A 576,716-nucleotide genomic window follows, 5' to 3' on the forward strand; every position below is an offset into this window, starting at 1 on the left:
TTTGTCATAGTGTCATACGCCAGAAGAAATCAATGGACAAGGGGAGGAAAAGTGCCAGAAGAGTATTCTCTAGGTATTTAGAGGACATACTCATTCTATAATTTTATTAGAAACAGTAAAATAATACAGCCATTTCCGCTTGTTGGTTGCAGTGGGTGCTAAGGTAAAAATTATTTAAAATAGCTTCTTCATTGACCTGATTTGGCCTTAAAATGAGGTAAAAACCATACAATGTTACACACAAGGAACCATCTAATCCAAACCCCTTATTTTACAGATGAGGACACAGACTGACACAGAGAGGTTAGTGACTTACCCAAGGTTACTCAGAAAGTACATGTCAAGTTTGGAGTTTGATCTAAGGATTTCTGAAATATAGCCTTGTGTTCTTTAAATGGCCTTCCTATCCATAACTTAATTTGAAAATGGCGATAGAATAGAGAAAAACAACTACACAACTCTTAAAATACTATCTCGTCAAATTTCTAAGATTTCTAGTCCTAGGGTAAATGATCAATGCTGTTTTGTGTCATAAAGTACGTTTAATGGAAGACAGCTGGATGCTGTGGTTAGAGAGCAAAACAATTTTTCTCCTAAAATTCATAGCACTCCATATTTATTTGAACATGGTTATCAAGTTTGAGTTTAACAAAATAAAATGGACTGTGGTTCCACTGTGCCCCGTCTGATAATAACTTCATGTAAAGCCAGTTATTCCAAGTTAGTGTTGATCCATCCCATTGATATGTGCAGAGCAGGTGGAAGGAAAGGTGTATTCCAAAATGACTGTTCGTATATAAACATTTCTTCCACAAATGCAACTTGCTTTTCATTGGTATTATTCCTTGAGCTCTATATTCATAACAGGTGATATGGAGACAGAAATTAAAATAAATTAACTCAGCTGGTAAACTGACTAACTAGGCTATATTGATCCTCGTTCAGATGAGTTTAGTTTGGATAAATGATTTTCCTTAAAATATAATTCCCTGATTTCAAACTGGCTCATAAATGAGGAGGGTCTGAGAGGGAGCAGAGATATTAGTGACGTTAGTGGATCTCATTAGAATTCCATTCATATAGGCCTCTCGTGACTCCCTTTCAAATTTTTTTTCTCATTAAATCAGCTGCTGGCTTTGTGTTCTTACAGCATGGTGAACACTTCGGTTTGTATAATATTTTTAAATGGTGATTTAAATTGTGGACACAATGATAAATGTAAGAATATGATACTTTTATGTGCATTGCTTTGGAGCTCTCAGCTCTATTCTCTCAAAACCCTATCTCTTTGATCCTCCAAAGCAGGTAATAAAATATTAGAATTCTAAAACCTGGCACAGTGCAATATATCTGACTGTCATTACTGAGGCCAAAAATATAGATTTGACTCAGTAGCAAAAGAAGGCTCAGGGGTAACTTAATACCTTCAACTTTAAGAGAGAGAGAGAAAGAGAGAAGATTAACAGCATAATTTCAGGCATAGGTACTTTTCTTCAGGTTTTCACCATGCTTTTCTTACTGTCCAAACAGAGAAACAAAATGAACTATTTACCATTCCAGTCCAAAATAGGCCTGGAATGCTTGAGAACATATGTCAGAGTCCTATTCTTCATGTCAGCTGTGCCCCTGGCATGAACTCAGGCATGATATTTACGAGGACTTTGTACCAATAGCATAGTCATGATTAAACAGGTGATGTGAGTTCTCAGCCACTATGCTCATTTCTGGCCTTTCTACCCCTTCTTCTACTACACTGTTTTTCTCAGCAGAAAATTGAAATGGTGTGTAATTTGAGGCAGTCCTGTTGCGGCACTGTAGCTAGTTAAATTGTCAGGCCCTCTAGGAAGGCCAGTATTTTTTCTGCCAAGTACTGCTACTGCAACATATTAAATTATTGTAAAAACCATAGGACAAATGGTCAGTATAAAAACCAGACCATGATGGGCAATTGGCTCTTATCTGTGTGTTTGTCTCTTTTCCCTAATGAGGCTCATTAAGGGCTTATACATGAGAGAGAATATTCAGTGTTGAGCACTCCTTTCTAAATGTCCCTGTTCAGTTGCCTCTTTGTGCAAAGACAGAAAAAATATTAGAGGCCATCCTGCCTTGCTTATTTTTTGACATAGAAGACAAAGTTTTCCTTTTTTCCCCTTATAATATTGTTAAGCAAGAATGTGTAACAAGTTTAAAAGAGCAAAACAGAAAACTACTTATCACTTGTGTACTATTTCTATGAAGTAGTGGTTTACCTTACATTTACTGTACAAAACACTTTCATAAATTATCTCATTTGATCCTCAAGCAGCACTTTGAGGTACTATTGGCCCTATTTTTCAGATGAAGCAATTGAGGCTCAGAAATATTGTGACTTGCTCAAGGCAATTAAATAGTGCAGCAGGAATGAGACTGTTGGATTTTTAGGTAAAAGGAAAAACTGAGAAAGTTAGACTAGAGAAATAATTTTAGATCATATGAGGCTTGAGAAGATTCATTTGTCAGTGCCAGTGGCAAGCAGATATAAGGCCCCTAGCATTTTTTGCTCAGGCTAATGCAATAATTTTGAATGTAGTCTAAATCATCACAGTCAAATCTCCATTTACAACCCACCTAGGAAAAATAATAATGCAAAGAAGGATTTTAAATCTGTCCATTCAGAATCAGTGCACCGTGTCAATGCTTTTTGAAGCATCTTATTTGAAGAGACAAATCACAATTTTATATAGTCAAGAAACAGGTGAAGTCACATTCTTGGTGAGGAATCACTTGGTCTTTAGGATAGGCAAAAGTACTATTATTGGAATTCTAAAGGGGAGTCACTGTCCCCATGCACACAAATTTATGGTTTCTGAAGTTATTATGGATATCAAGGCATGTCTTTGATGAATAAGGAATATTGAGAATGCAGCCAGTTTTCCCATTTTGCGTAACTACTTTTGCTATGGCGAGTATACTATTTTCCCATCACATTGAGTCGCCAAGAAACTTGGGAAATTTCTTTACAAATAGATGGGGGATTATTTTTGCAGGATTTAGACTAGCAAAGCACAGTACAGAAGTCCCTCCTTCTCAGCAGTTTTGCTTTCCACAGTTTCAGTTACCGGCAGTCAACCAAAGTCTGAAAATATTAAATGGAAAATTCCAGAAATAAACAGTTCATAAGTTTTAAGTTGCACGTTGTTCTAATTAGTGTGATGAAATCTCATGCTGTCATGCTCCATCCCGCCTGGGAGGTGAATCATCCCTTTGTCCAGCGTATCCATGCTGTATATGCTACCCATATGTTAGTAACTTAGTCGTTGTCTGAGTTATCAGATGGACTGTTAGGGTACTGCAGTGCTTGTGTCCGAGTAACCCTTATTTTACTTAATAATGGCCTCAAAGTGCAAGAGTGGTGATGCTGGCAATACGAATATGCCAAAGAGAAGCCCTAAAGTGCTTCCTTCAAGAGAAAAGGCGAAAGTTCTCCACTTAATAAGGAAAGAAAAAAGTCATATGCTGAGGTTACTAAGATCTACAGTAACTTTTATTACTATATATTGTTATAATTGTTCTATTTTATTATTAATTATTGTTGTTAATCTCATACTACACCTAGTTTATAAATTAAACCTTATCACAGGTATGTATGTATAGGAAAAAACATAGTATACATAGGGCTCAGTGCTATGCATGGTTTCAGGCATCCACCAGGGGTCATGGAACATATCTCCTGCATATAAGGGGGGCTACTGTAAGTGTTCAGCAAAGTTATATGTATCACCTTTCAGATATTTTTGGGATTTGTTATTTTGACATTACCCTTCTATCTTTAGTTTTTGCATTTTTTTGGAGGAAAAAATCTATTTGCTTTGTTTGGTAGTAGGAGAGATTTACTTAGGAAAGAAGACAGAGCAATCACCAAGTTTCTTCTCTTGAAGGAATTGTGCTGAGATTTGAAAGAGCAAAAACTGATAGATGGCAAAGCTGAGGCATAGGCCAAACTGTGAATTAGGACAAGTATATCTTAAGCCCAACTTTCCGCCTTTCTGTCCATGTAGCGTCTGAAGTTCTGTATCTTTTTCTGATGTCTTTTGCCCTTATCCACTTATCATGCTAAAACTTTAATGTCTTCTGCCCCAATCTCTTGGCTAGGGAATTGATAAACCACCTGGAAGTTGTTAATGAGCACAAATGAGGTTTAATCTGTCATCCTCTGGACCTTCAGATTCAGGCATTATCCAAAGTAGGGAGTGAAAATGTTATCCACTGTGACAGGCTAATGGCTGCGAGGTACTTTGAGAGCCAATGTGTGTTTTCCATGTCCCTGGTATAACACTATGTTCAGAGATTCCCACTGCCTGCATGCGTACTTCAAGTTCTGGCAGAGGATTTAAAAACTATGGGTGTTAAGGTGGTAAAGAGGGGAGGAGAAGTGGGGGATATAGCTCAAATTAGTGCTATTGATCTCAAAATATGAAAAATTCTACACTTAGCCATATAGTAATGATTTCTACAATTAGTAGCATGTAGACCTTCTGCAGAATGGTTCTCAGTGGGATAATTTACACATTCCCTATGCTCACTAGCACACGTCTAGTAAGTGCCATACTGAGACTTCACTTCAGGTCGGTGTGCCTGACTCCAAAGCCATTCTTTCTAATATCAGAGTTTCCATACAAGGCATGATCCACTCTCCTTGTTCTCTCTCTTTCATGTGTTTAATCTCATTGAATTCAGTTCTACTTATTCCTATGCCCATCCTCCTGCCTCACCTTTTCACCTCTCTTGTAGCTCATCTGTTGTATGTTTTGACACTCTTATTCTCTTGTGACAAAACACTTCCATATCTGTCTATGTGCAAGGAATATGGAACTAAATGGTTTGGGTATGAATTCTGAATCCACCACTTATTAGCTTATTTATATGAACTTAAGCTAGATACTTAACCTCAGTTTCTTGATCTGTAAAATGGAGAGACCATTAGTTCCTATATTACAGAGTTGTTTGTTGGATTAGTTGAGCCAAAATATATAAATCACCTAGAACAGTACCTGGAATATTTTAAGTGTTCAATAAATGTTGGCTGATTATTATCTTTCTCCCACCATCTTGCTTTAATTAAAGCAAGGGCTTTACCTGAAATGATACTTAAAACTTTACCTTACCCCTGTGCTTCTCGTTTTCTATATTGATGGACTTGCTAGACTCTACAATCTCCACTCCACCTCGGTATTTCCCATATGTTCATCTTCCTTTCCCTCTGTTGTAAAAGAATGTGTGCCTATTTTTCTTGGTTAACCCTTAACCTCCCGTCTCCTTACCAACCTAACGTTTTTCTTGTATCTTTGATCTTTCCCTCTTCACTAGCTCCTTCCTCTCAGTCTGCAACTATCCTCAAGGATCATCTCTTCCTCTCAAATCGTTCCTCATCTCTATTGGTTACTCAAATTTCAGTCCTATAGCTAGTCTTTATATCACCATTAAACTTTTTAAAAAATTTTTTCCTTTTTCTCCTCAAAGCCCCCCATACATAGTTGTGTATTTTTAGTTGTAGGTCCTTCTAGCTGTGGCATGTGGGATGCCGCCTCTGCATGGCCCAATGAGCAGTGCCATGTCCGTGCCCAGGATCCGAACCAGTGAAACTCTGGGCTGCCAAAGCGGAATGCGTGAACTCAACAACTCTGCCATGGGGCCGGCCCCCACTGTTAACCTTTTTAAAGGTAGATGTGTGGCACGAACTTTGCAAGTAGAGAGCGATATCGCAAACCCTTCTCTAATATTTACAAGCTGGGTAATCTTGAACATGTTAACATCTCTGAGCCGGTTTTCTCATATAGAAAATGGAAATAAGAATAACTACCTCATTGAATTGTTGTAAGAATAAAATACTGTATTTTATTTTTTATTTTATTTTATTTTTATTGCAGTAACATTGGATTATAACATTATATAACTTTCAGATGTACATTGAAATATATTTCGAATTTTGTGTAGATTACATCAATTCACCACCCAAAGACTAATTACAAGCCATCACCACACATATGTGCCTAATCATCCCTTTCACACTCCCGTCTCAAAATACTGTATTTAAAAAAGTGCTTAGTGCAGGTAATGTTCTGTTTCTTGATCTTGGTGTGGTTAAATAGGAGTGTTTAGTTTGGGAAAATGCATTGAGCTGTATGCTATGGTATGTGCCCTTTTTTGTATATATGTTATACTTTTATTTAGAAAATTAAATAAATGATAACACAGTTCTTCGTATGGAGAAAGTACTCAATAATTGTGGCTATTATTACTTTTATTACTAGTATTGCAATTTGGATTCCACTTATATCACTCCAGGTTCATCAGTGACCCCTAATCAACATATCTAACGCCTTTTCCTGTTTGAAGAATGAACACCATCACTTTGAATCTTTTTCCTCCTTTGGCTTCCTCAATATGCCTGAACTATTCCACTCAAATACCAGTCAACTCAGCCAGGCTTTTGTTAGCAGACTTCTTTTTAATTATGAAAAATTCTGTGAATTCACATGCACATACATTCAGAACCTTCTGTAAATAAATACATACAAATATGCTTCCATAAATATATATAATTGTTAACAGAGTTTTCCTATCTTGGGGAGAAGAACTGCTGAGCTATTATCAAGAAGTTAGTCAGTGAGGTTAGTTTTGACAGGTTAATTGAGTTGATAACAACAGGTGTGGAGATGAATATGCACTTGAAGTAGGATGTGGGGATTATCTTCACTGAGCAATAGTTTAATTTCAAGAAGTAAAAGATATCATCAAGGAGGTGTATAAAAACATACTTGTCAGACTAAGAGGGGGAATAGGAGTAAGGGGACAGGGAAGGAAGTTTTAGAGAGGTAGGATTGGAGCCAGACAATAGTGGCTTCCATACGACAAGATTGCCTGGAAAGCCAAATCTTGTGCTTGTGATATACAATTAATTGTACATTAATCTCTGAAGGTAAAATTTAAATAATTGCAATAAAAGGTGAAAAAAATCATTAAAAGTAACTGATATTCCTATTTGAGTGGTGGTAGAGAGAACACTAAGACAGGAGCTAGACAATATGGGTTCAAGTGTCAGTCCTTTTACTCAGGTAGTAGTGCTGCACTGGGTAAATAACTTAAACCCCTGAGCTTCAGTTTTCTCATCTTCTGATGGATATAATAATCTCTCGTCTCAATCATTTTCAAAACTTTGCTGTGGAGCTCAAATAAGATAATATATGTACAGATGCTTTGCTGCTCACATGGCATCACACAGATGCAGGAGAGGATTTGCAAGGTACTTGTTACATATCCCCTCCCATGCACCTGCCATGTGATTGGGTGCCACTACAGTACAGCAAGTGATGTCAAGGAGAGCGATGACCAGTAGATGGATGAGGGCTGTAGCTTAGAGAAGTAGGTTGTATTTGGAGGCATTTCCCAGAGTACAGACCTGGTGGTGAGTTCTCTTGCTTTTAAGAGTTCAGTGTTGTTTGAATTCCATTCTGAATGTGACAACCTGCTGCTTATTCATAGGTGAGTCACTCTTTCTTATAAATTTGTAGTCAAGTCCCCGTAATCAACTGTGCGTGACTTGTATGGGGGATCAGTGAAGAAAATAGGAAAGAAAAAAAGTGAGGTGCTTTTGTTGCTACTGCTTTTATTAGCTAATATTGTAAAGATGAAGAATAAATATCTTAGGAGTTAAAGGATCAACTAACGCTGTGTTCTATTTAGATTCTCAGAAGGATATTCATGAGTTTGCAATCGGGAGAATTTCATTTTATTGGAAATGCTAAATTCAGGGTTAAATGTTTGGGAAATGGAACTTAATAACTGATATAATTTTTGGAATCTTTCCTGCCTTATAACAAATCAGAGGTCTATCTTGTCTGAGTTACTTGAGCCTTACAAAAAAGGAAATGGAAAATATGAATCAAGTGCAATTACACAGTTAAATTGGATTCATGATTTCATTTATATCAATGAAATAAGGAAATGTGCTAATAGCACTTTTGCCCCTGTCTTGCTATTTGGCAGGATTTTGCACATGAATTAGAAAAGACAGGGCAAAAAAGGGAAGATATTCTGTTTATTAGACGATACATTCAAAATGGCAAACCATAATGTCTCTGAAAATCTTGGGAAGCTGTAATTTCTAAACTAATATATGATATGGTTATTGTTATGGGAATTGTGCCAGAGGTTCTTTGTAAATACTCCCCAGTAATAATTGAAAACTCACCAAATACAATGTAGTTGTAATATTTATCAAAATGACTTATTGACTTTTATTAAGTTATTATCAAGTCATGAATTTGACTGGCTCTGTTAACAAAATGTAGCAATGGCTATGTACTCATAAGAATTTATTCTTGTTTTCTAGCAAATGGTACATCCTTGGTTGAAGGGAATGAGAAAATACATCTGAAAGCGTTTGAAATCTGTGACAGGATATTCATAAACCCTATTACTGTATTTTTATTCTTAGTTTTATTTATATATTTTTAAATGTATATACTTATAAATATATATAAATATCTTAATACATTATATACGTGTGTGTATTATATATATAGTCTTATGGGACAAACAGAAGGGGGATTGAAGAGTAATTAAACCTCGCCAGGTTTCCCTGATTACCATTCAGCACATAAAGGTACTACTAAGTTACAAACATCTTACAAGGGAGCTTCGCAACAATATTAACAAATTAGCACACATTAGTTTATCAGATAAACTTGCATGAAGGTGAAACCCTGGGGAATAATAGCAAATGAAGTGTTATGCCCCAGCTCCAAAGAGAAATTTCCCATTAGTTAAATAACAAAAAGTAAAATTTCCACAATTTAAACGCGGCAGCTCAAATCTAGCTGCTGTGAATACGTATGTAGGCTTTTGAATGACACACTCAACTACCAAAAAGATAGTTTTTGGCTGCAGGAATCCAAAAGTTATGTCAGTCATCATCATCAGTTAAGTTCATATAGCAGATATGTATAAGATGTATAAGATTCAGAGGTTGAGCAAACAGGAGAGACACTGCTTTGAGACAGCTGATTAAGGTGGCAAACACCTGTTTTTGTAAAAGTAGATGTGAGCCAAAATCTTTTACCTTGTTTGCTAACTGATTCTAATAATTTCCTTAGGTCAGAAGTAATTCACGTATGTTCACACTTGTAAAACTTTCACTGTTTTTTATATTGCTGCTACCTTTCCCACTCACTATCCCTTGCTTTCCTCTTTCAACATCAGTGCCTGGATGTTTTGGGGTTGTTGTTTCGTTTTGGGTTTTTTTTTTTTTTTTTTTTTGCCTCTTCTGTCTAGATTCTGGGAGACAGAAACCCTATGTGTGGCTTCTTCCCAAAACGTTCTCCATTTGCTTGAGATGCCATTTAATCCTGGTATGTATGGGGTTCGGTGGAAGGAGCACTACACCGAGGTTCAGATGCCTGGGCCCTTTTTCTAGTTCTACCACTAACTTGTGTGATTTGGAACAAATTTCTTCTATCTTGGTCTCAGTTTCCTCATCTGTAAATAAGGAAATTAGATAAAATTATTTTTCAGGTCTATTCTAGTTACATTTAGCATTCAATTATTCTATTTGGTGGACCAGATGGCCTCCTTTGGTGATATGGAATGCCTAGGGAAGTGTTTTCCAGTGAATAGAGCTGTTAATAGAAATTTTGATTTAGTTTATTACAGCTTTTAGACGTTTGCTTTGATAAAGAACTTTAAACATAAATGTGTTCACCTATTATGGTGCCGTATCTGGGCGCACAGTTTCAGGAACACTTGGTGCAGGAAAAGGAATACTCAGATATGATATTGAGCAGGGCTGCAACAGCATGAGAGAATATTTTCAGCTTTGTTTAAAACGGGGTTCACACATTCACCAGGTCAACGGATGCAGTGTTCCGGTGAGGTGATAATTTGTGTTCAAATGAAACAAAATATTCTTCGAAGTTTTATTTTGAGCACCGCATACCAGCGCGGGTCCACTTTACACCGGCATGATGTAACACCATAGTATATCAAAACGGAAGCTACTTGAACTAATCTTGAGAGTGTAAGGCTACTTGAGACCCTAGCTCTAGCCCTCCCCCACCTTTGCCCTCCTCAAGTCTGGGCCTCGCTTTTATGGTCAATAAAGTTAGATTAAGAAAGGAAAAAAAAGGTGGATTTCGCATAAACGCTAGAGAGGGGCACGTCTTCACTTTGGCTCAGCGTTCCAGAGACGGTCTCTTTTATTGAGAACTCTGTGACCACCTGTTGTTGCCAGGTTAGTTTTCTTCTTCCCTTGAAGTCATGCTCACTCTGATTGTGTGTGTGTATGTGAGTGTGTGAGTGTATGTGCATTTCATCTTAAGAATCCTTAAAGCACCCCCAAAGACGTGGACAGTATCTCAAGGAAAACAAACTTTTCCAACAGTGATTAAGTGCGAGTAAAGGGCGAAGACCGGTTCACACACCAACCCCCTCCCCCACCCCGCATAGGCAAGAGCTACGTCACCGGCAGCCGGCGGTTCCTAGGCACGCGCCGCCGGGCGCTGGGGGCGAGCGGTGACCGGCGTGTGGGGCCCGGGGCAGCCGGGACCGGTCCGTCCCGGACCGGACCGCCGGGTTGGTAGCTGAGGGAATCCTGCCCCCGCGGCGTCGGGCCTGAGAGGGTAGGGAAGGAGGCAAGTAGCAAGGTCGCTTACTGTAGCCCTCGGGTGCGGCTGTAGGGGAGGCGTTAACCGTTCTGAGGAGCATCCCTTTGAAAGCCCTAAACGGCGACACGGTCTGAGGGGAAAGCGGGTTCTTCTGGAGGGAAGGAGGCCTACAGGGCTGTCGCGGCAGATGGGCGGAGAGAGTGTGAGGGTGACCAGGCGGCCCTCCGTCGCCCGGTCTCAGGTAGTCAAGCTGCCTCTGCCTCGCATCTCGGCTCGGAGCCCCACAGTGAAGATTGAATTCCTGAGAGACTAGTGGGGAACCTTTGGGTGAGGACGGGGCTGGGAATCTGTCCTACGAGAAACCGAGGACAGAAAATGAGGGTGCGGGGACGGTTAGGTTGGCCAACTGACAACTTGGTGGGACGGTGCCGTAGATTGGGTTACTCTCTGAGCTAAAAGTCTTCAGAGACTTGTTCATGGGGACAGAGTTGAGGCAGAACTAGGACGAAAAATACGGGGATGGGGGCGCGAGTTCAGAGAAGGCTGATTTCAGCTCGACATAAGGAAAATTTCCCATAGAAATTTAGCTGTTGGCAGCCGCGCGCTGCTGCCTCATCAAGGTCTGTGCCATTTCTGTGGCGGCTGTTCCAACTGTCGAATTCCAACCTTTTGATTAGATATCCCCTGTATTTTTTTTAATCCCCTGAGTCTATGATTCTCCTTTTATGATAATATAATAATCCTTCTCAGAATTATTTATATTATTCTCTTCTGGAAAAAGAAATCCACCATGATATGATTTAGAATTTTCTGTTTGTTTTAAATCTTAACACCTATTGTCATGGATATGGATAATAGAACTTCTATGGTTGTGCCTTTAAAATACATTAAGCTTGATTAAAATGCTAACCGTTAGGGGCTGTTCAGCTTCTAGTTTATCCCGCTACGTAGGTTATAGACCCAAGCCTTTCAACATAAAGGAATGCAATTTTCGAAGCTAGTCAACATGAGAATAGACTCTGAGGTCTTGAGGAGGGAGATTTTCCACTATCTTAGATCACTGATTTTTTTTTTTTTTAGATTTATTGTTTGATTTGCCAGTTTTTCCTTTCCTTATCTTGGATTTTAAAGCTGAGATGAAAAACTTTAGTGAATATTTTGCATGAACAGCCATATGAATTTTCAAGGGGAGAGAACAGGCAATAGTTCTCCTCTTATCTGGCATTAAAGGAAGAAAGTGATGAATCCTGGAAAGACCAAAAACAAACAAACAAAAAAACTAAATAAAGAAAAAAGCCATTTAGGCAGATTCAAGACGTAATATAAATGTTAAAAAGCAAAAAAGAATAGGAAAACTACTGCACACCAAAAACCCCTTTCCTAGAAATTAGAGGATTTTAGATGATGTTATACAATCATAGAAAGCACAATCACATCTTTTAGTTAATGAAATTCCCAGTGCTTGGTACATAGTGAACACATATTACACATTTGTTAAATGAGCTTGAATGAAATGAAATTTTTTCCATCTTTATTTTAATAAACTCTCTGCTGAATGCCAGAACTTTGCTAAGTGTTTCTGGCTTGCTTACTTTCTTTTTGTTTTTTTTTTCAGAGTAACTGAAACCTATTGGAGAGGTTCAGTTCACCACTGGAGCCTACCCAAACCTCCTTTTCTTTACCCACCCACCCTCCTCTGTACAGCCTCTCCTACCATCAAACCTCAGGTGAAGGGGAAATCAGAGAAGGACTAGTGACTTGCTGGCGCTGGTAGGCTCATTGCCACTTTCATCATGCATTTTAAGACTACAGATAATCTGAGAGTAAGCGTCAGGATTCTTTCATATCTTCCTATTCCCCTAGCACCCCTCATTTTCAGTCTGAAATTGTCCCCCAAGTATGTAACCCTGATACCTTATTGGAGGTTCTAGAACTGTGGTGTGCAATCTGGTAACCACTAGCCACATGTGGCTTTTTAAATTTCAATCAATTAAAATTAAACACAATTAAAAATTGTGTTCCCAAGTCTCAGTAGCCACATTTTACTTGCTTATTAGTAACATGTGGCCAGTAGCTGCTGTATTGAATAGTGCGGATATAGAATATTTCAATATTGCAAAAAGTTCTCTTGGCCAGTGCGGCTCTAGAAAGCCTGTCAGACCCTTGTCATTTCTGCAGTTTGAAAGATATTCAGATTCAAACCCAGTTTTCTTGAGGGGCAAGATAAAGGTAAACACAAAATATGCTGTGGTAGTTCAAGAAGTGTCTGTGCAAAGTGGGGCCTGAATTAATTGGCTAGGAGGGTGAGAAAACATGGCAGCACCACTCATCTAATTTGGTCACATTTATTTAGGCTGGGAAAGTGAGACCTATATTCAAGTTTTCAGGAAGGGCTTTGGCTATGATTTTAGACCAATTATTTAATGTGAACTTCAGTGATTTACATTTGTAAAACATTTCTACATACAAGATCATAAAATTTAGTTAAAAGACAGTAAATGAAAGAGGAAAACAGTTGATTCTAAGAGCATGTGCATTATAACAATCCTACTTTTTAAATTGTCATTAACATGTTCTTTGTATCCTCCCTATTATGGGTTTCAAGAGTTGAGTAATATAGGTAGGAAGCCTGCAAGCTGCAACAATTCAGAGCTTCAAAACTACCAGGATTAATAATGATTCACATTTCCGTAAGGAATGTTTTGCGTTTTAGAAAGTCTTCTCATTTTTTCTCCCCATGGTTCTCTCAAGACACTCCTGATGTAAGTAGGGCAGATATTATTATTTTTTTCTCAAGGATCTTTATCTTTGGCTTGACTCAGATGCCACCTGCTGCATGAAGCTGTCTCTTTGCTTGCAGTTAAGCATAAACTTCTTAGCACTTTCTTTGTGTGGTATTTGTCTTAAGCTAATTAACAACGCTGTTCATGTGCTTTTGCTTCTTCTTAATAGTTCCACAATTCCTGTAGGACAGAAGTTGTGTCAGATTTATATGTTTTTGCCTTTATAATTTTATTTTATAGAGGGAAAATTCACACAACATAAAATTAACCATTTTAAAGTGTACAATTCAGAGGTATTTAGTATATTCACTGTATAGTGCAATGACCACTTCTATCTAGTTCCAAAACATTTTCATCACCTCAGAAGAGAACCCCATACCCACTAAACAGTCACTCCTCCATGCCTCCCCACAGCCCCTAGCAATCACTAATCTTTCTGTGTCTGTGGATTTACCTATTCTGGGTATTTCAACTAAATGGAATCATACAATATGCAACCTTGCGTGTCTGGTTTCTTTCACTTAGCATAATCTTTTCAAGGTTCATCCGCATTGTACCATATATTGATATTTTGTTCAGATTTATATTTGAATTTTTGTATTTTACTAAAGAGACACTCAATAAATATTAATTTAATTATTTAATTAATGGTGGATTATTTTACCCCAAACTCCCATGCCTGACAGCATATGCTACTATTATGCAGTCTGTATAAATAGATAAGGCCTGAGCCTGATTAAGTTGTGTTATTTCATTCTTAGCTACTCAGGTAATCTAAAACTTAGACATTAAATGCCAGAAGATTTTCTCTATTTGTCCATTCTGAGACGTGGCACAATCGTTTTGTCTTTTCCAGCGAGATCCTACTGTGACATCCTCTCCCACTGAAGTTCGTGTGTGGATAGAAGGTAAGATGTTTTGAAACATTTCTGCTCTGCACATCACATTTTGTCTTTTATGGGCTCAGCTGCCCAGATTACACAGAATATTAATACATAAAAACACATATTATTTTGCAGTCTTTTACAGAAGATGCTTCAATATTAAATATTCGAACCTGAAATCTGTAACTTTAAGATCATAACATTATGTTTTAATAAACATATTCTAAGAAAAATTTCTTTGTCATGGTTGAAGTCTTCCCTGAATGGGTATTGGAATTAGTGTATTAATTAAACTTTAATTAATGTATTAATGTATGATTTTGGACTTAATAGAATTAATACATGATTATTGGAAGGAATCGAACATTCTAAAATAATGACATGAGATGAACAGTAAAACACACTACCTAACAGATATGATTTACAATCTTCTATTAAAAGGAGCCAGTGATGACTGAAGAGAATGGACTATATAGAGGAATAGATGCAATGAAAGGAAGAGTTAAATGCAATTATTTTAATTTTTATTATTAATCATAATTTATTACACTTAATATATAGTTAACCTTCGAGAGCAAAGGCTATGCCTTCCTCCGTCACTTGCTGTACACGTTAATCCATAACTGAAAAAATGATGTTTACTGATTTAACAGGGAGGAAAGATCCAAAGTCAGTCTTTTATCAGGTGTTCTTATTAGCATCATTCCAAGGAGCACCTTAAGAAAGAATGGCAGTACTTAGCATTTTTTAATTATAGAAACTCTTCTAAAGATGATTAATTACTATGGAGCCTTGCTTTATTCCACTGTTTTCTTTACATGGTGATTAGTAAAGATCCTTTAGCATGTTCTGTTAAGAAAAATGGATTAGAAGTTGGCCCGGTGGTGCAGTGGTTAAATTCACATGTTCCGCTTCGGCGGCCCGGGGTTTGCTGGTTCAGATCCCAGGTGTGGACCTACGTACCACTTGTCAAGCCATGCTATGACAGGCATCCCACCTATAAAGTAGAGGAAGATGGGCACAGATGTTAGCTCAGGGCCAGTCTTCCTCAGCAAAAAGAGGAGGATTGGCGGCAGATGTTAGCTCAGGGCTAATCTTCCTCAAAAGAAAAGAGGAAAAATAGAAATGGATTAGGCACTACATAGATGAAAATAATATATTATCACTGCAGAATTATAGTATCTTTTTAAAGATTTTATTCCCGATCCATAAAATAGCTTCAGTGCAATAAGGTTACCCTGACATTAAGTTGAAATGCACAGTTATCTAGCACAATATATGTGAGAATTTATTATAAAAATAATTTAAATTGTCAATAAAATTATTTTTATGTCGAGACATTTCAAGTGAAGAATAAATTCCAAGTTTTCTTGGTTCACATTTTAATTCTAACTTTTATAATTTTTTTGTTGAAGTATAATTGGCATACAATATCCTATTAGTTTCAGTTGTACGTCAATATTTATATACGTTACAAAATGATCACCATGATAAGTCTAATTATGATCTGTCACCACACAAAGTTATTACAATATTATTGACTGTATTCCCTATGCTGTACATTGCATCCCCAGGAATTATTTATTGTATAACTGGAAGTTTGTACCTCTTACTCTCCTTCATCTATTTCGCCTGCTCCCCTAAACCTTCCCACCTCTGGTAACCACCAATTTATTTCCTGTATCTGAGTCTATTTCTGTTTTGTTTTGTTTGTTCTTTTCTTTTTTAGATTCCACATATAAGTGAAAAAAACATGGTATTTTAATTTCTCTGTCTGACGTATTTCACTTAGCATAATTCCCTCTAGGTCCATCCATGATGTTGCAAATAGCAAGATTTCATTCTTTTTAATGGCTGAGTACTGTTCCAGTGTGTGTGTGTATGTGTGTGTGTGTATACCACATCTTTGTTCATTCTTTTTAATGGCTGAGTACTGTTCCAGTGTGTGTGTATGTGTGTGTGTGTATACCACATCTTTGTTCATTCATCTGATTGATGGATGCTTAGGTTGCTTCTATATCTTGGCTATTGTAAACAATGCTGCAATGAACACAGGGGTGCATATATTGCTTTAAATTTATTTTTGTTTTCTTCAGATAAATATCCAGAAGTGGAATTGCTGGCTCCTATGGTAATTTTATTTTTAGTTTTTTGAGGAACCTCCAAACTGTCTTCCATAGTGGCTGCACCAGTTCACATTCCCACCAACAGTGTACGAGGGTTCCCTTTTCTTCACATCTTTGCCAACACTTATTGTATTTTGTCTTTTTGATAATAGCCATTTTAACAGGTGTGGTAGTATCTCACTGTGGTTTTCATTTGTATTTCTCTGATGCTTAGTGATGTTTAGTATCTTTTCATGTGCCTTTTGGCCATCTGTATGTCTTCTTTGGAAAAATGTCTATTTAAGTCCTCTGACCATTTTTTAACCAGTTTGTTTTTTTTGCTAAGTTGTGTAAGTTCTTAATACATTTTCAATATCAATCCAACATCGGATGTATGTTTTGCAAATATCTTCTCCCATTCAGTAGATGGTTTTTTGTTTTGTTTATAGTTTCCTTCACTGTGCAAAAGCTTTTTAGTTTGATGTAATCCCATGTGTTTATTTTTGCTTTTGTTGCCCTTGCCTGAGGAGACTGGTCCAAAAATAATATTGCTAAGACCGATATCAAAGAACTGACTGCCTACGTTTTCTTCTAGTAGTTTTATGGTTTTAGGTGTTACATTCAAGTCTTTAATCCATTTTGGATTTATTTTTCTATGTGGTATAAGATAGTGGTCCAGTTTCATTCTTTTGCATGTAGCTGTCCAGTTTTCCCAACACCATTTATTGAAGAGACTGTCTTTTCCACCATTGTATATTCTTGCCTCCTTCGTCATATATTAATTGGCCACGTAAGCATGGCTTTATTTCTGGGCTCTCTGTTCTGTTCCATTTATCTAAGTGTCTGTTTTCATGCCAGTACCATACTATTTTGATTACTATAGCTTTATAGTATAGTTCGAAATCAGGGAGCATGATACCTCCAGCTTTGTTCTCCTTTCTCAACATTGCTTTGGTGATTTGGGGTCTTCTGTGGTTCTATAGAAATTTTAGGATTCTTTGTTCTAGTTCTGTGAAAAATGCCATTAGGGAGCCAGCCTGGTGGCATAATGATTAAGGTTGCCCACTCCTCCTTGGCAGCCCACGGTTCGTGGGTTTGGATCCTGGGTGTGGACTTACACATTACTCATCAAGCTATGCTGTGGCGGCACCCCACGTACAAAATAAAAGAAGATTGGCACAATGTTGGCTCAGTGACAATTTTACTCAAGCAAAAAGGGGAGGATTGGCAAAAGATGTTAGTTCAGGGCCAATCTTCCTCATCCAAAAAAAAAATGCCACTGGTATTTTGATGGGGATTGCATTGAATCTGTAGATTGCTTTGGATAGTATGGACATTTTAACAATATTAATTTTTCCAATCCATGAACATGGTATATCTTTCTATTTATTTCTGTCATCTTCAATTTCTTTCATCAGTGTCTTATAGTTTTCAGAGTACAAGTCTTTCACCTCCTTTGTTAAATTTATTCCCAGATATTTTATTATTTTTGATGCAGCTGTAAATGAGATTTTCTTAATTTTTTTGCCAATAGCTCATTATTAGTGTGTGGAAATGCAACTGCTTTCTGTATATTAATTTTGTGTCCTGAAACTTTACTGAATTCATTTATTAATTCTAGTAGTAATTTTGTGGAGTCTTTAGGGTATTCTATATGTAGTATCATGTCATCTGCAAAGAGTGACAGTTTTACTTCTTCCTTTCCAATTTGGATGCATTTTCTTTATTTTTCTTTTCTGATTGCTGTAGCTAGGACTTCCAATACTACATTGAATAAAAGTGTTGAGAGTGGGCATCCCTATCTTGTTCCTGAGCTTAGAGGAAAAGCTGTCAGTTTTTCATTGTTGGGTATGATGTTAGCTGTGGGTTTGTCATATATTGCCTTTATCCTGTTGAAGTACATTCCTTCTGTACCCACTTTGTTGAAAGTTTTTATCGTAAACGGATGTTGAATTTTGTCAAGTGCTTTTTCTGCATCTACCAAGATGATCATATCATATTTATCCTTTGATTTGTTAATGTGATGTGTCACATTGATTGATGTCTGGATGTTGAACCAGGCTTCCCTTGCTGAGATAAATCTCAGTTGATTGTGTTGTATGATTCTTTTAATATAGTTTTTAATTGGCTTGTTAATATTTTCTTGAAGATTTTTGCATCTATGTTCATCAGGGATATTGGCCTATGATTTTCTTTTTTTGTGATGTCTTTGTCTAGCTTCGCTATCAGGGTAATGCTGGCTTTGTAAAATGAGTTTAGAAACATTCCTTCCTCTTCAATTTTTTGGAATAAATTGAGAAGGATTGGTATTAACTCTTCTTTAAATGTTTGGTAAAATTCAGCTGTGAAGTTATCTGGTCCTGGACTTTTGGTTTTTGGGAATTTTTAAATTACTGATTCAGTTTTATTTATTTGTAATCAGTCTATTCAGATTTTGTATTTCTTCATGTGTCAGTCTTGGAAGGTTGTGTCTTTCTAGGAATTTATCCATTTTTTCTAGGTTTTCCAATTTGTTGATGTATAATTGTTTGTAGTAATCTCTTATGATCCTCTCTATTTCTGTGATGTCAGTTGTAACTTTCCTCCTTCGTTTCTGATTTTCATTGTTTGGGCCTTCACTCTCTTTTTCTTTATGAGTCTGGCCAAAGATTTATTAATTTTATATTTTTAATGAACCAGCTTTTAGTTTCATTGATCTTCTGTATTGTTTTTTTTTTTTTTTTAGTCTCTATTTCATTTATTTCCACTCTGATCTTTATTATTTCCTTCCTTCTACTAACTTTGGGTTTTGTTTGTTCTTCTAGTTCCTTTAGGTCTTGAGATTGTGTATTTGAGGTAGGCCTGTATTGCTACAAACTTCCCTCTTAGAACTGCTTTTGCTGTGTCCCATTTTGGAAAGTTATGTTTACAATTTCATTTGTCTCAAGGTATTTTTTCATTTTCTTTGTTTTCTTCATTGACGCATTGGTTGTTTAGTAGCATGTTTTTTCGTCTCCGTGTGTTAGTATTTTTTTCAGTTTTCTTGTAATTGATTTCTAGTTTCATACTGTTGTGGTCAGAAATGATGCTTGATATGATGTCAGTCTTCTTAATTTTATTGAGACTTGTTCTGTGGCCTAACGTGATCTATCTTGCAGACTATTCCATGTGCACTTGAAAAGAATATGTACTCTGCAGTTTTTGGATGGAATGTTCTGTATATATTAAGTCCATCTGGTCTAATGTGTTGTTTAAGGCCAATCTTTCCTTACTGATTTTCTGTCTGGGTGATCAGTCCATTGATGTAAGTGGTATATTAAAGTCCCCTACTATTATTGTGTTCCTGTCAGTTTCTCCCTTTATGTCTGTTAATATTTGCTTTATATATTTAGGTGCTTCTATGTTAGGTACATATGTATTTATGAAATTATATTCTCTTTTTGGGATGACTCCTTTATCGTTATTCAGTGCCCTTCTTCGTCTTTTGTTACAGTCTTTAAAGTCTATTTTGTCTGATATGAGTATTACTACTACAATAATTAGTATAACTAATTATTGAAAGGTATATACTTATTGCCATTTTTTAGTTGTTTTCTGGTTGTTTTGTAGTACTTCTCTGTTCCTTCTTCACTTGGTCTCTTTACATTGTGGTTTGATGGTTTTCTTTAGTGTGATGTTTGGATTCCTTTCTTTTAATTTTTTGTGTATCTATTGTAGGTTTTTGGTTTGTTGTTCCCATGAAGTTCATATATCAACCTATATAGATAGATAGATAGATAGATAGATAGATAGACAGCAGTCTATTTTAAGGTGATAGCTTCTTAAGTTCAAGTGCATTCTAAAAGCACTACATTTTTACTCTCATCCCCACATTTTATGTTTTTCATGTCTTGTTTTACATCTTTTGTTTTTTGTATATGTTAACTACTTATTGTAGTTATAGTTCATTTTACTATTTTTTTCTTTTAACCTTCACACAAGCTTTTTAATGGTTGCTCCATTGCCTTTACTAAATATTTGCCTTCACCAATGAGAGTTTTTCTTTTATATATTTTCATATTTCTAGTTATGGCCTTTTCTTTTCCACTTAAAGAAGACCCTTTGGCATTTCTTCTTAGGCCAGTTTAGTGGTGATGAGCTTCTTTAATTTTTGCTTGTCTGAGAAACTCTGTCTCTTTCAATTCTGAATGATAACCTTTCCAGATAGGGTATTTTTGGTTGGAAGTTTTTTTCCTTTCAACACTTTAAATATATCATGTAACTGCCTTTTGGCCTGCAAATTTTCAGCTTAAAAATCAGCTGATAGTCTTATGGGGGTTCCCTTGTATGGGACTTGTTGTTTTTCTTTTGTTGTCTTTAAGATTTTCTCTTTATCATTAAATTTTGCCACTTTCCTTATGTTTTGGTATGGATCTCTCCTGTGTGGTACTCTCTGTAATTTCTGGACCTGGATGTCTGTTTCCTCTACCAGGTTGGAGAAGTTTTCAGCCCTTATTGCTTCAAATAAGTCTTCTTCCCCTTTCTCTGTCTCTTCTCTTTATATGACACCTATAATGCAAATGTTAGTATGCTTGATGTTGTCCCAGAGGTCCCTTAAACCATTCTTATTTTTTAAAATTCTTTTTCTTTTTGCTGCTTTGATTGATTTCCACTATTTTGTCTTCCAGATCACTCATTTGTTCTTCTGTATCATCTAATCTTCTGTTGATTCTCTCTAGTCTATTTTCATTTTAGTTATCATGGTCTCTAGCTCTTATTTGTTCGTTCTTATATTTTCTAACTTTTTGTTGAAGTTCTCACCATGTTTCTTCATTCTTCCCTTGAGTTTGACTTTGCATACCAGGCAACTTTGGCAGGCTGACTGGAGCTGGAGTGGATGTGGGACAGAGGAGCCTTGGGGTACACTGCAACCAAGCCATATTCATGCCACTACTGGAGCTAGAGCAGTCATGGGATGTGGGATCCTGGTGTGTGCTGTGGCTGCCTTGGCAGAATGGCTGGATCTTAAGTGAGTATGAGCTGAGGGGGTCCCAGAGGGTGCAGTGCTGAGGCCACCTTAGTGGGACAGGTGGGAGGGTCTTGGGGCATTCTTGGGTGGCCTTAGTAAACTGGCTAGAGCATCTGGACTGTGCTCCTGCCCAAGCTATCAACGTGGAAGGTGAGCACAAAAAATGGCTCTTGCCAGCACCTCCAACCTCAGAGAGAGTTCGTCAGTTTCCTGCCTGTTTGGCAGACACTCTAGGGTTAGTGAATGGAGTCCTTCCTGTATAATATAAGTACCCTTTAAACTGCTGTTTTTTTCACTGTGCCCCAGGGCATGCAAACTTGCACACAGGCCCCTTACTGATATTCCTCCTTCCTCTAGGTCACTGCATTGAGGGTAGGGTTTCTGTTGATGTTGTGTCTCTGTGTCTTTCCTACCCCTCTCTGTTTAGTCCCTCTATTGTTGATTGTGCCCAAACTGTTCGATCAGCCCTTGGTTCTTTCAGGGGAAGTGTTCTATATCCAGGTGTAGATTCCGTGTGTCTGTGGGAGGTGAATTCAGGGTCTTCCTATGCTACCATCCTGGACACTCTAACTTTTGTAATTTTTTTTATTGCAGTAACATTGGATTATAACATTATATAGCTTTCAGATGTACATCGTAATATATTTTGAATTCTGTATAGATTACATCATGTTCACCACCCAGAAACTAATTATAGTCCATCACCACACATGTGAACCTAATCACCCCTTTTGCCCTCCCTCCTCCCCCCTTCGCCTATGGTAACCACCAATCCAATCTCTGTTGCTATGTGTTTGTTTTTCATTGTTTTTATCTTCTACTTGTGAGTGAGATCATACAGTATTTGACTTTCTCCCTCTGCCTTATTTCACGTAGCATGATACCCTCAAGGTCCATCCATTTTGTCACAAATGACCGGATTTCATCATTTCTTATGGCTGAGTAGTATTCCATTATGTATATATACCACATCTTCTTAATCCATTCATCCCTTGATGGGCAGCTAGGTTGCTTCCAAGTCTTGGCTATTTTGAATAATGCTGCAATGAACATAGGGGTGCATGTATCTTTATGCATTTGTGTTTTCAGTTCTTTGGATAAATACCCAGCAGTGGAATAGCTGGATCATATGGTAGATGTATTCTTAATTTTTTGAGGATGCTGTATACTGTTTTCCATAGTGGCCGCACCAGTTTGCACTCCCACCAGCAGTGTATGAGGGTTCCCATCTCTCCACATCCTCTCCAATACTTGTTGTTTCCTGTCTTGTTAATTATAGCCATTCTGACCGGAGTGAGGTGATATCTCCATTGTAGTTTTGGTTTGCATTTCCCCGATAGCTAATAATGCTGAACATCTCTTCATGTGCCTGTTGGCCATCCGCATATCTTCTTTGGAGAAATCTCTGTTCGGATCTTTTGCCCATTCTTTAATTGAGTTGTTGGTTTTTTTGTTGTTGAGATGTATGAGTTCTTTGTATATTTTGGCTATTAACCCCTTATCTGATACATGGTTTGCAAATATCTTCTCTCAATTGTTAGGTTGTCTTTTCATTTGGTTGATGGTTTCCTTTGCTGTGCAGAAGCTTTTTAGTTTGATGTAGTCCCATTTGCTCATTTTTTTATTTTGTTTCCCTTGCCCAGTCAGCCATTCTACTTGAAAATATGCTGTTCATACTGATGTCAAAGAGCGTACTGCCTATGTTTTCTTCTAGAAGTTTCATGGTTTTGGGTCTTACATTCAAGTCTTTAATCAATTTTGAGTTCATTTTTGTGCATGGTGTAAGATAATGGTCTACTTTTGTTCTTTTCCATGTGGCTGTCCAGTTTTCCCAACACCATTTATTTAAGAGACTCTCCTTTCTCCATTGTATGCTCTTGGCTCCCTTGTTGAATATTAGCTGTCCATAAATGTGTGGGTTTATTTCTGGACTCTTGATTCTGTTCCATTGATCTGTGCGTCTGTTAACTTTTGCAATTTTTAACATTAAATACTTAAACATTCTAAAGTCACCCCCTCACTCAGTAGTTTCAGAAATAAAATCTTGGTTCCTGCTTTTGAAAAGAAATTTTAAGTTTTCTCAACTGCTATTGCTATTTTTTTCTTTTGGGTTATTCACTTAATCTTCAGACCTTGCATTTGCAAACTACTGAGAATAGTACTAATGCAAGAAAAAATGTCTTCCTCCCCCATGCTTCCATACATTTCCTATGTTTTTTGGAGTATTTTCTGCCTATTGCTGTATTTGTGTGTCTGAGTGTGTGTTTTATCTTTTCCCTATGAAATTGTAAATAGTTTGAAGGCAAGGGGTAATATTTTATTCATCTTTGTGTCTCTGACAACACTTATCACAATACCTTTCAAAGAGTAGGTGCTTAGCACGTTTTTTTGTTGTTGACAAAATCATGACTTTAATAGTCCCCTTCTCTATTTTTCCTGTAAAATTGTCCTTATGACCAGAAACTTTCAAGTACACACTTTTAGGTTAACTTTTAGTTAGTGATGTTGGCATCATCTTATAACAGTAACTGTAAAAGAAAGTAATTTCAAATAAGCAGGCCATGAGTTATAGGCATCTTACCTCAATGCTTTTAATTTTCTGATCAACTATAAGATTTAAAACATTTTCCTTGCTAGTATCCTAGCTTCGATTTGTTCTTTGATTCATGGTAAGGTGCAACATTATTAGAAAGGTAAAGGATTTCTGTTATCTGAACAGAAAACCAAAGATGATTTTACCAATTTGACTTACTGGAAACCTTTTATACAGTTAATTTAGAAAGAAAAAGGCTAGCACTATTGAAACTGAGAATGTCGGGAGTTTTTCAGGTAGTTGTTATTTTAGCATATTCAAGATATCATGCATAAACAGGTTACTCTGAGAGTATTCCTCATATAGCATGGTCTATTGAATTTTGGGTGCAGTTTGAGACTCAAAATGGACTTTAGTGGAATACTCTGGTATTAAGACTGCCAGTGTTTAGAGAAATTATTATTCTTTCATTTTGGTTTGTTTTTGTTTGTGTATTTTGTTTTGTTTTTTAGTCATATAGCTGGAGAGTTCTGTGGCCCTGGGTTGCATTTCTAGACCAGTCCAGATCCTAGGCCTTTCAAAAACTCTTAGGTTGTCCTCAGAGTCACTGAATGTTCCCACAAAAACTTCACTTGGTGTGGATTTAATCACAGGGTGTTTTTCTTAATTTTATTTTTTGGGAGGAAGATTGTCCCTGAGATAACATCTGTGCCAGTCTTCAACTGTTTTGTATGTGGGGTGCCACCACAGCATGGCTTCATGAGTGGTGTGTAGGTCTGCACCCGGGCTTCAAACCCATGAACCCTGGGCCACTGAAGTGGAGTGCATGAATTTAACCACTACACCACCAGACCAACCCTAATGTTTCATTTTTTTATTGAGCTGTAATTGACATATAATATTATATTAGTTTTGATTTATTTTTAAGAAAAAAGTTTTTTGGATTTTAGTACAAAATAGAAAATTTGATTTAAATTTAGCAGGTGGAGCATCTTGAATCTATTGACAGAATGTAGTCTGAGAGTTTGGAGACCTGACTTCTAGGCTTGATTGTACTGCTAAACCCCATTGTTACCTTAGACAAGTCAATTGACCTTTAGGATTTCTAAATATTTCTCTAATTGGTTTTCTTTATTTCTCAGCTTTCTTTATTTCTGTATTTCTCAAATTGGCAATACAGATATATATGCCTGAAAGATTTATTGTAAGGAAAAATACAAGTCAATAATAGCAGAAGTATTTTGGGAAGGGTAGAGTACAAAATAAATGTGAGATACATTTAATCACTCTTATACTCATTTTTATCCCACTATCAGTTAAACTATTATTATTATTCTAGTGGCTACACTGTCCCCAGCACCAACACATTGTTACTCTTTATGGACTTTCTTGTATCTTATAGGCTTAGAAGATTATCTTTATCTATATATGAATTTTTATGTGTGTGTGAGAAAGACTGGCCCTGAGCTAACAACTGTTGCTAATCTCCCTCTTTTTACTTGAAGAAGATTGTCACTGAACTAACATCTATGCCAATATTCCTCTATTTTATGTGGGATGCCACCAGAGTGTGGCTTGATGAATGGTGCTAGGTCCACCCCGGGATCTGAACCTGTGAACCATGGGCTGCTGAAACAGAGTGTGCAAACTTAACCACTACACCACTGGGCCGGCCTCTCTCTATATGGATTTTAATAACATAAAACCAGATATTCCTTAGCTTAAAAAGTGTTAACTGGGGGATAATTTTCATTCAGAAAATATTTTTTGGTCTGTAAATGATTAATTAATTTGGGGAGCTTGCAAAATTAGAAAATTAGGAAAGCTCATAATAATGGGCACTTAAGGACGTATTCTTTCATTGCTGACATGCATTCACATTGTCAAAATCATTGGCTTTGCGGGATGTATTTCATAGGGAAATCATTCTGCTGTAGTGACTATGACAATATTGAATTTATCATTCTGGAAGAGACCTGTGAATGAGCAGAAGTACTTCAAATTAAAAATAAGTTAAGAATGGTATGTATGAAAACATCAGGAAAGAGGCCAAGCAATCATTATAGTCTATTTTCTGAAATAATAAAAATACATACATAGGTTTTTTTTAAAGAGGTTACGTATAAATTGCCAGTTATGAAATTTGATGCATTGACAGGAGAGAAAAATTTTATTCGTGGATAAGACTCTTTCAAATGCTACTTAAATTACTTTTCAAAAATGACTGGCTGTGGTGTCTTTATCTCACATCTAAGGTTAGCTTAGAGTAGCAGAAAAGCTATAGACACTTCTAAAAGAGAAAAGGATGCCACCCTTCTTGGTCTCTATCCTTATTCAAGCTCTGGGGATGGAGATTTGGGATAGTCAATATCAGATTGGAATGACTACAGCTGCTGTTTACAGACAGCGTGTACCAGATTTACTAACGTAAATTACTTACTTTCAGATTGTAAATTGGGCACTTGGGGAACTGCCTTAGCTATTACTGGGTATACAGATGCAATTGTCTTATTTAACAGTCTGTATTATAGGTGTCAGTGACATAGAAGATGACTTCTTAAATATTTAAGGGTCATGAATCCTAAGCCCTTTGAAAATCTGATAAGAGCTATGGACTCTCTCCTGTAAAATATACATAGGCACTCTATTTTTCATATATTGACAATCAGCGGGTTTATACGCTAAGGATTCCAGACCAAGGAACTTGTTCACTGGTTAATGAGTCATTAATGTGTGATGAGTAGCTCATTCTCCCATTCTGTCCTCAACTTTCTCCCACACTTCTAAGTGTATTGCTCAGATTTAGAGGACCTAAGCAGTCTCTTCTAACTGAGAAGTTATAGTTGTATAATATTCAATAAAGCAGAAGGAGCATTGAAGTATAAAGACTAGGAGCAGATTCCAACCATGACGAACAGCTGTTTCCCCTGTTGGTTGTCAGTAAAGCACCACCTATATAGTTACATATCTGCAATATTTTGACAGTGGTAGTATATATCATAGTTTGAAATATTTATCCAAGTGTTCTTATTGTTTCCATCAATTTCATTTTACTTGTTTGTGGGCTTTTTGCTTTTGTCCTGAATGGTTGATGGACAAGTGATCATATTTACAGTAATTCCTCTGTATCTTTTTTTATGGCTTTCTTCTTAAGCAGATCTTCTTAGGCTCATCAAAGACTGCAGTTCTTCAACAGAAAGCTTGGTATTATGAGGCTTCTGTGCTTTCCCCAATCCCTGCCAATCCCGCAACAATCCTGATCTGAGCTTTTTGACAAAACTAAGGTGATCCTCATTTATTTCTGGTAATGGCCTGTGTACAAGAAGACTGAGAATATCTTAATATCAGATATATAAGTTGAATAGTAAACGTCTAATGAAAAGAATCATACTTACTGTAGAACCCAATTTTTCCCCTGACTCATTAAAGAAACCAGAAGTTTAAGGTTTTTTTTTAAACAAACTTTATATTTAAGGCAGTTTTAGGTTCACAGAAAAATAGAGGAGCAAGTACAGATTTCCCATGTATCCCTTTCCCCCACACTTGCTCAGTCTTCCTCACTATCAACATTACAAACCAGAGTGATGCTTTACTTGCAATTGATCGACCATCACACCCAAAGCCCATAGTTGATATTAGGGTTCACTCTTGGTGTTATGCATAATATGAGTTTTGACAAATGTATATGACATGTATCTGCCATTGTAGTATCATGTAAAATACTTTCACTCCCCTAAAAATGCTCTGGGCTCTGTTTTTTCATCTCTCCTTCTGCCCTAACTGTTGGCAACCCCTGATCTTTTTACTGTTTCCAAAGATTTGTCTTTTCCAAAACATTGTTTAGTTGGAATCATACAGTATGTAGCCTTTTCAGATTGGCTTCTCTCACTTAGCTATATGCTTTTAAGGTTGTTCCATGTCTTTTCATTGTTTGATAGCTCATTTCTTTTTACCACTGAATAATATTCCATTGCCTAGTTGCCCCACAGTTTATTTATCCATTTACCTACTGAAGGACATCTTGATTGCTTCCAAATTTTAGCAGTTGTGAATAGAGCTGCTATAAACATCTGTGCAGGTTTTTGTGTGTACATAAGTTTTCAACTCCTTTGCATAAATATCAGAGAGTGTGCTTGCTGGATCATATGGTAAAATATGTTTAATTTTGGAAGAAAATGCCAAACTGTCTTCCAAAGTGGCTGTACCATTTTGCATTCTCACTGGCAATGATGAGAGCTCTTGTTGCTCTACATCCTCACGGCATTTGTTGTCGTTAGTGGTTTGGATTTGGACCATTCTAACAGGCGTGTAGTGATATCTCATTGTTTTGTAAATTTACAATTCCCAAATGGTTTTGAAAAGACTATCCTTTCTCCATTGTATTGCTTTTGCTCTTTTTGACCGGTTAACTACATTTATGTGGTTCTATTTCTGGGCTGTCTATTCCATTCCATTGATCTGTTTTTTTGTTTTTTCACCAATGCCATTCTATCTTGATTCCTGTAATTCTGTAGTAAGTCTTGAAGTCAGGTAGCATCAGTCTTCCAACTTTGTTCTTTTCCTTTGATATTGTGTTGGCTATTCTGGGTCTTTTACCTCTCCATGTAAACTTTAGAATCAGTTTGTCAATATCCAGAAAATAACTTGCTGGGATTTTGGTTGAGATTGCATTGAATCTGTATATCAATTTGGGAAGAACTGACATCTTGACAATATTGAATCTTACTCTCCCTAAACATGGAATATCTCTCCATTTATTTAGTCCTTCTTTGATTTCATTCATCAGAGTTTTATAGTTTTCCTCATATAGACCTTGTACATGGTTTGTTGGAATTATACTTATTTTATTTTTTGAGGTGCTAATACAAATGGTATTGTGTTTTAATTTCAAATCCCACTTGTTTACTTTTGGTATATAGGAAGGTGATTGACTTTTGTATATTAACTTTGTATCAACATTTCTATAGTTGTTTATTAGTTCCAGGAGCTTTCTCATACAGATTTTGTTAGATTTATGCTTACTTCATTTTTTGAAGTCCTTAATATAAATGGTATTTTGTCTTTAATTTCAAATTCCACTTGTTCGTTTCTGATATATAGGGAAGTAATTGACTTTTGTATATTAACCTTGTATCCTACAAACTTGTTAAAATCAGTTTTTTTCAATTCTTTTGAGTTTTCTATATAGACAATCATGTCATCTGCGAGCAAAGACAAGTTTTATTTCTTCCTTCTCAAGCTATATACTTTTTATTTTATGTTTTCCCTCTTATTTTATTGTCTAGGACTTCCAGTATGTTGTTGAAAAAGACTGGTAAGAAGGGACATCCTTGCCATTTTCCTGATCTTAGGGGAAAAGCTTCGAGTTTCTCACCATTAAGTATGGTGTTAGCTGTACGTCTTTTTGTAGATGTTTTTTGTCAAGTTGAGGAAGTTCCTCTCTATTCATAGTTTGCTGAGAGTGTTATCATGAATCAGTATTGCATTGTGTCTAATGCTTTTTCTGCATCTCTTGATATGATCGTATGATTTTTTTTCTTTAGCTTGTTGATGTAATGGATAACATTCATTAATTTTCAGTTGTACCAGCCTTGCATTCCTAAGATGAATCCCATTGGTCATGGTGCATAATTATTTTTATATATTTTAAATCAATTTCTTAACATTTTATTAAAGATTTTTGCATCTATATTCATGAGAGATACTGGTCTGTAGTTTTCTTTTCTTGTGAGGTTTTCTTTGGCTTCGGTATTAGGTAATCCTGGCCTCATAGAACGAGTTAGGAAGTATTTCCTCTATTTTACAGTCTGGAAAAGATTGTAGAGAATTGGTATAATTTTTCCCTCAAATATTTGGCAGAATTCACCAGTTAATCCATCTGGGCCTGGTACTTTCTGTTTTGGAAGGTTGTTAATTATTGACTAATTTTCTTTAATATATATAAACCTCTTCAGATTGTTTATTTATTCCTGTGTGAGTTTTTGCAGATTGTGTTTCTCAAAGATTTGGTCCATTTCATCTATGTTATTAAATTTGTGGGCATAAAGTTTTTCATAGTATTGCTTTATTATTCTTTCATTGGTAGTGGGATCTATAGTGATGTCCCCTCTTTAATTTCTGATATTAGTAATGTGAGTCCTCTCCCTTTTTGTCTTAGTAAGCTTGTCTAGAGGCTTATAAAATTTATTGATCTTTTTGAAGGACCACGTTTTGGTTTTGTTGATTTTCTCCATTGACTTCTTGTTTTCAATTCCATGATTTCTGCTCTACTTTTATTCTTTTGCTTACTTTGGATTCAATTTTTACTTTTCTTTTTCTAGTCTTCTAAGGTGGAAACTTAGATCATTGATTTTAGATCTTTATTTTTTAATGTATGCATTCAATGCTCTAAATTTTCCTCTGAGCACTGCTTTTACTGCATCTCACAAATTTTGAGAAGTTGTATTTTAACATTCATTTAGTTTAAGACATTTTTAACATTTCTCTGGAGATTTCTTTTTTGGCCCATGTGTTATTTAGAAGTGTGCTGTTTAATCTTCGAATGTTTTTGAACTTTCCAGATATCTTTCTGTTATTGATTCTTAATTTAATTTCATTATTGCCTGAGAGCAGACATTATATGACTTTTATCCTTTTAAATTTGGTCAGGTGTGTTTGATGATCCCGAATGTGGTCTATATTGGTGTGTATTCCACTTGAGCTTCAGAAGAATGTGTATTCTGCTGTATTTGGATGAAGTAATCTATGGATGTCAATTATATCCAGTTGATTGATGGTGCTATTGAATTCATCTATGTCCTCATTGATTTTATGGATGCTTGAACTGTCCATTTCTGATAAAGGGATGTTGAAAGCTCCAAATATACTGTTGATTCATCTATTTATCTTTGCACTTATATCAATTTTTGCTTGATGTATTTTGGTGCTGTGGTGTTAGGCGCATACACATTAAAGATTTTTATGTCCTTTTGGAGAGCTGACCTCTTTATCATTATGTGATTCGTTGTTATGAATTCTGCTCTGTTTGAAATTAATGTAGCTACTCCCGCTTTCTTTTGATTAGTGTAAATATAGTATATCTTTCTCCATGCCTTTACTTTTAGTCTATATATGCCTGTATATTGAAAGTAAGCTTCTTATAGACAGCATAATGTTAGGTCTTGTTTTTTGATTCACTCTCACAAGCTCTTTTAATTGGTGTATTTAGGCCATGGATATTTTAAGTCGTTATTGGTATAGTTTTATTTATATCTACTGTTTTTGTTGCTGTTTTCTATTCATTACCCTTGTTCTTTGTTAAAATTTTTGTTGTCTGCTCTTTTTCTGCCTTGTGGTTTTAATTCAGCATTTTATATGATTTCATCTTTTTCCCTTTTCTTAGCATATCAATTATATTTTAAAACTTTTTTATAGTTGCCCTAGAGTTTGCAAGTAATCCAAGTCCACTTTCACATAACACTATACCACTTCACTGATAGTGCAAGTATCTTATAATATCAAAATATTCCTGATTCCTTCATCCTGTCCCTTGTATCCTTACTGTTATTCATTTTGCTTATACATAAGCTATAAATATTACATATATTTTTGCTTGAGCACACTGTTATCCATTAGATCAATTCCAAATAAAAAAAAAATAGAAGTTTACATTTTACCTTTACCTATTCCTTCTTTAATACTCTTCCTTTCTTTATATAGATCAAAGTTTCTGACCTAGATCATTTTCCTTCTCTCTGAAGAACTTCTTCTAACATTTCTTCCGAGGCAGATCTCCTTGCAACAAATTAGCTCAATTTTTGTTTGTTTGAAAGTCTTTATTTCTCCTTCACTTTTGGAGGATGATTTCACAAGATAAAGAATTCTAGGTTGGTTTTTTCACTCAAGACTTTAAATATTTCACTCTACTCTCTTCTTGCTTACATGTTTTCTGAGGAGAAGGATATAATTCTTATCTTTGCTTCTCTGTAGACAAACTCTTTTGGCATTTATCCTGATTGGTGTTCAGTTAGATTTCTGGATCTGTGGTTTGATGTGAGACATTAATATTTGGAAATTCTCAGTGATTTTTGCTTCAAATATTTCTTCTGTTCCTTTCTCTTTTTCTTCTTCTTCTGGTATTCCCATTACATGTATGTTACACCTTTGCAATTGTTCCACAGTTCTTGAATATTTTGTTGCATTTTTTTGTTTTTTTCTCTTTGCTTTTCAGTTTTGAAAATTTCTATTTGCATATGCTCAAGTTCAGATATGCTTTCCTTAGCTGTGTCCAGTCTGCTAATGAGCCTATCAGAGGGATTCTTCATTTCTGTTATAGTGTTTTTTTTTTATTTTAATTTTTTATTGCAGTAATATTGGATTATAAAATTATATAGCTTTCAGATGTACATTGTAATATATTACGATTTCTGTGTAGATTACATCATGTTCACCACCCAAAAACTAATTATAATCCATCACCACACATGTGTGCCTAATCCTCCCTTTTGCCCTCCCCCCTTCCCCTATGGTAACCACCAATCCAATCTCTGTTGCTATCTGTTTGTTTTGTTACAGTGCTTTTGATCTCTAACCTTTATGACTATTTGTTAGAATTGCCATATCTCTACTTACATTACCCATCTGTTTTTTCATGTTGACTACTTTTTCCATTAGAGCCCTTAGCATATTAAACATGGTTGTTTCAGATTCTCAGTATGATAATTCCAACATCCCTGCCATATCTGTGTCTGGTTCTGATGCTTGCTCTGTCTTTGTAAACATGTGTTTTTTACTTTTTAGTATGCATTTTAATTGTTTTTGAAAGCTGGACATGATATACTGGGTAAAAGGACATTCTGGCCTTTAATGATTTCGTTGTAAAATTTGGGGGATAGGGAAGTATTTTATGTTTCTATGATTAAGCCTTATTTTTTGGTGAGCCTGTGACTTTGGGCTGTGACCTTTGTGAGTGCCTCTCAGTTTTTTTCCCCCACCTTTGATGAGACAGAATGGCTAGTGGGGACCGGAATTTGGTATTTCCCTTCCCCCATATGGAAAGTAGAGCAGACCTAGAATAGGATATTTCCCTTCCCCCAGGTAGGTTAGACTCTGGTAAAACCCCAATAAGCAAGGTTCTGGTAAAGTAGTTTTTCTTGAGGTTAAGCCTCTTAAGAACTGAATGGTCTGGTGTATTTAAAAATGGTTCTTTTCATCTCCCTCTGCAGGAAGCATAAAGGGTTTTTTCTTCAGTATTCACTGTTAAAAACTTGGTAGCGCTCCTATTGGTAAAACTCACAAAAGTGTGAGGATCTCCATATGACTGGACCTCCCCCAGAGTTGTTAACTCTCAGACTTACTGAATCTCCATATATTCATCAATTATAGTTTAGATTTTTTTCTACCCCAATACTGGTTCCCGGGAAGGTTTCTGCTCATAACAAAGGTTACACTGTTGATAAGTTGTGATTCTCTTTATCTGCCTGTTGTTCTTTCCAATTTTGGGGACAGCAGCTTGCCCTGTGACCACACTTCTATGATGGATCTAATAAAAGTTGTTGATTTTTCAGTTTGTTCAGATTTTACTTGTTATTTGGATGGAGCAGTGACTCCCAAGCTCCGTGCATTCCAGACAGGAAATGGGAAGACCTCCTGGGTTTGGATTTTTACATTTTAATGAAGCAATAGGATGCAGAGCATGTCTGATGCAATTTTGAATATTTGAATATCTTCCATGTCAAATCTGAACAAAACAATATATAATTTGCTTTGAGATCCTGATAGCTTGTGGTCACATTCCCTCTATTCTTGTCCTCGAATGAAGTAATTGTCTACAATCTGAAATGCAGGTACCAGATAAGGATATGTTTGATGTCTGCAGTTGTTAGTATATTGCATTTGCTCTTATTCTATAGGGACAACATCTAGCACTAAATTGTAGGAATTTTAAAAATTATATTTTTAATTTATTATATGATTTTGTGAAGCTGAGACATTTTTATGACTGATTTGCCTCTGCTTTATTAGAGTGACCATACTCTTGGTTAATATCCACAACAGTGCAAACTGATAAAAATCCACATGTCAAAATTACAAATACCACCTCTGACAAGTTGGTTAATATCCACAACATTGCATACTGATAAAAATCCACATATGTCTAAATTACAAATGCCACCTCTGACAAGAGCACTAAATCACTATTTTCAGTGAGCCATTAAGGAACGTTTATGTCTGATATGAGTAGCATGCATAAATAACTAACACAAAAAGCTGTAAAGAGAAAAAACAATTTGAATACATGAAGGAACCTCTTTCAGCAGAGAGGACATATATTCCTCAGTAAGAGATAAAGGTATACCAAAAATTAAGAGGTAATTCGGTTTGCATTCATCCCTTTAGAATAATTATAGATTTAGCTTAAGGGTTTACTTAATATGTAATTCCCTGACTTTAGGCAGGTTGGAGGGAGGGTGGAAGGAGATCCAAGAAATGGAGAGGAAAAGCTGCTGGCATCACTTGAACTCTTCAGTATTCCCATCACGCCGCCCCTGGCAACTGTAATCTTTTGCTTTTCATTAAATTACTGCCTGCTTTAAGACTGCTTGACAGGAACTGCGAATCTCCCCAATTTCTCATACTGTTAGTACCAGTTCTTTGCCAGTGTTTGTTTGATCAGCTTCCATATGTGGGGAATATGGCATGTTAGACATTAATTACCTGTAAGAAGATATCTTAATTGCATAGAACTCTTCTATAGGAGATAGAAATATAAAACTCAACTTTTTTCTGGTAAAATATCATGTGAAAATTAGGTATTTCTTAAATATAAAGTAACCTTTGGGTATGTATAAGAATTCAGCTGTTTGTATTCCCAATCAGGGCCCCATTGTGTACTCTCCAGCTATGTTGCTGATAGTCGCGTAGCACAATAGAACACTAACTTGAAATCAGTGAAAATGACACTTGTTAAAATGTATTGCCTTTCAAGTTCTGTCCATTATTGAAAATGTTTTAGTTTAGAATTGATATAGACTATACCTTCCAACTGGAGTTTATCTGGAAATAGTGTTTTCTAAAGATAATGCTTCTTTCAGGATAATTGGGACTTAGTTTTGCTGGGATGCATATACCATTAATGAAAATTTCAATGTATTTAAAAGTAACATTTATTGTGTATTAAGAAAATATGGAGATGAAAAAAGTAAGAAACTAAGAATTATCCATAATCTCTATAATTTCAGTAACCAGAGGTAACTTTTTCTGTATGTGCTTCTAGAAAATTTTGTCTGCATAAACACATGCAAATATATTTTTCCTTTTCTTTTTTTAATTTTCAGGTGTATATCATTATATTTTGACATCTGTATACACTACATTATGTTCACCACCAAAAGTCTAGTTCATCATCATACAAACATCCCCCTTTACCTCTTTCACCCTCCCCCCACTCCTCTTCTCCTTGGGTAACCACCAATCTGTTCTCTGTGTCTATGTGTGCATTTGTTGTTGTTGTTGTTTCTATCTTCCATATATGAGTGAACTCATATGGTATTTGTTTTTCACCATCTGAGTTATTTTGCTTAGCATAATACCCTCAAGATCCATCCATACTTTTGCAAATGGCAAGATATCATATTTTTTATGGCTGAGTAGTATTCCATTGTGTATGTATACACCATGTCTTCTTTATCCATTCATCCATTGATGGGCACTTAGTTTGTTTCCATGTTTTGGCTGTTGTGAAGAATGCTACAGTGAACAGAAGGGTGCATATATCTTTTCAAATTAGTGTTTTTGTGTTCTTTGGATATATACCCAGAAGTAGAATAGCTGGATCTTATGGTAGTTCTATTTTTAATTTTTTGAGGACTTTCTATACCATTTTCCACAGTGACTGCACCAATTTACATTCCCACCAGCAGTGTACCAAGGTTGTCTTTTCTCCACATCCTCTCCAAAACTTGTTATTTATTGTATTTTAGTAATAATCATTCTGATGGGCGTGAGGTGATATCTCATTGTGGTTTTGATTTGGACTTCCCTAATAATTACTGATGTCAAAAATCTTTTCATGTGCCTGTTGGCCATCTGTATATCTTCTTTGAAAAAATGTTCAGATCCTCTGCCCATTTTTAACTCAGGTTGTTTGTTTCTTTGTTGTTGAGTTGTATGAGTTCTTTATATATTTTCAATATTAAGCCCTTATCAGGTATATGATTTTCAAATATTTTCTCCCAATTGGTAGATTGTCTTCTTATTTTGTTGGTGGTTTCCTTTGCTGTGCAGAAACTTTTTAGTTTGATTTAGTCCCATTTGTTTATTTTTGCTTTTGTTTCCCTTGCCAGAGTAGACATATGCAAAAAGATACTGCTAAGACTGATGTCAAAGGGCATACTGCCTATTTTGTTTTTTTCTAGGAATTTTATGGTGTCAGATCTTACATTGAAGTCTTTAATCCATTTTCAGTTAATTTTTGAGTATGGTGTAAGATAGTCTACTTTCATTCTTTTACATGTGTCTGTCCAGTTTTCCCAACACCATTTATCGAAGAGGCTTTCTTTTCTCCATCGTATTTTCTGGGCTCCTTCATCAAAGATTAACTGACCGTAGATGTGTGGGTTTATTTTTGTGCTGTCAATTCTGTTCCATTGATTTCTGTGTTTGATTTTCGGCCAATACTATGATGTTTTGATTACTATAGCTTTGTAGTATACTTTGAAATCAGGGAGTGTGATACCTTCAGCTTTGTTCTTTTTTCTCAGTATTGCTTTGACTATTTAGGTCTTTTGCTGTTCCATATAAATTTTAGGATTCTTTGCTCTATTTCCATGAAAAATGTCATTGGGATTTTGATAGGGATAGCATTGAATCTGTGGGTTGCTTTAGGTAATATGGACCTTTTAACTATGTTAGTTTTTCCAATTCGTGAGCATGGAATATCTTTACACATCTTTATATCTTCATCGAATTCTTTCAATGTCTTACAATTTTCAGTATGCTAGTCTTTCACTTTGGTTAAATTTCTTTCTAGGTATTTATGTTGTTGTTGTGATTGTAAATTGGATTGTATTCTTGATTTCCCTTTCTGCTAGTTCACTGTTAGTGTATAGAAACACAACTGATTTTTTTTTTTTTAAAGATTTTATTTTTTTCCTTTTTCTCCCCAAAGCCCCCCCGGTACATAGTTGTGTATTCTTCGTTGTGGGTTCTTCTAGCTGTGGCATGTGGGACGCTGCCTCAGCGTGGTCTGATGAGCAGTGCCATGTCCGCGCCCAGGATTCGAACTAACGAAACACTGGGCCGCCTGCAGCGGAGCGCGCGAACTTAACCACTCGGCCACGGGGCCAGCCCCTCAACTGATTTTTGTGTGTTGATTTTGTACCATGCAAATTTACTGTATTTGCTTTTTATTTCTAATAGTTTTTATTGGATTCTTAGGATTTTCTATATAAAATCATGTCATCTGCAAATAGTGAAAGTTTTACCTCTTCCCTTCCATTTTGGATACCTTTTATTTATTTTTCTTGCCGAATTACACTGACTAGGACTTAAATTGAATAACAGTGGCTAGAGTGGGCATCCTTGTCTCATTTTTGTTCTTAGAGGGATAGCTTTCAGTTTTTCACCAATGCATATAATGTTTGCTGTGGGTTTGTCATATATGGCCTTTATTATATTGGGGTACTTTTTTCTGTACCAATTTTACTGAGAGTTTTTATCATAAATGGATGCTGAATCTTGTCAAAAGCTTTCCCTGCACCTATTGAGAGGATCACACGATTTCTATTCTTCATTTTGTTAGTGTGGTGTATCATGTTGATTAATTTGTGGATGTTGAACCATCCTGGCATTATTGGAATAAATTTTACTTGATCATCATGTATGATCCTTTTAATGTATTGCTGTATTTGATTTGTCAATATTTTGTTTAGGATTTTTGAATCTGTGTTCATTAGCAATATTGGCCTGTAATTTTCTTTTCTTGTGTTGTCCTTGTCTGGTTTTGATATTAGGGTAATATTGGCCTTATAAAATGAGTTAGGAAGCTTCCCCTCCTCTTCAGTTTTTCAGAAGAGTTTTTAAAGGATAGGTAAAAAAGGACATCTTTTTGGAGTGTTTGGTAGAATTCACCAGAGAAGCCATCTGATCATGGGCTTTTGTTTTTGGGGAGATTTTTGCTTACTGTTTCAATCTCCTTACTGATGATTGGTCTATTCAGATTCTTTCTTTTAATAGTTTTGAAAGGGTGTATAATTCTAAGAAGTTATCTATTTCTTTTAGGTTATCCAAGTGTTGGCATATAGCTTTTTACAGTATTCATTTATAATCCTTTGTATTTCTGTCTTATCTGTCGTAATTTCTCCTCTTTTGTTCCTGATTTTATTTCTTTGAGGTTTCTCTTTTTTCTTCATGAGTCTAGCTAAATATTTGTCAATTTTATTTATCTTTTGAAAGAACCAGCTCTTAGTTTTATTGATCTTTTCTATTGTCTTTTTAGTCTCTATTTCATTTTTTTCTACTCCAATTTTTATTATTATCTCCTTCTAGTGACTTTGGGCTTCATTTGTTCTTATTTTTCTAGTTCCTTTAGGTGTAATGTTAGATTATTTTAGATTTTTCTTGTTTTTTGTGGTATGCATGTATTGCTATAAATTTCCTTCTTAGTACCACTTTTGCTGTGTCCCATAGATTTTGGTATGTCATGTCTTAATTTTTATTTACTTCCAGGTATTTTATTTACTTCCAGGTACTTCATTGATCCAATAGTTGTTCCAGTGTTTCTTCATTGATCCAATAGCATGTTGTTTAGTCTCCATATATTTGTGACTTTTCCAGCTTTCTTCTTGTAGTTGATTTCTAGTTTCATACTGTTGTGATTGGAATGATTTCAGTTTTCTTAAATTTACTGAGACTTGCTTTGCTTTCCAACATATGGCCTACCCTTGAGAACGTTCCATGTGCAATTGAGAAGAGTGTATGTTCTGTTACTTTTGGATGAGATATTCTATACATATCTGTTAAGTCCATCTGTCTAATGTTTCATTTTAAGGCCACTTTTTCCTTGTTGACTTTCTGTCTGGGTGATCTATCCATTGATGTAAGTGGGATACTAAATTCGCTACTATTATTGTTTTGCTTTCAATTTCTCCCTTTAGGTCTGCTAGTAATCCCTTTATGTATTTTGTTGTTCCTATGTTAGTTCCATATATATTAACAAACGTTATGTCTTCTTGATCTATTGTCCCCTTTATCATTGTATAATGCACATCTTTGTCTCTTGTTATCTTTTCTGGCTTGATATCTATTTTGTCTGCTATAGGTAAACCTGCTTCTTTTGGTTGCCATTTGCTTGGAGTATGATCTACCATCCCTTCACTTTTTTCTGTAGATCTTTTTTTTTCTGTAGATCACTTTTTTTCTGTAGATCTGTGATGGCTTTCTTGTTTTTTAATCCTTCCAGCCACATTGTGTCTTTTGATTGATGGATTCAATCCACCTACATTTAGGGTGATTATTCATATATGAGAATTTAATACTGCCATTTTATTTTTGTTTTCTGGTTGCTCCATATTTCCATTGTTTCTTTTTCCTTGTGTTTCTGTCTTCCATTCCCGTTGGTGGTTTTCTATGATGTTTTTCTTAGTTTCTTCTTTTTTACGTTTAGCGTCTGCTCTGAGTTTTTGTTTTGTGGTTACCATGAGATTTGTATAAAAGTTCTCATGGATGAGATAGTCCTTTTCCTGCTGATAGCATCCTATCTTCATTCGCCCGTTCAAGTTCCATTCTTTACCTCTTCCCCTTCTGTCTTTTTGTTGTCACAAAGAATTGATTGATAAAAAATTATCCTGTTTTATATTGTGTTTGTTACCAGATTGAAGGAGTTATAGTTATTTTTAATGCTTCCTTTCCCTTTAATCTTTATGTTATAATTCAGTGTTTACTAACATATTCTGATATAAAGTTGAAATTTTTTGATTCTCTCTATTTATCGCTTTGCTCAACATTTTGTATACCTTTGCCTTTTCATTTCAGGTAGGAGAGCTCCTGTCAACGTTTCTTGTAAGGCAACTTTAGTGGCAATGAACTCCCTCAGCTTTTGTTTGTCTGGGAATGCCTTCATTTCTCCTTCATATCTTAAGTGTAATTTTACTGCATAGAGTATTCTTGGCTTATAGTTTTTACTTTTTAATATTTTGAATATATCATTCCAGTCTTTCTTGGCCTGTATAATTTCTGATGAGAAATATGCTGATAGCCTAATTCAGGTTCCCTTGTAGGCTATTGTTTTTTTCCTTTGACTGCCTTTAATATTCTTTCTTTGTCATTTACTTTTGGCAGTTTTACTGTCATGAGTCTTGGAGGAGGTCTTTTTGTGTTGGGATAATTAGGTGTTCTATTAGCTTCATGGTTTGTATGTATATTCAGTTCCTTCCCCAGGTTTGAGAAGGTCTCAGTTGTTATTTCTTTAAATAAGCTCTCTGCTCCCTTCTCTTTCACTTCTCCTTCTGGTATATCCATTATCCTTAGGTTGCCCCTTTAATGGAGTCAGATAATTCTCATAGAATTTCTACATTTAAAAAAAATGTTAGTTCTCTCCCCTCTTCTACTTGTGCCATTTCTAGGTTTCTACTTTTGAGCTTTCTGATTCTGTCTTTCACATGGTTTGCTCTCTTTCCAGTGCTTTCTAATACATCTTTTATCTCATTTCTTGCATTCTTCAGCTCCAGAATTTCTGTTTGGATCTTTTGTAGAATTTCAGTCTTTTTGGTAAAGTGTTTCTTGTGTTCATTGATTTTATTCCTGAGTTCTTTGAATTGCCTTTCAGAGTTTTCTTGCAGCTCATTGAGTTTCTTCATGACACTTACTTTGAATTCTTTATCAATTAGATCACATTCTTCCATGACTTTATGTTTACTTTCTGGAAAATTGTTATTTTCTTTTTGTGATGTTGTGTTACCATGGCTTTTTGTGGTGCTTGCTCAGTTATTCCTCTGCTGATGCATTTATTGTAGCAAAAACTTTTCTTATTTAGGTCTAGCTGTGGTTTTTTTTATTCCAACTATTCCACTGATTGGAGATTAGAGCCTTTTCCTTTGTTTTACAGTTGGTGCCACTATAGCACTAGTTTTTGGTTCCTGAGCTGCCTCTGGTTATATTTGAGGATCTGCACATTTGTTCTTCCCTCTACAGCCTCTGTTAGGGGTGTTGCTGGTAGACTCGTTATTGCTGCCTTTGCCTCCAGGGATCACTGATCTCTTGCTCTTGCCAGTGTCACGGCAGTCACTGGCCTCATTACCAGGGGTACAGGGATGGCTGATACTTTTGCTGTGTCTGGGATTATCTGGTCAGAAGCTCTGCTTCTGTGGTGAGGGTAGGGGAAGGATGGGGAGGGAGCCGGTTCCTGAGCCTCCACCTCTATTGTTGCCCATTTTCTTGTGGCTTCAGGTGCTGCTGCATTTGCAGGGTCAGAGTCATGTGCATGCCTCTGCTACTGCTACCAGACTCTGAGCCATGACTGGGGCCCCGGGCTCTGCTTCTGCTGCTATTTTGCCTCCCATGGCCACAAGTGCCACCACCTCTGGGAGGCTGGAGTTTCACATACACCTCTGCTGCTGCCCACTGTGTTCTCTCAGGATGGGAGTGGTTGGCTCAGCTCCTGTGGTCAGGGAGCCAGGATCCTGGGCACTGCCTCCACTGTTCCCCTAGTCAACTCCAATGCACCCACCTTTGTATGGACCAATGTGTGGATCTCTGTGGCATCCTAGTGTGTTTGGCAATATAGCCTTTGTTGGGTTATGGATGTTTTACTTGTTGTAGATTGAAGGGGAGGGGAAAAGGGATCCTCACACGCTGACACTATGATGACATCTTTTTCCCTTTATAACAGTGGGTTATCCATGTAGTTTTCAGGTCACTGGCATTTATTGCAGTATAGCATGTGATTTGATCCTACCAGTGATTGAATAAAGAATTAAAGGATTTTTTTGAGGGTGTCTTAATTAACTTTCTCAGGCATTAGGTACCAAGTCCCTCATGGGGATATCATTTGCAAAATGGAGCAAGACTAATTAACAAATCTATTTTTACCATCTATTATTCATTTATTCACGATTGAATACACATTTTTCTACACTATATGCAAAACAGTGTTTGGCATTGAAGGGGATTCAAGAATGTATCAGACAACATCTTTCTTCTCTTTAGCTTTGTTTCAAAGCTGACAATACCAAAAGGGAAGAATGTTCTCAGAGAAGCACTATTGAAAATACACCAATGCCAATAAGCTCTTTTGATATTTTTGGCTAACAGTCATCTTTACACTCATGAACATTTTGTATCAAGTGGGTTGTTTAGGAAATGGAGAAGCTGAGGCACTAAAAGGTGAAAACAGTAATTCTGGGGTCAATCATGATGCTACTGAACTACTTTTGATGATGAATGAATCTCTAGGCACTAGTGCCAGCCCACTATGGCATATGGTGAGCCAAGGACCTTAGAGGAGAGGTTGAAAGAAGTAAGTCGGTTATTTTATAAAAATTTAAAAGACTGTCCCTGCCATTTGACAACCTTCCTAAATCATGAGTGGTCCAAAGACATAGTTGTTCTTCCTATTCACCTTTTATTTCTCATGTTCTCACCTGTAATACAATTTTTAATGGGAATTTCCTTTATGCCAGTTTCTTGCATTCTTATTTCTAAATCACAGTACAGTGTAGGAGAAGTTTGTGACCTTCACAGGTTGGTTGCAATAACATATGGAAGAGCAGGGGAGAAAGCACTTAGAGTAGTTTTGGAATCAGATTCAGGTGTATCTGTCTTTTAGATTGAATACTATAGGAAATAACCAGCATCCACAAAGACCTTCAGAGTCGGCCAAACTGAAACAATGGAGAAATCTTAAAAACAAGGGGATGGGGCTGGCCTCATGGCCAAGTGGTTAAGTTTGTGCACTCTTCTTCAATGGCCCAGGGTTTCACTGGTTCGGATCCTGGGTGCAGACTTAGCACAGCTCATCAAGCCATGCTGAGGCGGCATCCCACATAGCTCAACTAGAAGGACCTACAACTAGAATATACAACTATATACTGGGAGCTTTGGGGAGAAGGAAGAAAAAGAGGAAGATTGGCAACAGATATTACCTCAGGGCTAATCTTTCAAAAAAAAAATAGAAACAAGGGGAAAAGGCAGGCTGAAAAATAATTGGTACACGATTCTCATACAGTACCCTACATTCAATGAAATAAAAGTTCTGAGAGAGTGAACAAAAGCGAGACTAAAATTTGCAGAGACAGAGTGTTTTGTACAATTTTCTGTTAAGAAATAAGAAAAGATGTTTTAACTTCTCTACACAAAATACAAATCCATTTAACTTCTCACCTTGTTTCATGAATCTTTAACATTTAATGAGCATAAACTTTTTCTGAACATAGAACTTAAATTTCCTTTATGAGGATAGTGACATTTCTCAATGAGAAAAAAAATTGTGCCTCAAGGAATACCACAATTAAATATATTTCTGGTAACATTTCCGGGTTCTATTGATAGGCATAAGTGGTGCCTAAGCTTCTTTAGCATGTAGAAGAGATCTCTTTATTATGTAATTATAAAAGGGAAGGGGCGAGCCGGCCCAGTGGTGCAGGGGTTAAGTGCGCATATTCCGCTTTGGGGACCCTGGGGTTCGCTGGTTTGGATCCCTTGTGCGGGTGCGGACGCGGACATGGCACCCCTTGGCAAGCCATGCTGTGGTAGGCGTCCCACGTATAAAGTGGAGGAAGATGGGCATGGATGTTAGCTCAGGGCCAGTCTTCCTCAAAATACAAGCAAACAAACAAACAAACCAAAAACATAAATAAAAGGGAAAGGGCACGCTCTGAAACAGCTGCTTGTGGTTATAGAATTTAGGATGTAGGTCCGAATTAATGCACTTTTACCATGTAAGTATTTTTTTAATTAAAATTCAATGTTTTTCTATCTTTAGTAACTTTATTTCCTAGGATGAATTTCAAATGAAAAAAGTGATATTTTGAGTATAAGCTTCCAGCAGGTTCTATTTATTCTTCAAGTAAAAATATATAATCTTGAATGAGAATCCAAACAGGAAGGAAGATGTGTGTTAATCAAAATATTAGAGTTTTTTGACCAAAGAGCTATTCATTCTTGTTAAGTTAGGATTATGTGTGTTTTACTTCAAGGAGCACTAGCACCAGTTCTCTTCCCTTGAAAGCACATCAAATCATATTTTTATAGGGAAAATCAACAAAAGAAAATATTATTTAGTAAGTGCCAGTAATAATTACAAAAAACTCCCCTCTCTGTTTCCTGCCCTATTCATTAAGTCTTCTCCGGTCAGTGTTGTAGTGTAAAGAGAATGAAGTGAATAATATACCTTGCCAGGTGTCTGACACCATACAAGTCATTTAACTACTCTGAGCCTTGCTTTTTTCACTGTTAGGTGAGAATAATACATAACTTGCCTGCATAGCAGATTATTTGCAAGAATCAGAAAAGGTGATAATATGAATAGAAGCACATTGTATATTGTAAAGTACTACATGTAAAATAATAATTTTATTATTATTATTATTTTATTATTATTATACCAATATTTGCATTATTTTGGGATATATATCCTTGTTAACAACTATGGATGGCGTACTTCACATTTTTATTTTTCTAGTGCCCAATAATTTTCTGATAATGTCTTTATCTTGTTTTCATCCACTTCCTTTCCCTCTCCCTGTGAATGTCTTTCTCCCTGCCCTTTTGAAAATTTTTCTGAAGAAATCAGCAGTCATAGCAAAATTATAGATCAAGTTAGATAAAAAGGAGGAGGTTGTCTAGGTGTATTTGAGTTAGTCGATTTTAATATAGTTTTTTTTTATTGAGTTATTGATAGGTTACAATCTTGTGAAATTTCAATTGTACATTAATGTTTGTCAGTCATGTTGTAGGTGCACCACTTCACCCTTTGTGCCCACCCCCCACCCCACCTTTCCCCTGGTATCCACTAAACTGTTCTTGGTCCATAGTTTTAAATTCCTCATATGAGTGGAGTCATACACAGATTATCTTTCTCTTGCTGGCTTATTTCACTTAACATAATTCTCTCAAGGTCCATCCATGTTATTGCAAATGGAATGATTTTGTTCTGTTTTGCAGCTGAGTAGTATTCCATCGTATATATGTACCACATCTTCTTTATCCATTCGTCTGTTGATGGGCACTTAGGTTGCTTCCACGTCTTGGCTATTGTAAACAGTGCTGCAATAAACATTGGGGTGCACAGGACTTTTGGGATTGCTGACTTCAGGCTCTTTGGATAAATACCCAGTAGTGGGATGGCTGGATCGTATGGTAGTTCTATTTTTAGTTTTTTGAGGAATCTCCATACTGTTTTCCATAGTGGCTGCACCAGTTTGCATTCCCACCAGCAGTGTATGAGGGTTCCTTTTTCTCCGCAACCTCTCCAACATTTGTTGCTATTAGTTTTAGATATTTTTGTCATTCTAACGGGTGTAAGGTGATATCTTAGTGTAGTTTTGATTTGCATTTCCCTGATGATCAGCGATGATGAGCATCTTTTCATGTGCCTATTGGCCATCAGTGTGTCTTTGGAGAAATGTCTGTTCATGTCTCCAGCCCATTTTTTGATTGGGTTGTTTGATGTTTTGTTGTTGAGTTTGAGAGTTCTTTATATATTATGGATATTAAGCCTTTGTCAGATATATGACTTGCAAATATTTTTTCCCAGTTAGTGGGTTGTTTTTTTGTTTCAATCCTGTTTTCATTTGCCTTGAAGAAGCTCTTTAATCTGATGAAGTCCCATTTGTTTATTCTTTCTATTGTTTCCCTTCTCTGAGAAGGCATGGTGTCCGAAAAGATCCTTTTAATACTGATGTCAAAGAGTGTACTGCCTACGTTTTCTTCCAGAAGCCTTATGGTTTCAGGTCTCACCTTTAGGTCTTTAATCCATTTTGAGTTTATTTTGGTGAATGGTGAAAAAGAATGGTCAATTTTCATTCTTTTACATGTGGCTTTCCAGTTTTCCCAGCACCATTTGTTGAAAAGACTTTCTTTTCTCCATTGTATGCCCTCAGCTCCTTTGTCAAAGATAAGCTGTCCATAGATGTGTGGTTTTATCTCTGGGCTTTCAATTTTGTTCCATTGATCTGTGCACCTGTTCTTGTACCAGTACCATGCTGTTTTGATTACTGTAGCTTTGTAGTATGTTTTGAAGTCAGGGATTGTGATGCCTCCCGTTTTGTTCTTTTTTCTCAGGATTGCTTTAGCAATTCGGGGTCTTTTGTTGCCCCATATGAATTTTAGGATTCTTTGTTCTAATTCTGTAAAGAATGTCATTGGGATTCTGATTGGGATGGCGTTGAATCTGTAGATTGCTTTAGGTAGAATAGACATTTTAACTATGTTTATTCTTCCAATCCATGTACATGGAATGTCTTTCCATCTCCTTATGTCGTCATCCAATTCTCTCAGAAAGGCCTTGTAATTTTCATTACATAAGTCCTTCACTTCCTTAGTTAAATTTACCCCAAGGTATTTTATTCTTTTTGTTGCGATTGTGAATGGTATTTTATTCTTGAGTTCTTTTTCTGTTGGTTCATTACTGGAGTATAGAAATGCTACTGATTTATGCAAATTGATTTTATACCCTGCAACTTTGCTGTAGTTGTTGATTACTTGTAACAGTTTTCCAATGGATTCTTTGGGGTTTTCTATATATAAGATCATGTCGTCTGCAAACAGCAAGAGTTTCACTTCTTCCTTCCCTATTTGGATTCCTTTTATTCCTTTTTCTTGCCTGATTGCTCTGGCCAGGACCTCCAGTACTATGTTGAATAAGAGTGGTGATAGAGGGCATCCTTGTCTTGTTCCTGTTTTCAGGGGGATGGGGTTCAGTTTTTGCCCATTGAGTATGATGTTGGCTATGGGTTTGTCATATATGGACTTTATTATGTTGAGGTAGTTTCCTTCTATGCCCATTTTGTTCAGAGTTTTTATCATGAATGGCTGTTGGATCTTGTCAAATGCCTTCTCTGCATCTATTGAGATGATCATGTGGTTTTTATTCCTCAGTTTGTTGATGTGGTGTATCACATTGATTGATTTGCAGATGTTGAACCATCCCTGTGTCCCTGGTATGAATCCCACCTGATCCTGATGTATGATTCTTTTGATGAATTGCTGAATTCTGGTTGCCAAAATTTTGTTTAGAATTTTTGCATCTATGTTCATCAGTGATATTGGCCTGTAGTTCTCTTTTTTCGTGGTGTCCTTGTCAGGTTTTGGTATCAGCGTGATGTTGGCCTCATAGAATGTGTTAGGAAGTGTTCCATCTTCCCTAATTTTTTGGAATAGCTTGAAAAGGATAGGTATTAAATCCTCTCTGAAAGTTTGGTAGAATTCCCCAGGAAAGCCATCTGGTCCTGGGGTTTTATTCTTTGGGATGCTTTTGATTGCTGTTTCAATCTCTTTCCTTGTGATTGGTCTGTTCAAATTGTCTGCCTCTTCTTGAGTGAGCTTTGGGAGATTGTAGGAGTCCAGGAATTTATCCATTTCCTCTAGGTTATCCATTCTGTTGGCATATAGTTTTTTGTAGTATTCTCTTATAATCTGTTGTATTTCTGCAGAGTCTGTTGTTATTTCTCCTCGCTCATTTCTGATTTTGTTTATTTGAGCTTTCTCCCTTTTTTTCTTTGTAAGTCTGGCTAGTGGTTTGTCAATTTTATTTATCTTCTCAAAAAAGCAGCTCTTTGTCTCATTGATCCTTTCTACTGCCTTTTTCGTTTCAATAGTATTTATTTCTGCTCTGATTTTTATTATTTCTCTCCTTCTGCTGACTTTGGGCTTCATTTCTTCTTTTTTCTCTAGTTCAGTTAGTTGTGCTTTAAGGTTGCTTATTTGGGATTTTTCTTGTTTCTTAAGATGTGCCTGTATTGCGATGAATTTTCCTCTTAATACAGCTTTTGCTGTATCCCATATGAGTTGGTATGGCATGCTATCATTTTCATTTGTTTCCAGGTATTTTTTTATTTCTTCTTTAATTTCTTCAATGATCCATTGCTTGTTCAGTAGTGTGTTGTTTAGTCTCCACATCTTTGTGCCTTTCTCAGCTTTTTTCTTGTAATTAATTTCTAGCCTTATAGCACTATGATCTGAGAAGATGCTTGTTATTATTTCAATTTTTTTAAATTTGTAGAGGCTTGCCTTGTTTCCCAACATATGGTCTATCCTAGAGAATGTTCCATGTGCACTTGAGAAGAATGTGTATTCAGCTCCTTCAGGGTGGAGTGATCTATATATGTCTATTAAGTCCAATTGTTTTAGTTTTTCATTCAGCTCCACTATTTCCTTGTTGATTTTCTGTCTGGATGATCTGTCCATTGATGTGAGTGGGGTGTTGAGGTCCCCTACTATTATTGTGTTGTTTTTAACATCTTCCTTCAGGTCTGTTAATAGTTGCTTTATGAATCTTGGTGCTCCTGTGTTGGGTGCATAGATATTTATAAGCGTTATTTCTTCTTGATGAAGTGTCCATTTGATCATTATATATGGTCCCTCTGTGTCTCTCTTTACCTGTCTTATTTTGAAATCCACTTGGTCTGATATGAGAATTGCAACATCTGCCTTTTTTTCCTTGCTATTTGCTTGCAGTATTGTCCTCCACCCCTTCACCCTGAGTCTGTGTTTGTCCTTGGGGCTGAGGTGTGTTTCCTGGAGGCAACAAATTGTTGGATCTTGTTCTTTAATCCATTTTGCCCCTCTGTGTCTTTTTATTGGGGAGTTCAATCTGTTCACATTGAGAGTGATTATTGATGCATGTGGACTTAATGCTGTCAATCTGTTGCTCATTATCTTGTTTTCCTGTGTTTCTTTTCCTGTGTGCTTTAGACTACCCATTTAATACTGCAATTTCTTATGCCGGGTTTCTTAGATTTTTCCTTATCTATGATTTGTGACTCTGTTCTGTACTTTATTTTAGTGTCTACCTTGAAGTTTGTATTTAGAATCTCTTGTATAATATAGTCTATTTTCTGGTGGTCTCTTACTTACTCGACCAATACTGATTTAGACCCTTTGCTCTTCCCCTCCTAAATAATTATTTTCATTTTTTATTCCAACTTGTCTTATTAATTTGTAGTTAGAGTGCTAAGATCGTCCTTGTTTTGGTAGTTTCCTTATTTTTACCCTAATGCTATAGTTGAATATTTGCTATCCTGTTCTGGTTTTATCCATCGGTCTCCCTAGTCTGTGGCTTGTGTCCCCTTTCTCCCTTTTTTCTTTTTTCAAGTATGAGAGCCTTCTTGAGGGTTTCTTGTAATGGAGGGCTTTTAGTTACAAATTCCCTTAACTTTTGTTTGTCTGGAAAAGATTTAATTTCTCCCTCATATCTGAAGGAAATTCTTGCTGGATAGAGTATTCTTGGCTGAAGGTTTTTATCCTTTAAAGCTTTGAATATATCACTCCATTCTCTCCTAGCTTGTAGGGTTTCTGTAGAGAAATCCGCTGACAGTCTGATAGGGGCTCCTTTATAGGTTATTCTCTTTTTTTTCCTTACTTCCCTGAGTATTCTCTCCTTATCATTCCTATTTGCCAACTTTACTATTATGTGCCTTGCGGTAGGTCTTTTTACATTGACAAATCTAGGAGATCTAAAACCCTCCTCTACACACATTTCTCCGTTGATCCCTAGATTTGGGAAATTCTCTTCAATAATTTCATTAAGCACACTTTCTGCTCCATTTTCCTTTTCCATATTCTCAGGAATTCCTATGATCCTTATGTTCTTACTCCTCATTGAATCCATTATCTCTCGGAGATTTTCCTCATTTTTTTTAATTCTTAGTTCTCTTTCTTCCTCTGTCTGGCACCATTCAGCCTGTCTGTCCTCGATTATGCTGTTTTGCTCCTCTAGATTGTCTACATGGGCATTCAGGGAATCCGTATTCTGTTTTATCTGGTCCATTGTGTTTTTCCTCTCAAGTAATTCTGTTTGATTCTTCTTTATGATTTCAATCTCTTTTGTGAAGTAACTCCAGAACTCAGCTTGTTTCTCTATCTTTCTCTCTACCTCATTGAGTTTTTTGATTATAGCTGCTCTGAATTCATTATCACTTAGTTTACCTAATTCCAAGTCCTCAGGACTTAATTCTGTGTTTTTATTGTTTTCCTTCTGGTCTGGGGCTTTTATAAATTGCTGGATGGTAGAGGAGCGGTTTTTTCTCATGGTGGTAGAATTCAGTTGCAGTTACAGCCTGTCGCCACTAGATGGGGGTCGAGAGCGGCGTGTTAGCTCTCCGCCTTCGGGGCAAGATGGCTGCGCCCACTGGCTTTGTTAGGGGGGAGGGGCTGTTACACACGCCGGTCTGGGTTCAGATCAGTTCTGTTCTCTGGTCTCCGAAGGCCCTTGATTTATAGGGTCCCTGTGGACGGAAGCTTTCCCCCGTCAGCGGGTCTCCACTGAATCAGCGGCAGGAGTCCTGGATGATCCCCCGGTCGCGCGGCCCCTCCCCCGCTCCCTCCCGACCCGCGCCGCAGCGATCGCAGACTCTAGGGGAGGGAGCGATGTTCTCTCCTACCGTTCCAGCGCTTCCGAGGCCGTCTGCAAGGTTTATGATCTCCGCCTTCTTGGTATTGTAGGTCTCTAACGAGCTGGCATTATGTTTATTCTCTGAAATTCAGTTCTTCCAATCTTTTGTTGTATTTTGGAGGGGAGAGAATCCCGGGTCAGCTCACCCCACCATTTTGCTCCGCCTACATTCTTAATATAGTTTTGAACAGACATCAGTCACTTCAGGAGAGGGATTGTTATGTTTTCTCTTTTCTAATCAACTCATGTGTGTGTGTCTTTTTAAATTATTTATTGTTTTTGAGATGATGCACATAAAGTGGACTCAATTTAAATGTATAGCTCAATGAATTTTTATATTCATATTCTTGTATAATACCACAGATAAAATATAGAACATTTCCAACATCCCGAAAGGTTCCCTAGTGCCACTTCCAAATCTACTCTCCCAGAGATAGCCAGTATTCTTACTTCTATGACTATCAAATACTTTTCCTTGTACATGAACTTCATATAAATGTAATTGTGCAGTTTATCTTTTTTGTGTCTGGCAGTGTTTATTCAGCAGTATGTCCGTGAGATTAATCCATGTTATTGCTGTATTAGAATTTTGTTCTTTATTGCTGTGTAGATGCCAAAATTTATTTATTTGTGATATGAATAGAGATACTATAGTGATAAAATAAATAAATATACTGTAAACAGTATTACAGTTGTCTTCAGTGGGCATATACCATGATTTTTCTTGGGTATATACTAAGAAGTGGAACTACTAAGTTATATGATAGGCATATGCTTGATTTTAATAGATAGTACCAAACAGTGGTCTAAAGAGGGCAAACCGTTTTATACTCCCGTCAACAATGTATGAGAGTTTCAATTGCTTCACATATTCAACAACACATTAAATTGTCAGACTTTTACTTATGACTATAACAGCTATCACATTTATCTTCAGAGGGAAGATAAATTTACCATTTAGGAAAGTGTATGCTTGTGTCTTAAAATCTACATATCTGTGGTAAAATGGTTATACCAACTTTCTTATGGTCAGGTTATGACTGTTATATATTTTCCCATTCTTTTACATTCCATTTTTCCTTGTCCCTGTGCCTTAGCTGTGTCTCATAAATACCATATTACAGGGTTTTAAAATCCAATGTTACAGTCTCTGCCTTTGAAATGGTGAGTTTATTCCATTGTTTAATGAAATAATATATCAGATTTTTGCATACCTATTTCAGTGCTGTTTTTCCATGCTCCTGTTCTCCTTTTCTTGATTTTAGATTCTTTAAGTATATTTTTCATACATCTTTTTCTCTCTACTTGTTTTAAATATATACTGTTTTATTTTTTCTTGGTTATTCTGGAAATTTCACCCTAAACAGTTAATTTTACAAAGTCTAAAATTTAACAGTTAGACTCTTTTTCAAACAGTTTGGAACTTCAAACATTAGTTTCTGTCATCCTCTCCTTAATATACATGCTATTTTTGTCCAATATTTTACTTTGGTACTTTTGATAACTCCTAAAACTTGACATTATAATTTTATACAACAATATATTTACTTCATACCAAAAATATTTAGCTGAACCAATATTTCCTTCTTGTCTTCATCATTCCTTCTTTTTCTTCAGACCATCTTTCTGGTATCATTCTGTTTGTTTCCTGAAGTTCATCCTTTGGAAGTTCCTTTAGTGAAAGCCTGAAAAGTTCGAACTTGGAATTTCTCCATCTCCTATCCATGATTCTTCTCTTCAATCCAACGTGGAGATCACATGTAGTTCCATAACTAGTTCTCTAACATGACCTCCTTGTATAAGTCCATTTGATGGGGGCCCATAAATTGCTATTCCTTCTGGGTGAAGTTCACAGATAAACCTTCAAATGAGAGTGTAAGATGATCAATTTTTGTTGCCCATGCGAGATAATTAGCAAGTCTAAACTTTGTTCTACCCTGTGTCTCTATATGTCTCAGCTCTAAAGTTCTAGGATGAGGTCTTGCCTAGATCTTATACATTGAGAATGAATTCCTGGGCCCAGGGCCTCCTTTCTTATCCCACACAAGAAGGCTTATTTCTGGAGAATCAGTACCTGTGAACTTGGCAGTTTCCTGCATAATACTGCAGCTCTCCCTATAACAGCTATCACATTTATCTTCAGAGGGAAGGGGCAACCCTCATTGTTTTCTAGTTGTTCCACTCTATCAAGTTACAATAAATTCTTTCCGTTCAGCCATGAGTTCTATCGCCTCAATCTGACCTGACATGGAGTCACAGCTGAAGACGTCCAGAGATATTTGTATCACGTGAGGATAGCACACCTTTTAAAAATCAATAAATACGCCAAAACTGATCCCCATGGACCTTGAATATCTGACACCAGAGGACAAGGAATCACATGACACCCTCTAATCAACTCTTGGCTGTTCCTTTACCAGGTAATTTGTCTTGAGAACTCAGGGTGTCATTTACCTTTTCTCAACAAGCATATTGTAGATTGGTGAAGAAATCTCATGGTTATTCATGATAACCTTTGGTTTTCCCAGGCAGGTGAACACCTTCCAGGTTTAAATCATAGGAAAATATTTGGAATACGATAGTTGCTGCTGCCTGAAAGATCACCTGATGGGCAGAAGAATAACAAGCTATAAAACTCTTGGTAGACCAGAACATTTTTTAGCATTTAAAAAATGTAAAAACTGTTTTCTCTTCTGTAGGTTCAGTCACATTTTCAAGGAAATAAATTCATTATATCTCGGGAGGACGACAGAAGCTCTAGTCCATTTTTTGTTCCCTTTTCTTTCTTTTTTTCTTTTTCACCTGTAGTTCAAATAATAGACATTATAGGCAAAGACTAGAAAGTTCTGTCCTTGCTGATAAACACAAGAAAATAATGGGTGCATAATTACTGGGCTATTTAGACTCACTTAGACAGAAGGCTGTATGCTTGGTGAAACAGTTTTTATTCTTTTAAAGATTGACACCTGAGCTAACATCTGTTGCCAATCTTTTTTTTTTAATTCTTCTTCTTCTCCCCAAGCCCCCCCAGTACATAGTTGTATATTCTCCTTGTGAGTGCCTCTGGTTGTGCCATGTGGGACGCCACCTCAGCATGGCCTGATGATCTGTGCTATGTCCACGCCCAGGATCCGAACCGGCAAAACCCTGGGCCACTGAAGCAGAGCGGGTGAACTTAACCACTCTGCCACAGGGCTGGCCCTGAAACAGTTTTTCTTTTACTGTAATACTTATTTCTTATGGATAAGTAGCCTTTTGACAGCCAATACCAGAGGTATTAGTGGTCTCAGAGAATGCCAAGTCTCTTATAATGAAAATGAGCTATATTATATTCTTTTTATGTAATTGCAGATGCTTTCCCTAGTGTTGATTCTCTATCTTTTGTAGTTTTTCCCTTGTCTCCTACAAATTTTTGAAAATTATGGTAGAGAAATCGATGAAGGACATAACAGTGAGTGTAGCAGAGATTGATGTTTATTTCTATAAACAGAATTGTGTCCTCCCCATAATTCATGTGTTTAAACCCTACCCGCCATTGTGACTGTGTTTGGAGATAGGGTCTTTAGGAGGTAATTAAAGTTAAATGAGGTCATAAGGGTGGGGCCCTAATCCAATAGAATTATTGTACTTATAAGAAGAGGAAGAGAGACCCGAGTTCTTTCTCTCTCCCATGTGAGGACACAACAAGAAAGTGGTAGTCTGTAAGTCAGGAGAAAGAGAGCTCTCACAAGAACGTGACTATGCTGGCATGCTGATCTCAGTCTTCCAGCCTCTAAATCTGTTAGAAAATAAGTTTCTGTTGTTTTAGCTGCCAATCTATAGTATTTTTTTGATAGCCTGAGCTAATACATTTATTATCATAAAATCTTAGTTAACTACATTAGTTGTCATTAAACTACAGAATTTTTATCAGAAATAAAAATAGCATAAGAATATATATTGACTTAATTATTGAAAAAAGCAGCCTTTGGGTTTGTTCAAAGTTGGTACATAGGTAACTCAATCTCTTAGTCCATATACAGCTGCGGCCTTATATGGTATCTTGATTTTCAGAATAATGCCCTGAAAATCCTAGAATGTCTTTGTTATCAAACAGAGGTTCAATTATAGTAATGAAACTGTACTTACTAAGAGAGCAAAATAAATTCAGATGTTTTTAGAAAGAATTACCAAACAGAGCTCAATCTGTTTGATAGGTAATTTGGTAATAACTCTGCCAAATTCTGAACACATGGACTAAAAACTCTGATACCTGAATATAATATATTTTGCTATGAATTTTTTATGAAAGTAATTAATATTATATAAAAACGTATTTAATAAACTTAAAGTATTGATTTTAGATTCAATAATTGTATGTATTGCAAAATGATCTCCACAATAAGTCTAGTTAACATCCATCACCATACATGGTTAACAGAATTTTTTTTCTTGTGATGCGAACTTTTAAGATCTACTCTTAACTTTTAAATATGCAGTAAAATATTTTTGACTGTAGTCACTATGCTGTGTATTACATCCCCATTACTTATTTATTTTATAACTGGAGGTTTGTACCTTTTGATTCCCTTCACCCATTTTACCCACCCCCCCTCCCCATTTCTAGCAACCATCAGTCTATTCTCTAGCTATGAATTTGTTGTTGTTGTTTTTAGATTCCACATATAAATGAGATCATACGGTATTTGTCTTTCACTGTCTGACTTATTTTACTTAGCATAATGCCCTCAGGGGCCATCTGTGTTCTTGCAAATGGCAAGATTTCATTCCTTTTTATGGTTGAATAATGTTCCATTGTCTATGTATACCACATTTTCTTTATCCATCCATCCATTGATGAACATTTAGGTTGTTTCCATATCTTGGCTACTGTAAATAGTGCTGCAATAACATGGGGGTGCATATATCTTTTCAAATTGTTGTTTTTGTTCTCTTCAGATAAGTAGCCAGAAGGGGAATTGCTGGATTATATGGCAGTGCTATTTTTAATTTGTTGAGGAACCTCCATGCTGTTTTCCATAGTATCTGCACCAATTTACATTCCCACCAATAGTGCACAAACGTTCACTTTTATCCATTTCCTCACCAACACTTGTTATTTCTTGTATTTTTGATGATAGCCATTCTAACAGGTGTGAGGTGATATATCATTGTGGTTTTGATTTGTATTTCTCTGATGATTAGTGATGTTCTGTATTTTTCAGGTACCTCTTGGCCATCTGTATGTCCTCTTTGGAAAAATGTCTATTCACATCCTCTGTCTGCTTATTAATTGGATTGTTTGTGTTTTTTTCCTATTGATTTGTATGAGTTCTTTATTTTGGCTATTTACCCTTTATCAGATATATGATTTGCAATTATTTTCTTCCATTCAGTAGGTTGTCTTTTTATTTTGTTGACAGTTTCCTTTCCTGCAGAAGCTTTTTGGCTTGATGTAGTCCCACTTGTTTATTTCTGCTTTTGGTGTCAAATCCAAAAGCATCGTCAGCAAGACTGATGGCAAGGAGCTTACCACCTATGTTTTCTTTTAGAATTTGTATGGTTTCAGGTCCTATATTCAAGTCTTTAATCCATTTTGAGTTAATTTTCATGTATGGTGGTAAGACAGTGGTCCAGTTTCATTCTTTTGCATGTGGCTGTCCAGTTTTCTCAACGCTATTTATTTAAGAGACTGTCCTTTCCACACTGTATATTTTTTGGCTCTTTTGTCATAAATTAATTGACCATATATGCATGGGTTTATTTCTAGACTCTTTCTTCTGTTTCATTGATATATGTGTCTGTTTTGGTGCCAATACCATACTGCTTTGATTACTATAGCTTTGTAATACAGTTTGAAATCAAGGAGCATGATGTCTCCAAATTTGTTCTTTCTCAAGATTGCTTTGGCTATTCAGGGTCTTTTGTGGTTCCATAGAAATTTTAGGATTGTTAGTTCCATTTCTGTGAGGAATGCCATTGGAATTTCAATATGGATTACATTGAATCTGTAGATTGCTTTGGGTAGTATGGACATTTTAACAATATTGATTCCTCTAATCCATGAGCGCAAAATATCTTTCCATTTACTTGGGTCTTCTTCAATTTGTTTCATCAATGTTTTGTAGTTTTCTGTATAGATATCTTTTGTTTCCTTAGTTAAATTTATTCCTAAGTATTTTATTGTTTTTGATGCTATTGTAAATGGGATCAATTTCTTTTTCAGAAAATTCGTTACTAGTGTATAAAAATGCTACTGACTTTTGTATGTTAATTTTGCATCCTGTAACTACTAAATTCATTGATTAGATCTAACACTTTTTTGGTTGAGTCCTTAGGATTTTCTATATATAAATCATGACATCTACAAATTGAGACAACTTTACTTTGTATTTTCTAATTCTGATCCATTTATTTCTTTTTCTTGCCTGATTTCTCTAGCTTAGGGCTTCTACCACTATGTAGAATAAGAGTGATGAGACTGGGCACCCTTGCCTTGTTCCTAACCTTAGAGAAGCTTTCAACCTTTCACCGTTGAGTATGATGTTGGCTGTGGGCTTGTCATATATGGCTTTGTTATGTTGAAATATGTTCCTTCTATGCCTAATTTGTTAAATTTTTATCATGAATGGATGTTGAATATTGTCAAATCATTTTTCTGCATGTTTTGAGATAATTATATGATTCTTTCATTCTATTAATGTGATGTATCATATTGATTGATTTGCGTATGTTGAACAACCCCTGCATCCTACGTATAATTCTCACTTAATCATGGTAAATTATCCTTTTAATGTGCTGCTTAATTTGGTTTGTTAGTATTTTATTGAGGACCTTTGCATCTATATTCATCAGGGATATTGACTTGTAGTTTTCTTTTCTATTAGTGAGCTTTCCCGGTTTTAGTATCAGATAATTCTTGTCTCATAAAATGAGTTTGGGAGTGTTTCCTCCTCCAATTTTTCAGAAGAATTTGAGAAGAATTGGTGTTAATTCTTCTTTAAATGTTTGGTAAAGTTCATTAGTGAAGCCATCTGATCCTGGGCTTTTCTTTGTTGGGAAATTTTTGATTACTGATTCCATTTCTGTACTAGTAATTGGTCTATTCAGATTTTCTATTTCTTCCCAATTCAGTCTTGGTAAGTTGTATTTTTCTAAGAATTTTTTTCATTTCTTCTAGGTTGTCCAGTTTGTTGGCATATAGTTGATCATAGTAGCCTCTTATGATCCTTTGAATTTCCTGGGTATCAGTTATAATGTCTCTTTTTTATTTATAATTTTGTTGGTTTGGGTCCTTTCTCATTTTTCCCTGGTTAGTTTAGCTAAGGGTTGTCAATTTTATCTTTTCAAAGAACCAACTCTTAGTTTGGTTAATCTTTACTATTGTTTTTGTGTTTTCTATTTCTTTTGTTTCTGCTCTAATCTTTTTTTCTTCTGCTAACTTTGAGCATAGTTTCTTCTTTTTGTAGTTCATTAAGGCATAGATTTCGGTAGTTTATTTGGGATCTTTCTTGCTTCTTAATGTAGATGTTTATTTGCTATGAACATCCCTCTTAGAACTGCTTTTGCTGCATCCCAAAAGTTCTGGTATGTTGTGATTCCATTTTCATTTGTCTCAAGAAGCTTTTTTGTTTCCCCTTTATTTTATTCTTTGATCCATTGATTGTCCAGGAGGGTGTTTCTTAATTTCCATGTGTTCATGCATTTTCCAGTTTTCCTCTTGTTACTGATTTTTAATGTCATGCCATTGTGGTCAGAGAAGATACTTGGTATGATTTCAATCTGCTTGAATTTTGTAAGACTTGTTTTGTGGCATAACATATGGTCTATCCAAGAAAATGTTTCACATGTGCTTTAGAAGAATGTATATTTTGCTGTCGTTGGATAAAATGTTCAGTATACATCTGTTATTTCCGTTTGGTCTATAGTGTTTTTCAAATCTGGTGTTTCCTTTTTGACTCTTTGTCTGGATTGCCTATCCATCATTGACAGTGGGATATTAAAGTCCACAACTATTATTGTATTACTGTTTATTTCTCTTTTTAGCTCTGTTAGTTTTTGCTTTATATATTTATGTGCTCTGGTGTTGGGCACATAAATATTTTTAATTGTTACATCTTCTTGATGGATTGACCCCTTTATCATTATATAATGACTATCTTTGTCTCTTTTTACTATTTTTAAAGTCTATTTTGTTTGATATAAGTATAGCTACCCTTACTGTTTTTGGGTTATCATTCACTTAAAATGCTTTTTCCATCCCTTCACTCTGTTTATGTGTGTCCTTATGGGTAAATTGAATCTCTTGTAGGCAATATATTGTTGGATCTTGTTCTTTTATTCATTCAGCCATTCTATGTCTTTTAATTGGATAATTTAATTTGTTTATTTTAAAGTAATTTATTAGTATGTAAGGAATTACTATTGTCATTTTGTTAATTGTTTTCTGTTTGTTTTATAGATCTATTATTCCTTATTTCTCATCCTGCTATCTTTTTTGTTTTCTTGTCCCTTGGTATCATTATACTTTGACTTTTTTTATTGCGTTCTTTGTGTAATTACTACAGGATTTTCCCTTGTGCTTACCATGAGGCTTACATAAAATAATTTAAACCTATAATACCCTATTTTAAACTGATCACAACTTAACTTCAATAGAATGTATGAACTTTACACTTTTACTTCCCCTCCCTCTTACATTTTAGGTTATTGCTGTTACAATTTACATGTTTTTTTATATCATGTAGCTAATAACAGATTATTGTAGTTATGAGGATTTTACTATGTTTTTTTAGTTTTAACTTTTACATTAGAGTTGCAAGTTAATTATGCACCACTGTTATCATATTGCATAATCTAACTATGACTATATATTTACCATTACCAGTGAGATTTACTCTACCTTTTTATGTTTTTATGATGTTAATTAGTGTTCTTTTACTTTCACTCAAATAAATCCCTTTAGCATTTTTCATAAAACAGGTCTAGTAGTAAGGAACTCTCAGGATTTTTGTTTGGGAAAGTCTTTTTCTCTCCTTCATTTCTGAAGGACAGCTTCTCTGTTTATAAAATTCTTGGTTGAAAGTTATTTTCTTTCAATATTTTGAAGATGTCATCTCATTCTTGCCTGGCCTGAAAAGTTTCTGTTGAGAAATCCACCATAGTTTTATGGAGGTTCCCTTGTATGTAACTTTGCTCTTTTCTCTTACTGATCTTAAAAATTCTTTGTCTTTGACTTTTGACAATTTAATTATAATGATTTTTGTTGTAGCCCTATTTTGGTTCAACCTCTTTAGGGTGTTTGCACCTCATGGATCTGGAAGCCCATTTCTCTCCCCAGGTTCAGGAAGTTTTCATACATTATTGCTTTAAATATATTTTATTTCCCTTTCTATTTCTTAAATTCCTATCTTGTGAATATTGTTTTTTTCACTGTGTCCCATAATTCCTGTAGGCTTTCCTCACTCTTTTTCATCCTTTTCTCTTTTTGCTTCTCTAACTGGGTAATTTCCTGTGTCCTATCTCCAAGATCACTGGTTCTTTCTTCTGCATGGTTGAGTCTACTTTTGAAACTCTCTTTTGAATTTTTCAGTTCAGTTATTGTATTTGTCAACTCTGGGATTTTTGTTTGTTTTATTTGATAGTTACTATTTCCTTGTCAAACTTCTCATTTTGCTCATGCATTGTTTTCTCAATTTTGTTTAGTTGTCTGTCTGTGTTTTCTTGTAGTTCACCTAACTTCCTTAAGAGGATTATCCTGAATTCTTTGTCTGACAATTCATAGATCTACATTTCTTTAGGGTCAGTTATTGGAGCTTTATTAGTTTTCTTTGATGGTGTCATATTTACCTGATTTTTCATGATCCTTGATTTCTTATCTTGGTATCTGCATTTGAGTAAGCAGGTTCCCCTTCTAGACTTTACAGGTTTACTTTGGAGGAGACAGTTCTTCACCAGTCAGCTGAGTGCATCTGTTGGTAATGTCTTTGGGCAAGTGGGGCCTGCTATTATGGTTTATGTTGGGGCAAGGCAGCTGTTTGAGCTCTGAGGATGGGAATGGGGTTTGTGCCACTGGCTGAAAACAGTTGGATAGGACTGTTGTCTTAGTTCCCTTCCCAAGTGAGGCTGTAGGATCAGCTCTACAGTTGCCTGAATTCTCTGGTCAGGTTTACTAGATGGTTGGGACTGGGTACTCTACTCAGTAGTAGATGGGGCTATGAATTAGCTTCCCTGCCCTGGCAGGACAACAGGATGGGATCCAGGGTCTGTTTAGCTCATTGTGTGGGGACCCAGATCACGCCACGGTGTGCACTGAATTCCCAGTCAGGTGAGGCCACCAATTTTGCTCTACAGATGTGGAAAGCCAAGGCCTGTGTTCTCCATTCAGGTGCCACTATATGTAGGGCTGTTGAATGGAGTATGCAGTCTCCCATATGCTCTGGTTGGTTTCCATTGTTGGACAGGCTAAAGGCTGTATTCAGCAATGAGTGGGGCTACAAATTAAATTCCTTGCCTGGGTACAGTGGGAGAAGCAGCTCTAAGGCCAGTAAAGCTCTTTGTCTTAACTCAAGCTGATCTACACCATAGTTCTCTGACCAAACAGGGCTACTGGCTTTGCTCTGAAGACTATTGGCTCTGCCTGACTAACTGTCAGCTCAAGGGCCTCATAGGTGCCAGGAGTTGTCTCCAGCTCTTCTGGTCATATGGGGCCAGAAGACACTCCCCACAGTAGGTGGGGCTATGTCTCAGCTCTCTCGCCTGAGAAGGAGAGGGGCCACTCCAGGCTACTCTCAATTTCCCAAGCAGGCTGTTTGGTTGGGAGGAGCAGGGGGTTACCCTCAGCCTTGGTGATGAGTTAGTTCTGTTTGTTCATAACACAGGAATGCTCTACACCCATTACTGGCTTTGCTCTGAGGGCTATCAGCTCTGCCTGCCCTCCTCTTGGCTCCAACGCTGCTGGGCTTCATTACTTCCAGGAGTTGTCACCAGCCTTTCTGTTGAGAAGGGGCCTGAAGACACTCTTCATGATGGGTGGGGCTGTGATTCTACTCCTTACCTGGGCATGGGCAGTTTGGGCTCTAAGGCCAGCAAAACTTGTTTGAGGATCTGAATCAGGCAGATCTGTATTCTGCCGAGTTCACTGGTCAATGTGCACCCCCAATTTGATTCTGCAGATGGGCAAAGCCACTGGTTGGGATTACTACTTGGCTAGTATAGGTATGAACTTGGTCTGCCAAGATCTGTGTGCTGGTTTTTGCAAACTCCTTCCCCCTTTTCTGTCACAGTCAGATTTCCAGTGGTTGAGCCCCACAGGTTCCCCTGCAGTTCTCTTGGTGCAAGCTCAGAGTAGAGGTTCCTGCAAAGCAATCTACAATGCTGGGGTGGCTGGTTGTCCCCTCTGGGTTCTCTTTTTCCACTGGAGGAACCAGAGTCCCAGGAGAGATCTCTCAGCATGGTTCTTTGCTGGCCTGGGGAAAAGACAATGTGGTCAACATGTAGCTGCTTCTCTTATACTTCTAATGCAGTCTGTCTTGGTCTCTGTGGTGCAGGGGGTTGCTCCAACCTCAACCCCTTGTTCTAGGATTCTCTAAGTGGCATCTTGTTCTTGAATAGTTGTTAGGTGTTTTTCTTGTGAGGGGGAGAGAAGTCAGGAGCAACCTATATCACCGTCTTGGTGATGTCAGTTGTGCTAATATTTTGTTGAGGAGTTTTGCATCTATGTTCATCAGGGATATTGGCCTGTAAGTTTTTTCTTGTGGTGTTCTTTTCTGGTTTTGGTATCAGGGTAATGCTGGCCTCATAAAGTGAGTTTGGAAGTATTCACTCATCTTCAGTTTTTTGGAAAAGGTTGGGAAGGATTAATATTAATTCTTCTTTAAGTATTGGTAGAATCATCGGTGAAGCCATCTGGTCCTGGACTTTTGTTTGTTGGCAGGTTTTTGATTCCTGATTCAATCTCCATAATTGATCTGTTCAGTTTTTTTATTTCTTTATCATTCAGTCTTGGAAGGTTGTATGTTTCTAAGAATTTTTCCATTTCTTCTAGGTTGTCCAATTTGTTGGTGTATAATTGTTCATGGTATTCTCTTATGATCATTTGTATTTCTGTGGTATCAGTTGTAATGTCTTCTCTTTCATTTCTGATTTTGTTTATTTGAGTCCTCTGTTTTTTGGTGAGTCTAGCTAAAGATTTGTTAATTTTGTTTATCTTTTCAAAGAACCACCTCTTGGTTGCATTGATCTTTTATATTGTCTTTTTAGACTTTATTTTATTTATTTCTGCTATGATCTTTGTCATTTCCTTCCTTGTACTAACTTTGGGCTTCATTTCTTGTTCTTTTTATAATTCCTTGAGGTATAAAATTAAGTTGTTTATTTGAGATTTTTCTTGTTTCTTGAGGTAGGTATTTATTGCCACATCTCATAGGTTTTGGCATGTCATATTTCCATTTTCATTTGTTTCAAGGTGTTTTTTGATTTCTTCATTGACTCCACCACCTATTGGTTGTTCCCATCCTATATCTTTTGATTGGAGAATTTTTTCCATTTACATTTGAAGTAATTATTAATAGGTATATACTTATTGCATTTTGTTAATTGTTTTGTGGCTGTTGTGTAATTCTTTTGTTCCTTTCTTCCTCTCTTTCTCTCTTCCTTTGTGATTTTATGATTTCCTATAGTGAATTATTTATATATTTTTTGTCTTTATCTTTTGTGTATCTATAATAGCTTTTTGCTTTGTTGGTACCATGAGGCTTACATAAAACAACTTATATTTATAATAATCTATTTTAAACTGATGACGATTTAAGCTTGAATGCATACTAAAGCTCTATAATTTTACCCTCTCCCTATGTTTTGTGTTTTGGTGTTGTAATTTACATCTTTTTACCTTGTGTATCCACTGATAAGTTATTGTATTTGTAGTTATTTTTACTACTTTTGACTTTTAACCATATTAGCTTGACAAGTGATTCAGCCACCTCTATTAAAACATTAGACTATTCTGAATTCAGCTCTATATTTACATTTACCAGTGATATTTATAATTTCGTATGTTTCCCTGTTACTAATTTGTATCTTTTTTTTTGAAGAAGAAGATCAGCCTTGAGCTAACATCTGCTGCCAATCCTCCTCTTTTTGCTGAGGAAGACTGGCCCTGAGGTAAATTCCTTGCCCATCTTCCTCTACTTTATATGTGGGATGCCTGTCACAGCATGGCTTGCTGAGTGGTGCCATGTCTGCACCCAGGATCCAAATCGGCGAACCCTGGGCCGCCAAAGTGGAACATGCACACTTAACTGCTGTGCCACTGGGCCAGCCCCTAATTTGTATCTTTTTATCTCAGCTTGAAGAAGTCCCTTTAACATTCCTGTAAGGCTGGTCTAGTGGTGATGAACTCCTTCAGCTTTTGCTTGTAAGGAAAATTCTTTATCACTCCTTCAATTCTGAAGGACAACTTTTGGTGGGTAGAGTATTCTTGATTGGCAGTTCTTTTCTTTCAACACTTTGAATATGTCATGCCACTCACTTCTGGCCTTCTAAGTTTCTGCTGAAGAATCTGCTGATAGTCTTATGTGGGTTTTCTTGTATGTAACAAGTTGTTTTTCTCTTGCTGATTTTGAAACTCTTTCCCGGTCTTTAGCTTTTGACAGTTTAATTCTAATGTGTCTTGTGAGTCTCTTTCAATACATCTTATTTGGAATTTTCTAGGCTTCTTGCATCTGGATGTGTATATTTTCCCTGGGTTAGGGAAATTTTTAGCCATTATTTCTTTGAACAAGCTATCTACCCCTTTCTCTCTCTCATCTCCTTCTGGGACCCCTATAATGTGAATATTGGTCAGCTTTTCCCATATGTTCCTTAAGCTATCTTCATTTTTTTTCATACTTTTTTCTGTCTGTCCCTGTGATTAGATGATTTCCACTACCCTGCCTTTGAATTTGCTGATCCTTTTTCCACTTGATCTAGTTTAGTGTTGAACCCCTCTAATGAATTCATCAGGTCAACTATTACATTTTTCAGTTCCATGATTTCTTTTTGGTACTTTTTGAAGTTTTCTCTCTCTTTGTTGAAATTATAACTTTGATTATTCATTGTTCTCCTGACCTTGGTGATCATCTTTTGGATGTATTTTTTTTTATTCAATCAAGGAAATTATATATCTTTGTTTCATTAGGTTCAGTTTCTGGATTGTTATCTTTTTCCCTTGTTTGGAAAATATTATTTCCCCGTTTCTTCATCTGACTTGACTATCTATGTTGGTGTTTGCACTTCAGACAAAAAACCCACCTCTTGTAGTCTTCACATACTGGCTTTTTACTGGAGAAGCTCCTTACCAATCTGTCTGGCTAAAGATTCTTGGGAGCTCTCCAAATTTCATGCTAGTCCAACCTGCCTTCATTGTTCTTAGCAGCCCCTAGGTGTGTAGAGTATGTCACATCTTGTCAGCAATCTGAGACAAGCAAGATTTGAGGAAGAAGTCAGTTCTGCAGGGAGCATCTAGATAAACTGGGTTGTTGGATGTGTAGTGCACCTCTTTCCCTGCTAGGTAGAATTTGGGAGCTGAGGTTTTTCATCTGCTCATTCCATGCTGAGCCATAGGTATGGCTATGGAGACTGACAGCCTGAAATGTCATGTCAGTTTTCACTGGCCCTGGTTTAAAATGTAATGTGTCCTGTGTCCCATCAGTGCGCTAAGACAAGCTGGACAGGCGTTAGTCTTCTTGGTTGCCCCTGGAATAGCTGGGGCATTGGACACACGGTGCACCTGTTTCTTTTTGCAGAGAAAATGTGGGAGCTGGGGTTTTTCAACTGCTTGCTCTTTGCTGAGCTGGGAGGAGTTTTTCACTGGCCCTGGGTGGCTAGACTATGCCATCTTTCATGTTCTTTCAGTTCTCTGACATAGGCTAGACAGAAGCCAGTTCTCTGGGCAGCCCCTGAAAAGGCTGGGACATTGAATATATGGTGCCCCTTTTTCCCTCCTTAGGGAGAAACTGAGAGCTGGGCGGTTTTATTTTGATCATGTCATGCTGTTCTGGTGGTAGAGATTATGGCAATAGGTTATCTGGAATTTCCCTACTAGCTTCACTGTGGCTGGTTTTGCACTCGACCATGGTGCAGAGGCCTGTTTATGGGTTTTTCACAAAGGGAATCTGTCCATGAATTGTTGAATCAGTGTGTTCATAGGGGGAATAGGGGTCCAGGGCTTCTTATTTTGCCATCTGGCTAATGTCGCTCTGTATTTTTATTTTGTCATGACTTTTTAGTTCTCTATACTTTCCCTATAATAACTAGTTCTCATAATTATAGTTCTTAAATGTATATTACATCAATTTCCTAGGGCTATTGTAACAAATTACTACAAACTTGGTGGACTAAAACAACACAAGTTTATTATCATACAGTTCTGGATCAGTAGTCCAAATTAAATTTCACTGGGCTAAAGTCAAGGTGTCGTCAGGCCTGGCTCTTTCTGGAGGCTCTAGGGGAGAATCTGTTTTTCTGCATTTTCTAGCTTCTGGATGCCTCCTAAATTCCTTGGCCACATCACTCCATCCTTTTGCTTTCATTATCACATCTCTTACTTCTCTTTTGTATTCTCCTTTGTAGTCATATCTTCCTCTCCCTCCTTCTTATAAAGACACTTGTGATTATGTTTAAGGCCCACTCAGATAATCCAGAATCTTCCCACCTCAGGATACTTAATCATGTATGCAAAGCCCCTTTTGCCATTCATTCACAGGTTCCAGGTATTAGGATGTGAATATTTTTGGGGCCATTAGTCAGCCTACCCCATGTATGTACATGTAATATATGTTGTTTGGAATAAGGTCCCAGGTAGGAGTTTCTACTTTGGGGAATGAAAGATAGATATAAATATGTTATATGCATATATTTAAACAACTCTGTTCATGGTTTTTAGAGTCTACTTCTTTGAGAATAGAGAACACATAGAGGAGGATAGTGTAGTGGACAGGAGGTAGGCAGGCAATACTAAGCATTTGAAAATACTGTAAGATAAAGATTTTCATGGAGTTTGCCTTTCTTGGCTTCTACTTGCAAGGCTTTACATAGTGTTTAAGTATTAGGAAAGCCTCTAGCAAAGAAGGAAGATTGGAGGAAAAGTTTGGTGCTAGAAGAGAATAGCAAGAGTGAAAAAAAATACAGCATTTCAGGGGGAGAATAACTGATTTCTTTAAAGCTAGGTTTAAATTGATAGTGCTTTTTTCATAGGGAAGCAAAGATAGTGAAATGTAGCCAACTGAGGAATTATAGTACTGCCTCTCTGAGAGGTGCTTGAGGGTTTGAATGAATGTAAAGAATTGCCTGAGTTGATGATTCACATAAGAAAGCCGTATAGTATAATTGACAGCATAAATATTTACATACACTATCAGGGGACTATCTGGAAAGTCTAAGAAAACTGGTATAGAGGACAATTGATTCTAGACTTTCCTTTTGGTTTCCAAGGTGATAAACAGCTAATGAATTCTGAACAAGTTTGAACTCCGAAGAGAACTGACTCATTCCGTTTTTGTGTTTTCACTTTAAAGTAAAAATAGAGGAAGAAAGGAATGGAGTGTGTGGGAAGATGAGCGTGTGGGCGGAGTTTCAGATATAAGCTTCTTTAGCTTATTCCGTAAATGAATGAAGCCTGCAATTTTCAGTAAAACACAATTACCAAATTTTATGTAGATCTTTTTTGTGGTGGTAGGAGGAGTATCAGCTTGGCATAATTTATCACTTTTGGCAGCTTTCTAAGATTATTTATATTCACTCTAATAAGGTATGTGCTGCAACACATTGCAACAGTCATGTCACTTCGTAGAGGTTCAGTATTAACCTTTAAAATATAAGCAATGACAGACAACTGCTAATTTTATAATTACTTTGAGATTAAAGCTGTTTATAAAAAAATGTTCACAAGTGGCATATATTTGTATCTTTTGACTTATCGACTTCCCTTAAAACCCAAATCTATTGTTTTTATTCTTTAACTTGTAGAAATTTCAAATATATATAAAGTAGAGACAATTATATAATGAACCTTGAAACATCCATCATTTAGGTTCAATAATTATGTTATGATTAAAATTGTTTCACCAGTACTTCTATTCATTTCTTCCCTGTCTCCAGCATTCTTTTGAAGCAAATTCCAGTTGTCACATCATTTCATGTGTAAATATTTCAGTATGTATTTCTAAAAGACAGTACCTAAAAAATAACTACAATACCGTTCCATCTAAAATTATCAGTCATTCCTTAATATTTTAAGTTATCCACTCACTATTCACATTTTACCAATTGTCTTACAATTTTTCTCAGGTTGTTTGTTTAAATAGAAATCCAAATAAGGTTTTTAGGTTGCCATTGACTGACATGTGTCTTTTAATCTATGCTGCCTCTCCAGTTCTTTCTGTTTTTTTCATTGTAATTTGTTGTCGTTAAGAAACTGATTTGCATCCTTACAGAATCTTTTAGCAAATTCATTTATTCCCTATGTTTTCTGTAAGCTAGTTTTTATATGTAGAGGTTATAGCACAAATGTATTATTTTAAATAGCCCTATTTTTTTGTTCCTTATCTAAGATCCAAAGAGAGAAATATGTCCCAAACATCAATTTGTCACTTTTATAATTCTTGGAATAAAGAGCTTTAGTAAAAGAGTTGTAAATACACTAACTATTGCATTAGACAGATTAAAGGGAAGTGACAGGGATCACTTTAGTTTTCAGTTGTTTGTTTTTCTTGCCATGCTAACTGATTTAAATGTTATTTAAAGTATTTGAGGTAATTTGACCTAGTAAAAAGGGCTTCTAATCATGTCACCTAGGAATTGTGTCATCTTGGACTAGTCATTTATCCTCCTGAGTATCAATTTCACCACCTATAAAATCGGGGTAATACTAATCTCATAGAGTTTTGTGGAGATTAGATGAAACAATGCTTGTACAACACTGCATCTGTGTCTATATCTAAATCTGTTCCCGCACAAAGATAGGGTTCTCTTGCTTAATGCACATGAAAAGCCAATTATTGTGGCATCAGCATTTGAGAAACGAAAGAAGCTTAATTGTGAGATTGATCTGCAAGGGGACAGAAAGCAAAGCTCTCAAATATCTCCTTGATCGAAGGCGTGGGGCAAAATTTATGGGATAAAAGGGCAGGGTGGTCTGAAGTGTGGAGACAGATGATTGGAGGTAAGAAGTGAGGTAATTGATCTGTGCAGGTGTAGTCGACATTCAAGGCTCTTGATAGGATGCATATTCACAAAATGGTGGTGTTAGCATGATCTGAGGGTGGAGTTTTTGACTCCTTGATGTCAAAAAGGTCATCTATCAGGCACTTGCTCAGACCCAGTTGATGGGTTGGTGGTCTCAACTGGCCTAAGTTTGACAAGGGGTCAACTCTCAGTTCCTGAAAACCAACTCTTAATTACTTTGCTGATAAGATGAGGTCAGTTGAACTGGTCCTAGTGGGCCTGTGGTTACAAATCTGTATATCCCTATCAGCTATCTATATCTATCTGTCTATCTGTCATCTATCACCTATCTATCTGCCAAAGAAGGTTTAATTAAGAAAAGAGAGAAATATGCAGTCATGCACACTCATGAACTCTGCTTCTAATTTTCTTTCTTGACTAAGTAATTATAATAGCTAGACATTATATATACTATATATACCTTATGTACCACAAGTCAGTATAAAGCCTAAAGATTTTGAACTAACTTGTTTTTAGTGCACCTGTAGTAGTTTGAGTTTCTCTTGCCAAGCCTTTTTATTTGTTTACCCTAGTGATCAGCCTTTATTAGTAGAGATGAAACTGGCTCAGAGTATTAACTGAGTTGTCATGGGAATCCTACAGAGCTAGAGATCTGAACCCAGGTCTTCTGATTCCAAGTTTACTATTATTTCCATTTCACTATCTCAATGAGACTCTATAGGCAAAATCAAAATACCTTACTTTGTCAAACAAAATCTTATTTGTATGCTAGTATAATACATATTGGATGTGAGTGGAGATAAACAGGGTATCTTGGTGATTTTATGCAAATATGATAAAGCAAGAGAAAAAAGGAAATATGTGCCAGTTGTGTTAAAATGACAGCATGCAGCATTATTCCCTTTCTATTACTAAGAAATCAAAATACTGTAACACAGTCATTAAACAAACTTGTCAACAAGTGGAGTTTTGCTTGAAAACTGTAAAAAATATTACACACAGGAGTTGCCAAGTGCTAACTTGTATGTCAGCATTTCTTAGTTGTTACAGATCCTGAAAAACTTAAAAGTGGAAAAAAATGGCAAATCATGTCAATATGAGATAGGGAGAAGAGAAGTCTTATTTGGAAACCATAGATATAAATTCAATTCTGGGACCAAATGAAAGAACTATTAATTTGAAACTTCAAGTTTTATTTGTTTTTATAGTGATGTAATCTTAGTGCATAATTGTTCATCATGTTGACAGATAAACGTTGTTCATTCATTAATAATCTGAAATTGACAACCAAGAGGGCGTGGTACACAACAATGATATTGGAACAGAAGTCACATTCATTAGTCTGCAACAGTTCTATGCATTGGGGCTGAGGCAGTAAGGGAATGAAAAAACTTTCCTATATTTACAAATGATGGACATCTCTGCTTTCTTTAATTAACCTAGAATAACTACTTTATGTAGTAAAGTGTCATTTTGCTTTTATATCATACCATACTGAGATACCAATCTACTAGGCTTTGAAGATACAGATGAAATAATTATTAGCTTTTGAAACAAGGGTACTTTATTTTTGTTTAACAGCCTTGTGAGTGCCTATAATAAATATGTATAGCAATTATTTGATTTTCAATGAGTGTAGTTTCCTGTTCCAGACGAGCAAACTCTTTACTCCTAATCAGTTGCATCTGGAGTAGGAGGGTCATTTTTATTTTTAAGAATTCTACCACATAGATGTATGGATCACAAAGATTTTATCTCTGAGAAGCTGTAGTGTTCTTTTCTCCTTTAATGAAGAGGATGTAAATGATGGAACTGTGAGAACAGTAGATCCTATTTAGAGATCATATATCTTAGTGACTTTCATCATGGACTCCATTTAATTGAAGTAGATTAAAATTATAAAAATGAGAATTGGAAAACTTTTATCAGCCTCCATTTTTTATTGTCTCAAGATGGAGGAATAGCAAGTCAGATACATGAAGTGTCAGAGATAGGTGAAATCTTAGAGATATTTTAGTTCAACTTATTTTTATGTATACAAAAACTGAGGCTCAGAATGTTCGCACATTTTGTGAGTTGGTTAGTGGCAGAGCTGTGCTTACTGAATTTGGGTGTTTTTTAAACCACATGCATTGCTCTTTTTTGATACCTTTTGGCTACTGGTGTATGAAACTTAAATAACAGCCAATTCTTTTAAAATATTATCCTGAGATAAAACATAATTCCACACAATTTAAAGTTTAGTTAGTTTAAAATTTAGTTTTCCATGTTGGAGAGAGAGGTATCTATTAGAGATATGCAAACCATATTTGAAAAATTTGGATAATTTTAAATGCCAGTCCTAAGGTGCTATTTGAATATTAAGTGACCATGTCAGAATGGATTCCATTACTTATTTTCTTCTCAGAGTCATGAAATGCTTGTGAAGTCTGTGCTTTGAATCTTTTTAATCCCTTCACATGAACTGTCCTCCCTTCATTTAATATGACTCATTAATCAAGCTTAAAACCTATGTCTTCCGTGAAACCTTTTTTTCTGTTATAACATTCAGTTAATGTCTAATTTACTGTCCTTACCATATGGTGACTCATAAAAATACCTATTTTATCTCCCTTCTGCACTGATTTCAAATAGTACTTATAGTTTACTTAAGACATCACTATTTAGCATTCAAATGTCAGAGTTCTCAAGATTTCCTTAAAAGACATTGGGATTAAGTTGCCTTTTGAACAATTAAGTAAAATTGACCCAGCAGAGCTTATCAAGCAAGAACTAGGGTGGAAAGATGAGATTGTTCCCCCAGGGCACCAAATTTGAAGAACATAAAATATGTAAAGTAATACTAATGCAATTTTTAAAGCCAACTCTGGCTTTGGAATTAATAGATGTTGGCAGTAACATTAGTAATTTTTAAGGCGGGTAAAGCAATAGGAGGGTATCAAATGAGATGTCTTGATTATTCAGTTTAAGATTAATTCCTTCCTCCTTGTTCCAACCTGTTGTAACTGTCTTGACTACCCCACTCTCTCTGATCTCGATCCTATCACTAATCATTTTTTAGTATCAATGACTTCAGCATTTCTCATACAAGCATATTTACTGTTTTAGAATCACTTGCTCATCATTAATATCACCATGCATTAGAGAATTATCTAGTATTCTTTCCTTTGGCACACTTTTGACAGTAACATGCAGCAAGAATATTACAGGAGTGGTAGCGCAAACTTCCTGCTTAGAAATCTTGTGCTTTTTTGTGAAAGTGAGAAGGGAATCACAGGAAAAAATAGACAATCAATTTTCGTTTCTATACAGGCCCTTGGTTGTACAGGAATACTTTTTTGTGTGTGCTTTGCTTTATTGCGCTTCACAGATAGTGTGTTTTTTAAAAATTGAAGGTTTGTGGCAACCCTTTGTCTAGCAAGTCTATCGGCACCATTTTTCCAACAGCTTTTGTTCACTTCATATCTCTTTCACATTTTGGTAATTCTCACAATATTTCTAACTTTTTTGTTATTATTATATTTGTTATGGTGATCTGTGATTAGTGATCTTTGATGTTACTATTATAATTGTTTTCGGGTGCCACGAACCGTGCCCATATAACGCGGTGAACTTAATTGATAAATGTTGTGTGTATCTTCTGACTGCTCCACTGGCAGGCCATTCCCCATCTTTCTCTCTCTCCTTGGGCCTCTCAATTCCCTGAGTCTCAGCAATATTTAAATTAGGCCAATTAATAACTCTACAATGCCCTCTATGTGTTCAAGTGAAAGGAAGATTTGCATGTCTCTCATTTTAAATCAAAAGCCAGAAATGATTAAACTGAGGAAAGCATGTCAAAAGCTGAAATAGGCCAAAAACTAGACCTCTTGCACCAAACAGTTAGCCAAGTAGTGAATGCAAAGGAAAAGTTATTGAAAGAAATTAAAAGTGCTACTCCAGGAAACACAGGAATGATAAGAACATGAAACAGCCTTACTGCTGAAATGGAGAAGGTTTTGTGGTGTAGATAGAAGATCAGACCACCCACAACATTCTCTTAAGCCAAAGCCTAGTCCAGAGCAAGGCCCTAACTCTCTTCAATTCTCTGAAGGCTGAGAAAGGTGAGGAAGCTGCAGAAGAAAAATTTTAAGCTAGCAGAGATTGGTTCATGAGGTTTCAGGAAAGAAGCCATCTCTATAGCATAAAGTGCAAGGTGAAGTAGCAAGTGCTGATGTAGAAGCTGTAGCAAGGTATCCAGAAGGTCTTGCTAAGATAATTAGTGAAGGTGGCTACACTAAGAAACAGATTTTCAATGTAGACAAAACAGCCATATATTGAAAAAAGATGCCACCTAGGACTTTTATAGCTAGAGAAGAGAAGTCGATGTCTGGCTTCAAAGCTTCAAAGGATGGGCTGACTCTTTTGTTAGGGGCTAATGCAGCTGGTGACTTTAAGTTGAAGCCAGTGCTCATTTACCATTCCAAAAATCCTAGGGCCCTTAGAATTATGCTAAATCTACTCTGCCCGTGCTCTATAAATGGAACAACAAAGCCTGAATGATAATGTGTCTGTTTACAACATGGTTTACTGAATATTTTAAGTCCACTGTTGAGACTTCTTGCTCAGAAAAAAAGATTTCTTCCAAAATATTACTGCTCGTTGACAATGCACCTGGCCACCCAAGAGCTTTAATGGAGATGTACAATGAAATTTATGTTTTCATGCCCACAAACACAACATCCATCCTGCAACCTATGGATCAAGGAGTAATTTCAACTTTCAAGTCTCATTATTTAAGAAATAAATTTTGTAATAATTGTAATAATTTTGCAATAATTGTAATAAATTTTAAAGTAGTTCCAACCTAACTTTTCCATTTTAGGGTTTCATTTTAGCCAGGGCAAACGATTTAGAGTAAAGAAGGTGTAGAATTTTATCAGATCCAGTATACCACTAAAATTAGCATTTCTAAGATAAATAGGTATAAATCAGGTTTAATTCTGATTAAGTGCCTTCTTAGATCTTTAATGCTATCAACAGAAGACCCTTGAAAATTTTGAGATTTCTTCTAAACAGTAAGCAAGCAAGCTGTTTGATTTCATGGACTCATCTTTATCAAGCATTCCTTTACCTCATCTCTGCATTTAATTGGCTTCAACATTTTCCAGTATTTTCAAGGATTTATAGCATTGTCAATTACTTTAAATAGTAAATGAGAATTTATGGACCTAGGATGAGAAACCCATTGAAACATGAATACAATGAAGGTGTATTAGATGGTGGAATAATAGGAATCATTTACAGGGCCAACTCCTGGTTATATAGTGATGTTTTCCTTTGGTAGTATGTCCCTTTTGACCACTGAGATGCCCTGAACTCTCGTGCTCTTCCCTAGCTGTTCAGGATCCACACTGTGGTTTATTTGGAACTCAGGATTCAAATCTCCCTACTTAGATCATGTCACCATAGCAGTATTTTGTTTTGCAATTTGGGGTTCAGACAGTTCTCAAAAACCCTCTTTTGACCTGGCATTTCTCAAGACTTTTTAAAAAAGTTTTAGAGATAAAAAGAACATATTTCTACAAGCTTCTCATCAGATTCAAGTGAGAGACTTTGGAAATGGTAGAAGGGGTAGCTCTAGCTTGTTTGGAAGGAAGAAACCACCACATTTCGGTCTCTAGCACTGCTTTTCACTGAACCTGAGCACACTGTAACTATCTCACTTGCTAGAACAGCTTTTTCTTTTTCTTAAGTGAAGAAACAAAAGATTGTGTGTTACTCACTTCTAGAAAAAATGAGGTGCCAAACTGAGGAAACAATAAGAGAAATTTGAGATTTCTTTAGTTACAGCAGCAGAAATCTGCAGGAGCCATTATCAGGTGACCTGACTAAGAATCAGGGATATTTATTTCAAGATGTGAAGGGCTTTATACTTGTATTAATAAGTGCTAAATAGACATTTACCAGGTTATAGCCTGCAATCAGTAACTAAAAATATATTGAACAGATGCGTTAAGCCTCTATAGGCTTAATCCTGGGGAGCAAACATATACTATGCATTTAGGTGAGCTAAAGGCTTAGCATTCAAGTAACACAAACAGCTGCGTTTTAAAGTGACTATTGTGTTATACTCTGAGAGCTTTCAAAAGAAAATACTAGCCAAAACTCCCATAGACCTCTAAAGAAGAAAATCATTGTTCTAATTGAAGATAAATTATGAGTGGTTATTTTTTGTGAATCACTATAGTTCAAACAAGTGATGCAGATATTCTTAAGAGATTACACTTTATATAACTCAAAAACTGGATATTTTCCATGGTCACCCAATTTATAGAAGACTACGCCTGATATATGATCTGTTTATTTAATTCTGGGCATTTTTAATTATCTCCAGTTTTACTAATTTGTAATTGATTCTTATATTTTCAGCAAGGTTTTTTTTGTCATTATATAATTTTCCTGCCTTTTCTTCATCACTCTTTATCACTTTCCATTATAAAGCACTATTACATCATATATTTCCCCTCTTTAAGTTAAGCCAGAATAAGGAGAAAAAGGTTTAGTGTGATGCATTGTAGTAGCTGCATATCAGTTGGCTGTTCTTTACGATGGGGGGAACTTTAAATGGCGAATTCTGTGAGTATTTACCAGGCTATAGAGGAGAGGTTTCCCAAAACTTGTCAATCAAATATGTATTTACGGACCACTGACTTTATGTGTACAATATTTAATAGTGCCATAGAGAACACAAGAAATGTAAGTCATGGTCTTTCTTCTCAGAGAGCACACAATGCAGTTGTAGAGAGAAATATAACAGACCTCATTCAATTGGAAAGCACTATATCCAGAATTAGGAATAAAGATGATTTTTGCTATTTGTTTAATTTAGCTCTGAGTTGAGTAGTTGAACCAGATGAATTTTTTTTCAATATATAGCTTGTCATGAAGCATTTAGCAGAATTAAGTCATCACTCTCAGGGAACTAGACTGATCTAAACCTGCTACCTAGGATTTTTTTCTATGTTGTTAGGCTTTGAGCTCAATTTTGCTCTACATTGTCCAAAACACTTTGAGTTCGTAGATAAGAGAGATTATAAGGCCAAAATTGTTATAAAACCTACATACAATATTTCCTCTCTAGTTAGCCTGACAATGACTATATAATAGTGGTTTAGAAGAAAGAGTAGTAACATATTAGTTGATAGCATGAGCATTGTTTTCTTCTGATAATTAGTTAGAAATTATATAATTTACAAGGAGTTTTCACACATAGTATCTCATTTAATCCTTATAACACCTAATTAAGGTTGTTTATATAGCCCCATTTAATAGATTTAATTGGTAGTTTAGAAAGGTTGTGATTCACTCTTGATTACACCACTGTCAACTTCCAGAACAGATACCTGACCTTAGGTCTTCCAAATCTGATCCCCAGCATTGTTCCAAATACACCAACATGATCACTTCTAAAATGTAAATACTACAGTAAATGCCCGTACAGCATAGATAGTTTAGGTTTCCAAGTGAGAGTCACTTAAGCTCAAATAATAAAGAAGGGCTCAAGAGCCAGCCTTGATGGCCTAGTGGTTAAAGTTTGGCGCTCTCTGCTTCAACAACCTGGGTTTGCTTCCTGGTTGCAGAACAACACCACCCGTCTGTCAGTTGCCATGCTGTGGCAGTGGCTCACATAGAAGAACTAAAATGACTTACAACTAAGATATACGACCATGTACTGGGTACTGGGTCTTTGGGGAGAAAAAAAAAGAGGAAGATTGGCAGCAGATATTAGTTCATGGAAATTTTTTGTCATACCATGTAGAAGAAATGAGAGAAAAGTCGTATTTAATTTTTGTTTTATATTTTAGAAAATAAAACTGCACAAGAAAGAATTTCACCTTTTACAAAGGCTTTTTATTTAAGTATAATACCCATACAGGAAAGAGGTCAACTCATAAGTGTATAGCTGGTGAATTTTCATGAAGAATATACACCTGTGCAATCAGAACCCAGATCCTGAAACAGAACAATACCCCCAACCCAGAAACACCCCAGCACCATCTTCCTGTCACTACCCTCCCTCAAAGAGTAACCATTACCCTGATTTCTAATGCTTAAAGTGTTTCTGCCTGTTTGTTTGTTTTTTTTTTTTTTGAGGAAGATTAGCCCTGAGCTAACTACTGCCAAACCTCCTCTTTTGGCTGAGGAAGACTGGCCCTGAGCTAACATCCATGCCCATCTTCCTCTACTTTATACTTGGGACGCCTACCACAGCATGGCTTTTGCCAAGCAGTGCCATGTCCGCACCCGGGATCCGAACTGGCAAACCCTGGGCCGATGAGAAGCAGAACGTGCAAACTTAACTGCTGCACCACCGGACCAGCCCCTGGTTCTACCTGTTTTTAAACTTCATATAAATGGAATCATACAGCAAGGAATAAATTAGAGTTCTCAAATTAGAAAATATTGTAGGGTTTTATTCTTAAAATTGTGATCCTAATTATTGTTTGGTATTATAAACAGTGAAATTTGTAGGGTGAAACAACAAAATTAAAAAAAGTTATCTAATCTGTTATTAGTTTGCATCCATTCTCTGATATAGTCCTCAATAATACACTAGTTTTAGCCATAAATAACCATTGATTCAAAAATAATTTTGAATTTTGGTCATTAACTGAAGGCCACTGGTCAGTAAGGTCATTCCTCTCCTCCCCACTTTTTTCCCTGCTCTACTCCCAAATACTCATCAAAGCAAAAAGTAGCTCCAATTTTGGAGCTTCTATTTAGCCTGGACTTCAAGACTCTCAGAGGCCAATCGTCTTACATGGCAAAGAACATTTTAGGCCATTTTCCTCTTAAAAAGTTGGTTAAGTATTCATTCAGTAATTATTTGAGTGCCTCCCATGGTAACAGGCAAAGTCTTGGGTTTGATGAATAATGTGGTGCATAAGACTATCATAGTTCTTGCCTTCATGGCGATTACAGCCTAGTGGGGGGAGATAATTACACATAAAAGTATGAAACTATTAAGTATGAAATTATTAACTTTATATGTATATTTATTATGTATAGCATATTAAATATGTTATAAACTATAAAACACAAAAAGTACAGGATGCTATGAATCAGTATAATGTGGGACAGAATTTAGATTGGGATTGGATTACCCAAAGAAAATGACATTTATACAAGGACCTGAAAGTTGAATAGGAGTTAGCAAGGTGAAAGAGGTGAGAGAGTTAGAGTATTCCAGGAAGAGAAATACATATGTAAAGGCTTCTGAGAAGGAGATAGTCTCCTGATCAGCAGTGAAGGTCAACAGTAACAAATGGTGGTGTGTTTGGCATCTCTCCGCATTTGTGGTGCTTTTTGTTGAAATTGTAGTACTTCAGTGCTGAGAGATTCTAAAGCTTGAGTGTTCTTCAGTTAAGTGTTTCTAAAAGCAAAGTGAGGTGGAAGGATTTAAGCTTTCTTTCATGCTTGATTCACTGTGTTATGGTACATGGTAGGCTATAATTCTTTAATGCATATTTGGTAATTTTGATGTTTGACACTGTTTTCAGCTAAGTGCTAGAATAATTTGGGTATCACATAGTTATTTGACAGATAGGAAAGTACGTGTTCATGGGGTTTAGGGCCTGATGAAGCTGGGTTCAGTTTGCTTAGAACCCTGGTTCTCAAAGTTTTAGTCTCAGAATATCTCTTGACTCTTAAAAATTGTCAAGGACCCGATAGAACTATTTCATGTGGATTATATCTACGCATAATTAATTTTAAAAATGTAAATGATAGTTTAAAACATAATTTAAAAATAGACATTTTTTTTTCATTTGAAGTGATCATAATACACTTGTTAATGTGAATCCCTATGGAAAATAACTTTTCCAAAGTGAAAAATGAGAAGAATAGAATTGTTTTACATCTTTGCAATTCTCTTTAATGTCTGGCTTAAACATAGCTGGATTCTCATATTTGCATTCAGTCTGTTCCAAAATCTTGTTTTGATTTAAGGATATGAAGACATCTGCCCATACAGATATGTAGCTGGAAAACGGAGGCCCTCACAGAGGTCTTGAAAGGGTCTCAAGGGGCCCCCCTGGGCTTCTTGAACTATGTTTTGAGAACTCTTGACTTTCTGCTTTTTGATGTTTACTGCATTGTAATTTATACTAACAAAGAAAATAAGAACCACTGAAATATTCAGCAATAGTGTTGGTTCTCAACCTTGGGAACTTCCTAGGTGAAATCTGAATTGGCCCTGTACAGGAGGGCAGGGAGGGACTGAAGAAAGGCAGACCACTCCAGATTGGTAGGTGGCTTGTTCAATAAGCAAGGGAACCTACATACAAAACTTGTCTTGGGAGGCTGCAAGATGAGTAGGTCTCTGCGTCTGCCTAGCAGAATCTCAAAGTTTATATAGAGGCCTTAACTGAGTTCAGTCGTGTATTCAGTCCAAATGGTCTCAACAACAACTTACTGTCTCAAGGCTATGTCCTTGGCACAGCTACCACTGTGGGAATGGTGGGCAGAGTATACATTCCAATGACAAGGGAGGGGCTGAGGAGCCTCCGATGCCCAGATACTGCTTGCAGGTCAACTGGCAGTCTTATCCTCTCAATTACCTCCTTTAACAAATAGGTAATGATTAAATAAATTATATTATAACCTTAAGATAGAATATTGTGCAGCCAATAAAAAACATGCTTTTGAAGAACAAATACTTAATGACATGAGTTAACTCTTATGATAATATGTTTGGTAAAAGATTATGTATGTAATTTGTTTAAATGTTGTTGAGTATATGCATTTAAATGCATACTGGAATTAAGTAACCCAAAATGTCACTAGTTGTTACTTCTGATAATGAATTATAGGTAATTTTATTTTTTTCTATTTTTTTGTACTTTCAAATGTTTGCAATGAACAGGTATTAAGTTTCTTATCAGAAAAAGATTTATAAAAATGCCCATGTAATATTTGTTAGAGCATTAAACATGGAATGCTAATGCTAACACCTATGCCTTAATCCGCCTATGTTGATTATAACTCAGTAGCATGTTCAAGGTAATTTAGAGGCAGAACTAGCCAGGGCAGTAGTTAGAGTAGTGCTTCTCAAACTTTGTTGTTCTTTTTGAATTACCTGAGTTTCTCGTTAAGATGTAAATTCTGATTGAGTTAGTCTGGGATAGGGCCAGAGATGCTGCAATTCTAATAAGCTCTCAGGTAATACCGATGCTAGTACACAAATCTTTGAGTGGCAAAGTATTTCTATGTATAAAAGCTAGTTGTTTCTCTCTCTCTCTTTCCTACTTGAATGTAAGTACTTTAAGAGCAGGGAGTAATGTGGTCATTCATCTTTACAATCCCATAAGACCTAGTATAATTCTATGTGTACTGTAGATATTTACTATGAATTTCTGGAATTGAATTTAATCAAATATGAAGTTAAAATCTCATGAAGGAATTTATAAATCCTCAAAGAGGTAATTTAGTGGGAAGAGCACTGGCTTTTGCACCAGACCGATCTAGATTTGAGCACTTGCTTTGTCACTTGCTGAATGACCTTAGGCAAATCATTTTAGCTTCTGTTAATATCGACAAAGGCTGTGTCTAATTTGAAGTCTGTTAACCCCTTAGCTCTAATAATATGTAATGTGCCTTCTTCCTGATCAAATACAACAACATTCATTTTATATATTATGGAAAAACAATTTCCCATTTGTACCCCTCCCATAATGGTGAGCAGGAAACTTGTTCAATGATCCCAATCTCTTTTGCAATACTTGAAAAGACAAACTAAAAATAATTTCTGTGGAAAATTAAAAATTCTACAGTTTTTAGCTTATCATATTTATTCATCAATACATTTAAATTCGCTAACCATCTGAAAACTAAGCTACTACTTTTCCTGAAATGGAAGATGTGGTTACAATATGATGTAAATAGAATTCTCAAACAGGTTTTTGAAAATTAAAGCAAAAATAGGTTTCTTGAGAGAGTTCTGCTTATTCAGTGTAGTTCCTTTGCCATTCCCAAGGATAAATGACCTTGAAATTTTTATTTATCCATCTCTTAGATAAAAGGGAGTGGGGAAACATCGGCATATTTTTAAGATTTTAGAGTTGGCTTATGATTCAATTATGCCAAAGTTCAGCAAATATAATGATAAAATCAGAACTATTTTTCTTTAGAGAAAACATCAGAATAAATGTAGAAATTTTATGACATCAAATAGGAAGCAGTAATGAGATGTAGATGTAAAATATATTGCCTGACATATTCAGCTAATGTCACCAAGAAGGACAGCTCTTCTATAAATGTGATAAACTGCCACTAAATTTGAGGAATTAATTACATGCACCTGTGTGTTCTGGACATATTTAATGAATGTCAATGAAAATGTTGGAATCTGGGACTGAGAGAATGCTGTTTTACCACCAATATGTTGTACTTATTTGATAATGTAATCGGAAATACCTAGAAAAAATAATTTATAATGGTAGTATCAGCCATAAACGTGATTGCATATATGGCCACAGGAATACATTGGACAAAAGGGAAGGTCATCAGTTAAAATGTTGGGAGTCATTTTTCTAGGAGTGGGAAGAAAAGGTTTAGGACCAATTAGCACAAGTGAGCAGTAATGTTTCATATAATCTGGAGTTAGAAGGAAGACTTGTCACCAAATATGCATGTTAACAGAGAGGAACCATTAACTGGTTCTTCTGAAATGAATAACATGAAAGTCATTTCTATTTGCTTTATAATGCATATGCTTTTGGGAAGGGGGACAATTTGACCTTCCTGATGAGGTTTGATTTGCTGGAGTGCCTGTTTGCAATCTTAGTCCTCATACTAAATAATGGTAGTGAAGGTTAAAGGGTCCAAGAATAGTCACAAAATGGAAAAGCCAAATGTGGATAATCAAGATTTGCTTTTATTTTGTCTTTGCTCTTTTTGTTTTCCTACTGACATTAAGCATAATGTATACAGGGTGGTGTTTGTGGGGCATGAACATATGCATGTGTTCATTTGGGTGGTGGTGGAGCCTCAATGGAAAGTTAGTATAGAGAGTTAGAAGTTGCAAATTTATGCAGATTTTGCTTTAGTACGAATGTGATTAATTTAAGGTCATAATATTCTTGACAAATAATTTTCACAGAGGATTCTTGATGTGGCTCTTTAATATATTTGTAAGTGATGAATGACATTTGGTTTTATTGAGAATTTAAAATTATCGTTAAGAGCAACATTCTCCTTATCTGGAATGGATTCTGTCTTCATTTGGATTTAAATCTTGAAATTAATAACCTGTTGAGCCTGGAAGACCTCAGTTACAGAGGAATTAAAGTCCATAAAAACAAGTCTTTAAAGGTGATTTACCCCATTGGGTATTAGACTGCCAAACTACAGCTCTAAATAAGCACAGAGCTTGCAGAGCCTAGAGGCTATGATCTAAAACCAAGTAGTTGCCCATTCTTAGAAAAGGTGGGTGGATCTCTAGATTAGAAATGTGTTTTTGATTCTCAGAAAGGAATCTGAGAAGGGAAAAAAAGACTATCATATCAATAATGTGTCTTTCCTGATAGGTTAATCTTCGAGTCCTGAGTTAAATTGATTTGCTAATTGCATTGATTTCAGTTACACATGTATCTTTAATGAATGCATGTAGATCCTCTCTAAAAGTTCTATGTGCTGATTTTATGATTAGAAGCCTTTTTTTGTAGTGCCATTTAGGAACTAATTGATTGATAGCTACAAAGCTTAAAGTATGGGTGCAGAATTGAGTAGTGAATGCAAAGTGCTTTGTTTGGAGATTGGTTATAAGATTGACTTAGCTCCCCACAGTATTTCCCTCCAAAGATAATCATGGCCTTGAATATATTGAGAACAGCATGGTGAGAAATACCACTAAAGTGATTAGGGGCATTTTTCAGTTTTTCTAACACTCTGTGGGGTTTTTGTCACTGCCATGTATCAGTTCAGTATTTTGAGCTTTTCATTCCATGAATGCCACTAGCAGCACTGACACAAAACAACTTAATTTGAAAATTACATAGCAAACTATAGACAGTCATCTTGTGTTACAATACTTGTAACTGTGGCTTACAGTGTTTTGATGGGATGTGTTGTTTTTATAATATTACATACATCTTCATCAAAAAAATTTGCTTCTCTAAATTTTAATACATGCTCATCCCTTTTCTGCACTTGAATCACCCCATCCTATCAGCAGGGCAGAAGGAAAAGGGAGGAATAATAATAACTACCATTTACTCTGTCTAGATATTCCATTGTTTGTCTTAGTCCATTCAGGCTGCTATAACAAAATACCATAGACTGGATGGCTTATAATCAACATAAATTTATTTCCCACAGTTCTGAAGGCTGGGAAGTCCAAGATCAATGTACTGGCACATTTAGTGTCTGGTGAGGACCCCCGTCATGGTTCATAGAGAGCTATCTTTTCACTATAATTTCTCATGGCAGAAGTGGGAAGGGAGATCTCTGGGGCTTCGTTTATAAGGGAACTAATCCAATTTATGAGGCCTCCACCCTCATGACCTACATACCTCCCAAAGACCCTACTTCCAAATACCATTGACACTGAACCTGAAGTGGGTTCACTCACCCATTGTGCAGCAAGCCAATCTCTGACACCAGGTGTAGCGGAAGAAAGTAGGAATTATATTATTGCACAGTGCTGAGCAAGGAGAAAGGGGAGCTAAGACTGAAATCCCAAACTCCCTGAAAAGCTAAAAGTAAGGGTTTTTATTTGGGGTTTTGGTTAGAGGAGGGGGAACATATGGCTTTGCTGGTCGTAGCTTTCCCACCAGCCTAGGGAGACTGCTTGTAGTAAGCTAGTGTAAACTGAGATGTAGAGATGTGAAGTAGTTTGCTTATAGTGACAAAATTAAAGTATTTAATTAATTATTTAAACATTAAGTATTTAAAAATTAAGTATTTAAAAATTAATTATTTAAAAACTTTCTGAAACTGTTTTATCCTCTACTCATAATGACATTTTTAATTCCTAGGAATGGAAAGAAAACCAAACAAATAAATACTTCCTTAAGTAGTACAAAGGAAATCTGATGGAATATCAGGGTCTCTCTGCAGTGGTAAAGAGGTCTTTATTCCATGTCCAAGGGTAACACACGAGCTTTACCTGGTGTTTTAAAATGTAGCTTTTTATTATTATTCAGGTTTATTGAGGCCAACAGATCAGGATGTGATTGCCATTGAAAAGATAGTTTCTTACAGTTCCCAAATAGAGGGGGCATATCCCACTGTGAAGGGCCACAGGAGGAAGCAACTGGGCCAGTCAGGAGGGAGAGAGTGAGGGAAAAATGTGGGCAAGAACTTTAGTGGGGTTTCCACAAGAAGCAACAGGTGAAGCAAGGCAAGCAGGTTTAGGATTGGCTAGTTTGAATAATTTCGGTGGGCCCTAGGATGTGGGAGCTGTCTCTAGTTGTCTGATAACCTGTCCCTGGATTGATGAGGGCAAGGAAATAATGCTCCGGAGTGTAAAAGCCAAATAGAGGAAGGTAGTGAGGGATGCCAGAGCTCTGGATTGGTTAGTTTGCATGTGAAAAGCATGCTTACAGGAGAGTTGTTGTTTACTATCTTTAGGAATTGGCTAGTCCTGGGAGGATTAGTCTCTCCAGGGTCAGCAAAGTCCCAAATGTCAAAGCATTGGAAATACAAAAAATGAAAAGACATGGTTAATACTCTTGACTTCAGCTTATGATACATCTTTTGCAGAATAGATGCTCTACACATTTTAATTTTTTAAAAAGTTTCATTTTTAAAATGACATGCAATAAAATTGACCTCTTTAAGGTACAGTTCTATGAACTTTGACACATATATAGAGTCATGTAACCACCAGCACAATCAAGATATAGAATAGTTCAGTTATTCCAAAGAACTCCCTTGTGCTATACTTATGTAGTCACATGCTTCCTCCACCCCAACTCCTGGCAGCACTGTTCATTTCCATCACTATAGTTTTGCCTTTTTGAGAATGTCATATAAATGAAATCATACAGTATGTAACTTTTTGAGACTGGCTTCTTTTACTCAGCAAACACATTTGAGATTCATCCAAATTGTTATGTGTATCAACAGGTTGTTTCTTTATATTGCTGAGTAGTACTTCAGAAGTACAAAAAACATGCTTTGTTTATACATTCATCCATTGAAAGACATTTGGGTTGTTTCCAGTGCATGCAATTATGAATAGATCTACTATAAATATTCATGTACAGGTTTTTGTTGTTCCATGCATTTTTGTTTACCGAATGGTGAATATAAAGTCAGCTTCTTTATACTGCAGATTCTACCCCAAACACCATCCTTTGTGAATGCTCTCAGATTCAGTATTTTAATTCACTCACTGACCAAGGTGGTTCCAGTTCAAAAGAAATTCCACTTCTTTAGAGGAAGAAATTATTAAGAGCAACTTCTACTGTATTGGAATTTAAAGCAGACACAGACATACTTACTAATCCTTCAATATGTCTCTGACAACTTTTATCTCTTTGTAAATATTACCACAGGAGCTTGTAAGAAGATTTAAGGAATTCTTCAGACTCAATTGGTTTCCTTAAAGATGATTTGGCTCTTTTGGGAGCAGTTTAACCTTGCTGTGACATTTGTATAGAGTAAAATAAAAACTGAGTCCTTTTTAGCCCAAATCCTTTGTGGATGAGAAACATAATTACAGTAAATCAGCTCTGAAACATTTATTGATTGATATCTGAAACTGGGAAGGTAGGTGTATATTTTATTTAATTAATATAGAGCTGTTTCATTGATGTTCTGAGTAAGAAGTAATGTATAGAACATGTTCTTTTAATTTTTTATAAATACATCTTTTTATCCTGATGAAAGAGAGGAAAAGGAGAAGAAATAGCTAATTTTTATTGTAAATTTGAGCCCTGTAGGGACCAAAAACAACAACAATAACAACAAATAAAATTTTCCTATTGATGCAATGATCAGGGTTTTAAATCTGTAACTTTACATGAGATTTTAAGATATGCTTTAACAGAAGTAGTAAATGCTGCATCATAGCCGAATACAAGCAGGAACGAATACTAGTGGTGAATAAAAGTGAGGGTTTCCTGGGCTAATCCTCACTCTAATATAAATCTATGATGCCTTTCCACTATTTTAGAATTTGGGATACAGGTGGAGATATGTTTGGGATATGTAGAGCTGCAGAGAACTCCTTGGTAAAACCAGTTTTATATCTCTGGTGCAAATCCTCTTTTGACAACTCATGGCCATGTACTTTGTAGGCCACTTTATTGCTCAGTTCATGTAATTTCTCCTTGTTGGGATAATAAGCATGACTATGGGCTCGTACAAATGGGATTAGAATTTCTGGCATTTAAGTAGCAAAAGAACACTCCTCAAAATCCAAAAATCTGTGCAGTGATTTTTCATTTCTGTATCTTAGAATTGTAGGATATTGGATTAGAAATGAGCATGGGGATCATTTAGTGCACCCCTCTTGTTTTGAAAAAATTAAATGAAATCCTGAGAGATTAAATTTCTCAAATCCACATAGGTAGTGACAGAACATGACACAGTTCAGACCTCTTGACTTCTGCAGTCAGAGTATTTCATTCCATAGGTGAAAATGTTAAGTAACAAATCAAAGCTAGGAAGAAGCAAAGACAGTGTTTGTCAAAGTTTATTCAGTTAAATGTCTGAATTTCTTAGGATGTGGGGAGGTGAGGTGCTTTTTGAAAATTCAGAGTCAGTATTGGTGGTGAAGATGATGCAGTTTATACAGAAACTGAAATATAATAATGTACACCTGAAATTTACACGTTATAAGCCAGTATAACCTCAATTGAGCAATTTTTAAAAAATTCACTGTCCAAGATCACACTATAGATTTATTGAAGTAGACTCTTTGCAGATGGGGCCCCAGATTCTGCATTTTACCAGGCTTCTAAGGTCATTATAATGTATCCTAAACTTAAAACCCCACTGGGCTAGTAGGTCACACTGAAATAAAGATAAATTTCACCATGTATCTTCTGATTGCTAATGGTGAGAATTACAGACAATTACTTTTGGCTAGGCAATATCTTTTGGCACCCTACAAGTCATATCTTTTCCTATTAACTATCTTTTTCCCAGAGTAGCCTTGGTATCCAAGTTTTGAAGGGAAACATTATGGCACAAATATAACAGCAGGATTCAATATAAATTCAGCAATATTACATAAATAACATTTATTTGTTATTTATATAGCTATTATACAAGTTATTTATGTAATAGAGTTATAACAAATTATGTAATAAATTAGAATTGCATAACATTATTATATAAATTATTCATATAATATAAATAACAAATGAAACAGCCACTTTTCTCCTCTGTAGTCCAGGCTACAGGGGAGATTGGTAGAGACAAAAGTGGAAGGGAAAATTGTACTATATGCAAAAAATATAAGATATTAACACCATGTTTGGTTGTCCTCAACTTGTTGGTAGATTCCTGGCTAGTAATAAAATAAAAGGAAACTGTAGGGACAGGGATGGAGTTAGAGAAAAGATTTAAAAGAAACCCAGTTTCAAAGCCACTTTCATATTTTTAGGTATTTGTTATAGCAGCACCTTACTTCTTGTTACCAAAATGTGTGTTAGTCTGCTTGTGCTTTCGTAACAGAACACTACAAATGAAATGACTTAAACAGCAGGCATTTATTTTTCATAGTTCTTGAAGCTGGAAGTCCAAGATCAAGGCACCAGCAGGATTGGTTTCTGGTGAGACATTTCTTCCTGGCTCACAGATGGCTCCCTTCTCACTGTGTCTTCACATGGTCTGTCCTCTGTTCATGTGCACATTCCTGGTGTCTCTTCCTCTTCTTATAAGGACACTAGTCCTATTGGATTAGGGCCACACCCTTGTGACCTCATTTAACCTCAATTATCTTCTTAAAGTTCCTATTTCCTAAAACAGTCTCATTGGGGGTTAGGTTTCAATGTATAAATTTCAGGGAAACACGATTCAGCCTATAGCAGATACGTTCTGGGACACTTGTTTAAAGTGTAACTTTTGAACATAAAAGTCTATTTTAAATACATCAGATGGATTCATTATTTAAAGGCAGCTAATAATAGTTGCTTTGTAAAGAATCTTTTTTTTCATAGTAGTAGTAATAGTTATGATAGTGGTGGTAATGGTTGCAATAGAAGTAATAAATCATCTGAAGTTTGATGTGTATCAGGTAATAGAAATATAAACCATTTTCTCCATGACCAAAACTCAAGAGCTTGACTATTATGCTGTATGTTATTAAAGTCCATTTGAAAAACATAGCAATTATTAACACCATCATCCTTGTTATAGGAGGTAATCTGGCCAATCTGCAAATGAAAATGTCCCGAAATTTTCATCCTTTCTTCCTTCTTTCTTAAAGTCTAGTCTTTTTTCTATTAACATTTGTCACACATCATATACAAGGCATTATGCTGAGAATGGGGATATAGTGGTGAATCGACATTTTCATTGCACTTCTGCATGTTCTTCCAACTATATGGAATATGAGCATATCTATTTAAAAAATATCCATTCTGATACATAGGCTTTGTCATCAATACTACAGCTAGCTCCACATTTCTGTAAGATAATATATTAGATATCATTATAGATTAAGTTAATTAAATATGGATGGACTAATCTCAACCTATTGAGAAATATCACCTTATTTTTGCTTAACCATGTTAATGCTTTCCTATGACTCTTCAAATCCCTAAACCAGGATAACTTAAGTGACTTATAACACATTGTAAAATGCCTTATTCAAATGAGTGTCCAAAGAAAAATTCTCACAAAAATTTTGTCATGGGTGATAGAGAGGAGAAAGGTGACTTCTGAATTATTCATCACTTCATTTCAGCTTCTAGAGATAATATATTATTATATACTATTTGGCCTAAAATTTCTTATTGTTAATATTAATCCACTTATTCATAGAATTGTGCTTAGCAGCATATTGTTTGTTAAAGAATATATTAATTAGGGCTGTTGTTTTAAAAGAGCTGTTTTTCAAGTGGAAATGTCACCTTTAACTCCAAAACATATATAATTAATCAGCTGTCATTCAGTCTACGTTTTGCTGTTTTAAAAAGTGACATTTTTTAGCTTTCTTGTCATAAATGAAGGGGGCGGATTCCTCCCAGTCCAAGCCCACTGATATAACTTTTCCAAGAGCCTCCTTGCAAGCCTACTGCTTTAACAGTGGAACTGCAGTTTAGCCTTAAGGTTATGTTTCTAGGGGAAATAGCTCCAGTAAAGCATAGTACTTAAGAACATGGGCTGTTGACCCATATTGACCTGGTTGAAATTCACCTGTACTACAGACTGGCTATTAATTTCCACCTTCTTTAAGGGAATAGGCTCTTCCAGGCTAGCCCTCCAGGAATGCTTTCCTTACAAAAGCTACTAAACGGAATTCAGTATTGCTTGTTAAGCAAGAATTATGAACTAAACATTACTTTATTGTCATGTGGGGATATTTTTTCTTAAAAACTATTCTTTTAGAGAAATGTTAGGTTCACAGCAAAATTAAAAAGAAGCTACAAGTATTTCCCATGTACTCCCTATCCCTATACATGCATAGCCTCCCCCATCATTGACATTTTCCTCCATTGTAGTACATTTGTTACAATGGATAAACATACATTGACACATCATAATCACCTGGTCCATAGTTTACATTAGGGTTCTCTCTTGATGTTGTACATTCTGTAGATTTGGACAAATATATAATGATATGTGTCAATCATTATAGTATCAGACAGAGTATTTCCACAGCTCTAAAAGTCCTCTGTGCTCTGCCTGTTCATTCCTTCCTGCCAGCCCCAACCTCTGGCATCCACTGATCTTTTTACTGTCTTCATAATTTTGCTTTTTCTAGAATGTCATATAGTTGGAATCATACAATATGTAACCTTTTAAGGTTGACTTCTTTCACTTAGTAATATGCGTTTAAAGTTTCTCCGGGTCTTTTCATGTTTTGATAGCTCATTACATTTTACTGCTGAATAGTAATCCATTGTCTGGATGTAACACAGTTTGTTCACATATCGATGGATGTGTTGGCTGCTTACAAGTTTTGACAGTTATGAATAAAGCTGCTATGAACATTCATGTGTAAGTGTGTAGACATAAGTTTTCAATTCTTTTGGGTAAATAACAGTAAGAATGATTGCTGGATATTATAGTAAGAGTCCGTATAGTTTTGTAAGAAACTGCTGAAATGTCTTGCAATGTGGCTGTATTATTTTACATTCCCACTAGCAATGAATGAGAGTTCATTTTGCTCCACATCCTCACTAGCATTTGGTGTTGTCAGTGTTCAAAATTTGGGGCATTCTAATAGGTGTGCAGTGGTATCTCATTGGTGTTTTAGTTTGCATTTTCCTTGTGGCAAATGATGTGGAACATCTTTTTATATGCTTATTTTCCATCTATATATCTTCTTTAGTGAGGTATCTATAAAGATGTTTGCCCCATTTTTTTTAATCCAAAATGTTCATTTTCTTATTGTTGAGTTTTAACAGTTCTTTGTGTATTTTGGATAACAGTCCTTTATCTAATATGTGTTTTGCAAAGATTTTCTCCAAGTCTGTGTTTTTTTCATTTTCTTGATATATAGTCTTTTGCAGAGCAGCAATTTTTAATTTTAGTGAGGGCCGGTTAATCAATTCTTTCTTCCAAGAGTCATGCTTTTAGTGTGAATCTGAAAAGTCATTGCCAAACCCAGTGTTGTCTAGATATTATTCTGTTATCTTCTAGGGGTTTTATAGTTTTGTGTTTTACATTTAAGTCTATGATGCGTTTTGAGTCATTTTTTGCATGTGGATGTCCAGTTGTTTCAGCACCAGTTATTGAAAAGAATATGGTTGCTCCATTGTGTTACCTTTCCTCCTTTTTTGAAGATAAGTTGACTATATTTGTGTGGGTCTATTTCTCAGCTCTGTATTCTGTTCTATTGATCTATTTGTCTATTCTTTCACTAATATCAAATTGTCTTGATTATTGTAGCTTTATATTAAGTCTTAAATTTGAGTAGTGTCAGTCCTCCAACTTTGTTCTTCTATTTCAATATTGTGTTGGGTATTCTGGATATTTTACCTCTCCATATAAAATTTAGAATCAGTTTCTCAACATCCACAAAATAACTTGCTGGGAGGGATAATGTTTTTTTATTAAACTCTTTTTATTCATCCCTTTAAAGGCATCTTATCATTGTTTTATTTTTTTCTGAAGAGGAATCAATTAAAAAAAATAAAGCTTACATCAGGTAAAAAAATTAAAGTGATAACAAACCACATGCCTAATAGAATTTTCTTTAAAAAATGAGTTAATTACATGCTTCTTACAACAAAAGGAGAAAGAACTTTCTGTCCTTGACTAACTTGCATGATGTTTTTATCCTCTAACTTTGTTTGCAAAATTCATTAGAATTTGTCCAGGAACTGAAGTTAATTCAGTTATTTGACAGGATGTGCATAAATTAACCATCTATTCAATTGGCTTCTTTTTATTTCAGTGGAAAGCAAGGCAATTTTCTTCTTAAACATAAATCTTGATCTGAGCTCCATAAATACTTCCTATAAAACAGTACCATTAACAACAGTTGTCTCAGAGCCCTGATAAGTTAAATGGCTAGCACACACTAAAAGCTGTCTTTGGTTGCTGTATAGTCATTCTAATACTGATTTTAGTGTAAAGCATTTGTAGAGTTGGTGATAGAATTATACTTCATATATACTCATAACCTGAGTTTCAGGTTGAGGAGAAATATTACTGCTAGGTACTATTTAATGAACATTTACTTAATTCTTAACACTCTTCTAAGCACATTGCCTGTATTGTTTCATTTATTCCTTAAAACTGTCTAAGGAGACTGAGGCACAGAGATGTTAAATAATTTGACCAAAGTCACATAGCTAGTATGTACTAGACCTATGATTTAAACATAAGCAGTCTATTTGTAGAGTTGGAAATCTTAACCACTATTCTATGTTGTGTTCTAACATTTACTGAGCACTTACTATGTGCTAAGCACTATTCTAAATGTTTTAAATGGATTGGTGGGATATGAGGTTACCCTTTTTCTATCCTCTTAACTGCCCTCACTCACACATACAAAATAACCTCGTATATCAAGCCTTACCCTTTATGTTATGCTGGGCATCTTTGACTTGAAATAGAGATGATAAGGTTGAACAGGAAATTACTGGATATATCAAATAAGTGCCAGTGGTGGAAGTGCCTTTCAGATCCCTGAGCTATTTTATAATAAGAGCCCTCAAAGCTTTACCACTCCTCTTGATATCTCTTTTTCTATATAAGCAAATAAATATCACCTTGACATTAAAAAGATATTTCATCTTCATTAAGAGAGATTATTCTGAGAGACTTGAGATTGCTTTATAAATCACTGTTTTCTTCATCCGTTCTCAGCAGTGATTATAACGACAGTTTTTTCTTGTGAGTTCAAAATCTGTCTCCTTGCAACTGATTGCATTTGCCTTTTAACATCCTAAATGGATACTTAAGGTCTACAGTGAACTGGACAATTTTAGATCTTGGTATATTTATTAAACTATGGTTAGATTATTTGTTTTAGGATAGCTCCAGCTCTCCTGTTGGTATAAGACTTTAGCACATATCTTTTAAATCTTTCAAAGCCAAGTTATTCTAGCACTTGGAATATTCTAGTCTCTCTCTGGAAGCCAAAGAGTAACAACAAGCCCTCAGATTTATAGCAGAGTAGGTGCCTCCCTATAATTTGGACCACAGCCATTTTCCTTCTCCTGTCTGCTTCTAAACCTATTTTATGTATGATACTCTCTCAAAACTTTAGTCCAGATACATCACTCCCTTCTCTTAAGTCATAGCACTTACTGCCTACACCTATTATTTGGCAAGTAAAAACCAATCTCCTTGAAATGTCTTTTGTATTGTTGTCTTGTTTGTTGACTTTTTATTATCAAATAGACTTTAAACACCTCAATGACAGGGACCATGTTACTCTTTGTCTCTATAGACTGTAGAATATCATATGGGGGACTGTATGTCATGTGAGCTCAATAGATATTTTTGGTTGATTTATTCATTTTTAAGGAAATACTGGTATATTCTATTCTAAAAATTCCTCTGTATATAGTAGAACACAGCTCCTTTCTCAGAATGAGAGAGGGACTGATAGGTAGAGGTGAAGTAGTAGGGGTGGGGGTAGAGTTGCACATTCATGTGGAGTGGGAGAGAGGCTGCTTTTTGGTAAATATCAATTGCCAATTAAAAAAATTATATCAACAACAATATATTGTTCCATATTCCAGTGACAAATAATTGGAATTATAGGGAGCATTAGATTAAAGTAATAGATCTTAGAACAAAAAGTAACTATACACTGTCTTTTTTTTATACAAGTGTGTCTTTATTTTACAAATATTACAAGTGAGGTTTAAAGAGGTTAAGTAATTTAAACATACATGAGACGAAGGGAGAGTTAGAAGACAGGACCCTGGTAATTTATCGCATAGCTTGTCATTTGTATCTTTACTAAAGTTTCTGTGTTGGGTATGTGTCTCACTGAAGGAAAGAAGACTTTTAAGACTCATCTTTTGGTGTATATAAGTGGTAGCTGGGATAGAAATGGTTGCTTGAGGACAGCAATAGGCAGATCAGAAAAAGCAAACTCATGGTGGGAAGAAGTTAGAGACTAAGGAGGAGTGTTTTAGATGATTGAGGATTTCAAAACTCTGAGTAGTTAGAGAAGATTGTGGCAGTAACTTACCAAGACAGCAGAGAAGAAAGATAAATACAGAGTTGAGTTAGCTAAATTAAAGTTGAATTTGTTATAAAATCCATTAAAGTTTTCTAACAGCTTTTGCTGGGAGGAGTGGGTCATGGTGTGCAGGGCAATTCTGTGACTTTGGATAAAATACAACTTATAAAATTTGTGAGACACAGGAAAAACAGTGCTTAGAGGGAAATTTAGAGCCTTGAATGCACATATTCAAACAGAACAAAGATCTAAAATCAATAATTTTATTTTCCACCTTAGGAAACTAGAAAACGAAGAGCAAATTAAATCCAAAGTATGCAGAAGAAAAGAAATATTTTCGTGTTAGTGTAGTTCAAAATGGTTTTTTTTAATGTCTCTGGAGATTTCTTCTTTGGAATGTATTTTATAGAAGTTTGTTGCTTAATATCTAAGTATATTGAGATTTTCTAGTTATCGTTCTGTTATTGATTGCTAGTTTAGTTTCATAGTGATCTGAGAGCAGACATTGTATGATTTATATTCTTTTAAATTTGTTAAGGTGTGTTTTATAACACATAATGTGATGTGTCTTAGAGAATGTCCCATGTGAGCTTGAGCAGAATGTGTATACTGCTGTTTTTGGTGTAAGTAGTCTTTAGATGGCCTTTATATCCAGTTGATGGACGGTATTATTGAGTTCAACTATGTCCTTAGTGAATTCCTACCTGCTGGAGGTAAAGGGTATGTTAATTAGCTTGATTATTGTAGCCATTTCACAATGTATATGCATATTAAAACGTCATTATATATAATGGAATATTATTCAGCCTTTAAAAAGAGAGAAATCCTGCTATTTGCAACAACGTGGGTGAACCTGGAAGACATTGTGATAAGTAAAATAAGCCAGGCACAGAAAGACAAATACTGTATGATCTCACTTATATATGGAATCTAAAATAGTCAAACTCAGAGATGTAAAGAGTAGAATGGTGGTTGCCAAGGGGTGTGGGGATGTGGGAAATATAGATATGTTCATCAAAGGGTAAAAAGTTTCAGTTATCCAATATGAACAAGTTCTGGAGATCTAATGTACAGCATATGACTACAGTTAATAAAACTGTATTGTATACTTCAAATTTGCTAAGAGAGTAGATCTTAAGTGCTATCACCACACACACAAAAAATGGGGACTATGCGAGGCAATGGATAGGTTAACTAGCATCATTGTGGTGATCATTTCATAATGCATTTGTGTATCAATATATCCCATTTTATACTTTAAATATATACAATTTTATTTTCCAATCATACTTCAATAAAGCAAAAAAAAAAAAAGGAATAAGAAAAATAAAAATTTTATTTTACTTTCACTTATTACTTCTCCAGTGTTTTTCTTTCTTCATGTAGATCCAAATTTCTGGCCCCTATCATTTTTCTTCTCTCTAAAAAACTTATTGTAACATTTCTTGTAATGCAGGTCTATTGGCAACAAATTTCCTCATTTTTTGTTTGTCTCAGAAAATCCTTAATTCTCTTTCACTTTTGAAGGATAATTTCTCAGGGTATAGAATTCTAGGTTGGTGGGTTTTTTTCTCTCAACACTTTAAATATTTAACTCCTCTCTCTTTTTATTTGCATGCTTTATAAGAAGGTCAGATGTAATTCTTATCTTTGCTTCTCTACAGCTAACGTGCTTTTTCCCCTCTGACTTCTTTCAGGAATTTTTTCTTTATCTTTGATTTTCTGCAGCTTGAAAATAATATACTTATGTGTAGATTTTTTTGGCATTTATCCTGCTTGATTTTTATTTTTGCCTCCTGGATCTATGGTTTTGATGTTTGACATTAATTTGGTGAAAATTATCAGTCATTATCATTTCAGACATTTCTTATGTTCCTTTCTCTATTTCTTCTTCTTCTGGTATTCCCCTTATGCATATTTTACACCTTTTATAGTTGTCCCAGACTTCTTGGATCTTCTATTCTAGGATTTTCAGGTCTTTTTTTCTGTTTGCTTTTCAGTTTTGGAGATTTCTATTGAGATATCTTCATTCTCAGAAATTCTTTCCTCAGCCGTGTCCAGTCTACTAATAAGCCCATCAAAGGCATTCTTTATTTCTGTTATGGAGTTTTTAATCTCTAGCATTTCTTTTTGGTTCTTTCTTAGAGTTTTTATCTCTGTGCTTACATTACCCGTGTATACTTGCATGCTATCTACTTTATCCGTAAAACCCATAGGATATTAATCATAGTTGTTTTAAACTCCTGGTCTGGTAATTCTAGTTTCCCTGTCATATCTGAATCTGGTTCTGACACTTGCCATGTCTCTTTGCCTTTTAGTATATATTTTAATTTTTTCTTAGTAGCTGGATATGATGTACTGGATAGAAGGAACTATTGTAAATAGGCCTTTAATCTTGTGGTTGTAAGATATGGGGTGAGGGGAACCGTTCTATAGTCCTATGATTAAGTCTCAGTCTTTTAGTGAGCCTGCGCCTCTGGACTGTGAACTTCACACATGCTTCTTAGTTTTCTCCCACCTTTAAGTGAGACACATTGTCTAAAGTAGGCTGGAGTTGGGTACTTCCTTTCCCCCAGGTCAGTTAGGCTCTGGTAAAACCCCAGTAGATTAGACTTGTTAAATATTTTCTCCTGAGAGCAGAGATTCTTAAGAAGAACAGAATGCTCTATCATAATTTAAAAAATGGCTCATTTTCCCCTCCCCTTGCTAGTAGCAAAAGGAGATTTTTCTTCAGTATTCACTGTGAGAACCTGGTGGAGTTTCAAGAGGTAAAACTCACAAAAGTGAGGGACTTTTGATGACTGGATCTCCCTAGAGTTTTTAATCTCTCAAATTTGTCCGCATAGAGCCTCCAGAAATTTGTGAGTTGCAGTTCGTGTTTCCCTATCCTGGCCCTGGTTCTGGTGGAGGTTTTAAATTGTGAGTTTCTGCTTTGGTAATTTGTGATTCTCTGTATTCGCCTGTTATTCTCTCCAATTTAGGGGGCAGTGGTTTGCCTTGTGACCTTACTTTTCTTACTGATTTAAGAGGAGTTGACTTTTCAGTTGGTTCAGCTTTTTACTTGTTGTTAGGGTGGAGTGGTGACTTCCAAGTCTCTTACATGCCATACTAGAAACTAAAAGTTCTGATTAAGGTTTTAGAGCTGTTATAATAACATAGATATAGCAACATAACTAGTGCTTTCTCAACTTTTTAGAACGTAATCTATTTTAAGTGTATGTGCCCTAGGTTTTAAAAGTCAAGATGTTTTGAAAGGAAATATTAAGTAGGTGAGAACACTATCATAAAAATAGGCGAAATGAATTGCTGTTTGCCATGACAAATCTATGGCAAAGTTAGAGATTTAATAGAAGATATGCCAGTATCAATTCCTTTGATAGAACTATTAGTGTGTAGAAATCTCTGCCTGAAGGCTATTGTTTATTTTTAAATATATCATTTTGTTTTGCTTTTCATCTTAAGATGGCAGTAGACAGTATGATGAAATTCTATTGTAGTGAAATTTAGTGATACAACTCTAGAAAACTGGCCAGGTAGCTAAGGAGCTTAATAAAATATAGACTTGCATGTGGAATTGAGACTACCAGTGTGTATAGTTTTAAAGAGAACAGAGACTTGGGTTCATATTGCTTATATGACATACTTGTAAGAGAGACAGAGAAGTAAGAAAATTCTAATTTTTGGAAATAAGTGATACTCATTGATTCTTTAAAAATTGAAAAAGGGAGATTTTTTTTGTCTTTTCAGAGGAAACAGATTATTAACTTCTAGAGTACTTTTTCATAGAGTATAGCTATTGTAAGGAAACCGCATATTCAAGCAGGTTTTGATTTGTCTTTAAATGCAATAGATTTTGAGAAAGTAGACAGATAACTAGGGAGGGTATTAAGCAGTATTTTTATTGGACTTGTATGCTTCACTGGTATAGTTTTTTTTATTTGAATTTTCTTATTTCATTTCTATGGGCTAATTCTATTTCTTTGTGGCCCTGGATTTATTTCTACATTTATTTTGTATCCCTACCAATACTTCTAATTTCTTTATGTTACTGGGTTTGTTATCTTGTGGAGTTAGTGGAAAGATGGTTAATAGTACAAAAATGTTAGATCTGATTATTTATATAGATTTATATTTATCAAAATAAATTTATAAACCCTGAGTTATTGTGCCTTACAATTATTTTTATTGTCATCTAATTTCAGGTAACATAATATTAATTAGCACATATACTTGAATTTTGTTGTTTTCCCATCAACTAGCATTTTGTTGGTTGCCCATAAATGTGAAGATGAGAAATAAGGGAGTCATTTTCTTTTCTATATTTCTCAGATTTAGAACTTCAGTGTCTGGAAGTTTACAACTGGGCCATACTTTGTACAACTCTGATGATATTTTAAAAGGATCATGTTTTAAAGGAACAAGAGGGCATTTTCTGGAGAAATGACTGTGTATCAGTCATTATGCTAGGTAGTTTGTATATACTCATTTCACTTAACTATTAAAACAACTCTTTGGGGATAGTTAGGTTTTATCTCTATTTGGCAGATAAAACTGTGGCTTTAAAGAGGTTGAACTTATTTCCTACCTGAAAATCCCATGGAGAACCAGGTCTCAAGGCTCGCAAAATATATATTATTACTACCACATTTTTTCTCCCCAAATCCATAACACTGTAATGTATTGTTTTTTCCCATCTTGAAGGTCATTAGTTATTTGATATTGTGTTCTCATTTTCTCCATTTCTGTATTGTTTCTGACCTATTTAAATTTATTGTAGCCTGGTTATGGTTTGTTTTGTTCCACTTAAGTGCTGCTGTAAATGGGACACTCTGGGTTACACCAATTCCTGTACGCTGAGATGGTGCTTTTTATCACCAGCATTGCTATTTGTTTTCAGAATTCAGTGAAAAGATGATGGAAAGAGATAGCTTGCCTTCCATTATGATCACAAAACAAACTAATCTCATTTTAAGATCACTGTATTTGAAATGACACAAGTTCAGCAATTTATGGAGTTTGTATCTTTCTTAAGGTACTGAAGCTAGATTTTATTCCAGTTATAATGCTCATAGAAATAAATTCCCCTTATACGGAGGTTTTGTGTTTTAATATGGAAATTAACATTTAGAAAATGATAGCACACAGAGGTGAAATTTAGGATGTCTGGTAAAGTATTTTAAAATCTAATAATAAAACAAATTGGCAACTATGTGTACTCTAAGTGGTATTCTCAGAGAGATGTCAGACTATCCAGATGAATTATTATTAGATTCCTCTTCTGGCAATGGCTTAAAGGGCCAACCATTTTTCATTTGTTGGCAACAGGGTTGTACTTTGCTAACCAGTTTAATTTATTTGCTGAAGAATCAGTTCCACATTTGGGCAACTAGGTTTATAGAGAAGGTATCAAGTATGGTGAGCTTGAAGAAGAATTATGACCGTGAGTCTTATTGGAATAGACTGCCAAATTCATCAAAATTATTTCAAGCAATGGTTCACTAACCCCAGAATTGCTTTTCGTAAAGTTCTATTTGGATATATGTTTATTTATTTTACTTGAGTTATGCCTGTGTTATAGAGGTGAACAATGAGATATCATGAATATAGTACATGAATTGTGTAACTTAAGTAGCTGTTCTATCCAGGAAAATTCCTAATTAATATAAAAGGGGATAGGCAGCCAATTGATCTTTTTAAATAATAGTATTTTATTTCATTAGCCACAAAGTTATTTTTTCACTTAATTATTTACATCAATTTTATTGGGGTATAATTTGGATACATTAAAATGCACCCATTTTAAATGTACAGTTTGGTGAGTTTTGACACATGTATGTATCCATATACCATGACCACAATCAAGACAAAGAATCACCCCAAGAAGTTTTCTTGTGCCTTTTTGTGGTCCATGCCCCCATGTCTGGCCCCAGGTAACCACTGACCTGCTTTCTGTCACTTTAGATAAGTATTACATTTTCTAGAATGTCATATAAATGTATACTATTTTGTTTCTTGCCTCTTTTGCTCAGCATAATTGTTTTTGAGATTCATCAATGTTGTGTATGTATTAATAGTTTACTCTTTGTATTCTTCTAAAGTATCCCATTGAATGGATATACCACTATTTTATTTATCCATTCATCTGTTGATAGTTTTTTATTCTGGTTGTGGGTTATATGCCTCTCCTCATATTTAGGGAATTTTTATTGGAGGCAGTACATCGTAAATTTTTATGTTGTTTGGTGCTGGATTTTGTCTTATTCTTTGAAGGGTGGTGAGTTTTATTCTGTCAGACAGTTAAGTTAGTAGCAGATCAGCTTGATCCTTTCAAGGCTTGTATTTGAGTTTTTTAAGGTTGGATCTAGAGTAGCATTTACTCTTCTGCTAATTTACTTCACTACTAAGGCATGACACTTCTGTTGTCTCTACAGAATGCCTCACATGTTTAATGAAATCTCTCTGCTATGGCTCATAGGATCTCAAGCTATTCTCAGTCTTGTGTGGACTCTGGGAATTATTTGGCTTAGATCTCCCCAGTAATAGTTCTTGATCGTCAGTTGTTCTTTTTCTGGATTCATAGCATTTCATCCTACACTTGTACAGAGTGATATTCAGCCAAAAATTCAAGGTAGCCATGACACAGATTTATGGATATTTTTCTGTGTATGGTGTTCTCCTCTCCAGTACTCTGTCCACAAATTCTAGCCACCTCAGCTTCCCCAAAGTCCATTTCTGTATTCTGATTTCAGTGAGAGCATCAGGCTCTTTTTGGACTCTCCCTTCTTGTGCTGTGGTCTGGAGATTGCCTCCAGGCAGAAAACTGACTTGATTATACGGTTTACCACTTTTGTTTCTCTTCTCTGGAGTCACAGTCTTGTGTTACTTATCCAATATCTGAAAATTTTTGTTCAAATATTTGGCCTAGTCTTTTTAGCTGTACACAGCAAGACTTCAAATCCCATAGCCCTTACTCCTTCATAGATGGTAGTGGTAATCTAATTTTTAAAAATTATTTTATTGAGAAGGATAATCTAATTTTAAAAAGGTAGAAATAGGTACTGAAAATCTCTTATGTCCCCATAGCTCTGGCTATAAATTTCCCTTTTTACATTTTAGCAAACTGAAAATGAATGATGTCCAACACTTTACAGGAATTATACGTATATTTAAGTACCCCAAAACTTAAAGTTTAGAATTATTCCTATCCTAGTATTCAACCCTAATTTCATAGATGAGAAAATTGAGGTGCATAGATATTTAGTGACTAGATTCAGAAGAAATGGGACTATAGTCCAAATTTTCTGATTCTCAGGACAATATTCTTTCCTCTGTACTGGTCTTCTAGGAGCTCTGATTGTAGATGAGCGACTGGCTTGCTCAGAGTCAGGAAATTATAGACTTGTACTAGTATTGCTCTTTGCATAAATTATTATTTAGGAATTCTTATTAGAATTTTTAGTCACCTGTTCCCAAAGGCAGGAGTACATCAAATATTTAAAAGCAAAGTGTGTGGCTTTAAAACCAGAGCCCTTTTCTCTCCCCAACAACTTACAAATGTCATGATTGGCTTATTCCAGGTACTAATGTTTAATTTCCCACTCTTGACACTGATTAGGCTATGTATGCATCTGAATCCAGGAAGGATATAGCTATGGAATCTTTAACACTGTATTAAATTTGTATTAATACATTTAGAAAGTGGTACAATTCCTCAGTATAGTAAGTACTCCTCAGGGTTAGTGGATTTATTTCAGAAGGGTGAAGAAAGATGTAAGGCCCTCAGGATATAACTTATTTGTACCACAAATATAGTATAAGAGATTGCTCTATTTGTGGGATTTAAGCACTTTTGAAAATGATTGTAAAAGCCAAGCTTTTAATAATGTAAATTATTATGTATCGAATCATGTTATTATGTAGTGATATAAGTGATTTATTGCATGGTGATGGCTGATATATACACGACTGAAATAAGCCAAATGAATTAAATATTGACAAAAAATTATTTTTAAAAAATATCTGATAGTAACTGATGATTGGATAAAGAAGATATGGTGTGTATATATATATATATATGTACAATGGAATACTAAGCCATAAAAAAAGACAAAATTGTCCCATTCACACCAACATGGATGGACCTTGAAGGTATTATGTTAAGTGAAATAAGCCAGATAAAGACGAACTCTGTATGACTCCAGTCATAGGTGGAAGTTAAACATAGAGACAAAGAGAATTGATTGGTGGTTACCAGGGGAAAGGGAGTTGGGGGGAGGGCACAAAGGATGAAGTGGTGCACCTACAACATGACTAACAATAATGTACAACTGAAATATCACAAGATTGTAAACTATCATAATCTTAATAAAAAGTTAAAAAAATCACAAAAGAAAAAAAATCTCATAGTAAGGTAGCTATTTCACTGTCAGTTGATGAAGAATTTGAAAAGAGATCAAGAAACTTCCTTTTCTTTACTATATAAATATTTTTCCTTTCTTTTCTTTGCCCTTTTTAAACAAAATTGAGAATAATGAATTAATAAGTGAATAGAGGATTTGGTATGTTACCCAAAAAATATCAGCTTCATCATTTTCTTGGAAAGTGCAGTTATTTTATAACATCTCATTTAGTAATTTGTTGGCACGACTGGGGTTGAGGTAATTTCTAAAGAGTTCTATTTCAAGGTTATTACTCTACAGTACACATTCAAGAAAAGAAAAATAGTTTAGCCAACTGTTCTGCTACACTTTCATAGGAAACTGTCTTTTTTTATTTTGTTTGTTTGTTTTTCGTTAGCCCTATATGTTATATTCCCAGAACCATGCATATGGAATCAGTAGGCCCCATATGTAACCTGGCATAATTAGGTCCCTAGGTACAGTGGCCTTGTATTCTTTCCAGGTTTTTCTCATAGACCTAAACAACTGCAATGTTTGTTGACTGTTTAAAAGCATATTTGGGGGAGTTGGGGGAGCTTGTTTCTTGCACTAGGAATGGTCATACACCTTGCAGCAGTATTAAAAATGACATATTATTCCGTTTGCTATGTTCACTCCCCAATCCCTTGTAGATTCATTCATAAAAGGCTGGTAGAGAGCAAGAGGATATATATATATACACACACACACTCATATAAATAAGCAAACTGACTCAAGAGAAATCAATGATTTTTTTCAAAGTAACAAAAATAGTATATGGCAGAACCGAAAGAAAACAGTCTGATTTTCTGACTCCTGGTCTAGTACTTTTTCGATATCACATTCATTGTATAGTGCCAGAATGAATTGCTCATAAGGATAAGGATTTCAAGGTTTCAGTGCTCAAAAATCTGTTACTAAAAAGTGTTTAAATCTTAATATTTTTATGCAGGGACTTGGTTGTTTTTTCCTGATAAAGTGGACAAATTCTGGAAACTTCTAAATTTTAGATTGAAAAGCAATTTGCGAATGAAATAAAGAAAAGATTTCTACAGTTATTATGCTTTCATTTTCTGAGTATCAATTACTTTCTGATTTACTATAATAAATTACCATTCTCTTTTTCAATTTCCAGAATTTTCTATCACTTGTCCTTTTAGATTTGCTTGCAATTCTCTTCCCATTTTTGTGTTACATTTTACAGCAGCAATGCCGCATTTCAAGTAAGGTTGTATAGTATTGACTTTGGACTCTCTTTCTTGAGGCATTGATATGACAAATAATCTGATTGCCAGAAGGAGGTAACATGGTTTGCTGTATCTTCTTGGAGAAGAGACCATTTTGTAAAACCTTAGGAAGGAACACTCAGATCCTGGGAATATCCATTTTTGTAAGTTAGCCCTTTGTTTAGAACATGTACTAGAGCAATCGCTTAGGTAGCTTTCTGAATTTTGGAACCCATTTCATAATAGTAGTGATAGAAGACCAGGCTGACATATGATAAATCAGTATTTTATTAAAAGCATCAACCCTTCTTGCATAAGGCCATTTTAAACTGGCAGAAGTACAAGTGCTATAGACCGATGATTAAAATTGCATTTAGTTAGTCTGAGCCTAATTGAATTGGTTTGATTATATCAGGAGAAAATACAGAGAGATTAAGATTTATAATGAATAAAAATATTCTAACACACCACCAAATGACTAGAGGACATATATTTTAGGAACCTTCAGTACTTTGACTTAACCAGCTAGAATTCTATTTTTAAGCTCCATCCTATTCAACTTTGTGAAATTAAGCATTTTCTTTTTAATAGGAAATAAACATTTTTACTGCAAAGAGGGAGAACAATGCCCTTGGCTTCATTATTTTCAGAAGCAGACTCTCTTTTCTTCTGAATAGTTAACATCTAAAAAAGGAGAAAATTCATATAGTTGATTTTAGGCAAATACAAATCTGTGTACAGATAGGGAAAATAAAAAATATAGCCTCCACTTTTGTGTTATCTGACTAAATGCTATGATGGCCACTTCAGCTGGTTAACATCTGGAAAAGCTTCACAAAAAAAGTGATAAAGAGGGTCTGGTCCAGTGGCGTAGTGGTTAAGTTAATGAGCTCTGCTCGGGGTTTGCGGGTTCGGATCCCTGGCACAGACCTACACACCACTCATTAAATCATGCTGTGGCAGCATCTCACACACAAAATAGAGGGAGATTGGCACAGATGTTGGCTCAGTGACAATCTTCCTCAGGCAAAAAGAGGAAGATTGGCAATAGATGTTAGTTCATGGCCAATCTTCCTTACCAAAACTAAAAGAAAGAAAAAGGTATTTTGATTTGGCATCTGATTAGAGAATTGTGTGGTTTGACATAATGATGAAATAGAGTTTTTTGAGCCAATCATTAGTATAATGAGGATGCACCAAGGGAAGGGTAGACTTGTGCATTTGGTGAAGGCATAAATGGAAATAATCATGAAGAGAGACAAGAGAATGAATGCAGTCAGAGGAAGATCTGCTTGGTTTTATTGGCTTGCCTCAAAGGGCAGTCTTTTCAGTATTCCATGCTTTTCAGTCCTTTGTACCAGTTTTGCTTCAATGGGACATTTGGATCTTTTTCAGATGGGGTCCTGTTGTGGGCATTAAGTTACCCATGAACAACACTGAGAGTTTTGGCAATGAATGCAACACTTGTTCATGAAGTATCTTGAGGGGTTATTAGTTTTGTACGTTTTGTTTTTATAATTTGGTTTGGCTTTTTAAATTTATTTTAAAATTTTTGGTGAGGAAGTTTAGCCCTGAGCTAACATCCACTGCCAATCCTCCTATTTTTGCTGAGGAAGATTGGCCCTGAGCTAACATCTGCACCCATCTTCCTCTATTTTATGTGTGGACCGCCTACCACAGCATGGCTTGATAAGTGGTGCATAGTTTCAAGCCAGGGATCTGAATCTGCCAACCCTGGGCCGCTGAAGTGGAACATGTGAACTTAACCACTATGCCACTGAGCCAGCCCCTGGTTTGGCTTTTTATATTGTTGTTTAAAACAATTTGTAGTTGTTTGATAATTAAGAATTGACAATTTGTAGGTTGGTGTGAAGAAAATGAAGTTATTGTAAGTGGGAACATAAGAATATGAATAAAGTAATTGAACTTTGTACTCAGTGTGAAAAATTATAAAGAGAACACCTATCACATAGGGGAGGTCTGGTGATTCATATTGAAATATAAAAACTAGAGGCTAAAGATATGCTCAAGAAATTCCTGGTAAGAATCCATTAGCATTTTCTCTTTTACACCAAAGATAGGATCATTTATTTCTAATACTTGAGTCAGGAGTTCTGGCCCATAAAATGGCTGAATTAATAAAAAATTGTGAAATAGGGAAACTTTCTCTTTGATTTCCCTTTTACCTAGCTTTTCATCAACCTCTTACTCTTTCTCCCCATTCAGCCCTTACCATTTCTTATCTGTGTCCCATCAACATACATGATTGTTTACCTCCCATTCTATATACTGGAGTAGCCCTGGTTGTGGGCATAGGTACTTAAGGTTTACATGTGCATGCTTGTGTCTATTCTCTTGGTCTAGTATGTAAGCCATAAAGTGAAGGAAATAATTTTTGTCTCATTCATTTTCAATGGATGGCTATCCTCACTCTGATGGGTTAACTATCTCGGTCCACAGATGTAACAATTATGGGATATTTATGGAATCATTTGAAAACTTAATAATGAACAATTGAGTCATATTAAACACTGCTATTGATTAATCCATTTCTCCTAAGAGTGGCAGATTGAGTAGTTGGAATTAAGAGCCAGGAGTCAAATTTATGTATTGGAGGACTTTATTTTTTTGTCGTTATTAGATATTTCTGTTGATTCAGTTAAACCACGTTATAGATCACCAGTTGGGAAAGCATAAAGAGAAAAACATACTCTTAATGCATGACATTTTCCAAAATATCATGTGATCCTGATAGAAAATCTTGTGAAAATGGGTGTTCTGTAGATGAATTTCTCTGTGAATGTGGTGTGGTTTTATTTTGCAAAATACAAATGATTAAGATTTGAACCAAAAAGTTCCTGAGTATTTTAAAAAATGATGAAAGTTTGGATACCATTCTCTTCTATTTTAAATTAGAGGGCTTTCTTTTGGGGGAAGCTGGAGAAGCCCACGAAATAACAGAGTGCGTATATGCATAAATACTTTCATATAATGAGTTTATGACTTAGATTCCAGTACAGAGATCTAGCCAGCGTTTTTGGAAAGTTGGCCAGACACCTTCAATTACGTGTTAAAACGAATGCTTTTGAAATAGTAACTTCTTGTTAGTTACTTTTTGATTTAAATAAGCAAATTCTTTGGTTAAGTTGTATTTGGAAAGAACACCATCTTTTTGAAGATCAGAGAATACTTTTGCAAAGTGTGGAAGATGATGAGACTTCCTGGAGTAATAGACAAATATCTCTGGATCCTAGAGAAAGGAGATCAATAAATGTTTTTATACAAGTAATTCTACTTTTTGCTTTACCTCTTCCATAAATTCCAGGCACATTGTTTAGTCTATTCTTGCTTATGACCTCCCCTATCTCTACCTCTTATTTTTTCTTACATAGTCTATGATGGATGTTTATGTAGTTTCTTGTTTGGGGCTATTATCAATGATGCTGCTATAAACACACTGCACAAGTTTTTCTTTGGATGTGTGTTTTCAGTTCTCTTGTGTATATATCTAGTAGTGGTACTGCTTGGTCATATAGTAGCTCTTTGTTTAACTTGTTAAGGACCTGTCAAGCTTTTTTCCAAAGTAGCTGCACCATTTTAAATTCCGAACAGCAGTGTATGAGGGTTCCAATTACTTCACGTTCTTGTCAACATTTGTTGATTTAACTAAGTCAGATTTAATTGAATTTTGTTTATTTGTTTATATAATTTAATTATTATCTTTTTTATTATAGCTATCTTACTGGTGTAAAGTGATATCTCATTGTAGGTTTGATTTGCATTCCTAATGACCAATCGTTTTGATCACTTTTTCTTGTGCTTATTGGCCATTTGTGTATCTTCTTTGGAGAAATGTCTATTCATGTCTTTTGTCCATTTTTTAAAAAAACCTAGATTACTTATCTTTTTATTGTTGACTTATAAGAGTATATCTTCTAGATGCAAGCCTGTTATCAGGTACATGATTTGAAAATATTTTCTCCCACTCTGTGGCTTGTCTTTCAAAATTTTTTAATAGTCTCTTTTGAAGCACAAGCTTTTAATTTTGATAAAGTCCAATTTATCTATTTTGTTTCTTTTGTCACTGTCCTTTTGGTGCCATGTATGAGAAACCATGGCCTAATCTGAGGTCATGAAGATTTACTGCTGTATTCTTCCAAAAGTTTTATAGTTTTAGCTCTTATATTTTGGTCTCTGATCTCTTATGAGTTAATTTTTGTATATGATGTGGTGTAGAGGTCTATATTTATTATTTTGCATGTGGATATCCAATTGTTTCAGGAACATCTATTAAATATTCTCTTCCCATTGAATTGTCTTGGCACCCTTGTCAAAAATCAAGTGACCATAAATGTAAGGGTTTCTATGCTTATTTTTGTTGTTTAATGGAGTTCTTGAGACTTTGAAATTAGTAAAGCCCCACTACTATGGATACTCTGCCAAGATATAGAAGTTGCTTCCCTAAATGGAACCTTCTATCAAAATGGCATATATTAAAATGAAAGTTTACTGGTAGGAAAAACAAATGAAATTATCCAGGAAGTCAGTAGATCCAGTGGGAAGAGGTAGAAAACTAGGTCCACAAAAAATAAAATGTCAAACGTGAAAGTAGGAAGGCCTAAAATTCAGGAAATAATACATGGAAAAAGAATTTAGTATCACTGAGTTCACTTATCTGCCAATACCAGATAATCATTTTAAATATTCCTGCTTTTTTGTCCAAACTTAGCGTGTGTTCAAGGGAACAAAATACCTGTTAATATCAAATGATTCCATAATCCAATATAGTCAGTATGTAAAACTGCTAAATCTCTAATTCTCTCTTGAATATATCATGGTCCTCGTTCATTGATATATTTTTAGTCTTCATTGTCAAATATTTTTTTTCCACTTTGCTAACTGATTCTTTAAAAAGTGCGAGCTTTCTACCTAAGAAAATATGTTTCTAGAACTTGAGTTTCTGGACACATTTTTGTTGTTATACGTGCAAAGAAAGATGACATTTTTCCTTCTTTCCCTCTCCTCCACCTTATTTATTTTTGAGTTTTCAAATACATTTACTCCTGTCTGAATGACACCATGAATTAAAATGCCAGCCAAATTTGTACATGAAATAGATTATGGTTTCTATGGTAGATTTCAGAGTTAGAAAATATTGCTGGGGATTTAATTGGCATACTTTCTAAAATTTCCTGTATTTATATCGGGCTAAAAGACAAAATGCCTCTTGGGGAAAGAGGTAAAATGTGTCCAAGGGGCAAACTCTGGAGTAACCTTTGAGTAGTAATGCTGAAATAAAAATTTATATTACAAATTATTTACATAAGTGAATAGTTTTATTCATATCCTATTCACAAATACTCGTATTCATAAAAGTGAATATTCACTTATTCAAAGTTATGAAAATCATGGCTAAAATTATTTTCTGATACTGTGTAAAATATTATGGAGCTTCCATTTCTGGAAGGGCAGTGTGAGGAGCTCCACAGACCCATTCCCCAGGGAAACAGCCATAACTAGTGAAAATTGTAAAACAAAACAAAAACATTTAAATTATCTGGAAGTTGTCTTCAGGGTAAAGAGCAAATGAGGAAAATCTACTAAGTCTTGGGAAGAGCAGTGAAAGTCTGTGACACTTGTGCCATGACCCACTCTGCCTCCCCCCGTCCAGGTCAGGGTGATGGAAGATCCATGTGGGCTGGCGTGGCCATGAAGATTGAGTTCCTTCTCCCTTCAGCTCCAAGTCAAGGGATATGTCACCAGAAAGGGCAGCATTTCTCATCCCGTTCAGCTTTGAGTTTCAGAGGCAAAATTCAGAGTAGGTACAGCCATGAGGTTGGGAGCTCATTTTCTCCACCCAATCTCTACCCATAAGAAAGTGGCGCTACCTCAGGTTCAACAGGCAACAGTAGCTGGCCCCCTATTGTATCTATATCTATATATCTCTATCTATGTATCCTTAAGGGAAGGGATTTAGCATTACATTTTGCATTTACCTCAGTACTTGATAGCCATTTATTGACCAGTTGAAAAGTAAAGCATAGAGCAAGCAATTTCTTTTAGGAAAGGACAACAGAAATTGAACATTTTCTGATGTTGTGTGGCATATAGTGCATTCAGCCTCACTCAGTATGCATGAAGTACCCTAAGTACACATTAACTATTTATTTTCAAGTTCTATGTGGTGAGAGGTGGAGAGATATTTTTAGACTGGGGGATACATTTCAAGATGTAGTTGGAAGCATGGACAAGATGATCTTGAACATACTCAGGGTTTCTATAGGTTGACCTTCAGAAAGTGATTACCTACATTTTTTGTATAAAATTTTCTCTTTGAAAAGGAGAGCTTTTTAAAAAATGAACTTTTCATTTCCTTCAGTGCCTAAATTTCTCCAAATAAGCTCAGATTTTTAGTGTTGTTTAATCATGAATGGTTTATTATTTTTACAACCCTAAGTTCACCTTAATTTATAACTTTATCAAATTTTATTATGTATTGCTTAAGATTAAACTGAGGCTGGGAAAGAACAACTACACAGTAGTAACAGTAGTAGAAAGAAAGGCATAGACTTTATTTCTGTATAATTTTTAATTCTGTTATTGCTTATGTGTATCATTTCAATTATTTGTTTCATTGACTCATACTTTTATCAATAGGCATGGTTGTAGAATTATAAATAACCAATTTATTAGATATAGACATAATATTTGTGACTTTGGGAAAATTAGTCTAGGTTAAAATGAAATGTAAAATTAATCACTTGTAAATTTAAAAATGATTTTCAATCCGAAAATTAGGAAAGACCCTTAACTTCATAGGAAGGAAAATAGCTTGTCGTAGAAATGTTATAGGATTTATCAAGAGTGTAGTCTGTGAATTTAAAAGCCCATGAAAGGAGCAAGTCTTAGATTAGTGGAAAAGGCAACTATTTTAATGTTACATGACCTAAAGAATCTTGTGAGAAAGCCTAACCCCTAATTATTCTCTCACTCATAATTGATATTATCCTGGATTCAGTGGTGGAAACACTGAAAGGTATTAGGCATGGGAATAACCTAATCTGATTTGCCTTTTAGAAAGATCACTCTGGTTGTTTCCTGTTCATGGAAGAGAATGGGACTGGTCCATTTTAATGAGAAGATAAGGGAGATGAGAATAAAGTTTAGTACTATGTAGCCTGGTAGGTTGCCATTATAGGAAATCCAGGGCGTTACAGGACAATAAGAGAGAGAGGGCTCTGAAGACAGTGTCTACTCTAAACTTCAGTCTGTGTAAGAGCAGAAAGGCAATGATTTTATATAAGATAATTTCTTGAAAGCTTATAAATAAAATCACAGATTCACAAATCAATAGTGCTTGCATTGGCCTGATTTTCAACATATTTTCTTTTTTTGTTTAGTGGCGATCCTAATTTGACACCTATCAGACTGATATGTGCTCATAAATTTGTATGAAAAGCTTGCATTATTAATGTGAAAAAATATTTTAACCTTTCTTAGTCTGCTGCTTTTTTACTGCTGAAGGTTCTGCCCACGTGCTAAGGGTTAGACATCATGGGACTAATTCCCAGTCTGTTTGGTATTTATTTCCCTATTCTTTAGCTCTATATCTTGTGAGAGGGATTCTTATCAGATGTTCCTCTTTAATTTGTTAAATTTCTGAGAGCTTTTGAAAGCTTATGGAAGTTTTTGAGTTTAGTTTAATACCAACCAGTTATAATATAATATTACATAATGGAAAAATCCATGGCCAGAGTTAGGATACCCTAGCTCTAGTCCTAAAAATGACACTCAGTAGCTGTGTGACGAGGTTTGCTAGGATCCCGTCCAGTTCTAAAAATCTTTGATTGTTTAATTCCTCACAGAGTTGAACTTCTAATATAAAATCCATGCTTCAAGGAAAACTGCTATGTTTATTTTTTGGATTTCACCTAAAAATTTAGGCTAGAGGCTTTTGAGTCTTCTCACTTTATTCTCATATTTAAGGATAAATCAAAGTAATTTGCGTGAATACATTTGTGTAACACTTCCCTTTTTAGTCTCACATTTCTTTGACACTGTGCTCTTTTACTGTCTACCAAAAACTATAGTTGTTAAGAAAGAAGCGAGATTAAGAGTGTAGGGATGAGTAATCTTGGATTATTTGTCACAGTTAAATGACATGAACCCATATCAAGTTCAAAAGCTAGTTATTTACACATGATAAAAAAAGTTGTGGTGCATGTCTTGTTACCTATTGTGCTCTTCACTCCTCTCCTAGAGTATGTTTACTGCTGTGATTACTACAAAGATACCTTGTAAAAGCTTTTATTTGCAAGTCCCAACATTGTATATTCTCAGTTGTATAACCAGAACATTCTATTTTCTCCAATTTTGACTTTGATTCTTATGATGATCTTGCCAAAGACAAGGATAAGGACAAGGCCTAGTCAAAAGAGGGCTCAGAGGAACCTTACTAAAGTTTGATCAAGGAGGGAGTCCTGGTTAGTCTCTCCTCTTGTTCAAGGAAAGAAAAGACAGTATTAGAAGAGACACTATTATTTCCTCTTTTCAATATAAGTCCATTTATCATTCAGTCACCTGTTGTTCATGAAAGACAAGTTCATCATCTATTGAGACTTGGTGACAGTATAGGATACTTGCTGTATGGTGCAAGCAATCAGGCATTTAATGATGAGGGTTTTTTGAAAATAAAAAGAAAAAAAAGATTAATGTTTGGAGCAGACCCTAAACCCAGTTTATGGGTCCAGAGTGTAGCCAGTTGTGAAGATTTCTAGATACTGGGCTCAAACCATCTTTAGATGCTACAGTGAGGATGGCAGTGGCAACCTGATAGATTTCCCAGTTTTCAGTTTGAATGTTTTGGTGGTAACATAGACATCAAGGAAATTTTAGTAAGATTGTCCACAGTCACAGTTATTTCATGGAGCAGACCATGGAAGATGCAGGAGTTCTAGTGAACTTCCTGAGTGGCCTACATAGCAACAGCTATAGGCATGTAGGTTGCCCATGTATGGTCTTCTGTGGTGATGAGTCTTTTGAAATTTATATCAAGTTGTCTGATCTCAGTATTCAGGGCTTTCTTAGATCCTGGGGGGAAAGGCCAGCTATAAGACAACCTTGAGGCCCAGTAAGTATTTGAGCAGTCAGGTTTTAGTTCTCAGTGTCACCAAGTCATGAGGGTGAGAGAAAAATTGAAAATAATAGTTTGGAGAGTTATAGCCAAATATTGAAGAACATTAGAATTTGGTAAGAATTATAAAATTTGATAAGGATTGACTAAACATGTAAGATGGCAAGATTCAGGCCAATTTATTAGGTAAGTCAAAAAAAATCTAGTTTACAAATAGGTGCGATATAGATCAAAGACAGTGAATGGGACTAGCGTCTGATAACCTGCAAGATTGTGCTATAGTTTTCTATTGAAAGATAAAATTTCTCTTCATAGTCACCTCATCTACCCACTATGATCAAAGATAATAAAAGTAAGATTATTCTTGTTTACAGAATAATCCTGGTCTCATTAGATTTGGCCTGGTGATTTACATAAGTGCAGGAAGAATGGTGATTGACCACATGGGCCTTTTTAAGTTTACTTTACTTGAAGTTTTCATAAAGAATCTTAAATTGGACTTTTAAAAAAATTTTATCTATCTATTTATTTATTTAATTGAGGTAACATTGTTTATAACATATAAACTTCAGGTGTACATCATTATATTTCGCCTTCTGTATAGACTACATCAAGTGTCTTGAAGCTAGAAAATGAAGCCGAGAATTCACCACTAGACTTCATCTGCAGTACCTATAGATTTGAGTGAAATCCTTTCTTCTCTCAGTACTCAAAGTATCCTAAGGTTCCTAAGCCTGCCAGGGAATGACCTTCCTTACTCACCTATAAATCTGGGCACCCTGTTAGCCAGGTACCAAGCCAGTTTTCCCAAGAAAATTTTGTAATCATTGGTTCCATAAAGACAACCTTACATCCTTAAAACTGTCTGGTCATAACTGATTCTATGCCCATAATTCTTAAATATGACGTATCGGTCAAAGTCTTGGTTATATAAGTCTTTCCAATTATGTCCTGTTACAAGGAGGAAAAATTCTCATTGAACTTATGAAAATAATTATATTTCCATGAAAATGAGACTACTCAATAAGAGTTTCCGCATTCTTGAAGGGATCAGGCAGGAGAAAGAAGATGTTTCATTTCTGTTCACAAAAGTATAATGTAGTAAATTTTTGAATTATAGATAGTTTAAAGAAGAAGAAAAAGAGGTTCCTTAAATTGAGAAAATAGAACAGTAAAGAATCAATAATATCCCAAACAAAAGTTGTAATCAGCCCTTATCAGTTCATTCAGTCCTATGTAATTAATTCTTGTTGTGCTTGATCTTGGATTAGCAGTTTGATGAACTAATTAGATTTTCCACTAAAACTCTGGAAATCTTGACTCAGTCCAGTGGTATGATCTCAAAGTTATTTAAACAATGCCACCAGAAGCCTGTATTCCAGAGTTACCTGGCATAATCCTTTCCATGGGTCTCCAAGACCTTCTTCAACCATTTTTGTTGAAGATGAAGCACTCTACCTTGTAGCTGATTACAAGTGCTTTCAGAGAAGCCTCGGAATAAAACCAAAACTATCTGTGGATGACTGAAAGACTTTGAATGGCTGTGGTTAAAGATCTGATGAGAGTTCATTTTGCCAGGAAATGTGGTTGTTCTGGGGCATATGACATTTTAAAATAATAGCTGGAATTATGACTGATAACATTATACTTTTTAAATAATTTTTTCTTTTGATTTCTTCTTTGACTCATTTGTTGTTCCATCACCTATTATTTAATCTCCACATATTTGTGAATTTTCCAGTTTTCTCCTTTAGTTGATTTCTAGTTTCATACCACTGTGGTCAGAAAAGATGCTTGATATGATTTCAGTCTTCTAAACTTATTAAGGCTTATTTTGTGGCCTAACATATAATCTATCCTGGATAATGTCCCATTTGTGCTTGGGAAGAATGTGTCTTCTGTTGCTTTTGGATGGAATGTTCTGTCTGTCTCTGTTAAGCCCATCTGGGTCTAATGTGTTGTTTAAGGCCAATGTTTCCTTGTTGATTTACTGTCCATATGATCTATCCATTGATGACATCAGGGTATTAATGTCTCCTGCTGTTATTGTACTGCTGTTTATTTGTACCCTTATGTCTGTTAATATTTCCTTTATATATTTAGATGTTCCTATGTTGGGTGCATAAATATTTACAAATGTTATATCATCTTGTTGGTTTGACCCCTTTATCCTTATATAATGACCTTCTTTTTCTGTAATTACAGCCTTTGTCTTAAAGTGTATTTTGTCTGATATAGCTATAGCTACCCCAGCTTTCTTTTGGTTACCATTTACATAAAATATCACTGTCCAACCCTTCACTTTCAGTCTGTGTGTGTCCTTACATCTGAAGTGAGTCTCTTTGAGGCAGCATATAGATGAGTCTTGTGTTTTTATCTATTCAGCCACTCTATGTCTTTTGATTGGAGAATTTAGTCCATTTACATTTAAAGTAACAGCACAAAGATGGCGCCAGCTGGCCTCCATCCCTGGAGAGGAGAGTATTTTAGTAGGCTTCTAGATGTGTTTTAAATTAGATGCCTGCCTCTAAGTCTGATGCTTTAAAATAAGCAAATAAGCCTCTTTCACAGAGAGTCTGAGCACATGTCTGTCAGTTGGCTGCCTCTGTGCTGGGTCTTAGAGTGGGTGAGTCCGTGAAAGCCCTTTAAGAACTGTTTCTTAGTTTTCTATAACCTTGTGGATCTCCTGAATACAAACTCCGTTGGTTTTCAAAGCTAGATGTTTGGGATGCTTGTCTCTCGGGTGCAGGTCTTAAATGTTTGGGTGCTAGATGTTGGGTTCAAACCCTTTGCTCATTAGGGAGAAGCTTGAAGTTGTGAGTTTCCTCCAAATTGTTGGTCATTGCACCAGGGCTGGGGTTTATGGTAAGATTGTGTCCCAGCCTCTCCTGCCCACTTTAACGTGGGTTTTTTCCCTCATTTTTCCAGTGTGTAAGAGTTCTTCAGCTAGTTTTGGTGGTTTTTATTTCAGAGAAATTTTTCTATGTCTAGCTGTAGATTCAGCGTGTCCATGGGAGGAGGTGACTACAGGATCCTCCTATGTTGCCATCTTGAACCAGAAATCCATATTTTCTTTTTAAATGTAAACATTTCCCTTTAAGATTCCTGTGTGTTTTCTATTTTGCAATGTTCTTTGTTAAGATTTAGTGTTTAAATAGAGTTATCTACACACCAAGATAAGTGAATCACTGAGGGCACAATTCATTCCATTGAGAGACTTGAAATGCTTTTGCAGTACTTAATTCCGAATAGCCATCCCCCAAATAGATGGAGATTTGAAGCTCACTCAGTTGAGAAGAAACTCTAGCATCATCTCACATACAAGTAAAAACACATTTAAAAAGTCAAGAAACTAGAAGTAAACTTTTGCTAGAGTTGTAGTTATTCGAGGTGTGATAGTTGAACTTCCTCTTCCTATGCCCCTCTTCTGGTCTGTGGCATAAATTTAAATTTAGTGCTTTTAATCAATAAACAGATAGTTATTAAGTACTAGTGGTGTACAATGCTAGGTGCTGTGGGGGAATGCCATAAAGTATATAAATCACAACTCTAGTCACAGTGCATATGAACTGGGTAGATAAAACATGGAGAGATGAAACTAAAACTAACAGGTTACAGCTAAAGAATGTGTATGATGAGTGTTAATTGCAGTATCAACAGCTCAATATTAGAGGGAGGCTCCTCTCTGCAGAGCACTGGTAGCCTAGAGGGAATCTCTGTGTGAATTACAAGTTGCCCCCCTGGGCAGCAAATTAGGATAAAAAGGCTCTCCCTCTGAGCAGACATAAGCCCTTTGGGAGCACAGTTTAGAGCGCTGATTGTGCCTTTATGTGAAGAAAAAGGGACCATTTCCTCCAAAGGGAATATAGTCTCACATCAGGGCCCATAGCTTTAAAGGCAGAGTGCAGCTGAATTTTAATCCCTGTTTGCTGCCTAACCTGGTCATCTTTGTACAAATGCAAAACCATATGTTGTGACCTTGTGCTTCTGTTTGGCTTTTAGGATGGCAAAAATACTTCATAATAATCTGCAAGGTTGTTTACTTCATTTCCTATATTTATCATCTTCAGCTAAGGGCCAATGCAAAAAGTGAAAAGAATTGAAACAAAACAAAAAAAGTCAAAATTCTTACTTGGTTACTTAATTAGTGAAAGAATAAAAACTGTGGGCTAAAATGGGATTAGAGTGCTATCTGTGCCTATGTGTTAGAGTCAGGAGTAGGTTAAATGTGCTGATGTGTTAGACAGAAATTAAGGACATTTGCCATGGCATCTGCATTCAAGATATTTTTAAAAGAGTTGTTTTCCTATTTTCTCTTGAAAATATTTAGAGGCATAATTTTTTTCAGTATATAAAAATTTTAACATTAGAATGAATTTTAGTTGTGAGAAAACTATGAACTTATCTTCTTTATGGGAATATATAAACCCTACAGAACAGAAATTGAGAATAAGTTATTAACATTTGTGACATTGAAGCCAGGATAATGGATTTCCCTTTTAGGTATGGTACTTTGTGGGCCGGTTAGACTGTATTGAGAGCCTGTCAGACTGTATTGAGAACATCCTGATAGACATCTTAGTTCTTCCTACTGCACCTCAGGCAAATATAGTGGGCAATTTTCTTGTAGAATTCCTAGATTCCACAGTGACAGGTGGGATAGAAATTGTTGGTGTAAGTGGCTTATAACAGAGCTAATGTGTGTACTGGCAATTTCATATTGCCAACTTGAGACCAGTGAAACTAACCTGGTTTCAGACACAAAGTGCTATTTCAGTACTCTAAATAACATTCTGAAAGAACATTGTAATTCACCTTCATAAGATGGGCAATTACTACCTATATACTGTTAGAGTCTAATGTTTTTCAAAATGGTTTGAGATTTTTTCTGAAAACAAAAAAAAAAGCAAAATGTGTGTGAAAAAGTTCTCTCTCTTGACCTTCAATGGGTTACATGTCAAAAGATTCCCCCTAAGGTTATAGTATAGGTGTCTCAATAATATACAAGGTTAGAGAGATCTACTGTTTACAAATATTTTGTTTGATCTAGGACTTGATGTCTGCTGGTGCATTGTTATTATTGTTAGACTTTCAGTGGACAGGCTATCCTTCTTGAAACTTTTCTCTGTTCCTTGGGGACAGTCTTTTGTTTGTCCCTGCATGCCTCCTCAGTGGTTCATACAGTACTTAACACAACAAGGTAGGTGGTGAATCCATGTATGCTGATTTGTTCATCAATACAATAATGTCTACTGAAGGCAAATGTGTAGCATCTGTTCAGACAGGCTCATGGCTTCAGTTGATTTTAAGTTGGATAGTTCCTATTGCTACCAATAATGTCACATTTGTGTTAACCTTTGGTTCCTATGAAACGCTTGATTTTTAGGACAAAATTACCATCCAGCTGTCCAAGAACATAGCCAATGTTTCTCAAGAGGGATATTATTGATATTTGTGGGGAGATGTGGGTGCAGATGAAGGCATAATCTTGCTTGTGAAGGACTGCCCTCCCAAATGCAGGATTATTAGCTTGCCTGACTCCTCCCCACTAAATACCAGTAGGGCTCTCCAGTTGTTTTGATAACCAAAGATACCCCCTATCCATTTCCATACTACACAGGGGGAATTGGGGAATGTGTCTGGTTGAGACCCACTGAGTCAGTGATGCAGTATTAATTTGCATTTGACTTCCATTTGTGAGAGTTATCTACTGTGTTCTGGAACTTGTTCTAGGAGCCAAGAAGAATGCAAAGATGACTTAGGCATACTCCATAATTTCCATTGCCTTTCAGACTAATAGGGAAATAACATATATCAGCAAATAAGTACAACATAAGGAAGATGAAAATGAAGGGAGTGAGAAAAAACACAGAAGAAAATGATATTTAAAAGGAGATGTAGGATTTTAAGTGAGAAGTCATGGGGAAAATTGTAGGTGTGGGACATAGCATAATAAATGCACAGACAAGGGAAAATTCAGAATGTGTGCAGGAATGTAAATACTTTGGTTTATTTGAAAAGATGGTTTCTGAATTGGAATAATTTGAAATGGAGCCAGATTATGAAAGACCTTGAAATCCAATTTAGGTGTTACTTTGTAGAGTGGAGAGCCATTGAAGGCTTTTGACCAAGGGAGGGAAATGAATCAGAACACTGAGGCAATTCTTAATGAAGCATTACTATTATAGGCTAGATATGTAGATAATGATTGTAAATTTAGGCGGTACAATCATAAAGAGGGAATGAAAAGAAATGCTTTGCTGTTTAGGCAGCTGAGAAGCCTGCCGACGGCCAACTAGATTGGTGTGCTAAAATAAGGAAAAGAGCTTTTCTTTAAATCAAGTATAGCAGAGAGTTTTCAACGTGTTAGTATCTATTGATTGGTTAGTGGCTGCTGGCTGTCTAAAACAGTGTATCGAAAAAGAATCTATGGTTGAATCTTAGCTTAAGAAGAGTGTGGTGATCAATTAATTATATCTGACATGGGAATGGAGTTGAGAAGTAGAAGGACAAATGCCATGTATTTGCTATCCCTACTACAGAGCAAAGGTTTTAGACTGAATAAGAGTCTAGAAGGCAGCTATCAGAAAACAGTGAGAGGAACTTCAGACAACTGCTACAGTCACTAGACAGTGTTATACAGACTTCACTCCTGCTTTGTATGAAAAGATATATCAGTCCTACAGTTTTTTTCAGTAATATCTGCATACATGGATTGTAATTCATTATCAAGTGATATCTCCCAAAGTAAAAGAGTGTAGCTTATATAGAACATGTAAATTATCAGGAGTTTCAGAGCCTGATAAAAGGAAAGTATGAGTTTATAAGCACAAGTGGTTACATTGCTGATTTATTTAACTGCTTGGTAATGGTAAAACCTGGTTCAAGTTAATTTGCTCTATTTAAAGATTTAGTTCTGCCATTGATCTGAGACCTATTTTATTTACATTCCATCTGTTTTCTGGTTTGTTGAATGAATTTCTAATGGAAATGGATTCTAAAGTGTTGTTTAATCATAAGATCTAAAAGCTACAACCCATCATCCTCCCCAAAAAGAAAGTCAAAAATTCAAAGTTAAAATTTATGCAACCATTTCTAACCCCTGAACTTTCTTCTGTGATTTGGGGGAGGTAAAGGATTATATGGGTGGAGGATAAGGTAGACATTTTGTTTTGTTTTACTATTTTTCTGGAGTGGGACAGGAGCAGGAAACAGGGATTATGAAAACACTGATTTAGGTGGGGAATTATCTATGGATTCTTTGAATACGGTATTTTACTTACCTTCTCACTTCCCAACATTCTAGCATTCTTGTCATCAAACTTCTCAGACTTCCCTGAGGGGAGTTTGGGAAGAAGTAGGAATTAAGATGAGGATCAGTAAAGTGGATTTCATTCCAGTCCTATTTATTAAGGGGTCCTCTTGAGCTATTCATGGAGTCATTTAGGTCAGTTGTATCTCCTTGCCACCCAACCTATCATCAGGAATAATGATGCAACCAGTTCATTGCTTGTTTATTATATATTATGCACTGTGCTAAGACCACTTTACTTCCATTATCTTGTTCAGTACTAACAACAACTATGGGCGTGGTGCCATCTTTACTTTAATTTTAAACATTAGGAAGTTGGAGTTTAGAAAGATGAAGTGACTTTCCGGAAATCATGCAACTAGTAAATGTCAGGGCCTGGATTTGAACTGAGACAGCTTGGTTTTAGTCTTTTACTCATAACCATTGCATGTACCACTTGTATTGTGCATTATATGGATTACACATTATATGGAATAGATATAATTATGCATATATATGCAATATATGGATTATGTTATGATCTAGAACTTTTGTGTCCTTTCATAGGTTCAAATCTTATTTTAAATTTTTAAATAACTTGTACTTTATTTGGTATGCTTTAAAAATGAAATCCACACATATTCCATTCAATATTTCAGGCAGTAAACAACATGGGTCTGATTGCTATCCCAGTCTGTAGTAATTTCCCCCAGTGTGTTCAGGAAGCACATTTTTTTTTGCATCAGTTGTGGTATTGAGTTTTGAGAGAATGATATAAATATTTTAACCTAGGACACAATTTTAGTTTTTCCTTTGGGATTCTTTGCTTTGTTTTGTTTTTTGTTTATTTTTTTACAAGACCTAAAATGTTAAAACTGGTTTGTAGTTTTTAGTTTAATGTTCAGTTTAGGAAAGAACCCTATGAAGGACCTCTAACTAGGTACAATCAAAATAATCTGATTTCAGGTACCAAGCAAATTAAGGATCATGAAGAAACCTCGCTCTGAATACCTCCAAACAAGCAAGAGTGGGTTTCTCCCCTGATATTCATCAATTTTGTATAATTACTTCAGTTATTTTAAATATTGCATCTTCACACATGATTTTCACCAATATCTAAAAATATTTTATTATTTTTGACTCATTTAAAACTTTAACACCTGCATTTTTCAGAATGTGTGTATGTATTTTTCCCTGTTTTTAAACTTCCTTCTAAGTTTATTTTTTCTGGGCTAGTTTATACTTTTGTCTTTTTTTTTAAGTAGAAAACAAGTAAATGTTAGGTATGTGTTAGATTAAAACGTTTTCTCATTATAATACCCTGTGTTTCTATGAAAAGATAATAGAAAACACATCATATAATGTCTCAAAATGTGTTAAGCAGTGAAGTAATATGTGTTTGGCCAGGTGCGAGCTGAAGTATTGGGTGGCAGTGTATAATTGTACAGCTGACAGCAGTGGATGTTGAAAGAAAGTACCAAGGCCCCAAGACCAGCTTTTCTTATTTCACAGTTTTAGCTAGGATATGTTTTGTAAATGGCTCATGTTCAGGCAAAGGGGTCTCTTCTAGGCAGCAAAAATGTTGGATATCAAAAAGTTTTTGTTTTCAGTGGCATTTTCAATGTATAATATTTTGGTCCCTCATCCACTTTGTGACTTGTTTATATAAACATTTTAAATCAACTTCCCTACCCCCACATCATCATTTGACATTTGATAACTTATTATCTTTTAGCATTATTAGAAACATCTTTATTACAAGTGTTCTTCACACTTCACTCCATGCATTGCAGAATGTGTATAACTACCATTAACTGATAATGCACTCTTCTCTAAGTAGTATGCATGTAGTGTTCTTCCAACCATCTTTATTAGAAGTGTTCTTAAACACCATTCTATATGTGTTGCAGAATATGTATAACTTCCATTAACTGATATAACACTGATTGCTGTGTAGTAAGCAAGTAGCATTCTTAGAAACATCTTTATTACAAATTTTATTAAACACTCCACTACATGCATTGCGGAATATGTAGCTACCATTCACTGATATTACACTCTTAACAAAGTAGTATGCAAGTAGTAGACATTTGGTAATTTATTTATTTATTTTTTTCTTAAAGATTTTATTTTTTCCTTTTTCTCCCCAAAGCCCCCCAGTACATAGTTGTATATTCTTCGTTGTGGGTCCTTCTAGTTGTGGCATATGGGACGCTGCCTCAGCGTGGTTTGATGAGCAGTGCCATGTCCGCGCCCAGGATTCAAACCAACGAAACACTGGGCCGCCTGCAGCGGAGCGCGCGAACTTAACCACTCGGCCACGGGGCCAGCCCCGACATTTGGTAATTTAAATATCAACATAAGCCATTTAAAAATTGGGAAACATACCTGCTGAAATATGCACATGTATACATACACAGACAAATTAACATGCCCCCTTGAAATTTCAAATATATGTAAGATGTGTATTATGCATTTACTTTAAATTATCTATGTTCATAGTCTCATTAAAAAGATAATATTTAGATTTGACTTTGTGTGTAATTTTGAATAGCCATTTTGAATATAATTCTCAATATTTAGGTAGTTTTACTATAGCTTGCTCATTTAGTTTTGGAATTTCATACCATATGTTTTCCTTCAAGCCAGTTTATTTCTACCATTGTTTTACTATGTTTTAAAATAAGTTCTATTGAACTTATTTAACATCTTTCTTATGTACAACTGTTGTTCTGTAACAGCAAATCAAAATGACAGTTTTCTGTTGGTGCCAGGTTTGTTTTGTACATTTGAAATTCCTGGCTATCTCTGGATTCTAATTTTGTAGTTTGCTCATAGTAGTATGTCTAGGCTTCATCTCAGTTTTTACTTTTAGAGCCTTTACATTTACAGTTTTTATGCCTTGCTAATTTGAAGAAGCTCAGTTAAAATGCTAACAATCATCTGTTCCTTTAAATTCCATAAATGAAGAACTTCTGAAATACATTTGAGGTCTTTTTTGGTCTTTTTTTTTTTTTTCATATTTCAAGTATATACCAATTCCTTATGAAACATAGATAGGTAGAATTTTCTTAATGTTGAGTTTCAGAAAATTTGAAATGCTTTTGGCTGTAGGTCCTGCTCTTTAATTTTCAGGAGTGTTATTGGTTTAAATAATTTAATTAGCTAATTTCTAACTAATACAATTCAGGAATATGTAGATTTTTTTCCCTGAGTTCTTCTCAGTATTTTTTCTGTCCTCTTCCAGATAGAAGAGGACATGTAGGGGCCGGCTCTGTGGCCGAGTGGTAAAGTTTGCGCGCTCAGCTGCCGCGGCCCAGGGTTCGGATCCTGGGCGCGGACATGGCACCGCTCGTCAGGCCACGATGAGGCGGCGTCCCACATCCCACAACTAGAAGGACCTGCAACTAAGATATACAACTGTGTACAGGGGGCATTTGGGGAGATAAAGCAGAAAAAAAAAAAAAGATTGGCAACAGTTGTTAGCCCAGGTGTCAATCTTTAAAAAAAAAAAGAAGAATAGGACATGTATGCATGTCCTCTTTAAGATATTAAATAAGATGTATAAATAAGAATCCAAATAAGACTCAAACTAGTATTGTATTAAACCATTCACATTATGTATGGTAGATTGCAGAAAAACAAAGCATTGATTGGTGAAGCCGAATTACATGCTGCTCATAGTGGTAGGAAATACTGGGTTGCAATTTCATTGGGTAGGACATGTGTGTGAAAACATTGTCCAGTCACTCAAATTCATCTGATCTCTCACCTCTCTGATTAACTAATGCCTACAATATTTCTCATTCACTTAACTCTTGGGCATATTTCTTTTAGTGTGACATACATTTTATTTACTTTGTGTGTGTGTTTATTTTTAGTTGCCTAAAACCAAATTGCAAGCTCTTTAAATGCAGGGATTGTGTTGTGTTTCTTCCTATCCCTCACAATTTCTAACAATGTCTATGCACGTAGAAAGCATTTGTTAAATATGTTCTGAACAAATGAGTAAAATTAAGGAATAGTGAGTTGTACGGATGGATTATAATCTTTCAAAAAGTTCACAGATGTGGATAGCTGGCTGCATTTTGGTTACTCTGAGGTTGTGGTCAGTTTCAGTGTCTCATATCTTCAAGCATGCCATTCTAGAAGATATTTTGTGGGTGTCGTAGAAGCCATTTCCAATCTTAGGCCATCTCAATTATTATGAGAAGTAATATAGCACAGTAATGAAGAACATGAGATCTGAAGTTAGACTTCTTAAATTTAAATCCTGACTCAGCCACTTACTTGCTTGCATGTTGTTAAGTGACTTGCTTCTCCTTGAGTCAGTTTTATATCTGTAAAGTAGGGATAATATTAGTTCCTACATCATGTGATGGTTGTGAGAATTGAGTTAATACGTGAAAAGTGCTTAGAATAGTGGGAAATGTTAGTTATTATTATGACAGTGGTTCTTGTAGCTTCTTAAACTAAAAAAAGTAATCTCCAATCACTTTTTTAATAAACAAAACACAGACTAATCTTGATGACTTATTTCAATCCTAATAAATATACAGTGGGGTCATGACTATATAAATTACTCATACATCTGGGAAAATAAATTTAAAATTTATACAAGCACATGCATGCACATATTCATACATAAACAATATTTAAGAATAATACTGTGACCAAAACTTGCAGATCAATACTGTTAATAGCGAGCTCTGATGGGACAAAGTGACATGGGATAAAAATGGAAACTTTGTTACCCAAAGTGTGGGTGTGTATGGCATATAAATCAGCTTGAAAGCCACAAATGTTCAGATTGATAGCTTAGTACGCAATCATAAAATTCATCCCTGGCAGAAATTTGAACATCACCACTATGTCTGTGAGAAAGTATAGCAAAATACAGATGGTTTTAAAACGTGGAAGATTCTGTCAGATATTGAGAATGAGCTTTCTGCCTTTAATTGATAGTCTCGCTTTGAAGGGGCATGCTGATTGACTGTGAAATTTTAATCAGTTCTTAGGCTTGCTAAAGGTCTCCTTGGATATTTGCAATGAATTTTATGTGTCATGGCATTTAGCTTCTTCAGCTTTCATGCTTCCTTAAAGAAATGACCGTCTCTGATTAGCAAAGTTTTAGAGCTTATAGCTTGATTTAAGTTAATCAGACCAACTTATTAATTATATCATCAATGGCTTAAAAGATCATATGTATAAATGAAGGCCAAAATGATATGTATGGACTTCATCCAAAATCCAGTGATCTAAGGCTGCAGGCTATTGGTTGGTGAAGTGATGGAATCTGTTTTAGATCCATATCCATTTTCTGATTAATATCTTATCTAAGGAAGATCAAATGAAAGGGTTTGTAAAAGCAAAGGCATGGTAACCTAGCAGAGATAACTGACATTTCCTCTATCAGATACTCAGTCATCTATAGAGACTAAGTTGTTTTATTAAATTTGCATACAATGCAATTCTTTAAAATTTATTCCTACAATCTTCTTGATAGTATATTACATTCTACTGCAAGTATCCGCTGCAGTTCATAAAAGAGAATGTGGAAATTGGGGTTTATGCAATATTTAGGGCATTATAATTCAGTCTCCATACATATATAAAGAGTAAAGGAAAGCTAAAGTCACCTCTGACAAGTCATTCAACTTTCAAGTACAGTTTGAGTGAAGTTTCAAGTGCATATGAGCATCATCCGTAAGAATGTAAATCTCATTCTATTAAAAATAACTACATATAATTTTCCCTTGCTAGTATGAAAAATGACCCATAAAAGTTTTAGTTTATTTTTCTATCATATTTAATCACTGTAATGCAATAAGTACTGTAAAGTCTTCTATAAATTTATAGGAAGATTGCCCTGAGAAATTTAGCTTTTAAGTTTCTTTTGACAGAGTTACACAGCTTCTTCTTGACATTTCTGATTTACTTTCACCCATTCATATAATATGTAGTCTTCTAAATCAAATACTTAATTCATTCCCGTTAATGAAGGGAAATAATAAACTTGAAAAATTAGGTGAGAGAGAGAAAGACACCCAAGTTTAGGTAGGTACTTTGCAACTGTCTGAATAATATTGCTGGTTATTTTCTAGCATGCAGCAGAGACTTTTTCTCTATCATGAAGTTCCAAGAGGGTGGGAGTTGGAAATCTGAATAAATATCTACACGGATAGAAGTTGGATTATTCCAGGTGGCTTCACTTTTTAAAATTTGAAATGTAATAAGAAACCTTACTAATTCATGAGTAGGGTGAGGCCAGTCTGAATATGTAGCAATAGAGAATTATAAAAATTTAAAATAAAAGAAATATAGTTTTATGCCTTTAAATGACAGATTGTAATAAGAATGAAACTAACAAAGTAAATTAATAGAGGTCATTAATAGATCTTGCTTTAATAAATAGATAAGAATGCAAACATGATTTAATTAGCATATCAGTACAATGAAATATATACTTGTAAAGTACTTGACAAGTTTTGAAAAACAATTTAGGGGCCGGCCTGGTGGCGCAGCGGTTACATTTGCACATTCTGCTTCGGCGGCCTGGGGTTGGCCGGTTCGGATCACGGGTGGTGAGGACATGGCACCACTTGGCAAGCCATGCTGTGGTAGGCATCCCACATATAAAGTAGAGGAAGATGGGCGTGGATGTTAGCTCAGGGCCAGTCTTCCTCAGCAAAAAGAGGAAGATTGGCAGCGGATGTTACCTCAGGGCTAATCTTCCTAAAAAAAAAAAGTAATTTAAATATTCCTCATGAAATCTTATTTACATTATCTAATAAACAAATTATCTAGAGATATTGTAAAGGTAAATATTCCCCTGACTTAATTATTTTTTAAAAAGCAAAGTAATGAAATGTGTTTTAATCAGCTTATGTTATATTACTATTAGTTCCCAGAATATTAGCCACACTCACTTTCGTAGGGAAGTTCAACATCAAATTTCAAGCAAATTACAAGTTAATTTTTGAATATTTCCACTGTACTCTACTGTTACTATGGATAACCAAATATGAATGATAATTTCATCATTTATTCAGTCTTCTGATGCTTTCAGTTATTCAAAGCTCAGTAACCTTTCATGTCAGGTTATATTAATTTATTTTCTCCATCATAGAATACGTTGTATTATGCTATTTATAGATCTTCTAGTTACTTCTCTCTAAGTAGATCTAAAGATATGACAGAAGCAGTTCATTAGAACATATACCTGAGAAATTTTGGATTTTTTTCTGTTTTGATTATAATTATGAAAGTTTGCTCAAGAGATTGTACCCTCCCCAAATAATTCACATTTATTAGCAATATAGATTCTCAGCTGATAAAATTCCAAGTATTAAAGCAGTCACAAATCAAGAACCACATTTTATCTCAGTTCAACTAAGTTCATTTTAGGTATTATTATAACAGATTACTAATATGCTTTCAGTTATAATCTCTGATTGTTCTTGCATGTTTTACAGGGTCACTTTTGTTAATTAAATTTTGTACTTAAGCATTTCTGTAAGGACCTACGAAAATTTGTCTCTCCTAAGCCTTTCTATCTAAAGATGCTGAATCTAAGATGGAGCTGTTGGAACCAAAAGTGTAAATGAATCATTGAATGACAAAAGAGCCACATGCAATTCTATGTCAGTAGAATTGTATAGTTACCTTTTTCTTTTTTAGAAGATTGGCCCTGAGCTAACATCTGTTGCCAATCTTTATTTTTTCTTCTTCTTCTTCTCCCCAAAGACCCCCAGTGCATAGTTGTATGTTCTAGTTGTAGATCCTTCTAGTTCTGCTATGTGGGACTCTGCCTCAACATGGCTTGATGAGTGGCGCTAGGTCCGTGCCCAGGATCTGAACCAGTGAAACTCTGGGCCACCAAAGTGGAGCGGCAAACTTAACCACTCAGCCATGGGGCTGGCCCCAGAATTGTATGGTTATCTTTACAAGGAGGTATAGTCTCTATTTTCCTTGACGTCTCCTCTACCTCTTTTATGTCTTTTTCAGAGTTGGATTACAGTTTTCTGGTATATGGAGAAAACTTTGAAAGAGCAGAAATCAACGGAGAGAAGCTACTTAACATCACTCGGCAAAAACTTAGTGAACTCGGTGTAATCCGAACTGACCATCAGGATATCATATTAAAAGCAGTTGCTGATATTTACAAAAAAGTGAGTATAGCACTGTCCTATATTGCCTATCTTTCTAGTTGACAAATGTGAATTAAGGGCAAGAAGTGTGCTTCTGTCTGCTACATGGTTTACAGTAAATTGCAGTTTTTCGCCTTTCCAGTTCAAAGGTAGTTATGACTAATATGGTCTCTAATTACTCTGCTTAAGAATTCTGTGGGCCCTTCTCATTGTTATATTTGAATCGTGGCAGCAACTGTCTGAAGTTGTTGCTGTTTCTTGCTCTGCCTTGAGGATGATGTGTCTCATTAGTCTTGGGCAAACTCATGGATAGTCTACCTAAAGTTACTTTCTCTCAAAAATGAATGTTGGAGATGGAGGTTCTAAGGAATTAGCTCACAAATTCCTAGAAGATCAAAGAATTGAGAGGACTACTATATCTACTGAGGCTCAAAATGAATCAAAGAATGATGAGGGAGTTGTCAAGGCCAGACGTGACTTTCCAAACAGCTGTCTTTGCACCTAAAAATAGAGTTGTCACTTTCTGTAATAGCCAAGTCAACCCAAAATTCAATGATAAATACAAAGGGAAACCTAGAACAATTTAGCAAAGATAAAGAAAACTTAGAGTTTTTCATTATTTCAGGGCTGTGATCATGCTAAAATGTATCCATCCATTTAATAAGTATTTATTGAGGACCTTTAATTACATGGGTAATTTAAGCAATATCATATGCCTAATTGTGTCATGAATTTCATTTCCCACATTTTCACTTGATAGGCTTAGAAATACTTTCTTTCTAATAGATTTTAAAATATTCTAATCTACCATATCTCTTTTGGATGAATTTTATCCTTTCACTTTTTCTGTAAGGACATTGTATACTTCTTTTTAAAATAAAGTCTTCATGTATCTTTTCTTTCCTATTCTAGTTAGACTTTACAGGAGTATGACAATATCCTGTTTTATTTTTATCCCCTTAAGTTAGGTATTCAACTGAGACTATTAACTTGCAAATACCGTGAGAATCTTTGCACACTGCCTGAATGAGTTGAGTGTGTCAGTCATGAAAGGGCTCAATTTTAACAACAATCACCTAGACTAATTAAGCACCAGTTTATTTCTATGTGGAAGACTTATACTGGAAATTGTTGATTATATCAAGAGCTCAAGTAGTTCCCTATAGAGTAGAATAGCATTTTAAAATATTTGATGGAGGAAAATCTCTAACAGTATCAGTTTCTTTGAACTAACCATGCATTCTCTAGAATATCTTGGCTTTAAAATGCAGTTGTTCCTTGTTCTTTTCTTGTGTGAGAGGAAGATTTTCCTGAGTTAACATCTGTGCCAGTCTTCCTCTACATTGTATGTGGGATGCCTCCACAGCATGACTAACAAGTGGAGTAGGTCTGCACCTGGGATCTGAACCTGCAAACCCCAGGCCACTGAAGCGGAGCACATGGAACTTTAACCACTCAGCTGTGGTGCCGGCCCCTGTTCCTTATTCTTATATAACCTCATAAATTAATTTTTGTAACCATGCTGTCATGTTACCTATGTTCAGCAGAGTGTTTGAAAGGAATTTCTTTTGATGAAAAGGGTAAAAGGATTTGTAATGTATAAATTGGTACTTTTGTCAAGTTTATTGAGATATATTTAAGCCTGAGAACTTAAAAACCTATACTCTTTAAATATTGCATGACCATATTTATCTTGCTTGAGATCTGTCTGACTAAAGATACTTTGGCTGAATAGCCAAGCTATAAACCATATTTCATTAAATTTAAGATGCTACCATTGAGGTGTGCCGTTATTTCATTTACCACCGTGAAAGGAAAAAAATGCTATCAATTCAACTAAATGCTTTCTTCTCACATGGAAAAGCAATCACATCCTGATTTTAGAGAATTTAAAATACGAAAAAAAATACTCTTCCTCCTCCAATCAATGAAATATGTTATTATGTGAGGTGTGAGTTGTGATAATATTTTGGAAGAGGTACATGTATTCCTAGAGATCATAGAGAGATGAGTTTTTATATAGCTAGTCGAGCAATGACTTTTGGTAAGGCTATTTCTGACTCAAGTCCTGAAAGAGCCAAATATCATGTCATATCTTAGCTGGACATCTGGGGCTTCCAGGATGGAACAATCTTAACTACATTAGAAGAAAAATCTTCAAGAGAATGGAAGCTAGAAATAATCAAACAGGAAAAGTGGTCAGGGGACAGGTTCTGAATAACCAATGGTTTCGTAGGGTAAAGGAATATGTTAGTTTTATTTTGGGGTTTTTATGGAGGAATGAAAATTTAAAAGTGAGAGGAGACAACAGCAATCTTAGGATATAACTGTTCTCCTTGGCATATATTTAATAGAAATCCATTATAATTGTTTTAAATGTCAAATGGCAAGTGGATACATGGACCACATGTATACAGATTTTAAGTATGTCATAAAAGTTAAAATTAAGAAATATAGATAAGAAGAAATAATAGTACAAAGTAGTCAGCTTTTCAGCACACTCTGTATTACAATTTTGTAGAACCCAAATATGGTTTATATGTGGTTAGAAGGTGGGAAACTAGGTTTAGAGATAAAATTTTGAAGGCTAAAACCATACCAGCTGATAGTGGAAAGCTTGGGAATTGTTGATGGAGAAGATCCAAAAGCTCAAGTTGGAGATTTTGAGGTGATAATATTAATGATACTACTTGACTTTATGTGGCAAGAAATCATTTATAAAATACTATCTCATATTCTAGTTTGATTTTAACAACTTTGAGAGATAAGAAAAGAACATCAGGCATTCTAGAACACACACAAAAATAAAAACTTAAAAAAATAATATGGTAAATAAAAGAAAGGAAGGAACATTAGAGATAGATGCTATTATTCCCGTTTTATAGATTAAGAAACTGAGGTTCATAGAGTTTAATTATCTTGCTCCATGATTGCTTGATGAATAAATGATGGAGATAGGCCTAGAAACCAGGTCTCCTGGCTCACTATTCTTACCACCCAATCAAAACAGGAAGCAGAGAAAAGATGAAGAGGAGTGAAGGAGAGAATGAATGAGAGGGGTCTACAGGCTATCAGAGGAGCCAGGAAATCACTAGGAGTTAAAGAAGATATATCTGAGGAGGGCATTGTCAGCAGGGTCAAATGTTACCAGAAGGGTATAAGAAAGTTTTATCACAAATTTAGAGGAAGTAAAGTTTGAGGCAAGATAGTTTCTTACATTAAAAATTAGGTATGTTTGGCAGGGAGATGTAAGTTAACCAAACATAACAAACTTATCGGTGTTACCTCTGTTGAGCTCTTCTTAAATATATCATTTGCTTCATGGGCTATCACTATTATCATGTTTACATACTTAAAATAAGGTAAACAAAAAGAAAGAATTGTTGAATTTTCATACTTACCAATATTCATCTTTTCTTGATTAAGAAAGTAGTATCATGTATATTAAAAACCTCAGTAGGAACTTTATGTCCCTGGTGGAAGGTCCAAACTTTCTAGAAAGAGGAGCATTTACTGGCAGAGGCTGATGTATAATTACATTTTCTTTTTTTTACTGTATAGCTACATGCAGTCAGAAATATTCAATGGATTTGTCATCAAAGCTTGAAGTTGAAAATGTGGTTTTAGTGGATTTACCATTTTTGCTACTAGGCTTTCTCTTCTCTTTGAGTTAATTACAAGGGACAATATTAGGCAAGAAAAATATCAAAGGAAACAGGAGATTATTGGTGTTTTAGATGTTAATAGATGTGTTCATACACATTTGGCACTGTGGACACAGTAAATTAATTTGGACATGCATCAAAGGGTAGTCATTAAAATTTTATACCAGTTAATAAATGAAAGTTGTGTTTCATATAATTAAAATTTAGATTATGTGAAAATAATTACTGAAAAGTATGATAAGATAATATCATTATAAATAGAAATTCAGCTGTGTGACAACAAGGACTTATGTCCCCCAGAGGAGTAGGGAAGTTTCTTTTTCTGGAATGAAATAATAGGAATTAATTGAACTGCAACTCTCCAATATGTCTTTTTAGTATCGCAGATCACCATAATTAGTATCAGTGCCATTTAGAGACTTTGGGGAGCCGTTTCAAAGATTTACAATTGATCATCTATTCTAGTGAAAATAGCAATTTGGAAATAATCAGTAGGATACAATTTTTGCAAAAATAGAAAAATAGAAGGAATGATGACAATTATATTTCATAAAGTCCATATTGTAATCCAAATAAGTTTTTCCTTTTATTATATGAAAAATTAATTTATTTTTGTGTTCTTTTCTGATTTGGCCTCAAACCTAGCTCATGCTTAAATCTTGGGCAGAATCCATTACTCTATAATAAGAAACTTAAGTTGTGACTTCCTGTTTCCAGCTTTTCAGTACAGAAAATGCCATCAAATGTGGGCTAATAGTTTATTTTATGGATTATTTTCTTATGTCTGAGAAGTCCAAAAAAAGGTAGAAGAAAGACACTCTATTTCTTTCCTTATACCACTATTGCTCAATTCTGTGGAAAATCTCATGTACTTTGAAGTTTGGAGTAGAACACTAAACATTCTGAAAATTCATTTCCCTATATGATTCCTCTTGATATATTGAGTAAAGGGATGTGAAAAATGTCTACCTTTACTTCCATTGTGGGACTAATTCAAAATGTACACTAAAAAATTCCAGTGGAATCAGACTGCCAAGCAGTTTTTTCAGATACTCAGGCTATTCTTCCCTCTCTCAACCCTGTGAAATATAGAGATTACTGTACAGCTTCCTTTAAAAATATATCCAGTTGCCTCTTAGTCCCATGTTGCTGTAACAAATGGTCGTAAGTTGTAATCATGCTATAAGAATGGAATGTGATTTAAATGATGACAAAACAGATGGTTCACTATTTAGCAGTTGGAAGGAAAGATTAGTAACTTATTTCTTGGCTTCAAGACTTAACTCATTCGAATTAATTTTACCTGCAATGAACTTCTTTGAAAATTATCTAAGACAAAATTTTAAAATCTTTCCCTCTCATCTCAGAAACATAAACCTTTCTGGCGTGTGCTGATTTTTCATTAAAATGCCCTTTATTCCTTTTTCTTTCCCAGTACCATGAAGCTAGATTTCAATGACTCTAAACAGATTAAATAGGAAAAAAAATCCTGGGTTAAATTATTTACTAAATACCCCAGAACAATGTGTTAATGGATGGCAAAATTTGAGGAACTTGCATTAAAATGAAAGATCTTTAAGTGTACTGGGAAAGAGAAATACCTGGAAAGGAAAATAATTGGACTGCTTATGAATGTAAATGACATAGTCTTACTCTGCCTCTGTGCTACTCTACTTATGGCTAACTAATTTCAATATGCTAAAACATTTTCACTTTTTCTATCTTCTTTTCATTCTTTATGTATAAGTATATTGAAGTTGATCTAAACTCAGTGCTCAAATACTTAAGCCTTTTCACCCAGAGCTAAAGGGATCTCTCTCTGTTCTGTGAAGGGAGCCTATGCAACTTATTTTCATATCTGTTAACTTTTACAGCTCTTGTTATGCCTTACCATCAATATATGTTTGCAATTAAAGTTCATCTTCCTGTCTTTCTATTCTTTAGCATTCCAAGGGAAAAATCCTTAAATAATAGTGAAGCCATGCAATCCAAATAACCCTATTTTTGGTTTTTCTTCTACAATCTCATTTTTCTAGCCCTGTTAATAAATATTAAAGTTAAATATAATGACTAAAGACGTGTAATACAAAAACTAATACCTGACCAACTGCTTGACTAGATATCTGGTTCCACAGGGGCAGATTGCATGGTAAGCTGAAAATTAGGGGAATTATGTTATTATCCCACTAGAAGATTTATCACTTATATAGCCTATAGAGCAGGAAGTTCCTCAAGTTCATTCACAGTTATTTATATTCCAGAATTGGTAGCTGGTTGATTTTTGTATTGACTCTGAGGTAAGTTACAGTTGTGATGGGGGACTTGAACTATTTGAACAGCTGCTGGAAATGTCATTCTATTAATAGCAAGACATGTGTCTGACTATGCCTACCATTCTCTTCCTTCATTACTACTTACTAACTATAAGATGACATGGTCACTCTCTCCAAGGCTTCTATGACTTCTAAATAGTTCTTCTTTCTTAGTGAGAATTTGGACTAGAGAAACTTTTCTTATCATGGTTTTCTTTCCTAAGAAATAAAATTGCCAAGAGTGCAAGTCTTCAGACTCAGGTGAATTTTGTCTCAGTGTATGGGGGTGGGAACTAAATACCTATACGTATTCTTTCAGAAGAAGGTCCAGTAATCTTGAATGGGAGAAATGCCAGAAGCTTAAGAGATAGGAAATTTTTTATCTTAAACAGTTGTTTTACAAAGTTTCTCCAAACATAAATATTTTGTAAGATGTAGAAATGTTGGTTGGATACAAATACAGTCATGTTGATTTGTAGATGGTTAAATAACTGCACTAAAATAATAATATTTAGTGCATTTAAATTTAATTACCACTGAAATAGAATTGAAACTCGTGCAAAAATTACCCACGTAGTTCATCTTATCTTTGTTTTTTTAACAGCTAAACTTCTTTTTAAAATCTGATTTCTTCTTCCTTGGCTGTATTTTCTTCATAAATTATCTTAATTTTTTTTCCCTTAGGACAAATCTGAAGAGGCAGCTATGCAAGGAGAAGATCAGGTAAGAAAACAATAGTAACAACATCAGAAAAACCTATTGAGAATTAAGTAAAAAAAAATTTGTTATCTTAGTAAAGACCTAGGTATGATGAGACAGATGTACTCAGTTTTACAATTTCATGGTTCAAAGTATAGTTACTAAATTGTTTTTGAATTACTGCTATTGACAACTGCCTGAACCATGGGAAAAAAGTGAGTCAAATGGGATCTTTTCCCTGTAGTACACCAAATATCCAGCTGGAAACATCTGCATGACTAATTGGTTGACTTTGCAAGGGGCAACTTAATTATGTTTCTGTAAAAGTTCCAGCACCTGATCTCTTTGGCTCTGGGCTTTTAGGTGCCGTGGTAGTTGAATATTTTGTCACCTTTCTTCTCTTCTGTACTATTTAAGCTCTGTGTGTATGTGATATGGTGTATAATGTTGTCCAACTTATTGCTCAGACAATTATAAGTTATTTTTTGTTTTTTATGTAGTGGGAATTTTTTTTCCACTTTTTGATAGGGAGTATATTGTTTACCAGAGAATTTCTTATAATTAATTTACCATTGTACTAAGGGTGTGTTTTGTAAGTGAGAAGAATTTGCAAGTGAATACGCAGAGGGACTGTTAAAGCATGGATATATTTCATCAAAGAGAGACTGATTTATCCATTTTCAGTCACAGAACTTAACAGAAAAGAATCATTCAATATGGTTAGTGACGGCAGGTATGGAAAAGACACTTAGAGATTCATTTGTAAATTGCCTTGTAGGTAATCGACTTAGTATAGATTGTTCACAACATATGGATTTTTAAAGATATGTCATTATCATCCTTGATGGGATTAAATTGAAGATGTAAATGCTCAATTAGAAAATCTGATGATCCCTTATTAGCAGTGAATAAAATGGATCTCTTAAACCTAGGTTAGGTTGTGAAGAGTTTCTCTGTTTAGCTACTTTTGAGGATTGATATGAACTCCCTCTTGAGTTCTTGGGAATTCACATATTTTCTGGTTTTAATCACTTTCAACCTATTACAGTATATTTTTTAGTGCCTATAGTAGTCCTCAATAATAAAAGACAAATGTGTTTGCAATTTTAAACTAAGTGGTGTCAAATTTAGAGTTCTCAAGTGAAATTTTATCAAAATGCTGTTTGAGTTAATCTTATCTTGGGCCATCACATTCATTTATCCACAGATACTTCTAAATGTTGTAGATTGTTTCTTTTTTTATTTTCAATTGCTGGGTACTATTGTAAATGCATTCAGTTAGTTGGGTGTATGGCAACCTCAAAGAGATCACATCTCTAAATTTTTCAACAGAGTGGTTTAGAATTTAGGTTCTAGAAGCAGGCTGCCTGAGTTTACATTCCAGATAAAACTTACTAGCAGTGACCTTATACATATTACTCAATGGCTCAGAGCCTTTGTTGCTTTAGCTGCAAAATATTGACAGTGCCAAAAATTGTTGTAAATATTACCTGAGATAATTACTTCTAGTTTGTTTTTATATAGTGCTTTATAAATATTAGCTTCCTCCTCCTCATTATTATTACTATTATTATTATTATTTGAGAGCTCTATCCCATAGTCTCCTGGCTCTCTACCCCCAATCCACACTACATAGTTCAGCCAGAATAATCTTTCTTCAGCGTCCTCCTCAAACACTCCCTTGTGCAAAAACCTAACTGATTAAAATCAGACTGCTAAATCTGCCATTAAAGACCCCTCGTGAATTTACAGCCTGTCTTGATGTAGCTCTTCAATTAATTTTTCAGAATTTCTGGCTTTCCTGCTTTATTTCAGGCAATTAAACTCTTACTGTTGCTGGTCAAAAACAACAGGTGCTAAGGGAAAGGAGGCCAGACATCTTGAAAAATTATGATGGTAGCAATAAAAGCAGTAATATTAACAGCTTACATTAATAAGCTTTGCCATATGCAAAACACTAATATAAATAAATATAAATATAAACTATATTTATATAAAACTATCTATAACTCTATCTGTCTATCTATCTATCTATCTATCCATCTAAATTATATACTTTCAGGCTTACAAAATGCTTTATGGATCCTTTCCTAACTGATGTTTTTCCTCACTTAGATGAGGGACAAGGATTTCTCTGGAAGGGCCAACATACATAAATACTGTATGCATTTTTGAGTATTAGAACTGTCCATGAAGAGTCTTTTTGAAGAGAATACCATAAGCCTTCTTAAAACAGACAAATTAGTGGATTCAGAACTGATGGTCAAGTTCCTAGGGGAGTAATGGGGATAAGACTTTTCAACTAGGAGTTTGTGAAAAGGGGTCATCCCAAGTAAAAAGAAGAGTTTGAGCAAAGGAGCAGACATTGGAAAGTACAACGTGTATTTGGAAGATAATGAAAGACCATAGTCTTTCATATAGGGATGTAAAGGAAGAGTAGGCTGGAGAGTCAAGTTGCATGTTTGTAATGCTTTGGATTTCTATGAATAGAAGTTGTGGAGAAGTGAAATTCTAATATACAGTCCTAACCCTTGACTTCATAAGGTCCAAAGAGATTACTGTTTGTTTTGCGTACAGAGTCGTTTTATGGGTTCCTTTTCTCTCATGTTTTGCTTATCACCACACTTGATAGAGAAGAAAAAAATCATGGTTATCTTTGCCTTTGTCACATGTCAAAACACTTAGGATTCTTATTATCCTTGGATGTATTCCTTTTCCAGATGGCAGGAGCTTTATATTTAATCTTTTTTGTATCTATATACCAAAGCCTAACTTTTTTAGGCATAATGAATGAAAATTGATGAAAAAAGTGAAATGATAAGCAGTGGTGTGCTGGTAAATGTTTAACAACAGGCTGCTTGAAAAAAACAGGCATGATATATAAAAATATATGAATGTGTATGATATATATATATGTATTTTTTTTACTGATGTTAAAGACATGTAGCATATAATTTTCAACAATAATAAAATACACAGTATTCTTTATTATAAATCCCATATAGCCAATTGATTTTTAGGGAATACTTTCATTGATTTTTGATGAATTCTTGTATTGTAGCCAACTATGTTTGTAGTCAACAAGTGAACATAGTTTCACCATGAATGTTAAGTGATATTTTTGTTTATGTTAATGACTTAAACAAAAGTGAATCAATGAATATGTATATTGAAAGTTCACTCTTTCATCAATAACGTGAGTTATTTCTTTGTTGAATCAAATGATAGTTTTTGAAACTCAGAAAAATATTTACTCAAGTTTTTGTGCCATTCACAACAAAATAGTTACAAACATAACAGTCATCCTTCTAAGTTTAATCTGCATTATTAACATTTCTCCATCACTTTTGTAAATCTAAATGCAGAACAAAACAATAAATAGATGTTCCCTCTATGGCTGATTTCAATCTACCAACATGATGAAGTTGGGAAGAAATGTACAGTAGTATACCACTCTACAGATACAAAGGATGTAAATGACTCGAGAACAGTTACTAGTAAAATGTGGTAGAATGATAGAGATGGTGAGATTTGAGCATTTATTACTTTTGTTTTAAACATAATTTATTTAACAGTGAGTTTATTTAATTAATTTATTTTTAAAAATGGCTGTGTTGAACAACCAGCTTGCAAAATTCCTGACAATTTACCAATTGCTTCTAGCAAGCCAGTAAGGGCCAACTTTAGTACACCACTGAAAAATAGTGTCATTGATTCATTAAATATCTGTAAGTGATCCTGGGTGTTATCAAGCATATTTTTTTATTGAGATATAATTGACATATAACATTGTGTAAGATTAAGGTGTACACCTTGTTGATTTGATATATTTATATATTGCAATATGATTACCACTGTACTGTTAGCTAACACCTCTATCCCATCACACAATTATTTCATTTTTGTGGTGAGAACATTTAAGACCTAGTCTTTTAGCAACTTTGAAGTATATAATGCAATATTTCTGACTGTAATCACAATACTGTGCATCAGATCTCAAGAACTTATTAATCTTCTAACTCCAAATTTGTACCCTTTGACCAAAATCTCCCCAATTTCCCTACACCCTAGCCCCTGGTAACCACCATTCTACTCTCTGTTTCTATGAGTTCAGCTTTTTTTTTTAGGTGCAAATCAAAACCACAATGAGATATTACCTCACACCTGTTAGAATGGCTATCATCAAAAAGACAACAGATAACAAGTGTTGGTCAGGATGTAGAGAAAAGGGAACCCTTGTGCACTTCTGGTGGGAGTGTAAATTGGTACAACCACTATGGAAAACAGTATGGATGTTTCTCCAAAAATTAAAAATAGAACTATCATATAATCCAGAAATCCCACATCTAGGTATATATCCAAAATAAAAAAAACAGGATATTGAAAAGATATCTGCACTCCTATGTTTATTGTGGAATTATTCATAATAACTAAGATATGGAAACAACTTGTGTCCGTTAATGGATGAATGGATAAAGCAGGTGTGGCATATATATACAATGGAATATTATTCAGCCACAACAAAGAACACAATCCTGCCGTTTGTGACAACATGGATGGACCTTGAGGGCATTATCCTAAGTGAGATGAGTCAGAGAAAGACTAATACTGTAACGTATCACTTATATGTGGAATCTAAAATAGCTGAACTTGTATCAAGCATGTTGAGGCATTGAACATCATTAACCATACGAAGGAACTCACAACAGGAAAGTAGCAGTTGTTAAAATGATTGTTACCTATAAACCCTGCCTAAATGCAAAAGTCTGCATATTGGACAGTATCTTTAGTATTGATCCTTTGTAGTATTTCTATAGCATTTTCAGAGGGAAACTTTCAATAAACTTTTTTTTTTTTTGAGGAAGATTAGCCCTGAGCTAACTACTGCCAATCCTCCTCTTTTTTCTGAGGAAGACTGGCCCTGAGCTAACATCTGTGCCCATCTTCCTCTACTTTATATGTGCGACGCCTACCACAGCATGGCATTTGCCAAGGGGTGCCATGTCCGCACATGGTATCCGAACTGGCGAAACCGGGCCACCAAGAAGCAGAACGTTCGAACTTAAGCGCTGCACCACTGGGCGGCCCCTCAATAAGTTTTTAAACAATAAATATACCACCAAATATTATAGGAGTAGGAAACACCAAGATGGGAAAACAAACGAAAACTGGAGAATCTGAGGTGGAGGAACCTGAGACGTGGAGATGGTAGTGGACGGCATCCATCTCAATAGTAATCCTAAAATAGATATCTCCAGGTGTATTACTTTTCTATTACCGCCATAATAAATTACCACAAACTTAGAGCCCTACAACAACGCTAATTTATTATTTTACAGTTTTATGGGTCGGAAGTCCCGTATGGGTCTCAGTGGGCTAAAATCAAGGTGTCTGCAGAACTGCTTTTCTTTCTTGATGTACTAAGGAAGAATCCACTTTCTTGTTCGTTTAGGTTGTTGGCAGAATTTACTTCCTTATAGTTGTAGGACTGAGGTCTCTGTTTCCTTGCTGACTGTCACTGAGACAGCGAGAGTAATTTCCAGTTTCTAGAGGCTGCCCACATTCTTTGCCTCATAGTCACCTTCCTTCATCTTCAAAGCCAGCAAAAGCTGATTGAATCTCTCTCACGCTTTGAATCTCTCTTGCCTCTTCTTCCATTGTGAAATGTCTATGACCTTTTCTGCCTTCCTCTTCTGCTTTTAAGGGCCCATGTTATTGCACTGAGCCTGCTTGGATAATCCAAGATAATCTTTTTATTTTTAAGGTCAGCTGTTAAGCAAGCTTAATTCCCTTGCCACATAACATAATACATTCACAGGTTCCAGGGATTATGACATGGACGTCTTTTGGGGGGACCATTATTCTGTTTATCACAGAAGAGCTTTTCTGTAAGCAAGATTTGAAGTCACTGATTTTTACTTCTGCTTTTACCACTTTTGGTGCTAAGGAATGGTGCCCTACCCCTCTTTTCTTTCTGTCTATCCCCTAGGAATGTGTTCTTAGACATTTTATTCACCCTTAAGTGTAAATGGCTAAAAGCTCAGTGTTAGCAGGGGAGCTACATTGTGTTTAGATTAAATCTTTTACCTTAAGCAGCTGATTTTTAATTCTAACTCTTACTACTGTGTGACTTTGGGTAAGTTATTTAACTTCTCTGACCTTCAGTTTTTTCATCTACTGAATAGGGATCAGACAGGTCCTTTCCACCCCTATTGTGAGAGTTAGAAATAGTATAAGTAAATCCTGAGTCCAGTGCCTAGCATGTAGTAAGGGTTCAATCACAGTAAAAAATCTCACCAAGTATTGGTTCTGGCATTAATGGATCTAATTTACACAACTGACGTATCTAATTTACTGTAAGAATTTTAAGAATAAATTATCCTTGCAACTCTTAATAAAGACTTTTCATTGGTTATCAGTAACAGATAATAAGGTTTATTTTTTTTAACAAAGACATTATTTACATTATGTTATGTTTGGCTATTTCATCATGTAAAACTATAAGCCATCTTTGATTTTAAAAAATTCTACTACTTTTTGAAATAATGTACACCTGAAATTTATATAATGTTATAAATAATGTTACCTCAAAAAACTTTACTGCTTGAATGCTCTATATACAATTAGTTACCAAACCATGCTGATATTTTCTTTGTTTTTTCTTTGTATCCATTTCTTCTTTTCTATTCTTACTGATGAGGTGCAGGGTGTGGCTATGCTAGCCAATGAAGAACAGAAATGGGAGTCATGAAAATCAAGTAGGCTGAGGAGGTATAAGATCCTGTACGTCAGGCGATGAAGTCCAGGAAGTGAGATGTATATCTGAGGCATGATAGTGATCATCAATGGTGTTTTTAAAAGCATGGTATTTGTTGGATAGATTGTGTTTTCAGTGGCAAGGAACAGACATTTAAGTGTTTGAAATTTGTTTGGCAGGATCTAGGAAGTCTGTTCTTTCAGACTGATTCCAAGCCTTAGATCTTTAGGAAACTAGAATAATTATAAGAAAAGTAAATATATAGGATGAGAGACTGTATTCCTTTGTATCTCTGGTTAGCTCTTCTAAAGATTTATGAAAACTCCCTTTGCTTTATTAGAAGCAATCTAACTTTTTCTCTTTAATGATATTGATATTTGGAAGTCTACAGAGGATAATAACATTTCTAAGTAAAATATTTAGCCACTACCAGGCAGCGCATCTCCATATACCTGGATATTTTGAGTCATTCCGCCTCCTGTATGCTATCTTCTGGCAATCCTTTAATGGCACAACTACACTTCTGGAGCATAGCTGATCCTTTAGAACTAATATCTTTTTCTGAAGTACAGTGTAATGGTTAAGTGTACAGCCTCCAGAATCAGACTAGCTGGGGTTGAGTATTTCTAATAACTTATTTTTTGTGACCTTGGGAAATAGTAATAATTATTTAATCTAACATTTGTTAACTACTTTTTATGTGTGAGTCACTGTGCTAGGTAACTTACATGAATTATTTTAATTAATTCTCTTGGCTTTTTTGCCTCAGTTTCCTCATTTGTAAAATGGAGTTAATAATAGTTCGTATATCATTGAATTATAATGAAGATTAAATGTGATAATGTAATGCAGAGTGCCTGACTCAAATATAGCACAATGTTAGCCGTTATTATTATGATAATTATCATTAGTCCATTCCAGTCTCCTTCCTTTTTTCAAATTTGCTAGGAGCTAAAAAGTCTTTTTTGAATGTTCTGGTCCCTACAAAATTCAGCAGGCGCTGACAACATGTTGTTAACTGATCCTCACTAACACAGTAAAGCATGCTACTTTTTATAAATAAGGTTGCAACCTCTCTCTTGCCCCATGGCGTGTCTGAGTTTGTAGGAACTTAGTATTATATTACTCTATTTTCAGATTGTTCTAAAACCCTAGTAGCTACTCCAATAGCTTCAAATTTTTTTCAGATAAGGTAAAATGAGAAGGTGTGATCTATAGAAGTTGCTTTGTTTTAAAAATTAGATCACAATAGGTTCATTTGTTTTTTATTTTAGCATCTGTGTTCATGGACCCATAAAGTATTTGATTATCTTTATTACTATTAAAAATTGCAAGATTTTCCCTGCTGTGTAGTGACGAACGACATTTTGTGAATTATAGCTGATACAAGTCTTTCTTAAGTAGGCTTTTATTATATCTTAGAGTTTTTAAACCTCTATTAAGAATTTTTGAAACTTGCATTTTAATGTAGTGGTAGTTCTATTTTCACCATTTAAAGAAAATATCTAATTTTATATCAAAAGCTCTTTAGGGTGCCCTTTTATTTTTGGTGTTCTTGGACTTTTCCCTAAGTCCAAATCCATCCAAATATTGATGATTTTTATATCCTCCTTTCTTATTTCCCTCTCCATTTGTCTATACTGCAAACCACCCCCCTTCCCAATACTTCTAGCCTGGCTAGTGGATGGTGGCAGCTATTAAGAAGAGTACAGACTTTCAGCTGAGAAACCCTCATCCCTTTTCCATGAGTTTCCTCTCAGGAGAGCAGACATTAGAATAGATAGATGGATTCACAAGGCTTCTAACATCACTTATCCACCTACGGGACCCCAGGAGGGGGAGACATCAGGCGGTAATCAGTTCATGTCCCTTAGCACATGCTACGAAACCCAGCATTTAAGCACTTATCACTCAATGGTACAAATCATTCTTAATTATAATTTCCCTGAAATGAAAGGATCCATGCTATAATAAGTGTGTCATTGAGCTGTTACTGGAAGCCAACTTGTGATTATATGAAAACTTCTATCCCCAAATAACTTCCAAACCACTCCATCATGAATAGACTTGAAAAATAACAAAGCTCGACTTTTACTTTTAATATCTGAAGTTTGTTCTCTTACCTTAGTTCAGTCGGTTGTGGCTCAACTTCTTCAGTATGTTACCCCCATTACGTGCTGTTCTTTGTTTGCATGTTGTGACAAAGAGTGTTTAAATGTGTGAGGTCTTATCATCAGAGTTAATTGATTGATGTAATTTATTTTCTATGTGGGTAAAAAACTCTATTTTACTTTCTCCATGCTGATAATAAAATGAAAGGACTTTTTCATTATGCATTCTCAATGACATTCTCTATTACTGTTAAACAAAGAGGTAGTTTTCTTAGTCTCTATTTTATTTGGAAACAGAAATGCATCATTGCACCTAAAATCATCTAGCACTTGGAAGTTCAAGATCACCATGCTAAATTCAGTCTTATGACATTTTTGAAGGCTGTGTTGCTCATAGATCAGATACTTTGAGTGCCTTCTATTATCTATTTTTATTAGGTTTATAGTGTATCTTTGGAAGTACGATTAACATAGATATTTTATAATTAGTTTTATCACTTTCTGTAAACAATGTAGAATCTTAATATGACATATAGAAAATATATAGCATGGATGATAAATTGTTAAAAAGTACAATTTAAGAAAAATACAGTGGAGTGTGCTATTCTAAAGTCCTGTTACTTGTTTTGAAACATTTCATTTTAAATTAAATTGACTATTCATGCGTGTATTTCTATTTGTGCTACATTTGTGGGAATAGCATCCCCAGTCACTACTATAAAACTAAGGGACTAAATAGATAAATGCAATAATAAAATCAATCCTTCTTGTGAAAGGCTGAGCTGTGTTGAATATCACCTTATTATTTATAAATGTAGTGTTGTTCAGAAGGACCTAGCCATTTCTTACGGTTGGTCTTTGTGCCACACTGTTACTGTGGTTTTCAATAATCTTCCCTAAGTGAGTGATGTCACCAAAATGGTAGAGTAGGAGACCCTGGCCTCCATCCACCCACAAATACCAAAAATTAAACATATACATGAACAAAAACAGCTCTGGAAGAGCTCTGGAGTCCAATTAAGAAACTTCAGCAATATAGTAGAACAAAAAACTTGAGAATAACCATACAAAAAAGGAAGTAAAACAACTTTATTTTGCCTGTATCATCCAATCTTCAACCTGGCATTGCTCAGCACCAAGAGGGAACTCCCCAGCTAGAAAGACTTCCTCTTGTAGGGGGAGGAAGAGTGAGGTGAGCAAACTGTTTCTCCAGCCTTTCAGGAATACTCAATGGGAAAAAGATAGTCTCTTCAATAAATGGTTTTGGGAAAATTGTATATTCGCATGCAAAATAATGAATTTGGACTCCTATCTTATACCACGCACAAAAACTAACTCAAAGTGAATTAAAGACTTAAATGTAAGACCTGAAACCATAAAACCTCTAGAGGAAAACATCGGGGAAAAGCTCCTTGACATTGATCTGGACAATGAGTTTTTGGATATGACACCAAAAGCACAGGCAACTAAAGCAAAAATAAACAAGTAGGACGACATCAAACTAAAGCATTCCACAGCAAAAGAAGCAATCAACAAAATGAAAAGGCAACCTACAGAATGAGAAAAAGTATTTGCAAACCATGTATCAGATAAGGGGTTAATATCCAAAATATATAAGGAACTCAGACAACTCAATTGCAAGAAAACAGACAACCCAATTAAAAATTAGCAGAGGACCTGATAGACAGTTTTCCAAAGAGGACATATAAATGGCTAGCAGGTACATGAAAAGGTGCTTAACATCGCTAATCATCAGGGAAGTGCAAATTAAAACCACAATGAGATATCACTTCACACATGTTAGAATGTCTATTATCAAATGAAAAAGAGATAACAAGTGTTGGCAAGGATATGGAGAAAAGGGAACCTTTGTGAACTGTTGGTGGGAATGTAAATTCGTATAGCCACCATGGAAAACAGTATGGAGGTTCCTCAAAAAGTTAAAAATAGAGGGCCGGCGTGGTGGCGCAGTGGTTAAGTTCGCACGTTCCGCTTCTAGGGGGCCCAGGGTTTGCAGGTTCAGATCCCGGGTGCAGACATGGCACCGCTTAGCAAAAGCCATGCTGTGGTAGGCATCCCACATATAAAGTAGAGGAAGATGGGCACGGATGTTAGCTCAGGGCCAGTCTTCCTCAGCAAAAAGAGGAGGATTAGCAGCAGTTAGTTCAGCGCTAATATTCCACAAAAAAAAAAAATAGAGAAAAGACAAAAAAAGGTAAAAGTAGGGGGCCAGCCCGGTGGTACAGTGGTTGAGCTCACATGTTCCGCTTCAGCAGCCCAGGGTTTGCTGGTTTGGATCCTGGGTGCATACCTACACACCGCTTGTCAAGCGATGCTGTGGCAGGCATCTCACATATAAAGCTGAGGAAGATGGGCACAGATGTTAGCTCAGGGCCAGTCTTCCTCAGCAAAAAGAGGAGGATTGGTGGCAGATGTTAGCTCAGGGCTAATCTTCCTCAAAAAAAAAAAAAAAAACACAAGAATAGAACTACCATATGATCCAGCAATCTCACTTCTGGTTATATATCCAAAGAAAATGAAATCGCTGTCTTGAGGAGAGATCTGCACACCCATGTTCATTGTAGCATTATTCACTCTAGTCAAGACATGGAAACAACCTAAGTGTCCATTGAATATTACTCACCCATAAAAAAGGAGGAAATCCTGCCATTTGCAACAACATGGATGGACCTTGAGGGCATTATGCTGTGTGAAATAAGTCAGACATAGAAAGATAAATATTGTATGATCTTACTTATATGTGGAATCTAAAAAATGTTGAACTCATAGTGTAGAACAGTGGTTGCCAGGGGCTTGGAGGTGGAGGAAAAGAGTAGATGTTGGTCAAATGGCTCAACATTGAATAAGTTCTGGGGATCTAATACACAGCATGGTGACTATATTTAATAATACTATTATATACTTGAAAGTTGCTGAAAGAGTAGGTCTTAAATATTCACACCACACAAAAAAATTATAATTATGTGAGATGATGAATATATTAAGTAACCTTAGGGTAGTAATCACTTCACAATACATACATACATCAAATTGTCATGTTGTACATTTTAAACTTCAACACTGTTATATGTCAATTATATCTCAGTAAAGCTGAGGAAAAAAGAGAGGAGTGAGTGAATGATAAGAATGTCTGCTCAACATAAAGAAAATAGTCTTAGAGTGACATTCAAGACATGTGAATACACTGTATATGACAAATCTCTGCAGTTAGGCATAGAAATGCTTTTTTTTTTTAAAAGATTGGCACCTGAGCTAACAACTGTTGCCAATCTTCTTTTTTTTCTGCTTTTTCTCCCCAATTCCCCCAGTACATAGTTGCATATTTTAGTTGTGGGTCCTTCTAGTTGTGCCATGCAGGATGCTGCCTCAGCATGGCCTGATGAGCGGTGCCATGTCCACGCCCAGGATCCACACTGGCGAAACCCTGGGCCGCCGAAGCAGAGCATGCGAACTTAACTGCTTGGCCACGGGGCCGGCCCCAGAAATGCTTTCTTTTAAGAGTGAACTATTAGGATAATAACACTGTTGAATACGTGATATTAGTAAGTGGAAGCTCTGCATTTAAAATAAACATGAAAAAGAAAGAGGTAGACATTTAAGGAAAAGAGGCAAGTTTTCTGATCATAAGGAAGAATCAATGTCTCTGAGGGTCTAGCATTTCTATAGCTGATAGCCTTCCATTGTAAAAAGCTGACAGTGACTTCAGAGGCTAAAGTTATTATTAAGGAGTAACTTATTAGATACTCTGAAAAAATAGTTTTTTGTTGCGTATTAAAGGAAAGGAAAAAATTGTCAAAGTTGGATTCCAATGGTTAGATTTTGCATAGTTAAGACAGGAAACTAGAAGTCTTTTTGATAAAGCAATGTGAGAGGGAGATCATAATATGGAAATTTACTGTAATTTAGTTAGAATGAGTCTGAATGACTGAGGAAAATTGTTAATGATCATGCTAAGAGTTACTTTAAATGGCATTTAGTCATACCTACACTATTGACAGCATCTGTACTTTATGTACTGTAAAATTAATTATGAGCTTCAGAAAAAAGTTTACATTCCACAAACAATGCTGAAGTTTTAAAGTTCACTTTTGAAGTTCCATGCTACAGCATGTTTTAAAATATCTCAATGCTTGCTGATGCTTTATTAATGACTACTATTGGTAGCAGATGTGAATACTGAAGTGATAAACTTGGACAACTCCAGGAGTTTTGCAATTGATAGGATTGAAATAGTGGTATCTGTTGCCAGAAATATGAGAACTGAATAGCACTGGATAGAGAACAACAGGTTATAGACATACTTGGGGAAAAATAAGGATTTAACTTAGTCTTCAAAATAAATTGGGCAGATGGAGTTCGCTATCATTTGCTTCATGATGTCTATACAAGTAATGGTTTGATATCTTCATACAGATAATAGACTAAATTAACAATTTATGCACTCTTAACTTTTCTATAAATGTAGTTAGTGTAGATTAGTAGACTAAGTTCTATTCACAAAACTAAATATATATATAGTGTGTATGCATATATACACACATGTATATATGCATATGCAAACATGTATATATGTATATGCATACATACATATGCATACATATATACATATAGTACACACAAATAAATATGTGCTTTATGGGATATTTTATATCTTTTCACACACGTCCTATAGTGTGAATAAGAATTAAGATATAAAATTGACAATCTGTGAAAATATTTCAAAAATTATTGGACAAGATGGAACATTTTGAAATGTTACAATAATCCGTAGCTATACTGACATTATGCTAAACATTAGCATGCAAGTGGGGGAAAAGCTGTCACCCACCGTGATGTTCAATATCATGCACAAGTTTAGCTAATTTTTCTTATTTTTATCTGAAACTTTGAGTGTTATGTAAGTCTTAATTCCTCTATGACCCAGAAGTCAGTATATCTTAGAAATCAATCAATAATGGCTTCTGAAACCAAAGGCCTATTCTAAGTCAACAGTTTGACTTGAAGTAGTAAAAAACTAGTCAAACAAATGTTTACCTTATATCACTTGGAGATGATGAATTACCTTTGTATAATAGAGGGTAATATTCTGATCCTGAGTTGTTTTGCTAAAAAAAGGGTAAAATTAATTCTGGCCAGTAAAGATGGAGTAACATAACATGCTCCTAACAAATATATGACTTTAGTTCATTCGACAAATTGTTTTGAATGCCGACTATATGCCAGACATTGTTCAATGCTGCAATAAACTTGAAAGCATGTTCCCTGCACTCATATAGCTTATATTCTAAATAAAGAAGATGGCCAATAGAGAAGAAAACAAATGAATAATTTCATGATTGAAAAAAACCAGCAAAACCAAAATATGTTCACATAGATTTCATTTTTCATGTTCCCTAGAATGTTGATCACAAATAAAGCATAATTCTGCATTAAATTAATATTCAACATCTAACTTATTCAAAGAGATATTGCATCTCCTTATTTAATTAAAAACACCAATTTTGAATCTTTTTCACATCACCCTTGGCAGTAAAGCAGCCTCTGCCCATAGTCCAAAGTAACACTGTTTCCATTGAAGGAAGAGGAGTGAGGGCATGAAAACATTCTTATGGTGATATCTGACATTTTTCATAGAGATGAAGGAATCGCATTTTGCTGACAGCTACATTTTTACAAAAAATGCTTTAGTAATCTGACACATATTTTCGTGTGCATGTGTGAGAGAGAGAGAGAGAATAAGAAAGAGAGAGTACTAATAAGTGAATTCTTGAAGCTCTCCTCAGAAAGTGTGTTTATTTTATGTCTGTTTACTCTTCTACTTCAAAGGCCAATTGTTTAAGCAAGTGATTCTGCTTCAAGTAAAGCTTTTGAACATATTAAATTGTGTATGTTGAGACTGACTCTCTGGTGTGAAATGTGAAGCTTGCAAAAGAAAACACACCTGCTAAATAACAATACATTTTCATAAAATAATTGTAGCTAATAAAGAAATAAGCCTTTCACAGAATACAGTGAATCGTGGAGATCATATTTTTTACACCAAAGCCCACATCAAATACCAAAGTATTGGTTTTTGTTCACTTTCAATTCTTCAAATAGTTCAGGATCTTATAAAGAACACGTCTTTTTTTCCCTTTAAAGGAATATTAAACTTGTGAACGTTAAGGCAGATCATTTTTCCAGCTTTATTAAGATATGACTGAATAATAACTGTGTCAGTTTAAGGTGTACAATGTGAGGATTTGATACAAATATGTATTGGGAAATGTTTACCACAATGAGGTTAGTTAACACATCCTTTACCTCACATAATTACCATTTTGTTGTTATGGTGAGGATGTTAAAGATCTACTCTCATAGCAACTTTCAAAAATACAATGTAGTATTGTTAACTATAGTCACCAAACTGTCCGTTAGATCCCCAGAAAGTATTCATCTTATAACAGAGTTTCTACACTTTGACCAGCTCCTCCCCATTTCCCCCAGCCCTCAGCCCCTGGCAACCACCATTCTACTCTGTGTTGCTGTGAGTTCTATGTTTTTAGATACCACATGTAAGTGATATCATAAAGTATTTGTCATTCTGTAACATCTTTCACTTAGCATAATATCCTCAAGGTCCATCCACTATTCACAAATAGCAAGATTTCTTCCCTTTTTCTGCCTGAATAATATTCCATTATATATCTATATCTATATCTATCTATCATCGATCTGTCTGTCTGTCTATCTATCTATCTCATATTTTCTTTATCTGTTCATTCGTTGAGGGGAACTTAGATTGATTCCATGTCTTGGCTAGTGTGAATAATGCTGCAATAAACATGGGAGAGTGGATATCTCTTTGAGATAGTGTTTTCATTTTCTTTGGATATATACCACGAAATAGGATTCCTGGATTATATGGTAGTTCTATCTTAATTTTTCGAGGAGCCTCCGTACAGTTCTCCATAGTGGCTGTACAAATTTATATTCCCACTAACAGTGCACAAGTTTCCTTTTTCTCCACATCCTCACCAGCATTTATTATCTCTTGTCTTTTTTGATAATAGCCATGCTAACAGGTGTGATATGATATCTCATCGTGGTATGGATTTGCATTTCCTTTCTGATTAGTGATGTTGAGCATCTTTTCATGTACTTGTAAGTCATTTGTATGTTTTCTTTGGATAAATGTCTATTAAAGTCTTCTGCACATTTCCTAATTTAATTGTTTGGTTTTTGTTATTGAGTTATATTAGCACGTTATATATTTTAAATATTAACCCCATATCAGACATATGGTTGGCAAATATTTTCTCCCATCATGTGGGTTACCTTTTCATTTTGTTGATTGTTTCTTTTGTTCTGCAGGCCCACTTTTGATTTTTCTTTTTGTTGCTTCTGATTTTGGTGTAATATTCAAAACATCGTTGCCAAGACCAATGTCAAGGAGATTTTTCTCCGTGTTTTCTTCTAGGAGTTTTACAGTTTCAGGTCTTATGTTGAAGTCCTTAATCCATTTTGCATTCATTTTTGTAAGTGTTATAAAATAGAGGTCCAATTTCAATTTCTTTTGCACGCGAATATCCAGTTTTCCCAACACCATTTATTGAAGATACTATCTTTTTCTCATTTCAGTGTTCTTGGTTCCCTTGTCAAAGATTAGTTGGCAATATATTCATGGGTTTATTTGTGGGCTCACAAACCTGCTCCATTGGTCTGTGTGCCTGTTTTTATGCCAGTATCATACTGCTTTATTACTACAACTTTGTAACATAGTTTGAAATCAGAAAGTTTGATGCTTCCAGCTTTGTTCTTCTTTCTAAAGATTGCTTTCGTGATTAGGAGACTTTTTTGGTCCCATTCAAATTTTTTTCTATTTCTGTGAAAAATACCATTGGGATTTTGATAGGCATTGCATTGAATCTATAGATAGCTTTGGATGGTATGGATATTTCAACAATATTAACTCTTCCAATTCATGAATATGTGATATATTTTCATTTATTTTTGTCTTGTTCAATTTCTTTCATCAATGACTTATAGTTTTCAGTGTACGGATCTTTCACCTCCTTGATTAAATTTGCTCATAAGAAGTTTACTGTTTTTCATACTATTATAGATAGAGTTGTTTCCTTTATTTCTCTTTCAGATACTTCATTATTAGTGTATAGAAATGCACATGATTTTGTATGTTGATTTTGTATCCTGCAACTTTACTAAATTCATGTATTCTAACAGCTTTTTGGTGAAATCTTCAAGGTTTCCTATATAAAAGATCATGCTTTCTGCAAACAGACAATCTTACATTTTCCTTCCTATTTTGATGCTATTTATTTTTTTCTTGCCTAATTGCTCTGGCTAAGATTTCCAGTAAATGTTGAAATGGAGTGCTGAAAGTGGATATCCTTGTGTTCTTCCTGATTTTAGAGGGAAGATTTCAGCTTTTCAGTGTTGAGTATGATGTTAGCTCTGGGCTTGTCACATATGGCCTTTATTATGTTTAGGTATGTTCCTTCTATACCCAATTATTTTTGAGAGCTTTTGACAAGAAATGGTATTGAATTTTTTCAAGTGCATTTTCTGCATCTATTGAGAGGATCATATGATTTTATCCTTCATTCTATTAATGTGGTATATAACATCTATTGATTTGCATATGTTGAACCAACTTTTCATCCCAGAGGTAAACCCCACTTATTCGTGTTTTCTAAAACTTTTGAGGTGCTGTTGAATTCGATTTACCAAAATTTTGTTGAGAATTTTTGCATCAATATTCATCAGGGATTGGCCTGTAGTTTTTCTTTCTTGTAGTGTTCTTATCTGGCTTTGGTATCGGGGTGATGCTGGCCACATAAATTGAGTTTGGGAGTGTTCACTCCTCTTAAATTTTGTGGATGATTTTGTAAAGGATTGGAATTAATTCTGCTTAAAATGTTTGGTAGAATTCTCCCATAAAATTGTCTGATCCTAGGCTTTTCTCACTTGGGAAGTTTTTAATGACTGCTTTAATCTCCTTTGTCATTATTGGTCTGTTCAGATTTTCTGTTTTTTATGATTTAGTCTTGGTAGGTGTATGTTTTTAGGAATTATCTATTTCTTCTATGTCATCCAATTCTTTGGCATATAATTGCTAGTAGTAGCCTTTTATGAGCATTTGTATTTGTGTAGTTTCAATTCTGATGTCTCCTCTTTCATTTATAATTTTGCTTGAGTCTGCTCTTTTTCTTTGTCATTCTAGCTAAAGGTTTGTCAATTTCATTTATTTTTTAAAATCAACTTTGTTTTATTGATTTTTTTCTATTGTCTTTCTAGTATCTATTTTGTTTTTTTTCTCTAACCTTTATTATTTCCTATTTTCTGCAAACTTTGGGCTTAGTTTGTTCTTCCTTTTCTAATTCTTTGAGTTTTAAAGTTAGGGTGTTTATTTCAGATGTTTCTTTTTCCTAAAAGTAGGCACATATACTTCCCTTTCAGTACTGCTTTTGCTATATCTCACAGGTTTTGGTGTGTTGTGCTTTCATTTCCATTTGTCTCTAGATACTTCCTGATTTTCTTTTTGATTATTTATTTGACCCATTGTTTTTTTTAATTTTCACGGTTTTTAAAATTTTTTTTCAGTTTTTCTCCTGTTATTGATTTCTAGTTTCATACTGTTGCAGTTAGAAAAGATACTTAATATGATTTAAATCCTCTTAAATTTGTTGATGCTTACTCTATGGTCCAACATATGATCTATCCTGAAGAATGTTTCACGTGCACTTGAGAAGAATGTGTTTTCTGGTGCTGTTGGATAGAATGTTCTGTGTATGTCTCTTAGGTCCATTTGGTCTACAGTGTTATTCCTGTACCCCTTCTCTTTATTAATTTTCTGTCTGGATGATCTGTCCAATGTTGAAAGCAGGGTATTGAAGTTTCCTACTATTATTCTATTGCTGTCTATTTCTCCCGTCAGTTCTGTTAGTATTTGCTTCAAATATTTTGGTGCTCCCATACTGGGTGCATATATATTTACAATTTTGTATTCTTTTGATAAATTGACCCCTTTTCACTATGTAGTATCATTTTTTGTCTCTTGTGCCTGATTTTGGCTGAAACTATTTCGTCCTATATAAGTAATGCCACTTCTACTCTCTTTTGGTTGTCTTTTGCATTGGATATCTTTTTTCATCCCTGTATTTTCAGCCTATGTATGTCCTTAGAGTTCTAGTGAGTCTTTTGTAGGTATCAGATTGTTGGATCTTGTTTTTTTAATCCATTTAGCCACTCTGTGTCTTTTGATTGGAGAATTTAGTCCTTTATATTTAAAGTAATTATTAATATGTAAGGACTTGCTATTGCCATTTTATTTTCTGACTGTTTTTAAGTTCCTTTACTCCTTTCCTCCCCTCTTGCTGTCTTCCTTTTTTAGTGCTATGCTTGAATTCCTTTCTCTTTTGTGTATCTGTTGTAGGTTTTTTCTTTATGGTTATCATGAGGTTTACATAAAACATCTTATAGATATAACGGTGCATTTTAAGCTAATAACAACTTACCTTTAATCACATACAAAATCTGTACACTCTTACTTTTTCTCACCCCACATTTTATGTTACAGATGTCACACTTGAATCTTTTTATATTGTGCCTCCAAATTATTATAGCTATAGTTATTTTTTATATTATTGTTTTTTAACTTTTATACTAGAAACAAAAGTGATTTACACACCACCATTACAGTATTAACGTGTTCTGGCTGTGAATTAATCTCTCTGCCTGGCTGTAGCAGGTAGACTCTCCATGCTCAGTACAGGCTTTGCTCTGCAGGTGATCAACTCTGCCTGCCTGCGTCTCGGCTCAATCACTTGTGGGCTACACAGCTTCCAGGTGCTCTTGCCAGCCCCTCTGGCCAGATGGGGCTGGGAGACACTCTCCCCAACAGTTGGGGCTATGACTCAGCTCCTTGCCTGAGCGTGGGCCAAAAAGGCTCTAGGGCTGGTAAAACTCCTCATTTGAGGACCTGAATTGGGCAGATCTGCACTTTAATGAGTTCTGCAGTCAGAGTGTGCCACCAGCTTGGTTCTGCAGATAAGCAAAACCACTGATTAGGATTACTACTTGGGCACTGCAGGTAGGAACTTGGTCTTCCAGGATCTACATGCTGGTTGTTGCAAGCCTTTGCCACTTCTCTGTCACAGTCAGATTTCCAGTGTTTGAGCCCTGCAGATTTCCCTACAATTCCAGTGGGGCAAGACCAGAGTAGGGGCTCCCATGAAGTGACCGACAATGCTGAGGAGGCTGATTGTCCTCCCTGGGCTCTCTTTTCCCACTAGCAGAACCAGAAGCTCAGGAAACCTCTCCACATGGTGGTGTACTGGCCTGGGGGAAGGGCAGTGCTATCAGTGTGTAGCTCCTTCTCTTACTCTTCTGATGCAGTTTGTCTTGATCTCTGTGGTGTAGGGGGATGCTTCAGCCAGAACTCCATGTTCTAGGATTCTCTCAGTGGTGTTTGTTCATGAGTAGTTGTTAGTTGTTCTTCCTGTGAGGGGGAGCAAAGTCAGGAATGACTTATGTTGCCATCTTGGTGACATCACTCTTCAATTGATAGGATATTCTGAATTTTACTATATATTATGTTTACCACTGAGTTCTATGCTTTTATGTTTTCTCGTTGTTACTCAGCGTCCTTTCATTTTAGTTGAAGAACTCTTATTAGCATTTATTTTAAAGCGGGTCTAGTAGTGATGATCTCCCTTAGCTTTTGTTTGTCTGGGATGATATCATCTGTCTTTGCCTTACTGATTCTTTTTCTGCATGATCAAGGCTGTTATTGAAGGTCTCTATTGAAATTTTCAGTTTTGTCATATTTTTCAACTCTAGCATTTGTGTTTTTCTCTCCTTTACAGTTTCTATTTATTAAACTTCTCATTTTGTTCATGCATTGTTTTTCTGATTTCATTAGTTGTCTCCCTGTGTTCTCTTGCATTTCATTAAATTTCTTTAAGATGATTATTTTGAATTCTTTTTCAGGCACATCATAGATCTCCATTTCTTCAGGTTCAGTTACTGGAGTTTTGTTAGTTTCCCTTGGTGGTGTCGTATTTGCTTGACTCTTCATGTTCTATGTAGCCTGGCATTGGTGTCTTCACCTTTGAAGGATCAAACACCTCTTCCAGTCTCTACAGAATGGTCCACAGGGAAAAACCTTCACCTATCAGTTCCACATGCTAATGGGATCACCTTCAGATTTACAGTTGTGCTGGGTTTGAGCCAGTTATGAGGCTGTCTCTGGGTCTGCAGTGTGCCATGGTTGGTGAGCTTGTTACCAGGGGCTCAGGCAGACGTGATCTTGTCTTTTCCCTAGGTGGATAAGACTGACTCTAGTGCTTTGTTCAGTAGAGTGGTGCTGGGATAAGGGTCTGCTTCAGGGCCCACAGTTGCTTCAGGGCCCTCAGAGAGCCAGCTTATTACTAGGTGTGTCGATGAGTGTGGCTCCTGCCAGGTCCCTGGGAGGACTCCTGTCTGGTCACTGGATAGGTTCCTGGGTAGGCAAGACTGGCCCTTGATCATGGCCAGGAGGGTCTGGAACTGAGCCCTAGGGCTGTTTTGGGTTTCACAGCCAAGACTGCGGTCTGCAGACCTTGTTCTGGAGGCATGGATTTGTGTGTCTCTTGCCATGTACCTGGCTAGGTAGGACTGCTCCCTGATTGTAACTGCAGGGCCTGGAGCTGAGAGAGGTCCATTTCAGGTACTCCTGAGGTACAGACATGTGTGTAACCTCCCATGTCCCTCTGCTGGCAGGACTGCTTACAGACAGGCTGGGAGGAGCTGTTACTGAGTTTAAAGCCCTTTCGGGATCTCTGGAAGCACAGATAGAAGTGTCTCCCACTGGGTCCCTGGGACATTACTGCTTGAGGGCTGTGGCTGGGAGGGGCTAGAACTGAGTATAGTGCCCTTTCAGGATCTCTAGGGGAACGGACAGGAGTATCTCATGCTGAGTCCCTGGGCCAGTAGGTCTGCTGGTGGACTGCAGCTGGAGCCAGGTATAAGGCCTTTTCAGGATCTCCTGGATTTCAGATAGGACTGTCTTCCACTGGGTCTCTGGACCCACAGTATTGCTGGCAGATTGTGGCTGTGAGGAGGCTAGAGCCAAGTATAAGACCTTTCAGTATCTCCAGGGGCACAGACAGGAGTGTTTCTCCTGTCTTGTCTCTTGGCTGGTAGGTCTACTGGTGGGCTATGGCCGTGAAGGTGCTAGACCTGATTATAGGCCCCTTTCAAGATCTCCAGGGTTACAGATAGGAGTATTTCCCAGTGGGTCCCTGAATCCACACGTCTGCTGGCAGACTGCAGCTGTGAGGGGCCTGGAGCTAAGTATAGGGCCCTTTCAGGATCTCTAGGCACATAGACGGGAGTATCTCCTGATGGCCCCCTGTGCCACCAGGACTCTTTGTGGACTGCAGCTGGGATGGGCTAAAGCCAAGTTATAGGGCCCTTTCAGAATCTACAGTTGGATCAAGTTTAGCAGGCTTATATCCAGGTACTCCCAGACCATAGCTAGGAGGGGTTGAAGCTGGTTCACCAGCCACTTCAGGATCCACACCTGAGACCAAGGTCTGTATGCCTATTACCCAAAGTGTGGGTGGGCATGACTCCTTCTTTTCCGTTAGCATATGGTGCTGGTGACAGGACCAAAGCTAAATAGGGCTGTAGCAGAGTCCTCAGGGGGTACATAGCTATATCTGAGTCTGTAGCCAGGACTACATGTGGTGAGTCAGCCACCTGGGTGAGGGCTTGCCTTCTCAAAATGGCTCTCCTAGGTCTTGGACTGCACTGGGTTTCATAATTTCCTACTTGGTTCCCAAAGAGTCTATAAAAGGACTTTTTTTTTCATGGATGGATGCCAAATTATTGTGGGTGAGGGGGGATATGAGCAGGGGACATCTTATTCAGCCATCTTGCTGCTCCATCAGGATTATATTTTTAGTAACTCAAGCAAGCTCTGCCACCTCACCAGCCACTAGGGCATCCTCAGACTTGTCACTTCTCTCCTAATCCATATCTTCTCTGTATGTTACTTTATTTTTCTTCTAAATTACATTACTTCTCGTCGTTCTATCAATTTCTTCTATAGAATATATCTGGCCTTATATCATTTGCTCCTCAGAACTCCTCTCACCCACGCTTTGATGCCCGCTCTATGCTTAGCTGTACAAACACTTCCATTTCCTGAATGGGCATCATTTGGCTGATCTTCGCTGGGTTTAGTGCAACCCACACTAGTAAACTGAATGTTTTGTATAGGGATGATGGATGACTTTTCTCAACACTTGCATTGGTTCTTATTCCAGGATTTAGTGTAAAATAACACATTGTTTATGGGCTCCCACGTACTGAATCAGTTGGACTCGTGCCTTGCTGAGCCCAGAGCATTCTTGGAAATAAGTTACATATGGAACTCACTATGTTGCATATTTAGGCAATATTATCCTTTAGTTTATATGTCTTTTAAAGAATCTGAAAAGGATGCACAACTGGAATAAGTGTGTTGTTCCCAGAAAGTGGCTTCTTAGTCAACAAGGAGAAAATACAGAAAGGATTGTTCTCTGGACTCACTGTTTTTTGGTGTTTTAATTAGAGACTTGGATAAGGAATAATGAGAAGACTCATTAAGTGTTAGGAAAATGTCAAACTGTAATATGTTGGGGTGTAGTTCACTGGCTGTAATTGATCAGAATACACAATCAGAGTTCAAAATTACCCTTACTGAATATAAATTAAATATTCCAGTGACATGTCAGTATGGGCTTCTGCAGAGGGTGTAGGGAGGCATTTTGCAAAATCATTTTATCACTGTTAAGTAAATGTTTATTGCAAAGCAATTATCTTTCTTTTTACCTTTTGAATACTGCGCCAAAAATTGGCTATGAAGATGTATATACATTGTGATTATAAATTATGTATTTTAAAATGCTTTCCAAATATTGTTTCTTTCTTTTTACTCATTTTCATCAATTCAATAATTCTATGAAGTAGAGCAGGGTTTGTTATTTCTATTTTATGGGTTGAGAAATGGAGATAGAGTGGTTAAATAATTTGATCAAAGTTACAGAGTTATGTAGTGGAAGTGATAGAACTAAAGCATGGGTGTCCTGACCCTTTATATGTTGTTCGCCTTCATTCATTCCTTCAATAAATAAATACTTTTAACACCTTCTGCATGTCAGGCATTCTTCTGGAGACTTGGGATATGGTGAGACAATAACATTCATGGTTCCCGCCCTTATTGAATTTATACATACCAGCAATATGAAGATTAGTAGATAATGAAGTAAAGACTTCTAAAAGGCTGCACATAGTAGAAATATTGGGTAAAATATTAAAAAAATGTGTAGTTTGATATGAAATGTAAAATAAGAGCCTGGTTAAATGAAATGTGATATTTCTATATGTTGGAGGTATAACACACTATGGAGAAAGTCATAGAAAGAAGAATTTGATTTAAAAATGTATGTATGAAAAGGTATTTAGGGACTGGTTTTCTGTACACATAGGGATGAAGGATTTAGTAAGATAGATTGAAGAGAATGCATGCATTGTCATCTCTGAAAGGAAAAACTAATGAGATGGCATTGTTTACTACTGAGGGATGAAAGAAATTCTAAAACAATTAAAAGCATGAAATTGTGGGCAATAGTTTTGTCATGAAAATAGTGTATGGAAGAGAAAAAATGGATAAAGTGGGAAGTAATAAATGGTAAAGAATGAACATTTTTTAGAAGTAAACAAATATGTGTAAATGACTTTTTTAAATCTTGCAAGTAACCTGTGCTGGAAAAAGGAAGAAAATAAATACCTATTTAAGAATGTTTTCTTATAAATGTTTCTGTTTTGGCATTTTTTAATCATAAAACTTTTAGGTTATATTTTTGTGATATGTGATTATTTTCATAATTATTAATGATGATAGTCATAAAAAGAATAAATTATATCTATATATTTAAAGTTTAAAGAGTTATTTCACATCAATCTATTTTATACTCAACTATAACAGCATTTTTAACCTTCAACCTTCGACTATAATCTAGAGATTTCATTAAGGATATCATTTTACAAATAAGAGAATTAAATCTTGAGTGGATCAGTTATATGGTTAGTAAATTTTGGGGATCTCTAACTTCAAGCCTAGTGCTGGAAAAGAGCATCCAAGTGCTTGAGAACTCTTTTATACTGCTTATACTTTCATTAATGAAAGCCACTAATTTTATTTTTAAAAATATATTGCTTCTGGAAATTACAACTGTTATGGATGTGCTCTATTTTTAAGCATCAGAAGCTTCTGTCAGATAATCACTAAGAAATGTAGATATTTTTAATAAAAGTCTGCCATTTATCAGCACTATATACATTATGACTTTAAGCTCCTTGGAGAAAATTTTCCTATATAATGTCATTTGCATCATAATAGACTTTCATTATATTACATTGTCTTTCATTTATGTTACTGTCTATTCTGCTGGGTCCTGAAAACAAAATATTTCTCCATCTTTTGACTTTAATCTTTGTGTATTAATGGCTGGTTTTAGGCAAATGGCAAAGTAGGTGGATGCCTCCACTCAGTAGATAACTGAAAAATTAAATGGAAAGTATAACAAATATTTTGTCTTCTGTGTAGTTAAGTTGTGTAAGGCCAGGTCTGGGGACGTATAGATCTTTTTTATGATGCAAGATATAAACAAAGAAATATTAGAGCCCTAATTTAGCAATAAGCACCATCCCACACTGTGGAATTTAAAATGATTCCTCCACGTTTCTACAAGACTATGATGTCCAAATGAAGAAAATGATTTGGTGTAATATTTAGCCTATTTTCTTTTTTTAATTGAAGTGTAATTGACATACAAGTATAATTGAATACAATAGTGATTTGATATTTATATACGATTACAAAATGATCACCACAGTAAGTCTAGTCACGATCTTTCACCATACAAACTTAATACAATATTATTGACTGTATTTCCTATGCTGTACATTACATCCCCATAACTTATTTATTTTATATCTGGTGTTCACCTTAAACAAATAGACAGCCAGTCATTTCTCCAACAAAAATGGGTTTATTTGAGAGCGGCAAAGAATTGCAGTTGGTGGTCTGGAACCATGGTGAGCCCTGTGCAAGTCCCCTAGCAGCAATGGAGGAGAAACACTTTTATAGACGGGAAGAGGATGTTGGGAGAGCTATTGTAAACAAAGAGTTTGAGATATAGGGGCTTATCATCGGCTGAGTTGTAACAGTCTCTCATCAGATGAGCCTCTTGCTGGTCAAGAAGATAGTCTTCCTTCTTCCTGTTGGGCTCTGCTGTTGATGTAGGGTGTGAGAGTTCTCCCTTTTGGCTTCCCAACTCCAATTCAATTAGATTTTTATTTATTAATTTCTACATTTCCCCCTTTTTATTGAGGTCATTCTCTGAAGGTATCTCTGATCAAGAGTCAGGTTTTTCTGGTTTCAGCAGCCTTTTCTCCTTTGAAGCCAGGAAGGATATTTCCTGAGTGTCATGCTCCACATCAGAGGGAAAGTGAAGAGATTGGAAACTTGTTGAGGTCACATTTGAGTAACAAGGAGGGGTAGAAGGGAGAACTCTCAGGAATTTTTCTTTTCTAAAGTCCATTAGTTTTCAAGATCATAGGCATTGGAGATCTGAGGAATTACGTCATCATCAAAGGTTTGCCAGACAAAACGCCAACTGGCCTGGTCCAGATGTCTTATCTCATCAGATGTCATCTGCTTCAGTTCTGGGAAATATTTACCTTCAAGTCACCAGATGATGGGCAGGTCCAGGCAGAGTTTGGTGTTATCTTTAGGCGTGTCACGTGAATCCAAGAGTCTTTGAAGGCTTTGAATCCAGGAGTTTTGAAGCATGAGGGTTAGATAACAGTACCTAATAGGGACCTTTCCAGTGAAGTTGAAGACAATCCTTCTGGAGGTGTCTTTTCCAATACATGAAATCTCCAGGTTGCAAGATGTGATGCGTAAGGTCTTCATTTCCTTGTGGTGCACTGTGAAAAAAAAGATTGTTTTACCAAAACGTGGTTATTTTTAATGAAAGCAATTAGGCCCTTTCAGCATTGGAGTATATCTTCTTATATCAGCTATGGGTCAAAAGAGGCAGGAGTCAAATACATTGGGCATCCTGTGACTGTCTCAAAGGGTGAGAGTTTATAACTTCCAAAGGGGGTGGATCTGAGATTTAGAAGGACCAATGGCAATGCTTTGGGCCAAGGTATTTGGAGGGTCTCTACAAATTTTGCCAAATGAGCCTTAATATTGCCATTGATGGGTTTTGCTGAACCAGAGGATTAAGGATGGTAAGCATAGTGAAAATGTAAAACCAGCGAAACAGCACAGGGTTACTGAAGTACCTGACCAGTAAAATGGGTTCCTTGGTCACTAGGAACTTGGTCAAGAGGAATTCCCCAGGTACAGATAATCCTTTCCAAAAGGACTTTAGCCACAGAAGAGGCAGTAGCCGTTCTGCAAGGGAAGGCTTCAGTCCACTGAGAAAACATACAAACCATGGCTAAAACATACTTATATTCAGGAGATGGGGAAGTTATATGAAATCCATCTGCCAAACCTCGAATGGTCCACTAGGCAGTTTAAAATGTCCAGGAGCACTATGAACACGCTTCTCTGGATTGTATTTTGGACAAGTGAGACAAGTGAGGTAGGTTGTTTTGTAGTCTTGTTAATATTTTCCCACCAATATTGATTCACAAATGTTATTATTTTCTCAGTAGACCAATGGTTTAATGCATGTACAGTGGTTAGAAGTGGAAATTTTAATGTTTGTTTATTTATTTATTGCAGCAACATTGGTTTGTAACGTTATATGAATTTCAGGTGTACATCATAATATATTTCGAATTCTGTGTAGATTACATCATGTTCACCACCCAAAGACTAATTACAATCCATCCCCACATACATGTACCTCGTCATCCCTTTCACCCTCCTCCCTCCCTCCCCCCTTTCCCTCTGGTAACCACCAATCCAATCTCTGTTGCTATGTGTTTGTTGTTGTTTTTATCTTCTACTTATGAGTGAGATCATATATATTGACTTTGTCCCTCTGACTTATTTCGCTTAGCATAATACCCTTAAGGTCCATCCATGTTGTCACAAATAGCCAGATTTCATAATTTCTGATGGCTGAATAGCATTCTATTTTGTATATATACCATATCTTCTTAATCCATTTGTACCTTGGTGGGTACCTAGGTCACTTCCAAGTCTTGGCTATTGTGAATAATGCTGCAATAAACATAGGGGTGCATATATGTTTATGCATTTTTGTTTTCAAGTTCTTTGGATAAATACCCAGCAGTGGAATGGCTGGATCATATGGTGATTCTATTCTTAATTTTCTGAGGAATCTGCATACTGTTTTCCATAGCGGCTGCACCAGTTTGCATTCCCATAAGCTGTGTATGACGGTTCCCATCTCTCCACATCCTCTCCAACACTTATTGTTTCCTGTCTTGTTAATTATAGCCATTCCGGCAGGAGTGAGGTGATATCTCATTGCAGTTTTGATTTGCATTTCCCTGATAGTTAATGATGTTGAACATCTTTTCAGGTGCCTATTGGCCATCTGTGTTTCTTCTTTGGAGAAATGTCTGTTGAGATCTTTTGCTCATTTTTTAAATTGGGTTGTTAGTTTTTTTGTTGTTGAGATGTATGAGTTCTTTGTATATTTTGGCTATTAACTCCTTATCTGATATATGGTTTGCAAATATCTTCTTTCAATTGTTAGGTTGTCTTTACATTTTGTTGATAGTTTCCTTTGCAGTGCAGAAACTTTTTAGCTTGATTTAGTCTCATTTGCTTATATTTTCTATTGTTTCCCTTGCCTGGTCAGACATGGTCTTTGAAAAAATTTTGCTAAAACCGATGTCAAAGAGCATACTGCCTGTGTTTTCTGCTGGCAGTTTAATGGTTTCAGATGTTACATTCAAGTCTTTAATCCATTTGAGTTGATTTTTGTGTATTGTGTAAGACAATGGTCTACATTCATTCTTTTGCATGTGGCTGTCCAGTTTTCCCAACACCATTTATTGAAGAGATTTTCCTTTCTCCATTGTATGTTCTTGGCTCCTCTGTCAAAAATTAGTTGTCCATACTAAAGAGCTTCTTCAAGGCAAGGGAAAACAAGATTGAAACAAAAAAACACAACCCACTAGTTTGGAAGAAAATATTTGCAAGTTATTTATCCGACAAAGGGTTAATCTCCATAATATATAAAGAACTCACACAGCTCAACAACAAAAAATCAAACAACCCAATCAAAAAATGGGCAGGGGACATGAACAGACACTTCTCCAAAGAAGATATATGGATGGCCAATAGACACATGAAAAGATGCTCATCATCACTAATCATCAGGGAAATGCAAATCAAAACTACACTAAGATATCACCTTACACCTGTTAGAATAGCAAAAATAACCAAAACAAAAAGTGACAAATGTTGGAGAGGTTGTGGAGAAAAAGGAACCCTCATACACTGTTGGTGCGAATGCAAACTGGTGCAGCCACTATGGAAAACAGTATGGAGATTTCTCAAAAAATTAAAAATAGAAATACCTTATGACCCAGCCATTCCACTACTAGATCTCTATCCAAAGAACTTGAAATCAGCAATTCCAAAAGTCCTATGTACCCCTGTCTTCATTGCAGCATTATTTACAATAGCCAAGACATGGAAGCAACCTAAGTGTCCATCAACTGATGACTGTATCAAGAAGATATGGTCTATATATACAATGGAATACTACTCAGCCATAAAAACTGATAAAATAGTCCCATGCACAACAACATGGATGGACCTTGAGGGTATTATGTTAAGTGAAATAAGCCAGATAGAGAAAGATGAACTCTGTATGACTCCACTCATAGGTGGAAGTTAAACATATAGACAAAGGGAACTGATTGTTGGTTACCAGGGGAAAGGGGGGGTGGGGCGAGGGTGCAAAGGGTGAGGTGGTGTATCTACAACACGAATAACAATAATGTACAGCTGAAATTTCACAAGGTTGTAAACTACCATAATCATAATAAAAAGTTTAAAAAACATTAGTTGTCTGTAGATGTGTGGCTTTATTTCTGGGCTCTCGATTCTGTTCCATTGATCTATTTGTCTGTTTTTGTGCCAGTACCGTGCTGTTTTGGTTACTCTAGCTTTGTAGTACATTTTGAAATCAGGGAATGTGCTACCTCTAGTTTTGTTGTTTTTTCTCAGGAATCCTTTGTCTATTGGGGGTCTTTTGTTGTTCCATATAAATTTTAGGATTCTTTGTTCTATTTTGTGAAAAATATTGTTGGAACTTTGATAGGGATTTCATTGAATTTGTAGATTGCTTTAGGAAGTATGGACATCTATGTATGTTAATTCTTCCAATCAAAGAGCATGAAATATCTTTCCATTTCTTTGTGCCTTCTTCAATTTCTTTCAACAATGTTTTATAGTTTTAGGTGCACAGGTCGTTCACCTCTTTGGTTCAGTTTACTCATGGATATTTTTGTCTTTTTGATGCAATCATAAATGAGACTGTATTCTTAATTTCTTTTACTGCTACTTCGTTGTCAGTGTATAGAAATGCAACTGATTTTTGTATGTTGATCTTGTATCCTGCAACTTCGCTGTATTCATTTATTTTTTCTAAATTTTTTTAGTGGATTCTTTAGAGTTTTCTATGTAAAAAGTCATGTCATCTGCAAATAGTGACAGTTTCACTTCTTCCTTTCCAATTTGGAGCCCGTTAATTTCTTTTTCTTGCCTGATTTCTCTGGATAAGACTTCCAATACTATGTTAAATAAGAGTGGTGAAAGTGGGCATTCTTGTCTGATTTCTGTTCTTAGAGGGATAGCTTTCAATGTTTCTCCATTGAGAATTACATTACCTGTGGGTTTAATATGTTGAGGTACTTTCCTTCTTTACCCATTTTGTTCAGTTTTTATCATAAACGCATTCTGTAACCTGTCAAATGCTTTCTCTGCATCTATTGAGATGATCATGTAATTTTTATTCTTCATTTTGTTAATGTGGTGTATCATGTTAATTGATTTTCAGATGTTGAACCATCCCTGCATCCCTGGAATAAATCCCACTTGATCATAGTGTATGATCTTTTTAATGTATTGTTGTATTCAATTTGCTAGTATTTTGTTGTGGAATTTTGCATTGATGTTCATTAGTGATGTTGGCATGTAATTTTGTGTGTATGTGTTGTCCTTGTTTGGTTTTGATGTCAGGGTAATGTTGGCTTCCTAGAATGAGTTAGGAAGCTTCCTCTCCTCTTCAATTTTTTGGAAGAGTTTGAGAAGGATAAGTATTAAGTCTTTGAACATTTGGTAAAATTCGCCAGGGAAGCCATCTGGTCCTGGACTTTTATTTTTTATGAGGTTTTTGATTACTGTTTTGATCCCCTACTGGTGATGGGTCTATCTCTATTTCTTCTTGATTTAGTTTTGGAAAGTTGTATGAGTCTAAGAATTTATCCATTTCTTCTATATTATCCAATTTGTTGGCGTATAGCCTTTCATAGTATTCTTTTATAATCTTTTGAATTTCTGAGGTGTCCATTGTAATTTCTCCTCTTTGATTTCTGATTTGATTTATTTAAGCCTTCTTTCTTTTTTTCTTAGTGAGTCTAGTTAAAGATTTGTCAATTTTGTTTTTGTTTTCCAAAAAACCAGCTCTTGGTTTCATTGATTTTTTTCTATTTTTTTTCAGGCTCTATTTCATTTTTTTCTGCTCTGATTTTTATTATTTCCTTCCTTCTAGATTGTTTATTTCTCTTTCATTTAGTTCTTTTTCTGAGGGGTTTTGTCCTATTCCCTTACTTGGAATGTATTCCTTTGCCTCCTCATTTTGCCTCTTTCTCTGTGCTTATATCTGTGTATCAGGTGAGTCATCCGTGGCTCCTAATCTTAGAGAAGTGGGCTTATTTTAAGAGACACTTTTTGAGGCCCAGGAGTATGCTTTCCTCTTGTCACCCATTCCAAATGTTTCAGGAGTGACCCCTGTGTGGGCTACATGTGACCATCTGCTGTAGCAGGGTTGCTCTTGCTGCAGGCACCCAGGGAATCTAGGCTTCCCCCCTTGCCAACTGTTTGTAAATAAGGTTTGGAGAGCCCCAGCACACTTGGATGCAAGGTCTAATAGCACACTCCTGTTGCAGTTTTTCTGTTAAGTGAGTATACCTCCAGTGTGGCTGGTTGCTAGGCTCAGGGGCTTACAATTGCTGTAGGCTTACAACCTGCAAGGCTCTTTTCAGCTCTCTCAGGATTGTAGCTGAGTGGGGCTGGCCCCAGGAATGAGAGAACCCAACTATTTCAGGCTTTGGAACTAGGCCAGTCCCCTATGAGGCTATTTGAGAAGCACAGGTCTTCTACCACTGATAAGCCCCCACCTACAGTTCCACACACACCATCAACAGTCCTGGCCCATGCACATGTTCTGACCCCCTGGACCATACCCAGTCACCCCACTGCAGAGGCCCCCACACTCTCTACCAATGCCCCCCACACTCCACCTGCTCCTCACGCAGGCCTTGCTCCACAGAGGCAGACACACTCACCTTCCTGCAAAGGATAGAGGCACCCAGTCTATGCAGGCCCACAAGTAGGCTGAGGGCTTGCTGTTGGGTGGGACCAGTCCCTAGGGCAGGCTGCCTGCCCTGGCTGAGCTGTATTAAATCTGCACTCTAGTGGGTGTGGCAGACCCCTGGGCTAAGAGGCCAGGGAAAGAACTCCAATGGTGTCTGCCAGTGTCTGTGTCAGCACACCTATACTAGGTCACAATAACGGCTGGGACCAATGCCTCAGTCCCCAGAGAGATCTCACCTCTCACCAAGATGCACCCAGGACCTACCAGATGAATCTCTTTTCACCAAAGGACTGTGCCTCTTTCTGGTGATTTTAGGTTGTTTTCTGAGATGGGTGAATTTGTGCTTGGGCCCTTTAAGAGCTGGGTTTTTTTTTTTTTTTGCTTATGTTTGATAGCTTTTCTGGGGGTATTCCCTGTTGCAGTTAATAACCAGTGAAGGCAGATATTATGAGACTCATCTCAGTTGTGCTGAGTCCGAAGTATGCTTATAGTGGTAACATGCCCCTGTTCAGGTCCCCACTCATCCACGTAAGCCTGCATACCTTAGGTTTGCTGCTGTCCAATCAGCTGTGAAGCTCTGCAGCTTGCAGAGGTGGCTTTTTTCTCTCCAGAAAGGAATTTCTGCCTCAGTCAGGACTGTCCCTTGTTGTGGGGGTTCTTTTTATTCAGTTTTCAGTTCTCTCTCAGGGGTAATTTTTCCAAGAATAGTTGTAACCTGGTTGTGTTCATGGGAGGAGGTAAGTTCAGAGTCCACCTACATGGCCATCTTGACAAGATCCAGAAGTAGAAATTTTAGAGTTTCCAGTAAGACTGAATTGTTATTTGTTCCGAACCAGTGCTTTCTCTTTTTATCAAATCAATAATTCTTGAATTTCCACTCTTGTTTTTCCTTTTCTGTGGCCATTTGTTGGGCTTCTCTAGTCAATTTTTCTAAGCTATCATTTGGGGAAATATCCCTTTGGACTATAACAGAGGTTTGACTGTTGTTGGCTCCTTTAAGGCCTGCATTCATTGTCGAAATATCAGCAAGATGATTTCCTTTAGCTTCCAGAGAGTCAAGTTTAGAATGCCATGGGATCTTAATAATAGCTAAAGTAGAAGGTAGATTTATAGCATCCAATAACCCCTATACATAGGGGACATTTTTAATTTTATTTCCACTAGAAGTACAGAAGCATGTTGCTTCCACAACATTCCCAAATCACAAGCTACTCTGAAAGCATGTCTACTATCTGTATAAATATTGGCAGTTTTGCCCTTGGCTAAAGTACAAGCCTATGGGATAAAGTAGCCATAGGTAAAGGTGCTGCCTCAGTGATATCAAGAGGAACTTGCAATAGTATACCCAGTATAATGTTTGTCATGGTCACCTTTTAAATAAAAAACCATCAGTAAATCATGAGAAGTCAGTTACTCAAAGGAATTTCCTGCAGGTCATCACGAGGAGTTAGGAGATGATCCGTCAGCATTAAGCAGTCATGAGGAACTTCGTTGGTAATGGTGGGGAGAAGAGTAGCAGGGTTAAGGTTATTACAACATAAAAGAATTATGTGAGGAGCAGTTAACAAAAGGAACTCATAGAAGGTCAGCCACCAGATGAAATATGTTGAATGTGATGAGAATTCAGGAGGGCTTCTACTGCATGAGGTACAAAAATGGTTTAAAAGCATCCCACCAATGATTTTCTCGGTGGCCTTAACCAAAACGGCAGTGTAAGTAATGGCTCTAAGGCAAGGGGGTTTATCCCTGTGCCACAGGGTCCAGTTCCTGGTTATAATATCCTGTGGGTTGTTGATGGTCCCTATGTTTTTGGGTGAGTACCCCGAGGGCTTTCCCTTCTTTTTCATGTGCGAAAAGGAAAAAAAGAATCTGATAATTGGGATGTTCAAGGGCAAGTGGGTTCATCAAACTCTTCTTTAAGGCCTTAAAGGCTATGTTGTCCTGTTTTTCCCATAAAATGGGTTGGACTTCTTGTTCTTTAATAAAACATACAGAGGTTTGGACATAAAAGAGTAATTTGGAATCCAGTTTTGGCAATAACCAACTAGCCTGAGGAAACCTCACAGTTGGTGCTTAGTTTGGGTTTTGGGAAACCTAGGACACTATGAAGCATATCTGAATATAGATGCAGCCATTTTTCTGATATCTGATGCCCTAAATATCGAACCGGGGTGTGTGCAAACTGCAATTTCTCTTTGTGACCTTATGTCCCTTTTAAGGCTAAAAGCTTTAGGGAGTGGATGTTGTCTTCCTTTGAGGAGGCTTGGGAAGGAGAACAAAGAAGCAAATCATCCACATATTGCAACAAGGTAGAACTCCTAAGGAACTTTATATCATCCAGAACAGCCTTCAAGATTTGTGAGAAATACGAAGGGCTCTCAGTAAAACCCTGAGGCATTACTGTCCAGGTGAATTGTTTTTCTTAACAAGAGAAGGCAAAAAGGTATTGACTATCTTCATCAACTGGAATGCTAAAAAATGCACGACATGAATCAATTACCATAAAGAATTTGCTTCCAGTGGGAATGGATAACAGTGTTATTTATTGCTTAGAGGCCCTGGACATATCTCCGCCCTCAACCCTTGGATTTTCTCACAGGTAAAATATGAGTATTACAGGGACTAGTACAAGGCTCTGAGCCTTGTAATCTTCTGTTATGGGCTTTATACTTTGAAGAACTTATTTACTTACAGGGTATTGATTAATTCTGGGGAGAAGTTTTGAGGGATCTGTTTGAATCTTGATGAAAGTTGCCCTGTGAATTTTACCAATACAAATTGGAGATTTAGCCCATAAAGAGGGTGGCAGCTAATTCAATAGGGACAAATGGTCAGTATTTCCAGAATCAGCTCTAGTACTATCAGAGATGGAGCAAATGAAAGATGTCAGAGAGTCCTGTAATTTACTTGGCTGGCTGTTTTGTGACTACTGTCAAATTCTAGAATTATTTTCCCCTTTTGGGAGAAAGAAATTCTGGCATGGTATTTTTTTAATAAGTCCTGGCCTAGTAAATGAGTAGGGGTGGAGGAACTAAGGAGAAAAAGGGTGTGTGTCTCTCAAAGGGCCCAAATAAAAGGCAATAGGTTCGGAGATAGAAACCTATTGAGACTTATTATAAATCCCTACCATTTGAACTGTTTTGGTCTTCCAAGGCAGGGGCTGCTTTATAGTAGTGGAGTTGAGCACGAAGAGTGTGGCTTCAGTGTCAGGACAGAAAGTGATTCATCTCCAATCTGGAGAAATGTCTCTCCAAGCTGAGTAAGAGGGAGGATTGGGAAGAGCCCCTGTAGTTCCTCATAGCCGTATCATTGGAAATTTGGAGAACATTGGAAAGGCTGGTTAGAGGGCTGAAGGCAGTTGAAGCGCTTAAACTTGTAACAGTCTCTCTTCCAATGTATTGGCTCTGCAATAACAGAAACCAGGTTTTTTGTTTTGTTTAGGGGCATCATTTACTGGAGTTGAAAATTAAGAATTTTAGCAGTCTGTCTTTTTGGTAACTCATCTAGAGCACGAGAATGTTTGTTTGCTAGATTAAGTAAATCTGGAATGGATGTAGTTTCCCATTCCATCCTGGTTCTTTTTACTATAAGGGAATGGTCCCAGGTCAGCCCTTTAATAAGCATAGAGTTAAAAGCTACCTGGGTAGAACCAATATCTTAAGGAAGACTAGAATTTTCTTTAAAAACAATCTGAAGTTGATTGTAATAGTCATGAGCAGATTCATCAGGTTTTTGTGCATAAGCCTAAATTCTGTTCCAGTCAACAATAGGCTTTAGGAAAGCCCCCAGGAATTGCCTGATGAAGTTGTCTAGCAATTGCTGGAGCCTGCTAAGCCAGCGTGTTGGTCTCCCGGTTGTAATTCTAGAGACCTTTCAGGATTTTCCCAATTAGCAGTTTTCATCCAATGCTGGGCCTGGCCTTCACTGACAAGCATATGAACCAGCTGATATAAGTCAGAGAAACCAAGTTGATTAGTTTGAATAACTATATTAAATTCCTCAGAAAATCTGTAAGCCTCTCTGGTTACTTTGGGAAAATTTTGGACTATGGCTCACAGTTCAGCTTTAGTCCAAAGAGATTAAGAGTTAAGCCTTTGGATTCTCAGAAGGCTTATTTTTAGAGGGACAAGTTCCTCTTCAGAGGAAGAGGGAGTGTGGAGAGGTTCAGGGGAAGGGGGAAATTTGGCAAGAGTGTTAGCATGGGGGAACTGAGAGTATAGAGGAGGTAAAGGTGGTATAGAAGGGAAGGAGGAAGATGGCTTCAGACGCAAAGCCTGAGCATGAGGAGCTGGGGAAGAGGAACATGATGACACTGGAGGACAGGAACATGAGACTTTGGAAGCCATTTTATCTTTCTTCAATCATTTATTTGCCTCAGTTAATCTTAACATTTTATTTTGCAAAGAGGAAATTTCAGACTCCTGATAACATTTCGAATCCTCAAAATACCAATTGAAAGAGGCATTCCGTTCAGTTTTCAGTTTTGAAAATTACAGAGCTATGGTTGTCCAATTCAGCTTTAGGAAAAGTAAGTTTAGGGAGTTCAGAAGTTCCCCATAATGGCCATTGATAGTCTAAATTACTACTGGTTATATCAAACCATTTACTTAAAAATGTGCATGAGGAATGACCATGGTTTTTAAATTTAAAATCTGCCAGGGTCCCTGTAGAGAGAGTGCTCTCAAAATATTTAGATAACTGGGATCTCATTTCTTAGAGGTTTTTCTCTAGAGTAAAAGAATAATTCTCATACAGCCTAAACAACTCAAACAGTTTAAGTAGCTTGCAACTCAAACAGCTTGAACATCTCAAACAGCCTGCAGCCTTAATACCAGCCAGTCCTAATAGAACAGTCCGCTTTCATCAAGGTAGATCAAGGTCAAGTCACTGCAGTTCCAAAGAACAGCCCAGTTCCCAAGAGAATCAGACCAAAGGTTGATCAACGCAGTTCTAAGGGACAGTCTGCTCCCAAGGGAGTCAGGCTGAAGGCTAGACAGCACAGTTCCAATGTACATTCCAAAAGTCAAACCAAAGGCTAATCAGATCCAAGTTTGGGAATAGTTCACTCTCAAAAGGAATCGGATCAAAATCTATCACAGTTCAAAGAAATAGCCTCATTCGAAGAGTCAGGCCCAAGTGCCACTCAAGTACTTGCAGAAAAATAAGGCCTTAGTTAGAAAAAGATGAAGCCTTGAAATAGACTTGAATAAAGCATTGGGAGCCTCAAACATAACCAGGGCAGAAGCTCTGAACCAAGAGGAAGACTAACCTTCAAACTCCAGGGTTGGCAAAATAAGCAGGAGCTCAGTGTGCTATTTTGTGGGTACTGCACTTGTTTACTCACCAGTCTCCAAGTTGTCGGGGATTTTCTCTGGATCCCCATACAGGCCACTAAACTGTTGACTTTAAACAAGTAGACAGCTGATTATTTCTCCAGCAAAAGTATTCATTCAGAATCAGCAGAGAATTACATTTTGGGGTCTGCAACGTGGTGGCCCGTGTACAAGTCCCCTAGTAGCAAAGGTGGAGAAACTTTTATAGAAGGGAAGAGGAAGTTGGGAGGTCTGTTGTAGACAAAGAGTTCAAGGTGTAGTGGCTTTTCATCTGAATTGTGATAGTCTCTCATTCGCTGAACCTCTTGCCTGCCAAGAAGAGGACGTCTTCTTCCTGTTGGGCTCTGCTTTTCTGTAAGGCGTGAGAATTCCCCCTTTTTGCCTCCTGACTCCAATTTAATGAGGTTTCCGTTTATTAATTTCCACACTAGAAGTTTGTACCTCTTAATCCCCTTCACCTATTTCACCCATCCCTTAACCCATCCCCACTCTGGTAACCACTAGTTTGTTTCCTGTGTCTGTGAGTCTGTTTCTGTTTTGTTCATTTGCTTTGTTTTTGAGATTTCACATACAGATGAAATCATACAGTATTTGTCTTTCTCTTACTTATTTCACTTAGCATAATACCTTCTAGGTCCGTGCATGTTGTCACAAATGACAAGGTTTCATTCTTTTTTATGGCCGAGAAATATTCCATTGCATATATATACCACATCTTCTTTGTCCATTCCTTTATTGATGGACACTTAGGTTTCTTCCATATCTTGGCTATTGTAAATAATGGTGCAATTAACATAGGGGTGCATATATCTTTTTGAATGTGTTTTCATTTTCTTTGGATAAATACCCACAAGTGGAATTGCTGGATCATATGCTAGTTCTATTTTTAATTTTTTGAGGAGTTTCCATACTGTTTTCCATAGTGGCTGCACCAACTTACATTTCTACAACAGTGTACAAGGTCTCCCTTTTCTCCACATCCTCAGAAACACTTATTTTTTGACTTTTTGATAATAGTCATTCTGACAGGTGTGAGGTGGTATCACATTATGGTTTTGGTTTGCATTTACCTGATATATTTAGCCTATTTTCAATCACACAAATTCACAATACCTTTTGCAGAAACCTCAGAAAGTTCGCATATTGTTAGGTAGAAAAAATCACTTAGGCTTATCAGTATGGGTCAATATTCTCTAAACGGATCCGTTCCATTCTCAAATTATGACTGTGCCTGCTACAATAATCTTATTCAGCTGTTATTCCTGCCCCACATACATTGGGCAGAATAATGTTAGAATATGCAGCACACATAATCAATCCAACAGCAATATCAAGAATATTTGGAGGAAGCTGGTACATAGAGAAGAGACTCCTCTTCCAGTTTAATGGATAAAATGTGTTTCTGAGAGCTAAAGGATGTACACATGACATTTCTTTCTACTGTTGTTATTGTCGTCAGTTCTTGAAAGCTCTATACTCTCTAAAACTAATGAAGATCATATACTAACAAGAAATAATTAACTGTCAACTGGAAAAAAGAATTGGTTTATTTCATTTCATGAGTCATAACGAAATCTGAAAAGTCTGTAATTCAAATTTTAATGGAAACATGAGAGGTCATCTTTCTTTGCTCTCAGCATGCTTATAGAATCACAAAGGGGTTGAAGTAAATAAATACCTCTTTTGGCACACTATGACCTTTATGGTTTCAGAGTCAGTTCGATATTGTAGAGCAGGCTAACACTTGAGAAACACTTTTATTAGACACCTTCATGATTTATTGATATGTGTAATTAATAATAATGAAAAATTCACAATAGTATGATAATATATATGGCTTTTAAATTTTTCAACATGACCCTCTCTTTTGCAGTTTAAATAATATTATTTGCTGTTAGCTGTCCATGCTAAAATAATCACCATTATGGCACTCCTGGGATTTCATTTCTCAATTATAAACATTCCCAAAGTATAAGTTACTTGATGTAGTTGTTTTTGATTTACTGATAAAAACTTTGCTCTCTGAAAAATAATTTTAAAACAAAAAAAGTGAAGGCATGTATCGGATCTTCACTCCTAAAGGAGGTCTGGTGAATTATTAACTAAAAAAAGGATAGTATTTATCAATTGTTTAACCTTAACAGAATTTTCAAAAACTACATTAGAAAAGTCAATCCAAATTTACTTAGAATATCAGAGGGACTAGTAGTTTAATTTCTTTTATGTTTCATTAGGTCTGTAAAGATTACCTGCCATTTAGAGTCTGGTCATTAAGAATTCCTAAAATATGGTGATTCTTTTTGGCATACATAATTATATATAAATAATAATAGGTCTTTGTTGTATAATATTTGATATCTTCAACAATCCTATGCATAGGTAAAGCTGGTGTTAGTGTCTCATTTTAGAGAGAGACAAACAATCAAACCAAGAGTCTGAGACATTTAAATGATTTGCACAAACTCTGACCTCACACCAGACCTAAATGTTTTTCTATTTCACCACACTGACGATAGTATTGCATACATCAAAACCTCCCATCTTTCCCTATCCCTCTAGGGCCAAATACGTTTAATAATGTAGTAGAAAGAGCACTGGCTATCAGCAGGCTTCTGTTTCCCAGATAAGATCTGCTAATAATTAACTGTGTGACCTTGGAAAACCATCTGTGTTAGTTGATGACTGAAAAATGTCTTAAGTCTACAAAGTCAGGAAATGTATTACCCATTAATCCCTTAAAATTATTGGAAGATGTATTTCAGCTGACAAAAGGATGAAAAAAAATTCAAGAACAGAGAAGTTATAGTATAAAAGAACTGGCAATGAGCGATGAAACTAGTAAAGCATAGCTTGTCAAAATAATCTTCGTTAATATGGTTATAAACTTACAAAATTTTGAAAAACTCTTGAAAGATAAAGTGTATACTTCAATAATATTAAATCCCACATTATATCAATAAAAGTTGAAGAATGGGAAGCAGAAGATGGAAGTAAAACCATGCTGATGATTATATCTTAAGTGTTGGCATTGAGAATTTCATTCTGATAAATAAATTCTATAAATAAGAAAAGTAGGGAGCCAGCCCCGTGGCTTAGTGGTTGGGTTCCCACATTCTGCTTTGGCAACCTGAGGTTTGGCAGTTCAGATCCCGGGCACAGACATGCGCACTTCTCATGGGACCATGCTGTGGCAGCATCCTACATACAAAACAGAGGACGATTGGCACAGATGTTAGCTCAGGGCCAATTTTCCTCACCAGAAACAGAGTAGATCCCATCATTTTCTATATTTCTTTTCCATATTCTAAAACATTTTGAAAGAAGGAAAAAAATGCCCAAATACACATTTTACTTTGACAGTCAACAAATGTAGAGCAAGCTTATTTGCAGGAGGTGGATGCTACCAAAACAAACCTATTCATCAGAAAACTGGAGGATAACCTATTTTTAGGTTGAGTTGTGATATTTAAAGTGAAACACTAAGAGTGAACATCTGAACATATCACATAACAGATTTTACATTAGGAAGAAGTAATTATTGAAGAGATGTGCATTTGGTTCTCTGATTTCATAGAAGTCCCATAAATATAATCTTTTCACAAAATATCTTATTGGAACCAGGCCAGAAATACTCATAAATTTATTTCTTACATAATTAAATAAAATGTCCCTGCACCTCAAAATTTCAAAGACTAAAAGAACACGTCCTTTTTAATAGATTCCCTCACTACTTAGTAAATCACAGATTCCTGGACCATTAAACCAGCAAGCTAGAGTAACTTCTTCCAAAGAGGAGGCTACATGGGCCTTATTGCAACTCTGTGGTTATTTCTGATAGCCATTTGACGAGGCCCTGGACAAAAAGGTAATGCATGGGAGTGTGGTACATATGTTCATGCAAAGAGAAAATATGTAAAAGAGATAGTGTCTACTTGAAGTACCACTTGAAGTGGTACATTTAAATACAGGTACCCAATTAATAATCTTACAACTTCTGTATGTTTAAATTACCAGCTCTCAGAAAGGATTATACATGGTCTCCAGGGCTCTGAGATAAATGAAGAGTAAGGATACCCTTTACTGTCTCTTAGATCTATACCCAATCCTGTCCAGCATACAAAGTAGTATGGGTTCTCCCCTCACTAGATTATGTTCTACAAAAGAAATGAAGCAGGTGTACTTATAAGACAGGACCAAAATTAACGTGTGTTAATGGTAGGCAAGTAGTTTTTGCCACATTCTAAAATTACATACCTAAGTAAAGAGTGAAAAGTGTTTGATGGTGATTTTGCATCCCTTTTATATTACTTTGGCTAAATGGTATTACTGTTGGACCTATTCCATATTTATAGTGTGTTAGATAAGTGCTGCCTTATTTCTTCCCTCCAAACTCCTACTTTAATTTCAGAATGACAAAAAGATGCCTACCAGATTCAGAAAACAAAGTGAACATCTTGAGCATGCTATTGATCATGTGCTTGTCCTGATATCGGAAAGAAGAAGGGCGCGTACTCTACATGGCACTAATGAACAACCACCTCGTAACATTCTTACAGCTGCTCTTGAACTGATTAATATGGTCAAGATGATACTAAACATTCTGGAAAGGTAATTCCTAATATCTGAACTGTAAAGCCTTAAGATAGTTGGATTTTTCTCTCTTTCTCCCTCTTCAGAAAACTTATTTATGGATTGGATTTTATTCCCACAGTATGTTTCAAAGACATTTACAGATTTTTATTGATGCTCTGAATATCTCCATAGGGTGAACAACATAATTGTATAATGCCCTTTAAGTGAACCAATATTTGATCATCTTACTTTTTACAGAAAAAATAATTTTACAGAAATAGTGTTTGTTTTACAAAGGATTCACTTTGGGATTCCTTTAAAGATCCAACTCTGCTGCTGCATTAGAAACAGCACTTGTTTTTCTACAGTCTTTCAGGAATGCACAAAAGTTACAGCAAAGTTCTAAATTACATCTGGATTCTTGAAGCAACAAAACAGGTTTTTTTCTTTATATATTAATTACATTAGAGATTTTTAATAAGCAAGAGTCAGTCTTGTTTTTTAAACTCTGCGTTGCTAAGAGAAGGCTATGGAAATCGAAGGCTATTGATCTCTAATCTTGTTTTGATAATAACATTTAGATACCATATTAATATTTAAATTTCCTAATTGTTGTTTTGATCAATGACTATAGTCAACTCTATATTCTACACACAAATCAAACATTATATGTATATTTCTTCCTAGGCCATTTGCTTCTGTCATCAGGAATGTGTTACATCCCAAAGATGACAGGTTAGATGGTGATAGAGGGAAGCATGCCCTTATAATTAAGGGGGGAAGCATAAGAGGGAGAAGTCATCATACATTTCTTCTCCCTCTTTGTTACTTGCTCTTACTGATTCTTTATCATCTCTTTTCATTGCAATTGATTGATAAACCCATTTTCTTCACATAAAGAAGGGATGAAGTGACTGACCCACTTGTTCAAAGAAATTTCAAAATGACTGTTAAAAGAAATTTAGGAAATTCATCAGTTCCCCACTGTCAACATAGTTCCTTTACTTACTCTCTTCTGAGTTCCTTGCAAACATCTATCTGGTACCAAGCTGAAAAAAAGAAAATAATTGGAATAATTAGAATGAACTCAACTTAGGGAGAACAGGAAAGCGATAATGGGCAGACGGCAAAGATAGCCACAGGACTGAGTAGTGGCAACAAAGAGGACCCCCAATATAAATATAATCAGCTTCACTGATAGTTGATAATTCACAGTATTAGATTTTCTCATTTTATTAAAGTAGACTCATTACAAAATTCAAATCATGGTGACAGTATTAAGAAGCACTCTTTGGCATAGTTTCACTACATCACCAATTTGAGATGAGCAAATCACTACTTTGCTGTCATCAGTGGAACCAGGTAAGACTAAAAGTGACTTATATTGCTCCTGCAATACTCTGTAGTAAGTAGTCCTTAAGACAATCAGTTACATTCCTCTTTCAGAAATGATATAATCTATACAGAGTGACCTCATATAATAGCTTTTGAATATGGCAAATTTATGGATCATATTAGCATCTTTTTATCTAATTGATTTAAGACTTTAAAGTTTAGTTTAAAACATTACAGATTCTCATAGTCCTTTCTTAGAAACTAGTGACTACTAAAGGTATTTATACTGAATAACCATTTTACTAAGCAGAAGACTTATTGAACATTCTAAATATAATCTTTGAACACATAAGAATGTTATGAATAAAATGCATCAAAAAACACAATAGTTTTTTGTGTAAACAGATGCTAGCTCAGGGAACTTCTTCCTCACCAAAAAAAAAGCTCTTAATTATGGTACTAAATGAAAATCTTAGAGTCTGTTGACAAGGATTTCTCTCATTATGTTATATTTCCATTAGTCATTAAAATTTTAAGTGGTTTACTGATTTGAGGTAGACAGAATTTATGACAAAATTCATATAGTAACTCAAGACCACTTATCCAAACATAACTACTCAAGATTCTACCTGTAAGAAAACATCAATTGAGCGTGTTTCTTGTTGAGAATCAAGGGATAGGGTGGCACGAGGTAATAGGCTCTATACTGACCCAGTGTTTTCTTGGACATTTGCACTTTTTTCTTTTTGATCTAGAAATAGATGAGAAAAGAAAAGCTGCCCAGGGAATTTTGCTGACATATTTCATGCCCTGGATGTAGTTAAAAGAGGTTGTCCTATGCATCTGGCAGATACTTTTGTCACACAAGTTTATAAACTTAATTATAACAAGTAATGTGTATATTATCCCTATTCTTATGTGCTTTAGAAGTAGATCTCCAGAAAACGGCACTTTCATATAAGCACCAGGGATTATAATCTCCTAGGAATTTGAGGGGTCTTATAAATTACTTTTTCTTGCTAATTCTTAAAAATAAAGTCATTTCCCTTGTGAGAGTAAATATGGTTTCAGCTTATTCATTTGTAATGCTTGTTCATTTGTTTTGCAAATGACATTCTGAAAATTGTTCTCCATTTTTGGAATATAATAGGATAGATGAGAAGTGGGTGATCATTTTCCAACAAAGCTATGTAGGTTTTATCACCTCATTAAAATTCCTGCTTGTAATTACAGGTCACCAAAACCACAGAAGCCTAAGAGCTATGCTAGATAAAAACAATAAAGACAAAACACTTTTCAATTGGCTATTGTGTCCTAAGTAAAATACATCCTTTTCATTTGTGACAAATAAAATGAATTACCAGATACAGCCAATCTTTATTTTTCAAGGAATAATCTATTTGTAGATAACATATTTAATTAATATTTGCTAATTTTCCTTCCTCCTTTGTTCTTTTCATGTAACCATTTGTACAGTAAGCTAGCCAAGGAAAAGGAAATAAAAAACTTAAAAATTACCTATTCTGCCTTCCACCTTTTTAAAGTAACTTGAAAACAGGAATAACTACTGTAAATTGTGCATCTACCATACTACCAATTTATTGAGGCCATAGATATATTACATTGATCAGCTTCCATCTAAGCTTTCTGTTTTGTTTTTTTAATATAACTCTGTGATGTCTAAAATTCAGCTGACCCTTGGTACTTTTTCAAAGTGATCTAAAGCTCTATATATTGTGGATTATAATTTTCAGTTTCCTAAGGCATAAAGCTATGGTATTCCATGAAACGGAGATTGATGGAATCTCTTGTCATCCTTCTCTGGCAGGCCTCCATTTGATTGCATGTCAGAATTTTCAAGTCTGAAAAGCCACCTCATTAAACATATCACATTACTGAAACATTTCTCTGAGCAGGTAAGGCATGGTTTTGTTGTGTTGTCTCCATACATCCTCATATGCATTTATTCATCAAATCCTGTAAATTTATCTTCAGTAACACTTATACAAACTGTCTGGGTTTTTTTTTTTTTTTTTTACAATTTCCAGTGCCAAAAACTGAAACTCAGGTCCATGTTTTGTTATATATAGGTAGAATATTTGTATAGCTACTTAATGTATTTGTCAACTCAAATCTCTTTTCAATTCAATTAGAATTTACCACTATTGCTGCATTATTCTAAAATAACTGTTAAGCTGATCAGAAGCCTTCAAATTCTTACCTTTATCCAGTAAACATAGTCTAAACTTGTTAAACTACCGTTGACAACTTTCCTTAGTCCATAATCATCTATTATCTTTTCCTTCTATTTTATATGACCCCTATACTACCATTAAGATATTTTATTCATTCATCCTTAAATGTTTCATGTACAATTCTATCTCTATCCTTTTTATCATTCTATTTTCTTCACCTAGAATTTACTACCATGACTTCTCCCCTTATCTAAGTAACATACTTCTTTTAAGGAGTAGTTAGTTCCTTCATTTATTTGTTCATACATCCATTCACCCATTCATCAGTCAAACAAGGTGATTCCTTTTTTTGTAGTTACTGCTTTCTAGAATTTAGCATATGATACTTTGTAAGCTTGTTTTAATTCCATAATGATTTGGAGATTGGCTATATGCAGATACATGTACTAGGCTTTATAAAAGAGAGATGAATGAATAAGATAGAATTCTTTCCCTCAAGGCGTAATAAAACAATGAGATATTTAAACAAGTTATGTTTAATTTTTAACATATATATCATGCCTTAACAACAACTCTGTGGTCAGGGATTATCCTACATTATTTCATATTAAAATTGTTCAACATAACCTTTCATACATAGTGAGCATCTAATAAATATTTCATAATGTTTAAACATTCCAAGAAGTCCTAAAACAGTATTCATTATCACAGGTATTGAGTCCACATGAATTGTGTTGGTTTTATCAGAAATTAGTCCAAAGACTGATTATACGTGGGAATATTCAATAATAGCTAATATCTGTATAGCAATTACTACTTGTCAGGTACTGTTCTAAGTGCTAGTTATGATAACTTTTTAAATTTTTAAATATTCATTTCAAGCCTGGTGACTGGCTGCAATTTCTTCAGGTCAGGGTGAATATAATGAGAAAACCAGGAAGAATATGGGTCCCTGAGATCCAAGTATATTTTGCATTAATCTACAGATGAGATTTTTGCTTCAAGGGGCCTCTTCTCAAATCAGTCCCTACCATTTCTTGTTTTACTATGGTAGAAAGAATCATGGGAAATATTATGTCTTATGAAAAGACTCAAAATTAGACTGCTGTTTTCAGCAAAGTCACTCTAGATTCTTATTACATCAACCATCTCACTGAGAAAAATTAGAAAATGCAGACAAGGTAAAATAAACTCTTTTGTTTGAGGGCATCACAAAGATTAAGGCAAAGTGGACACATAAATAAATACAAGGCTACAGAAATATTGAAAGCAAAGGGATGGAAAAAGATTTGCCATACAAACAGATTTAAAAAAACCCTCTGGCCTACTTATACTAGTATATATAGTAGATTTTAAGGCAAGAAGCATTGTAAACTACTACTGTATTGTATAATTAAAATTTGGTAAGAGAGTAAATCTGAAGCATTCTCACCAAAAAAAAAGGTAACTATATGAAGTAATGGTTGTGTTAATTAACTTGATTGTGGGAGTTCTTTCACAATGTCTGTGTATATCAAATCATCATGTGTATGCTTTAAATATATTACATTTTTTATTTGTCAGTTATACCTTAATAAAGCTGGGGAAAACAAGACAAGAAGAAATCACAATGAGAATTTGAAAATATTTTGAAATATATACTGAAAAATAATTAAAATATGACACAGCAAACTTATGACATGTAGTTTAACTTGTGCTTAGTGAAGATTCATAGATTCGATGTATTTGATAGAAAAGAAGGGCTGAAAATCAACGATCTAAGCATTCGTCTCACGAACGACAAAAAATCCAGCAAATAAAATCCAAAATACATATAGGAAGAAAAACATAATTAAAATAAACTCAGAAGTTAATGAAATAGAAAGCAAACAATAGATAAGATAAAACCCCTAAATTTTCTTATTTACAAGTAAAAATGCTAAACTCTGACCAAATTTTTTAACAACCCACAAATACAATATCAGAATTGAAAAGAGGGACACCACTCGAGATTCTACATATATAATGTAGTCCATAGTACTTTTTTTATACCTTTTATGCCAAAAATTAGAAAATGTACCTGAAATGAAAGTATTCCTAGAAAAACATCACAAGAAAATTGACACAAAAAGAAACAGAAAATCTGAATTGTCATATACGATAAAATCTTGCTAATTATCATCCCTGTGCCAACAGCGTTGATAGCACAGGGATCTTGTTAGGAAGGCAGTCTCAGGTCTCACACCAACCTACTGAATCAGTATCCGAATGTTTACAAGATCCTCTTGTAATTGATGGACACATTAGTGTTTGGGAAGCATTGTACTAAATAAATTGAATCCATAATATAAACTTTTCCACAAAGAATACTCTTGCCTAGATAATTTTATCTGTAAATTCTCCAAAACATTTAAGAGAGAAATAGCAGTAACCCTATACAAACTTTGCCAGATAACAAAAAAATAGAGATCACTTTTCAACTAATGTTATGAGGCCATTGTAACCTTTTTATACCAAGTTTTATAAAGACATAGCAAGAAAGGAAATTTACAAACCAGTCTCTCCCATAAACAAAGAAGCAACAATATCAAAATATAGCAAATTGAGTCCAGTGATAAAGATTATAATATATCACAGACACATTAGCATTATTCCAGGAATGAAAGGTCAGTTCAACATTTCAAAACCAATTAATGTAATTAACCAGAGTAAAAGAATAATGGTGAAATATTATATAGCCATCTGAGATGATGTAAAGAAAGCATTGAGTAAAATTCATCATCTATTCATGATAAAAACTCTTAGAAAACTAAGAATAGATGGCAATTTCCTTTATTTGATAAAAGCTGTCTACAAATAAAGTACAGCAAATATCATACTTAATGATGAAATATTGTAAGCCTTTTTCCATGAAATTAGTAATGAAGTGAGTAGGTCCACTATCATTACCTCTATTCCACTTTGTACTCAATGTCCAAGAATGTGCAATAGGACCAGAAAAAAAAGGAAATGTATAAATGGGAGAAAGGAAGAAATGAATCTGTCATTGTTCTCAGATGACAGAATTGTGTTCATAGAAAATTCAAATCATTCTACAGATTAAATATTATAATTGATAAGTTAATTCAGCAAGATTGCTGTACACAAGGTCAAAACACTAAAATCAATTTCCTTTCTCTATACTAACTTCCAATAGTTAGAGAACAGAATAAAGAACACAGTATGCCGTTTCCAGTAGCATACAAAACATCAAATGCCTAGGAAAAAATATACAAAATATGTGGAAAATGTCATCATAGAAAACTATAAAATATTTTGAGAGAAGTTAGAGAAGGTTTTAATGAATGGAGAAATATCTCACATTCCTGGACTGGCAGATTCAATGTTTTAAAGATGTTGGTTCTCCTCAAATTTATCTGTAGATTAAATGCAATTCAAATCAAAATGCCAATAGCATTTTTCTATGGAGATTGCCAAGCTGATTCTAAAATTTGTATAGAAACTCAAGAAGCGAAGAATAGCTAAATTAATGTTGAAGAAGAAGTAGTTGGAGAATTTACGCTACTGGATATCGAAACTTATTATAAATCTACATTAAGACAGTGCTGTATTGGCAAAAGACAGGCACACAGATCAATGAAGCTGAATAGAGGATATAGAAACACCTGACACTTATAATGGATACTTGATTTATCATTAAAGGGTGCTGAGGAGTAGTGGGGTGAGAATGGTCTTCGGATTTCTACCCCACACTATAGTAAAAAATCAGTACTAGGTGCATTGCAAATCTTAATGTCAAAAGTAAAATATTACATTACTTAAACATAGGTTAAACAATACACAAAATGCACTAACCATAAAAGAAAAAATTGATAAGTTGGACTTCTGTTGTTAAAAAGAACTTCTGTTCATAAAAGATATCATTGAGAGAGTAAAAACACTGGCTACAAAATGTGAGATGGTATTTGCAGTAGATACAACCAAGAAGAGAATTAGAGCTAGAATTTACAAAGAACTCTTACAAAGCAATAAGAAAAAGACAACTTAATGAGAAAATGGGAAAAGACCTGAACAGGCACTTCAGAAAAGAATATTTTGAAATAGCCAGAAAATGTTTGGAAAGGTCTTCAGCCTTACTCATCATCAGGGGAAATGCAAATGAAAACCATGTAGATGCCATCAGGCACTCACAAGAAAGGCTAAAATTATAAAGACTGACAATACTAAGTGTTATGGAGGATATGGAGCAAAGTTCTCATACACTGTTTGAAGCAGTATAATTTGTTATAACCACATAGGAAAACAGTTTCACAGTATCTATTAAAGGTGAACATACACGTATTATATGATATAGCATTATCTTCCTAGGAATGTACCCAACATAAACATTTACATTTGTGCACCAAAAATTATATTCGTAACAAGACCATTTATTATAGCCCCAAACTGAAAACAACCCAAATGAATCTCAACAGTAGCATGGATAAATAATTTGTGGTATATTCTTATAATAAAATACTAGATAGCAATGAAAGGGAACAAACTGTAAATCTCAAAAACAAATTATAGAGTGAAAGAAGCTAGACATGGGTGAACATATACTGTATTATTTCAGTTATAGAAAGTTCAAAACAACAAATCTAACCCATGGTGTTAGAAGTCAGACTAGCAGTTATCTTTGGGGAAGGGAGGGTGTGGAAAGGGCACGAGAAGAGTTTGTGCAGTGCAAATTATTTTCTGTTTCTTGATCTGGGTGGTGGTTATATGTGTGTTCTCACTTTGCTATAATTAATTTATCAGTACAGTTAGGATTTGTGTACCTTTCTACATGTAGCCCTATTTTAATAAAACTCTTAGTTTATATGTGTGTTCCTCAAAACACTCCGTGTCACCTTTTACATGTAACTGATCCTTATATTATCCCTGTGAAGGGCACCCCTATAGAGAGGTTCATTTCATGCTAGTTTGCCAGAGTACATGAAAGCCCAATATCAATGTTCATTTTCTAGGTTAAGGCATTATCTCCTGAGTTATCTCATGAGTGAGTCCATGTTATTGGGGACTCTGGTCTCTAATTTTGCCTGGATTTCATGGTATGAAAATTAGAAGATTTACTTAAACATTATTTTGTGGCCTTGATTTTGGATGGGAATTTTCCCTTATATATTCATGAAAATATTTGACTATGTTGTGTAAAGCTTTCTCATAATCTTTTTTTTTTTTAAAAATATAGTTTGTAGGAATTTTTCATCTAGTGGAAAAGTCAGAAGGCATGTCTTTTTCATAGATGAGTCTAATTTTCCCAAAGACCAGTCATGTCCATAAAAATAAAAATATTGCTTTTTTTCTCTAAAACTTCGGAATTTATTTTTAGATTTTCCTTTTGAATACTGAATAATGACACTGAATAATTAATTGAAGTGGTGGTAGTTTTCCAGATAGCTTTGTCTCTTCATTCTGTAAGAATGGCATAAGGAGTAATATTCTATATATTATAATTTCTGTCATAAAAATAGCTAAGTACACCTGGATTTTGTGACACTTGTGTTCCATGATGTATTGTGCTTTCAAGTCACCTTTCGTAGATGAAGGGATGGAGAGAAAGAAGAGAGTAAGTTAATTAAAATCTTTTTTGGGGCTCATCATTGTAATTTCAGTGTGGCAAATTTTTTATCATCCTTAGTGAATCACATTTTATCCAATGTTAACTCTTACATCTTATTCTTCAATTAAAATAAGCTGATTGAATTTTCTTTTCATTATGTTGAAAGGCAGGAAAGAACGTCAAAAATTTCTAAATTTTTTAAAGTCATTGTTATTATAGAATTGTTCAGAGTTGCCTAGTTGATGGAGAATCAGGTTCCCACACCCAAAAGACTTTAACTATTTTCTAATATTGTTTTAATATGACATTCTTTCTTTTTTAAAATATAGCTTTATTTATATACAATTTACATGCTGTACAACTTACTGATTTAAATAGAACAATTCAATGCCTTTTTTAGTATATTCAGAGTTCAGCAACCATCACAAGTGATTTTAGAACATTTTTATCACCCCTAAAAATACCCCATCCCCATTATCAGTCATTCCCTATCTCCCCAAGTGTCACCGCCACCATGCTCATCCCAGCCCTACGCAACCACTAAACTACTTTCTATCCCTATAGATTTTCCTATTGTGTACATTTCACATAAGTGAAATCATAGAATATGTGGCCTTTTGCAACTGGCTATTTTCACCTAGGAAAGTATTTTCAAAGTTCATCCATGTTTTATCATGCATCAATATTTCATTCCTTTTTTTGTGTGAGGAAGATTGGCCCTGAGCTAACATCTGTGCCAATCTTCCTCTACTTTATGCAGGATGCTGCCACAGCGTGGCTTGATGAGCAGTGCTAGGTCTGTGCCCAGGATCCAAACCTGTGAACCCCTAGCCACCAAAGTGGAGGACATGAACTTAATCACTATGCCACTAGGCCGGCCCCAATATTTCATTCCTTTTAACTGATAAGAATCCATTGTGTGGAAAACTATATTTTGTGTAACCATTCATCAATAGGGTTGTTTCAACATTTTGGGTATTATGAATAATGCTGCTGTGAACTTTCATGTATAAGTTTGTGTGGACATATTTTTTATTTCTCTTCGGTGTGTACCTAGGAGAGGAGTTGCTGGGTGAAATGGTAACTGTATGTTTAAATTTCAAGAAAATGTTAGTTGTTTTCTAATGTGTCTGCACCATTTTACAGTCCCACCAACAGTGTATCCAGGTTCCAATTTCTTCATATCCTGGCCAACGCTTATTATTATATGACATTTTGCTTATAGCCATCATTGTGAGAGTGAAGTGCTATGTCATTGTGGTTTTGATTTGCACTCCCTGTCAGCTAATGATAATGGCACTTTTAGCCATTTTTATATCTTTTTTGAAGAAATGTCTGATCACATCCTTTGCATATTTTATAATTGGCTTGTGTTTTTATTATTGAGTTTTAAGGATTCTTTATATATTCTGGATACAAGTCCCTTATCAGATATATGATTTGCCAAATTTCTCTGCCATGCTTTTTGGGTTTTCTTTTCATTCTTGGTGGTATTCTTCAAAGCACAGAGGTTTTAAATTTTGAAGAAGTCTAATTTCTTTACTTTTCCCTTTCTGTTTGTGTTTTTGGTTTTGTGTTTTTGATTTTTCATATCTTAGAAATTATTTACTAACCCAAGCTCATAAAGACTTATGCTTATATTTTCCACTAACAGTTTTATAATTGTAGTTCTTATATTTAAATTTTTGATAAATTTTGTATTTTTTTGTGTAGTGTGAGGTAGGAGTCCAACTTCATTTATTTGCATGTGGATACTCAGTTGTCCTAGCACCATTTTTTGAAAGGACTATTATTTCTCCATTGAATTGTCTTGGTACTCTTGTTGAAAATCAATTGACCATAAATGTAAGGATGTACTTCTGAACTCTCAATTCTGGTCTATTGATCCATATGTATACTCGTATGCCAGTACCATGCTATCTTGACTACTGGGAGCTTTGTAGTAAATTTTGAAATTGGTTAAGTGTGAGTCCACCAACTTTGTTCTTCTTTTGTAAAGATTATTTTGACTATCCTATATTCTTTGCATTTCCATATGAATTTTGTGATTAGCTCACCAACTCCTGTCAAAAAACGAGATAGCTAGGATTTTGAAAGATTGCTTAGATCAATATTGCCATCTTAACAATATTAAGACTTTCAATCCATGAACAGGAGATATTTTTCTATTTGTTTAGATCTTATCTAATTTCTTTCAACAAGTTTTATAATTTTTGGTGTACAAGTCTTGCACTTCTTTGTTAAATTTATTCCTAATTATTTTATTCTTTTTAGTGTTATATGAAATGGAATTGTTTGCTTACTTTCATTTTCAGATTATTCATTGCTAGTGTATAGAAATACAATTAATTTTTATATACTGATCTTGTATCCTGTGGCCTTGCTGAACTCATTTATTAGTTCTGATAACTTTTTAGTGGATTCCTTAGTATTTTCTATATACAAGATCATGTCCTCTGCAAATAGAGGTAGTTCTACTTCTTCCTTTCCAATATTGATCCTTTGTATTTCTTTTTCTTGCCTAATTGCCCTGGCTAGAACCTCCAGTACAATATTGAATAGAAATGTTGAGAGTAGATATCCTTGTCTTTTTCCTGATTTTAGGCAGGAAGCACTTATTCTTACAATGTTAGCTGTGAGTTTTTGGTAGATTCCATTTATCAGCTTGAGGAAGTTCTGTTCTATTCTTAGCCTTTTGAATGTTGTTTATCATGAAAGGGTGTTGGATTTTGTCAGATGTTTTCTCTGTACCTATTGTGATGATCTTATGGTTTTTTTCCTTTATTCTAGTAATATTTTATATTCATTGACTGATTTTCAGATGTGAAACTAATTTTGTATTCCTGGGACAAATCTCACTTATTCACGGTGTATAATTTGTTTAAATGTTGGGGAATTTGGTTTGCCAGTATTTCATTGAAGAACTTTATGTTTCTATTAATATGAGATACTGGTCTGTAGTTTTCTTGTTATATCTTTGTCTGGTTTTGCTATCAGAGTAATTCTAGCTTCATGGAGTGATTTGGGAAGTGCTCCCTCCTCTTACATTTTTAGGGCAGTTTGTGAAGGATTGGTATCGGTTCTTCTTTAAACATTTGGTACAATTTACTGCTGAATCATCTGGTCCAGGATTTTTCTTTTAGGGAAGTTTTAAAATTACTAACTCAGTCTCTTTACTTGTTATATGTGTGTTTATATTTTCAATTACCTCTTGAACCAGTTTCTGTAGTTTGTGTCTTTCTCAAATTTGCCTATTTTATTTTATTTACCTAATTTTTTGGCATACAGTTCTTAATATTTGCTTATAATGATATTTATTTCTGTAAGGTCAGTAGTGATACCCCCTTTTATTTCTGATATAATAGTTTGACTCTTCTTTCTGCTTTTTTGGTCAATCTAGCTAAAGGTTTGTAAATTTTGGTGATCTTTTTGAATATCAAACTTTTATTTTGTTGATTTTCTGTATGTATGATTTTCTCTTTTCTATTTCATTAGTTTCTGCTCTAATCTTTATTGATTATGGGACAGTCTTAATTGCTTAAGTTCAATTAATAAATGCGTGTGCTTCTTGAATGCACCATGCACCTATATGCTTGTTTTAGGTATTTGAATGCAGACTCATCACAATTCCTTATTTAAGGAATTCTGAAGCACAAAAGAATTCAGTGGAAATTACTGATATTATAAGCATTTGTGGGAAAAGAGGGGAAAGACAATTAAACATGAGATTTCTCTAGGACTACATGTTAGGTACTAATTATGCCAATCCTTCAGGATGTTTGTATTTATGTATTAATTTAGGTGTATAACCTGTTCTATGCTATATATTTGAGGATGTAAGTGGATAGACAGTAAAAGCCACATGACATAACCAGTCTGTAGGTGTGTCATTTTTCAAAACCATCCAAATGTTGAAAACATTTGGAATGAAAATCAGAATGCCTTCTTCTGAACATGAGGGATTTTATAAAGCTGTTGGTGCCAGTACATATAGAAAGAACAGAAATTTAAGCATGTGCTTTAACATTAATGAAATAATGTTTGTACAGTGCTCAGAGTATGATGGAAAAAATATGTTATATGTATCATATATCATCCACTATAGAGAATTGTGAAATTGGGAAAGGAGTAGGGGGATAGGGATAGATTGTGTTTTATTCTGGAATATACGAGTGGAAGAGGAAAAGAAAGGATTATACATGCAATACATTTGTTAGAGAGAATTCATGTGAAGGAAAATAGGGAGGGAGACTGAGGAGGCTGGGAGAGCTATCATACTATGATGCAGGTCTGACTCTTGTAAAGGGGAGAGTAAGGGAGGGAAGGATGGAAGGAAAGAGAAAAAGAAGGAAGGAAAGAAGGTAAGTTGGAGGGTCTTAGACTTTAATACAGTCCTCAAAAAATCTTGTTGAGGTCAATGGGGAGTCTGCAAGCCAGTCACCTGTCAGAGATGTCCTGCATCTTCTAGGATGGGACTGCATTATTATCCCTGTCATGCTCAGTTACTGACTGGGAGAAGCCCACAGGAAGAATGACCTCAACTTTAACAGGATGATGGATTTTTAAGTGTAGCAGCTAAGACTGTTTGTTGGTTATGCTCCCTGAAGTAGGAGCTCTGAGAGTCATGTTTTCATGGCTCCCATAGAGTGGCTACAGGTGAAGACAGTATTGTTCTCAGGGACTAGCAACTTCACTTAGCGTCTACAAAGTGAACAATCCAAGGTAAAACTATTTCATGTAAAGTCTGAATATTAACTATCTTTCTTGATAACAGATATGGCCTCTGAAATGGTCCATTAACCCTTCTCTAGAACCTTGATTCCTCAGAAATCCTTTGCCTCAGCAATTGCACTTAACTGATAGGACCATGAGCTAGAACTCAGTTTCACTACTCCTCCCACACATACACTAGCATTATACTGCTAAATCAGTCTTGGGTCTGAAAAGGGAAGAGGGAGCAGAATTGAAGCCCATGTTGAAATAAAGCACAGTATTCTCCAGGTTCATTATTGTTATTGGCTATCAAACAGAGAGGGACCCAGAATGAAAACAACCTAGGCTATAAGCTACCTCTTCCTGCCATATTTTTGTTCTTCTCTGTTCATAACTTGGAGGATTTGTGTTCAATTTAGGTAGGTTCTTTTCATCTTCCAAACCTGGGTTTACCTTGCCTTGGTTCTTTGAACAGTGTCCCAAGCTAAGCCAAGAAATTCTCTTGGTCGCTGCCCATAGGAGCATGAAGTACTTTATCTTTATTCTTAGACAAAAATTATTGGAAGGAGAGACCAAACTGGAGCCAGTTCTAGTTGAACCCATGGTACAATCTTTGTTTCACCTGTCTGTCTATTGATGATTTTTTCTAGATAAGGTATACCTGCACAAGTGTCAGAAATAAATATATACCTGATAAACCAGAAAAAATAGAATTTTAGAAATACCTGATAACTGCATAAATTGACAATTGTCCCTCATTTGGAGAGGAATGTCTGATATCTGCCAATAACATCTGAAAGGTTTGAATTGATCCCTACATCTTTTTTTGATCATTGTAAACCTAATGGACTGTGAAGACTTTGCTTTCATCATTATTTACAGCAGCAGCATCCCCTAGAACTGGTGGCAATTTAACCTTACTAACCCAATTTATTATGGTCTACAGCATTGTATGTCAAAAAGCTGAAAATGGTTAAGAGATTCAGTAATAATGGTAAATATGATTTAGCCTGATAACAATTTATGTCTGTACTGGATTTACTACTTGCTTTCCCCACAGAGCATGCTTAGATGATATGAAGAAGAAAGTCAGAAGAAGAAAGTCAAAGTCTAGAGCTCTTCCTGTTTCTAATTTTACTTACATAATCTATTCTGGATCACTTCTTAACTATTATACTTTCAAGTTCACTTATTTGGAAACTAAAATATTACTACCAACTGTGCATACTTGAGCAAAGATTATGAAGTAGAAGTGCATACTGTTGGCTAGAAGGGACCTAATAATTTAGTCATTTTTCAGATGAATAAATTGCATTTCTGTAAGGTGAAGTTATTTGTTTAAGGTTTGAAAGCTTTTAAGTTGCAGAACGAGTAGTAGAAATCAGGTCTTTTAACTACAACTCACAATACAGTGCTCTTTTTTACCACCAAGTAGGTGGTTTGTCATCAGTATCTTCCTTTTGAAATCCTCCACATGATTGCAAACCTTTTCACATCACTACTACCTACCCTCAGGTACTTGCCTGGCTACACAGACCTTCCCAAGGCAGCGTATCACCTAACCATGCTCTGTGAGGAAAGCAAGACCCATGTTTATTTTTCTATGACCTGCCCCTGTACATATCTCCTCCCATCTCAATTAAAAATTTTCTGTGCTCCAATAACTTGGGGCTCTACGTTTGAATTCCAAAATGATCAGGCTATTCTAAAATAATTTAATAGGCTTCTATAAAAGAATCTAACACAAAGGAATTACTCTAAAGAAAGAAGTTCTGAGGCAAACCTCTAGGACAGATTTTTTGGCATAGGTGGATTTTGTGAAATTCCGTTAATCACTGTATGTGACTTAATATATTCAATCCATATTTTCCTACCTATCTCCATGAAAATATTATATTTTTAAAAAACTTCTCATCCTTAATCCTTTTCTCTAAATGACTTTTTCTTGTGAAAATATATTAATTATTTATATAACAGTTCCGGGTGGCCTATTTAAGTGTTTAAATGACATTGGTGAGTTCTATATGATGAGACTTGGCCTATGTTTTTCAACAGTGAGTTGATACTATCATAGAAAGAGCCATTGTTATGTTTTATTATATTTACAAATGCAAATTTGCATATAGTGAGTTATTTTTGACAGGGTTCACCTGTCCTGTAAACAGTGTGGAAAACCATTTTCTATGCCTGATCAGTCTTTCTCATTGGCCTTTGTCCCTGAAATTTTCACCTGAAACAGTCCATTTGAGAACTTTGTAAAAGCCAGAAGCAGTTTTGTTGATGCCAAGAGAAGAACCATTTTTTCCAAACATTATCTCTACCACATAGCTTACTACAAGCCTAAATGTGACATATTTGTGTAGTGTTCTGAAGCATGGAATAAAAAGAACAGAAGCTGTTCCTATTTTCATTGGTATCTTAATTCTCTGAAGCTTATTAGTATATTTGTTATAAGATTATGATAAAATTCCCAGAGAGCAGCAACTTAAAAGTGCTTCCTCTATTAATCAAAGACTAACTTGAAATAAGATGCGGGTTAAAATCTTCTAGTGTAATCATTGAGGTTAATATCTGTGAACAGCAAAGTTACCAATTTGGGGTGGACATCTATCTGAGGAATGTTGCCATATAGCAGCATCACAATAATGAGCAATATATTTTGTTAAATAAGATTCAATCAAGCTGATGTTGACAGTGAAAAGACTATTTACATATAGTGCTGAGTAAATATCAGAATTATTCAGTATAAATAATAGTATCACAAATATCTAGTAAGTGTGCCCATCTTTGACAGCCTAATTAAGAACAGAGGTAGTTCTAAGAGACAGATACATACATACTCTTGTATCTGGATTTCTAAATTCTTGAAATTCATTAACTGAATTTTGGAGGAGTAAACTTATTAGTCTTCTTTATTTATTCTTTCAGTCAAGAAATACTGGGTAGCTTCTGTGAAAAAGCATTGTGGAGGATATAAATGTAAATTGGATTTGGATTCTTCAAGGAACTTATTGTGTAGTAGAGGCTATTTTAGATATCATTCACTTAAGCTTTTATAAATATTATTGTAATCCTTCTCTAAAATATTTTTCTATGTTTTGTTTCTCTAATTAACTTTTAGACCAACTGCTTCTCATGAAAAAATGAGTCTGAAAGTCCTTGAAAGTGTGCTTTTTACTCTAAATCAAATTTATTTTAATTTATAAAAGTGATAGTAGTGTTTACAATTAAGAAAATTCTCATTAAACATACTCCCAGGATTTACTGCATGTGTGACAGTCTTTCATATGGTTATACTACCAACACCTTTGAATCAGCATTTCCGAAATTAAGTGGAAATAACAGTTCCACCAAACTTTGATATTCGTTTTCATGATATGAACCTCCTCCTATTCACCTCTTAGACTGTAACACTTGAATGACTCTTTTCTCATACTATATATATTTAGTGAGATTTTAATTCATATGTATTTTTCCTCTGCATCATCTGTCATCTCTTCCATATCTCTTTTGTACTCTAGTTGACATGTAACTAGATTAGTTTGCAGTAATAAAACAAAAGCACCAAAATCTCAGTGGCTCAAAGTGAGAGTCAGGAAACTTTCTGTAAATAGTCAGATAATAAGTATTTGAGGATTTATGAGCCAAGAGGCAAAGTTGAAGATATTATATAGGTACTTATGTAAGAAGAGAGAAAACAAATTTTCACAATTTTTATTGATAAAATTCAATATCTAGTGATAATTGAGTACAATGTTTTGTTGTGCAAGTATACTAATGAAAAGAATGTAATTCTTTTTTAGGTGGATAACAGTTCACTTAATTGGGGTTCAAAGTTAGTGTTCTCTGCCATCAAAATTTATTGCAAATGTTCATCTGTTAATGCTGATGTGTAATGAAATTTTGCATATTTCATCTAGAAAATGTGTTTTCACACAGATAGGTATTACCAAATACTGATATTAATACAAAGGCATATGATTCTAATTGAGCATACTAATTACTGGAAAGGGCTTTATAGAATTCCATTAGATTTTTCTCTTGATGTTTGTTTTATCATAAAATTACATGGCAGCCTAATCACTTCCATTGAAAGGCTTAATGGGAGCTCATTACTTGCACAGTTAAATACATTTTGAAATGCTGAAATTTCCTTTGCACTTACACGAAGGTCCAAAAATGTTGCTGAGGCTGTAGTTTGGATGCAGAAAGTATATCTGCTGCAAATTTGCATGCAAATGGATATTTCACTTTTTGTTTTAAATTTTGACAACACTGGAAACGTGTAAAGTAGGTTGACATTACTTGTGATTCAAATATTAGTTGTTTGACTTTAATGTACTATATATTTCTCATATAAGTGCTCTTTTGCCTTGTAGTATTAGGTTGACTTTATTAAGAAATATTATGAAGTCTATAGTAGAAACTAATTTCCAAAGTTATTTAGTGTTTGATAATATTGGTTGAGTGCAGTTCTTCTCATTCAGAAATACTTTAATCTTGGCCCAGAGTTTAAAAAATAACAGTAAAACTTTACCGCTCCTAACCTATCAAACTCCTGTGTAGTAGGACAAGTACAGATATTCAGTTTGTAGTTCTAACAAAAATTCACAAAGCTGATGATATTTAGTCCATGAGAGTGAGTGAAATTCACTGTTGACACTCTTGGTTCAATAACACATGATATTTTCAAGTATTTTCTGTAAAATTTCTTCTAATGAATAATGTAATAAATAACCATAGGATTTGAACACCTTAAATTTCACAAGCTTTGTAAATTTGTCCAACTAGTCTTTTTCTATCCCAAACATATTTTTACCACCATCAGTTCTAACACATCATGCTAACTTCCACTTCAGGTTGTTTTGAATTAGTGATTTTTCTAACTTGTTTGAAAATATTCTTGCCTGTAGTTGTTCCATGAGACTATTCATAGAGCCTAATTCTTCATTTACTTCAAACTCAGCTTTGACTCCTTAAAAAAATGGCAATAACTGAGCAGTATCAGTAACATTTGTCAACTTATCAAGAGCCAAGAAAATTACTTTAAATCATTTCCCTTCTTACTTAATTGACTACAAATGTTGTTCTCATTTTCCTTTTTTGTGAAGAAATTCTGTTTTGATAAAATATTCTGCTTTAAATTTTCTGATTTTTTTGACCATTGCTTTCCTGTAGGGAATATTGTAATAAGTGCTAAGTCTGGTAATGTCAAACTACAATGTATTCTTTTAGCACAACTATAGTGTCATTGCCCAATAAAAACAATGCTTTGCAATATAATCTGATAACAGAATAACCCATATTCCACTGTGCCTCAAAGGCATGACTTTCAAAAACTACTTTTCTCTTCATTTGTTGTTTTAACATGATGGGTATGCACTAGTAATAAAAAATAAAATGAAATTAAATGCCATGGTGCAGTAATGCACGTTGCACTTGAAATTCTTTCAGTTCATAACTGTGTCACTGTGATTTGTAGTGTGCTAAGCAGAAGTGCAAAACCATGAGAATGCTACATTAGGTCTCTATTGCAACTATTTAACTGTGCAGTTATAGTGTGAAAAGAGCCATACGCAATACATGAACAAATGAGCATGACTCTGTTCTATTAAACTTTATTGATGGACATTGAAATTTGAATTTCATATAATTTTCACTTGACATGAAATATTATTTATTGTTTTCAAACATTTACAAATGTAAAAAACATTCTTGGGGCTGGCCCCGTCTCTGAGTTCTTGCTCACTCTGCTTCAGCAGCCCAGGGTTTCACTGGTTGGAATCCTGGACACAGACCTAGCACCGCTCATCAAGCCATGCTGAGGCAGCATCCCATGTGCCACAACTAGAAGGACCCACAACTAGAAGTGTGTAGTGTGGGGCTTTGGGGAGAAGAAGGAAAAATAAATAAATAAAATCTTTAAAAAAAAAAACCCCACATTCTTAGCTCATGGGCTGTACAAAACAGACATTGGGCCAAATTTGGCTCACAAGGTTTAGTTTGCTAACCCCTTGCTTAGAGCAACAAAGGCTTGTTGCCTGCTCTTGCTATACATGTGAAACACTAGTTGACAGAGGGGTTCTGCTCATTGTAGTTACTTAGAGATGCGTGCTTATGGAAGCTTCTTCTCAATATGTGCTTACACAGCCATCAATTAAAGAAAAGGGAACATATTGAATTGCACACTAAAGCTTCCAACTAGAAGGGATACTCATTGCTTCTGTTCGCATTTTAGTAACCATAGCGTGTTACATAGGCTCTCTTAACTTCAAATGGAGTAAGTGTGGAAATGCAGCTCTATCATTTGCCTGGATGGAGGAGAAACTATCACAATAGGTCATGTCTTTTTAGGCCACTGAAATAGCATCATATCTAACCTGCCATCCCTGCTTCCTATCTTACTCTACTACAATTTAACCAATTTTCTTAAAGCACAGCTTTAATTATATCACTGGCTTCCTATTGCCTTCAAATTAAAAGTTCTGATTATAGCATTTAGGGTCTTCCATAAATTGAGTCTAAGGAACATTTCAAACTATATTACCCATTTTCCCCCTAGACAAATCCTATTTAGGTGAAATTCCATTTTATCTAGAATGTAGGCCATTACACAAACCTACCCTCTTGGGGTTCATTATACTACACTTCTTACCTGAAATTTCTCACGGAAGTGGGTAACCTGACTAAAAGTGAGAAGCCCACTGTCTGTAATTCCATTGAAAATTAAGAAACCTTAAAAAAAAGTAAAATGAAGTATTACTCATATTCTGGCCTAAAGTGAGCAATGGAAAACTCAGTGAGAAATGAGCAGCTAAGATTTAAATAAACAACTGTTGCCAAACAAGCATCTCCCACCACTGCTCCACCTCCTTCCTCCAGCAATTATCAGAAATAGTACTTAAGACATTGCTTACAGTATGTACATGGTTCTCCTGTGTAGCCACGACCTCACATATCACTGCGCTTTGCTTATGGGAGGAACCTTAAAGACTCATAAACACCTACTATATGCTAGGCTTTGTGTTAATCACTAAGGATGCTAAGATGAAACAATCCTCATCGTAAAATAGAGCTAGGGATCCTCTGCAGCATGAGAACATCAGTTTTTGGAAGACAAGGTATAGAAGTAGGGACTTGGGAGTATTTGAAAACAAGCTTTGTATATTCAATCTTATAAAGTCAGACCTGAAAAGGCCACTAATGAATGTCTAGTCTATCTGCCTCACTTTATATGTAGGAAAACAGAGACCTGGAGAGGGGAAGTTACTTTCTAAGGTTACTACTCTGTGATAGTCATTGAAAAAATATAGGGCACCTAATTCTCAGACGAATCCTCATATATAGTTATATGATTCTCAGATGGCAATAACTTTCAGCTCCATTTCAAGGTGGTATACTCATCAGCATACTGGCATTTTTAATAAGATTACATAAACACTACCCGCAAGGTCAGCTTCTGAAATTGCGTCCTAGATCCTTGCTTCACCTAATCCCACTGCAAACATATTGACAATGTAGAGATGCAGATAAATCATGAGAGTTGCTTGGAGTCTCCTTTAAGTGTCTTCTACATACTGGCTAGTCAACCAGTGGTGGTCATGGCTTAGCTCTCTAATCAACTGGCTGCCACATAAACACTTTATGTAGCATTTACTACATGCCAAGCACTGTGTGTATGTTAAATTATTTAATCTCCCTGACAGCTTTATGAGATATGTATATTGTCCCTTTTGTGTACAAATTGGGAAAGTAAGACATGAGGAGTTAAGTAATATGCCTGAGGTCACACGGCTATTAAGCAGTGGGACCAATACTTTGAACCCAGGTGGTCTTGCTTTAGAACAGGGTTTCCCAGCCTCAGCATTATTGACATCTTGGGCCAGATAATTCTTTGTTGTTGGGGGTACTGGCTTGTGCATTGTAGGATGCCCAAAATGTCTCCAAAGATGGCCAGATTTCCCCTGTAGAACAAAATTGCATTTGACTGAAAACCATTGCACTAGAGTCTGAACTCTCAACCATTGTTGCCTTTACGTGGTGTTTCAAAATCCTTTACCTTAATGGCTTTTTACTCAATAAAATAATACTGCTAAATCAGTGAATATATATGTATACAAATGCAAATATTTGAGTAGATGTCATTTGGATTCATTGTTAACTGTTATTTTCCATCATCTTTTGAGTCCCTTCTAGAAATTGAATAACTGGTTTTGCATAGTCTTCTTTTTAATCTGTTCAGTTTGGTTTATTTGATATAAAGTAATCCCTATGAACATCTAGGTTTAATCTCTTCACCCTTTCCAGTTCATAAGATTACTTAGCTTTAACTCCAACTTTGTTTATCATGTATCAGAGTATTCTGATTTGGCTCTTTCATTCTACCTTACCTCCATTTCAGACAATAATGGAATACCGAGACTTAGGTGTTTTTTTCTCTTCTTTTTTTTCTCCCAAGACTAAAGTTTTTTAAAAGGTAAGAAAAGCATAAATTACAAAGGTTTTATCTCACTCAAGGCTAAATTACAAAGAAAAGAAAATCTACCCTTACCGTACTGTTTCCCTTACTTCTCTTTTTTTCTTTCCCTTCTGTCAGTCTTGTTCCCTCCTTCTCCTTTCTCTCATTTCTCCTAACATTCACCAATATTAAGACAATAGTTCTGAAAATATTTACGCAAGTTAACTTGATGCTTAGATCCCCATTCAGTCATCACAAACACAATTTCAGAGCAGCTCTAAGATCATAATAAAATCTGGTAAATTATTTGAAGATCACATAGCTTCATTTATCTTTGTGTAGAACTTTGTTAGTATGATGTCTTTGAATATCTCTAATTTAGGATTCAAAATAATGGAAATATGGAGAGTTTATAAGAGTAATAAATTACAAAATCTTATTATTTTTGTCTCATTTTCAACTTATATAAGTCTTAGAAAATAACTTGTTGAGATTTGCTCCTGACAAAGACTCTGCACTGTCTGGAAAGTGTTTGCACCTTACCCTCCCCTTCTACTCCTAATTTCCCCTTTCCATAACCATTCATTTTTTTCACTTCCACTCCAGTTTTAAAAATTTAATTCAGTCAGGAATATCACCAGAGACCAATTTCCTCTAGACAATCTCTCTGTTCTTGTAATACATGCAGAGGTTAGAATAAAATCCCAATTTACAAAACCTAGCACAGAGGGGAAACAACAATTAAGTGTTACACAATCCTGGAATCTGCCAGGTGGAAGAAAAAGAGTAGCTATAAATTTATTTATCAAAGCAAAAAGGAGAGTTGGGTCAATAAACCTCAAAAATACGGTTTGGTGATGACCACGTCAAAAATATCAGCAGAAACAAATTTTGGCTGTACAAATAAGCAAAATCCACATAGAGCCTTGAAGAGGACATCCTAAGTCTCTGGAACGAGAGTGTAGAAGTGAATAAAGCTGATGAAAACCACAGTTCTTGATCAATCAATCTGGACCTTGAAGGAGAACAACCAAGAGAGCTTGATTGAAAATATTCTCTCACGTGCTTTCCAGAAAGATGGATCTGCAACTAAAAGACCACGACAATCCTCAGCATTTCTGTTGAGCAAGAGAGATTAAAAGTAGGGTAATATTTGGATCAATTAGCTATCTGTGAAGGGCAAAGCCTTCTTTACAGAAAAAGTCAGTACCTTTTACAGCAGTTGTCCTCAAACTATAAAGTGTGAAAGTATTACCTAGGAGCTAATACAGCAAACTTCCTAGGTCTCACCCCAGATATTCTGATTTACTATCATTGCTTTTCAACCCTAACTGCATATTACAGTTGCCTGAGGAACTTTTAAAAAATACTGATGCCCAGCCCCAGATAGTTAAGATTTAATTGATGTGTAAGGGAACCTGGCTACTGTTATTTTTCAAAAGCCCTCCTAGTAATTATAATGTGCAGCCAGAAGTGGGAACCAGGCTTCTAGGTGAGGCCTATAGATCTAATTTTAAAATAACATCCTCTAAGTGAATTTGATGCATTGACTACACTTTGTGTATTGCTAGGCAAATTTGTGTACCCAACATATTAAAAACCTGCTAAGCAGCACATTTATGAGGTGCTCTATGGTTTGTGGCTTCAAAACAAGCTTTTACTATTCATCATAACACCTAGTCATCATAATGTTGAAAAGTGGCACAGATGATCCAAGACAGTCATCAATCCAGAAATATTTTAATTTTAGGAGTCATACTTCCCTTTCTAATTTACATTGTTATACAGATATAATTTATATGACACACTTTGAAATACAAATAACTATACAAACTAAAGGCTTATTTTAATATTAGCGGTGGAATTTGTATTGCAGAAGAGCACATTTGTGCCCTCTTAAAGCTGGGCAATGAAAAAGTGACTAGTGACTTAACACCTGCTTTGCAGGTCGAAGTAGTTTTCCATTCATGGATAAGGAAAACATACCTGCAAGTTTCAAGATGTGTTCTGAAGTGGTGTCTCTTAATTGCACATAGTTAATTTTGCAAACTACCATGGCAGCAGAAATGTTCCAGAAAGGAGAGTTTATCTCATAACAGAGATCATATAGTATAATTGTCTCCTTTGTACCAGATTCTTTCCTGCTTTTCTGAACATACATATTTTTGCTTCAGGGATTCTTTTCTACTTTTCATAGAGGGCTTGAATTTCCTCCAAAATTACAGCCTTACAAAGGAAACCTAATAAAAGTAGATACTTTAATTAGTTAGTCTTCATTAAATGCTGAAATTTGTCTTGACATAAAACAGAATCATGCCAGCCCTTTGGAGGGTTCCATTTGGTATAGGGGTAGAATTTGTTTCTCTTTCATTTTTGGCTGTATGTTCTTACATTTGGACCCATAATAAATACTCCAGAGTGATGCAGTTGGAATTTGTGACTTTGAGATCTCCGGTAGGAATGTTTTGTACTACTTACATTTTGGTTTTAGGACTGATATGTTTGCCTTTACTCTTTCACCTTTATAATTCGAAGGTTTTGGCGGTCAGCTTTCAACCTGGAAAACATCTTAGAATATCATATCAGGCTCAACATCTACTAGTTTAGTTTCTTGGCACACTTCCCCTTAGCCATAAAAGATGCATGACTGCAGATTCTGCTTATGCTAGTTTCCCTTTACAACCTATTCTATGCCTGGTGGAAATAATTTATATTTACATTTATAATTTATATTTACATTACATTTGTTGATGTCAGAAATAAATTCTCATCCTTAATTCTCATTTAGAAAGTAGTGTATTTCAGTGAGCCAGTGCTGATATCTAGAAGCCAGTTCCAGCTTTTAGTGAAGCAATTTAGTCATCATAATATTGCCATCACTACCTACTTCCCCCCTCTTCTATTCTCACATCCCATTCATTGCTTTATTTTTTTTAAACTTGAATTTCTATGTTGCCCTATATATTTCCTATTGTGATGCCAAGCATCCTCTAGTAGCATAAAAGAGTTAATACACAGAAACACTGCAGTGGGAATTCCAATTCAAATCTACATGCCAGTCAATTCTGCTTCAGAAGGAAATTACCATAGAAATTCATTTAATATATATAATTTGCATAATACCTAGAGAATTGTATAGCTCTAAGTTCCTGAAATGTGGAGTAACAAAATGTAAGGGTGAAAAATAGCTTTTCCCTGAAATATAGAAAGCTAACACATTTTTACAGTAATTAAAAGAGCATTAGTAAATGTCATTTAAAACATGGAAGGGCCTGCTTTCCCAGAAGAATGAAAATTGCTTGTTGGATTATGGCATACATGCAGCATGTAGCAGAAATACTGATCCTTCTTCTATGAATCAGTTTTTTACATTTCAAGCCATCACGAAAAAGCTACCAAAGTGAGGCCAGCCCAGTGGTGTAGTGGGTTAAGTTCGCACACTCCACTTCAGTGGCCTGGGGTTTGTGGGTTCAGATCCTGGGCATGGACCCACATCTAGCCATGCTGTGGTGGCGTCCCACATACAAAATAGAGGAAGATTGGCATAGATGCTAGCTCAGTGCCAGTCTTCCTCAGTGACAACAACAACAAAAACAAGCTACCAAAGGGAAAGTTAATGCTTGATGTGAGTGACTTAGAATGGAAGATTATTTAGAATAATGTTCTAGGGGAGAATCACATTTTTGAGCAACAACTTCAGTGAACTGGTTTATTAAATATCCAAGTAGTTAAGAGAGTAGCTCAAGCAAATGTATAAGTGCAATTAATTCAGTGAATCAAATTTTCTCATTAACAATGTGTGGAAACAGTGTTGAGAGCAGATATAATTTTACCATAAATGACATGCCTGTTTTCATGATTATGGTCTCAAATGTGAAATTTTAACAATGATTCCCTAAAGCAATAGTTCTCATGAACATCACCTGGAAACTTCTTGCAAATGCAAGTTGTTTGGACTTTCCAGAGACTAAATGAATCAAAACTCTGAGGATAGGGCCCAGAAATCTTCTGGATGATTCTGAAACAGACCAAAGTTTGAGAAACACTGCATTAAGGTATATTTTCCACCTAATTTAATGTTGGTTGTGAGAAAATCTTAAATAAATAGTATAGTTACTTTAAAATGGTAACAATTGGTCAAGATTCCTTCATTCACTATCTAAAACTAGTTTGACACAAGATTTATATTTAAGTTATTAATTCATTTGTTGATGAATGAACTACTCTATATTGAAAAATATATAAATATTTTTTCTCATTTAAAGAATATATAGTCAATAACAAAATTTGGATCTTGTGGTTTGTGCATTGGAAGATAGAGGTCATGAAATGACATATTACTTCATCCAACAGTATCAGAAAATTCGTTTAATAAAATAATAATGATGTACCATGCACTGTGATAATTACTTTCCATACTTAATTCTAATTTTCACAATAACCCTGCAAAGCAGGAATTATTATCCCACTTTAATAGATTATTAAATTAAATTTCAAGCAGCATAACATGCACAGTTACCAGATTGATCTGATCCCAATGCTTTTGCTTATATGAGGATTATTTTTCAGATTCCATCAGTTTACTGCTTTGAATGTCAACACATTTGAGATGATATAAACATACTGGCCATTGTATAGTTTATGGAAACTTGCCTTTAATCAGGCCGATTGAAAATACCTCACCTAAAGGAAGAGTCCTTGCTTTCTTTTTTATTTTTTAATTGAGATAAAATTCACATAACATAAAATTAATCATTTTTAAAGTGTATAACTCAGTGTCATTTAGTATATTCACAATGTTGTGCAAACATCACTTCTATATAATTCCAAAACATTTTCTTCACCCCAAAAGGAAACCCTTACCCATTAAGCAGTCACTTCCTCCCTTTCCCTTCTCATCAGTCCCTGGCAATCACTAATTTGCTTTCTGACTCTATGAATTTTCCTAATCTGGATATTTCATTTAAATAAATTCATACAATATGTGATCTCTTGTGTCTGGCTACTTTCACTTAGCATGATATTTTCAAGGCTTATTCATGTTGCAGCATGCATTCAGTTCTAATTGCCTTTTATGGCTGAATAATATTCCATTGTATGGATATGCCACGTTATGTTTATCCATTAATTTGTTGATGGACATTTGATTTGTTTCCATATTTTGGCTGTTGTGAATAGTGCTGCTATGAACATTTGTGTACAAAATTTTGTTTGAATATCTGTTTTCCATTCTTTGGTGTAGATACCTAGAAGTGGTCATATGGTAATACTATGTTTAGCTTTTTGAGTAACTGACAAACTATTTTCCACAATGGCTGTGCCATTTTTTTCTTTCTTTGTTTTATTACTAGACTTTATTTCTTAGAGCAGAGTTAGGTTTACAGAAAAATCTAAGAAAAAGTAAAGAGAGGTCCCATAAACTCCCTTTCCTCCAAAGTTTCCCTGATTATTAATAACTTGCATTGTTGTCCATTTTTTACAATTGATGAATCAATATAGAAAACATTATTAATAACTAAATCCATAGTTTATATTAAGGTTCACTCTTCGTGTTGTACATTTCAATGGGTTTTGCCAAATGCATAATGCCAATTATCCACCATTAAAGATTCATATAGAATAGTTTCACTCCCCTAAAAATGCTCTCTGTTTCACCCATTCATCATTCCCCCCATCCCCTGCCCCTCTAAGCCCCTGGCAGTGGGTAAACATTTTACTCTTTCTATTGTTTTGCCTTTTTCAGAATGTCATATAGTTGAAATTGTATTGTATGTACCTTTTCAGACTGGTTTCTTTTACTTAGCAATATACATTTATTGTTTCTCCATGTCTATTTGGGGCCTTGATAGATCAATTTTTTTTTACTATTGAATAACATTCCACTGTATGTATGTACCACAGTTTGTTTATTCATTCACCTATTGAAGGACATTTTTATAAAATTGTCCCTGTTTGCAGATGACATGATTTCGTGTATAAAAAACCTTAAGGACTGCATAGAAAAGTGCTTAGAATAAATGAATTCAGTAAAGTTTCAGGATAAGAAATAAACATATAAATATAAGCTGTGTTTCAATACACTCACCCTGAACTATCTGAAAAGGAAATTAGAAAATCAATCTCATTTACACTAGCACCAAAAATAATAAAAAAACTTAGGAATAAATTAAGGAGGTAAATAAACTGCAGAGGTGAAAGCCTGGTATGTGGAAAACTATAAAACACTGATGAAATAAATTAAACATGACACAAACAAATGGAAAGACATTCCACGTTCATGAGTTGGAAGAATTAATATTGTTAAAATGTCTATACTACGCAAAGAGATCTACAGATTCAAAGCAATCCCTGTCAAAATCTCAATGGCCTTTATATAGAAATAGAAAAAACAATTCTAGAATTCATATATTACTACAAAAGACTACATAGAGCCAGAATAACCTTGAGCAAGCAGAGCAAATCTGGAAGCATCACACTTCCTTATTTCAAAATATATTATTAGAGGGGCTGGCCCCGTGGCCGAGTGGTTAAGTTCGCGTGCTCCGCTGCAGGCAGCCCAGTGTTTCGTTGGTTCGAATCCTGGGCGTGGACATGGCACTGCTCTTGAAACCACGCTGAGGCAGCGTCCCACATGCCACAACTAGAAGGACCCACAACGAAGAATATACAACTATGTACCAGGGGACTTTGGGGAGAAAAAGGAAAAAAATAAAATCTTTAAAAATATATATATATATTATTAGAAAGCTACAGTTATCAAAACAGTATTATACTAGCCTAAAGACAGACATACGGACCAATGGAACAAAATAGAGAGCCCAGAAATAAATCCATGCATATACGGTAAACTGACTTTTGACAAGGGTACCAAGAACATAAAATAAGAAAAGGACACTGTCTTCAACAAATAATGTTGGGAAAACTGGATATCCACATGCAAAAGAATTAAATTGGGCCCTTATCTTGCACCATACACAAAAATCAACTCAAAATGGATTAAAGGTTTAAGCATAAGACCAGAAATCATAAAACTCATAGAAGAAAACATAGGGCAAAAGCTTTATGACATTGGTTTTGGTAATGATTTCATAGATATGACACTAAAAACAAGCAACAAAAAGAAAAATAAATAAGTGGCACTACACTGAACTAAAAATCTTCTGCACAATAAAGAAAAAAATCAACAGAGAGAAAAGGCAACCTATAGAATGGGAAGAAAATACTTGCAAACTCTATATCTGATAAGGGATTAATATCCAAAATATAAAAAGAACACTTGCAACTCAATGGTAAAGAAACTAATAACCCAATTTAAAATGGGCTAAGAGCTTTAATAGGCATTTCTCCAAAGAAGACATATGAATGTCCGACGGGTATATGAAAAAACATTCAACATCACTAGTTATCAGGGAAATACAAGTCAAAACCTTAACGAGATATCACTTCACACTGGTCAGTAAGGATATTATTTTAAAAAAAGAGAGAGAAAAAAGATCACACGTGCTGGCAAGGATGTGGAGAAGTTGGAAACTTTGTATATTGTTGGAGGAAATGCAAAATGATGCAGCTGCTACGGAAAACAGTATGGAGGTTCCTCATAAAATTAAAAACTAAACTACCATATGATCCAGCGATTCCACTTCTGGATATTTAACCAAAGAATTTAAATTAGGACTTCAGAGAGATATTAGTACTTCCATGTTCATTGCAGCACTATTCACAATAGGCAAGATGTGAAATAATCTAAATGTCCATTGATATATGAATTTTTAAGAAAATATGGTATATACATACAATGGAATACTATTCAGCCTAATGAAGGAAATTTTGAAATATGTGACAACATGGATTAACCTTGAGAACTTTATACTACATGGCATAATCCAGTACAGAAAGACAAACACCGTATAATTTCACTTATATGACGTAGCTAAAATAGTCAACTTCATAGAATCAAAGATTGAAATGATGGTTGCCAGAGACTTGGGGGAGAGGGAAATGAGGAGTTACTAATAAACAGGCATAAAGTTTCAATTAAGCTCTAGAGATCTGCTGTGCAACAATACCGAGTCGACAATAATTTGTTATACACTTAAAAATTTGTTAAGAGGTTAGATCTCATGTTAAGTGTTCTTACATATACTGTGTGTGTGTGTGTGTGTGTGTGTGTGTGTGTATGGTCCATTTGATCTCCAGTGTTATTTAAGTGCTCTGATTCCTTACTTCTCTGTCTGGATGTTCTATTCATTACTGAAAGTGGGATATTGAAGTCTCCTGCTATTATTGTATTGCTGTCTATTTCTCCCTTCAGTTCTGTCAGTGGTTGCTTTGTACATATATAGGTGCTCTGATGTTGAGTGCATGTATATATACTTTGTGTCCTCCTTTGTGTCTTGTGACAATTTTTGACTAAAAGGCTCTTTTGTCTGTTGTATATATTGCCACGCTTGCTGTCTTTTGGTTATTATTTGCATGAAATATCATTTTCCATCCCTTTAATGTCAGCCTATGTGTGTCCTTAAATCTAAAGTGAATTTCTTGTAGACAGCATATAGTTGGGTCTCTTTTTTTATTCACTCAGCCACTCTGTGTCTTTCGTTTGGGAAATTTAATCCATTGACTTTTAAAGTAATTATTGATGAGGTACGATTTGTTGGTTATTTTCTGTTGGTCTTGTAGTTCTTTTGTGGTGTCAGTTCTTCACTTACTATCTTTCTTTGTGTTTTGCTGATTTATTTGTATTTATAGCCTTGCATTCCTTTGTCTTTTTCTTTTATATAACTTCTATAGGTATTTTTTTGTGTGGTTACCTTGGGCCTTACATAAAGTATCTTATAACAGTATATTTTATGTTGAAAAGAGCTGAAGTTCAATCACATACAAAAACTCTTAACTTTTTCTTATGTTCAGCTCCTTATGTTATTGTCACAATTTACATCTATTTATAGTGTGCTCTGATTTTTATATTGTGTACATTTTAACATTTTTAGCTATAGTTTTTAAAAATATTTTTGTCCTTTAACTTTATACTAGAATTAAAAGTGATTTACTCACCACAATTGCAGAAATACAGTATTCAATATTTGTCTATGTATTTACCTAATCAGTGAGTTTTAGACTTAATTAAGCTATCGTCTTACTGTTTAGCATCCTTTCTTATCAAGTTGAAGAACTCCCTTTAGCATTTCTTGTAAGGCATGTCTAGTGGTAATGAACTCTCTCAGCTTTTGTTTGTCTGGCAAAGTCTTTATCATAATCTACTTCATTTAGAGTATTTAGAGTATTCTTGGCTGGCATTTTTCTTTTCTATCAGCACTTTGAACATATCATCCCAGTCCTGTCTGTCATGTAATGTTTCTGCTGAAAAATCCAATGATGGTGTTGTGTGGATTACTCTGTATATAAGTCATTTTTCCCTTGCTGCTTTCAAAATTCTGTATTTTACTTTTGAAAATTTGATCTTAATGTGTCTCAAAGTAGATTTCTTTGTGTTTATCATATTTCTTGACTTTTATGCATCTTGAATCAGAATGTCCATTTCTTCTTCAGATTTGGGTAGTTTTCAACCTTTATTTTTTTGAATCTGCTTTCTGGTCCTGTCATCTCTTTCTGGGACTCCCATGATGCATATATTGCTACAGTTCATGATGCTCCATAAGTTCCTGAAGTCTTCACTCTTTTTTTATTCTTTTTTCTTTTTTATTGACTAAATAATTTCTAATGACGTGTTAGAGTTTACTAATTCTTTACTTTGCTTATCTAGTGTACTGTTGGACTCCTGTAGTGAATTTTGCAGTTCTGTTATTATTTTCTTCATATCCATGATTTCTGTTTAGTACTTTTCTATGTCTGTCTCTTTGTTGAAATTCTCACTTTATTCATGGATTGTTCCCTTGACCTCAGTGAGCAATTTATGGCAGTTATTTTGAATTCTTTATCAGGTTAATCATATAATTCACTTTCCTTAGGGTCAATTTCTGGCTATTAATCTTTTTCCTTTGTTTGGAACATCATCGCCTGATTCTTCATTTTCCTTGGCTCTCTGTGTTGGGATATACACATTTGACAAAGTAGGCACCTCTCCCAGTCTTCATGGACTGTCCTCATACGGGGGAAGACCTCTGCCAATTGGTCCAGACAGATGTTTTAGGGACTCTATCAACTCTTTCCCTCCCCAGGGAGAAGCACAAAACTGATTTTTGTCTACTAACTCTGTGCTGAGCCATGGAGTGAGGGAAACCATGGCATCTAACAGTTCGGACTTCAGTCTTTGCTCTTTTCCAGGCAGCTAGACTGTGACACACCCATCAGAACTCCATCACTGGTATGAAAGATTCTTTGTTTAACATTATCAAAGAATAATTGACAAATATAATTGTATATATATAAAGTATACAGTGTCATGATTTGGTACACATATACATTGTGGGATGATTACCAAGATCAAAATAATTAATACATTCATCACCTCACATAGTTAACTATTTTGTGTGTGTGTGATGAGAACACTTACGATCTATTTCCACCAAGTTTCTGGTATATAAGACTATGTTGTCAACTGTAGTCACCATGCTGTACATTAGATCCTCAGAACTTATTCTTCATAGGACTGAAAATTTTATAACTACCTGACAGATTTACCTTTTTATCAATATACAATGTTCCTTTTTATTTCTAGTAATAGTTTTTATCTTAAACTCTGTCTGGTCCAACTTAATTCAGTCCCCTCTGCAGGGACAGTTTTTAAGGCCAGTCTTTGAAGTTTGTTCTGACCCCAGGAGGGGTTTTCTTTGCTGTCTTTTTCCTTGGTACTCTTTGGTAAACTCGTTGGTTTACCATTTAGCTTGTTGCTGTCATGGAGCTACAAGCCTCGTTTTAATTAGTTACCACTAAAATCTTGATTGTTTTTAAGTGTGCCCTTAGATTCAAACTTCCCCACAGTCTGTTCTAAGTAAATTCAATCCCTTTGGAGAAAGCTCTAGAGCTGTCTATTCTTATGTCCTATCTCTCTCCTTGAGCAAGAGACAAGGGTCTCTGGAGCTGGGGACAGTAACAGGGGCTTACTTTCTCATGTAGTGATGCCTCTGTTTTATGAGCAGGTCACTGGGTGAGTAGTATTGCCTCTTGTCTTCTTGGTTTGCATCTCCCAGTGTGGAACTTCTGCCTTACAAGTGAGCTGTGGTTAAGGATGACAGTCTCCTCTGTTTTCTGCCTTCCAAACATCAGGTAGAGCCTCCACTCTATGAATGGGGGCTGAATGAAGAAAGGAAACCCTGACTCTTTTTGCTGCACTCACTTGGAATTTAGCCTCTGCCACATGGAGCTGGGGAGGATGAGAATTGTTTGTGGCCAACCCCTCTAATGGATGATATTGTAGCCCTTGATTCAGAGCTGGTGGTGAGAGAGCCTCATCTTCATGACCACGCTCACCTGGAATAGAGCTTTCATCACAATGAGTTGGGAAGTGAGTGGAAGAGGGAACATGTTACAGCTCAAGTGTCACCAACTCTTGTCATTCTTACCCAGATTTGGTAAATTTTCTAAAATACGTATTTATTCATTTGTCATATGCTCCTAGGACAATTTCTGGAAATGTAAATGGTTTTTAAAAAAGTAATTTTCCATAAGTATTTGTGTTTCACTGGGGGACTGGTCCAAGGAGCTCCTCACACTGCCATTCCAGAAATGGATCTTTGTCCTGGGTTTTTTGACCATTACATTATGTGCCTCTTGGTCTTGTTGAAATTATGTGACATTTTGTGTTGGTATGCAGTTGTTCATGCTGTACTCAGATGACACATTTTGAACAGTTTTCTGTAGGTTGTGGCTCAAATATACATTCAGTTTTCAGAAGTTTTTCAGTATTACCTTATTTGCTTCATGTTTGCGCTACACAGTAAGCGGTCGGGGAAGTGATCGGTGAACTCTCCCACAGTCCAGTACTGAAAATTTGTGCATGCTGTTTAGGGTTATATCTATGAATATGCAGTTTGAGGATCAACTCCAGGGTTCATAAACAAGTGTAAGGAGTAATTTTCCTAGCCTCCTCCCTCTCCTTGACCTTCCTGGAACATTTTGGTTCCCTGAGGCTCCTCTTTCTGGCTCTCTGGCCAGAGACCTGAGACTTTATTTACCTTCCTCTGCTGCACATTTTCTGAAAGTGTGTCTTCATCAATGAAGGCGCCATGAGAAGATAGAAAAAAATAATAGGTGTTCATACCTCCTTCTAGGGACCACAAATCCTCTGATAAAGAGAAAATTGCCCTTAGTTTTAGGTTTCTGCTGGCCCTTGTCACTACTACCACTACCACTAGAGGATTCATTTGCATGCTACAGTGTGAGAGAATGACAAAAAGGAAAAAAGAGAGAAAAAATCCTTCTTATTTCCATATGCTCTCTGAGAGTTAGAGGGTCCCTTTCCACCTCTTCTAGCATTCCTAAAGCTTTCTCTGTCCACAAATCCCCCTGCTCAGAGTAAGTCTGCATTGAGTTCAGACCAGTAGTTACTAGAGGAAAAAACATGGTAAATTTGCCACTGGTTCTGTGGTACATCAAATTGTGGCCTTCTCTTCCAATCCTCCTGTTACTATTTATTTTTCATAGTCATTAAATAGCTGGTCCAATCATTCTGTCCCAGTTTGTTTCATTCAGTGGTATAGTCAGAAAGGAGTCCACTTACTCCATCTTATCTGGAACCAGAACTTCACAGATTTTTTAAAAGAGATTGTTGTGTTATAATCTGTTACTACATAATTACTTTAGATGTTCAAATTGTCCAAAATTTAGTCAATGGGGACCCATTGAAGCCAATTCTTTTGTCTTTTGACATGAGCATATTACTCTCTGATCACTTTCTTGATTTCTGGAACAAAAATATTTTCCAGGCTTATTTTTTCCCAGACTTGAAATAAACCATTTGTTCAAAGCTCTCTGGTTCACCTTAGTTGGGAATGGTATTAGTGGAAAAAAATTTGAATACTAGGTGTGCTCTTTGGTAATGGGATGCCATTGTTTCCAGGCCTTTTCAGTAGATCTGGTATGACGAGAGACAAAGGAAAAGAGAGAGAAGGAGAGAGGAGAAGGGAGGGAATGGAGGGAATATTAGACATATTTTTAATCATGTCTTCATACTGATTCTTCCAACTCAAACCCAACTCCATAGAGTTCTTTCTTACCTTGCTTCATTCTATATTGTATATCATTTTACTCATAGTGAGGAACCTGGCACCCAACAACATTAATATATTTGCTCATTTACTCTATTCTACAATTCGCTAAAATAATTTAGAATTACAGTACCAATGCCACTATCAACAACAAACCTAAGTCAAGATTTCTTTACAGTTTTTATGAACTTAGAATATATCCCACTAATTGTGTTTATTCAGCATACTTGGAATATATTCCACTAAGTGTGAATTAACTAGCAGGCAATCAACCTGGTTAGGTTCAAACTACAATTTATTTCTTGAGTTATCTGAGTAGTGGTTCAAACTTCACTTTGACCGTTTTGGGTCTGTCCTACATATGCATAGCTCAGGGGTAAGCATGAATTTTTGAGGATTCATACACAGACTAAGGAACCTTTCTTCAACTTTCTCTACTCTAGGAAATTTCCCTCAATCTCCAGCCCCTAGGCTTTTCTATTACTGTACCTCCGGAAAAAAAGGACTAGGTTACTAATAATTTTTGCCTGCAGAACTGCCTCAGTTACTTTGCTTCTCAGCAAGTGGATCTCTCCCTCAGGGCAAACCCAAAAATTAGGAAACTCATCCCTTGTTGTCAGTGCTGTTGAGTCTATTCCAGTTCCTAGCGACCCTGTGTACAGCTGAGTGGAACCCTGTCCAATCTTTTTTGCACCGTCTTCTCACCCTCCGGCGCTGTATCAGACAATGCTCCACTGGTGTTCATAGGGTTTTCATGACCAGTTTTTTTGGAAGTGGGTGGTCAGGTCTTTCTTCTTGGTCTGTCTTAATCTGGAATCTCCACTAATACCTGTCCACCATGGTGACCTTCCTGGTATTTGAAATACCGGCGGCATAACTTTCAGCATCACAGCAACACACAGCCACCACAGTATAACAACAACAGACAAGTGGTGTAGTACCTTGACTGGGAAACAAACCCTGGCAATGGTGGTAAGAGTTCCAAATCTTAACCACTAGACCACCAGGATTGGCTAACTTACCCCTATGCAGTCATATATCAAAGTATTGACTCCTTTACACAGTTTACTTGCTTTTGTTTACTATTCAGCATCCTCACATAGTTTGTCTTTTCAACTTTGTTTAGAGTTCTAAGTTTGCATAAGTGGAGGGTGGGACTGAGGTGGGCTTATAGTGGAACCTAACTTATGTAGTGGAATCTAAACATTCCTTGTTATTTTTAGATAGTTGCATGAGATTTGATTGGTTAGATCAATTAGTCTCCTGTGGATGGACATAACGGTGTTTCTAGTAACTTCTTATGACAAATAATATGCAATGAATGATCTAGTGCATGCTATGTTTTGTATTTTTGGAGCTGTATATTCAAGATAATTTCTAAGCATGGAATTACTACATAAAAGGGTTAGCATAATTTGTTGTGTATTTCAAAATTCCCCACCATAGGGGTTGTACCATTTTCTTTGAACCGTCCATGTCTTTTGCCTCTTTTTCCTTTAATTTTTCAGTCTTTTTTCTTGATTTTAAGAGCTCTTAGTATAAGAGGGAAATTATTCCTGTATCTATTGCATATATTTTATTCAAATTTTTCCTTTTTCTTTTAATTTTACTTATTGTTTTTTGTTTGCCACACAAGTGCTTTTAATTTATTAAAGTAATTTTGAGTCATTATTAGAAAAGCTTTCTCCAGAAACTACATTGTAATGGAATTTATCTGTGTTTTTTCTAGTACTTGTATGGTTTAATTGTTTATAGTCAGATCTCTGATGATTTGGAGCTTATTCTAGTGTATGTTGAGAGGTATGGATCCCATTTTATATTTTTTCAAAAAGCTTAACTAGTAGTCCCAACATAATTTAATAAAAATGCCCATCATTTCTCCAGGATTTGAAATGACTTTTATCATACGTTAAATTTTCACATATACTTGGGTCTACTTTTGGGCTTTTAATTCTGTTTCATTGCATTGTCTGTCAACTAGTGCTTTAATCATAGAGGCTTTTATAATATGTTTCAATATCTGGTAGGTCACTTCTCATCTGTCCTCTCTTTCAGGACTTTTCTAGCTATAATGATTGGAAAGTATTTCTGAAAGTAAGTTTGGATAGGAAAAAGCACACTTCAATCCTAAAGTTTAGTACACAGCAGGTAAAAGGAATGTACAGATAGGAAAAGCCAGGTACGTGAGGCTAATTTTTCACTCTTTAAAAACATTTCCCAGGGATGGAACTGAAAGTAGAGTTTTCTTCCACATCTTCTCTAAGGTAACAGTTGTATTTACCTGTGATGATTGAGGAGAGGTTTATAGAGCAGTGCTTTCAAATTAAAATAAATAAGGATTTAAAATGTTGTCTAGCTAAATTTTCCAGGTAGCTGAACATTTTATGCAAAAGATATTTAAATGGATACTTTTTTTTATCTTTCATAGTAGGAGCTTCAGGGGAAATATCTTTGCTTTGGAATCTCCAGTGAATATTAAGCATTAATAGTAATTGTAAACAAAGCACATGTTTATATTATATTTTGCATTGTTTAGTGAAAGCTGGAAAATTAACTTATTTGTTTATATGTATTGCATGACATCTCAGCTAAAATTTAGTAAAGTGAATTTATATTTTCAAATGCATTTCGTGAAATAGGAACTAAAGAGTTTTATCGTTTAACTTCCATATTACTAGTCCCATAATGAAGGATTCCCAATGAATCTTTATTATGTTAGCATATTAAATTGTATCTGTTTACCATATTCTAGCATACAAAATCTCTTTCACCACAGATCTTAAAGAGATCAAATTTTTAAGCAGTATTATTAGTCACCTCTCTCTCTCTCACACACACACACGCATGCACGCACACACACACACAATTATGAGATTTAAAAAATAACGCATAATTCTTCTCTGATGGGAAGGCCTAATTTATTCCTGACCTAACATTTAGTGATTATATATATTGGATTCATGTGGCCTTGTGGTCATTTGCCAAATGATGCCAAATACCCAAACATTTGGAACACCAGTGAAAAATGAACCTAGACTTGAATATACTGATGCTGATAAGAGGTTTTATAAATAGATCCAGGTATCCAGCAATTGCAGTCATAAGTGTATCTCACTGAGAAGTGAGAAGTAAAAAACACCTTTGCGTTAGTGAAGATCATGTTATAAACTAAATTCTTATCACAGATTTCCTTACACTGAATGATGAGGCTTTTGACCTAGAGCATATATGTAAAGATAAATAGGAAGAGGTGATTATTTTGCTTTTTAGAGCTCTTCAGTGCAATCAATTTTCCCCAAATGAAGATGCATATTTCATTGCACATTTTGTCTGCTGGTTTTAAAAAAATAATTTACTGTGCCTAAGGATATTTCAGTGCTTCTTTATTTTATCAAAGTTAAGATGAACACAATAATCCTTAACCATCTGGATTATGGATACCAATAGTTATTCTGTTAAGAGAAATAGACATAATCCTAGTGTTAAAGATAGAGTGGTTAAAATATGTCTTCAAGATTTCTTACGTTTCTCCAGAAATTGTCACTCTGATGAGTTTTCTCCAGTACGTTGTATTGGATTTCAAAAATGAGGTTGGATATTTGTCTCTCTTTAGTGGTAAGATAATTAAAATGTTTTCAACCTGTTGTCTTTATTTAAAAACTTTAAGCAAGTTTAACACATTAATATTTTTCTTATTGTGGTAAAATTATGTATAACATAAAAGTGTCATTTTCACCCTTTTTAAGTGTAAAATTCAGTGGCATTAGTTATATTCATGAAGTCATGCAACCATCACCACTACCTTTTTCCAAATTTTTCATCACCCCAAGCAGGAACTCTGTACCCATTATACAATGACTTCCCGTTACTCCCTTCTCTAAACTTCTGGTAACCTCTAATGTACTTTCTCTATGAATCTGCCTATTCTGCACATTTCATATAAGTGCAATCATACAATATCTCTCCTTCTGTGTCTAGCTTATTTCAATCTGAGTGATTTTTTAAAGATTCATCCATGTTATAGCATGTCTCAGAACTTCATTCCTTTTATGGCTGAATAATATTCCATTATAGATATATACCACATTTTGTTTATTCATTTACCTGTTGGTGGACATTTGGGTTGTTTCCACCTTTTTGCTACTCTTAATAATACTGCAATGAACATTTGCAAACAAGTATCTGAGTCCCTATTTTCAATTGCTTTGGGCATATACCTAGGAGTGGAATTTCCAGGTCATACAGTATTTGTATACTTAGCTTTTTGTGGAACTGCCAAACTCTTTTGCACAATATTTGCATAATTTTACATTCCCCTCAGCAGTGTTGAAGTATTCCAATTTTTCCTCATCCTTGCTAACTATTGTTATTTTCCATGTTCTTCATTACATGAACATTTCCATGTTCTTCATCCTATTATGTATGAAGTAGTATGTCATGATAGCTTTAATTTGCTTTAATTTAATTAGTTCCCTAATGACTAATGGTTTTGAGCATCTTTTCTTGTGCTTATTGACCATTTGTGTATATTCTTTGGAGAAATGTCTGTTCATAGTCTTTGCCCATTTTTTAATTGGATTGTTTATCTTTTTGTTGTTGGGTTGTATGGGTTCTTTAGGTATTCTGGATATTAAACACTTATCAGGTATATGATTTGGAAAGATTTTCTCCCATTTTGTAGGCTGCTAAAAATTTTCTTGTTAGTATCCTTTGATTTACAAGAAAGTTTTTATGAAGCCCAATTTATTAATTTCTTCTTTTGTTTCTCATGTGTTTGATGCATATCCAGGATTGGATTCATTTCCAAATTCAAGTCATGAAGATTTACCCCTCTGTTTTCTTCTGGGAGTTTTATGTTTTTAGCTCTTTTTTTAGGTCATTGGTTCCTTTTGATTTAATGTGTGTATATTGTGAGAGGTAGGGTTATAACTTTGTTCTTTTGCATGTGGAAATCCAGTCGTCCAAGCACCATTTGTTGAAGAGATTATTGTTTCCTGATGGACTTGGTACCCTTGTTGGAAAACAGTTGGACATAAATTTATGGGTTTATTTCTGGACTCTCAACTCTATTCCACTGGTTTGTATGTCTATCCATATACCAGTACCACACTGGTTTTATTACTGTAGGCTTGTAGTAAGTTTTGAAATCAAAAAGTGTGAGTCTTTCAAGTTTATTCTTCTTTTGTTCAAGATTAATTTAGTTATTCTTGGGCCCTTGCAATTTCAGATAGATCTGAGGATCAGTTTTTCCATTTCGGCAAAAAAGGCAATTAGGATTTTGGTAGACTTTACGTTTAATATATAGATTACTTTGGGTAGTATTGACGTCTTAATATTTTATCTTCCAATTCATGAACATGGATGCCTTTCCATTAATTTATGTCTTTAATTTCTTTCAGCCGTATTTTTTACTTATCAGTGTACAGGTTTTTAACCTCTTTGATTAAATTCATTTCTAGCTATTTTATTCTTTTAGATTCTATTGTAAATGAAATTTCTTGCTTAATTTACTTTCCAAATTGTTCATTGCTGGTGAAATACCACTGATTTTTGTGTGTTGATCGTATACCCTGTAACTTTCCTGAGTTTGTTTATCACCTGGTGTAGCTTTCTTGTGGATTATTTGGATTTTTCCCATAGGGTCATATCATCTGAGAAGAGAGATCATTTTTCCTCTCCTTTCCATTGTGGATGCCTTTATTTCTTATTTAAGTCAAATTTCTCTGGCTATAACTTCCAGCAAATGTTAAATAAAACATTCAACATAGGTGAAATAGGTAAAAGAAGCAGAATATGTGAATGCAGGCATCTTTGTTTTAGTCTTGATCTTAAGACAAAAGCCTTCATTCTTTCACCCTTGAGTATAATGTCAGCTATGAGTTTTTCATAAATGGCATTTATCGTGTTGAGAAACTTCTCTTCTAATTTTATTTTCCTGAGTGTTTTTTTTATCATGAAAAGGTGTAGGATTTAATCAGATGCTCTTTCCACATTAGTTGTGATGATCTGTGGTTTTCCCCTTCATTCTGTTACTGTGGTATGTTACATTGATTGGTTTTCTTGTGTTGAACCATCCTTGCATTGCTCGGATGAATCCCACTTGTTCATGTACATAGTCTTTTTAATATGCTATTGGATTCAGTTTGCTAGTATTTTGCTTAGGATTTTTGCATCTTTATTTGTAATGGATATTGGTCTTTAATTTTCTTTTCTTTATTGCCTTTATCTGGTTTTGATAAAGGGTAATACTGGCCTCATAGAATGAGTTAAGAAGTATTCCCTTCTCTTCATCTTTTTGGAGGAGTTTGAGAAGGATTGGTGTTACTTCTTTGAGTTTTGATCAAATTCACCAGAGGAGCTATCTGAACGTTGAAGTTATTTTGTTCAGAGGCTTTTGATTACTGGTCCAAACTCTTCACTAGTTATTGATCTTCTGATATTTCCGTTTCTTCTTAAGTCAGTTCAGATAATTTGTGTGTTTCTGGGAATTAGTACATTTTATCTAGATTATCTAATTTGTTGGTATGCAGTTGTTTATAATATTCTCTTATTATCCCTTTTTTTTTTATCAGGCTGTTGATAATGTCCTTACTTAAATTTTTGATTTTGGTCATTTGTATCTTCCTTCTTTTATTCTTTGCCAGTCTAGCTAAATGTTTCTCAGTTTTGTTGGTCCTTTCAAAGAATCAACTTTTGGTTTTATTAGTTCTCTCTTTTGTCTTTCTATTTTATTTATGTTCACTCTAATCTTAATTATTTTCTTCCTTATGCTAGTTTTGGGTTTAGTTTGCCCTTCTTTTCCTAGTTCTTAAAAATGCAAAGTTAGATTACTGATTTGAGATCTGTCTTTTTTTATGTAGGTATTTCCTAACATAAATATCAATCTGATCATTGCCCTTACTGCATCACATAAATTTTTACATATTGTATTTTCAGTTGTATTGAATTTGTCTCTAAGTATTTTATAGTTTCCCTTGTGAGATTTCCTTGGACCTATTTGTTATTTAAGAGTGTGTTGTTTAATTTTCATATATTTGTGAATTTTTTAGTTTTCTTTCTGTTATTGAGTTCCAATTTATTCCATTGTGCTTGGGAGATATTTTCTGTAATTTTAATCTTTTAAAATGTTTTGGGACTTGTTTTTGTGGTTTAACATATGATCTTCCTGGAGGATTTTCCATGTGCACCTGAGAAGAATGTATGTTTCATTGTTGTTTGCGAGAGTGTTCTATATATGTCTGTTAAGTCTAACTGGTTTATAGTGCTGCTGCAAGTGCTCTATTTCTTTATTGATATTATTTCTAGATGTCCCATCCATGATTAAAAGTAGAATATTGACGTTTCCAGTTATTATTGTTCAACTGTCTTTCTCTTCAATTCTGTCAATGTTTGTTTCATATATTTGGGGGCTCTGTTGTTTAGTATGTGTGTTTATCATTGTTAGATCTTCTTGATGAATTCAACATTTTATCAACATGGAATATCCTTTTTGTCTCTTGTAATAGCTTTTGACTTAAATTACATTTTCACTGATATTAGTATAGCCACCTCAGCTCTCTTTTGGTTACCATTTGCATGGAATGCATTTTTCCATTTCTTCACTTGAAGCCTATTTGTCTTTGGATCTAATGTGAATCTCTTTTAGGCAGTATATAGTTGAATTTTTTTTTCTCCATTCTGCCAATAGTCTGCCTTTTGATTGTAATGTTTAACCTATTTATATTTAAAGTAATTAATGAGAAATAAGGACTTACTTTTGCCATTTTGCTATATTCTCTGTATTTCTTAAAGATTTTTGTCCCTCATTTCCTCTATTACTAACTTCTTTTGTGTTTACTCCTTTATTGTAGTGATATGTTTTGGTTCTCCTCTCATTTCCTTTTGTGTATATTCTATAGATATTTTCTTTGCTGTTGTCATAGGTATTACATATACTATCTTAAAGTTAAAACAATCTACTTTGAATTGATACCAATTTAATTTCAATTGCATACAAGCATTTTGCTCCTATACAGCTCAATTTCCCTTTTGTGTTATTGATGTCACAAACTATATATTTATACATGTTGTGCGCAACAATATAGGATTAAACAGATTTTAAATATTTTTATGAATTTGTATTTTAAATATTTTAGAAAATATAAAATAGAGTTATTAACCAAAATTACAATAATACTGCATTTTCTGTTTGCCCATGTATTTACTTTTACTGGAGAGATTTATTCTTCATATGGATTCTACTTCTGTCTACCATCTTTTCATTTCAACCTGAAGGACTTTCCTTAGGGTTTCTTATAGGGCAAGTCTAGTGGTAATGAACTCTCTCAGCTCTTCTTTATCTGAGAATTTCTTGATTTCTACCTCATTTTTGAAAGACAGTTTTGCCAAATATAGAATTCTTGGTTAACAGGTTTTACTATTTCCTTTCAGCAGGTTAAATATATCATCCCACTGCCTTCAGGCCTCCATGGTTCTGATGAGATATAAACTGTTAATCTTACTGAGAATTCCTTTTACTCATGAGTTGCTTTCTGCTTTCACAATTCTCTGTTTGTCCTTGTCTTTCCACAGTTTGATTACAATATACCTCTTATGGATCTCTTTATGTTTACCTCACATGGAACTTATTGAGCATCTTGGATGTGTACATTTGTGTCTTTCATCAAATTTGAGAATGTTTTTGTCCATTATGTCTCATACGTTCTTTCTGTCACTCTCTTTACCTCTCTCTCTTCTCCTTCTTGGACTCCTGTTAAGCCATATAGGGTCTGCTTGGTGATATCCCATAGGACTCTTAGTTTTGTTCGTTTTTTTTCATTCTTTTTTCTTTCTGATATCAGACTAGAGAATTTTAATTGTGCTACCTTCAAGTTTACTGATTCTTTTTCCTACTTGCTCAAATCTCTTGTTGAACCTTTCTAGTGAATTTCTCTTTCAGTTGTTTTGCTTTTTAGCTCCAGAATTTCTGTTTGTTCCTGTTTTCATAATTTCTATCTCTTTATTGATATTCTTATTTTTTATACATAATTTTCCTGATTTCGTTTAGTTCTTTATCAATGTTTTATTTTAGCTCTTTAAGTGTTTTTAAGAAGATTGTTTTAAAATCTTTGTTTAGTAAGTCCAATGTCTTGCCTTCCTCAGGGATGATTTCTGTCAATTTATTTTGTTACTTTGAATGTGCCATACTTACCTGTTTCTTTATATGCTTTATGATTTGTTTTGCAGGAAAATGAACATTTGAGTGTCATAATGTTGATAATGCTGGAATCAGATTCTTCTCCTTTCACAGGGTTTCCTGTTTTTATTTTATTGCCTAAGTCTGTTAGTATAATGACTTTTTCAACCTATTTTACCAAGACTCTATTCCTCTTTCTGTGTTGCTAGTGAAGTCTCTATTCACTTAGCTTGTGTTCAGCTAATGTTTTGAGAAATTTAATGAATACCAGGAGCTAAATATAGAAAAAATCTCACTCTCCAAGCCTCCTCAGATTAGTTTTGTGCTGAGACTCTTCTTAACACATTGCCAGGTTTGTATTAAACTTAGAGATGAGCTCAAGGTAAAAATCTGAATATATTCTCATATTTTTTCTGAGAATTTGTCTTATGTTGGGCATACGTGTTGATTTCTAAATTCCCTTGTGAACATGAATGATTTCAATGCTCTCATTTCCAAAGAAACTTTCCCCAGATTTTCCTACCAGATTATAGGTGATCTTATTGCATGTCTCAACTGTCATATTTTGCTATAGGCATCTGCAGGTCATTTGTTCACCTTACAATATTTTTGAGCAATGCTTGCCACTTTTTCAGCCTGACAGAGTTCCAATTTTGGCAAAATGGATATAAGCACCTTCCATTGCTTCTTCACGTAGACTCCAGACACAATAGAGGAGATATACATGATAATTTGTGATTAAAATTTGCTTTGCTCCCTCTGAAACCCGGGATCAGGGTCTCATACTGGCAACATAGATTGCTGTCTTCAAGAATGCCACTAACAAAGGAAGGGATGGGGCAAAGACAGTTAAAATAGCCCCAAAGCTTTCCTGCCATTTTTAAGCTGCCTTTTTCGTGATTCAGCATTTGTTTGGTTGCTTTAAACACTTAAATGTTTTCTATAGTTCTGCAAAAGTTTTTTTCACAGTTTGTTGTTGTTGTTCAATGTTTCTGTAGAGGAACAGAATCTTGGACCTGCCTCTTCTGCCATTTTGTTTACCTAAACATTAATATATATTTAAATATTTCCATTAAAGATATTTTTCATTATTTTTTGATATTTTTTATTAAGAACATCCTTTTGGATCAGGTTTTCTGAATTGAAATGTCTAGAGTTTAATAAAGCACTTACCGTGACAAACAGTGTATGTCAGATCAATTCTTGATAATAAATATTATGTTCAGTTTAATATATACACAGACACTTCTGATTAATATGGTAGCCTGAGCTAGTCTGAAGATATTCCATTCTATCCACATACTCTAGAAATGTTAGATAAAATTTAACAATAAAATCTAATATATTTTTGAGCTCAAAATGAGGAAAGCAATCCACAGATGCCGTATAAAAATAGTGAATTCAAAATAAGAATAGTAGAAATTGTTTAAATGTGCAGTGATTCGTATGTATCAGATACAAATACAGATCTTAGGTGCTTAAATCATGGTTTTAATACATAAATATATAAGATATGAAGCTTTAATTGGAGAGCTGGAAGAGAAAACTCTACATAAGGTGACAAACCTCAGAGTGCTTTCATCTTCATATAATTAGCCTGAATAATATTCTTCCCATTAGCCCAGGAAAGCAGCAGAGAAGCTTTAGATCCCCTTTGGGATATTAGTGTAAAAGAAAGATACTCGAAAGAAGTTGTAAACCCAAACCTGCACCTTGTTCATATGTATGATCTGAACTATGCAATCAGTATGGTGTGAGAAGAGAAAGCTGAGAAATTAACACAAAACATATCCATATCCAGTAACCTGTTGGACACCTACAAAAACAAAAGTAAAACCACTCTGTAAAGATATCCTCAAACTGTAAGACATGTTAGTCAAATTTAAGGGGCTTAAAAAAATTCAGAAGAACCACTCCAAGGTGTTTTCCTTTGTGAAGAAGGTGCCAGGTGTGATATGAAAGACAAAGATTGTTCATATCTCTTTCTCTCTTGGATCTCCTGGTGTCTGAGGTATTTCCTCTCTGGCTGAAAGGCTGTTGCTCTCCTCCCACTGATATAGAATCGGTGTATCATATTCCAGTAGCTATAACGTCATTCTTTTCAACAATAAAGTGGAAGATCAGAACATTCATTGCCTGTTTGACTATGAAATTTGGTCAACAGGTCTGTGACCTATTCTCATGGACTTCCCTCAAATATCATTAATTGATTTTCAAGACCTTCATTCTTACTTCCCCAGAAAACCATGTCTCTATCAGTGATCCAACCTTGTCACCAAAGCTACGAAGAAACTGCCAGATTTTAATCTACTTGAAAACTAACAATTTAGCCTGCCACAGTTTATGGATCTCAGCAGAAGATATAAGACTCATCAGAGACAATGAACTTTATTAGTCACAGAAATAGCAGTAGCCAGAGTATCATTTTTTTCTTGGGCAAGTTCCCTGAGCCTCAATTCTCACAGGGTGATGTGAAGAGAGTCAGGTGACAGCTGCATACAAAGTGGGTTGTGTTACAGGAAAAAACCTGAGTTTAGGAAACCAGAATCTTTTATGATGGGAAGTAAGCATGCCTGCCCTTCATGCCGGAGTTATAGACTATCTATATCATGAAAAGTTATTTGAGGAAGTTGTTGAGAATATCGTCCGGAGAAAAGGCAGTCAGAGCCTCTGTTCACAAGAAATGTGGGCACATGAGAGACACATGTAGAATTGTCTGACAACGTTTGACATCCCCACAAATGAAAATAATAGAAGAACATGAAAGTCATTATAGCTTAAGTATGCTTGAAATGATTAAAGAGAACAAAGAATTTACTTAAAGAAACATAATATAGTAGGTAGAAAACAATATGAAAAAAAAGAACAGAAGCATCTGAAAAAGAACCAAATAGAATTTTGAGGAAAGAAATCTTTAGTAATTGAAATTTAAACATTTCACAGGATGATTTAAATGCATATTAAAAATATCTAAAGAAGAAATAATGCAGAATATATTATATAAGAAGAGCTTAAAAATAGGAAAAAGAAGCTAAGATGTGTACAGTTTAATAAAAAAGTTCAATATACATCTAATTTAGAGTTGCCAAAGGAGTAAATGGACATAATGGAAATGAAGCAATATTTGAAGATATACTGGTTAAAAATTACCCAGAGCTGATTAAAGGTATACTTAGATTCAGGAAATTCAGCATATCCCCACCAAAATAAAGAAAAACAAAATAAAGAACTACAAATACACTAACATACATAATAGTGGAATTGCATGCCATCAAAGAGAAAGAAAATACTTTTAATATCTATCTCAGAGAAGAGACAGATCAACCGTAATAAATGACAATTAGAATAATAGCAGTCTTATCATTACCAAAAATGTATACCAGAAGATAATCAAATATATTCAATTCTGAAGAAAATAACTTTTAAGCTAGAATTATTTAATTTAAGAGGGAAAGCAAAATAAAGATATTTTCAGAAAAAAATTGTGGAAGTTAACTATTCACATGCCCTCACTGAAAAAATAATTAAAGGAATCTTCAAGGAAGGAATGAGAAGCAAGAAGCTATGGTAAGGGAACAAGCTATGGTGAGTGAAAGCTAGAATCAGCATTACCCTTCTACCACAAAAAAACTATAAAATCTGAATAGAATGTATAAAATAACTGTTTGCAAGTGTTGAAAAACAAGCAAAGCTTCATAAAGAGAAGGAAAATATATGGTGAGCCCAAAATTCACCCTGGGTTTTCTCCTGAGGGTGTTTTCAAAACCACAGTGCAGAGAAATAGAACATAAGAGCAGAATAGCAGCCCCACTGGGAAGATAATATCAGGGCCACCATGGTAACTGGACCCTGGCAAAGGAGTGATTCTCAGAGAGAAGAAGGCCACAGAGAAAGAGCTGTGAAAATATGAATGAAATTTACCTTGATTATTTAACCTATTTCTAGGTGTTGCATTTTCAGTGTAAGACTCTGGTAGGTCTATCAGGAAACAACTACTAGGAATTTGTCCTGCTAGGTAGATATATTATAGCCTGCACAATTCTGGGCAGATACAAGTTCAAGTTTTGACAAAGCCAAGGCGAGGAGACCTTTTTGAATACCCAGAGCCTTCAGTTAAGACCCCAGGAAAGCCCCATCCTATTGTTAAGGACCACACTCCAAGAGAACCATCTTAATAAAGTCTAAAATCAAGTCTCAACAGGATCAAGGTGATCCAAGGTAATTTAACTGTCTACCACAATATTATTTCACATGCTTTCAAGGAAAATAACATAATCCAGAACCTCTGCAATGTATCATCTACAATATCTGAAATATAGTAAAAATTACTAGATATGCAAACATAGGAGAAAATGATTAGTAAGCAAGAGAAATAATAGTCAATAGCAGTATACCAGAAATTATCCAGATATGGGGGTTAGCAAAGAAGGGCTTCAAAATAATTGTAATTATTATATTAAAGTGCTATGGACTGAATGTTTATGTCCCCCAAAATCCATATGTTGAAGTCCTAATCCCCAATGTGGTAGTATTCGGAGACAAGACCTTTGGGAAGTAATTTGATTTAGACGAGATCATGAGGATGGAGGCCCATGATGAGATTTGAACCCTCATAGGGATTGAAGAGACCAGAACTCTCTCTCTCTCCCACATGAGCCTACCACAAGAAAATGGTCATCTTCAAACCAGAAAGAGGGCCCACACCAGGAATGCAGTTGACCTACACCTTGACTTTGGACTTCCCAGTCTCCAGAACTGTGAAAAATAAATGCTTATTTGTCAAGCCACCCAGTCTATGAAATTTGGTATAGTAGCCTGAAATGATAAAGATATAAAGAAAATAGAGAAAAAGATGGATAATTCCAAAATGTAATTAAAAATGTATAAAAATGATTAATTGTACATTCTAGAACCAAAAAATATATCTGAAATTAAGAGCTATTTGGATAGATGGGTTCAACAGCATATGGTATTAGTTAATTTGAATGTTGGGTAAATTGAAAATACCCAAATTAAAGCACTGATAGAAAAAAAGAATGGAAAAATAAGAACAGCATGTATGACCTACCCAAACATTCTAACACACATGTAACTGGTATTCCAAAAGGAGAGGATAAAGTGAATGGGACAGGAGCAGTATTTAAAGAAATAATGGCCAAGAATATTTTTTCAAATGTGATGGAATACACAAATCTACAGATTAAATAAGTTCAGCAAACCAAAAGCGGGATATAAACAAAACTTTACCTACACACATCACAATCATTTAAGTAATCACTTAAGTTATTGAAAAATCAAAGACAGAAAAAAGCCCTTAAAATTGGCCAGAGAAAGAAAACCTTCTTCAAAGAAGCCACAAGAAGATTGATGGCTGACTTTCCAGCAGAAACAATGGAAACCAAAAGTGGGATGCTGACCCATTCTAATTTATCCTAGACTGAGGGATTTTCCAGGAAGCAGGACTTTCAGTGCTAAGATTGAAACAGTTCCAGAGAAACCAGGATGGTTATCACCTTAGCCAAAAGACAATTTTGTGATATCTTTAAAGTAGTGAGAAAGAAAAATCCCTGCCAACTTGTATTGTATTCTTCATAATTGAAGGCAAACATGAATATGTGTAAATATCCTTCAAAAATGAAGGTAAAATTAAGATGTTTTAACAAAAATAAATGCTAAAAGGATTTGTTTCAGAAGACCTGCACTACGATAAAAGGAGTTCTTCTGACTGAAGGAAAATTATCTCAGATGGAAGTAAGAAATTGCAGAAAAGAATGAGAGGTCTCCAAAATGGTAAATACATGGGTGAAATATAAATAAATAGTGCCAATTTAAAACAAGAACGATATTAATGTCTTATAAAATATGTAACATTCATAAAAGTAAAACATATGACAGCAATAGTGCAGCCCTTTTGTAAAATCCTAGGCATTTGTTTAATAAGTGGTGAATTACTAATTTAATGTGAACTGAAATAAATCAGACACATATTGTTATCTGTTGTGCAGCAGTTATTAAAGTGTTTGGTCTTAGGAGCTATTTACATTGTTAAAAACTATTTTGAACTCCAAAGAGCCTTTGTTTGTGTGGGTTAAATCTGTCGATAGCTTCCATATTAAAAATTCAAACTGATAAATTGTTAAAATATTTACTAATTCATTTAAATGTAACAATAATGAACCTATTGTTAAAATAAATAGCATATTCTTGTGAAAAAAACTTTTCTAAAATAGAAAAATAAGGTTACATTTTTTATATTTTTAAAATTCCTTTATGTTTTAGTAGAAGATAGCTGGATATTCATATTGCTTCTGCATTTAATATATTGTGATATCACATGACTTATCCCTCTGGAACATTCCACTCCATACTAATGAAAAATGAGAGTAAAAAGGCAAATATTCTCAATATTATGAAGATAATTTTGACCTCATGAACCCCCTGAAAGAACTTCGGGACACACAGAGTGTCCCAAACCATATTTTAAAAATCTACTTTACACTAACCATGGAAAGAATATTAAAAGATAGCATAAGTCAAAATCTAACAGATGAGAAGAAGTGAAATAATACAAATATTTAAACCAAAAGAGCTCACAATAAATTGGAATAAAGAAACAAAGAACAGATAAAACAAAGAGCAAACAAATGCTGTAAAAATGATAGATATAAATGCAACTATATCAAAAATTACCTTAAATGTAAATAGTTTAACACTATATTTAAAAGACAAAGATTTGAAGACTGTATTATAATTAGATTTTTATGAGTTACAGTTTATGTACAAGGACACAGAATATTGAAACTAAAAGTATGGAAAAGATGTATCATGTTCAACAACCTGGATGACTGTTACAGATAGCACGATGACTGAAAAAAACCAGAGACCAAAGAATATGTACTGTATGTTTTCGTTCATATGAAGTTCAAAGTAGACAAGAAAAATAATTGATTATGAGATGGAACATTGGTTTACCACTTGGAGTATTAACTGGAAAGAAGCATGAGAGTACCTTATTGGGTGCTGGAAAGTTTCTATATTCTTACTTGTGTTGTGATTGTGCAGGTATATACATAGGTAAAAAATATCATCAAACTATATATTTATGATTAGTGCAATTGTATGTTATTTATTATAAAATAAAAAATTGAATTTCTTAGAAAGAAACTGTGGTAGGCAGGAAAATCATTAAACATGTTGTTTAAAAAAGCTTTGGCAGTTGAATAAGACTAATTTGTCAGTTGAAGAAAAGATGGAACTAAAATATTGGACAACGATAACACAAAAGGTGGAAGAGAGGTGATTGGAGTATAAGGGTTTTAAGGTCACGCATTGATCAGAGGAGGATATAGGTATTGATTAAACAGATTGTCTGCTATGCAGGTTAAAACTTTTAGATTAAAGGTACATAAATAGAACGTGTAATGTCTTGACTAATAGAGTGGAAAACAAAGAGAATGAAGAAAATGTGTCTTAACAGAATGCAGGGAAGATGAAGGAAAGGAGTGAAGGAAAAAAACATGGTACATAGAACACAAAATAAGATGGTAGAATAAGTCCAAATGTATCATAATCAGAATAAATATAACTGGATAAAAGCCACCTGTTAAAAGACAGAGACTCTCAGGTTGGTGCTGTTCCCCTGAATTCTGAAGGATGCCTTTTTGTAACTTGGAAATGAATAGATTATTTGAAACACACTAGTATTATTATTTAATGATTAGTCTGTGTCCTTAAATAAAGAAATAACAGATTTTCTATCAACAATTAAATACCAACTTCTTTATTCCTTTCTCTTGTAGTCTGATCTCAGCCATGAAATGGAATCTGATATGATAGATGTGGTAAGTGGCCTTCTAAGATTTTGTTTTATAAAATAAAATATTTCGCATATACTATATTCTTTTTGATACTAGAATACTAAATAATGATATTTCCTTTAATACTCTGTATAAAAGTATAGAAGCATACATATATAGTGAATGTTTAAAGCATGTTTTGGTTTATCTTTTGTGTCACCCAATAAAATTGGATGAAACAATGAAAAAATTAAATATTTTTTACAAAAGATAGTATTCTAATATGTGAGACAAAAATAAGCCATGAATTAATTGAAAAGGTATAATTATAATGGACAAATATAAGCAGTGTCTTTTCAGCATATTCTGAAACAAAAACAAAAAATAGTTGTTTTATTCACATTTCTGATTTGGAACACTCTTTCCCTGAGAAATACTTTGCTTGTGTGCAGCTTTTTTTTTTTTTTTTTTTTTTTTTGAGGAAGATTAGCCCTGAGCTAACTGCTGCCAATCCTCCTCTTTTTTCTGAAGAAGACTGGCCCTGAGCTAACATCCGTGCCCATCTTCCTCTACTCTGTATGTGGGATGCCTGCCACAGCATGGCTTGCCAAGCGATGCCATGTTCCCTGCCGGGATCCGAACCGGAGAACCCCAGGCCACCAAAGCGGAACATGCGCACTTAACTGCTGCGCCACTGGGCCAGCCCCTGGAGTTTTTAGTTACCCAAGAGAACAGACCTTAATATACTTAATAAGTCTGAGTTCTTTGAAATCATGTATTTCCTAAATCTTGGCATTGAGAAATTCATGTACATAAAATGCCACTGTTGAGGAAATATTTTTTCCTCAGTAAGTCTTAGCAAGAGAAACCTTGAGCCTACACCTATTGCCTTGGGTACCTATATTTATTCTTTGTTTAGAAAAAAGTATATAATAGTACTCTTTAAAATTATAGATTGCCTGAATATTTTAGATGGGACTGAAATTTTTTGAATTAATTATATTTCTTCCTTTCTAAATCAATCTAGTATTCATTTTAAGGGAGTTTAAGGAGCTCAAATACTCATATAATTGTAAATGGTTTAAGAGTAGTTTTTTAGCTTTTGCTTTTTTATTTTTTTGTGTCCATTACTTAGCAATTGTTTCATGCCTAAAGAAAGCATCTAATACTAGTTCCATTTTTAACATAATATCTAGAACAAAAGAAAAGACCTCTCTTCTTTAAAAACTGCCTCTTTTTACAGTTTGGTGATGTTTGAATGTAATTTCTTTGGTTTTAAGACTTGTTCCTTGTCAGAAAAACATATCCCTGTGAGATATGCAATGTTAAACAAGTTCATGTTTTCCTTTTAAGTGCAAGAAAGTTTTTGAGCCCTTTCTGAAAAACAGGTTTTGATAATGGTGAGTTGAAATAAAGCATGAAGACATTGAGTTCATAGAAGGTGAAACTGGAGAAGAAGAAAGAAAGAGGAGGAAAGCAGGCTACTTGACAGTTTTTCCTGGGGCCAGGAAACTTTGCTCTTGAAGCATTTGTTTTAGTTAAATATAAACTGAATTCAACTTTAACAACAAATTAGGAGCCACCAAAGGTATAGTTGCAGATGAAGTGGCTTCACATTCTGTCTGTGCCATAAATCAACATCACATCTTTCTCATTATCAACTCAGAAGAAGTGTCTATTATCCTATTTCAGAAATCATGAAAAAGACTTGATTTATTTCATAACATTCTTCATGCTTTTGTAGACTGGAAGGCTGTAGTGACATGTTATACAAATGGAACAAATTTTGAGATTTCTAATAGATATTGCTTCTTAAATATAGAGAAATAGATTTTTAAATGGTTTTTCTTAATGATATTTGGATAAGTATCTGTTATCTAATGTTTTATTTTTCACCCTATTTTCTCCAAGCATTCCTTGCCCTCCCCTTCCATTTTATTTTTCTATATCCTTCATATTTTCTCTTCCTAATCATTTCTATTTTTCTCTTGCTCTGTTTTTTCTCTTTCACTGCTCCATATGGGACCTGAAAGTAAAGTATGATGTGAAATACAGGAAATGCTCATAGACTTGGAGAATGTTTATGATGTTAAAACATGTCAGCCTTCAGAAACTAATTTAAAAAAACCACCTAAAGTCTAAAGAATGTTTGTGTTTCTGGCCACACTACTCAGGATTTACACTTATAGCTATGTCTAATCTCTAAGACATGCTTCTTCATCAGAAATTATATTGATGTTACAGTGATGGATGGACATTCAGGAGAAAGGAAAATTATCCTTGTCTTTCTCTATAGGATAATCTGCTTTAAGACTTCCTAAGTGCCTAATATCTGATCTGACTATTTGATCCTCCTTAGAAAAGCACAAATTGGTAATATATTGGCTCAGATGTCAGTTCTGGGATCCAATGTTTGGTATACCACAAATAAAATGAAAAATATCATAGAATCATATATTCTTAAACTTGGAAGCCACTTTAGTTCTGGTCCAACCATCCACTCTAGTATTTGAATCACTTCTCATATATTAAAGAGGGCCTACAATATGCCAAGAACTGTGTTTGTTGCTTAATATTCATTTAATTTCATTTTTTCCCACAATCCTTTTGATGTGAAGTACATTTTAGAGATAAGGAAACTGAGGCTGATAGTGTCTTAAGTCACTTGTTCAAGATCCCACAACTGATAAGGTGCACATAAGGGATTTGGATTCAGGTTATTGTGACACCAAAGCCCATGTTCTTTCCTTTATACCACATATCTATCAGCCTATGCTCATATACCTGCAGTTCGAGGAATCTATCTTCCTGGGAAGCACATCATAGACAACTCTCACTGTTGGAAAGTCCTCTCTTAGAATGACATAAAATTCTATAGTGTCCAGCCATTGTTCTTACTTCAGCTACAGAGGTTGATAGAACTAATTTAATTATTCTTCCACATAATTGCTTTTGATATATTTTAAACAAGCAATATTCTCTTCCTGAACATTGAAAACATTATGCTAAGTAAAAGAAGCCAGCCACCAAATGTCACATATTGGCATGTGTTATGTTGCCATATAAGGTGTTTCATTTTTGAGTAACAGAAATGTTTTGAAATTATATTTTTGTACAGCTCTGTGAATATACTAAAATCCACTGAAATGTACACTTTAAATGGATGAATTTTATATGTGATTTATATCTCAATAAAATTGTTAAAACATATAAATTTTAAAAGTAATGAAAGTTCATTTTTTCTCATTTGAAACTGGAAAAATATAAAAGAAAAAAGATGAAGGAAAATGAAGCTGTACATTGCCTCCTTTTAAACAACAACTTTTAAGTTGTTTTACAAAGATATTTAATTTCTCCATTTCATAAAAGCTATTATTTTCAGATAATGGATGCTTCTGGGCAGAATTATATTTCCTTCTACAGTAATCCTAATTTTTCAATCATATCACTCAAATGACATCTTAATTTCTAAGGCTATCGCCACTTACTACGTGCCAAAAACTTGTCACATTATTCACATCAAGACCTTCAGTGGTTTTAAAGGAATCTGATCATTAAGTCAATTCAGTGCACAGGGGAATCTATTTCATTCCAATCTTCCTGCAAACATCTGAAAAATCACTGAATAACATTACGTGCAAATTGCACCTGCTGAGAATTCAAAATACTGCACGGCCTTTTGATACTCTGAACGTAAATCTGTAGGTGCAATGTAAGTACACATATTTTTAAATCAAACATGAAAAGTTCACTTTAAATTAAAAAATTAGTTGACTTAAAAGAGGATTTATTCCAAAATTCCATGAGATAGCGCATTCTTCAACATTTTAAATAAAAATCCATTTTCCAGTGTTTTATTCTCATAAAGCTTCCTTAAACCCAATTACCATAATAATTTAGTATCTGCTGAAGTATAATCAAACATTTATAACACCCTAGAAAAGTATATACTTTGTTATCTGATTTTTTAAAAATCTCTACCCTCTGTAGCAATTTTTATTCTCTTTTCTTGTTGTTGTTTCACTCTAATTGTCCCTCCATCTTCATATAACTTCTCAAATCTAGGATTTTCTGATTTTGATAAAAGAATGTCACCTTAGTTTTGGTTATAAGGTAAACTAACAATCTCTAGTCTCATTTGTTTATTTTTCTTTTGTTTCTCATGCCTGAGGAGACATGATATTAAAAAAGATACTGCTAAAGTTGATGTCGAAGAGCACACTGCCTTTGTTTTCTTCTAAGAATTTTATGGTTATATGTCTTACATTCAAGACTTTAATCTATTATGAGTTAATTTTTGTGTATGGTGTAAGACAATGGTCTGCCATTCTTTTGCATGTGGTTGTCCAGTTTCCTCACCACCGTTTCTTGAAGAGACTTTCCTTTCTCCATTTTATGCTCTTGGCTCCTTTGTCAAAAATTAGCTGTTCATAAGTATGTAGGTTTATTTCTGGGCTCTCAGTTCTGTTCCACTCTGATCTGTGTGTCTGTTTTTCTGCCAGTACCATGCTGTTTTGGTCACTATAGTTTTGCAGTATATTTTGAAATCAGAAAGAGTGATACTCCAGTTTTGTTATTTTTTCTCAGGATTGCATTGGCTATTTTGAAGTCTTTTGTTGTTCCACGTAAATTTTAGGATTCTTTGTTCTATTTCTGTGAAAAATGTTGTGGAAATTCTGATAGGGATTGCATTGAATCTGTAGACTGCTTTAAGTAATATGGACATTTTAACTGTGTTCATTCTTCCAATACGAGAGCATGGAATATCTTTCCATTTTTTTGTGTCTACCTCAGTTTCTTGCCAACAATGTCTTAATAGGTTTCAGTGAACAGATCTTTCACGTCTTTGGTTAAATTTATTCCTAGGTATTTTATTCTTTTTTGTGATTGTAAATGGGATTAAATTCTTGATTCCTCTTTCTGCTAGTTTGTTGTTAGTGTATAGAAATGCAACTGATTTTTCTATGTTGATTTTGTACCCTGCTACTTTCTGTATTCATTAATTGTTTCTAATAGTATTTTTGATGTATTCTTCAGGGTTTTCTATATATAGGATCACGTCATCTGCAAGTAGTGCCTGGTTTTACTTCTTTTTTAACAATTTGGATGTTTTTTATTTCTTTTTCTTGCCTAATTGCTCTGACTGGGACCTCTATTATGTTGAATAAGAGTGGTGAGAGTAGGCCACCTTGTCTTGTTCCTGTTCTTAGAGGAATAGCATTTGGTTCTTCACCATTGAAGATTCTTCACCTCATGTTGGCTGTGGGTTTGTCATATATGGGCTTTATTATGTTGTGGTACTTTCCTTCTGCACCCACTTTATTGAGAGTTGCTATAATAAATGGATGTTGAATCTTGTCAAATGCTTTCTCCGCATCTTTGAGATGATCGTGTGATTTTTATTCTTCATTTTGATAACGTGGTGTATCACAGTGATTGATTTGCAGGTGTTGAACCATCCCTGCATCCTTGGAATGAATCCCACTTGATCATGGTGTATGACCCTTTTAATGAATTGTTGTATTTGATTTGCTGATATTTTGTTGAGGATTTTTGCATCTATATTCATTAGTGATATTGGCCTATAATTTTCCTTTTTTTCTGTTGTCCCTGTCCTGTTTTGGTATCAGGATAATGTTGGCCTCATAAAATAAGGTAAATTCTCTTCAATTTTTTAGAAAAGTTTGATAAGGATAAATGTTAGATCTTTGAATGTTTGGTAGAATTCACCAGAGAAGTCATCTGGTGCAGGACTTTCATTTTGGGGAGGTTTTTGATTACTATTTCAATCTCTTTACTTGTGATTGATCTATTCAACTATATATTTCTTCTTGATTCAGTTTTGAGAAGCTATATGAATTTTAGAATTTGTCCATTTCTTCTAGGTTATCCAATTTGTTGTCCTATAGCTTCTCATAGTATTCTCTTATAATCCTTTGTATTTATGTGGTGTCCATTGTAATTTCTCGTCTTTCATTTCTGATTTTATTTGAGTCTTCTCTCTTTCTGTTTTAGTTAGTCCAACTAAGGCTTTGTTAACTTATTTTTATCTTTTCAAAGAACCAGCTCTAGTTTCATAGATCCTTTCTGTTGTCTGTTTAGTCTCTATTTCATTTATTTCAGCTCTGATTTTTGTTATTTCTTTCCTACTACTGACTTTGAGTTTTGCTGTTCTTTTCCTAGTTTGTTTAGCTATAGTGTTAGATTGTTTATGTGAGATTTTTCTTGTTTTTTTGAGGTAGGCATTACTATACTATAAACTTCCTGCTTAGTACTGCTTTTGCTGCATCCCATAAGTCCTGGCATGTTGTGTTTTGTGTTTTCATTTTCATTTGTCTCCATGTATTATTTTTATTTATCCTTTGATTTCTTAATTGACCCAGTAGTTGTTCAGTAGCATGTTGTTTAGTCTCCACATATTTGTGACTTTTGCACCTTTATTCTTCTAGTTGATTTCTAGTTTCATACAACTGTGGTTGGAAAAAATACTTGATATAATTTTAATCTTCTTAAATTTATTAAGACTTGCTTTGTTTCCCAACATATGGTCTATCTTTGAGAATGTTCCATGTGCACTTGAGAAGAATGTGTATTCTGCTACTTTTGGATGGAATGTTCTATATATATCTATGAAGTCCATCTTGCCTGGTGTTTCATTTAAGACAAATGTTTCTTTGTTGACCCTCTGTCTGCATGATCTATCAATTGATGTTAGTGGGGTATTAGAGTCCCCTATTATTGTGTTGCTGTCATTTTCTCCCTTTAGGTCTGTTAATATTTGCTTTATGTACTTTGGTGCTCCTATGTCAGGTGCATATATATTAATAAATGTTATATCTTCTTGGTGTATTGTCCCCTTTATCATTATATAATGTCCATCTTTGTCTCTTGTTACCTTTTTTGGCTTGAAGTCTATTTTGTCTAAGTCTGGCTATTCCTGCTTCATTTTCATTGCCATTTGCTTAGAGTATCATCTTCCATCCCTTCATTTTGAGCCTATATTTGTTTTTAGAGCCGAGATGGGTCTCCTGGAGGCAGTTTATTTTTGGATCTTGTTTTTTAGTCCATCCAGCCACTCTGTGAGTTTTGATTGGTGAATTCAATCCATTTGTACTTAGGGTGATTATTGATGTATGAGGGCTTAATACTGCCATTTTATCTTCTGTTTTCTGGTTGTTCTGTATTTCCATTGTTTCTTTCTTTTTTTTTCCTGAGGAAGATTCACCCTGAGATAACATCTGTGCTAATATTCCTTATGTTTTAGTATGTGGGCCACCAGCAAAGCATGGCTTATACAGAGTGATGTAGGTCTGTGCCTGGGAACTTAGCCCGGGCCACTGAAGCAGAGTGTGCTGAACTTAACTGCTGGGCCACTGGGGCTGACCCTCCATTGTTTCTTTTTCCTCGTGTTTCTGTCTGCCATTTCAGTTTGATGATTTTCTGTGATGTGTTTCTCAGTTTCCTCTTTTATGATGTTTTGTGACTCTGCTCTGAATTCTTGTTTATGCCATTAGGTTTGTACAAAAGATCTGATAGGTGAGTCCTTTTTCTGCTGATACCATCTTATCTTCATGTGCTTATGCAGGTTTTATCCTTTTCCTCTTCCCCTTCTATGTTTTTACTTCACAAGTTATCTCTTTTAGTATTGTGAGTTCATTACCAAACTGAAGTGGTTATAGTTATGTTTAATTCTTTCCTTCTCTTTAACCTTTATGTTGTAATTAAGTATTTACTAACCTATTCTGATATAGAGTTGCAGTTTTCTAATTCGATTTATCACCTTGCTTAAAGCTTTGTATGCCTTTGCCTTTTTGTTTCAGGTAGGAGAGCTCTTTTCAAGATTTCTTGTAAGCCAAGCCTAGTGGCAATGAATTCTCTTACCTTTTTTTTTTGTCTGAAGAAGACTTTATTTCTCCTTCATACCTCAAGGATGACTTTGCTGGATAGAGTATTCTTGGTTGACAGTTTGTATGTTTTTAATATTTTGAATATATCATTCCACTCTCTCCTGGCCTATAGCGTTTCTGCTGAGAAATGTGCTGATAGCCTAATGTGGGTTCCTTTGTAAGTTGTTACTTACTGCTCTCTGGCTGCCTTTAATATTCTTTCTTTGTCATCTACTTTTAACAGTTTTAATATAATATAATATAAAGCCCTCCTGGTCTTTTTGCATGGAGATAATTAGGTGTTCTATTAGCTTCAGGTACTTGCATATCCAGTTTCTTCCCTATGTTTGGGAAGTTCTCAGCTATTATTTCTTTAGATACTCTCTGTTCCCTTCTCCCTCTCTTCTCTTTCTGGGGTACCCATTATCCTTATGTTGCTTTTTCTAATTGAGTTGAATATTTCTCATAGAATTTCTCCATTTTTTAATGCTATTTCTCTCTCCTCTTCCACCTGAATCATTTTAGATTCCCATCTTTGAAGTTGCTCATTCTCTCTTCCATACGGTCTACTCTATTTCCAATGCTTTCTATTTTATTCTTAGTTTCATTTATTGTGTTCTTCAACCCCAGAATTTTGTTTGGATTATTTTAGAGTTTCAGTCTCTTTGGTGAAGATCTTTTGGTGAAAAAGTTTCAGTCTTTTGGTGAAGTACTCCTTCTGTTCATTAATGTTATTCGTGAGCTCATTGAACTGAGTTTTCTTGTAACTTCTTGAGTGTCTTCATGACAGCTATTTTGAATTCTCTGTCAGATCACAATCTTCTGTGACTTCAAGTTTGGTTTGTGGAGATTTTTCATTTTCTTTTTGTGATACTGTGTTACTGTAATTTTTCGTGGTGCTTGATGAGTAGTTCCTCTGCCAGTGCGCTTGTGGTAGCAAACACCTTTTCTATTCGGGTAAGGCTTTGTTTACTTTACAAACTGCTTCTGATTGTGTTTGAGAGCCTACACTTTCCACCCTCCTCTGCCTTGGCCAGAGCAGTCGTCAGTGCCCTGGTTGTGCTGCTTGTGCCTCTGAGATTGCTGGTGCCTTGCTCCTTATGATGTTGCTGCAGTTGATTGTGTTGCCACAAGGGTCACTGGGATGGTGAGCACCTCTGCTCCTTCTGGGGTCACCTGGAATATGAGTCCCCCCACTGTGGTGGGGTGGAGGGGGAGAGTGAGACAGCAGCTGGGTTCACCGACACCTCTACCACATCCAGGGTTCTTGGGTCTGCAGGCACCACTGGTATGGGTGGGAGGCCAAAGTTGTTACCCTACTGTAGCTTGGCAGAACCAGGGCAGTGCACTCTGCTCTCACTGTTACCTGGCTCTCTGTGAGCTCTCCATGGCCTTGGGCACTGCTACCATGTGCAGCACGTACAATGCTGCTGCCCAGTTATTTGAGGGTGCTGGCAATGCTGCTGCTGGTGGGGCTGGATTTACAGGTGTCACTGCTGCTACCAGGTGGGCTGGGGTCTTCGGCAACACTACCACCACCATGAGAGGAGGAGTACTTGGGTCACAAGTGCTACTGTGGTTCCTGAAGCCTCTCTTCTCCAGTGCCTGTGTGGTTTCTACAACCTCAGATCACAGATACTTCTGCCACTGCTAGGGACCCAGGGTCTTGTATACAGTCCTTGACTGCTGGCAGGTCTGGTGATGGGGGCACTGCCACTGGGAACTGGCTTTCAGACACTGATGCAGTTCCTAATGCCTCAGGTCCTAGGTGCCACCTGCCACTCCTGGGGTAGTGGGAGAGGCTGAGTCATGAGTGCCACTGAGGTTTCTGCAGCCTCCTGGTCTCCAGTTCTGGTGCGATTCCTGGAGCCTCAGGTCATGGGCACCACTGCCACTGCCAGAGGCATTGGGGGTCTGAGATGCAGCCCCCTCTGCTGGGAGGGCTGGGATCAAAGGCACCCCAACTCAGTTCCTGGAGCTTCTGGTCACAGGCACAGCTGTAGTTCCTGGAACCTCTCTAGAGCTACCACTTTGCTCCCCTTGTTCCACCAACTCTAGGAGGTCCAGTCCACCCTCCCTTGAGATGTATAGATGTATGGATCTCTCAGGCATTCTGGTGAGCTCAACAAAGACCTTTGTTTGTCTATGGATGTCCTACTATTTGTAACTTAGAGGGGATGACAAAGGGAACAACTCACTCCAACATGATCTCATCACTCTGAAATGTGTTTCAAAATAGCTTCTCAAGAAAAAATTCAGAGATTTATAACAGATCATATTTTTCCTCAACAAATTTTTGCAAAAACTGCCTGTTAAAGCACAATCATACAAGTATATCTGAATTGGTATGACATTTTACCAAAAGAGAGCACCACATTTAATGATACTTAGTAATGGAGTACTGAAATATGCTAAGAATCCTGACTCAAGGGTACCTATTTGAACCATATGACATATTTGAAATAAAATAATATTTGAAAAGGAGAAGTGCAAGAGAAAGGTTAGGATAACACTGTATTTTGTAATGGATTTAGTATCTGAACTATCTTCTTTGCAGTTAAGAGGGCGTAACTTTTCTTTGCTGTATTTTGATTTTGGTTAGAGTTATACTGATCATTTGCAAAGCAGTTATCTTTTTCAAAGTACTTTTGTTACATATGTTTTTCTTGATTGTGTTTGTAAAATGAAGAGCTTTGGTTCTGCATCTTCACATATAAGATGTGCAGGAATAAATAATTCATAATACACTTGCGAAAATATATGAATTATTTTTGGGGGGAGAGTAGACTGGATTCTCCAGATCTGTTGTGAAGAAACTATTTTGAGTTATGCTTATGTGAATATTTTGATTCTTTCATTGTGTGTATAGAATATGAAATACAAAGTCATGGCTACACTGATGCATTACATTGAATAAAAGTAGATTTTTGTAGTCGTGCAGGAGAAGTTGTGGAATTTCGCCTTTGATTTTCTTCGGTCGTTTGGTACTTCCAGGACATGAATTACTTATGTGACAAACTAGCTTTAGAGTGCTTTTTTCCTTGTATTTCTATGACTTTATGTTTTGAGCTGTGGTATTTGTGTGTGAGAGGAGTGTGTACTGGCAAGAAAATGCTTTAACTTAATCATGGCTTTTAAAGGGGTTTCAAAATGTCAGTATTATTCAGTACCAAGAAGGAAGCTACTTATAACTATCTGTCTCACATCTTCATCTTTCATTTTAAAAGTTTTTGAAACTATTTTACTTTAGTTTGGTTAACAAAAGTAATACATGTCTGTTGTGAAAAATTCGAACAATAGAGAGTTGTAAAAGATGAAAGTTGCCCCATCTGCCTCTCCTCCCCAAAATCACACCCCACAGAAGTAACCATTTTAACTGTTAGATGTGTATCTTTCTTGCATTCTTTTTTCTATACTGATTAAAAATAACATAAACACACACATGAGATATCTTGTATGTGGTTTTTAAAAGCAAAAATGGGATCATCCTATACAGTTTGCTTTGCAAAATGCATCTGAAAGATTTTAACATATAGAATCTACTTTTCTTAATTTTTACTTTGTATTTAAAAAGTAGATTTATAAATAATAAAGCAATGAATCCTCGTGACGCCCCAACCCAAGAACTAGAATGATGTACTTCTCCCCTATTCCATGCCACATGCTTCTCCCTTACCTGAATATTTGTTTTAAATAATTTTATCATATAGGCATGTATGGCTAAACAATGTAATGTTCACTTTTGATTGTGATGTAGCAATAGAAAAATGGTGCTAAGATATGTGTAGCTTTCTGGTACAGAATATCTATCTATTTGTATTTTCTTCAATTTCTCTCATCAGTCTTAGGGTTTTCAGTGTACAGTTTTTTCAACTCCTTCATTAAATTTATTCCTAGTTATTTTTTGTTGCAATTGTAAATGGTATTGTTTTCTTTAATTCTCTTTCTAATTTTCTTTCTTTAATTCTCTTTTTAATAGTTCATTGTTAGTGTATAGAAACACAGCAGATTTTTGCATATTGATTTTGTATCCTGTAACTTCACTGAATACGTTGATTTATTCCCACACTTTTGGGGGTAGTTTTTAGGGGTTTTTGTGTATAAAATCCTGTCATCTGCAAATAGTAACGGTTTTACTTCTTTCTTTTCAATTTATGCCTTTTATTTTTTTCCTTGCCTAGTTTCTCTGGCATATTATATTGAATAAAGGTGGCGAGTGTGGGCATCCTTGTCTTGTTCCTCATCTTGGAGAAAAAGCTTTTAGCTTTTCACCACTGAGTATGATGTGAGCTGTAGGCTCGTCTTATATGGCCTTTATTATATTGAGGTACATTTGCCCTATGATCATTTTGTTGAGAGTTTTTATCATAAATGGATGTTGAATTTTTACAAATGCTTTTTCTGCATCTACTTCATGATCATATGATTTTTATCCTCCATTTTGTTAATGTTGTCTATCACATTGATTAATTTACATATGTGAACCCTGCTTGCATCCCTGGAATAAATCTCACCTGATCATGATGTATGGTCCTTTTAATGTATTGTTGAATTTGGTTTGTTAAAATTTTGTTGATTATTTTTGCATCTATGTTCATTAGGGATATTGGCCTATAATTTTCTTTTCTTGTGGTGTCCTTGTCTGGTTTTGATATATCAGGGTAATGCTGTCCTCAGAAAATGAATTAGAAACATTTCCTCCTCTTCAGTTTATTAGAAGTGTTTGAGAAGGATAGGTATTAATTCTTCTTTGAATGTTTGGTAGATTTCACCAGTGAAGCTGTCTGGTCCTGGACTTTTGTTTGTTGGGAGGTTTATGATTATAGATTCAATCTCCTTACTAGTAATCGGTTTAATCAGGTTTTATATTTCTGCGTGATTCAGTCTTGAAATGTATGTTTCTAGGAATTTCATCTAGGTTGTCCAATTGTTGGCAAATAATAGTTCATAGTAATCTCTTATGATCCTTTATATCTCCTGTACTGTATAAGTTGTAACATCTCCTATTTCATTTCTGGTTTTATTTATTTGAGCTCTCTTTTTCTTGATAAATATTAACTAAAGGTTTGCCAATTTTGTTTATGTTTTCAAAGAAACAGCTCTTAGTTTCTTTGATCTTTTCTGTTGTCTTTTTAGTCTATATTTCATTATTTCTGCTCTGATCTTTATTTCCTTCATTCTACTATCTTTGGCTTCACATTTCTTTTTGTCCCCTCATTCCTAGTGGTATAAAGTTAGAATGTTTATTTGAGATTTTTCTTGTTTCTTGAGGGAGGCATGTATAGCTCTGAACTTCCCTCTTAGAATCGCTTTTGGTGCCTCCCATAAATATTGCCATGTTGTATTTCTATTTTCAGTTGTCTCAAGGTAGTTACTGATTTCTGTTTTGATTTCTTTGTTGACCCATTGGTTGTTCAGTAGTCTCTTGTTAAATCTCCACATATTTGTGAATTTTCCAGTTTTCTTCTTGTAATTAATTTCTACTTTCATACCATGTGGTCAGAAAAGATGCTTGAAATGATTTCAATCTTCTTAAATTTATTAAGACTTATTTTGTAGCCTAATATATGATCTATCTTGGAATGTACCATGTGAACTTCAGAAGAATGCATATTCTACTGCTTTTGGATGGAATGTTCTGTATATATCTATTAAGTCCATGTGGTCTAATGTGTCATTCAAGGCCTTTGTTTCCATATTGATTTTCTGTCTGGATGATCTATCCATTGATGTGTTTGGGGTATTAAAGTCCCCTACTATCATGGTATTCCTGTCTATTTCTCATGTTAGTCCTGCTAATATTTGCTTTATATATTTAGGTTCTCCTATGTTGGGTGCATAAATATTTACAAATGTTATATCCTTTTGTTTGATTGACTCCTTTATGTTTTTGTAATGCCATTCTTTTTCTTTTATTACAGTCTTTGAAAGTCTACTTTGTCTGATATAAGGACAGCTACCCCAGCTTTCTTTTGGTTTCCATTTGCCTGGAATGTTTTCATCCTTTCCCTTTTACTGTGTCTGTATCCTTAAATCTGAAGTGAATCTCTTGTAGGCAGCCTATAGATGAGTCTTATTTTTTTATCCATTCAGTTACTCTGTGTCTTTTGATTGGCAAATTTAGTTCATTTACATTTAAAGTAATTATTCATAGGGATGTACTTATTGCCATTTTGTTAATTGTTTTCTGGCTGTTTTGTCGTTCTTCTCTGTTCCTTTCTTCTTCTCTTGTCCTCTTCCTTTGTGGTCTGATAACTTGCTTTAGTAGTATGCTTAGATCCTTTCTCACTATCTTTTATGTATCTATTCTAGGTTTTTGCTTTGTGGTTAACATGAGGCTTTCATACAATAAGTTATATTTATAGCAGTCTATTTTAAGTTGATAACTTAAGTTTGAACACATTCTAAAACTCTACATTTTTACCCTCCTCCCACCTTTTATGTTTTTGATGTTACATTTACATTTTTTATTTTGTGTATCCCTTAACTAATTATTATACTTATTGTCATTGTTAATACTTTTATCTTTTAACCTTCATACTAGCTTTGTAAGCAATTAATCCACTACCTTTACCATATATTTACCTTTAGCAGTGAGATCTATACTTTCATATGTTCTCTTGTTACTAATTAGTGCCCTTTCTTTTCAGCTTAAAGAAGTCTCTTTAACATTTCTTGCAAGGCTGATGAATTACTTTAGCTTTTACTTGTCTGGAAATTTCATTATCTCTCTTTCAATTCTAAATGATAACATTGCCAGGTAGAGTATTCTTGGTTGGAACCTTTTTTTTGTTTCATAACTTTGAATATTTTTTGCCACTCCCTTCTGGAATGCAAAGTTTCTACTGAAAAATCTGCTGATAGTTTTATGGGATTCCCATGTACATAACAAGTTGTTTTTCTCTTGCTGCTTTGAAGATTCTCTCTTTATCTTTTTTTTTAAGATTTTATTTTTTTCCTTTTTCTCCCCAAAGCCCCCTGGTACATAGTTGTATATTCTTAGTTGTGGGTCCTTCTAGTTGTGGCATGTGGGATGCTGCCTCAGCATGGCTTGATGAGCAGTACCATGTCCATACCCAGGATCCGAACTGGTGAAACCCCAGGCCACCACAGCAGAGCACGTGAACTTAACCACTCAGCCACGCAGCTGGCCCCCTCTCTCTTTATCTTTAACTTTTGACATTTTAATTATAATGTTTCTTGGTGTAGATCTCTTTGAGTTCATCATATTTGGAACTTTCTGGGCTTCCTAAATCTGGATGTCTGTTTCTTTCCCCAGGTTAGGGAAATTTTCATCCATTGTTTCTTCAAATATTATTTTTCTACCCCCTTTTCTGTCATTCTTCATTGACCCCTATGATATGAATGTTACACTGCTTCATATTTCCCACAAGTCCCTTAAGCTATCTTCACTTTAAATTCTTTTTCTTTCTTTTTATTGTTCTGATTGGATGAGTTCCACTGTCCTGTCTTTGAGATCACTGATCCCTTCTTCTTCTTCATCTAGTCTGCTGTAGAACCTCTCTGATGTATTTTTAAGTTCAATTATTTTATTCTTCAGTTCTGTGACTTCAGTTTGGTACTTTCTTATATTCTCTATGTCTTTGTTGAGGTGGTCACTGTGTTTATCCATTCTTCTCCCGAGTTCAGTGAGCATTTTTATGACCATTACTTTGAACTCTTTATCAGGTAAATTACTTATCTCCATTTTGTTAAAGTTTTTTCCTTGTTCTTTCATTTGGAACAATTTCTCTGTTTCCACATTTTGCTTGACTCTGTGTGTTTTTTTCTATGTATTATGTGACCCTCCTACCTCTCTCAGTCTTGAAGGAGTGGCCTTGTGTAGCAGATGAACCTTATCAATCAATCTTGCCCTAACTCTTGATATTCTCACAACACTTTGAAATTATCCAAGCAGTCTATTTTATTTTTAATAGTTCCTGGTTGCTGAGAGTGTGCCAGACTAGTCAGTATCCCAAAGGGAGGGTTCTCAGTCAGCACATAGTTTCAGGCTGAATGAAAGCCAGCCTTTCAGGCAACACCTTTTAAGGTATGCAAATATATACAGTCCTGTGAGACTGCAGTTGTAAACCTTGCTCATCTCTAGACCAAATGATCCCCTGGGTGACAGTTGCAAAAATTTGGACTCCAGATGAGTATATAAACTCCTTTCTGGGAGATACCAACAATTTGTAGGGAGGCAAAGATGGTGCGCTCTGACCTACCTTCCCTGAGAGCACCTCTGTAGACCTCTAGATGTGAGGCAATTCTGAAACCTGCCCTTCAGACTGAAGTTCCAGGACAAGTAGTCTTCTTTCACTGAAAGATTGGGGTATGTTTCAGTTTTCTCTCTATGTAGTGCCCTGGGAGTGATAGCCTTCCAAAGCTCTCTCTCCAGTTGTTATAGTCCTATTAGACCCAGAAACACAAGCCCTTGGCCACCAGATCCAGGCAACCAAGGGGCATCCCCTGTGCAGAGCTTCAAAAACCAGAGCACTAGACATGAAAACTGAGACAATAGACACTTGTAATAGTTCCCCTCCAAGAGATACTGGTGCTCTGAAGTACAATAGAGAGAGCATGAAGATAGCACTTGCCTTCTGAGGTCTCTGGAAAGGTTACAGTCAGCCCTTGGATGTGTGTTTAATTAGAAGCCTGCCCCTCAGGCTGCAGCTATGATGATGGGCTAATAGGCCTCTTTCACAGAAAGACTGGGATCCTGGCTCTGTTGCCTCTTGCTGTGCCCTGAAGGTGATAGCCATTTGAAAACTCTATCTTTGTTGGTTATAGTTCTGTGGGCCTGCAAGCATAATCCCCACTGGCCGCCAGGGCCAGGTGATGTAGAGATGTTCTCTGGCAGAAGCTGCAAAAATTAGGGTGCCAAACAAGGATATAAGCTCCTTTCTGGGAGATATCAGCAAGCTGGTGTAATTCAGAGGGAGAACACAAAGATTGTATTTACCAGCCTCTGTTTTCTGAGGGCACCTCTGTAGGCCTCTAAATGTGTGCCAGTCCAGAGGTCTGCCCCTCAGGCCAAAGTTCCTGCATACGTACATAGATCTCTTTCTCATAAAAACTGGTGGTGCATTTTAGTCTGCTATGTGTGCAGTACCATGGGGGTGGTAGTCTTCCAAGCACTGTCTCTCTGACTGTTACAGTCTCAAGGGACCCAGGAATGCAAGCAACTCTGGCCTCCAGAACCAGGCTTTCAAGGGGTGTCCCCTGGACTGCAGCCACAAAAACTGGTGCACCAGACATAACAAAAGTGACATCAGTTGTGGGTTAAAGCTCGCCTCTGGGAGATACTGGCCTTCTGAAGCATGGCAGAAGAAGAGTGTGAAGATGGCACCGACTGAGGATAAAAGAAATAAAGAAAAAAGGGGGAAAAAAGGATGGTTCCTGACAATTTTAACAAGGCAGAGGGAGAGTGCAAAGATGGTGCCCACTGGCTTTAGCAAGGCAGGGGGAGAGAGCAATGATGGCATCCGCCAGTTGGAGGGTAACAATGGCACCCCCTGAGACACAGGAAAGAAAACAGCACCTGCCACCCTCCAGCTTTAGCAAATTAGAGGAAGAGTGCAAGACCTATGCCTACCCACTCCTCTGTTCCTGGGAGATTATCCCAAAAGGCCCCTCCCCATCCGGCGGATGCTTTAAGATTAGCAAATAAATCTCTTTCACATATAGTCTGGGTGCTTTTCAAACTGCAGCTTCTGCCCTGGGCCCTAGGGTAAGTAAATCTGTGCATGAGCCTTTTAAGAACAGTTTCTTTGTTTGCTGCAGCCCTTTGGGTCTCGTGGACATGAGCCCCATTGGTTTTCAAAGCCAAATGTTTTAGGGGCTTGTTTCTCAGGTGTGGGTCTTAAGTGTTGGGTGCCTGATGTGGAGTGCAAACCCTTTGCTCCTCAGGGAGAAGCTCCCGATTTGTGAGTTCCCTCGCACTTGTGGGTTACCATGCCACGGATGGGGTTTATTGTAAGATTGCTTCTCAGCCTCTTCTACCCACCTTGATGTGGCCCTTTTCATGCTTGATGTAAAGGAGCTATCCAGCTAGTTTTCAGAACTTTTTCAGAGGTCATTGTTTCCTATGTAGCTGTAGATTTGGATGTGCATGGGAGGAGGTGAGTTCAGGATCTTCCTATGTCACCATCTTGGGCCACCTCTTGCATTTCCTTGATTGTTGAGTTCACCATTTTTGTGTGTTTTTTTGTTTTAATTTTTTTCAGCTCTTTTTGAAGTAAAATCGACAAACAAAAATTACGTGTTTAAGGTGTACATTGTGATGGTTTGATATATATATATATACACATTGTGAAATGATTGCCACATTCAAACTAATTAAAACATATATTATGTCACATAGTTATCTTTCTTTTTGGTGATCACCTTCATATCTACTCTCTTAACAAATTTCACGTAAACTACAGTCTTATTAATTATAGTAACAATGCTGTAGATTAGATCTTTAGAATTTATTCCTCTTATAACTGAAAGATTATACACTTGACCAAACTTGCCCTATTTTCCCCATCCCCCAGTTCTTGGTAACCACAGTTCTACATTCTGGTTCTATGAGTTTGACTTTTTTAGTTTCTACATATGAGTGAGATCATATAGTACTTCCCTTTCTCTGTCTGGCTAATTTCAATTAATATAATGTCCTCAAATTTCACCCATATTGTCATAAATGACTGCTATTCCTTCTTTTTATGGCTGAATAATATTCCGTTATATGTTTCTTTATCCATTCATTCATCAATGGGCACTTATTCTGTTTCCTTGTCTTGGCTATTGTGGATAATGCCGCAAAGAACATGGGTACATATATCTCTTTAGGATACTTATTTCATTTCCTTTGGATGTATACCAAGTAGTGAGATTACTGGATCATATGGTAGGGTTTGTTTTTTATTTTTGAGACATGTCCATAGCATTTTCCATAATGGATGTATCAATTTACATTTCCAATAACAGTGATAACAGTGTATAAGGATTCCCTTTTCTCCACACCAATAGGCAATACCATATGGCCTAGGTGTGTAGTAGGCTATATCATCAAGGTTTGTGTAAGTACACTTTATGATGTTCGCACAACAACAAAATCACCTAACAATGCATTTCTCAGAATGTATCCCCATCATTAAGCTACACATTACTGTAATAGAGTTTGAAATCAGGAAGTGTGATGCCTCCAGCTTTATTCTTCTCAAGATTACTTTGGTTATGTGGAATCTTTTCTGATTCTGTATGAATTTTAGCATTGTTTTTTCTTTTTCTGTGAAAAATACCATTGAAATTTTGATAGGGATTGCACTGAATCTGTAGATCACTTTGGGTATTATGGACATTTCCATAATATTAATTCTTCCAATTCAAGAACACAGGATGTCTTTCATTTTGTGTCTTCTTCAATACCTTTAATCAATGTCTTATAGTTTTCATTGTACAGATATTTCACCTCTTTGTTTAAATTTATTCCTAAATATTTAATTTTTTGATACTATTGTAAATGAGATTCTGTTCTTAGTTTCTTTTTCAGGTTGTTCGTTGTTAGTATGTAGAAATGTAGCTGATTTTTGTAAGCAAATTTTGTATCCTACAACTTTGCTGAATTTATCAGTTCTAACACTTTCTAGGTGAAATATTTCGGTTTTTTTTATATATAATATCATGTCATCAGCAAACAGAGACAATTTTACTTCTTCTTTCCCTATTTGAGTGCCTTTTATTTCTTTTTCTTGTCTGATTACTATGGTTAAGACTCCCAGGATTATGTTGAAAAGGAGTGGTGATAGTGGGCACCCTTTTATTGCTGGTAATCTTAGAGGAAAAGCTCTTAGCTTTTCACCATTGAGTATGATGTTAGGAATGGGCTTGTCATAAATGGATTTATTATATTAAGATACATTCTGTCTATACCTATTTTTTGGGAATTTTTATCATGAGAGGATAATGAATTTTCTCAAATATTTTATGCATATGTTAAGATCATATAATTTTATCCTTCATTCTGTTAATGTGATGTATTACATTTATTGATTTGCATATGTCAAACCATCCTTGCATCTCAAGATTATATCCCACTTGTTCATGATGTATGATCCTTTTAACATTTTGCCAGCATTTTGTTGAGGACTTTTGCATCTATATTCATTAGGGATATTGACCTGTAATGTTTTTTTCCTGTAGTGTTCTTATCTGGCTGGTATATGGATGATGCTGCTCTCATGAAGTAAAATTGAAAGTCTTTTCTCCTCTTCTATTTTTTGGAAGAGTTTGAGGAGAATTAGCATTAACGCTTCTTTAGATATTTGATGGAATTCACATGTGAAGCCATCTGGTCCTGTGGTTTTTTTGTTGGAGGTTTTTGATTAGTGTTTCAATCTCCTTACTTATTATTGATCTGCTCAGATTTTCAATTTCTTCATGATTTATTCTTAGTAGGTTGTATGTTTCTAGGAATTTCTCCATTTTTCTAGGTTGCCAAATTTGCTAGTGTAAATTGTTTATGATAGTCTCATGATTTTCTGTATTTCTGAGGTAGCAGTTGTAATATCTCCTCTTTCATTTATAATTTTATTTGTCTTCTCTCTTTCTTTGTTAGTCTAGCTAAAAGTTTGTCAATTTTGTTTTTCTTTTTAGAAAACACTCTTAGTTGCATTGATTTTTTTCTATTGTCTTTCTAGTCTCTATTTTATTTATTTCTGCTCTGATCTTTATTATTTCCTTCCTTCTGCCAACTTTTGGCTTTGTTTTTTCTTTTTTTTCCTAATTCTTTGAGGTGTAAATTTAGTTTAGTTGAGAACTTTCTGTTTTCCTAATGTGGGAATTTATTGCTGTAAACTTCCCTCTTAGAAATGCTTTTGCTGCATCCCATAAGTTTTGGTATGTTGTTTCCATTTTCCATAAAATATATATATATATGTTTCCGTAAACATATACATATATATTTCCATAAAATATGAACATATATTTTATATATACTTCTACTTTTCCTATTGATTTCTTCTTGACCCACAGGTTGCTCAAGAGTGTGTTGTTTAATATGTACATAGTTGTGAACTTTCCAATTTTCCTCCTGTTATCAATTTCTAGTTTCTTACCACTGTAGTCAGAAATCATGCTTGATATGATTTTAATCTTCTTAAATTTGTTAATGCTTGCTTTCTGGCCTAACATATGATGTATCTATAGAATGTTCCATTTATATGAGAAGAATGTGCATTCTGCTGCCATTGAATGGAATGTTCTTTATATGTCTGTTAGGTCCATTTCGTCTAAGGTATAGTTCAAGTCCAATGTTTATTGATTTTCTGTCTGGATGATCTATCTCTTGTTGAAAGTGGATTATTTAAGTCCTCTGTTATTATTATATTACTGTCTATTTCTCCCTTTAATTATGTAATATTTGCCTTAAATATTTGGGTGCTCCAATGTTGGGTGCATATATATTTACAATTGTTACATTCTCTTGATGAATTGACCACATTATCACTATATAGTGACCTTTCTTCTTGTGATCGATTTTGACTGAAATTCTGTTTTATCTGATTTAGTATAACCTCTTCTCCTCTTTTTTGGTTACCATTTGCATGGAATGTGTTTTCCCATCCCTTCACTTTTACCCTGTGTGTGTCCTAAAAGCTAAATTGTGTCTCTTGTAGGTGGCATATTGTTGGGTCTTGGTTTTTTATTAACTCAACCACTCTGTGTTTTTTATTGGAGAATTTAATCCATTCACATTTGAAGTAATTATTGATAGATTAAGAGTCACTATTGCCATTTTGTTAGTTGTTTTCTGACTGTTTTATAGTTCACGTGTTCCTTTCTTCCTCTCTAGCTGTCTTCCTTTGTGATTTATTTTTTGTAGTGGTATACTTGAATTTCTTTCTCTTTCTCTTTTGTTTATCTATTAGAAGTTTAAAGCTTGTTTATTTTGTTACCATGAGGCATACATAAAACATCTTATAAATATAAAAGTCTATTTTAAAGTGATAACTTACCTTGAATCACATACAAAATCTGTATGCTCTTTCATTTCCTCCACCCTCAATTTATGCTATTGATGTCACACATTGCATCTTTTTATATTGTGCATCCATTAAAACATTTTTATAGTTATAGTTATTTTTTTATATTTTTATTTTTTTTAAAGATTTTATTTTTTTCCTTTTTCTCCCCAAAGCCCCCCAGTACACAGTTGTATATTCTTCGTTGTGGGTCCTTCTAGTTGTGGCATGTGGGATGCTGCCTCAGCGTGGTTTGATGAGCAGTGCCATGTCCGCGCCAAGGATTCGAACCAACGAAACACTGGGCCACCTGCAGTGGAGCACACGAACTTAACCACTCGGCCACGGGACCAGCCCCAGTTATAGTTATTTTTAATACCATTACCTTTTAACTTTTACCCTAGAGATAAAAGTGATTCATGCACCACCTTTACAATATTAGGGTATTCTGAATTTGACTATATATTTACCTTTACCAATGAGTTTTGTACTTTTATATGTTTTCCTGTTGTTACTTGGTGCTCTTTCACTTCAACTTGAAGAACTCCTTTCATCTTATGGCTATGTGATGAGTCAGTTTCTCTTGCTTTTTTCAAAATTATCTCTGTCTTTGACATTCAACATTTTTTTTTTTTTTTTTTAAAGATTTTATTTTTTCCTTTTTCTCCTCAAAGCCCCCCCGGTACATAGTTGTGTATTCTTCGTTGTGGGTCCTTCTAGTTGTGGCATGTGGGACGCTGCCTCAGCGTGGTTTGATGAGCAGTGCCATATCCGCGCCCAGGATTCGAACCAACGAAACACTGGGCCGCCTGCAGCGGAGCGCGCGAACTTAACCACTCGGCCACGGGGCCAGCCCCGACATTCAACATTTTGATTATAATGTATCTCAGGGTTATCTCCTTTAGGTTGACATTGATTGGGATCCTTTGAGCTTCATGTTCCTGAATTTCCATATCTCTTCCAAGATTCAAGGAAGTTTGCAGCTATTATTTCTTTAAATAAACTTTTCATGCTTTTTTCTCTCTTCTCCTTCTGGTACTCCCATGGTGCAAATTTCCGTAAGTTCAATGGTGTCCCATAAGTCAAATAAGCTTTCTTCACTCTTTTACATTCATTTTTCTTTTGTTCCTCTAACTGGCTAATTTCAATGACCTACTTTCAAGTTCACTGATTCATTTTTCTGTATGATCAAGTATCATGTTGAAGCTCTCTATTAAATTTTTCAATTGTGTCATTGTGTTCTTCAGCTCCACAATTTCCATTTAGTTCTTTTTTGTTGTTTCTATTTCTTTATTAAACTTCTCATTTTATTAATGCATTGTTTTCCAGATTGTGTTTAATTATCCATCTGTGTTCTCTTGCATTTCACTGAGTTTCTTTTAGATGATTATTTTGAATTCTTTGTCAAGTAATTCATAGATCTCCATTCTGGGGGGATTGGTTACTGGAGCTTTGTTAGTTTCCTTTGATGGTGTCATTTTGCCTGATGTTTTTATGCTCCATGTAGCCTTGTGTTGTTGTCTGTGCATTTGAAGGAGCAAACACCTCTTCCAGTCTTTACAGACATGTTCCAGCAGGTAAAGATCTTCTCTTGTTGGTTTCCTGGGATTATCTCTGAAATCTTGGTTATGCTTGGTTGGAGCTAGGTAATGAGGCTGTTCCTGGATCTTCAGTGGGATCTACCTGTGGCAGGCTTGGATCCTGTCTGATCCCTGGATGGATAGGACTGCATCCAGGATCTTATTCAATAGTGTTGCACTCCAGAGGCATGAATAAGCATGTCTCCTTGTGGGTCTCCAGGTGGGAGAACTGGTCATAGACCACAGCTGGAAGCATTTGGAGCTAAATCACAGATTCATTTCAGGACCTGCTATCAGACCTAGTTTGGCTGACCTGACTCCTGGGGCACTGACAGGGGCATGTTTCCTGGGGGAACCTGGGCTACCAGGACTGCTTGAGGACTGTAGCTGGGAGGGACTGAAGCTGAGTACAAGACCCTTTTGAGATCTCCAATTACAGACAGGAGTGTCCCTCATTGGGTCTCTAGGCCAGTAGGACTTCTTGTAGACTGCAGCTGGGAGGGGCTAGAGCCCAGTATCAAGGCTGTTTCAGATTCTACAGTCAGACTATGTTTGGTGAACTTACCTCTAGGGCTCCCAGACCACACCTGAGAAGGTCTGGAGCTGGATAACAGGCATCTTCAGGTTCTACAGGTGGGACTAAGGTCTGTAGGCCTACTACCCAGGCCACAATTGGGCTTGACTCCTCCTGGATCCCTTGGTGCATGATGCAGTTAGCAAGACCAAGGCCAAACATGGATGCTGCTGAGTCCACAGGGGTATGGAGCTGTTTCTGGGTCTGTATCTAGGATCATGGTCAATGGGTTAGCCACCAGGGTGCATGCAAGCCTGCCTTCTCAAAATGGATCTCCTCAGTCTTAGACTCTACTGGAATTTCACTATCTTCTACCTGGACCCAAAAGATCCCACAAAGGCATTTGTATCTATGGATGACTGCAGAATTATTGTTGTAGAGGAAGGATACAAGTGAGGGACCTCCTGTTCAGCCACTTTGCTGATGTCCCTCGAGTTCACTATATTTTAATATTTATTGGCTATGTATGCTTCCTCTTTTGTGAGAGATTAGATATTTTGCCCATTTTTTCTATTGGGTTGTTGGTCTTTTTTCTTATTGGTTTGTACTTTATTCCTTGTATATTCTAGATGTTAGTCCTTTGAGGTTACACGTTTCAAATGTATTCTCCCAGTTTATAGTTTGTCTTTTCACTTTTCTCATACTTATCTTTATTTTGACATAGAATTTGACAGTCTTTTCCTTTCTGGCTAGTGCTTTTTGTCTTTTGTTTAATAGATCCCTCATTATCCCAAGGAAAGTAGTTCTTTGGTATTTTTTTCTAAAAACATTTAAACTTTGCATTTCACGTTTGTTATGAATCCATCTGAATGGGGTTTTATGCATAAGATAGAGCAGATATCTAATTTTATTCTTCTCCAAATGGATAGCCAATTCTTCCAGCACAATTTATTGAATAGTTGTTATTTTTCTACCATTTTGCAACACCCTTTCTATCATATATCAAAGTTCCATATATATATGTGTACCCCCTTTTGGATGCCCTATTTTGTTCCATCAATTAATTTGTCTATCCTTGTGCCACTACCACTCTGTCTTAATTACTAAAGCTTTCTAAAAAGTCTCTATGTCTTGTAGGACATCTCCACTTACATACTCTAATATAGTTTCTCACACTTGCTTGCTCAGAAGTGCTACTTGGAGCACTTGGTAAATATATGTATTTCTTGTGCCCTACCATAGACCTACCAAATAATAATAATAATAGTTATCTCATGCCTTTATACACAAAAAGATTTTTACATATATTACACATACATAATTTATACTTGGATTTGCACGTGTGTATGTATGTGAATGTGTATATATATTTTCATGTATGCACCAGGCTCTGTTTTATATATTTAGACTCCTTTAATCCACACAACAATCCTATGAGGTAAGTTTCTATTATATCCCCATTTTATACAAGAGGGAACTGAGGCAAACAAAAGTTATTTAATTTACCTACAGTTACACAGCTATTAAGTGGCAGAGTTAATCCAGGAATTCTGGTTCCAAAATTGATAACTTTGACCATTAGGCTATACTGTCTATTCAGAATCTTCAAGTGGCCTATAAATCTATATTTTTCACAAGTGTTCCTTATGATCTTCATAGTCAAGAGAGTTAGAGAGACACTGGTAGGAAGAAGATGTAAAGTTTCTGGTACTGGCTTATTTTATTACTATGAATGTTTCTTTTAAGCTATAATTCTGTTTTTTTTCCCCAAAAGTATCTTGCTTATTCACTACCAAATTGAACTTTCTGGTTTATCATCAGTGACCTAAATATGGTTCTTAGACAAGAATTAATTCAACATTTAAGAAAACAGGCACTTTGCAATGCCTGAGCCTAATAAACCACTTTAATGGTGGTTTATAAGAAATAAAATTAATTTTTTCAAATATTGTTAACTGCAGAGAAAATCATCCTTCAGTGTAGATACCTAATTCCTGTCCTGAGTGTTTCCACCTACTCATCACTTCTCATTAGCCATTCAGGTGCCACAAGTAAGGTATTTATTTTTATGATGATATTGCAGTGCATTCAAAGTTGCTTCACTTAATGCCTAGAAATAAGCCCCATTTGGGTGGTGATGGTGTGAAAAAAAGTTAACTTAGCAGAATTGAGATTGCTGTTTTTAGAAAAACTTGCTTGCAAGGTTGGGCCTTGGCTGGAGTTTGGGAACTTGGCTTTTTCTCTGCTTGCTAAAAGATAAGAGTAGCTCATTGTACCTATAGTGTTTGTACAAACAGCGTGATTTATGCTGAACACCTGATTTCCTTCTGGGAATCTGGAATTTTGATATGTGCCAGGCAGAGTGTACCTACATGACCAATCCCCAGTAATAAATCTTGTATACTGAGTCTCTAATGAGCTTCCCTGGGCAAAAACATCACACACATGTCACTACATTTTTGTTGCTAGGGATAAAGTATGCTCTGTGTGATCCCTCATAGGAGAGAGAGAGCATAAGGAAGTCTGCATGTGGATTCCTCCAGAATCTGCCTGTATCATTTTATGTTATGATCCAGCCATGTATTTTTACTACTTTAATAAGTTTCAGCCATGGATGCAACTATATGCTGAGCCCCACGAGTCATAGCAAATCTCCAAATGAGGGGTCTTGGGGACCCTCATCCACTGACACAGGTGGTATTACTGCTGCTCCTGCTGCTGCTTCTGCTGCTTCTTGGATCAGTATGATGTTTTGCTTCCTTTCCCAAGAGCCACATTATAGCAAATGGTGCCAGAGTTTCCCTAGTTATACTGAGTAAGCTAAGCAGAATGTTGATTTTTTTGTTTTCAAATAAAATGTTTTGGAAAATATAACTGAATTATTCTCTATTTTATATTTAATTTTGGAATACAAATGTCTACATAAAGTGGGAGGACAGATTTGATGATTACTCAATTCTTTACTGTTCAAAGCTTCTGAAATTCTACAATTATAGTGAGCCAATATTAATTCCTCCGAGGTTTGGTCCAGGTAATATTATAGTCCATATGCTATGTGACATAGATGAGGTCAGACAGTATATGGTGTTCTTTTTGCAAATGAGTTGTGGTTATGACACATGTGACAGAAGCTCACTACATATCAAATCACTATCTTTAGTGACATTTTCTAACTCATAAATATTTGAAGATACAAAGTAAATTGGGTCAAAGTTTCTTACTGGCTGTATATTATTTCCTATGGAATATCTGAAATTATCAATTGGTCTCCAACTTCTTTTCACTGCCCTGAATGAGAAAGTGGAAAGCTGTAAATTCCAATCTGGGGATCAGCGTAGTATTTAGCAAATGAACTCTGTCTGTTCCTGTGTCTCATGTCCCAACAAAATTAAGAAGAGATGAGAATGGCATATCAATGTCAAAAGTCAGCTTTAGTGCTTTTCTGATCCCATTATCCACATCACTATCAGAAGCACAGCAAAGGCCATGCTGTAAAACAAATGTTGGTGATTATTGAACTTACTTAGTGGTGTAAATTACAGTTTGACTGAAAAGCATGAAACAAAATACACGTCACATTCTGAGTAACATTTGTGTTATTATAATTGGTTTATCTGGAGCATGTCTCAATTTTTTAGCTTAAGTGTTTCAGAAAAAGAATGGATCATTTAGACATGACAAATGCCAGGAAAAATAATAAATATTTTTTCTTCTCTTTCTGGCCTTTTGTTTTGCTTCTTACTGTTATCCAAAAGGTGCTACCACTGAGAGAAAACCAATCTGACAGAGTTCTAACAGTGATTGCGCTAGGCAGACAGCTTTTTATACTTTCCCACTCTGACGTATCTTTAGAGGTCAAACCGGCCTTCTTCACCCTTGACTGCTGTCTATGGGACCTTTAAGAGATGATACTACTTACTGCTTCATTACTCTGTTACTTTTTATTACCCTTTATAGTAAGCCACTGATTTTCAATTAGAGACTTTTACTTCTTTGGTTACCAGGAAGAAAAATAGGACTCTAGGGGGAAAATCATTAAAATTAGTATGCCACAAATTTGAAAATACTTTGAAATCATTTTTACACAGAACAAGAAATAATTAGTAATTGTATACATTTGAGGCTTTATTAGCAATTAACCAGTGTTCATAATGCTGTCCTGCATTCTCACAGTAAACTAGGAATGGAAGCTAGTGTTTTCTGTATGATGGAAAGAGCAATGGAGATGGCTCATGCCTTGTTTATTTTTACTTATCTCTAGGCCATTGTCCTCCAGCAAGTTGCAACACTTACAGTAATCCTTATATTGGCAAAAAATAACGTGGACGGGGAAAAGAAGGGTGAAAGTGAGATCAAAGTACACCATTTCAAAATTCACCAGAAGATAGATGAGGAAATATGTTTTAACAATTATTCTAACAATGACAGCAACACCCATGACATATTTTTTTCAGCATGAGTTTACCCCATTCACCAAGTTCAGCAACCACACAATCATTTTTCTTACAAAAGAGGCCATGGATAAACATAGTCCCATGATAATCCCAGCTGTAATTTCTGTAATCAGAATGTTGTATAAGCAAGATTCATGAGATATCATCATTAAAGCATATTTATTTTTATTTCCCACCATTTAAACATTAATGGAAGATGAAAAATTGGGCAGTTCCAAGATTTTCTGCTCACTCTTAAGTGATAGAAATTCCTAAAGTTACTTAGAATATCTAATTCCATGTAGAAATCAGAGCTTCAACTTCAAAGTTGCACCTAATCCCCTCTCCTAGCTATGGCCTTCTGGAAGCAAGAACTTGAAGTTCGGTAAGGGAGATTCATTTCTTCTTTCTTTCCCCACTCCTCATCTCTCAGTTTTCTGGCTGATTTCTGATCTCTTCAAAGTCAAAGTGGAGGTAGGAGAGTGAGGGGATAGGGCTAGGAAATAAAAGGAGTCAACGCTATTGTCAGTTGACTTTCTGCTTTCCAGGCCTGCCTGAAGATTATTAGTATTATTTCATACACGCTGTGCTAAGGAAGTTCACAAATTGAAAAATATGTTCCATACTCTTAAAGAGTTGATAACCTAACTTGGAAAAGAAGGCTTGATAGCCCAATTGGGAAGATAAGGCATCAAAAGAAATGGAAACATCACATGTGGCTATATTGTGGTATCTGCCAACATTGCCTAACTACACGTTTGTATAATGGTGAAGCAACTTAACACTATCTTACTCCTGCTCCTTGCCCCATTTCTAATACAATCATGGAAGCTCTGTTTGTTCTTTCCCTCCCACCTACCCCCAATATTTTCTCCTCACCCATGTGGTTCAAGTTAAGGATTTAGCTGGTAGATTGCTCTGAAATAGAATATGAATAGGAAGATAGTCATAGTGTAGAGAGAAGGCTGAAATCACCTATAAGATTTCACAAATAAAATTGGAACTCAGTTGAGTTCTGAAAGCTGGAAGCAGTTTGGCTAGACAAAGGTGAATGTAGGGACATTTCAATCAAAAGAACAATCTGGAAACAGGAATGAGCATGGTGCATTGGTGTAACAATTAAGAAACTGGCTGGCTGGAGCATGAAGTTCCAGTTGGGAATGAATTTATTTCATTCAGTAAACATTTAGTGAACATTTACTATGTTCCAGTCACTGAGTTTAGGCAAAAGAAATACAAGGAGCATAAAGACATGTTCCTTGCCCCTTACACCTCAAATCTTATGTTGTAACAGCCTCAGTTTCCCTATCTCAAAATGAAGAGATTGGACAGATGTTAAGATAATATCCAACCTAAGTATTCTCTGATTCTGTTTTTAAAAAGTCAAGTTACGTATGTATGAGTAACCTGTGTCATATTTATAACTTTACACTTTAAATGTACATATTAAATTGAAATATTTACCAAGGATAAAAGGCACATTTGGTACCAGCATAGGTATGGAGTTTTGTCTGTAGGGTTTTTCAAGTCATTAAGATTGTAAGCTATTTTGCTCTTTAACCATTTAAATCACTGTGTTTTTCCCATGACCCCTTTACGCGAAGGCAATGTTAGACTTCATCATTTTATACATTCCTTGAGAAAGTTTGAGAATTGCTTTTATGCCCTCATAATCATCAACAATAAATATTTATGTAGCTCTACTATATACTTGGAATTGTGCTCAGTGATAGGGGTTCAAAGAGCTATATATAAACTACAGTTCCCATCCATGAGATTTACTGATAGGTAAGTAGGTGGTTTACTGGGCCATTATTTATAACTCTTTCTTTTTATTCAAAATTTTCATTTCCTTTCCTAACTCTTACATTTTAGAATCAAATGCTATGTGTTATATCAAAATATTAAAATTCACACAGTTCAGATTTCCTTTAGAGAGTCTTCCTTATTTAAAGAAAATGACAATATGGTCCCTGAAAGCATACGTACAGGGACATAAAAAAACACCCGTCAAAGTGCATTTCGAAATAAATCCCCAGTAAATATATATTTATGGAAGTCATGATAAGTAAATTTTTTTTTTAAGATTTTATTTTTTTCCTTTATCTCCCCAAAGCCCCCTGGTACATAGTTGTATATTCTTCGTTGTGGGTCCTTCTAGTTGTGGCATGTGGGACGCTGCCTCAGCGTGGTTTGATGAGCAGTGCCATGTCCATGCCCAGGATTCGAACCAACGAAACACTGGTCCGCCTGCAGCAGGGCGCTTGAACTCAACCACTCGGCCACGGGGCCAGCCCCCATGATAAGTAAATTTAATATTTACCCTGTTTCCCTGTGAGCGGAATTCTGGGTGATAGTTAATTTCTTCTTAGGCTCTTTTGCCTTTTCTATAATTTCCATGAAAAAAATATAAATAAGTGAACATTTGAAATCTCTTTTAACTTTTTCTCCCTCATCTGCATGTTGCCTACAACACAACTAAGAGGACCTAAAAAATTAAGCCCGGTTTTATACTTTGATACTACACACTTGACTCTGGAAACAAACAAATATATTTTCATCCTGTTACTGAGTCATGTAGTATCTTTCCCTGAATATAAATATGACTATATATATATTCATTTTTTTAAAAATTAAAATAATGGCAATTATGTATTAGGACTGAGTTAACGACATTGATGTGAGTTTCATGCATCCTTTTTCTTTATCTTCTTCTTTTCTAGTGCAAGGGTGTGACTAAAATCTGTCATTACATAATTGCTCTGCCACCTGATCTTGCAGGACCAGAAACACAAATTCAAGAACTTATTACCCCTGAAGAAAAGCCACCTGGGGTGCAAGTGGTAAGCAGTTTTTTAAAAAGATTTATCATTAATATAAAGCATTTAGAAAAGATTTGTAAATATCAATCAAATCATCTCTAATTTAACACAGCAATCATTTATGGGTTTTTCGGTTTCCTTCCAATGTTTCTCAATGTATACAGTATATAAGATGATGTAATCATATCTTGCTTTTCCATATAGTCGTTGCATTAATTTTAAGTGATTGCATTATATATCATTGAATTTATATACCATAATTTCTTTAATCATTCAATTATTGTTAGATTATTTAGATTGTCACTAGTTTTTAGGTATTAATGGTAAAGTTGATATAATTATCTTTGTGAGTCTAATGTATTTTTAACCATTCAAATAATTTGCTTGAGTATATTCCTGTGATTCTGATTATGGTGATAGAGTATACAATTGTGTTAAGACTATTTGTATTATCAAATTATCTACCAGAAGAACTCTACCAAATTAAACCCTGTATTTTCACCAATATTGAGTTTTATCTCTTTTCCTAATTCTTGCTAGAATTGTAAAATCGAACCTCATTTTGGTTTTAATACATATTTAATTGCTTGTACATTTTTCTTTTATGCTATATGGTTCTCCTATTTTCTCAGTTTATCTTTATTATTAAAATTAATTTTTCTAATTTAAAAGCAATTACTGCTTATTGTATAAATGTGGAAAATATAGAAAAGCATTTGAATTGTTTTAACCATTAATAATATTTGTGTATTTTCTTCCAGTGTTTCTTCTATTCATATTTTACTTATATAATTATGACATGCACACACATATATTTATATAATTTAATCATATGAACATAATTTACTTGATATTTTCTTCATTGTTGGTGTTCAAATTATTTCAAGTTCCTGCTATGTTGCTATTATATATACTGCTTTGATGTACATAACTGTGCATCTTCACGCACAAAGGTTTTTTTCAGGCTTAGATGCTTAGGCATGGAATTACTGGTCCAAGGGTTATGAACATTTTTAAGTTTCTTAATACATATATAAAAATTGCTTTTCTCAAGGGTTGTATCAGTTTGCACTTCTGTCCGCACCATACCTATATAACCATTTCATTATGCTTTTGCTATTTAAACAAATAGAATTATCTAGGTGAAAAATAGTCATAGTCATTATCTTAGTCATATTTTGGTTCCTCTTATAATTAATGAGGTTAAATGTTTTCCATTATATTTATTAGCCAGTTTTACTTCTTTTTAGCTGAATTGCCTATTCATAACCCTTGTCCATTTAACCACTGGAGTCTTAGTGGATTTTTGTGCATTTTATGTTACTTATATATATGTGTTCCAAATTTATTGTAAAGATTTTCATGCTGCATTGAGATAAGGAATTTTTAAGATCAGAAATAAGAAACCTGGAGATTAATTCCCAATGAAGTCAGCTTGCATATTCTAAGTACATTATTTTAGCTCAACTAGGATATTATTGCATCACTCTTAGTATATGAGTTTCCAGTACTTTTATAAAGTAATGTTATTATGACTTATATCTGCTTAAACAAAGAGCAAAATAACCTCCAGACTTACTTCAACTGAAAAAATGATTTAACATGAAATTTTTTAAGCTATAATTGGAAGTAATCCTTCAAATGTCTTGCTTGTATTTTCAGAATCATTTTCCCTTATTGCTAAGTCAGACTTTATTGTTATCTATGTACAGATAACAAAATTATTATTATAGTTGCATGGACACCTAATCTGAATGATTTAATGAAAGAGAGAAGGTAGAAATTTTTAATACAGAATTATTTGGATTGAAATAGTCAGTTAATGACCTGAAAAAATGGATAAACCTTTAAAATAGAAGCTGTTACCTTGTTGTTCAATTGGATCAAGGATGTCATTAAACTGTAAACTGGATGCGAAAAGGATAGGACATTAAATGCTGATGGTAATTTACACAAAGTAATGATTTAAAATATTGAGTAATAATTTGGCTGTCATTTGTAGAGTCAGATAGAATTTTAACCTTCTTATGCAAAAAATACAAATCCAAAACATGTTAGGAAATAAACTTTTCATAAATGTACATCAAATAAATTGAAACAATGGTAGAAATTAGTATGAGGATTAAATAGTTTTCTTAAAATCCCTACTTTACCACTAATTACCAAGATGGGAACTTGAACAAGTTATATTTCCCTTCCAAATCTCAATTTATTCTATGTAAAATGCAGGACTTGGGTGAATGACAACTGAGGTCACTTATAGTTCTACGAATCTAATATGGTTTTACAGGCCCACAATTTTTCTTCCCATAGTGGCCTCTCAAAGAAATCATTAACTAGTGCATACATTCTGCCATGTAATTAATTAATTCCTAACATGGAAATGGATTGAGTATTATTGATTATCATCAAAATGTTTGTTTTGTAGCTATAGATTCTGGTGTATTTTGGGTAACAGGAAAGTATTAGGAGTTTGAAAGATAAGTAAAATTCTCCCAGCTGACTATTGGTGAGGCACACTTAATAGGGGAGGATCTAGATTTTGAAGAGCTTGAACCTTACACAGTTTGACGGTCCCTCCTTAAAAAAAATACAAAATTATGTACAAATTGAAATTTGGAATGAAAAAAATAACAAGTTACAAAATTTTTAGAAATTGACAAATATTACAAACATAAAATATCCCCAGGGCCTTGGAAGGGGCCTGTACAAGTGAGGGGCCCTAAAACTTAAGCTACATTGACTTCACGGTAAATCTGTCTCTCGGATTAGGCATGTTTTTTTCTCTGCATACTTCTCTCTGGCTCCATTCCTTATCTTTTAACAGTTCTTCTAACTCCATAGACACAAGTAACGTGAAAGAAGAAAATAGCACTGGAGGTCAAACAGTAAATACTATATAGATATGACTTTTGTGTCAGCAAGTAATATTCCAAGCCAGTATACTTCCCTCCATGTCAGCTGCCTGAATTATTCTTGCTATATTACATTAAACACTGGCCACAAAGTTGCAACTTCTTTGGCATGGGTGAAGAGTTTATGAGATGCTTTCATTTAGATGGCTACAGAAACCCACCCACAAATGTGGGCCTATACCAACCACAATTAGAATAACTAGTATTTTTCCAACTGGGACCATTATTTCATGTCCAGGGAAGTGTACTGGCACAATGGCACCATGTCTGCCAACATCTTGTCACACTCATCTTTCATCTAAGATGCCTGGCTCCATGTGCTTTTCGTGCACTTGTGCGGGGATAATTATGACCATCAATTTGATCAAGGATTGTGAAGACTCATATGTTTTCATTGTCATAACCCATAAATTCTTGTACAATCTGAGATTTGCATTATACACCATGGTTTTTCACTCGCAGTTTCTTCTATTTGGGGCAACCATCTCAAATACAGTATTTGTAACATTGCAATCCTGTGAATAGCCGATGATATCATAGTTGATTTTGAGATCTATCATATTTCAGAAAATTGTGACGTCTATGCCAACTCTTGGGTTTCCGCATCAGCAATTGAAAAGAAAAATTAAAGGCACAAAATTTAATTGTACCTTTGGGATATAACGTACAGCATTCTAATTAATGGATGTAGGTATAAAACAATATGCCTTGTTGAGGAACCTAACAGTACAAGAAAGCTGCCTAGAGTGATTAGATGGCAGGAAAAAATCAACCTTAATGCCTTTACAAAGGGAGAAATCTAAGAAGTAACTGTATTTATCTAAGTCAATGGAAAGTTTTTAGCATTTTTTTAACACTTAAAAATCCAATAGGCTACTCTGTGGGCTTTTTATTTTAAAGTAAATCACTAGTGGAATCATTTCTAAGTGTAAGAAAAATTAAAGTTACAAAATACATGTCTGTATGTTGAAATATTGCATGGCCACAAGATATTTTCATTGTAAAGATGCATCATCTAGAAGGAGTGTTTTGTGTTCCCAGAATGTGTCATTACAGCACATTCTGAAAAATCTATCATTTAGCTCAAAAAAAGTGGCTGTCCCCTACTACCCTCTGAAACAAAGTTTCAGATTCTATTCCTATGTGAAAATGGCAAATTATTATCTATGTTTCAAAATTATCCAGCTTAAATGATTCATCTCTGCTCAGGAAGAGAAGCCTAGAATTACTTGGCTGACTGACATTTTGTTTCTATTCAAGTGGCGGGACCCGGGAGATAAAACCAGGAGCCCACAATTAGGCACTAGGCTTACTGTGTTCTCCATGGGTCTTTCTGCAGTAACTCTTTGACCAACGACCCTGGTAGGTTTCCAGCAATAGCTAGTCTGGGTGAGATATCTGTGCTAAATTATCTTCATCAGGAAGATGCTTTACAATAGCTCAGATTTAAAGAAGGAACTATAGATTTGAAACTCACAGAGTACCTGCCTGTCATTTTGCTTCCCTTCTTTCTGCCATTCCATCTCACTTCTTTACCTCCACCCTCTCTCTCACTTGCTCTAAGTGTGACAGGATCAGTTACTCGCCTAACTCACAGCCTTCCTCCATGAATATTTCCCCCAGTGCTATGGGAATGTGGCGATAAATGCCAGTTCTATGAATTAAAATTTAAGGGATGTCCATGATCCTAAAAATAAATCCTGGAAGACACAATTCCATACATTTTGTGCTTTTGAATAAGAAAAACGCGTTTCGAATTTAGTATGTCTTATTCAATTTTTTAAAATCTGCATATGTATAAATAGCTAATATTTATACCACATCATAGTTCACTTTCACATCCATCATTTCTTTTGAAACGCATACCATCATCCTATTGGGTCCTCAAAACGACTTGTGATAGGCCAGGAAATATTTTCATACTGATTTTTAAAATTAAGAAATTGAGACCCAGATACGTTATATCACTCTTTATCCCTGCTTGTCACTGCTATCTATCAAGTTCAGTGGGATTGTCAATATCACTTATTTATTTAATCACCTGTGGTCAGCTGTCTTTTTCTCAGAAGCTAATCCAAAATTTCACCACTTCCAAAAAAGGCCCCCTATCCACCTCCAGCCTACTTTCAATCTCACCTTATGGCCTCACCAACCCCTTCAGCACAAGTATTGGGCCAATCAGTTATGAACATCCTGGGAATACGTCCAATAATGGTGGACCTGGTATTTTGTGTCAACCTTCCAGCTGAAAAACACCAGAAAAGCTTGACAAATCTTTAAAATCTTTAAAGGTGTTAGAGAGCTAACAATCAGTGAAAAAAATGGGGCCAAGATCTGGGAGAAGAAGGAAATCTAGACTGTGAAGCCATGCATACCAGAAGAAAATGGAATGCTGTTTTCAAAAAGTGAACTGAAAGTGCTGGAAGAAAAAATAGCTGCCAACTTAGAATTCAATTTCCCATAAAAATATCCTTCAAAACTGAAAGTGAAATTAAGACTTTTTGGACAAACAGAGCTGAGAATTTGTTACCAGGACACCCAGCTTAAAGGTTGTTCTTCAGCAGAAGAAAAATAATCCCAGATGGAAGCTCGAGGATGCAGGAAGGAATGAAGAGCAACAAAAATGGTAAATATGTGTGTAAATATAAATGATTATTGACTGGGTAAAATGATAATAATAGCAGTAATAATAATATGGGGTTTAAAATATACAGAATATAAACTCACTACAACAGTATCAAATAAGGAGGGAGGAGGGTAAATAAATTTAAAGTATTCTAAGGTCTTTGCACTTTTCAAGAAGTGAAAAGGTACTTTGAAAAACCATGGATGCTTGTGGTGACCACTAAAAGAGTAATAAAAAAGGTATAACTGTTAAGCAATAGAGGGCAAAATGGGAAATAATAGTCCAAGAGAAAGCAAGAAAGGAGAAGCAAAGGGAAAAACAATAGGCATAAAAAGTGGAAATCAAGTAATAAGGTGGTAGATTTAAACCCAAATATATCAGTAATAACATTCAATGTAAACAATATAAATCCTCCAATTAAAAAAAAAAGAATGTTACACTAGGTAGAAAAATCCCAACTATAGGCTGCTTACAAAAGACATGCCTAAAATATAAAAATATGGAATGTTTGAAAGTAAAATGATAGAAAAAGATATACCGTGCATTTCAAAGAAATTTGAAATATTTAGGCTAAGCAGATTTTAAGGCAAAAAGCAGACATTATTAAAGATAAAGATGGATATTTCATAAGATAAAAAGTTAGTTTCATCAGAAAGGAAGGTAAAACAATTTTAAATTTTATGTATATTATACCATAGCCTCAAAATAAAAAAAGCAAAATGTATTTAGCTCTGCAGTTTCCTACACTCCCACCTTCCAAATTATTCTTATCCACAGGCAACCTTACTTCCTCTCTTCCAGGCACAGAGGAGGACATATTTCTCCTCTTTTGTAAGTATGATCCTCTTAATCTTCTCATGTCCTCCAGCCCCTTGTTTTTCATTTTCATTTACCTCTTAACTTTCCTCCTCACCTCCTCCTTCCACTCAATCTATAGTCACACAGCCAAGCTTCCTAAAAAGACAATCTATTTTATGAATCCCTCACCTCCCATCTACTACTCAACCCACAGAAACCAAGCTTCTGCCGTCATCACTCTACTCAGACTTCAGTCCTTACCTTACTCTATTTATCTGCAACATTTCACGCAATTGATTATTGCTTCTTTGAAACTCGTCTTACATTGCCTTTTGTGACATCATACTCTCTGAGTTCTTTCCAGATTATCTGGCCATTTTTCTCAGTGTCCTTGATTGGATTCAGTTCTTTTATTCCATAAATGTTGCTGTTTTCCAATGCTTTGCTCTGAGGTTTTTTTCTGTCCATTACCTTTGCCTCAGTGTTTCTTAAAGGTATGGTGTTTTGACTACATACATAGAATTACTTAGAGGCACTTGTTAAAAATGCAGGTTCCTGAACTGTACCCTCTCACCTTCTGAATGAAAATCTGTAGGGATGGGGCTCAGGAATGTGCAATTTTAAACAAACTCTTAGTAATTCTAATGCAGGCCAATGTTTGAGAAGCACTATCTTTCCTTTCACTTAAGGAAACTCCTGCGGTTTTTAATGATTATTCATATGCTAACAACTTCCAACCTATATCTCCACCTAGACTTCTGCCCCATATCAAAACTCAATTATGGTTAGACCTGTCTGTCTAGAGAAAGAAGGTAGAGGGGTGATTTGGCTAAAGTCTGTAAATTTCTAAAATGGATGAATAATGTGAAATATGATTATTCAAACTGCAAAGAGTACTTCACTAGGAGTCGTGAAACAGGTTGTAGTCTTGATTCTATCAATTACTAGCTGTGTGACCTTTGCAAATTAGCTGAACCCCACACAACTTCAAATCCTTATTTGTAAAAACAAAAAAATTATAATAGATAAACTTTAAGCATGTAACATTGGACAAGATATTTAACTACTCTTAGTTTCCTCAGATATATAATGGAGTTAATGATAACCAATAAGGTTATTGTGAGGATAAGTTGAAATATGTTCAACATATAGGAAGTGCTCAATAAGAATGAGAGAAAGCACTATTAGTTATTATAAAAAGAATCCTAGTAAACATTCTGATGCTTCATTTATTAACAGGCTATTGTTTCAGTGCATTCTAACAAATTATTTATCTTCTTAGTTTCCCATGAAAAAGTAGAAATATAAATGAAATTATGCAATGTCAATTTTCAAAATTGACTTTAAAATGTGCAAATATTCTACAGAAATATTTATTCTTTCTGCAGAAAAAATGTAGTTCAATGTGATTTGACTGTCTTTGAAATAGAAATTTACTGTAAATCTATAAGTATTTAGATTTGATAAAAAAGCATGATGAGCTTGCACAAAACATTGTGAGAAGGAATTAAAAAGAAAGAAATATTTTGCCTCAAATTAGTATACTTCAGAGAAAGAATAGAACAACTTTTTCACTCATTGACTAATTCATCGATTTATTCAGTAATCCTGCTTTGAGTATCTACTATGTGCTAGGCATTCTGCTTGGTAGTGGGAATGTGCCCCATCTCTCAAGGAGTTCACAGTCTAACAAAGGACCGTGAAGTAAAAGAGTTATTATCTTAACCTGGGAAAAAAGTTAGCCTTTAATACCTTGATCATGGTGTCATTCTAAACAAAGCCCTCATGGACAGTAAAAATTGTAACAGACAGTGAAGGTATTATTTTGAGGGTAGATGACCCAAATGAGTACCCAATAATTCATCTCAAAAAATGGGCAATTAGCCGGTGGCACAGCATTAAGTTCGCCTGTTCCACTTCAGTGGCCCGGGGTTCGCTGGTTTGGATCCTGGGTGTGGACATGGCACCGCTTGGCAAGCCGTGCTGTGGCAGACATCCCACATATAAAGTAGGGGAAGATGGGCACGGATGTTAGCTCAGGGCCAGTCTTCCTCAGCAAGAAGAGGAGGATTGGCAGCAGATGTTAGCTCAGGGCTAATCCTCCTCAAAAAAAAAAAGTGGGCAATTAGTAGTAATTTGTAAAAAACAGCATTCTATGTGGTTATGATAGTTTATCTGATTTATGATGTGATGCTGTGGTATCTCCACTATTTGTCCAGCATTAATAAATGTTTAATAACGACCACCAAGAAATTTCAGTAAATCTCAATAGTGAAATTATGTTTCTGTACCCTAAGATAACTTTTTCACAAATGCTTCTAGTTCTAAGTAAAAACACTTAGGTAGTTGATTCCAAAACAGTTAATTTTTGTCTGATAATTTTATTGTAAATAAAATCAACAGATAACTTAATATTCCTGAGCCATTTTAAACTGAGGGTTATAAGCAGGAACTGTTTTCCTGGTGTAAGACAGAAAGCTGGTTTTACATATTTTGGACAATAGTGAACTAGGAGAAATCATATTGTCTTAGAACTAACAGTCAGTACATTTATTGATTTTATTTGGGTGACTTACCAATCACCTCTAGATTTTAGGAAAACAAACGAAACACACATAGGTAAATGCAATTTTCTTTCTTTATTCATGAATCTAAAACAAAAGTTCGGAGGGTTTTTGTCATTTTTTCTTTTTCTGCATACATGGAAATCCAGTAGAATCATGTTTTAAAATATCATCCACTGCTGATTTTTTCCCTAAAACCTACTTTTCTCTAGGGTTTTGGGTCAGATGAAAATGGGGAAAAGTATGAGTAACCCATGCTATCAAGGAGTTTTTTTTACAAATTATGTAATGGCCAGTCACTTGAGATGGCATTTCAAAGTAAATGAACTTTTAATTTCAATTTTAATCATATATCAGATTTTTTAACCTTAATTATACATTCTCAGCACACTATCTTGTTCTAGAGCCCATCATGCCAACCAAAATTCATTTTCTTAAAAATATTTCTCTTTGATTTCACCAACATCAACATATTAAGTATTCCCAGAATTTTGAGGCAACCTGCGTATGTCATTTTTCAGCTGTCAAAGGCTTTGAACAAATAGAAGTGTTTCATGTAATACTGTGGAGGATGCTAATGGACTGAGCCAGGTTATTATAGGGAATTCTCAGAGACAATAGATCACAAGATTTATTGTTGGCAGCATAGTTTGTGTTTAAATTATTTTGGGCTTCACTTTTGCGTTGTATGCTTGAAATTTTCAGCACAAATCTTTGTCAGTGCAAGGGTGTTAACTCAAGTACTTGTCAGTGTTTACTAATGATATCAGTGATTCCAAAGATAATAAAAACACAAATGGTTCCTTGAAATATCACTTAAAATACAAAATCTGGAAATAAGATCTTTAGCTGACATTTTCCAGGAAAATAGTTACAGTTCAAAGATAAACACAACCAGACACTTGTTAAATGTGGTAAATTCAGATTTCATTCAGTAATAGGTATTGCAATAGGGGAGGGACCTCAATGTAACCTGAGCTTAACTCTGCCAAAACAAAAGGCGGGATATTTTTTGAAATGCTAACAGTGTGCTAAAGGAAAGACACTGAAGAGCGTTAAGGGGGATTTGGTCTATGTGACTAGGCCATCTGGGTTTGCTAATTGGTACTTATCCAGAGGAGAAGCAAACTTCTCAGATCTTTATGACAGGAGGTAGTGGTGCAAATTGGAGCAAGGCACCCATTGAAGTTAGGCCCTTTCCCTCCCACAGGGACTGGAAGTGAGAGCTATCTCCTTGAAGATTTTCACTGCAGGGAGATGGCTCCCCAGGTCTTTGAGAAGAGAGTTCTGAGTGGTAGGAGATTTACATCTCAAAGGACAGAGAAAAGAATTTATAATTGTGAGTTTTTTAAAGTAACTGCTCTAACAGGATTCAGGGATCTACCAGCCTATCAGTGGGTTTTGGCTGGAACAAACCATAAATTCTCCTGGCAGTGTTGAGCTTTTCCGGGCACGTATTTTAAGGGAGGTTGGGGTCACTCTAGGGACATGGTCTTAAGCTGTTAGAAGCCATGCTAGAATTTGTTCAAGTCTTTTAGTGCAGGCGTTGGATGGAGTTGTTTTGTGCCCAGAGTCTTTTTGCATTTCTCCATGGTAATTTTCCATTTGTCATTCAAGGTGCTACAATTTAGAGCTCTAATGACAGATTTTTCTATTTTTATTAAGTAACACTCGCTTATGGGCTATATATAAGAAATTTACTATTAATAAGTTAAAACTTCCTAGAATGTCTTGTTTGACAACTTAAAAATACACAGATCAGTCTTGTAGTAGAAATCCATAATCACTGGGGCTTACATACATATTGTCCGTTATTGATTAGTAGGGTTCGAAGGTGGGTAGTAGCAACAAAGATTTAAGCTGTGTTCTTGTAGCACAAAATAACTATTTTGGCTGAGTTTTGATCTAAATTGATAGGTTGTTTGGTATTTTTTTAGGATCAATAGCTCAATCATAATATTTCAAGAGATACCTCATGAAATTGAAATGTTTGTGTGGCCCTGACCTAGGAAAAATGTTATGTTATGGTAAAGGGAGAAAGTAGATCCAAAGTTTTTGATCTTCTAAGCAGAAAACTGCTTTTCAGGTCTTTATAAATCCTCTTTTTAAATCAAAAGTCATATTACCTGGGTCCTTTTCATGGATAATAAATAGATAATATAATAATGAATGCTAAATCTTTGGCTAAATATTTGTATTTTATAAGGGATTTTGGATAGGTTGTGTTATCCTAAAGAAGCAGCTGTATATGGTTTGGAATTTCATTCTCTGTACTAGTCAAAAAGAAAGAATTTTGGTGATATGTAAAAGGACCTTACATCACACCGTACAAGCAGTAGATTGCCTTGCTTATTATTTTCAGCGCTATGAAAAAAGAGTAACCATGTGAAAACAATGAAAGCTTTCAATCTTGTCTATATTGCCAATAGCAGATTAGATAGGGTTTAAAATATCTTAGCCAATCTCCTTGGTGAGTTCATGTGGTCTTCTGGACAACTTATCTGTAAATTTTTCTGACTCATTTTTAAACATTATTGCAATCATCAAGGTTGATCAGCATCCTAAATGGGAAAACTCGGCTCTCAATGCCAAATTAAAAAACCTGCATGTATATTGTTCAAAAACTCTAGAACTTTTCACAACTCTTACGAGAGAGAGTTATTGTGGGTGTTTGAATTTCATTCTTTACTACTATTTAACCTCAGAATTTAATTAAATTACTTAAATTGTCATTCATTCTGACAATGGTTTTTTTAAGAGAGACCAAATTTGTGTTTTTCTTTGGGATCAAATAAGAAGAAAGGCATACTAGAGTATTATTTAGGATTTTAAATATGAATGCCCATTGGAGATGGTCTTTAGATCACTTTGACCCTCTGGCTGTAGTAGTTGTGATTGTACTAATATCAGACAAATAAAAGAAGTAAATAAAACAGTATTTCTGTTTATATGGGTTAGCCATTTTGTCACACAAAGGCTGTTTCTGCTTGGTGCGAGGCACAGACCTGGTATTTATTCATTTAGTTTGAGTAAAAGGATTGGTCCTAACTCAAAGTGAATTTGGAGGTGATAGGAGGCTCTTAATTTATTAATATAGAAAATACAATTAGATAATCAACAGTCATAGGATGAGAGTAGAATGCAACAAAATGCCTGTAGTATTTCTACTGTTTTGAATATTAACTAATACCCTTATCATGTATAATGATAAAACCATGCTTCTTATATATAACAATCGTTTCCCTCTTAAAAGCTCTTTTTCTACCTCCACCATCAATTGGATTTAATTATTTTCCAGCATAACTCAGACTTTCTAAAATAAGTATTCTGATTTGTCTGTTACACGTAAAACATATGACTAATTTTCCTTGGTAAAAGACACAATAATGAAAATCCTTACCAAAAGAATATGTCTTTAATGTTTCATAGTTGATTGGAATATCTTGGAATCTGTATGACAACACCATAGTCAGTCAGTTAGCAATGTTGTTCTATCTTGTTAGTCTCTTGCACCTGTATCATATTAAGCCTCCATTAAATAAGCAGTTGTTATGTGTACTTAGTTTGGGTATTATCAAAACTGTAAAATTAGTTTTCAAATGTACCTATGTACCCTGTTTTCAGCTACAGAAACCATTCTGTTTCATATATAAGGTGAATACTTAATGTGATGTAATGTTTTTTACACTATATTCCAGTATGAATTCAAAGACTAAGTCCTACAAAATATTTCATTGAAGTGAATCTCGCTAGTAACTACAAGTAGCACTCTGAGTCAATGCATAATCTGTTGTGTTTAATTGCATCATAACCTCTGGAAGAGGTTATCGAAAAGGATTGCTAATCCATATGACTTCATACACTAATTTTAAACCACTTATATATTATAACCTACTACGTAGTTGACTTCTGTAATATTGGAAGTTTTAATTGACTTTCTGGAATTTAAATACTTAAATAACCCCACTCCAATAATTTAGTAGAATTTCCTAGCTGGAAGAATCATTTGAAGATACTTTTGCATATACTTTGATTCAATAAAAGCCAATAATTTTTTTGCTTTTAATAATAAAGCTGTTCCTTTAAAGTAGAATTTAGCATGTTCATAGAACTTTATTTTCATCAATTATTCAGATATCAGTTAATCAAATATTTTAACTAGATTGTAGATTTATTGAGAGTGAAAAACAAATGTGTTATTGAATCAAATTACCCAACTCATAGTAGATGCTCAATAAATCCTATAGCATCTAATATCTGGAAGAGTTCATATATACCACCTTAAAGAGTAATCCTCTTATAATATGATTGAGCATCTTATGCATCAGAAAAGTGAAAAAAAATTATGACATATAATTATTTCCTGACTGAGAGCAAATGTTTGCTCCTCATTAATAACAAGGGAAAATTTACAGGTGACAAAATTGCTTTCTGAAGGTTTTCTAGGAATGAGTACTAGTAGATAGTATCAGTGACTCAGAAGAATTCATCAGCATGAAGATAAAGTCATAGTAGAGACTTTATCCAATGTGTAAATACCTAACTAGCAGATTACTACCTCTCCAATATGTTTACTCCCTTTTACAAAAGTACATTTCCTGAACTGCTACTATTTTTTATCCTCAAATTGTAGCAATATTTATTTTGACAAAACATCACCTTTTGCTGTCTGCCACTTGTGTTTTCCCAGGCAATTCAGGTATAATTAACATCTTATTTGTGCCCCTGGAGTAAAATTTTCCTTAGGCTCCAGCAGAAGTACCAATGATCTAGTATGGATTAAGACGGCCTATGACCCATCTGTTTCAACCCTAATGAATCAGTATCCCAAATGCCCTCTCATTCTTTCCCTTCCAATTGCTCAACTCATGGGACATTACAAGCCTTTCTTTTCTCAAGCGGCCACTCAGAAAAGAGAAATGAAGGGCAGGGCGTAGGTGCGAAATAGGGATCCACCTCTATGTGAGCAGGAAATTTTTCTCTGTTGTGAAAAGGGATATTGGCTCCTATCAATGGACTGCTGTCCATAGATACAAAGATCAAAAGTTAGTCAACAGTTCCATATAATGCCGTACAAATGTGCTCCACAGACAGCTGTTTCCACCAGGGCACTGCTTCTCAGTTATGCAGATAGATTATATTTACTACACAGCTATTTGTGCTCAGGCAAGTGGAACCTTGCATAACAAAGCAACTATTTGTAATGCCGCTTCTAAAAGAACCATCAATAATATGCTTTCTCTGACTGACTCCTCTGGAAAATTAAGGTAAGCTTTAGAAATTTCAGACATTCACAAGGGGCACTTAGTTCGGTATTTGAGTCCCTTTCTTTTCCACATATGGTGTTTATTGCAAAAGCTCCACTGAAGATAAATGTGTGTGTGTGTGTGTGTGTGTGTGTGTGTAAAGAAAATCATAAATAAAGCAATAATTAAAGTAACATTAAAGTTCAGTTTTTTCCCATTGAAACTACTTTTTAAGAACCTTTTTGACTGATATATTTACTAGTAAATAGACTTGATCTCCCACCCTTGCCTCTGCCAGAAAAATGTCCATGTCCTGGATTTTCATAAAGAGCACTCTTCAGTTATTATTTTTGGTTTAACTGATGATGTCCTCTGGTGATTACAGTGTCTAAGGCCCAACATGACTATAGAGGGACTACACTATCCCTCTCTATTTATTTATTTATTCATCATTAACTGTGTACCTACAGTATATTAGGAACTGTTCTACATAAAGCAGTGAACAAACTAACACCCTTCCTAAAAAACTTAAGGGGTTCACATTCTAATAATTCATAATGTTTATTCATAGAAAAGATGCGTTTTTCCCTTCTCCCTATCTCCCTTGCTGTTACCCTCCATAAATTTTCTTACTTTAAGGAAAAGCCCAAAAGTGAATGACGAGTGTAACCCTGCTCAAAATAAGTAGTATCAATATTTCCTCTCAACTCAGGAAACTTATTCTCTAGGAGCTTATGAATAATATTATGATTTGGTGAAAGAATTTTCTTTTCAAAATCAGCAACATTCATAACAGTACTTAATGTTAAGTAGATTGAGTTTGCACATTTTCATATTCATGGATTTATAAGATACTAAGACATCATGTATATGTCAATAGAACAATAAATTACATAGATAATTATAATAGATAATTAAAATAGATATTAAGACATAGATATTAAAATAGTGAACTCTGCAATATACATCCCATATCTGGGGAGACTATGGGATCTGGAAAGCTTCATTTCAGCTTTTTGCATGCAGTTTTTAAAGTATGTTAATTCCAACAAGAAATTGAAATACTAGTAACAATCACAGTAATAATTCTAATACTCATGTAATCCATATACTGTTATGTCTCTGGTACCATTCTAAATGCAGTCTATATATTAACATCTTTTAATATAGACTAAGACCCTATGAGATGGAGACTATTATTATCCCAATTTTACTGATGAGGAAACTAAAGAGTGTTTAAATAACTTGACCAAAACAGCAATTTGACATCGAATTTAAAATCGCCTTTTAGGTTGAAAAACTGCTGTTACATTGTACTATTTACCATGATCCTTCCCTCCAAACTATGACATGATATTATTCCTCCAAACTTTCCTGTCCAAAGAAAAGACGTTTGCAATAAATTCTGATTGAGAGGGCTCAGAGGATCTATTGTTGTGTTCTTTATAGTTGAACGTAGCTAGTTAATGTTTAAATATGGGACATTAGGTTTTTGGAAAAGAGTACCCCTGATCCTAAGTGCAGCTTTCCTTATCACAATTTCAGTGCTTTGCAAAACCCTTACTTAATTGGGTATTTCTAATGAAAAACTGCATAAACGTTCTTCATTATCACTTTCATTCTTAGGAAATCTCCAGGATAGAGTTTGTGTTTTCATGTAGGCATTCATAGAGACTCATTATAAGAAATCTTGTGTTTTTTATGGGGCCGGCCCGGTGGCTCAGCGGTTAAGTGTGCACATTCTGCTTTGGCGGCCCAGGGTTCACCGGTTCAGATCCCGGGTGTGGATGTGGCACCGCTTGGCAAGCCATACTGTGGTAGGCATCCCACATAGAAAGAAGAGGAAGATGGGCACAGATGTTAGCTCAGGGCCAGTGTTCCTCAGCAAAAAGAGGAGGAATGGCAGCAGATGTTAGCTCAGGGCTAATCTTCCTCAAAAAAAAAGAAAAAAAAAGAAATCATTTTTTTTTACTGGCTCTGAATAAGTTTTACTTAATTCTATTTTGTACACTATAATCAATTGTGAATTCTTACAATCTGCTGAAATTCCAAACAGCTTAATCCTAAGTAAGTTTTCTTCTAAGGCCATTGTACAAACATGTTTTATTTATGTATACATTACGATATTAAAAGGAGCTTGCTTGTGAAGAATTAACCACCCATGTCTACTAATTAATTCTCCTGCTATTTCTTCAATGAATTGTTAAAGAAAAAATTATTCATGATACTCATTAAAGTAGTAAGGCAGACTTTATTTGGAATTTTTGCAACAGGTATATGGCCTACTGCAATGGGGTTTGGCAGGAGGGGAGAGACACTGGGCTCAAATTTATAACCAAGGAGAAGAGTGGGAGGGATTGGTGGATGGTAAATTAATAAGAGGGTAGGGTAGTTCTTGCTAAACTGACCTAACAAGATTTTTACTGAAGGCAGTCTAAAGCGATCAGACATCACCCAGGGGATGGTGGGGAGTGAGAAGGGTGATTAGATACCAAGGGTGATCAGATATCGAGGGTAGGGTTTTCTGGCTAAACTGACTTCGTTAGATTTTTTTGCTAAAACTGTACTCTTGAAGACGTGCCCAAGGATGAGACCTAAGCTAAAAATAGAAAAGAAGAGTGTGACTAGAGTTTGGTCAAGGAGAGAATATTTGTCAGGATATATCAAGTCAACATGTGACAGGCTGCATACAATCATTCAGAGTGTAGAAGTTGTTCTAGGGTATGTTTTCATATGCAATTGACTATTCTGCTACATTGCACATGTTACTTTTGGGAATTTAATGTAGGCACTCTGTTTTTTCCTCTTTTAACTTCTCTTAAATTAGCTCTATTATATTTGTTTAAGGTACCTAAGGGTAAGAGACAGACAAGAGAATGAATACACTTTTTTAAATGTTTATCCGCAATTGGTTTTCAAATAAATATTTCTCTATTTGAAATAGAGAAAATCATGTTTTCTAATTTGACTATAATTCCTGTTTTGTGTGTGTGTGTCTACATGTATGTCATAAAATTAATTTAGGTTAATCTTAAAATCAACTTCCCTTGAAGTTGAATCCAAAGAGTTGAATTGAATCCTAATCTTCTTTGGCACAGTTCTGAGATGGCAGTAGAAATATGTTCAGAGTTTGTAAATCAGGTGTCAGTATTGCCACTACTGCCATCATCAGCCTTCATATGTTTTAGTATTTTATATTCACAAAATTTTTTGACATTTATTAGTTTTTGTAATTAATTCTTACATCAACTTTATAAGAAAGGTAGAGAATTTATTTTTGTAGATGAAGAAGTTGAGGCTCAGGTCTGTTCCAGGTGACTCAGCCAGTAAAGAAGATTATATGGGGGCTGGTCCAGTGGCATAGCGGTTAAGTTTGCATGCTGCACTTTGGTGGCCTGGGGTTCATGGGCCCAGATCCTGGGCGTGAACCTATACACTGCTCATCAAGCCATGCTGTGGCAGCATCCCACATACAAAATAGAGGAAGATTGGCACAGACGTCAGCTCAGCAACAATCTTCCTCAAGCAAAAAGGGGAAGATTGGAAACAGATGTTATCTCACGGCCAATCTTCCTCACCAAGAAAATAAAAAGATTATATGAATAATATTTATAAAATTTATATATCTTATATATGAATATATATTTATATAAATGTATAAAATATAATATGTATGACATTTTATTTGTAATATATACTTAAAATATATTGTATTTTAATTATAATTATTTTATAAATAAAATAACTATGCTATGTAATATATGCTGTATAATTATAATAAGTAATTATATAATTAATATTATATAGTTATATAATATAAAATATTTTATATAGTTATATAATATATAGATAAAGTCTTCTTTACTGGCTGAGTCACCTTGGGTAAACTAGAGTCTCAATTTCTTTATATTTATATAAAATCATATTTTCTGATAAAATAAGCTATTAAATATATTTTAAAATACTAGGGAAGAGTTTCTCAAGCTCAGCATAGTTGACATTTGTGGCCAGATAATGCTTCATTTGGGGGCAAGGGTTGTTCTGTCTGTGGTTGTAGGATGTTTAGCAGCACTCCTGGTCTCTACCCACTAGATGCTAGTAGCACCTCCACAGTTGTGACAACAATAAATGTCTCCAAACATTACCAAATGTCCTCTGTGGTGAAGGGGTGAGGGTCAAAATCACAGCAGGTTGAAAACCACTGCTCTAGAGGTAGAGAGGATTTTTTAACAGAAAATGTTCTGAGAACCACAAAGAGGCTTGTAAGACTGGCTTATAAGACACCAGCATTAATGTATCAAAATTCAGTGTGTCTCTGTAAAATGAGTTCTACTTTTTAAAAAGCAAAGCATTTATTTTAGCTAGGAGATTTTTATATACTGAATATTTTGATGCACCTAACTACTGCACATTAAAGTCTAGTTTTTCATGAGATATAGTGCTGGTTGAGTGATCCCTTGGCTTTTAAGGAGGCTAATTCAGAATTAAGTGTATGATATTAATCTCTCTGTATCAAAGAGTAGACTTGGAAAGACAGCAGATTCAGGGACTTTAAATCACAGTATCTCTTTTACTTCATGATCATTTTTTAAAACGAGGTGAGTTGGGATTTATCCCTTGAAAAATTGGTAAAATTTGGACAGAATGGATGGAGGTTATTCACAACCAAGAGATTAGTATGAGGAAAGATCTTGGGCATTTGTGATGATATTATGTTTTGGTTTGTATATCAGCCTGTTTTGAGAAAAGAATTTCTGATTGAAAATATTTAGAAGTACAGCTAGAAATGTAGATTATAAGGAGGGTAAGGAATTTGCTAGTATAAATTTTATCTGTATCTTTAGGCAATTAGATCATTTGAGGTTTTCAAGCAGGCAAGCAACATAAAAGTGGTTGTTTAAGGAAAACGTAACCAGATGGATTGGAGGATATAAGGATAGGAAAACCAAATAGGACTCTTTTTCTCTTGAATCAAGGTATGAAGGAAGGAGAGAAGAACTAACATTTAGGATGTCCACTATATACCAGGCACGGTGCTGTTTTAATTTGTTATCTCATTGAATCCCTCTGCATTTTCATAGCAGTCGCCATTTCACAGATGAAAATGCGATTAGGCGAGATTAAGTAGCTTGCCAAAATTCATTCTGCTAGCCAGGTGCCTGATATAAGATTAAATTTCACGTCTGCCATATTTACAGAAAGCAATGGAAGAGGAAAGGGAGGAAAGAATGAACGGAAGAGACATTACAAAAGCTAAATCAATGAGACTTAGTGATAAATTTTAAGGCTAGGATTGGGATTTTGGAAGGTGAGGAATGAAAGTTAGATCGATCGTGCTTTTACGAGCAGCTGTCAAGTCACAATTGTATGTGGCAGTCTCAAATAAAGGTAGAGAAAATGACTTTCCTACTTGTAGAACTGCCTTATTTCTGAGCTATTCAAGAATACTAGATGTAAAATGGCATTATACTTTAAAGCTATTCTACAGCCAGCCAAACCACAAGTCATCTATCTACAGTCTGGAGGAGTCTAAGCAAATAACTTCATTTTGGGATGACATTGTCTTGGAGGCTGTTGGACAAACATGGTCAAAAATCCTGAGCCAGAGTTCCTTAGGCTACTGGAAGAAAATTTAATGGAGGCACAATGGCACTAACACCTTATATCCTTCTCAGTGTTTGGAAGCACTTTGATGATTTTATTCAGGCTTCTAGAAATTGAGCTAGTCTGGAAACACAAAGACCTATTGCATCTAGAAATATGCCTAATTACTAGCTTGTATGTGTCCATTATTTATAATTTTCAGATAGAGGAAGTGGTCCTAGAGTCTATACCTATATGTAGTTTTGACATAAGCATAGTCATTGTCAAAGGGTGGAAGGATCATTAATTTGTCCCGGAAATTACCTTTGATGATAAGAGCTCAATTTGAAAGCCCAGCTGCAGGTGTGAATGGCATATTGAAGTGCTAATGGCAGTAATCCTTTAGCTAGAGAGAATGGATTTTTGTTATTTGGGACTAATATGCCTTCTCTTTGTATTCCCCCTTTGCACCACAAAGAATAAGAAGAAAGTCTGGCTTTGAGACTATTTCATAAAAATTCCTGGAAGCCAAATTAAAATGAAATTTAAGCAGGCATTAGATGAGAGCTAAGCCTTTCAGCCTTTTCATCTACATTTAAAGAAAACCTTGGTACTAAATCACCAAACTTGAAACTTGTTGCTACAACTCATTAGTATAACATATTTACTAAATATCTGATTTGGCCTTTTGAAAATTAAGCATGAAACTTTCATGCTGGACGTTAGTTAGTTGAATTAGGAAAAACTTGTTTGCAAAACTCCAAAAGAATCTTATTATAGTTTAGACTTCATGTATGCACTTTACTCTGGCACTGTTTTTGATATTTTCCTGGACCCTGCACTTTGTGTGTTTTTTTCTCATTTTGTAGTGAACAGAAGATAAAAGACAAGAAAGTGAACAGAGTAAATCCTCAGTTGGCAGTAGAGACCTAGATAACTTTTTCAGTATTAATGTTCTGTCCAAAGAATCTTCTTAAGTTTGATCACATCGAATAGAAAACTTGTTCCATAGTAATGATTAGAAAACTTATTTGGTTTCTATTAAGAGACAGTAAAATAAATAGTTTCATAATAGAATAAGATTGAGAATTCAGGTTTCTTCTGAATATATTTTTCTTTACAAAATATTTATCGTTGACTTTGTAAATGAATTTCTGTAATTGCAAAGCCATATGCTGATCTACTTTAAACAATATAAAGCTCAAATTGAAAAGAGTTAGTAATCTGAATAGACAGTTTTGTAAAACTAAGATGTCTACTACATTTTTCATAGTGTTATGATAAACATTTATTATATAGAGAATTATAGAAGCAACTTTGGCAAAACAAATGCATTATAAGAAACATATGGATCTTTCCAAGTTTTGTACAATCAGTAATTTCTTAAAAGTAGTTAATCTATTGATGGGGTACTTGGTTAAATATTTTCAGTTATAGTATTTCTTGCGATGGGAATTGATATGCTCTTTGTTTAACAAAACCATTTCTCATTAAACATGTCTTTCATTTTTGTTATCTTAGCTAACTTTCAAAATAGTTATAATTTAAAGACTAAATTTACTAAATAATTAAATATAATAACTAAATACATCTTCGTACTTAGTGAGTTCAGACTGTAGGGGAGGAAGACTTTTCCTCTACCTAATGTGGGTTCGTCTGGCCGGAAAATGAATTAAATTCACATGAGACAGAATAGCAAGAGAAAATTAAACAAAGCTTTATGACATGTATACATGGGAGAAGTCAGGCAAGCTGAGCAACTCGCCAAAATGGCTGAAACCACCACTTAAATATCTAAAGACAAAGGAGGATGTTGGGGGTGGAGGGGGAGTCAGTGGATCATGGGAGATTACCACACAAGTACAGTAAACAAAATGCAGATTTAAGTCCTTGCCTTTGGCATTGATTAAGAGTTTCTAGAGAGAAGGTCATCTCCTTTCTTCTTCCTGGTACAGAGAGGGAGATATCTTTACAGATGGAGAGTTCCTTTACAATGTAAATGTCTCCTAACAAAGGGCAAGCAAGTTCTACTTTTCAGTTGCTTTCCTGTCTGCAAAGGAACCAGCCTCAAATAATCATCACACCAAAGAGACATATCTTGGGGTGGCCATTTCCAGGTCCCCACAAGATCTTTCACATTTGAAAGGGTATAGTTCATGGTTGATATGGTACAGGAGTGGCAAAAATAAGGAATAAATGGTGATTTTTAAATTTTGCACATTGCTCTGATTGTACATCATCTCAAATTTAGAATATGCAAATTTCAAATAGACTCAAAGACCCAAATTAATCTATCATTAAGACTTTAATCAAATTGACTTATTTATTTGGTATTTTATGTAAAAGGAATTTAGAAGAAATATTGAGCTTCAAGTCCACCCCTTCCTTCGACAGCTACTTTATTTCGTGGGTGTTTGAAACTTAGTTTGCTTAATTTATATTCCTTTCCTGAGATTAGAGTAAGGGGTAAATAAAGCTATTTGCTATCTGCATGCTCTTTGGTAAATAATGAGAAATTTTTTTCCAAATATTTTGTAACAAAGATTATAGTCCTTTTGGCTTTGGTGTAATTGACTTCTGATTTTCTTCTAGGCTTGACATCTAATTATATCTTCAGGGTAGCTATGGAGAATTATATAAAATTAGAAATCTCTTAGAATGCATTGCTACTCCAAATGCATTTTCCCATCTAGTCTCTCATTTGATCCTCACCGCAACAGGATGAAATAATCTGAGTCAGAAGTATTATTCCATTTACAAATGTACTAGCCAGCAATAATTAGAGCTAATGGTTGATGAACTCTATACATACTTCATATGCATTATGTCATTTGATTCCCACAATGACTGAGTGAAATGCAAGTACCATTACAGACAGAGAACTGAACATTGTAAAGGTTATATTCATTTCCTGAGGCTGCTATAACAAATTGTCACAAATTGAAAGGTTTAAAACAATAGAAATTTATTCTCTCACAGTTCTGGAGGCTAGTATTCCAAAATCAAGGTATTGGCAAGCTCATGCTCCTTCTGAAGGCTCCAAGGGAGGATCTTTCCTGCCTCTTCCATCTTCTGGTAGTTGCCACAAATCGTTAGTGTTCCTTGTCTGTAGTGGCATCACTCCAGTATCTGCCTCCCTTGTCACATAGCCTTTTCCCTGTATGTCTGTCTCCAAATGTTTCTCTTCTTATAAGGACACCAAGTCATTGAATTTAGGGCCTACCCTAATCCAGTATGACCTAATCTTAATTTGATTATATCCACAAAGACTCTGTTTCCAAATAAGGTCACATTTACAAGTACCAGGGGTTAGGGCCTTAATGTCTTTTTAGGGGAAACAATTCAACCTATAACAAATGTTAATGAACCTACCCAAGGTCACAGAGCTAGTAAATTGCAAAATCAAGAATTAAACTCAATCTGACTCCAGAGCCCATGTTTTTAAATACTATGCCCCACTGTCTCTAAACATCAAACTGATTAAAAAGCTTTTCCTAAATCCTACAATGAGTTACAAGTCAAGGCTAAGACCAAAAAGAAAGTTTTCCTGACTTCTAACCCAGATTATGAGATTCCATGGAGTGTCCTTTCCAGTGCATGATGATACCTTGAGTAACCCTTGAAAATTCTCTTAGCTAAGGTTTTATTATGATATTTTCAATAAACATTTTTTCATACTGGAAAATCAAACAGTGAATTTAGGATAGTGTTTTTGCTTCTTTGCAAAGACCTAGGGAACTTGTCATGACTCAGTGCTTCTCACATTTTCCCCCCAAAATGACCTTAGGCAGTTGGAAATAAATGTATTTCCTCCACCCCAAGTCTTGGGATATCATGAAAAGTTTCCAGGAATCAGATCAAAATTTCTTTATTATAGTGTTATTTTTAATTCATGCCAATTATATGTCCAAGTATAGTTTCATATAAAAATAATATTGTGACTTACATGGTATAAAATTGACTCTCCACAAGGAAGGAATATTTTGCCCTGTGGCTTCTAGTACCCCCAGGCACATCACCATCTACAACAGGTATCACAAAGAGTCCGGGAGTATTCTAGCTTAAAAAAATTCAGAGAATGGTAGTGAGTTTAAATTCTAGGGCCAGAGATCACTAAATTGCATAGCAGTTCTTAGGTGTATCTGATACTTTCCTCTATTTTTGGAAAATCTTTCCTCTGTTAGAGGAAAAATAGGGAGGAAACTATATAACCACAGAACTGGATGAGACTGCCAAGAGTCTAACCACTTTTACTGAGTCAGTCATTCTGATACTGTGAGAACTCTCTTTTTGAGACAGAAGGCCTGGTTTGAATTTTCAAGTGTTTGAACCAGTCTCTCAGAATAGATAGCATGATATTACCTGATGAATAGTGTTGCTTTGGTATTTTTCTGCTACTGAATTCTACTTTGAATACTATTTTGATGGATATACACCAATATCAACTTCTATCAGAAAATTCTGATGACTTACAAATTCTGAACAATGTATACAAATCTACCTGGAATATTATATTCATGGTCACCGTGAGTATTTAAAAATGACTGTGACACGTTAAAAATTAGCTCCAATAGAAAATGTGAACAAGTTGATGATCTCTCATAATGCATTATAAAAGGAATTGCTTTGTTTAACTTTCTTTTACTCTGGTGGAGAGGAAACCACACATCAATGTTATAGGAATTACTGAAATAGCTCTGATTTAATATAATACATATGTTTTAACTATGTGAAATGTAATGAAGAATCTCTTTCATGATCATATTATGTCCAGTTAAATATCAAACTGTTTAAAAGCAATATAAAATAGTAAGGAAGAGAGAGAGTGCTCACATTAAAGGCAGGATGAAGATACTGAATATTACCATGGGGAATTCAAAAGCTGGCCTAAATTCAGTCCATTTAAAAAGAGTTTACTCATGACTCTTTCACAGCTATAATCTCTCCTTTCATGTTATTCATGTGCTTTTTAGAATTTTCCTATATTTACCCAATGTTTAGTGCCAATTACATTATGTGAGAAATGCTTTGTTTTTCATTTCTTCTTTTTGGCTGAGATGTGTCATTTTTGTTGAGAGCAATTCTTAATGAGCTTGAATGCTGGGCGCCAACCCCATAGTTTCTCATGCAGTAGGTGTAGGTTGTGGTCCAAGAGTTTGCATTTCTAACAATTCCTCAGCTGATGCTGATGGTTGCAACCTGGGGACCATACTTTGAGAATCACTGGTATAGTCAATACCAAGAGCATGGCTTTAGAACTACTCAAACCTAGGTTTCAGTCTCATCTCTTCTTTTACTATCTTTGTCACCAAGGAGAAGTCATTTAACTCCTCTGAGATTATGTGCAACTTTGCTATGTTTTGAGGAATAGTCTCAAATACAGTGCCTGACAGTACATACTCTAAAATATAGTAGCTCTTATCAGTACTATGCTCTTCATATAGCCTTAGGTTGTTGAAATAAGATCACTTTTAATTTCATTATTCAATTTTACTTATTCATGTTATAATTAATGATGAAAAGGTCCCTTAATATCCTCCTGGACACAGGAAAACTGAATCTTCCTTTTATTTGCACCAGGATGGACCTTATATACGTTGTCTCTGCCCCCTACCCTCCTGATCAGATTCCAACCAAGAGCGTCTGTAACCTAGGGTAGGCAAAAAATAAAATTTCATGACAGACCCAAGGGCCTTCACTTTTCCCATCTGGATCTCCTATTATACAATATTGAACTTAGTAGTACACTTTCAGGAAATTACAAGACATCCTGATATGGAGACACATTTACCCTAGATATATTCTACAGATTAAACAAATGCATATTTTCTGTTTTCAACTACACTAAGAAACAACAGCAGCCATGAGGCATGGGGATAAAGGATACATTTAGCCTCACTTTGCAAAGTTTACAAAGGATAGAATGGAATCCTCAAAGAAGGCCTATGATCTAATTATAAAATACCTCCTATATAAAATTATAAAATATTACCAGTGAAAAGGATCATCTATTCCAACTCTCTCAGTTTATATAGAAAAGAATGAGGCTCACAAAAGTGAAATGATTTGCTTAGTTATGTTAGAGTGGAGTTTTAAAATATTTACTGTTTTCAATCCTGGTCATTTTGAATTGATTCCTTGAAGTGTCTACCAATATATTTGAATCACTTTGAAGTCAAAGTTTTGTTTCTTTTTTAAAGAGAGCTGAAGATAATGAATCCCCAAATTTACTTGATAACAAATTAGTATAGATGTTTCTATTAAATTTGTGAAACAATTTCTATTCCTTGCATTTTAATGGTGGCTGATATTACCCAGCTGGTCTTTTCCCAAAGATGTTTCTTAGATTTCCTTTTCAAATAAACTTGATATTTAGAATTTTAAATTGTTCACATTGAAGTCAGAGAGAGCTGACTTATTTTATGTAAGTGAAACCCTTGAATTTGATGATTTGGGGCCTGGATTATATTTAGATAGCAGAGTCCATTGGTGAAAAGAGATATTACAGATCCATGATATTAACCACCCTAAATATTCCTATACGCAACGGGAGAAAGAAACTAAATTTCTAGAAAACTTAGATTGTATGGCTAGCGATATCTCCAGTCAGGGAAGAAATCCTGAGGTAAATTGGAAAGAGGTCAAATTGAAGAGGATCTCCTGGATTAGGAAAGGATAATAAGGCACTCATAACAAGAAGAGCCCCTTTGATAATCTACAGAGCCTAACATGTGATGGAGCAGAAAGAACAGAGTCATAGGGAGCTGAAGGCAACAGAAATAGTGCACTTCTGTCAGGATCAATTTGAAAAAAAAAATCATAATTTTCTACTTCTCATTTTGCCATTATCTGTTCCAAGTGAAGTGTATTTCTGGGTAGCATAGAAAGTGAATGGTGGCCTCTGCAAATGGTTAATGAAATTGTTTTTAGATAGGAAGGAGTGAAATGATAGTTATGTCACTGAAATTTTCAGGCTCACTGTTTACTTGCAGTGGGTAAAGATGGATGACTTAAAATTTTCAGGGTTCTATTTGGAGGAGAGTATAGGTAGAATGGTAGTGATTACTCACCCCCTCTACGAAACATGTAATATTATAGAAAATCATTCAACTCAAGTATCATGTTGGTATTTCTGTTTTTATTTAAAGGTGTGAAAATATACTTTGACGTTCTGAATCAGTAAGCTATGTTTATGTTGTGTGTGTATTTGTTTCAATCAGCATGTTCTTGTCTCTTGCCTCTGTAGTTGATGAATTTTATTTGAACCCTAAGAAAAATTTGGTAAAGGACCGTCCCTCAGGGATCCTCTCTTCTTTTGAACACACAAGCATCAGAGGGGCTGCTTATGCAGATTGCAGATTCTTCTTTTAATTAAATATTTGCAAAACACTGCTATCATTTGAATTTCTACAGTTCTATGCAACGCATTAACAAGATAAATCTGTCCAATCTGCTAGTGACACACTCTAGAGAAACCTTAAAGATAATTTGCTCTTGATATCAGGGAAGTTTCTTTCTGCTTAATCATTAAGTTAGTGTGAATAATCACCTGTCATATATATTCATGGCATTTTGGAGCTCTCATGTTAGTGGCATATATGTTTATAATTATTCTGTCTTCTTGATGAATTTACTCTTTTATTGTTATCAAATGTCCATCTTTATGTCTAATAACAATCTTAAAGTCTCAAAGTCTATTTGGTCTGATATTAGTATAGTCATTCCATCTCTCTTTTTTTTTTTCTGCTTTATCTTCCCAAACCCGCTGTACATAGTTGTATATCGTAGTTGCAGGTCCTTCTGGTTGTGGGATGTGGGACGCCACCTCAACATGGCCTGACGAGCGGTGCTATGTCCGCGCCCAGGATCCGAACCCTGGGCCACTGCAGCGGAGCGTGCGAACTTAACCACTTGGCCGCGGAGCCAGCCCCCTCCATCTCTCTTTTGTTTGCTGTTTGCATGGTATATTTTTTTCCATTCTTTTACTTTCAACCTATTTGTAGCTTTGAATCTAAACTGTGTCTTTTGCAGAAGACATGTAGTCAGGTCATATTTTTTATTTTATCCATTCTGCCAATCTCTACCTTTTAATTGGAATGTTTAATTTATTTACATTGTGTTATTATTGATAAGGTAGAATTACACTTGCTATTTTGCTGTTTCTTTTCTATATGCCTTATGTTTTTAAAATTCTTCTTTTATATTCCATTGCAGACTTATTTTGAGTTAAATATATTTTTCCTAGAGTATCATTTTAATCCCCTTGTTTCTATTTCTCTCTATATTTTTAGTTATTTTCATGGCTGTTGGTTTGGGAGTTACATTTAACATTTTAATTTATGACAATCCAGTTGAGGTTAATAACCAACTTAATTTTGAATATACAAAAACTTGTCTCCTATATAACTCCATTCCCTCCTGCCTCTTCTGTGCTGTTATTGTCACAATTGTAGTATATACATGTACCTCTCAACTTAGATTTATAGTTAATGCTTTATGCAATTGTATTAAGTCAGACAGGAACAAAAGAGTTACAAACAAAAAATACATTAATACCATCTTTTATGTTTACCTATATAGTTACCATTAAAGATATTCTTTACTTCTCCATATGGGTTGAGTTACTGTCTAGTGCCTTTTCATTTCAGCCTGAAGGATTCCCATTAGTATTTATTGTAGGGTAGGTCTTATAGTGAAGAATTCTCTCACATTTTGTTTATCTTGGAAATCTTAATTTCTTCTTCATTTCAAAAGGGCAGTTTTGTTAAATATAGAATTCTTGACTACAGTCTTTTGTATTCAGCACTCTAAGTATGTCATCTCATTGTCTTCTGGCCTCCATGGTTTCTGATGAGAAATAGGATGTTAATCTTAATGAAAATTCCTTGTATGTGTGAGTCAGTTTTCTCTTGATGCTTTTCTAGATTCTTTCTTTCTCTTTGGTTTTGACTGTTTAGTTATGATGTATCTTGGTGGGATTCTTTTTGAGTTTATCCTCTTTGGAGTTTATTGAGCTTCTTGGATGTGTAGGTTAATATTTTTCATAAAAATTTGGAAGTTTTCACTATTATTTTTCAAATTACTTTCTGTCATTCTCTCTCCTCTCTAATTCTAGAATTCCTATTATGTGTATATTCGTACATTTAACATTGACCCACCAGTCTCCAAGGCTTTGTTCATTTTTTAAATTCTTTTTCAATTTTTTCTCAGAATTGATAATCTCAATTGGCTATCTTCAAGTTCACCACTCCTTCTGCCTATTCAAACTTGTTGAGCCACTCTAGTGAATTTTTCCTATCAGTTATATTTTGCAACTCCACAGTTTCTATTTGGTTCTTTTAGAATAATTTCAATATCTATATAGATATTCTCTATTTGGTGAAACATAATTTTCATTCTCCCCTGTAGTTCTTTAGAAATTGTTTTGTTTGCTTTATTGAACATATTAAAACAGCTGGTTTAAAATCTTTGTCAAGTAAGTCCAAGATCTGGGCTTCCCCAGGAAGAGTTTCTATTAACTAACTTTTTGACCATGTGTGTGCCATATTTTCTTGTTTCTTTCCATTTCTCATAATCTTTTTTGAAACCTGGACATTTTAGGTAATATAATGTAGCTACTCTGGAAATCAGATTCTCTTCCCTCCCTAATGTTTGTTATTTTTGCTGTTTGTTAATATTGTTTGTTTAGTGAATTTTCTGAACTAGTCTTTAAATATCCTTGTCATGTGTGATCTGTCAAGTCTCTGCTCAGTTTAGTGGTTAATGATTACAGAGAAACTTTCTTGAAGGCTTGGTATGAATTCATCTCCCAGTCTTTGCTGAGAACCTCTCTGTGTGTTGGGCATACCTTCAGCACACAGCTAGGCAGTTGAAACTCTGCCTTAGCCTTCATTTTGTGCTTTGCCAGAGACTCAATGTCAGCCAGAAGTAAGAACTTAGGGCCTTCTCAGGTCTTTCCCAAGCATGTTCACAGCCATGGGCATACACACAGCTCTATGCATACCCATGGCCTTTTAGATTCCTAATGAATATGTTGGAGGTTATCAAAGCTTCTATGAATATATCATTCCCCAGTTTTTCCTTTAAAGCTTTTTGGTTAATTTATGGTTTGCCCCAGCTGTTATCTACCACCTCAGACAGTCATGATGTCAAATATTGCCTCTAATTGTTTTTAACAAATACCACAGGGAAGAGGTTTCACATTGAATGAACTCCTAGCCAGGTCAAATAAAGAGCCTTGCAAGTGGAGTCTTTCATGAAACCATCAGATAGGTCAAATGATGACAGTTCTCTGGGAATGGAGCTTTGGAGGTGCTCCATCCCCATTTTGCCTCCTCTGGAGGCTGCTAGGATATTGGTTTCATCATGATTTCAGGCAGTTGGTTTACCACAGATGGGGGAATGAGAATAGGACAAGTGAAAATGCCACAGAGCTTGCTGTTCTGAGATTCCACGATTTTTTAAAATAAATTCTTCCTGCTTGCTGTAAACCTTTAGTTATTTTCCAGAATTCTGAAAAAATTGACTCTGATCATTTTTTCCAACTTTCTCATTGCTTTTATGGAGACAAGAAATTTTGTAGGTCTCTACTCTGGCAGTTTCATTGATATCATTCCCATTCACATTACTGAAAAAGAGCAGTGTTCCCAATTAAAGTTATTAACTAAGTGACTTATAAAAAGTTAAGACACCAAGCAACCTGTACAGCCAATTTTTAAACAATCTATAGCCTATTTTGAGATTTTGAAATAACGTTAAACTCATGGTATCTAATATTCTACCCATTTAAAGAAAAGTGTTCTGTATTGTAAGTATAGAGTTTTGGACAAAGTAGGGTGCTGATATTGGAGGAATTAAAAAGATATATTTACGTAAGATTCATTAGCAGAATATGAGTCAGCCAGCTGCCTTTTTTCAGTGTATATAAATGCTTTTAGTTGCAGTTGTAAAACTGTCAGAAGTGTTAGATTTTAAAATAAGATAAAAATTGTGGAGAAAATTAGTGAGATTTTATTTTTCAGTACTGTCGGAATCAGACTATCCAATTAACAGAGTGGATGTGGATACTTAAAGAACTGAGAAGGAGGCTGGTCCAGTGACACAGTGGTTAAGTTTGCATTCTCTGCTTTGGTGGCCTGGGGTTTGCTGGTTCTGATCCTGGCTGTGGACCTACGCACCGCTTATCAAGCCATGCTGTGGCAGGCATCCCACATATAAAGTGGAGGAAGAGGGGCGTGGATTTTAGCTCAGAGCCAATCTTCCTCAGCAAAAAAAACAATGGAGGATTAGTGGCAGATGTTAGCTCAGGGCTAATCTTCCTCAAAAAGAATAATGAATGAATAAATAAATAAATAAATAAAATAAAGAACTGAGAAGGAAAGAAGATAGACATATATGGCTCAATAATTTTCATGTTTCTTTGTTTCTTTACAAGATGGATTTATTAGCCTTTGACTTAATCTTTATGTAACGTAATAGCAACCAAGATAGACTTCCTCAATTGTATTCTTATCCTATATGGATCATTAGACAGAAAACGGATGTTTATTCATGCATACTATTTGTACAGAAACGAATACTGTTGACTAAGCAAAGATTGTTAGTATTTCTCATAAAGAATCTCCACGTTCTGAGAGTGAGTGGTCCAAATTTTTTGGATGGCTCAGAGAGATGAGTAAAGTTTTGGAATGGTTTTTGGGGGAATGGGAATTGGGAGTAAAAAAAGAAGAACTGAGGGGGCCAGTCCTGTGGTGTAGTGGTTAAGTTCAGCATACTCTGCTTCAGTGGCCTGGATTCATGGGTTTGGATCACAGGCCTGGACCTACACCACTCTTCAGCCATGCTGTGGTGGCGACCCACATATAAAGTGGAGGATGATTGGCAGAGATGTTAGCTCAGGGCTAATATTCATGCGCAAATAAAGAGTGGGGCTGGCCTGGTGGTGCGTCAGTTAAGTTCACACATTCCACTTTGGCAGCCTGGGGTTCGCTGGTTCGGATCCTGGGTGTGGACCTATGCACCACTTGTCAAGCCATGCTGTGACAGGCATCCCACATATAAAGTAGAGGAAGATGGGCATGGTTGTTAGCTCAGGGACAGTCTTCCTCAGCAAAAAGAGGAGGATTGGTGGCAGATGTTAGCTCAGGGCTAATCTTTCTCAAAAAAGAAGTTAAAGAAAAAGAGTAAGATTGGCAATAGATGTTAGCACAAGGCTAGTCTTCCTCAGCAAAAAATAAAAAAATAAGATGAACTGATAGCACTGAAGGTCCAATTGAAATTGCAAGAGGAAAAGTCAGCAAATAAAAGTTGGATAAGGAGATTGAAATCTGGGAGGTATGTATTGGAGTAGGAAAACATTGGTATTTGAATTCTTCTGTGACTAGAATCAGAGGGATAGAAATTTGTTGATTTACTTTTTACTCTGTTCATTCAAGTTTGTTTCATGCATTTAAATATTCTATATTTCTGTCTCTGGATCCCACTTGATTTGTGTATTTTAGATTTAGCTAAATTGGAAAAAGTTGAATGATTTTCAAATTTCCATAAAGATTTACAGCAAATAGCTAATTTTCATTTTGACAATCTTGAGGTAAAAGAAAGTCCTAATATGGCAAAAAATACTCTATCAGTGTTAACAGAGCAGTCGTTTTACCTGGGTCTAGAGTAGATCAATAAAATACCTTGAAAAATGAAGAAGTCAAATATTTTATCTTTCTTCAGAGACTAAAAGCAGCTTTATTATTTTCCACCATACAGTTCAGGGCTGACCCACATTTCCAATATCATATCCCATAATTTTGTTCACCCCCAGGGAAATAGAATAAACTTACCATCCTTTGTATACTACTCCCTTTTCCACCTATGCCACTGTTCGTGCTGTTTTCTTCTCCTGAAACCATTCTCAGCAATTTCTACTTCTTAAATTTCTTACCATCCTTTTAAACTCAGTTGATAATATCCTTCATGAAACCTTTATTAATCATCTCTTGTCAAAAATAATAATTACTAACCTTTATTGAATGACTGCATTTTTGCTATAATACCATATGTGTATTGATTTTAAAAAACTAAGAAAAGAACCTCATTGTACATAGTTGCTCACAAAAAATAATAGAAATATAGGAAAACAAGGCTGAAGCAGACCATTCAAAACCTGTGGAACTTTGTAACCTTAATCCCAAGAATAGCAATAATAATCCTAATAAAGAATATTAGTATGCTTAAATCTCCATTAGGATATATGATCTAAAATAGTCAGACCATCTTTAACAGCCTTATACCTTGGGACTCAAACTTCCTCTTTCAAGAAATTGGTCCTTGAAGAAATTTTCTTTTAATAGGTACTAGTTTTGTCTACATTAAAAATACGATTCAAGGGGAACCTGCTACAAAAAAGTCAGTTTTTTTGTTAACACTAGGAAGTGTCTTCCAGATCCCTAGATACCTTAACATAGAGGAAAATGTGTTGGTTTTTGAAGACCCCATTGGCAGTAAAGGAAGGTACTTCTGTGGGATTTTTAGCACTTAATGTCTTTATGTATTACTAAAGCTTTCTCTTTAATTGTGATAAAGCTTGATCCTGATAACTTCAAAAAATCAGCATGCTGGGGAAAATTGTGTAACACAACTTCAAATTTATTCTGACCCCGTGTCCCGTTTATCAATCGCACATGAGCTAATGTGCAGTAAAGAAACATACCTTGTAGCAGAACAGGCTATATTTATCATAGCCCAGAACTGTTCTAAACTGTGTGCATATATTGACTAATTTAATTCACATCGATATGTACTATTGTTATCCCTATGTTATAGATGAGAAACTTGATACACAGACATTGAATAACTTGCTCAAAGTTACACAGCAAAATGTAGCTGAGTGGGATTTGGACTTCAGTGGTATGGCTCTATGTTCCTTATTCTTAATTACTGCACTGTACCACTTCTCTGAAAAGAACTTGCTTTTGATTTGATTCCTGTAACATCATATTTTGATACTTATCACATCTTGTCCTTTGTGTAGTATTCATTTATCCTTTGTCAAATCATGTGTCATATTTGGTTCAGAAAATGTACTAACTAAAGTTTTGATCTGTGTACAATATCTTGCTGTGTCCACCTTGAGTGATTTGGTTGCTATCTCTGTGTCTTAATGTTCCTATCTGCAGAGAGAAAAATTTAAGTTGTCATCTCCAGTGCCTCTCAGTGCTTAAATTTTATTTGAATCTCATACTCATATTCACATATATTATTTGGCACTACTTTCTGTGGGCCCATATAGCGTTAGTGTCCCTGTTTCAAATTTCACTGCAAGATTATGTCTTTTTATGCTTCCATTATTGAAAGCTTTTACAGTAGTCCTGAATCTTATGATGCATTTCTTTTACATCAGTACATCTTTAGTTCTTTGGCTTTATTATTCAGTTTAGTTCAACAAACATTTATGGACCCCCTACTATGTGCTAAAAATAAGAGGCAAAAATAAATATGACATGATTTCTGCCCTTGAGATGCTGGCAATCCAGTGGTTAATTTGTGAAAACTTGGCTAGTGCCTAGTCTCAAGAAAAGGCTTGTTTATTAAAAGTTTTTTTTCTGTGTCTCTTCACTTATGATAAATGTCATCGAATACAAATTGATTTCCAAAGTATCTTTTTTAAGTATGTATTTGGTAGCTTATTATATTACACGTCTGTTGAGATTCAGAAACTAACCTTATAGCAAGCTATTAAGAAAAAAAATGCTGAATTCTGTTGACTGTTTTGTTAGCATAGTGTATTTATTAGTTAACATAGTAGATTTAAAGCAAAGAGAAAAAAAACAGCTTTCTTTGAAATGCTTACATATTTTTTAAAAGGAAAAAATTGTTGGCTAACCAAATGAAAACCATAAATCTTTTAAGCTCTAATCTGTAGTCTTGAAATTAAATAGTTTTGAAATCGTGTTGTATAAGGGGAAAAAACATATCTGCCTATTTTTGTGGTTATAATATACTGTCTATATTACATGATATGGTATACCTATATTATAGATTTATATCATAATATGCAACCATATTATAAAGTATATGATTAACGTATAATATACAGTATTATATGTCATATAATATATAATAGTATACATTTATACATAGTATACTAAACAGGATTTAAAGTGGTCTGTTTCTAGTCTGAATATGAATTCCTGATTTCTTTATCAAATAAAATTAGATTTCAGAGTTTATTTTCAAAATATTATTGATTTGGTTTACCATAACATTTTTTAAATTGTGTGAGGTAAAAAGTGAAAGTCCCACCTCCAGAGGTCGTCACTGTTAACCATTTAATACATATACTTCCTGACTTTTTCCAATTCATACACAGATCTTACATTTAATTTCAAACCATCTTATTTATTTCAACATGGAGTAAATTAGAAAAAGAATGAAAGAGTGGAAAGACCTTCTTGTACTGAGCTGAAATAAGATAAAATATAGCCCACTCTAACATTAAAAGGTATCATTCCTTTCTTGTACCCATCTGCATTTTAAAGGTCAGTCTCACCTGTATTGTTTTCAGTACTCAGCCTTGGAGTAGTAAAGACCATGAATTGCTGATTTCAACTCTCCCACCATATTGTAGTGAAGTATTTAATACATGGCTTCACTTTTATCAAAAGTGTTAAAAATAATGGTTGAAATCTCCCGTTTCTTTTCCTGAGATTTCTTCGTCAAAGCTATAACCCATCAATTTTAATTTCAGCAGATTAAACTATATTTTTACCTATCAAATCATCTCTAATCAATAAACAGTTGGGCTTTCTCATGAGAAACAAAGTTAAGAACGTGAAAGGTGACGTTAGATCACTGTAACTATTAAAGTCAACAAGAATGATTGAGTTTAACTGTCAATGTGCTAAATGAATGAGGATAGTTTTAACAACTGAGCTGAAAGATAACACAATACTAGCTAATGTCCATAGTAAGAAGAATCAACAAATTTGTGAATTATTTTTTACACATATGTTAAGGTGGGATTAGTCTTAATTGAAATACTCTAATTAATGTCATGGATACTCACCCATCAAGGAAAATGGACTTGAATTCCCAAAAGCATGTTTGAATTTTACCCCTCAGTTTTCATAGTAGGGACCTCACCAAAATTTTTTATGGCTTGACATGTCACAATGTTTAAGGCCTTTCCAAAATAATGAATAACCTTTACAATTAATATGTAAATTCATAAATTGGCGATATTTTTCATATTTCACGACAAATACTCATAAGTATTAGTTTGTGGGCATATGTGCAAAACACCTTATTCACATTATCTCATTCAATCTGTGTAACAGCCATGTGAGGAAGGTATTAATAGTATTCCTATTCTACAGATGAGGAAACCGAGCCTTAGAGAGTTTAATTTGCTCAATGGTACACAGCTTAATAAATGGGAGAGCCAGGATTCAAAAACCAGTGGCTCTTAAATACTGTGCCGTTAACCATTATATTAACTGCTGCTCAGAGAGTGAAATATTTGGTTATGTAATGTAATACAGAGCAACTATTGCTCTCTAAGATTGAACTTATTGTAAGTGAAGTAGGTTATCCAACCAGATTGTCTTCTCTACTATTAAAGATCTATTCATTTACTTAATCAGTACACTCTTCCTATGGTAAATCCTTCTCTTGAAATTTTCTTGGAATCCGTAGCAGTATGATAAATGTATCAGTTCATATTTTGTGACATGAAAGAAATCACAGCTATGGTAGAATTGACATCAAGGAACGCTAAGGGAAATAGGAAGTTAATATTGGAGAAAGTGAATAGAAAAAGTAATTGGAAAGCACCTGAGACAGACATTATCTACTTCATAATATTATCGTTGACTAGTTTTATTACTGTTAATTCTGCTATGAACTGATCTACTCAGACTGTTGAGGTCAGTGCTTTTCAAGTAATCTTAGATGCTAAGATCTTAATCTCACCTTTGAAGTGGTAATAGAAATAATCTAACTCTATACCCTCTACTTAAGTTTTTACACACACAAATGCCCCATTTTTGACAAGCATTCTTTTCATTTATATCCACTTTTTGAAGTCTACTAATCCTACATTTTTTCCAGAAATAGAAGGGAATTTAAGATGATCCAATGTATTTATACATAGTGTATTTCTCCAAATGTCCGTATTAAGTGAGGCAGTATTAATATGGCACTACCATAATAAATGAAGTAATATTTATAAAGCACTAAAAACAGAGCCTGGTATAGTAAGTGCTATATAAAGAATGTTAAATAAATCCATTTATATCTTTATAATGCCTATTTAGGCTTCTATATTTATTAGACTGGTTTAGTGGTTAAGTGTGGACTCCAGTGCCAGACTACTTGAAGTCGAATCCCGACTTCATTATTTACTAGCTGTGTGACTTTGGCCAAGTTAATTTAATTCTCCAGGTCTTGGTTTTCTCATCTGTCAAATGTGCATAGGAATAGTACCTAACTTATAAGGTTGTTGTGAGGATTAAAGGAGTTAACATAGAATAATGCCGGACATATAGGAAGCACTCAATAAATGTTAACTGTTTATGTAATTGCCCTTGTGCATGTGCACAGTTTATGATCTATTTTTTTTAAATATTAAAAAGTTGATTAAGATGTCTGAGCCTTTTATAAACAACGATGGTTTCCTTTTTATAGCACAGTATGCTTTATATTTAATGGACTTTTCACTTTTGCTTTTAGCCAATTGCCATTGAACCCGAAGCAATGAGTTTCTCAGGGGAACGTGGACCTGACTATGTGCCTCCAACGCATCATCTATCAATGGTGAGTGGGTTGAATTCTCCATTGTGAGCACTGAGAAGTTAACTATTGGGGGAAGAGATACATAAACTTCACCACTTAAATAATATTCCACATATAGCTTGAATTCAGAGACTTAGAATTTGTTTCGTTACAATATTATTTGCACTCCAAAAGAGTCATGCTACCATGGACTCTAGTTAAGATTACCTTTCAGTAATCTTGCAAGAACAATTGAAGATTCACTTATTCAGTTGATCATTTATGTAACAGCCTAAATGCTATTGATGACTGTCTTGGCTCTTCACTTCCTTCTCATGTGAACACTGGCTATTATTCAACATTTTACTCTGTTGACTCTTCCTTCCTTGAAACTTTATGTAACAATTATTTTTTCTGTAACCTTCCTATTTTTTCTAACTTCTCTGATTCTCAGTTGCTTTTACTAGTTCTTATTCCTTAACATGGAATACGCAGCCCTTAAAAATATGATCCCAACCAAATTTCTAACCTCATCTCCTGCAACTCCCTGTCCTGGAGTCTACTAGACATAATAGACTACTTCTACATCTGCAAATACTCCGTGTACTCTCACTGTTTGTGTCTTTTTTTTCCATATTTTTCTCAGTGCTTAGATTCCCTTCCCCTTCCTTCTCTGCCTGAGTAATTCTTACTCACTCTTAACATTCAGTTCAAATGTCACTTCTCTTCTGATAATCTTGCCTGACACTCTCGGGTAGAATTAATCAGTTTCTTCTTTGTGGTCATATGGCACTTTGTAAATAATACTATCAAACAACTCATCACACTGTATTCTAGTCAGTCTGTGCCATGTTTTCTTATTGATTTTTGCAGTCACAGCAAATAACATAGTACCTTGAACATAGTAGAAATTTAATGTATGTTGAATGAGTGAATGTATGATTGAATGTATGTAGGTATGGGTGGGTGGATGGATGGATGCCCAAGGAAAGGAGATCTCAGAATCCAGTCCTAATGAGATGGGATAATTTATTCTCCCAGGACACTAATGCACAGGGACTATATTTTGGAATGTTCCTGGCCCCTCCAACAAGATTATAAAGTAATTAGATTCTTCCAATCTCCTCTCTCATATTCACAAAGTGAGTTTCTTACATTGACCTACTTATTCGCTTACCAGGATCCTGTTATTTAATCATTTTGTGAACATGCTTATCAAACGGTATATAAGTACAAGAAAATTAAAATTGTTTAGCTACACTAATGGAAGCAACTTCACAGATGATATTGAGAAATTCCTCACTTACATTTCCACAAAACATGAGCTAAAAATATAACATATTAAGGAATAATAAATCATTCTGTCTAACCAGCTCAGGCTTCAATTAAGGGTCACATAAACACATATTGGCAATTTGCTCATTATATAATTTATAATATTGATTTATAAGATAACAAAAACACACAGTTGACTATAATTACTTAGTAACCACATATTATCAATGTTATAATAAAATATTTGAAAGATGGAAATAGATCCTAAGTTCTTCTTGCAAAATGGGAGCTATGCAGTGCCAAGAAGCCACCTTTAAGTGGAAAATGTTCATAAAGCAGCCCTAATTTGGTTTATTAATCTTTAAAAACTAAATGATGAATACCAAAAGTGTGCTAACTAACATCTGATTCAGAAAGTTTTACCATCAGTCATTTTCTGGTCATGCCAAGTCCTGGGTGTTCCACTCATTTTAAAACTGTTTTCTGCTTGGAAGGTGCTAACTGTGTGTGTCTAAATAAGCATGAAAGTAAAAGCCCATACACATGTGATAATGGTGCCTCTGTTGTCTGTCTCTTTACAGTCACTTCACAAGAGATGTAAACCTAAGGGTATATGAAGAGAAACAATTGATCTAATCACTAAGTCTATCACTAAAACATTGAAAGAAATTTTTACTTTTCAGAAACACTTTAAGTTCCAATTCCACATACTTTTTGAGTTTTTGAGTATAGTTTCATAGACTGTCATCTGTTACCAAAGAAACATTCACTGAAATGTAGGTCTAAGTAATAATAATAGCTATCATTTATGGAATGTTTACTATGCTGGACACTATGATAATCATTTTATAAGTGATGATATGTTTAATCTTTTTGTCAAGCTAATGAATTATATATTATTCTTTTCTTCATTTTACAAGAAGAAACTGAACCACATAGAGTCTAAATAACGTGCCCCAAATCATGTGGCTGTTAAATGACAAGCAATCTGACTCCAGAGCTCATGCTCTTATTCAATATGCTATACTATTTATAAATTGCCTAGCATTTGCCTACAGAATGGCTTCAATGAGCTCACCCTAAAACAAAGTTTTATTTGGTTTCTCCACTCTCTTGTCAGAAAGTCTTATAGATTGGCCTATCTGAAATTAAGGTAAGGCTATGGAATTTTAGGCAATGTTGGAGTTAGCCAGGATTCTGAAGGCCAAAGTACAATGGTAAAATGTTAAATACCTCCTTTAAGAGGATATTTGCATTGAGAAAGCTGGTATAGTCTCTTCACTGAAAAATAATGACTTTTAAAATTCTACTTTTACATTTTGTGCTTCTTCCTGTTGAAAACGGAATTTTCTTCATTTTTCTTTAGGTTATATTGTTATTGGTCCCTGTAGTGCTAATTGAAAAGGCTGTTATTACCTGGTTTTGCCTTTTAATATGCATAACTTTTCAATTAAATAGAAAAATGACAATCAGAAACACATTACTAGTGATGAGAAACAGCTTGTGAGATGTCAGAAGGCGTCTGTCGAATTCAATCAGTGCATTCTCAAGTGTTTTCTTCTTATTTAAAACATCAACCACACTTTGACAGATTTCTTCTGTTCATACATTGGTTGTATGCCTGTTATACTCTTACTATATGTGTCCTTTTTCCTCTCAAGACAGGCTTACATAATCTGTTATGGCTTATTTGAGTCTTCAAAATATACTGCCCCTTGAGTATAAATCATCCTTTGTTAGCAAAGCAAGTTTTGTTGTTGTTGTATTACAGAAAACATTGAACATCCACAACTAATTTTGTAGGTTATTGGGAAAATAGGTACACTGACAAGGATTATGAATTTGAAGCTCCACAGGTATTGTCCACATATTTTTATATTATTCTTATTATTAATATTGATCATTGATAATGTTCAAGTCCATCTAACTTTCAAATTGATGATCCATTCTATGCTCTGTAAAGAGATTATTCTATCTATAAACACTACTTGGTGATACAGTGTCATTCTCCTACTCAAAACCTTTCATGGCTCTCAATGGAAATCATTCCATTTATTTCCATTTTATTTATTTATTTTTTATCTCAATAGAATAATTCCTGTGAGTAATTCCAAATGCCTTTGCTTGTCAATCAAAACCATCTACTAAAATGGCAGCACTGTTCTCTCAGTACTCTATCAGTGATTTTTGTTTTGATTATTTGTTTTGTTTTCTGCTCCCGCCGTAATGGATTTTTTACTCTCCTTGGAATTCACCATGTGCATTCCTAGCTGTTTGTTTTTGCTCAAAACCTCTCTGAAAATGTGAAACTCTATTCTTTCTGGTTATCTGAATGTTTTTTTCTCCAAAATAGATCTCTCCCTTCTTCATGAAGTCTTTTTGGACCATTCACCTCCTGTAGAATGTCATAAAACTTTGTCTTCATATACTACTTTGTATTGTTATATCTCTTTTATGTGGAGATACTGCTTTGTTAACCAGATTTAACCTCCTTCAGAGAAAGGACTTGGTTTATTCTTCACCAATGTAAGAGGATGCCTAGAGCATATGAAGCATAAATATTTGCCAATTTATTCACTAATCTCATAGATTTTTATCAACCATGTCAGGCAGTACAGTGGAAAGAGTAGTCAATTAGAAGTTAAGAGATCAGGATCATGGTGCTGACTTGGTCACAAATTAACACACTGTTTTACATAAGACAGATCACTTAGCTAATTCATATTTTTCCCCTCTCAGGCCATCAGTGAGATGGTGATAATGATTACTATTTTTTACCATTTTGGGGTTAGAGTTGGATGTGGTTATTTATGTGAAAGCATTTTGTAAAAACATAAAGTGTTGGACAAATATAAGAGATAGTCATAGATAAGTATAAGATTTCTTTGCTGAAAATCATCATAGTTGACCAAAATATTTGAAGAAAAATTGTTTTTATTATAAGTATGTTCTGCTACATAACAAACCTAACTTTTATCAGAGTAGCAATACCAAAGTGGAACTACAAGGACTTTGGAAAGCCTCAATATAAGGCATTTTTCTTACTTACTAGTGACCAGAAAGCAAAATAGGCATGAGCATATACCAGAATTCCATGTTAAAGTCTACAACATATTATCTCCAATACAATTTAACCCATAACTTAGTTACTTTTACTGTAAATTGAGAATTAAATTATTGAGTGAGTTGAGACTACAAGAGTTAGTAATGTTGTAAGGATGGGGTTTGGCAGAATCTTTATTGAGAGAATTTCCCTGCAGTGCAAATAAATTATCAATATTTTGGTGTTCATTTCTTGCAGTTGAATTAAGGAACATTCTGGAAGTTTATAGTAAATAAAGGAATAGGTATCCAATGAAAGGACCAGAAAAGACTTAGTGAAATTATGTGTGGAAGGAACTCAGAGTAAAGCATATTCAACAAATAAATATTCTAAAAACTTGGTAATATTTCAACTGTCATAGGTGTTATTATCAGTGAATGTACCACTCCATAAATACTCACTTTAGCTATGTAGTAGTAGAATGGGAGATAATTATCTAATGACTTCTCCATATCACTTTGGATCCCAAACTATTCCTGAATTAGTCTGATATCAGTCTGGAACACGCCAGAATGTGAAGGGCAAACATTCTGTTTATAATTTAGTAAGTTAATTATTAAATTTAATAATCTGGCAACTGTACTTACTTGAGGTAAAATGATTAGGGGTCTTTGTTGATGAGAATCCATATATGAATAAAGCCATAATAGAAAATGTCAGACAGATCAAAGATGCTAACTCCAGCCTATTTTCAAATGAATTTGGAATATTTTGACCAGTCACGGTGAATTTGTGTTGAATGCCTACATCAAAATTTGTAGGTTGTCAATCTGCTGGTCACACTCATCCATATTTTTTTTTCATTTGAATCAGTTGTCACCAGTTTTAATGAGGAAAATTTTCATTAACATTCTGAATTTCTAACTCCCTCGAAAAATCAGAATACCTGGCCACACCAAGCTCTCATTTCTGCAGGATAACAAGCCATTGGAATACTGCCTGCCCCCTTAAGAACAGAGCATGCATTCTTTAGTTTACCACAGTCTCTACTTGTTCCCTATTACATTATACCATGTTTGTATTCCTTATATAGTTTATTTAACTTGGGCTCTGTAGCATTTGAGTTCGTAACCCATGGCCTACTTGGGGCAATACTGTGGTAGCCACTTTACATATCTTATCTCATTTAACCCTCATAATAATACTAAACAGTACCTATAATACCCTTGTTTATAGATAAGGAAACTGAAAGACAGATGGTAAGTGTCAAAGCCATCATGTCAAGACAGGTTTTTCTTGGGATCATTATTTGATGAATGAATGAATGATCCCAGAAGCTATACTCTTTTTACCACAACACTGTCCTTTATGATTTGGAAGATCAACAAATCACCCCCTCAGCCCTCTCTTCCACAGATAAATAACCATAGTTCTTTTTTTTTTTAAAGATTGGCACCTGAGCTAACGTCTGTTGCCAATCTTCTTTTTTTCTTCTTCTTCTTCTTCCTCTCCCCAAAGCCCCCCAATACATAGTTGTATATTCTATTTTTAGGTCCTTCTAGTTGTGCTATGCGGGATGCCACCTCAGCATGGCCTTATGAGCAATGCCATGTCTTTGCCCAGGATCCAAACCGGTGAAACCCTGGGCTGCCGAAACGGAACGCACAAACTTAACCACTTGGCCATGGGGCTGGCCCCTAACCATAGTCCTTTTAATTAACAAAGCTTGATTATAACTCCTTAGATCACTTTATGGTTTCCATTTTAATGTTTTAACCTCTGGTTGTACTTTCCAGGATTAGATTCAGAACTTTTGTAAAGCTCTGACCATTTCTGATCGTAGTGGAAATATTTCCTTACAAAAATTCTATATGTTTCACTCTAATGTGAGCAATTAAACATGCTTAATTTTCTATATCACCATCTTGTGTTCATTGTGACCCTTGGATCTTATTACTTATGTATACATAGACCATTTTTTCACCTTTTATTTGCATATTTGCTTAATCTGTTCCATCATCTCTATATGTATTCTAGAAGTTATCCTTCACTAAGTGTCATTCTGTTTTTGAATACATCTCTTATTACCATAATTATTTTTAAGCTTATTCTGTTTTCCAAGGTACCTCCTACTAACACATCTTGTGTCATATGCAAACCTTATAAGATTTGTTACTGCTCTTTTTGCTACAGCGTAGATAAAAATGTTAATAACATTGAATCCAGGAGTGGCTCTGACAGTGAGTACTTATTATGTCTTTCTAGACTAACAGTGATTCATTGGAAACCATTTTTCTCAGCCATTCTGCATCCTGCTGTGTACTCACCTCAAAATTTTATATACCCCACTTTGTTAATGAGTCTTTCACAAAGTATAGCATCAAGTAGTGATCCAGGCAAAAAAAGCTGCCTCTTCAGTCAGGAAGACATGCCACTCCTTCACTGAAACTTTTAGAAGTCTGATGAAACTAGGAACCTTGAAATACCACTCTGTGCTGTATACTAGGCAATGGAGAGGGCACAAAGAAGAAGAGATAGAAAGTTTACAACCTCGCTGGGAACATAAAATGAAGGCTAAGTGAAGGTAATTAAGTACACAATACTAAGCAGTCCATAGCATATGTGTTTCAAAATCTGTGGGTTATGCTAGTCAGGAAGCTTCACAGAGGAAGTAGGGTTTGAGGTGGAACATGAGGTACAGATGGAGGAAGGAAACAAGACATTAAGAACAGGCAGAGGCATAGATCTGAAACATAAAGGCATGCTTGTGGGCCTGTAAGTGGATCCATACTATAAGAAAGTATTTATAAGGCAATGGAGTAGTAGATAGGAAATTTTGTGTAAATTATAGTGTGGTATTTGGTCTAGTGATTATTTCTGCATTTTGTTTTTGATATGTAGAACTTAAGACAACAAATGTAAATTTATTCCCTCTAGAATACTGGGACTTCTCTATTTTTTCTTCATTTAGTATACACCTCCCCATCCTTCTGTGAAAAAACAGTTGGATAGATTCTGTGGAAGATAGTTGGATGATCACAACTTCTCAGCTCTATTCATTTAGATAAAGCTAGAGTACTTCAATAATTTTTATCAGCTTTATTGAAATATAAATCACATACCATAAAATTAACCAATTTAAAGTATACAATGAAATGGTTTTGGTATACTCACAGAGTTCTGCAACCATCACCACAATCAAGTTTGGAAAACTGTCATCACCCCAAAAATAAATCCCATATCCATTATCAGTTATTCCCCATTCTACCTCTTCTCTAGCTCCTGGCAAATAGTAATCTACTTTCTGTTTCTATAGATTTGTATAGTTTGGACGTTTCAAATAGTAGAATAATACAATATGTAGCCTTTTGTATCTTGCTTCTTTCACTTACCACAAGGTTTTCAAGATTCATTCGAGTTGTAGAATTTATCTCTACTTCATTCTTTTTTATTGTCAATTACTATTGCATTATGTGGATATATCCATTCATCAGTTGATAGGCATTTGGGTTGTTTCCACGTTTTGGCTATCATGAATAATGCTGGTATGAACATTCATGTGCAAATTTTGTGTGGACGTAGATTTTCATTTCTCTTGGGTATATACATAGGAATAAAAATGCTGAGTGATATGGTAATTCCATGTTTGGTCATTTGAGGAACTGCCAGACTGTTTTCCAAAGTGGCTGTTCAGCAAGTTTAATCACGACCAATAAGAAAAGAGAAAAATGAAGAACGGGCCTATTAGCTAAGATTCTGCTACATTCATAAATCACATATATTCCCCTATTTTTGCTGCCAGAGTTTGTGAGTTGGCATAAATCAATCTGATCCTGGTGATTACTAGCATTTCCATTAGCAAAGAAAAAAATTTACTTGTTGCAGCTCAGTAACTTTTTATGGAATCAATAGTCACCAAGGCTGCAGGGGAAAATGACACTGTAAGTTTTATAAAGTTGATATAAATTAGTTAATTGATCTATAGAAAATAGTTTTTTCTCTCATTCGGAGTTATTATATCTGTGGCTTGAGAATTTGACAGCAAATCGATAACTAGAAACAAAACATAATAGAGATACAATTCTTCTGTAATTTCCTGATCTTTATTTTAGTCTATTCATCCACTCATTCATCCAATAGCTGTATTATGGAGCCTCCTCTTTAGTTTTGGGTAGTATTTGAAGGTATTGATTTTAAGAAATTGAAAGTAAAAATTATGTGTCTTTTCTTGCTGGTAACTTACATTATAGATAGAAATCAAAATTCGAACTCAGGGGTTATAATCAGGTAGCTTCCGGGTCCAGGCAGGTATCTTAAATGATTGAAACAGGGCATATATATAAAAATAGGAAGTGGTTTGGAAAGGTGTGGACCAGGATGCATAGGATTGCCTAACTGGATTCAAATTCAAATATTTTTTAAAAAATTGTGTCAGCCAAACATAACAAGTTTACAATCAGATTAGACTCACAGGTTATTAATATAAGGCAAGAGATGATCAGGTCCAAAACATGAGTGCAGACAAGAAAGTGAAGTATTGTAGAAATTCAAAAGAGAAAAAACTGTTAATCTGAGAGTTCTTCATAGAGTAAGATTTAATCTGGATTTAAAAGAGTTAGATGGTGAGAATGGGGTAAGGCCTTACGGACAGGAGGAAGTCTATCCATCTTGTCCCTTCCCTTAATCTCTGACACTTTCTTTTAAACATATCTTCTGGGTAATTTGTGAAAAGAATATCCTCTGCAAGTTAAAAGCCAAAAATTTGTTGTTATCCATGATATTCAAAATAACTTCTACTCTTCCCCCTAAATTATATCCAATTGCTGACAAGAATTGTTTCCATTAAATAATTGAATTTATAGGCGGTTTAAACCTAGTTGGCTAAATTTAAAAGCTCATATGTAAACAATTTAAGGTAAGGCCAGTGAAAGCATCTATTTATGGCATATTTTTCTTGAATAAGTATCCATATGCATTAATGATATTATAAGGAAATATACTTCAGATTTCGCCATTAATATATTTTCATATGTGTTTATGAAGCTTTTGTCCCTCACCACCTCTATATCTAAGTTGAAGTTGAATTCACCATTTTATAAAAAAAAGATTGAACAAGATAATTTGATCTGAAATTGTCCCAAATGAAAACACTTTTAAATTTAAGCAAATAATATGGATAGATAATCTTTAAGATAAAGTTGCAATGACTTAATACTTTATGCTGATATCCTTGTATGAGGTAAACCTCTGGTTTAATCTATGAAATGTGCTATTGAAATAGGTCCTCAAATTATTGAGCATGATTTACACAAATGCAGATCATAATAAATGCCATAGTTAGAGTTTAAAAGAAAAATAGAAATTGCCTAATGTGATTCACCTTTTTTATTGATTAAAATTTATCTGGAAAACAAAAAAACTCTCCTTTAAAAGAAATTTGCATTTGGGGGGGCAGGACAAATGAAATCAGGAAACATACATATTGGTAATAAACTATTATTAGCATAGTTTGATTACTTCATTTGTTTGCCCTGAACAGTCTCAATATATAATCAGAGACAACCTAAACAAATGGGTAAAAGTAAAAAAACCTAACATTTATTGAATGCCTAATATGAGCTGGATACTATTCTCATTACCGTCCTGTGAGATGGAAGTATTATTAACCCTAGTTCACAGATAAAGAAATTGAGGCCCAAAGAGGTTTAGTTACTTGGCTAAGATTGTGTAGCTCATAAGTGGCTAAAATTGAATTCTAACTCAGATCTGGATGGTTCCACAGTTCACATTCTTGCCCCTACACAATATCTCTTAGAGTAGAAGTTGTTTATATGACATCGTTTGAGCTCCCTTCCCCAGTCTCCCTCAACAGATTGCCTTATTTGGAATTTTCAAATAATCTCATTTATTTTGAGCCTCTTAAGGAACTGGGTATTCTAACTATGTTAAAGTGGCTACATTAAATGAAGGGGGGCACATAAGTACAACCCTTCTCACAAATTTAAAAAAAAGAACTTCATATAAACAATACAGAAAATACTTATGTGTGGTTAAGAAGAATGCTATTCTCATGAGCCTGGTCATTGGACTCTAAGGACAATGGGGAAAGGATCATCAGAACAAGATTCCCTTAATGCCAGAGAAGCATTAGACAGAGAGGTTATGAAAAGAATACCAAAGGGAAACTGATAATCATGTTCAGGTTTAATTATTTTTAATTAATAACTGTCTCTCCCATTGAACTAGCTGTAAGCTGCTCAAGGGCAGGAACTATGTCTGTTTTTTGTACCATTATAATTCTGATGCTTATAATAGTGCAAAGTATGTAATCAATGATCAATAAACAGTTGCTCAATGAATTAGTGAATAACCAATGTTACTACAGCATATGTATGTATATCCCAACCCAATATGCAGCCATATACCTACTAGACAGATTTGAGCTTATCAATACTCAGTTGAGCACAGTATCCTCAGCACTCCAGTTTTAATATGAAAGGTTTCCCTCCTGCTCCAGACAGACCTTCATATTTACAACCCGCTTATCACTTACTGAAAACTCTGCCTTAGAATATGTTCAGCAGGAATCACCTAGACATATCCATAAAACAATTTTTATATTTTCTTAAAAACAATTGTGTTTCTTTACAGTTTTCTAATTGGTCTGTTTCTTTTGCCTGTAAAAGGTTGATAATTTATTTAACAAGCACTTATATTGTATTTACTGTGTGCCAGACACTGTTCTAAGCAATCTACAAATATTTCCTTGATAATCCTCATAATAGCTTTAAGATACAGATGCTACTAGTATCCCCATTTTACAGATGAGGAAGCAAAGGCACAGAGAGGTTAAATGAGTGGTCTAAGTTCACACATCTAGTTAGAGGTATTAAGGCAGTTTGATTCAACAGTATGTACTTTTAACCACCTACTACATTATGATGGAAAATATCAGGCTTTTACCTATTAGATAGTAAACATAAAATAAATGGTAGCTATTACTATGATTATTATTGCTACGGTTTTATTTTCCTGTTTCTATATTGCAGCTAATGTAGTTTTCAATTTGAAGGTCTTAAGTTAGTCTAGCCTTTTGCAATTCCTGGCTATAAAGAAAGACAATGAAGATGGAATGTGAAGCTTTTTTATTTACACTATAACAGAGGGGCTCAGAAAGTGTTTCCCAAGAAAGATGACAGCCAGAAATTGGTCTTGAAGGAAAAGAAGGAGTAAGCCAGGCAGCATGTGTAAAGGGAGAGCCGTGTGTGACTCGTCTAAGAAACTAAGTACTTCAGTATGACTGGAGCACAAAGTTCATTTGTTAATTTACCAAATATTTATTGAGCACCTACTAGTTCCAAGCACTAGGCTAGGTGCTTGGGATACTTCAGTGAACAAGATATAATCTATACCCTCATGGAACATTCATTGTCAATGGGGGTGACAGACAATAAACAATTGCAATATAGGTAAGTGTTCTGAAGGAAAAGTACAGGCTCATATTAGAGAGTGTAACCAGAAATTTGATCTAGTTGAAGGAGGTCAGAGGCAAAGACCTTGAAGAAGTCATGTTTAAGATGAGATCTGAAGGATAAGTATGAGTTAATACAGATGAAGATTGATTTGAGATGCAACTGGGTGGAGGGATGTGGGGATAAAGGAGTAGGCAGGAAGGAGCCAGATTATGACAAACCTCATATTTCATGTTTTAAGAAGTTTGGTCTTAATTTTAAAGGAAATAGGATGTCACTGAAGGATTTTAATTAGGGAAATGTCTGATTTTCAATTTATAAATGTCATTTGGGTTACATGTGGCAAACAGATAAGAGATAAGGCAACAATAGAGTCAGAGAAAGCAGATATGACTCCTAGATTCTTAATCCTCTTATGATATAGCCTCTTTTGTGTCAAATTATTAACTACCTAGGTTCAATTGAGATTCTCTTCAATCACTTATTGGCCGTTCAGTTTTTTAAATTAAGGTTGAATATATTGAGGCATTTTTCCCCCTTGAGAATTTGGTAAATTATTTACAGAGATTTCCTGTGAAAATCCATGAATATTTAAAAGTTGGCTATCAATATTTCAGTGCACTACCTAGAGACCTGAGGGAACTATTGAACATCTTTAAATATGCACGCATAACATAGGACCCTGGGAGTAGAGGAGGAAGTAAATATATGAAAAAATTCAATAAATATAATAAGAAGTATACTGAACTGTTTTTTTTCATATTTTAGACTTGATGTAAGTTTTGTATTACAAGATAACCAAGGCTAAAGGTTCATTTTCATATATAAGTTGTTTAAAATACCTCAAAATTCCACTTAACTTCATATTTCAAAACTCTTGATCCCGGAAAAATGTGGGGAAACAACTCATTAAATTTTATTGAATGACATAGGAATGATTAGTTCATATTTCAGATACAGTTTTCAAATGTCTCAGCAGTTTGGACCAAAACAATAAGATAACTTTATCTAAAATTCCTTTATAGCTAAATATGATTTTTAATTAATCATAAGTTTTTTTCTTTGAAAAGAGGAATTCTAGCACAATTTCTTCCTTGGGAGAGTTGAATTTTCCTTCTGGAAAGGATCAAGAAATCTTTTTTTCTGGATCCAAACAGTAAGGCACTTCTATCTGCCAATATTCTTTCATCTGGGGTTTAAATATGTATCCTACCTTTAGAAATATTTGTTGTGTTTTTCAGAATCAAAGAGTAATTTGTGCCTCATACCAGACTCAAAGAATATTTACATTTCTTTGTATGAAAAATTTCACTTTCTGTTTGTCAAACCCTTGAACTGATATATAATATCTGAGACTTGAAAGCAAGCAGAACAGAATTGCTCCATGGATCCTGTATCTCCATAACTAACCTAATTTTTTCTCATAGAGTCTCTAGGTCTTCCTGCTGATTTGAAATGTCTGAATTCATTATAATTAAGGTACAAGCAAGAGCTGAGATTTCCAAACCACATAGCAAGAGCACAAATAGTAAATGAGATTAGATTTCCAGAATGGAGTCAGAAATACAAACTCAGTAGATAGGTTGAAACTGTTGGAGCACTAAACGCTTTTCCACCAAGAGCTATGACCCTGAATTAAGGAGCAACTCTATCCCTCAAGACACCTGGAACAGATTATTACCACATTCATTTGACTTCTGTAAAGGCCTTAACTCTAGTGCCAAATTTGGTGGCAAAGTAGGAATTAGGTCCTTCCCAACAATCCAGTGTAAATTTTGGCTGAAAATTTCTTCATAATGGGAATGGAAAGGTTATCTCACAGTGTTAGGTAAGACAAAGTGTTCTTACCTCCAAGCCCTCTAAAAACACAATAATGCCACTTCATAGATATAATGCAAAATATAGCTGCTATGTTTCATTCACCTTTTCAGGCTGCATATACTTTTATGGCATTCCTTCCTAACCTAATCAGTGATATACATTGAAGTATGGTATATAAAGCTATAGTGAGCAGTAAGCTCCAAATTTAAAATCGAGAAATCAAAACTGCCAGTTTAGGATCTGAAAATTTGGGAATGCCTCAGAAAACACCCAGGTATAACTTTCTTTCCACACACACAGAGACACATACACTCACGTTACTCTTGATGGTTTTGTTTTAACAACACCTAATTAACATCTAAAAATAAGGTAAATGTCTTCTTTCTGGAAAGGAGAATGGAAGTAGATGTACCCTGAACTTTATAAAATCATATATGAGAAGACTCTGAAGGGTGGGGAAAAAAAGTAGACTGGCTAGGGACTTCGAGATCCAAGGAATGACAGGTTGGTGAGCTCTCTGGTTTCTTTTTGCCTTGCATATCCCATACTTGGAGCAGAAGATGCCGGAAAACCAGAAATGCCAGTGGGAGAAAACCAAAATAAGGCCCCAACAAAATTCTGCTCTCTCTGGCCACAGGACCAGTAAAAATGGCAACTTATCAAGACAGAAAACTTCTAGACTGTGATTGCTCTACTTTAACCAAACACCACAGAAAACGTTGTAACCCCACTCCCACCCATGACAGCAAAGGCCAAGTAGAAAGGATAGCATTTCACCTCAGCAGGCTGTAGTTAGGCATCCCAGCCACCTCACTTGGGTGGTGACAGAGAAGGCCAAGTAAAGATCTTGGAATTTTATCCTTGCCAGGTTGTAAAAAGACCTCCCCCTCCACCAAGTCAGCAAAGGCCACATGGGGAGCCTGGACTTCTAGCCTCATCCAGCATTAACCAGGCACCCCTTTCCTCCCCAGTGGGGTGATGTCAGTGAAGAGTTGGGACTTTCGCCACTGCCCAATAGTGATGAGGCCATCACTGCTGCTCCCCGGTGTCAGTGCAGGCTATGTATGAAGCAGTAATGAGGCACTCTTACCACTCACAGCCAAAGAGTTATTAGCAGAGGCCTAGTGGAGAGCCAGAACTCCTATCCCTGCCTAGGAGCAATGAAGAGTTCCTTCCAGCTCCTGTGCAAATACACGCTGAGAGGGAAACATGGATTTCTACCCACAAATGGTAGTAATGAGTCAGCATTGCCCCTTCCTCTGCTGGAATGGTATCAGTGAAAGCCAGCTAAAAGTTTTGAATAACTTGTGGAGTTTCATAATATAATATCCAAAATGTCAAGGCATAAATCAAAAATCATTCATACTAAGAAGAAGGAAAATCTCACTTGGGTGATAAAAAACAAACAAGACACCAACACCAAAATGACAGAGACATTAAAATTGTCTGACAGATTTTAAAAGAGCCATCATAAAAATGCTTCCACAAGTCGTTGCAAACATGCTGAAAGCAAATGAAGAGACAGAAAATTTCACCAAAGAAATAGAAGGTATGAAGAACCAAATGGAAATTTTAAAACTGAAAATACAATAACTGAAATAAGAAACCAAGTAGATGGGCTCAATAGTGGAATGAAAGGGATGGAAGAAAGGATCAGTGAACTTGAAGATAGAACAACAGAAATTACCGAATCTGAACAACAGAGAGAAAATGAACTGAAAAACATAATAAACAGAGTGCAGGGACCTGTGGAATTATAACAAAAGATCTAATATTCATATTATTGGAGTCTTGGAAGGAGAGAAGAAAGAAGGATGGGCTGAAAAATCTTCCAATTTGGCAAGAGGCACAAACCTACAGATTCAAGAAGCTGAATGGACTCCACACAAGATAAACCTGAAGAAATTTACGTCAAGATGCGTCATAATTAAGCTTTTGAAAACTAAAGACAAAGAAAATAATCTTGAAAGCAGCCAGAGAAAAATGACACCTCACCTATAGGGGAAAACAATTTGAATGACGACAGATTTCTCATCAGAAGCCATGGAGGAAAGAAGAAAGTGGCAAAACGTTTTTCAAGTAATGAAAGAAAAAACTGTCAACCCATAATTCTATATCCAGAGAAAATATCCTTCATTAATGAAGGAGAAATTCTCAGATGAAGGAAAATGAAAAGAATTTGTTGCCGGCAGACCTAACCTAAAAAAATGTTTAAGGACATTTTTTCTGAGGGGAAAGTAAATGGTATAAGAAGTGATGTTGAAACAGAAAGGAAGAACAGAAGGAATAAAAGTATGGATAAGTCAACTTTTCTTCTCCATTTGAGTTTACCAAATTATGCTTGATGAAGTAAAAATTATAATACTGTCTAATGTGGTTATTAATGTATGTAGAAGAAATGTTTTTAAAAATTATATTATAAACATGTAGAGGAAAGACAGGTAAAGGGAGGAAACGTTCTTACACTGGTAAAATGTAGTAAGTTATGTACATATAAAGTTAGGATATTTTTCTTTTTAAACTGCATTATGGGGTACATGGGGCTGTAAAACTCAATACAATGCAGTGTGTGAATTAGACTTTGTGCTATTGTATCAATAATCTTTTACACTAAGAGACTGCAAACTGTATATTTTCATTCCTTGTCACAAAGCTATGATTGGAATAGTATGTGATTACTCTGTTTTTATTATCCTATTTCTATATTGTAGCTAATGTGATTTTATATTTGAACGTCCTAACAAAAACCTTTTGTACTTACTGACTACACAGGAATCCATTGAAAAGGGAATGTAATGGTATTTATTTATGGACGTTTGTGTCATCTGTTTTCTTATGTTAGCCTTATAAATATGTCAAAAAGGCAGATACATATTAAGAAGTATGTTCCAGGGGCTGGCCCAGTGGTGCAGCCTTTAAGTTTGCACGTTCTGCTTCGGCGGCCCGGGTTTGCCGGTTCGGATCCCAGATGCAGACGTGGCACCGTTTGTCAAGCCATGCTGTGGTAGGCGTCCCACATATAAAGTAGAGGAAGATGGGCATGGATGTTAGCTCAGGGCCAGTCTTCCTCAGCAAAAAGAGGATTGGTGGCAGATGTTAGCTCAGGGCTAATCTTCCTCAAAAAAAGAAAAAAGTATGTTCCAATCTGAGATTTGAACCTCTTGTATTAGAAATCTGCTACTTTGGGCTAAATATTCTTTTTCCTTTGAATGTCTATTAAGATATATCTGCCCTTGGATGTCTGTATGACACAGGGAGTCTATGATACCTGAGTTTATTAATTTCTCTCCTCCCTGAAAAAACAGCCTGGGGCAAAATAAGAAGCCAGAGCAAAAAGTTGGAAGGGTAGAGGTGTCCGTGAGATACTGTCGATATTGAAATATGGAAAAAGGTGAAGGCAAGGGATATGGGGTACAAGAGAAAAATTACCTAATTAATATATTTCTTAATGGAGAAGGGTATAGTTATTTTTAAAAATTTTTATTGAGATATAATTGACATATCACATTGTATAAGTTTAAAGCACACAACATGTTAATTTGATACACTTATATATTGTAGTATGGTTACCACAGTAGCACTAGTTAACAGTTCCATCATGCCACATCATTTTCATTTCTTTTTTGTGGTGGGAACAATTAAGATCTAGGCTCATAGCAACTTTGAAGTTTATAGTACAACATCATTGTCTGTAATCACTATTTTGTGCATTGGATCCAGGACTTATTTATCAACTGGTTGCAAGTTTGTACCCTTAAACAACATATCTCTAATTTGTCCATTCCCAAGCCGCTGATAACCACCATTCTACTATCTGTTTTTACAAGTTTGTCTTTTTTAGATTACACATATAAGTGATATCATACAATATTTGTCTTTCTCTCTCTGACTTATCTCACTTAGCATAATGCTTTCAGGGTCCATCCATGTTGTCACAAATGGCAAGATTTTCTTTTATTTTCATAGCTGAATAATGTTCCATTGTATATATATATATATATATATATATACCACATCTTCTTTATCCATTCATCTATTGACAAACTCTTAGGTTGTTTCCATATCTTGACAATTGTAAATAATGCTGCAATAAATGTGGGAATGTATATATCTCTTCAATATCTTGTTTTTAATTTCTTTGGATATTTACCAAGGAACGGAATTGCTGGATCATATGGTAGTTCTATTTTTATTATTTTAGAAACCTCCATATGATTTTCTATTGTTGCCGGATCAATTTGCATTTCAACCAACAGTGTACAAGGGTTCCCTTTTCTCCATATCCTCATCAACACTTGTTATCGCTTGTCTTCTTGATACAGCCATTCTAACAGGTGTGAAGTGATATCTCGTTGTGGTTTGGATTTGCATTTCCCTGATGATAAGTGATGTTGAGCATCTTTTCATGTACCTGTTGGACATTTGTATGTCTTATTTTTTAAAACGTCTGCTCAGTTCCTCTACCCACTTTTTAATTGGATTGTTTAGTGTTTTGCTATTCAATTGTGTGAGTTCTTTATATATTTTGGATATTAACCTCTTATCTGATATATGGCTTGCAAATATTTTCTCCCATTCCATAGGTTTCCTTTTCATTTGTTGATGATTTCTTGTGCTGTGTAGATTGCTTTATAGATTGATGTAGTCCCACTTGTTGACTTTTGCTTTTGTTGCTTGTGCTTTTGGTGTTGTATCTAAAAAAATATTACCAAGACCAATGTCAAGGAGTTTATCCCTATGTTTTCTTCTAGAAGTTTTACAGTATCAGGTCTTACAGTTAAGTCTTTAATCAATTTCAAGTTAATCTTTGTGAGTGTTGTAAGATAGAGGTCCAATTTCGTTTTTCCCTGCACCACTTGCTGAAGAGACTATCCTTTCCTCATTGAGTGTTTTTTGCTCCCTTCTGAAATATTAGTTGACCATAAATTCTGGCGTTTATTTCTGGGATGTATATTGTGTTCCATTGGTCTGTGTACTTATTTTTATGCCAGTACCATACTGTTTTAATTGCTATAGTTTTGTAACATAGTTTGAAACCAGGAAGTGTGATGACGCTGGCTTTTTTCTTCTTTCTTATTATTACTTTGGCTATTTGGGGTCTTTTATGCTTCCATACAAATTTTAGGATTGTTTTTCTGTTTCTGTGAAAAATCCATTGGAATTTTTATAGAGATTATGTTGAATTGTAGTTATTTTTAATTATGTAAGAATTGATTAAATCCCTTTCCTTTATTTCCCAGTGATGTCTCTCAGTCAAACTTTCCTCAATTTTCTATGAAACAAATGGTCAGCAGCATTCTCATGCTCTGTAGATTCTATTTAAGAGGAGGCAAGTGGAACTGATGAGAGTCTAGAGAGAAAACTGACTGAATGACCTGTGTTGAGTCTTAAAACTCTTCTAGGCTCCCCACTTTGAGAAGTGATACTATCAATAACCAAAATGCCCAGTGAAAGCTTAGAATTAAGACAGGCTATTATTCATTTCATGAAGATTTTGATCACTAAAGAGAGGTGGCATAGTGTATTGGAGCATTTATAGACATTTAAGTGAGTTAGTCCTCCATTTGAATCCCGACTCTGGCATTTTTAAACTATGTAACTTTGAACAATTTAAATTAAAAAAGAATTGTGGCAATGTTTCATATAGTGTCTGGCACATAGTAGGCACTCAATAAGTATTTGTCTTCTTGTTTTTATTTGGGAGTCAAAAAGATTCTCATTAGATACACTTAGCTCTCCACATTCATTTAATATTTAGGAAATTCCTTTCCAAAGTATTATGGAATTCCTGTTTTCTTTCCTCTATAGCTACTGATTATTGTATGTGAAGTTTACATAAATAAACTAATTCATAGAATTGATAAATAAATGAAGTCATTTCAAAGAATACAACTGTCAAGTTAAGGCATTTTTCTTCATGTTTGACTACAGGTTAGGTAGTATCTCTTATTGGTCAGGTGGAGTAGTGCAGCCCAGCTCAATCTAATGCAGCAAACACAATGACAAGAATAATAAAAAAGGAGAGCTCAATCTGCTAGTTGTATGCATATGGAGAGTCAGAGCATCCCTACAAATAGGAAAAATAATTCTTATTCATAGTAGAAACACTGGTGATAAAGAGAGATTCTGAAGTGAAAAGAATCCTTCCAGGTGCTCCAGTGAAAAGTGAGCTGCTGGTGAGACCTGTAATGCTCAGTAGGCACTACTTACACTATCTTAATCCTATTTTTGCCAAAAAATTTTAATTCACTATTTTAGGAAACTGTCAATGAGATAATACCTCGTTCTATAGCATGAGAATCAGTGGGAAAGCAAGATCCATTTTACCAAAATATGTTATTCCATCTAACTTGGTTAGAATTTTTTGTTTCCTAAAGCAGAGGAAAATTATGTAAAAATATTTCTTAATGGCACCTAGTTCCACACCAAGAAATTAATGTTATATCTTACTTCTTCTATCCCTTCCCTATTAATATCATTCTTAACTCATTTCATATCAATAGATGTTTGAATAATAATTTCTACACTAATTATGAACTAAAAAATAGAAGTGAATACTGTGATGACTACCTTCATGAACTAAATAATATTTAAATATAACTCTTTAACTAAAAGTATAATGAATAACTCCTTACTCTTACCCCCAAATGCCATGTTGTTCATGTTGTTTCCCTAGTCTGTAACACCTTCCTCTTCTTCTGCGTTTCTCCAATCCTACCCATCTTTCAACACTATAACTCAATGATTTTGCTCCCTCTGCTCTTACCCATAAAGCACTCTTTCTCTGAGGTCCATTCCCTGTAATAAAATGTTAAAGCTAAATACAAAAATTTAAAGTATATTGTTGTTAAACTCAAGGTACTGTATATAGCTTTCCAATTTTTGCACACGTGTTGTCTTGTCCATGCACCTACAATGTTGGTCCCTCAAAGTCAGATACTACTTCTTAATCAATGTCTTAGTCCGTTTAGGCTGCTATAACAAAATATCAAAAGACTGGGTAGCTTATAAACAACAAGAATTTATTTCTCACGGTTCTGGAGCCTAGAAGTTCAAGATCAGGGTGTCAGCGTGGTTATGTTTAAGGGTGCTCTTCCAGATTGTAGACTGCTGACCTCTCGTTGTGTCTTCACATATTCAAGGGGGCAAGGGATCTCTCTGGAGCATCTTTTTTTTTTTTTTTTAAAGATTTTATTTTTTCCCCAAAGCCCCCCAGTACGTAGTTGTATATTCTTCGTTGTGAGTCCTTCTAGTTGTGGCATGTGGGACGCTGCCTCAGCGTGGTTTGATGAGCAGTGCCATGTCCGTGCCCAGGATTCGAACCAACAAAACACTGGGCCGCCTGCAGCGGAGCGCGCGAACTTAACCACTCAGCCACTGGGCCTTTTTTAAAGGCACTAATCCTATTCACAAGGGCTCTGCCCTCACGACCTAATGACCTCCCAAATGCCCCACTTTCTAATACTATCATATCAGGCATTAGGATTTCAACATATGAACTTTGAGGGGACACAAATCTTCAGACCATAACAATCAGTAACCTCTTGTCTCTAGAGCAGTGTTAAGAAGTGTTCCGCTTATGTAACTATTCCTGAGAATTTTAGTTTACGTTTTTCAGTACCTAACCTTTTTTTTCTCCTAATCATGTCTAATGGAAACCTTTCTAAAATACATTATGCACAGTTCACTCACTCTTGAACAGTTTATTGAACATAATCTAATCTTTTCCTGATGACTCACATTCACAATTTTGAAAATCAGTTATTGTACTTCCTTGCAATACAGTGATACCTAGAGATAACAAGCTTTTAAAATCACTAACCTTATTTTACATGCTATACAGTAGGATTTGGGTGAAAGACCTGAGGATGACTCAACGCCAACAGAATAAATCTTATGACAAGATTTGTTTCCTTTACATACTTAGAAGTAAAGAATTTTAGAGCTGGAAAGGTCCTGAGAAATTATTAAATCAAAAGATTTTACTTGACTAAACTGAACCACAGAGTTAGTTGCTTGCATAAGCAAAACAAGACAGAAATCTACTATACTATCATAACTTAAAAGTATGTGGATATTTTGTCAGTCTGACCTCTAGACTAAGAGAGAATCACTGTATTTCTGTTGTGTTCTCATAGAACTTAGCATATTTCTGAACATTTAGAAGGTTGTTGGTTGTAATGACAGATATAATAGATAAGAACTAGCAAATGTGGAATAAAATTATAATAGAAGCTCTTATATATGAAATTAAAATGTTATTCCTAAGTACATATTATGTGTAGACAGCTTTTTATGTTGCTAAATCTTCCACTCATATATTTCTCCCTTTCAGTATGCAGTGATTTCTGTATCTTTATGCATTGATTACTCTAGTAATTAATAAGCTATTCTGCTATTATAATCTATAAAAATCATATGGCAACCTTTTTTGTGGAATGAATTAAAAGACTTGTTCCTCATGGCCTGCCAGTGTGCCATTTCAACATACTTGCTTTACATGTAAGGAGAAGGAGGGTTACCTCTGAAGAAGAAGAAAAGTAGAACGTATCTGCGAAGAGTACACAGGATGCTTTATCTGTCCTAGAACATTTATTGAATGATGAGTACATTCTTTTTTTTTTTATTTATTTTTTATTTTTTTCCTTTTTCTCCCCAAAGCCCCCCAGTACATAGTTGTATATTCTTCGTTATGGGTCCTTCTAGCTGTAGCATGTGGGACGCTGTCTCAGCGTGGTTTGATGAGCAGTGCCATGTCCGTGCCCAGGATCCGAACCAACGAAGCACTGGGCCACCTGCAGCAGAGCGCACAGACTTAACCACTCGGCCACGGGGCCAGCCCCAGTACATTCATTTTTATGATATGAGATTTCATGCATGTTGGGTTATCCAAATTATTTTATCATATTTTTAAAATAAATGAGAAGACATTTTTCCATGCTATGTATCCTCTTGTTAAAGAGGATCAAATATAGTACACTTATTTTCTGGTGAGGAAGATTGGCCCTGAGCTAATCTCTGCTGCCAATCTTCCTCTTTTTGCTTGAGGAAGATTGTCACTGAGCCAGTCTTCACTGAGCATGTGGGACACTGCCAGAGTATGGTTTGATGAGTGGTGTGTAGGTCCGCACCCAGGATCTCAACCTGAGAACCCTGGACCACCAAAGCAGAGCATGCAAACTTAACCACTGCCCCACTGGTCGGCCCTAGTACACTTTTTTATAAGCTTCTATTAATTTATTTTCCTTATTAGGTCTAAAATAGATTTGGTTTTTTTCCCTTTTCCATTCATGTGGGATCCTGCTCCTTAGCTTCATAGGGTTCTCTCTTAACTTCCTTTTAATGTAATTCACTTCATCTGAAACATTAAAACTGTGCTTCAGTAATTGCTGATTGTGAGTCAACAATTACTGGTATTCCAGACATTTATCAAATCGTAGCAGGTTTAATTAAGCCATTGTTTGTTAGTCTCTCAAAGTCCACATAAATAATTTGACTGTGACTAGTACTAAAAATTTCAACCCCAATTTTTAAAATAGCATATGACTAACTTACACTAGTGATGACAGAATAATTAATACAGGAAAACAATCTTTTTTGGGTGGGGAGGCAATAACTTAGTGCAATATAGTGAGTGACTTTCTTCCAACTTAGGATTTCTCTTTGTATTTTTTTTAATTTAAACTCCCCCAAACCACTCCTTAATTCTTAGGGGAGAATTATCTTGGAGTCACATATTTAAACAAAAGTGAAAATAGGCAAAAGAATTATTATATTGTCACATAAAAATAATATCTGAAAGATATTGAAGCACCATGTTTACCCAACCTAGATGTTGAAGAACAGAGAGACTAAAAGAGATAGCCATTTTAATTTATTTCCTGGCTGAGAAAACTGTTTATCCATATGCAAAAGAATGAAGTTTGACCCCTGCCTCACAGCATACATAAAAATTAACTCAAATTTTATTAAAGACCTAATCGTAAAAAGTAAAACTGTAAAGCTTTTAGAGGAAAACATAAATGTAAATCTTCATGAACTTGGATTAGGCAATTTTTTTATATATCCCCTAAAACAGAAGCAATCAAAGAAAAATAGATAAATTAGACTTCAGTAAAATAAAAAACATTTTTGTTTCAAAAGATACTACCAACAAGGTGAAAAGGCAATCTACACAATGGGAGAAAATAGTTGCAAATCTTATATCTGATTAAGGTTTAATATCCAGAATATGTGAAGAACTCTTACAATTCAGCAATAAAAATGCAAATAACCCAATTTTTAAAAAGAGCAAAGGATTTGGGTAGACGTTTCTTCAAAGAAGATATGCAAATGTCTAAAAAAGTACATGAAAAGATGCTCAGTATCGTTAGTCATTAAGCAAATGCAAATCAACACCACAATGAGATGCCACTTTTTACCCACTAGAATGACTATTATTTTTTAAAAAGATTGTGTCAATGACTTAAAGAAATTGGAACCCTCATACATTGTGGGAGGGAATGTAAAATGGTGTAATCTTTGTAGAAAACTGTTTGGCGATTTCCCAATAAGTTAAGCATGGAATTATCATATGATCTAGCAATTTGACCCATAGCTATATACCCAAGAAGACTGAAAATGTATGCCTACATAAAAACTTGTACACCAGTGTTCGTAGCAGCATTATTCATAATAGCCAAAAAGTGGAATAACACTTGGGGCTGGCCCAGTGGTGCAGCGATTAAGTTCACACACTCTGCTTCAGTGGCCCAGTGTTCACTGGTTCGGATCCCGGGTGCAGACATATGCACCACTTATCAAGCCATGCTGTGGCAGGCGTCCAACATATAAAGCAGAGGAAGATCGGCACAGATGTTAGCTCAGGGCCAATCTTCCTCGGAAAAAAAAAGGGGGAGGGGGGTTGGCCCCGTGGCCGAGTGGTTAGGTTCGCGCGCTCCGCTGCAGGCGGGCCAGTGTTTCGTTGGTTCGAATCCTGGGCGCGGACATGGCACTGCTCGTCAGACCACGCTGGGGCAGCGTCCCACATGCCACAACTAGAAGAACCCACAACGAAGAATACACAACTATGTACCGGGGGGCTTTGGGGAGAAAAAGGAAAAAATAAAATCTTTAAAAAAAATAAAAAAAAAAAAAGGGGGAGGATTGGCAGCAGATATTAACTCAGGGCTAATCTTCCTCAAAAAAAAAAAAGTGGAATAACCCAAATATCTATCACCCGATAAATGAATATACAAATGGGGTACATTCATGCAATGGGATATTATTTGGCCATGAAAAGGAATGAAGTACTGATACGTGCTACAGCATTGATGAACCTTGAAAACATTGTGTTAGAGAAGCTAGTCACAAAATTCCAAATATTATGATTTAATTTATACAAAATGTCCAGAATAGCCATATCTACAAAATTAGAGAGCAAATTAGTGGTTTTCAGGGGCTAGGGGACAAATGGGAAGTGACTGCTAATGGGTATGGGGTTTCTTTATGGGGTGATGAAAATGTTCTGAAATTAGATAGTGTTGATGGTTGCACAACCTTATGACTATACTGAAAACCACTTAATTGTAAATTTTTTAATGGGTGAATTATGTGGTAAAAGAATTACAGTTTTGCACTGCATACCAACATTTCAGTAAGGATGACTGCGTATATGACGGTGGTCCCATAAGATTATAATGAAAAATTCCTATCCCCTAGTTACATTGTAGCCATCGTAATGTCACAGCACAACTCATTACTCATGGTGCTCATGCACAAACCTACTGGACTGCCAGTCATATAAAAGTATAGCACACACAATTATGTAAAGTACATAATACTTGATAATGACATTAAAAGACTCTGTTACCGGTTTGTGTATTTACTATACTAAACTTTTTATTGTTATTTTACAGTGTACTCATTCTACTTATTTAAAAATGTTTACTGTAAAACAGTTTGCCATGTTTCACTAGCAGCAGCCTCATGCATCTCGTATTTACTGCATATCTTGATTGCATCATTTTCTTTTATGATTGATTTTAATCTCATGTTATTTTGTTCATCATGGCCCCTAAGCATACAAAATCCACTGCTAGTGTTGCCAGTAGGAGGCTATGTTGAGTGATTGACCTGGAAACAAAATTAAAAATGATCAAGGACTACAAAGATGGAAAATCAGTGATGGTTATTGCTCACTAGTCAGGCATGTCCCATTCCACCATAACTATGATCTTGAAGAACAAAAACAATGTGACAGAAGCTGTTAGAAGATCTTCATTGAAGGCAATGAGACTAACAAAAATTCAAGAAGGGCCTATATCAGACATGGTGAAACTTTTAATGACCTGGATTGAAGACCAGACACAGAAGCATATCCCTCTCAGCACCATGATGATCACAGCCAAAGCAAAAAGTTTATTTGCAAAGTTGAAAGAAAAGCCTGGACCCAACTATGATGTTGAATTTATGGCTAATTCTGTGTGATTTAAATGGTTCAAGAATTGTTATTCATTACATAATGTGAAAGTGAGTGGTGAGTCAGAGTGGTGATGTGAAAGCAATTGAAGAATTTTTGGAAACTCTAGATAAGCTGATTGTGAAGAAAAATTACTTAGAGCAAATATTGAATATAAATGAAACCTCTCTATTCTGGAAGTGGATGCCTGAAAGGACTTTTATCCATAAGGAGGCCAAGTCAGTCCCAGATTTCAAGGCTTTTAAGGACAGGATTACAGTCTTGCTTGGGGACAGTACGATCTGGCACGGTGAGCACCCCAGGGTCTTCAAGCGTATCAATAAGTACACACTGCCAGTGTACTAGAGGAGCAATCAGAAGTCATGGATGACCCAGCTGTTCTTCCAAGATGCCCTCTTGAATTGCTATGCCAGTGTAATGGAGAAGTACTGTTTGCATAATAGCGTACCTTTCAAGATTTTGCTTATTGTTGATAATTCTTCTGGACATCCTCCTTTTATTGGTGATCTTCACCCCAATATCAAAGTGGTGTTTCTCCCTCCAATCACAACCTCTTTGATCCAACCAATGGATCAAGGAGTTATAACAATTGTTAAGGCCTAATACCTGAGGAGGACTTTTGCCCAGGCTACTGCTGCAACTGAGGAAGACACTAATGCAATTCTGGAAGGGTTACAACATTTATAACTGCATCAAGAAACTTGCATGGGCTTGGGGTGATGTCACCAAGGAGTGTCTGAATGACATCTGGAAGAAGACACTCAGGAGGTTCATCCATCATTTCAAAGGATTTGCCAAGGATGAGAAAGTTGCAAAAACCAACAATACTGTGGTTGAGATGGCAAACATCTTTTACCTGGGTTTGGATGAGGATGACATTGAGGAGTTCCTAGAGGTGTTTCCTAAGGAATTACTAATGAGGTATTGTTGGAACTGGAATAGGAATGTATAGCTGAAGAAGAGGCAAAAAAAAAAAAGGAAACTGCAGGAGAAGAAAAAGAAGAACCCCGAAGAAAATTCACAGTGAAGGGTTTAACAGAAGCTTTTGAAGACCTCAACAGGCTCCTTAGAAAGTTTGAAAACATGGACTCTAACACTGAAAGGTTTTCCTTAACAGAGAGGAATGTTCATGATGCATCATCTGCTTAAAAGCCAAACCTATGATAAAAAAATAAATAAACCAAGCAAACTGCCATGGACATATTTTTGAAAAGAGTGACACCTCCTCAAGAAGAGCCTCAGGCAGGTCCTTCAGGAGGTGTTCTAGAAGAAGGCGTTGTTATCACAGGAGATGACAGCTCCATGCATGTTATTGCCCCTGAAGACCTCCAGTGGGAGGAGATATGGAGGTGGAAGATAGTGATACTGATGATCCTGACCCTGTATAGCCCTAGGCTAATTGTGTTTGTGTCTTAGCTTTTGACAACAAAGTTTAAAAAGTAAAAAACTAAAAAAATTTTAAGGAGCCGGCCCCGTGACCAAGTGGTTAAGTTTGCGTGCTCCGCTTCGGTGGCCCAGGGTTTCACTGGTTCGGATCCTGGGCGCAGACATGGCATTGCTCATCAAACCATACTGAGGTGGCACCTCACATAGCACAACCAGAAGGACCTACAACTAAAATATACAACTGTGTACTGGGGGGCCTTGGGGAGAAGAAGAAGAAGAAAATAAAAGAAGATCGGCAACAGGTGTTAGCTCAGGTGCCAATCTTTAAAAAAAATTTTTTTAAATAGAAAAAAGCTTATAGAATAAGATATAAAGAAAGAAAATATTTTTGTACAGCTATACAATGTTTGTGTTTTAAGCTAAGTGTTATTACAAAAGAGTCAAAATTTAAAAAAATTAAAAAGTTTATAAAGTGAAAAAGTTACAGTAATTTATTATTGAAGAAAATATATTTTTATAACTTTAGTTTAGCCTAAGTGTACAGTATTTATAAAGTCTAGAGTACTGTACAGTAATGTTCTAGGCTTTCACATTCACTCACCACGCACTTACTGACTCACCCAGAGCAACTTCCAGTCCTGCAAGCTCCATTCATGGTAAGCGCCCTATAGAGGTGTACTGTTTTTTATCTTTTATATTTTATTTTTACTGTACATTTTCTATGTTTAGATACACACTTACCATTGTGTTACAATTGCCTTGAGTATTCACTACAGTAACATGCTGTACAAGTTTGTTATATAGGAACAACAGGCTATACCATACAGCCTAGGTATGTAGTAGACTATACCATCTAAGTTTGTGTAAGTATGCTCCATGATGTTCGCACAATGATGAAGTCGCCTAATGATGCATTTCTCAGAGGGTGTCCCCGTGGTTAAGAGATGCATGATTGTACATCTCAATAAAAATATTTCCTGTGTAGCACACAGTAGTTATTGGATTAACTTTGAAAGTAATTGTAATAACTGCCTTTGGTTTAGGTAGTGCTGTGACTACCAAAAGATGGTCTGAAAATACCCTGGAAGACCTGATGGTGTGTTGGAACTAGTTCAAACTTGTTCACAATAACTTGTTGTTTGCATCTCTTCCCAACCATGGCGGGAGTATTCACACCACTAAAACCAGCAACCAGTAGAAATCAGGGCTCCTTATTTATCCCAAAGAGCTAGTGGTTAAACATTTACAAGCACACCACTGATGGAAGCCCATACCATGTTTCCAGGGAGGCTTCAGGATAATGGAGGTCCAGGAAAGGAAAGGGCTTGAAGCGCATTTAGTGACTCTTCTGGAAGGAGGTGAACAAGTCTGCAGTTCTGTAATGAGCATATGGGAAGCAGAAAGGTATTAAAGGATGGAGATGGCACCTCCTCATGGTAATTTCAGATTAGCAAGCCGCTATTTCAATTGACAGATTCATTCACAGATGTGCCCACTCACACTACCCTCCCTTCAGAGTCTTGTCTACCCACGAAAACAAACAAAACTTGACATGACAATAATTTGTTGTAACATTAATGATTTCAATGATAACGTGGCTAAGAGCTGCTTTTATAAATGTGTGATCTTTCATTTAGATTGTTTGGAAATGAGTGCTTCTTGTCTCTTTCTGTTGCTGTTGTCATTGTTGTTGTTTTTCCTCTTGATATGCTTTTCTGTGTCAAGAAAGGAAAGCTTGCCTATTTAGTGGTCAGAGAACCAGATTTTAGCATTTTGCAAATTGTTTTTAACTTAGAACTGAACAAAAGGAAACATCTGATGTAGTGAAATTTCTCATATCCTTTCTTATTTGGACCAGATTTCTCTTTATATTATGACAATAGATTGTATATGATCCAAAATTTTTTTATTGAAATATACTTGACATATAACGTTGTGTAAATTTAAGGTGTAAACATGTTAATTTAATACATTTATATATTGTGATATGGTTGCCATTGTAGCAGTAATTAGCACCTTGTTACATAAGTACCCAAGTATTTTTAATCTGTTTCATAAAGTGGCAGTTAAGAATATAAATGGCTCAGGGTAAACCAATTCTCACTTTTGAAAAAAGTTCAAAGTTCATATTCTACTAATGCTGAATGAGAAACATTATTCTGTACGTGGAACTTAGCACTTTCTTTTCTGTCACTTGCATGCTGTGGAGGTTCTATTTTGCTTGAGGCTCATTCAAATAGGCAGACATAAGTTGCCCAGACTGATCTTTTCTGTTTCATTAGGGTCATTTTAATGTTACTCTCATTAAAGGGAGAAGTACCTTAGTCTATTTTTTGCAGTCTAATTACTGAATGTATAATTTGGAAAATTCAGATGGGGTGGGTGTCTTGAAAAGCATGATCTACAGTGTATAGAAGCTACATAGAATTGTTAAAAGTTTAATACACGTTATCATTGGCATTTTCAGATTGTGCTGATAACTTCTATTTCCTCAAAGATATTTTAGAGCAATAATTTATAATAAAATACCCTGCTCACTAAGGGCATTTTTAAATTTCATTCTTCCATAGTATTCAGCTTTGTAGTTCTGAATATTATAGTCTTCAATTGTAATAAGCTTCCATTAAAATATTTGCTTTAGAATGATTTATCAACGTTTAAATTATTTATCATTTCTTTTTAACATAATTACATAAAACCAGAGAAGTGCATGAATTCTAAAATTTTCTCTGAAAGAATAAAAACTTACCTGTTTCTTCTTGGCATACTTAAAATAGTGCAAACATGGCCTTTGACTATCAGATATTTTCAAAGAATGAAAATTGTCAACCTAATAGGTTTTTTCACTTAGACGTATATATATATATTGTAGTCAACAGCCAAATAATTGTTTTAAAATACTGGGGCTAAACTGAGTGTCTTGCATTCAATTTATAAATATTTAATCTCTAACACAGAAGTTGAAATGTGACAAGCCTCAGTTTAAAAAGATATAAACTTGTGAATAGAAGATCCGAAAAAACAAAGAATTGTTTCTAGCTTTTTGGCCTTGGGAAAATCTCCTAAGCAATTTGAGCTAGGAATTTCACACAGAGCTTATGGGTGATCATTAGTTATATCTACAGAGTAAAAGTAAAGGTTAGACTGGAAAATTTTTCTCATATTTTAAAAAAATGAGCATACATAGACAACTTCCTGCAGATCAAGTGGAGATTTTGTAAGTAACAGTAGTTTGTATGTTGTAAAGCATGCTACACATGTAAGGGATTGTTGTTATCTGTTTTGTTTTCCAAGTTGACTTTTGCACTATTTCATAAATAAAATAAATTTGGGAAGTAAGAGAATGGCGAGGCATAAATATCCACACCATCTGCAAGCACCACTGTTACCAACAAAACACCAATGCATCATGTACTGACACTGGCTACACTTTTATTACAGGGTATACTCAATGAATGTGGAGTTTACCAGCACTTTTGTGTGTGAAATGTGCTTTTGGGGATGTCTATCAAAAAGCTAGCTAATAATATTCCCAGATATTTGAGTGGACCTGAAATCTACTTCATAAGCAAGTTAAACTGTTAATCCAAAATCCATCATCTATTAAGACTTTTATGAGTATCACAATTACAAAAAATGCTTCTACTAAGCAACCTTACTATGATTCAAACTGAAATATCAACATTCTTTAAACAAGTAAAACTTTCTGTTTCCTATACCAATAGATGACTTACAGTATAAAATATTTTAACTATTAATGAAAGATTAGTAAAATGTTTCAGCATTCTTTCTCAAACATTTTCACTCTTGAATCTATTTCACAGGGAATTTAGTTGCTGAAATTTAAGCCAGACATTAGCTAATTTAAGAAATTCTGTGGTTCACTGAAATTCACAATTATTTTGTGGAAAATCTCTGCTTTTATAAAAACCAAAAAACTTAACTTCTATACAGTAGCTTTAAATTTATATCTTCTATGAAATCAGTCAACAAATTTTGCTTCAAGTTCTGTGACAGGTGATTAAGTATAGAGAAGTTTTTTTACTCTGTGTTAATTTGTAATGAAAAAATGTAAGAGAGAAGCAACAAGGATGTCTCGTAGAGAATGTCCAGAAGTCTACCATGGAAAAAGATGGGGAATGAGGTTTACTTTATAAGGACAAACAGTACAATGTACCACAATTTAGTTAAACATCTTGAATGCACTGGTAAAGGCAAAGGTGCATTGGTAATCATTTTTTATCTTTCAACCTTTTGCTGAGCTTTTGGTTGAGTATCATATTTTGTATGAGGAGGTAGCTACGTGACAAAGGAAAATAAAAAGTATCAACATTTAGTGGATTTCAACAATTTTAAATATGAAGAGAAAGTGAAAATTCAGAGAATGAGAAAATATGGACTGAAAAATAAATAAAGCTGGCATTTTCCCAGGAGAAATTGTTTCTAAGGCTGTAAGAAAAGTCAAATATATGATGAATGTTTGTTAAACATTCAATTAAATTGGTTCTTTTCTCATTTATGCAAAATTATTTAAAGCCAAGTGACTAAATTTAATCATCTTCTACTTATCAATATTGCCGCATATACTTCTTAATTGACAACATATCCCATCTCCCACACTAGACTGGTGATAGCTAATAGCTACTTATCAGGTTCCATCCTATGGGGACAAGTGGGTTCCTCTTATGCAGGCTGGGGACAGTCCAAGCTGCCCCTTTCACTCATGGGTTTACTTGATCTGACCAAGAAAAGCCTGAGACCAGCCAGAGGTCCCAACTCTTTCCATTCATTTCTTAGAATATCAGTAGTTATTTGTGTCTTCACTTGGAAATCCAAGTGAAGAATTAGGGTAACTAGTTTTCTTTTTCTGTCAAATGTCCTTTCTGAAATCGAGTATCCAAGAGACTTTCCTCCGTTTTTTTTTTTTACTTGTGTGCCCAGCAATCTTTTTGATAAATCAAATTAGAGCTTAAAAGAGAAGTCCATGGAACCCACAAGTTTCATTCAACTTTCCTTTAATAATTTTGTAAGATTACTCAGCATTGTATATACTAGAAGCAACAAGATGCTTCTTTGTCAGAGTTTTCTTTTGTTTTATACCATCCTGGTTGTGACTAACATCCTTTTTCTTTACCCTTTAAATGAAGAAAAGAATGATTATGCTCTACTTCCCTGACTCTTAAAAATCATCCTACCATGTGCCCCCAGAGGATTCTATATGAACCGTATTATAGGTTGTATTATTGACACCAAAGCACTTTAAACCTGAATAGAAATCAGCAATTGTTAATCATAATATATTTGTAGGCAATAGTTATTAAATGTGCTATCGTTATTAATGTATTTCTTATATAATTATTTTTTAGATCTCCTGTGTTAATTTCCCTCTATGGGTTATAAATTTACCTTTGCTATTTATGCCAATAAAATTGACTAAAAGACTATTTCCATTCACTATATGGCTGAAGATGGAATAAACCTGTCAAATTAGTTTAGTAAGTCTTTTTCTGCTTCTAACATCTGTTCTCTAGCGACACAATTGCTATAATTTGTCAAATGTGATCTCCTTCTTAATTCCACGGAAATGATCATGTCTGATATTTAAACTTTGAACTTATTATTTTCATTCCAAGACAAACTGATTATTTTCACAGAGTGGAATTCTATGTTTGATATTTACTATGTATAATGTCTCACCTGCATTACCTTGGGATACCTCATGAAAATTGTACATTTGGTATTCATTGGAAAAACATACACCAAAGACTCCTTATTAGAAGTGATTTTTACTTTTCTTTCATATAGATTAATATCTAAACAACATACATATGTGCCACTTTCCAAAATTTCTAGAGATGCTTTGGTTTTGTGCTTAATTAATTGCTTAAAAAGGGACAATATTTAAATTTTAAGTTACCTTTACTATAGAAACTTCAGGATGCTATTCAAATAGATAAACCAGACAAGCTCTTTTAGGGCTTAAAAGATAGCTTAGTGCTATCATCTTCTATGATTGCAGTTATGATTCATAGTAACTCATAAAATTATTTGCCTTTCCATGAGTTATTGGTAATGTATACAAGGATAGTTTATCTTTAATTAAGACTTTAAAGAAATTGCATTAGAGTCACTATATGAATATCCCAAGAATACATTAGCATTGTTAATTATAACACTGATATTATATTTTATAATGATTCCATGTCTCTTATTGGTAATCATTGCATAAAATGCTACATTAATTTAGAGGCAAGATTATTACAAGTGATAACTGAGCATGCAAAGAACAAGATGAATTACAATTTTATTTTTTAAAAAACCCTTTGACTTCTTAATCTGTTAAAATATTCTTTTGTCATTATCAACAATTGGCATGAATTCCAGCTGCTTTGAAACCTTTATCTGCTAAATATAAAATCAAGGTCCAGTCAGAGTCAATTCCTATTGACTGCATTTCTCTCCTGGGTACGGGTTGCCCATTTTTGTTTCTTTACATGTCCCTTAGGTTTTTGTGAAAAACAGATATTTTAGACACTATATTAAAGGCATTTGATTCTATTTTATTTTTCTGAGGGATGTTGCTTTTTTAAAGTAACTTACTAGTACTTAAACCATGGCAGTTTTTGCTTGTTCTCTTAGAGCTCACCACATGTCTTTACAGTTTAGTGATCACCCAAGGCTTTGGGGAAAGTTTGTACTTGAACTTCAGTGGTCCACTCCTTGATGGTCTCTCTGTGGGTTATTTGTGGAACATACTCAAAGTTGCAGCCAACTCTCAAGTCTCTATTGGATTTTAATTTTTGCTAGGCTTTCTCATGTCTCCCCCATGCATCTATTCAGTTTCCCAGTCAGCCAGATTTATGTGGGAACTTATCTTAGCCCTTTTATAGCTCTCTCATCTCCTGGATTTTCCTTTGAAATTTCTGGCTGACCGGACACTTGCCCCAACTGGATCTGTATTCTTGGTCTAGCAAAGCTTCCAGCATTTCCCAGTTGTTCCTGATTTTGTCCCTTTAGCTCTCAAAGCCACAGGTTTCCACCCCCTCTTTCAAATTCATTCCACCTCCTCTAACAGATCCTAGTTTTCACAACCAGCTCTATGCTGGTTAACAATTTTTGCCACTGGAGTAGGGTAAGGTGGGAAAAATCTCCAGGCAAGAAGAACATCAATTCCTGCTTTTTATTACCCAAATATTTGTCAGCTTTTCAAGAATAAACATGTCTCAATTTTTTGTCTGCTTTTGGGCAATTTTCAGTTCCCTGAAGTGTTTTTTAATATGATTTTGTCCATTTTTATACTTTTATTTTTCAAGGAGGGGTTGCCAAACTCCTCATACCACTATAAGAAGTCCGTCATACCACACAGAAGTCCCTTGCTAACATTTGCCTGGTTTTTCTCCCTCTTTCTATACCTCATCAATATATTTTATACTCTGGTGCTGAGTTAATCCCCTCAAATCAAAGTGTAATCATGTCATTGCTTCCCAACCTTCAAAGTTTCCCTAATTGTCAGCAGAAGTCAAGATTCTTTAGACTGACTTTTAAGGTCTTCCATAATCTGTCATCAACCTACCTTTCTAAAACTCTTTCCCATAACTGGCTTCCACTCACCCTTTGCTAGAGGCGGTTTGACACTATATGCTCTGTGCTCTGTCACTTCTATGCCTTTTCTCATGCTTTTTGCTTTGTATGCTTTTTCTCCTTCATTTAAACCTGTCCAGATTCTACCTATCTTTACATTTCATCTTGAATATCACCTCTTCCATTAAGCATGTACAAGATATACCTAGCAAATGTATCTTTCCTTGCTTCCCTTACTGCACTTATCTGTATCTTCTTTATAATATTTATTATTTCTAATAATATATTGTATTATTTCTTCCAATAACCCTGTGTGGTAGCCATTTGATGGCAGCCCCTTGCTTGATTTATCTTGGTGTTCCGTTGCAGCATCTAGCACAGTGCTTTTTGTGTTTGGATTTCAAATAATATATGCTAGAAGAAGGAAAGATTAGTGGCTCCCTAATGTCTATATTTTCTATATAATACCAAGCCTTAATTCCTTGGCTTTGCGTTCAGTGTCATCATCTTACCCTTGTAGCCTTTCTTGCTACTAGCGAACAATACAGAAGAGCCAACAGAAAGGGATGAAAGGAGAGAAGTAGCAAAACTGTATTCTGTTAGCAAGTTAGGCCTGATTTTATAAAAACTCAGGAAGCAAATTTAAGTTTTAAGTTTTATAAACTTATTTTAGAATAGGATTTACAAAGAACTATATCAGAAATATTACAGGACTAATAACACATGGAGGAAAATTTTAAAGTTCACCAATTATAGTGCTTAATTTTTCTTCTCCAGAAAAATCATTTATTTGCTTAAGTGGTTTTACCTTAATTTAGGTTAATAATGGCCAAATTGAATATATTATTAGTTAGATGTTCACAAATATTACATTTTAAGGAGTCCAATTTAATCAACAAATATGCTGACATGTAATAAAGTCATAATAAAATATTCAGGCTGACAAACTCATGATTTTGAACAACAGAATCATCAACACAACTGCAATACATAACTTTGCTAATTGTATTTGTGTTCTTTTGGATACAAGACACTTTTTGCCTTTAGCTACTCATATAGTCTATCATTATCATATAATGGCAAGCATGCCATAAGTTATCAGTTGAAGGGCTTACTCCTACATCAGTCTTAAGCTCTTGAGTACATCCGAGAAAGATGGGATCCTATAACTATGCCCCAGCAAGCATGAACATCTGTGGCAGGATACAATTAGACAACTTCCACAAACATATTGAACCAATGCTTATGACATCAGACCTCCAATATAGCATCTATGAATTCTAACTACTTCATCTTACTTCTCATTTGGAATTGTCTCATCTGGGTAGGAAAGAGATTTCTTTTATGAAAAAATTAAATGATCATCTGAGACTTAAAGAAATGACATTCTGGTATATCATACCTGCTATTTGCTATCCATTGACTATATCAAAATATAAAGCTACTCTTAGGAAGCAACTAGAATGTCATGTCTTTAATTTTGTAGATAAAAATTATTATAACAATCCATCAAAATAAATATAAATGAAATTAACTGGAAAGAGCAAAAGTTATGAGTAACATCAGACAAATCATGTCACATAGCTTATTATCTGCCTGAGCAGGCATATAGCATCAAAAACTGAATGCTTTCTATCGCTAAATGTTTTAAATGTTTTCTACCCAATAATATACTAATTATTTACCTCAATAAAGTACTCAGTCAATCAAATTACCATAGAGCAGAATTCTCCTAGCTACACTATTGTTTAAAGATAATTTTGGACTAAATTATTAATAATAATAATAGGTAAATATTAAGTGCTTTATTATTTACCAAACATTATATTAAACAATTATATCCATTATCTCATACAATTTTCACATCAAATTTTATCCCCATTTTATAGAAAAGGAAACAGAGGCATAAAGAGGATAAGTGACTTGTCCAAGTTTATATAGTAATAAGTAGCAGAGTCCAGACTTAAACCCAGGCCAGTCTAATTCCAAACCCCATGCTCTTAATCATAACACTGTGATTGAGTCCTGTAATATTATAAATGTACTAAGAAGGAGCCTGAAGGTAATACAAGACAACTGTGATGTGAAATTTTGTATCAATGCTTCCTACTTTCTAACAGATGTCTCACATTTTATAATTTCTACCAGAATGCTTCTCTTTAATTTTTATAGCAAATAAATATGTTTTATATTAAACATAGATATATTTCAATTTATAATCTTGTACTTTCACAATCACAAATACTAAAAAGTAGTCCAATGATTAAACAAAAATCTTGTTTACAGATTACTTGTCACCTATTATAAATTCATTTTTCTCTGGAATGTCCTTTCCAATATATTATGTAAGAGTGCAGCATGACTCACTAATTATGAAGGGTAGAAAAAATTGTATTACTGATAGAAAACTGAGAATTGATAGTTCAAAGGATAATATTTGCTTAATAAAACCATACTATATAGGCTTAGAATTCAAATATATTGCTATACATAACTAGATAACTTGAAAAAGTTGAGAAAATAATTGTGTATATATTAAGAAGAGGAAAAAGAATAAGAAAAAATCAGATCCAGAGAAAGCAATTATCTCATAATAATGCTTATTCTTCCTTGGAATGTAACTGGAAATACTTCCTTACAATATTAGATTTGTGATAATTTTAAGTAGCATTAATCTTTCTTATATTATTGAGTAGTTTGACAAAATCTGTGTGATTGAAAGAGTTTTTCATAGGGAATGATGACAATATTGTCAATTGAAGAAGTGATAAATTTATATTATGTCCAGTCTTCTCACTCACAGGGTAGAGGTTGCACTGTGAGGCTTGTAAACTTGAAATGGAAAGCTTTCATTTGGAAGGAAAGAGGACTGATTTTCATTATTCACTGTCTTTGTAGCCACCTCCCATTGGATGTGACATCCCCATTCCTACTCTTCTGGAAACAGAGAACCTATTAAGATCCCCCCTCCCTTATTCTCTTGGTATCTCTTAGAATCAGCTTTTAGGTGTAGGGCAAAAAGAACCCATCTTAGATGGCTCAACACTCTATAATTCCAAAAAGTCTTTTAATGTAAAAAGGCCTCTTGGAGCTGGCCAGGTTTCATAGTGTTTAAGTTCGTGTGCTCTGCTTTGATGGCCTGAAGTTCATGGGTTTGGATCCCTGGCCCAGACCTACACACCGCTCATCAAGCCATGCTGTGGCAGCGTCCCACATATGAAATATTAGAGGACTGGGCCAGATCTTAGCTCAGGGACAATCTTCATCGAGGAAAAAGAGGAAGATTGGCAACAGATGTTAGCTCAGAGCCAATATTCCTTACACAAAAAAATAAAATAAAAAGAAATAAAATTTTAACAAAGTGTTTCTCCATGTATAGTATTTATAAGTTAATTGGATCATTTCTTCTTCAGTCAAAATGGGAGAATCCATTTTTGGCAACTCACAAATTACCTTTTCAGATGTATAAATCACTACTTTTCTAGCGGCAAACTACCTTATGACTTTAACACCATTAAAAGTGCAAAGAGAAGCCTCTAAACTGTGAGAAATTTAAGCAGATTGATCATTTCTCTACATGGAAAAATAATCTCAGAGTAATAAGGGGGCTTTTTATCTTGCTTAAAAGCATAGACTTGCAGAGTCTCGAGTCAGAAAAGTCCTTGGAAATCATCTAGTTCAGAGGATGGCAAACTTTTTCCATAAAGGACTAGATCTTAAACATTTGGAGTTTTGCAAGCCAAGAGACAATGTCCTCAAATCTTGAAGCAACTGTTCTCACTGATGGGCTAATAGGCGGTTTTACATTTTTAAAATGTGAAAATCTTCCTTTGCTCTTGTCTCATACAAAAACAGACGGTGGGCTAGATTTGGCCCATAGGGCACAGTTGCCAGCCCCTTATCTGGCTCATTGTTTCTTAAACTGGGCTGTACTTACCTAGGGTGCTTTTTGAAAATACTTGGATATTCTGGCTTCTTTCTTTGACATTAAGTTGCAAATAAACATTCTTGATAGTGATGTTTTCCCAAAGTAAACCTCTAGGGAAATGTGTAATGGTGGGGATAGTTTACAAAAAGGAGGACCATTGAAGAGTTAAATTCCATGAGTAGTGGGTCTTACCTCCTTTAGAAGGTAAAGGGGCTCTTTGCCATGCTCTTCCCCTACTCCCCTTAAACTCCCTTAAGACTTTGTAAATCACATGCTATTATTTTCTTTTCATATAACTGCATTAAAGATTAACATTAATTATACAATGATGCTTTTTACTAAAAAAACAGATTATGGAGAAAAAACTTTGTATAAAGTGAGTCATTAATGGAATCTTTTTGTTATCTTCATATTCCCCATGAACTTGGGAGTTCTCTTGATGTCATCTGTCAGACTCTGAGGCCTAGATACCCCATGAGTCCGTTTTGTTTTTGGAACAATGACTAGTTTAGAATACAATTATATGTTTTAGGTGTGTGGCTGTGGCACCAGTGTCATCGGATCAGGAAATGATCTGTTTAATGAATTTCTTCATCTTACTGACTGAATTAATCTATTAAGATTATGGAATGAAATGACAACTTAGCTCTATATAAGATGCAGTAAAAATAGCAGATGTAAATAAAAGAGAGATGAGAATATAAACCTTTGGACAGAGCTTTACAAGCTTAACTGCAAATCAGTTTAGTGTACAGTGTAAAACTATAAGTCAATTCTTTAGCGGAAAGGAGTAACTCCAGAAAGAGGGGGCAACTTTTTAAAGATTCATTAGTTAGAGACATATTTATTTAACAATTTATTTTAATTTGGTTTTCACAGCAATTTTTTTCTCCCAATGAAAACTTCTCAGTACTATAAAGAATTACAGTTCTCAGGAAAGCATAGTCTTAGAGATAAAGAGAGATCAGCTTTTACAGAATTCTAATTAATGAATTTGTAAATATCCCTTTCCATCTTTTGATGTTAATTGAAGTTTAATAATTAGCAAAACTATGTTTATTTCAAAAGTGTCACCTCTGGAAAGTGGTGTCACTAGGAAGAACACTTATACCTTCTGGTACTCTATACCATCTTTAAAAGTATTCCTGCTAAGGAAGACATTTACTTTAGTGTTCCAAAAGGTGGACATAAAGCTTTGATATAGTCAAAGTCCCCAAAGCTTCAGGCAGTATGCCAATCCTAAATAACCAATGTGAATTCCATATTTACTGTATTTTCTGTTAGTTTTTTTTCTCAATATAGTGGAATATGTAGCTGCCTAAGTTCTTTGGGAAAGAGTAGAAACATTATCTGTATAGTTCCTCAGGAGGCCAGGTATCCTGATAAATCAAATACATGAAAAGCCATTACTTACCAGTTTATGAAGACAGATATTATTTGATTAAGTGTGAATTATGTCTAGTTGAATAAAATTTGCTTGTATCCCTCACCCTTTACTTTTTGTCTTGACTTTCAAATAATGAAAACTAGTGACAGAGCAATCATGATAAAAAAGTCATTATTATGATTTGAGAGTAGGAGTCAAAGAAGTTCTGAGGATTTGCACTCTTTAGATCAATGTTTAGAAGCACATGAAAATTATTTGCTATCTACCTCCCCTAGGATGTGGAATTTTCAATATTTATCATGTTTGCTGGCCGTATAAATCAACATTACCTTTCTCTTTATCTGTTAATCATTTACACTGTATAAGTCTTTACCAGTTTCCACAGTGAGTTTTTCTCTTAGACATTATTTCATTTGAGCCTCACAGTTATCTGCTGAGACAGGAGATTTCAAATATTTTATTATAATCAATTCTAGAGTATAGAACTGCCATAAACTCATGGAGTATTTTTTCTTATATTGTACCTAAATGACATGTTACGGTATAAGTCTATTAATTTTTCTCAGGTTTTATTGAAGATGGAACAATCTCTTCATAAATTATAAAATTATAACTTCGTATATGATTTGTTTTGTTTTACAGCCAATAACTACAACTAGTTCATCAAGTGAACCTATGTTTCCCCTTCAAGATGTGTCCCTTCAAAATGAAATAGTACCTTACATATTTGAAGATTTTTCTCCAAAAATGCCTAATACTCCAAGGTAAGCCTCACTGATAATCAGGTCTGCATACATACAATCTCAACTTGGAGTAGAATATAGAAATAATTTACTTTATTTTCCACTACATTTTTTTTGAGGAAGATTAGCTGCCAATCCTCCTCTTTTTGCTGAGGAAGACTGGCCCTGAGCTAACATCCATGCCCATCTTCCTCTACTTTCTATGTGGGACGTCTACCACAGCATGGCTTGCCAAGCGGTGCCATGTTCGCACCCAGGATCCGAACTGGCAAACCCCAGGCTGCCAAAGCGGAACGTGTGCACTTAACTGCTGTGCCACCTAGCCGGCCCCTCCACTACATTTTTAACATGATATTCAATTCCCAAAATAATGATGCATTGATTGGATATGGACAAGAAAATAGTACTATTTTCAAGTGTGTTGGAAAGCAGTTAATGTGAGGGTGAATGCAAGTGAATGTAAAATCTACCTACACTGATAGTCTTCCAATTTGTTCACAAGAAGGTTAATGGCGTCTCATGCATTCTATAGCCTGATAGATAGAAATATGTATTCTGTAATATTTTCCTATAGAGAAGTTTTCAGCAGAAAAATAATGTATTTGCTGACGTTCGATGAGTAATTTTAAAAGTACTGTTTGTCTTTTCTTTAAGTAATGAAGGAGCAATTATGATGCCACGTGATGAAGAAAACAAATTTGAAACAGAAGTTTCTGATACAAAAGGTTCTGAAACTTCAGCTGGTTCTTTGGACTATAAAAGTCTCCGAGACCTAACAATAATTGAAAGTGACACCCCTCTGCCGGACTGTGGCTCTGAGAAATGTGTGATTGATTCTGACTCTGATAGAGGCATTGGTTTGGACTCTGACTCAGAAGAACACTCAAAAGACTCTGACTCAATATTATGGGGAATGGACTCAGACTCAGAAAAACATTTCATGGACGCAGACTCTGTGAAACACCTACTAGAAGCAGAAAAATACCAGATGGCTTCAGACTCTGAGGAAGACCTTATGGAGTCAGAGCAACACCTAGTGGGAGTTGAACAATGCTGGGTGGACTTTGACGCTCTGAAATACTGGATGGACTCAGACTCAGAAAAATGCTTGGAAGACTCTGACTCTGAAAAATATGTGGTGGACTCTGACAATGAAAGACCTGCGATAGACTCAGATTCAGAAAAATACCCTATGGCTTGTGCATCTGTGAAACATGTGCTGAAGGCAGAAAAATGTCAAATGGCCTTAGATTCTGTAAAACGCCTGATGGAATCTGAAAAAAGATTGATGGAGACTGAACAACACCAGATGCTCTCTGTTTCAGATGTGGTGGACACCGACATGGAAAGGGATGGAGTGGGCTCAGCTTCTCTGCCTGGTGCACATTTGATGGGAGAAGAAAAACACCAGAAAAAGACTATATCTAAGAGATATATGATGGACTCTGACTCCGAAACATGTATGATGGACTCAGAAAGATATGGGTTAGCCTCAGCAGCTGTGAAATGTCTCATGGATGCTAAAACATCCCAATTGAGCACTGACACTGAGAGGCGCTGGATAGATTTTTTGTCTGAAAGACACACAACAGACTTAGATCCTGAAAGCCTGGGGATAGCCTCTGATTCTGTGAAACACATGATGAAGACTGAAAGGGTCTCTGACTTGGAAAAATTCTGGATAGGACTCAGGTGTGCATCTGAAAGATTCTGGACTGAGCCTGAAAGACAACAGTTGGACTTTGACTATGGAAAATGCTGTGATAGCTCTAGAATATATCAACATAGGTCTGTAAGACTTCAGGGTAGCTCTGGAAGATGTCAGGATGACCGTCAAAGACATTGGGATAACTTAGAAAGACATCAAATAGACTCTGATTCTGAAAAACATCAGGCAAATTCTGATAATGAAAGATATCAAAATGAGTTTGAAAGTGAAAGACACATGATGGAGATGAAGAGGAAACAGTGTCTGATCCAATCTGAAAATCAGAGACTTCAAATAGATGAAAAGAAGGAAAGATATCTCACAGAGTCTGACAGTGAAAAAGAGCACAGGATTGTGTCTGAAAATAAAAGACACCAACTGGACTCAGAAAGTGAAGCACAACGTCTTGGTGCTCGCAGAAAGGAAAATCGTCCTCAGGGTAAGCTTAAATGTGTCTGGCTTTTGAAATCAGCTTGTTTATAAATTTAATAACATGATGATACTTCCAAAATGACAGTAGCTTTTTCTTAAATCTACATTTTGAAATTTACTTGTGCAAAGCTGTTAGCAATAGTTGTTTAATTTCTATCAGAATGCCTCCCTTTTAACAAATGATATTAGCAATTTACCTTTTCACACTCTCATTTTTGTGGTTGTTTTTAATTGAGGTAACATTGGTTTATAATATTATATTAGCTTTCAGGTGGACAATATTATAATTCAACATATGTATATATCACAGCATGCTCATCACCAAAAGTGTAGTTTCCATCTGTCACCATATAACTGACCACCTTTACCCATTTTGCCTTCCTCCCACCCTCCTTCCCTTCTGGTAACCACCAATCTTTTGTCTGCTTCTACGAGTTTGTTTTTGTTTTTTTTTTTTGATTGTTTTATTTTATATCCCACATATAAGGAAAATCTTATGGTATTTGTCTTTCTCTGTCTGACTTATTTCACTTAGCATATTACCCTCAAGGTCCATCGATGTTGTTGCAAATAGCAAAATTTCATCTTTTTTATGGCTGAGTAGTATTCCATCCTATATATGTACTGCATCTTTATGCATTCATCCAACAATGCCACTTTGGTTTTTTCTATATCTTGGCTTTTGTAAATAATACTTCAGTGAACATAGGGATCCATATATCTGTTTGAATTAGTGTTTTCATATTCTTTGGATAAATACCCAAAAGTGGAATAGCTGGATCATATGATAGTTCTACTCTTATTTTTTTTTGAGAAATCTCTATACTGTTTTCCATAATGGCTGCACCAATTTACATTCTCACCAACAGTGTATGAGGTTTCCCTTTTCTTCATATCCTCTCCAACACTTAATATTTCTTGTCTTCTTCATAATAGCTGTGCTAGCGGGCATGAGATGATATCTCATTGTGGTTTTGCTTTGCATTTCCCTAATAATTAGTGATGTTGAACATCTTTTCATTTTCCTACTGCCATCTGTATGTCTTCTTTGGAAAAATATCTATCCAGAGTCTCTGCCCAATTTTTAATTGGGTTGTTTGGTTTTTTGTTTTTGAATTGTATGAGTTCTTTATATATTTTGAATATTTAACCCCTTATCAAATACATGATTTGAAATTATCTTCTCTCATTTGATAGGTTGTCTTATTCATTTCTTGATGGTTTCCTTTACTGTGCAGACACTTTTTAGTTTGACGTAGTCCCATTTGTTTATTTTTACTTTTGTTTCCTTTGCCTGAGAAGACATCCAAGAAGATATTTCTAAGACCGATGTCAAAGAGCATACTGCCTATATTTTCTTCTAGGAGTTTTATGGTTTCAGGTCTTACATTTCAGTGTTTAATCCATTTTGAGTTAATTTTTCTGTATGGTATAAGATAGTGGTCTACTTTCATTCTTTTGCATGTGGCTGTCCAGTTTTCCTAACACCATTTATTAAAGAGACTTTCCTTTCTCCATCGTATGTTCTTGGCTTCTTTGTCATAAATTAATTGTCCATATATGTGTGGGTTTATTTCTGGGCTCTCAATTCTGTTCCATTGATCTGTCTGCCTATTTTTCTGGCAATACCACACTGTTTTGATTACTACAGCTTTGTAGTATAATTTGATATCAGGGAGTGTGATGTTTCTGGCTTTGTTCATTTTTCTCAGGATTACTTTGACTATTCAGAGTCTTTAGTAGTTCCATACAAATTTTAGGATTTTATTTTGTTTTATTTCTGTGAAAAATGCCATTGGGATTTTGATAGCAATTGCATTGAATCTGTAGATTCTTTTAGGTAATATAGACATTTTAACAATGTTAATTCTTCTAATCCTTGAGCATAGAATATCTTTCTATTTCTGTCAGTTTTCTTCAATTTCTTTAAGTAATATCTTAAAGTTTTCAGTGTACAGGTCTTCCACCTCCTTGGTTAAATTTATTTCTAGGTATTTTATTCTTTTTGTTGCGATAATAAATGGGATTGTTTTCTTAATTTCTATTTCTGATAGTTCATTTTAATGTATAGAAACATAACAGATTTTTGTATATTTTTGTCCTCTGAAACTTTACTGTATTAATTTATTATTTCTAATAGTTTTTTGGTGATATCTTTAGGATTTTCTATATGTAAAATCATGTCCATAAATAGTGACACTTTTACCTCTTCCTTTCTAATTTGGACACCTTTTATTCCTTTTGCTTGCCTAAATTCTCTGGCTAGAGCTTCCAGTACTCTGTTGAATAAAAGTGGTGAGAGTGGGCATACTTGTCTTGTTATTGATCTTAGAGGAAAAGCTTTCAGTTCTCATGGTTGACTATGATGTTAGCTGTGGGTTTGTCATGTATGGCTTTTACTATGTTCACATACTTTCCTTCTGTACTTATTTTATTGAAAGTTTTAATAAAAACTGGATGTTGAATCTTCTCAAATGCTTTTTCTGCATCTATTGATATAACATTTATATCCTTTAGTTTGTTCATGTGGTGTATCATGTTGATTGATTTGTAGATGTTGAACCATCCTTGCATGCCTGGAACAAATACTGCTTATCATAATGTATGATCTTTTTAATGTATTTTTGTATTTGCTTTGCTAATATCTTGTTGAGAATTTTTACTTCTGTGTTCATCAGAGGTATTGGCCTATAATTTTATTTTTTTGTTGTTGTCCTTGTCTGATTTTGGTATCAGAGAAACGTTGGTTTTATAAAATGAGTTAGGGAGTCTTCCTTCCTCTTCAATGTTTTGGAAGGATTTGAGAATGATAGGTATTAAATCTTCTTTGAATGTTTGGTAGAATTTGCCAGTGAAGCCATCTGGTCCAGGACTTTCATTTTGTGAGAGGTTTTGATTACTATTTCAATCCTTAGTAGTGATCAGTCTATTCAAATTTTCTATTACTTCATAGTTCAGTCTTGGAAGGTTGTATGATTTTTAAGAATTTATCAGTTTCTTATAGATTTTCTAATTTGTTGGTGTATAGCCATTTGTAGTAGTCTTTTATGATCCCTTGTATTTCTATGGTATATTTTGTAACCCCTCTTTCATTTTTTATTTTACTTATTTGAGCCCTCTTTTTTTCTGAGTGAGTATAGCTAAAGCTTTGTCAATTTTCTTATGTTTTCAAAAAGCTGGCTCTTAGTTTCATGGATCTTTACTACCATCTTTTTAGTCTATATTTCATTTATTTCCACTCTGATTTTTATTATTTCCTTCCTTTTACTGACTTTAGGCTTCATTTGTTCTTGTTGTTTTAGTTCTTTAGATGTAAGTTTATATTGTTTGAGATTTTTTCTTGTTTCTTGAGGCTTATATTGCTATAAACTTCCCCTTAGTACTGCTTTTGCTGCATCCCATAGATTTTGGTATGTCGTATTGTCATTTTGATTTGTCTCCATGTATTTTTTAACTTTTTTCCATTGATTTCTTAATTGACCAAATAGTTGCTTAGTAGCATGTTGTGTAATCTTCACATATTTGTGATTTTACCAGTTTGTTGTTGTTGTTGATTTCTAATTTCAGACAGTTGTGGTTGGAAATGATGCTTGATATGATTTCAGTCTTCTTAAATTTATTGAGACTTGTTTTGTGTCCCAACATATGGTCTATTCTTGAGCGTGTTCCATGTGCATTTGAGAAGAATCTGTATTCTGATGCTTTTGGATGGAATGTTCTGTACATATCTAAGTCCATCTGAGCTAATGTTTTATTTAAAGCCAATGTTTCCTTGTTGACTTTCTGTCTGGATGATCTATCCATTAACATGTGGGATGTTAAAGTCCCCTACTATTATTGTATTGCGGCCAATTTTTCCCTTTAAGTCTGTTAATAGTTGCTTTATATACTTTGGTGCTCCTATGGTAGTTGCATATATATTAATAAATGTTATGTCTTTTTGATGGATTGCCTTTTTATCATTATATAAGGTCCATCTTTGTCTTTTGTTACCTTTTTGGCTTGAAGTCTATTTTATCTGATATAAATATGGGAACACTTGCTTTCTTTTTGCTACCATTTGCTTGAAGTGTCACCTTCTACCTCTTCGCTTGGAGGCTTTGTTTGTCTTTAGAGCTGAGATAAGTCTCCCCAAGGTAGCATATAATTGGATCTTGTTTTTCAATCCATCCAGCCACCTCTGTGCCTTTTGATTGGTGAGTTCAATCCATTTACATTTAGGGTGATGATTGATATATGAGGACTTAGTCATTTGTAATTAGTAATTTAGTAATTTATTAATTTGTGAATTATTATTAATATAAAACACACATTGATATGTGCTCAATCCACAGGTGGAATCTCTTCTAAACATAAAACCAAAATTTTGCTAGCTGTTTTCACCAATCTTCAGCTGTTACATGTTGGAAATGCAAACTGATAGGCTAAATGTGAATTTAAAAATCTTAGAAATAAAATTTAAGGCTATGGGCATAGAAAAAATTGCTCCTTTTGCTAGTCATCTCATGTTCATTCCCAAATGAGCAATACGCTCCTCTTAAAGTCAACTTACAGCATGTCAGTCCCTTCTCTATGCCATCTTATAATAGAGAGATGGAAGGAAAAGCAGTTTTACTGAATCTCCCAGGCTCAGAATTAAGTCTCTTTGTTCCTGTGACTATGGACCCTAAATGATAACAGCTTTTTTTAAACAAATGAATAGTTCATTGCAAAACACCTTAATTTCTATTTTATCTTTTTAAAAAATACCTTTCCTGAGAACAGTCCAGAGGTCATTGGTATTATTAACTCATACTCTCAACTTCTATGTCTGTAAGTCATGATTTTTAGAATTTATGTTGTGCTTTAAAATTTTACACCAAGTACTATCATTTTTGGGATCAGTGAATTGCAATCTCCATTCTGTCTGACACGAACACATATCCATATCCTCTCACCCCCATATGCCACCATGGCCTATTGTTAGCCTTTTTTTCATTTTAAATTGTAGTTAAATGTACAGAACATAAAATTTGCTATCCTAACCATTTTAAGTGTACAGTTCAGTAGTGTTAAGTACATTCACATTGTTGTGCAACCAATCTCCAGAACTCTTTTCATCTTGCAAAACTAAAGTGTATACCCATTAAACAATAATTTCCCATTCCCCCAGTCCATGGCAACTACCATTGTAATTTCTGTCTCCATGATTTTGACTACTCTAAGTACTCATGCAAGTATTTATCTCATGTACAGTATTTGTCTTTTTGTGCCTTATTTCTTTCAATTAGCATACTATCCTTGAGGTTCATCTATATTGTTTCATGTGTCAGAATTTCCTTTCTTTTTAAGGCTAAATAATATTTCATTGTATGGATATACCACAATTTGTTTATCCATTCATCTATCAATAGACATTTGGGTAACTTCCACCTTTTGGCTATCGTTAATAATGCCATTATGAACATGAGTGTAGAAATATCTCTTCAAGATCCTGCTTTCAATTCTTTTCAAAAAATAGAATTGTTGTATCATATGGTAATTCTATTTTTAATCTTTTGAGGAACTGCCATACTGTTTTCTATAATGGATGTACCATTTTAGATTCCTACTGACAGTGCAAAAGCGTTCCAATTTCTCCACATCCTCACCAACACTTGTTATTTTTTGCATTTTTGATAGTAGTCATCCTGATGGGTGCTTGTTTGACAATTTTATACCCAATATTTCATTTATTGGGATAAGAACTGGCTACAAAAATTTTTGGAGATGGTTAACTGATCATCTACTGAATTTTTATATGGGGCAATATATCAGCAGTATGTAGTGAAATATTTTTAACTTAGTTTTCAGTATTGCTTTAGTAAACTTCATGAAAATTGAGAAGAGCATCACCATTACTAATATATTTGAAGAAAAATAGTATTATCAGAAACATTTTTTGAGTACAGAATCATGCAATATAAATTTTTCCTTTATACAATATTATTTTATTAGGAATTGGAAAATAATGGAGTCTATTTAATATGTTTACAGGTTTTTGGAGGCCTGTTTTCCTGTCACCTGCACTTGGCCAAGGAAAGGAAACCGCAGAACAACACTCTGTGCAACAAATTGATAACAAAGGTGAATATATTCAAAACAAATTGCCTAAGAATTTTATATAGTCTTTGTCAGTTATTTAGAATAATTTAAGCCAGGGCTTGTATCAGAGATCCCCAAGACAATATCCAATTACAATGAGTCTCTAGGAGGATTCACTGGACTCAGCATACAGAGTACTCAAGGCTATGATTTACTATAGTGAGAGGATACAAAATAAAATTAGTAAAGGGAAAAGGCACTTGGAGTAATTCTAGCAGAAACTAGGTACAAGGTTTCAAGAGTCCTTTCCCAGTGGAATCACACAAGTCATTTAATTCATCCACTAACAAGTTATGACAACAAGTATGGCATGTTGTCTACCAGGGAAGCTCATAAGATTCTCAGTGCCCAGGGTGTTTTTGTAAAACAGCTTTATTGAGATATAATTCACCCATTAAACTATACAATTCAATGGTTTTAAGTATATTCACGGATATGTGCAGCCATCACAACAGTAACTTTTGGAACACTTTTATCACCGTAAAAGGTAGCCCTGTATTCTATAGTTATCATCTGCCTACCTCTTCCATTCTCCCTAGTCCTAAGAAACTACTAACCTACTTTCTGTATCCATAATTTCCCTATCCTGGATATTTCATATGAATGGAATCATAAAATACATGGCCTTTTGTAACTGCATTCATTCAATTAGTATAATGCTTTCAAGGTTAATCCATATTGTAGCATGTATCAGCACTTCATTCTTTTTATAATCGAATAATATTCCATTGTATGGATATATTGTGTTTTATTTGTATATTTGTCAGTTGATGAACATAAGAGTTGATTACAACTTTTGGCTGTTATAAATAGTAGTGCTATATTTGTGTACTTAGACAATTATTTTCATTTCTCGGGTATATACCTAGGAGTGGAATTGCTGGGTGACATGGTTACTCCATGTTTTATCACTTAAGGAACTTACAGCCTGTTTTCCAAAGTGACTACATAGTTTTACATTCTCATCAAAAGTGTATGAGGATTCCTATTTCTCCACCTTCTCATCAACACTTGTCATTAGCTGACTTTTTTATTTTAGCCATCCCAGTGGGTGTGAAATGGTATTTCCTTGATGGCTATGATTTATATTTACCCAATGACTAACAATGTTAAGTATCTTTTTATGTGCTCTTTGACCATTGTATATCTTCCTTGAATAAATGTCTATTCAGATCTTATTTTATATTTTTATTTTTTATTATTGAATTGTAAGAGTCCTTTATACATTCTGAATACATGTTTCTTATCAGATATATGATTTTCAAATATTTTATCCCATGCTGTGGGTTGTCTTTGCATTTTCTTGATGGTGTCTTTTGAAGCACAATGTTTTTTAATTTTGATGAAGTCCAAATTATCTATTTTTTTCCTTTTGTTGCTCATAATGTGAGTGTCATATCTAAAAATGATTTTCCAAATCCAAGATTGTGAATATTTGTGTGTATTTTTTTTCTAAGAATTTTGTAGTTTTAGTTTTAACATTTAGTTGTTTGATCCATTTTGAGTTGTTTTTTGTGTATGATGTGATGTGAGGGAACAATCCATTCTTTTCTATGTGGCTATCCAGTTGACCCAGTACCTCTTGTTGAAAAGACTATTCTTTCCCCATGGGATGGTTTGGGTAGCCTTGTCAAAGTAAGTTGACCAGAGACCTGTGGTTTTATTTCTGGATCTCAGTTCTATTCTGTTTATCTATTTGCCTGTCTTTGTGCAAGACCACATTGTCTTAATTACTATTGCTTTGCAGTAAGTTTTGAAATCTGAAAGTATAAGTACTCCTACTTTGTTCTTTTTCAAAACTGTTTTGGCTATTTCAGTTCCATTGCAATTCCATATGAATTTTAGGATTAGCTTGTCAATTCATACAAAGGAGTCAACTGAGATTCTGATAGAGAATGCACTGAATTTGTAGATCGATTTGTAATGTATTGCCATCTCAACAATATTAAGTCTTCTGATCCATGAATATGGAATGCTTTTCCATTAATTTAGACCTTTTTAAATTTCTTTCAACAATGTTTTGTTGTTCTCAGAGTATGATTTTTGAACTTCTTTTTTAAAATTTATTGCAAAGTATTTCATTTTGCTTTTGCTATTGCAAATGGGTTTTTTCATAATTTCATTTTTAGATTCTTTATTGCAAGTGTATAGAAATACAATTTATTTTTGAATATTGATCTTGTATCTTAAAGTTTAATGAACTCATTTATTAGTATTGATAGTTTTTAGTAGAGTATTTTTATCATGAAAGAGTGTAGGGTTTTGTCAAATGTGTTTTCTGCATGTATTTATATGATTATGTGATTTTTAAAATTCTGTTGATATATTACATTAATTGATTTTTTCATATTAAAATTGATTTTGCATCCCTAGGATACATCCCAGTTGGTCATGATGTGTAATCCTCTTATAACATGCTGCTGGATTCTGTTTTCTATTATTTTTTAAGGACTTTTACATCTATATTCATAAGAAATATTGGTCTGTAGCTTTCTTTTATTATGATGTATTTATCTGGCTTTCTTAGGGTAATTCTGGTCTCACAGGATGTTAGGAAGTGATCTTTTCTCTTCTATCTTGTGGAAGAGTTTGAGAAGGACTGGTGTTAATTCTTGTTTAAATGTTGGTTGAATTCACCAGTGAAATCATCTGGTCCAGTGCTTTTCTTTGTTGGGAGGTTTCTGATTACTCTCAATCCGTTCAATATGTTTATTCAAAATTCAGAATTTTTACTTTGCCTTCAGCCGGTTTTGGTACAGTATGTGTTTCAAGGAATTTTTCCTTTTCATCTAAGTTATCTAATTTGTTAGCATACAATTGTTCATAGTATTCTCCTATAATTCTTTTTATTTCTGTAATGTCTTCAGTGATGTTCCACTTTCATTTCCGTTGTTAGTAGTTTCAGTCTTCTCTTTTTTACTTAGTCTAGCTAAAGACTTGCCAATTTTGTGATCTTTTCAAAGAAGTAACTTTTGGTTTTATTGATTCTCTCTACTGATTTTCTATTCTCTATGTCATTTATCTCGACTCTAATCTGTATTACTTCCTTCTAGCTTTGGATTTAACTTGCTCTTCTTTTTCTAGTTCTTTAATGTGTAAAACTAGGTTATTGATTTGGAACCTTTCTTTCTAAATGATGTAAGTATTAACCGTTATAAATTTCCATCTGGTCACTGTTTTTACTGGATTCCATATCTTTGAGTATGTTGTGTTTTCATCTTCTTGCATCTCGAAGTATTTTCTAATTTCCTTTGGAGTTTGTCTTTAACTTCATTGTTTTTTTAAGAGTATGTTGTTAAATTTCTACAGATTTGTAAATTTTCCGGTTTTCCTTCTTTTATTGATTTCTAGTTTCATTCTGTTATAGTTTGAGAAAATAGTTTGTATTATTTTATTCTGTTAAATTTATTGAGTTTTTTTTATGGCATAGCGTATAATCTATCCTGGAGAATTTTCCAGGTGCACCTGAGTATAATGTACGTTCTTTCGTTGTTAGGTGGAATATTTTATCAATGTCTATTAGATATAATTGGTTTCTAATGTTGTTCAAGTTTTCTTTTTTTCTTGTTAATCTTCTGCCTAATTGTTCTACTCATTACTGAATACGGAGTACTGAAGTCTCCAAATATTATTGATATGTTTTCTACTTCTTCCTCGATTTCTGTCAGTTTTTCCTTCATGTATTTTGGTACTCTGTTATTAAGTACATATACATTTATAATTGTAATATCTCCCTCATGGGTTGACAGTTTATCACTATAAAATGTCACTCCTTATCTTTAGGAAAGATTTTGTCTTAAGTCCTTTTTTCTGATATTAGTATAGGCACTTCAGCTTTCTATGGTTGCTGTTTGCATGATACATATTTTCCATTCTTTAGCTTTCAAACTATTTGTATTTTAGAATCTTAAGTGACTCCTCCAGGCAGCATATATATATACCTTTGCCTTTTTATTGGGTTGTTTAATCCAATCACATTTAATATTACTATTATTATAGTAGAATTTATGTATGCCATTGTATTTTTCATTTTCCATGTGTCTTTTGTCTTTTTTGTTCTTCTATTCCTCCTTTACTGATTTCCTTTGCTTTAAGTAATATTTTCTAATGAAGCATTTAATTTTTTGTCAAGATTTTCTCACTGTTTTTTTTTGTTTATTTCTTTAGTGGTTGCCCTAAGGCTTACCATGTACATCTTATCAAGATCTCTTTTGGATTCATGCTAACTTACTTCCAGTGAGATATAGAAATGTTACTACTGTATTTCTCTATTCTCTTTTCCCTTTTTATATAGTTTTAATGTTATACATATGATATGTATTCATGTTAAAAACCTATCAATACATTGTTATGATTAATACTCTATACAATTTTATGTCTTTAAAGAATCTGAGAGAAGAAAGGAGATCAAGGATATATTTACAGCTATTACTATATTAATTTTCTTATTTATCATTTCTGATTCTCTTCGTTTGTTCTTCTGGATTTGAGTTATCATCAGGAGTAATTTCCTTAGCTGAATTCAACTTTGCTCTGACATACCTGTTTGTTTCTCCTGTTATTGGCAAATATATTACATTTCTATATGTTGTAGCTCTACAATACATTACATACATATTTTATAAAATTGATTTTTAAATCAGTTAACAGTAGAAAGAAAAATTATGCATTTATACTCCCTTTTATAATTGCATACCTACCTTTACTGGTGGTGTTTGTTTTTACGTGTGGATTGAAGTTACCTTCTGGAGTCACTTACTTTCTGCCTGAAAAACTCCCTTTACATTTCTTGAGGGGAATGGTCAATTCTCTCAGTTTTTGTTTATGTGGGAATGTCTTTGTTTCCCCTTAATTTTTTAAAGATAGCTTTGCTGGATATAGGATCCTTGGTTGCCATTATTTTCTTTGAGCACTTTAAATATGTTATCTCACTCACTTCCGGACTTCATTGTTTCTGCTGAGAAGTCAGCAATTAATCTAATTGGGTTCCCTGGTACAGAATAAGTTCTTTTCTCTTGCTGCTTTCAAGATTTTCTCCATGTCTTTGATATTTGTCATGTTTACTATGCTGTGTCCATTTATGAATTTCCTTGTGTTTATTCTGCTTACATGAGCTTTTTGCATGTGTAAGTTAGTGTTTTCCAATAAACTTGTTGGGTTTTTAACTATTATTTCTTCAAATATTTTTCTTCACCTTTCTCTTTCTTCTCTCTTTCTAGTACTCCCAAGTATTCATGTGCTTAATGGTGTCCCACAGTTCTCTGAGGCTTTGTTTATTTTTTTCATTATTTATCCTCTTTATTCTTCAGATTACATAATTCTTGTTGATCTATCTTCAAGTTTGCTAATTCTTTGTTCAGCTAGTTAAAACCTTCTGTTGAGACCTTCTAGTGAATTTTTTCACTTAGAGTACTTTTAAATTCCAGAATTTCCATTTTGTTCTTTTGTATAATTTCTTTCCCTTTAGTCATATTCTCTTTGTGATATGACATTGTCATCATACTTTCCTTTACTTCTTTAAATATGGTTTCTATCAATGAAAACAATCCATAATCAATCTATAAATGAAAATTTGGGAGAGTTTCTTCTGAGCTAAAATGTGAGGACCATGGCCTGGGGCCTTTCTTCCTGAAGGAAGAAAGGGCACCAAAGAAGTGAGGTGTACAGAGTGGTTATATACTCCCAAACAGGATGTTTCACATATGATTGAAATGTCCCTCCCACAATAGTCACAAGATTGCCCTGTCAGCACAGCGCTTGATGGACACAGCACATAGTGGGTCTGCTATCTCGGAGGGCATAGCAGGAGGCAAGTCTATTTTCTAGAGCTGGGTGGTCACAGGTGAGTGCAGCAATCAGTTCCTAGCCTAAGGAAAGATGCTTAATCCTTAAGGAAATGCCAACATTGGGAGGGAGAGGGAAGTTGCACCTTTATTTCAAGGGCCTTTGTTCTTGCCATAGAGAATATCTAAAGCAGATATACAATGCATGCTCAATGGCTATGGACAGGCCCTTTTGGAAAGACAAGGTCAGGCTGAATTAGGTTTACACCAAATGGCTTCCACATGTACTCCAATATATCCTATTGCTTGCCATTTTTATTTGTCATTTCCTTTGGTTTTTTAAATGGCTACTTTGAAGTCTTTTGCTGTTAAATCCAACATCTGGTTGATCTTAGAGACAGTTTCTGTTGCCCCTTTTTCTGTTTCTTGAATATGGGTCACACTTTTCTGTTTCTTTGTATACGTCACAAGTTTTTGTGGACAACTGGACATTTTAGTTAATATATTGTAGCAACTCTACACACTGTTCTCCCTACTCTGGAACTTATTGTTGTTACTTGCATGCTTATTTGTTTAGTAGTTGGCAGTATTATTTTTGCAAAGTCTGTTTTGCCCCCAACAGTTCCAAGCCTCCGATGTCACTGCAGGGGGGCACAGCTTTGGGTTGCCCACAGTCACTCTGATGATCGTAGTTTTTTTTCTTTTTTAAAGATTTTATTTTTTCCTTGGTCTCCCCTAAGCCCCCCAGTACATAGTTGTATATTCTTCTTTGTGGGTCCTTCTAGTTGTGGCATGTGGGACGCCACCTCAGCGTGGTTTGATGAGCAGTGCCATGTCCACGCCCAGGATTCGAACCAATGAAACACTGGGCCGCCTGCAGCGGAGCCTGTGAACTTAACCACTCAGCCACCGGGCCAGCCCGCTGATGAAGGTAGTTTTGACAGGGTTCTCTTTGTCTCTTTCTTAGCCACACCCAACTGTTAAGCTCCACTAATTGACTCTTGATTGCTCTATTGTTTTTAACAATGCCCTGGGGCATAAATTGCTCTATAGACTAATCCAATCAAATCTAGTCTTCTTTGGAGGACTACATCCTTAGTCAGTTAGGTCAGTGTTTGATATTTGCCTGAGCCTAAGAGTGCTCCTCCCAGCTGTCAGTTTCCCTAGTTCTCTCCTTAAACTAGCCCCATACAGTTTAACCTTTATCTTTATTGACTCTACCAGTCTCCTCTCAACTGCCATTCATCACAGCCTCTACTGTTTTTGAGTGTACTCTTAGTTTTGAACTTCTCCATGCTCTGTTGCAAATGAAGTCAGTTACTTTGGGAAGAGATTAAGAGCTATCTGTTTTATGGCATGCTTCTCTCCTCAGGTAAAATCTCTGAGACAAAGCTCTGGAGCTGGAGGTAAGGCCAGTGGTGCACATCTCTCTGAGTAGCACCCTTCTTTTAGGATTTAAGTGCTCAGTGGAGGTAGACAGTAGCCTCAGGTTTTCTTGGCATGCTTCTCCTGGCATGGAACCACTGCCTTATGAGCTGAGACAAAAACAAGTGGGGCCTCCAGTAATCTCAGCAACGCTACCCTCAAGATAGAACCTCTGTTCTATCTTGATAGAGCCTCTACCTCTTGACCACACTCTCCTGGACCTTAGCATGGTAACAGGTAGCTTGGAGCTGGATCAGAAATGCTGATCCTGCTCCTCTGGAGAAGAAAGCTCTCCTGCCAGGAGCTTGGAGGAAAAGTAGCCCTGTGTTCTTGGCTGCACTTGTCTGGAAAGGAGTTTCCATCTTGCTGTATTGGGAGAGGGGAGGGAGGGAGCACCCTTGTTTAAAATGCCACAAACTCTCTTTTCTTACTGAATTTTAGTGGATTTTCTTGAAGAGATGTTCCTTTACTTGTTGTATGCCCTTAAGGCTATTTCCAGAGATTTTAAATGTTTGATGTTTTAAAATAATTTTCACAAGTTTCACTAGAAAGTGGGTCCGTGAATCTCATCATGCTGTCACGCCAGAATTCAATATCCTCAGTGCCCAGGGATTATACAGGAAGATGGTCATGTGGGTACTCTCTGCCTAGCATGTACTAAAATTCCAGACCTTCAGGAAGAAAGCAGATGTTCACCATAAGCCACATTGTTTGTACAAACAGTTTAGGTACAGTGAACCACCCTTATACATTCTGAGAATATTGGGAATCCTACCCAAATTCAAATTCCTAGATGCCAGCCAAGGGCCAACTTTGCAAGCAGGGCTTTGTAAGTATAAGTATAACAGTCTCAGGACTTCTATGTTAACACTTTTATGCATAGTCTACCCCCTTAGCCCTTAGCCAGGGTGTCTTTATAGGAAAATTAGTAGTAGTAGGACCCCATACAGCAAGGTGGTATCAACCTGCAGTGTTAATACCACTTATGCCCTTTAAGGTTCCTTGATTTAGCCAGCTAAAACAAATTCCATTAATTGGAAAGATCTATCTTAGAAAGCCAGATTGCATCCTTCTTAAGTTTCTATATTAACATTTTTTATCAGTTCCAAGTTATTGCTGCCTAGTAAGTTGGAGCTGACTTGAAAACCTTGAAGAGCCAAGGAAGTGTCATAATAGGATACACATGCAAGAAGTACAATCCCCAAAGGCACACATTGAACCCTTGTTAAAACACCCTAAATAGGACATAAATTAGTCAAGCAATACAGGTTAACAGGAATTTTACTGTGACCTCCCTCCACGGGGCCTTCCACCCTAGGATTTTCAGTTCAGTCCAAATTGGTTCTGTCCTTGGTTTCAGAAGGATTACCTCAAGGCAATCAGTTCAGAGCAGTTTTGCTTGTCCATGTCCCTAATTTATCCTCCTCAGGAGTGTGGATGACATCTAATGTGTTTTATGTGGAAAGTGCAGAAGCTAGGACCACCCCGTACTGTCTCATAATCAGCACTGTTAGGTGTGATCTTAGGCTCAGCAATAAGTTTGAATTAAGAGAGCTGACAGCAGCTTAGAAAGTCAGCACACAAAGTTCTCTTTTGAGAAGAAGAGAAAGCTGCCAGAAACAATTTTGATAAATAAAGATCATTAATGCTCCCTCCACCCATGCACCCATGCCTCTCCAGGTGTCAGAGTTTGTTTTTTTCTCCATTATTACTAAATCGGTGAGTCCCGTGCAGTAATATTTACATTTCATTTTTAACCATCCCCTACTTTCACCCAGACTTTTGTCTGGATGGGTTGCATGTGAAAGGTACAAAAGCAATTTTATAGCAAAATCTTTTTATACAACTTAAACAGGAAAACACATCATGTTCAGAAATCGGTCAGGACAAAACCTTTAATTTTCAAAATCAATGTACATAACTTCCCACCCTTTTCACTCTGATCATTTATCTGATAAGCAGCCTAGAAAAGATCAGTTCCCTTCTGGGGACAGCTGCTTTTAGCAAGCAAATTTATATATTAAGATGTGAGTACTAGGAGAAAGGTGAAGAAAGTAGAGTCAGGCTAAGTCCATTGTTGCAAACTACAACTAATCTGGAAGTCAACAACAAGTCAACAACAGTGATACATCCCTCAGAGGGAGTCCAGAGTCAAATCCATGAGGAGTGGGCAGAGAGGTCACATACCTTGTGGTGTGTCCTCCCCCAACATACAGTTTGGACAGGAGTCACAAATTAGGAATGCAATTAGTCTCTGTATCAGAAAAATAGATGTTATTAGCATTTTGATTTTTGATAAACTCATCAGACAACAAGCTCTTTTCTATGGGTGTTTGTATGTGACCCAGACTGTCCAGCCATCATCCATGATGCTTTCATAGTTTGTGGTCACAGAGAGGGATGTCCTAAGTCTGAAACAGTCTTAGAATCTGAATTCTGTTTATTGATTGGAGAGATTTCACCAGATTTCAGTTTGGCACAGCTAGTGTTGAGGCTAAAACAGCTTCACAGCAGACAGTATCAGATTTCAGTTGAGTCAAGTCCAGGCAATAAGGATCTGTGAACTCAGGATTCAAAAAAAAGCAGTGACTTTCTTTCAGCAACAGCAAAACCAAGACACCGTGCAGGGCCAGATAGCTGTCTTTCAAGTCCAAGTGATAAGCAAAGTTTTCCTAAGCCATTTTTATCTTGCCAGTGTTAGAGTTCAACTTGACCTGCTCAAAAATATGCTCATTAGGTCACAAAATTATCAGGCACTAAGAGTCAGACATCTGATGTTACAAGCATTCATTAGCAGTTGAAAGCTGCTTTTTAAAACTTCAACTCTATCTCCGTCTAGAGATCGCCTCTCTTTTTATGTTGTCTCACTTTTATCAAAGGCTTTAATAGGCAAAAATAATAGTAAAAATTGTCAGTTATGGGCACTTGTTTTGTTTGCAATACTCAAAGCATTTAAATTTCAAACTGCTCACCAGTGACAAAAAGCAAGGGAGTTGTATCCCAGTAACAACATTTATTTGTGACACTTTCTCTGATCAAGATGATTTATCTAGCATTTATGATATTACAAGCATTTAATATTTTATATCACTTTTATCATACATCCAGATATACTAGCCACAAATTTTTAAAAAAATTAAAAGCCCTTTTTCTCCTCATTGAAAGTTTACTTAAACCCCTAGTAGCAGATTTAGAATTTACAGGGTTAACATTACAGCTGCAGGGAGATATGTGCTGGAATGTAAGGGGAGGAGAGCTACTGAAATAACAGCAGCTAGGCTGAAGAACAGCCTGGAGTGTTACCACCTCCTTTTTTTTTTTTTCTGGTTTATCTAAAGCTTTACTGGAGCCATGGGAACTGATTTAAGCTTCTATTCCTCCCACTTGAAGGAGCTAGCAACATAAACTTTTTAACATTTTTGACCCATCCAAAGCTCACATTTGGGAATTTTGGGGCCCGTTTCACCTCTCACATGGAGGAAAGAACAAAAACCAAAGACATCGCCTGGGAGCCACTTTTTTTCCCCACTCTAGCCAGCATGACCAAAAGCAGCCAGGTGATCCAGCAAGCCAACTCTCCCAGGAATTTTTACATTCCATAGGTAAGTTTTACCTCTCAAAATATCTCAGGTGCTATTTCATACTGTGGATGATTCTATAGCCACCCAAGCACCAAAGTTTTGTTATCCCTTGCCCTTTCATCTTTCCTTTTGCCAAAATTTTTTTTTCATATTTAAGTGACTCAGCATTATTTTGGTAAGTCCCACTCTGACATCAACTCTGTCAGAGATCCATAAGACAATCCCCAGGTTTTATGATTCTCTAGGAGAACTTATATGGCTCAGCTTACTCTTGCTCATGGCTATGATGCATTTGAGTGAAAAGGTACAAAGCAAAATTAGCAGAGGGCAAAAGTGCATAGGGCAAAGTCCAGAGGAAACCAGATGCAAGGTTCCAAGAGTTTTCTCCCAGTTGAATCACATAGGGTACATGTATTTCCTTCAACAACAAATTATGACCACATGTGTGAAATGTCTATCAGGGAAGCTTCTTAGAGATTCAGTGCCTAGGGTTTTTACTGGGAGCTAGTCATATAGGTCTCTGCCTAGCACATACCAAAATTCCAGACTCTCAGAAGGAAGGCAGGCGTTCAGCATAAACCATATTGTTTGTACAGACCGTTTAGGCATAGTGAGTCATTCCTATCAGTTCTGGGAATATTTGGAATCCTCCCCAAATCCAAGTTCCTAGATGCCACCCAAGGACCAACCTTGCAAGGAGGCTTTGTAAAGATAGCAGCCTCAGGCCTGCTATGTCATCTCTTTTCTGAGCACCTGTCTTGTATCTACAATTTTTATGCCCTTTGCTTTTAGGTATAAAAGTAAAGCTGAATAAAGAAAGAGACTAAATGGCTCACTTTCTTCTCCTCCCCCTCCAACTTAAACTGTTCTTCTTTCCTTCTAATATAAACTTTACCATCATATCTGAACTCACCCCATACCCTTTCTTTCCTCTCTCTGTCTCATACACGCACAATCATATAGTGTGCATACATGTTTCATTGATGTCAATGCAAAGGCACTAATGAAGAAGAGGGATGTAGAATGAATTGTGGAGCAAATTTCATGCATTAAGTGAAATAAAATTAGATCCTCCCTCCAAATAAATTCTGGACACCACTTTACCTCTTACATATGTCTTAATCACCCAACATCCTTACACCTAGACGTCTTATATGTGGCTGGAAAGAATTTCTAACTTGACATAAAGTTTATGGGAAATTAGATAGAACTGAATGAAAATAAAGTAAAATCTACACTTTGATTTCTTTACATTAGGAAACTGATGTATCACTAAACTTCAGGAGTTTAGGAAAATGCCAAAGTAAATATCTTTTTCTGAGAAAAGATTAACAGTATTATTAGAATTTTAGTTTCTTTGTTTCAGCATTCCTTTAGCTCTCCTTAGATTTATTTGATACACATTTAATATGCTTAATACTTATTTAAGGTGATCACAATTAAATCCAAACTGAATTGGTTAAATAAACTATAGTCTATCCATATAATGTACGAGTGTATATTCATAAAATTATAATGTAGAAATAGCGTTATTGAAATGAAGAGGCATTCACAATATACTGCTAAATGAGAAAAGTATGTACTAAACTATACACACTCAACAAATATTTCTTGAGCCCTTATTTGTGTCCATCACTGTTCTATGCTCTGAGGATACTGTAGTTACCAAAACAGAAAAAAACGATCCTTGTCTTAATATAGCTTAAATTCTGATGAAGAGAGACATTAAACATAATAAATATCAATAAATTACATAGTATAGTATAGTATCAGGTGATAAAGGCTATGAATAAAAAGAAAGCAGGGAAGAAAGACGGAGAGTGCCGGGGGAGGGTGGCAGTTTTGAATAGGGTGGTCAGGGAAAGCCTCAGTGAGAAGAAAACATTTGAGGAAATACTTAAAGAAGTGAAGAAGCTAACCATGCAGATATCTGGGAAAAGGGCACGCTAGGCCAAGGGAGCAGAAAATTCAAAGGCTAATGTGAGTAAATGAGGGGAGAATTTAAGAGATAAAATTAGTAAATTAATAGATTCAGATCATGTAGGAATTTGTGTGCTTTCACAAGGTGTTTGTCTTTTACTCTGAGATGTGAACAACTGGCAGGGGTATGACATAAGTTCACTTATGTTTTAATAGAACCATCCTGGATCATTTTTGAGAATAGACTATAAGGAGACAAGACGAGCCCAAGATAGACTATTTAGAAGGCCATTTCAATGATCCAGGTGAGAAACGATGAGGGCTTCTACCAAACTGATAGCAGTGGAGATGGTGAGAAATGGTTAGATTGGCCATATATTTTTTAAAGTTAGAGGCAGTAAGATTTCCTGAGATTTGGATGTAGGGTATAATAAAAGAGAAGACTCAGGATAATATCAAGAGTTTGGTCCAGTCAACAAAAGAATATTTGCCATTTATTGTGATAGGAAAAACTGTAAAAAACAAGTTTAATGTCAGGGGATAGGGGAAGAAACTAGAAGTTCAGATTTGGTTATGTTAATATTGAGATATAAATTAAACAGCCAAGAAGAAGTATCAATTAGGCAGTGGTACATACAACTCTGAAATACAGGAAAGCAGTCTTGGCTGTAAAAAATACATTTAAGAGATTAGATACATAGATAATTGATAAATTGACTGATATATAGATATCTTTGAATGATATCATCAAAGGGTTTATTGTAGAAGAGAAGAATTCCAAGGACTGATTTCTGGAGCAATCCAAGGATAAGATATTAGGGAGATGAAGAAGAACCAGCAATGGAGACTTAAAAGGAGTAGCCAATGAGATAGGAAGAAAAAAATCATGAGTGTGTGTGGTACCCTGGGAGCTGAGTGAGGAAAGCACTTCAAGGAAAATGAAGAGATCAACTGTATTAAATGTGAATTATATGTCAAGGAAAATAAGGGATAAGAATTTACCATTGCATTTAGTAATATGAAGGTCACTAATGACCTTAATAAAAATATTTTAAATAGAATTAGTGACCACAAAAGTTTGATTGGAGTGAGGTTTAGGAATCTGGTAGAAACATGGAGGAAAACTAATTCTAAATCTTTCCACTTTTCCTCCTGGAAACCATAAAGAGTAACAAGAATGAGGAAATTCCCATAACCTAGATATTAAATGAAACTAGAAAACAAAATCTGTAAAGATATGTAGCCAAAATTGCCCAGTACCAGAATAATTTTCATGACTAACTGTGCTGTGATAGTACGTTGATGCAACAGGGAAGAATGAGAAGAGTGAAAGATCCTATTAATGGAAAATCTAAACAAAGAAACTTGGAAGACTGTCCTGGTTTCTGACCTTTCCTTTTCCAGAATAATCTCCTGTTAATAGCTTGATCAGAAAAATTGAAGTCATTCAAATGTCAAAGAGAGTTCTGACAGTTAGGACGTAGAAGGTTACTAGATAATTCTCAAGTCAATTGTTATTCCTCATCTTCCTTGTCCTATTCCACCTTAACAATTAATATAACACCAGATAAGCTACAAAAGTATACAATTTTTAAAAATCAATGAGTTGATAATGCAAAGTAATCTATATGAACTAATATCCAAAAAACCAAACCCTTCCAAAGTAGGCAAGACCACCAAGCAATTTAACCTCTGAAGGCACATATGATGGACAAGTGTATTGGTTATGTATTGCTGTGAAACCAATTACTCCAAATTTAGTGGCTCAAAACAATAAATATCTATAATCTCACAATTTCTGTGTGTCAAAAATCCAGGAATGGCTTCTCAGGGTGGTTCTGCCTCAGGGTCTCTCATGAGGCTGCAGTCAAGCTGTCACCCAGAATTGAATAGGGAAGGGTCTGCTTCCATTTTCACTAATGTGGGCCTCTCCATAGTCTGCCTGAATGTCTTCACAACATGGCAGATGACTTCTCTCTCCCTAGAACTATTTTACAACATAGCAGCTGGATTCCACCAGAGTAACTAATTCAAGAGAGAGATAATGAGAGAGATACCCAAGAAAGAAGGTGCATTCTTTTTATAACCTAATATAGGAGTGATATACCATCAATTCTGCCACAATTTAGTTACTAGAAGCAAGCCACTAATTCCAAGACACTCTCAAAAGGAGGGAATAAAGTTACACGTTTTGAGGGGAGGAGTCTCAAGGAACTGGATATACCTTTGAAACCACTACAGGGAGTGAACTCCCTAAAATAGTAGATATTCTCAGAATAGAGATGAACAAACTGAAATTTTAATAGTACACCCAGGCTGGCAAGACAGATAGAAAACCAGAGGATCTTCAGATAGTCAAGAAGTCCTTGCCACTATACAATTCTTCTGCATGGGGCTTTGTCCAAGTGTATAGAGCTCTGAAAGGATGAGGTAGGGCAAGATGGCAGAGAGATATATCTGGTGGCACAGACAGCCAGGGTAGGGTCTAGAGAGCAGATATAGATCACTGTTGGCAGAGAAACTTGTTAGTTGGGTTGCAAAACACAGAGATCTCCAAAGCCTCATGGATAGTTAGATGCCAAGCCCTGCTGGAAACCAATCTTGAACTGAAACTAATTAAAGCTGTAATCCAAGCCAGGTACTGGGTAACTCCAGATGAAGAAAAATCAACCCTTCACCCTAGCAGTTTAACAGAGGAAGGAGGGGACTGTACTTTCCTGGGGGAAAATATTATTTAACATCTAATTTTCTTTTAGATACAATTTTATTCATAATTTCCAAGATGTAATAAAAAAATTATAAGTGGAGCACCAGAAAAATGAGACCAATTAGCAAGATTAAAAGAGTCAGGAAGAGAAGATACACCAAAGAGCCAGATTTTAGGGTTAAGAGAAAATAGTTTTAAAATTATAAACATGTTAAAGAAATTAGAGGAAAAGATTAACCTAATGAGCTAAAAAGGAATTGGCAAACATTTTTTCCGTGGATGGCCAGATAGAAAATATTTTAGACCTAGGCTTATGTTGCATAGTCTTTATTTTTTGCATCCCTTTAGCAATATAAAAGCAATTCTTAGTATATAGCCCATATAAAAATAGGCCATTGGTCATAGTTTGCAAACTCCTGGGTTAAAGAATGGAGAATTTCATCATAACAATGGAAATTATGAAAAAAATACCAAGTAGAAATTCTGGAACTAAAATATACATAATTTGAAATGAAGAGTTAGTTAAATGGGCTTTATAGCATTCTAAGCATAACAGATAAAAGAGAGTTAGTGAAATAAAAAAAGCAGGTCAATAGGAATTTTCTAAACTGAAGTATAAAAAGAAGAAAGAATGAAGACTAAAAGTTGAGAAAAGTATCAGAGACCTGTGTGATCAATATCAAATGTTATAACGTACATTCAATTGGAGTTCTGAAAGGATAGAAAAGACAGAATGGGACAGAAAAAGCTATCTGAAGAGGGGCTAGCCCTGTGGCCTAGTGGTTACGTTTGTCACACTGAGCTTTGGCAGGCTGGGTTCAGTTCCCTGGTGCAGAATTACACAACTCATCAGGAGCCATATTGTGGCAGCAACCCAAATACAAAACAGAGAAAGACTGGCAATATGTGTTAGCTCAGGGCTAATCTTCCTCAAGCAAAAAGAAGAAGATTGGCAACAGATGTTAGCTCAGGGTGAATCTTCCTGAAAAGCAACACCAAAAAACATTTGAAGAGATAGTGGCTGAGAATTTTCAAAAAATTACAGACAATATCATGTCAAAGATGAAAGAAACCTACCAAACCCCAAGTAAGACATAAAAAAAGAAAATCACACCTAGATACATGACAGTCAAACTTCTATATGCAAAATAAAGATAAAATATTTTAAAAGGAAAAAGCAAATATATCATATGCAGGAATAACAATGACACTTACATCTAACTCCTTATCAGAAATAAGTTGAAGCCAGAAGAGAATGGAATAGCACTTTTACCCTGCTGCAAGAGACAAAAAGATCAATCTAGAATTCTGTACTCTTGAAATTATCATTCAAAAATAAAGGTGGAGTAAGTAACATCATCAAAATGGTAGAATAGGAGTTTTCTACAATATTCCCCACAAGAGCACTGATTTTGACAACCATCAACAAATGAGAGTGTCTTTTAAGTATTGGAGTCCAATGGAAAACTTTCAGCACACTATTGAAACAAAAATATCCAAGATTGGATGCATTGAAGAGAGTAAGAGGTATAGTTTCACTTCACCTGTGTCACCCCTCCTCTAAAGCAGCACAACTCAGTGCCAAGAGAGACCTTCTCAGCCCACAGTTTCTCCCAAAGGGGAAGGTGAGAGCATGTGAGTAAGCATCAAGCTTCCACAGCTGTGTGGAATGCTACCAAAGAGACCTGAGGTTTTCTACACAACTGAGGACAGGGAGCAGCTGCGAGAAAAGCAGACAGGGTTCTCAGAAGACATGAAAGGGAGAGAGATCCTAATAACTTCTTTGAAGAATCCATCAGGAAGCCTACCCATGAGCTGCTAGGGACACCTCACTTGCAGATCACCCCAGCTGGCCCATGGGCATCCACAATGCTCATGCACTTCGCACCCCCCATGGCCCAGCTCCCTGAGAATGGCAAGAGTGGGGCTTTGCAGATGGCTAATGCACATGTGTAGATAGCTGACCCAACTCTGCAAGATTGGGAGAAAGCACACAAACTACAGCATTCAGCACTACCATAGAAAAAGCAAACAGGAGGCTATAAGTACCCACCCTGACTTTGTTGGTTCAAAAGAAAGCATACAATCTTAAGAATTTCCCCCAAGAGGGAAAAAGAATGGTGAAGCAGGCATATCCATTGAAAAATTCTGAGAAAGCCTCAGAATCCTTATCAGGGCTGACTGCTGAAAGTATTTCTCTCTGTAAGCCAGTCAGTAAAGACTGGAGATGGTGACTGCTCCTTCAAATGCAAAGACAGCTGCTCAAGACTTCAAGGAACATCAAAAATCAAGGAAACAGGACACCACCATAGGAACACAATAATTTTCCAGTAACTAAAGTCAAAGAAATGGAGATCTTTGATTTCCCAATAAGGAATTCAAAATAGTTGTTTTAAGGAAGTTCAGTGAGCCACAAGAAAACACAGAAAGACAATTCAAAGAAATCAGGAAAACAATGCACAAACAAAGCAAGAAGTTTAATGGAACGATAGAGATCATAAAAAAGAATCAAAGAAATTCTGGAGCTGAAGAATTCAATAAATGAAATGAAAAATGCAATAGAGAATATCAACAGTAGATCTGTGAAATTGAGGACAGATCATTTGAAATTGTCCACTTAGTGGAGAACAAATAAAAACAAATGAAAAATGGTGAAGAAAGCCTATGTGAACTAAGGGATACCATTAAGATAAACAATCTACACATTATCAGAGTCCCAGGAGAAGAGTGGAAGAAGGGACAGAAAGTTTATTTAAAGAAATAATGGCTGAGAACTTCCCATTTTGGAGAGAGATTTCAACATCCAAATCCATGAAGCTAATAGAGTCACCCCCAATTTTTAAACCTAAAAGATCTTCTCCAAGACACATCACAAGAAAACTTTCTAAAATCAAAGACAAAGAGAATTTTAAAAGATTAAAAGCAACAAGAGAAAAAAAAATCTTCACATACAATACAACCCATAGGCTATCAGCAGATTTCTCCGCAGAAACCACGCAGCCCAGGAGAGAGTGGGGTGATATATCCTAATTTCTGAAAGAAAAAAACCTGCAAACCAAGAATATTTTACCCAGCAAAGTTGTCCTTCAGAAATGAAGAAGAGATAAAGACTTTCTCAGACAAACAAGCTGAGGGAGTTCATCGCCACTAGACCTGCCTTACAAGAAATACTGAAAGGAGTTCTTCAAACTGAAATGAAAGGACACTAGTTAATTACATGAAAACATATAAAACTATACAGCACACCAGTAAAGGTCAGTATATAGTCAAATTCAGAATACTCTAATACTGTTATATGGTGGTGGGTTAATTACTTAACTCTATTATAAACGTTAAAGGACAGAGTATTAAAATAGCTATAGCTATAATAATTTGTTAAGGGATACAAAATAAAAACAATGTAAGCTGTAAGATAAAAAACATAAAATGTAGTGGGGAGAGTAAAAGGGAAGAGTTTGGGGATGCAATTGAGGTTAAGTTGTTATCAGCTTAAAATAAACATATCTATAAGATGTTCTGTGTAAGCCTCATGGTAACCAAGAAGCAAAAACCTAAAACTGATATACAAAAGAGAAATAGAAGGGAATCAAAGCATACCACCACAGAAAAGAAAGACAGCAAGAGAAGAAAGAAATAAAAGAACTACAAAATATTCAGGAAAAAATAAGATGGCATTAGTAAGTACTTACACCAATAAGTACGTTAAATGTAAATGGATTAAATTCTCTAATAATAAGGCATAACGTGGCTAAATTGATTGAAAAACAAAACCCAAATATATACTGCTGACGAGAGATTCACTTTAACTTAAAGGACACACATAGACTAAAGGTGAAGGGATGGAAGAACATATTGCATGCAAATGGAAACCAAAAGAGAGCAGGAGTAGTTATATCAGACAAAATAGACTTTAAGTTAAAAACTGGAAAAAGAGACGAAAAAAGGTCATTATATAATGCTAAAGGGGTTAGTTCATCATGAGGATATAACAATTGTAAATATATATGCACCCAACATTAGAGCACCTAAATATATTAATCAAAAACTAAGAGAACTGGAGAGAGAAACAGGAAACAATATTATAATGGTAGGGGATTTCAGTACTCCACTTTCAATAATGGATAGATTATTCAGGCAGAAATTCAATAAGGAAACTTGAACTATACTTTAGACTAAATGGACCCATCAAACATACGTAGAACACTCTATCCAACAGCTGCAGAATTTACATTCTTCTCAAGTGCACATGGAACATTCTACAGGATCGATCATATGTTAGGTCTTCAAACAAGTCTTAGAAAATTTAAGAAGAATGAAATCATCTTTTTTGAATATAATGATATAAAACTAGAAATCAATACGTGGGGAAAATTGGAAAATTCACTTCGTGGAAATTAAACAACACACTCTTGAACAACTAATGGATAAAAGAGGAATCTAAAATGAAATTAAAAAGAATTTTGAAACAAAAGAAAATGGAAACACTATACAAAAACCTATGGGATGCTTCAAAAGCAGTTCTGAGAGGGAAGTTTATAGCAATAAACACATATATTAATAGAAAGACCTCAAATAAACTACCTAACTTTATAGCTCAAGGAACGAGAAAAAGAAGAAACTTAGCAGAAAGCCCAAAGTTAACAGAAAGAAGCAAATTAAAAAATCAGAGGAGAAATAAGTGAAGACCAGAAAAATGATCAAAAAAATCGATAAAACAAAGAGCTGATATTTTTGGGAAAAAAAATTGACAAACCTTTAGCTAGACTCACAAAAAAAAGCAAACATTCAAATAAAATTATAAATGAAACAGAAGACATTACAATTGATACTACAGAAATACACAGGCTCATAAGAGATTATTATGAATAATTATACGCCAACAAATTTAATAACCTAAAAGAAATGTATAAATTCTTAGAAACACATAACCTACCAAGACTGAATCAGGAAGGAATAGAAAATATAAACAGACCAATAATGAGTGAGGCGATTAGTAATCGAAAACCTCCCAACACAGAAAACCCCAGGACCAGACGGCTTCACTGGTTAATTTTACCAAACGTTTAAAGAAGAATTAATGCCAGTCCTTTTCAAATGCTTCCAGAAATTTGAAGAGAAGGGAACACTTCCAAACTCATTTTACAAGGCCAGCATTACCCTGATACCAAAACAAGATAAGGACGCTACAGAAAAGAAAACTTTAGACCAATATTACTGATGACTATAGATAGAGAAATTCTCAATAAAATATTAGCAAACTGAATACAACACATTAAAAGGATTATACATCATAACCGTATTGGATTTAGCCCTTGGGTGGAAAGATGTTCAACATGGACAAATCAGTAAGTGTAATGCACCTTATTAATAGAATGATAAAAATTATATGATCATCTTAATAGATACAGAAAAAGCATCTGACATAATAGAACATGCTTTCGTCATTAAAACCCTCAAAAAAATTGGGTATAGAAGGAACATAACTCAGCTTACTAAAGGACTCATACAACAAACGCACAGCTAATGTTATACTCAATAGTGATAGGTTGAAAGCTGTTCCTCTAAGATCAGGAACAAGACAAGTGCGCTCACTCTCAAGACTTCTATTCGAAATAGGAAACTCTAGCTAGAGAAATTAGGCAAGAAAAAGAAATAATAGGCATCTTAATAAGAAAAGAAGTAAAATTGTATCTGTTAGCAGATGAAATGATCTTATATATAAAAAATCCTAGACTCCACCAAAAACCTGTTAGAACTAATAAATTAATTCAGAAAGTTGCAAGATATAAAATCAACAAAAATCAGTTGCATTTCTATATACTAACAACAAACTATCTGAAAAAATAAAGAAAACCATCCCATTTACAATAGCATCAAAACCAGTATAATACTTAGGAATAAATTTAACCAAAGTGAAAGTCGTGTACACTGAAAACTGTAAGACATTGATGAAAGAATTTGAAGAAAACACAAATAAATTGAAATATATTCTGTACCCATGGATAGAAGAATTAATATTGTTAAAATGTTCATACTACCCGAGCCATCTATAGATTCAGGGTAATCTTTATCAAGATTTCAATGCCATTTTTTACAAAAATAGGAAAAACAATTCTAAAATTTGTATGGAATAGAGGACTCTGAATAGCCAAAGCAATCTTAAGAAAGAACAAAGCTGGAGGCATCACACTTTCTGATTTCAACTATATTACAAAGCAGGAATAATCAAAACAGCATAGTACTGGCCTTACAACAGGTACATAGATCAGTGGAACAGAATCAAGATCGCAGAAATAAATGCATGCGTATATGGTCAACTAATTGACAAGGGATCCACAAATACTCAGTGAGCAAAGGAAAGTTTGTTCAATAAATAGTTAGGAAAAGTTGGTGTCTTCATGCAAAAGAATAAAATTGGACTCCTGTCTTACACTGCTAACAAAAATTAACTTGGAGCAGATTAAAGATTTAAAAATGAGACTTGAAAACATAGAACTTGTAGAAGAAAATGTAGAGAAAAAGCTTCTTGACATTGATCTTGGCAATGATATTTTTGGATATAACACTAAAAGCACAAATAACAAAAGCAAAATTAGACAAATGGGACTACATCAAAAGCCTTTGCACAGCAAAAGAAACAATCAATAATATGAAAAGGCAACCTAAGGAATGGGAGAAAATATTTGCAAACCATATCTGATAAGGGGTTAATAATTAAAATTTATGAGGAACTCACACAACTCAATAGCAAAAACACAACCGTATTAAAAACTGGGCCAAGACTGAATAGGCTTTTTCCAAAAAAGACATATAAATGGCCAACAGGCTCACGAAAAAGTGCTCAACATCACTAACCATCAGGGAAATGCAAATCAAGACCACAATGAGATATCACCTCATACCTGTGAGAATGACTATCATCAAAAAGACAAGAGATAAGTGTTACTGAGAATGTTCAGAAAAGGAAACCCTTATAAACTGTTAGGGGGAATGTAAATGGTACAGCCAGTATAAAAAACATTGTGGAGTTTCCTCAAAAATTCCCAATGTTGGGTATATATCTAAAGAAAGTATAATCACTATCTCAAAGAGATATCTGCATCCCCATGTTCATTGCAGCATTATTCACAACAGTCAAGACATGGAAACAAACTAAGTGTCCATCAATGGATGAATGGAGATATATACAATATGTATTATATTATTATATATTATATATATTATTATATATTATATGTATATTATATACTATTTTAATTTAATTATTATTATATATAATATATAGATTATATATTACATATTTTATTTATTATTCAGCCATAATAAAGAAAGAAATCTTGCCATTTGCAATTATATGCATGGACCTTGAAGGCATTGTAATAAGTGAAATAAGTCAGATAAAGACAAATACTGTATGATCTCACATATATGTGGAATCTAAAAAAGCCAGAGTCATAAAAACAGAATTGAATGGTGATTGCAGGGACTGGGTGGTGGGGGAAATGGGGAGATGTCGGTGAAAGCAAACAAACTACCAGTTATAAGATGAATAAGTTCTGGGGATCTAATGTACAGCATAGTGACTATAGTTAACAATACTGTATTGTATACTTGAAAGTTGCTAAGAGAGTAGATCTTACATGTTCTCACCACCAAAAAATGTAATTATGAGAGGTGATGGATGTGTTAACTAACCTTATTGTGGTAATCATTTAGCATTATATACATGTGTCAAATCATCACATTACACACCTTAAACTACACAATGTTATATATCAATTATATCTCAATAAAGCTGCGTAAAAATGAAGGTGAAAAAAAGACGTGATTCAGAAAAATATCTGAGAGAATGTATCACTAGCTTATAAATGCTGCCAAAAATAACAACTATTAAGCCATAAAAATGGAATCATGAAACATTCAATTAAATCAAAAACTGACAGAAAACTTGTAAAACGAGGACAAAGAACAGATGGGACAAATACAAAACAAATACCAGGATGACAGAACCAAATCTGTCCATATCCATAAACATATTAAACTTCGTGGTTTAAAGACGTGAGATAAAATACAGAGAATGACATAATGAATAACAAAGCAAAATTAAATTTTATGCTGTTAGAAGAAACACACTTGAAATATAAACACAAATTGGTTACAATTTAAAAAATATCTATATACCATGCAAAAACTAATAAATATAATGCTTTAATGGCTATATTAATGTCAGACAAAGTTGATTTCAGAGCAAAAAGTATTACTAGATGTAAAGAAGGTTGTTTCATAATGATAAAAAAGGACACTTTATCAAAAGGGTATATTTAACAACCTGAACATTTAGACACCTAATAACAGAGCTTCAAAACACATGAGGAATAAACTGATAGAACTTCAAGGAAAAATTGGCAAATTCACAACTATAGTTGGTGATATGAGTACCTCTCTTGATAGAATAAGTAAATAGAAAATCAGTAAGGACACAGAAGATTTGACCAATATTATCAATTAACTTGACCTAATTGCCAATTACAGAGAACTTCACTCAGGAACAGCACAATACACATTCTCTTTAGAGCATATGGAATGTTTTCCAAGACAGACCATGTTCTGGGCCGTAAAACTTGTCTCAATAAATTGAAAAGGGCTCAAGTCATACAAAGTATGTTCCATGACCAGAATGGAATTAAATTAGAAGTCAGTAACAATATAATTCCTGAGAAACACCCAGCTATTCACAAACTAAATAATATACTTCTTTGTAACCCATAGGTCAGTTTAAAATCACAAGAGAAATTAAAAAGCATTTTAAACTGAATTAAAGTGAAAATATAACCTATCAAAATTTGTGCAGTGCTACAAAAGCAGTACATAGGAGGACATTTCTACTAGAACTTGAGGTTAGTAAGTTTTCTGGGTACTAAGTTGGTCTACAAAAATCAATTATATCTCCATATATTACCAATAAACAGTTTGAAATGGAAATTTTCAAAAAGTAGCATTGACAATAACATGAAAAATGTGAAGTGTGAGGGATAAATCTGTCAAAACATGCTAGATGTGAACAATAAAAACTACAAAAAGACTTCTGAGATAAATTAGACCAAAGTAAATGGAGAGATATCCCATGTTAATGGGTCAGAAGTCTCAATGTTAAGATAGAAATCTTCCCTGTGTTGATCTATAGATTTAATGCAGTCTCAATCAGAATCCAAGAAAATAGTGACCAAAAAGTTGTTGGCAAGCTATTTCTGAAGTTTTTACGGAAATGCAAAGGCCCTAGAATAGCCAAAACAACTTTGAAAAGAACACTACTAATATTAGCAGTTTTAAGGATTTATTATAAAGCTACAATAATTGAGGCAGTGTTATTGGCTTAAGATAGATGAATAGATCAATGAAACAGAAGACAGACTCCAGAAATAGATCTACACATATACAGACAACTTATTTTTTAAAGAAAAGTCCTCATTTTTAATAGAAATTTTAGTTCAAAACAAAATTGAGCAGAAAATACAGATTTCTCATACGTTCCCTTCCCCCGTACATGTACAGCCTCCTCCGCTATCAACATCTTGCACCACAGTGGTACATTAGTTATAATCAGTGAGCCTGTATTGACATCATTGTCACTCAAAGTCCATAGTTTACATTGGGGTTGACTCTTAGTGTTATACATTTTATGGTTTTGACAAATGTATAGTAACATGAATCCACCATTTTAGTATCATACGGAATTGTTTCACTGACCTTTAGGTTCCTCTGTGCATCACCTATTTGTCACTTCCTACCTCCCTCCTCTGGCAGCCACTGATCTTTTTACTGCCCCAATAGTGTTACCTTTTCCAGAATGTCACATAGTTGGAATCGTACAGTATATGGACTTTTCAGGTTGATTTCTTTCACTTACTAATATGCATTCAATGTTCCTCCATCTTAACTAACTATTAAGCCATAAAAAGATAACTAGTTTCTCTTTAGCACTCAATAATATTCCGTTGTTTGAATGTACTAGTTTATCCATTCATCTGCTGAAAAACATCTTGATTGCTTCCAAATGTTGGCAATAATGAATAAAGTTGCTATAAATATCCATGTGCAGGTTTTTGTATGGCATAAGCTTCAATCAGAATTTGCAAATCATATATCTGGTAAAGCACTTGTATCTAGAATATACAAAGAACCCTCGAAACTCAATAGTAAGAAACAACTCAAGTAAAAGTGGACAAAAGATTTTGGCAGGAATATAACCCAATATATACATGGCAATTAAATTAGTAGATGGTAATTAAGTAAATTTAAAAATGCTCAACATCACTTGATTAGGGAAAGAAATTAAAATGACAGTGTGATATCACTACAAATATTTTTTAGATAGCTATGATTACAAAACTTGCCACACAAAGTTTTGGGAAGGTTATGAGTGATCTTAATCTCATACACTCACAGTGGGTGTGTAAAATGGTATAACCATTCTAGCAAATAGTTTGACAGTTTTTTAGAAAGTTAAACAAACATCTACTGTATCACCCAGCCATTATACTCCTAGATACCCAAGGTAAATGAAAGCATATGTCTGTTTAAAGATTTGTTTATGAATGTTCATGGCAGCTTTTTTTATATTAGCAAATACGGGAAACAACCCAAATATACATCAACAGTTGAATAGATAAGCAAATTGTGGTATATCCATGCAATTCTCAGCATGAACATCAAAATAATTATGCTGCGAGAAATAAGCCATAAATAAAACAGTACATCCTATGTGATTCCATTAATATAAAATTCACCAAAATATATACTGATCTATAGTGACAAAAAGCAGATCTTTGGTTGCCTCGGGATGGATGGTGGATAACGTAATGGATGAGGAGTAGAGACAGATTACAGAGACTTGACAAAATTCTAGGATGTGATGAATGTATTAACTATATTGATTTTGGTGATGGTTTCATGGGTTTATACATATGTTAAAGTTTATCAAAGTATACACTTTAAAATATGTAGTTTCCTATGTCCGTTATAAGTCAATAAAGCTGTTAAAGAAAAATATTTTCTCAGTCACACTAGCCGCATTTCAAGCGCTCAGGAGTCACATGTGCCTATTGGCTTCTATATTGATCAGTACATATATTGAACATTTCCACCCATGCAGAAAGTTATTTTCGAAAGCACTATTCTAGAGTAATTACTAGCATCATTACACAACAAGGTGTAGCCAAAATTCCAAAAGAGAATACAAAATGGAACAATAAGGAAATACATGATTAATAAAAAAAGAAAGGAGGAAAAAAGGACCAAGGATCAGATGGAATAAATATAAATCAAATAGTTAAATAGTAGACCCAAATATACCAATAATTACATGAAGTTTAATTGGACTAAATTTTAAGAGAACTTCAACTAAATTACAGAGATTGTAAGACTGAATTAAGAAACAAGACACAACTGTACACTGTTTGAAAGAGACACATTTATCTATAAGGACAGATATAGGTTGAAATTGTTTTAAATGAAAAAAGATATACCATGCTAATATTAAACTGAAGACAGCTTGTGTGGCTGATTAATATCAGATTAACTAGAGATCAAGACAAAGTGCATTACCAGAGAAAAATAAATATATTTAATAATTATAAAATTGTCTATTATGTATCAGACATTATTTTCCTGAAAGTGTATGCACTTAATAATATATCTTCAAAATATGTGAAGCAACAATTGAAAGTACCAAAAAGAATAAATAGACAAATCTACAATCATGATGGAGATTTTAACTCCTCTCTTTTATGTATATAACAACTTAAGACAAATTGACAATTTTTTTAAAATCACAGCGTCAGAGATGGACAGAAGAAGAAATATAAAAGCTTAATCGCCCTATATGAAATAAAGAAATTGGAATTTTAATTTAAAAAATCCTTCCCACAAAGAAAACTTTATTCCCAGATGGCTTCACTAATATATTTTAACAAGCACTTAAGGAAGAAACCACTCTAGGCTTATACAAATTCATCCAGAGAATAGAAAAAGGGAAGACTTCCCTACTTGGCTTATGTGGCCAGCATAACGCTAATACCAAAACTTGATAAAGATGTGACAAGAAAAGGGAAATATAGAACAATATCCCATACAAACAGAGAATCAAAAATCCCAAACAAAATATCCACAAATTAACTCTGCAAGCTATTAAAAGATGTTGCATCATAACTAACTGAGGTTTACTCTAGAAATGTAAGGTTGATTTAACATTCAAAAATAAATCACTAATTTACCACATACCACAATAAAAGAGAAAATTCTTCTGATAACCTACAAGAGTTACAGAAAAAGCACTTGAGAAACTGTAGCACACATTCATTATTTTAAAAATTCAGAGCAAATTATGACTAGACAAAACTTACTCAATTTTATAGAGGATATCTACAAAACAGCTACAGCTATTATCATGCTTAGTTATGAAATATAGAGCACTTTCCCCTTGGTTCAAGGATAAAATGCGGTATCTGCTCTCACTACTTCTACTCATTTATACTGTAAGTCCTAGTCAATGTAACAGACAAGTAAAGAAATAAATGATAGATTGGAAAAGAAGAAATAAAACGGACATTTACTAATTACATGATGGTGTATATGGAAAATTCAAATTAATTGACAAATTACTGAAACTAATGAGGTGAATACTAAAAGGTCAATTGTATTTATGTATAGCAGCAACAAAAACTTAGGACATAAAATTTAAAAAATAGTAACACAATAGCATCCCAAAGCATCATACTCGTAGGAAAACATTTAATAAAAGATGTTTAGATATCTATACTGAACACTCTGTAACTTTTCTGAGAGAAATTAAATAAGATCTAAATAAATGGAGAGAATATACTAGGTTCTTGGATAGGACAAGTCCATTTATTAAGATGCCAGTTTTCTCCAAATTAAATTCAAACTCAATGAAAATCCCATCATCTTTTTTTGTAGAAATTGATAAGCTGGTTATGAAATTTATATGAAAATGTGGAAATGCAAAATGATTACTCTAATTAAGACAATATGGAAGAATAAGGATAAAAATGGAGGACTTACAGTATCAAATTTCAAGATTTTATAAAATGCTCTGGTAATTAAGACAGCATTATGTTGGTGTAATCACGGGCTAATGAATCAATGAAATAGAAGAGAATCCAAAGTAAACCCTCTCGTACATGGTCTCTTGATTTTAGACAAAGGGGCCATGGTAATTCAATGGAGAATGTGATTTTTTTTCAATAAAGGGTGCTGGAGAAGCTGGGTATCCATATAAATACCTCATACTATACACAAAAGTAATTTAAGATGGATCATAGCCTTAAATGTGAAAGCTAAAATAAAACAATTGCAGAAGAGAACATTGTAGTATATATTCATGATCTTGGAGAAGGCACAGATTTCTTAAACAGTACACAAAAGGTAATAATCATAAGATTTAAAAAATGATGTATTGAACCTCATCAAAGTTAAAAACTGTTCAAGAAAAGACATCAAAGGGTGAAAAGGCAAGCCATAGACTGGATAGAAGATAGATTAGATAGATAGATAGATAATTTATATTCATATATTTTGTATATGTATATGTATGCATGATAGGCAGAACAATGACCTCTCAAAAATGTCCATGTCTCAATCACCAGAACCTGTGACTATGTTATATTACATGGCAAAGGGGAATTAAGGTTGCAAATAGAATTAAAGTTGCTAATCAGATAACCATAAAATAGAGAGATTATTCTGGATTATACAATTGGGTCCAGTGTAATCACAAGGGTCTTTAAAAGTAAAATAGGAAGACAGAAAAGGTTAGAGCAATGTGATATGAGAGGCACCCAACCTCCCATTGCTGGCTTTGAACATGGAAGAAGGACATGAGCCAAGGAATGTGGGCAGTTTCTAGAAGCTGGAAAAAGCCAAGGAAACTTATTTTCTCCTATCCTCCAGAAAGGAATCTAGCCCTGCTGACACCTGGTTTTTGTCCAGTGAGATCCATGTCAGACTTCTGACTTACAGAACTGTGAGATAATACACTTGTATTGTTTTAGGTCACTAAGTTTGTGGTAATTTGTTATAACAGCTATAGGAAATAGCCAGAAGAATAGTAGTACAGATTTAATAAAAACAGAAAATAACGAGTTTAAAATAGAAAAACAATATATATAATAATAAAAATAAAATATATAAAGCCAAGCTAACTTAATCAAGGGGAAAAAATGAGCCAACACAAAAACACAAAATTAGATATGAAAAATAGAAAATAACCAAATAAACAGTAGAAAATTTAAAATCATAGAAGACAACTTTGCAGAAACAATATGATACTGACTCATGAATAGATGAATAGACTAAAAAAATGAAAAATGTTCAGAAATAGATACAAAATATATATCAATAATTTACTGTATTAAATATATATATGTTTAGTATAGTGGGTAATAACACTTTTTTTCACATTTCCAAGGTATCTCAGACAAATATTATTGTAAAATACAGCAAAACTAAATTATTGTGAACTGAAATTTTAAAAACCAAAGATATACAAAACCCAAGCTTTATTTTTTATTAGATTCAGCAGACATACAATTATTCTTTCAAATTGCTATAAAAGCTTTTAAATGCTTCCTTTCAATTTCTATTTTTATTGTAGACTAGTAATAGTTTGCAGATCATCACCAGTATGCATACCATACTTTGAGTTGACATTCAGTTAATATTTAATAACGATAGCATCTCATATCAATGGAATTATGGAGAACATTTTAATCAATGGTTTTGCAACAAAAGGAGAGACATATGGAAAAATATAAGGCTGGATTTATACCTCACAACATATAACAGGATAAACTACAATTCTTTTGTGATCTTAGAATGGGAAAGTTCTAACTATGACTCATAAATTCAGAGGCCATAAATATAGATATTAACAAATTTGACTACATTAAATTTTTCTGTATGTCATCAAACCAATAGACAAAATCGACATAAAAATGGCCACCTGGGGAAAAAGTATTTGCAACTTGTATCACAGGCAGAGGACCAATATTCCTACTGTATGAAGAGCTCCAATAAATTCATAAAACACAACCCAATTGAAAATTTTGTGAACAGCATTGAGTTCACAGAAAAATAAATAAAAGTTTGTATATGAAAAGATTTTCAACTTCACTCATAGTAACAGAAATAACTACACTGAGAAACCGTATCTCACCTATCCAATTACCAAAAATCCAGAGGTTTGAAAACATACACTATTGGCAAGACTGTAGAGAAACAGATAATCTTATACATTACTGTAGGGGCTGAAAAATTGAGTAGCCTTCAAGTAGGGAATTTTCCATTGTCTATCAAAATTAACTATTGCACTTTGAACCAGTAACCCCATTTCTAGGAATTCAATCTACAGACACACCAGCTCACATAAGAAATGATCTATGTACAAGGTTATTCACTACAGCATTATTTGTAGTAGCAAAAGATTGGAAACAACCTAAGTGTCCGTAAAGTTAATGAACTAGCTAAATAAATTAGTAAACAAGTTAAAATATGAGGAATCTAGTCAAAGGAATATCATGCAGCTCTGAAAAGGAATAAGAAAATTCTTTATGCACTAATATTCAAAGATCCAAAGAATATATTTTTAAGTGAAAATAGCAAAGTATAGAAGATTATATACAAAATTCTATCTTTTGTTTCAGAAAGGATAGAAATAAAGTATATCTACTCATTTGCATTTGAATAAAGAAATACTAAGATACACAAGAAATTTATAAAGAAGGAGAGCAAAACAAGAGGAATGGAGTATCTAAGAATGAGAATTCTCAATGTGTAAATTTTTATATGATTTTGATTTTTGAATAATATGAATGGAAAGCCTATTAAGGTAAAATTAAACTTAAAAAAGAGAGACTGAAAGGAGAGATATTGGAGATAGCTGATTATATATACACTTCTTGAGTTTTTCTTTAAAGGTGAGCAGAGAAATGGGAATTTAAGCTCTACGAGGAAGGACTTGAGGACATTAGCAGGGGTTATAGTGAAAACACGGTAGGATCAATGTATTTTAGGACCCAGTGGTGAAGAAGGACTTTTGGAGTCAGGTAGCTATAGGGGTATTTGAAGGTCAAGATTTTTTTATCAATAGAGAGAAATAATAGCATGTTCGTATGATGATGGAAATACAAAGGATGATCCAGGAGAGAAGGAAACATTAAAAATGTAGGAGAAAGAGGGAAAATTAAAGTAGTGTCCTTGGAGAGGCAAGAGAGAGTGGGAACCTCTGCACAAGTGGATGAGTCGGTTTTAGTTGGAAGCATAAATATGTTCATTTTTAACAATGAGGGAAAACAAGGCACATAGATGCAGATACTAGTAGGTTTGTAGATGTGGTAGTGAGAGCTTGTGAAGTTCTTTTCTGATTTTTGCAGTTTTCTCAGTGAAATGAGAAGTAAGATCATCAGCTAAAAATGAGTGTTAGGATCAGGTATAGGAAACTTGAGGGCAGAGCAGAAGGTATAAAATAGTTTGCTAGGAGACTAGAAGAATGAATGGACTTAGAAAATGTAGTATGATTTTTGAACTGCATTTTGGGCCCAACTGAAATTTTTGGCCATAAAAATGAGGCTAGTCAACATGGCTATAGGTTTCTCCTCAGATACATTCAGCTGCATAAATGCAGGCATGGAATAGGCACGTATTTGAATTTAAATAGGGTTGGGGTTTTACCAAGGAAGTAATGAAAAGAGGAAGGGCAAAAGAATTAAGGATTTATGCAAGAAAGTGAGCATGGAATTTAAGCTGGATTGAGGAAGGATGTGAAGACATTAGGGGATTATAAAAAGTGAAAACATGATAGGGTCAAAGTATGTTAGGCCCCAGTGAGGATGAAGGATTGTTGGAGTCAGGTGCAATATTTTTGTACAGTATGATCCTTGAAAAGACATACATTGTGGAACACTATATAGCAAAATGTTATCAATATTTTTATATGAGCAATTAAATTATGGAGGATTTTATTTTCCTCTTTTTGTTACTTGCGTTTTTTTTTTTTTTCTTTTAAGAGGTATACTGCTGATCAGTTTGGGGAAAGCAGACATGGGGAGATAGAAAACTTAGAAAATCATGATCCCTGGTCTATTTCTTCTAAACATTTTCTGTTTTTCTACTCTAGGCGTACAACAATTCTTTTGTACTTTTCTATTGAGGAAAAATTCACATTACATAAAATTAACCATTTTAAAGTATACTATTCATTGATATTTAGTACATTCACGTGTTCTGCAACCATAACCTCTATCTAATTCCAAGATATTTGCATTATCCCCGAATGAAACCCTGTATCCATTACATAGGCATTCCCTATTTCCCCACTGCCACCTCCCCAGGCCTAGCAACCACTAATCTGCTTTCTGTATCTGTAGATTTGCCTATTCTGGATATTTCTAGATAGGAAATGAAATCATAGAGTATGTGACCTTGTGTGTCTGGCTTCTTTCATTTAGCATAATGTTTTTGAGATCCATCCACATTGTAGCATGTATCAGTATTTCATTCCTTTTTATGGCTGAATAATATTCCATTGTATGTACATTCCACATTTTGTTTATCCATTCACCTGTTGATAGACAATTGGATGGTTTCCATGTCTTGTCTATTTTGAAAATATATATATATATTATATTATATTATATATATAATATATATATTATATATATAATATATATATATTAGTGGCAATTCTACATATAATTTTTGAGGAACCTCAAAACAGTTTTCCACAGTGGCTGTACCATTTTACATTCCCACTACCAATGTGTAAGGGTTTCAATTTCTCACCAACACTAGCTATTTTTTTTTATTTTAGCCATCCTAGTGGATGTAAAGTGGTATCTCATTGTGGTTTTGATTTGCATTTCCCTAATGACCAGTGATGTTGAGCACCTATTCATGTGCTTGTTGGCCATTTGTGTATCTACTTTGAATAAATGTTTATTCAAGTCATTTGTCAACTGTTTATTGGGTTAATTTTTGTGGCTAGATTGTGTATTAGGTTCCTAGGTCTGCCACAACAAAGTGCCACAAACTGGATGGCTTAGAACAACAGACTTATCTTACAGGTCTGGAAGCTAAACACCCAAAATCCAGTTGTTGGCAGGGCCATGCTCCTCTTCACATGATGTTCTGTTTGTGCCTCTTCACATAGTCTTCCCTATATTTGTGTTTATCTCTGTGTGCCAATTTCACCTTTTAACAAAGACACTACTCATATTGGATTACAGCACACCCCAGTGACTTCATTTTAACTTAATTACCTCTGTAAAAACCCTATTTCCAACGAAGGTCACATTCAAGATACTGAGAGTCAGGACTTCAGCATACGTTTTTTAAGGAACACAATTCAACCCATAACAAGTTGTAAGAGTTTTTGTATATTCTGAAAACTAGACCCTCATCAGACACACAAGGTATCCTATAGGTTGTCTTTTCACTTTATTGACAGTGATCTTTCATACACAAAATTTTTAAATTTCAATGAAGTCAAATTTACCATTTTGTTGTTGTTGTTTGTCCTTTTGGTGCTATATATAGGAATCCATTACCAAATGCAAGGTCATAAAGATTTACCCCTTTCTTTTTGTCTAAGAGTTTTATAATTTTCACTATTACATGTAGGTCTTTGATCGATTTTAAGTTAATTTTTGTATGTGGTGTAAGATGGAGGGGACCAGCTTCATTGTTTTGCGTATGGATATCTAGTTGTCCCATCACCATTTATTGAAAAGACTATTCTTTCTCCGTTGATGGTCTTGGCGCTCTGGTCAAAATTCAATTAATTTGTTTATTAGCTTCATTTTTGGGTGATGAAAATATTTTTGACCTAAGTAGAGATGAGGTTGCGCAACATTGTGAATTGGATTCTTTAGGATTTTCTATTATAAGATCATGTCATCTGTGAACAAAGGTAATTTGACTTCTTCCATTCCAATTTGAATTTCTTCTTTTTTTCTTGTCTAGTTGGCCTGGCTAGAACTTCTAGTATAATGTTGACTAGAAGTGGTGAAAGAAGGCATTTTTCTCTTTTCCCTGATCTTAGAGGGAAGTTTTCAGTCTTTAAATATTGAGTATAATGTTATATGGATTTTTTATAAATGCTGTTTATCATGTTGAATAAGTTATTTTCCGTTCCCAATTAGTTGAGTAATTTTATCATAAAACTGTGTCAGATTTTGTCAAATGCTTTCTCCATATTAAATGAGATGAGCATTTTTTTCTTTTATTGTATTGATGTTTGTATATTAGGTTGATTGATTTTGGTGTGTTGAACTGCCCTTCCATTCCTTGAATAAATCCCCCTTGGTCATAATGTACGATTCTCTTAATATGCTATTGGGTTTGGTTTACTAGTATTTTGTTGAGAACTTTTGTGCCTAAATTCATAAAGGATATTGGTCTATAGTTTTCTTTTATTATGATGTCTTTATCTGGCTTTGTCATCAGGGTAATTCTGACCTATAAGACGAGTTAGAAGAGGAGCATTCCTCCTCTTCTAATTCTTGAAAGAGTTTTAGAAACATTGGCGTTAATTCTTTTTAATGTTTGGTAGATTACATAAGTGAAATCATCTGGTCCTGCACTTTTCTTTGTTGGGAGGTTTTTGAGTACTAACTGAATCTCTTAAATTGTTATGGATCTGTTCTAATTTTCTATTTTTTCTTGAGTCAGTTTTTGTAGTTAATGTGTTTCTAGACATTTCTCTATTTTTCTAGGTTATTTAAAAGTTTATGCACACTTGTTCATAGTATTCTCCTATAATTCTTTTCATTTCCATGAGGTCTATATTAATGTACCCACTTTCATTACTAATTTTAGTAATTTGAGTCTTCTTTTATTTTCTTAGTCGGTCTAGCTAAAGGTTTGTCAATTTTGTTGATCTTTTCGAAGACTAACTTTTAATTTCATTGAATCTCTCTATTTTGTTATTCTCTATGTTGTTTATCTCAACTCCAATCTTTATTATATCTTTGTATTGTCTAGCTTTGGATTTGACTTGCTCTTCTATTTCTAGTTCTTTAAGATGTAAAGTTAGATTACTTTTTGAGATGTTTTTTCACTTTGTTTTTTGAGGAAGATGAACCCTGAGCTAACATCTTCTGCCAATCCTCCTCTTTTTGCTGAGGAAGGCTGGCCCTGAGCTAACATCCGTGCCCATCTTCTTCTACTTTATATGTGGGATGCCTACCACAGCAGGACTTGCCAAGCACTGCCATGTCCTCACCCAGGATCTGAATTGGTGAACCCCAGGCCACCAAAGTGGAACATGCGAACCTGACTGCTGCTCCACTGGGCCAGCCATCAATGATTTTTCACTTTTATTGTAAATGTTTACAGCTATAAATTTCCCTCTGAGTATTATAATTATTGTTTTGTGCACTTATCTTTTAAATCATATAGGGAAAAAAGATTTACAAACAAAAAGTACAGTAGTCCTGTTATTTATATTTACATATACAGCTAACTTTACCATTATTCTTTGTTTCTTCATATGGCTTTGAGTTACTGTCTACTGTCCATTAATTTTATCCTGGAGGACTTACTCTGGCATTTCTTATAGGACAGGTATACTATTGATGAAATCCCTCAGTTGTATTTTATTTTTTTTAAATTTGAGAATGTTTTACTTTAACTTTCATTTTTTCAAGATAGCTTTGTTGGATATAGAATTCTTGGTTGATTTTTTTTCTTTCAGCACTTTAAAAATATCATGCCAAGCCTTCTGTCTTCCAGGGTTTCTGAGGGGAAATGCACTGCTACTCTTTTATTTTTTTCAGTATATATTCTTTTATTGCTGCATTTTTTCATTCAGTGCCAGCATTTTGAGATTCACTCATGTTGTAATACATATCAATAGTCCATTCTTTTTATTGCCATGTAGGGTTTCATTGTATGGATACACCACAGCCTTTTGGTCTATTCATCTGTTGATGGACATTTGGGCTGTTTCGAGGTTTTGGTTATTAAAGAAAGCTTTTGTGAACATTCTTGGATAAATATATGTATGGACATATACATTCTTTTTCTTTGGGCAAATACCTACTTGTATGCTAGGTATATGTTTAACTTTTTAAAAAAATTTTTAATGAGTTTATGAAGTTTACTCCCTTGTGAAATTTCACTTATACATTGTTGCTTGTCAGTCATGTTGTAGGTGCACCCCTTCACCCTTTGTGCCCACCCCCCACCCCCCTTTCCCCTGGTGGCCACTAATCAGTTCTCATTGTCTACATATTTAACTTCCACATGTGAGTGGAACCATACAGAGATTGTCTTTCTCTATCTGGCATATTTCACTTAAGATAATTCCCTCAAGGTCCATCCATGTTGTGAATGGGACGATTTTATTCTTTTATATGGCTGAGTAGTATTCCATTGTATATATGTATATATATATATATATATATATATATATATATATATATATACACCATATCTTCTTTATCCAATCATCAGTTGATTGGCACTTAGATTGCTTCCATGTCTTGGCTATTGTAAATAATGCTGCAAGGAACATAGGGGTGCATGGGATTTTTGGAATTTCTGACTTGAAGTTTTATGGATAGATACACAGTAGTGGGATGGCTGTGTCATATGGAATTTCTATTTTTAATTTTTTGGGAAATCTCCATACTGTTTTCCATAGTGGCTGCACCAGTTTGCATTCCCACCAGCAGTGTATGAGGGTTCCTTTTCCTCCACAACCTCTCCAACATTTGTTACTTTTTGTTTTGGTTATTTTTGCCATTATAATGGGTAGAAGGTGATATCTTAGTGTAATTTTGATTTGCATTTCCCTGATGATCAGTGATGATGAACATCTTTTCGTGTGCCTATTGGTCATCCATATATCTTCTTTGGAGAAATGTCTGTTCATGTCCCCTGCCCATTTTTTGATCAGGTTGTTTGATTTTTCGTTGTTGAGTTGTGTGAGTTGTTTACATATTATGGAGATTAACCCTTTGTCAGATATATGACTTCCAAATATTTTTCTCCCAATTGGTGGGTTGGTTTTTTGTTTCAATCCTGTTTTCCCTTGCCTTGAAGAAGCTCTTTAGTCTGATGAAGTCCCATTTGTTTGTTCTTTCTATTGTTTCCCTTGTCTGAGAAGACATGGTGTCCCAATAGATCCTTTTGATACTGAGGTCAAAGAGTGTACTGTCTATATTTTCTCCTAGAAGCCTTATGGTTTCAGGTCTTACCTTTAGGTCTTTGATTCATTTTGAGTTTATTTTTGTGAATGGTGAAACAGAATGGTCAATTTTCATTCTTTTACAAGTGGCTTTCCAGTTTTCCCAGCACCATTTGTTGAAGAGACTTTCTTTTCTCCATTGTATTCCCTCAGCTCCTTTGTCGAAAATTAGCTATCCATAGATGTGTGGTTTTATTTCTGGGCTTTCAATTCTGTTCCATTGATCTGTGCACCTGTTTTTGTACCAGTACCATGCTGTTTTGATTACTATAGCTTTGTAGTATGTTTTTAAGTCAGGGATTGTGATGCCTGCAGCTTTGTTCTTTTTTCTCAGGATTGTTTTGGCAATTCGGGATCTTTTGTGGCCCCATATGAATTTTAGGATTTTTTGTTCCATTTCTGTAAAGAATGTCATTGGGATTCTGATTGGGATTGTGTTGAATCTGTATATTGCTTTAGGTAGTATGGATATTTTAACTATGTTTATTCTTCCAACCCAGATGCATGGAATGTCTTTCCATCTCTTTATGTCATCATCAATTTCTTTCAGGAAAGTCTTGTATTTTTCATTGTATAGTTCTTTCACTTCCTTGGTTAAATTTACCCCAAGGTAAATTTTTGTTGCAATTGTGAATGGTATTGTGTTCTTGAGTTCTTGTTCTGTTAGTTCGTTATTAGAATACTGAAATGCAACTGATTTATGTAAGTTGAGTTTATACCCTGCAACTTTGCTGTAGTTGGTGATTATTTCTAAAAGTTTTCCAATGGATTCCTTGGGGTTTTCTATAAATAAGATCATGTCATCTGCAAACAGTGAGAGTTTCACTGCTTCCCTCCTTATTTGGATTCCTTTTATTCCTTTCTCTTATCTAATTGCTCTGGCCAAAACCTCCAGTACTATGTTGAATAAGAGTGGTGATAGAGGGCATCCTTGTCTCATTCCTGTTCTCAGGGGGATGGCGCTCAGCTTTTGCCCATTGAGTATGATGTTGGCTGTGGGTTTGTCATATATGGCCTTTATTATGTTGAGGCAATTTCCTTCCATTCCCATTTTGTTCAGAGTTTTTATCATTAATGGCTGTCGGATCTTGTCAAATGCTTTCTCTGCATCTATTGAGATGATCATGTGGTTTTTATTCCTCAATTTGTTGATGTGGTGTATCACGTTGATTGATTAGCAGATCTTGAACCATCCCTGTGTCCGTGGTATGAATCCCACTTGATCGTGATGTATGATCCTTTTGATGTATTGCTGAAATTGGGTTGCCAAAATTTTGATGAAAGTTTTTGCATCTATGTTCATCAGCAATATTGGCCTGTCATTCTCCTTTGTTTGTGCTGTCCTTGTCAGGCTTTGGTATCAGAATGATGTAGGCTTCGTAAAATGTGTTAGGAAGTGTTCCATCCTCCCTAATTTTTTGGAATAGCTTGAAAAGTATAGGTATTAAATCCTCTCTGAAAGTTTTGTAGAATCCCCCAGGAAAGCCGTCTAGTCCTGGGGTTTTATTCTTTGGGATGCTTTTGATTGCTGTTTCAATCTCTTTCCTTGTGATTATTCTGTTCAGATTGTCTGCTTCTTCTTGGCTTAGCTTTGGGAGATTGTCAGAGTCTAAGAATTTATCCATTTCGTCTAGGTTATCCATTTTGTTGGCATATAGTTTTTCTTAGTATTCTCTTATAATCTGTTGTATTTCGGTGGAGTCTGTTGTTATTTCTCCTCTTTCATTTCTGATTTTGTTTATTTGAGCTTTCTCTCTTTTTTTCTTTGTAAGTCTTTGTTAATTTTATTTGTCTTCTCAAAGAACCAGCTCTTTGTTTCATTGATCCTTTCTACTGCCTTTTTTGTTTCAATAGCATTTATTTCTGCTCTGATTTTTATTATTTCTCTCCTTCTGCTGACTTTGGGCTTTGTTTGTACTTCTTTTTCTAATTAAGTTAGGTGTACCTTGAGATTGCTTATTTGGTATTTTTCTTGTTTGTTAAGGTGTGCCTGTATCGCAATGAATTTCCCTCTTAATACAGCTTTTGCTGTATCCCATATGAGCTGGTATGACATGTTTTCATTTTCATTTGTCTCCTGACACTTTTTGATTTCTTCTTTAATTTCTTCAATGATCCATTTCTTGTTCAACAGCATATTGTTTAGTCTCCACGTCTTTGTCACTTTCCCAGCTTTTTTCTTGTAATCAGTTTCTAGCTTTATAGCATTATGATCAGAGAAGATGCTTGTTATTATTTCAATTTTTTTTTAAATTTATAGAGGCTTGCCTTGTTTCCCAACATATGGTCTATCCATGAGAATGTTCCATGCCCACTTGAGAAGAATGTGTATTCTGCTGTTTTTGGATGGAGCGTTCTATATATGTCTATTAAGTCCCAGTGTTTTAGCTTTTCATTTAATTCTACTGATTCCTTGTTGTTTTCTGTCTGGATGATCTGTCCAATGATGTGAGTGGGGTGTTGAGGTCCCCTACTATTATTCTGTTATTTTTGATATCTTCTTTTAGGTTTGTTAATAGTTGCTTTATGAACTTTGGTGCCCCTGCATTGGGTGCATAGATGTTTATAAGCGTTATTTCTTCTTGATGGAGTGTCCCTTTGATCATTATATATTGCCCCTCTTTGTCTCTCTTTACCTGTCTTATCTTGAAGTTTACTTTGTCTGCTATAGATATTGCAACACCTGCTTTCTTTTGTTTGCCATTAGCTTGGAGTATCGTCTTCCACCCATTCACTCGGAGCCTGTATTTGTCATTGGAGCTGAGGTGTGTTTCCTGGAGGCAACAAATTGTTGGATCTTGTTCTTTAATCCATCTTGCCACTCTGTGTCTTTTTAGTGGAGAGTTTAATCCATTTACATTGAGGGTCATTATTGATGTATGAGGCCTTAATGCTGTCATTTTGTCACTTGTTTTCTGGTTTTCCTGCATTCCCTTTTTTTCTCATCCTGTGTGTTTTGGTCTATCCATTGAATTCTGCATTTCTTTATGCTGTGTTTCTTAGATTTTTCCTTATTTATTTTTTGTGTCCCTGTTCTGCTTTTTAGTTTAGTGACTACCCTGAAGTTTGTATTCAGAATCTAGTGCGTAACATAGTCCATTTTCTGATGGCCTCTTATTTCCTTAGTCTAAACTGATTCAGTCCCTTTCCTCTTCCCTCCTAAGTTATTATTCTTATATCTTATTCCAACTTGTATTATGAGTTTGTGGTTAAAGTGACAAATTTCTCTTTGTTTTTGGTGTTTTCCTTCCCTTTATCCTATTGCTATAGTTGAATATTTGCTATCCTATTCTGATTCTATCTATTTGTCTCCTTACTCTGTGTTTTGTGACCCCTTTCTCCCTTTTTTCCTTTTTCAGGTATGAGAGCTTTCTTGAGGATTTCTTGTAGGGGGAGGCTCATGGCTATGATGTCCCTTAGTGTTTGTTTGTCTGGGAATGATTTAATTTCTCCCTCATATCTGAAGGATATTTTTGCTGGATAGAGTACCCTTGCTGAAGATTTTTGTCTTTTAAACTTTGGAATATGTCACTCCAATCTCTCCTAGCTTATAAAGTTTCTGCAGAGAAATCTGCTGAAAGTCTGATAGGGTTTTCTTTGTAGGTTATTATCTTCTGCCTTGCTGCACTGAGTATTCTTTCTTTGTCATTCACTTTTGCCAGTTTTATTACTAAATGCCTTGCTGTAGGTCTTTTTACTTTGACAAATCTAGGAGATCTGAAAGCTTCCTCCACACACATTTCTCTCTCATTCCCTAGATTTAGGAAGTTCTCTGTTATTATTTCTTTGAGCATGCTTTCTGCTCCATTCTCCTTCTCTTCACCTTCTGAGATGCCTATAATTCTTATGTTGCATTTCCTCACTGAGTCAGATATTTCTGGGAGATTTTCTTCATTTCTTTTTAGTCTTAGTTCTCTCTCCTTCACTCTATGGAGCCATTCAACACGTCTATCTTCAATTATGCTGATTTGCACCTCTATGGTGTCCACATGAGCATTCAGGGAATATGTATTTTGTTTTATTTCTTCCATTGTATTTTTCACCTCTAGTATTTCTGATTGATTCTTCTTTATATTTTCAATCTCTTTTGTGAAGTAACTCCTGAACTAGTTGAATTGTTTCTCTATATTTTCTTTTACCACATTGAGTTTTTTGACGATAGCTATTCTGAATTCATTGTCGTTTAGTTTACTTATTTCTGAGTCTTCAGGACATAATTATGTGTAATTATTGTTTTCCCTCTGGTCTGAAGCTTTTATGAACTGCCTGATGCTGGAAGTACAATTTTTCCACATTGTGATATTATTTGTCTGCAGTTACAGCCTATCACCACCAAATGGAGGTCAATAGCCACATATTCTGAGCCCTCCACCTACAACCGAGATGTCACGGCACAGCACGGGTTGGGGGGCACTTTCTCTTGCACACAGACCCGGGTTTCCCTATCGGCTCTCACTATCTGGTTTCCTGGGGTCTTGGCTTGATGAGGTCACCCCATGCAAAAGCTTTCACCCAGTTAGAGGGCTGCCCTCTAGGCTACAACAGTGCTGGGGAGTCCTGGGTGATCCTGTGGGTGCATGACCCCTCCCCCACTATTTCCTTTATGGAGCCTCCCATGGCAATGACTGCAGTCTTTAGGGGAGGGAGCAGAGTTCTCTCTTACCCCATTGCAGCTCCTCTGAAGGGGCCTCCAACCTCTCCACCTTCCATTGTTTGACTGCTGTGGGTCTCTGACCAATCCCTGTGCTATTAGGATATGTTTTGTTGGAATATGGTTGCTCCTATTTGTTATATGTTGGAGGGGAGAGTCCTGGGCATGCTCACTCTGCCATGACACTGATATCACCTCCTACACTGCTGCTCTTATTGAGTATCCCTTATATGTAAGGGATCACTTCTCTCTTTCAACTTTCAAGATTCTCTCTTTGTTTTTGGCTTTCAACAAGTTGATCATCATGTTCTCAGTGTGGAGTCCTTTGAGCTTATCCTGTTTGGACTTCAATGAACTTATTTTTTTGTTAGGAAGATTCGCCCTGAGATAACATCTGTTGCCAATCTTCCTCTTTTTGCTTGAGGAAGATTATTGCTATGCTAACACCTGCGCCAATCTTCCTCCATTCTGTATGTGGAACACTGCAACATCATGGCTTGATGAGTGGTGTGTAGGTCCATGCCCAGGATCCAAACCTGTGAACCCTGGGCTATGAAAGTGGAACATGCAAACTTAACCACCACACCACCAGATTGGACCCTCAGTGAGCTTTTTAAATGTGTAGATTTGTGTTTTCCATCAAGTTTGGAAAGTTTTTGATGATTATTTCTTCAAACATTCTCTCTCCACTTTTCTCTCTTTCCCCTCTCCCACTGGTGTTTCTGTTATGTGTATGTTGATATGCTTCATGGTGACCCATATTTCTTTTAGGCTCTTTTCAATTTTTTTATTATTACTTCACTTTCTCCCACTCAGAATGGATAATCTCAATTGGTCTACCTTCAAGTTTGCTGAAACTTTCTTCTCCCTAGTCAATTCTGCTATTGAGCCACTCTAGTAAATTTTTCTTTTTTGTTATTCTACTTGTCTGCTCCAGAATTTCTCTTTGGCTCCTTTTTCTATTTTATACCTCTTTAGTGATATCTTCTATTTGTTGAGACATCATTCTCTTGGTTTCCTTCAGTTCTCTGTCTATGATTTCCTTTAGCTCTTTGAGCATATTTAAGACAATTGATTCAAAATATTTTTCTTGTAAATCCAGTTCCTGGGCTTCCTCCTATATAGCTTCTACTAATTTATTTTTCTATTATGAATGGACCATACTTTTTTTCTTTTCATGTATTGTAATTTTTGTTAAGAATTCGATATTTTGAATAGTAGAATATGGCAACTCTGGAAATCAAATTCTCCACCTTCCCTGGATTTTATTGTTGCTAGTTGTTGTGAGGTTTTGTTGTTTGATTGGTTAGTGGCTTTTCTAAAGTATATTTGTAAGTTTTGTATTCATTTTCATGTGTGGCCACTGAATTTTGTGTTCCATTACTAAGAGGTCAGCTAGTGTTTTGCCAGTTTCCATAAGATCCTGTAACCAAGGGGGAAAAAAGAAAAAAAAAAAAACTCTTCCTGTCTTTACCACTTTGCTCTCCCTTGAGACCCTCCTTTAGCATTTAGTCAGATCATTTACAGCATTATCTTATCCTCCACTTCCTGCTTGTGCAGGTCCTGAAAATCAGTGAGGGGTAAAAGCTTAAGGTCTCCTCAAGCCCTATTTTGGTGAATAGCAGACAAGTAGAAGAAGAGAAAAGAATTAGAGGGGCTCAACAGCATATTTGTCTATAGAAAATAAAGAATCAGCAAACTTGAAGATACGCCAGTAGATATTATCTAATTTTCTCAAGTATATCTAGTCTGGACATGTGTGTAGTCTTTTTTTTAAATTGAAATACATTTGACATATAACATTGTGTAAGTTTAAGATGTACATGTTGATTTGATACATTTCTATGTTGCAGTATTCTTGCCAATGTATTGTTAGCTAGCACCACTATAACATCACATAATTATTTCTTTTTGTGGTGGGAATAATTAAGAAGCAGTCTCATAGCAAATTTGATGTTTATAATACACTATCATTGCCTATAATCATTGCATATAATCAAATACAGTATCATTGCCTATAATTGCCTATACTGGGCATTAGATTCCAAAGACTTATTTATCTACTAGTTGCAGGTTTGTACTCTTAAACAACATTGCTCCTATTGCCTCACCTCCCCCATCCCCTGGTAATCACCCTTTTACTCTCCATTTTTACAAGTTCAACTTTTTTTAGATTATACATATAAATGATACCATACAATATTTGTCTGTCTCTGTTTGACATATCTCACTTAGCATGATGCCCTCAAGGTCCATCCATGTTGTCACAAATGACAGAATTTTATCCTTTCTCATGGCTGAATAATAAGGCACTTAGGTTGTTTCCATATCTTGGCTGTTGTGAATAATGCTGCATTAAACATGGGAGTTATATATCTCTTTGATATGTTGTTTTCATTTCCTTTGGGGATATACAAAGAAATGGAATTGTGAGTCACATGGTAGTTCTATTTTTTGAGGAACCTCTATACTGTTTTCCTTAGTGGCTGCACCAATTTACATTCCCACTAACAGTGTACCAGGGTTCCCTTTTCTCCATATCCTCACCAACACTTGTTATCTCTCATCTTCTTGATGATAGCCATTCTAAGAGGTGTGAAGTGATATCTCATTGTGGTTTGGATTTGCATTTCCCTGATGATTAGTGATGTTGAGCATCTTTTCATGTACATGCTGGCCATTTGAATGTCTTCTTTGGAAAAATGTCTATTTAGCTCCTCTGCCCATGTTTTAATCAGATTGTTTGGGTTTTTATTGTCATTGAGTTGTATGAGTTCTTTATATATTTTGGATATTAACTTCTTATCCAATATATTATTTGAAAATATTCTCTCCCACTCTCTAGGTTTCCTTTTCATGTTGTTGATTGTTTCTTTTGCTGTACAGAATCTTTTAAGTTTGATGTAGTCCCACTTATCGGTTTTTGCTTTTGTTGCTTGTGCTTGTGGTGTCTTATCCAAAAATCATTGCCGAGACCAATGTCAAGGAGCTTTTTCCCTATGCTTTATTCTAGGAGTTTTATGGTATCAGATCTTATGTTTAATTCTTTGATCTATTTCAAGTTAATTTTTGTGAGTGGTGTAAGATAGAGGTCTAATTCATTTTTCTGCATGTGGCTATTCAATTAGCCTGCACCATTTTTTGAAGAGACTATCCTGTCCTCATTGGGTGTTTTTGGCTCCTTTGTTGAATATTAATTGACCATACTTGGTGGGTTTAATTCTGGGCTCTTTATTCTGTTCCATTGTTCTATGTGCCTATTTTTATGGCAGTAACATATTGTTTTAATTACTATAGGTTTGTAGTATAGCTTGAAATCGGGATGTGTGATGCCTACAGCTTTGTTCTTTTTTATGATCACTTTGGCAATCCAGGGTCTTTTTGGTTCCATTCAAATTTTAGGATTATTTTTTCTGTTTCTGTGGAAAATACCATTGGAATTTGGATAGGGATTGTGTTGAATCTATAGATGGATTTAGGTAGCAAGGACATTTTAACAATATTAATTCTTCTGATCCATGAATGTGGGATGTCTTCCCACTTGGTTGTGTCTTTTTCAATTGCTTTCAACAAAGTCTTGTCGTTTCTGTTGTACAGATACTTCACTTCCTTAAATTTATTACTAGGTATTTTATTTTTTTATGCTATTGTGAATAGGATAGTTTTATTTATTTCTTTTTCAGATGTCTCATGGCTACCACATAGAAATGCAACTGATTTCTCTGTCTTGATTTTATATCCTGCAACTTTACTGAATTTGTTGATCAGTTCCAAGAGTTTTTTGATTGAGTTTTTGGGATTTTCTATATATAAAATTATATCAATTGCAAGTAATGATCCTTTTACCTCTTCCTTTCCTATTTGGATGCCTTTTATTTCTTCATCTTGCCTAATTGCTCTAGGTAGGACTTCCAGTACCATATTGAATAAGACTGCTGAGAGTAGGCATTCTTGTCTTGTTCCTGGTCTTAGAGGAAAAGCTTTCAATTTTTCACTCTTGAGTACAATGTTAGCTGTGGGTTTGTTGTATATGGCCTTTATTATGTCAAGGTATGTTCCTTCTGTACCTAATTTGTTGAGGATTTTTATCATGAAAGGATGTTATATTTGGTCAAATGATTTTTCTACATCTATTGAGATGATCATGTGATTTTTTATCTTCCATTCTATTGATGTGGTTTATCACATTTATTGATTTGTGTACATTGAACCATCTTTGTATCCCATGGATAAATCCTACTTGGTCATGGTGTATAATCCTTGTATTGTCTTCTTCTATTCAGTTTACCAATATTTTGTTGAGAACTTTTGCATCTTCATTCATCAGGGATATTGGTCTATAATCTTCTTTTATTGTAATGTCCTTATCTGGCATTTGTATCAGGGTAATGCTAGCCTCATAAAATGATTTGGGGAGTATTCTCTCCTCTTCAAATTTTCGGAAGGGTTTGAGAAAGATTGGCAATAATTCTTTAAATGTTTAGTAAGATTTGCCAGTGAAGCCATCTGGTCCTGAGGTTTTCTGTATTGAGAGGTTTTTGATTACTGATTCAATCTCTTTACTCATTTTTGGTCTGTTTAGATATTCTATTTCTTCCTGATTCAGTCTTGATAGGTTGCATGTTTTTAAGAAATTATACATTTCTTCTAGGTTAACTAATTTGTTGGCATATAATTATTCCTAGTAGTCTCTTGTGATCCTATGTATTTTTATAGTATCAGTTGTAATGTCTCCTGTTTCATTTTGATTTTATTTATTTGAGTCTTCTCTCCTTTTTCTTCATTAGTCTAGCTAAGGTTTGTTCAATTTTGGATATCTTTTTGAAAAACCAGCTCTTAGTTTTGATCTTTTCTATTGTTTTTCTTGTCTCTATTTAATTTATTTCCATTCTGATGTTTATTATTTCCTTCCTTCTGCTAACTTTGGGCCTAATTTCTTCTTTATTTTTTCTAGTTTATTGAGGTATAAAGTTAAGTTGCTTATTTGAGATCTTCTAATTTCTTAATATATGCATTTATCACTATAAACTCCCCTGTCAGAACTGCTTTTGAAGCATCCCATCGGTTTTGTTATGTTTACATTTTCATTTGTTTTGAGGTTTTTAAAATTCCCTTTTGACTTCTTCTTTGACCCTGCATGTAGCCTTTTTGATTCTCAAGTATATGTGGGAGTTTTAAAAGTCCTTATTCCACCCATGTATCTCCCTGTGTAACCTCTTCCTTCTCAGGCTTTTTGGTCTGCCTATTGCTTGTCCAAACTGTTGTTTCTGGCCACAGGTTGCTGTGGACAATACTTGTGCATTTGAATGCTTTCAGAAAAAGCTGTCCAGGAAGCTGCCCAGCCATGGGAATGCTCCAAGTTGGGCAAAACAAAGAGAAGTTCTTGCAGCAGTCCATCAGGGAGCTACTAGACAGGTTCAAAGCCACAGCTACAATTCTTTGAGAATAAAGCATATATTGCTCCCTCTCATACTAGCAACATGCACCATGAAGGCAGGCTGCCATCATCATTGCCACCACTGATCTGGGGTTCTGGAAGTTGCTCGTTGAGCAGTTTAAAATGTCATAGCACTCTTTCATTACAAAGCAACACCTCTTTCTTCATCAAGCTTTCCTCTGGTTTTTGTAAGCTTTTGATTTCGTAGTTCTGAAAAGGTTGATCTAACAGCTTTTGCCACCTCTTTACTTGCTTTGTGGAGGGATAGAGTGCTGGAGTGCCTTTACTCCTCCACTTTCAGTGATATCAGTCCTCTTGTGTATGTTAAAAAATTTCATCAGCCACAACAACAACAAAAAATCAAAACTCAATCCTGCAAGTATTCTGATTTCTATATAATAAAATTATATACTTACTGATGTTTTGTTGAAACATTTAGTAAAACAATTTTGAGAATCATGCAGATTTAGGGAATGGAACAGCTTTCAGTAAAAGTAATTGCTGTCTTTTTACTAAGACTATCTTTAAGTTTAGCATCTAACTCTATGCTTACCTGTTGTTAAAGAAATCAGCAAACACCTTTTTTTTCAGTTTTTCTCTTTTCTGCTTTGCCTAGACTACTGACTTAGTATTCTCACCTACCCAAATAAAATGCAGTTATCCCCTTTCATGTGAATATCAAGTCTTTTTTCCAAAGCTAATGATGTGCATAACAATTACATATCATTCAAGCTATCTATTAGCAATTATTATTAATATAATTGTTTCTATGCAGAAATCTACAGTACTAGTAATCTTGCTGTGCCCATAGTTTGTTTTGATGACTTTTTCCTTAAATTATGTTTAAACAAATGCCGCTTCTAGTAACAACATATTTTATGATAAGATTTATTTTCACTCTGTGAAAGTGTGTAGGAAAAATAGCTATTGAACTTCTTGGAACAATAGTATTGTAAACATATATAAATAAAAAACACCTAACATTTTCTCCTTATAATTGAACAATCACATTTTTCCTAACTTTCAGAAAATTAAGAGAATTAACAGAATAGTGTAAAATTGAGTACTAGTCACTAGTATTATAAGATTCACAAGGAGAAAAAACTAACCCAGCAATCTCTTTACTGAGTTTAAGAATCCTATACACTGTCAATACAAATATACTTCCAATTACTTTCCAGGAAAATTATTTATAATTGTTTTAACACATCCAACTATTATCTTTAATGTGAAAGAGTCTAACAAATAGCCAAATTACATTACTTTTGTTTAGTTGTTTCTGTCAGGCTGTAAGGCTTTGTCACTAATTTGTAATAGCATTATATGAATAAAATATATAATACATGCTATTGAAGATCAGCGCCATTAAAGATAATAGTTACCACCTTCCTTTTATATTTGTTGATGCTTGGCTTGGGATAGAAAATTTACATCTGTGCTTCTAGTATTTAATATAAAGCATACCAAGATCTCATGTCTTTTATATTATGTGAGCACCATTGAAGGCTATAATGTTATCAGGGCAACATAATGACATCATGTATTTATAAGAATATGAACTTCTTTTCTTAGAAATAAATCTATGAAGCTATACAGTAAAAATGTTTTGTGTAGGCCAAGTCATATATACCATACCCTCTTGAATACTGTTCAGAATGGACCTACTTAAAGTTGTCTCTTTTGTAAATGCCTAAAGATTATGAGTGTGCAATTAAAAAGTTATTGTAAGGGAAACTGGGTGAGAAGAAAAATCTCCTCTATAAAAAGTCACTATCAATTTCTAAGTGAAAAATACTACCCAGCATTCTTAGACTCTTTTTCAAGTATAGTTTTGTGTTTGATGCCAAAACATGGAGAAAATGTTCTTAGGACCTTGAGGGAATGGTGGAAGGAGGTCTTCTATGTTTAAAATTAAGTCATGTTGATTTGTATTTTATTTCTGCCTATTTACCTGGAAAATAAGATTGTCTCATAATGACATTTACTGGACTTTTTAAGTTCAACTTTAAAGCTAAGATATTGGACGATGTCTAAATTTCCAGAATCATGTGCCAGTGAGCTCTTGATAGCTCCAGAAATCAGTTCTTTATAATAAATTTATTATCAGGAAATTTTGCAATTTTGACAGCTTAAGCCCAAGGAAATTTTTGTCTCCAAATATGGAGATTGTATAAAATACAGGGATTATATCTTAGGAAAGAATAAATTGCTAGTATCTCCAAAAGCAAAATGAAAAATAAATAATAGAGATCTGTAGTAACCAAGTTGTGTAAAATAAGTTTTATTTTGGCCACGTCATGCCAATGAATTGCTATTTAATGAATTATCTTCTAAAGAGTAAGTTCTCTGAATCTGAATAGTATAAAACTCTCAGATAAATAAATCTGTTTCATTTTTTATGTCTTAAAAAGCTCAAGATAACACCTACTTGAGCAGAAATTTAGGATCATGGCCTCCTTTTGAAATATCACATAGCAGTAACCATCGAAGGAAATGACATTTTTTCCTCTGCAAAGATTTCTGTTGTAATATGAGTGTCAAAGTCAAACTTCACTATCTTATTCGTTATCCTTTCTCATATTTTATTCTTCTCTCTCTGACAGTTTCCAGAAGTCAACTTGTGAGATACCTTACTGATGACAAGATTGTGAGATTCAAAGAGGTATCTCAAGCTCTCACTGACAAGCAAGACTCACAGCAAAAGTTAAAGGAAAAGCACAGCTACGACCTTTTTCCAGACCCAAACACATTCGTGGATAACAAGCATCACAGAAATGTCAGTCACAAAATTTCTTTCTCTAAGAGTCATTGCAAGGACTATAGATATCAGCAAAGTTTTCAGAGTTCTGTGTCTCACGTGAATCCTACTCATCACCTAAGTGCTGAGGAGTACACCTATGAAGTTTCAGCACCTGTCTACCACTCCAACTCCATGAGCCCTATGTCGGCTCTACGCCTTAAGACTCACAGAAGTAACACATATCCTTTGGACACTGGAGCTCCAATATGTTCCAAATGTTTCATGGAAATCGATAATTCTCCTTTTCATAAATGTCTCATCAATTCTGATGATGATTCAGACCCTGACTGTCCTTTACATTTCCAAATTCCTTTGGATTCTAAATATTCTCTGAGTCCCAAATCTATTAAACACTGCAAGACTTTGCAGAACAGCCCCTTATCTCAATCCCTGGATCCTGAGCATCTTGTGGACATCTGCCCTCTACACTGGGGGGACTCTAAATATTCATTAGGTTCAACTTCTTATATACATTGTAAAAGTTGCTTAGCTCTCCAAAATCAAATAGGCTCTACTGTTACCCATACATTTCCCATGAATCCTCAAAATACCATGGGCCACCATAATACCCCTGACCCAGACAATGTTATCAATACTAGCAATGTTGCTGGCCTTGAAAGTGAGGGCACGTTTAACCTTATTGCCAAATTTGAAAATGAGGGCAATACTGACAATGAGACTAAACTTATCAGTGCTGGAAATCTCAAAGATAAGGCCAATGCCAAAGACAAGCCTCTTCTCAAAGATGAGACAGACCGTGAAGATGAGACAGACTCTGAAGATGAGAAAAATCCTGAAGATGAAATAGACTCTGAAGATGAAAAGAGCACCAAAGATAAGAAAGATCCCAAAGATAAGTCTGACCCTGATGACACTGATCCCAAAGATGGCAATGCTGAAAATGATTCAGATGCAAATAATGGGTCTGATCCCAGTGGCGATGCTGACCCTTCAAGTGGAGCTGATTCCGGCAGCGATGGTGACTCTAACAGTGGAGCTGACTCTAACATTGATAATGCCACTAACAATAATGCTAACTCCAAATATAGCACTGATTCTGAGGAGGAAAAACACACCAACAATTCAGACAATGCCTCTGGCCTAGGCAATGGTGTTGATCAGAACTGTACTGCTGAATCCAACAGTGACGCTAATCCAAGCTACACCTCTGGGCTCCAAAATGGAACTGGCTTGGACTACACTTCTGGTTCCAACAATGATGCTGGGCCCAGCAATGCCACTGGGTCAGGCAATGACATTTTCGCCAACAATGGTACTGACCCTAACAATGGACCTGGCCCCAACAACAGTAGATTTGGCCCTAACATCAAAGGATCTGGCTTCCAAAACAATGGCCCTGGCTCCCAAAATATCAGACCAGGTCCCAACAGCTCTAGCCCCAATATCAATGACCTTGGCCCCAACAATAGCCCTGCCACCAACAACAGTAGCCCTGGCTCCAACAATAATAGCCCTGGCCTTAAAAAAGACTCTGACTCTAACCATAATGCCAAGCCTAGTAATGCTACTAGTGAAAACAGTGCCATTAGTCCTAACAAGGATGCTGACTCCTATGATACAAAGACCACCAGTGCTGCTGGTCACAACTATGCAGCTATCCCAAAGTATGACTCAGACTTTGACTATGTCCCAGGATTTATCCATGCACTAGGTTCTAGCTTTGTCATCAGTCCCACCTATATTGCCAGAAACAGCTATGCTGCCAGACCCACCTCTACAGCTAGCACTGTCAATATCACTGACACCAGCAACACCACTAGTTATAGAGGTGTTATTAGCCCTCGCTACAGTGCTGGCACCAACTGTGCCTCAGATACTAACCATGACCCTAGATTTACTCATGTCCTTCACTCCAACTATGTAATCAACCCCAATTATGATTCCATAACTACTCATAATGTTCATAATTCTACTAGTATCAACAATTTTAATAATCTCTCTGAGCCTGAATTGGAAATTGATGCGGATTTGTCTATTTCTAATATTTCTTACGATAACTCTCCCACTTTTTCTGCTGGCCTTAATTGTGCTTCCACTCTTGAAAATCTTACCTCCTCTAAGTTTTCTGATTCATCGCAGCTTGGTAGAAATTATACAATTTTTGATGCACACAAATTTGGTGCCTGGCTCAAAGTCTCTGCTGGCTCCATAGACTCCACTAACTTTCAGCATGCCACTGCCAAGGATATCCTTGATGCCAAGGATTCTGGCTTTTTAAAAGATTTCTCTATAGTCCAGAATCCCATTGGTATCAAGGGTGCTGCCAGTTTAAATTTCCACTCCAATTCAAATATTCTGCTCCCTAGTTTTGCTATTATAGTAGAAGCTGAACTACCAGATTTGGAGAAGTTTGCCATATCCTCAGGTGCTGTGAATCAGTTTTTTAAGGTAAGTTTATATAAGTATAGATTGTAAATTTCTTCTCCATTTCCTATAATTTAGAGTGTTAGGTCATTGAGCAGGATCATACAATTCCTTTTTTTAAATTTATTTGGATATGCAATCCATGGAAGAGAGGAGACAAGGTGTCCAGTATTACTTCTCCTTTGAGACCTGTAGCCAGCAACATGGTTTTCCATTTGAAAGATCCATCTGCTATACAGCTGACAAACAACAAAATGGCCCTGATTGCGCTGTGGCTGGCTTCTCTACTACTCTATCAGGGGTGCATAGCTCATAACTATAAATCTAATCACAGGCAACCTAGTAATGTTTTACCTACCTCCTCTCACCTATACATGGCCTGGTGTTGTTTCCTTCCCTCTATGTGCGGAGAGAATCAAGTTAAATGAAACTTAAATACCATGGATCAAGACATTTTAAAACAACCATCTCTCAAAAATGCCATTTTATGAAAAAGGCTGCCAGAAATAGCCATGATATTCTAATCTCTCATTTAAAGAAATAGAATTTGAATTACTTTGGTGACATGATATTAGGGAGCAAAGAACCCCAAACCTTTGCTACTTTTGACTTAAAATGTGTTTTATCTTATTTCTCTTGAAAATAAATGAAATTATATTTTTAAATGAGTATTAAATATTTCCTCTAGCACTCTGAATTTGCATGCAAAAACTAAGATTGCTATATGGTTGATAAACTATTTTTTATAGAAACAAATAATATTATTTTTGATGAAACTTTACCAACATGTTGTCATTGAGACATAAGTTCATATACATTGAATTTTAGCCTTGCCATACTTCATTAGACATGATAAACAAATACATTTAATTTGAATTGTAGTATCTAAGTGCGTAAATGTGTAACTTGAAATAATTACTTTGTTTTCTACTAGAATATGTAATTGAATGTAACTGTACTTTTAAAATAAGACATGTAGTCTTATAATCAAAATGAAAGTACAACATTGGTATCTCTTTAATGCTTTTACTTTAATAGAAAACAATTTTGTGATTTTCCCAAGAGACCGCACCTCCCTGGAAACGGTTGTAATTACCTAGTACGGTTTTATAGTTTCTCCTTATGTAAACTTAAGGGTAGTGTTGGCTAATTATAAGTAATAAAAATAATATTGCTAAGAGACAATCCTTAAATTAGAAAAAAGAAATGTTTTCCCCAGTTGTCTTTCACAAATGAACTTTTTCAGTAGTCTGAAAGCACTTAAAATGTTTTATTTTATAGCTTTTGTGTTTCTGGTTGAATGAAAATATGGTTATAATATGTTTTAGGTTACTAGTTAAGGAATGTAGCTAACGTTTTTCAGTTGAAATCGTAGGATCTAAGAACTATGTTTCCTAAGTCGTGGTATGTAAAGCATATTATGTTGATTTTAGATAAAAACTACCTGCAAAGTAGGATAATTTCCCCCCCAAAAAACCAAAATTTTCAAATGAAGGATATTTGATTCTCCAAAAATCTAATACTAAAAAGTAGCTCTTAATAAAATATCTAGTCCTATAAATACTATGCCCTGGGTACATACGGTTGAACCTTTTGACCATGACTAGATAATGGAAATATATGCAACTTCTTACTTTATTTTCATTGTAGACGGACAGACTTCACAATACATTCATTAATATCTTGGGAAACTGTATTTTGCATGCCTTCACTAGCAAAGCATTTTTCTGGAAGAATGGATGATTGTCTTCCCTTATAAGCTTTGATATTTCCACATTTTCCTAGTTTAGTACATCCTTGTCCATATTTCCATCACAACTACAGTGGGGATAACAGAGGTGCTTTTCCCATTCAAGCAATTTAAGAAGTGAGAGAAGCTCACTTTAAAGGAATTAAAACTTTTCTACCAACCATAAGTGAACCAAACAACAAAATCAACATCAGAACATATAGTCAAGCCAATTGTACCATCTTCATTCATTCCTTCAACAGGCACTTAATAATTAAAGAGTAGAGAAGGCTCAAAAAATGTACAAAATGAAAAACATAGTGCCTTTCAAAGTTCACGCAGCCTACTTAATAGGAAAACAAGTGACGGTTTAAGGGTAGAAGTTATATGAAGACAAATAAAATAGCATCTCACTGACTTTCCAGAATGGTTAGAAACATTTTGGATATTCAGATAACAACATGTCACCCACGTACTAAAGTAGTTGGAAACACATATGTGGATTATTATTCTGTGTTACACTTTTCAAAAATAACCAAACAAGGTCGTAATTCCTGAAATTATCTTTTTTTTGTGAAGGTTAACATTGACTTCCATGGATAGTGGTGTCAGAACTATGCTACTAAGAGCCTAGTGTCATTTAATAAGTTATCTATAAGTTATTTACAATTTTGTAGAAATAATTTGATTCCATAATAAAAGAGAGAAAATTAATAGTCAATCTACTTTCTGAAAGTTAAATTGTGAAAGTAGCCTTTATTTATATATAAAATTTACTCAAGGATTTAGTTATTTTAAGTCCTTGACAGATTCTAATGTACTTGAGAAGAATTGCATTAGGGTCATTCAAAGAAGTAGCCATTTCTGATTTATGGTAGATTTTTTAAAGAAGAAAGATGATTCAATAGTGACACTGAAGAAAAATGTTCATATAGTACTGTTTATTATAACCAGAATTTTGTAAGTAAGGAGTTATATAGGCGTTCCTAGCAACAGATGCCTGAACGTACCAATCAAATGTGTTGTGCTTTTTGCACCAAATTTCTCTTAAATTAGTACTTCTAGTAATTGCTTCAAAAATTAGCCAACAGAAATGCTTTTGGTTATAAGTATCTTGAATATTTGAGGAAGCCTACAGATAAGTCTTTGTTCAGGAGAGGCTAAGTTTGCAGTAGAATGTCTTCAAAAGGAAGATTGGCTGAAGTGACCAAAAGTTTTCATACTTTCATTTCAAAATAGTCCACCCAGTGCATCATTTCCTTCTTGCTCATATGACCATGGGGATACATGAAAAGGTCTAATTCTTCTGCTTAATATTCATTGAACTAGATCTTAGTTAAGCCCAACCTGTAGGCAGGTAAATTTAGTACCCACATACTCCACATAATCAAAGCAATGTCCTGCCTAATAGCTTCTTAATTAAATATATTTATATACAAACAATTTTTCCGTTTCTAGCTTTTTAGGAATATGCTGTGTTTTCTTACAGTGGAAGACATGTTTTCTGGGGATTTTTAATTTAAGATACAACAAAACCATCTTCTATCCAAAGATACTGGCAACTTGCTCAAGGTCTGTTAATTGTTAAAATTCTTTACTGAGGCCATCTGTGCACCAAATCTTTCTATAAAGTCACTCTTTTATATATCAATCTGATTATATTCCTTCATAATACTAAAGCTTTTACATGGTGTCCTATTGCTGGATTACTTGTTAGATAAGATAAGATCCTAAAAGTGTTCAATTGAGATAGAGTGAACTAAGTTGGAGTCTCCTTTTAAAATGAATTAGTAAAAGATCTCAAATTGAATGTAACTAAAATAATGTTGAGAAAAATCAAAAAGTTCTTCTGCTAAAAAAGTGACCTGCCCATTGTTCTCTGAATAATTTGGGAGAAAACAATTGTCAATCTGCTAAAAGATCAAGGTCTCAGATTGAATCCAGTCTTCTCCCTTTATCTACACCATGTGTAGTTTTCTGAACCAACCACAAACCTACAATGACCAGGTGAGCAATCCAAAGAAAAACTGGTTGCTCCAAGCTCAAGGTAAAGAGCACTTTGTTACTGCTCCTGTTTCAGAAAATCTGTGCCAATGACCATTTTCTAAGAATTTCAGAATCATATATTTTCCCTGGTGACTCAAAGTTCCTTGGCCCACACCCCTCAAATGTAGCAACAGGATCACTGATGCATCATATCCAGGCAGATAGAAAAAACTAGACCAAATCAACTTGAGTCCAAATATTGATAGAGACTAAATTAGGAGAACTTTAAGACTGTCACTCCACATCATAAGTCTTAAATAATTGACTAAAGAGGCATTTTATTCTCAAAAAGAAGGTTCCACTAGAATTTTAAATCCCAGAAATGTTTGCTAGCATGACACAAGTGTGGATACGATATATTCTGCCATGTTTTCCAGGTTTGAAAAAACTAAGGCAGCTGTGTCTGAATTCTCTCCATCTTCTACTTAGAGGGACAAGTAATAGGTTACATTTTCCAAAGTTTTTAAGTCTGAATTTGGGTGTCAAAGACGATAAATGTGAAATGATTAAAGAAGCAAAGTATGAAATTTCAGTTTTCCCTTTCATGAGTCATGTCAACCAACCCCTTCTAAAGATACTTGGATTCATTAAGTGGAATTTTTATGGAATAGAGACTGTTGACCCAGTGTAATAGAGTACCTCAATAAAATGAAGAGTGTGGATAAGCAGATGGCAGTAAGAAAGGAGTATATTGGAGGTGAAGGCAAAGGAAGTAGTATTATATGGAGAAAGACAGATATTGTGGAATAATAAATATGATTGCAATAATCTCTACATTTTTAATCATATCATTGAATCCTGGTATTTTCTAGCTAGTCTAAGTCCATTTGTAAAAGAAGTATTTTTCTTTTACATTATCTTTTTTACTTCCTGACTTGCCCCTATCTCATCTCACACACACACACACACACACACACAATGGCAAACTTTTCAAAGTTGCAAATACCAAAAAATACAAGCACCCTATGTTAACAAACTCTCATTTATTCACTACTAGCTTCTGTTTTTCCCGTTTTGAAGTCACTCTGTCTCCCAAATCTTCTTGCTCCATTCAGAAAGTAACCAAGCTGTCAAGCTATTCTAAGCCAACTGTACTACCTGGCTACTGACTCTGGAATCTTAGCCTCCTGATATATACATATATCCCTACCACCTCCTTTTTACTTTCTCACAGAGAGCCTATACAAACACACACACAAATGCATGTGTATACCCGACAGAAAACTTTCTCTGGTTTGGGTTACTTTGGGGACCACAGCCACCTGAGTTTTTACAGTGATTTTAATAAGAAAATAATTTTTATTACAAAAAACTGAATTATAAATGAATTTCTGGAATATATCTTTTTTATAAGTTGGAAACAATCTATGTTTGTCCACACTTGCTATCCTGATACTTCCTGAATATAAATCTGGCTAGTCAAGCAGTAAGTGAAGTGAAAACAACAGAAGAAACAAGCACCAACACTATTTTATTTCATCCCATAAATACTATACCACCAATGGACACTAGTCACAACCAAGAAGCACCGTTCATCCAGCCTGACTACATAGTGATAGATAACAAGGCAAGGAAAGTTTTGTTCTAGGCCCTGAAAAGTCCATTTCTAGGTAGTTGCAAAAGGTTCTGAATCAGAAAAAAGTGACCAAGATTGCTAATTATGAAAGTTTAAGCAATAGGTCAGAAAAATTCAGTTCTCAATATGATTATTTTCATGGCTTCATACTACTCAAATATAGTTTATAAATATAATATAATGTGACATTACAAAATATTGTGGAGATATTAATGTTGAAATTGAAAAATTCAAGGTAAATCCTCAGGCAGCCGTTTAATAACCAGCATTTAGTAGCACTTACTAGCTGACATGCATTCTTGAGTTTTACATGTATTACCTCATTTAATCCTCTCAACAGCCCTGTGAAGTTACATAATTATCCCTATTATCCCTTTTTTACATATGAAGAAACTGAGACATTATGTAGTCCAGTAACGTTTTTATGACCACACAGCTACCAACTGAAAAAGGATCAGAGCCTATAATTGAAAATTTGCAATTAATTTAACATATTGAAAATAACATGTAATTAAAGGTATCAAGTATAGTAAACATTGTATTAACCTAATATTAGCAGACACCTAGGTCCCAAAATAAGCATTACTGTGGTTCTGTCTTAGTATTTTAAGAGACAGTATCATACCTGTGATTGTAAGGTGATCATAGTAGTTTCTTGGTCATGGGTTTGAAGCTTTCAAGGGTCATAATGTCCAATATTTTCTATTAAATAGCTATGTAAGGTAGTCTAAGGATAAAAATACATTTTTCTTTTATTACCACTTTTAACTCCCAAGTTTCTTTTTATCCTATTGTTGCAGCTCAACCTCCAGACAGGTAGCAGACAATGCCTTGGCCCTTGATTAATGAAAAGAAAATCTTGAGATGGAAAAGACAAAGGCACAGCCAAGAAGGTTTTGAGGATATGAGCAAATAACTTCGAAAAATTGCAGAGATCCCTGAGCAATGTTTCTTATATGTTCGTTCTCACATCCCCTCCCCTTTACATGACCATGCCTTTATTGTCTATTAGGGCCAAAAATGTTGCTTCAAAACACCATGTGACAATTGTCCCATTCATCTTATTTGCTTCTGGCAGACTCTGGAATTAGGAAAAGGACACACTGTGGTCCTTTCTAGCAACCATATAAAAATAATTTGGAATTATTAATAACTCAAAAATACAGTCATATTTTTCAATCAGAAATTCTCTTCACCTTTTGTATAAGTCTCTGTCTCCAGAAAAAGATGGTCTTAACTTTTGAAAAATCTTATGACAGATGCTTTTAATATTGTGATGGCCACTCTAGATTTAATATCACCAATAATAAATTTCTGTTTTATTGGTAATGTTGTTTATTATTGTTATTGTTTTGTGACTGTGGTACACAAAATTAAAATAGTTTACTCATCAGTATCGTGCAGTGTTTGCTTACCTTGCTATTTATTCCATCAAACCTTGCCAACCTAGGAAAACTGATAACATATATCCTTTACAAGAAGTTTTAGAGATGAAAGAACTGAATGTAATGAGGCTATCTCTGGAGCTGCCAGAAAGCAACTCAACAAGTGGTATAAAATTTTAATAGTTTATGACAAGAGAGCTGAGAAGTATAGTGAAATAAATAGAAAGAAACTACATTTCTTTCCTTAGTAGTTAGAAACGGGCTAGGCTTCCAGAGGTATGTTAAAAAAAAAAAAAAAAAAACCAAACACCTCTTTGTGACTAATAATTACCACACACACTTTGAGGATTACAGGAAATATAGGCAATCAAGCCATGCTGACCCACCAGACCTTTTTAAAGACCTCCACAATTTGTCAACACTATCTCAGTATATGACTTATTTTTTATTACTTAAATCCAACCCTCTGCTCCAGCTAGGTGAGTCTCCCCTCTTTTTCCCTACATTTTCTTGCTTGTGTATACAGGCACCCTATTCTTTTTGGTACCTTCTCTATACTCAAGACCTACCTCACCCAAGAAGCCTCATGCTTCTATGAATAATATTGACCCTTCCATTCTCAAGTTCCTATTCTTAAGGTCAACTGAGAAAGATCATAGTGTGTTTGGGGAACCACCCATAGTTTGGCATGCATATAGTACATGGTGTGACTGGTGGCTCATGGGAAGTGAGACTGGAAGAATAAACAGGAACCTTGTCTGCCATATAGTAAATTTAGACTTCCTCCAAGAGGTGAGAGGTAACCTTTACAGAATTTTAAGCATACTGACGAAGTGATCTGATTACACGTTAGAGAAATAACTCTGGTGGTGGTGTGGAGGATGGATTTAAGGAGAGGGCAAAGGAGAATAGGATATCTGTTATGACACAGCTGAGATAGTCCAGACCCTAATTCAAAAGGGCTTGAAATAAGTAGTAAGAATAGGGAAGAGAGGACACTTTTGAGAGCAATTAAGACAAAAATGGCTGGAATTACTGGATTATTTGATGTAGGAGGAAAGAAAGAAGGAAAAATTTAGTATAACTCCCAGCTTTCTAACGTGGGGACATGGTGGTGCCATTAACCAAATTGTGAAATACAGAAGAAAGGGAAGGTACAGGGGTGATATCAGTTTGTGACAAATTAAGATGGAGATTCCTGGGTAAATTTAGGTGGAGAGGTCTAAAATTCATCTAAGGTAAGCCCTGACCTTTAATATACCCAAGAGGTAGAAGGAAAAAAGAAGCACGATGTTAAGAATTCCTTATATTTATATATAGGGTTAACAGTTGCAGGAAGCATTATCACAGTATTTGATGGTTATTAAGAATTACCCTTTAAAGTCATCGTCACATGTAATAGTAGTGTCTTTGACATATAAATAAGAAAATGAAGTCTCAAAAAGACAAAATATGTTGCTCAAAGCTACAGATTTAATCATTGGAAGAACTTGGAACTGGAACATTTATATGGCAATGATGAGTTCCAAAAAGTAACCCATGGCTTAGAGAAAATGCCCGTAACAGAAATTCTATTTCTTTGATTTCCAGGACCCTGATATTGTATTTTTTAATGTTAAGTTAAAGAAGAAAAGCCTCAAGAAGAAAGTAGCAAATTACATTTTTACATTAACAAAACTATTTTGGATATAAACAATGTTATAGATTTCTATGCTTTGTCTGCATGGTCATAAATTGCTTAAAAAATAAATGTGAGGGCCAACCCCATGGCCTAGTGGTTAAGTTCAGTGCACTCTGCTTTGGCATCCAGGCTTCAGTTCCCAGGCATGGATCCACAGCACTCAGCAGTGGCCATGCTGTGGTGGTGAACCACATACAAAATAGAGGAAGATTGTCTCAGATGTTAGCTCAGGGTGAATTTTCCTCAGCAAAAGATAAATAAATAAATAAAACAAAATTGCTTTTTCTCCCCAGTTGTTTTATTGTGGTAAAATATACATAACATAAAATTTACAACCTTAGCCATTTTTTTATTGAGCTAGCATCAGTTTATAACATTATGTAAGTTTCATGTGTAGAGCATTGTAATTTGACTTCTGCATATAGTACCGTGTGCTCAACATTAAAATCTAATTTCCATGTGTCATCATACAATTGACCACCTTTACCCATTATGCCCTCCCCCGCAGCCCCCTTCCCCTCTGGTAACCACCAACATATTCTCTGTATCTATGTGTTTGGTTTTATTTTGTTTGTTCATTTGTGTTTTTTATATTCCACATATAAGTGAAATCATGCAGTATTTGTCTTTCTCCATCTGGCATATTTCACTCAACATAGTACCCTCAAAGTCCACCTGTATTGTTGCAAATGGCAAAGATTCATCTTTTGTATGGCTGAGTAGTATTCCATTATACATATACCACATCTTCTTTATCCATTCATCCATCAATGGGCACTTAGGTTGATTCCTTGTCTTGGCTATCGTAAGTAATGCTGCAATGAACATAAGGCTACATATATCTTTTTCAATTAGTGATTTTGTATTCCTTGGATAAACACCCAGATGTGGAATAGCTGGATAATATGGTATTTCTACTCTTAATTTTTTGAGAAATCTCCATACTGTTTTCCAGAGTGGCTGCACCATTTTGCATTCCCACCAGCAGTGTATAAATGTTCTCTTTTCTCCACATCCTCTCTGACACTTATTTCTTGCCTTTTGATAATAGCCATTCTAACAGACATGAGGTGATATTTCATTGTGGTTGTGATTTACGTTTCCTTAATAATTAGTTATGAGCATTTTCTCATGTGCCCGTTGGCCATCTGTATGTCATCTTTGGAAAAAAAATTCTATTCAGATCCTCTGAGTATTTTTTTTTAGAAAGATTAACCCTGAGCTAACATCTGCTGCCAATCCTCTTTTTGTTGAAGAAGACTGGCCCTGAGCTAACATCTGTGCCCATCTTCCTCTACTTTATATGTGGGATGCCACAGCATGGCTTGACAAGCAGTGCATAGGTCCACACCTGGGATCCAAACCAGTGAACCCTGGGCTGCCAAAGCAGAACATGCAAACCCAACAGTTGCACCACCGGACAGGCCCCCGCTCTGAGCATTTTTCAATTGGGTTGTTTTCTTGTTGTTGAGTTGTATGAGTTCTTTATGTATTTTGGATATAAACCTCTTATTGGATACATGATTTGCAGATATCTTCTCCCATTCAGTAGGTTGTCTTTTCATTTTGTTAATGGTTTTCTTTGCTATGCAGGAGCTATTTAGTCTGATGTAGTCCCATTTGTTTATTTTCTCTTTTGTTTCCCTTGCCTGAGTAGACACGGTATCCAAAAAGATACTGCCAAGACCAATGTAAAAGAGCATACTGCCTATGTTTTCCTCTAGGAGTTTTATGGTTTCACATCTTACATTCAAGTCATTAATCCACTTTGGGTTAATTTTTATGTATGGTGTAAGGTAGTGGTATGGTTTCATTCTTTTTCATGTGACTATACAGTTTTCCCAGCACCATTTATTGAAGAGACTTTCCTTTCTCTATTGCATGTTCTTGGCTCCTTCATCATAAATTAGCCATCCACCTATGTGTGGGTTTATTTCTGGGATCTCAGTGCTGTTCCATTAATCTTTGTGTCTGTTTTTCTGCCAATACCATGCTGTTTGATTATGTTAGCTTTGTTGTGTAATTTGAAATCAGGGAGAGTGATTCTCCCAGCTTTGCTCTTTTTTTCTCAGGATTGCTTTGGCCATTTGGTGTCTTGTGCAGTTCCAGAAAAATTTTAGGATTTTTTGTTCTACTTCTGTGGGAAATGTCATCGGCATTTTGACAAGAATTACATTAAATCTCTAGATTACTTTAGGCAATATGGACATTTTGACGCTGTTTATTCTTCCAATCCATGAGCATGGACTATCTTTCCATTTCTTTGTATCTTCTTCAATTTCTTTCAACAAAGTTTTATAGTTTTTAGTGTACAGGTCTTTCACCTCCTTGGTTAAATTTATTCCTAGGTATTTTATTCTTTTTGTTGTGATTATAAATGGGATATTTTCTTAGTTTCTATTTCTACTAGTTCATTGTTAGTATATAGAAATGCGAAAGATTTTTGTATATTGATTGTATATCCTGCAACTTTACTACATTCATTTATTGTTTCTAATAACTTTTTTGAAGTCTGTTGGTTTTCTATATGAAATCATGTTGTCTACAAACAGTGACAGCTTTACCTCTTCCTTTCTAATTTGGATGCCTTTTATTTCTTTTTCTTGCCTAAATACTCTGGCTAGGGCTTCCAGTAATATGTTGAATAAAAATGGTGACAGTGGGCATCCTTGTCTTGTTCCCAAGCTTAGAGGAAAACCTTTCAGTTTTCACCATTGAGTATGACGTTAGCTGTGGGTTTGTCATATATGACGTTCATTATGTTGAAATGTTTTCCTTCTGTTTACATTTTATCAAGAGTGTTTATAATAAATGGATGTTGAATCCTGTCAAATGCTTTTTATGCTTCTATTGAGATGATCATGTTTGTCCTGTAATTTGTTAATGTGGTTTTATCACATTGATTGACTTGTGGATGTTGAACCATCCTTGCATCCCTAGAGTAAGTCCCACTTGATCATGGTGTATAATCTTTTTAACGTATTGTTGTGTTCAGTTTGCTAATATTTTGTTGATAATTTTTACATCTATGTTCATCAGATGTATTGGCCTATAATTTTCTTTTTTTGTGTCATCATTGTCTGGTTTTGGTATCAGGGTAATATTGGCCTTGTATAATGAGTTAGGAAACTCTTTCCTCTTCAATTTCTGGAAGAGTTTGAGGATACGCATTAAATCTTCTTTGAAAGTTTGGCAGAGTTGACCAGAAAAGCCATCTGGTCCTGGACTTTTGCTTTCTGGGAGGTTTTTGGTTACTGTTTCAATCTCCTTACTAGTGATCAGTCTATTCAGATTTTCTATTTCTTAATGATTCAGGCTGGGAAAGTTGTATGAGTCTAAGAATGTATGCATTTCTTCTAGGTTGTGCAATTTGTTAGCATATAGGTATTCATGGTGGTCTCTTACAATCCTTTGTATTTATGTGGTATCCATTGTAACTTCCCCTCTTTTGTTTCTGTTGTTTATTTGAGCCTTCTCTCTTTTTGTCTTAGTGAGTCTAGCTAAAGCTTTGTCGATTTTGTTTATCTTTTCAAAGAACCAGCTCTTAGTTTCATTGATTTTTTCTGTTGTGTTTTTAGTCTCTATTTTATTGATTTCCTCTCAGATTTTTACTATTTCCTTCCTTCTACTGTCTTTGGGCTTCATTTTTTCTTCTTCTTTTAGTTCCTTTAGGTGTAAGGTTAGATTTTTGTTTTACAGTTTTCTTGTTTTTTGAGGTACGCCTATATTACTATAAACTTCCCCTTAGTACTGCTTTTGCTACATCCCATCAATTTTAGTGTGTCATATTTTCATTTTTCTCCACATATTTTTTTATTTCTCCTTGGTTTCTTTATTGACACAATAGTTGTTCAGTAGCACGTTGTTTAGTCTCCATGTATTTGTGATTTTTACAACTTTTTCTTGTAGTTGATTTCTAGTTTCATACAATTGTGGTCAGAAAAGATGCTTGATGCGATTTCAATTTTCTTAAAATTATTAAGACTTGTTTTGTGTCCCAACATATAGTCTATCATTGAGAATATTCTGTGTGCACCTGAGAAGGTATAGTCTGCTGCTTTTGCATGGAATGTTCTGTATATATCTATTAAGTCCATCTGCTCTAATGTGTCATTTAAGGCCGATGTTTCCTTGTTGACTTTCTGTCTGGATGATCTATCTGTTGATGTAAGTGGAGCCTTAAAGTCCCCTTCTATTATTGTGTTGCTGTCAATTTCCCCCTTTTGGTCTGTTATTAATTGCTTTATATATTTGGGTGCTCCTATGTTAGGTACATATATATTAATAAATGTTATGTCTTCTTGATAGATTCTCCTGGTGTTTTTTTTTAAAGACTGGCACCTGAGCTAACATCTGTGCCAACCTTTTTTTTTTTTCCTTCTTCTCCCCAAAGTCCCTCAGTACATAGTTGTATATTGTAGTTGTGGTCCTTTTGGTTGTGCTGTGTGGGATGCCACCTCAGCATGGCCTGATGGAAGGTGCCATGTCTGTGCCCAGTATCTGAATCAGCAAAACCCTGGGCCACTGAAGTGGAGTATGTGAACTTAACCACTCAGCCATGGGGCCAGCCCCCAGATTCTCCTTTTAATAATACATAATGTCCATCTTTGTCACTTCTTATCTTTTTTGGCTTGAAGTCTATTTTGTCTGATATAAACATAGCTACACCTGCTTGGTCTTGGTTGCCATTTGCTTGGGGTATTATCTTCCATCCCTTCACTTTGAGCCTATGTTTGTCTTTAGAGTTGAGATGAGTCTCCTGGAGGCAGCATATAGTTAGGTCTTGTTTTTTAATCCATCCAGCCACTCTGTATCTTTTGATCAGTGGATTCAATCCATTTATGTTTAGGATGATTATTGATATATGAGGACTTAGTACTGCCATTTTCTTTTGTTTTCTGGTTGCTCTATATTTCTACTGTTTCTTTTCCCTTGTGTTTTCATTTGCCATTTCAGTTTGGTGGTTTTCTATGATGTTTATCACAGTTTCCTCTATTTTTATATTTCAGGTCTTTGCTCTACCTTTTGTTTTTTGGTGACCATGAGGTTTATATAAGATGTCTCATAGATAAACTACTCCATTTTCTGCTGATGGTGTCTTACCTTCTTTTGTCTATGCAGGCTCCATCCACTTCTTCTTTCTCCTTTATATTTTTGTCATAAATTATCCTTTTTTATGTTGTCAGTTTGTTACCAGAAAAAAAACCCTGGATATACAAGTCCACCACAAGCAGGGAGGTTGGAGTTATGGGCATCATCACAGCTGCAGGGACCATAGTCACAGGCCCCACCACCGCTGCTTCCTAATTCTCTGTGGCTGCAGGTGCCACAGCAGCCAGGAGGCCAGAGTCACGTGCATTTGCCTCTGCTGCTGCTACCAGGTTTCCTGGGGCTGTGGGCTCAGTTGCCATGGCAGAGGAGCTGGCATTATGGGCACCACCTCTGCTGTTCCCCCAGTTCCACCTGCTGTGTGTGTTCTAATCCACCAGTCTTCAGATGTACGCATATGTGGCTCTCCCTCTCATCCTAGTGTGTTGGGCAGGGGAACCTTTGTCGAGTTATGGATGTTCTGCTAGTTGTAGATTGAAGGGGAGAGACAAAGGAGCATCTCACACTGCCATGATGCTGATGTCATTCTTTCTCAACCATTTTTAAGAGTACACTTCAGTGGTATTGAATACATGCACAAAGTTGTCCAACCATCACCACCATCCTCCTCCATAAGTCTTTTATCTTGTAAAACTGAAACTCTATACCCATTAAACAGTAACTCTTCATTTCTCCCTTCCCCAGCCCCTGGCAACCACCATTCTACTTTCTGTATCTATAATTTTGACTAAGTAGCTCATGTAGTGGAATGATACAGTATTTGTCTTTTTGTGACTGGCTTCTTTCACTTAGCCTGATGTCCTCAAGTTTAATCCATGTTGCAGCATATGTCAGAATTTCCTTCCTTTCCATGGCTGAATAATATTCCATTATACATGTATACCACATTTTGATTATCCATTCACCCAACAATGAACACTTTGATTGCTTCCATGTTTTAGGTTTAGTGAATAATGCTGCTGTGAACACAAGTGTATAAATATCTCTTTGAGACTCTGCTTTCAATTATCTTGAATATGTACACAGAGGTAGAACTACTTCATCATATAGTAATTCCATTTTTCTTTTTTGAGGAATTGCTATATTGTTTTCCATAGTGGCTGTACCATTTTATAAGCCAACCAATAGTGCACAAGCGTTCCAATTTCTCTGCATCTTGGCCAACACTTTTATATTGTGGGGGTTTTTTTGATAGGTGCCATCCTAACAAGTGAGGTGGTATCTCATTATAGTTTTGAATTTCATTTTCCTAAGGATTAGTGATGTAGAGCATCTTTTCATGTACTTACTGGCCATTTTTATATCTTCTTTGGCGTAATGTCTGCTTAAGTCCTTTGCCCATTTTTGAATCAAGTTATTTGATTGGTTGTTGTTAAGTGTTGGGAGATCTCTATATATTCTGGATATTAATCCCCTATCAGATATACAATTTGAAAATATTTTCTTTCATTCTGTTGTTTGCTTTTTTACTCTGTTGATAGTGTCTTTTGATGCACAATTTACTTCTTAGTTTTCACAAAGTCCAATATTGTGTTTCTTCTTTTGTTGCCTGTCCTTTGGTGTCATATCCAGGAAATCACTGCCAAATCCAATGTGATGAAGATGTTGCTCTGTTCTCTTCTGTGAATTTTATAGTTTCACATCTTACATTTAGATTTTTTTGATCCATTTTGAATTAATTATTTCGTATGGTGTTAGGTAAGAGTTCAACTTCATTCTTTTACATGGGGATATCCATTTATTTCAGCACCATTTCTTCAAAAGACAATCCCTTTTCACCATTTAATGATCTTGGCACCCTTGTAAAAATTCATTTGGCCTTGTATGTGAGAATTTATTTCTGGAATCTCTGTTCTTTCCGTTGGTCTATGTGTCTATCTTTATGCCAGTGCTACACTGTTTTGATTACTGTCACTTTGTAGTTAGTTTTGAAATCAAGAATTAGGAGTCTTCCAACTTTGTCCTTTTTCAAAATAATTTTAGCTATTCGGGGTCCCTTGAGATTCTGTATGAGTTTTAGGATGGATTTTCTATTTCTGCAAAAACCATCATTGGAATTTTGATAGAGATTTCATTGAGTCTATAGATCACTTTGGGTAGTATGGACATCTTGACAATACTAAGTATTTCAATCCATGAACATGACATGTGCTCCTATTTATTTATGTCTTCTAATTTTTTTCAGCAATGTTTTCTAGTTTTCATTGTATGAGTCTCTAACCTCCTTGGTTAAATTAATTCCTAAGTATTTTATTCTTTTTCATGCTATTATAAATAGAATTCTTTTTTTAAGTTCGTTTTTAATTGTTTATTGTTAGTATATAGAAATGCAACTGATTTTTTCTGTTTATTTTATATCCTGTTACTTTGTTGAATTCATTTATTAATTCCAACATTTTCTTTTTGAGTGTGGAATCATTAGGGTTTTCTATGTATAGATTATATCTTCTGCAAATAGAGATAATTTTTTCTCTTCTTTTCGAATTTGGATGTCTTTTATTTCTTTTTCTTGTCTAATTGCTCAGGTTAGAATTTCAAGCACTGTGTTGAATACAAGTGATGAAAGAGGGCATCCTTGCTTTGTTTCTGACCTCAGAAAAAAAAGCTTTAAGTCATTCACCATTTAGTGTGATGTTTACTGTGGGTTTTTCATATACAGCTTTTATTATATTGAGGTAGTTTTATTTTATTCCTAGTGTGTTCAGTGTTTTTACCATGAATATGTCTTGAGTTTTGTAAAATGTTTTTCCTGCATCACTTGAGATAATCATATGATTTTTTTCCCCATCATTCTGTGAATGTGATATAGTATATTGGTCAATTTTCATATGCTGAAATGTCCTTAAATTCCATGAATAAATCCCACTTGGTCAAGGTATAATCCTTTAATATGCTGCTGGATTCAGTTTCCTAGTATTTTGTTGAGGATTTTTGCATCAGTCTTCATAAAGGGTATTGATCTGTGGTTTTCTTTTCTTGTACTGTTTTTTTTTTTTTTTTTTTTTGCTTTGGCATCAGAATAATGCTGGACTCATAGAATAAATTAGGAAATGTTCCCACCTCTTCAATTTTTTAGAAACATTTGAGGAGTATTGTCATTTTTTCCTCTTTTTTTCAATTATTTTATTGAGGTCACAATGGTTTATAACATTGTGTAATTTCAAGTGTACATTATTTTTTATCAGTTTCTGTATAGACTGCATCATGCTCACCATCAATACTTTAATTTTTATTCATCACCATGTATATATATACCTCTTTACCCCTTTTACCCACCCCCCCCAACCCATTTCCCCTCTGGTAATCTGTTCTCTTTATCCATGTGTTTATCTTTCACATGTGAGTGAAATCATGTGGGTTCATGTTTGTCTTTCTCTGTCTGGCTTATTTCACTTAACATAATATCCTCAAGGTCCATCCATGTTGTTTCAAATGGGATGATTTTTGTCTTTTTTGTGGCTGAGTAGTATTCCATACCACATCTTCTTTATCCATTCATCAGTTGATGGGCACTTGGGTGGTTTCCACGTCTTGGCTATTGTGCATAATGCTACAGTGAACATAGGTGTGCATAAATCTCTTTTAATTGTTGATTTCAAGTACTTTGGATGAATAGTCAGTAGTGGGATAGCTAGATAATATAGTATTTCTATTTTTAATTTTTTGAGAACTCTCGATACTATTTTCGTTAGTGGCTGCACCAGTTTGGATTCCCACCAGCAGAGTATGAGGATTCATTTTACTCCACATGCTCTCCAAAATGTGTTATTTTTAGTCTTGTTAATTATAGCCATTCTAACACGTGTAAGGTGATATGTCATTGTAGTTTTTATTTGCATTTCATAATAATTAGTGATGTTGAACATCTTTTCATGTATCTATTGGCCATCTGTATATCTTCTTTGGAAAAATGTATGTTCATATCCTCTGCCCATTTTTTGATTAGGTAGTTTTTTTTTTTTCTCTTGTTGAGTTGTATAAGATCTTTATATATTTTGGAAATTAACCCTTTCTCAGATATATGATTTATAAATATTTTCTCCCATTTGATGAGTTGTCTTTTCATTTTGTTCATGGCTTCCTTTGCTGTGCAGAAGTTTTTTAGTCTGGTGTCATCCCATTTGTTTATTTTTTCTTTTGTTTCTCATGCCTGAGTAGACATGATATTCAAAAAGATGCTAAGACCAAATGTTAAAGTGTGGATGGCCTATATTTTCTTCTAGGAGTTTCCATTTTTCAGGTCTTACATTTATGCCTTTAATCCATTCTGAGTTAATTTTTGTGTATGGTGTAAGATAATGGTCTACTTTCATTCTTTTGCTTGTGGCTGTCCAGTTTTCGCAACACCATTTGTTGAAGAGATGTTCCTTTCTCCATTGTATGTTCTTGGCACCTTTGTCAAAGATTGGGTGTCCATAAATGTGTAGTTTTATATCTGGGCTTTCAATTCTGTTCCATTGATCTGTGTGTCTGTTTTTGTACCAGTACCATGCTGATCTGATTACTGTAGCTTTATAGTATATTTTAAAGTCAGGGACTGTTATGCCTCCAGCTTTCTTCTTTTTTTTCTCAAGATTGCTTTAGCTTTTCAGGGTATTTTGTTGTTCCATATAAATTTTAGGATTCTTTGTTCTATTTCCATGAAGACTGTCATTGAGATTCTGATTGGGATTGCATTGAATCAGTAGATTTCTTTAGGGAATATGAATGTTTTAACTATGTTTATTCTTCCAATCCATTAGTGTGAAATATCTTTGCATTTGTTTATGTCATCTTTGATTTCTTTCAATAATGTCTTATAATTTTCACTGTATATATCTTTCACCTCTTTGGTTAAATTTATTCCTAGCTATTTTATTCTTTTTGTTCTGATTGTAATTGGGATTGTATTTTTGAGTTCTGTTTCTGCTAGTTCATTATTAATGTATGCAAATGCAACTGATTTCGTGAGTTGATTTTATACCCTGCAACTTTGCTGTAGTTGTTGATTATTTCTTATACTTTTCTGATGGATTCTTTAAGGTTTTCTATGTATAGTATCATGTTCACAAACAGCAAAAATTTCACTTCTTTCTTTCCAATTTGGATACCTTTTATTTCTTTTTCTTGCCTAATTGCTCTGGCTAAAACCTCCAGTACTATGTTGAGCAGGAGTGGCAAGAGTGGGCACCTTCGCCTTGTTCCTGTTCTCAGAGAGATGACTTTCAGTTTTTCACCATTAAGTGTGACGTTGGCTCTGGGTTTGTCATGTATGGCGTTTATTATGTTGAGGTGCTTTTCTTCTATACTCATTTTATTGAGAGTTTTTTCACAAGTGAGTGTTGGATCTTGTCAAACGCTTTCTCTGCATCTATTGAGATGATCATATGATTTTTATTCCTCATTTTCTTAATGTGGTGTATCACATTGATTGATTTTTGGATGTTGAACCATCCCTGTGTCCTTGGTATAGATCCCACTTGATCATGATGTATGATCCTTTTAATGTATTGGTGTTCAGTTTGCCAATGTTTTCTTGAGGATTTTTGCATCTATGTTCATCAGTGATATTGACCTGTAATTTTCCTTCTTTGTGCTGTTCTTGCAGAATTTGGTATCAGGATGATATTGGCCTCACAGAATGAGTTAGGAAACATTCTGTCTTCTTCAATATTTTGGAAAATTTTGAGAACGATAGCTATTAAATTTTCTTTGACTGTTTGGTACAATTCTACAGATAAGCTATCCGGTCCCGGACTTTGGTTTTTTGGGAGGCTTTGATTACTGTTTCCTTGTCTTTACTTGTAATTGGTCTCTTCACGTTCTCTATTTCTTCTTGATTCAGTTTTGGGAGGTTGTATAAGTCTAAGAATTTATACATTTCTTCTAGGTTATCCAATTTGTTGGCATATATTTTTCATAGCATTCTCTAATAATCCCTTGTATTTCTTTGGTATCCGTTGTAATTTTTCCTCTTTCATTTCTAGTTTTATTTATATCAGCCTTCTCTCTTTTCTCTTAGTGAGTCTGGCTAAGGGTTTTTCAATTTTGTTTATCTTCTCAAAGAAATAGCTCTTAGTATCATTGATACTTTCTATTGTTTCTTTGGTCTCTATTTCATTTATTTATGCTCTAATTTTTATTATTTTACTCCTGCTGCTGACTTTGGTCTTTTTCTGTTATTCTTTTTCTAGTTCTGTTAGGTATAGTTTAAGATTACTTATTTGAGATTTTTCTTGTTTTTGAGGTAGGCCTGTAGTACTATGAATTTCTCTCTTAGAACTGCTTTTGCTGCATCCCATAAGAGTTGGTATGAGGTATTTTCATTTGTCTTCAGGTATTTTTTTATTTCTCCTTTGATTTATTCATTTACCCAATGGTTGTTCAATGGCATGTTGTTGAGTCTCCACATATTTGTGACTTCTCCAGCTTTTTGCTTATAGTTGATTTCTAGTTTCAAAGCATTATGGTCGAAAAAGTTGCTTGGTATGATTTCCATCTTCTTAAATTTCTTGAGACTTGCCTTCTTTTCTGACATATGGTCTCTTTGAGAATGTTCCTTGTGCACTTGAGAAGAATGTGTATTTTGTTGTTTCTGGAGGGAATTTTCTACATATAGCTATGAAGTCTGTCTGCTCTAAGTTTACATTTAAGTCCACTATTTCCTTGTTGACTTTCTGTCTGGATGTTCTATCCATTCATGTAAGCAGGGTGTTGTGGTCCCCTACCATTATTGTATTGCTGTTAATTTCTCCCTTTAGGTCTGTTAATAGTTGCTTTATATACTTTGGTGCTCCTGTGTTAGGTGCATATATATTCATGTGTTATGTACTCTTGCTTGCATATCCTTTTTATCATTATATACTTCTCCTCTTTGTCTCTACTTGTCTTTTTTGTCCTGGAGTCTGTTTTGTCTGATATGAGTATGTTAACACCTGCTGTCTTTTGCTTACCATGTACTTGGAGTATCACCTTCCATCCCTTCAGTCTGAACCATTTTTGTCTTTAGACTTGAGATTTGTTTCTTACAGACAGCATATCACTGAGTCTTGTTTTTTAATCCATCCAGCCACTCTGTGTCTTTTGATTGGAGAATTCAATCCATTTACATTTAGAGTGATTATTGCTATATGAGGGCATAATACTGCCATTTTATCTTGTTTTCTGTTCTTCTAAATTTCCATTGTTTCTCTTCCCTTGTATTTCTCACTGCCATTTCAGTTTGGTGGTTTTCTGTGATGGTTTTCTCATTATTTATTTACGTCTCTGTTCTGATATTTTGTTTAGTAGTTACCATGAAGTTTGTATAAAGGATTTCATGGATGAGATAGTCCATTTTCTAATAGCCTATTATCTCCATTGGCCTAAGTAGGTTCCATCCGTTTCCTCTTCCTCTTCTAAGTTATTGTTGTCACAAATTGTTCTATTTTGTGTTGTGAGTTTGTGACTAAATTGAAGTGTTTATAGTTATTTTTGCTTCTTTCCTTCTCTTTATCTTTTATGTTATAATTAAGTGTTTTCTGACCTGTTTTGACAGAGGGCTGCAATTTTCTGATTTTGTCTGTTTATCTCCTTGTTCAAGGCTTTGTAAACCTTTGCCTTTTTGTTTCAGTTATGAGGCCATCCTTGATCATTTCTTGTAAAGGAGGTCTAGTGGCAATGAATTCCCTCAGCTTTTCTTTATCTGTGAAAGCACTTATTTCTCCATCATATCTGAAGGATAGTTTCATTGGAAAGAGTAATCATAGCTGAAAGTTTTTGTCTTTCAATATTTTGAATATATCATTCCAATCTCTCCTGGCCTGTAAAGTTTCTTCTGAGAAGTCTGCTGAAAACCTGATAGGAGTTCCTTTGTAGGTTATTCTCTTCTGCTTTGCTGTCCTTAATTTTTTTTTCATTGACTTTTGCCAGTTTTACTATTATACGCCTTGGAGAAGGTCTTTTTGCACTGATGTAATTAGGAGTTCTCTTGGCTTCAGGTATTTGTAATTCCAGATCTTTCTCCAGGTTTTGGAAATTCTCAGTTATTATTTCTTTGAACAAGCTCTCTGCTACTTTTTCCCTCTCTTCTCCCTCTTGAATACCTATACTCTTTTATGTTGAATGTTCTAATTGAGTTGGATATTTCCTGAAGAATTTCTTCATTTCTTTTTAAATTTAGTTTTCTCTCCTCTTCCACCTGAAGTGTCTCTATATTTCTGTCCTCTAAATCACTAATTCTGTCCACCATAACATCAGTTCTGTTTTTTAAGTTTTCTAGATTTTTATCTGACTGTGTTCTTCATCACCAGAATTTCTGTTTGTATTTTTTTTTTAGTTTCAATTTCTTTGTTGAAGTATTCCTTATGCTCGTTAATTTTATTCCTGAGTTCATTGAGCTATCTTTCTAAGTTTTCTTATAACATGTTCAGTTACTTTATGACAACAATTTTGAGTTCTCTGTCATTTATATTGTAAATTTCTGTGGCTTCAGGATTGGTTTCTGGAGACTTGTCATTTTCATTCTGCTCTGAAGTGATACTGTAGTTTCTCATGGTGTTTGATGAGCTGGTCCTTTTCTGAGGCATTTGCAATAGTATCAGGTCAAAGACTCTACCTGCCACCTCTGGGGGTGTTGGGGAGACAGGAGCTGTGTTGTCTGAACCCACCTCATCTGCTTGAAGTTGTACTGGTAGGGCTCATCTGCATTTGCCTGCTGGCTGCAACCACTTGGCAAGTCACACACTCACACACAAGCACTCTGGTATGGGACTGCTGCCTTGTCTGGGGACCAGCCACACTAGGTGGGAGGGGAGGGGTGCTTTCTTTCATGCATGCAGGCCCACTCTGAGGTCACTGGCAGTTTTCCTGTGCTGCTGCATTTGGGGAAGCACACGTACATTTGGCTGAGCCATGCCACTCACTATGGACTGTTCCTGTGGACCTGGCTGCAACTCTGAAAGTGAAAGCATTTGTGCATAGGCTTCCTTGCCACTCTACCCCTACCTCCTCTTACAGTAATGCACTGGCTGCTACGTGACCTCAATCACTGCTGCTGGGGAGGGGGAAGGTATCCACTTAACTGCTTCCACTGCTTCCTGGAGATCCAGTACCTCCACCTTCAGATGTATGGCTGCATGGATCTCTCAGATGTCCTATTGTGCTTTGTAGGGAATCCTCTGTTGGTTAATGAATACACATTTGGTTGTAACTTAGCAGGAAGAGACTAAGGGAACAACTCACTCTGCCATGATGCTTATGTCACTTCCCATCTTGACATTAGTTCCTCTTTAAAGGTTGGGTAAAATTCACAAGTGAAGCTATCAGGTCCATGGCTTTTCTTTATCAGGAGATATTTGCTTGCTATTTTATTCAATGTCCTTATGAATTATTGGTCTATTCAGATTTACTATGTCTTTATGATTTATTCTTGGTAGGTATTATGTTTCTAGGAATTTCTCTATTTCATCTAGATTATGCAATTTATTGGCATACAGTTGTTCATAATACTCTCTTATAATTCTCATATCTTTAGAATCAATAATAATGTCCCCACTTTCATTTCCTATTTTAGTAATTTCAGTCTTCTTGCTTTCTTCTTGGTCCATCTAGCTAAAGGTTTGTCAATTTTGTTGCTCTGTTCAAAGAGCTAACTTTGATTTTACTGATTTTCTATATTGTATTATAGTCTCTATTTCTTTTATCTCTGATCTAATCTTATCATTTCTTTTCTTCTGTTGCTTTTTGTTTAGTTTTTTCTTCTTTTCCTAGTACCTTAAGTTGTAAATTTAGGTTGTTGATTTGAGGTGCATTTTTGTTTTTAGTGTAAGCATTTATAGCTATAAATTCTTTCTTTGGCAGTAATTTTGCACATCCCATAAGTTTTTTTTGTTTGTTTTCTTTAGTCTCTAAGTATTTTTTAATTTTCATTGTGATATCTTCTTTGATTCATTGGTTGCTTAAATATGTATTATTTAATTTCCACAATATTTTGAGTTTTCCACTTTTACTTCTGTTATTGATTTCTAACTTTATCCCATTGTGGTCAGAGAAGATACTTTGCATGATATCTAACTTTTAAAATCTGTTGAGACTTAATCTGTGGCCTGACATATGATCTTTCCTGGAAAATGTCCCACGTGCACTTGAGAATGTGTATGATCTTGCTGTGTAGAGTGTTCTGCATATGTCTATTAGATCTAGTTGGCATTTTGTGTTAAGTCCTCTATTTCCTTACTTATCTTCTCTCTGGCTGTTCTAGCCGTTATTGAGAGTGGGTCATTGAAATCTCCAACTAGAATTGGAGAATTGTCTATTTCTCCCTTAGTTCCTGTCGGTTTTTACTTCACATATCTTGATGGTCTGCTGGTAAGTGTGTAAATGTTTATAATTGTTGTATCTTATTGCTGTACTGAACCTTTTATTAATATGCAGTGTCCTCCTTTGTCCCTTGTAAATTTTTAAATATAAACTCTATTTTGTCTGATATTAGTATAGCCACCCCTACTATTTTTTGGTTACTATTTGCATGGAATATCTTTTTTCCCTGTTTACAATTTCAATCATTTTGAATTTTTGGATCTAAAGAGAGTCTCTTGTAGACAATATACAGTTGGATCATGTTTTTTTTTTTATCCATTCTGCCAATCTCTGTCTTTTGATTGGAGAGTTTAATCCACTTACATTTAAAGTAATTACTGATGATGAGGGACTCACTTCTGTCATTTTGCTATTTGTTTTATGTATGCCTAACATATTTTTTGTCCCTTATTTCCTGCATTACTGTCTTATCTTGTGTTTTTTATTTTTTTAGTAAAACATTTAAATTCCTTTCTCATTTCCTTTTGTATATATTCTATTGCTATTTTTTATGCTTACCATAGTTAGTACATCTAACATTTTAAAATTATAACACTCTAATTTGAATTTATACCATCTTAACTTCAACAACATACAAAAATTCTGCTCCTTTAGCAACTCTATCCCCACCCGTTTTGGTTGTTGATGTCATAAAATTACATCTTCATTCATTGTGTGCCCCAAAACATAAACAAATAATTCTTTTAAGTGTATTTAGTCTCTTAAATTGTTTAGAAAACAAAATATGGAATTAGAAATCAAAGTTACAGGAGTATTAGCTTTTAATCTAAGTTTTTTTTTAAATATAGTAGTCTCAAGTTATATAGAAGACAAAAAATAGAGTTAGAAACTGTTGCTACAGGAATACTAACTTCTATAATTGCCCATGTATTTACCTTCATTGAGATCTTTATTTCTTCATACTACTTCACGTTAGTGTCTAGTGTCCTTTCATTTCACCCTCTAGGTCTCCCTTAAGCATTTCTTGCAGGGCAGGTCTAGTGATAACAAACTCCCTCAGCTTTTGTTTATCTGGGAATGTCTTTTAATTTTTCCCTCACTTTAGAAGGACAGTTTTGACAGATATAAGATTCTTGGTTGACAGATTTTTTTCTTTTAGCACTTTGAATATATAGACCCACCACTTTTTGGCTTCCAGAGTTTCTGATGAGAAATCTGCTGCTAATCTTATTGAAGATCTCTTGTTTGTGATGAGTCACTTCTCTCTTGCTGATTTCAAGATTATCTTTGTCTTTTGAAAGTTTTATTATAATATGTCTCAGTGTAGGTCTCTTTGAGTTCAACTTACATGGAGTTTATTGAGGTTCTTGAATGCTTATATTCATGTCTTTCATCAAATTTGTAAAGTTTTCAGCCATCATTTCCTCAAATATTCTTTCTGCCTCTTTTTTTCTTTTTTCTTCTTTTGCTGAGGCTCTGACAATGTGTATGTTGGTCTGTTTATGGTATCTCACAGGTCCATTAAACTCTCTTCACTTTTCTTCAATCATTTTTCTTTCTATTCCTCAGACTTGGTCATTTCCATTGTCGTATCTTCAAGTTAGCAAATTCTTTTTTCTTCCTGCTCAAATCTGCCTATCTATACCTCTAGTGAATTTTCCATTTCAATTATTGTACTTTTCAGCTCCAGAATTTCTATTTTGTTTCTTTGTAGGTTTTCTATCTCTTTACTGATATTTCTATTTTGTTCCTACATTGTTTGCTTAATATTCTCCACATCTTCCTTCAGTTTTTTGAGCATCTTTAAGATAGTTATTTTAAAGCCTTTCTCTAGTAGACCTGCTATCAGGTCTTTTTCAGGGACAGTTTTTGTTGATTTATTTTTTTCCTTTGAATGGGCCATACTTTCCTGTTTCTTTGTATGCTCTGTAATTTTTTCTTGTCGAAAACTGGACATATTAATACAATAATTTGGTAATTATGGAAATCAGATTCTTCCCCTTACCCAGGATTTTCTGCTTTTTTGTTACTGTTTTTTTGTTTTTGTGATTGTTGTGGACTGTCTCTGTGTCAAGGATTAGCCTGAGATGTAAACTTAAAGTTTTCTTATATCTTTTCTGAGCCTGTGCCTTTCCTTGGGCATGTGTAGTCACTTTCTAATTTTCTTCATATATGCAGTCCTAGTTTTGTAAAGTCTGGCTCTCATAAAGGGTAAAATAGAAGAATGAAGTGGGAAAAGTAATGGCACCAGCCCTTAAAATCCCATCAAAGTCACTTTAAGCAGAGAGGGAGGGGCTTGCAACAATGAGGGGAAGTCCAACAAAAATGGCCACCTACCTATTTGTTTGCACCTCTGTGCTCAGAAACTGCAATTAGAGATCAGAGCTCTTATACCTGATATCTTGGCAACAGAGTCCTTTTTGCCCGCTCTGGCTTTTTCAAACTGTCTGCAGGTTGCTCCAGGAAAGCACACCACAGCTTACCATGGGGCTGTGGTAGGGTGAGTAGTTGCTACTTGGTAAGAGATAACATTGACCAAAATTAACCACAATTTGCTGTCTTTCCCCTGGATATTGCAAGCCTTCAATAAACTCCAGAGTTCCAAAATAGTCACATCAGACAGATTCTGCCAGTGCAATTTTCTAGGTTGAGAGACATATTCCTGGTGCTTCCTAGTCTGCCATATTCCCAGAATCCTCTTCCAAAATAAATTTCCTTTTAATGTGTCTGTTTTAATAGAAAATTTCTGCAAAAGATATTCCCTCAAGTTTGTGGTAGCAAAGAACATGCAGAATATAGAAGCTTATTTTAAAATTCTCTCCATTGTCCAAAGTAAGTTTTAAAGTTCCTCGATTTAGTCTCCCTGAAAGTAGTTTTTATTTAAAATGAACCAGGAAAGTTCTCAATATTTAAGAAAAAAAACCTATCTTCTATGGCTCTAATAGTCTTTTTGGTATCTGTCACCTAATATTTGATGACTTTTATTCAAATACTTGAGTATGGTAGGTTGGCTTGATGAAATCCAACAAAAATTGATATAAATCTTTTACTCAACTTGGAAGAAATTAAATATATAATTTTTTGCTTCAGAGACATCCCCTCCAGTAGTCATCCACATTACCACTACCCAAATTTAAAGGAGCATTACTCCATGGTCTTCTGCATCCATGAGGAAACCTAATACTTAGACTCCATTTCAGGAGAGTGAAGAGGAGCATTTTAAAACTGTTGGGGAAATTACATCATACACTTTGGAACCAAAGATGTATATTTGGTCCCCAGTTCCATCACTTATTTGGGCAAATTTGTCTCTATGAGCCTTAGATTACTTCTCAGCAAAACTGGGATGAACATGCCTACCTCATGGGGTTACCATAAGTAGTGAGAAAATGTAAGTAGAGTGGCTACTCAAGTGCCTTGCATATCAGTGGAACTTAAAATCATGTTGGTTCTACACAAATGCTAAACTCTATGGTATTAATTATAAGTATAATAAGTGTTCATCAAAAAGATTAGTATAGGCTGGGTAAAGAGATGAGCTTTGGTGTGAATTTTAAGACAGTACAATGAGGTGCAGTGAAAGATCACTAGACTGGGCAGTAAGCCTATCTTTTTGTAAAGACTCCAGATTCTAAAACATATTAAATGCAGTCCTTTGGGAAAGTCAATTCACTTATCTGAGTCTCATTACCATGAGGCAGCCAGAATAAATAAACCTAAAGGAGCTTTACGGTGCCCACATTCAATGGTTCTACAAGCCTCCGGTTAAGATGTGACTACGCATGGGTTTTTCTTTGCACAGAATAATAAGCAGTCTTAGCAAGGGCACAGGAAAGATGTGGTGAGCACAATAGGCATGGAACAGTGAGGTGACAGATCTGACTACAACAGAAAATCACAGGAGAATACTATCTGATAAAATAATGTTAGGGCACAGCCAAATTGTCCTTGACTTTCAGGATGAGGAGATTGCACTTGATCTACTAGACAGCAAAAAGCCAGTGTAGCTTGTTGAGTTGAGTAATACCTGATGGAAACAATATTGAGGGACAATTATTCCAGGGGGATGAATTGAAGTGAAGAGAGATTATAGAGGGATAGAGACAGCTGAGAAGCTGTTGCAATTTCAAAATCAAGTCTTCTTTTGAAAAGATAATCTAGGGGCTGGCCCCATGGCCTAGTGGTTAAATTTGCACACTCTGCTGCGGCAGCCCAGGGTTTTGCTGGTTCAGATCCTGGGCGCCGACATGGCACTGCTCGTCAGACCATGTTGAGGCGGCGTCCCACATTCCACAAATAAGATATACAACTATGTACCAGGGGGGATTGGGGGAGATAAAGCAGGGAAAAAAAAAGGTAATCTAATAACCAAATCATCAATTGACATTTAACATGTTTTTTTAGTTGTGAGTGCAATAATTTATATAGTCTTGTGAAAGCTTTAATTAGTTCAGTTTTAAGGAATTTTGTTGCCAGTGCTTAGGAAAGCATAGAACTTTTCACATATCACACATTTTATTAATTGTGTTAACTTTAAATGTTTTAGGCCACTTTAAAATGTAAACACTACTGTTCTGTATGGCTTTCTCACCAAATATTAGGTAACGATGCAGATTAATGACTATTAAAGTCCATATTGAAAAGCTTTTATTATTTCTTCAGAAGTGACTCACAGAATATAAGAAAAAGCATGTGAATTATGTATGTTGGATTGTTTAGACATAAAATCTAAATATAGCTACTTCAAAGCTGACATGCTTCCGTAATATTTTACTTGATGCTGATTGAGGTTATATTTTCTGTCCTTATACAAGAAAGTAAAGTAGCTTCTTCACACACATAATTTGGGTTTCATATGTTTCAACTTAGGTGAAAATATTAAGTTGTTGTGCCTTTAAACTAACATATTGAATAATATTGTTGCTCATTCTGGAACCGTTTTGGAAATCTGAGGCTTAAGGAATTCCATTGCTGTTATTATAAAAGAAAAAAAGCGCAACTGCCAAAACTCATTTTCTGAGTAGTATCAGTAAGCCCACACTCTGTGTTCATATATATAAATAAATAATTTCTGAGCCTGAGTAACAAGTGATTTAATCTTTCTAGGCCCCACTTTCTTTAACTGTAAAATTAAGCTTTCCTAAATTCTTGTCCAAATATAATAGTCCATAGTTGTGTAACTCTATAACCCACCAAAATAGGAATCTCTCATGGGACCTTAATGTGTATGGACAAAGTAAGTGAGTATATATCTTCTTATTCAAATGGAAATCCTGAGACATTTTATTTTTATGAAAGAATTGTGTGGGAATTTGAGATGGAGTCAATGGAGTACAAAATCCTGCAGATGGATCTCTTATGGATAAAAGAGCTAAAAACTGCTGGGAACACAGTTAACAGTAGTTGAGAGAAATCCCTTCAACATGGAAGAAAAAAAGTTGCAGAGGTGGAGCAGGCTGGAAGAGGAAATTAAAATCAGCATAGTCCTAGTGCCAAAACTAGTACTAAACTAAATATAAACCTTTATTGAAGCTGAACTACCTTTTACTTGTGTTCGTTGCCTACCACTTTGTAAGAGGCCACCACTCAATCTGTGCCTAATGAAACCATTACAGTTTTCATAAAACCATTTTCTGAGAAGGGGGTATATACAAGAACAAAAGTCAAATATAAGAAAGAAGTGGTATAAAAGGAAGCAGATGGGGAAGATTATGCAGTGTTTACCAAAGATAACATGAAAGGAAAGACCAACAAGCAAGCCCTTTACTCCTTTTTAAGAATTCACCAGTCGAAATGGCCAGGGGTTAATTCCTGTGAAAATTCTAGTAATGCCTTTGGTATATTTATAAATTAAGCCTCTGACACCTTTTCCTTTATTTCAGCATGGGTCATGCTAAACTGTGTGTATGTGTGTGTGTGTGCATGCCTGTGTGTTTGTGTGAAAATATGGATTCTAGAAATTATTCACCAAAAAAATGAATTCCTTGTGTGGGGATTCTTACTGTGAATGTATAAATTAAAGACCTTCTATACCCTTATCAAAAGAAATATCATCATTCTACTTTTGACAGCAGAGAACTTGTCCCTTATTTTTATTATAGTTTTATCAGTCCAAGTTTCTTCAACATCTTCAAAATAATTTACCTACTGAAAAGGATATTTATTTTATCTCCTCCAAACTCTTTCAATATCATATTGATTTCTTTTCAGCACTTAGACATATTTTATCAGGAGTGAGCTAACTCTGAGAGATCAACCTTGCATTTTACCATAAAGAGCAATAGACCAATTTTAAGTATTCAAGATGAAAGGGATAAAAATTATTTTGTCTGAGTCTATAACCTTATAAACTTGCAAACAAGTAAACAGTAGCAGAATTATTGGTGAAAACATTTTAATAATTTAGGTTTCAGCGTTCATCAACAGCACTTAACTGAAGTGTTTTCTTTGTGTTTAGTTCTATGTCAAGGAGGCATTATTATTTAATGATTAAGAGCATGGGCTCTGAAAACAGAATGAGTTCAAAACCCAGTTCATACTATCTGTATGACCTTAGGCAAATCATTTTTCATCTATGCAACTCATTTTTCTTATCTGCAAAGTGGGAATAGTAGTAACGCCTATCTATTGTATTAAATAAATGTGGTAATATATGTCAGGCACTTAGACCAGTGTTTGGTGAGAATAAACACTCAATTAGTGCTAGTTATCTTTCTACCTAAGGTGAAAAAGATTAAGCCATGGTCCCTACCCAAAGGAATTTTGTCTACCTAGAGAGATGTGACATATGTGAATTAAACCATTAGAAGACTAGAGAAAATAAAGTACCAATATTTTGGTACAAACATTATTAGAGGCACCAGGAGTCAAGAATAAGGAAGATAAATGTGAACTAGACTTTTCTCTAGACCTCAGGGAGAAAATGCATAATAGTCTTTGAATATCTAGAGAGGAATGGGGGATTATGATCTTGATGGGAAAATAGCATGGAAGGCAGGGTGACAGGAATTAATATAGCTTGTATTAAGGAGACCAGATTGCCTTAAAAGAGGAGATAACTTAATGAAGTTACCAATAGCAAAGGCAGAGATAAAGGTAAGATCAAATTATGGAGAAATTTAAATTCTAGTCTAAGGAATTCATATTATTGTACCTTTCAACTTGAGGTATAGTTACAATCTGTGTTGTAGCTATTTGTGCATATGGTTTATTTCCCTTAATTGATTGTAGGCTTCTGGATAGCAGGAACCATACTAATTTAATTTCCATATCCCACTTTCTCCCTCTTACCCTGATCCACCACACAGACATTCGTGCCTAGCGCTATGTTGTGTAGTAGTTGTTGAATATGTATTTAATATATAAATGAATCAGTTACTTGATGCACAAAAGATTCAATGATCAATATGGAGTCACTGATTTATTTTTTTTATTAAGGCTATGGCTTGATGCGAGCACCATTTTTGAAATATTTATCTGCTGTTATTTTACAGACTTGATAAGAGAGAGTGAGTCTAAAGGCAGGCGAACTAACTAGTAACTACATATTTGCTATTTTAAAGTATACCAGAATTTCTATTGCACATACTTGCATGAACAAATGTGCAACTATGGAAAACAGCAATTTTGTTTGGCCTTTCATTGGTATGGAGAGAGTGATAGTGTACAGTATGGGATTTAGAATATCGATACTCCCCTTACTCATAGGTGATAAGCTAAGTTGGGATCAGTGCTCCCTGAGAAGCTTCTGAAAATGTTGTGCTAGGCATAAAGCATAAAGAAGTGGCTTTCATTTAAAATACTGCTCTTGACTAGAATGGTTACCAAAAATGTGTTTCTTTCTCATATGACAGCAGTGTAAAGCTGACTTCCCTTTTTCCACTAGGCTTGAAAAGATTCAAAGTTTTTTCTTTTTCTCACCCAAGAAACTACCAAGTTCAAGATTCTTCTAAAATTGGTTAAATATATTCTTTAGTCCTTCATCTCAATTCATGGATAAAGATACATAAAATAACTATGTGTTACCCCTTCCACCATTAAAGCTTTCAGAGTGTCCCTGGAGTGTCTTTACTACCAAGGGGGTAAGCAGGGAAAGAGAAAAACACAGAAAGAACATTCTAGCACTTACAGGGACAAACTTTGGTATTGGCCCTAAAAGCTTCTCAGATTTCACCACATGGATTATTTATTTATTGACACAACCCTATAATGAACCTCCAGCTGTGTAGTGTAACCAGCAGCTGGGCCAGAGGAGACATCTCTCAAAATATATCCACTGATTCTCAGAGTATTTTCTGTGTACAGGACACCAGGAATCCATAGAACGCTAAGACATGACCACATAGATCCATGAATACTCTAAAGAAAATATAGTATTAAAAGATTTGAAACCTAATAACAGGTAATGAGTGTTGCATGGACATGGGCTCTGTCTTTAGGGAAAACAGGGAAAATCGTAAGGAAAAAAGTACTGATCCAATTCATAATTAGATACAACAATACTGACACACACTCCTTATCACTTTTGGGATGAAAAATGACAATACAAGATCCATGTATAGATAGCATAAGTTTAGAGAGCATGGTAAGCTTGCATCTGATGATTTTTTAAAAATCTTCATAAAGGCTATAGATGTGAAATTGTCAAGGCTACTTAGACACCTATGTCACTAGTATCCTTTTCAGTGGTGAGGCTCAATAACATCTGCTTCATCAAATGATAGAAGCCAATTTGTATCACTGTATAGACATGATTGTCGATATGGGGAGCATATCACATGGAAGACTTATTTCAACTGCATACACTCTCTGCTAGATTATAATTTTTCTCCCCACCCCAGGAAGTGCATAACATTGCCTGCTTCCCTCACCCTCTAATAACTACCCTAATGAGCCACTGTTACTGTTAGGAATCAGTCATATTCATCTGATATATTGGGACAGGAGGAAAAAAAGTTGAGACCTACCACTTCATAGGCAAAGTTAATTAATAAAACCTTAATCCTAAATACATTTTGATTGAATTTTTAAGTGACCTGTCTCTACCAGCATATATCTGTTTATATTCAATTTCTTTTTTTAATAATTTTATTTTTTAATTAATTTATTGTCGGATGTACATCATAATATATTTCGAATTCTGTGTAGATTACATCATGTTCACCACCTGAAAACTAATTATAGTCCATCCCCTTACTTGTGAGCCTAATCACCCCTTGTGGCCTCCCCCCTCCCTATGGTAATCACCAATCCAATCTCCAATGTTATGTGTTTGTTTGTTGTTGTTTTTATCTTCTACTTATGAGTGAGATCATATGGTATTTGACTTTCTCCCTCTGACTTCTTTCACTCAGCAAAATACCCTCAAGGTCCATCCATGTTGTCACAATTTCTTTTATTTTTTATTTTTTTTTATTATTTTCAGATGTACATCATATTTTGAATTCTGTGTAGATTACATCATGTTCACCACCCGAAAACTAATTATAGCCCATCCCCTCACATGTGAGCCTAATCACCCCTTTTGCCCTCCTCCCCCCTTCCCCTATGGTAACCACCAATCCAATCTCCAATGCTACGTGTTTTTTCGTCATTGTTTTTATCTTCTACTTATGATTGAGATCATATAGTATCTGACTTTCTTCCTCTGACTTATTTCACTCAGCATAATACCCTCAAGCTCCATCCATGTTCTCACAAATGGCCGGATTTTGTCATTTCTTATGGCTGAGTAGTAGTCCATCGTGTATAAATACCACATCTTCTTTATCCATTCATCTCTTGATGGGCCCCTAGGTTGCCTCCATGTCTTGGCTATTGTGTATAATGCTGCAATGAACATAGGGGTGCATGTATCTTTATGCCTTTGTGTTTTCAAGTTCTTTGGATAAATACCCAGCAGTGGAATAGCTGGATCATATGGTAGATCTATCCTTAATTTTCTGAGGATACTCCATACTGCTTTCCATACTGGCTGCACCAGTTTTCACTCCCACCAGCAGTGAACAAGGGTTCCCTTCTCTCCACACCCTCTCCAACATTTGTTGTTTCCCGTCTTGTTAATTATAGCCATTCTGACCAGAATCTTGAACTGTGGAGAATGAGAATTTTTTGATGGCTGTTTATCTTTTACACCATCTCTTTGCTTTTAAGCACAAACTTCAGGTGCCTTGACAATATATTGCACATATTTGTTGTTTGTAGGAAAGCACCTTCTTGCCTCCAACCCCATCCAATATTCCCACTGTAAAAGGAAAATGTGAATTTCCATTTTTAGCCATTCATGATAACTATGTGTTAAGCACAAGCATACTAAACTCAAAAGATAAGGTAAGGCAATGCTGCTGAATTTATCATTAAAACAAGTGGAAAATACTGGAGATAAAAAATATATGAGTTTCAAAGTAAAGAGGATATCTTTTCAGATATGTTTTGGCCCCATGCAGCAGACTCTAGGCCTCAATAATGAAGACATTAGAAAAGTAGCCATATCTAAAGGAAAAAGCATATTGAAATGTTATGTTCCATATTAGACTACTAAAATAACAGATCTTTAGAGTATCAGTTCCAGGAAAGACACTTTATTTATCTTGGTGAGTAAGGGAAGTGGTACATAAATATAATCCCCTATATTCAATGTTGAAGTCTGCACTATGTTAAATAGACTACCGTGTGAATTTATCTCCTAATCTCCTTCTCAAAGTTTAAAATGTCAAGAAGGATTTCTTTAGCTCTTTTTGTTAAAAATTCTTTCTGTTTGGCAAATATGGAGGTCACTCAAAATTTAGTGCTTCTAACTAAATTGAAATTCACGTAGATGGCACGAAACAAAACCCTCTGAATGCAAAAGGTGGAATGAATCAACTAGAATGTCTAAAAGCACTTTGTGTTTCACAGATAATGGAAGAAGGGGTGAAATTTATTATGTTTCTATTTTATACTCACCTACATTGTGCTCATTTTTTAAAAGGAACATTTTAAGCAGAAAAGTATGGGTGTGTGTGTCTGTGTGTTTGTGTGGGTATCTATCACTGTGGGTATAAAAGTTGATCTCTAGTGATGCACATTAATGTACAAAATAAGGAAAGCAAGGAAACATTCAAAAATGTCTTAGACATAAAAATCCAAAAATGTCACTAGAATTTTGGTCAACTTTTGGAAATATTTGTAAAAGTAATCTAAATTCTCAGAATTACACAATCCCAAAGGTCCATATTCAGCAATAAAGGCAGAAAACATCAAAATATTCTAAGATTAGAGACTGTAATTTCTAATCTCTGTAATCTCTCTAATTTCACTAAACAGAGCTAGCTTCAAAATTCTACAGAAAGATGCTTTCTAGAGTTAACCTGTGTTCAGGGTTAGCCCTAGACAAGACTAGAAGGAATTTTTTTTTGCAGGGCCATCTTTCTTACCTTTTTAACACATTCCTCTGAATTCCTAGATGCTGTGTGGTTTTTCACATTGCCCTATAGCTACCCAGGTGCTACTCAAACCCTCCCTCCTCACAGTGGACTATGTCTTTTTCCCTTTCACTGAAGATGCCTGACCTATATCCCGTTCATTTAATTCCCTGTTCTCTACCAGGGATTTGATGCTCTAATACAGTGGTTGTCAAACTTTAGCATGTGCTGGAAAAACCTGGAGATCTTGTTAAAACAAATATTGCTGGGAACCACCCCTGATGGCCTAGTGGTTAAAGTTTGGCATACTCCGCTTTGGTGGCCCAGGTTCTATTCCCAGGTACAGAACCACACCAGTCATCTGTCAGCCATGCTGTGGTGGTGGCTCACATAGACTAGAAAGACTTAAAACTAGACTGAAATATACAAATACGTACTGGGGCTTTGGTAAGGAAAAAATAAAGGGAGGAAGACTGGCAACAGGTGTTAGCTCAGGGCAAATCTTTCCCACCAAAAAATATGTATATATTGCTGGGCCCTACTTCCAGAGCTTCTGATGCAGTCAGTTTGGGGTGAGGCCTTGATTTGCATTTCTACAAAATTGCCAGCTGATGTTGATGCTGTTCCTCTGGGAGCAAGAATTTGAGAATCACTGCTAATCCTTGCTAATAAATTTTTTGTTTGAAGTAAAGTACTTATATTATACTAAATGTATCTTTAATGGTAAAAATTAAAGCACATTGGCAAGTTAACAAAGAGAATTATGCTTACCAAGCAAGCCTTTCCATGCATCTCAAATCATCTCCTGTGATGTGTTGCCCTATTCTGTCTTAATATCAAGCTAACCAAAACTAAAATGTGTATCTTGAAAGATAAATAATAATGCCTGAAAACTATAGTCCATTTTGGGTGGCTATTGCTGAGAGAATAAGTCCAGAGAGATCTTGATATTTAGGTCATGTGTCTTAAATAAAATTAAAAGGAGACTCTAAAGAGCCTGTAATACTTGCTGTACGAAGAGCTCTGAAATTGTTTAAGATCTTCAGAGAGAGAAGTGAGGTAGGGAAAGGAATGAGCTAAACAGTGTTTATCAGGAAGACACTAACATTGGTGTGCAGGATGGACGGGAAAGATCTGAAGTGCCCATGTCAACGTGTAGGTTGCTGGACTACAGTATATAGGATGAATTGATAAGAACCTAGATTAAAATAGCCATGGATTAAGCTGTTTGGTGCATTTGTGATAACAAAAGTCTTCATTAAGATAGGTTAGCCTAGACCTGCATGTTGAAAGAATGGGTGTGTATGTTCAGTAAAACTCTGAATACCATTCGTCTTGTGATATTTATTGTTTTGCAATTGAATATGTATTATTACTCAAGGCTCACTTAGCTGTGAAATCAGAAGCAATGTGACAAGTGACACGTTACCTTATCAGCCAAGCAAAGGTTATTAAACATTCAACATCTTAGATATTGGCAATAGGAAAAATAACTAAGCACAGCATTATCTTCAAGGAATTCAGTGTCCAGTGAGGAAATTTGGATCTCAGTCAAATGGAAGAGAAAATTTTCTCTTCCTTCGGGGTATTTCCATGGTAGTCACATCTATCTTAATAGAGTAGGGAGTGACAGATGAAAACTCACCATTTGATGTTTCTCCAGAGCCACTTTTTTTCATCTCCCAATCGTACTATTAAGTTCACCTGATCCCAGTAGTTTCAGTACTAGAAAATACTTGTATTGTTGTTTATTAAATCTTTACTTTAATTAATTTCTTATTAAAAGTAATTTATGAACAAATATAAATGGAAAATTCCATACACATGCTATATAGTGACCCTAACTACTTGAGATTACCTATTACTGTATTAATTGGTCCTCTATTACTATGAATCTTCTATAAATGTGCAGTTTCATTTTTTGTTAATTTTAATCTAGTCAGGAAAACATCAAGCAGAATTCTAATACTTTCAACTGTCAACTTATTTTCTGTATTTGATTTACATAACTGTAATAATTTTGATTGTTATTTAAAAAATTCCTTAAAATATCAGAGATGGGAAAAGCAATGATAGACAGTTTTATCTATCATCCAATGGCACTAATTTGGTTATTCATTAACAAAGCCAGTTCTAACTTTGGATTACCATTCTCGTTTGGCCTCACTGTATCTTTCAGGCAAGATAGCTTAAACCACTACCGAAATGTTGGCGTGAGGGTGAAAAGTTTTGAGAAACCAGATTGTGAGGCACAAGATAGAAAATATGTTAACTATTATTTATCGCATCGATTTCCAGTCTTTAAAGTATTTGTTAGGAATAAATGAGGAATTTTACTAGCTATCAGTATATTAAATAATTTTAGTAGAAGATAAAGTTGACTTGTGGAATATAGTACTAAAAGTAAAAAAAAGGGGAAGGGGTTCCACATGCTAGAATTTGAATACTACTTAAAGAAATTCCATATGGTACATAAAAATTTCTGAAGATCTCCATATTCCCTTCATTTACACTCTGAGTCCTTGCAAATAAATTTATTTTCCCATCATAATGATTTCTATAAAGTAACAAATAGTTCTAACAGACGCCATCTTTCAAGTCAGGAATCATTCTCTTCCTCCTCCTCCTCCTTTTTGGATTAGCAATTACTGGTTTGGTATTAGAAGCATCTATTCTTTACCTATTCAAAAGCAGGGCTGGGGGCCTGCCTGGTGATGTAGTGGTTAAGTTCACGCACTCTGATTTGGCGACCTAGGCTCGCACTTCTGATCCTGGGCGCAGACCTGCACACACCGTGCATCAAGTCATGCTGTCGCAGGCGTCCCAAATATAAAATAGAGGAAGATGGGAACAGATGTTAGCACAGGGACAATCTTCTTCAGCAAAAGAGGAGGATTGGCTGCAGATGTTAGCTCAGAGCTAATCTTCCTCAAAAAAAAAAAAAAAAAAGAAAAGCAGGGCTGCATTCATAGAGCATGTTACACATGGCACTATGCATGTTGGCGCATTTCTCACATTAGAAAAGGTTAGACATATTAATAATTAAGCAGATATATTACTACTAATTTACAGGACTCTCAGGTATTAGGTGTCAATCAAGTACCACAACACCCAATGATAGATTTTTTTTCATAAGGAAATCAACATGTGTCTAATAAAGTGGATAGGGAGGTAAATTGTTTCAATTCTATTATGTTTGTTCATGTATTATGAGAAATTGGAAGTAAATATTCACAACTAAAATGTAGCCTTTGTAGCTTCTGATAATAATGATAATAACCAATTAATTAAAACTACACTTAGTTAACTTCCTAGTATCTGTCAGGTACTATATTTAGAACTTTGTATACATTCCATTTCAATTTTGCGTTATAATCAGAAATCTGTGCACTCATAAATGTTGCCTTTTTTAAAAAAAAATCCGAAGAGTTAACCACTGTAAGAAAATGAGAATGTTGCATTTTAATTTTTGATAGAATATTAGAAAACCTCTCAAGAAACTTAAACTCTTTTCTTATTTTTTTTTGAAATGTTTTCTTCCTAGTTCTTGCCACAGGCTAAATTCTAATAATAAAACTGGCCCTCAGATTAATACATAATGCAAGTCTTTAAAGCACATTTTTTCTAGATGTTTTTTCCCTTCCCTGAGCCTGGGTCTACATGCTGGCGAGCAAATACCATGTAAAGGAAAAGTAATGAGGGTATAAATAGGGAAGATGATATTGTCAAAAAAGCAGAATTAAATTTACATACACATACATATCCCTACCTGATCAAAATGCGAGTTTCAAATTAATGTAGTAAGGAAGCTTAAAATTACATTACAAACTGGCCATATGTTATAAGTAATTCTCTACATTTTAGACCACCTTAAAATTTATAAATTACTTCTATATATATATTCAATTTTAAAATCCGCATAACAAAAAATTGTTTTTATTATTATTCCCAATTTGTAGATTCTATAAGTGATGCTAAGAGAAGTTAAATGCTTTACCAGTTAGTAAGGCATGGACCCAGCTACAAACATATTTCTCTGTCTCTTACACTTTGTTGCTACCTCAATCAGTAAATAAATAAGTCTTATTTGTGCACTCACAGTGCCTCTAGTTGTCTGGTCTCAAAATGATGTTCCTTGTCTGTTTTATAATTGTCCTCCAACATACCAGCTGACATAATCACAAGTCTCTTCACAAAAAGTCACAGAGACCCACCAAATGGAAGTAACCTACCTTCTCTCTTGTCTTCTTTCTCATGCACCTAGTCATGTATCAACTTTTATTTCTTTTTTGGTTCATGGTCACAGCTAATTATAATTATCACAGAACCAGGTCTGAATGGAGAATGCTTCATCCATTATCCTGTGGAGTGCGAAACAGTTAACTTGACTGAATGTGCTTTTCAGTTTTTCATGACTGACCTTAATAAATTCAAAATAAATAGGTAGATGAGAATAAAATTCATCTAGCATTTTATTGTGAATAAATTATCAGACAAATGGCAGTTGAATAGATGGAATGATAGTGCAATTCAATTGTTAGCTTTAACAATTCACATTCAGGATTTCTGTACTCCTACACTAAACATTTTGACTCGTTCTCAAGAGACTTTATTTTCTAGCATGCTAAAGGTGTCTTATTTAAGGTGATTTTTTTCCCCTTTTCTACAAAGAACATAAAGAAAGACCTTCTAGTAAGGTTCCAGTATACCCAGAATTGTACTTATTATTTAGGTGTTTATTGGTTTGTTTTCATTAATAATATAATAAGGTGATTTAAAAATACTCTACAATTTATAAAGTGCCTTTGCAGCAAATATTTTATTTAATCTTCATAGTTATTCTGGAAATTGGCTAATTTTATTTCACTTCAATAGCTAAGGAAATTGAGGTTCAGAGAAATCCAATGACTTTCCCAAGTTCAGAGAGCTGATGAAGTAGCAGATGTAGATCTTTTGATTCCACCGAAAGAACACTCTAAGTGAGGACTGTTTTTCACTATACAGTACTATGCCGTCTGTGCACCCTACTGAGTTTCCACATCTTACATGGAACTCACAGGTCAAGAATCTGTTTCTAGTAATTTCTCTAAGCCAGTGGTTCTTAAACTCTAATGTGCATAAGAATCTCCATGGAGCTTTCTAAAATTGCATATTCTCAACCCCCACTCCCACTTCTCAATGATCATGACTCAGTGTTTGGGCCAAAGAATATGCATGTTAACAAGCACCAGGTGATGTTGATGCAGGTGACCTGTAGTCTACAGTTTGAGAAATACTGCTATGGAGAATATTATTGGTCAACCTCTTGGTCCAGTTTTAGTATTCTTCTCCCTGCTCTACTCTACCATCTCGTTAAAGACAGCACACCATGCCTTTGGAACAACTACAACAAAGCAGATACTCAATGTTTTTTCCAAAGACTATTTCATTTTTTGCTGCTCACTATCAAGGCTGGACAGGATGATTTGAAAACACGAAAGCCTCTACTACCTGGAAACTAGAAAGTAATCTTATTTATGAGATTTTTCCATTTTTGCCCAACCAAAAAGTTAACCGAGAGCATCCCATAAAGAGACATTAGGCACTGGATGTACTATCCAAATCTATCATCAGAAATATAAATTTGTTGATAATTTGGCATAGGAAGTAAATAAAACTTCTTAGCTAGTTATGCACTCTAAAATATCTGAGTCAATGGCATGTAGGAAATGCCTCTCACAATTTTGTCGTACACATAAAATGCTGACCTATGAATTAGTTCATCCTTTCAGTAGGCATTGAAGTTTGCCAGAGGACGTCAGTGCCAATTTGCCATGGACCTACAAAATCTATTTAGAGTGGATCTGTTTTCACTTTACATTTTTCCATAGTCATTCCTTACTCCATGTTAGAAACAGAGGATTCTTACAGTTTATGAAAGTCATTGCCATGCAGTAACTTTCAAGTCATTTTTGCACACCCATATTTCGGCAGTTACGGTATCATCATTAATGTTTTATTAGTAGATACAATCTCCCTCACCACTCATTACAGTTAGATTTGTGAAACTGTTTCACATCACAGTTGCCCACTCAAGCTTTTGATCAGGTTCATTTTCTTAAAAGGTCATTAATTCACAGAATCAGTTTGTGATCATACTCTGAGACAAATCTTCAAGGCAGTTTCTGTGTTATGTTATTTAAACACTTTGCCTTCCTGGCTGAGCACATGTAGGATTTAATCATTTGAATATGTTAGTTGCTGAGAGAATTTGAAAATATACCATTTACCTTCATAAAGATATTGCCTTAAAGTTTGTGTATAATGGCCTCCTGTTTTTCAAGCTGTCCCTTATGTTCATAGGAAAAAACAAAAACTCTGAAAGCAATGCTCATGAGTAGAATTAACAACAGTGTTCTATCACAAACCTGATCTCCAAGAACAGGGATGCAGCATGCTGTAGTGTAAAGAACAGTAGATTAAGAGGTGAGAAACCTGCATTTTAATCCTGTCTTGGTTTCTGATAAGCAGTGTGACTTTAGACAAGATTGCACTTCAACTCTCTGGGCATCAGTTTCTCCCAAAGCAGTATAAGCAGGATAATTTCTAAAGTTACTTCTAGGTTCCACAAATATTTATTCAAATACCAAATACTGGAGGAGAGACTGCTATTTTAGATAGGGTAGTCAAAGATGATCTCCTTGATATGGCGACCTATGAGCCTGAAGGAAGGTTTGGAGAAAACGATGGACATATCTGGGACAAGCACATTCTTGACAAAACTAAAATTATGTGAATTTATGATGAACTTCCAAAAGTTTAGCCCTTCTACTTAATAATAAATACTTGTTCTCAACATATACCTTCTGATTTGATATTTTATACCTCCCTAAACATTTTGATTTAAACACACTGTAAGATTATACTCACTCTCTACTTTGAAATGTCACCTTCACAAAAATCCGTACATAAAAGCAAATATCATTGCATGGTAATTACAAAACATGATTCACTGGCTAGAAAGTGTATGGCTATATTAATTGGTAATTTCTGAAAGGAAAAACAAAGTGTATGGCAATGTTATCAACAAAGCACATTTAGGCAATAGCCTAAATCAAAATATACAGGAGATGAAGTATGTATATCATTATCAGTCAATGGATGCCATAAGCCTAAACTTATTGTTTTTCACAATGTTATTTCAGAGAAAGGGATATATAATAATCTCATACTCATAGAACTAATATTCCCCAGTTTTCATTTTATTTCTAGATAAATGCCTATTATATTATACATATTAAAACAAAACTAGAGGGATAAGAAAAGTCAGTAGTCTGACTCTTTATTTCTAGTTATATGAATGTTCTTTTTAAAATCACTGAACATCCCTTTGACAGAGGATAATAACGTTTTCTCTCTAGTCCTTATAAAGCAAGGTAAATTATCATTCACATGCTACTGAATCAGTGTTTTCCACACAAAATTACTTTTAAAAATATGAACAATTCTCTTTGATAGCCACATCCTTTCTTAGGCTGAAGCCATAAATTTTACTAATAAAAACTCCTGAGACTTTGCTTTAAAACAGAAAAGGCCAGTTTAATCATACTTAAGGCAGCATTGGTAATTATTGTCTTGTTAGTAATGTTGCTATAATAGCAGAAAACATCTCTCACAGGCATTGTATTCACATTTTTTTTTTAGAGGGTGAAGAGTTAGTTGTTTCTCTTAACACTGAAAACTATTATTGACATGACAGCAGAAATAATTAAGAATGATTATTTCTGCATCCAGTGGAAAAACAAATCATTTTGTGTAATATTTTTATGTGGAAAATTTTCATATTATACCAAGATACATTGTCAACATGAAGATTAACTGATCAAGATGGTGCCAGACATTAAGAGATATTTTTACATATACTCATGTAGAAAAGCCATGAGTGAAAATGTCAAACTCTGGCAAATAAATATTCCCCATCAGAAAGTAATTTGCTTTACCTATATACATATTGTGTTGTTTTAGTTTTATAATGGTTTACATCATGTGTAGCTCTAAATGTTGCATGAATTTCAACTTAAAATAAATTGATCAAAAATACAGGACCACTAAGAATACATTTTTCATGACCAATCATGACTTAAAATGTCATAGATTTATGGCAATTTGGAATAATACAAGATTTTAAAAGATAAAATCCAGACTAGCAACCTTATAAAAATAGCACAGTTTTATCTACTTTTGCAACAAACTCAATTGAAATGAGTATCTCTATATAACCAAATCATATGCAAACCCTAACTGATGCCCTTTTTTTTTGGTCAACATTTGACATAATGAAATTCCAGTATGATTATTCCTCACTAATTCAGACTCAAATAATTAGTAATTTAGGATAATTCAGACATAGATTGAGCTGAATGTTATCTTGGCTTTATTCAGAAAGTGCAGTTCTTCTAAGTACATTCATAGTGAAAAAAATGCAAAAGAAATAACCTATTTGAAAGAAACCTTCCAAGTTTGAAACTGTCAATTACAAACAAACTGATTTTAAAATCCAATTAAAGTGAGTAAAGTAGTTCCTAAGTGTTCTCTACATGACGTTGTTTTAGGTACATGAAAGCAAGATATGGGGAGGTAGAGTGGAATGAGCACTGGACTGAGAGTTAACACACTTTAGTTTTAGTCCTGACATTGTCAGCAAGTAGCTGTGAGATCATGGACAAGTGAATTTAGCAGTGTTTATTTTTTCATCTGTAAAATGAGGAGTTTGTAAAATGTGATTTTTCAAGGCCCCTTCCAGCACCTACTTTCAATGATCCAACAAATCTAGTAAAGATATAGTTATTGACCAAATTAAAAATTAGTTTAGGCTTTTCACTAATTGATAATAATTTCCTGTAATTATTTTGAAGCGATTAGGATATAATGATAATGTCAACAAGATTTTGGAGTTCAACATAATATTATTTAATCCTTCACCACAAATATGAGCATGGACATCCTCCACCTTCCCCACTGTCAGTTGTTGCTGATGCTTCCTGGTCCTCATGTTCCACGTTTTCAGGGATGCCTTGTTCTTTAACATTATAGTTAATGCATAACTGTAGTAATGTGATCATCTCTAATAGTAACGAATAACTTGTAAGGTTTTACACGACTGTCTTCCATTATTCTGCAGGAAAATTGTTATTTTATTGCTTTTGCTTAACAAGATTAGCAGTTCAACTTATTGACTGAACTGACAAAATAGAGCACATTAAAATATGAAACACTATGAATATTAGTAAGTGAATAATGGTAACAGGACAGGTTTAAGATCACTGTAACCTAACTCTAGTATAGGAGACAATAGAAGGCAGTCAGTTCATGAAAAATTTGAGTATTATAATAATTTTGCCCTCTCTAATATTTAACAGCTCTCACTCCCCAGTTTCAACAGCCTAATTCAAACTCAGCATGAATTAATAGATTCCATTATGAAATGGGACTTCAGGGCTGGGAATTTCCATTAAAATCAGGTGTTTGGCCATTATGAGGAATTATGCAAACTTCCTGAATTGTTTCCCTTATTCATATTTTAATAGTGATTGATTACATTTCCACATTTGCTATAATTTTGACCTTACTCTCTGAAAATGGACGATTTTGTGCTTTTGGCTTAGTCATTTGCACCACACATTGTGAATCACTCCATTTTAAGAAATTATATATTGCATCATGTGATTAAAATTCCAGCAATAAGTCACAAAAGTAACATTACTGAGATCCACTGGTGAGTGCTTTTGGTAAAGCATATTAAAACTGCCATTCATTTACAACTGACATCCACTTCCGGTGCTGACTGCAACTTTGATATTCTGAGTGATTATATTCCAGGAGCATTTTAATCTTAATAGTTTCCTGTTTTGTGACTGGAGAAAAGAGTGTTAAATATTTAATTAATCTTGACAGGAATAATTGAAATATTTAAATATGCATAAAGATGTAGAAATACTTATGTAGCATTTATTTGCCAGTGATTTGTAAGAATAAAGAGAGGTCCAAAAAGGTCACAGCGATGTTGTTTGCAAAGAAGTATGTAGATAAAAATCACCTCCAAAAAAACCCCTGTCTTAAAATAATCTTATCCACAATGCATTCCTTTTTAATACAAGTTGGAATGGGATAAGCACCCCAACTTGGCGTGACTATTTTCACTTCTTGTTTTACTAAGCCAGTCTAGAGTAATAGTTAAGAACATGAACTCTGAATCAGACTGGTAAAATTTGAATCCTGGCCCAATCACTTAACAGCTTGTGACCTTTGGCAAGTTACTTCAGTATTCTGTCCTTATTTTCCTTATGTAACATGAAATGAAGATAATAATAGTATCTATTTCATAGGTGTACTGTGAGGATTATTAAATGAATTAACATATCTAAAGGATTTAGAATAGTAACAGGCCATAGCAACTGCTCAATACATATTGTATATTACCTAGTTTTTGTTCTCCATCTTCCTCTATCTTTACCCCAAGAAAGCTGAGAGGAAAATATATCTAACCTACTTATACTTAGGATATTATACAAGATCAATCAGTCAAAATTATTAATTCAATAATTATCTTTGAGGAATTTCTGTTTCCAACCATGATGGAGTGCCTGATATCACACTAGCCCTCCCACTGTAAACAATTATAAAACCGGACAACACATTTGAAGCAACTATTTTCAATCAGTGGGCAATAGGCAATGCACAACAGTGATCCCTGAGAGAAGGGAAACTCACTGGGCAAACCCATTTTGGCCCAGCTCCCTGTCTGGGGACAATTTTCTAACAAGAGCACAGAGAGCGGGAGGTTATGTAGTACACATTGGTCACAATGAGCTGAGATGACAGAGTTTGAGGCAGCTGAAGTGTCTGGACTCTATGGGGAGAAGCATTGAACAAGAAGGGAAGTGTGCAGAAAGAGAGTCCCAGGCTTCATATGGGGGGCCTCCCATGAGTTTATGGTTATGGGTTGGACCACACATTTGCAGAGTGAGATCACCTGAGGCTTGCCAGACTCAGCAAAGACTTTAATGTAGGTGTTATAAATAGGCTAAAAGAGTTAAAGGAAAAGTATGTGAATAGACAATGAATATCAGCAAAGAAATTAAAACTATTAAAAATGAGCCAAGCAGAAATTCTAGAACCAAAAAGTACAGCTAGCATGAAAGATTCACTGGAAGGGAGGTTAAAAAGCAGACTGGAGTTGGCAGAAGACTTGGTAAACATGAAAAGAGAAAAATTATTGAATATGAAGAACAGATGAAAAAAGGATTGAAGAAGTGAACAGAGTTTCAGGGACCTCTGACACAATATACAATGATACAAAGTATGTATAATTGGAGCTCCAATAGGAAAAGAGAGTGAATCATGGGGAAAAAGCAAACAAAAACTTCCCAAATTTGATGAAAAACACCAACTTAAAAAATCCAGGAAGCTAAACAAACCTCAAGCAATATAAACATAAAGAAAAAAACACCTAGGTACATCAAAGTCAAACTGATAAAGATCAAAGATAAAGAGAAAACTTTGAAAACCATCGGAGGGAAAAAATGCACTACATCCAGCAGAAGTTGGTAAATATTTTGGGCTTTGAGGGTCATATACGGTTCCTCTGTGGCATATTCCTTGCTTTTTTTAAAATAACACTTTAAAAATATAAAAACATTCTTAGCTCATGGATCATATAAAAAATGTAATGGATCACAGTTTGCTGACCTTTAACATAAAGGAGGATTGGAAGAAGAATGATCACTGACTTCTTTTCAGAAACAGTGGAAGCCACAAGATACTGGATTGACATCTTTAAAGTATTGAAAGAAAAAATATACTGTCAATCTATAATTCAATATTCAGTAAAATATCTTTCAGAAATTAGGGTGAAACAAACTTTACAGTTGGTGCTATCCCCCTTTTGATGTCTTCTGCTGTTTAAGCTCCACACTTATCTCTCTTGTTTAGTCACATCCACTCAAACTCCACACATTGCTACTCGATACTGTTTTGAAGTTCTCTAACTGGTCACATCCCTTGTGTGACACACCTCATCAGGGTTTATTCTCTCCATTAATGTGCCATTTTCCACATACACTCTTGAAATTACTCTATCTCATGCCCCATCCTCTCAGAATCTTGCTTTTGTCCTATTGAATCCATGCTAAGGTTTTAATGAGTTTTTGCTGGATACCATTGATTTAATACAGTCTAACATCTCAGGAAAATAAAGATTTTTATCTTTTTGTTACATTGCAACTCATGGAAGAATCCTCCTGTTTTTTTTCTAATGGCCATCTGGTGATGGTAAAATAAAAATCATAAGTCCGTGATTATTATTGCAATCTCAAGTATACGAAGTCATATAAAGAAACCTATTATTTCCACAGTTAAGCAGGTATTCTGTTAATTACTGTGTGACTAAGTAACAATGGTCAGCTTTTCAAATCAGGCAGTTACAAACAAAAGAATATTCACTTAAATACTCCATTGCTTAAGTGACTAATGTGACCTCTGCAGATAAACTGCATAAATGCCTACTTTTCAAGTAATATATTTCAAGGTTGTTTGCCAAGTGTAATGTCCATGCAATGGAAGTTTAAATTTATTTTTAAGAAATAGATCTCTTTAAAATACTATTAAAAGATATCAGGGTTTTTTCTTTGCCAACACTCTTAACTTGCTTTTTTCAGCTGTGGATGCTTGTCCCCAACTGTTACAAGGAAAAGAAAAAGAAGCAAAAGGACAAAAAGTCTCAAAATTACCTCTCCTTAGGCTAATTCTGTGCTTTACAGTTTTTTTCTTTTTCCTGTAGGCAATGGATATTGCCAGAACTCACAGAATCACTAGATTTACTGAATTCAATATAAATGTATGTAAATATTTAAAAATTAGATTCTGGAAATCAGTAAGATGCCATTTAATTTAGGTCCAGCTTCTAAATGGTTCAAATAGGTCTTAAACATTTTTTTATCTAACGAATAATTTTCTTGTGCAAAAATTCCTCATTCTTTGTTTAGATGCAATATGAAGGGAAACTGTAACTGTAATTTATGTTTGTTTCTTTTTGTTTTGTCTCATTCTCTTCTCTTTTCTTCCTCCTCCTCCTCCTCTTCTTTCTCTCTCTCCTCACTCTCCCTTCCTCCCTCTACACATTCCTTTTATTCTGAATCCTTTGCAAGTAAATTGCAGACACCCCTAAATCATTTAGCATATATTTTATTTTTTTTTAAGATTGGCCCTGAGCTAACATCTGTTTCCAATCTTTTCTTCTCCTCCTCCTCCTCCTCCTCCTTCTTTCTTCTCCCCAAAGCCCCCCAGCACATAGTTGTATATTCTAGTTGTAGATCCTTCTAGTTCTGTTATGTGGGACACCGCCTCAGCATGGCTCGATGAGCGGTGCTAGGTCTGTGCCCAGCATCCAAACCAGCAAAACCCTGAGCCACCAAAGCAGAGCACACAAACTTAACCACTCGGCCACAGAGCCAGCCCCATTTAGCATATATTTTCTAATGTCTAGGACAATTTTCTACATAGCTACAATACTAATATCACCCCTAAGTAAATTTAACATTGATGCAATTTTCAAAGGTATAATCTATTTCCAACTTCTCACTTTTTCTAAAAAATGTTCTCCATATCTGTTTTTGCTTAAGTCTAATATCCAATTATGGAAACTTTGGTTGTCATGTCTCTTTAGTCTTCTTTCACATGGAACAGTCTCTCTAACTTTGTCTTTCATGACTTTGACTTTTTCAAATAATCCAGGTCATTTGCTTTGTAAGATGTCCCACAGTCTGGAATTATCTATTTGTTTCCTCATGATTGGATTCAGGCTAAACATTTTTAGCAAGAAATCTATGTAGGTGGCTGTGTGTTATCCCCACTGTATCACATCAGGAGGCACATTATGTCAATTTGTTCTATTATTTGTTTGATCACTTTGGTTAAGAGATGTATACTAGAGCTGTCCATTTCAAAGGTACATTTTCTTTGTAATTAATAAGTAATCTGTGGGGTGATACTTCATGCCCATGTAATTATCCTATTGCACAACAACATTTCATCCTATTGTTTAAGCATCCAGTGATGATGTTTGCCTGAATCAATATTGCATTGGGAATTATAAAATGGTGATTTTCTAATTTGATTTTTTTTTAACTTTTATTAGCTAGCTAGCATTCTTCTGTAAGGAAGAGATTTCCCATGTCCCCCTCCTGTTTTTGAGTATGACTGAAGACTCATGGAATCTTATTTAATTAACTGTGTTAAAGTCCATTACCATCATTTTTTTTGATTGTCCAATTGTTACAAATTTGGCCAGTGGGTGTCCCTTCAAGCTAGTTCCTATATCCTTTTAATATTCTACAATAGTCTTTAAACACTTCCTTGCTTTTAATACAATAAGACGTTCCAGAATCACCTTGTTCTTTTTCTTTCCCAGACTTGGAATCAGCCATTTCCCCCAAAGAGCCTTGGCTCCTTCTAGTGGGAAATGGTTTTTAGAAACCAAAATATAGTCAGTGTGTGCTCATTGCTACTGCAGTGTTACTGCTTATAAGCTCCTTCCAGTAGACAAATCTAGAAAATGTGTGCGTGTGTGTGTGTGTGTATGTATATGTGTATTTAAATCATAGGTTCATAGTGGTAACTCTTTCAAATTTAATATAACACAGTCTTTTCTCATTTACCCCATTCTGTATTTGTTTCTTCATTTGCCAACTAAGAGACACTTGGTTCCCAAAACTATCAACATATTTACTCATACAAAACACACAAAATTGTATAGCTTAAAATACACACAAAATAGTTTTAAGATCACTATACCAATGCCACTACTAACAATAAAACAATTAGAAAAATTGAATGTGATAGTCCTTTTGTCCTTTGAATATACATGCAACTAAGGGGGCATAGTTAGAATGCAGTAATCAAAAGTTGCTTCAATTATTATTTCTATGTGGTTATGTTATTGATTTGATATACAGCTAAGTTGATTTTTTCTGTTTGTTTTCAGTTTTAGGGCTTTCTTTTTCAATCTCAATTTTATTTTTATGAAAGTATAAGCTGTGTGTTTGGTTAAAAGATCAAAATTATATAAAAACGATTTACTCAGAGAAGTCTTAATTTTATCACTATCACCTCCATTTCATTACCATTCATCCACTGGAGGTATCCATTCTCATTAAAATTCTGGTTTTGTTTTCCTCAGTTTCTTTTTTGCAAATATAAGCAAATGCACACATATTCTTATAAGACACAGCATTTTTAAAAAGTTATTGTAAATATTTGAAAAGTAGATTGTAACATAATAGATTTGAAATTATTTAACTTGTGCCAGAGCAGGTATCAAATGCCTACCAGCCATTTTTAGCTGAAAAATAAAAATGTATGGTTTCTTCACAGGGAGAACCAAGATATGCATGAAAAAAAGTCTCATTTTTCTTTATTCACCAACTTATTTGAAATATACACAGTTACAAAAATAACCTCCAAATGTATTTAAACAACTTAAAATGCAACCTTTGTCTTTACACAGAGACTCTCTTATTGATCTTAACATATGTCTACTACCTTTCACAATTTTAATACTCTGATAGCTAATTCTTTGTTATTTCTTCTTTGTTTTCTACAGCCACTTGACAACTACAGTGGTGCTTTGAGAGCTGAGGGAGGATCTTTGAGAGGAGCTATGCAGGGAACAGCTAGAAGATCTTCTGAGGGACCTGCCTGGGGATCAGCAGAGGGATATGCTCGGGAATCTCCTAGGGGAACTGCTTGGGGACCTGAAAGAGGACTTCCTGTGAGACCTGTAGGGGCACATGCTGTGAATCCTGCAAGAGGACATGCTGTGAGTCCTGTAAGGGGATATGCTGTGAGTCCTACAAGAGGATGTGCTGAGAGATGTGCAAAGGGACATACTGTGAGTTCTGTAAGGGATCTTTCTGTGAAACCTATAGGGGAACTTGCTGTGAGTCTTGCACGGGGATGTTCAGTGAGTCCTGCAAGAGGTCGTGCTGAGAAACACACAAGGGGACATACCATGAGTCCTACAAGGGCACTTATGAGTCCAGCAAGAGACCATGTTATGAGTCCTATAACGGGACTTATTGTGAGACCTGAAGTGGAACCTGCTGTGAGTCCTGCAAGGAGACATGCTTTGAGTCCTGCAGGAGGCCATGCTGTGAGTCCTGCAAGAGGACATGCTGAGAGAAATGCAAGAGGACATACCATGAGTCCTACTAGGAAACTTGTTGTGAGTCTTGCAAGAGGCCATGCTGTGAGTCCTGCAAAAGGACATGCTGAAAGATATGCCAGGGGACATTCTTTGAGTCCTACTAGAGGACTTGCTGTAAGTCCTGCAAGAGGCCATGCTGTGAATCCTGCAAGAGGGCATGCTGAAAGACATGCTAGGGGACATGCTATGAGTCCTACAAGGGGACTTGCTGTGAGTCCTGCAAGAGGCCATGCTGAGAGACATGCTAGGGGACATGTTGTGAGGCCTGCTAAGGAACTTGCTATGAGTCCCGTAAGAGGCCATGTTGTGAGTCTTGCAAGAAGACCTGCTGTGAATTCAGCAAGAGGACATGCTGAGAGACATGCTAGGGGACATTCTTTGAGCCCTACGAGAAAACGTGTTGTGAGTCCTGTAAGAGGCCATGCTGTGAGTCTTGCAAGAAGACCTACTGTGAATCCTGCAAGAGGACATGCTGAGACACATGCTAGGGGACATTCTGTGAGCCCTACAAGAAAACGTGCTGTGAGTCCTGCAAGAGGATGTGCTGAACGACAAGCAAGGAGACGTGTTGTGAGTCCTTCGAGGAGATATGCTGTGAGTCCTGCACATGGATTTGAACTGGGACCAGCAGGGAGGCCTACTGTGATTCCTGCAAGGACACCTAGTATGAGACCTGCAGGGGAACTTGTTCTAGGAGCTGCAATAGAACTTACTGTGAAACCAGCAGAAGGACATGCTGGGGAAACTTCTGGGAGATCTGCAGAGCAATCTAACAGGTAATTTTTTTTCATGTACTGTTTCATATAACAGGTCCAATATGTATTATTTCTTTGAGATAAGATTGCATTTTTCACATGCACACACTTGTCACTAGGTATGAGTCAAAAGACATCATTTAGGCATCATATTAAAGCATTTAAAGAAAGGAACTTACGCCTTGTGATTTTTACGGAATCTCCTCTTAGTAAAAAGGAATAGTTTAAAGAAAAAGTGTTCTGCATTTAGCCTGATCCTTCCTCAATTTGGGGGTAAAGTAAAAAGAAGAAAATACTGTGTCAGATAGTTCTATAAAGTGACCTAACTTTTGAATAATGATATAGCCATCTTCTAGAAAGATAGTTGTAATTTCAATATATCGCCCCAAACATCAAATATGGAAAACACTTTTATCATCATTTTTAATATTCAAGAGGCAACAAAGTTCATAGATAAAATCATAAAATCATAGGAGAAAGAGACTGTACAGACAATCTAAGTGACAATGTTGAGTTATCCTCTAGGCTATTTTCCACTTTGGCAATATAATAAAGTTTCGAGATTCACCAAAAATATCAGGTATCTTTAAAGTTTTCATCCATATAAAGATATTTCATATATAACATTTCACTAAAACATCAATATAGTGTTTACTTTACCACTTTTGAATCAATATTTAAATTCACAGTTTTTTGAAACAAAAAGAAAATACTTGGTGCCAAGTGCCTAAGGTAACATAGCACTACTTTTGTACCACATCCCAACATAGGTATCTAAAATGTAATCCAGCACTAAGAACTTTATTGAAAACATTTATTTTGTTTAGGCTCTTTGAGTATTGGCACTTTTATGTCTCTCATAACTGTAGAGAAAAATTACCAATTTAGAAAATGAAATTTGTCATGAAGCCCTCTCTAGAAAACCTATTCTTCCTCCTGGAGTGTTGGAAAATATATCAGAACTAAGACCACTTATTCCCTTCGTTAGTAAAATAGTAGGACTTTCTTTCCTGTCTATAGAAGTCCAGATGTCAGGATGATGCTAATGATTCCTTCTAAGGAATGTTTACAAACTCAAATCACAAGAGTTTATTGCCTTCTAGATCCCTTGCTATGATCAGAGTGTGCTGTGACCAATAAGTGACAGTGGTTTGATACTGACCACCTAGTCTGAAAAACCATGATTTCTGTAGTTATATTTAATGGAGAGGCAAATTTGCTTTTCCAGTCTCGTTTTTATCAATTAAAAAACACTGTTAAAATAGCTAAACAAACATTTTATCTTCTATCATCTGAAAGAGGAAGTTCTAAAATACCATGCGTACCTAGGTAAAGTTTCAGACTTTATTCTCTACTGTATAAACTATTACAAATCTCTATCTGTTATTTACTACCCTTTAGAATGGTATAACTATCACTATTCCTGAACCTATATATTAAAGATCAAGACTGTCCTATCCAAAGTAGCTCTTGCACTCCAATCTTTATTACAGTTAAGAATCATTTTATTTATTCTTTAAGTTTCTAGCTGCTTATGGCTTTCTTTACTAGCCAACCATTCCCTTCACATGTAGATAAATCTAAATAAAGATACCATTTATTGTTCCTTTGGGCTTCTCTGTTTCTAATTTCCATGATTTTCCATCCATAGTCAGAAGCAAAAAGAGAGAGATTCGTCATGTGGCATGATGCTGCTGGTCAGCTGAAATTGACAACTACCTTCCCCCAAGCTGGAGAACATGACTTAGAATTGTTAATTTGCCCTAAGTTTTTCCCTACTAAAAGAGATTGCCAGCTGCTGTATGTTTTGAGGTTCATTTGTAATTAAATACCATGGTTAAGTTTACTCCACTTTTCCTGAAACATCAACTCACAAACCTTGTTCAGATGAAATCTGATTTCTGAAACAGTTCCCATTCTAAAAATTGCTCAAGCTATTAAAATTTTGACTTAGATCAGGAAATATTCATTAAATCACATATTAAACTATTTTATGTATTCTAAATGAAGATACACTGTAAGTAAATTATAACTTTTTTAACAAAATCGCATTTTTACATTTCTGTACCTTTATAATCACTGAATAAAGGGCACAGGACTGAATACATATGTGCTCAATAAATATTGGCTGAACAAATGAATGAGATCTCAAAAGTTAAACTGAGAAACAGTAAGTTACAATGTTTAAGAATATGCTCTTGGAAGTCAGATAGTTACTTCTATTGCCTATATGATATCTCCATTTATTTGACATATTAATTTGCATGTCCAGTAGACATCTCAAGTTCAATATGTCCAAAAATGGACTCCCACTCTTCCTCCTCAAGCCTGCTCCTATTGCAGGAGAAATGAGGCCTCTGTACTTACCGATTATATACATCTCTCTTAAGGGATCTTACTGCTAAAGAGGAATAGATAAATAGAGAAGTATCTGGGAGTTGAATGGGGTCAAGAGAGTGTATTTTCTAAGATTGGAGAAATAGCATATTATTTGTATGCTGATGGAAATGATACGAAAGAGAACAAAATAGTAAAAGTAGGAGAAAAAGGAGTGAATTAGAGTGATGTTCCTGGGGAGGTAAGGGACTGTGGGAACTTCTGCACAATTGCATGGGCTGGCTTTAGTTGGGATCACAGATAGTTTCACCTGTAATAATGAGGTAAAGAAGAGTACGATGAATGAAGGTACCAGTAGGGGTGTAGAGGTTGTAGGGGGAGATTGTGAAGTCCCTTTTTGATTGTTGTAGTTTTCTCAGTGAAATGAGAAGTGAGGTAATCTAGTCTGTAGATTGCTTTGGGTATTATTGATGTCTTAACAGTATTAAGCCTGCCAGTTCATGAACGTGGAATGTTTTCCCATTTATTTATGCCTACAATTTCTTTCAGCAAAGTTTTGTAGTTTTCAGTATACAAGTCTCTCATCTCCTTGGTTAAGTTTATTCCCAAGTGCTTTAGTTTATTGATACTATTATAAATGGAATTGTTTTAAGTTCCTTTTTGGATTGTTCATTGTTAGTGTATCAAAACACAATTAATTTATGTATGTTGATTCTGTATCCTGCAACTTTGCTAAATTTGGCTATTAGTTCTAACAGTTCTGTGTGGAATTTGTAGAATTTTCTACATATAACATCATGTCATCTATGAACAGAGATAATTTATTTCTTCCTTTCGAATTTTGATTCCTTTTATTTCTTTTTCTTGCCTAATTGGCAACCAGACAATTACAACTTTCAATATTATATTGAATAAAGGTGATGAAAGTGGGCATCCTTGTCTTGCTCCTGATCTTGAATGGAAAGCTTTCACTCTTTCACTGAGAATGTATGTTTGTTGTGGGCTTTGCATATATGGCTATTATTACATTGAAGGAATTTCCTTCTATTCTTAGTTTGTCAGTATTTTTATCATAAAAGGGTGTTGGATTTTGTAAAATGCTTTTTCTGTATCAATTGAGATGGTCATGTGGTTTTTGTCCTTCATTCTGTTAATGTAGTGAGTTACATTGATTTTCCTATGTTAAACCATCATTGCATTCAAAAAGTAAATCTCACTTGGTCATGGTGTATAATCTTTTTAATGTGTTGTTGGATTTCATTTGCTAGTATTTTGTTGAGGAATTTTGCATCAATATTTATAATAGATATTGAGCTGTCATTTTCTTTTCTTGTAGTATCTTTTTCTGCCTTTGGTAACAGCAATTCTGGCTTCATAGAATGAGTTTGGAAGTGTTCCCTCATCTTCTATTTTTTGGAAGAGTTTTAGAAGGATTGATATTAAGTGTTCTTCAAATGTTTCAGAGAATTTACCTTTGATACCATCTAGTCCAGGGCTTTTCTTTGTTTGGGAAGTTCTGATTACTGTTTCAATATTCTTACTAGTTATAGGGCTTATTCAGATTTCCTATTTCTTCATAATTCAGTTTTGGTAGGTTGTGCATTTCTAGAAATTTTTCAATGTTGGTGTACAATTGCTCATACTTGCTTATATTTTTTTATTTCTATAATTGAATAGTAATATCCTCACTTTCATTTCTGATATTAGTTATTTGAGTCTTCTATTTTTCTTAGTAAGTCTCAACTAACAGTTTGTCAATTTTGTTGATCTTTTAAAAGAACCAACTCTTGGTGTTGACTTTTTATTCTCTATTTTATTTATCTCTACTCTAATCTTTATTCTTACTTTCTTTCTCTTGGTTTTGAGTTTAGCTTATTCTTCTCTTTCCAGTTCCTTAAGATGTAAAATTATGTTGTTTATTTAAGCTCTTTCTTGTCTCTTCATTTAAGTGTTTACAGCTATGAATTTTCCTCTTAACACTGCTTTTACTGGATCCTGTTAGTTTGGGTATATGTATTTTCATTTTCATTTGTCTCTAGATAATTTCTAATTTACCTTTTGAATTGTTCCTTGATCCATTGACTCTTTGAGTGTTTTTCATAGATTTACACATATTTGTGAATTTTCCAGTTTACCTTCTGCTATTTATTTCTAGTTTCATTCAATTATGATCAGAGAATATGATTTTTATGATTTCAGTCTTTAAAATTTATTAAGATGTGTTTGTGGCCTAATAAATGGTCTATCCTGGAGAAAATTGTGTGTGCAGTGAGAAAAATATGTATTGTGCTATTGTTGTGTGCAGTGTTCTCTATATTTCTGTTAGATTCAGTTGGTCAATAGTGTGGTTCAAGAATTCTATTTCCTTATTGATCTTCTGTCTGGTCATTCTACCATTATTGAAAGTGGAGGAAGCCAGCCCCATGGCTGAGTGGTTAAGTTCACATGCTCCACTTCGGCAGCCCAGGGTTTCACTGGTTTGGATCATGGGCATGGACATGGCACCACTCATTGGGCCATGCTGAGGCAGCATCCCACATGCCACAACTAGAAAGACCCACAACTTAAATATATACAACTGTGTACTGGAGAGCTTTGGGGAGAAGAAGAAGAAAAAGAAAGATTGGAAAGTAGGGAATTGAAGACATCTACTATTATTGTAAAGCTGTGTTTGTCAATTCTGTCAGTATTTTCAAGCTCTGATGTTTAGTGCATATATGTTTATAACTGTTATGTCTTCTTGGTGAATTGACCTTTTTATCAATATATAATGTCCTTATTTGTCTCTTGGAACAGTTTTTGAATTAAAGTCCATTTTGTCAATTCTGTCAGTATTTTCAAGCTCTGATGTTTAGTGCATATATGTTTATAACTGTTATGTCTTCTTGGTGAATTGACCTTTTTATCAATATATAATGTCCTTATTTGTCTCTTGGAACAGTTTTTGAATTAAAGTCCATTTTGTCTGTTATTAGTATAGCATCCCCTGCTTTCTTTTGATTGCTATTTGCATGGAATATCTTTTTCCTTACTTTCACTTTCAACATATATGTGTCCTTAGATTTAAAGTGAGTCTCTTATAGGCAGATAGTTGGATTGTGTTCTGCCAATTTATGTCTTTTGATTGAGGCATTTAATCCATTTATATGTTAAATATTTACTGATAGGGAAAGATTTATTTTTGTTATTTGGCTTTTTTTTTTTAGATATCTTATATCTTTTTTTGTCCATTTCATCCATTACTGCCTTCCTTTGTGTTTAGTTGATTTTTTGTAGTTATACATTTTGATACTTTTCTCATTTACTTTCATGTGTATCCTATTTATATTTTCTTTGTGGTTATTATGGAGATTACATATAACATCCTAAAGTTATAGCAAAATATTGTAAGTTGATACTAACTTAACTTCAATAGCATATAAAAACTCTACTCCTTTATAGCTCCACTCCCCAATTCATGTTTTTGATGTATACCTATTAATGTATATTTATTATTATTGCTTATGCATATGTCTTTTTAATCCTGTAAAAAATTTAAAAAATGGAGTTACTAACCAAAATTACAAAATACTAGCTTTAATATTTGTCTATACATTTACCTTTATGGGAGATGTTTATTTATTTCATTTGATTTTCTCTCTGTCTCTTTTCTAATTTGGTCTTGAAAATTGGCCATATGAGAGGAAGGCCCAGGTTTTGTTCTAACGTTTGGTTTTCTAAATTTATAGATAGAGATTTTCCCACTGTGATCATGGTCATTTTATGGAAAATAAAGGGTTGAGTGTTTTCCCTGTGAAATTTTGAGATATTCACTTTTAAACTTGCAACTATATTTTGAGTTTTTTGATATAGTAATTTCTGGATTACTTTTTACTAAATTTAAAAATCTGTCTTTATCTTTCCCCTAGGTCTGCTACTGATAGAAATCAAAATAGAAGGCGATTCCCGATTGTGACGGTAAAATCTACACAAATATTATCTGTACCATTCTGCAAGCCATTTTTTTTCACTATGTTATATTATGATGACTTTGATGTCATCCTTCCATGTCAATTCATATAGATTTACTTTATTCTATCTAGCTTCTGCATAGTATTTATAGAAAAATTATAAAAGAAATATAATTGTGTGAATGCATTGAAAGAAATTTGGAAGGATACTCACTAAATTATTGATATTATGGGAGAGGAAAAGGGAAATAATTACTATTTACTGCTTATACTTCTATATTGCTTGAATTTCTTGTTTAAATATTTAACTATGAGCTTGTGTTATTTTCATAATTTAAAATAAAGGAAATAAAAGAAACAAAGGTAGCCTATAAATACAAATGCATTGACTGACCTCAAACCTGAGTTGGCTACCTTGGCGTGTGTTTCATAAAGTCTAATAATGAGATAATTATATTTTTCTCTTATTTTTCTAAGAAGGAACTTAATGCTCTAAATAAATGCTATATTTGCAAAGCATGGCTGGATAAAGATTAATGGCTGGACTCACCTTGTTTACCTGAATCATCTTTTGAAGTCATTCTAGAATAGAAGAGTCTGGGGAATGCCTCTTACCTGCATGAAATCATGAATGATCAAATGTATTCAAACAAGGAAATATGGGACTAGAATAATTGCCTGGCATGTAATAGACAACCAATACATGCTTGTTAAATGAAAAAAAAAACAAAAGAAAAAATTATAATTACCAAGATATTTAGAAATGTTAGACTCTTCATCAGAGCTTGGGAAAAATACTTCATTTTCACCACATTTCTTACTACCATCATCTCATGAGAATTTCTCTTTTCTTTTTTCCTATGGAGAACTGCAATTTTTCTTTGGTTATATCTCTGCACAGGGCAGCATTTTTAATTTACCATCATTAAGTTAAACATATCCACCCACTCATTACTTGTTATCACTGAGCTAAAAACAATATTAAAGATAACAGATGGGGGCCTGCCCAATGGTGCAGCAGTTAAGTTCGTACATTGCGCTTTGGCGGCGCGGGGTTCACTGGTTCGGGTCCCAGGTGAGGACATGGCACTGCTTGGCAAGCCGTGCTGTGGCAGTCATCCCACATATAAAGTAGACGAAGATAGGCATGGATGTTAGCTCAGGGCCAGTCTTCCTCAGCAAAAAGAGGAGGATTGGCAGCAGATGTTACCTCACAGCTAATCTTCCTCAAAAACAAAAAAAAGATGAGCTGGTAGAAATTTGACTAAATGAGTTTTACAAGCATAGCTCCTTTCAGAAACATCCAATCCAATTCCTTCCTTCTCAAAACATTCATTTTGCTATTGACTAAAGATGCTCTTGGTGTTTAAAAAGAAAAAGGTTACGGGGCCAGCCTGGTGTCGCAGCGGTTAAGTTTGCACGTTCCGCTTCTCGGAGGCCCAGGGTTCTCCGGTTCGGATCCCAGGTGCGGACATGGCACCACTTGGCAAAAGCCATGCTGTGGTAGGCGTCCCACGTATAAAGTAGAGGAAGATGGGTACGGATGTTAGCTCAGGGCTAGTCTTCCTCAGCAAAAAGAGGAGGATTGGCAGTAGTTAGCTCAGGGCTAATCTTCCTCAAAAAAAAAAAGTTACATGCAAAAATGCAGGAAATCTTTTAAAGAATGGACACATTTTGCTTCTAATATGAACTTGAGTCATTGAATGGCACTAAGCATATAATTAATTAAAAGTTAGATTGCACTAATCTATGAAAACTTATAGAATTAATGTCATGTCCGGAGGCTCTAACTTTGAATGTGAATTAATTGTCCTAGAGAAAATAATCATTGTTCCCAATATTTCGCAATTGAACCTTGTCCAAAATTCAAATCAATGTCAACCTTCTCTAGCAGGCTCTGAGGGCTTGAGGGGACAGGTGTGTGTGAGGAAAGGAGTGGGATGTGTGTCTGGTGAAAAGAAAATGTAGGAAGCTACTTAGCTGACAACCTGATGACTTAGATCTAGAAAATGATACTGCCTATCCCATGAGCATATCTTCACTTTCTGTTTCACTGTTAAAATTAGTGGATCATGGAAGCCAGATGCAGAGAAAGGAAATAGTCTTCACTTCATTCTGGGTCTCCCACATAAGAGATTCTTCATTAGGAGACTACCCTTCCTGATCTCTGCACCTGATCTCTCTTCCCTTTATGTGATTAACCAGTGATTAGTTATGACTTACTTGCTATTAATAATATATATTTTGCTAAAAGTGAGAATACAAAGGTTTGGAAGAACAGACATAGTCCTTGTGTCATGGCATGTATATTGTAGTTAGATATTGATTTCTTAATTATATGTATAATCATGTAATTATGAATTGAGATGAGTTTTGTAAAGAAAAGTTACTCAGTTCTATAAAAACATATGACAATAAACCTGACCTAGAATTGTGTGTGTGTCTCAGAGGTGATGGAGCAGGGAAGCTGTCAGGGAAGATATCCTTGATAAAGGAATAGATCTGAAAGTTAAGAAAATGTAGAGGCAAACTAGGTAAAGAAGGTGGATGTGTGGATAGGTGGGGGGAGATGGAGCATTTAAGACGGAGGGAACAGCATGTGCATTTATCCTGTAGCAGGAGGTTGCATGGCGCATCAGAGATACTGCAAAACAGTTAGAGGCGTTGGAGTATAAGGAGAAATACCATGAATAACTCTACACACATAAATTTGACAACTTGAATTAAGTGGAGCAATTCTTCAAAAAGCACACAATATTCAGATCACTGAAAATAAAATAGATAATTTGAATAGTCTTATACCTATTAAGAAATTTAATTTGTACTTTAAAAACTCACAAAAAAAGAATACTTAGTCCCAAATTGTTTCACTGGAAAATTCTCCCAAACTTTTAAAGAGGAATTAATACCAGTACTACACAATCACTTCCAGAAAATAGAAGGGGAGGCCACACTTCTAGATTCATTCTATGAAGCTAGTATTACTCTGATACCAAGTTCACATAAGGAAAATACAAAAAAAAAATAGAGGTACAAATCAATATTCATATGAATATAGATGCAAAAATATTTGACAAAATATTAGCAAATAGAATTCAGTGAAATATTGAAAAATTATACACCATAACCAAGTGGGATTTATTCCAGATATGCAAGACTGGTTCAATACTCAAAAATCAATCAAATAATTCACTATATTAATAAGCTAAAAAAGAAAAGCTATATAATCATATAAAAAGCATCTATGAAAAAATCTACAGCAAACATTACACTTAATGATGAAGGACTGAATTCTTTCCTACTAAGATCAGGAATAAAGTAAGAATGTCATCTCTCTCATCATTCTTACTCAAAATATCACTGGGCTTTCTAGTCAGCACAATAAGACAAGAAAGGAGAATAAAGCTTACAAATTTTAAAAGAAGAAATAAACCTGTCCATCTTTGCAGATGGCATAAATCTACATAAAGTATCCCAATGTATCTACAAAAACCTAGAACAAATAAATGGTTTCAGCAATGCCATAGGAAAGAAGACACACTTAAAAAACTCAATTTTCTTTCTATAAACTAGAACTGAAAACACAGACACCAAAATTTAAGAACACAATAGCTTTTGCAATACTGAAAAAATGAAACGCCTAGGTGTAAATCTCCCATAACGTGCATAGTACTTGAATGGTGAAAACTACAAAACACCAATGAAAAAAAATCAAAGAAGATATAAGTGGCGAGACATACTGTGCTCACGGATTGGAAAACTCAACATATGTTGATATAAATTCTCCCTAATCAATGCACAGATTTAGTGCAATACTTATCAAAATGCCAGCGAGAACTTTTGTAGATATAGATAGGATTATAGTAGAATTTATATGGAATGGCAGATCAATAGTTAAAATGATTTTGGAAAAGAAGAATAAAGTGAGAAGAATCAGTCTACTCTGTTTCAAGAGTTATTATATATCTATAGTAATCAAGACTTCATGGTATTGGTGGAGGGATAGACACAGAGATCAATGGGACAGAACAGGAACCGAGAAATAGTTTCACACAAACCTACCCAACTGGTTTTCAAGAAAGATGCAAAATGATTCAATGGAGGAAGTAAATAAACCCTTTCAACAAATGGTACTGGCACAGGTGAACATCTATAAGCAAAAAAACACGAACAAAACCTCACTCCTTATATAAAACTTAACTCAAAATGGATCAAGGACATAAATGTAAAATGGAAAGGCTTTTAGAAAAAAAAGAGAAAGAGAAAACTATTGGGTCCTAGAGCCAGGAAAAGAGTTCTTAAACTTGACACAAAAAGTACAATCCATAAAAGAAATATTTGACAAATTCGACTTTGTTGAATTTAAAAATGTTTGCTCTGTAAAAGAGCCTGTGAAGAGGATGAATAGTCAAGCCACAGTCTAGAAGAAAATATTTGCAAACCACATATGTGACAAAAGATGAGGATCTAGAACATATAAAGAATCTTCAAACCTAAACAAGAAAATTGTTAAGAGGATGGATCCCATGTTAATGTTCTTTACCACAATGAAATAATATAAAGTAAAAAACTAAGCAGGAAAAATAACCCTGAATGGTCCAATTAGAAAATGAGCAAAAGACAGGAACAGACGTTTTACCAAAGAGGATATATAGATGGAAAATAAGCACATGAAAAGATCTGTATCCATCAGGAAATAATGAAAGCTATAATGAAATATCGCTACACTTCTATCATAATGGCTGAAACAAAAACTAGTAACAACATCAAATGCTAGCGAGGATGCAGATAAACTGGACCACTCATACATTGCTGATGTCAGTGTAAAATGGTATAGCCACTCTGGAAAACAGTTTGGCAGTCTTTTAAAAGCTGAACATCCAACTATCACATGACCCAGCCGTTACTCTCTTGGGCCTTTTTTCCAAAAAAAAGAAAATTCCGTTCACATAAAAAAAACCTGTACACAAATGGACACAGAAGCTTTGTTCATAATAGCCAAAACCTGGAAACAACCCAGATCTCCTTCTATAGGTGAATGGTTTAACAAAAAGTGGTACATACATACCATGGAATACTATTCAACAATAAAAAAAACCTTCTTCATATACACAACTTGTATGAATATCCAGAGAATTATGTTAAATGAAAGAAGCCAATCCCAAAAGCTTACAAAATGTATGGCTCCATTTATATAATATTCTTGAGCAGACAAAATTGCAGAAATGGAGAACAGATTGGACAGTGGTAAAGAAGAGAGAAAGCAGGAAGGAAGTGTGTATGGCTATAAAAGGACAACAAGAGGAATCCTTGTGGTGATAGATATGGTCTGTGTTTTGACAGTATCGATGTCAATATTTGGATTTTGATATTGTACTATAGATGTGCAAGATGATATCGGGAGAAACTGGGTAAAGTGTACATGAGATCTTTGTATTACTTCTTGCAACTGCATTGGAATCTACAGTTATGTTAAAAATGCTTAATTTAAAAATATCTCTTTGTCTCATGTGAAGAATGGAGTTTAGGGATGTCAGACTGGATGCAATAGGAGACTATTGAATAATCCATGTAAGAGCTAATATGAGCATGAGCAAGGATAGTAGCAGTAGAAATGGAGAGAAATGGATGGATTAAAGAGATATAAAATGGTAAAAATAGCTGGATTTGGTGATGGATTAGTTAAGAGGAGTGAGAGAAGAGGGCATGTCAAGGATGAGTTAATACTAGGTTTCTGACTTGTGTAGAAAACACTTGAAGAGAATACTACTTATTGGGAGTGGAGGAGGATATAAATAAGTGGTATAGCTGTATCAGTATGTACCAGCTAAATATCAAGCCCACAGAGAGGTTTGTGGGTCCAGGAAACCAGGGAAAATGTATAATAGACAATATTTAGTGTGTTTAAAATCAGGAATATCCAGTTAAGATAGAGGGAATACAAATGAGAATGTTTACTAATAGTTGAAAGATATTATCCTCATTTATTTAGACTCAGATTGGATAATGATCAGTCACCAGATAGCAAATATAAGATCCTAGATAGAAACTTACATCTATTTGGCTTTTGAACCATTAATCGCACTGATTTCCCGCAAATTATCTTCTAATAAGAACTATCATTCCTGATTCATTTCCTAATATTAGATTTTAGGAACAGCTCCTTCATTAACATAGAAGAAGAATTAGCAAATATTCTGATTCACTGAATTTAGACATCATTTCTTCCCTTACATTTAGGTGTATATACCAGTTGAGGAATGATTCTTTCAACCTAAAAAAGTATCTTTTACATTTTCAGAGAACTGATTCACCAGAATCAGATAGATTCACATTTCTTCATCTTTAATATTCTTTTTAACTCAGTGTGAACAAATTGGAGTTGTGTTCAAGTTAGGACTTGATGAGTTAACAACAAAATGAAGTGTAGAAACATTGCATTGAACTGAGTATCTTCTTTTAATAGAAGAATAAAGCCAATTTACATTTTTCATAACTAATGATATGTTTGGGCTTATTCATGCTATTTTATTTTGTTTTATTTTTTGTTTGTTTGCTGGTTTGCTTACAATGCTTTCATTTCATTTCTTTCTTTTTCTTGAATTCATCAAATTTATTTTTTTTCTTAGTGGTTTGGAAGGTATAAACATGATTTCTATTTTTCTAGTGATTACTTTAAAATTTTAAGCAAACATATTTAGTTCTGTATTTTTCTATAAACATATAGTTATATCAATATTCCCCTCCAATAAACATACTTTTTCTTTCCTCTTCTTCCCCACTACTTTTCATATTTTATTGAAATCACTGGAATTTTCTTTCCAATTTGTTACTAAAATTTTTTCATTATGTCATTACTTTAAAAATATTATTTAATAATTATATTAAGCTTCAAGTCTATATTATCAAAATTTAGTTAGTTTGAACTGTATGGTTTAGTGTTTGTTTTGTTTAGTGTTTGTTCGCTTAGTATGCTTCCTCATGTTCCACATCTACCTTTCTCTTTGTTTCTTCCTTTATTTTTCTGGAGTACATAAGTAATTTGTTCAGAGAAGATCTGTGGGTAATGAATGTTCTGCATTATATATGCCCAAATATGTTTATTTTACTCTCTCATGAATGACTCTTTGGCTGGGTATAAAATTTTAAGTTCAAAATTATTTTCTGGAGAACTTTGAAGATACTGATCATTTGTCTCCAAGCATCAAGTGTTGAAGGTGAAAAGTCGGAAGGTAATCTTATTCTCATTGCTCTAGAAGAAGCTTATTATTTCCTTTCCTACTTTCTCGAAATTTTCTGGAGTTGCTTTTTATACTTAGAACTGTAGATACACGTCTCTTAACATTTTTCCTTTAGTTTTGTTCTTTGGTAGTCCCTTGGCTTGAACTTTTTTCTCACTAATTGGATTTTTGGGTCTATACATTTTACTATTTATCTCATGTATTAAAATTTTTATTTCGATGATCATATTTTTAATTTCCAAGTACTATTATATAGTATTCTGGACTTTGGGGGCCAGGGGAAGGTAGAATTTAATAGAAGCAATATCCTTTCAAATCCCTCTGACAACATTAATTAAATTGATTTTGAATTCTATTCCCTTTTACCTTATAAGTTCTATTTCTTTTTGGAGTCACTTCTGGATTTTAGTGTTTGTTTTCCTCAAATATTTCATGATTTTTCAATGCCTGTCCCTACTTATGGGCGTGTTCATTTATAAGTGTTTAGATCAAAGTTAGCATGCTGATAGATCTGCTCGAAAGCCACCAGTATTATTTGGCCAGCACAATGTAGGGCACTTTGACTGGTGGGTTGCCCAGGTAATTTATCTTCTAGATGTGTGGGCTCCTTCCTCCTGATGGCCTTGAAAGATCTGAGCATTTCCTTACTTCTAGGATATATGGGCTTTATGTGCTTAGTAGGACATTTAGAACTTCTAGTGCAAATAGTAAAGTCAAAGTAAGTGAAGGCTTACCTAGAAAGGAATTATGCTCTTTTTAAAAAATTAAAATTTATCTGTATTTAATTTGAATTATAAACAGTAGAATATAATATAATTTATGTGACCTCATACTCAATTTTTTAGGCTATCATAACTGGTAGAGAATAATCAAATTCCTAATTTTCAATACCTAAATTAAACTTGCTCTTCAATGATATAGCTTCTTACCACTCCCTAAAGTATGCTTTGCTTTTTCAATGCTTTATCCTCTACCACTTAGCTAAGCTAGTTGAGAATATTTCTTCTTCAGTAAATTTCTTTTAAACAATGAATTGTGCTTGAATATACACATGGTACTGTGCTTAGCTCTACAACTAATTAAGTATTTAAGGATAAGCTATTAACATGTGTAATTACATTAGGAATATCACCTGCTTCTGAAGCAGTACCCATTTTACCACTCTGACTTCCGACTACTGTCAAATAACATTTCCTATTTCCAATCTACCCTGCATACCTCAAAAGAAGAAATACATTTGCTTTGGTAACCTTGCTTTTCGGAATTGCAAATTTGTACTAATTTACAAAAACAAGACAAAAGACAGGCGTTATTTATTTTAGTTCCTTCTTGGATATTAAATTGGACATGTGAAAGGTGATACTAAGTCTAAACTGAGTTTAGACAATTTAGCTAGCATTGCTTTTTACTAACAAAAAGGTCAAATGAGTTCTGTGTGTCCGTGTTTTCAGATCGGTTTATTGTTGCTAATTTAGTTAAAATCACTGTAGCATGAATAAAAGTTAATGTCTCAAATAATGTAGCATGGATTCATAAATGTTTTCCAGCAGCTAAAAAGAACATAAATACTACTTTTTTATACCTAGAAAAGAAACATATAGATGGTTTAAAGGAATATTCAGGCAAGTTTCTAAAGATTAATATATTGGCCTCACAATTAACCATTAATATTTCTTTTTAAAATCGACAGTTTGTCACACTGATCTTCCTAAGAGATCAATATGGGTAAATGCCTCTATTTATATCAAACTGACTGAATCTTTTCAACATGAACTGTAGCTCAGTATAGTAAGTCTAATTTTTGTTCAATGGGTAGCCAACAAAGATAATCTATTTGGCAAAATATTTAGAGTATTTTATCTTTGGTGGTCATTTGGCTTATAATATACAATCCAAATGGAATCTATCATGTCAAATTCCTAACTCAATAAAGAATTTGTTCTTGATTCCAATGAGAATAAAACAATGTACATTTTGACATCTTGAATATAAAATAGCAGAAATATGAAATATTTCAATAGCTTGAACATGGACTAAAAGTGATAAGGAATTTTAAGCACTAGGAATCTTGGTCTCCAAGTCTGGGCCATATATATATAAGCATTAAAGTATTACAAATGAAATCAACATTTTGTAAAATTGCTCTAACATGCAATTCCATTGTCCAGTCCCTGTAAAATCAGTTTCCAAGCTGTAAACTGAATATGAAGTGAAGAGAATCTTGAGTGAATTATTATTGTTATGTTTTAAAATAGGCACACAAGTGTTGATACTACTGCATAAGAGAGAGTAAGAGCCTCTGTTTGCAGGGTCAGAGGTATTCAGAGCAAGTCCTGAAGCCTCCCCAGACTCTCTGTACATCCCTAGAATATGCTGGGATTTGTTTACCATCTTTGCCTGCCCCCAAATAGTGTACTAAATTAGTCTTCAGAATACATTCACAAAGAATACTCTGTCCATTTGTTTTCAGGATTATGAGGAACTTGGTTAACCAGTGATGGTTTGAATTTTGATCTGCAATTGATATGATACTCTTAATATTGTATTTTTTCAAGAGATGAGAGGCTATGATTAGTTCATACATCAGAAAGCAAGAACGGAATGTGAGAAATTATATATATTTCAACTGAAACACAAAAGAAAACATATGGAAGGAACAATTCATCTTGTGAAGTGATTTTGTGATGTGCACTATAATAACACTTTGGCTCTTCTATAACTGCTGATTTCAGCTAAAGGTTTATGAACAATGCTAGAAAGGTGATCCATTTCAGAGAGTATTGAAAATATTAAAAACAAATGACTTGGAGTGGAGGGGTATTTGATTTTATCTGCTAAAACAGGTTTCAAACTATTCCTAATTTCTCTAAGAAAGAGATTGGAGTTCAGAGGTATTCAAACTAATATAGACATGTTCTTTTCCTTTTCTTTATTTTTTTGCATCAAAGTTAGACAAGATTCCCACAGAATAACTGTTTTCAAACTGTGCGTGAAAATCACCTGGGATGCTTGTTAAAAATACTCCTTGCCGGGCCCTCCCATATAAATGCTAATTCATTTGGACTTGAGTGGTGCTTGTCCATCTGTAATTCTTTAAGCTTCTTAGTTGGTTATCTTGCACATAACCAGTTAAAAACTTTGACTTTAAGCTATCTACATAACAGGATTGTAGAAAGAAATGAGCCCACCAAAACCACAAGCAAAGACTATTTATTCAAAACTTGCTATAGCAAGGAAGCCAACCACCATCACTTGCATTTGGCAGAGAATCAAAGGCAGGCAGGAGAGTGGGAAAGTTCTGCAGTGAAAAAATGGAGAGGCTTCAGGTATGCCCTAATTGTAGGTTGTGGGCATGCGGAAGCTGGAGGCAGGTTATCTAGAAATGGGACATCCTATGTGCTGGTTTGAAGAGGATATTTGGCTTTCTCTGGTCGGTCCTGAGTTGGAAGCAGGGGCAAAAATTAGGGAAGCTGGCGGTCGTTGACCAAGTCCTGAGCATTCTGGGCTTATTGCTGCAGACGTTGTAGTTTGGCTTTCTGAAATGGTTGCTGCAGAGGTTGCGGATCAGAGTTCTGCTTTATATATGGTCTTGCCATTGTCCATTAGTACATTTAGTCTTTAAAGATTCCAAACTAAAAAGGATTAGCTTTTTATAGCACCCGCCCCCCCGCCCCCGCCAACACTTTCCCTATTGGTTTTTCAATACCAACCTTCTGATTTCTAATTCAAAGTTCATTCCCTGGGTCTGAGATTGTGACTTTCAGGAAAATGCGAATATACCCACTAAATGGAATATTAAACTCCTGCCAGTTACACTTATGTGTGGCAAACCTATCAGATCTTTTACTGGAATCAGGTTTTAATCTGAATAAGACTATATCATGAGTACTCTAAGAATACATGAAGGAAGTGGAAAAATGATATTTCACCAAGCAGCAAAATGTTCCAATGCTAAAATTCTAAATATACTCTCGCCAACTTCCAATTTCACTGAGAAAGGACCTCTATCAGAAAAAGCTTTTTTTTTTAAATTTCCTTAGTAAAACTATAATTTTTACTTTGATTAGTGATTTCTTATTCTAACATTCTTTCTCCAATTTTTCAACCATTATCCAACAGATGGCTCAAATTCTGCTTCCATTTTAACCTCTTTCAGGAAAGAATTGTCACAAATAATTAATGCTTTTTGCATTCATTTAATACAAAAGTAAAAATGTTCAACCCCATGAGTTTAGTATTAGCACAAATCTTTAGGTAATCCACTTTTTAAATTAAAATCACACAGCATTAAAACAAATATAGTCACTCCGAAATCACTTGTTTTGGATGTATTTGGCTGTGCATAAACCTTTTCAAGTTAACTATTGACTTTTACATCTCAAAAGTGAAGAACCCTAGAAAGTTAGGCCAAAAACCCTAGGGAAGAATGAACTCGGCCAGCACTCAGAGACAGCATTTCAAAAGCCAGCAATGGAATTATAAACTTTTTAAAAAGTCAAAATAAATACTTGTTATTTTCTACTCAAGTACATAGAAATATATCTAGCCATCATGAAGAATCTTACTGATGTCTCTAGAAAAGTTAGCCTTATTATAACTAAAGTAAATGATCTACCTTTTCATTTTTCTTAAAACGTAATTGAATTTGTAGTTCCCTAATGCAACAAAATAAACTGCACTATATCAGACACTATTGTGAGTTAGGAAATGTTTGTTCTTTATATACTAAGTATTGCCATCATACCTAAGGAACTAAAAAACATATTAGGCAACAAGCAAATATTGATAAATAACAGAAGTTCCATGTAGAATATTTCTCCAGAATATACTTTCATAGGAGACTGACAACCTTTCTGGATCAAAGACTAAAGGCTTCATATAATGAGAACTGAAGAATTATTTTGAATAAATGTGTAGGGTAGAAACCAGAAATAATAAGTCAATTATGTCTCCATCCTTCATCTTACCAGACTGGCCTTGAATAAGTGGTTTTAAGGTAGGCTCAAAGGAGAGAATAAGAAGATAGAAAGAGACAGAGAGAGAGGTATAGGTGGAAGAGGAGAAAAAGCACCGGGCATCTTTAATCGTTTGGGGTTAAGACACTAAATACGTTAACTAAACTCTGGAAAGAGGAACACATCCATTTCCTGCTATTAACAGGTGTGAATTAGTTGATCATACTTTCTTTAGTGGGGAGTTGTGAGAGTAGAATTGAGGGCACTGCCTGGACATGGTACTTGGATTTAGAGTATTGGTTATGAATGAGGTGAAGGAATCCTGAATAGTTTAATGAGATGATTCTTTTCCGTTGGAAGTGTCCAATTTGAAGACTATTAGCACCAGATTGCCTAATTTAGGAAGAAGAGCAGCAGATAAAAAAGTCAGCACTTATCACTATCTGAAATCATATTTTTTCCTTGTATGTTGTCTCTCTCCACCCTTTAAAATTTAAATTTGAAGGCATGAGAGCAAAGGCTTTGCCTTGCTTGCCACTGTCTCTCCAGCACCTAGAACAGTGTCCAGCACATTTAGGCATTGACAAATATTTGTTGAATCAATTAGTTTATTAAGTCAAACTATGGCTCCAGTTCTCTTTGAACTCAGTGTAACTTTTGGCATGTGATTTGCAAACCTTTTTGTAGATCTCTCTTTCCTGGATGTTCTGTGTGCCCAGATTTCTACATCTCAGTTTTCGTTTTAGTGAAGTCATGGCCTCTTTCTTTAAGCATCTCTACCTGCAGGTGTAGTGCTTATTGTAGATTAGGTGGGGAGAGGAGACTATCAGATTTTTAAAACAATGATTCAGCTAGTAGAAAATAATTACTAACCTAAATTTACCAAATATTTAGGAAGCGTGTTTATAAAACAGGAACACAAAAGTGATTTTCCTAAATGTAAGCCCCAAAGAGGGTTAACTAAAGTCAGATTTAGTTACATGTGATTAATAAATCAGAAATATAAAATAGCAGGGACTTACATAGTTAATCCAATTTTTGCATGTGTAAAATAAAGTATTAAAATTAGAAAGTAATGATAGTTAAATAAGCAGTGATCCCAAATTTTTCTCCAAACTTCTCAGCAGCACAGATGTAATGAGATATATCTAAAGCAAATCCAAATAAACCATTTTGAGCCCAGATCACATTTAGGAGCTATAAGACTTCTTGTTCTGTTTAGTGACACTTACTCTGTCCATCCAGAAGCTGTACTGTATTTTGTTGTTGTGATATATAAAAGATAATAATTTGACACTTTAAAGGAGGCCCTGTTTTACTTCTCTGAAGAGTACTGATAAAAATTGGATTCGTATTCAATGAATTAAGTAATTGTTCTTCTGCTTTTAATGTTACTCTCGTGGATAAGCAGTTAACATGTGCCACTCCTAAAGCAGTCTTTCAAACAACTCACATGTATTTCATGTGATGGTCGTTTCATCTCATAAATGGCAAGTTCCAGTTATATGAAGCACAGACCTTTTTAATTGCTCTCTCTTTTGTCCAATCATCAAAGATACTCGAATTCCCAATATAATATCATTTTTTGAACAGAGATATAACTAGTCTAAGCCTCAAAATATCCGGGAAAAATGTGTCAGAGATATGTGTTTGCCTTTGTTATATCTAAGCCTTGTAACAGGCAGTAGTAGTATGGTGTAAGAGAAAGAACACTGGCCTGGATTCAGGAAACATGGGTTCTAGAGCTGGTTTTGTTGCTAGCAAGTTATATTGCCCTAGACAAAGCAATGAACTTCTCTGAACCTTAGTCTCTAATATGTGAAATGACGTGAATGAACTAAATTTTCTCAAACTTCCAAATAGACCTCAGATTTGATGAATCTCAGTATAGATATTGGTGAGATATTTTATAAGCATTATAAGGGCAGAGACTCTGCCTTATTGGTCTTTATAATCATTACATTGCTTGGCCAGACATTCAACAAATAGTGATTGGCATCAATTGAAGTGACCTCTTCTCTCAGATTGAGAAATTGATACTATCTACTTTTAAAACCCAAAAGGATGGGAATTCTGTACATACAATTCTTTTATGACTCTCTGAATCTCCTCTCGAGGAATAAATTCAATGCGGGAAACTTTGAGCACCGCTATATGCTAAGTATTGAGAAAATAATATGTTTACTACACTTTCCATGGTAGAGCCATTAATAGAGGACAGGAATGGAGATTGTAAAGAAATCACTGTAAAGGCATGCTAATCTACGTTTATATGTAAACCATTCCTATTAAAAGTTGATCCCGGTGAGGACCTACTCCGCTCATCAGCCATGCTGAGGAGGCATCCAAAATACAAATAGGGGAAGACTGGCACAGATGTTAACTCAGGGATAATCTTCCTCAAGCAAAAAAAAAAAGAGGAGGCTTGGCAATGGATGTTAGCTCAGGGTGAATCTTCCTCACAAAAAAATAAAAATAAAATAAAAATCAAAGTTTATTTGGGTAACAGAGCCATAGCCTACTACTACCATGCACTTACTGGCATAACAAAAAAGAAGGAACCTTCTTCAGGAGTCCTAACTTTAAAAAATCCAAACCTATAGTGAAAGTGGATGCCACATTGGTCAAAGGAAGCAATTGGATATAGGCCTGAGGCTGAAAAAGGCAAAAGAAAGAACACCTTAAACTGATAGCATTTGGGATGAGAGGCAGGGGCTGGAAGGCACTGTATTATAATCAGGGATCTCAGGAGGCAGAGAGGTAGAAATGATCATGCTCTAACAGTGTTGGTGGAAGAGATGACAATACGGAAACTGACGTGGCAAGAATACCACTTTTCCACTGTGATATGAAGGATTGGCTGGAGAAGGGCTACATTACAAAAGCCTAAAAATGACAGGCTGAGGAACATGGGCATGATACAAATATTGGGTTAGTATAGCATTTAACTTTTTCAAAACACTTTCAAATCGACTCAATTCCAATTGCCATGTCACATCTATGAAGTAAAAAAGGATAATCTTTAAAGCAGGCATCTGTTTATATAGTACTATTGTTGGGGTGCTAAGAAGTCGTCATGTCCTTCCTTAAAATGCTGCCACCAGCATTTGGGAGTGACTGAAATTCGACAATTGGAGTTTTCAAAAATGTCCCCAGCCCTACTCCCAAGTCAGGATTAAAGTTTAGAAAAGAGACGACTTCTAGGTCAGACTTAATTGAGTCATGTTAGCTCTTAAATAATGCCATAGGAAACTACTGCCCTATGAGAAAGAACATTTTGCAAAGGTACAGCGGCAGAGCAGAGATGGTGTGCTTTTGCGAAGGAGAAGGAAAAGTAAAGAAGTAGGACCATCAGCACTGCCAATAGAAGTGATTGGGAGTGGAAGAAAGGCAAAGAATGGGAAAACTACTTCACACTTTTATCTAGAACTAACCCAAGAGATAAATAAAGCTACTGTTTTTCTGTACTATCTTAGGAATTGTTTTACATTATTTCAACAAATGTCTACTTCGCCAGACATTATTCTAGGTTCTAGATACTTTGATAAATAGAACTCACTTCCTGCAGAGGAGCAACTTGAGTGCAGACCAAGAAAGTTATGAAATATACGGAAGCTCACACAGCAAGTTAGAAATAATATTCATACTAAAACCCAGGATCTCCTAATTCTTGATGAATCACTTTTCCTAAACTGCCGTTCTTACTATTATCACATTAGCAACATTCAAAATGATACCTCTAACTACTTTAAAGCCTGGACTCTTATAATATAGATGCTTGTTTAGAGCTTTATAATATAGAGCTTTTTTAGTCACAAAACTTGTAAGTCTTCCTTAAGTCATTTCTTTTTTGATCCTAATTGACATTGTTGTAGAAATGTTTTACATCTAATGAAAGATCAACATTAGAAGTGAAAATTTCAAAAAAACTCTTTGAATCTTTCAGTTTTAAAAATATATTACTTTAGATTGTCCCCACCTTGGTGTAATATATCTAGTCAGTTATATTATGATTTTGAAAATTAAAGAGAAATGGTAAATATGACTCCTAAAATAATTTAATTAAATCACATTTTAATTAAAACTTTTAAGACTTACTTTGTAAAATGTAAATGGTTTCCATTTTAATTTTTTAATTACAAGTTAAACTTCTCTGGCTGCCTTCCAGGAAAATTATTTTAAAATAAATTAAATGTTTTGATAAAATAAATGGCTTAAGACTCCAAATGAGATTTCTTCATATTTTCTTTAACATTTCAAAAGGAAATTCCTGTATTCTAAAAGCAGAAACTAAGGTCAGTATTTCACTTTTGCCTCTAAGGTCTTTTGTCATATTCTCAGCTTATTATCATCTCTGTAACATGTCAAAACAGTCAACCCAAATAATGAAAATTCAATCAACCAATTGCTTTGGTATCTCTTAGATAGCCTGTGCAATTTGGGGAGAGAAACATCCATGATATCTTTTTAATCTCTCATAGAAGTAATTACATATAGTCAACAACATTAAAAATAGATTACCAGACTTCTCCCAGAATAAGGAGCAGAAATAATAGATGTCTGTATTTTAAACTAACCATAGAATGGAAAAGAACTATTGTTAGGGGTTTGAGTGTGTTTGGGCAATTCTACCACTCTGTCCTCCCCTTTATAGTCCTCAACTAAAGCAAAATTTCTCAACCTCGGCACTATTGACATCTTAGGCCAGGTATTTATTTGTTGTGAGGGGCTGTCCTGTGCATTGCAAGGTGCTTTAGCAGTACCCTTGGCCTCCACCTAGATGCCACAAGGACATCTCTAAGTTGTGGTGGCTAAAGGTCTCCAGATGTTGCTAAATGTCCCCTGAAGGGAAAAATCAACCCCACACCCCCAACTGAGAACCACTGGACTAAAGAAGCTCTATGTACAAGAAAGAAAACCCAAGTGGGAAAAAAACATTACTTCATTAATAAATGGGTGAGTCCCTAGTACATCTCCAACTTCATACATTATTCCCACTTGCAAACTGTGCTGGAGTACTTGACTTAGGCCTGAAGGCCTAGATGAGGCTTTCTACTCCCTCCCTGTGAAATGCTTGCAGCCCTGGAACCAGAAGACTGAAGAGGGAAGTTGTAAACCTTCCAAAAGATCCAGAACCTCTTTCATAACCAATCTGATGGCAAAGAGAAGATAGAAGAAAGGGCACATAGTATGGTTGTATCACTTTAAGTCCAGATCATTAATAAAATATAGCCCAATAATTGTCCTGAACTCTGAGAGGTTTCTTTCAATTGTTCAGCAGTCGTGACTTCTACTTCCAAGAGGTATTTCTTGGTCCCTGGTTGTTTCTTTTTCACAGCAGACTTTTCTTGTTTTATAAGTGCAAATCTTCTTGAGTTTCTCTGAGAATAAATTTAAAAAGTCTTTTTTTTAAATGTTCTTCTATGCTCCCTGATTTCTCTCTCTTCTCTCTGGAGTCAGTTTTTCTGCTTACCTTGGTCTTTCTCTTCCATTCTATTTGTTTTGACAGGCATGAAAATAAAAATTTTTGAAAAGAATTAACATTTTCCACATAAGACAAGAAATAGGAATATTTCCTTGGACTGTTGTGTCAGTGGGTGGTTCTTGGTGGCAGGCTTTGTTTTAAGGCAAGAGTTCTTAAACTGGGGTCCACAGACCTTCAAAAACCCTATCATCGATAGAATTCAGGGGACTCCATGAACCTGGACAGTTTAAAAAGTATATCTAATATTCACTAAAATCTACCTGAAATTTAACATTCCCTCCAATTATGAGTGAATAATAATAATGAGTAATAAACCATAATAGTATTAGCAATACTTGTGACTGTGCAACCAATTAAAGCTGCATATATGTTCATATCTCATTGCAGTTATTACAAATACCTCAGAATAACTTATACTGATAACTCCTTCAAAGTAACAGTAATTATTACACCTGCGTCTATTTTGTTATTTAACTGTAAATTATTTTTTCAGTATTTTGAGAACTGTGTTTCAATATAACTGATTTCCCTTGTAATACTATGTGTTTTATTTTATGCATTTAAAAATATTATTCTGAAAATGAGTTCACTAATTTCCACAGACTGTGAAGAGTTCCATGGCACAAATACCCGAATTTAGGCATTTGGGGAAGGATGAGGAGCTGCAACTTAGTCTGAGAGCTCTCAAAATATCAGAATAATGATACAATGAAATCTATGTATGCATGTTGTTTAAAAACTTGGTAATCAATTAAAATATCCATTCTATCCTTGTTCTTTCTGTCTTGATACATTTCTGTCTTGACTTCAGTTTATTACATTGTTGACCTTTTGCTATAGTTTTGAAAGATTAATAATAATAATTATCATTTATTGAGCACCAACTCTGTGCCAGGCATGATACTAGGCGCATTACGAACATTGTTTCCTATAATGTGTTAACATGGAAAGATCACTGGGCTATGAATCAAGAAATATTGATCCAAGAGACACATCTCTGTCTGCTCTGCCCCTAACTGTGATCATGGACAAATCACTATATCATTCTGAAATTATTTTCTCATCTATAAAATGGGAATGATTACATCTGTTATACCTACTTTATAGGATTTTTGGATGATCAGATGAGACAATGAATATGAAAGTGTTTGTAATGTATGACACATTATGGAAACTTTAAAAATATTTTTAATAGCTGATAATTTAAAATTTTATATAATTAAATTTTATCTCCTTTTAAAATAAAAAAATTGGCATTGCTAACACGGACGTGTAGAAATATCAGGAAAAAATTGAAAGTAGATATCATAAGGCAGAAAATTGCCTCCATTTCCTTTTTTAAAAGATTACACTTTCTTGGGGCTGGCAGGGGCGCAGCAGTTAAGTTCGCATGTTCCGCTTTGGCGGCCCGGGTTTCGCCAGTTCAGATCCCAGGAGCGGACATGTCACCGCTTGGCAAAAGCCATGCTGTGGTGGGTGTCCCACGTATAAGATGGAGGAAGATGGGCACGGATGTTAGCTCAGGGCCAGTACTCCTTGGCAAAAAGAGGAGGATGGGTGGCAGATGTTAGCTCGGGGCTAGTAGTCCTCAAAAAAAAAAAGTTGCTCTTTCTTATAGCTCTTCAAAAATAATAAAATCTGAGGGACTGGCCCGGTGGCATAGTGGTTGAGTTCATGTGCTCTGCTTCGGTGACCTGGGGTTTTCAAGTTTAGATCCTGGGCATGAACCTACATACTACTCATCAAGCCACGCTGAGGCAGCATCCCACATACAAAATAGAAGAAGACTGGCACAAATTTTTGCTCAGCGACAATCTTCCTCAAGATTCCTCTTTTTAGAGGAAGATTGGCAACAGATGTTAGCTCAGGGCCGATCTGCATCACCAAATAATAATAATAATAAAACCTTGATCTCAGTTATGAATTTTTAGATTTAACCACCAAAAATTTGTTATATTAAGAGCTGTATAACTATTTTATTCAGTTTTTTTAATACATAAAAATCTAACTTTGTATACAGAAAATTTTTCACTTTATTCAGTAAACAATATGTGTAACGACATGTGGCTCTGGCTATGAGTTATTAAGCCATATATATATATATATATATATATATTTTGGTGAAATGTTGCAAGTTAAATCTACTTTCGCACTAATCTGGATAAATCTGTATAATTATTATTGTTATTATGAATTTTAAACTGTAATTTTATTTTTATTATTTTAACGTTAGTGGTGAATCATTTTCTATTATTTACTTAATATTGTAGTCATACTTAAGGTTATGCTAGTTCCAGAAAGTTTATATAGCATTAGAATGATCTATTATATATATATATAAATTTAAGTATACCCCGAACATAACAAAAGTTTACAAAACTTCAAAGTAGGAAGTAATAGATGACCGTCTAAAGGCAATGTATTTAGGAGGAAAAGCAACCTCTAACAAAAATTGGGGGAAGAAATGAAAGGAGAGAAAGTAATTTAAGTGTGCTATGTTCCTTCTCTTTTATAGCAACATGAAAAATCAATAGGTCTCATGTACAGCTAATATACCCAGGCTAGAAACAAAGCACATTAAAGTATGAAGATAGCTGCAAAAAGAACTAGAATTAGAAACTGTTGATAATGTTTACTTATTTGTAATGAGGTTACTAGTAATGGATATATGGCAGGAGAATTTTAGGTTTTATTACTGGTATGTCTATTATTCTTGTTATCATTAATAAAAATTACAAATATGATGAAATGGAAAGCTTCCATGAAAAATACAAAAGACCAAAATTGACTCAAGAAAAATCAGAAAATATTAACACACCAATGACCATGGAAGAAACGGAAAAAGTTATCAGAAATACCTTCTAAAAAGAAGGCTGGCACAGAAGTTTTTATGAACCATATTTTCTCACATTTTAATATAACATATCATTGTAATACTATATAAACTTTTTTGAACTAGCGTAACCTTACTACCAAAAACAAAACAAGAAATAAATTACCAGCTTGGTCACTTATGAATATAAATGCAAAATTTTGAAGTTTATAGTAGCAAATTGATTCCAGTAGTATACTAAAAGAAGAACACAACATACTAAAGTAGGGTTTGCTCCAGAAATTCAAGAATTTAATAGATCCAAGCCTGTTTATCTAATTCATCACATCAACCTTAAAGAAGAAAATCCATATATTAGCAACTATATAGATATAGAAAAGTTGATACACTTACTAGTACTTCCTGGTTTAAATAAAAACTCTTCTGTACTCTTTCTAGTTGTTTTATGTTATGTATCACTTCTAGATTTTTAAATGAAGTTAAAATGTTACCATTGCCTAATCTAACAGAAATAGCAATATAATCATTATAAACACACTCAATCTGATGGATTAATTAGTTAATTTGCATGTCCTTTTCTTTGTAGGCTTTTATAAATTTTTTCATGAAGGCAAAAGCCCAAAACTGGCTCAATTGTAAGTTTCTGTTTTTTGGCTTTGTTCCCTTCTGTTTCCTGTACATATGTTTTTCTCACTTGCTGCTTATATTGGGGAGCTAAAGCATAACATTGACATTTGATTCTTTATCTCAGAGATGTTATAGAATTGTTTAAAGTGGTCTCATGAGCAGATATTTATTTATACCTGTGCATACCACATCAAAATTTCCTGTTAGCAACAGTTAATCCAAAGGAGTGCACACACTTGGGGTTTAAGAAATGGACATGACTCAAACTCCAGCTGAGTGCATATATTTTCCTTTTGTCACTTATTTTTCAAACTGTCCCAGTTTCAAAATGTAATTCTACTGGAATTAAAGTTGAACACTTTAAAACTGTATCAGCTACAACTATCCATTTATCCAAATTTGCTATTATGTTTTCTGCCTGTGCTTAACTATCTATAGTGATAGCATCAGATAAATGGTTTGGCCTTACTGGTTCATGTGTGCCAGGTAATTAGATTATAAATTTGAGTAAATTATGTGGGCCAATAAATTAGGGTTAAAAAAATAAAGATGGGTAAAATAATATGACTGCTAATTAAGTTTAAAAAATCATCAAGTAAGGGAAAAATAAAAGATCTAACAGGGTTATATGCTAGATACCTAGTTATTTTTTTCATAACCCTTTACTTTTCATCTTCTGGAAAACAAGGAGCAATCATTGACACATAGAAAACTCACTTTGTTTTCTCTCATTCCATTAAAGAGAGACCTCTTTTTCAGATAACGATTTGTTTTGTTTTTAACTTGATGATGAGATCATTCTTATAAGAAGCCCACCTTCTGATGAATCCTAATATTTGGACAGATTTTCATCATCATGATAATTTTAAGCAATCTGCCCTCAGTGAACAAGACCTGCATTTCAAAGATGACATTTTAATAAACCATTAGAACAAGCGGCTTTAATTTGAAATCAGTACAGACCCTTAAAGTAAGAGAATCGTAAGCAATCTCACTGAGGATTAGTGGGCAAAGATAGGCAGCTGGTATAAGGGATCTGGATTCTCGGTCAAGCTCCATCACCAACCAGCAATAACATTGCACATGTCACTTAACTTCTGTTGGCTTTATTTCTAAGTAAAGCAAAGAATTGAACTAAATTATCTCTAAAGTCCCTTCTCGCTTAAAAATTCTGTAGTTCTAATGTACTGGAGAAAGGTTTAGGTGGAAAAACCTTCCTTCCACAATAGAAGGAGGTGGTAGTGGCTATAATTTGAGGGAGTAATTTTGCAAAATTATTACAACCTTAAAAGCCCCACCCTCCCCCATATATTTATATCCGTGTGAACTCACACAAGGAAACAGTGACCTACTGCACAAATACTACCATGGTTTTAGAACTCTAAGATAAACTATTCTCTTTACTAATATAATCTTAAGAGGTGGCTGACCATAGGAAAAATGTATAGCTTGGTTTGGCTTTGTGAAGAGACCTATACTTTGAGCATACTCTTCAAATAAAAATGGCTTAACTTGAGGGACTATTCAACTGAAACCTGCTGGAGAACTTGCTCAAATTAGTAGCACCCTGTGAGAGTACAGAATATAAACATGACCAGGGCACGGCAATAGTAATTTGGTAATTGGCGTAACTGTTAGAAGCTGGACTCTAGGGTAATGGGTTTTTTAAAATGCACGTATAAATTTATAATGTTACACAGCTGTAAGGCAATTAGAATTAATATAATTATATAAACTGGATTTTTTAAAGAAAATGTCTGATAATACAAATAAATTTTCCTTGGGCTTGTAAGGAAAAACAATATATGCATTGGGGAGGAACTCAGTACATATAAAGAGTCTGAGACAAAATTTTCATGTTTATTATATTGAGATGTTTTGAAGGGATGAAAAAGAGCCTAATTCTGCTCTCAATCATGTTCTTAATCTTGTTTACTTGGCACAGATAAGGGTTGACTTGTGTCCAATAACTATTATTTTCACTTAAACCATAACTTATTTAAATTTTAGGTAGAGCCTTATGTTTTAAGCTATTTACCTACACATAGAATAACAGACCCCAAAGTATTGAGATTCAAACAATTTATGGAATCCATTATGTAACAGTAATAAAATTATAGACAAGAATTAAAAATTTTTTTCCAAGATACCAACAACTATAAAATACATAAGAATAAACTTAATGTGAAATGCGTAAGACATACATCAGGGGAAATGCAAAATTTTTCAGAGAGGAACAAAGAAAGTATTGAGCAAATCTTATATGGCCATGTTCCTGCCTTAGGATACTCAATATTGTAAATATGACAAATATTCTCAAATTGATTTTAAATGTATTGCTATTTCAATCAAAATTTTAACAAGATTTTTTTAGAAGTAGACCCTAACTCTATAAGTTTATCTGGGGGAAAAAGCATCTGACAAATCCATGAAAAAAATTCTAAGGTCAATTATGAGGGAATATATCCTAATAAATCCCAAAATATACTCTAAATGTGCGATGATTATTAATATACTATGGTACTGGCAAAAATAAAATATATGAATATTTAAATGAAACAAATTAGAAAACTCAGAAACAGACTAACGTAAAATAATTTAGTATATAAGGGTAATATTTCAAATTAATGGGGAAAAGAGGGATTACTCAATAGATAGTTTGGGGCAACTGTCAAAACATTCGGAAGGCCAGCCCCAGTGGCCTAGTTGTTAAGTTCAGCATGCTCCTCTTCAGTGGTCCAGGTCCGGTTCCTAGGCGTGGACCTACACCATTTGTCTGTCAGTGGCCATGCTGTGGCAGCAGCTCACATACAAAAAAAAGAGAAAGATTTGCAGTGGATGATAGCTCAGGGCTGATCTCCCTCAGAAAAAAAGAAAAAAAAATTTGGAAAAGAGTAATACATCTGAGTCACTATGTTACTGCATCATATACAAAAAATAATTCCAGATATATTAATAATTTGAATAAAAAAAGAACTAAATATGTCTAAACATGATGCTAAAAGCAGAAAACATAAAATATTACTATCTGAGACTAAATAGTTAAAACTTGGGTACATACAAAATGCCATAAATAAAAGTAAAAGACAGGATATTTGGGGGAAAATAATTGCTATATATATATGACAGACAAAAGGTTAATATCTTTAATGTATCAATCAACAAGATAAAGATTAACAGACCAATAGGAAACAAATAGCTGGAAGATAGTTAACAAAATAAGAAATACAAATGGTCATAAGTAAATAAATGATATTGCCATTTGCACTGAGAAGAAAAATTTTGCCCAATATCGATGGGTTATTGGATTATTGTAAACTTGTGAAAATGTTTTGATAATTTAAAATCTACATTGTTATGGTATCCAAATTAACTTTTTATTCTTGTGTTTGTTTTTACAGTGTCTTGGTTTAGAAGGGTCTTGCCCTGGTATTTCTCTGAGGAAGACCGATATTTTTGGTCTAGAACTCAATCTTGTGCAATGGCCTGTACTGAATTGGGCCATGGGAATTGCGAGGGATGGCTTTGGAAAAAAAGACAGTCTAGAGGAATCTCCTTTTTTAATTGGAAAAGATACTGGTTTATTTTGAAACAGTCAACTCTCTACTGGTTCTCACACCTGAATGTAAGTGCACCAGGAAGGAAAGAAAATCTACTATTACTGAGTTAGAATAATCCTTAATCTTTGTATTAGTATTAGGAAAGTAAATTTCTGACAAATAAAGGGATGCTCATAACACCTAATGTTAGGAAATAGGCCACTGATGTTACTTCTTGCTAGAAAATACTTTACAGGAAAGACATCGTAATGAATAGTTTTGAAACCAAAAATACCTGGTTTGTAATCCAGACTCATTTACTTATTAGCTTAAAGAGATTGGGCAAGTTACTTAACTTATCTGAGACTCATTTTCTTCATTTTCTCAAGGCAAGTCATAATATTTGCCAAGCGTTCTCATCCCCTTCTTTCTTATATATTGATCCTCTCCCTCTCAATGGAATCTATCTCATAAACATTTAAACATGCTGAAGTTTTTCTATTTAAATAAACAGCAGATAAATGAGTTGCCTTTTAGTGATTTTGAAAGCACTCTAAGACCAGTTTTTTTGTGAAGGAGAAGGGACAAGATTATGAGTTTGGTGCTGGACACGTTGAGCATAAGATGTCACTAATTTATCCCAGTGGAGAAAGCCAATCTGGAGCACAAAAGAAATCTCTAGCTTTGACCCTAACTCTCTTTGCCTCTCACAGCCAGTGAGATAGTATCCTTTAGTGTTCTCTATACTTGCCGTCTTCATTATTTCACTCCTCGGTGCTCTTCAATCTCTCGTCTACCCCCATTACTCCATTGGAATAACTTAGATAAGGTTACCATAAGCCTCCATGTGGCTAAGTAGAACAGACATTTTCAAACCTTAGCTTAATTAATTGCCTTCTTCTGGTTTTCCTCCTACATCTCCTGCCACTCTTCCTCTGTCACTTTTGCAGGATTTTCCTACTCTCCCAGACCACTAAAAGTTGGAATTCTTCAGGGATCAGTTACAGGCTTTCTTCTCATTCTATATTGTTTTACCTGTGTCCATGGTTTCAATTACATATATATATGCACACACACACAGGTCACACATATTTGTATCTACACCCAAAAATTATCTTCTCAGTTTTAAGATTCATAAGTTCAATTGATCTCTCCACTGGGATATCTCAAAAGCACTTCCTATTTAATGTGTACAAAGCACAATTCATGATCTTGCCATCCTCAAAACTGTCTCCTTCCAGTGATTTCCCTCTAAGGAGCCATCCTCAGATCCTCCACTCTTTCACCTCCTGTAGTTGCTCATATCAAGTTGGGCCAATAATGTCTCCTAAATATCTCTCAAATTCATCAATTTCTCTCCATTGCCACTGCCTCCACTCAAGTCCAAGCTATCGCCATCTTTCACCTGAACAATTTCAGTAGCCTCCTAACCTGTTTCCCCACATCCACTTTGGTCTCCCTTTAATGTATTTTATTACTCTAATCAGAGTAATCTTTTTTAAAAATGAAAATTTGATCATATCACCACTATCCCACCTACCCCACTCTCCCGTCTATCCTCCTCATTAAAAGCCATCAATAACTTCCCATTACTCTTAGAATAAAATCCTTAATGTGGACTACCAGGCCTCACATGGATTGCTACCTCTCCAATCACATATTGTATGATGCACCCCTGTGGTTTTTACACTTCAGTCACACTGGCCTTCTTTCAGTTATGCTAATGTGCTGCGCTCCACCCATCTACAGGACCTTTGCATATGCCATTCCTTCTTCCTGACCCCTTCAAGCAGTTAACTCCTAGTCTTCCTTCAGATCTCACTTCAATACATCACTTCTTTAGGAAAGCATTTCCTGATCTCCTCCTCCTGACTTGATCAATTCTTATTAGCTCTCATAGCATCATGTACGTTTCCTTCATAGCATTTAATACACTTGTAATTTTATTTTTTTGTTTGTGATTCTAATGTCTGTCTCCCCATGGATCATAAGCTTTTGAAGTTCTCTCTTTCTGTCTCTCTCCCCCTCCAAACCCCATCCCCCATAGATCAACAATGTATCCAGAATGTGGCATAATGTATGTGCTCCATAGATACTAGTTGAATTAATGAACACTTGTGATGACAAAATGAATTAATGTATACATATAAATTACCTTTGAACAGTGCATGCCACATAATAGGTCCTCCATAAGTATTACTTCCCATCATATTCTTCTATTCCCTCTTCCCCAACCAATGTGAAAATGTTCAATTTCAAGTGTGAAAAATTTCAAGTGCAATTATGAAAATCAAACCATTTTGTATTGTTTTCATAGCCCCACGTGATGAACATAATTCATCTTATCACTGTCCAAATTAAACAGAAAAAAAACATAGTAAATTCTATCCGCTATACTTTTATTTCATTGACAGAATATTCTTACAGTTAATTAGCTCAATACAAGCTGAATCAAAGCTCCAGTGCCTTTTTTAATGGATCTACTTTTGTGAGTATTTTTTCCAGGTGACCTTTTGTCAGGTTGTTATTAAATGTATGAGACTTTGATTTTTTTTTATTCAGTGATTGCTAATTTTATATTTTCTTATAACATGAATACTTCTATAGAACTTTTCCCTTAGGAATTACAATGCATGTTACAAATATTAAAACATATCAATACTCTGTCCCCCTTTCTTATCCTTGAAGAAATTGTGACTCAGAAAGAATAAGTGACTTGGTAGGCATTGGTAGAATTACAATGACCAGACCTTACTAAGCTCTATAAATAAGTTAGAAGATGTTACCAAGCTTTGTGTCATTTCATGACAATTTCTTAGAAATTTAATGGGTTGCTTGTAATATTAGAGACAGAGAGAGAAAAAGATAAGAAACACACAAGGAGTAAATGGCCATATCCAAAATACTGGTCTCTGATGCCCATATACTAAATAATTTAAGCATAGCAACTTCATTAGTATATAATTTTGAAGAGCTTTGAAAATAATTAGTATATATATGATCGCCATTCTATATTAGAGAATTTAAGGTTTAGAAATGCGTTAAATGTTGCTCTAACTGCTTCCTTTGCTGGTCTTTGTTGACACATCATTTGTCTGCTTTGAATGCTCTAATGATGTTGAAAGTTATTTGCATATTTTGAAGTAACTCTGTATAATCATTAACAGAAGAGTTTGTTGTTACCATTGCTGGTTTAATAAATGCATGCTCCATTTGCTTTGCAGAAAACTATTTCAGGTGCATGCTAAGCAAACTGCATTCTTGATTAAGCAGTCTAGAGAAATGTGTTCATTACTAGCCTGGTGACCTGGCTCTCGGCTCTTCATTTCAAGGTCTAACTCTCACTGTTAAGTCTTTTCCTTACATTCTCTTATTCTTCCTTTATTCCATTTTTTGTAGGACACCAAGGCTGACGGATTTATATATCTACCTGAATTCCGAATTGACTTGGCTCCACATTGCAGAAAAAACAAGTAAGTAGTAGTACATTCTTAAGTCCAGGGTCCAGATCAGTGCTGTACAATAGAAATATAATAGTGGTCACATATATAATTTTAAATTTTCTAGTAGTCACATTCTTGGTCCTTCAGAATGCTGGTGTTCCAGCATTATGCTGTGGTTGGAATTTATAGTTAACAGATTCCGTAGCATTAATATGTTAGTTCTATTACTTTCAAATTAGCACAATACTCTAGTTCATTTTTTTACCTTCCTTCATTTTATTTGCAAAACATTGAAAATATGTCACCTTCCTTTGGAGGAAGAATGTAATACTTATATAGATTTCATAGAGTCCTTCCCTTTCTAATTTACTATATTACAATACTTACTATTTTACAATATTCTTCAAGTGGCATATTGTCTTTCCTGTAGCCTGATTCCTATAATTAAAGAATGTATGCATAAAATCATTAGCAAGCTTGGGATGAGGTGAGCCAAACAGCATCAAGTTATTCTCTTTCCTTTTGTCAATATTTTATGGCTTAATAAAGTAAATACATGAGGTTACTTCTATCAACCAAGGGCTTATTAGAAATCAGGCGAAAGATCAAAAGGAAATATGACTCCTGCTTCTGCTCTGGCTAATAGACAGACATTTGATAAATTAGGTCAATAGTTCTATCAAATTTTGTAGAAATTAAGTTTATTTAAGAACTTAAGGACAAAACCCACCACCATTAAAATAGAAGAAAAACCTCTGGAAGCCAAAGTTGTCCATTTAGGCTATTATATCAGTGCTATAAAATTAAGATGTTGGGGAGATGCCAGTATAGAACTAGGAGATACTGAAAGGATAAGCATGTATAAGTTCCTGAGTGTTATATTTCATCTATTGTGTTAGTCAGACTCATTATTGCGTATATTTTTGACCACACTTCAGAACAGATATAATGAAATTTGGGAAGATCGAGGGAAGATAAATAAATCCAATCAAATGGATTAAAATATAGGTTTCAGGAAGAAAGTTTAAAGAAATTGATGTGGTTTAATGGTAGAGAGAGTGATGTAATTATTATAATGAAGAATTTTAAAAAAATTGTGCAGAAAGAGAGTTGAACAAATGAAAAGAAAATTGCAAAGAAATGTGTTTAAATTGAAGCGAGGGAGCTTGACTTATCTATAGGTGAAACATATGATCAGAATTGGCTATTGAGGAAGGTGATATAATTTCCACGACTTAATATCTTAAACTTTCTCTTGGAGATTCTAAATATTCAAGCCTGAAGTAAGAAGTAGAAACAAATTGTTCTCTTAAGTAGCTTTCCAACTATAAGATTGCATAACTTTTTTAGTGTGGACTTGAGAGTGTGTCTAGACAGTACTTAACTGCATGTCAGGCACTGCCATAGAGAGCATAACTTTTCCACATCTGGCCTCTGATATAGAGGAACGATGTATCTAACCGCTACAGGTTTGAGGAAAGAAAACTAGTCTTACTTTCAAAGTGAAAGAGAATTAAGCTACTCAAGGGCCCAAGTCACTTACCGTTTAGAGTAATTCACTAAATGTTAAAAAGAATAAACAGTCATATGGAACACATCTCTCAAATTTCGTGTAAATTAATTAAAAGCTCCCAGGACTGGAAACTTTTACTTCCATTCCTAGGAATAAAAGTTGGCTTCTGCCATCTAGTGGATACCATCAGATTATTTTCTTTAAAGTATTTCTTACCTACTCTTTTGGTTTTGGAAAACAGAAATCAAATCATTATCAAAACTTGGTAAATCGCTTTCAGTACTATATTTCTTTATATTGATAAGAAATATGTCTTTCCTTTTAAATCAGGGTTTCTTCTTATTTTGATCACCCCACAGAGGCAGAATGATTCCCTGACTCCAACCTCCAAATTTGGTTCTGATGTCAACACTGACAACACCACACACACACACACACACACACACACACACACACACACCAGGAGAATATGTAAAGGTTTATTATTCGCATAGAGAGGTTTTCTGGGGAGATCAGAACAGAAACCCCAAGTTGATTGAGAAATAGCTTGAGAGAGAGGGGAAAGGAGACTGACTTGGCTTTTCTGGTGGTTAGGAGCTGAGGCTGGGGTGAAGATTTCAGCAGAAGGGGAAGAAGTAGAGTAGGGCTTGAAAGCTGTGAGCAGAGAAATATCATAAGGGGAGCCAGATTCTTTATTACCCTTCTCAAGGAATATCTTGTCCTATTTGACTGTATTTAAATATATAAAATTAAAATGGAGCTACATAATTTGCCAATACTAATAGACAATATCTCTGCAAATATTTCCTAAGTATATTGTTCATATGACCCACACAAACACAAATAGAGATGACCTCTTGCCCTATTTGTATCCTGAAACTTTGATTTGCTTTCCTTCCCTTTTATACCATCAATAGGGTTAAGTGAGAATATGTAGCTAAAGCCATAATAAACTCATTCCTCTCATGCTAGACATATGTCTATTCTAATACTAGAGATTGGAAACCATTTACTGTTGAAAAGATCTCCTTTGTCCCAGTTATTTAAGGAAACTCAAAACTCTAAATCAAGTTCAACTAGAGTGAGGGCTTATCTAATCAAAGATTTATAAATAGCTAAATAACCAATTAAGGAAGAAGATGTGGATTAGTAGCTAATCTTTGACTCATAACCAAAGTATCAACAGAATCATTCCTTGTTTTCTCCAACAAGGTGTGCTTGCCTGTAAAGTAAAAGTTTTGATGCTATTTGTGAATATTGATATCTACATCTTCTTAATTACCCAATAGAATAGAAAAGTGAAGAAGAAATGTTTTTAAGATAAAACATAAGACAGGGTATATCAGCAGTTTCTATATATTTACAATTGAGAGTGAAATGTGAATGTCAAAATCATCATATATTCACTATACTAAAAATAAAAGAGTTACAACACTGAATTTCCATTGCAGGAAAACCAGCAAATTTTGAATTCCAAAATGATTATGACAGTTTTTGCAGTATAATTTTATCTGCTTCTAATTCTGGTTAAGTGGTCTGAATTTCTCTTTAATATGTTATGTTAACTCTTTATTCAATTTCCTTAAAGTGGACTATTCTGCTGGACTCTATAAAGATATTAATGCTGATTCTGTGATACCAAAATTATGCAACTGCAGAGAAGAAAATATTTCTATTTAGGCTTACAAAGTCTCCCAATGTATGAATACTTAATATATTAAAATTGTAAATTTTTAAGATGGGTGAATTAAGGATTAGAATTTCACATTATAAAATATCACACTACAAAATAATCCTTACTTCATAAAAAATAACACCTTAGCATTTCTGGCAAAAATGGCAGGGTGAGCTGACCCGGGATTCTCTCCCCTCCAAAATACAACAAAAGATTGGAAGAACTGAATTTCAGAGAATAAACATAATGCCAGCTCGTTAGAGACCTACAATACCAAGGCGGAGATCATAAACCTAGCTTTACCCCTTTGGAGGCGCTGGAACGGTAGGAGAGAACATCGCTCCCTCCCCTAGAGTCTGCAATCGCTGCGGCGCGAGTCGGGAGGGAGCGGGGGAGGGGCCGTGCGACCGGGGGATCATCCAGGACTCCTGCCGCTGATTCAGTGGAGACCCGCTGACGGCGGGGGGGGGGGGGGGGCAGATTCCGTCCGAGGGGACCCTATAAATCAAGGGCCTTGGGAGACCAGAGAACAGAACTGATCTGAACCCAGACCGGCGCCTGTGAGTAACAGCCCCTCCCCCCCAGCAAAGCCAGTGGGCGCAGCCATCTTGCCCCAAGGCGGAGAGCTAACACGCTGCTCTTGACCCCCATCTAGTGGCGACAGGCTGTAACTGCAACTGAATTCTACCACCATGAGAAAAAACCGCTCCTCTACCATCCAGCAATTTATAAAAGCCCCAGACCAGAAGGAAAACAATAAAAACACAGAATTAAGTCCTGAGGACTTGGAATTAGGTAAACTAAGTGATAATGAATTCAGAGCAGCTATAATCAAAAAACTCAATGAGGTAGAGAGAAAGATAGAGAAACAAGCCGAGTTCTGGAGTTACTTCACAAAAGAGATTGAAATCATAAAGAAGAATCAAACAGAATTACTTGAGATGAAAAACACAATGGACCAGATAAAACAGAATACGGATTCCCTGAATGCCCATGTAGACAACCTAGAGGAGCAAATCAGCATAATCGAGGACAGACAGGCTGAATGGCGCCAGACAGAGGAAGAAAGAGAACTAAGAATTAAAAAAAATGAGGAAAATCTCCGAGAGATAATGGATTCAATGAGGAGTAAAAACATAAGGATCATAGGAATTCCTGAGAATATGGAAAAGGAAAATGGAGCAGAAAGTGTGCTTAATGAAATTATTGAAGAGAATTTCCCAAATCTAGGGATCAACGGAGAAATGTGTGTAGAGGAGGGTTTTAGATCTCCTAGATTTGTCAATGTAAAAAGACCCACCGCACAACACATAATAGTAAAGTTGGCAAATAGGAATGATAAGGAAAGAATACTCAGGGAAGTAAGAAAAAAAGAGAGAATAACCTATAAAGGAGCCCCTATCAGACTGTCAGCAGATTTCTCTACAGAAACCCTACAAGCTAGGAGAGAATGGAGTGATATATTCAAAGCTTTAAAGGATAAAAACCTTCAGCCAAGAATACTCTATCCAGCAAGAATTTCCTTCAGATATGAGGGAGAAATTAAATCTTTTCCAGACAAACAAAAGTTAAGGGAATTTGTAACTAAAAGCCCTCCATTACAAGAAATCCTCAAGAAGGCTCTCATACTTGAAAAAAGAGAAAAGGGAGAAAGGGGACACAAGCCACAGACTAGGGAGACCGATGGATAGAACCAGAACAGGATAGCAAATATTCAACTATGGCATTAGGGTAAAAATAAGGAAACTACCAAAACAAGGACGATCTTAGCACTCTAACTACAAATTAATAAGACTAGTTGGAATAAAAAATGAAAATAATTATTTAGGAGGGGAAGAGCAAAGGGTCTAAATCAGTATTGGTCGAGTAAGTAAGAGACCACCAGAGAATAGACTATATTATACACGAGATTCTAAATACAAACTTCAAGGTAGACACTAAAATAAAGTACAGAACAGAGTCACAAATCATAGATAAGGAAAAAATCTAAGAAACCCGGCATAAGAAATTGCAGTATTAAATGGGTAGTCTAAAGCCCACAGGAAAAGAAACACAGGAAAACAAGATAATGAGCGGCAGATTGACAGCATTAAGTCCACATTCCACATGCATCAATAATCACTCTCAATGTGAACGGATTGAACTCTCCAATAAAAAGACACAGAGTGGCAAAATGGATTAAAGAACAAGATCCAACAATTTGTTGCCTCCAGGAAACACACCTCAGCCCCAAGGACAAACACAGACTCAGGGTGAAGGGGTGGAGGACAATACTTCAAGCAAATAGCAAGGAAAAAAAGGCAGGTGTTGCAATTCTCATATCAGACCAAGTGGATTTCAAAATAAGACAGATAAAGAGAGACACAGAGGGACCATATATAATGGTCAAAGGGACACTTCATCAAGAAGAAATAACGCTTATAAATATCTATGCACCCAACACAGGAGCACCAAGATTCATAAAGCAACTATTAACAGACCTGAAGGAAGATGTTAAAAACAACACAATAATAGTAGGGGACCTCAACACCCCAATCACATCAGTGGACAGATCATCCAGACAGAAAATCAACAAGGAAATAGTGGAGCTGAATGAAAAACTAAAACAATTGGACTTAATAGACATATATAGATCACTCCACCCTGAAGGAGCTGAATACACATTCTTCTAAAGTGCACATGGAACATTCTCTAGGATAGACCATATGTTGGGAAACAAGGCAAGCCTCTACAAATTTAAAAAAATTGAAATAATAACAAGCATCTTCTCAGATCATAGTGCTATAAGGCTAGAAATTAATTACAAGAAAAAAGCTGAGAAAGGCACAAAGATGTGGAGACTAAACAACACACTACTGAACAAGCAATGGATCATTGAAGAAATTAAAGAAGAAATAAAAAAATACCTGGAAACAAATGAAAATGATAGCATGCCATACCAACTCATATGGGATACAGCAAAAGCTGTATTAAGAGGAAAATTCATCACAATACAGGCACATCTTAACAAACAAGAAAAATCCCAAATAAACAACCTTAAAGCACACCTAATTGAACTAGAGAAAAAAGAACAAATGAAGCCCAAAGTCAGCAGAAGGAGAGAAATAATAAAAATCAGAGCAGAAATAAATACTATTGAAATGAAAAAGGCAGTAGAAAGGATCAATGAGACAAAGAGCTGCTTTTTTGAGAAGATAAATAAAATTGACAAACCACTAGCCAGACTTACAAAGAAAAAAAGGGAGAAAGCTCAAATAAACAAAATCAGAAATGAGCGAGGAGAAATAACAACAGACTCTGCAGAAATACAACAGATTATAAGAGAATACTACAAAAAACTATATGCCAACAGAATGGATAACCTAGAGGAAATGGATAAATTCCTGGACTCCTACAATCTCCCAAAGCTCACTCAAGAAGAGGCAGACAATTTGAACAGACCAATCACAAGGAAAGAGATTGAAACAGCAATCAAAAGCATCCCAAAGAATAAAACCCCAGGACCAGATGGCTTTCCTGGGGAATTCTACCAAACTTTCAGAGAGGATTTAATACCTATCCTTTTCAAGCTATTCCAAAAAATTAGGGAAGATGGAACACTTCCTAACACATTCTATGAGGCCAACATCACGCTGATACCAAAACCTGACAAGGACAGCACAACAAAGGAGAACTACAGGCCAATATCACTGATGAAAATAGATACAAAAATTCTCAACAAAATTTTGGCAACCAGAATTCAGCAATTCATCAAAAGAATCATACATCAGGATCAGGTGGGATTCATACCAGGGACACAGGGATGGTTCAACATCCGCAAATCAATCAACGTGATACACCACAGCAACAAACTGAGGAATAAAAACCACATGATCATCTCAATAGATGCAGAGAAGGCATTTGACAAGATCCAACAGCCATTTATGATAAAAACTCTGAACAAAATGGGCATAGAAGGAAACTACCTCAACATAATAAAGGCCATATATGACAAACCCATAGCCAACATCATACTCAATGGGCAAAAACTGAACCCCATCCCCCTGAAAACAGGAACAAGACAAGGATGCCCTCTATCACCACTCTTATTTAACATAGTACTGGAGGTCCTGGCCAGAGCAATCAGGCAAGAAAAAGGAATAAAAGGAATCCAAATAGGGAAGGAAGAAGTGAAACTCTTGCTGTTTGCTGACGACATGATCTTATATATAGAAAACCCCAAAGAATCCATTGGAAAACTGTTACAAGTAATCAACAACTACAGCAAAGTTGCAGGGTATAAAATCAATTTGCATAAATCAGTAGCATTTCTATACTCCAGTAATGAACCAACAGAAAAAGAACTCAAGAATAAAATACCATTCACAATCGCAACAAAAAGAATAAAATACCTTGGGGTAAATTTAACTAAGGAAGTGAAGGACTTATGTAATGAAAATTACAAGACCTTTCTGAGAGAATTGGATGACGACATAAGGAGATGGAAAGACATTCCATGTACATGGATTGGAAGAATAAACATAGTTAAAATGTCTATTCTACCTAAAGCAATCTACAGATTCAACGCCATCCCAATCAGAATCCCAATGACATTCTTTACAGAATTAGAACAAAGAATCCTAAAATTCATATGGGGCAACAAAAGACCCCGAATTGCTAAAGCAATCCTGAGAAAAAAGAACAAAACGGGAGGCATCACAATCCCTGACTTCAAAACATACTACAAAGCTACAGTAATCAAAACAGCATGGTACTGGTACAAGAACAGGTGCACAGATCAATGGAACAAAATTGAAAGCCCAGAAATAAAACCACACATCTATGGACAGCTTATCTTTGACAAAGGAGCTGAGGGCATACAATGGAGAAAAGAAAGTCTTTTCAACAAATGGTGCTGGGAAAACTGGAAAGCCACATGTAAAAGAATGAAAATTGACCATTCTTTTTCACCATTCACCAAAATAAACTCAAAATGGATTAAAGACCTAAAGGTGAGACCTGAAACCATAAGGCTTCTGGAAGAAAACGTAGGCAGTACACTCTTTGACATCAGTATTAAAAGGATCTTTTCGGACACCATGCCTTCTCAGAGAAGGGAAACAATAGAAAGAATAAACAAATGGGACTTCATCAGATTAAAGAGCTTCTTCAAGGCAAATGAAAACAGGATTGAAACAAAAAAACAACCCACTAACTGGGAAAAAATATTTGCAAGTCATATATCTGACAAAGGCTTAATATCCATAATATATAAAGAACTCTCAAACTCAACAACAAAACATCAAACAACCCAATCAAAAAATGGGCTGGAGACATGAACAGACATTTCTCCAAAGACACACTGATGGCCAATAGGCACATGAAAAGATGCTCATCATCGCTGATCATCAGGGAAATGCAAATCAAAACTACACTAAGATATCACCTTACACCCGTTAGAATGACAAAAATATCTAAAACTAATAGCAACAAATGTTGGAGAGGTTGTGGAGAAAAAGGAACCCTCATACACTGCTGGTGGGAATGCAAACTGGTGCAGCCACTATGGAAAACAGTATGGAGATTCCTCAAAAAGCTAAAAATAGAACTACCATACGATCCAGCCATCCCACTACTGGGTATTTATCCAAAGAGCCTGAAGTCAGCAATCCCAAAAGTCCTGTGCACCCCAATGTTTATTGCAGCACTGTTTACAATAGCCAAGACATGGAAGCAACCTAAGTGCCCATCAACAGACGAATGGATAAAGAAGATGTGGTACATATATACAATGGAATACTACTCAGCTGCAAAACAGAACAAAATCATTCCATTTGCAATAACATGGATGGACCTTGAGAGAATTATGTTAAGTGAAATAAGCCAGCAAGAGAAAGATAATCTGTGTATGACTCCACTCATATGAGGAATTTAAAACTATGGACCAAGAACAGTTTAGTGGATACCAGGGGAAAGGTGGGGTGGGGGGTGGGCACAAAGGGTGAAGTGGTGCACGTACAACATGACTGACAAACATTAATGTACAATTGAAATTTCACAAGATTGTAACCTATCAATAACTCAATAAAAAAAAATTAAAAAAAAATAACACCTTAGCCTTTTTTAGGTACTGAGCTTTTTTGGAAAAAGTATTTCTAAAGTAATAATTTGTAAGTGAGAATATGTGACTTAGAAATTAGGAATGGCATGCATATTTTTTAATTTTTTTATTGGTTTATAACACTAGATACATTTCATGTGTGCATCCTCATATTTCGACTTCTATATAGACTGCACCATATTCACTACCAAAATCTAGCTGCTGCTCATCACTGTACACATATGCCCCTTTACTCATTTTGCCCTCTGCCTACCGCCTTGCCCTCTGGTAACCACCAATCTGTTCCCTGTATCTGTTTGTTAGTTTATCTTCCACATATGAGTGAAATCATATGGTATTTTCTTTCTCTGTCTGACTTATTTCGCTTAGCATAATACCCTCAAGTTCCATCCATGTTCTTGCAAATAGCAAGATTTCGTCTTCTTATGGCTGAATAGTATTCCATTATATATGTATACCTCATCTTCTTTATCTATTCTTCCATTGATGGGAACTTAGGTTGCTTCCAAGTCTTGGCTATTGTGAATATGCTGCAATGAACATAGGAGCGCATACATCTTTCCAAATTAGTGTTTTAGTGTTCTTTGGATAAATACTCGAAGTAGAATGGCTGGATCATACAGTAGTTCTATTTTTAATTTTTGGAGAGATCTCTATACTGTTTTCCATACTGGCTGCACCAATTTACATTCCCACCAGCAGTATACAAGGGTTCCCTTTTCTCCACATTCTCTCCAACACTTGTTATTTCTTGACTTCTTAATAATAGCCATTCTGATGGGCCTGAAGTGATATCTCATTGTAGTTTTGATTTGCATTTTCCTAATTATTGTGATGTTAAACATCTTTTCATGTGTCTATTGGCCATCTGTATATCTTTGGAAAAATGTCTCTTCAGATCCTCTGCCCAGTATTGATTGGGTTGTTTGTTTTTGTTGTTGAGTTGTATGAATTCTTTATGTATTTTGGATATTAACCCCTTATCACATATATGATTTGCAAATATCTTCTCCCAGTTAGTATGTTGTCTTTTTGTTTTGTTGAAGGTTTGCTTAGCCATACAGAAGCTTTTTAGTTTGATGTAGTTCCATTTGTTTATTTTTTTGTTTCCACTACCTGAGGAGACATATTCCAAAAGATACTGGTGAGACCGATGTCAAAGAGCATACTGCCTATGTTTTCTTCTAAGAGTTTTATAGTTTCAGGTCTTATGTTCAAGTCTTTAATCCATTTTGAGTAAATTTTGGGGGATGGTGTAAGATAATGTTGTTTACTTTCATTCTTTTTGATGTGGCTGTCCAGTTTTCCCAACATCATTTACTGAAGAGACTTTCCTTTCTCCATTGTATGTTCTTGGCTCCCTTCTCCAAGATTAATTGTCCACAGTTGTGTGGTTTTATTTCTGGGCTTTCAGTTCTGTTCCATTGATCTGTGTATCTGTTTTTGTGCCAGTACCATGCTTTCATTATGATAGTTTTGCAGTATATTTTGAAATAAGGCAGTGTGATATCTGCAGCTTTGTTCTTTTTTCTAAAAATTACTTGGCTGTTCAGGGTCTTTTGTTGTCCCACATAAACTTTAGGATTCTTTGTTCTATTTCCATGAAAATTGTCCTTCAGATTCTGATTGGGATTGCCTTGAATCTGTAGATTGCTTTAGGTAATGTAGACATTTTAACTGTGTTAATTCTTCCAGTCCATGAGCATGGAATATCTTCCCATTTCTTTACATCTTCTTTGATTTCTTTCAACAATGTGTTCTGGCTCTCAGTGTACAGGTCTTTTACTCCTTGGTTAAATTTGTTTCTAGGTATTTTATTCATTTTGTTGCGATCATAAATCAGATCGTATTCTTGATTTCTCTTTCTGCTACTTTATTGTTAGTATATAGAAATGCAATTGATTTTTGTATGTAGATTGTGTATCCTACAACTTTACTGTATTCGTTAATTATTTCTAATGTTTTTGGTGGATTCTTTAAGGTTTTCAATATATAAAGTCATGTCATTCACAAATAGTGACAGTTTTACTTCTTCCTTTCCTATTTGGATCCCTGTTATTTCTTTTCTTGCCTAATTGCTCTGATTAGGACTTCTAATATTATGTTGAATTAGAGCAGCAAGAGTGGGCATCCTTGTCTTGTTCTTAGAGGAATAGCTTTCAGTTTTTCACCCTGAGTATGATGTTAGCTGTGGGTTTGTTGTATATGGCCTTTATTATGTTGAGGTACTTTCATTCTGTTCCCAGTTTTGAGAGTTTTTATCACAAATCATCTTATATTTTGTCAAATATGCTTTGACAAGCATTGTCAAAGAAGCTTTCTCTGCATCTGTGAAAGGATCATGTGATTTTTATTCTTCATTTTGTTAATACACTGTATCAGATTGATTGACTTGTGGATGATGAACCATGCTTGCATCCCTAGAATAAATTACATTTATCATGATGTATGATCCTTTTAATGTATTGTTGTATTTGATTTGCTAATATTTTGTTGAAGGTTTCCGCATCTATGTTCATCAGCAATTTGGGCTGCAATTTTCCTTTTTCGCCTTGACTTTGGTTTTGGTATCAGGGTAATGTTGGCTTCATAAAATGAGTGAGGGAGTGTCCCATCCTCTTCAATATTTGGAAGAATTTTAGAAGAACAGATACTAAGTCTTCTTTGAATGTTTGATGGAATTCACCAGAGAAACCATCTGGTCCTGAACTTTTTTAGGGGGCAGCTTTTTGATTACTGTTTCAATCTCTTGGACTAGTAATTGGTTTATTCAGATTCTCTATTTCTTCTTCATTCAGTTTTGAAAGATTGTATAATTCTAACAATTTATCCATTTCTTCTAGGTTATCCAATTTGTTGGTGTATAGCTTTTCATAATATTCTCTTATAGTCCTTTGTATTTCTATGGTATCTGTTGCAATTTCTTCTCTTTCATTTCTGTTTTTATTTATTTGAACTTTCTCTCTATTTTTCTTAGTGAGTCTAGCTAAGGGTTTGTCAGTTTTGTTATTTTTTCAAAGAACCAGCTCTTAGTTTCATTGATCTTTTCTATAGACATTTTAGTCTCTATTTCATTTATTGCTGCTCTGATTTTTGTAACTTCATTCCTTCTACTGACTTTGGTCTTCATTTGTTCTTCTATTTCTACTTCTTTTAGGAGTAGTGCTAGATTGTTTATTGGAGATTTTTCTTCTTTGTTGAGGTAGGCCTGTATTGCTATAAACTTCCCTCTTAGTACCACTTTCACTGCATCACATAGATTTTGGTTTGCCATGTTTTCATTTTCACTTGTCTCCAGGTATTTTTGGATTTCCCCTTTTATTTCTTTGTTGATCCAATAGTTGTACAGTAGCATGTTGCTTAGTCTCTACATATTTGTGATTTCTCTGGCTTTCTTCTTGCAGTTAATTTCTAGTTTTATACCATTGTGGTAGGAAAAGATGCCTGATGTGATTTGAGTCTTCTTAAACTTTTTGAGACTTGTTTTGTTTCCTAGCATATGGTCTATCTTTGAGAATGTTCTATGTGCACTTGAAAAGAGTGTGTATTCTGCTGCTTTTAGATGGAATGGTCTATATAAAGTTCATCTGCTCCAGTATTTCATTTAATGCCAATGTTTCCACGTTGACTTTCTGTCTGGATGATCTATCCATTGATGTAAGTGAGGTATTAAAGTCCCCTACTATTATTATGTTGCTGTCAATTTCTCCCTTTAGGTCTGTCAATAACTACTTTATATACTTTACTGCTCCCATATTAGGTGTGTATATATTAATAAATGTTATGTCTTCTTGATGGATCATTCCCTTTATCATTATATAATGTCCATCTTTGTCTATTGTCATCTTTTTTGGCTTGAATCCTATTTTGCCTGATATAAGTATGGCCACATCTGCCTTCTTTTAGTTACCATTTACTTCGAGTATCATCTTCCATCCCTTCACTCTCAGCCTATGTTTTTCTTTAGAGTTGAGATGAGTCTCCTTAGTGGCAGCATATTGTTGAGTATTGTTTTAAAATTTATCCAGCCACTCTGTATCTTTTGATCAGTGAATTAAATTCATTTATATCTAGGGTGGTTATTGATATTTGACCGCTTAGTACTGCCATTTTATCTTTTTTTTCTGGTTTCTTTATATTTCCATTGTTTATTTTTCCTTGTGTTTCTGTCTGCCATTTCAGTTTGGTGGTTTTTCTATGAAGTTTTTCAGTTTCCTCTTTTTTTGTATTTCATGTCTTTGCTCTAGCTTTTCGTTTTGTAGTTACCATGAGATTTATATAACATGTCTTATACATAAAATAGTCCTTTTTCTGCTGATAGCACCTTATCTTCTTTTTCCTATACAAGATCCACCTTTTCCTCTTCCCCTTTTATGTTTTTGTTGTCACAAATTATCCCTTTCTATGTTGTCAGTTTGTTACCAAATTGGAGTAGCTGTAATTATTTTTAATGCTTTCCTCCCTTTAACCTTTATGCTATAATTGTTTAACAATCTATTTCTGAGGTAGAATTGCAAATTTCTGATTCTGTCTATCTGTTTATCACCCTCCTCAAAATTTTGTGTGCTTTTGCCTTTTTGATTCAGATAGAAGAGCTCCTTTCAACATTTCTTGTAAGGCAGATGTAGTGGTGATGACCTCCCTCAGCTTTTGTTTGTCTTGGAAAGCCTTTATTTCTCCTTAATATTTGAAAGATAGCTTTTCTGGATAGATTATTCTTGGCTGATAATTTTTGTCTTTCAATATTTTGAATGTGTCATTTCACTCTCTCCTGGCTTATAGAGTTTCTGCTGAGAAATCTACTGATAGCCTAATGGGGAGTTCTTTGTAGATTATTGTTTTTTATTTTCTCTTTGGCTGCCCTTAATATTCTTTCTTTTTCATTGACTTTTGACAGTTTTAATATAATGTGCCTTGGAGAAGGTCATTTTTCAGTGAGATAATTAGGTGTTCTATTACTTCATGTACTTGTGTATCCAGGTCCTTCACAGGTTTGGGAAGTTCTCAGCTATAATTTCCCTAAATAAGCTGTCTACTTCCTTCTCCCTCTGTTCTTCTGGGATACCCATTATCCTTGTCTCACTTTTCCTAATTGAGTCAGATATTTCTCATAGAATTTCTCCATTTTTATTAATCTTCTCTCTCCTCTTCCACCTGAATCATTTCTAGATTTCTATCTTCGAGCTCACTTATTCTCTCTTCCATATGCTCTGCTCTGTTTCCAATACTTTCCATTTTATTTTTCATCTCATTTATTGCACTCTTCAGCTCAAGAATTCCTGTTTGGTTCTTTTTTAGACTTTCAATCTCTTTGGTGAAGTACTCCTTCCATTCATTAATTTTATTCCTGAGAGTATTGATCTGTCTTTCCGAGTTTTCCTGTAGCTCATTGAGTTTCTTCATGACAGCTATTTTGAATTTTCTGTCAGATTGCAGTCTTCCATGACTTCAAGTTTGGTTTCTGAAGAATTGTCATTTTCTTTTTGTGATACTGTATTAAAGTAGTTTTACATGGTGCTTGATTAGTTGTTCTTCTGCCAGCTCATTTGTGGTAGCAAACACATTCCTTATTTATGTAAGGCTTTGTTTACTTTGATTCTGAGCTGCTTGTGGTTGTATCTGAGAGCCTGCACTTTCCACCCTCCACTGTCTTTGCCTGAAGTGTCATAAGTGCCCTCTTTGTGCTGCTTGTGACTCTGAGGTTGCTGGTGCCTTGCTGCTTATGATGTTGCTGCAGCTGTGGGTGTTGCCACTGAGGTCACCAAGCTAGCAAGTACCTCTGCTGCTTCTGGGGTTGTCTGTGTGGTGAGTTCCCCCACTGTGGTGTGGAGAGTGGGTGAGTGAGGCAGGAGCCAAGGTCACAGGCACCTCTGGCTCATCCAGGTTTGTTGGGTCTGCAGGCACTGCTGCCACGGGTGGGGGAGCTGAAGTTGCAGACACCACTGCAGCTGGCAGGGAATAGGATTTTGGGCTTTGCTTTCACTGTTATCAGGCTTTCTGTGGGCTCTCTGCAGCCTCAGCCACTGTGGCACCATGCAATGATTCTTCCAGGTTTTCTAGGGGTGCTAGCATTGCTGCTGCCACAGGTTCTGGGTTTGTGGGTGTCACCACCACTGCTGGGTGGGCCAGATTCCAGGCAACACCATCACTGTCACTGGAGAAGGTGTGCCTGTGTCACATGTGCTGCTGAGGCTCCTGGAACCTCTGGTCTTGGATGCTGGTGCGATTCGTGGAACCTTTGGTCACAGGCACTGCAGCAGTTTCTGATGCCTCCAGCAGTCTGGGCTGCCTGGGTTCCTGGTGTCTCTGTTTATGGGAGTTACCACGGTTCCTGGGACCTCAGTCACAGGTGCAGCCACAGACCCTGGAGCTTCCTAACTGCCACCAGTGCTATCCTGGTTTCATCATGGACCTGGTTTCATATCCAGGACCTCCAGGAGGTCCAGTCCACCCACTTTCAAATGTATAGATCTATGTATCTTTCAGGCATTCTGATGTGCTGTGCAGAGAGTCTTTTGTTAGTCTATGGATGTCCTACTGGTTGAACCTTATAGAGGAGAGACAAAGGGAACAACTCACTCTGCCACGATGCTGATGTCATCTCTATCTTGCATCTTTTAAGAACACAGTCATTGCAAGGAGCATGGTATATTTTTAATTGATGACTTGCATAAACAGCAAGGAATATCCTTATTTTTGTATTGTTATTGATGTTTTCTTCTACTCTAATTCTTTGTTTCTAGATAAGCCACACCTTCAACCTAAAATATATTGAATTATCTAACTTTTAACATCATAATTCCCTTTGCCTTTCAAAAATGTGAGTGCCTTAAATCCTAAGAGTTGCTTTGAATTTCCATTGCAGGATTGTCACCTAATTGCTAAATTTCTCAATTTTAATAGTATTCAGTGTTCAGATAAGTCCTTTGTCAATTGCAGCAGATTTATAGTTACTATTAAAAACAAAAGCATAGGAATATCTCACTTTAAAACACTTAAAATTAGAGAACACAGAAACAGTAAAGGCTTTATTTATGATAGATGTTGAAACACTGATATACAAAAAGAGAACACGATGAATTTGATTTAAATACAGAGTAAAAACAAAAGACTTGAAGTACGTTTTGTTCAACAGGACAACAGCATATGTCCTTATGCTGAATGTTTTAGTCTTAATAGCAGCAAAGTCAAACAGGTTCATTCCAAGAGTAGTGAATATATTGTGCATCAAATGTTTGGCCTAATGGCATAGAATGCATAAGGAGAAAATGCTAAGTAGTAAATATCAGCTGCTGTTGATGCAGCAAAAGTCTTTTGTTATTTAAATTTCCAGAATTAGGTAATTTATGAGAGAATGTGTTTATGTGGTGAGCCAATGCACTAGAAGAGGATTGTTGGGGGCAATATTGTTTAATTGTGCATTTGCACATAATATAGCTTTTAGATAAGTGCAAACTACAGAAGTATTTATATGATGATATTGTCTTGTTCTATATAAATTTTTTGTGCTTTAAACTGTTTTTAATGCTTTGAGGAACTGTTCCACAAAAAGCTAGTCTTCAAAGATATTGGCAAGATACATTAGTGAGTGATGCACATGAAAACTAACAGCAAGCCTGGCACCTGTATTCTTTGCCTAATCACAATAAGTCATCTCACTGAAAATGGTTAACCATCTTCCTTCTGATTTGACCTGTGCAAACCAAGAACAAGATAAAATCATTTTCTATTCCCATATGCCATCCTTAATCATGAAAAACTTTAAGAAAGAAGGTAATATGAAGAGATTTCCAGCCTAAACTGTGGTCATGGAATCTTAAATGACAATTTTTGAGCTCCTAAAAATTCTCAAGTGGAGGCACGTCTTCCTGACTGGCCTTGTTGGTTTGTGTGCCGGAGCTGCAGATAGCAAGATGTCTTCAGGAAATGCCAAAATTGGGCACCCTGCCCCCAACTTCAAAGCCACTGCTCTTATGCCAGATGGTCAGTTCAAAGATATCAACCTAGCTGACTACAAAGGAAAATATGTTGTGTTCTTCTTTTACCCTCTTGACTTCACCTTTGTGTGCCCCACGGAGATCATTGCTTTCAGTGATAGGGCAGAAGAATTCAAGAAACTCAACTGCCAAGTGATTGGAGCTTCTATTGATTCTCGCTTCTGTCACCTAGCTTGGATCAAAACACCCAAGAAACAAGGAGGACTCAGACCCATGAACATTCCCTTGGTATCCGACCCAAAGTGCACCATTGCTCAGGACTATGGGGTCTTAAAGGCTGATGAAGGCATCTCATTCAGGGGACTCTTTATCATTGATGATAAAGGTATCCTCCGGCAGATCAGCGTGAATGACCTTCCTGTTGGCCACTCTGTGGATGAGACTCTGAGACTCATTCAGGCCTCCCAGTTCACTGACAAACATGGGGAAGTGTGCCCAGCTGGCTGGAAGCCTGGCAGTGATACCATCAAGCCTGATGTCCAGAAGAGCAAAGAATATTTCTTGAAGCAGAAATGAGTGCTGGGCCATTTTAGGGCCAGGCTCTGGTGGGAAGCCATGAAGACAAAACTTCTTTTATTGTACTATTGTCATGCTTAAAATAACAAGGCCTTAGACTCAGCCCAGATGTGATATGGGACAGGACAGGCCTTTCCTGCAGGGGTTGGGGAGGCCAGCCGTCCTTCCTCTGGAGGGAATGGCCTGAGCTGTGCTGTGGGGCAGGCCAACTAATGTGTACAGTAGTGGGGCATCACTTTTGATCTTTTGTAGTTTCTATTAAACTTGAACTGAGACCATGCTGATTCTTCATTTTAGGGGGCCTTAGCCTTTGATTTTAAGAGGAATTTGCTCTTTGTTTTCCTTTGTTTTTTTTTTTTTTTTTGAGGAAGATAAGCCCTGAGCTAACATCTGCCAGTATTCCTCTTTTTGCTGAGGAGGACTGGCCCTTAGCTAACATCTGTGCCCATCTTCCTCTACTTTATATGTGGGATGCCTGCCACAGCATGGCTTGATGAGCAGTGTGTAGGTCTGCACCCAGGATCTGAACCGCCGTATCCTGGGCTGCCAAAGCGGAATGTGCAAATTTAACCCCTGTGCCACCTGGCTTGCCTCTGTTTTCCCTCTTTTAGGGGAAAATGAGGAGTGAGAGACGCCTCAGAATCAGGAAGTTATATTGAGGGGAAATGCAAGTAGACACAGGGAATGGAACTAAACCAAGGTGTTAACATTTTGTTTCACTATATATTTGAGGGAGCTCTAGTGTTGGCCAAGGCATTGCAATTTATGCTATAGGCTGGGTTGTAGGTTAAGGCTTCAATGAGATTACTTGGACATTTACCTTTATGCTATTGAGAGGACTGAATGAGAACCTGAAGCTTGGCCTCTTCTAATAAATGTCTGGTACTGGCTCTGTAATAGATCAAAAAAAAATTTACAAGTGGAATTATATTAGCAGAAGCTCTGCAGCGAACCATTTAAGCAAGCTCACAGAGAGAAGTTACTTGTAGGTCTTCTCATCTTTTAATAAAAGCAGGGAAGTCATGTAGTCCTGCAGATACACCATATGAACCACAAGCTGTAACTGAATCTAAAATTGAAGAAACAGCCACTCATCTAAATAAATGCGTCAGCCCGGAAGATTCATATCAGGAAAGTGGGTATGTGTATAAAATCCCTATCATTGGACTGATGAGAGAGCTGCAAAAATTAAAAAGGCAGTAGTAAAAGGAAATTTAAACTATGACCCATAAGCAATGTGAAGCCCAACATATTTAGGAAAATTACATATTTAGGAGGAAAAAAGTGATCAATATTTTCTCAATGCATTTTGTTTCTTTACTGGAAAGCTCATACCCTAATTTGGATGCATGTCAGTTATTCTTGAAATGAAAAATTCAAAGAATTATAAACTGATATGTATATACACACACTCAAAAATTATTAGAATTAAGGAATGACAGACTTGCATTGCTTAGATAAGAGAAAGTTACAAATTTCACTGCACATTTCTCTTCATTTAAAGCAGTATTGTAAAGACTTCATTATCCATCCTTTTGTGCTAGAATCAAAACTGCAAATGATGTTTTAAGTCAGAATAGTAATTCTTACAGTGATATGTGCTAAGATCGTTATGAAAATTGAAATCTTTTATAGAATGTTGTTGTCCTTAAAAAGCAGTTGAAGAATTTTGTCCCCTGAAATTCCCTAATTGTAGTCAATCTACCACCTTTTTAGCATATACTTTGTTCCAGGCACTATATATACCTATATATACCTACATAAGCACTTCCCATACACTATTTCATTTAATACAATGGCCCTGTGGGTCGTTATCCTAATTTTATAGATTAGAAGACTGAGAGATTAAATTAACTTGCCCACAGTCATTTAGCTAGTAACTCTCAAAGTCTAGATTTGAGCCCAAGTGTGATTGATCCCAAAGCTCGAGCTCTTTTTTTTTTTTTTTTTTTGAGAAAGATTAGCCCTGAGCTAACTACTGCCAATCCTCCTCTTTTTGCTGAGGAAGACTGGCCCTGAGCCAACATCCGTGCCCATCTTCCTCTACTTTATACGTGGGATGCCTACCACAGCATGGCTTTTGCCAAGCGGTGCCATGTCCGCACCCTGGATCCAAACCAGCGAACCCTGGGCCTCCGAGAAGTGGAACGTGCAAACTTAACCACTGCACCACCGGGCCAGCCCCAAATCTGTAACTGACTGTGATCGATTAATTGTAAACACCACTGCACTCGGACCAGCCTTAAGCTCTTAACTCTACATCATGCTACAGGGAACTTTAAAATATATATACACAGGCATACCTCAGAAATATTGTGTGTTTGGTTCTAGAGCACCACAATAAAGAGAATATTGCAATAAAACAAGTAACACAACTTTTTTGGTTTCCCAGTGCATATAAAAGTTATGTTTAGGGACTGGTGCCATGGCCAAGTGGCTAAAGTTCCATGTATTCTGCTTCAGTAGCCTGGGTTTGCAGGTTTGGATTCCAGGCCTGGACCTACTCTACTCATCACCCATGCTGCAGAAGTATCCCACATACAAAATAGAGGAAGATTGGCACAGATATTAGCTCAGGGCTAATCTTCTTCAAGCAAAAAAAGATGAAGATTCGCAATGGATGTTACCTCAGGGTGAATCTTCCTCATCAAAATAAGTTATGTTTCTACTATACCAAAGACTATTAAATATGCAGTAGCATTATGTCTACAAAACAAATGTACATACCTTACCAAAATGTGACATAAAGACATGAAGTGAGTAAATGCTGTTGGAAAAATAGCACTGATAGACTTGCTTGACACAAGGTTGCCACAAACCTTCAATTTGTAAAAAAATGCGGTATCTGTGAAGTGCAATAAAGTGAAGCACAATAAAACAAGATATGCCTGTATACTTCTGTTCACCTTAAATAAATATCCAGTTATTTCTCCAGCAAAAATTGGTTTATTCAGGATCATCAAAGAATTGCAATTTGGAGTCTGCAACCATGACGAGCCTTGTGCAAGTTCCTAGTAACAGAGGAGAAGAAATTTTTTTATAGAAGAGGAAGTTGGGAGGGCTGTTGTAAATGAAGAGTCCATTGGAAGAATTGAGAGTTCGAGATGTAGTGGTTTTTAATTGACTGAGCTCTTGCTGGGCAAGAAGAGGAAAACTTTCTTCTTCCTGTTGGGCTCTGCCATTGTTGTAGGGTTGTGAGAGCTCCCCTTTATGGCCTCATGACTCCATTTTAAGGAGGTTCTATTTATTAATTTTCACATTTCTCTGTTTTGACTGAGATCTTTCTCTGAAAGCATCACTGATCAAGAGTCAGGTTTTTCCAGTTTCATTGACCTTTTGTGCCTCAATGCCAAGAAAGACCTCTCCTGGGTGTTGTGCCCCGTGTTGAAGGGAAAGTGCACAGATTGGAAATCTACTGAGGTCACATTTGAGTAACAAGGATGGATGGGAGAGAGAATTCACAGGCATTTTTTTTTTTTTTTTGCTAAAGTCCGTATGTTATTAAGATCATAAGAATTGGAGAGCATCTGAAGCGTTACATTATCATAAAAAGTTTGGCAGACAAACTTTCAACAGGCCTGGTCCAGACATCTTGAGAAAGCTGTCTCATCAGATGTTGTCTGCTTCAATTCTGGGAAATCTTTGCTTTTAGTTCACCAGATGATGTGCAGGTCCAGTCAGGGTTTGGTGCTTTCTTTAGATGTGTCACATGAACCCAAGAGTCTATTCCCTGGAGTTTTGTAGCACAAGGGTTAGTCAGCAGTACTTAACAGGTGCCTTTTCAGAGAGACTGAAAGGACACCTTCTGGAGGAGACTTGTGGGGGAGGGCAAAGAAGCAAATCATCCACATGTTGAAATAAACTATAACTCCTAGGGGACTTTATATCATCCAGATCAGCCTTCAGGATTTGTGAGAAATAAGAAGGACTCTCAGTAAAACACTGAGGCATTACCACCCAGGTGAATTGTTTCCCTTCTCGAGTGAAGGCAAAAAGATATTGGCTAGCTTCCTCGACTGGAATACTAAAGAATGCACTGCATAAGTCAATTACCATAAAGAATTTATTTCCAGTGGGAATGGATGTGTTAGTAGCATATGAGGGTTAGGAACAATAGGATGTCAAAGGATAACAATGTTGTTTATTGTTCAGAGATTCTGGACAAACCTCTACCCTGGGCCCTTAGGTTGTCTCACAGTTAAAATAAGAGTATTACAGGGACTAGTACAAGGGATAATGAGGCCTTGAGCCTTGTAATCTTATATTATGGGCTTCATACCTTGAAGGGCTTACTGATAAGGTAGTTATTAATTCTAGGGAGAGATTTTGAGGGATCTGTTTGAATCTTGAAGGGAGGTGTGCTGTGAATTTTATCACTACCAGTTGGAGATGTTGCCCATAAGGAGGAAGGTAGCTGATTCAACAGGGACAAATGATCGGTGTTTCCAGAATAAGTTCTAGTACCATCATAGATAGAGCAAATAAAAAAATGTCAAAGTGTCATTTAATTCACTTGGTTGGCTGTTTCAATGACTATTGTCAAATTCTAGAATTATTTCCCCTTTTTGAAAGAAAAAAATTCCAGCATGATACTTTTCCAAGAAAGTTCAGCCTAATAAATGAATTGGGGTGGAGGAACCAAGGATAAAAGAGTGTGTGTTTCTCAAAGGGCCTAAACAAAAAGGCAATAGGTTCAGAGAGAGAAACCTGTTGAGATTTGTTAGAAATCCCCACTATTTGAGCTGTTTTAGTATTCCAAGGCAGGGGCTGCTTTATAATAGTGGGGCTGAGCACTGAAAGTGTGGCTTCAGTGTCAATTAGGACAGAAAAAAATTTCATCTCCAATCTGGAGAAATGTTTCTCCAAATCTATTAAGAGGGAAGATTGGAAGAGCTCCTGTAGTTCCTTGGAGTTCCATCGTGGGAATTTGGAGGGCATTGAAAAGACTGGTTAAAGAACTGAAGGTGCCTGAAGCACTTAAATTTGTAATGATTTCTTTTTCAATGTCATGCTTTTTGCAATAATAGCAGAAACTAAGAGAATTTTGTTTTCACTTAGGGGCCTTCATTTGTAGGAGTTGAAGATTAAGAATGTTGGCGGTCTTTCAGGTGACTCATCCAAAGTGCAAGGAAGATGGTATGCCAGATTAACTAAATCTGAAGTGGACGTAGTTTCCCATCCCATCCTGGTCCTTTTTACTAGAAGGGATAGGTTCCGGTTCAGCCCATTAATAAACATAGAGTTAAAAGCTACCAGGGTGGAACCAGCATCTGAAGGAAGACCAGGATTTTCTTTAAAAACAATTTGAAGCTGATCGTAATAGTCATGAACAGGTTCATCAGATTTTTGAGAGCAAGCCTGAATTTTGTTTCAATCAACAGGCTTTGGGAAAGCCCTAGGAATTGCTTGATGAAGTTGCCTAGCGATCACCTGATCCTGATCATATAACAGTTCAGTGGATTGGACCCCCAGTTGAAATCCCAGAGACTTTTCCAGATTTTCCAAATTAGTGGTTTTCATCCAATGCTGGGCCTGGCCTTCACTGTCAAGCATATGAACTAGCTGATATATTAGTCAGACAAACCAGGTTGGTAAGATTGAGTGATTATATTAAATTCCTCAGCAAATCTGTGCAGATCTTTGGTTACTTTGGGAAAATCTTTGACTATGGCTTACGGTTCAGCCACAGTTCAGAGAATATAAGAAATTAAGGGTTTAGCCTTTGGATCCTCAGAAGGCTTAATTTTAAAGGGACAGGTTCTGATAGGTTCAGAAGAAGAAGGAGTGGAGAGAGTTTCAGGGAAAAGAGGAAGTTCAAAGAGACAGTTAGTATGGGGGAACTGAGGGTATAGAGGAGGTGTAAATGGTATAGAGGGAAAGAGTAAGATGGCACCAGAGGCTGAGCCTGAGCACAAGGAGTTGGGGAAGAGGAACATGATGGTGGTGAAGGTGGAGCCTGAGACAAAGAAGCCAAGGAAGAGGAACATGAATCTTCAGGAGCCATTTTGTCTTTCTTTAACCATTTGTTTGTCTCAGTTAATCTTAAAATTTTATTTTGGAAAGAGGCCATTTTAGACTCCTGATAATGTTTGGGAGCCTAAAACTGCCAATTGAAATAGATGATCCATTCAGTTTTGAAAATTAAAGAGCTATGGTTGTCTAAATCAGTTTTAATAAAAGTAAATTTGTGGAGTTCAAAATTTCCCCATAATGGCCATTGGTGTTCTAAATTAACTTGGGTTAAGTTTGCCCATTTAGTCAGAAACGCACATGAGTAAGGATCACAGATTTTAAACATAAAATCAACCAGGGTCTCTGTAGGGGGCCACCCTCAAAATATTTGGGTAACTGGGATCCCATTTCTCAGAAGGTTTTCTCTCTCTCTAAATGTACATATCTTGGTGAATCCATATATTCATAAATAGATCATTAACATGAATATTTAAAATTTTGACATTAAACATGTAGTGAAATAATAGAAACTTGGCTATTTATGTCTATGCCTGAACACAAATTAATTGAAGAGAATTTATTTTTAAAGTTGAATTCAATTGTTAAACAACTAGGATCTTTTTGTCTACTTGCTAACAGATTTTTGACAAAAATTTTTAAAAATTATTAAATAGTTTTGGGCTATGCAGATGAAATCTAATGTATATCAGCATTCATATATGTTAAAATATTATATTTGACGAATACAAAATACCTCTGGTGGAGAAATATATGTAAATGATTTAGATACTTAGCTTGCTTTTAGTAATATGAAGGAAAGGAAAAAAAATTATGATTAATTATCATAAAGCATAGATAATTACCACAGTCTGAAAATTAAGAATTAATCCATTAAAGGGATAGTATATGAATTTTTAATCCCTATATTAAAAAAATACATTTTGGGGCCAGCCCAGTGTCATAGCAGTTAGGTTCGCACACTCTGCTTCAGCAGCCCAGGGTTCACCGGTTTGGATCCTGGGTGCAAAACTACACACCACTTATCAAACCATGCTGAGGCAGGCGTCCCACATATAAAGTGGAGGAAGATGGACATGAATGTTAGCTCAGGGCCAATCTCCCCCTCCAAAAAAACTACATTTTAATCTGTTGCAATATTCACATTTATAGAAATAAAATCTAGAACATTTCAAAATTTATCCAGGACCATTGAAAACATGATTATTCATCATCTAAAAACATTTATGAATTACCTTCTAGGTGTAAAACCATTGTGCTTAGCACTAACAAAGTTAAGGTGAATGAGATAGTTCTCAGTCCTCAAAGGACTCTGAATAGATCATCCAGACATATCAAAATATAACTAGGAGTTATGAGGTGAGAGATACAGGCAAAATGTCACTGTACCATAAGTAATAGAGTGCTAGAAAAATGTCAGAAAGCATCCAGCAAGAATTAAATAACAAGGGTTAATAAAAAGTGTTTGCCCCCTTTTCTCCTCCACTCTATACCCGTCTGGGAGAGTACTGATGAGTGTTGTTTGGAAAACCTCAGTAATGTTTACTGAAGAAGGGTGAATGCAGCAAACAAATGGGAAGAACTATCTACCAATAAATAATGGAGAAGTGACTATACTTTTAAATTTAAAATCTTCAGGTTTTCACAGTGCACCTAAAAGATGCATTATAATTTTTTCTAGGCTACTCCTGGCACTTACATTTGTTTACAATTTTTTTTTAATTTCACTACAATGTTATTAATTATTTCAGAACCATAATTTATTCAATAATATGAAGAAAGTTAGAAGGACCTAATTTACAAACAGAAAGTAGAAGGCCCATCTTATTGTATAAGACTGAGTACAACTTCCTGCATTCCTAATAGATCTGTAAGTTAAAAATAATTAACACAAGCTGTGTCTTGGAGAAACAACATTGGTATTTATTGAAGGTGTTCTCAGAAGTAAAAGAACTTTATGATTTTCCATGAGCATTAATATTCAGTGACTTAAAGGGAATGTATGTTATAAGAGTTTCAAATAAGCCATGATTTTACATATGAACCCAAAGGAAATGATGAGCAATACTTTGATTATTTTTATCTATAAAAGGATATAAATTAAATGTCCTGCTAACCAAAATCTAGAAGAAAATAGAAGTGACTCCTTCTCAAACCTGTATGAGATTTATCTAAGCTTGTTAGAAGAAATCATAAAGGCGAAAGTAAAAAAGATTTGACTACATGAAATTTACACCTTTTATGGGTCAAAAAGATGGTACAATAAGGAAAAATATATAGAAAATTTGCCAGAGAAACAAAAAAGATTAGTATCCTAATTATCTAAGGTGTTGAGACAAATGAATTTCAAGCACTAAGACTTCTTCAGAAAAATGAGCAAAATAGTTGGACCATTCACAAAACAGGAAAAATGATTTGTTAACAAATATATTATGCAAATGTATAATGCATACATGTTCTCATATCTTCTAATTAGAATATTGGGCAACAGAAGCCCAAATTCATAGGCATAGGTATTTCATTTGCTTTCGATAAGATATAAGCCAATAGAACGAAAAAGGCCATATTTAACTCACATGTTCACAAGCCAAGAGAAAAACATGGGCTTTTGAAAGAAGAGAAAACTAATAGTTCTGCAAAAAGGTAGAATCTGATTAATAATTCAGTTATTGTTAAAGCCTCATACTTCACCCCTTTCACGCTGACTGTGACATTTCATTTAAAAATGAGAGAGTTATTAATCTTCTAAGAGAAAACATTCAACATTCTCAGAGCACTGGACTAAAAATCGGTGTCCTGATTAAGTCTCTGTCACTACCATATTACCTTTAGCAAGTCATTTAACCTCTCTGGACTTTACTTATATACAAAATGAAGATTGTACTATACGGTTGCTGTGACCCTTTTATGGCTATAATATTAAATGTTTCAATTATTACTGGAAACAAAACTGAATTCTCTGCTTTCTGTCTTTTTTGCTCTAGTGCTTTCCAAGCCTCCCATGCAAGAATCAAGAGTTTCTACTTTGCTGCTGAATGTTCAGATGAGATGAATTAGTAAGTAATTTCTATCCATTCATTAATTCAATATATATTCATTGAGCCTCAATTATGTGTTAGGTACTATGTCCTGAGAAATACAATGGAATTTTTTTTTAAAAAAGTAAAATGAGGGACCAACCCGTTGGCATGGTGGCTGGGTTCAGTATGCTCTGCTTCAGCGGTCTGTGTTCGTGGATACAGATCCCATGTGCGGACATACAGCACTCCTCAGCCATGCTGTGATGGCAACCCACAAGCAAAGTAGAGGAAGATTGGCATAGATCTTAGTTCAGGGCTAATCTTCCTCAAGCAAATAAAAAAAAAAAGAGGAGCATTGGCAACAGATGTCAGCTCAGGGCAAATCTTCCTCAGCAGAAAAAAAAAAGGGTAAAATGATTTCTTTTCAGTCCTAATAGAGCTTAGTATAGTTGAGGAGAGCTATGCTAACTACAGAAGGCCAGTGTGCTGGAATATAGAGGAAGGACTATCACGATGCAAGTTGAGGCTACCAAGGCAGGCATCAGTCAGACCCAGAAGACTTTGTAAACCATCAAGTTAAGGATTTTAGTCTATCTCAAGAGCCAAAGTAAGCAACTGGAAGATTTTAAGAAAGAAGTAACCGGATCAGGTAGAGAAGAGGTTGGTAGAAGGAGCAAAGGGTATGTGAAGAGACAGATAAAAAGGCTTGCTTGGGCTAGAATGGTGGGCGTGAAAATAAAAACAAGTGGATGTATTCAAAATATCTTTAGGAGATAAAATCAACAAATTTGGCTCTAGAGATTGAGAGGGAGGGAAGTGTCAAGGATGGCTATTAGGTTTCTGACTTTATAACATGATGAATTTCATTGTATTTTTAATAAAATAAGGAATACTGAAAGAGGACCAGGTTTCAGGGACAAGATTGTGAATTCGGTCTTTGAACATGCAGAGTTTGGAGTACCTTTGAGACATCCTATGGAGTTTTGAATAGGCACTGCCTCTGAATCTAGAGTTCAGAGAATAACACTGGACTAGACATATAATTTGTGAGTCATCTGCATTGATATAGTATTTGAAGCCATAGGCACAGGTGAGAACAGCAAGGGCAAGTCAGAATGAGTTGTATGTCAGAATCAACTGGAGGGCTTGTTAAAACACAGATTTCTGGGGCCACCCCAGAGTTTCTGAATCAATAGGTCTAGTACGAGAGCTGAGAATTCATATATCTAACAACCTTCTTGGGTGATGCTGATTCTGGTGGTTCCAGGAATCTGAGAACCACTTGCATAGGGCAAGGGCATAACAGTGAGAAGAATGATAAGAGAAACCTAAAGAATTTCAACATTTAATGGTTGAGTAGAGCCTGAAAAAAGAAACAGAGAGTCCAGAATGGTAGGGAGAATTGCAATAATATTGTAGCACAATTATTTGATATGCTTCTAGGATTCTGTAGCAGAGATGTATAAACACGGCCAACATGTAATAATTTTTCCCTAAGGAAGGAAAGCCGTTGCCCTTTCTGAATTAAAGGTTTTTGTTTATTTTTTTAAACCTACAAGTTATTTTGCATATAAGGCATTGGCCCCAAAGGTGATAGTATATGTAAATATCTGTGGATATCCCATAACTTTAAATTTTCTTTTCTAAAATGTGCCTTATTTTAAAGACCAAACGCTTTCAATTACGGCTGTATAACATCCATTTTACTGCACTTCTCAATGTAAAACTAAACGTCAGAATAATTCTAGACATCTGGTACAGTGTATCTCCTCAGCATTCATCAATAACCACTATGCTTTCATTGACATTTAAGACTATGGAGTGAAAAAAACCTTGGGGAATGGTTGAAACTAACTGGCATGATTGAAGTGGGTGTTGGACTGCTTTTTGCAGGCTGATATTGCTTTGTATAAAGAATGAGCATGTCTTGTTTGATTAGATTTACACACATTTACTTGAATTTTAAAAGAATGAGCAATGAAACTGAAAACTTATTTCATGCTTATCTTGATCATTTTGCTGTCCATAAGCTGACTACAGCTCTATGCCACAAATTAATTTAAAGCTTCTCATCCTTTCAAGTAAATCATATTTTTATCTATTTGTGTATTAAGCATGGTCCCTATTAAAGTTGATCAACACAGTTTTACTTTTGACAAAAATTTATCATGCGAATAAAATATACACTATAAGACATTAATTCCAATTAGAGAAAGCAGCAGATTATTGGTATTTTAAATTACATCCTACTGATTTTAAAGTGTGTTGACTAATGTCATCAATGAACCTTTGACTATAAAAGGCTCTTATGTTCACATTTAATTTAGATTAAAAGGGAATTAAATTATCTATAATTTAACAGGGAAAATTGCTTATATTTGTATTCAACATGCCAGAAAGAAGGGTTCTTTTCTTAGTGAGTGTATATAGCCCACTCTCAATTTTAATTATGTTGAATTTAATCCTGTCACATTGCTGGTCTATTAGTGAAGCCTTTGAGACTCAAACACAACAATATTCTTATTCTCTTGAGGAAAAAAAATAACATTTGTGCTGACAGTACTTCAGAAATAAGCTGTTACAAAAGCAAAATAAAATTCTGACAATTTCAGAGAGGCTGTGTGAATATTCCCAGGAAAGGGCAGAGTGATGAATGTATCTATGAGCCCCTTGGAAAGACATTGAAAAATATGCAAATGTGTAAACAATAAATGTGTTTATTCTATTCTGTCAATAAGTGAAGTAAGAAGATTGATTGACTTCTGGGAGACAATAAGGATTAAAGGTAGAGTGTTGCTTTATAAAATGGAAAAAGTATGAATATGTTTACAAGCTTAAAGGAAAGAACCAATAAAGAGAAAGATTAAAAATATAACGTTAAAAGAAATGTCTGATGGAGCAATGAGGCAAAAGAGGATGAGATCAAGGACATATGTGAGGAATTAGGTTTTAAAAAGGAGTAAAAGCTGAGGATGATGCAAGCAAGTTTGCAGAAAGAGGATTTAAGGCTGATGATGCTTCTTGGCTACTTGTTGTCTTCATAAAGAAGGAGGCAAGTTGCTCCCAAAGAGTTAAATCCATTAAAGATTTTTTTTAATGATACATAGAAAAGTTAAAATGTGTCATTACACGCAAAATAAATAATAAAACTGAGCATGAGACATTTGAATACTCGCACTAAATAGCATCAAAACAATATGAATGTTTTCAGGTAAAAGTAATTTTTAGCCTGGACTGTTACCATACAAAATTGGGGTTCTCCTGAACAATGCACATAAAGATCCAATTATTAAGGCATCAGTTTTTGAGAAAAGAATAAAGCTTTATTACAGGGTTGACCTGCAAGGAGATGAGAGACAATGCTCTCAAATCTGTCTCCCTGATCTAGAACTTGGGGCAAAAATTATGGGATGGAGGGTGGCACAATCTGAAGTGTGGAGATAGATGAGTGGAGATAAGGAGAAGTGAGATAATTGATGATCTGTGCAAGCATAGTCAAGCTTCATGACTCTTCATAGGATGTGTTCATAAAATGGTAGTGTTAGTATGACCTGAGGGTGGAGTTTTCAGCCCCTTGACATCAAAAGGGTCACTTACTGGGCATTTGCACAGGTCCAGTTGATGGGTTGATTGTCTCAACGAGCCTGAACTGGACAAGGAATCATTTCTCAGGTCCTGAAAAATGACTCTTAATTACTGTGTTGATAAGATGGGGTCAGTTGAATGTCCTAGAGGGCCTGTGGCTACAAGACTAATAATAGAGATGCCTAATTATCCTTAATTTCAAAGTGTAAGCACAACCTAAGTGAATTCATTCCATAATCAGTAAACCAGTAGTAAAACTGTGATAAACTCAAAGAATCTTAATGTCTGTTTTGTTCTCTTGATCAGAATTATTTTCTCTTCTAGTTAGAGAAATGTTAGAAGTATTCTATGATAAATCTTTGTTGACTGAACTTGAAATATTGCTTGTAAAATAAGAACCTAGAATTATTAACCTTCTTAAGGAAGTTTTTGTAATTTAAAAATTTATCAGATGCCATTTAGTTTAATACAGGTAGTTATAGTCTATTAATTTCTTCTCTGAAAAAGCTGCATTTCTGGTAGGGGATTTAATTGGAAAAGTGAAAGAAGAGAAATATAGAATTATTTCAATTAAAATAAATCTTCTCTGTCCACATAGAAATGCCACAATTGATTTTAAATGTACAATTGGAAAATGGAAATTAAATCATTCATTTATGTTACATGTTGTCTTTTAAAAGTGAAGGAGACTGCATATTTTGAAAACAGTAATAATTGATGAAAGAAAACTACACTAAGTTTAAAAGATCTTGACTAAAATGTCATCCAAATTAATGCAGTTTCTATGATCTAAGCTATGATGCAATTATACATAATAGGAAAGGCTTATAAAGTAAATTTGACTTTAACATTAAAACATATCAAATATGATTTTCACTTAAAGAAAATTTAATATATATTGAGATCAAACTTTTAAAAGATTGTGCTTCTCTTCATTTTAATAGATATGAAATCTATCTTTCTATTTAATAGATGTGAAATCTATCTATCACTCATTGAATTGAGCGTTGTGCCCACTTTGTATGTAGGATGCCACCACAGCATCTCTTGATGTGCAGTGTGTAGGTCTGTGCCCAGGATCTGAACCTGCAAACCCTGGGCCACCAAAGCGGAGCACATGAACCTAACCACTATGCCACCAGGCCGGCCCCCTAAGTATCTCACTCTTAAAGCCAAAATATTAATGTTGGTTTCTACCAATAAGTTGTCCAGTTTATTTAAACACCAAAATAGAGAATAGACTGACCTAAAGTAGTATAGCAATTGGCTAATTAAATGAACAATCACCTGAATACACTAGGTGTTAACTTACCTGAGCAATCAGTTCAATCAAAGTGGAAGAATTATTGGCACTTATATGGATAGCTTTGGTTGTTTGCCTTTATCTTGGCGTTGTTTTAGAATGACATATTTAGTTTATTAAATTACTTATATACCTGTATGTAAGGAAGTTTCTAATAACTATTCCAGAATATATTTTGCTTTATGCCTTCATACTATCTTACTCATACTATCAAGTGTAAAAATGAATATTTTTAATGTTAAGTATTGATAAGAAAAAATTCACAAAAATCAAGATCATGCACATATTATAAACAAGTTTATTCTTGTGTATTTATTTATTTTTCTTAAATAACCTTCATTCCATGGCCCCCTTTAAGGACCTCAACAAGTTACCTTTCTCCTGAGTTTCAAATTCTAGTTCCTATACCTATAGAGAAAATTTTTCAACTTTAACTTGTTTCAATCTCATTTTTATTTCCTCTGTCTCCAAAAGTATTATATCTATAAGTAAGGCGATATGAATAACAATTTATTAGCCATAGTTGCTTGACTGTTATATAAAAATGCATAGAGGTAATTTCCGCTTCCAACTAAGATGGAGTAATAGGTACCAGACTTACTCTCTTGCCTGAAATAACTTTAAAACTGGATAAAATATATTTAAAAGGTTATTTTCAAGACATTAAACATTAGGCAATGAATGGCAGTAACCCCAGAAACACTGGAAACTAAGAAGTTGAACCATACTAAGTGCTTTGAGAGAGTTTCCAGGCTAAAGAACAGGGAAGGGAAACCCAAGCAGAGCCTAGCAGACCCTCGGACTTGAGGAGACAGAGCTAAGAGTCTGTGGAAACCAAAAAAGCAAGAATTTGCAGAGAAGAGTACTGGAGAAGAAAGAACTGCACAAAGAGAGAGCTCTGTAGATCTGCATGGGTTCCCCCTCCAGTATTCAGCAGAGTACTGTTCAGCTCCTGCCTGTCAGGAAATGCCCAGAGGGTGGGAAAAGAACCCCCTGAAAGGATTAGAGGAAACCTCCCACACAGAGGATCCAACCTAAGGACAGAAATAAAAGGGTAGAAAATGCATGCAACATTCTGGTGAGTCTGGGGGCTCCGTGAGGAACTGGTATTGGTCTCATTTGACTCAGCATACTGATGGGACTGGTAAACTCGTTTTGAAGCTGCTGAAAACAGTGATCACCATGGCACATTAGAGCTTAAATTCTGCAAACAGACTCCAGGGAGAGCTAGAGAATATGGACTACTGAGAAGAAGCAAGGACAAGTGTCTATGGGAATTTGAGATGACTAAAGGCACACACATAAGCCCAGAGAAGATACATCTTCAGAAAAAGTTTAAGGGGTTCAAGAAGAAGCTCTAGTTGGGCTGATTGGTAAAAGTCTTTCCCTGTATGCAACCAGTCAACAAAGACTGGTAGAGGTAGTCTTGTTTCAAATACCCAAGTCTCAAATAATAACCACAAGGCATGCAAAGAAACAGGGAAACATGGCACAAAGAACAAAACAGAACTTCCGAAACCAACCCTAAAGCAATGTAAATATATGAGATGCCCAAGAAAGATTTTAAAATTAGCTTTCATTAAAATGCTCAATGAATTAAAAGAGAACATGGATAGGCAATTAAACAAAATCAGGCAAATGATGTATAAACAAAATTACCATATCAAAAAGACATAGAAACTATAAAAAAAACAGAAAGTCTGGAAATGAAAAATACAATAACTGAACTGAAAAATTCATTAGCGGGGTTCAAAATCAGACATTATAAGGCAGAAGAAAAAATCAGAGAACTTGAAGACAGATTTTTTGAAATCATTGTGTTAGAGATGCAAGAAGAAAAAAGAATGAAGAAAATTTAAGGGTGTGTAAGAGACTTCTGCGACACTATCAAACAGATCATATACACATTATAAGAATTTCAGAAGGAGAAGAGAGAGAGCAAGAATCAGAGAGGAGTTTTTAAGAAATAATAGCTGAAAATTTCCCAAATCTGAAGAAAGAAATGGACATACAGATTCAAGAAGCACAAAGACTTCAATGAGGATAAATCCTAGGGACCAACACCCGGACACATTATAATGAAAATGCTAGAAGTTAAAGACAAAGAGACAATCATGAAAGTAGCAAGAGAAAAGTAACTCATCACATACAACCAGGCTTCCATAAGATTATCAGCAGTTTTCTCAGCAGAAACCTTTCAAGCCAGAAGGGAGTAGGATGACATATTAAAAGTGCTGAAAGAAAAAACTGTGAACCAAGAATACTGTATGTAACAAAACTCTCCTTCAAAATGAAGACAAAATTAAGACTTTTTCAGATAAACAAAAGCTGAGGGAGTTTATTACCACTAGACCTGCTGTGAAGAAATGCTAACAAGAGTTCTTCAAGATGAAAGGAAAGGGTGCTATAAAATAACATGAAAGTATTAAAATATAAAGTTTTCTAATAAAGATGAATACAAGGACAGATATAGTGACCTGTATTAACGTTATTTTGTCCATAAACTCACTTTTAATTCTCATATAGAAATTAAATAACAAAAGCATAAATCAATGTTAATTAGTAGACAATATATAAATATGCAATTTGTGACAATAACACAAATGCAGGGATGGAGCTGTATAGGAGTAGAGTTTTTGTATACAATGTAAATTAAGTTGTTATCAATTTAGAATCGAATTTTATAACTTCACAATGTTTCATGCAATTACAATGTAACCAGAAAGAAAATTATATAGAGAATATACACAAAAGGAAATGAGAAAGAAATTAAAGCATATCACTAGAAAAAGAATCAATGAAACACAAAGGAAGTTGGTAAGAGAGAAAAGAAAGGACAAAAAGATACAAAACATACTAAAAACAATTAATAAAATGGCAAAAGTCCTTCTTTTCCTAAAATTTCTTTAAATGTAAATGCATTAAACTCCACTTTCAAAAGAAATAAAATGGCTAAATGAATTTTAAAAAACAGAATCCAACTATATGCTATATACAAGAAACTCACTTTTGATCTAATGACAGACATAGGCTAAAAGTGAAAGGATGAAAAAAATATTCCATGGAAATGGTAAACAAATGAGAGCATAGGTGGCTATAGTGATATGTCACAAAATAGATTTTAAGTCAAAAACTGTTATAAGAGACATAGAAAGACCTTATGTAAGGATAAAAGAGTCAATTTATCAAGAAGATATAATAATTATAAATATTTATACACCAAACATCAGAGCTCCTAAGTATATGGAGCAAACTTTGACAGAATTGAAGGGAGAAATAGAAACAACACAATAATAATAGAAGAATTCAATATCTCACTTTCAATAATGACTAGAATAATGAGACGAAAGATAAATAAGAAAGTAAGGGTCTTGAATAACACTATAAGCCAATTGAACCTAACAGACATGTGCAGAATATTCCACGTAATAACAGCAGAATATTCATTCGTCTCAAGTGCACCTGGAACATTTTCCAGGATACACCTCATATTAGGCCACAAAATAAGTATCAAATATTTTGAGAGATTGAAATTTATATAAACTATCTTCTCCAATTACAGTGGAATGAAACTAGAAATCAATAGCAGAGGGAAAACTGGAAAATCCACAAATATGTGGAAATTGGACAGCATACTCTTAAACAGCAAATGGATCAAAAAGGAAGTCAGAAAGGAAATTATAAAATATGTCAAAGCAAATGAAAACAGAAACAAAACATATGAAAACTTATGGGGTGTATTGAAAGCAGTGTTAGGAGGGAAGATTATATCTATAAATGTACACATAAAAGAGAAGAAAGATCTCAAATTAACAACCTAACCTTACACTTCAAGAGCCTAGAAAAAGAACAAATTGAACCTAAAGCTAGCAGAAGAAAGGAAATAATATAGAGCAAAAATTAATAAAACAAAGAATAGAAAAATAGTGAATGAAACAAAGTTATTTTTTGAAAAGATGACAAAATTGACAAATCCTTAGCTAGATTAAGTAAGAAACAGAGAAAAAATTTGAATAACTAAAATCAGAAATGAAAGAGGGAACATTACAACTGATGACACAGAAATATAAAGTATTATGAGAGAATACTATCGACAATTATATGCCAACAAATTGGATAACATACAGGAAATGTATAAATTCCTAGGAACACGAAACCTCACAGGAATAAATCACTAAGAAATAGAAAATATGAACAGACTTATAACTATTAAGGCAATTGAATCAGGAGATTTTAATAAAAAATTTCCCAAAAAACAAAAGTCCAAACTCAGAAGCCTTCACTGGTGAATTCTACCAATCATTTAAAGAAGAATTAATATCAATCCTCCTCAAGCACTGCCAAAACAGGAAGAGGTGGAAACACCTCCAAACTCACTTTGTGAGGCCAACATTACCTTAATACCAAAGCAAGATAGGGATTCTACAGGGAAAGAAAACCACAGAAGAATACCCTTGATGAATAGTGCTGCAAAAATCCTCAAAAAAAAATTGGAAAAGTGAATTCAACAGCACATTAAAAGGGTTATACGTCATGACCAATTGGGATTCATACCCGGAATGCAAGGATGGTTCAACAAATAGAAACCAGTGAATGTAATACACCACATTAACATAATGAAGGACAAAACTGCATGCTCATTTCAATTGGTGCTACTATGCAGCTTTTAAAAGTAGGGAAATCCTGTCACATGCTACAACATGATGAACCTCAGGGACATTATGCTAAGCGAAATAAGCCAGTCACAAAAAGACAAATACTATACGATTCCACTTACATGAGGTATCTAAAGTAGTTAAATTTATAGATACAAGAAGTACAATGGTGATTATCAGAGGTTGGAGGAGGAGGCAAAGGGGAATTCTTGTTTAATGGGTATAGAGTTTCAGTTCTGCAAGATGAAAAGCTTCTAGATATCTGTTTCACAACAATGTAAATATACTTAACACCACTGAACAGTACACTTAAATATGATTAAGAAGGTAAATTTTATGATATGTGGGCTTTTTTACCATAATAGAAAGAAAATCAGTGTGGTTCATCATATTAACTAGAAATAAAAAAACATATGAACATCTCAATAGATGCAGGAAAAACATTTAACAAAATCTATTCCTGATAATGACAGTAAACTAGGAATAGAAAGGAGCTTCCTTAGTTTGATAAATGGAACCTATGAAAAGAATACAGTTAACCTCATACTTAAAATACTGAAATATTTCTCCTTAAAGTCAGGGAGAAGGCATGGGTGTCTATTCTCATTACTTCTCTTTATTATTGTACTTGAACTTGAACTGTATCCAGTACAATTAGGCAAGAAAAAGTGATTAGAGGTACTCAAATTATAAAGAAATGAAACTGTTGAAGATGACATGATTCTCCATGTGGAAAATTTGTTCAAATTTACATGAAAGCTACTACTAATAAGTGAGTTTAGCAAGATTGCAGGATATAAAAACAATTTGCAAAGATCATTTGTATTTTCCTATATGAGTATCAAAAAATCAGAAATTAAAATTTTAAAATACTATTTAAAATAGTACCAAAATATATGAAATACTTAGAGATTACTAGAAAAAAATGTGCAGGACCTGTGCCCTGAAGACTACAATACATTCCTCAGAGAAATTTAAAGAAAACCTAAATAAATGGAAAAATATACTGTGTTCATGGGTCAAAAGACTCAATATTATTAAGATAGCAGTCCTTCACAAATTGATCTATAGAAACCTATAGGTTTCATTCCAATTTCATTTAAAATCCCAGAAGACTTTTTTTTGCAGAAATCTTAAAGCTATTCTAAAATTCATACGGAACTTCAAAGAACCTAGAATAGACAACACACATTTTAAAAAGAAGAATAAATTTGTAAGACTTCTACTAACTTGATTTCAAAACTCACTGTAAAGCTATAACAACCAAGACAATGTAGTATTGGTGTAAAGATAGACAACTACATCAATAGAACAGAATATAAAGTCTAGAAATAGACACAGACTATATGGACAACTGTTTTATGACAAAAGTGCAAAGGCAACTCAGTAGACAAAGAATAGTCTTTTCAACAAATGGTGCTGGAATAATTGCATAGTGTATAAAAAAATGAACTTCAATCTGTGTATCACATCACATACAAATGTTAAGCCAAAATGGATCCTAGACCAAAATGTAAAACCTGAAAGTATAAAACTCCTAGAAGAAAATATAGGAGAAACTCTTTGTGACCTTGAGTTAAACAAATATTTCATAGATATGACACCAAAATCACAATCCACAAAAGAAAATATTGGAATTTATTGAAATAAAAATTTCTGCTCTTTGCAAGGTAATGTTAAGAGAATGAAGAGACAAGTCAAATGTTGGTTCAAGATGGCAGTGTAGTAAGACCCTAAATTCACCTCCACCTATGGACACAACAAATCTACAACTGCAAATGGAATAGTTCCTTCTGAAATGGACCTAAAAATTGGATGAACAGAACCTACACCACAAAGCATAAAAGGGCAGCATTGAGACAGATAGGAGTGGCAGAGACACAGCCTTGCCAAGGAAAAAAACCCACCACAGCTTTGGTGATCCACAATTGGGAGGGATCTCAAAGGTATGGAACTTTTCCCTGAGGAGCAAGTGATTTGAGCTCCTCATCAGGCAACCCAACCCTTTGATCCTACACAGGAAAGACAAGCCTCCAAAACACATGGCTTTGAAAACCAATGGGCATTACATCCAGGAAAGCTATAGAACTGTAGGGGATAGAGAACCTGCTCTTAAAGGAGTTGTGTGCAGAATCACTTGACTTGGAAATCAGTGCAAAAACACCAGTTTGAAAAGCACACAGACGATAGGCGAAGGAGATCCAGTTAACAACCTTAAAGCATCTCTGGAGAGGTAGGAACTAGTTGGAACTCCCCCCAGGGACTGAGACACTGGCAGGAGCCATGTTTGTGATCTCAATCTATCTTGCTAATGCTGGCAGCGGTGAGCATCATTTTGGAATGTCTCCTCTAACCTGATACTGCCAGTAGGCATACCCCACTGAGAGTCCCACCCACCTTGGCACCTCAGCTGTGCCTCACAGACAGACTGGGGAATAGCCCTAGCCACCAAAGCTCTGCAGCAAGAGTGGCTGCATCTAGTCCCCATAATGAGTGCCAGCTCTGCCCACCAATCCACTGCAGTGGTTGCAGATGTGCCTAGCAACCAGACTGGGCACCAGCCCCACCAACCAGCACAGGGGTTGTGGCCATGCCCCACAGCAGGCTGGGCACCCCACCCACCAATGTGCTGCAGCAGCCACAGCCATGCATTACAACCAGGCTGGGTGACAGTCCTGACCATCCTCACACCACAGCCACTGCCCCACCACATCAGAAGGGCCCAGGCAGCCCACATTGGGTACACCTTTTGAGCCCCTGGCTCAGCTGGCCAGGAGAGATTTTGCTTCTGGGCCCCACAAGACATTTCCTACATAAAGTCACTCCATCAACACTGGAAGAGGTAGTTCATTTATATAATACATAGAAACAAACACAGAGAGTTAAGCAAAATGAGGAGACAAAGGAATATGTTCCAAATGAAAGCACAAAATAAAACCTCAGAAAAAGAAGTAAATGAAATTGAGATAAGCAGTCTACTGGATAAAGAGTTCAAAGTAATGATCATAAAGATACTCACTGAACTCAGGAAAACAATGGATGAACACAATAAGAACTTCAACAAAGAGAGAAAATATAAAAAAGCACAGAAGTTACAACTGAACTGAAAAATACACTGGAGGGGAATGGATAAAGAAGAGCAAAATGGATGAAGTAGAAGAATGAATCAGTAACTGGAAGACAAAATAATGGAAATCACCCACACAGAGCAACAAAATAAAAATATAATTTAAAGAAATAAAGATAACTGAAGGAACTTCTGGTACAACATCAAAAGTATAACATTCACATTATAGGGATCCCGAAAGGAGAAGAGAGAGAGAAATGGCTAGAAAAACTATTTGAAGAAATAATGACTGAAATCTTCCCTAATCTTGGGAAGGAAACAGACTTTCAGCTCCAGGAAGCCTAGAGAGTTCCAAATAAGATGAATCCGAAGAGACCTACACAAAGACACATTATAATTAAAATGATAAAAGTTAAAGATAAAGGGAGAATCCTAAAAGCAACAAGAGAAAAACAACTTATTATGTACAAGGGAAATTCTATAAAGCTATCAGCAGACTTTTCAACAGAAACTTTACAGGCCAGAAAGAAGTGGTATGACATATTCAAAGTAGAGGAAGGAAAAAACTTCCAACCAGGAATTCTCTACCCAGTAAGGTTATCATTCAGAATCAAAGGAGAGATTAAGAGTTTTCCAGATAAGCAAAAGCTAAAGGAGTTCATCACCACTAACCTGGACCTACAAGAAGTGTTAAAGGGACTTCTTGAAGCTGAAATGAAATGGCACTAATTAACAATAAGAAAACATACAAAAGTAAAAATCTCACTGGAAATGGTAAATATATAACAGAAGTAGTGGATCAATCACCCATAAAGCAAATGTGAAGGTTAAAAGACAAAAATAGTAAAAATAACTAAATATGCAATAATTAGTTAAAGGATGCATAAAATAAAAAAATATATACCATGAGAAGGGAGTAAAAAGATAAAGCTCTGGAATGTGTTCATATTTAAGCTGCTATCAACTTAGAAAAGAGTGCTATTTACACAATGCTATATGTGAACCTGGTGGTAACCACAAAAAAACGTATGGTAAATACACAACAGAAAATAAAAAAGGAAAATAAACATAACGCTAAAGAAAGCCATCAAACCACAAGGGAAGAGTGAAAAAGAAAAAGAAAGGAATAGAGAGCCACTACAAAAACAGCCAGAGAATACTCAACAAAATTACAATAAGTATACACTTATTGATAATTAATTTAAATGTAAATGGACTAAGTTTGCCAATCAAAAGACATAGAGTGGCTGAATGGATAAAAAAATAACCTTATCTATATGTTACCTAGAAGAGACTCACTTCAGAAGTAAAGCCACACACAGACTGAAAGTGAAGGGGTGGAAAAAGATATTCCCAATAAGTGGAAACAAAAACAAAGCTGGAGTGGCTGTACTCATATCAGACAAAATAGACTTTAAAACAAAGACTGTAATAAAAGTTAAAGAAGGGCATTACGTAATGATAAAGGAGTCAATCCAACAAGAAGATATGACATTTATAAATATGCACTCAGCATGGGAGCATCAAAATCTGTAAATCAAATATTAACAGACCTAAAAGGAGAAACTGAAAGCAATACAAAAATAGTAGGGGACTTCAACACTCCACTTACATCAGTGCACATGGAACATTCTCCAGGACAGATCAAAATAAAAAGCTTCTGCACAGTGAAGAAAACCATCATCAAAATGAAGAGGCAACCTACTGAATAGGAGAAGATATTTGCAAACCATATATCCAATAAGTTGTTAATATCCAAAATATAAAGAACTCATACAAGTCACCAACAACAACAAAAACCACCCAATTGAAAAATCGGCAGAGGATCTGAATAGACATTTTTCCAAAGAAGACATACAGATGGCCAACAGGCACATGAAAAGATATTCAACACCACTAATTATTATGGAAATGCAAATCAAAACCACCATGAGATATCACCTCACACCAGTTAGAATGGCTATTATAAAAAAGAGAAGAAACAACAAGTGTTGGAGAGGATATATAGAAAAGGGAACCCTCATACACTGTTGATGGGAGTGTAAATTGGTGCAGCCACTATGGGGAACAGTATGGAGATTCCTCAAAAAATTAAGAATAGAACTACCATATGACCCAGTTAGTACACTTCTGGGTATTTATCTGGAGAATATGAAAACACTAATTCCAAAAGATATAGGCACCCTATGTTCATTACAGCATTATTTACGGTAGTCAAGATATGAAAAGAACCTAAGTGTCCATCAATGGATGAATGGATAAACACGACGTGGTATATATATGCAATGAAATACTACTCAACCATAAAAAAAAATGAAATCTTGCCATTTGTGACAACATAGATGGACCTTCAGGGTATTATGGTAAGTGAAATAAGTCAGAAGGAGAAAGACAAATATTGTATAATTTCATTCATATGTGGAATCTCAAAAACAAACAAACAAATAAAACAAAAACAAAGTCATAGATACAGAGAACAGATTAGTGGTTATCAGAGGTATACAGAGTTGGGGAGTGGGTGAAATGGGTGAAGGGGATCAATTGTATGGTGAAGGATGGTAACTAGACTTGCGGTGGTGAGCATTTTGTAGTGTATACGGATGTAGAATACAATGCTGTACACCTCAAACTTATATGATAATAAAAAAAAGAATCAGAATAGCTCCAAATGACATGAAATCAGGGAAAGGAACATAATATCACATGGGCATATGAACAAATTACTGTTTGTCAAAGTGACTACCACAGATGCCATGACTAAAAAAAGTGGTCATTTGAGAAGTTCCATTGATCACTGATCATTTTTCAAATCTACTCATTCATTCCTCATCAATGGGAAAAAAAAGGCTCCGAAATATAGAAGGAGGAGTAGCAGTGTAAACTGTGCCCAAGTGTGGTTGTTGAAATCCTTTCCATTATCTTTTTCATCTGGCTTTACAGATGGGTAAATCAGTGTCCTAAATAAATCCAAGACCATAAATACCTTTATTCGGTCTGAACTTAGGTCAAAGTTCTAAATATGCTCCAAGAGGATAATTCATTTATCATTTAATCGTTAATTCATCCAATAAAAATTTACACAATGACTTACCAAATAGCTAGTATTGGGCTGGGTCATAGAAATGCAATGTTGACCTTAGGAAACCTTTGGTTTAGTGGGGAGTCTGGTAAAAACTAGTCTGGTAAAAACATATGATAGATAACACTATGATTCTGGCCTAATGATAATTATTAAAAGTGATACCATTCTAAACTTTCCACTCTTCGACTATTATTAAACAATTAAACCATTATTTTCCACTCAAAAAAAGAAGAAAAGTCACAGTGGAGAAAATATTTGCATGCCATATATTTAATAGTGGACTTGTATCCAGAATATATAAATAATTTTCAAAACTAAATAATTAGGAAATGACCCCATTAAAAATGAACAAATATTTGGACAAATACTTCATCACAGAAGATATTCAGATGATAAAGAAGCCCCAAAAAATGTTAAACATTATTCTATCATGGCATCATTAGGAAAATGAAAATTTACATAACAATATGATAACACTACACACTTATTAGTATGACTAAAGCAAAAAATACTGATGATACTAAGTGCTGTTCAGAGTACAGAGCAACTGGAACTCTCACACCAATGTATGTGTTGCTGGTTGGAAAGTAAATGGTACGACCACTTTGCAAAGCAGTCAGGCAGTTTTTCTCACAAAGTTAAACATATGCTTGGGTATTTGCCCAAGAGAAATAAAGCATGGCTACAGAAAGACTTGTAGACAAATGTCCAGAGAATCTTTGTTCATAATGGCCGAAAACTAGAAACAATCCAAATACCAATCAACAGGTGAATGGATAATCAAATCATGGTATATACATACAATGAACTACTACTCAGCAATAAGATTTGAACTGTGATGCAGGTGACAACATGGACGAATCTCAAAATAACTATGCTAAGAGAAAGAAGCTAGATACAAATGACCTGGTAACGTATGGTTTTGTTTATATGAAGTTCTAAAAAATTCAAACTGATTTGTTGTGACGGAAAGCAACTTGGTGGTTTTGGGTATGAGGTGGTGGATAGGAGAGATTACAGAGGGGCACAAAAAAACTTTTGGGGGAGATGGATATGGTCGTTATCTTGATTGTGATACTTTCATCACTGTTTACATATGCCAAAATTTATGAAATTGTACACTTAAAATATGTACAGTTGGGGGTCAGCCCCATGGCCTAGTGGTTGGCTTCAGTGCATTCTGCTTCAGCAGCCTGGAGTCTGTTCTCGGGCGCACACCTACACCACTCATCAGCGGCCATGCTGTGGCAACCACCCACATAGAAAAAAGAGAAATACTGGCACAGATGTTAGCTCAGGGCGAATCTTCCTCAAGCAAAAAGAGGGAGATTGGCAACAGATGTTAGCTCAGGGTGACTTTTCCTTGGCAAAAAAAAAAAAAGTACAGTTGATTGTATGCCAATTATACCTTAATAAATCTGTTTTTCTAAATTGATTGGAAATAACCTCCACAACTGTCCTGGAAAAAAGTATTTTCGGAAAATTTCAAACCACCAATATTTCAAACTTACAAACACTCTGGGTTTTATCTTGCAATTCCTACTACTTGCCTGTCAGATTAACCTCCCTTAAGCAACTTTTCTTTCATGTTACTCCTCTGTAATTTTTATTGGAGCACTTTTCCTCTTGCTGTTGGATCAGCTCAGAATATACTCCTTAAGCAGACCTATCCAAAGTATCCATGTAACCTTTGAGGACTATTTCAAATCTAATTCCTAAACAAGCCATGAAGAACCTAAGCATATCTAATTCCCTCACCCGTCTCTAAACTCTGACAGCAATTATTTTTCTGAATGATAACGTTAGTACCGGACCATATATCTTGCATTGTTGAATGATTGTTTAATTGGCATTATTAGCACTGTCTTTCCAGCAAGAACATAAACTCTTTTTAAAAAGATCAAATTACCTTCTTTTGTATATGCCATGATACCTAGCATGATGCTGAACACATGGTGTTAGCATTGACTAAACACTTCACTGAAAACTACACTGATTGACACATCATTAAAATAAGATCATTAACATACCATGCAGATGAATATTCAAAAATCCTCAATGTTTAGATTCTCTCTTTAAAGGCAAGGATTCTTACCTATGCCACCAATTTCATTCTTTTAGCTTAGACTAGTGATTCACAAAGTGTGGTCCCTGGGCCAGCAGCATCAGCATCACCTGGAACTTGTTAGAAATACAAATTCTGGGACGTCACACTAGGCCTACTGAATCAGAAAGTCTCTAGGAGAGGCCCAGCAAACTGTGTTTTAACAATCCCTCCAGATGATGCTGACTCAAGCTCAAGTTTGAGAACCATTGCTTTACACACAGGAGCCTCATTAAACTGATACGGATTTTTATGACTCATGATAGAAACCAAAGAAAACTCCATAACTGTGTCAACTCCTGACAAGGAGAAAGGGAAATCAACCACAGGAAATTAAATAATACATATCTGAATTGTGGTTTTTCTTAGATAACAGATTTCTCAAAAAATTAAAAGTAGAAATACCATATGACCCAGCTATCCCACTACTGGGTATTTATCCAAAGAGCATGAAATCAACAATTCAAAGAAATTATGCATACCTATGTTCATCTCAGCATTATTCACAATAGCCAAGACATGGAAGCAACCCAAGTTCCCCTCAACAGACAAATGGATAAAGAAGATGTGGTGTATATATATATATATATATATATATATATATATATATATACACACACACACACTGGAATACTACTCAGCCATAAAGAAAGACAAAATAGTGCCATTTGTGACAACATGGATGGACCTTGAGGGTATTATGCTAAGCGAAGTAAGCCAGACAGAGAAAGACAAACACTATGATTTCACTCATATGTGGAAGTTAACCAAACACATGGATAAGGAGAACAGATTATTGGTTACCAAAGGAGGAAAGGGGTGGGGGAAGGTGAAAGGGATAAAGGGGCACATATGTATGGTGACGGATAAAAATTAAACTATTGGTGGGGAACGCAATGCAGTCTACAGAAACTGATATATAATAATATACACCTGAAATTAACACAGTGTTATAAGCCAATATGACCTTGGTAAAATTAATTTAAAAAATGGATAACAAAATGGGATGCTAGACAGAGTGATAGAAGTTGAAGAACTGCTAATAAATATTAATCTATTCTACACATTTTTAAGCAGAATGCTAAAGTTATGAATGACCTTTGATTAGTATTAACTGTGAAGGAGATAGTGTGGAGCCAGCTTTGCTTCCAACAATCAATTAAGAAAGTCTCTTTGCAGAATTAAATATGTTTCAATAGGATATCACATTGAAAGGCGCTTATATAATTTTTAATCCTAAATTTTGACAGTTCATTACCTATAATGAAAGTGTAATAGTGACTGTATCTGAGGAAAGCAATATGCCCTTACAGCTAAACTCTAAGAGACACATTACATTATGTCAGATAAAAGTAAAGTGGCTTTGAACTGTCATTGAGGGCTTGTCAAATGAAGAATAACACAAATGTATTCCCAATATATTCCTTTTTGTTTTTATTGTGGTGCAATATCTTGTATCCTGTAATGTTTTTGACCTAAGTTTAAGGTTAGGTGAAAAATTGAGAATTACAACCCCTTTATATCAATCACTTTGTATAAATTATACTATTCATTCTTTAATGAATGCATGCATTCATCTAGAAAATATTGAGTGCCTAGTATATACTAGGGAGTAAGAGTACAAAATGATCAAGGTCAATCCTCTCACCAAAAAGCTATCTGACTGGTTAGGAGGATGAACATTTAAATAGACAATGACAATGGGGTATAATACATGCTGTATTATAAGCACACAAAAGATTCCATGTAGCAGAAAACACTGAAGTTTAACTCTCCTTGGGGACAACAGAATAGGGCAGCCCTGAAATTTAGAATTCATCCTGCAGGTTATAGAGGGCTATTGAAAATTATGATAGGAATTGATTTATGCTTTAGGGAGATCATTCTACGTGGCAGTATTAAATATGGATGTGAGGGTGGCAGCATTGGCAGCACAGACACTCATTAAATATATTATTGTATTCTGGTGACAAATGATTATATTCTGAATTATAGCAGCCACACTGGGGATGAAGTGCAGATGGACGTGAAAGGTATTTTCCACAGGATTTGGTCACTGAAAGGTTGTGGGGATCATGGCTACCTTTTAATCCTATAGAGAAGTTACACAGAATTTCATTTTTCCTGATACCCAACCCAATTAAAAAGGTTGGTGTTAATGGCATCCGATCTTGCAAAATAATTTTCAAATCTCATCCCCTTGGAAAAAGAGAACTTCAGAAGCTTACCTCAAAATCTTGCAATGTTATATATGCTTCCCTACATAAAGAACTAGCCTTGGTTGCCTTTTGCAATTTTCTTATCAAATGTTCTGTTATTTTAAATGAAGATTTTAAAATTTGATATTTACCACAGTAACAAGAATAGTTCATTTGTTCACAAGCACAAAAACCATGTTCTTTTGGGTACCGTATAACACAAGATATTTGGAAAAGTTCCTTTCAAAGAATTAGACATTTTATCTTACTATTAGAGGAGCCATTCAGCCATCTATGTTCTCCTCCTTTTAAAATACTGTCAAATAATTATCTTGCCTTCCTAAATTGGTTGAATAGGTATATTAGATAACTAGTTTTGCAGCAGGAAATTTTCATACTTGAAGAACATCCGGTATATCATAAATGAAACTGTGTTCTACCATGTCTAATGTGATATCTTACCAAAATTTAAGAACATTTTATTAAATTATTGCTTAATTCGTGGGAAAGAATTGATATGGCTAACAGACCAACCTATTTTTATGGTACTTATTTGGCTTTATATCCCCGTATATACAAGCAAGTGAAGAGAGTTTTGCATGAATCAGCATCTTTACTGGACATCCTCATGAATGAAAGACAGTGTTGCTCTGCAGGTACACTTGTTGGAACCACTACTTCCCCAAAATGATTTTTTTTTGTAAAGAACAATAGCCAAACTGCTTGTATATGCTAGGTGGACTACTGGTTTCTTTACCTTCTTTCCTTCCTCCTTCCTTTCCCGTAGTAAGTTCTTCAAAAATTAAAGTGATTTTATCTCTAAATTGAATTTTTGAAGGCTTTAATTCTTCATAAAAAATAAATTTACCAAAAGGCTGTGAAAAGTTACTTTGAAAAGTTATAAAAGTATCATAACGGTGTTAAGTTTACTGATGTTGCTTATATAAGAGAATGTCTGTCTTAGGAAATACACAAGGAAGTATCTGGAAGTAGAGGGCCATGTTGTGTGTAGCTTACTCTCAAATGTGGAGACAAATGAGTATAAAGTCATTTGGTTAAAGTGTAATGGCAATATTGGCACAGATGTTAGGTCAGAGACAATCTTCCTCACCACCCCCCCCAAAAAAGTTAACGGATGGTGAATCTGGGTGAGTGAAGAATGGACGGGAATTCATTGAATTGCTCCTATTTATTCCAGTAAATCTCGGCGGCAGATGGCATATGTTGCGTGTGACCCTGCTTGCCAGCCCTAGGCTCAGGAAAGCTCTGAGCGAACCCGGCAGTCCCCGCTCCCTCACTCCCTGCCCCGCCCCCCGGCCCCGCCCCCCGGCCCCGCCCTCCCCCCGCCCTCCCCCCCCCCACAGCCTGCCCCCCTCCAGCCTGCCCCTCCATGACCCCATGCCCCCTGGGCCCTCACTGGACGCGCCCTTGATGACGCTGCGCTGCGTCATGTGGCCCCTGTGACCTCACAGAGAGAAAGCGGGCCTGTCTCCAGGGGACCCCAACGTGAGCAGCAGGGGCAGGCGGCCCGGCGGGAGCAGCAGTGTGTCTGCGCAGCGCGGTCTCCACGACTGAATCTCCGGCTCGGGACAGCGCAGAGGTGGCAGAGGTGGCGGCGGCGGCGGCCACAGCCACAGGTGTCTAGTAGCCCATCAGTTCCTGTCCAGGGCCCAAATCCCTCCCTCAGTCCCCCTCTCCACAACCATCCCCCTCCCCGGACGCTCCCCTCGATCCCCCCCAGCCAGTCCTCAGCCCACTTCTCTGCCTACCCGGTAGGTGGCTGCTCCTTCCACCCCCAAATCACTGACCCCCGCCTTCTACCTGTCTCCAGGTCCCGTGCCAAGGGTTGGCCGCGTGTCGCAGACATGGCCCTACAGCGCATCCACAAGGAACTCCTCAGTTTGACCCACGACCCCCCAGCCCAATGCTCTGCAGGGCCGGTGGGTAATGATTTGTTCCAATGGCAGGCAACTATAATGGGGCCCGAAGACAGCCCCTACCAGGGAGGGGTCTTCTTCCTAAAAATCCAGTTGCCGTTCGATTACCCCTTCAGACCACCCAAGATCTCATTCACCACCCGAATTTACCATCCCAACATTAACCTGAACGGAAGTATCTGTCTAGACATCCTTGGATCCGAGTGGTCACCGGTACTGACCATTTCCAAAGTGTTGTTATCCATCTGTTCCATGTTGTGCGATCCCAACCCACATGATCCACTGGTTCCCGAAATTGCGAAGGTGTACTTAAAGGATCGGCAGAAGTACAACAAAACAGCGCGGGAATGGACTCAAAGATATGCTATGTGATTTTAAAATGCATGGTAATCCCATGGTCTAATAAAGATAGTTCAATAAATTATCTATTGAGTACTTTCTATGAAGCCACGTCTCCCCATCCTTCTGGGCGTCTATTGTACACCTTCCATATCAGAGTGTGTGTGGAGGGGGTGGAGAGAGTGTGGAGGTGGAGGTGGAGGTGGGGGTAAGGCTGGAGGTGGGGGTGGGGTTGGGAGTCAGACCAGTTTTAATCTAGTTTTGACTAAAAGCTTTCTTTATTGGTTTAGGATTGGGAAGCAAGAACAACGGGGTGGTGGCTTTAGGATGAGAAGGAGAGCACTTCCATCAACCAGTGGGATAATTTTTAATGTGGAGTCTTTTAGAACTGACATGGTGAGAAAAAAACTAGATGAAGATTACAAAACTACTTAGGTATCCATTTTATTCTGAAGAACCTGTGTCTTCAGGTGTTTTGTTTTGTTTTTGACCAAGATTAATATAAACCCATATCCTCTATTTTGTGTTGCAGGTTTAACTGGCCAAAAATTAAATGGATTGGGAGTTGTTACAAAATTACGTATTTTGTTCCCAGCCTTCTCCACCTCCTGCCCCTTCAATCCCCACCCTTGTGACCAACCTGCTTCTCTCCCACACTCTGGGTTGTAGGCCGGTTCTCAGAACATACCTACTAGCTCTAATTTGTCTTATGTTTTCTCAAGAACTGTGTAATGTGTGAGATTTTATCCAGCTTGCAAGCCTACAAATTAGCCAGCGCTGTTCGCGGAGGCTGGCAGAATGACATAGACTCCCAGGTTAGAGACAGGACTTTATTAGTCGCAGCCCAGCAGGCAGCATGAGCTTCACTAACATCAGTTCTCCTGGTCCCCCAAGACCCAAGGGGAAGGTATGGAGCAGACCAAGTGGGTGCTGCACACTCAGTGGTTTTGTGTCACAGCTGAGTGACCCCAAGCTTAGGAACCCCCTAGTCTTTGAAAGAAGAATTCTAGCAAACCTGACCAACATTTGTCCCAGAGAAAGATGTTATCTTTATTAACCTGCTCAGAAAACGAATCCAGCCTCTGCCTTGGAGGGACCTTCATCTTCCAAGGCTATTTGCTATACAAACACGCTTGAACCTATAGGCCAGGACAAATGCTGTCACAAGATGTGTAGAAATACCATGGAGAATTGCACCTTGACAGTCTTAAGTTCTTGGATCTATCTGGTTGTAAAGGTAAACTTAATTTTATAAAAATACTTGTGTATTGAAGAAATCTAATTTCTCTTAGAACTTGTACATTCAGGAATGACCAATCAGTGTAACAAATTGATCACTACCATTATTACATTTTAAAACATTTTATAATTTAACCAATTATATTATTTAATGTTAGTAAGGCTAAGGATGGTAATTTTTTAAAAAGTAAGTCCATTCCTTAATATTTCAAGAAGAAGAAAACACTGATAACTGCTCAGCAGCGAAAATGTATCCTTAGTTTCTTAGTGCTTTTATGTACATTTAAAATATTTTTTGGATGCTGACAATGCTGTTGACATTACATTTTCAACAAATGTCAGATTTTCTCATACCTGGAGCACTGAAGAAAAAAACATAGGAAAAGTTATTTCTACTTAAATACGGTAACTTATAAATTGCATTAATTTCTCACTTGAGAAAATTTTTAGTTTCTAAATTAGACGTTTTTTGTTTTTGTAAATTTCTTCTGGAAAAGTAAAAGTTAATTTTACTATATTACTTATAATCTACTTTTTCAAGGGGAGATGGAAGGATTATAATTTTATAAAGATATTAAAATATCAATTGCCTAAGATTTTTAAATCCTTATTAAACTAATCAATAATTTTGTGAAAATCTTTGATTTCTCTGTCAAAGATACCAACCCCAAAAACATAAAATATCCTTTTTCCCGTATATTAAAGTAATGCTGCCTAATAGAACTTTCTGCAATGATGAAAATAATCTATATCTACACTATGCAATACAGCAGTTACTAGCCACGCATGGCTATTGAACATTTGAAATTGAGAGAGGGAGGGAGAATTCTGTTTTTACCTAATTTTGACTAAAAACTTTCTTTATTGTATGGTTTACAAACTGAACACCTTTTAATTATTGTTTTTTAGTTTTCTTATGCAACCAAAGATTTTCACAAAATACTACATTATGATATGTGACTACAAGAAATGAATAGAATTTCTGTCCATATCACTAAAGATCATTGATTTAATAGAGAGCTATGCTAAGAATTTGTTTAATATTTCTAGGGGGTTGAAACATTGCCACTTAATAAATTCTAATGAAGAAATTCAATATTATAGTCTGTTCCCAAGAAGCCAACAGAAATTTTATGGTAAAGATTGCCTTTGTAGGTCATCAGTAATGATAGCCAGAAGATTCAGATTAAAAGGATCTCACACTATGATGATTTTTCCTGTAATAGTCCAATTCATAGTTACTAATTATATTGTCTTTATTATTTTTCTTCAAATATATTTTCAACATTAAAATTAAACCCACATGATAGTAAATACTTGGGGCTAAACAATAAAATCTAAGCAAGACATTTTGAAGCAATCAAAATGGCCATACCAGGATGGCAATACTATTCCTGGTTAGAATATTTAATGATTTTTTAAATTCAAAATGTCCACTTCTATCTTGTTCTGTCAGTCCCCAACCACCATTTCCTAAATTTAAATGAAATTAATTATGAATTTTTAAAATTTTTATTTTGATTACAAGAGGGAGAGATGAATCTTGTTCTGTTGTCAATATTTTCAAAAGCAAAATAACAAAGACGATTTTGGGAAAAGGTTCTATACTAGGCATCAAAAGATATAGATTTTGCCTGGTAAAAATCAATAATAAGTCTTTCTAAATGAAAGCATCCAGTATAAAATTGAGTACTTTCAGCTTGCTAAGTGTTTGGCATGATTTTTAATACCATGAGTTATGTGTATGAGGAGTAAGACATTATGACTGGGACTTGCCTCTGTAGGGGAGGAGGACATTTCCTCTCCCCAAATGGGGGTTCGTCTGGCTGGAGAACGAATTAAATTCACATGAGACAGAATAGCAAGAGAAAATTAAACAAAGCTTTATGAGGAACCATGGCCCGGGGCCTTTCTTCCCGAAGGAAGAAAGGGCACCGAAGAAGTGGGGTGCACATAGTGGTTATATACCCCCAAACGGGGTGTTTCACATATGATTGAAAAGTCCCTTTTACAACAGTCACGAGGCTGCTCTGTCAGCACAGCGCTTGATGGAAACGGCAGATAGGTCTGCTGTCTCAGTGAGCGCCGCAGGGTGGCAGGTGTGTTGCCTCGGGCTGGGGGGTGTCACAGATGAGCGCTGCAATCGGTTCCCAGCCTAAAGAAAGATGCTTAATCTTTAAGGAGATGCCAACGTTGGGAGGGGGAGGGAAGTCAGTTACAGGAGGTTACCAGACTAGCACAATAAAATGCAGATTTTAAGTCCTTGCCTTTGGTATTGATTAAGGGTTTTTAGAGAGAAGGTCATCGCCTTTCTTCTTCCTGGTACAGAGAGGGAGGCAGCTTTTACAGATAGAGATTTACCTTACAAATGTAAATGTGTCCTAAGGAAGGGCAAGTTCCATTCCTCAGAGCCTCCTTCCCTGTCCCAGTTTATCAAAAGCAATCAGCCTCAAATAATCCTGATGCCAAAGAGACATATCTTGGGGTGGCCAATTCCAGGTCCCCACACCTCTATAGATACCATCAGGGCAGCTCTAATTCAGCTTGAAAGTCAGTCCATAAACAAGGATAATTGGCATATATTGATATTTAGCCTTCTAATGTCGGTGATATGGAAAGCTTTGAAAACATTTAAGCTTCAATGATACAGCTTTCTTTGATCTCATGATTAAAGAAGGTTTTCATATAATTTGTATTGGCCTCGAATCATGATCTTCATTTGTTTTAATTCTGGTTTGTACTATTACTCTATTATTGATAAAAATTTCTCACTAAAGAAAATTATTGCGTCTGTGGAACTCTTTGTCATTTGGTGTCAGGCTATAGCCCTTTGGATTTTAAGATATTTCTAATGACAGCTGGAAGTCATACGAGATAGTGCTGAAGATTGTGTGCTCTGGAGCTAGCCTGCCTGGATTAAGTGTACCAACATTTACTAGTTGTGTAAACTTGGGCATATTATTTAACCTCTCTAAAACTCACTTTTCTCATCTGTTAAGTGGAAATAATAATAGTTCCTACCTCTTATAGTTGACGTGAATATTAAATGAGAAAGCGCCTTGCATACCATAGTCATTCAATAATTGTTGGCTGTTATTATTAACTATTGCCTTTTTTCTCCTTGGTATTTTTTTCAGTTGGGTTGGACAAATGTTACAGTTAGCATACGGTTCCTCCTTTGGAGATGAAGCTGCTAATGAAGGTAAGAACGTTAAAGTCCCTCTGGTTTAAGAGATTTGTACGGTTTTAAGAATACAGAAACATGATTTAAATATAAGTTCATCATTAACACATCTTTCCATAGACGGCATCATCTAAAGATTATAAGAAATTTTACTATAATGCATTTAGTAAGTGCTAAAGGATTACTTTTTTAATATATATTCAAGAATTACTGAATTGTGCTGAGTTTAATTTCTAAAATTGGGCTGAAACTGAGGTATAGAAATGAACTATATATTTTGTAATCTTTTGAAGAGATCATTGATTTGCTAAATGAGGAAACAAGTATTTTATAGGTACAGCAGCCTTTTATATACTTATCACTTGCTTCTTGACTCTCTCACTTTATAATTCAAAGCACAAACAATTTTTGGGCCTATTCATCAAGACTACACAATCCTAAATATAGTGAATCATATATCTATAGGCCCTTTTGTAATTCTGCATACATTAATTTTTCTTCTGATAACAAATTCCTGAAGGATAAAAAGCAGGATTAGGTTAACCTAATTTATATAATCCCTAGGATTACTCAGTGCTTCCTTAAAAAGAGATAAATCACTCGATCACTTCCATTGATCGAAGAATCATTTACCACGTGATTTTGAAACCAAGGAAACAAAAGTTCTTATTATGTAAAATATTCTTAAGTATTCATTATTATTACCAATAATAAAAAAAGTTTTGCATGTAAGCTGTTCTGGAAAAATAAATGAAAAAGACAATAAAGCAAAAAAAAAAAAGGCTTACACATAAATATTACATATAAATCCTAACTTGCATATTTATCAAAAAGCCAAGTATAAATGGGATGCCAAACTCTAATATTTACTGATAAAGAGTTGCACGGTGACTTTATTGCAGAGGTGGAGTATGTTTCCCAGTGTGAATAAATAAAATAACTAACAAAGTGTCTTAAAAGTTGCTATTCCTGATAGCTAATTATTTACTGAAATAGTCCACCAACACACAGCACACACATGCACAATAATGAAGAGTGGTAATGTGCACTCTCTGCATACTACACTAACCACTATTTCCATTGTCGAGCTCAGTTTCAGTTATCTTAAGATTGGTAGTTGACTGGATGCCTCAGAATGCAGAATATCTATATATGGTTGTTTAGTGAAATCCTGGATGCAGCAGTACCACTAACCACATAACCAGAATTTCCAGACAAGCTGAAAATAGAGACCACTGTCATCACTGGGTAGGTTATTATATGCTAGAAGGGATGGAAGGGCTAAAAGAGTTTCTCTTTTTATTTGTCATCTTCTCTCTGTTCAAACTATAGCATATATTTAAAACTAACACAAAGTTTGCCAACCTACACGTTATGCTCAGATAGACTCTTCAAACCCAGAGCCCTATCTTTTCCTGCAGAATACAGACGTATAGGTGCTATGATTTATGCGAACTGTGTTTTGGCCCTGACGAGAGATTTTCCTGTGATTCGGTGTAACACCTGCCACCATCCAACTACTGTAAGTACTGGCTATCATCATTTCAACATTAGTCAGCCATGGCCAAATGTAGAAAACTCAAATTTTCAGTTGTTTAAAAGTGTATTCATGTTACAATGCAGTTTCTCTCTGAAACTCCTTAGTGTGAAATATGCATATCATTTTCAGAAAATAGAAGAATCCATAGAGAAAAATAACAAAAGAAGGGGGACAATAATTTACCTCCCCCTTCATTTTGCTGCACTAGGTGGCATGATAAAGACTGGTATGTTAGGTGGAGGTTTAACACATGCAGACTTTTCTTTCTTTGAAAATTGGAATGATGGTATCAGCATAAACTGAACTGAATAAATGTAACTACAAGAAATAAAATTCTTATTCAAATTATATGTTAAATTAACTTGTAAAATAATATCAGAATCTTATTTACTGTTTCAGGTAGGTTTTTGTTTATTTCCTTCAGATTTTTAAAGGGCTTAAAATACAAAGTTTAGAAAAAACTGTGGTAAAATTCAAAACATCCACTAAATATGGTCAGCATTTGATTCCACACTCTACTATGTTTCATTTTCTTTCTCTGGCTTTCATGATATAACCCTTATATAAGCAGAACCAAAGAAAGAGCGACTAAAGCAACAGTATCACAATGGAAATGTCCTGCTAATATTTATCCATTTCATGCTGCATTATCAACTGAAAGATGAGATTAGTTCCTCACAAAAACCTTTTCCAAACTTTTCGCCTTTTGCTATTGGACATTTTGAGGAGAAAATAAAGTCTATTCAGTGGCCCTCTATTTTTATTCTATTTGGGGTGACAATAAGAGGTGGTCCTTGCCTATTTGGCTACAACAGACTTTTCCACAGAATATTCCCATCAAATATTAATAAGTAGTCCTAGTAAAAATGTTACATATTAAACTATTTTTAAGAAAAACTAAGCTAAACACCATTTTAAAAGACTTCTCAGGAATGTAAGATGATACAGCCATGTGAGGAAATAGTCTGGCAGTTCCTCAAATGTTTAAACATAGCATTGGAATATGACCCAGTAATTCTGCTCTGAGGCATATACCCAAGAGAAATCAAAACTTATGTCTATACAAGGACTTGTACATGAATGTTCATAGCAACATTATTCCTAAGAGCTGAAGAGTGGAAACAACACAAATGTCCATCAAATTATGAATGGATAAACAAAATATGGCATATCCATTCACTAGGATATTATTTGACTATGAAAAGGAACGAAGCACTGATGCATGCTATAACATGGATGAAACTTGAAAACATTATGCTGAGTAAAGAAACCAGATGCATAAGGCCACATATTATATGATTCTATTTATATGAAATGGACAGAACAGGAAAATACAGACAAAAAGTAGATTAATGGTTGCCAGACATATCAATGACAATTCTCTGAAAACGAGTCTTTAAAGGAGGTTCACCCAGTTCTGCCTCCTCCGTAGCTGTCAGGGCCCTGGTATTCACTGTGACTGTGGGTAGTTTTCAAGGCTACTGTGGATCTGGAGAGGAGGGCAATAGGAATAGGGCAAATTAAATGCAATAAAGCTCACTGTTCTTTCTGAGATTCAACTATTTTTCTTGAATAAATGTTTTCCAAATCGACGCAAACCTTTAGTTAATTTCTAGAGTTCTGAAAAGGTTGATTCTGACATTTTTTACCAGTTTTCTCCCGGCTTTTATGGAGAAAATTTTCATAGTTCCTTGCTCTGACATTTTTGCTGGTGTCCTAAGGATTTTTTGGGGGATGAATTAGATAGTGGTGATGGTTGCACAACTCTGTGAATATACTAAAAACCACCAAATTATACAGTTTAAGGGTGAATATACTATGTGAATGTTTTCATATAGGTTTTATTATTATTTAGCTATGGTAAAGCCAATAGATAATGATGACTGGCCTTAAAAAGATATTTTGTTGTACTCACAGATCCCAAGAGAAGGTAGCACGCCTTGTGATGAGTGGGCCACATGGGGAAGCACAGGATTGGTCAGGAGGCAGAGTGAGGGAGGAGTCTGTGGACAAGAGCGTTTATTGTGGTTTCTGTGGGAAGGAAAAGATAAAGCAGGGTAATGAGGTTTAGGATTAGCTAATTTGGATTTGTTTAGTTTCAGTGGACTCTGGGTCATAGAGGCTGTTCCCAGTTGTCTGGTACCTGGCCCTGGGGTGATTAGAGTAGGCAGATAATGGTCTGGAGTATGAGAGCCCAATAAGGGAGGCTGTGGAGGATCTGGGCTCTAGATTGGTTGGTTTGCACTTGAAAGGTGCAATCACAGGCCAGTTAATTACTAACTCTAGGAATTGGCTAATCCTGGAAGTGGCAGTCCTTCCACGGTCAGCAAGGCCTCAGATTTCAAAGCATTAGAATACAGAAAATAGAAGACATGATTAATACAATTGGCCTTGTGATGCTTTGACATCATATCCTTGGTGGAAAGATGGAGGAAGAGAAGTAGGAGAAAGAACTAGAGAGTGGGTAGTTCACTCTCCAGGGGGTCCAACGGTTGACTAACATGAGGCAATTGCCACCTAGGGAAAGCAATAATCTCCATTAATTTTTAGAATGGCACAAATAGTAGTGACCTCTACCAGATTTCTCTTTGGGTGTGAGAGTCGTAGGGGTGTATGTTTTGAGAGAACAGAGAGTATACCAGGATCATGGATTAAGCAGACAGTAAGCTCAGGAAACATAATAGAATCCCTAATATCACAGGAAGAAAATTAATAAATATCCTGTGTCCAACTTGTCAGCATCTTAGGAGAGGCAGGCCATGGGCATCACTGAGGCAGAGGTTCTGGTATCCCAGGTAAAGTTATATCTGGCGTAGGGGGTGAAGTCATCTCCAACAGCAAGGTCTTGGGCTGTGGCTGTGTCCTTTGAGGTGATGTTATCCCCAGCGGTAAGCTGCTGACCTGGGGTGATGTTGTCTGAGAAATGGGACTGGGGTATCCTTTCCAAGTGGATACCCACTCAGGTTAATGCGGGTCTTGTTTTTGCAGTTTTATGATATTATAACGAGACAACATTGGGCCTGGGAGCTTGACTTGTAAACGTCTTTTAAGTAAAGAAGTTTGGGGGTGGACAGCTGGTAAAAGTGATGATGGCATCTGTGATACCAGTGTAATAGGGCAAAGTGCCAGAACCCAACTGGCACAGTTACAGCACCAATTAAGGATGGTCAAATCAACAGTTTCCAAAAGTCCAAGGTTTTGCTCAGATGGATAGTGACAAGAGTTCTATAGGTTTTAAATTATATACCATTATTTGGGTGTTTGTTGTTAATAGGGTGTCAGGTGGTTTCCCAATTAAAATATCTGTGGCTAAAGTTGGAGCTCCAGCAGTAGCCTGTAGGCAGGTCCTCTAATTTGACCATTACTATGGGCCCTTTGACGCAATTGTTGGTTTAGTTGGTGATGAGCAAGCCAATGAGGTGTTTGGTTTGTAGAACTTGTATTAGCCAAACACTATGGCATGTGGGCCTCAGCATTTGCCATGTTTGGTTGTAACAGTAGCTTAGTCGGGGGGTTGGGGCCTCCAAGCTGCAAACCAATGAAAGCATCTAAACCAGTAGCAATGAGACCAGTAGTCAACAAAATGGTATATAGATGCATTTGACACATTTTTTGGTTGGAGAGTGGAAGTTAAAGGCTCAAATGGGCCCCATATCAAATGAACAACTGTCTAGTCCAGGGACAATAGACAGTTAATGAGTCCCAGGAGATTATACACCCTCAATTTTGCTCTAGCCCTTATGGAATGGGGACAAAATAAAAAAATTGTAAAGAAGGGGGAGTCCTTATATACCTGGAGACAAGAAATATCCCAATTTATATATAGCAAAAGGCAATGGAAAGTTTTTGTTTGTTGGTATGAGTTGTCAGTCAGTCAAGGGGCCTTGAATTAATAGAGGTTAAGTCCTGGGACATGATAGAGAATTATTTAGAGGTCCACTTGCTGGACTGGCATTTGAAAAGTTGTTTGAGGAGACCATTGTGTCTCTCAATTAAACCTGCTATCTGGGACCTGTCGAGGACATGAACATTCTGTTGAATGCCTTTTACAAGTGTCTAGTGTTGTATAATTTGGGAAGTAAATTTCTGCCTTGGCTACTACTAGTATGTCTGTAACTCCTAAAGGAATGAGTATCCCTGCAAGTCCTCAGTATATGTAGAGATGTGTGATTTTGATTTATATTTTGGGTATCAGTGAGCAAAGAGATTCTCAGAGTTCTTTACCCTGAAGGGGACAACTCTTAGGCATTGGTCCAACTGTTTGTAATAAATGTGAAGAAGGGGATTTTCATTTACCAGAAGATCCAATGCTAAGATGACCACCTGAAGTTTAACCAAATGTGTTGTCCCTTGTATCTCATCCTTTATCAAGGACATCTTGGCTAAGCAATGGAAAGCAGAAACATTCCACTGAGCCTCATAATTTTTATGATGGTGGCAGTGTAATTCACACAGCCTACAATCTCCCATTACTGTTCACTCAGTTAATCCCAACGGACTCCTCAGGTTACCAAGGGCTCTTGGGGGTAGGTTCCCTCCTCTAGTACCATGGCATCTGGCAAGAGAATGAAGATAGGGGAGGCCACCTCCTCCTGTAGGTGGAATATGCCAGAGGGCACAGGTTTGTCTCTATCCATTAAGGCGGACTCAGTGACCATGCTTAGCTTGCTGAGTGCTGTTTTCATGAACCAAAACAGAGATAGCAGCTGGGTATGGAGGATCATAGGCTCAGGGTCTGTAAGAACCTCTATTTCTGGAAGAGTCCAGTATACAGCCAGCAATTTTGTTTTAACAGTGTATAGCACAAGGCCAAGAGGGACAGTTTCTTGCATCTGAAGCCCTTGGGCAACTTATGGCCATTATAGGTGTTCAGAGACTCCAGGAAGCATGAAAGGCATTGTCAAAGCCTCTACAGTGAAGGAATTTCTGAGGGCACTAACAGGAGTGCCTGCTGATTTTAATTTGGACAGATTTTAGAGCCTTTTGTTAGAAATGAGCCTATTTAAGATGGGTTGATTTGTAAGTAGCAGCATCAGTGAGATTAAGGACAATTTGTAAATGAGGAATATGTTGCCACAAGAACTCAAAAAGGAATAAAAGGTGTTAGACTTGTGTACTCATAATGAGTGTGTCAAGTGAATCTCCTTAGAGGAGGATGCCGTCAATATAATGTCATACCTTCACTCCTGAGGAAAGGTAGATGCAGTTAAGATCTTGTCTGCAAAGATCGTATGCAATGGCAAAGCTGCTGAGGTACCCCAGAGGTAGCCTTGAGAAGGTACGTGTTTCCCTTCAGAGATGAAGGCAAACTGCAACTGAAACTCTGTTGAAATAGGCACTGCATAGATCATATTAGCCAAATCTATAATAGCAAAATATTTTCCAGTTGTTGCTTGGGTAGAGTTAGTAATTTTTTAAGACTTTTACTTTTTAGAGCAGTTTTAGGTTCACAGCAAAATTGAAAGGAAAGTACAGAGATTTCCCATATATCCCTGCCCCTACATATGCATAGCCTCCCCCATTTTCAACATCCCCCAACAAAGTGGTACATTTGTTACAATTGATGGACCCATATTAATACATCATTATTATCCAAAGTCCATAGTTTACATTACGGTTCACTCTTAGTGTCGTACATTCTATGGGTTTGAACAAATGTATAATGACATATGTTCATTCTTATATTATCAAACAGAGTATTTTAACTGCCCTAAAAATCCCATGTGCTCTGCCTATTCCTCTGTCCCCTGCCCCCAACCCCTGCATTGATTCTTTTACTGTCTCCATAGTTTTGCATTTTCCCAAATGTCTTTAATTAGAATCATACTAAGTAACTACCATAAGCAGTCTTTTCAGATTGGCTTCTTTCACTTACTAATATGCATTTAAGTTTTCTCCATGTATTTTCATGTCTTGATAGCTCATTTCTTTTTGGTGCTAAATATTCCACTGTCTGGATGTACTACAGTTTATTTATCCATTCACCTACTGAAGGACATCTTAGTTGTTTCCTGGTTTTGGAAATTATGGATAAAGCTATGTGCAGGTTTTTGTGTGGACATAAGTTTTCAACTGCTTTGAGTAAATACCAAGGAGCATAATTGCAGGATTGTATGGTAAGATTATGTTTAGTTTTGTAAGAAACTGCCAAGCTGTCTTCCAAAGTGGCTGTACCATTGTGCATTTCCACCAGCAATGAATGAGAGTTCCTGTTGCTCCACATCCTCAATAGCATTTGGTGTTGTTAGTGTTTTGGATTTTCACCATTCTAATAGGTGTGTAATGGTATCTTATTGTTGTTTTAATTTGCGTTTCTCTGATGACATACGATATGAAGCATTTTTTCATATGTTTATTTGCCATTTGTGTATCTTCTCCGGTCAGCTGTCTATTAAGGTCTTTGGCCCATTTTTGAATACAGTTGTTCATTTTCTTATTGTCAAGTTTTAAGAGTTCTTTGTATATTTTGGATAACAGTCCTTTATCAGATGTTCCTTTGCAAATATTTTCTCCTAGTCTATAGTTTGTCTTCTCATTCTCTTGACATTGTCTTTTGCGAAGCAGAAGTTTTTAATTTTAATGAAGTCCAGCTTATCAGTTATTTCTTTCATGGATCATGCCTTTGGTGTTGTATCCAAAAAGTCATCACCATACCCAAGGTCATTTAGGTTTTCTCCTATGTTATCTTCTAGGAGTTTATAGTTTTGTGTTTTACATTTAAGTCTGTGATCCATTTTGAGTTAATTTTTGTGAAAGATGCATGTCTGTTTCTAGATTCATTTTCTTGCATGTAGATGTCCAATTGCTTCAGCACCCTTTCTTGAAAAGACTATCTCTTTTCCATTGTATTGCCTTTGCTCCTTTGTCAAAGATCGGTTGACTATATTTATGTGGATCTATTTCTGGGCTCTCTATTCTAGTCCATTGATCTATTTGTCTTTTCTTTTGCCAATACCACACTTTCTTCATTACTGTAGCTTTACAGTAAGTCTTAAAGTCGGTAGTGTCAACCGTCCAATTTTGTTCTTCTTCAAATTGTGTTGGCTATTCTGCATCTTTTGACTCTCTCTACATAAACTTTAGAATCAGTTTGTTGATATCCACAAAATAACTCGCTGGGATTTTGGAGGGGGATTGCATTGAATCTATAGATCAAGTTGGGAAGCACTGAAGTCTTGACAATATTGTTTTCCTATCCATAAACACGTAATATCTCTCTATTTATTTATTTCTTTGATATCGTTTATCAGAGTTTTGTAGTTTGCCTCATACAGATCTTGTACATATTTTCCTTGGTTTATACCTAAGTATTTCTTTTTTTGTGGGGTCTAATGTAAATGACGATGTGTTTTTGATCTCAACCTCCTCTTGCTCATTGTTGGTATACAGGAAAGTGATTGACTTTTGTGTATTAACCTTGTATCCTGCGATCTTGCTATCATTGGTTATCAGTTCCAGGAGTTTTTTGTCAATTCTTTCGGAGTTCCTACATAGATTATAATGTCATCTGTGAACAAAGATAGTTTTATTTCTTCCTTCCCAATATCTATACTTTTCACTTCTTTTCTTGTCTTATTGCTTAGCTAGACATTCAAGTATGATGTTGAAAATGAGTGGTGAGAGGGGACATCCTTACCTGATACCTGATCTAAAAGATACCTGATCCTAAAAAGCTTCAAATTTCGAGTTTCTCACCATTAAAAAGCCTTGTACCTGATTTTGTACTGATCTTTAAAAACTTCAAGTTTATCACCATTAATTATGATGTTAGCTAAAGTTTTTTTGTAGATATTCTTAATCAAGTTGAGGAAGTTCCCCTCTATTCCTGGTTTACTGAGAGTTTTTGTCACGAATGGATATTGGATTTTGTCAAATGCTTTATCTGAATCTATTGACATAATCTTGTGATTTTCTTTTTTAGCCTGTTGATATGATGGATTACATTAATTGATTTTTGAGTGTTGAACCAGCCTTGCATACTTGGAATAAATTGCCCTTGGTTGTGATGTGTAGTTATTTTTATACACTGTTGAATTTGATTTGCTAATATTTTGTTGAAGATTTTTTCATCTATATTCATGAGAGATATTTCTTATAGTGTCTTTGCCTGGTTTTGGTGTTAAGGTAATGCTGGCCTTATAGAGTGAATTAAGTAGTATTCCTTCTGCTTCAATCCTTTGAAAGAGATTGTAGAGAACGGGTATAATTGTTTTCTCAAATGCTTGGTAGAATTCACCAGTGAACCCATCTGGACCTGATGCTTTCAGTTTGGGATGGTTACTTATTATTGGTTCTGTTTCTTTAATAGATACAGGCCTATTCAGATTATTTCTTCTTGTGTTTGTATTGGCAAATTGTATCTTTCAAGGAATTGGTCCATTTCATTTAGGTTATCAAATTTGTGGGCATAGAGTTGTTCATAGTATTATTTTATTATTCTATTGATGTCCATAGGATCTATAGTGATGTCCCTTCTTTCATTTCTAATGTTAGTAATGTGCGTCCTCTCTCTTTTTTCTCAGTTAGCCTAGCTAGAGGCTTATTGATTTTATTGATGTTTTCAAAGAACCAGCTTTGGTCTTCTTTATCTATTGATTTCCTGTTTTCTTCATTGATTCCTGCTCTACTACTTCTTATGTTTTTTTCCTCTGCTTACTTTGGATTTAATTTGCTTTTCTTCTTCTAGTTTCCCAAGGTTGAACCTTAGATGATTGATTTTAGACCTTTCTTACTTTCTAATATATCCATTCAATGTTATAAATTTCCCTCCAATCACTGCTTTCACTGTATTTCACAAATTTTGATGAATTATGATTTTATTTTTATTTAAACATATTTTTTAAATTTCTCTTGAGATTTTTTCTTTGACCTATGTGTTATTTAAAAGTATATTGTTTAATCTCCATATTTTCTTATCTTTCTGTTATTGATTTCTAGTTTAATTCCATTGTGGTCTGAGAACAGACATTATATGATTTTTACTATTTTGAATTAGTTAAGATGTGTTTTATGGCCCAGAGTGTGGTCTGTCCTGGTGAATATTCCCTGTGGGTTTGAGAAGAATGTGTATTCTGCTGTTGTTGGATGAGGTAGTCTATTGATGTCCATTATATCCAGTTAATTGATGGTGTTATTGAGTTCAACTATTTCCATACTGATTATCTACCTGCTGGATCTGTCTATTTTGGATTGAGGGCTGTTGAAGTCACCAACCATGATAGTGGATTCATCTATTTCTCCTTGCCCTTCTATCAGTTTTTGCCTCATGTAGTTTGACGTTCTGTTGGTAGGTGCATATATGTTAAGGAAAATTCACCCTAAGCTAACATCCATTGCCAACCATCCTCCTTTTTTCTTCCTTTCCCCCCAAAAGCCCCTATATAGTTGTGTATAGTCGTAAGTTCTTCTGGGTATGATGTTAAGTGAAGCAAGCCAGACAGAGAAAAACAAATACTGCATGATTTCACTCATATGTGGAAGACAAACATACCCTCAAGGTCCATCCATATTGTTGCAAATGAGATTATTTTTGTCTTTATTTATGGCTGAGTAGTATTCCATTGTATATATACACCACATCTTCTTTATCCATTCATCTGTAGAAGGACACTTGGGTTGCTTCCATGTCTTGGCTATTGTGAATAATGCTGCAATGAACATAAGGGTGCATAAATCTCTTTGGATTATTGATTTCAAGTTCGTTGGATAAATACCCAGTAGTAGGATGGCTGGATTATATGGTATTTCTATTTTTAATTTTTTGAGGAATCTCCATACTGTTTTCCATAGTGGCTGCATCAGTTTGCATTCCCAGCAGCAGCATGTGAGGGTTCCTTTTCTCCACATCATCTCCAACAATTGTTATTTTTTTGTCTTAGTAATTATAGCCTTTCTGACAGGTGTAAGGTGATATCTCATTGTAGTTTGATTTGCATTTCCCCAATAATTAGTAATGTTGAACATCTTTTAATGTGCCTGTTGGCCATCTGTATATCGTCTTTGGAAAAATGTCTCTTCATATCCTCTGCCCATTTTTTTTTTTTTTGAGTAAGATTAGCTTTGAGCTAACTCCTGCCAATCCTCTTCTTTTTTCTGAGGAAGACTGGCCCTGAGCTGATATCTGTGCCCATCTTCCTCTACTTTATATGTGGGATGCCCACCACAGCACGGATTGCTAATCAGTGCCATGTCCACACCAGGGTTCCAAACTGGCGAACCCTGGGCCACCAAAGCGGAACATGCACACTTAACTGCTGAGCCACTGGGCCGGCCCCCTCTGCCCATTTTTTTATTGGGTTGTTTGCTTTTTTGTTATTGAGTTGTATGAGTTCTTTATATAATTTGGAAATTAACCCCTTGTTGGATATATGATTTGCAAATATTTACATCCAGTTGATGGGTTGTCTTTTCGTTTTGTTCATGGTTTCCTTTGCCTTGTAGTAGCTTTTTAGTCTGATGTAGTCCCATTTGTTTATATTTTCTTTTGTTTCCCTTGTCTAAGTAGACACGGTATTTGAAAAGATGCTTCTAAGACCAATGTCAATGTACTGACTATATTTTCTTCGAGGAGGTCTATGGTTTCAGTTCTTACATTCAAGTCTTTAATCCATTTTGAGTATATTGGTGTGTGGTGCAAGATAATGGTCTTCTTTCATTCCTTTGCACGTGGCTGTCCAGTTTTCTGAGCACCATTCATTGAAGTGATATTTCTTTCTCCATTGTATGTTCTTGGCTGCTTTGTCAAAGATCAACTGTCCATAGATGTGTGGTTTTATTTCTAGGCCTTCAACTCTATTCCATTGATCTGTGCATCTGTTTTGTGCCACTACCATGCTGTTTTGATTACTATAGCTTTGTAGTATATTTTGAAGTCAGGGATTGTGATGCCTCCAGCTTTGTTCTTTTTTCTCAGGATTGCATTGGATATTCAGGGTCTTTTGTTGTTCCATATAAGTTTTAGGATTCTTTGTTCTATTTACATGAAAAATGTAATTGGGGTTCCGATTGGGATTGCATTGAATTGTAGATTGCTTTAGGTAATATGGACAGTTTAACTATGTTTATTCTTCCAATCCATGAGCATGGAATATCTTTCCATTTCTTTATATCATCTTCAGTTTCCTTCAATAATGTCTTATAGTTTTCAGTGTATAAATCTTTCACCTCTTTGGTTAAATTTATTCATAGATATTTTATTCTTTTTGTTGCGACTGTAAATGAGATTGTATTCTTGACTTCTTTTTCTGCTGGTTCGTTATTAGTGTATAGAAATGCAACTGATTTTTGTAAGTTGATTTTGTACCCTGCAAATTTGCTGTAGCTGTTGATTATTTCTAACAGTTTTCTGATGGATTCTCTAGAGTTTTCTATATATAGAATCATGTCATCTGCAAAACGAGAGTTTCATTTCCTTGTTTCCAATTTATATTCCTTTTATTTCTTTTTCTTGCCTAATTGCTATGGCCAAAACCTCCAGTACTATGTTGAATAAGAGTGGCAAGGGTGGGCACCTTGTCTTGTTCCTGTTCTTAGAAGGATGGCTTTTAGTCTTTCACTGTTAAGTATGATGTTGGCTGTGGGTTTGTCATATATGGCATTTATGATGTTGAGGTACTTTCCTTCTATCCTCATTTTATTGAGTTTTTTTTTTTTATCATAAATGGATGTTGGATCTTGTCAAATGCTTTCTCTACATCTATTGAGATGATCATGTGGTTTTCCTTCCTAATTTTGTTAATGTGGTGTATCACATTGATTGATTAGTGGGTGTTGAATCATCCCTGTGTCCTTGGTATAAATCCCACATGATCATGGTGTATGATGTTTTTGATGTATTGCTGTATTCAGTTTGCCAATCTATTGTTTAGGATTTTTGCATCTATGTTCATCAGTGATATTGGCCTGTAATTCTCCTTCTATGTGCTGTCCTTATCTGGTTTTGGTATCAGGGTGTCATTGGACTCATAGAATCAGTTAGGAGGTGTTACATATTCTTAAATTTTTTGGAATAGTTTGAGAAGGATAGGTAGTAAATCTTCTTTGAATGTTTAGTAGAATTCTCCAAAGAATCCATTTGGTCCTGGACTTTTGTTTTTTGGTAGGTTTTGATTACTGTTTTGATCTCTTTACTTGTGATTGGTCTATTTAGATTCTCTCTTTCTCCTTGATTCAGTTTTGGGAGGTTGTATGAGTCTAGGAATTTATCCATTTCTTCTGTTATCCAGTTTGTGGACATATAGTTTTTCATAGTATTCTCCTATAATCCTTTGTATTTCTGTTATATCCATTGTACTTTCTCTTCTTTCATTTCTGATTTTATTTGTTTGAGGCTTCTCTCTTTTTCTCTTGGTGAGTCTGGCTAAGGGTTTGTCAATTTTGCTTGTCTTCTTAAAGAACTAGCTCTTAGTTTCATTGATGCTTTCTACTATTTTTTTAGCCTCTATTTCACTTATTTCTGCTCTAATTTTTATTATTTCGCTCCTTCTGCCAACTTTCAGCTTTGTTTCTTCTTCTTTTTCTGGTTTTATTAGGTGTAGTTTAAGATTACTTATTTGAGATTTTTCTTGTTTGTTGAGGTGGGCCTGTATTGATATGAATTCCCCTCTTAGAACCACTTTTGCAGCATCCTGTAAGAGTTGGTATAATGTATTTTCATTGTCATTTGTCTTTTTGATTTCTCCTTTGATTTCTTCATTGATCAATTGGTTGTCAGTAGCATGTTGTTTAGTCTCCACATATTTGTGAATTTCCCAGTTTTTTCTTGTAGTTTATTTCTAGTTTCATAGCATTGTGGTCAGAAAAGATGCTTGATATGATTTCAAGCTTATTACATTTCTTGAGGCTCACCTTGTTTTCCAACATACGGTCTACCTCTGAGAATGTTCTATTTGCACCTGAGAAGAATGTGTATCCTGCATTTTGGGGATGGAATGTTCTATATATATATTAAGTCCATCTGATCAAGCATTTCATTTAAATCCATTATTTCTTTGTTGACTTTCTGTCTGGATGATCTATCCATTGATGTAACTGGGGTGTTGAGGTCCCCTACTATTATTGCGCTGCTGTTAATTTCTCCCCTTAGGTCTGTTAATAGTTGCTTTGCATACTTTGGTGCTCCTGTGTTAGGTGCATATATATTCATAGGTATTATGTCCTCTTAGTGTAAAGTCCTTTTTATCGTTATAAACTGCCCCTCTGTGTCTCTCATTATCTTTTTTATCTTGAAGTCTGCTTTGTCTGATATAAGTATGACAACAGCTGTTTTCTTTTGTTTGCCATTTACTTAAAGTACCATCCTCCATCCATTCACTCTGAGCTTATGTTTGTCTTTAGAGGTAAGATGTGTTCTCTAGAGGCAGCATATTGTTGGCTCTTGTTTTTCAAGCCAACCTGCTGCTCTGTGTCTTTTGATTGGAGAATTCAATCCATTTACATTTAGAATGATTATTGATATATGAGGACTTGATACTGCCATTTTATCTCTTATTTTCTGGTTGTTCTATATTTCCATTTTTCTCTTCCCTTGTGTTTTTGACTGCCATCTCAGTTTGGTGGTTTTCTGTTTTCTCTTTTTTTATGAATTGTGGCTCTGCTCAGATTTTTGGTTTAGTGGTTACCGTGAGGTTTGTATAAAAGATCTTGTAGATGAGGTAGTCCATTTTCTGATAGCCTCTTCTCTCCAATTAGCCTAAGCAGGTTCCATCCCTTTCCTCTTCCCCTTCTGAGTCATTGTTGTCATAAATTATTTTGTTTTATGTTGTGAATTTGTGACTAGGTTGAAGTGTTTGTAGTTACTTTTGATGTTTTCTTTCCCCTTATCTTTTAAATTATAATTATGTATTTGCTACCCTGTTCTGAAAGAGAGCTGCAATTTTCTAATTTTGTCTATTTATCTCCTTGCTCAAAGCTTTGTAGACTTTTGCCTTTTTCTTTCATGTATGAGTGCATCCTGGATCATTTCTTGTAGGGAAGGTCTAGTGGCAATGAACTCCCTCAACTGTTGTTTATTTGGGAAAGGTTTGATTTCTCCATCGTATCTAAAGGATAGTTTCACTAGATAAAATATTCTTGGCTGAAAGGTTTTGTCTTTCAGTATTTTGAATATATCATTCTGTTCTTGCCTTACCTGTAAGGTTTTTGTTGCGAAATCCACTGAAAGCCTAATGGGGGTTCCTTTGTAGGTTATTTTCTTCTGCCTTGTTGCCCTTAACGTTTTTTCTTTGTCATTGACTTTTGCCAGTTTTACTATTATATGCCTTGGAATAGGTCTTTTAGCATTGATGTAATTAGGATTTCTGTTGGCTTCATGTATTTTTAAGTCTGCTTCCTTCCCCAGATTTGGTAAGTTCTCAGCTATTGTTTCTTTGAGCAAGCTCTCTGCTCCTTTCTCCTTCTCTTCTCTGTCTTGAATACCTATAATCCTTATGTTGTTTTTCCTAATTGAGTCAGATTTTTTTTAGGGGAAAATTCACCCTAAGCTAACATCCATTGCCAACCATCCTCCTTTTTTCTTCCTTTCTCCCCAAAAGCCCCCTATATAGTTGTAAGTTCTTCTGGTTCTTCTTTGTGAGTTTGGGCCACAACATGGCCACTGACAAGTGAGTAGTGTGGTTCCACATCCAGGAACTGAACCCAGGCCACCAAAGTGGAGCATGCTGAACTTATCTGATTAGCCATCAGGGCTGGCTCTCAGTTGGATATTTCTTGAAGAATTTCTTCATTTTAAAAAAACTTAGTTCTCTCTCTTCTTCCACCTGAAGCATTTTGTATTTCTATCCTGTAAATCACTAATTCTTTCCTCCATAACTTCAACCCTATTTTTTAAGGATTCTAGATTATTTTTATCTTATTTTGTTCTTCATTTCCAGAATTTCTGTTTGATTTTTCTTTATAGTTTCAATCTCTTTGGTGAAGTATTCTTTCCTCTCATTAATTATATTCCTGCACCCATTCAACTGCCTTTCTGAGTTTTCTTGTAACCCATTGAGTTTCTTTATGACAGCCATTTTGAATTCTCTGCCATTTAGATTGTAAATTTCTGTGACTTCAGAGTTGTATTCTGGGGACTTGTCATTTTCCTTCTGCTCTGAATTGTTGCTGTAGTTTCTCATGACATTTGATGAACTAATCCTTTTCCAGAGCATCTGTGGGAGCATCAGTTTGCAGATTCCACCTGCTACCACTGGGAGGAAGCAAGAGCTGTATTTCTTTTTTATTATTTTATTTAATTATTTTACTTATTTGCTGAGGAATATTCACCCCGAGCTAGCATCTGTCCCATTATCCCTCTACAACAGAGTGGTGTAGGTCTGCACCCAAGGAACCAAACCCAGTCTGCCAAAGCGAAGCACACTGCAGCAGTACTATGGATGCTCCCACTAGCCGAGAAAGCATTCACATACACATAGATCTGCTACCACCTCTTCTTATAGTCACACTGGCCACAGTGCTTGGTGGGTGGGGCTTCTTCAAAGGGTCTGAGACTGGGCCACTCGTTGGGACCACAGCAGCATTGTGGGCTCTTCCACTGGTCAGGAAAGAGTTCACACATGGGCTCAGTAGGATGCCATTTCTTGTTTCAGGTTTTCCCAGTCTGCTTCCCTGAGATTGGAATTTGAACCCAGAGAGCTATAGCAGCCTCTCCTTGGGACAGCACAGTTAGTTACCCTTGTCTGAAGTATTAGGCCCTTTTCATTGTCTTTTTTGAACAAAATCTTTTAGAATAGCTTGTATATCTAGGCAGATGAAGTTTTTTTCTTTCCTTTTTTCTTTTTTGTCTCCTGTTTCTCCCCAACTGTTTTTATCCTTTGGGTGTTTACCAGATAAACTCCTGGTAGTTATGAGTCTCCCTGACCATAGGTGGAAGCCTCTTTCTCTAGGGTGTCCCAAGTACCATGTGGGGTGTCTGGATCCTCTTCCAGGAGAGTAACAGTGGCCTTATCAGTATTTTTGTGTCTTTGGGTTTTGAGCATAAGGCTCTAGGCATAGTGGTATGCAGTAGTGCTTAATAAGGCATTTTATACATGGAATCAGTTGCATGATCTCCTCAGGGGTCTTAGGTGTGTCAGGGATAAAATGTCCCCTTCCCCTTTCCCTTTTCATTATGCATTCTTCCATTTTTCTAGGAGGATGACAAGTATCCTTGTACCCCACTGGGTCAGGGGATGAATTGCAACAGCAGCAAGGCAAGTGGCAACACAAGAGTTATGTCTAGAATGACACTTCTTTTGGGGCACAATGCCATTGTTGCTGAGGTAGATGTCCTCACACTGACTCCATGTGTGCCTCACAACACACAAGCACCTCTGAAGAGCACTCTCCCTCTACTCAACAGGGCAGGCTGAAACGTGTGGGAAAATAGCAACCCAGTTTTCTCCACCACTTGTCAGTATTGCCTGGTTGACTAATCAAGACCATCCCATAGCACTTGGAGGGAAGTCACACCTCTTTCCCTTCAGAGGAGCCTTTCATTAGCTTATCTAGTCAGTATAAAGGGGTACCTCTAGGAGCATTGTCCAGAAATCTAGGAATTTGACTCAGCTCAGACCAGAACTTGTGGAAGACTCAGCTTTTGAGTTCTGAATTTAGGCTTGGAACTCATGGCTACACCCAGCAAATGGAGCAGCAGACATGGCACAAGTGCATGCCAACTGGCAGAGATACTATCCCAGGCAGTCTGGTGGAACCAATTAGTAAGTCAAGAATAATCTAATGGCTTATCATTCCAGTCTGAGGCCAAATCACTCTGATTTCTGTGCCAATTGTTTTAATATAAGTTTTATTATCTAAGTATGATAAAGCCAATTAACCAGATGATTTCCATTGAAAAGATAGTTTGTTATACTCACAAATACCAAAAGTACGGGGCACCCTCCCTGTGGAGGTCCACACAAGGAAACACTGGTGTTGGTTAGGAGGCAGGAGGGGAGAGAGAAACTAGATAAGAGCCTTCACTGTGATTTCCACAGGAAGAAATAGGTGAGGCAGGGTAAGCAGGTTTAAGATTGGCTAATTGCTATAATTTCAGTGGGCTCTGGGGCATAGGAGCTGTCCCAAGTTGTCTGGTACCTGGCTCTGGGGTGATTACGGCAGGTATATAGTGGCCCAGAGTGTGAAAGCCTGATAAAGGAGGTAGTTAGGATGTGGGCTCTGGATTAGTCAGTTTGTGTACAAAAGGCTTGCTCATGGGTGAGTTGTTTACTGTCTCTAAGAATTGGCTAACTCTGAGAAGGGCAGTCCCTCCAGGGTCAGCAAGACCGTAGATGTCAAAGTATCAGAATACAGAAAACAGAAGACATGGTTAATACAGTGAGTTATATATCAATAAAAAAGATTTCTCAGAGCTTTTAATAGATTCCTGTACATTATGAAGTTATGAGACAGAATATATACTATTTTCCAAATTATTAGCCATGGAATCTTGTGTGTGTGTGTGTGTGTGTGTGTGTTGGAGCCTGATGAGACTAAGGTTCTAGGAAATACACTTTGGGAAACACTAGAATAGAATCTATCCATTGGAAAAAATTCTTTGGGTTATTCCTTATATTGTTCAGTAGATTTGGAAGAATGTGAGTATGTTTACAGTACTTATTTTATTATTATACTAGACTTACAAATCTAGGATAGAATGTGTCAAAGACAAGACAAGGATATTAAATGCATCAATGCAATGCAATGAACTGTGTATATTTCTATATAGCGAAAAAGTCCATAGTCTGCTTTTCAAAATTATTTAACAATTTCATCACATGTGCTTTTTACTGTGCTATGTAATCTTTTGAACTTGAATTTTCTTTCAGATTGTTTCTGCGAGTCCAGCCTTCCAATATAGATGTGCTCAAGATGTTTCTGATGAGTTCATCTATTTTCGTCCTATTGATGCAGAAGTTCGAGAAGAACCCAGAAGACAAAAACAACAGAAACAAACCTTAGCTTCTCATCAACACACCCGAGAAGGTATCCATTAGAGGGGCATGGGGATTACAAATCAAGTGGTGTTGGTGACCCCCACCACCACTAACTAAAACGTTAGAGAGCATTGCCCTTATAAAATTAAAAACTTCAGAGCTTCACTTAGAGAAAATGCCAGTTAAACCTCCAGGGTTCCCAGAATCTCAACTCTTAGAAGTTACAGGAATTTCCAGTCAGAGGAAAGGAGAAAAGGCACCACAATTATTGTTGCTGGTGTGCCTGGAAATGAGAAGCTAGATGATATAGAAATTCCAACTTTGAAATTCACTGGGCTTATGCACCTGGAGGCTTAAATAAATAAATGTTCACCATTCTCAGAACACAGCCATCCACGAACCCCAAGAAATCCGTGGCTGGAATCTCCAGAAAATGCAGAGTCTCCAAGAGATGATGACCTGGAAGTAGCAAAAAGCATGTATCCTTTTGGAGAAAGACCCATCTTCCGACATTCCTGGGAAGAGCTCTTAGAAGCACCACTGAACAGTGAAGGACTCCACATTCTCCAAACTACTCCTACAAAAGAGAAAGAGATTGGCTACCTCCAGCTGCCACCAGAGGAGAAGAATCAAGCAACCACCTCTCATAGGGGTTGCCATCTCGATGCCTTGCAAGGCCCTTTCCCATTGCTGCCCCAGCATCCTAAGCTTCAGAGGCAGCGAAGTCACAGCCTACCACGATACAGAAGCCGAAAATTAAATGTACCTGAGTTAACGTTAAACCCAGAGGAGACACGTTTCTTCTTTCCAAGTGATCATAATTTGCTTACAAGAGGTAAGATTTTTTAACTTGCTAGAACTATTTTTATAAATTACATGTAATTTTCCAGACAAGTAGATTTTCATTGATAAATTTATTTTTGAATTCACTACCTGGAAATCTATTTCTTTCTATCCCCTAAGTCATTAGCTTATTCTGGGAGAATTGGTTACCAGGCTACAATTTTAAGCCTTATACTTGGTGATTACAGTCTGACTTTCAGTTGTGTAAATTCAATCAGACACTAGTAATAATCATGTGAAAATAAACCCTTAAAATGTACAGGCTTGTTATGACTTCAGAATTCTGAGCAAAATATTCTGAAGAAAATATTCTCTTTTAAAAATAACTTCCGGCTAGGTAGGTAATCTTGAGAAAATGACAAGTCCTCACTCTATCACAGTTTTTAACCCATAGAATAGAAAGTTATACCCCCTAGCACACCCATCACACAGTAACTAAATAATAGGGACTTATATTAGAAAAGTTATGGGATAATGAACTCGCCTCTGCTCATTAAAAAAAGAAGCAAAGAAGAAGTAATTTCTCCATTTCCTCCTGTATATGAGCACCCTAGTTACAAACTGTGGTAATATTATCATGCTATTTTAAGTTGTTAAGGAGATTGGATTGGGATCAAATTTGAGTATATTTGTCTGTTATTCTTATCCATAGGATTTCTTCTCAAACCGAAGTTTATCTTCAATAATTTAAAAACATCTTTTGATTTTGTGTTTTAGAAACTGCAAAAGACGGAGACAGCATTGAAGAGGCTTGGCAAGAGGCCATTTTGTCAGCTTCTGGAGAACATCCTCCTTTCAATCCAAGCTTTGAGAATTCTTCTGCAATGAGGGGTAAAATTGGAATTCCTGTAGATAATACTAGACTTCCCAGGGGCAATGTTAAATTTCCCAGGAATAGTGTCATCATTCCCGTGGGTAATGATGGAGTTCCTATGGGTAATGTTGGGCTTTTCATGGATAATGCTGGGATTCCCATGGATAATGCTGGGATTCCCATGGATAATCTTGGAGTTCTCAGGGGCCGTGGTGGAGTCCCCATGGGTAACCTTGAAGTTCCTAGAGGCAATGGTGGCGTTCCCAGGGGCAGTGGTGTTGGAATTTCCATGGGTAATGTTGAAACTCTCAGGAATAATGTTGGAACTTCCAGACGTATTATATCCTCTCCACTTACTGAGCTCTCAAAGATAGGTGAACACCGTTTATAAAAACTGACACTTTGCAAAGGAGCCCTGATAGTTAAAGTAACACAGTTAGACACTAAACATCAAAGCAGAGCTGTACCAGATCTTAAAATCTAAAATAGTAAATGAAAAATCTAAATTCAAAATGCATAAATAAATACATAAATACAAACATTGTGGATATCTTTTATGAGAATTTTTGTAACTAGGTTAGAGTCTACTTACTAGTTTATTCTAAATGGCAACCCTCTATTAATCTGTGGAATAATTTGGTTGAATGGGATGAGTTGTGAAGGAGTAAGATACTTACATCATCGAGTCTAGATTTCTATTTAGTAAAGAGAAACAAAATAACAACTAAACTTCAAATAATATTGTACATCTCATAGTCCCCAAAACTTCTGGTTTTCTTGGATACTTTGAAGGACAAATGAAAGTGATCTTATAGTTATTACGTTATCTGGATAAGTCCAACTTAATGTCCAAGAAATTTATTGACTGAAAGTTAAAGAACCAGAAAACTTGGCAGAAGATTCTTGAATGCAATGATTCTCTGAAATGTCCAGATAGGACCTCTGAAGAAAGCTCACTAACAAGAGTATTTAAACACAAATATTTATTTTTGTGACACATATCTGACAAAATTGTAAATATTTACTGGAACGCCTTAAAAATACCAGGAGACAAACTGTAGAACTATAAATAGTATACGTGATTATGATGTAAATAATATGGGTAAGACAACACTAACAGCACCGCAGGATGCCTAAAATATTGCATGCTAAAACAATATTTTTCTTTAGGAAATTAATTTTTATTCTCCCCAACTACTAAATTAATTTGGCATAAAAAGATGCAGGGCAAAAAGGAGAAATTATTGAAATATTTTACTAAATTACTGAATAGGATGCCTTTCTTAGAGAAAAGAGGACCATTTTTCATTGTCCCAGATGATCAGTATAGTATTCAAATCACACAACCATAGCTATCTATAAAATTGAGTTTTCAAAAATATTTGTTTCACAAATCTCTTAAGATATATAAGGTATAACTGTAAGGTAATGAAACTCACTCAATAAACTAGATGAGGGAAATAATCTCATTACTTTGTATTCATACATAATATAAATTTTGTCCAAAGTTTTAGGGCATATGGGCCACTAATCGATTTGTACATTTAAATTTTCAATTTTCCTGAATAATGGTAGCTGTTGTTTTTACAAAACCAAGGGCGACTTAAATTATGGGTACCACCTAACCCCTTATTGTGTGCCTTACCAGAGAGTGCAAGGGGTGGTTATCTGTGGTCTAAGGGAAAACTCTTGCCCACTCACAGGTTCCATTTGGCCTATGAGGAAGGAGGTAAAGAGGCTGGCTAGCCTCCCTCTTTCACTCTGCTCTGGTTCAGTGTGGTTACTGAACCAGGGCCTTGGCCTCAGAAGAAAAGGAAAGGTAGTGAGATTTCTTTCTCCTATTTCTTACCAGCCCAGAAGGTAGGATACCATTTCAGACTTGAATAACCTGAATTTTGTATGGGGTGGCAAAACCACAGAAGTAATGGAAGAATACGGGCTGCCATACTTCAGTTACTGCCAACCCTTGACTGAGTAAAAACCAAACTGACAATTCACCTTGTTTAACGACCTACTCTATATGCTCTCTTGTCACAATAACTTTGTGAAACAGAACTATTGCATTTCTAACCTTCAAAGGGAACCACCTCGTGAATGCAAAAAGAGGTTAAGTAAGGTGGAAACTGAGAGATGACTTACTAAGAACTAACATTTACCAAACAGTAAGTGAAAAGAAAGAAAGCAAACAAAATTATACTCAACTATATATAATACTGATATATAGTTGAAGATGGTCACTAAAACAAAACACCACCATCAAAAACAACAAAAACCCTGCTGTGTGAGTGTTATTCCTCATGCTTATGATGCACATAATTTTCAATATTGTGTTTAGTGGCTTAAAATTTAAATATAAAAATTATGTGTAAAATGGCCAGCTGCTTCTTCTTTGTAAAATTTTAAGAAATTGAATGAAACTAAATTAGGTAAAGAATTAAATGTGAAGACGGTCTAAGAAATATAATTATCAATCCTGTAAAGAAAGTTACTTATAGCATTCATTTTATTCTGCTAAATATTAGTTCAGAACTGAGCAATGCAAAAGTTTCAGTGACACATAGTTATCTATCTTAAAAGACTGTGCCATGTCTTAGGGTTATCTATGTCAAGTAAATTATCTAAAGTCACTCAGTAATCTTCACAATTCTACAGAAAAGAGAGTAAGGAGCACGTAATATATTGGATAAGAAAACTTCATCGCAAATTGGATCTGAGGGTTTCATGAAAAAAAGTTAAAACTGCAGATCTAAATGCATAATGTTGAAGAAAGAAAATGAGGAGCCATTTCTAACTCTCTTGCTCTTACCAAATAAAAGATAGATTAAACTTATCTATTTCTATATTTTAATATATCCCTTGTAAGAGAAGAAGAAAATTACTTGCTAAAGTGATGATGGCATAAAGTGGGAGAAAGAACTCTAAAATTTTCCTGCATATTTTACTATGCAAGAAAGAACAGTTGATGAGAAAACAATAATATATAGTTAGCTTAACAACCCCAATTAGTCACATCATTTCTTTCCAAGGTTCTAGAATATGGTGAAGTGTGCCCTACTCAATGTGAGTAGGAGATTAATTCTTCTAATGTTACAGATTTTTTTTACATCCTATCTCCTGATTAGGGAATTATACAAAATTGATTTTTATTTTTAAATTAAATTGTACAATGTGCACTTAGACAAGTCCAAATGAGTTTTAATTCACAGTTAGTTACTTAGCAATTCTGATTTTAAAAAGAGAAAAGTTTTCCTTAATAAATAAAGTTTCATTTATCTCTGCTTAGGTCTTTAAAAATTAACCAATGGAAAAATATTTTCGATGGCTAATATAATGGAGATAGAAAAATTATCACAAAAACACCCCTCTAAGAACCAACAAAAATATGGTATTCAAATCACTTAACTGCCACCTTCATTTAAATCAGTATAGTGTTAGAAAAATATTTCTCAAAGCATTGAATTGAATTCAAAAATATTTTTGAAGAATTCTGAGTAGAAAACTCATCCATCCATAACCACAACTGGTACCTTAGACCAAAAGGACTTCAACAGTTTGTAAAATATCTTCTTTTTCTAATCTTTGAAATGGTCTGCCTATTACTAAAAGTTTTAATATCCTTAAAGACCAATTTCCTTTTTACTGAATAGTAGCAATAAATGTAAAAATTATATAAAGTAGAATTGTTCATTTTTATATTGACTTGACCTTTTTCTGCTATTTAAAGTTGAAGTTTACCAAAGTGAGACATAGTATATAAGAAAATTACTGCTGTCCAACTAACAAAGGGCTATGACCATCTGGTGCACAAAAATGAGCTGACTGAGAAGTAAAATCATTTTTACATTAAGAACAACCTAAGAAAACTGAATTTTAACTAACAATGAAAAATGATCTTGAATTCTAAATTGAGGCCAAATTGTGTCCATAGTTAAAAAGTAAAATGGAGAATTGAGGCTTTATACATGTAGTGAAACTAATTTATTTCAGAAGACTATAGTATCAAGGTCCATTATAAAATTAAAAAATTACAACTATAGAATAAATTTTAACCAAAAGAAAAACCAGGCAAGGTAATTGTTTTTGATGATTAGTCTAATAAACAAATGTATAACAGTATCCCTGTCTAAGAATGAAGCAGATACAGACAGTATGCATTATTTATTCTAAAATCCATTAACTAGTAAGAAAGCTTCGTTAATTGCATGTGATATTTCCATCTGATGATTATATTTTAAGTATGTTTTAGAAGTGAAAACTCAAAATATAGCAAAGTGCTTTTAATAGGTCATAGGGTGTAAAGTACATGTGCCTTGTACATAATTCAAGGACAGAGAGCCTCACTGATGTGAGTGACAATCTAGTGGAAAGTGAGAGGAAGACAGAAGAGAAAAAAACTAGAATAAAACAGTAACTTTTAAAGTAAATGATGTTTTCTTAAAAATATTAGTTTGAAAGTATTTTTTTGCTTTTTCGCTCTTTTGAAAGTTGTCATTTTATTATTTATTAATATGAACAAATAAGCCTTAAATTAATTCAGCTTTACCATTTACATCTCTAAATTTTATACTGTCCCCTGATCCCTTAATTCTCACTCCTTATACATATTCCTCATCCCAACCCTTACTCCAATCCGTCCTTCACCTTATCACACCTCCCACCTCTACCCTGTTCTTGACCTCTTCTCCATACCCTCCATACCTCATTCTCACTTCATCTTTCCTTTGCCCTTCCCCCACCCTACCTCATTCTGCATATCTTCTCCATCTCTTACCCTCACCCCATTCCCCACATTTTTTCTCTTCCCATCCCATTCTAAGCTTATAACCTATCCCTGATCTCCACTTCCTTATGCACTCCACCCCATTTTCTATCATCACTCTTTCCCTCAGCCTATTCCTGAGCCTCATTCCAACCCTCACTCCACCTTTGATCTCACCCATCCCAAGCATCACCCCATCTGTGACCCTTAATCTCCACTCTAGTACTAATCCTAAACTCTCCCTCAGTCTTGACCTTCAGAAATAAGGATAGAATAAAGACTAATTTGAGGACCATGAATGAAGTAAAACTAGCTATTTCATGCCTTTATTGATTTATTAAAATAAAACTCCAAGGTTGGATTTTTTTCCAGAATATGTCGAGATATCCCAAATTATAACATCCATGATATCAAAGCAGCTAAATCAAAATGATTGTGTCAAAACGTAGGGGCCTGAATATCATGTACCCCCAAAAGAAATCCTCAGTAGGGAAAATACACTGGTTTATGCCAGCCTTTCAAAGATTATAAATGTGATTTCAAGCCCCTTGCCATTTATTTTTAAATTTTAATTTTTGAATGACTTTCAAAAGACTTGAAGACTTTTTCCTTCTTTCATATCTCATAAAATGAGATATGATGTACACCTCAAAACATATATACACCTAAAGAAGTACTCATTTTAGGCTTTCTGAGTAAATGAACACATATGCATTATCAATTTCTTAATCTAAATTGTAAAATATGTTAATGAAAAAAGATAAAATATGCACTTTGTGAATTTACCTAGAGCATATTTTTGCTATTAAAAAGTAATATTCTAAGAGATTATTTTTAAAACTGACTCACCTCTAGTAAATTTCATTATTTAATGCAACTAGTATCCATCTAGAAACCAAGTTCTCTATTCTTATATATATATTAGAATAAAATAAAAAGATCTTCTTAAAAATAAAACATTTTAAAAATGCAGTGACATTCAAAATTATAGTTAATATAATATCAACAGTGTTAGAAATATCAACAGTTAGTATTATTGATTTGTCCAAAAATGCCCAACAATCTTGAAGATATTAACTAATTTTTATAATTCCTCCAGAAATGTATCTAGTTATTAAAAATAAATACACATAAATTTGATAATTTTAAAGTTTCAGAATTATAACGACTAAAGTTCATTCCTTAAACCTAACATTTCTGTACTATGTAATAAGAGTTAATGTTAATACATGTGCCGTACTTGGAGGGATTCAAGTCTATGGAGAAGAAAAATTAATAAAAAAGTATTATTGATTTGGAAGTACCCATTATTGTCAAAATTTGGTAAATACACCTCTACACATTACACCTTCTCAAACCTTTAAACCCATCGAGCTCTCAAACCAAGTGTTTCAGTTTGTTGTGACTATGTCCAGTATGTTCAAGTAAATCAGTCCTCATTTCTCTTTTGCTACATTTATATCACCAGTGATTAAAGAACAAATCTGTCTTAATTGGCAAAAAGACCCCAGCTCTTCCCTGCTCCAAGAAAATCAGTGAGAGCTGATGCAATGCTTATGGTTTTACCATCCATTATGAAATAAAATCTTCCACCTTTTGAAAATGAAGCATTTGACTTAGTTTTATTTTCAAAGAAAAGGAAGACAGTAAATGAAGTACACTGGTGTTGTGAAGCATTTTCCACTTTACATTGATGCTATATTACATTTTTTAAAATGTGTATTGCCATTAATTGCTGGCCATTGTTGAATTCTGTCTCATTTATTAACTACCTACTGTGATATATTTGAGCAGTGTATCATTCAAGGTGATATTTTAACGTATATGTGATATGTGTATCTTGGCCTGTATTCTATCTCTAAATAAAGTGTGGTGTAGATTGATGTGATGTATTTATTTATTCAGGAGTTGAATTATACAGCACTAGACTATAGAACTGCTGGTGCTCAGTCTATGAGGTTATCCTAAGTTTGCAAACCTCACAACAGGAGTTTTAATATCTTACTAACTTAAAATTCTAATAAAGAATATTGCATAGGGGTTATGACCATTTAAAAGTTAAATTAATCTTATTTCTGTAGCAAAATGCACCGAACATCCATTAGGACTGTTTTCAAAAACAGACAAACCCAAAATTACTTTTGCATCTCCTATTGCAACTGCTGTTTCTATTCTGTAATCTTTTGTCCAAGAATAGTGCCTGATGGGAACATTTTCATTTTTGGATGTTCCTCTGTGAGTATGTGTGTATGTATGCACACACACATGTGTGAATCACAGAGAGGCAAGGGAATTTGGAGAGAAATTTATACACAATTATTAGCACTTATGTTTAATCATTGACAGTTTTGACAACACAATGTATGTTTTCTTAACCACCTTAAAAGTATTACTTTATATTTTGGTAGAGAATAATTTTGAAAATATTGATTATTCAGTTTCCAAAATCACTTCATCTTCATCCATAATATAAACTTGCGGTTCTTAACCTATTCCCTGGTAAGTTAGCAAGTGGGGAATAAATATTTCAAATGTTTACTTTTGTGTCCTACCCAATTAGGAATAAAAATAGAAAGGACAGCTAACCTCCAGACTTATACACTGAAAATCTTGGTTGGTTCTATGTGTTTCACATGTTTCATTTATATACAAAATCTCATCAAAAGTTCAATTTTTCTTTTTTTAGAAAGTGAATTCTTTTCTCAAATACAAATTGATTAGAAACCTTATAAATGAAAACACTAGAAATGTTTGATGCTACAGAAATAGAAATTAATTAGCTTCCCTCTTATATCTTTAAAACTAAATTTCAACTCCTGGATAATATTTAATATTTTTTCTCCTAAATATTTTCAATTTTGTATTTGTACCATGTTGAGACATACTCTAGGTTACGTGAGCAGTAAGTGTTAGTTGTTTCTCTTCTTTCTCTTCAAGTAAATTGTGATACTGAATATAATTGATGCCATTTTTTCCTATCACTTCTGCCAGTTTAACTTTTTAATATTTTGTGTCTGGTAAAATTTATTGATGGTAAATGTCACTGTGTTGTCTGCATTAGACATATATTTTCCAATACATTACAATGATGTGTAAGGTGCACTGCCAAAATGTTAAAAAATGTTTTGTTTTCTAACACATCAATTTGCTGAAAAAATATATATTTGGCACAATAGTGAAAGGAACATATTTATTCGTGAAACTAAATTTGTCTTTTGCTTTACAAACTTCATTTGTAAATTTAGATTTCAATAAATGGTGTCATCTGCATTCAAATATTGGTTTTTTAAATTTCTTTTAGCAACACTTTGTTTAGTGTTACAAACATCCCTAATGCAGATATCTTCAATGTAAGGCAAATAATAACATTAACTATTTGAGTGCTTGAAAACTTAAGCCATATCCCCCCCAAAAATAGTCCAGTCATTTAAAAATTGTCAATCAAGTTTGTTGGCACTACTTTAAATCCTGAGGACTTGATTGTTCAACCTCGTTGTATGTAAACAAAGTCTATTAAACAACCTTGGGATTTAGGAGGAACATGAACTTCCACCACATCCCAGGATTCTGTCATGCATGGGTCGCCAGCTATAACTTTGCTAAAGGCCTCTCTTCCCAGTTCACCAAACTTGAAATAATTTTGTCAGTGAGCCCTGAGTGTAGTTGAGCTGATTTCCTCTCTTGGGGGACTTCAAGCACTTTAGAGGTTCCACTATGGTTAACATAACTCCAGAAGAGCACTATTTACCCCTTTCCATTAGACAGATGTTGAATGGATATTTATATGTTTAATGAATAAATGTGTTTGAAAAGTATATATATTAATATATATTATACATATTAGAGTTTATACCAACTATATTATATTGATGAATAAGGCCAAACTAAAATAGCTGTTGTTCTTACCTAAGTCCCAATTTTAATCTGACGGTTTTGGTTATCTTCATGATTTAAAAAGCTGGACATTTTCAGGAGTGACATCAGCATCATGGTAGAGTGAGCTTGTCCAGGACTCTCTCCCTTCCAACATACAGCAAAAAGGAGCAAGCATATTCCAACAGAAAATATCCTAATGGCACAGGAATCCTCAGAGAGTCATGGCAGCCAAAAGACGGAGGGCAGAGAGGTTGGAGACCCCCTTGGAGAAGCTGGAACAGGGTAAGAGAGAACTTTGCTCCCTTCCCTAAAGACTGGGATCACTCCATGGGAGACTCCATGAGGGAAGGAGTGGAGCAGGGGTTGTGCATCTGCAAGATCACTGAGGACTCCCTAGGGCCCTTGCAGCCTAGAGAGAAGCCCTCTAATGGGGCAAAAGCTTTCTTATGGGGTGACCTTATCAAGCCAAGACCCCACGAGACCAGATAGTGAGAGCTGATCTGGAAACCAGGGTCTGCATGCAGGAGAAAGCACCCCTGCATCTGGCCACCCCATGCTGCGCCATCTCAGCTAAAGGCAGAGGGCTCAGAATACACAGCTTTCTACCCCCATCCAGTGGCAATAGGCTGTAACTGCAACCGAATAATATCACAAGGGGAAAACCCCATTCTTCCAGCATCAGGCAGTTCATCAAAACCCCAGACCAGAGAGAAAACAATAAATACCCAGAATTCTGTCCTGGGGACTAAGAAATAAGTAAACTAAATGACAATGAATTCAGAATAGCTATCATCAAAAAGCTCAATGAGGTAAAAGAGAAAATAGAGAAACAATTCAACGAGTTCAGGAGCTACTTCACAAAGAGATTGAAACTATACAGAAGAATCAAGCAGAAATACTAGAGATGAAAGACACAATGGAAGAGATAAAATAAAATACGGATTCCCTGAATGCTCGTGTGGACACCATAGAGGAGTGAATCAGCATAATCAAAGATAGACATGTTGAATGGCTCCAGACAGAGAAGGAGAAAGAACTAAGACTAAAAAGAAATGAAGAAAGTCTCTGAGAAATATCCGACTCAATGAGGAAATGCAACATAAGAATTATACATATCCAAGAAGGTGAAGAGAAGGAGAATGGAGCAGAAACTGTGCTCAAAGAAAGAATAGCAGAGAACTTCCCAAATCTAGGGATTGAGAGAGAAATGTGTGTAGAGGGAGCTTTCAGATCTCCTAGGTTTGTCAATGTACAAAGACCTACAGTAAGGCATATAGTGGTAGAACTGGCAAAAATGAATGACAAAGAGAGAACACTCAGTGCAGCAAGGCAGAAGAAAATAACCTACAAAGGATCTTCTATCAGACTTTCAGCAGATTTCTCTGCAGAACCCCACAAGCTAGGAAAGAATGGAATACATATTCAAAACTTTAAAAGATAAAAATCTTCAGCCAAGAATACTCTATCTAGCAAAAATATCCTTCAGATATGAGGGAGAAATTAAATCTTTCCCAGACAAATAAAAGCTGAGAGACTTCGTAGCCACAAGACCCCACTACAAGAAATCCTTGAGAAAGCCCTCATACCTGAAAAAGAATAAAAGGGAGAAAGGGGTCACAAAACACAGAGTAAGGAGACAGATAGACAGAATCAGAATAAGATAGCAAATATTTGACTATAGCATTAGGCTAAAGGGAAGGAAAACATGAAAAACAAAGACAATCTTGTCACTTTAACCACAAACTCACAACACAAGTTGGAATAAGATAGGAGAATAATAACTTAGGAAGGGAGGAGGTAAGGGACTGAATCAGTTTAGACTAAGGAAATAAGAAGCCATCAGAAAATGGACTATGTTATGCACGAGATTCTGAATACAAACTTCAGGGTAGCCACTAAAATAAAAAGCAGAACAGAGACACAAAAAATAAATAAGGAAAAAACTAAGAAACACAGCATAAGGTAACACAGAAGTCAATGGGTAGACCAAAACACACAGGACGAGAAACAAAGGAAGTGCAGAAAAACCGGAGAACAAGTGATGGAATGACAACATTAAGCCCTCATACATCAATAATGACCCTCAATGTAAACAGATCGAACTCTCCAATAAAAAGACGCAGAGTGGCAAGATGGATTAAAGAACAAGATCCAACAATTTGTTGCCTCCAGGAAACACACCTCAGCTCCAATGACAAATACAGGCTCAGAGTGAAGGGGTGGAAGATGATACTCCAAGCTAATGGCAAACTAAAGAAAGCAGGTGTTGCAATACTTATATCAGACAAAGTAGACTTCAAGATAAGGCAGGTAAAGAGAGACAAAGAGGGGCAGTATATAATGATCAAAGGGACACCTCATCAAGAAGAAATAAGGCTTATAAATATCTATGTACCCAAAACAGGAGCACCAAAGTTCATAAAACAATTATTAACAAACCTAAAAGAAGATATCAAAAATAACACAATAATAGTAGGAGACTTCAACACACTACTCACATCATTGGACAGATCATCCAGACAGAAAATCAACAAGGAAACAGTGGAATTAAATGAAAAGTTAAAACAGTTGGACTTCATAGACATATATAGAACACCTCATCCAAAAACAGCAGAATACACATTCTTCTCAAGTGTACATGGAACATTCTCAAGGATAGGCCATATGTTGGGAAGCAAGGGAAGCCTCTATAAATTTAAAAAAAAATTGAAATAATAACAAGCATCTTCTCTGATCATAATGCTATAAAGCTAGAAATTAATTACAAGAAAAAAGCTGAGAAAGGGACAAAGATGTGGAGACTAAACAATATGCTATTGAACAAGCAATGGATAATTGAAGAAATTAAAGAAGAAATCAAAAAATGTATGGAGACAAATGAAAATGATAACATGTCATACCAACTCATATGGGAGACAGCAAAAGCTGTATTACGAGGGAAATTCATTGCGATACAGCCACACCTTAACAAACAAGAAAAATCCCAAATGAGCAATCTCAAATTACACCTAACTGAATTAGAAAAAGAAGAACAACCAAAGCCCAAAATCAGCAGAAGGAGAGAAATAATAAAAATCAGAGCAGAAATAAATGCTATTGAAACAAAAAAGGCAGTGGAAAGGATCAATGAAACAAAGAGCTGGTTCTTTGAGAAGATAAATAAAATTGACAAACCCCTAGCCAGACTCACAAAGAAAAAAAGAGAGAAAGCTCAAATGAACAAAATCAGAAATGAAAGAGGAGAAATAACAACAGACTCCACAGAAATGCAACAGATTATAAGAGAATACTATGAAAAACTCTATGCCAACAAAATGGATAACCTAGAGGAAATGGATAAATTCTTAGACTCTTACAGCCTCCAAAATCTGAGTCAAGAAGATGCAGACAATCCGAAGAGAACAATCACAAGGAAAGAGATTGAAACAGCAATCAAAAGCATCCCAAAGAATAAAACCCCAGGACCAGATGGCTTTCCTGGGGAATTCTACCAAACGTTCAGAGATTATTTAATACCTGTCCTTTTCAAGCTATTCCAGAAATTAGGGAGGATGGAACACTTCCTAACACATTCTATGAGGCCAACATCATGCTGATACCAAAACCTGACAAGGACAGCACAACAAAGGAGAACTACAGGCCAATATCACTGATGAAAATAGATGCAAAACTTCTCAACAAAATTTTGGCAACCTGAATTCAGCAATACATCAAAAGGATCATACATCACGATCAAGTGGGATTCATACAAGGGACATGGGGATGGTTCAACATCTGCTAATCAATCAACGTAATACACCACATCAACAAATTGAGGAATAAAACCCATACGATCATCTCAATAGACGGAGAGAAAGCATTTGACGAGATCCAACAGCCATTAATGATAAAAACTCTGAACAAAATGGGGATAGAAGGAAATTACCTCAACATAAAACAGGCCATATATGACAAACCTACAGCCAACATCATACTCAATGGGCAAAAACTGAGCACCATCCCCCTGAAAACAGGAACGAGACAAGGATGCCCTCTATCACCACTCTTATTTAACATAGTACTGGAGGTTTTGTCCAGAACAATGAGGTCAGAGAAAGGAATACAAGGAATCCAAATAGGGAGGGAAGAAGTGAAACTCTCACTGTTTGCAGGAAACATGATCTTATATATAGAAAAACCCAAAGAATCCATTGGGAAACCACTAGAAATAACAGCTACAGCAAGGTTTCAGGGTATAATATCAACTTACATAAATCAGTAGCATTTCTATATTCTAATAATGAACTAACAGAAAAAGAACTCAAGAACACAATACCATTCACAATCACAACAAAAAGAATAATATACCTTGGGGTAAATTTAACCCAGGAAGTGAAAGACCTATACAAGGAAAACTACAAGACTTTCCTAAAAGAAATTGATGATGACATAAAGAGATGGAAAGACATTCCATGCACATGGATTGGAAGAATAAACATAGTTAAAATGACCATACTACCTAAAGCAATCTACAGATTCAATGCAATCCCAAGCAGAATCCCAATGACATTCTTTACAGAAATAGAACAAAGAATCCTAAAATTCATATGGGGCAACAAAAGATCCTGAATTACCAAAACAATCCTGAGAAAAAAGAACAAAGCTGGAGGCATCACAATCCCTGACTTCAAAACATACTACAAAGCTACAGTAATCAAAACAGCATGGTACTGGTACAAAAACAGGTGCACAGATCAATGGAACAGAATTGAAAGCCCAGAAATAAAACCACACATCTATGGACAGGTAATCTTCAACAAAGGAACTGAGGGCATACAATGGAGAAAAGAAAGTCTCTTCAACAAATGGTGCTGGGAAAACTGGAAAGCCACGTGTAAAAGAATGAAAATTGACCATTCTTTTTCACCATTCACAAAAATAAACTCAAAATGGATCAAAGACCTAAAGGTAAGAACCGAAACCATAAGGCTTCTGGAAGAAAATATAGGCAGTACTCTCTTTGACATCAGTATCAAAAGGATCTTTTCAGACACCATGTCTTCTCAGACAAGGGAAACAATAGAAAGAATAAACAAATGGGACTTCATCAGACTAAAGAGCTTCTTCAAGGCAAGGGAAAACAGGATTGAAACAAAAAAAAACCCCACCAATTGGGAAAAAATATTTGCAAGTCATATATCTGACAAAGGGTTAATCTCCATAATATATAAAGAACTCACACAAGTCAACAACAAAAAATCAAACAACCCAATCATAAAATGGGCAGGGGACATGGACAGACATTTCTCCAAAGAAGATATACAGATGGCCAATAGGCACATGCAAAGATGCTCATCATCACAGATCATCAAGGAAATGCAAATCAAGACTACACTAAGATATCACCTTACACCTGTTAGAATGGCAAAAATAACCAGAACAAAAAGTAGCAAATGTTGGATAGGTTGTGGAGAAAAAGGAACCCTCATACACTGCTGTTGGGAATGCAAACTGGTGCAGCCACTATGGAAAACAGTATGGAGATTTCTCAAAAAAATTAAAAACAGAAATACCATATGACCCAGCTATCCCACTACTGGGTATCTAACTGAAGAACTTGAAATCAGCAATTCCAAAAGTCCCATGCACCTCTATGTTCATTGCAGCATTTACAATAGCCAAGAAGTGGAAGCAACCTAAGCGCCCATCAACTGATGATTGGAAAAAGAAGATATGGTGTATATATATACAATGGAATACTACTCAGCCATAAAAAAGGATAAAATCGTCCCATTCACAACAACTTAGGTGGACCTTGAGGGTATTATTTTAATTGAAATAAGCCAGATAGAGAAAGACAATCTCTGTATGACTCTACTCATATGTGAAAGTTAAACATGCAGACAAAGAGAACAGATTAGTGGTTCCTAGGGGAAATGGGTGTAGGGGGTGGGCACAAAGGGTGAAGTGGTGCACCTACAACACGACTGATAAACAACAATGTACAACTGAAATTTCACAAGGTTGTAAACTATCATAATCTCAATAAAAAGTTTTTTTTAAAAAGCTGGACATTTTATATAGGATAAGCTGAATCCAACCAAGGAATAAATGAACATTGGTATCCGGATAGCAGTGTTTCATTGAGAGGGAGAGAATTACTGCAGAAACTTGAGGAGAGAAAGATATGGGATTCATTCATTTTATTCAACATTCATTTGAGCACTAACCATGTGGCATGTACTGTACCAGCCACTGGGGGATATAACGGTGGGAAAAACAAAGTCATTCATATATTCTCAGAGCTTATAATCTAGTTGGAGAAACAGTCAATGATTAGGATGGTCATGAAAGACCACTCTGGCAGTAACTGTTAATCACTTTTGCTCCATTTCTTATAAGAAATAATTCTTAAAACTGGCTATGAACAAAGTATTTATACAGACAAAAAGGTCTGCTTAGGTCCTTATTGTGTTATTATAATGTAAAATAGCTTTGGACAAATATGGAGTGGTATCTATTACCAAGAATTCTAAAAGGATATTCTCTCTCTAAAATAGAGCAAAGTCCTAGGCATGGC

The 576,716-nt window shown here is 35.2% G+C and overlaps 3 protein-coding genes and 1 pseudogene across 6 annotated transcripts; all 4 read left to right on the plus strand.

Annotated features, from left to right (window-relative positions):
- Positions 1-10,516: 10,516 nt before the first annotated feature.
- On the plus strand, positions 10,517-407,068 carry LOC100630813 (uncharacterized). 4 transcript variants are annotated; one of them, XM_070256727.1, is made up of 16 exons: positions 10,517-10,667; positions 12,256-12,463; positions 14,280-14,331; positions 127,606-127,769; positions 134,410-134,448; positions 176,688-176,887; positions 180,015-180,102; positions 229,277-229,318; positions 260,419-260,538; positions 297,968-298,051; positions 339,005-339,126; positions 339,760-341,252; positions 347,261-347,350; positions 397,740-400,345; positions 403,540-403,622; positions 406,473-407,068. In XM_070256727.1, the coding sequence occupies exons 2-16, from the start codon at positions 12,434-12,436 to the stop codon at positions 406,516-406,518; spliced, it is 5,259 nt and encodes a 1,752-aa protein (XP_070112828.1). In that variant the 5' UTR covers positions 10,517-10,667; positions 12,256-12,433; the 3' UTR covers positions 406,519-407,068. The 4 variants fall into 4 exon arrangements, with proteins under 4 accessions (XP_070112828.1, XP_023489466.2, XP_070112829.1 ...); XM_070256728.1 differs by having other exon boundaries at positions 10,521-10,667; positions 12,256-12,410; XM_070256729.1 differs by lacking the exon at positions 12,256-12,463 and having other exon boundaries at positions 10,521-10,667.
- A 79,742-nt stretch (positions 407,069-486,810) lies between these two features.
- On the plus strand, positions 486,811-563,662 carry LOC138921934 (connector enhancer of kinase suppressor of ras 2-like). Its single transcript, XM_070257965.1, has 7 exons — positions 486,811-486,962; positions 513,688-513,759; positions 540,370-540,434; positions 541,838-541,938; positions 559,758-559,914; positions 560,248-560,700; positions 561,426-563,662. The coding sequence occupies exons 2-7, from the start codon at positions 513,752-513,754 to the stop codon at positions 561,911-561,913; spliced, it is 1,272 nt and encodes a 423-aa protein (XP_070114066.1). The 5' UTR covers positions 486,811-486,962; positions 513,688-513,751; the 3' UTR covers positions 561,914-563,662.
- On the plus strand, positions 504,123-504,968 carry LOC100071709 (peroxiredoxin-1 pseudogene; annotated as a pseudogene).
- LOC111771588 (ubiquitin-conjugating enzyme E2 D2-like) lies at positions 535,217-536,078 on the plus strand. Its single transcript, XM_023634029.2, has 2 exons — positions 535,217-535,354; positions 535,549-536,078. Exon 2 carries the CDS (start codon positions 535,583-535,585, stop codon positions 536,024-536,026), a length of 444 nt encoding a protein of 147 aa, XP_023489797.1. The 5' UTR covers positions 535,217-535,354; positions 535,549-535,582; the 3' UTR covers positions 536,027-536,078.
- Positions 563,663-576,716: the final 13,054 nt, after the last annotated feature.

This window comes from Equus caballus, chromosome X, assembly GCF_041296265.1.
Source record: "Equus caballus isolate H_3958 breed thoroughbred chromosome X, TB-T2T, whole genome shotgun sequence".
Classification (NCBI taxonomy): Eukaryota; Metazoa; Chordata; class Mammalia; order Perissodactyla; family Equidae; genus Equus; species Equus caballus.

Coding starts and splice junctions, on each gene's coding strand:
- LOC100630813 (XM_070256727.1), top strand. CDS start 12,434: ATGCATTTTAAGACTACAGATAATCTGAGA. Junction 229,319..260,418: donor AATCTGATATGATAGATGTG/GTAAGTGGCCTT, acceptor CTTCTTTTCTAG/TGCAAGGGTGTGACTAAAAT. Junction 400,346..403,539: donor CTGTGAATCAGTTTTTTAAG/GTAAGTTTATAT, acceptor GTTTTCTTACAG/TGGAAGACATGTTTTCTGGG.
- LOC138921934 (XM_070257965.1), top strand. Junction 541,939..559,757: donor CCTGCCACCATCCAACTACT/GTAAGTACTGGC, acceptor ATTTTCTTTCAG/ATTGTTTCTGCGAGTCCAGC. Junction 559,915..560,247: donor TCATCAACACACCCGAGAAG/GTATCCATTAGA, acceptor CACCATTCTCAG/AACACAGCCATCCACGAACC.
- LOC111771588 (XM_023634029.2), top strand. CDS start 535,583: ATGGCCCTACAGCGCATCCACAAGGAACTCCTCAGTTTGACCCACGAC.